A 576,716-nucleotide genomic window follows, 5' to 3' on the forward strand; every position below is an offset into this window, starting at 1 on the left:
GTTGCCCAGTCTCCTAAAATTACGAATCTCCAGAAATCTCAGCAAATATTTTTTCACCCAAACTGGATGATACTTTCAGGTAATGATCAGTACACTAAGGCGACTTGGTTCCCCAAATTTCATTCTTCTATGTTGAAGCGTTCATTTCCAGTAACAGTTTGAATTTTTAGGTTTCACTCTGTTTTCTCCTATATTGATAGATGCATTTGGAACTCTAAATCCAACACGGTTTGTGCTAGCTTCTTGAAACTTGACACAACAAAGTAGTTTCACGTTCTATCTCTACGTTTTGTTTCCTCTTGATGTAGCCCTAAGCAGTGACTTGCGAGAAACACTTTCATGGGAAGGGGTTGCCAAGCTTCCAAAAATTACGAATCTCCAGAAATCTCAGCAAATATTTTTTCACCCAAACTGGATGATACTTTCAGGTAATGATCAGTACACTAAGGCGACTTGGTTCCCCAAATTTCGTTCTTCTATGTTGAAGCGTTCATTTCCAGTAACAGTTTGAATTTTTAGGTTTCACTCTGTTTTCTCCTATATTGATAGATGTATTTGGAACTCTAAATCCAACACGGTTTGTGCTAGCTTCTTGAAACTTGACACAACAAAGTAGTTTCACGTTCTCTCTCTACGTATTGTTTCCTCTTGATGTAGCCCTAAGCAGTGACTGGCGAGAAACACTTTCATGGGAAGGGGTTGCCCAGTCTCCAAAAATTACGAATCTCCAGAAATCTCAGCAAATATTTTTTCACCCAAACTGGATGATACTTTCAGGTAATGATCAGTACACTAAGGCGACTTGGTTCCCCAAATTTCATTCTTCTATGTTGAAGCGTTCATTTCCAGTAACAGTTTGAATTTTTAGGTTTCACTCTGTTTTCTCCTATATTGATAGATGTATTTGGAACTCTAAATCCAACACGGTTTGTGCTAGCTTCTTGAAACTTGACACAACAAAGTAGTTTCACGTTCTATCTCTACATTTTGTTTCCTCTTGATGTAGCCCTAAGCAGTGACTGGCGAGAAACACTTTCATGGGAAGGGGTTGCCAAGCTTCCAAAAATTACGAATCTCCAGAAATCTCAGCAAATATTTTTTCACCCAAACTGGATGATACTTTCAGGTAATGATCAGTACACTAAGGCGACTTGGTTCCCCAAATTTCGTTCTTCTATGTTGAAGCGTTCATTTCCAGTAACAGTTTGAATTTTTAGGTTTCACTCTGTTTTCTCCTATATTGATAGATGTATTTGGAACTCTAAATCCAACACGGATTGTGCTAGCTTCTTGAAACTTGACACAACAAAGTAGTTTCACGTTCTATCTCTACGTTTTGTTTCCTCTTGATGTAGCCCTAAGCAGTGACTGGCGAGAAACACTTACATGGGAAGGGGTTGCCAAGCTTCCAAAAATTACGAATCTCCAGAAATCTCAGCAAATATTTTTTCACCCAAACTGGATGATACTTTCAGGAAATGATCAGTACACTAAGGCGACTTGGTTCCCCAAATTTCGTTCTTATATGTTGAAGCGTTCATTTCCAGTAACAGTTTGAATTTTTAGGTTTCACTCTGTTTTCTCCTATATTGATAGATGTATTTGGAACTCTAAATCCAACACGGTTTGTGCTAGCTTCTTGAAACTTGACACAACAAAGTAGTTTCACGTTCTATCTCTATGTTTTGTTTCCTCTTGATGTAGCCCTAAGCAGTGACTGGCGAGAAACACTTTCATGGGAAGGGGTTGCCAAGCTTCCAAAAATTACGAATCTCCAGAAATCTCAGCAAATATTTTTTCACCCAAACTGGATGATACGTTCAGGTAATGATCAGTACACTAAGGCGACTTGGTTCCCCAAATTTCGTTCTTCTAAGTTGAAGCGTTCATTTCCAGTAACAGTTTGAATTTTTAGGTTTCACTCTGTTTTCTCCGATATTGATACATGTATTTGGAACTCTAAATCCAACACGGTTTGTGCTAGCTTCTTGAAACTTGACACAACAAAGTAGTTTCACGTTCTATCTCTACGTTTTGTTTCCTCTTGATGTAGCCCTAAGCAGTGACTGGCGAGAAACACTTTCATGGGAAGGGGTTGCCAAGCTTCCAAAAATTACGAATCTCCAGAAATCTCAGCAAATATTTTTTCACCCAAACTGGATGATACTTTCAGGTAATGATCAGTACACTAAGGCGACTTGGTTCCCCAAATTTCGTTCTTCTATGTTGAAGCGTTCATTTCCAGTAACAGTTTGAATTTTTAGGTTTCACTCTGTTTTCTCCTATATTGATAGATGTATTTGGAACTCTAAATCCAACACGGTTTGTGCTAGCTTCTTGAAACTTGACACAACAAAGTAGTTTCACGATCTCTCTCTACGTGTTGTTTCCTCTTGATGTAGCCCTAAGCAGTGACTGGCGAGAAACACTTTCATGGGAAGGGGTTGCCCAGTCTCCTAAAATTACGAATCTCCAGAAATCTCAGCAAATATTTTTTCACCCAAACTGGATGATACTTTCAGGTAATGATCAGTACACTAAGGCGACTTGGTTCCCCAAATTTCATTCTTCTATGTTGAAGCGTTCATTTCCAGTAACAGTTTGAATTTTTAGGTTTCACTCTGTTTTCTCCTATATTGATAGATGCATTTGGAACTCTAAATCCAACACGGTTTGTGCTAGCTTCTTGAAACTTGACACAACAAAGTAGTTTCACGTTCTATCTCTACGTTTTGTTTCCTCTTGATGTAGCCCTAAGCAGTGACTTGCGAGAAACACTTTCATGGGAAGGGGTTGCCAAGCTTCCAAAAATTACGAATCTCCAGAAATCTCAGCAAATATTTTTTCACCCAAACTGGATGATACTTTCAGGTAATGATCAGTACACTAAGGCGACTTGGTTCCCCAAATTTCGTTCTTCTATGTTGAAGCGTTCATTTCCAGTAACAGTTTGAATTTTTAGGTTTCACTCTGTTTTCTCCTATATTGATAGATGTATTTGGAACTCTAAATCCAACACGGTTTGTGCTAGCTTCTTGAAACTTGACACAACAAAGTAGTTTCACGTTCTCTCTCTACGTATTGTTTCCTCTTGATGTAGCCCTAAGCAGTGACTGGCGAGAAACACTTTCATGGGAAGGGGTTGCCCAGTCTCCAAAAATTACGAATCTCCAGAAATCTCAGCAAATATTTTTTCACCCAAACTGGATGATACTTTCAGGTAATGATCAGTACACTAAGGCGACTTGGTTCCCCAAATTTCATTCTTCTATGTTGAAGCGTTCATTTCCAGTAACAGTTTGAATTTTTAGGTTTCACTCTGTTTTCTCCTATATTGATAGATGTATTTGGAACTCTAAATCCAACACGGTTTGTGCTAGCTTCTTGAAACTTGACACAACAAAGTAGTTTCACGTTCTATCTCTACATTTTGTTTCCTCTTGATGTAGCCCTAAGCAGTGACTGGCGAGAAACACTTTCATGGGAAGGGGTTGCCAAGCTTCCAAAAATTACGAATCTCCAGAAATCTCAGCAAATATTTTTTCACCCAAACTGGATGATACTTTCAGGTAATGATCAGTACACTAAGGCGACTTGGTTCCCCAAATTTCGTTCTTCTATGTTGAAGCGTTCATTTCCAGTAACAGTTTGAATTTTTAGGTTTCACTCTGTTTTCTCCTATATTGATAGATGTATTTGGAACTCTAAATCCAACACGGATTGTGCTAGCTTCTTGAAACTTGACACAACAAAGTAGTTTCACGTTCTATCTCTACGTTTTGTTTCCTCTTGATGTAGCCCTAAGCAGTGACTGGCGAGAAACACTTACATGGGAAGGGGTTGCCAAGCTTCCAAAAATTACGAATCTCCAGAAATCTCAGCAAATATTTTTTCACCCAAACTGGATGATACTTTCAGGAAATGATCAGTACACTAAGGCGACTTGGTTCCCCAAATTTCGTTCTTATATGTTGAAGCGTTCATTTCCAGTAACAGTTTGAATTTTTAGGTTTCACTCTGTTTTCTCCTATATTGATAGATGTATTTGGAACTCTAAATCCAACACGGTTTGTGCTAGCTTCTTGAAACTTGACACAACAAAGTAGTTTCACGTTCTATCTCTATGTTTTGTTTCCTCTTGATGTAGCCCTAAGCAGTGACTGGCGAGAAACACTTTCATGGGAAGGGGTTGCCAAGCTTCCAAAAATTACGAATCTCCAGAAATCTCAGCAAATATTTTTTCACCCAAACTGGATGATACGTTCAGGTAATGATCAGTACACTAAGGCGACTTGGTTCCCCAAATTTCGTTCTTCTAAGTTGAAGCGTTCATTTCCAGTAACAGTTTGAATTTTTAGGTTTCACTCTGTTTTCTCCGATATTGATACATGTATTTGGAACTCTAAATCCAACACGGTTTGTGCTAGCTTCTTGAAACTTGACACAACAAAGTAGTTTCACGTTCTATCTCTACGTTTTGTTTCCTCTTGATGTAGCCCTAAGCAGTGACTGGCGAGAAACACTTTCATGGGAAGGGGTTGCCAAGCTTCCAAAAATTACGAATCTCCAGAAATCTCAGCAAATATTTTTTCACCCAAACTGGATGATACTTTCAGGTAATGATCAGTACACTAAGGCGACTTGGTTCCCCAAATTTCGTTCTTCTATGTTGAAGCGTTCATTTCCAGTAACAGTTTGAATTTTTAGGTTTCACTCTGTTTTCTCCTATATTGATAGATGTATTTGGAACTCTAAATCCAACACGGTTTGTGCTAGCTTCTTGAAACTTGACACAACAAAGTAGTTTCACGATCTCTCTCTACGTGTTGTTTCCTCTTGATGTAGCCCTAAGCAGTGACTGGCGAGAAACACTTTCATGGGAAGGGGTTGCCCAGTCTCCTAAAATTACGAATCTCCAGAAATCTCAGCAAATATTTTTTCACCCAAACTGGATGATACTTTCAGGTAATGATCAGTACACTAAGGCGACTTGGTTCCCCAAATTTCATTCTTCTATGTTGAAGCGTTCATTTCCAGTAACAGTTTGAATTTTTAGGTTTCACTCTGTTTTCTCCTATATTGATAGATGCATTTGGAACTCTAAATCCAACACGGTTTGTGCTAGCTTCTTGAAACTTGACACAACAAAGTAGTTTCACGTTCTATCTCTACGTTTTGTTTCCTCTTGATGTAGCCCTAAGCAGTGACTTGCGAGAAACACTTTCATGGGAAGGGGTTGCCAAGCTTCCAAAAATTACGAATCTCCAGAAATCTCAGCAAATATTTTTTCACCCAAACTGGATGATACTTTCAGGTAATGATCAGTACACTAAGGCGACTTGGTTCCCCAAATTTCGTTCTTCTATGTTGAAGCGTTCATTTCCAGTAACAGTTTGAATTTTTAGGTTTCACTCTGTTTTCTCCTATATTGATAGATGTATTTGGAACTCTAAATCCAACACGGTTTGTGCTAGCTTCTTGAAACTTGACACAACAAAGTAGTTTCACGTTCTCTCTCTACGTATTGTTTCCTCTTGATGTAGCCCTAAGCAGTGACTGGCGAGAAACACTTTCATGGGAAGGGGTTGCCCAGTCTCCAAAAATTACGAATCTCCAGAAATCTCAGCAAATATTTTTTCACCCAAACTGGATGATACTTTCAGGTAATGATCAGTACACTAAGGCGACTTGGTTCCCCAAATTTCATTCTTCTATGTTGAAGCGTTCATTTCCAGTAACAGTTTGAATTTTTAGGTTTCACTCTGTTTTCTCCTATATTGATAGATGTATTTGGAACTCTAAATCCAACACGGTTTGTGCTAGCTTCTTGAAACTTGACACAACAAAGTAGTTTCACGTTCTATCTCTACATTTTGTTTCCTCTTGATGTAGCCCTAAGCAGTGACTGGCGAGAAACACTTTCATGGGAAGGGGTTGCCAAGCTTCCAAAAATTACGAATCTCCAGAAATCTCAGCAAATATTTTTTCACCCAAACTGGATGATACTTTCAGGTAATGATCAGTACACTAAGGCGACTTGGTTCCCCAAATTTCGTTCTTCTATGTTGAAGCGTTCATTTCCAGTAACAGTTTGAATTTTTAGGTTTCACTCTGTTTTCTCCTATATTGATAGATGTATTTGGAACTCTAAATCCAACACGGATTGTGCTAGCTTCTTGAAACTTGACACAACAAAGTAGTTTCACGTTCTATCTCTACGTTTTGTTTCCTCTTGATGTAGCCCTAAGCAGTGACTGGCGAGAAACACTTACATGGGAAGGGGTTGCCAAGCTTCCAAAAATTACGAATCTCCAGAAATCTCAGCAAATATTTTTTCACCCAAACTGGATGATACTTTCAGGAAATGATCAGTACACTAAGGCGACTTGGTTCCCCAAATTTCGTTCTTATATGTTGAAGCGTTCATTTCCAGTAACAGTTTGAATTTTTAGGTTTCACTCTGTTTTCTCCTATATTGATAGATGTATTTGGAACTCTAAATCCAACACGGTTTGTGCTAGCTTCTTGAAACTTGACACAACAAAGTAGTTTCACGTTCTATCTCTATGTTTTGTTTCCTCTTGATGTAGCCCTAAGCAGTGACTGGCGAGAAACACTTTCATGGGAAGGGGTTGCCAAGCTTCCAAAAATTACGAATCTCCAGAAATCTCAGCAAATATTTTTTCACCCAAACTGGATGATACGTTCAGGTAATGATCAGTACACTAAGGCGACTTGGTTCCCCAAATTTCGTTCTTCTAAGTTGAAGCGTTCATTTCCAGTAACAGTTTGAATTTTTAGGTTTCACTCTGTTTTCTCCGATATTGATACATGTATTTGGAACTCTAAATCCAACACGGTTTGTGCTAGCTTCTTGAAACTTGACACAACAAAGTAGTTTCACGTTCTATCTCTACATTCTGTTTCCTCTTGATGTAGCCCTAAGCAGTGACTGGCGAGAAACACTTTCATGGGAAGGGGTTGCCAATCTTCCAAAAATTACGAATCTCCAGAAATCTCAGCAAATATTTTTTCACCCAAACTGGATGATACTTTCAGGTAATGATCAGTACACTAAGGCGACTTGGTTCCCCAAATTTCGTTCTTCTATGTTGTAGCGTTCATTTCCAGTAACAGTTTGAATTTTTAGGTTTCACTCTGTTTTCTCCTATATTGATAGATGTATTTGGAACTCTAAATCCAACACGGTTTGTGCTAGCTTCTTGAAACTTGACACAACAAAGTAGTTTCACGTTCTATCTCTACGTTTTGTATCCTCTTGATGTAGCCCTAAGCAGTGACTGGCGAGAAACACTTTCATGGGAAGGGGTTGCCAAGCTTCCAAAAATTACGAATCTCCAGAAATCTCAGCAAATATTTTTTCACCCAAACTGGATGATACTTTCAGGTAATGATCAGTACCCTAAGGCGACTTGGTTCCCCAAATTTCATTCTTCTATATTGAAGCGTTCATTTCCAGTAACAGTTTGAATTTTTAGGTTTCACTCTGTTTTCTCCTATGTTGATAGATGTATTTGGAACTCTAAATCCAACACGGTTTGTGCTAGCTTCTTGAAACTTGACACAACAAAGTAGTTTCACGTTCTATCTCTACGTTTTGTTTCCTCTTGATGTAGCCCTAAGCAGTGACTGGCGAGAAACACTTTCATGGGAAGGGGTTGCCAAGCTTCCAAAAATTACGAATCTCCAGAAATCTCAGCAAATATTTTTTCACCCAAACTGGATGATACTTTCAGGTAATGATCAGTACACTAAGGCGACTTGGTTCCCCAAATTTCGTTCTTCTATGTTGAAGCGTTCATTTCCAGTAACAGTTTGAATTTTTAGGTTTCACTCTGTTTTCTCCTATATTGATAGATGTATTTGGAACTCTAAATCCAACACGGTTTGTGCTAGCTTCTTGAAACTTGACACAACAAAGTAGTTTCACGATCTCTCTCTACGTATTGTTTCCTCTTGATGTAGCCCTAAGCAGTGACTGGCGAGAAACACGTTCATGGGAAGGGGTTGCCCAGTCTCCTAAAATTACGAATCTCCAGAAATCTCAGCAAATATTTTTTCACCCAAACTGGATGATACTTTCAGGTAATGATCAGTACACTAAGGCGACTTGGTTCCCCAAATTTCATTCTTCTATGTTGAAGCGTTCATTTCCAGTAACAGTTTGAATTTTTAGGTTTCACTCTGTTTTCTCCTATATTGATAGATGCATTTGGAACTCTAAATCCAACACGGTTTGTGCTAGCTTCTTGAAACTTGACACAACAAAGTAGTTTCACGTTCTATCTCTACGTTTTGTTTCCTCTTGATGTAGCCCTAAGCAGTGACTGGCGAGAAACACTTTCATGGGAAGGGGTTGCCAAGCTTCCAAAAATTACGAATCTCCAGAAATCTCAGCAAATATTTTTTCACCCAAACTGGATGATACTTTCAGGTAATGATCAGTACACGAAGGCGACTTGGTTCCCCAAATTTCGTTCTTCTATGTTGAAGCGTTCATTTCCAGTAACAGTTTGAATTTTTAGGTTTCACTCTGTTTTCTCCTATATTGATAGATGTATTTGGAACTCTAAATCCAACACGGTTTGTGCTAGCTTCTTGAAACTTGACACAACAAAGAAGTTTCACGTTCTATCTCTACATTTTGTTTCCTCTTGATGTAGCCCTAAGCAGTAACTGGCAAGAAACCCTTCCATGGGAAGGCGTTGCCAAGCTTCCAAAAATTACGAATCTCCAGAAATCTCAGCAAATATTTTTTCACCCAAACTGGATGATACTTTCAGGTAATGATCAGCACACTAAGGCGACTTGGTTCCCCAAATTTTGTTCTTCTATGTTGAAGCGTTCATTTCCAGTAACCGTTTGAATTTTTAGGTTTCACTCTGTTTTCTCCTATATTGATAGATGTATTTGGAACTCTAAATCCAACACGGTTTGTGCTAGCTTCTTGAAACTTGACACAACAAAGTAGTTTCACGTTCTATCTCTACGTTTTGTTTCCTCTTGATGTAGCCCTAAGCAGTGACTGGCGAGAAACACTTTCATGGGAAGGGGTTGCCAAGCTTCCAAAAATGACGAATCTCCAGAAATCTCAGCAAATATTTTTTCACCCAAACTGGATGATACTTTCAGGTAATGATCAGTACACTAAGGTGACTTGGTTACCCAAATTTCGTTCTTCTATGTTGAAGCGTTCATTTCCAGTAACAGTTTGAATTTTTAGGTTTCACTCTCTTTTCTCCTATATTGATAGATGTATTTGGAACTCTAAATCCAACACGGTTTGTGCTAGCTTCTTGAAACTTCACACAACAAAGTAGTTTCAAGTTCTATCTCTACATTTTGTTTCATCTTGATGTAGCCCTAAGCAGTGACTGGCAAGAAACACTTTCATGGGAAGGGGTTGCCAAGCTTCCAAAAATTACGAATCTCCATAAATCTCAGCAAATATTTTTTCACCCAAACTGGATGATACTTTCAGGTAATGATCAGTACACTAAGGCGACTTGGTTCCCCAAATTTCGTTCTTCTATGTTGAAGCGTTCATTTCCAGTAACAGTTTGAATTTTTAGGTTTCACTCTGTTTTCTCCTATATTGATAGATGTATTTGGAACTCTAAATCCAACACGGTTTGTGCTAGCTTCTTGAAACTTGACACAACAAAGTAGTTTCACGTTCTATCTCTACGTTTTGTTTCCTCTTGATGTAGCCCTAAGCAGTGACTGGCGAGAAACACTTTCATGGGAAGGGGTTGCCAAGCTTCCAAAAATTACGAATCTCCAGAAATCTCAGCAAATATTTTTTCACCCAAACTGGATGATACTTTCAGGAAATGATCAGTACACTAAGGCGACTTGGTTCCCCAAATTTCGTTCTTCTATGTTGAAGCGTTCATTTCCAGTAACAGTTTGAATTTTTAGGTTTCACTCTGTTTTCTCCTATATTGATAGATGTATTTGGAACTCTAAATCCAACACGGTTTGTGCTAGCTTCTTGAAACTTGACACAACAAAGTAGTTTCACGTTCTATCTCTACATTTTGTTTCCTCTTGATGTAGCCCTAAGCAGTGACTGGCAAGAAACCCTTTCATGGAACGGGGTTGCCAAGCTTCCAAAAATTACGAATCTCCAGAAATCTCAGCAAATATTTTTTCACCCAAACTGGATGATACTTTCAGGTAATGATCAGTACACTAAGGCGACTTGGTTCCCCAAATTTCGTTCTTCTATGTTGAAGCGTTCATTTCCAGTAACAGTTTGAATTTTTAGGTTTCACTCTGTTTTCTCCTATATTGATAGATGTATTTGGAACTCTAAATCCAACACGGTTTGTGCTAGCTTCTTGAAAGTTGACACAACAATGTAGTTTCACGTTCTATCTCTACGTTTTGTTTCCTCTTGATGTAGCCCTAAGCAGTGACTGGCGAGAAACACTTTCATGGGAAGGGGTTGCCCAGCTTCCAAAAATTACGAATCTCCAGAAATCTCAGCAAATATTTTTTCACCCAAACTGGATGATACTTTCAGGAAATGATCAGTACACTAAGGCGACTTGGTTCCCCAAATTTCGTTCTTCTATGTTGAAGCGTTCATTTCCAGTAACAGTTTGAATTTTTACGTTTCACTCTGTTTTCTCCTATATTGATAGATGTATTTGGAACTCTAAATCCAACACGGTTTGTGCTAGCTTCTTGAAACTTGACACAACAAAGTAGTTTCACGTTCTATCTCTATGTTTTGTTTCCTCTTGATGTAGCCCTAAGCAGTGACTGGCGAGAAACACTTTCATGGGAAGGGGTTGCCAAGCTTCCAAAAATTACGAATCTCCAGAAATCTCAGCAAATATTTTTTCACCCAAACTGGATGATACTTTCAGGTAATGATCAGTACACTAAGGCGACTTGGTTCCCCAAATTTCATTCTTCTATGTTGAAGCGTTCATTTCCAGTAACAGTTTGAATTTTTAGGTTTCACTCTGTTTTCTCCTATATTGATAGATGTATTTGGAACTCTAAACACAACACGGTTTGTGCTAGCTTCTTGAAACTTGACACAACAAAGTAGTTTCACGTTCTATCTCTACGTTTTGTTTCCTCTTGATGTAGCCCTAAGCAGTGACTGGCGAGGAACACTTTCATGGGAAGGGGTTGCCAAGCTTCCAAAAATTACGAATCTCCAGAAATCTCAGCAAATATTTTTTCACCCAAACTGGATGATACTTTCAGGTAATGATCAGTACCCTAAGGCGACTTGGTTCCCCAAATTTCATTCTTCTATATTGAAGCGTTCATTTCCAGTAACAGTTTGAATTTTTAGGTTTCACTCTGTTTTCTCCTATGTTGATAGATGTATTTGGAACTCTAAATCCAACACGGTTTGTGCTAGCTTCTTGAAACTTGACACAACAAAGTAGTTTCACGTTCTATCTCTACGTTTTGTTTCCTCTTGATGTAGCCCTAAGCAGTGACTGGCGAGAAACACTTTCATGGGAAGGGGTTGCCAAGCTTCCAAAAATTACGAATCTCCAGAAATCTCAGCAAATATTTTTTCACCCAAACTGGATGATACTTTCAGGTAATGATCAGTACACTAAGGCGACTTGGTTCCCCAAATTTCGTTCTTCTATGTTGAAGCGTTCATTTCCAGTAACAGTTTGAATTTTTAGGTTTCACTCTGTTTTCTCCTATATTGATAGATGTATTTGGAACTCTAAATCCAACACGGTTTGTGCTAGCTTCTTGAAACTTGACACAACAAAGTAGTTTCACGATCTCTCTCTACGTATTGTTTCCTCTTGATGTAGCCCTAAGCAGTGACTGGCGAGAAACACTTTCATGGGAAGGGGTTGCCCAGTCTCCTAAAATTACGAATCTCCAGAAATCTCAGCAAATATTTTTTCACCCAAACTGGATGATACTTTCAGGTAATGATCAGTACACTAAGGCGACTTGGTTCCCCAAATTTCATTCTTCTATGTTGAAGCGTTCATTTCCAGTAACAGTTTGAATTTTTAGGTTTCACTCTGTTTTCTCCTATATTGATAGATGCATTTGGAACTCTAAATCCAACACGGTTTGTGCTAGCTTCTTGAAACTTGACACAACAAAGTAGTTTCACGTTCTATCTCTACGTTTTGTTTCCTCTTGATGTAGCCCTAAGCAGTGACTGGCGAGAAACACTTTCATGGGAAGGGGTTGCCAAGCTTCCAAAAATTACGAATCTCCAGAAATCTCAGCAAATATTTTTTCACCCAAACTGGATGATACTTTCAGGTAATGATCAGTACACGAAGGCGACTTGGTTCCCCAAATTTCGTTCTTCTATGTTGAAGCGTTCATTTCCAGTAACAGTTTGAATTTTTAGGTTTCACTCTGTTTTCTCCTATATTGATAGATGTATTTGGAACTCTAAATCCAACACGGTTTGTGCTAGCTTCTTGAAACTTGACACAACAAAGAAGTTTCACGTTCTATCTCTACATTTTGTTTCCTCTTGATGTAGCCCTAAGCAGTAACTGGCGAGAAACCCTTCCATGGGAAGGCGTTGCCAAGCTTCCAAAAATTACGAATCTCCAGAAATCTCAGCAAATATTTTTTCACCCAAACTGGATGATACTTTCAGGTAATGATCAGCACACTAAGGCGACTTGGTTCCCCAAATTTTGTTCTTCTATGTTGAAGCGTTCATTTCCAGTAACCGTTTGAATTTTTAGGTTTCACTCTGTTTTCTCCTATATTGATAGATGTATTTGGAACTCTAAATCCAACACGGTTTGTGCTAGCTTCTTGAAACTTGACACAACAAAGTAGTTTCACGTTCTATCTCTACGTTTTGTTTCCTCTTGATGTAGCCCTAAGCAGTGACTGGCGAGAAACACTTTCATGGGAAGGGGTTGCCAAGCTTCCAAAAATGACGAATCTCCAGAAATCTCAGCAAATATTTTTTCACCCAAACTGGATGATACTTTCAGGTAATGATCAGTACACTAAGGTGACTTGGTTACCCAAATTTCGTTCTTCTATGTTGAAGCGTTCATTTCCAGTAACAGTTTGAATTTTTAGGTTTCACTCTCTTTTCTCCTATATTGATAGATGTATTTGGAACTCTAAATCCAACACGGTTTGTGCTAGCTTCTTGAAACTTGACACAACAAAGTAGTTTCAAGTTCTATCTCTACGTTTTGTTTCATCTTGATGTAGCCCTAAGCAGTGACTGGCGAGAAACACTTTCATGGGAAGGGGTTGCCAAGCTTCCAAAAATTACGAATCTCCATAAATCTCAGCAAATATTTTTTCACCCAAACTGGATGATACTTTCAGGTAATGATCACTACACTAAGGCGACTTGGTTCCCCAAATTTCGTTCTTCTATGTTGAAGCGTTCATTTCCAGTAACAGTTTGAATTTTTAGGTTTCACTCTGTTTTCTCCTATATTGATAGATGTATTTGGAACTCTAAATCCAACACGGTTTGTGCTAGCTTCTTGAAACTTGACACAACAAAGTAGTTTCACGTTCTATCTCTACGTTTTGTTTCCTCTTGATGTAGCCCTAAGCAGTGACTGGCGAGAAACACTTTCATGGGAAGGGGTTGCCCAGCTTCCAAAAATTACGAATCTCCAGAAATCTCAGCAAATATTTTTTCACCCAAACTGGATGATACTTTCAGGAAATGATCAGTACACTAAGGCGACTTGGTTCCCCAAATTTCGTTCTTCTATGTTGAAGCGTTCATTTCCAGTAACAGTTTGAATTTTTACGTTTCACTCTGTTTTCTCCTATATTGATAGATGTATTTGGAACTCTAAATCCAACACGGTTTGTGCTAGCTTCTTGAAACTTGACACAACAAAGTAGTTTCACGTTCTATCTCTACGTTTTGTTTCCTCTTGATGTAGCCCTAAGCAGTGACTGGCGAGAAACACTTTCATGGGAAGGGGTTGCCAAGCTTCCAAAAATTACGAATCTCCAGAAATATCAGCAAATATTTTTTCACCCAAACTGGATGATACTTTCAGGTAATGATCAGTACACTAAGGCGACTTGGTTCCCCAAATTTCATTCTTCTATGTTGAAGCGTTCATTTCCAGTAACAGTTTGAATTTTTAGGTTTCACTCTGTTTTCTCCTATATTGATAGATGTATTTGGAACTCTAAACACAACACGGTTTGTGCTAGCTTCTTGAAACTTGACACAACAAAGTAGTTTCACGTTCTATCTCTACGTTTTGTTTCCTCTTGATGTAGCCCTAAGCAGTGACTGGCGAGGAACACTTTCATGGGAAGGGGTTGCCAAGCTTCCAAAAATTACGAATCTCCAGAAATCTCAGCAAATATTTTTTCACCCAAACTGGATGATACTTTCAGGTAATGATCAGTACACTAAGGCGACTTGGTTCCCCAAATTTCGTTCTTCTATGTTGAAGCGTTCATTTCCAGTAACAGTTTGAATTTTTAGGTTTCACTCTGTTTTCTCCTATATTGATAGATGTATTTGGAACTCTAAATCCAACACGGTTTGTGCTAGCTTCTTGAAAGTTGACACAACAAAGTAGTTTCACGTTCTATCTCTACGTTTTGTTTCCTCTTGATGTAGCCCTAAGCAGTGACTGGCGAGAAACACTTTCATGGGAAGGGGTTGCCCAGCTTCCAAAAATTACGAATCTCCAGAAATCTCAGCAAATATTTTTTCACCCAAACTGGATGATACTTTCAGGAAATGATCAGTACACTAAGGCGACTTGGTTCCCCAAATTTCGTTCTTCTATGTTGAAGCGTTCATTTCCAGTAACAGTTTGAATTTTTACGTTTCACTCTGTTTTCTCCTATATTGATAGATGTATTTGGAACTCTAAATCCAACACGGTTTGTGCTAGCTTCTTGAAACTTGACACAACAAAGTAGTTTCACGTTCTATCTCTATGTTTTGTTTCCTCTTGATGTAGCCCTAAGCAGTGACTGGCGAGAAACACTTTCATGGGAAGGGGTTGCCAAGCTTCCAAAAATTACGAATCTCCAGAAATCTCAGCAAATATTTTTTCACCCAAACTGGATGATACTTTCAGGTAATGATCAGTACACTAAGGCGACTTGGTTCCCCAAATTTCGATCTTCTATGTTGAAGCGTTCATTTCCAGTAACAGTTTGAATTTTTAGGTTTCACTCTGTTTTCTCCGATATTGATAGATGTATTTGGAACTATAAATCCAAAACGGTTTGTGCTAGCTTCTTGAAACTTGACACAACAAAGTAGTTTCACGTTCTATCTCTACATTTTGTTTCCTCTTGATGTAGCCCTAAGCAGTGACTGGCGAGAAACACTTTCATGGGAAGGGGTTGCCAAGCTTCCAAAAATTACGAATCTCCAGAAATCTCAGCAAATATTTTTTCACCCAAACTGGATGATACTTTCAGGTAATGATCAGTACACTAAGGCGACTTGGTTCTCCAAATTTCGTTCTTCTATGTTGAAGCGTTCATTTCCAGTAACAGTTTGAATTTTTAGGTTTCACTCTGTTTTCTCCTATATTGATAGATGTATTTGGAACTCTAAATCCAACACGGCTTGTGCTAGCTTCTTGAAACTTGACACAACAAAGTAGTTTCACGTTCTATCTCTACGTTTTGTTTCCTCTTGATGTAGCCCTAAGCAGTGACTGGTGAGAAACACTTTCATGGGAAGGGGTTGCCAAGCTTCCAAAAATTACGAATCTCCAGAAATCTTAGCGAATATTTTTTCACCCAAACTGGATGATACTTTCAGGTAATGATCAGTACACTAAGGCGACTTGGTTCCCCAAATTTCGTTCTTCTATGTTGAAGCGTTCATTTCCAGTAACAGTTTGAATTTTTAGGTTTCACTCTGTTTTCTCCGATATTGATAGATGTATTTGGAACTCTAAATCCAACACGGTTTGTGCTAGCTTCTTGAAACTTGACACAACAAAGTAGTTTCACGTTCTATCTCTACGTTTTGTTTCCTCTTGATGTAGCCCTAAGCAGTGACTGGCGAGAAACACTTTCATGGGAAGGGGTTGCCAAGCTTCCAAAAATTACGAATATCCAGAAATCTCAGCAAATATTTTTTCACCCAAACTGGATGATACTTTCAGGTAATGATCAGTACACTAAGGCGACTTGGTTCCCCAAATTTCGTTCTTCTATGTTGAAGCGTTCATTTCCAGTAACAGTTTGAATTTTTAGGTTTCACTCTGTTTTCTCCTATATTGATAGATGTATTTGGAACTCTAAATCCAACACGGTTTGTGCTAGCTTCTTGAAACTTGACACAACAAAGTAGTTTCACGTTCTATCTCTACGTTTTGTTTCCTCTTGATGTAGCCCTAAGCAGTGACTGGCGAGAAACACTTTCATGGGAAGGGGTTGCCCAGTCTCCAAAAATTACGAATCTCCAGAAATCTCAGCAAATATTTTTTCACCCAAACTGGATGATACTTTCAGGTAATGATCAGTACACTAAGGCGACTTGGTTCCCCAAATTTCGTTCTTCTATGTTGAAGCGTTCATTTCCAGTAACAGTTTGAATTTTTAGGTTTCACTCTGTTTTCTCCTATATTGATAGATGTATTTGGAACTCTAAATCGAACACGATTTGTGCTAGCTTCTTGAAACTTGACACAACAAAGTAGTTTCACGTTCTATCTCTACATTTTGTTTCCTCTTGATGTAGCCCTAAGCAGTGACTGGCGAGAAACACTTTCATGGGAAGGGGTTGCCAAGCTTCCAAAAATTACGAATCTCCAGAAATCTCTGCAAATATTTTTTCACCCAAACTGGATGATACTTTCAGGTAATGATCAGTACACGAACACGACTTGGTTCCCCAAATTTCGTTCTTCTATGTTGAAGCGTTCATTTCCAGTAACAGTTTGAATTTTTAGGTTTCACTCTGTTTTCTCCTATATTGATAGATGTATTTGGAACTCTAAATCCAACACGGTTTGTGCTAGCTTCTTGAAACTTGACACAACAAAGTAGTTTCACGTTCTCTCTCTACGTATTGTTTCCTCTTGATGTAGCCCTAAGCAGTGACTGGCGAGAAACACTTTCATGGGAAGGGGTTGCCCAGTCTCCAAAAATTACGAATCTCCAGAAATCTCAGCAAATATTTTTTCACCCAAACTGGATGATACTTTCAGGTAATGATCAGTACACTAAGGCGACTTGGTTCCCCAAATTTCATTCTTCTATGTTGAAGCGTTCATTTCCAGTAACAGTTTGAATTTTTAGGTTTCACTCTGTTTTCTCCTATATTGATAGATGTATTTGGAACTCTATATCCAACACGGTTTGTGCTAGCTTCTTGAAACTTGACACTACAAAGTAGTTTCACATTCTATCTCTACATTTTGTTTCCTCTTGATGTAGCCCTAAGCAGTGACTGGCGAGAAACACTTTCATGGGAAGGGGTTGCCAAGCTTCCAAAAATTACGAATCTCCAGAAATCTTAGCAAATATTTTTTCACCCAAACTGGATGATACTTTCAGGTAATGATCAGTACACTAAGGCGACTTGGTTCCCCAAATTTCGTTCTTCTATGTTGAAGCGTTCATTTCCAGTAACAGTTTGAATTTTTAGGTTTCACTCTGTTTTCTCCTATATTGATAGATGTGTTTGGAACTCTAAATCCAACACGGTTTGTGCTAGCTTCTTGAAACTTGGCACAACAAAGTAGTTTCACGTTCTATCTCTACGTTTTGTTTCCTCTTGATGTAGCCCTAAGCAGTGACTGGCGAGAAACACTTTCATTTGAAGGGGTTGCCAAGCTTCCAAAAATTACGAATCTCCAGAAATCTCAGCAAATATTTTTTCACCCAAACTGGATGATACTTTCAGGTAATGATCACTACACTAAGGCGACTTGGTTCCCCAAATTTCGTTCTTCTATGTTGAAGCGTTCATTTCCAGTAACAGTTTGAATTTTTAGGTTTCACTCTGTTTTCTCCTATATTGATAGATGTATTTGGAACTCTAAATCCAACACGGTTTGTGCTAGCTTCTTGAAACTTGACACAACAAAGTAGTTTCACGTTCTATCTCTACGTTTTGTTTCCTCTTGATGTAGCCCTAAGCAGTTACTGGCGAGAAACACTTTCATGGGAAGGGGTTGCCAAACTTCCAAAAATTACGAATCTCCAGAAATCTCAGCAAATATTTTTTCACCCAAACTGGATGATACTTTCAGGTAATGATCAGTACACTAAGGCGACTTGGTTCCCCAAATTTCGTTCTTCTATGTTGAAGCGTTCATTTCCAGTAACAGTTTGAATTTTTAGGTTTCACTCTGTTTTCTCCTATATTGATAGATGTATTTGGAACTCTAAATCCAACACGGTTTGTGCTAGCTTCTTGAAACTTGACACAAGAAAGTAGTTTCACGTTCTGTCTCTACGTTTTGTTTCCTCTTGATGTAGCCCTAAGCAGTGACTGGCGAGAAACACTTTCATGGGAAGGGGTTGCCCAGTCTCCAAAAATTACGAATCTCCAGAAATCTCAGCAAATATTTTTTCACCCAAACTGGATGATACACTCAGGTAATGATCAGTACACTAAGGCGACGTGGTTCCCCAAATTTCGTTCTTCTATGTTGAAGCGTTCATTTCCAGTAACAGTTTGAATTTTTAGGTTCACTCTGTTTTCTCCTATATTGATAGGTGTATTTGGAACTCTAAATCCAACACGGTTTGTGCTAGCTTCTTGAAACTTGACACAACAAAGTAGTTTCACGTTCTATCTCTACATTTTGTTTCCTCTTGATATAGCCCTAAGCAGTGACTGGCGAGAAACACTTTCATGGGAAGGGGTTGCCAAACTTCCAAAAATTACGAATCTCCAGAAATCTCAGCAAATATTTTTTCACCCACACTGGATGATACTTTCAGGTAATGATCAGTACACTAAGGCGACTTGGTTCCCCAAATTTCGTTCTTCTATGTTGAAGCGTTCATTTCCAGTAACAGTTTGAATTTTTAGGTTTCACTCTGTTTTCTCCTATATTGATAGATGTATTTGGAACTCTAAATCCAACACGGTTTGTGCTAGCTTCTTGAAACTTGACACAACAAAGTAGTTTCACGTTCTATCTCTATGTTTTGTTTCCTCTTGATGTAGCCCTAAGCAGTGACTGGCGAGAAACAGTTACATGGAACGGGGTTGCCAAGCTTCCAAAAATTACGAATCTACAGAAATCTCAGCAAATATTTTTTCACCCAAACAGGATGATACTTTCAGGTAATGATCACTACACTAAGGCGACTTGGTTCCCCAAATTTCGTTCTTCTATGTTGAAGCGTTCATTTCCAGTAACAGTTTGAATTTTTAGGTTTCACTCTGTTTTCTCCTATACTGATAGATGTATTTGGAACTCTAAATCCAACACGGTTTGTGCTAGCTTCTTGAAACTTGACACAACAAAGTAGTTTCACGTTCTATCTCTACGTTTTGTTTCCTCTTGATGTAGCCCTAAGCAGTGACTGGCGAGAAACACTTTCATGGGAAGGGGTTGCACAGTCTCCAAAAATTACGAATCTCCAGAAATCTCAGCAAATATTTTTTCACCCAAACTGGATGATACTTTCAGGTAATGATCAGTACACTAAGGCGACTTGGTTCCCCAAATTTCGTTCTTCTATGTTGAAGCGTTCATTTCCAGTAACAGTTTGAATTTTTAGGTTTCACTCTGTTTTCTCCTATATTGATAGATGTATTTGGAACTCTAAATCCAACACGGTTTGTGCTAGCGTCTTGAAACTTGACACAACAAAGTAGTTTCACGTTCTATCTCTACGTTTTGTTTCCTCTTGATATAGCACTAAGCAGTGACTGGCGAGAAACACTTTCGAGGAACGGGGTTGCCAAGCTTCGAAAAATTACGAATCTCCAGAAATCTCAGCAAATATTTTTTCACCCAAACTGGATGATACTTTCAGGTAATGATCAGTACACTAAGGCGACTTGGTTCCCCAAATTTCGTTCTTCTATGTTGAAGCGTTCATTTCCAGTAACAGTTTGAATTTTTAGGTTTCACTCTGTTTTCTCCTATATTGATAGATGTATTTGGAACTCTAAATCCAACACGGTTTGTGCTAGCTTCTTGAAACTTGACACAACAAAGTAGTTTCACGTTCTATCTCTACGTTTTGTTTCCTCTTGATGTAGCCCTAAGCAGTGACTGGCGAGAAACACTTTCATGGAACGGGGTTGCCAAGCTTCCAAAAATTACGAATCTCCAGAAATCTCAGCAAATATTTTTTCACCCAAACTGGATGATACTTTCAGGTAATGATCAGTACACTAAGGTGACTTGGTTCCCCAAATTTCGTTCTTCTATGTTGAAGCGTTCATTTCCAGTAACAGTTTGAATTTTTAGGTTTCACTCTGTTTTCTCCTATATTGATAGATGTATTTGGAACTCTAAATCCAACACGGTTTGTGCTAGCGTCTTGAAACTTGACACAACAAAGTAGTTTCACGTTCTGTCTCTACATTTTGTTTCCTCTTTATGTAGCCCTAAGCAGTGACTGGCGAGAAACACTTTCATGGGAAGGGGTTGCCAAGCTTCCAAAAATTACGAATCTCCAGAAATCTCAGCAAATATTTTTTCACCCAAACAGGATGATACTTTCAGGTAATGATCAGTACACTAAGGCGACGTGGTTCCCCAAATTTCGTTTTTCTATGTTGAAGCGTTCATTTCCAGTAACAGTTTGAATTTTTAGGTTTCACTCTGTTTTCTCCTATACTGATAGATGTATTTGGAACTCTAAATCCAACACGGTTTGTGCTAGCTTCTTGAAACTTGACACAACAAAGTAGTTTCACGTTCTATCTCTACGTTTTGTTTCCTCTTGATGTAGCCCTAAGCAGTGACTGGCGAGAAACACTTTCATGGAACGGGGTTGCCAAGCTTCCAAAAATTACGAATCTCCAGAAATCTCAGCAAATATTTTTTCACCCAAACTGGATGATACTTTCAGGTAATGATCAGTACACTAAGGCGACTTGGTTCCCCAAATTTCGTTCTTCTATGTTGAAGCGTTCATTTCCAGTAACAGTTTGAATTTTTAGGTTTCACTCTGTTTTCTCCTATATTGATAGATGTATTTGGAACTCTAGATCCAACACGGTTTGTGCTAGCTTCTTGAAACTTGACACAACAAAGTAGTTTCATGTTCTATCTCTACATTTTGTTTCCTCTTGATGTAGACCTAAGCAGTGACTGGCGAGAAACACTTTCATGGGAAGGGGTTGCCAAGCTTCCAAAAATTACGAATCTCCAGAAATCTCGGCAAATATTTTTTCACCCAAGCTGGATGATACTTTCAGGTAATGATTAGTACACTAAGGCGACTTGGTTACCCAAATTTCGTTCTTCTATGTTGAAGCGTTCATTTCCAGTAACAGTTTGAATTTTTAGGTTTCACTCTGTTTTCTCCTATATTGATAGATGTATTTGGAACTCTAAATCCAACACGGTTTGTGCTAGCTTCTTGAAACTTGACACAACAAAGTAGTTTCATGTTCTATCTCTACGTTTTGTTTCCTCTTGATGTAGCCCTAAGCAGTGACTGGCGAGAAACACTTTCATGGAACGGGCTTGCCAAGCTTCCAAAAATTACGAATCTCCAGAAATCTCAGCAAATATTTTTTCACCCAAACTGGATGATACTTTCAGGTAATGATCAGTACACTAAGGCGACTTGGTTCCCCAAATTTCGTTCTTCTATGTTGAAGCGTTCATTTCCAGTAACAGTTTGAATTTTTAGGTTTCACTCTGTTTTCTCCTATATTGATAGATGTATTTGGAACTCTAAATCCAACACGGTTTGTGCTAGCGTCTTGAAACTTGACACAACAAAGTAGTTTCACGTTCTGTCTCTACATTTTGTTTCCTCTTTATGTAGCCCTAAGCAGTGACTGGCGAGAAACACTTTCATGGGAAGGGGTTGCCAAGCTTCCAAAAATTACGAATCTCCAGAAATCTCAGCAAATATTTTTTCACCCAAACAGGATGATACTTTCAGGTAATGATCAGTACACTAAGGCGACGTGGTTCCCCAAATTTCGTTTTTCTATGTTGAAGCGTTCATTTCCAGTAACAGTTTGAATTTTTAGGTTTCACTCTGTTTTCTCCTATACTGATAGATGTATTTGGAACTCTAAATCCAACACGGTTTGTGCTAGCTTCTTGAAACTTGACACAACAAAGTAGTTTCACGTTCTATCTCTACGTTTTGTTTCCTCTTGATGTAGCCCTAAGCAGTGACTGGCGAGAAACACTTTCATGGAACGGGGTTGCCAAGCTTCCAAAAATTACGAATCTCCAGAAATCTCAGCAAATATTTTTTCACCCAAACTGGATGATACTTTCAGGTAATGATCAGTACACTAAGGCGACTTGGTTCCCCAAATTTCGTTCTTCTATGTTGAAGCGTTCATTTCCAGTAACAGTTTGAATTTTTAGGTTTCACTCTGTTTTCTCCTATATTGATAGATGTATTTGGAACTCTAAATCCAACACGGTTTGTGCTAGCTTCTTGAAACTTGACACAACAAAGTAGTTTCATGTTCTATCTCTACATTTTGTTTCCTCTTGATGTAGACCTAAGCAGTGACTGGCGAGAAACACTTTCATGGGAAGGGGTTGCCAAGCTTCCAAAAATTACGAATCTCCAGAAATCTCGGCAAATATTTTTTCACCCAAGCTGGATGATACTTTCAGGTAATGATTAGTACACTAAGGCGACTTGGTTACCCAAATTTCGTTCTTCTATGTTGAAGCGTTCATTTCCAGTAACAGTTTGAATTTTTAGGTTTCACTCTGTTTTCTCCTATATTGATAGATGTATTTGGAACTCTAAATCCAACACGGTTTGTGCTAGCTTCTTGAAACTTGACACAACAAAGTAGTTTCATGTTCTATCTCTACGTTTTGTTTCCTCTTGATGTAGCCCTAAGCAGTGACTGGCGAGAAACACTTTCATGGGAAGGGGTTGCACAGTCTCCAAAAATTACGAATCTCCAGAAATCTCAGCAAATATTTTTTCACCCAAACTGGATGATACTTTCAGGTAATGATCAGTACACTAAGGCGACTTGGTTCCCCAAATTTCGTTCTTCTATGTTGAAGCGTTCATTTCCAGTAACAGTTTGAATTTTTAGGTTTCACTCTGTTTTCTCCTATATTGATAGATGTATTTGGAACTCTAAATCCAACACGGTTTGTGGTAGCTTCTTGAAACTTGACACAACAAAGTAGTTTCACGTTCTATCTCTACGTTTTGTTTCCTCTTGATGTAGCCCTAAGCAGTGACTGGCGAGAAATACTTTCATGGGAAGGGGTTGCCAAGCTTCCAAAAACTACGAATCTCCAGAAATCTCAGCAAATATTTTTTCACCCAAACTGGATGATACTTTCAGGTAATGATCAGTACACTAAGGCGACGTGGTTCCCCAAATTTCGTTCTTCTATGTTGAAGCGTTCATTTCCAGTAACAGTTTGAATTTTTAGGTTTCACTCTGTTTTCTCCTATATTGATAGATGTATTTGGAACTCTAAATCCAACACGGTTTGTGGTAGCGTCTTGAAACTTGACACAACAAAGTAGTTTCACATTCTATCTCTACATTTTGTTTCCTCTTCATATAGCCCTAAGCAGTGACTGGCGAGAAACACTTTCATGGGAAGGGGTTGCCAATCTTCCAAAAATCATGAATCTCCAGAAATCTCAGCAAATATTTTTTCACCCAAACTGGATGATACTTTCAGGTAATGATCAGTACACTAAGGCGACGTGGTTCCCCAAATTTCGTTCTTCTATGTTGAAGCGTTCATTTCCAGTAACAGTTTGAATTTTTAGGTTTCACTCTGTTTTCTCCTATATTGACAGATGTATTTGGAACTCTAAATCCAACACGTTTTGTGCTAGCTTCTTGAAACTTGACACAACAAAGTAGTTTCACGTTCTATCTCTACGTTTTGTTTCCTCTTGATGTAGCCCTAAGCAGTGACTAGCGAGAAACACTTTCATGGAAAGGAGTTGCCAAGCTTCCAAAAATTATGAATCTCCAGAAATCTCAGCAAATATTTTTTTCAGCCAAACTGGATGATACTTTCAGGTAATGATCAGTACACTAAGGCGACGTGGTTCCCCAAATTTCGTTCTTCTATGTTGAAGCGTTCATTTCCAGTAACAGTTTGAATTTTTAGGTTTCACTCTGTTTTCTCCTATATTGATAGATGTATTTGGAACTCTAAATCCAACACGGTTTGTGCTAGCTTCTTGAAACTTGACACAACAAAGTAGTTTCACGTTCTATCTCTACGTTTTGTTTCCTCTTGATGTAGCCCTAAGCAGTGACTGGCGAGAAACCCTTTCATGGAAAGGGGTTTCCAAGCTTCCAAAAATTACGAATCTCCAGAAATCTCAGCAAATATTTTTTCACCCAAACTGGATGATACTTTCAGGTAATGATCAGTACACTAAGGCGACGTGGTTCCCCAAATTTCGTTCTTCTATGTTGAAGCGTTCATTTCCAGTAACAGTTTGAATTTTTAGGTTTCACTCTGTTTTCTCCTATATTGATAGATGTATTTGGAACTCTAAATCCAACACGGTTTGTGCTAGCTTCTTGAAACTTGACACAACAAAGTAGTTTCACGTTCTCTCTCTACGTTTTGTTTCCTCTTGATGTAGCCCTAAGCAGTGACTGGCGAGAAACACTTTCGAGGAACGGGGTTGCCAAGCTTTCAAAAATTACGAATCTACAGAAATCTCAGCAAATATTTTTTCACCCAAACAGGATGATACTTTCAGGTTATGATCACTACACTAAGGCGACGTGGTTCCCCAAATTTCGTTCTTCTATGTTGAAGCGTTCATTTCCAGTAACAGTTTGAATTTTTAGGTTTCACTCTGTTTTCTCCTATACTGATAGATGTATTTGGAACTCTAAATCCAACACGGTTTGTGCTAGCTTCTTGAAACTTGACACAACAAAGTAGTTTCACGTTCTATCTCTACGTTTTGTTTCCTCTTGATGTAGCCCTAAGCAGTGACTGGCGAGAAACACTTTCATGGGAAGGGGTTGCACAGTCTCCAAAAATTACGAATCTCCAGAAATCTCAGCAAATATTTTTTCACCCAAACTGGATGATACTTTCAGGTAATGATCAGTACACTAAGGCGACTTGGTTCCCCAAATTTCGTTCTTCTATGTTGAAGCGTTCATTTCCAGTAACAGTTTGAATTTTTAGGTTTCACTCTGTTTTCTCCTATATTGATAGATGTATTTGGAACTCTAAATCCAACACGGTTTGTGCTAGCTTCTTGAAACTTGACACAACAAAGTAGTTTCACGTTCTATCTCTACGTTTTGTTTCCTCTTCATATAGCCCTAAGCAGTGACTGGCGAGAAACACTTTCATGGGAAGGGGTTGCCAATCTTCCAAAAATCATGAATCTCCAGAAATCTCAGCAAATATTTTTTCACCCAAACTGGATGATACTTTCAGGTAATGATCAGTACACTAAGGCGACTTGGTTCCCCAAATTTCATTCTTCTATGTTGAAGCGTTCATTTCCAGTAACAGTTTGAATTTTTAGGTTTCACTCTGTTTTCTTCTATATTGATAGATGTATTTGGAACTCTAAATCCAACACGGTTTGTGCTAGCTTCTTGAAACTTGACACAACAAAGTAGTTTCACGTTCTATCTCTACGTTTTGTTTCCTCTTGATGTAGCCCTAAGCAGTGACTGGCGAGAAACACTTTCATGGAACGGGGTTGCCAAGCTTCCAAAAATTACGAATCTCCAGAAATCTCAGCAAATATTTTTTCACCCAAACTGGATGATACTTTCAGGTAATGATCAGTACACTAAGGTGACTTGGTTCCCCAAATTTCGTTCTTCTATGTTGAAGCATTCATTTCCAGTAACAGTTTGAATTTTTAGGTTTCACTCTGTTTTCTCCTATATTGATAGATGTATTTGGAACTCTAAATCCAACACGGTTTGTGCTAGCGTCTTGAAACTTGACACAACAAAGTAGTTTCACGTTCTGTCTCTACATTTTGTTTCCTCTTTATGTAGCCCTAAGCAGTGACTGGCGAGAAACACTTTCATGGGAAGGGGTTGCCAAGCTTCCAAAAATTACGAATCTCCAGAAATCTCAGCAAATATTTTTTCACCCAAAGAGGATGATACTTTCAGGTAATGATCAGTACACTAAGGCGACGTGGTTCCCCAAATTTCGTTTTTCTATGTTGAAGCTTTCATTTCCAGTAACAGTTTGAATTTTTAGGTTTCACTCTGTTTTCTCCTATATTGATAGATGTATTTGGAACTCTAAATCCAACACGGTTTGTGGTAGCTTCTTGAAACTTGACACAACAAAGTAGTTTCACGTTCTATCTCTACGTTTTGTTTCCTCTTGATGTAGCCCTAAGCAGTGACTGGCGAGAAACCCTTTCATGGAAAGGGATTTCCAAGCTTCCAAAAATTACGAATCTCCAGAAATCTCAGCAAATATTTTTTCACCCAAACTGGATGATACTTTCAGGTAATGATCAGTACACTAAGGCGACGTGGTTCCCCAAATTTCGTTCTTCTATGTTGAAGCGTTCATTTCCAGTAACAGTTTGAATTTTTAGGTTTCACTCTGTTTTCTCCTATATTGATAGATGTATTTGGAACTCTAAATCCAACACGGTTTGTGCTAGCTTCTTGAAACTTGACACAACAAAGTAGTTTCACGTTCTATCTCTACGTTTTGTTTCCTCTTGATGTAGCCCTAAGCAGTGACTGGCGAGAAACACTTTCATGGGAAGGGGTTGCCCAGTCTCCAAAAATTACGAATCTCCAGAAATCTCAGCAAATATTTTTTCACCCAAACTGGGTGATACATTCAGGTAATGATCAGTACACTAAGGCGACGTGGTTCCCCAAATTTCGTTCTTCTATGTTGAAGCGTTCATTTCCAGTAACAGTTTGAATTTTTAGGTTTCACTCTGTTTTCTCCTATATTGATAGATGTATTTGGAACTCTAAATCCAACACGGTTTGTGCTAGCTTCTTGAAACTTGACACAACAAAGTAGTTTCACGTTCTATCTCTACGTTTTGTTTCCTCTTGATGTAGCCCTAAGCAGTGACTGGCGAGAAACACTTTCATGGAAAGGGGTTGCCAAGCTTCCAAAAATTACGAATCTCCAGAAATCTCAGCAAATATTTTTTCAGCCAAACTGGATGATACTTTCAGGTAATGATCAGTACACTAAGGCGACGTGGTTCCCCAAATTTCGTTCTTCTATGTTGAAGTGTTCATTTCCAGTAACAGTTTGAATTTTTAGGTTTCACTCTGTTTTCTCCTATATTGATAGATGTATTTGGAACTCTAAATCCAACACGGTTTGTGCTAGCTTCTTGAAACTTGACACAACAAAGTAGTTTCACGTTCTATCTCTACGTTTTGTTTCCTCTTGATGTAGCCCTAAGCAGTGACTGGCGAGAAACAGTTACATGGAACGGGGTTGCCAAGCTTCCAAAAATTACGAATCTACAGAAATCTCAGCAAATATTTTTTCACCCAAACAGGATGATACTTTCAGGTAATGATCACTACACTAAGGCGACTTGGTTCCCCAAATTTCGTTCTTCTATGTTGAAGCGTTCATTTCCAGTAACAGTTTGAATTTTTAGGTTTCACTCTGTTTTCTCCTATACTGATAGATGTATTTGGAACTCTAAATCCAACACGGTTTGTGCTAGCTTCTTGAAACTTGACACAACAAAGTAGTTTCACGTTCTATCTCTACGTTTTGTTTCCTCTTGATGTAGCCCTAAGCAGTGACTGGCGAGAAACACTTTCATTGGAAGGGGTTGCACAGTCTCCAAAAATTACGAATCTCCAGAAATCTCAGCAAATATTTTTTCACCCAAACTGGATGATACTTTCAGGTAATGATCAGTACACTAAGGCGACTTGGTTCCCCAAATTTCGTTCTTCTATGTTGAAGCGTTCATTTCCAGTAACAGTTTGAATTTTTACGTTTCACTCTGTTTTCTCCTATATTGATAGATGTATTTGGAACTCTAAATCCAACACGGTTTGTGCTAGTGTCTTGAAACTTGACACAACAAAGTAGTTTCACGTTCTATCTCTACGTTTTGTTTCCTCTTGATGTAGCCCTAAGCAGTGACTAGCGAGAAACACTTTCATGGAAAGGAGTTGCCAAGCTTCCAAAAATTACGAATCTCCAGAAATCTCAGCAAGTATTTTTTCACCCAAACTGGATGATACTTTCAGGTAATGATCAGTACACTAAGGCGACTTGGTTCCCCAAATTTCGTTCTTCTATGTTGAAGCGTTCATTTCCAGTAACAGTTTGAATTTTTAGGTTTCACTCTTTTTTCTACTATATTGATAGATGTATTTGGAACTCTAAATCCAACACGGTTTGTGGTAGCTTCTTGAAACTTGACACAACAAAGTAGTTTCACGTTCTATCTCTACGTTTTGTTTCCTCTTGATGTAGCCCTAAGCAGTGACTAGCGAGAAACACTTTCATGGAAAGGAGTTGCCAAGCTTCCAAAAATTATGAATCTCCAGAAATCTCAGCAAATATTTTTTCAGCCAAACTGGATGATACTTTCAGGTAATGATCAGTACTCTAAGGCGACGTGGTTCCCCAAAGTTCGTTCTTCTATGTTGAAGCGTTCATTTCCAGTAACAGTTTGAATTTTTAGGTTTCACTCTGTTTTCTCCTATATTGATAGATGTATTTGGAACTCTAAATCCAACACGGTTTGTGCTAGCTTCTTGAAACTTGACACAACAAAGTAGTATCACGTTCTATCTCTACGTTTTGTTTCCTCTTGATGTAGCCCTAAGCAGTGACTGGCGAGAAACACTTTCATGGGAAGGGGTTGCACAGTCTCCAAAAATTACGAATCTCCAGAAATCTCAGCAAATATTTTTTCACCCAAACTGGATGATACTTTCAGGTAATGATCAGTACACTAAGGCGACTTGGTTCCCCAAATTTCGTTCTTCTATGTTGAAGCGTTCATTTCCAGTAACAGTTTGAATTTTTAGGTTTCACTCTGTTTTCTCCTATATTGATAGATGTATTTGGAACTCTAAATCCAACACGGTTTGTGCTAGCTTCTTGAAACTTGACACAACAAAGTAGTTTCACGTTCTATCTCTACGTTTTGTTTCCTCTTGATGTAGCCCTAAGCAGTGACTGGCGAGAAACACTTTCATGGGAAGGGCTTGCCAAGCTTCCAAAAATTACGAATCTCCAGAAATCTCAGCAAATATTTTTTCACCCAAACTGGATGATACTTTCAGGAAATGATCAGTACACTAAGGCGACTTGGTTCACCAAATTTCGTTCTTCTATGTTGAAGCGTTCATTTCCAGTAACAGTTTGAATTTTTAGGTTTCACTCTGTTTTCTCCTATATTGATAGATGTATTTGGAACTCTAAATCCAACACGGTTTGTGCTAGCTTCTTGAAACTTGACACAACAAAGTAGTTTCACGTTCTATCTCTACGTTTTGTTTCCTCTTGATGTAGCCCTAAGCAGTGACTGGCGAGAAACCCTTTCGTGGAACGGGGTTGCCAAGCTTCCAAAAATTACGAATCTCCAGAAATCTCAGCAAATATTTTTTCACCCAAACTGGATGATACTTTCAGGTAATGATCAGTACACTAAGGCGACTTGGTTCCCCAAATTTCGTTCTTCTATGTTGAAGCGTTCATTTCCAGTAACAGTTTGAATTTTTAGGTTTCACTCTGTTTTCTCCTATATTGATAGATGTATTTGGAACTCTAAATCCAACACGGTTTGTGCTAGCTTCTTGAAACTTGACACAACAAAGTAGTTTCACGTTCTATCTCTACGTTTTGTTTCCTCTTGATGTAGCCCTAAGCAGTGACTGGCGAGGAACACTTTCATGGGAAGGGGTTGCCAAGCTTCCAAAAATTACGAATCTCCAGAAATCTCAGCAAATATTTTTTCACCCAAACTGGATGATACTTTCAGGTAATGATCAGTACACTAAGGCGACTTGGTTCCCCAAATTTCGTTCTTCTATGTTGAAGCGTTCATTTCCAGTAACAGTTTGAATTTTTAGGTTTCACTCTGTTTTTCTCCTATATTGATAGATGTATTTGGAACTCTAAATCCAACACGGTTTGTGCTAGCTTCTTGAAAGTTGACACAACAAAGTAGTTTCACGTTCTATCTCTACGTTTTGTTTCCTCTTGATGTAGCCCTAAGCAGTGACTGGCGAGAAACACTTTCATGGGAAGGGGTTGCTCAGCTTCCAAAAATTACGAATCTCCAGAAATCTCAGCAAATATTTTTTCACCCAAACTGGATGATACTTTCAGGAAATGATCAGTACACTAAGGCGACTTGGTTCCCCAAATTTCGTTCTTCTATGTTGAAGCGTTCATTTCCAGTAACAGTTTGAATTTTTAGGTTTCACTCTGTTTTCTCCTATATTGATAGATGTATTTGGAACTCTAAATCCAACACGGTTTGTGCTAGCTTCTTGAAAGTTGACACAACAAAGTAGTTTCACGTTCTATCTCTACGTTTTGTTTCCTCTTGATGTAGCCCTAAGCAGTGACTGGCGAGAAACACTTTCATGGGAAGGGGTTGCCCAGCTTCCAAAAATTACGAATCTCCAGAAATCTCAGCAAATATTTTTTCACCCAAACTGGATGATACTTTCAGGAAATGATCAGTACACTAAGGCGACTTGGTTCCCCAAATTTCGTTCTTCTATGTTGAAGCGTTCATTTCCAGTAACAGTTTGAATTTTTACGTTTCACTCTGTTTTCTCCTATATTGATAGATGTATTTGGAACTCTAAATCCAACACGGTTTGTGCTAGCTTCTTGAAACTTGACACAACAAAGTAGTTTCACGTTCTATCTCTATGTTTTGTTTCCTCTTGATGTAGCCCTAAGCAGTGACTGGCGAGAAACACTTTCATGGGAAGGGGTTGCCAAGCTTCCAAAAATTACGAATCTCCAGAAATCTCAGCAAATATTTTTTCACCCAAACTGGATGATACTTTCAGGTAATGATCAGTACACTAAGGCGACTTGGTTCCCCAAATTTCGTTCTTCTATGTTGAAGCGTTCATTTCCAGTAACAGTTTGAATTTTTAGGTTTCACTCTGTTTTCTCCGATATTGATAGATGCATTTGGAACTCTAAATCCAACACGGTTTGTGCTAGCTTCTTGAAACTTGACACAACAAAGTAGTTTCACGTTCTATCTCTACATTTTGTTTCCTCTTGATGTAGCCCTAAGCAGTGACTGGCGAGAAACACTTTCATGGGAAGGGGTTGCCAAGCTTCCAAAAATTACGAATCTCCAGAAATCTCAGCAAATATTTTTTCACCCAAACTGGATGATACTTTCAGGTAATGATCAGTACACTAAGGCGACTTGGTTCCCCAAATTTCGTTCTTCTATGTTGAAGCGTTCATTTCCAGTAACAGGTTGAATTTTTAGGTTTCACTCTGTTTTCTCCGATATTGATAGATGTATTTGGAACTCTAAATCCAAAACGGTTTGTGCTAGCTTCTTGAAACTTGACACAACAAAGTAGTTTCACGTTCTATCTCTACATTTTGTTTCCTCTTGATGTAGCTCTAAGCAGTGACTGGCGAGAAACACTTTCATGGGAAGGGGTTGCCAAGCTTCCAAAAATTACGAATCTCCAGAAATCTCAGCAAATATTTTTTCACCCAAACTGGATGATACTTTCAGGTAATGATCAGTACACTAAGGCGACTTGGTTCCCCAAATTTCGTTCTTCTATGTTGAAGCGTTCATTTCCAGTAACAGTTTGAATTTTTAGGTTTCACTCTGTTTTCTCCTATATTGATAGATGTATTTGGAACTCTAAATCCAACACGGTTTGTGCTAGCTTCTTGAAACTTGACACAACAAAGTAGTTTCACGTTCTATCTCTACGTTTTGTTTCCTCTTGATGTAGCCCTAAGCAGTGACTGGCGAGAAACACTTTCATGGGAAGGGGTTGCCTAGCTTCCAAAAATTACGTATCTCCAGAAATCTCAGCAAATATTTTTTCACCCAAACTGGATGATACCTTCAGGTAATGATCAGTACACTAAGGCGACTTGGTTCCCCAAATTTCGTTCTTCTATGTTGAAGCGTTCATTTCCAGTAACAGTTTGAATTTTTAGGTTTCACTCTGTTTTCTCCTATATTGATATATGTATTTGGAACTCTAAATCCAACACGGTTTGTGCTAGCTTCTTGAAACTTGACACAACAAAGTAGTTTCACGTTCTATCTCTATGTTTTGTTTCCTCTTGATGTAGCCCTAAGCAGTGACTGGCGAGAAACACTTTCATGGGAAGGGGTTGCCAAGCTTCCAAAAATGACGAATATCCAGAAATCTCAGCAAATATTTTTTCACCCAAACTGGATGATACTTTCAGGTAATGATCAGTACACTAAGGCGACTTGGTTCCCCAAATTTCGTTCTTCTATGTTGAAGCGTTCATTTCCAGTAACAGTTTGAATTTTTAGGTTTCACTCTGTTTTCTCCGATATTGATACATGTATTTGGAACTCTAAATCCAACACGGTTTGTGCTAGCTTCTTGAAACTTGACACAACAAAGTAGTTTCACGTTCTATCTCTACGTTTTGTTTCCTCTTGATGTAGCCCTAAGCAGTGACTGGCGAGAAACACTTTCATGGGAAGGGGTTGCCCAGTCTCCAAAAATTACGAATCTCCAGAAATCTCAGCAAATATTTTTTCACCCAAACTGGATGATACTTTCAGGTAATGATCAGGACACTAAGGTGACTTGGTTCCCCAAATTTCGTTCTTCTATGTTGAAGTGTTCATTTCCAGTAACAGTTTGAATTTTTAGGTTTCACTCTGTTTTCTCCTATATTGATAGATGTATTTTGAACTCTAAATCCAACATGGTTTGTGCTAGCTTCTTGAAACTTGACACAACAAAGTAGTTTCATGTTCTATCTCTACGTTTTGTTTCCTCTTGATGTAGCCCTAAGCAGTGACTGGCGAGAAACACTTTCATGGGAAGGGGTTGCCAAGCTTCCAAAATTACGAATCTCCAGAAATCTCAGCAAATATTTTTTCACCCAAACTGGATGATACTTTCAGGTAATGATCAGTACACTAAGGCGACTTGGTTCCCCAAATTTCGTTCTTCTATGTTGAAGCGTTCATTTCCAGTAACAGTTTGAATTTTTAGGTTTCACTCTGTTTTCTCCGATATTGATAGATGCATTTGGAACTCTAAATCCAAAACGGTTTGTGCTAGCTTCTTGAAACTTGACACAACAAAGTAGTTTCACGTTCTATCTCTACATTTTGTTTCCTCTTGATGTAGCCCTAAGCAGTGACTGGCGAGAAACACTTTCATGGGAAGGGGTTGCCAAGCTTCCAAAAATTACGAATCTCCAGAAATCTCAGCAAATATTTTTTCACCCAAACTGGATGATACTTTCAGGTAATGATCAGTACACTAAGGCGACTTGGTTCCCCAAATTTCGTTCTTCTATGTTGAAGCGTTCATTTCCAGTAACAGTTTGAATTTTTAGGTTTCACTCTGTTTTCTCCGATATTGATAGATGTATTTGGAACTCTAAATCCAAAACGGTTTGTGCTAGCTTCTTGAAACTTGACACAACAAAGTAGTTTCACGTTCTATCTCTACATTTTGTTTCCTCTTGATGTAGCTCTAAGCAGTGACTGGCGAGAAACACTTTCATGGGAAGGGGTTGCCAAGCTTCCAAAAATTACGAATCTCCAGAAATCTCAGCAAATATTTTTTCACCCAAACTGGATGATACTTTCAGGTAATGATCAGTACACTAAGGCGACTTGGTTCCCCAAATTTCGTTCTTCTATGTTGAAGCGTTCATTTCCAGTAACAGTTTGAATTTTTAGGTTTCACTCTGTTTTCTCCTATATTGATAGATGTATTTGGAACTCTAAATCCAACACGGTTTGTGCTAGCTTCTTGAAACTTGACACAACAAAGTAGTTTCACGTTCTATCTCTACGTTTTGTTTCCTCTTGATGTAGCCCTAAGCAGTGACTGGCGAGAAACACTTTCATGGGAAGGGGTTGCCCAGTCTCCAAAAATTACGAATCTCCAGAAATCTCAGCAAATATTTTTTCACCCAAACTGGATGATACTTTCAGGTAATGATCAGGACACTAAGGTGACTTGGTTCCCCAAATTTCGTTCTTCTATGTTGAAGTGTTCATTTCCAGTAACAGTTTGAATTTTTAGGTTTCACTCTGTTTTCTCCTATATTGATAGATGTATTTTGAACTCTAAATCCAACATGGTTTGTGCTAGCTTCTTGAAACTTGACACAACAAAGTAGTTTCACGTTCTATCTCTACGTTTTGTTTCCTCTTGATGTAGCCCTAAGCAGTGACTGGCGAGAAACACTTTCATGGGAAGGGGTTGCCAAGCTTCCAAAAATTACGAATCTCCAGAAATCTCAGCAAATATTTTTTCACCCAAACTGGATGATACTTTCAGGTAATGATCAGTACACTAAGGCGACTTGGTTCCCCAAATTTCGTTCTTCTATGTTGAAGCGTTCATTTCCAGTAACAGTTTGAATTTTTAGGTTTCACTCTGTTTTCTCCGATATTGATAGATGTATTTGGAACTCTAAATCCAACACGGTTTGTGCTAGCTTCTTGAAACTTGACACAACAAAGTAGTTTCACGTTCTATCTCTACGTTTTGTTTCCTCTTGATGTAGCCCTAAGCAGTGACTGGCGAGAAACACTTTCATGGGAAGGGGTTGCCAAGCTTCCAAAAATTACGTATCTCCAGAAATCTTAGCGAATATTTTTTCACCCAAACTGGATGATACCTTCAGGTAATGATCAGTACACTAAGGCGACTTGGTTCCCCAAATTTCGTTCTTCTATGTTGAAGCGTTTATTTCCAGTAACAGTTTGAATTTTTAGGTTTCACTCTGTTTTCTCCTATATTGATAGATGTATTTGGAACTCTAAATCCAACACGGTTTGTGCTAGCTTCTTGAAACTTGACACAACAAAGTAGTTTCACGTTCTATCTCTATGTTTTGTTTCCTCTTGATGTAGCCCTAAGCAGTGACTGGCGAGAAACACTTTCATGGGAAGGGGTTGCCAAGCTTCCAAAAATGACGAATATCCAGAAATCTCAGCAAATATTTTTTCACCCAAACTGGATGATACTTTCAGGTAATGATCAGTACACTAAGGCGACTTGGTTCCCCAAATTTCGTTCTTCTATGTTGAAGCGTTCATTTCCAGTAACAGTTTGAATTTTTAGGTTTCACTCTGTTTTCTCCGATATTGATACATGTATTTGGAACTCTAAATCCAACACGGTTTGTGCTAGCTTCTTGAAACTTGACACAACAAAGTAGTTTCACGTTCTATCTCTACGTTTTGTTTCCTCTTGATGTAGCCCTAAGCAGTGACTGGCGAGAAACACTTTCATGGGAAGGGGTTGCCCAGTCTCCAAAAATTACGAATCTCCAGAAATCTCAGCAAATATTTTTTCACCCAAACTGGATGATACTTTCAGGTAATGATCAGGACACTAAGGTGACTTGGTTCCCCAAATTTCGTTCTTCTATGTTGAAGTGTTCATTTCCAGTAACAGTTTGAATTTTTAGGTTTCACTCTGTTTTCTCCTATATTGATAGATGTATTTTGAACTCTAAATCCAACATGGTTTGTGCTAGCTTCTTGAAACTTGACACAACAAAGTAGTTTCACGTTCTATCTCTACGTTTTGTTTCCTCTTTATGTAGCCCTAAGCAGTGACTGGCGAGAAACACTTTCATGGGAAGGGGTTGCCAAGCTTCCAAAAATTACGAATCTCCAGAAATCTCAGCAAATATTTTTTCACCCAAACTGGATGATACTTTCAGGTAATGATCAGTACACTAACGCGACTTGGTTCCCCAAATTTCGTTCTTCTATGTTGAAGCGTTCATTTCCAGTAACAGTTTGAATTTTTAGGTTTCACTCTGTTTTCTCCGATATTGATAGATGTATTTGGAACTCTAAATCCAACACGGTTTGTGCTAGCTTCTTGAAACTTGACACAACAAAGTAGTTTCACGTTCTCTCTCTACGTATTGTTTCCTCTTGATGTAGCCCTAAGCAGTGACTGGCGAGAAACACTTTCATGGGAAGGGGTTTCCCAGTCTCCAAAATTTACGAATCTCCAGAAATCTCAGCAAATATTTTTTCACCCAAACTGGATGATACTTTCAGGTAATGATCAGTACACTAAGGCGACTTGGTTCCCCAAATTTCATTCTTCTATGTTGAAGCGTTCATTTCCAGTAACAGTTTGAATTTTTAGGTTTCACTCTGTTTTCTCCTATATTGATAGATGTATTTGGAACTCTAAATCCAACACGGTTTGTGCTAGCTTCTTGAAACTTGACACAACAAAGTAGTTTCACGTTCTATCTCTGCATTTTTTTTCCTCTTGATGTAGCCCTAAGCTGTGACTGGCGAGAAACACTTTCATGGGAAGGGGTTGCCAAGCTTCCAAAAATTACGAATCTCCAGAAATCTCAGCAAATATTTTTTCACCCAAACTGGATGATACTTTCAGGTAATGATCAGTACACTAAGGCGACTTGGTTCCCCAAATTTCGTTCTTCTATGTTGAAGCGTTCATTTCCAGTAACAGTTTGAATTTTTACGTTTCACTCTGTTTTCTCCTATATTGATAGATGTATTTGGAACTCTAAATCCAACACGGATTGTGCTAGCTTCTTGAAACTTGACACAACAAAGTAGTTTCACGTTCTATCTCTACGTTTTGTTTCCTCTTGATGTAGCCCTAAGCAGTGACTGGCGAGAAACACTTACATGGGAAGGGGTTGCCAAGCTTCCAAAAATTACGAATCTCCAGAAATCTCAGCAAATATTTTTTCACCCAAACTGGATGATACTTTCAGGAAATGATCAGTACACTAAGGCGACTTGGTTCCCCAAATTTCGTTCTTATATGTTGAAGCGTTCATTTCCAGTAACAGTTTGAATTTTTAGGTTTCACTCTGTTTTCTCCTATATTGATAGATGTATTTGGAACTCTAAATCCAACACGGTTTGTGCTAGCTTCTTGAAACTTGACACAACAAAGTAGTTTCACGTTCTATCTCTATGTTTTGTTTCCTCTTGATGTAGCCCTAAGCAGTGACTGGCGAGAAACACTTTCATGGGAAGGGGTTGCCAAGCTTCCAAAAATTACGAATCTCCAGAAATCTCAGCAAATATTTTTTCACCCAAACTGGATGATACCTTCAGGTAATGATCAGTACACTAAGGCGACTTGGTTCCCCAAATTTCGTTCTTCTATGTTGAAGCGTTCATTTCCAGTAACAGTTTGAATTTTTAGGTTTCACTCTGTTTTCTCCGATATTGATACATGTATTTGGAACTCTAAATCCAACACGGTTTGTGCTAGCTTCTTGAAACTTGACACAACAAAGTAGTTTCACGTTCTATCTCTACATTTTGTTTCCTCTTGATGTAGCCCTAAGCAGTGACTGGCGAGAAACACTTTCATGGGAAGGGGTTGCCAAGCTTCCAAAAATGACGAATATCCAGAAATCTCAGCAAATATTTTTTCACCCAAACTGGATGATACTTTCAGGTAATGATCAGTACACTAAGGCGACTTGGTTCCCCAAATTTCGTTTTTCTATGTTGTAGCGTTCATTTCCAGTAACAGTTTGAATTTTTAGGTTTCACTCTGTTTTCTCCTATATTGATAGATGTATTTGGAACTCTAAATCCAACACGGTTTGTGCTAGCTTCTTGAAACTTGACACAACAAAGTAGTTTCACGTTCTATCTCTACGTTTTGTTTCCTCTTGATGTAGCCCTAAGCAGTGACTGGCGAGAAACACTTTCATGGGAAGGGGTTGCCAAGCTTCCAAAAATTACGAATCTCCAGAAATCTCAGCAAATATTTTTTCACCCAAACTGGATGATACTTTCAGGTAATGATCAGTACACTAAGGCGACTTGGTTCCCCAAATTTCGTTCTTCTATGTTGAAGCGTTCATTTCCAGTAACAGTTTGAATTTTTAGGTTTCACTCTGTTTTCTCCTATATTGATAGATGTATTTGGAACTCTAAATCCAACACGGTTTGTGCTAGCTTCTTGAAACTTGACACAACAAAGTAGTTTCACGTTCTATCTCTACGTTTTGTTTCCTCTTGATGTAGCCCTAAGCAGTGACTGGCGAGAAACACTTTCATGGGAAGGGGTTGCCAAGCTTCCAAAAATTACGAATCTCCAGAAATCTCAGCAAATATTTTTTCACCCAAACTGGATGATACTTTCAGGTAATGATCAGTACACTAAGGCGACTAGGTTCCCCAAATTTCGTTCTTCTATGTTGAAGCGTTCATTTCCAGTAACAGTTTGAATTTTTAGGTTTCACTCTGTTTTCTCCTATATTGATAGATGTATTTGGAACTCTAAATCCAACACGGTTTGTGCTAGCTTCTTGAAACTTGACACAACATAGTAGTTTCACGTTCTATCTCTACGTTTTGTTTCCTCTTGATGTAGCCCTAAGCAGTGACTGGCGAGAAACACTTTCATGGGAAGGGGTTGCCCAGTCTCCAAAAATTACGAATCTCCAGAAATCTCAGCAAATATTTTTTCACCCAAACTGGATGATACTTTCAGGTAATGATCAGTACCCTAAGGCGACATGGGTCCCCAAATTTCATTCTTCTATATTGAAGCGTTCATTTCCAGTAACAGTTTGAATTTTTAGGTTTCACTCTGTTTTCTCCTATGTTGATAGATGTATTTGGAACTCTAAATCCAACACGGTTTGTGCTAGCTTCTTGAAACTTGACACAACAAAGTAGTTTCACGTTCTATCTCTACGTTTTGTTTCCTCTTGATGTAGCCCTAAGCAGTGACTGGCGAGAAACACTTTCATGGGAAGGGGTTGCCAAGCTTCCAAAAATTACGAATCTCCAGAAATCTCAGCAAATATTTTTTCACCCAAACTGGATGATACTTTCAGGTAATGATCAGTACACTAAGGCGACTTGGTTCCCCAAATTTCGTTCTTCTATGTTGAAGCGTTCATTTCCAGTAACAGTTTGAATTTTTAGGTTTCACTCTGTTTTCTCCTATATTGATAGATGTATTTGGAACTCTAAATCCAACACGGTTTGTGCTAGCTTCTTGAAACTTGACACAACAAAGTAGTTTCACGTTCTCTCTCTACGTATTGTTTCCTCTTGATGTAGCCCTAAGCAGTGACTGGCGAGAAACACTTTCATGGGAAGGGGTTGCCCAGTCTCCTAAAATTACGAATCTCCAGAAATCTCAGCAAATATTTTTTCACCCAAACTGGATGATACTTTCAGGTAATGATCAGTACACTAAGGCGACTTGGTTCCCCAAATTTCATTCTTCTATGTTGAAGCGTTCATTTCCAGTAACAGTTTGAATTTTTAGGTTTCACTCAGTTTTCTCCTATATTGATAGATGCATTTGGAACTCTAAATCCAACACGGTTTGTGCTAGCTTCTTGAAACTTGACACAACAAAGTAGTTTCACGTTCTATCTCTACGTTTTGTTTCCTCTTGATGTAGCCCTAAGCAGTGACTGGCGAGAAACACTTTCATGGGAAGGGGTTGCCAAGCTTCCAAAAATTACGAATCTCCAGAAATCTCAGCAAATATTTTTTCACCCAAACTGGATGATACTTTCAGGTAATGATCAGTACACTAAGGCGACTTGGTTCCCCAAATTTCGTTCTTCTATGTTGAAGCGTTCATTTCCAGTAACAGTTTGAATTTTTAGGTTTCACTCTGTTTTCTCCTATATTGATAGATGTATTTGGAACTCTAAATCCAACACGGTTTGTGCTAGCTTCTTGAAAGTTGACACAACAAAGTAGTTTCACGTTCTATCTCTACGTTTTGTTTCCTCTTGATGTAGCCCTAAGCAGTGACTGGCGAGAAACACTTTCATGGGAAGGGGTTGCTCAGCTTCCAAAAATTACGAATCTCCAGAAATCTCAGCAAATATTTTTTCACCCAAACTGGATGATACTTTCAGGAAATGATCAGTACACTAAGGCGACTTGGTTCCCCAAATTTCGTTCTTCTATGTTGAAGCGTTCATTTCCAGTAACAGTTTGAATTTTTAGGTTTCACTCTGTTTTCTCCTATATTGATAGATGTATTTGGAACTCTAAATCCAACACGGTTTGTGCTAGCTTCTTGAAAGTTGACACAACAAAGTAGTTTCACGTTCTATCTCTACGTTTTGTTTCCTCTTGATGTAGCCCTAAGCAGTGACTGGCGAGAAACACTTTCATGGGAAGGGGTTGCCAAGCTTCCAAAAATTACGAATCTCCAGAAATCTTAGCGAATATTTTTTCACCCAAACTGGATGATACTTTCAGGTAATAATCAGTACACTAAGGCGACTTGGTTCCCCAAATTTCGTTCTTCTATGTTGAAGCGTTCATTTCCAGTAACAGTTTGAATTTTTAGGTTTCACTCTGTTTTCTCCTATATTGATAGATGTATTTGGAACTCTAAATCCAACACGGTTTGTGCTAGCTTCTTGAAACTTGACACAACAAAGTAGTTTCACGTTCTATCTCTACGTTTTGTTTCCTCTTGATGTAGCCCTAAGCAGTGACTGGCGAGAAACACTTTCATGGGAAGGGGTTGCCAAGCTTCCAAAAATGACGAATATCCAGAAATCTCAGCAAATATTTTTTCACCCAAACTGGATGATACTTTCAGGTAATGATCAGTACACTAAGGCGACTTGGTTCCCCAAATTTCGTTCTTCTATGTTGAAGCATTCATTTCCAGTAACAGTTTGAATTTTTAGGTTTCACTCTGTTTTCTCCGATATTGATACATGTATTTGGAACTCTAAATCCAACACGGTTTGTGCTAGCTTCTTGAAACTTGACACAACAAAGTAGTTTCACGTTCTATCTCTACGTTTTGTTTCCTCTTGATGTAGCCCTAAGCAGTGACTGGCGAGAAACACTTTCATGGGAAGGGGTTGCCCAGTCTCCAAAAATTACGAATCTCCAGAAATCTCAGCAAATATTTTTTCACCCAAACTGGATGATACTTTCAGGTAATGATCAGGACACTAAGGTGACTTGGTTCCCCAAATTTCGTTCTTCTATGTTGAAGTGTTCATTTCCAGTAACAGTTTGAATTTTTAGGTTTCACTCTGTTTTCTCCTATATTGATAGATGTATTTTGAACTCTAAATCCAACATGGTTTGTGCTAGCTTCTTGAAACTTGACACAACAAAGTAGTTTCACGTTCTATCTCTACGTTTTGTTTCCTCTTGATGTAGCCCTAAGCAGTGACTGGCGAGAAACACTTTCATGGGAAGGGGTTGCCAAGCTTCCAAAAATTACGAATCTCCAGAAATCTCAGCAAATATTTTTTCACCCAAACTGGATGATACTTTCAGGTAATGATCAGTACACTAACGCGACTTGGTTCCCCAAATTTCGTTCTTCTATGTTGAAGCGTTCATTTCCAGTAACAGTTTGAATTTTTAGGTTTCACTCTGTTTTCTCCGATATTGATAGATGTATTTGGAACTCTAAATCCAACACGGTTTGTGCTAGCTTCTTGAAACTTGACACAACAAAGTAGTTTCACGTTCTCTCTCTACGTATTGTTTCCTCTTGATGTAGCCCTAAGCAGTGACTGGCGAGAAACACTTTCATGGGAAGGGGTTGCCCAGTCTCCAAAAATTACGAATCTCCAGAAATCTCAGCAAATATTTTTTCACCCAAACTGGATGATACTTTCAGGTAATGATCAGTACACTAAGGCGACTTGGTTCCCCAAATTTCATTCTTCTATGTTGAAGCGTTCATTTCCAGTAACAGTTTGAATTTTTAGGTTTCACTCTGTTTTCTCCTATATTGATAGATGTATTTGGAACTCTAAATCCAACACGGTTTGTGCTAGCTTCTTGAAACTTGACACAACAAAGTAGTTTCACGTTCTATCTCTACATTTTTTTTCCTCTTGATGTAGCCCTAAGCAGTGACTGGCGAGAAACACTTTCATGGGAAGGGGTTGCCAAGCTTCCAAAAATTACGAATCTCCAGAAATCTCAGCAAATATTTTTTCACCCAAACTGGATTATACTTTCAGGTAATGATCAGTACACTAAGGCGACTTGGTTCCCCAAATTTCGTTCTTCTATGTTGAAGCGTTCATTTCCAGTAACAGTTTGAATTTTTAGGTTTCACTCTGTTTTCTCCTATATTGATAGATGTATTTGGAACTCTAAATCCAACACGGATTGTGCTAGCTTCTTGAAACTTGACACAACAAAGTAGTTTCACGTTCTATCTCTACGTTTTGTTTCCTCTTGATGTAGCCCTAAGCAGTGACTGGCGAGAAACACTTACATGGGAAGGGGTTGCCAAGCTTCCAAAAATTACGAATCTCCAGAAATCTCAGCAAATATTTTTTCACCCAAACTGGATGATACTTTCAGGAAATGATCAGTACACTAAGGCGACTTGGTTCCCCAAATTTCGTTCTTATATGTTGAAGCGTTCATTTCCAGTAACAGTTTGAATTTTTAGGTTTCACTCTGTTTTCTCCTATATTGATAGATGTATTTGGAACTCTAAATCCAACACGGTTTGTGCTAGCTTCTTGAAACTTGACACAACAAAGTAGTTTCACGTTCTATCTCTATGTTTTGTTTCCTCTTGATGTAGCCCTAAGCAGTGACTGGCGAGAAACACTTTCATGGGAAGGGGTTGCCAAGCTTCCAAAAATTACGAATCTCCACAAATCTCAGCAAATATTTTTTCACCCAAACTGGATGATACCTTCAGGTAATGATCAGTACACTAAGGCGACTTGGTTCCCCAAATTTCGTTCTTCTATGTTGAAGCGTTCATTTCCAGTAACAGTTTGAATTTTTAGGTTTCACTCTGTTTTCTCCGATATTGATACATGTATTTGGAACTCTAAATCCAACACGGTTTGTGCTAGCTTCTTGAAACTTGACACAACAAAGTTGTTTCACGTTCTATCTCTACATTTTGTTTCCTCTTGATGTAGCCCTAAGCAGTGACTGGCGAGAAACACTTTCATGGGAAGGGGTTGCCAAGCTTCCAAAAATTACGAATCTCCAGAAATCTCAGCAAATATTTTTTCACCCAAACTGGATGATACTTTCAGGTAATGATCAGTACACTAAGGCGACTTGGTTCCCCAAATTTCATTCTTCTATGTTGTAGCGTTCATTTCCAGTAACAGTTTGAATTTTTAGGTTTCACTCTGTTTTCTCCTATATTGATAGATGTATTTGGAACTCTATATCCAACACGGTTTGTGCTAGCTTCTTGAAACTTGACACAACAAAGTAGTTTCACGTTCTATCTCTACGTTTTGTTTCCTCTTGATGTAGCCCTAAGCAGTGACTGGCGAGAAACACTTTCATGGGAAGGGGTTGCCAAGCTTCCAAAAATTACGAATCTCCAGAAATCTCAGCAAATATTTTTTCACCCAAACTGGATGATACTTTCAGGTAATGATCAGTACACTAAGGCGACTTGGTTCCCCAAATTTTGTTCTTCTATGTTGAAGCGTTCATTTCCAGTAACCGTTTGAATTTTTAGGTTTCACTCTGTTTTCTCCTATATTGATAGATGTATTTGGAACTCTAAATCCAACACGGTTTGTGCTAGCTTCTTGAAACTTGACACAACAAAGTAGTTTCACGTTCTATCTCTACGTTTTGTTTCCTCTTGATGTAGCCCTAAGCAGTGACTGGCGAGAAACACTTTAATGGGAAGGGGTTGCCAAGCTTCCAAAAATGACGAATCTCCAGAAATCTCAGCAAATATTTTTTCACCCAAACTGGATGATACTTTCAGGTAATGATCAGTACACTAAGGTGACTTGGTTACCCAAATTTCATTCTTCTATGTTGAAGCGTTCATTTCCAGTAACAGTTTGAATTTTTAGGTTTCACTCTGTTTTCTCCTATATTGATAGATGTATTTGGAACTCTAAATCCAACACGGTTTGTGCTAGCTTCTTGAAACTTGACACAACAAAGTAGTTTCACGTTCTATCTCTACGTTTTGTTTCCTCTTGATGTAGCCCTAAGCAGTGACTGGCGAGAAACACTTCCATGGGAAGGGGTTGCCAAGCTTCCAAAAATTACGAATCTCCAGAAATCTCAGCAAATATTTTTTCACCCAAACTGGATGATACTTTCAGGTAATGATCAGTACACTAAGGCGACTTGGTTCCCCAAATTTCGTTCTTCTATGTTGAAGCGTTCATTTCCAGTAACAGTTTGAATTTTTAGGTTTCACTCTGTTTTCTCCTATATTGATAGATGTATTTGGAACTCTAAATCCAACACGGTTTGTGCTAGCTTCTTGAAACTTGACACAACAAAGTAGTTTCACGTTCTATCTCTACGTTTTGTTTCCTCTTGATGTAGCCCTAAGCAGTGACTGGCGAGAAACACTTTCATGGGAAGGGGTTGCCAAGCTTCCAAAAATTACGAATCTCCAGAAATCTCAGCAAATATTTTTTCACCCAAACTGGATGATACTTTCAGGTAATGATCAGTACACTAAGGCGACTTGGTTCCCCAAATTTCGTTCTTCTATGTTGAAGCGTTCATTTCCAGTAACAGTTTGAATTTTTAGGTTTCACTCTGTTTTCTCCTATATTGATAGATGTATTTGGAACTCTAAATCCAACACGGTTTGTGCTAGCTTCTTGAAACTTGACACAACAAAGTAGTTTCACGTTCTATCTCTACGTTTTGTTTCCTCTTGATGTAGCCCTAAGCAGTGACTGGCGAGAAACACTTTCATGGGAAGGGGTTGCCAAGCTTCCAAAAATTACGAATCTCCAGAAATCTCAGCAAATATTTTTTCACCCAAACTGGATGATACTTTCAGGTAATGATCAGTACACTAAGGCGACTAGGTTCCCCAAATTTCGTTCTTCTATGTTGAAGCGTTCATTTCCAGTAACAGTTTGAATTTTTAGGTTTCACTCTGTTTTCTCCTATATTGATAGATGTATTTGGAACTCTAAATCCAACACGGTTTGTGCTAGCTTCTTGAAACTTGACACAACATAGTAGTTTCACGTTCTATCTCTACGTTTTGTTTCCTCTTGATGTAGCCCTAAGCAGTGACTGGCGAGAAACACTTTCATGGGAAGGGGTTGCCCAGTCTCCAAAAATTACGAATCTCCAGAAATCTCAGCAAATATTTTTTCACCCAAACTGGATGATACTTTCAGGTAATGATCAGTACCCTAAGGCGACTTGGGTCCCCAAATTTCATTCTTCTATATTGAAGCGTTCATTTCCAGTAACAGTTTGAATTTTTAGGTTTCACTCTGTTTTCTCCTATGTTGATAGATGTATTTGGAACTCTAAATCCAACACGGTTTGTGCTAGCTTCTTGAAACTTGACACAACAAAGTAGTTTCACGTTCTATCTCTACGTTTTGTTTCCTCTTGATGTAGCCCTAAGCAGTGACTGGCGAGAAACACTTTCATGGGAAGGGGTTGCCAAGCTTCCAAAAATTACGAATCTCCAGAAATCTCAGCAAATATTTTTTCACCCAAACTGGATGATACTTTCAGGTAATGATCAGTACACTAAGGCGACTTGGTTCCCCAAATTTCGTTCTTCTATGTTGAAGCGTTCATTTCCAGTAACAGTTTGAATTTTTAGGTTTCACTCTGTTTTCTCCTATATTGATAGATGTATTTGGAACTCTAAATCCAACACGGTTTGTGCTAGCTTCTTGAAACTTGACACAACAAAGTAGTTTCACGTTCTATCTCTACGTTTTGTTTCCTCTTGATGTAGCCCTAAGCAGTGACTGGCGAGAAACACTTTCATGGGAAGGGGTTGCCAAGCTTCCAAAAATTACGAATCTCCAGAAATCTCAGCAAATATTTTTTCACCCAAACTGGATGATACTTTCAGGTAATGATCAGTACACTAAGGCGACTAGGTTCCCCAAATTTCGTTCTTCTATGTTGAAGCGTTCATTTCCAGTAACAGTTTGAATTTTTAGGTTTCACTCTGTTTTCTCCTATATTGATAGATGTATTTGGAACTCTAAATCCAACACGGTTTGTGCTAGCTTCTTGAAACTTGACACAACATAGTAGTTTCACGTTCTATCTCTACGTTTTGTTTCCTCTTGATGTAGCCCTAAGCAGTGACTGGCGAGAAACACTTTCATGGGAAGGGGTTGCCCAGTCTCCAAAAATTACGAATCTCCAGAAATCTCAGCAAATATTTTTTCACCCAAACTGGATGATACTTTCAGGTAATGATCAGTACCCTAAGGCGACTTGGGTCCCCAAATTTCATTCTTCTATATTGAAGCGTTCATTTCCAGTAACAGTTTGAATTTTTAGGTTTCACTCTGTTTTCTCCTATGTTGATAGATGTATTTGGAACTCTAAATCCAACACGGTTTGTGCTAGCTTCTTGAAACTTGACACAACAAAGTAGTTTCACGTTCTATCTCTACGTTTTGTTTCCTCTTGATGTAGCCCTAAGCAGTGACTGGCGAGAAACACTTTCATGGGAAGGGGTTGCCAAGCTTCCAAAAATTACGAATCTCCAGAAATCTCAGCAAATATTTTTTCACCCAAACTGGATGATACTTTCAGGTAATGATCAGTACACTAAGGCGACTTGGTTCCCCAAATTTCGTTCTTCTATGTTGAAGCGTTCATTTCCAGTAACAGTTTGAATTTTTAGGTTTCAATCTGTTTTCTCCTATATTGATAGATGTATTTGGAACTCTAAATCCAACACGGTTTGTGCTAGCTTCTTGAAACTTGACACAACAAAGTAGTTTCACGTTCTCTCTCTACGTATTGTTTCCTCTTGATGTAGCCCTAAGCAGTGACTGGCGAGAAACACTTTCATGGGAAGGGGTTGCCCAGTCTCCTAAAATTACGAATCTCCAGAAATCTCAGCAAATATTTTTTCACCCAAACTGGATGATACTTTCAGGTAATGATCAGTACACTAAGGCGACTTGGTTCCCCAAATTTCATTCTTCTATGTTGAAGCGTTCATTTCCAGTAACAGTTTGAATTTTTAGGTTTCACTCAGTTTTCTCCTATATTGATAGATGCATTTGGAACTCTAAATCCAACACGGTTTGTGCTAGCTTCTTGAAACTTGACACAACAAAGTAGTTTCACGTTCTATCTCTACGTTTTGTTTCCTCTTGATGTAGCCCTAAGCAGTGACTGGCGAGAAACACTTTCATGGGAAGGGGTTGCCAAGCTTCCAAAAATTACGAATCTCCAGAAATCTCAGCAAATATTTTTTCACCCAAACTGGATGATACTTTCAGGTAATGATCAGTACACTAAGGCGACTTGGTTCCCCAAATTTCGTTCTTCTATGTTGAAGCGTTCATTTCCAGTAACAGTTTGAATTTTTAGGTTTCACTCTGTTTTCTCCTATATTGATAGATGTATTTGGAACTCTAAATCCAACACGGTTTGTGCTAGCTTCTTGAAAGTTGACACAACAAAGTAGTTTCACGTTCTATCTCTACGTTTTGTTTCCTCTTGATGTAGCCCTAAGCAGTGACTGGCGAGAAACACTTTCATGGGAAGGGGTTGCTCAGCTTCCAAAAATTACGAATCTCCAGAAATCTCAGCAAATATTTTTTCAGCCAAACTGGATGATACTTTCAGGAAATGATCAGTACACTAAGGCGACTTGGTTCCCCAAATTTCGTTCTTCTATGTTGAAGCGTTCATTTCCAGTAACAGTTTGAATTTTTAGGTTTCACTCTGTTTTCTCCTATATTGATAGATGTATTTGGAACTCTAAATCCAACACGGTTTGTGCTAGCTTCTTGAAAGTTGACACAACAAAGTAGTTTCACGTTCTATCTCTACGTTTTGTTTCCTCTTGATGTAGCCCTAAGCAGTGACTGGCGAGAAACACTTTCATGGGAAGGGGTTGCCAAGCTTCCAAAAATTACGAATCTCCAGAAATCTTAGCGAATATTTTTTCACCCAAACTGGATGATACTTTCAGGTAATAATCAGTACACTAAGGCGACTTGGTTCCCCAAATTTTGTTCTTCTATGTTGAAGCGTTCATTTCCAGTAACAGTTTGAATTTTTAGGTTTCACTCTGTTTTCTCCTATATTGATAGATGTATTTGGAACTCTAAATCCAACACGGTTTGTGCTAGCTTCTTGAAACTTGACACAACAAAGTAGTTTCACGTTCTATCTCTACGTTTTGTTTCCTCTTGATGTAGCCCTAAGCAGTGACTGGCGAGAAACACTTTCATGGGAAGGGGTTGCCAAGCTTCCAAAAATGACGAATATCCAGAAATCTCAGCAAATATTTTTTCACCCAAACTGGATGATACTTTCAGGTAATGATCAGTACACTAAGGCGACTTGGTTCCCCAAATTTCGTTCTTCTATGTTGAAGCGTTCATTTCCAGTAACAGTTTGAATTTTTAGGTTTCACTCTGTTTTCTCCGATATTGATACATGTATTTGGAACTCTAAATCCAACACGGTTTGTGCTAGCTTCTTGAAACTTGACACAACAAAGTAGTTTCACGTTCTATCTCTACGTTTTGTTTCCTCTTGATGTAGCCCTAAGCAGTGACTGGCGAGAAACACTTTCATGGGAAGGGGTTGCCCAGTCTCCAAAAATTACGAATCTCCAGAAATCACAGCAAATATTTTTTCACCCAAACTGGATGATACTTTCAGGTAATGATCAGGACACTAAGGTGACTTGGTTCCCCAAATTTCGTTCTTCTATGTTGAAGTGTTCATTTCCAGTAACAGTTTGAATTTTTAGGTTTCACTCTGTTTTCTCCTATATTGATAGATGTATTTTGAACTCTAAATCCAACATGGTTTGTGCTAGCTTCTTGAAACTTGACACAACAAAGTAGTTTCACGTTCTATCTCTACGTTTTGTTTCCTCTTGATGTAGCCCTAAGCAGTGACTGGCGAGAAACACTTTCATGGGAAGGGGTTGCCAAGCTTCCAAAAATTACGAATCTCCAGAAATCTCAGCAAATATTTTTTCACCCAAACTGGATGATACTTTCAGGTAATGATCAGTACACTAACGCGACTTGGTTCCCCAAATTTCGTTCTTCTATGTTGAAGCGTTCATTTCCAGTAACAGTTTGAATTTTTAGGTTTCACTCTGTTTTCTCCGATATTGATAGATGTATTTGGAACTCTAAATCCAACACGGTTTGTGCTAGCTTCTTGAAACTTGACACAACAAAGTAGTTTCACGTTCTCTCTCTACGTATTGTTTCCTCTTGATGTAGCCCTAAGCAGTGACTGGCGAGAAACACTTTCATGGGAAGGGGTTGCCCAGTCTCCAAAAATTACGAATCTCCAGAAATCTCAGCAAATATTTTTTCACCCAAACTGGATGATACTTTCAGGTAATGATCAGTACACTAAGGCGACTTGGTTCCCCAAATTTCATTCTTCTATGTTGAAGCGTTCATTTCCAGTAACAGTTTGAATTTTTAGGTTTCACTCTGTTTTCTCCTATATTGATAGATGTATTTGGAACTCTAAATCCAACACGGTTTGTGCTAGCTTCTTGAAACTTGACACAACAAAGTAGTTTCACGTTCTATCTCTACATTTTTTTTCCTCTTGATGTAGCCCTAAGCAGTGACTGGCGAGAAACACTTTCATGGGAAGGGGTTGCCAAGCTTCCAAAAATTACGAATCTCCAGAAATCTCAGCAAATATTTTTTCACCCAAACTGGATTATACTTTCAGGTAATGATCAGTACACTAAGGCGACTTGGTTCCCCAAATTTCGTTCTTCTATGTTGAAGCGTTCATTTCCAGTAACAGTTTGAATTTTTAGGTTTCACTCTGTTTTCTCCTATATTGATAGATGTATTTGGAACTCTAAATCCAACACGGATTGTGCTAGCTTCTTGAAACTTGACACAACAAAGTAGTTTCACGTTCTATCTCTACGTTTTGTTTCCTCTTGATGTAGCCCTAAGCAGTGACTGGCGAGAAACACTTACATGGGAAGGGGTTGCCAAGCTTCCAAAAATTACGAATCTCCAGAAATCTCAGCAAATATTTTTTCACCCAAACTGGATGATACTTTCAGGAAATGATCAGTACACTAAGGCGACTTGGTTCCCCAAATTTCGTTCTTATATGTTGAAGCGTTCATTTCCAGTAACAGTTTGAATTTTTAGGTTTCACTCTGTTTTCTCCTATATTGATAGATGTATTTGGAACTCTAAATCCAACACGGTTTGTGCTAGCTTCTTGAAACTTGACACAACAAAGTAGTTTCACGTTCTATCTCTATGTTTTGTTTCCTCTTGATGTAGCCCTAAGCAGTGACTGGCGAGAAACACTTTCATGGGAAGGGGTTGCCAAGCTTCCAAAAATTACGAATCTCCACAAATCTCAGCAAATATTTTTTCACCCAAACTGGATGATACCTTCAGGTAATGATCAGTACACTAAGGCGACTTGGTTCCCCAAATTTCGTTCTTCTATGTTGAAGCGTTCATTTCCAGTAACAGTTTGAATTTTTAGGTTTCACTCTGTTTTCTCCGATATTGATACATGTATTTGGAACTCTAAATCCAACACGGTTTGTGCTAGCTTCTTGAAACTTGACACAACAAAGTTGTTTCACGTTCTATCTCTACATTTTGTTTCCTCTTGATGTAGCCCTAAGCAGTGACTGGCGAGAAACACTTTCATGGGAAGGGGTTGCCAAGCTTCCAAAAATTACGAATCTCCAGAAATCTCAGCAAATATTTTTTCACCCAAACTGGATGATACTTTCAGGTAATGATCAGTACACTAAGGCGACTTGGTTCCCCAAATTTCATTCTTCTATGTTGTAGCGTTCATTTCCAGTAACAGTTTGAATTTTTAGGTTTCACTCTGTTTTCTCCTATATTGATAGATGTATTTGGAACTCTAAATCCAACACGGTTTGTGCTAGCTTCTTGAAACTTGACACAACAAAGTAGTTTCACGTTCTATCTCTACGTTTTGTTTCCTCTTGATGTAGCCCTAAGCAGTGACTGGCGAGAAACACTTTCATGGGAAGGGGTTGCCAAGCTTCCAAAAATTACGAATCTCCAGAAATCTCAGCAAATATTTTTTCACCCAAACTGGATGATACTTTCAGGTAATGATCAGTACACTAAGGCGACTTGGTTCCCCAAATTTTGTTCTTCTATGTTGAAGCGTTCATTTCCAGTAACCGTTTGAATTTTTAGGTTTCACTCTGTTTTCTCCTATATTGATAGATGTATTTGGAACTCTAAATCCAACACGGTTTGTGCTAGCTTCTTGAAACTTGACACAACAAAGTAGTTTCACGTTCTATCTCTACGTTTTGTTTCCTCTTGATGTAGCCCTAAGCAGTGACTGGCGAGAAACACTTTAATGGGAAGGGGTTGCCAAGCTTCCAAAAATGACGAATCTCCAGAAATCTCAGCAAATATTTTTTCACCCAAACTGGATGATACTTTCAGGTAATGATCAGTACACTAAGGTGACTTGGTTACCCAAATTTCATTCTTCTATGTTGAAGCGTTCATTTCCAGTAACAGTTTGAATTTTTAGGTTTCACTCTGTTTTCTCCTATATTGATAGATGTATTTGGAACTCTAAATCCAACACGGTTTGTGCTAGCTTCTTGAAACTTGACACAACAAAGTAGTTTCACGTTCTATCTCTACGTTTTGTTTCCTCTTGATGTAGCCCTAAGCAGTGACTGGCGAGAAACACTTCCATGGGAAGGGGTTGCCAAGCTTCCAAAAATTACGAATCTCCAGAAATCTCAGCAAATATTTTTTCACCCAAACTGGATGATACTTTCAGGTAATGATCAGTACACTAAGGCGACTTGGTTCCCCAAATTTCGTTCTTCTATGTTGAAGCGTTCATTTCCAGTAACAGTTTGAATTTTTAGGTTTCACTCTGTTTTCTCCTATATTGATAGATGTATTTGGAACTCTAAATCCAACACGGTTTGTGCTAGCTTCTTGAAACTTGACACAACAAAGTAGTTTCACGTTCTATCTCTACGTTTTGTTTCCTCTTGATGTAGCCCTAAGCAGTGACTGGCGAGAAACACTTTCATGGGAAGGGGTTGCCAAGCTTCCAAAAATTACGAATCTCCAGAAATCTCAGCAAATATTTTTTCACCCAAACTGGATGATACTTTCAGGAAATGATCAGTACACTAAGGCGACTTGGTTCCCCAAATTTCGTTCTTCTATGTTGAAGCGTTCATTTCCAGTAACAGTTTGAATTTTTAGGTTTCACTCTGTTTTCTCCTATATTGATAGATGTATTTGGAACTCTAAATCCAACACGGTTTGTGCTAGCTTCTTGAAACTTGACACAACAAAGTAGTTTCACGTTCTATCTCTACGTTTTGTTTCCTCTTGATGTAGCCCTAAGCAGTGACTGGCGAGAAACCCTTTCATGGAACGGGGTTGCCAAGCTTCCAAAAATTACGAATCTCCAGAAATCTCAGCAAATATTTTTTCACCCAAACTGGATGATACTTTCAGGTAATGATCAGTACACTAAGGCGACTTGGTTCCCCAAATTTCGTTCTTCTATGTTGAAGCGTTCATTTCCAGTAACAGTTTGAATTTTTAGGTTTCACTCTGTTTTCTCCTATATTGATAGATGTATTTGGAACTCTAAATCCAACACGGTTTGTGCTAGCTTCTTGAAACTTGACACAACAAAGTAGTTTCACGTTCTATCTCTACGTTTTGTTTCCTCTTGATGTAGCCCTAAGCAGTGACTGGCGAGGAACACTTTCATGGGAAGGGGTTGCCAAGCTTCCAAAAATTACGAATCTCCAGAAATCTCAGCAAATATTTTTTCACCCAAACTGGATGATACTTTCAGGTAATGATCAGTACACTAAGGCGACTTGGTTCCCCAAATTTCGTTCTTCTATGTTGAAGCGTTCATTTCCAGTAACAGTTCGAATTTTTAGGTTTCACTCTGTTTTCTCCTATATTGATAGATGTATTTGGAACTCTAAATCCAACACGGTTTGTGCTAGCTTCTTGAAAGTTGACACAACAAAGTAGTTTCACGTTCTATCTCTACGTTTTGTTTCCTCTTGATGTAGCCCTAAGCAGTGACTGGCGAGAAACACTTTCATGGGAAGGGGTTGCCCAGCTTCCAAAAATTACGAATCTCCAGAAATCTCAGCAAATATTTTTTCACCCAAACTGGATGATACTTTCAGGAAATGATCAGTACACTAAGGCGACTTGGTTCCCCAAATTTCGTTCTTCTATGTTGAAGCGTTCATTTCCAGTAACAGTTTGAATTTTTAGGTTTCACTCTGTTTTCTCCTATATTGATAGATGTATTTGGAACTCTAAATCCAACACGGTTTGTGCTAGCTTCTTGAAACTTGACACCACAACGTAGTTTCACGTTCTATCTCTATGTTTTGTTTCCTCTTGATGTAGCCCTAAGCAGTGACTGGCGAGAAACACTTTCATGGGAAGGGGTTGCCAAGCTTCCAAAAATGACGAATATCCAGAAATCTCAGCAAATATTTTTTCACCCAAACTGGATGATACTTTCAGGTAATGATCAGTACACTAAGGCGACTTGGTTCCCCAAATTTCGTTCTTCTATGTTGAAGCGTTCATTTCCAGTAACAGTTTGAATTTTTAGGTTTCACTCTGTTTTCTCCGATATTGATAGATGTATTTGGAACTCTAAATCCAACACGGTTTGTGCTAGCTTCTTGAAACTTGACACAACAAAGTAGTTTCACGTTCTATCTCTACATTTTGTTTCCTCTTGATGTAGCCCTAAGCAGTGACTGGCGAGAAACACTTTCATGGGAAGGGGTTGCCAAGCTTCCAAAAATTACGAATCTCCAGAAATCTCAGCAAATATTTTTTCACCCAAACTGGATGATACTTTCAGGTAATGATCAGTACACTAAGGCGACTTGGTTCCCCAAATTTCGTTCTTCTATGTTGAAGCGTTCATTTCCAGTAACAGTTTGAATTTTTAGGTTTCACTCTGTTTTCTCCTATATTGATAGATGTATTTGGAACTCTAAATCCAACACGGTTTGTGCTAGCTTCTTGAAACTTGACACAACAAAGTAGTTTCACGTTCTATCTCTACGTTTTGTTTCCTCTTGATGTAGCCCTAAGCAGTGACTGGCGAGAAACACTTTCATGGGAAGGGGTTGCCAAGCTTCCAAAAATGACGAATCTCCAGAAATCTCAGCAAATATTTTTTCACCCAAACTGGATGATACTTTCAGGTAATGATCAGTACACTAAGGTGACTTGGTTACCCAAATTTCATTCTTCTATGTTGAAGCGTTCATTTCCAGTAACAGTTTGAATTTTTAGGTTTCACTCTGTTTTCTCCTATATTGATAGATGTATTTGGAACTCTAAATCCAACACGGTTTGTGCTAGCTTCTTGAAACTTGACACAACAAAGTAGTTTCACGTTCTATCTCTACGTTTTGTTTCCTCTTGATGTAGCCCTAAGCAGTGACTGGCGAGAAACACTTCCATGGGAAGGGGTTGCCAAGCTTCCAAAAATTACGAATCTCCAGAAATCTCAGCAAATATTTTTTCACCCAAACTGGATGATACTTTCAGGTAATGATCAGTACACTAAGGCGACTTGGTTCCCCAAATTTCGTTCTTCTATGTTGAAGCGTTCATTTCCAGTAACAGTTTGAATTTTTAGGTTTCACTCTGTTTTCTCCTATATTGATAGATGTATTTGGAACTCTAAATCCAACACGGTTTGTGCTAGCTTCTTGAAACTTGACACAACAAAGTAGTTTCACGTTCTATCTCTACGTTTTGTTTCCTCTTGATGTAGCCCTAAGCAGTGACTGGCGAGAAACACTTTCATGGGAAGGGGTTGCCAAGCTTCCAAAAATTACGAATCTCCAGAAATCTCAGCAAATATTTTTTCACCCAAACTGGATGATACTTTCAGGAAATGATCAGTACACTAAGGCGACTTGGTTCCCCAAATTTCGTTCTTCTATGTTGAAGCGTTCATTTCCAGTAACAGTTTGAATTTTTAGGTTTCACTCTGTTTTCTCCTATATTGATAGATGTATTTGGAACTCTAAATCCAACACGGTTTGTGCTAGCTTCTTGAAACTTGACACAACAAAGTAGTTTCACGTTCTATCTCTACGTTTTGTTTCCTCTTGATGTAGCCCTAAGCAGTGACTGGCGAGAAACCCTTTCATGGAACGGGGTTGCCAAGCTTCCAAAAATTACGAATCTCCAGAAATCTCAGCAAATATTTTTTCACCCAAACTGGATGATACTTTCAGGTAATGATCAGTACACTAAGGCGACTTGGTTCCCCAAATTTCGTTCTTCTATGTTGAAGCGTTCATTTCCAGTAACAGTTTGAATTTTTAGGTTTCACTCTGTTTTCTCCTATATTGATAGATGTATTTGGAACTCTAAATCCAACACGGTTTGTGCTAGCTTCTTGAAACTTGACACAACAAAGTAGTTTCACGTTCTATCTCTACGTTTTGTTTCCTCTTGATGTAGCCCTAAGCAGTGACTGGCGAGGAACACTTTCATGGGAAGGGGTTGCCAAGCTTCCAAAAATTACGAATCTCCAGAAATCTCAGCAAATATTTTTTCACCCAAACTGGATGATACTTTCAGGTAATGATCAGTACACTAAGGCGACTTGGTTCCCCAAATTTCGTTCTTCTATGTTGAAGCGTTCATTTCCAGTAACAGTTCGAATTTTTAGGTTTCACTCTGTTTTCTCCTATATTGATAGATGTATTTGGAACTCTAAATCCAACACGGTTTGTGCTAGCTTCTTGAAAGTTGACACAACAAAGTAGTTTCACGTTCTATCTCTACGTTTTGTTTCCTCTTGATGTAGCCCTAAGCAGTGACTGGCGAGAAACACTTTCATGGGAAGGGGTTGCCCAGCTTCCAAAAATTACGAATCTCCAGAAATCTCAGCAAATATTTTTTCACCCAAACTGGATGATACTTTCAGGAAATGATCAGTACACTAAGGCGACTTGGTTCCCCAAATTTCGTTCTTCTATGTTGAAGCGTTCATTTCCAGTAACAGTTTGAATTTTTAGGTTTCACTCTGTTTTCTCCTATATTGATAGATGTATTTGGAACTCTAAATCCAACACGGTTTGTGCTAGCTTCTTGAAACTTGACACCACAACGTAGTTTCACGTTCTATCTCTATGTTTTGTTTCCTCTTGATGTAGCCCTAAGCAGTGACTGGCGAGAAACACTTTCATGGGAAGGGGTTGCCAAGCTTCCAAAAATGACGAATATCCAGAAATCTCAGCAAATATTTTTTCACCCAAACTGGATGATACTTTCAGGTAATGATCAGTACACTAAGGCGACTTGGTTCCCCAAATTTCGTTCTTCTATGTTGAAGCGTTCATTTCCAGTAACAGTTTGAATTTTTAGGTTTCACTCTGTTTTCTCCGATATTGATAGATGTATTTGGAACTCTAAATCCAAAACGGTTTGTGCTAGCTTCTTGAAACTTGACACAACAAAGTAGTTTCACGTTCTATCTCTACATTTTGTTTCCTCTTGATGTAGCCCTAAGCAGTGACTGGCGAGAAACACTTTCATGGGAAGGGGTTGCCAAGCTTCCAAAAATTACGAATCTCCAGAAATCTCAGCAAATATTTTTTCACCCAAACTGGATGATACTTTCAGGTAATGATCAGTACACTAAGGCGACTTGGTTCCCCAAATTTCGTTCTTCTATGTTGAAGCGTTCATTTCCAGTAACAGTTTGAATTTTTAGGTTTCACTCTGTTTTCTCCTATATTGATAGATGTATTTGGAACTCTAAATCCAACACGGTTTGTGCTAGCTTCTTGAAACTTGACACAACAAAGTAGTTTCACGTTCTATCTCTACGTTTTGTTTCCTCTTGATGTAGCCCTAAGCAGTGACTGGCGAGAAACACTTTCATGGGAAGGGGTTGCCAAGCTTCCAAAAATTACGAATCTCCAGAAATCTTAGCGAATATTTTTTCACCCAAACTGGATGATACTTTCAGGTAATGATCAGTACACTAAGGCGACGTGGTTCCCCAAATTTCGTTCTTCTATGTTGAAGCGTTCATTTCCAGTAACAGTTTGAATTTTTAGGTTTCACTCTGTTTTCTCCTATATTGATAGATGTATTTGGAACTCTAAATCCAACACGGTTTGTGCTAGCTTCTTGAAACTTGACACAACAAAGTAGTTTCACGTTCTATCTCTACGTTTTGTTTCCTCTTGATGTAGCCCTAAGCAGTGACTGGCGAGAAACACTTTCATGGGAAGGGGTTGCCAAGCTTCCAAAAATGACGAATATCCAGAAATCTCAGCAAATATTTTTTCACCCAAACTGGATGATACTTTCAGGTAATGATCAGTACACTAACGCGACTTGGTTCCCAAATTTCGTTCTTCTATGTTGAAGCGTTCATTTCCAGTAACAGTTTGAATTTTTAGGTTTCACTCTGTTTTCTCCTATATTGATAGATGTATTTGGAACTCTAAATCCAACACGGTTTGTGCTAGCTTCTTGAAACTTGACACAACAAAGTAGTTTCACGTTCTATCTCTACGTTTTGTTTCCTCTTGATGTAGCCCTAAGCAGTGACTGGCGAGAAACACTTTCATGGGAAGGGGTTGCCCAGTCTCCAAAAATGACGAATCTCCAGAAATCTCAGCAAATATTTTTTCACCCAAACTGGATGATACTTTCAGGTAATGATCAGGACACTAAGGCGACTTGGTTCCCCAAATTTCGTTCTTCTATGTTGAAGTGTTCATTTCCAGTAACAGTTTGAATTTTTAGGTTTCACTCTGTTTTCTCCGATATTGATAGATGTATTTGGAACTCTAAATCCAACACGGTTTGTGCTAGCTTCTTGAAACTTGACACAACAAAGTAGTTTCACGTTCTATCTCTACGTTTTGTTTCCTCTTGATGTAGCCCTAAGCAGTGACTGGCGAGAAACACTTTCATTGGAAGGGGTTGCCAAGCTTCCAAAAATTACGAATCTCCAGAAATCTCAGCAAATATTTTTTCACCCAAACTGGATGATACTTTCAGGTAATGATCAGTACACTAAGGCGACTTGGTTCCCCAAATTTCGTTCTTCTATGTTGAAGCGTTCATTTCCAGTAACAGTTTGAATTTTTAGGTTTCACTCTGTTTTCTCCTATATAGATAGATGTATTTGGAACTCTAAATCCAACACGGTTTGTGCTAGCTTCTTGAAACTTGACACAACAAAGTAGTTTCACGTTCTCTCTCTACGTATTGTTTCCTCTTGATGTAGCCCTAAGCAGTGACTGGCAAGAAACACTTTCATGGGAAGGGGTTGCCCAGTCTCCAAAAATTACGAATCTCCAGAAATCTCAGCAAATATTTTTTCACCCAAACTGGATGATACTTTCAGGTAATGATCAGTACACTAAGGCGACTTGGTTCCCCAAATTTCATTCTTCTATGTTGAAGCGTTCATTTCCAGTAACAGTTTGAATTTTTAGGTTTCACTCTGTTTTCTCCTATATTGATAGATGTATTTGGAACTCTAAATCCAACACGGATTGTGCTAGCTTCTTGAAACTTGACACAACAAAGTAGTTTCACTTTCTATCTCTACGTTTTGTTTCCTCTTGATGTAGCCCTAAGCAGTGACTGGCGAGAAACACTTACATGGGAAGGGGTTGCCAAGCTTCCAAAAATTACGAATCTCCAGAAATCTCAGCAAATATTTTTTCACCCAAACTGGATGATACTTTCAGGAAATGATCAGTACACTAAGGCGACTTGGTTCCCCAAATTTCGTTCTTATATGTTGAAGCGTTCATTTCCAGTAACAGTTTGAATTTTTAGGTTTCACTCTGTTTTCTCCTATATTGATAGATGTATTTGGAACTCTAAATCCAACACGGTTTGTGCTAGCTTCTTGAAACTTGACACAACAAAGTAGTTTCACGTTCTATCTCTATGTTTTGTTTCCTCTTGATGTAGCCCTAAGCAGTGACTGGCGAGAAACACTTTCATGGGAAGGGGTTGCCAAGCTTCCAAAAATTACGAATCTCCAGAAATCTCAGCAAATATTTTTTCACCCAAACTGGATGATACGTTCAGGTAATGATCAGTACACTAAGGCGACTTGGTTCCCCAAATTTCGTTCTTCTATGTTGAAGCGTTCATTTCCAGTAACAGTTTGAATTTTTAGGTTTCACTCTGTATTCTCCGATATTGATACATGTATTTGGAACTCTAAATCCAACACGGTTTGTGCTAGCTTCTTGAAACTTGACACAACAAAGTAGTTTCACGTTCTATCTCTACATTTTGTTTCCTCTTGATGTAGCCCTAAGCAGTGACTGGCGAGAAACACTTTCATGGGAAGGGGTTGCCAAGCTTCCAAAAATTACGAATCTCCAGAAATCTCAGCAAATATTTTTTCACCCAAACTGGATGATACTTTCAGGTAATGATCAGTACACTAAGGCGACTTGGTTCCCCAAATTTCGTTCTTCTATGTTGTAGCGTTCATTTCCAGTAACAGTTTGAATTTTTAGGTTTCACTCTGTTTTCTCCTATATTGATAGATGTATTTGGAACTCTAAATCCAACACGGTTTGTGCTAGCTTCTTGAAACTTGACACAACAAAGTAGTTTCACGTTCTATCTCTACGTTTTGTATCCTCTTGATGTAGCCCTAAGCAGTGACTGGCGAGAAACACTTTCATGGGAAGGGGTTGCCAAGCTTCCAAAAATTACGAATCTCCAGAAATCTCAGCAAATATTTTTTCACCCAAACTGGATGATACTTTCAGGTAATGATCAGTACACTAAGGCGACTTTGTTCCCCAAATTTCGTTCTTCTATGTTGAAGCGTTCATTTCCAGTAACATTTTGAATTTTTAGGTTTCACTCTGTTTTCTCCTATATTGATAGATGTATTTGGAACTCTAAATCCAACACGGTTTGTGCTAGCTTCTTGAAACTTGACACAACAAAGTAGTTTCACGTTCTATCTCTACGTTTTGTTTCCTCTTGATGTAGCCCTAAGCAGTGACTGGCGAGAAACACTTTCATGGGAAGGGGTTGCCAAGCTTCCAAAAATTACGAATCTCCAGAAATCTCAGCAAATATTTTTTCACCCAAACTGGATGATACTTTCAGGTAATGATCAGTACACTAAGGCGACTTGGTTCCCCAAATTTCGTTCTTCTATGTTGAAGCGTTCATTTCCAGTAACAGTTTGAATTTTTAGGTTTCACTCTGTTTTCTCCTATATTGATAGATGTATTTGGAACTCTAAATCCAACACGGTTTGTGCTAGCTTCTTGAAACTTGACACAACAAAGTAGTTTCACGTTCTCTCTCTACGTATTGTTTCCACTTGATGTAGCCCTAAGAAGTGACTGGCGAGAAACACTTTCATGGGAAGGGGTTGCCAAGCTTCCAAAAATTACGAATCTCCAGAAATCTCAGCAAATATTTTATCACCCAAACTGGATGATACGTTCAGGTAATGATCAGTACACTAAGGCGACTTGGTTCCCCAAATTTCGTTCTTCTATGTTGAAGCGTTCATTTCCAGTAACAGTTTGAATTTTTAGGTTTCACTCTGTTTTCTCCGATATTGATACATGTATTTGGAACTCTAAATCCAACACGGTTTGTGCTAGCTTCTTGAAACTTGACACAACAAAGTAGTTTCACGTTCTATCTCTATGTTTTGTTTCCTCTTGATGTAGCCCTAAGCAGTGACTGGCGAGAAACACTTTCATGGGAAGGGGTTGCCAAGCTTCCAAAAATTACGAATCTCCAGAAATCTCAGCAAATATTTTATCACCCAAACTGGATGATACGTTCAGGTAATGATCAGTACACTAAGGCGACTTGGTTCCCCAAATTTCGTTCTTCTATGTTGAAGCGTTCATTTCCAGTAACAGTTTGAATTTTTAGGTTTCACTCTGTTTTCTCCGATATTGATACATGTATTTGGAACTCTAAATCCAACACGGTTTGTGCTAGCTTCTTGAAACTTGACACAACAAAGTAGTTTCACGTTCTATCTCTATGTTTTGTTTCCTCTTGATGTAGCCCTAAGCAGTGACTGGCGAGAAACACTTTCATGGGAAGGGGTTGCCAAGCTTCCAAAAATTACGAATCTCCAGAAATCTCAGCAAATATTTTTTCACCCAAACTAAATGATACGTTCAGGTAATGATCAGTACACTAAGGCGACTTGGTTCCCCAAATTTCGTTCTTCTATGGTGAAGCGTTCATTTCCAGTAACAGTTTGAATTTTTAGGTTTCACTCTGTTTTCTCCGATATTGATACATGTATTTGGAACTCTAAATCCAACACGGTTTGTGCTAGCTTCTTGAAACTTGACACAACAAAGTAGTTTCACGTTCTATCTCTACATTTTGTTTCCTCTTGATGTAGCCCTAAGCAGTGACTGGCAAGAAACACTTTCATGGGAAGGGGTTGCCAAGCTTCCAAAAATTACGAATCTCCAGAAATCTCAGCAAATATTTTTTCACCCAAACTGGATGATACTTTCAGGTAATGATCAGTACACTAAGGCGACTTGGTTCCCCAAATTTCGTTCTTCTATGTTGTAGCGTTCATTTCCAGTAACAGTTTGAATTTTTAGGTTTCACTCTGTTTTCTCCTATATTGATAGATGTATTTGGAACTCTAAATCCAACACGGTTTGTGCTAGCTTCTTGAAACTTGACACAACAAAGTAGTTTCACGTTCTATCTCTACGTTTTGTATCCTCTTGATGTAGCCCTAAGCAGTGACTGGCGAGAAACACTTTCATGGGAAGGGGTTGCCAAGCTTCCAAAAATTACGAATCTCCAGAAATCTCAGCAAATATTTTTTCACCCAAACTGGATGATACTTTCAGGTAATGATCAGTACACTAAGGCGACTTTGTTCCCCAAATTTCGTTCTTCTATGTTGAAGCGTTCATTTCCAGTAACATTTTGAATTTTTAGGTTTCACTCTGTTTTCTCCTATATTGATAGATGTATTTGGAACTCTAAATCCAACACGGTTTGTGCTAGCTTCTTGAAACTTGACACAACAAAGTAGTTTCACGTTCTATATCTACGTTTTGTTTCCTCTTGATGTAGCCCTAAGCAGTGACTGGCGAGAAACACTTTCATGGGAAGGGGTTGCCAAGCTTCCAAAAATTACGAATCTCCAGAAATCTCAGCAAATATTTTTTCACCCAAACTGGATGATACTTTCAGGTAATGATCAGTACACTAAGGCGACTTGGTTCCCCAAATTTCGTTCTTCTATGTTGAAGCGTTCATTTCCAGTAACAGTTTGAATTTTTAGGTTTCACTCTGTTTTCTCCGATATTGATAGATGCATTTGGAACTCTAAATCCAAAACGGTTTGTGCTAGCTTCTTGAAACTTGACACAACAAAGTAGTTTCACGTTCTATCTCTACATTTTGTTTCCTCTTGATGTAGCCCTAAGCAGTGACTGGCGAGAAACACTTTCATGGGAAGGGGTTGCCAAGCTTCCAAAAATTACGAATCTCCAGAAATCTCAGCAAATATTTTTTCACCCAAACTGGATGATACTTTCAGGTAATGATCAGTACACTAAGGCGACTTGGTTCCCCAAATTTCGTTCTTCTATGTTGAAGCGTTCATTTCCAGTAACAGTTTGAATTTTTAGGTTTCACTCTGTTTTCTCCGATATTGATAGATGTATTTGGAACTCTAAATCCAAAACGGTTTGTGCTAGCTTCTTGAAACTTGACACAACAAAGTAGTTTCACGTTCTATCTCTACATTTTGTTTCCTCTTGATGTAGCTCTAAGCAGTGACTGGCGAGAAACACTTTCATGGGAAGGGGTTGCCAAGCTTCCAAAAATTACGAATCTCCAGAAATCTCAGCAAATATTTTTTCACCCAAACTGGATGATACTTTCAGGTAATGATCAGTACACTAAGGCGACTTGGTTCCCCAAATTTCGTTCTTCTATGTTGAAGCGTTCATTTCCAGTAACAGTTTGAATTTTTAGGTTTCACTCTGTTTTCTCCTATATTGATAGATGTATTTGGAACTCTAAATCCAACACGGTTTGTGCTAGCTTCTTGAAACTTGACACAACAAAGTAGTTTCACGTTCTATCTCTATGTTTTGTTTCCTCTTGATGTAGCCCTAAGCAGTGACTGGCGAGAAACACTTTCATGGGAAGGGGTTGCCAAGCTTCCAAAAATTACGAATCTCCAGAAATCTCAGCAAATATTTTATCACCCAAACTGGATGATACGTTCAGGTAATGATCAGTACACTAAGGCGACTTGGTTCCCCAAATTTCGTTCTTCTATGTTGAAGCGTTCATTTCCAGTAACAGTTTGAATTTTTAGGTTTCACTCTGTTTTCTCCGATATTGATACATGTATTTGGAACTCTAAATCCAACACGGTTTGTGCTAGCTTCTTGAAACTTGACACAACAAAGTAGTTTCACGTTCTATCTCTATGTTTTGTTTCCTCTTGATGTAGCCCTAAGCAGTGACTGGCGAGAAACACTTTCATGGGAAGGGGTTGCCAAGCTTCCAAAAATTACGAATCTCCAGAAATCTCAGCAAATATTTTTTCACCCAAACTAAATGATACGTTCAGGTAATGATCAGTACACTAAGGCGACTTGGTTCCCCAAATTTCGTTCTTCTATGGTGAAGCGTTCATTTCCAGTAACAGTTTGAATTTTTAGGTTTCACTCTGTTTTCTCCGATATTGATACATGTATTTGGAACTCTAAATCCAACACGGTTTGTGCTAGCTTCTTGAAACTTGACACAACAAAGTAGTTTCACGTTCTATCTCTACATTTTGTTTCCTCTTGATGTAGCCCTAAGCAGTGACTGGCAAGAAACACTTTCATGGGAAGGGGTTGCCAAGCTTCCAAAAATTACGAATCTCCAGAAATCTCAGCAAATATTTTTTCACCCAAACTGGATGATACTTTCAGGTAATGATCAGTACACTAAGGCGACTTGGTTCCCCAAATTTCGTTCTTCTATGTTGTAGCGTTCATTTCCAGTAACAGTTTGAATTTTTAGGTTTCACTCTGTTTTCTCCTATATTGATAGATGTATTTGGAACTCTAAATCCAACACGGTTTGTGCTAGCTTCTTGAAACTTGACACAACAAAGTAGTTTCACGTTCTATCTCTACGTTTTGTATCCTCTTGATGTAGCCCTAAGCAGTGACTGGCGAGAAACACTTTCATGGGAAGGGGTTGCCAAGCTTCCAAAAATTACGAATCTCCAGAAATCTCAGCAAATATTTTTTCACCCAAACTGGATGATACTTTCAGGTAATGATCAGTACACTAAGGCGACTTTGTTCCCCAAATTTCGTTCTTCTATGTTGAAGCGTTCATTTCCAGTAACATTTTGAATTTTTAGGTTTCACTCTGTTTTCTCCTATATTGATAGATGTATTTGGAACTCTAAATCCAACACGGTTTGTGCTAGCTTCTTGAAACTTGACACAACAAAGTAGTTTCACGTTCTATCTCTACGTTTTGTTTCCTCTTGATGTAGCCCTAAGCAGTGACTGGCGAGAAACACTTTCATGGGAAGGGGTTGCCAAGCTTCCAAAAATTACGAATCTCCAGAAATCTCAGCAAATATTTTTTCACCCAAACTGGATGATACTTTCAGGTAATGATCAGTACACTAAGGCGACTTGGTTCCCCAAATTTCGTTCTTCTATGTTGAAGCGTTCATTTCCAGTAACAGTTTGAATTTTTAGGTTTCACTCTGTTTTCTCCTATATTGATAGATGTATTTGGAACTCTAAATCCAACACGGTTTGTGCTAGCTTCTTGAAACTTGACACAACAAAGTAGTTTCACGTTCTCTCTCTACGTATTGTTTCCACTTGATGTAGCCCTAAGAAGTGACTGGCGAGAAACACTTTCATGGGAAGGGGTTGCCAAGCTTCCAAAAATTACGAATCTCCAGAAATCTCAGCAAATATTTTATCACCCAAACTGGATGATACGTTCAGGTAATGATCAGTACACTAAGGCGACTTGGTTCCCCAAATTTCGTTCTTCTATGTTGAAGCGTTCATTTCCAGTAACAGTTTGAATTTTTAGGTTTCACTCTGTTTTCTCCGATATTGATACATGTATTTGGAACTCTAAATCCAACACGGTTTGTGCTAGCTTCTTGAAACTTGACACAACAAAGTAGTTTCACGTTCTATCTCTATGTTTTGTTTCCTCTTGATGTAGCCCTAAGCAGTGACTGGCGAGAAACACTTTCATGGGAAGGGGTTGCCAAGCTTCCAAAAATTACGAATCTCCAGAAATCTCAGCAAATATTTTATCACCCAAACTGGATGATACGTTCAGGTAATGATCAGTACACTAAGGCGACTTGGTTCCCCAAATTTCGTTCTTCTATGTTGAAGCGTTCATTTCCAGTAACAGTTTGAATTTTTAGGTTTCACTCTGTTTTCTCCGATATTGATACATGTATTTGGAACTCTAAATCCAACACGGTTTGTGCTAGCTTCTTGAAACTTGACACAACAAAGTAGTTTCACGTTCTATCTCTATGTTTTGTTTCCTCTTGATGTAGCCCTAAGCAGTGACTGGCGAGAAACACTTTCATGGGAAGGGGTTGCCAAGCTTCCAAAAATTACGAATCTCCAGAAATCTCAGCAAATATTTTTTCACCCAAACTAAATGATACGTTCAGGTAATGATCAGTACACTAAGGCGACTTGGTTCCCCAAATTTCGTTCTTCTATGGTGAAGCGTTCATTTCCAGTAACAGTTTGAATTTTTAGGTTTCACTCTGTTTTCTCCGATATTGATACATGTATTTGGAACTCTAAATCCAACACGGTTTGTGCTAGCTTCTTGAAACTTGACACAACAAAGTAGTTTCACGTTCTATCTCTACATTTTGTTTCCTCTTGATGTAGCCCTAAGCAGTGACTGGCAAGAAACACTTTCATGGGAAGGGGTTGCCAAGCTTCCAAAAATTACGAATCTCCAGAAATCTCAGCAAATATTTTTTCACCCAAACTGGATGATACTTTCAGGTAATGATCAGTACACTAAGGCGACTTGGTTCCCCAAATTTCGTTCTTCTATGTTGTAGCGTTCATTTCCAGTAACAGTTTGAATTTTTAGGTTTCACTCTGTTTTCTCCTATATTGATAGATGTATTTGGAACTCTAAATCCAACACGGTTTGTGCTAGCTTCTTGAAACTTGACACAACAAAGTAGTTTCACGTTCTATCTCTACGTTTTGTATCCTCTTGATGTAGCCCTAAGCAGTGACTGGCGAGAAACACTTTCATGGGAAGGGGTTGCCAAGCTTCCAAAAATTACGAATCTCCAGAAATCTCAGCAAATATTTTTTCACCCAAACTGGATGATACTTTCAGGTAATGATCAGTACACTAAGGCGACTTTGTTCCCCAAATTTCGTTCTTCTATGTTGAAGCGTTCATTTCCAGTAACATTTTGAATTTTTAGGTTTCACTCTGTTTTCTCCTATATTGATAGATGTATTTGGAACTCTAAATCCAACACGGTTTGTGCTAGCTTCTTGAAACTTGACACAACAAAGTAGTTTCACGTTCTATATCTACGTTTTGTTTCCTCTTGATGTAGCCCTAAGCAGTGACTGGCGAGAAACACTTTCATGGGAAGGGGTTGCCAAGCTTCCAAAAATTACGAATCTCCAGAAATCTCAGCAAATATTTTTTCACCCAAACTGGATGATACTTTCAGGTAATGATCAGTACACTAAGGCGACTTGGTTCCCCAAATTTCGTTCTTCTATGTTGAAGCGTTCATTTCCAGTAACAGTTTGAATTTTTAGGTTTCACTCTGTTTTCTCCGATATTGATAGATGCATTTGGAACTCTAAATCCAAAACGGTTTGTGCTAGCTTCTTGAAACTTGACACAACAAAGTAGTTTCACGTTCTATCTCTACATTTTGTTTCCTCTTGATGTAGCCCTAAGCAGTGACTGGCGAGAAACACTTTCATGGGAAGGGGTTGCCAAGCTTCCAAAAATTACGAATCTCCAGAAATCTCAGCAAATATTTTTTCACCCAAACTGGATGATACTTTCAGGTAATGATCAGTACACTAAGGCGACTTGGTTCCCCAAATTTCGTTCTTCTATGTTGAAGCGTTCATTTCCAGTAACAGTTTGAATTTTTAGGTTTCACTCTGTTTTCTCCGATATTGATAGATGTATTTGGAACTCTAAATCCAAAACGGTTTGTGCTAGCTTCTTGAAACTTGACACAACAAAGTAGTTTCACGTTCTATCTCTACATTTTGTTTCCTCTTGATGTAGCTCTAAGCAGTGACTGGCGAGAAACACTTTCATGGGAAGGGGTTGCCAAGCTTCCAAAAATTACGAATCTCCAGAAATCTCAGCAAATATTTTTTCACCCAAACTGGATGATACTTTCAGGTAATGATCAGTACACTAAGGCGACTTGGTTCCCCAAATTTCGTTCTTCTATGTTGAAGCGTTCATTTCCAGTAACAGTTTGAATTTTTAGGTTTCACTCTGTTTTCTCCTATATTGATAGATGTATTTGGAACTCTAAATCCAACACGGTTTGTGCTAGCTTCTTGAAACTTGACACAACAAAGTAGTTTCACGTTCTATCTCTATGTTTTGTTTCCTCTTGATGTAGCCCTAAGCAGTGACTGGCGAGAAACACTTTCATGGGAAGGGGTTGCCAAGCTTCCAAAAATTACGAATCTCCAGAAATCTCAGCAAATATTTTATCACCCAAACTGGATGATACGTTCAGGTAATGATCAGTACACTAAGGCGACTTGGTTCCCCAAATTTCGTTCTTCTATGTTGAAGCGTTCATTTCCAGTAACAGTTTGAATTTTTAGGTTTCACTCTGTTTTCTCCGATATTGATACATGTATTTGGAACTCTAAATCCAACACGGTTTGTGCTAGCTTCTTGAAACTTGACACAACAAAGTAGTTTCACGTTCTATCTCTATGTTTTGTTTCCTCTTGATGTAGCCCTAAGCAGTGACTGGCGAGAAACACTTTCATGGGAAGGGGTTGCCAAGCTTCCAAAAATTACGAATCTCCAGAAATCTCAGCAAATATTTTTTCACCCAAACTAAATGATACGTTCAGGTAATGATCAGTACACTAAGGCGACTTGGTTCCCCAAATTTCGTTCTTCTATGGTGAAGCGTTCATTTCCAGTAACAGTTTGAATTTTTAGGTTTCACTCTGTTTTCTCCGATATTGATACATGTATTTGGAACTCTAAATCCAACACGGTTTGTGCTAGCTTCTTGAAACTTGACACAACAAAGTAGTTTCACGTTCTATCTCTACATTTTGTTTCCTCTTGATGTAGCCCTAAGCAGTGACTGGCAAGAAACACTTTCATGGGAAGGGGTTGCCAAGCTTCCAAAAATTACGAATCTCCAGAAATCTCAGCAAATATTTTTTCACCCAAACTGGATGATACTTTCAGGTAATGATCAGTACACTAAGGCGACTTGGTTCCCCAAATTTCGTTCTTCTATGTTGTAGCGTTCATTTCCAGTAACAGTTTGAATTTTTAGGTTTCACTCTGTTTTCTCCTATATTGATAGATGTATTTGGAACTCTAAATCCAACACGGTTTGTGCTAGCTTCTTGAAACTTGACACAACAAAGTAGTTTCACGTTCTATCTCTACGTTTTGTATCCTCTTGATGTAGCCCTAAGCAGTGACTGGCGAGAAACACTTTCATGGGAAGGGGTTGCCAAGCTTCCAAAAATTACGAATCTCCAGAAATCTCAGCAAATATTTTTTCACCCAAACTGGATGATACTTTCAGGTAATGATCAGTACACTAAGGCGACTTTGTTCCCCAAATTTCGTTCTTCTATGTTGAAGCGTTCATTTCCAGTAACATTTTGAATTTTTAGGTTTCACTCTGTTTTCTCCTATATTGATAGATGTATTTGGAACTCTAAATCCAACACGGTTTGTGCTAGCTTCTTGAAACTTGACACAACAAAGTAGTTTCACGTTCTATATCTACGTTTTGTTTCCTCTTGATGTAGCCCTAAGCAGTGACTGGCGAGAAACACTTTCATGGGAAGGGGTTGCCAAGCTTCCAAAAATTACGAATCTCCAGAAATCTCAGCAAATATTTTTTCACCCAAACTGGATGATACTTTCAGGTAATGATCAGTACACTAAGGCGACTTGGTTCCCCAAATTTCGTTCTTCTATGTTGAAGCGTTCATTTCCAGTAACAGTTTGAATTTTTAGGTTTCACTCTGTTTTCTCCGATATTGATAGATGCATTTGGAACTCTAAATCCAAAACGGTTTGTGCTAGCTTCTTGAAACTTGACACAACAAAGTAGTTTCACGTTCTATCTCTACATTTTGTTTCCTCTTGATGTAGCCCTAAGCAGTGACTGGCGAGAAACACTTTCATGGGAAGGGGTTGCCAAGCTTCCAAAAATTACGAATCTCCAGAAATCTCAGCAAATATTTTTTCACCCAAACTGGATGATACTTTCAGGTAATGATCAGTACACTAAGGCGACTTGGTTCCCCAAATTTCGTTCTTCTATGTTGAAGCGTTCATTTCCAGTAACAGTTTGAATTTTTAGGTTTCACTCTGTTTTCTCCGATATTGATAGATGTATTTGGAACTCTAAATCCAAAACGGTTTGTGCTAGCTTCTTGAAACTTGACACAACAAAGTAGTTTCACGTTCTATCTCTACATTTTGTTTCCTCTTGATGTAGCTCTAAGCAGTGACTGGCGAGAAACACTTTCATGGGAAGGGGTTGCCAAGCTTCCAAAAATTACGAATCTCCAGAAATCTCAGCAAATATTTTTTCACCCAAACTGGATGATACTTTCAGGTAATGATCAGTACACTAAGGCGACTTGGTTCCCCAAATTTCGTTCTTCTATGTTGAAGCGTTCATTTCCAGTAACAGTTTGAATTTTTAGGTTTCACTCTGTTTTCTCCTATATTGATAGATGTATTTGGAACTCTAAATCCAACACGGTTTGTGCTAGCTTCTTGAAACTTGACACAACAAAGTAGTTTCACGTTCTATCTCTACGTTTTGTTTCCTCTTGATGTAGCCCTAAGCAGTGACTGGCGAGAAACACTTTCATGGGAAGGGGTTGCCCAGTCTCCAAAAATTACGAATCTCCAGAAATCTCAGCAAATATTTTTTCACCCAAACTGGATGATACTTTCAGGTAATGATCAGGACACTAAGGTGACTTGGTTCCCCAAATTTCGTTCTTCTATGTTGAAGTGTTCATTTCCAGTAACAGTTTGAATTTTTAGGTTTCACTCTGTTTTCTCCTATATTGATAGATGTATTTTGAACTCTAAATCCAACATGGTTTGTGCTAGCTTCTTGAAACTTGACACAACAAAGTAGTTTCACGTTCTATCTCTACGTTTTGTTTCCTCTTGATGTAGCCCTAAGCAGTGACTGGCGAGAAACACTTTCATGGGAAGGGGTTGCCAAGCTTCCAAAAATTACGAATCTCCAGAAATCTCAGCAAATATTTTTTCACCCAAACTGGATGATACTTTCAGGTAATGATCAGTACACTAAGGCGACTTGGTTCCCCAAATTTCGTTCTTCTATGTTGAAGCGTTCATTTCCAGTAACAGTTTGAATTTTTAGGTTTCACTCTGTTTTCTCCGATATTGATAGATGTATTTGGAACTCTAAATCCAACACGGTTTGTGCTAGCTTCTTGAAACTTGACACAACAAAGTAGTTTCACGTTCTATCTCTACGTTTTGTTTCCTCTTGATGTAGCCCTAAGCAGTGACTGGCGAGAAACACTTTCATGGGAAGGGGTTGCCAAGCTTCCAAAAATTACGTATCTCCAGAAATCTTAGCGAATATTTTTTCACCCAAACTGGATGATACCTTCAGGTAATGATCAGTACACTAAGGCGACTTGGTTCCCCAAATTTCGTTCTTCTATGTTGAAGCGTTCATTTCCAGTAACAGTTTGAATTTTTAGGTTTCACTCTGTTTTCTCCTATATTGATAGATGTATTTGGAACTCTAAATCCAACACGGTTTGTGCTAGCTTCTTGAAACTTGACACAACAAAGTAGTTTCACGTTCTATCTCTATGTTTTGTTTCCTCTTGATGTAGCCCTAAGCAGTGACTGGCGAGAAACACTTTCATGGGAAGGGGTTGCCAAGCTTCCAAAAATGACGAATATCCAGAAATCTCAGCAAATATTTTTTCACCCAAACTGGATGATACTTTCAGGTAATGATCAGTACACTAAGGCGACTTGGTTCCCCAAATTTCGTTCTTCTATGTTGAAGCGTTCATTTCCAGTAACAGTTTGAATTTTTAGGTTTCACTCTGTTTTCTCCGATATTGATACATGTATTTGGAACTCTAAATCCAACACGGTTTGTGCTAGCTTCTTGAAACTTGACACAACAAAGTAGTTTCACGTTCTATCTCTACGTTTTGTTTCCTCTTGATGTAGCCCTAAGCAGTGACTGGCGAGAAACACTTTCATGGGAAGGGGTTGCCCAGTCTCCAAAAATTACGAATCTCCAGAAATCTCAGCAAATATTTTTTCACCCAAACTGGATGATACTTTCAGGTAATGATCAGGACACTAAGGTGACTTGGTTTCCCAAATTTCGTTCTTCTATGTTGAAGTGTTCATTTCCAGTAACAGTTTGAATTTTTAGGTTTCACTCTGTTTTCTCCTATATTGATAGATGTATTTTGAACTCTAAATCCAACATGGTTTGTGCTAGCTTCTTGAAACTTGACACAACAAAGTAGTTTCACGTTCTATCTCTACGTTTTGTTTCCTCTTGATGTAGCCCTAAGCAGTGACTGGCGAGAAACACTTTCATGGGAAGGGGTTGCCAAGCTTCCAAAAATTACGAATCTCCAGAAATCTCAGCAAATATTTTTTCACCCAAACTGGATGATACTTTCAGGTAATGATCAGTACACTAACGCGACTTGGTTCCCCAAATTTCGTTCTTCTATGTTGAAGCGTTCATTTCCAGTAACAGTTTGAATTTTTAGGTTTCACTCTGTTTTCTCCGATATTGATAGATGTATTTGGAACTCTAAATCCAACACGGTTTGTGCTAGCTTCTTGAAACTTGACACAACAAAGTAGTTTCACGTTCTCTCTCTACGTATTGTTTCCTCTTGATGTAGCCCTAAGCAGTGACTGGCGAGAAACACTTTCATGGGAAGGGGTTGCCCAGTCTCCAAAATTTACGAATCTCCAGAAATCTCAGCAAATATTTTTTCACCCAAACTGGATGATACTTTCAGGTAATGATCAGTACACTAAGGCGACTTGGTTCCCCAAATTTCATTCTTCTATGTTGAAGCGTTCATTTCCAGTAACAGTTTGAATTTTTAGGTTTCACTCTGTTTTCTCCTATATTGATAGATGTATTTGGAACTCTAAATCCAACACGGTTTGTGCTAGCTTCTTGAAACTTGACACAACAAAGTAGTTTCACGTTCTATCTCTACGTTTTGTTTCCTCTTGATGTAGCCCTAAGCAGTGACTGGCGAGAAACACTTTCATGGGAAGGGGTTGCCCAGTCTCCAAAAATTACGAATCTCCAGAAATCTCAGCAAATATTTTTTCACCCAAACTGGATGATACTTTCAGGTAATGATCAGTACACTAAGGCGACTTGGTTCCCCAAATTTCGTTCTTCTATGTTGAAGCGTTCATTTCCAGTAACAGTTTGAATTTTTAGGTTTCACTCTGTTTTCTCCTATATTGATAGATGTATTTGGAACTCTAAATCCAACACGGATTGTGCTAGCTTCTTGAAACTTGACACAACAAAGTAGTTTCACGTTCTATCTCTACGTTTTGTTTCCTCTTGATGTAGCCCTAAGCAGTGACTGGCGAGAAACACTTACATGGGAAGGGGTTGCCAAGCTTCCAAAAATTACGAATCTCCAGAAATCTCAGCAAATATTTTTTCACCCAAACTGGATGATACTTTCAGGAAATGATCAGTACACTAAGGCGACTTGGTTCCCCAAATTTCGTTCTTATATGTTGAAGCGTTCATTTCCAGTAACAGTTTGAATTTTTAGGTTTCACTCTGTTTTCTCCTATATTGATAGATGTATTTGGAACTCTAAATCCAACACGGTTTGTGCTAGCTTCTTGAAACTTGACACAACAAAGTAGTTTCACGTTCTATCTCTATGTTTTGTTTCCTCTTGATGTAGCCCTAAGCAGTGACTGGCGAGAAACACTTTCATGGGAAGGGGTTGCCAAGCTTCCAAAAATTACGAATCTCCAGAAATCTCAGCAAATATTTTTTCACCCAAACTGGATGATACCTTCAGGTAATGATCAGTACACTAAGGCGACTTGGTTCCCCAAATTTCGTTCTTCTATGTTGAAGCGTTCATTTCCAGTAACAGTTTGAATTTTTAGGTTTCACTCTGTTTTCTCCGATATTGATACATGTATTTGGAACTCTAAATCCAACACGGTTTGTGCTAGCTTCTTGAAACTTGACACAACAAAGTAGTTTCACGTTCTATCTCTACATTTTGTTTCCTCTTGATGTAGCCCTAAGCAGTGACTGGCGAGAAACACTTTCATGGGAAGGGGTTGCCAAGCTTCCAAAAATGACGAATATCCAGAAATCTCAGCAAATATTTTTTCACCCAAACTGGATGATACTTTCAGGTAATGATCAGTACACTAAGGCGACTTGGTTCCCCAAATTTCGTTTTTCTATGTTGTAGCGTTCATTTCCAGTAACAGTTTGAATTTTTAGGTTTCACTCTGTTTTCTCCTATATTGATAGATGTATTTGGAACTCTAAATCCAACACGGTTTGTGCTAGCTTCTTGAAACTTGACACAACAAAGTAGTTTCACGTTCTATCTCTACGTTTTGTTTCCTCTTGATGTAGCCCTAAGCAGTGACTGGCGAGAAACACTTTCATGGGAAGGGGTTGCCAAGCTTCCAAAAATTACGAATCTCCAGAAATCTCAGCAAATATTTTTTCACCCAAACTGGATGATACTTTCAGGTAATGATCAGTACACTAAGGCGACTTGGTTCCCCAAATTTCGTTCTTCTATGTTGAAGCGTTCATTTCCAGTAACAGTTTGAATTTTTAGGTTTCACTCTGTTTTCTCCTATATTGATAGATGTATTTGGAACTCTAAATCCAACACGGTTTGTGCTAGCTTCTTGAAACTTGACACAACAAAGTAGTTTCACGTTCTATCTCTACGTTTTGTTTCCTCTTGATGTAGCCCTAAGCAGTGACTGGCGAGAAACACTTTCATGGGAAGGGGTTGCCAAGCTTCCAAAAATTACGAATCTCCAGAAATCTCAGCAAATATTTTTTCACCCAAACTGGATGATACTTTCAGGTAATGATCAGTACACTAAGGCGACTAGGTTCCCCAAATTTCGTTCTTCTATGTTGAAGCGTTCATTTCCAGTAACAGTTTGAATTTTTAGGTTTCACTCTGTTTTCTCCTATATTGATAGATGTATTTGGAACTCTAAATCCAACACGGTTTGTGCTAGCTTCTTGAAACTTGACACAACATAGTAGTTTCACGTTCTATCTCTACGTTTTGTTTCCTCTTGATGTAGCCCTAAGCAGTGACTGGCGAGAAACACTTTCATGGGAAGGGGTTGCCCAGTCTCCAAAAATTACGAATCTCCAGAAATCTCAGCAAATATTTTTTCACCCAAACTGGATGATACTTTCAGGTAATGATCAGTACCCTAAGGCGACTTGGGTCCCCAAATTTCATTCTTCTATATTGAAGCGTTCATTTCCAGTAACAGTTTGAATTTTTAGGTTTCACTCTGTTTTCTCCTATATTGATAGATGTATTTGGAACTCTAAATCCAACACGGTTTGTGCTAGCTTCTTGAAACTTGACACAACAAAGTAGTTTCACGTTCTATCTCTACGTTTTGTTTCCTCTTGATGTAGCCCTAAGCAGTGACTGGCGAGAAACACTTTCATGGGAAGGGGTTGCCAAGCTTCCAAAAATTACGAATCTCCAGAAATCTCAGCAAATATTTTTTCACCCAAACTGGATGATACTTTCAGGTAATGATCAGTACACTAAGGCGACTTGGTTCCCCAAATTTCGTTCTTCTATGTTGAAGCGTTCATTTCCAGTAACAGTTTGAATTTTTAGGTTTCACTCTGTTTTCTCCTATATTGATAGATGTATTTGGAACTCTAAATCCAACACGGTTTGTGCTAGCTTCTTGAAACTTGACACAACAAAGTAGTTTCACGTTCTCTCTCTACGTATTGTTTCCTCTTGATGTAGCCCTAAGCAGTGACTGGCGAGAAACACTTTCATGGGAAGGGGTTGCCCAGTCTCCTAAAATTACGAATCTCCAGAAATCTCAGCAAATATTTTTTCACCCAAACTGGATGATACTTTCAGGTAATGATCAGTACACTAAGGCGACTTGGTTCCCCAAATTTCATTCTTCAATGTTGAAGCGTTCATTTCCAGTAACAGTTTGAATTTTTAGGTTTCACTCAGTTTTCTCCTATATTGATAGATGCATTTGGAACTCTAAATCCAACACGGTTTGTGCTAGCTTCTTGAAACTTGACACAACAAAGTAGTTTCACGTTCTATCTCTACGTTTTGTTTCCTCTTGATGTAGCCCTAAGCAGTGACTGGCGAGAAACACTTTCATGGGAAGGGGTTGCCAAGCTTCCAAAAATTACGAATCTCCAGAAATCTCAGCAAATATTTTTTCACCCAAACTGGATGATACTTTCAGGTAATGATCAGTACACTAAGGCGACTTGGTTCCCCAAATTTCGTTCTTCTATGTTGAAGCGTTCATTTCCAGTAACAGTTTGAATTTTTAGGTTTCACTCTGTTTTCTCCTATATTGATAGATGTATTTGGAACTCTAAATCCAACACGGTTTGTGCTAGCTTCTTGAAAGTTGACACAACAAAGTAGTTTCACGTTCTATCTCTACGTTTTGTTTCCTCTTGATGTAGCCATAAGCAGTGACTGGCGAGAAACACTTTCATGGGAAGGGGTTGCTCAGCTTCCAAAAATTACGAATCTCCAGAAATCTCAGCAAATATTTTTTCACCCAAACTGGATGATACTTTCAGGAAATGATCAGTACACTAAGGCGACTTGGTTCCCCAAATTTCGTTCTTCTATGTTGAAGCGTTCATTTCCAGTAACAGTTTGAATTTTTAGGTTTCACTCTGTTTTCTCCTATATTGATAGATGTATTTGGAACTCTAAATCCAACACGGTTTGTGCTAGCTTCTTGAAAGTTGACACAACAAAGTAGTTTCACGTTCTATCTCTACGTTTTGTTTCCTCTTGATGTAGCCCTAAGCAGTGACTGGCGAGAAACACTTTCATGGGAAGGGGTTGCCAAGCTTCCAAAAATTACGAATCTCCAGAAATCTTAGCGAATATTTTTTCACCCAAACTGGATGATACTTTCAGGTAATAATCAGTACACTAAGGCGACTTGGTTCCCCAAATTTCGTTCTTCTATGTTGAAGCGTTCATTTCCAGTAACAGTTTGAATTTTTAGGTTTCACTCTGTTTTCTCCTATATTGATAGATGTATTTGGAACTCTAAATCCAACACGGTTTGTGCTAGCTTCTTGAAACTTGACACAACAAAGTAGTTTCACGTTCTATCTCTACGTTTTGTTTCCTCTTGATGTAGCCCTAAGCAGTGACTGGCGAGAAACACTTTCATGGGAAGGGGTTGCCAAGCTTCCAAAAATGACGAATATCCAGAAATCTCAGCAAATATTTTTTCACCCAAACTGGATGATACTTTCAGGTAATGATCAGTACACTAAGGCGACTTGGTTCCCCAAATTTCGTTCTTCTATGTTGAAGCGTTCATTTCCAGTAACAGTTTGAATTTTTAGGTTTCACTCTGTTTTCTCCGATATTGATACATGTATTTGGAACTCTAAATCCAACACGGTTTGTGCTAGCTTCTTGAAACTTGACACAACAAAGTAGTTTCACGTTCTATCTCTACGTTTTGTTTCCTCTTGATGTAGCCCTAAGCAGTGACTGGCGAGAAACACTTTCATGGGAAGGGGTTGCCCAGTCTCCAAAAATTACGAATCTCCAGAAATCTCAGCAAATATTTTTTCACCCAAACTGGATGATACTTTCAGGTAATGATCAGGACACTAAGGTGACTTGGTTCCCCAAATTTCGTTCTTCTATGTTGAAGTGTTCATTTCCAGTAACAGTTTGAATTTTTAGGTTTCACTCTGTTTTCTCCTATATTGATAGATGTATTTTGAACTCTAAATCCAACATGGTTTGTGCTAGCTTCTTGAAACTTGACACAACAAAGTAGTTTCACGTTCTATCTCTACGTTTTGTTTCCTCTTGATGTAGCCCTAAGCAGTGACTGGCGAGAAACACTTTCATGGGAAGGGGTTGCCAAGCTTCCAAAAATTACGAATCTCCAGAAATCTCAGCAAATATTTTTTCACCCAAACTGGATGATACTTTCAGGTAATGATCAGTACACTAACGCGACTTGGTTCCCCAAATTTCGTTCTTCTATGTTGAAGCGTTCATTTCCAGTAACAGTTTGAATTTTTAGGTTTCACTCTGTTTTCTCCGATATTGATAGATGTATTTGGAACTCTAAATCCAACACGGTTTGTGCTAGCTTCTTGAAACTTGACACAACAAAGTAGTTTCACGTTCTCTCTCTACGTATTGTTTCCTCTTGATGTAGCCCTAAGCAGTGACTGGCGAGAAACACTTTCATGGGAAGGGGTTGCCCAGTCTCCAAAAATTACGATTCTCCAGAAATCTCAGCAAATATTTTTTCACCCAAACTGGATGATACTTTCAGGTAATGATCAGTACACTAAGGTGACTTGGTTCCCCAAATTTCATTCTTCTATGTTGAAGCGTTCATTTCCAGTAACAGTTTGAATTTTTAGGTTTCACTCTGTTTTCTCCTATATTGATAGATGTATTTGGAACTCTAAATCCAACACGGTTTGTGCTAGCTTCTTGAAACTTGACACAACAAAGTAGTTTCACGTTCTATCTCTACATTTTTTTTCCTCTTGATGTAGCCCTAAGCAGTGACTGGCGAGAAACACTTTCATGGGAAGGGGTTGCCAAGCTTCCAAAAATTACGAATCTCCAGAAATCTCAGCAAATATTTTTTCACCCAAACTGGATGATACTTTCAGGTAATGATCAGTACACTAAGGCGACTTGGTTCCCCAAATTTCGTTCTTCTATGTTGAAGCGTTCATTTCCAGTAACAGTTTGAATTTTTAGGTTTCACTCTGTTTTCTCCTATATTGATAGATGTATTTGGAACTCTAAATCCAACACGGATTGTGCTAGCTTCTTGAAACTTGACACAACAAAGTAGTTTCACGTTCTATCTCTACGTTTTGTTTCCTCTTGATGTAGCCCTAAGCAGTGACTGGCGAGAAACACTTACATGGGAAGGGGTTGCCAAGCTTCCAAAAATTACGAATCTCCAGAAATCTCAGCAAATATTTTTTCACCCAAACTGGATGATACTTTCAGGAAATGATCAGTACACTAAGGCGACTTGGTTCCCCAAATTTCGTTCTTATATGTTGAAGCGTTCATTTCCAGTAACAGTTTGAATTTTTAGGTTTCACTCTGTTTTCTCCTATATTGATAGATGTATTTGGAACTCTAAATCCAACACGGTTTGTGCTAGCTTCTTGAAACTTGACACAACAAAGTAGTTTCACGTTCTATCTCTATGTTTTGTTTCCTCTTGATGTAGCCCTAAGCAGTGACTGGCGAGAAACACTTTCATGGGAAGGGGTTGCCAAGCTTCCAAAAATTACGAATCTCCACAAATCTCAGCAAATATTTTTTCACCCAAACTGGATGATACCTTCAGGTAATGATCAGTACACTAAGGCGACTTGGTTCCCCAAATTTCGTTCTTCTATGTTGAAGCGTTCATTTCCAGTAACAGTTTGAATTTTTAGGTTTCACTCTGTTTTCTCCGATATTGATACATGTATTTGGAACTCTAAATCCAACACGGTTTGTGCTAGCTTCTTGAAACTTGACACAACAAAGTAGTTTCACGTTCTATCTCTACATTTTGTTTCCTCTTGATGTAGCCCTAAGCAGTGACTGGCGAGAAACACTTTCATGGGAAGTGTTTGCCAAGCTTCCAAAAATTACGAATCTCCAGAAATCTCAGCAAATATTTTTTCACCCAAACTGGATGATACTTTCAGGTAATGATCAGTACACTAAGGCGACTTGGTTCCCCAAATTTCATTCTTCTATGTTGTAGCGTTCATTTCCAGTAACAGTTTGAATTTTTAGGTTTCACTCTGTTTTCTCCTATATTGATAGATGTATTTGGAACTCTAAATCCAACACGGTTTGTGCTAGCTTCTTGAAACTTGACACAACAAAGTAGTTTCACGTTCTATCTCTACGTTTTGTTTCCTCTTGATGTAGCCCTAAGCAGTGACTGGCGAGAAACACTTTCATGGGAAGGGGTTGCCAAGCTTCCAAAAATTACGAATCTCCAGAAATCTCAGCAAATATTTTTTCACCCAAACTGGATGATACTTTCAGGTAATGATCAGTACACTAAGGCGACTTGGTTCCCCAAATTTTGTTCTTCTATGTTGAAGCGTTCATTTCCAGTAACCGTTTGAATTTTTAGGTTTCACTCTGTTTTCTCCTATATTGATAGATGTATTTGGAACTCTAAATCCAACACGGTTTGTGCTAGCTTCTTGAAACTTGACACAACAAAGTAGTTTCACGTTCTATCTCTACGTTTTGTTTCCTCTTGATGTAGCCCTAAGCAGTGACTGGCGAGAAACACTTTAATGGGAAGGGGTTGCCAAGCTTCCAAAAATTACGAATCTCCAGAAATCTCAGCAAATATTTTTTCACCCAAACTGGATGATACTTTCAGGTAATGATCAGTACACTAAGGCGACTTGGTTCCCCAAATTTCATTCTTCTATGTTGTAGCGTTCATTTCCAGTAACAGTTTGAATTTTTAGGTTTCACTCTGTTTTCTCCTATATTGATAGATGTATTTGGAACTCTAAATCCAACACGGTTTGTGCTAGCTTCTTGAAACTTGACACAACAAAGTAGTTTCACGTTCTATCTCTACGTTTTGTTTCCTCTTGATGTAGCCCTAAGCAGTGACTGGCGAGAAACACTTTCATGGGAAGGGGTTGCCAAGCTTCCAAAAATGACGAATATCCAGAAATCTCAGCAAATATTTTTTCACCCAAACTGGATGATACTTTCAGGTAATGATCAGTACACTAAGGCGACTTGGTTCCCCAAATTTCGTTCTTCTATGTTGAAGCGTTCATTTCCAGTAACAGTTTGAATTTTTAGGTTTCACTCTGTTTTCTCCGATATTGATACATGTATTTGGAACTCTAAATCCAACACGGTTTGTGCTAGCTTCTTGAAACTTGACACAACAAAGTAGTTTCACGTTCTAACTCTACGTTTTGTTTCCTCTTGATGTAGCCCTAAGCAGTGACTGGCGAGAAACACTTTCATGGGAAGGGGTTGCCCAGTCTCCAAAAATTACGAATCTCCAGAAATCTCAGCAAATATTTTTTCACCCAAACTGGATGATACTTTCAGGTAATGATCAGGACACTAAGGTGACTTGGTTCCCCAAATTTCGTTCTTCTATGTTGAAGTGTTCATTTCCAGTAACAGTTTGAATTTTTAGGTTTCACTCTGTTTTCTCCTATATTGATAGATGTATTTTGAACTCTAAATCCAACATGGTTTGTGCTAGCTTCTTGAAACTTGACACAACAAAGTAGTTTCACGTTCTATCTCTACGTTTTGTTTCCTCTTGATGTAGCCCTAAGCAGTGACTGGCGAGAAACACTTTCATGGGAAGGGGTTGCCAAGCTTCCAAAAATTACGAATCTCCAGAAATCTCAGCAAATATTTTTTCACCCAAACTGGATGATACTTTCAGGTAATGATCAGTACACTAACGCGACTTGGTTCCCCAAATTTCGTTCTTCTATGTTGAAGCGTTCATTTCCAGTAACAGTTTGAATTTTTAGGTTTCACTCTGTTTTCTCCGATATTGATAGATGTATTTGGAACTCTAAATCCAACACGGTTTGTGCTAGCTTCTTGAAACTTGACACAACAAAGTAGTTTCACGTTCTCTCTCTACGTATTGTTTCCTCTTGATGTAGCCCTAAGCAGTGACTGGCGAGAAACACTTTCATGGGAAGGGGTTGCCCAGTCTCCAAAAATTACGATTCTCCAGAAATCTCAGCAAATATTTTTTCACCCAAACTGGATGATACTTTCAGGTAATGATCAGTACACTAAGGTGACTTGGTTCCCCAAATTTCATTCTTCTATGTTGAAGCGTTCATTTCCAGTAACAGTTTGAATTTTTAGGTTTCACTCTGTTTTCTCCTATATTGATAGATGTATTTGGAACTCTAAATCCAACACGGTTTGTGCTAGCTTCTTGAAACTTGACACAACAAAGTAGTTTCACGTTCTATCTCTACATTTTTTTTCCTCTTGATGTAGCCCTAAGCAGTGACTGGCGAGAAACACTTTCATGGGAAGGGGTTGCCAAGCTTCCAAAAATTACGAATCTCCAGAAATCTCAGCAAATATTTTTTCACCCAAACTGGATGATACTTTCAGGTAATGATCAGTACACTAAGGCGACTTGGTTCCCCAAATTTCGTTCTTCTATGTTGAAGCGTTCATTTCCAGTAACAGTTTGAATTTTTAGGTTTCACTCTGTTTTCTCCTATATTGATAGATGTATTTGGAACTCTAAATCCAACACGGATTGTGCTAGCTTCTTGAAACTTGACACAACAAAGTAGTTTCACGTTCTATCTCTACGTTTTGTTTCCTCTTGATGTAGCCCTAAGCAGTGACTGGCGAGAAACACTTACATGGGAAGGGGTTGCCAAGCTTCCAAAAATTACGAATCTCCAGAAATCTCAGCAAATATTTTTTCACCCAAACTGGATGATACTTTCAGGAAATGATCAGTACACTAAGGCGACTTGGTTCCCCAAATTTCGTTCTTATATGTTGAAGCGTTCATTTCCAGTAACAGTTTGAATTTTTAGGTTTCACTCTGTTTTCTCCTATATTGATAGATGTATTTGGAACTCTAAATCCAACACGGTTTGTGCTAGCTTCTTGAAACTTGACACAACAAAGTAGTTTCACGTTCTATCTCTATGTTTTGTTTCCTCTTGATGTAGCCCTAAGCAGTGACTGGCGAGAAACACTTTCATGGGAAGGGGTTGCCAAGCTTCCAAAAATTACGAATCTCCACAAATCTCAGCAAATATTTTTTCACCCAAACTGGATGATACCTTCAGGTAATGATCAGTACACTAAGGCGACTTGGTTCCCCAAATTTCGTTCTTCTATGTTGAAGCGTTCATTTCCAGTAACAGTTTGAATTTTTAGGTTTCACTCTGTTTTCTCCGATATTGATACATGTATTTGGAACTCTAAATCCAACACGGTTTGTGCTAGCTTCTTGAAACTTGACACAACAAAGTAGTTTCACGTTCTATCTCTACATTTTGTTTCCTCTTGATGTAGCCCTAAGCAGTGACTGGCGAGAAACACTTTCATGGGAAGGGGTTGCCAAGCTTCCAAAAATTACGAATCTCCAGAAATCTCAGCAAATATTTTTTCACCCAAACTGGATGATACTTTCAGGTAATGATCAGTACACTAAGGCGACTTGGTTCCCCAAATTTCATTCTTCTATGTTGTAGCGTTCATTTCCAGTAACAGTTTGAATTTTTAGGTTTCACTCTGTTTTCTCCTATATTGATAGATGTATTTGGAACTCTAAATCCAACACGGTTTGTGCTAGCTTCTTGAAACTTGACACAACAAAGTAGTTTCACGTTCTATCTCTACGTTTTGTTTCCTCTTGATGTAGCCCTAAGCAGTGACTGGCGAGAAACACTTTCATGGGAAGGGGTTGCCAAGCTTCCAAAAATTACGAATCTCCAGAAATCTCAGCAAATATTTTTTCACCCAAACTGGATGATACTTTCAGGTAATGATCAGTACACTAAGGCGACTTGGTTCCCCAAATTTTGTTCTTCTATGTTGAAGCGTTCATTTCCAGTAACCGTTTGAATTTTTAGGTTTCACTCTGTTTTCTCCTATATTGATAGATGTATTTGGAACTCTAAATCCAACACGGTTTGTGCTAGCTTCTTGAAACTTGACACAACAAAGTAGTTTCACGTTCTATCTCTACGTTTTGTTTCCTCTTGATGTAGCCCTAAGCAGTGACTGGCGAGAAACACTTTAATGGGAAGGGGTTGCCAAGCTTCCAAAAATGACGAATCTCCAGAAATCTCAGCAAATATTTTTTCACCCAAACTGGATGATACTTTCAGGTAATGATCAGTACACTAAGGTGACTTGGTTACCCAAATTTCATTCTTCTATGTTGAAGCGTTCATTTCCAGTAACAGTTTGAATTTTTAGGTTTCACTCTGTTTTCTCCTATATTGATAGATGTATTTGGAACTCTAAATCCAACACGGTTTGTGCTAGCTTCTTGAAACTTGACACAACAAAGTAGTTTCACGTTCTATCTCTACGTTTTGTTTCCTCTTGATGTAGCCCTAAGCAGTGACTGGCGAGAAACACTTCCATGGGAAGGGGTTGCCAAGCTTCCAAAAATTACGAATCTCCAGAAATCTCAGCAAATATTTTTTCACCCAAACTGGATGATACTTTCAGGTAATGATCAGTACACTAAGGCGACTTGGTTCCCCAAATTTCGTTCTTCTATGTTGAAGCGTTCATTTCCAGTAACAGTTTGAATTTTTAGGTTTCACTCTGTTTTCTCCTATATTGATAGATGTATTTGGAACTCTAAATCCAACACGGTTTGTGCTAGCTTCTTGAAACTTGACACAACAAAGTAGTTTCACGTTCTATCTCTACGTTTTGTTTCCTCTTGATGTAGCCCTAAGCAGTGACTGGCGAGAAACACTTTCATGGGAAGGGGTTGCCCAGCTTCCAAAAATTACGAATCTCCAGAAATCTCAGCAAATATTTTTTCACCCAAACTGGATGATACTTTCAGGAAATGATCAGTACACTAAGGCGACTTGGTTCCCCAAATTTCGTTCTTCTATGTTGAAGCGTTCATTTCCAGTAACAGTTTGAATTTTTAGGTTTCACTCTGTTTTCTCCTATATTGATAGATGTATTTGGAACTCTAAATCCAACACGGTTTGTGCTAGCTTCTTGAAACTTGACACCACAACGTAGTTTCACGTTCTATCTCTATGTTTTGTTTCCTCTTGATGTAGCCCTAAGCAGTGACTGGCGAGAAACACTTTCATGGGAAGGGGTTGCCAAGCTTCCAAAAATGACGAATATCCAGAAATCTCAGCAAATATTTTTTCACCCAAACTGGATGATACTTTCAGGTAATGATCAGTACACTAAGGCGACTTGGTTCCCCAAATTTCGTTCTTCTATGTTGAAGCGTTCATTTCCAGTAACAGTTTGAATTTTTAGGTTTCACTCTGTTTTCTCCGATATTGATAGATGTATTTGGAACTCTAAATCCAAAACGGTTTGTGCTAGCTTCTTGAAACTTGACACAACAAAGTAGTTTCACGTTCTATCTCTACATTTTGTTTCCTCTTGATGTAGCCCTAAGCAGTGACTGGCGAGAAACACTTTCATGGGAAGGGGTTGCCAAGCTTCCAAAAATTACGAATCTCCAGAAATCTCAGCAAATATTTTTTCACCCAAACTGGATGATACTTTCAGGTAATGATCATTACACTAAGGCGACTTGGTTCCCCAAATTTCGTTCTTCTATGTTGAAGCGTTCATTTCCAGTAACAGTTTGAATTTTTAGGTTTCACTCTGTTGTCTCCTATATTGATAGATGTATTTGGAACTCTAAATCCAACACGGTTTGTGCTAGCTTCTTGAAACTTGACACAACAAAGTAGTTTCACGTTCTATCTCTACGTTTTGTTTCCTCTTGATGTAGCCCTAAGCAGTGACTGGCGAGAAACACTTTCATGGGAAGGGGTTGCCAAGCTTCCAAAAATTACGAATCTCCAGAAATCTTAGCGAATATTTTTTCACCCAAACTGGATGATACTTTCAGGTAATGATCAGTACACTAAGGCGACGTGGTTCCCCAAATTTCGTTCTTCTATGTTGAAGCGTTCATTTCCAGTAACAGTTTGAATTTTTAGGTTTCACTCTGTTTTCTCCTATATTGATAGATGTATTTGGAACTCTAAATCCAACACGGTTTGTGCTAGCTTCTTGAAACTTGACACAACAAAGTAGTTTCACGTTCTATCTCTACGTTTTGTTTCCTCTTGATGTAGCCCTAAGCAGTGACTGGCGAGAAACACTTTCATGGGAAGGGGTTGCCAAGCTTCCAAAAATGACGAATATCCAGAAATCTCAGCAAATATTTTTTCACCCAAACTGGATGATACTTTCAGGTAATGATCAGTACACTAACGCGACTTGGTTCCCCAAATTTCGTTCTTCTATGTTGAAGCGTTCATTTCCAGTAACAGTTTGAATTTTTAGGTTTCACTCTGTTTTCTCCTATATTGATAGATGTATTTGGAACTCTAAATCCAACACGGTTTGTGCTAGCTTCTTGAAACTTGACACAACAAAGTAGTTTCACGTTCTATCTCTACGTTTTGTTTCCTCTTGATGTAGCCCTAAGCAGTGACTGGCGAGAAACACTTTCATGGGAAGGGGTTGCCCAGTCTCCAAAAATGACGAATCTCCAGAAATCTCAGCAAATATTTTTTCACCGAAACTGGATGATACTTTCAGGTAATGATCAGGACACTAAGGCGACTTGGTTCCCCAAATTTCGTTCTTCTATGTTGAAGTGTTCATTTCCAGTAACAGTTTGAATTTTTAGGTTTCACTCTGTTTTCTCCGATATTGATAGATGTATTTGGAACTCTAAATCCAACACGGTTTGTGCTAGCTTCTTGAAACTTGACACAACAAAGTAGTTTCACGTTCTATCTCTACGTTTTGTTTCCTCTTGATGTAGCCCTAAGCAGTGACTGGCGAGAAACACTTTCATTGGAAGGGGTTGCCAAGCTTCCAAAAATTACGAATCTCCAGAAATCTCAGCAAATATTTTTTCACCCAAACTGGATGATACTTTCAGGTAATGATCAGTACACTAAGGCGACTTGGTTCCCCAAATTTCGTTCTTCTATGTTGAAGCGTTCATTTCCAGTAACAGTTTGAATTTTTAGGTTTCACTCTGTTTTCTCCTATATAGATAGATGTATTTGGAACTCTAAATCCAACACGGTTTGTGCTAGCTTCTTGAAACTTGACACAACAAAGTAGTTTCACGTTCTCTCTCTACGTATTGTTTCCTCTTGATGTAGCCCTAAGCAGTGACTGGCAAGAAACACTTTCATGGGAAGGGGTTGCCCAGTCTCCAAAAATTACGAATCTCCAGAAATCTCAGCAAATATTTTTTCACCCAAACTGGATGATACTTTCAGGTAATGATCAGTACACTAAGGCGACTTGGTTCCCCAAATTTCATTCTTCTATGTTGAAGCGTTCATTTCCAGTAACAGTTTGAATTTTTAGGTTTCACTCTGTTTTCTCCTATATTGATAGATGTATTTGGAACTCTAAATCCAACACGGATTGTGCTAGCTTCTTGAAACTTGACACAACAAAGTAGTTTCACTTTCTATCTCTACGTTTTGTTTCCTCTTGATGTAGCCCTAAGCAGTGACTGGCGAGAAACACTTACATGGGAAGGGGTTGCCAAGCTTCCAAAAATTACGAATCTCCAGAAATCTCAGCAAATATTTTTTCACCCAAACTGGATGATACTTTCAGGAAATGATCAGTACACTAAGGCGACTTGGTTCCCCAAATTTCGTTCTTATATGTTGAAGCGTTCATTTCCAGTAACAGTTTGAATTTTTAGGTTTCACTCTGTTTTCTCCTATATTGATAGATGTATTTGGAACTCTAAATCCAACACGGTTTGTGCTAGCTTCTTGAAACTTGACACAACAAAGTAGTTTCACGTTCTATCTCTATGTTTTGTTTCCTCTTGATGTAGCCCTAAGCAGTGACTGGCGAGAAACACTTTCATGGGAAGGGGTTGCCAAGCTTCCAAAAATTACGAATCTCCAGAAATCTCAGCAAATATTTTTTCACCCAAACTGGATGATACGTTCAGGTAATGATCAGTACACTAAGGCGACTTGGTTCCCCAAATTTCGTTCTTCTATGTTGAAGCGTTCATTTCCAGTAACAGTTTGAATTTTTAGGTTTCACTCTGTTTTCTCCGATATTGATACATGTATTTGGAACTCTAAATCCAACACGGTTTGTGCTAGCTTCTTGAAACTTGACACAACAAAGTAGTTTCACGTTCTATCTCTACATTTTGTTTCCTCTTGATGTAGCCCTAAGCAGTGACTGGCGAGAAACACTTTCATGGGAAGGGGTTGCCAAGCTTCCAAAAATTACGAATCTCCAGAAATCTCAGCAAATATTTTTTCACCCAAACTGGATGATACGTTCAGGTAATGATCAGTACACTAAGGCGACTTGGTTCCCCAAATTTCGTTCTTCTATGTTGAAGCGTTCATTTCCAGTAACAGTTTGAATTTTTAGGTTTCACTCTGTTTTCTCCTATATAGATAGATGTATTTGGAACTCTAAATCCAACACGGTTTGTGCTAGCTTCTTGAAACTTGACACAACAAAGTAGTTTCACGTTCTCTCTCTACGTATTGTTTCCTCTTGATGTAGCCCTAAGCAGTGACTGGCAAGAAACACTTTCATGGGAAGGGGTTGCCCAGTCTCCAAAAATTACGAATCTCCAGAAATCTCAGCAAATATTTTTTCACCCAAACTGGATGATACTTTCAGGTAATGATCAGTACACTAAGGCGACTTGGTTCCCCAAATTTCATTCTTCTATGTTGAAGCGTTCATTTCCAGTAACAGTTTGAATTTTTAGGTTTCACTCTGTTTTCTCCTATATTGATAGATGTATTTGGAACTCTAAATCCAACACGGATTGTGCTAGCTTCTTGAAACTTGACACAACAAAGTAGTTTCACTTTCTATCTCTACGTTTTGTTTCCTCTTGATGTAGCCCTAAGCAGTGACTGGCGAGAAACACTTACATGGGAAGGGGTTGCCAAGCTTCCAAAAATTACGAATCTCCAGAAATCTCAGCAAATATTTTTTCACCCAAACTGGATGATACTTTCAGGAAATGATCAGTACACTAAGGCGACTTGGTTCCCCAAATTTCGTTCTTATATGTTGAAGCGTTCATTTCCAGTAACAGTTTGAATTTTTAGGTTTCACTCTGTTTTCTCCTATATTGATAGATGTATTTGGAACTCTAAATCCAACACGGTTTGTGCTAGCTTCTTGAAACTTGACACAACAAAGTAGTTTCACGTTCTATCTCTATGTTTTGTTTCCTCTTGATGTAGCCCTAAGCAGTGACTGGCGAGAAACACTTTCATGGGAAGGGGTTGCCAAGCTTCCAAAAATTACGAATCTCCAGAAATCTCAGCAAATATTTTTTCACCCAAACTGGATGATACGTTCAGGTAATGATCAGTACACTAAGGCGACTTGGTTCCCCAAATTTCGTTCTTCTATGTTGAAGCGTTCATTTCCAGTAACAGTTTGAATTTTTAGGTTTCACTCTGTTTTCTCCGATATTGATACATGTATTTGGAACTCTAAATCCAACACGGTTTGTGCTAGCTTCTTGAAACTTGACACAACAAAGTAGTTTCACGTTCTATCTCTACATTTTGTTTCCTCTTGATGTAGCCCTAAGCAGTGACTGGCGAGAAACACTTTCATGGGAAGGGGTTGCCAAGCTTCCAAAAATTACGAATCTCCAGAAATCTCAGCAAATATTTTTTCACCCAAACTGGATGATACTTTCAGGTAATGATCAGTACACTAAGGCGACTTGGTTCCCCAAATTTCGTTCTTCTATGTTGTAGCGTTCATTTCCAGTAACAGTTTGAATTTTTAGGTTTCACTCTGTTTTCTCCTATATTGATAGATGTATTTGGAACTCTAAATCCAACACGGTTTGTGCTAGCTTCTTGAAACTTGACACAACAAAGTAGTTTCACGTTCTATCTCTACGTTTTGTATCCTCTTGATGTAGCCCTAAGCAGTGACTGGCGAGAAACACTTTCATGGGAAGGGGTTGCCAAGCTTCCAAAAATTACGAATCTCCAGAAATCTCAGCAAATATTTTTTCACCCAAACTGGATGATACTTTCAGGTAATGATCAGTACACTAAGGCGACTTGGTTCCCCAAATTTCGTTCTTCTATGTTGAAGCGTTCATTTCCAGTAACAGTTTGAATTTTTAGGTTTCACTCTGTTTTCTCCTATATTGATAGATGTATTTGGAACTCTAAATCCAACACGGTTTGTGCTAGCTTCTTGAAACTTGACACAACAAAGTAGTTTCACGTTCTATCTCTACGTTTTGTTTCCTCTTGATGTAGCCCTAAGCAGTGACTGGCGAGAAACACTTTCATGGGAAGGGGTTGCCAAGCTTCCAAAAATTACGAATCTCCAGAAATCTCAGCAAATATTTTTTCACCCAAACTGGATGATACTTTCAGGTAATGATCAGTACACTAAGGCGACTTGGTTCCCCAAATTTCGTTCTTCTATGTTGAAGCGTTCATTTCCAGTAACAGTTTGAATTTTTAGGTTTCACTCTGTTTTCTCCTATATTGATAGATGTATTTGGAACTCTAAATCCAACACGGTTTGTGCTAGCTTCTTGAAACTTGACACAACAAAGTAGTTTCACGTTCTCTCTCTACGTATTGTTTCCACTTGATGTAGCCCTAAGCAGTGACTGGCGAGAAACACTTTCATGGGAAGGGGTTGCCCAGTCTCCTAAAATTACGAATCTCCAGAAATCTCAGCAAATATTTTTTCACCCAAACTGGATGATACTTTCAGGTAATGATCAGTACACTAAGGCGACTTGGTTCCCCAAATTTCATTCTTCTATGTTGAAGCGTTCATTTCCAGTAACAGTTTGAATTTTTAGGTTTCACTCTGTTTTCTCCTATATTGATAGATGCATTTGGAACTCTAAATCCAACACGGTTTGTGCTAGCTTCTTGAAACTTGACACAACAAAGTAGTTTCACGTTCTATCTCTACGTTTTGTTTCCTCTTGATGTAGCCCTAAGCAGTGACTGGCGAGAAACACTTTCATGGGAAGGGGTTGCCAAGCTTCCAAAAATTACGAATCTCCAGAAATCTCAGCAAATATTTTTTCACCCAAACTGGATGATACTTTCAGGTAATGATCAGTACACTAAGGCGACTTGGTTCCCCAAATTTCGTTCTTCTATGTTGAAGCGTTCATTTCCAGTAACAGTTTGAAATTTTAGGTTTCACTCTGTTTTCTCCTATATTGATAGATGTATTTGGAACTCTAAATCCAACACGGTTTGTGCTAGCTTCTTGAAACTTGACACAACAAAGAAGTTTCACGTTCTATCTCTACATTTTGTTTCCTCTTGATGTAGCCCTAAGCAGTAACTGGCGAGAAACCCTTCCATGGGAAGGGGTTGCCAAGCTTCCAAAAATTACGAATCTCCAGAAATCTCAGCAAATATTTTTTCACCCAAACTGGATGATACTTTCAGGTAATGATCAGCACACTAAGGCGACTTGGTTCCCCAAATTTTGTTCTTCTATGTTGAAGCGTTCATTTCCAGTAACCGTTTGAATTTTTAGGTTTCACTCTGTTTTCTCCTATATTGATAGATGTATTTGGAACTCTAAATCCAACACGGATTGTGCTAGCTTCTTGAAACTTGACACAACAAAGTAGTTTCACGTTCTATCTCTACGTTTTGTTTCCTCTTGATGTAGCCCTAAGCAGTGACTGGCGAGAAACACTTACGTGGGAAGGGGTTGCCAAGCTTCCAAAAATTACGAATCTCCAGAAATCTCAGCAAATATTTTTTCACCCAAACTGGATGATACTTTCAGGAAATGATCAGTACACTAAGGCGACTTGGTTCCCCAAATTTCGTTCTTATATGTTGAAGCGTTCATTTCCAGTAACAGTTTGAATTTTTAGGTTTCACTCTGTTTTCTCCTATATTGATAGATGTATTTGGAACTCTAAATCCAACACGGTTTGTGCTAGCTTCTTGAAACTTGACACAACAAAGTAGTTTCACGTTCTATCTCTATGTTTTGTTTCCTCTTGATGTAGCCCTAAGAAGTGACTGGCGAGAAACACTTTCATGGGAAGGGGTTGCCAAGCTTCCAAAAATTACGAATCTCCAGAAATCTCAGCAAATATTTTTTCACCCAAACTGGATGATACGTTCAGGTAATGATCAGTACACTAAGGCGACTTGGTTCCCCAAATTTCGTTCTTCTATGTTGAAGCGTTCATTTCCAGTAACAGTTTGAATTTTTAGGTTTCACTCTGTTTTCTCCGATATTGATACATGTATTTGGAACTCTAAATCCAACACGGTTTGTGCTAGCTTCTTGAAACTTGACACAACAAAGTAGTTTCACGTTCTATCTCTACATTTTGTTTCCTCTTGATGTAGCCCTAAGCAGTGACTGGCAAGAAACACTTTCATGGGAAGGGGTTGCCAAGCTTCCAAAAATTATGAATCTCCAGAAATCTCAGCAAATATTTTTTCACCCAAACTGGATGATACTTTCAGGTAATGATCAGTACACTAAGGCGACTTGGTTCCCTAAATTTCGTTCTTCTATGTTGAAGCGTTCATTTCCAGTAACAGTTTGAATTTTTAGGTTTCACTCTGTTTTCTCCTATATTGATAGATGTATTTGGAACTCTAAATCCAACACGGTTTGTGCTAGCTTCTTGAAACTTGACACAACAAAGAAGTTTCACGTTCTATCTCTACATTTTGTTTCCTCTTGATGTAGCCCTAAGCAGTAACTGGCGAGAAACCCTTCCATGGGAAGGGGTTGCCAAGCTTCCAAAAATTACGAATCTCCAGAAATCTCAGCAAATATTTTTTCACCCAAACTGGATGATACTTTCAGGTAATGATCAGCACACTAAGGCGACTTGGTTCCCCAAATTTTGTTCTTCTATGTTGAAGCGTTCATTTCCAGTAACCGTTTGAATTTTTAGGTTTCACTCTGTTTTCTCGTATATTGATAGATGTATTTGGAACTCTAAATCCAACACGGTTTGTGCTAGCTTCTTGAAACTTGACACAACAAAGTAGTTTCACGTTCTATCTCTACGTTTTGTTTCCTCTTGATGTAGCCCTAAGCAGTGACTGGCGAGAAACACTTTCATGGGAAGGGGTTGCCAAGCTTCCAAAAATGACGAATCTCCAGAAATCTCAGCAAATATTTTTTCACCCAAACTGGATGATACTTTCAGGTAATGATCAGTACACTAAGGTGACTTGGTTACCCAAATTTCGTTCTTCTATGTTGAAGCGTTCATTTCCAGTAACAGTTTGAATTTTTAGGTTTCACTCTCTTTTCTCCTATATTGATAGATGTATTTGGAACTCTAAATCCAACACGGTTTGTGCTAGCTTCTTGAAACTTGACACAACAAAGTATTTTCAAGTTCTATCTCTACGTTTTGTTTCATCTTGATGTAGCCCTAAGCAGTGACTGGCGAGAAACACTTTCATGGGAAGGGGTTGCCAAGCTTCCAAAAATTACGAATCTCCAGAAATCTCAGCAAATATTTTTTCACCCAAACTGGATGATACTTTCAGGTAATGATCAGTACACTAAGGCGACTTGGTTCCCCAAATTTCGTTCTTCTATGTTGAAGCGTTCATTTCCAGTAACAGTTTGAATTTTTAGGTTTCACTCTGTTTTCTCCTATATTGATAGATGTGTTTGGAACTCTAAATCCAACACGGATTGTGCTAGCTTCTTGAAACTTGACACAACAAAGTAGTTTCACGTTCTATCTCTACGTTTTGTTTCCTCTTGATGTAGCCCTAAGCAGTGACTGGCGAGAAACACTTACATGGGAAGGGGTTGCCAAGCTTCCAAAAATTACGAATCTCCAGAAATCTCAGCAAATATTTTTTCACCCAAACTGGATGATACTTTCAGGAAATGATCAGTACACTAAGGCGACTTGGTTCCCCAAATTTCGTTCTTCTATGTTGAAGCGTTCATTTCCAGTAACAGTTTGAATTTTTAGGTTTCACTCTGTTTTCTCCTATATTGATAGATGTATTTGGAACTCTAAATCCAACACGGTTTGTGCTAGCTTCTTGAAACTTGACACAACAAAGTAGTTTCACGTTCTATCTCTATGTTTTGTTTCCTCTTGATGTAGCCCTAAGCAGTGACTGGCGAGAAACACTTTCATGGGAAGGGGTTGCCAAGCTTCCAAAAATTACGAATCTCCAGAAATCTCAGCAAATATTTTTTCACCCAAACTGGATGATACGTTCAGGTAATGATCAGTACACTAAGGCGACTTGGTTCCCCAAATTTCGTTCTTCTATGTTGAAGCGTTCATTTCCAGTAACAGTTTGAATTTTTAGGTTTCACTCTGTTTTCTCCGATATTGATACATGTATTTGGAACTCTAAATCCAACACGGTTTGTGCTAGCTTCTTGAAACTTGACACAACAAAGTAGTTTCACGTTCTATCTCTACATTTTGTTTCCTCTTGATGTAGCCCTAAGCAGTGACTGGCAAGAAACACTTTCATGGGAAGGGGTTGCCAAGCTTCCAAAAATTACGAATCTCCAGAAATCTCAGCAAATATTTTTTCACCCAAACTGGATGATACTTTCAGGTAATGATCAGTACACTAAGGCGACTTGGTTCCCCAAATTTCGTTCTTCTATGTTGTAGCGTTCATTTCCAGTAACAGTTTGAATTTTTAGGTTTCACTCTGTTTTCTCCTATATTGATAGATGTATTTGGAACTCTAAATCCAACACGGTTTGTGCTAGCTTCTTGAAACTTGACACAACAAAGTAGTTTCACGTTCTATCTCTACGTTTTGTATCCTCTTGATGTAGCCCTAAGCAGTGACTGGCGAGAAACACTTTCATGGGAAGGGGTTGCCAAGCTTCCAAAAATTACGAATCTCCAGAAATCTCAGCAAATATTTTTTCACCCAAACTGGATGATACTTTCAGGTAATGATCAGTACACTAAGGCGACTTTGTTCCCCAAATTTCGTTCTTCTATGTTGAAGCGTTCATTTCCAGTAACATTTTGAATTTTTAGGTTTCACTCTGTTTTCTCCTATATTGATAGATGTATTTGGAACTCTAAATCCAACACGGTTTGTGCTAGCTTCTTGAAACTTGACACAACAAAGTAGTTTCACGTTCTATCTCTACGTTTTGTTTCCTCTTGATGTAGCCCTAAGCAGTGACTGGCGAGAAACACTTTCATGGGAAGGGGTTGCCAAGCTTCCAAAAATTACGAATCTCCAGAAATCTCAGCAAATATTTTTTCACCCAAACTGGATGATACTTTCAGGTAATGATCAGTACACTAAGGCGACTTGGTTCCCCAAATTTCGTTCTTCTATGTTGAAGCGTTCATTTCCAGTAACAGTTTGAATTTTTAGGTTTCACTCTGTTTTCTCCTATATTGATAGATGTATTTGGAACTCTAAATCCAACACGGTTTGTGCTAGCTTCTTGAAACTTGACACAACAAAGTAGTTTCACGTTCTATCTCTACGTTTTGTTTCCTCTTGATGTAGCCCTAAGCAGTGACTGGCGAGAGACACTTTCATGGGAAGGGGTTGCCCAGTCTCCAAAAATTACGAATCTCCAGAAATCTCAGCAAATATTTTTTCACCCAAACTGGATGATACTTTCAGGTAATGATCAGTACCCTAAGGCGACTTGGTTCCCCAAATTTCATTCTTCTATATTGAAGCGTTCATTTCCAGTAACAGTTTGAATTTTTAGGTTTCACTCTGTTTTCTCCTATGTTGATAGATGTATTTGGAACTCTAAATCCAACACGGTTTGGGCTAGCTTCTTGAAACTTGACACAACAAAGTAGTTTCACGTTCTATCTCTACGTTTTGTTTCCTCTTGATGTAGCCCTAAGCAGTGACTGGCGAGAAACACTTTCATGGGAAGGGGTTGCCAAGCTTCCAAAAATTACGAATCTCCAGAAATCTCAGCAAATATTTTTTCACCCAAACTGGATGATACTTTCAGGTAATGATCAGTACACTAAGGCGACTTGGTTCCCCAAATTTCGTTCTTCTATGTTGAAGCGTTCATTTCCAGTAACAGTTTGAATTTTTAGGTTTCACTCTGTTTTCTCCTATATTGATAGATGTATTTGGAACTCTAAATCCAACACGGTTTGTGCTAGCTTCTTGAAACTTGACACAACAAAGTAGTTTCACGTTCTCTGTCTACGTATTGTTTCCACTTGATGTAGCCCTAAGCAGTGACTGGCGAGAAACACTTTCATGGGAAGGGGTTGCCCAGTCTCCTAAAATTACGAATCTCCAGAAATCTCAGCAAATATTTTTTCACCCAAACTGGATGATACTTTCAGGTAATGATCAGTACACTAAGGCGACTTGGTTCCCCAAATTTCATTCTTCTATGTTGAAGCGTTCATTTCCAGTAACAGTTTGAATTTTTAGGTTTCACTCTGTTTTCTCCTATGTTGATAGATGTATTTGGAACTCTAAATCCAACACGGTTTGGGCTAGCTTCTTGAAACTTGACACAACAAAGTAGTTTCACGTTCTATCTCTACGTTTTGTTTCCTCTTGATGTATCCCTAAGCAGTGACTGGCGAGAAACACTTTCATGGGAAGGGGTTGCCAAGCTTCCAAAAATTATGAATCTCCAGAAATCTCAGCAAATATTTTTTCACCCAAACTGGATGATACTTTCAGGTAATGATCAGTACACTAAGGCGACTTGGTTCCCCAAATTTCGTTCTTCTATGTTGAAGCGTTCATTTCCAGTAACAGTTTGAATTTTTAGGTTTCACTCTGTTTTCTCCTATATTGATAGATGTATTTGGAACTCTAAATCCAACACGGTTTGTGCTAGCTTCTTGAAACTTGACACAACAAAGTAGTTTCACGTTCTCTCTCTACGTATTGTTTCCACTTGATGTAGCCCTAAGCAGTGACTGGCGAGAAACACTTTCATGGGAAGGGGTTGCCCAGTCTCCTAAAATTACGAATCTCCAGAAATCTCAGCAAATATTTTTTCACCCAAACTGGATGATACTTTCAGGTAATGATCAGTACACTAAGGCGACTTGGTTCCCCAAATTTCATTCTTCTATGTTGAAGCGTTCATTTCCAGTAACAGTTTGAATTTTTAGGTTTCACTCTGTTTTCTCCTATATTGATAGATGCATTTGGAACTCTAAATCCAACACGGTTTGTGCTAGCTTCTTGAAACTTGACACAACAAAGTAGTTTCACGTTCTATCTCTACGTTTTGTTTCCTCTTGATGTAGCCCTAAGCAGTGACTGGCGAGAAACACTTTCATGGGAAGGGGTTGCCAAGCTTCCAAAAATTACGAATCTCCATAAATCTCAGCAAATATTTTTTCACCCAAACTGGATGATACTTTCAGGTAATGATCAGTACACTAAGGCGACTTGGTTCCCCAAATTTCGTTCTTCTATGTTGAAGCGTTCATTTCCAGTAACAGTTTGAATTTTTAGGTTTCACTCTGTTTTCTCCTATATTGATAGATGTATTTGGAACTCTAAATCCAACACGGTTTGTGCTAGCTTCTTGAAACTTGACACAACAAAGTAGTTTCACGTTCTATCTCTACGTTTTGTTTCCTCTTGATGTAGCCCTAAGCAGTGACTGGCGAGAAACACTTACGTGGGAAGGGGTTGCCAAGCTTCCAAAAATTACGAATCTCCAGAAATCTCAGCAAATATTTTTTCACCCAAACTGGATGATACTTTCAGGAAATGATCAGTACACTAAGGCGACTTGGTTCCCCAAATTTCGTTCTTCTATGTTGAAGCGTTCATTTCCAGTAACAGTTTGAATTTTTAGGTTTCACTCTGTTTTCCCCTATATTGATAGATGTATTTGGAACTCTAAATCCAACACGGTTTGTGCTAGCTTCTTGAAACTTGACACAACAAAGTAGTTTCACGTTCTATCTCTACATTTTGTTTCCTCTTGATGTAGCCCTAAGCAGTGACTGGCAAGAAACCCTTTCATGGAACGGGGTTGCCAAGCTTCCAAAAATTACGAATCTCCAGAAATCTCAGCAAATATTTTTTCACCCAAACTGGATGATACTTTCAGGTAATGATCAGTACACTAAGGCGACTTGGTTCCCCAAATTTCGTTCTTCTATGTTGAAGCGTTCATTTCCAGTAACAGTTTGAATTTTTAGGTTTCACTCTGTTTTCTCCTATATTGATAGATGTATTTGGAACTCTAAATCCAACACGGTTTGTGCTAGCTTCTTGAAACTTGACACAACAAAGTAGTTTCACGTTCTATCTCTACGTTTTGTTTCCTCTTGATGTAGCCCTAAGCAGTGAATGGCGAGAGACACTTTCATGGGAAGGGGTTGCCCAGTCTCCAAAAATTACGAATCTCCAGAAATCTCAGCAAATATTTTTTCACCCAAACTGGATGATACTTTCAGGTAATGATCAGTACCCTAAGGCGACTTGGTTCCCCAAATTTCATTCTTCTATATTGAAGCGTTCATTTCCAGTAACAGTTTGAATTTTTAGGTTTCACTCTGTTTTCTCCTATGTTGATAGATGTATTTGGAACTCTAAATCCAACACGGTTTGGGCTAGCTTCTTGAAACTTGACACAACAAAGTAGTTTCACGTTCTATCTCTACGTTTTGTTTCCTCTTGATGTAGCCCTAAGCAGTGACTGGCGAGAAACACTTTCATGGGAAGGGGTTGCCAAGCTTCCAAAAATTACGAATCTCCAGAAATCTCAGCAAATATTTTTTCACCCAAACTGGATGATACTTTCAGGTAATGATCAGTACACTAAGGCGACTTCGTTCCCCAAATTTCGTTCTTCTATGTTGAAGCGTTCATTTCCAGTAACAGTTTGAATTTTTAGGTTTCACTCTGTTTTCTCCTATATTGATAGATGTATTTGGAACTCTAAATCCAACACGGTTTGTGCTAGCTTCTTGAAACTTGACACAACAAAGTAGTTTCACGTTCTCTCTCTACGTATTGTTTCCACTTGATGTAGCCCTAAGCAGTGACTGGCGAGAAACACTTTCATGGGAAGGGGTTGCCCAGTCTCCTAAAATTACGAATCTCCAGAAATCTCAGCAAATATTTTTTCACCCAAACTGGATGATACTTTCAGGTAATGATCAGTACACTAAGGCGACTTGGTTCCCCAAATTTCATTCTTCTATGTTGAAGCGTTCATTTCCAGTAACAGTTTGAATTTTTAGGTTTCACTCTGTTTTCTCCTATATTGATAGATGCATTTGGAACTCTAAATCCAACACGGTTTGTGCTAGCTTCTTGAAACTTGACACAACAAAGTAGTTTCACGTTCTATCTCTACGTTTTGTTTCCTCTTGATGTAGCCCTAAGCAGTGACTGGCGAGAAACACTTTCATGGGAAGGGGTTGCCAAGCTTCCAAAAATTACGAATCTCCAGAAATCTCAGCAAATATTTTTTCACCCAAACTGGATGATACTTTCAGGTAATGATCAGTACACTAAGGCGACTTGGTTCCCCAAATTTCGTTCTTCTATGTTGAAGCGTTCATTTCCAGTAACAGTTTGAATTTTTAGGTTTCACTCTGTTTTCTCCTATATTGATAGATGTATTTGGAACTCTAAATCCAACACGGTTTGTGCTAGCTTCTTGAAACTTGACTCAACAAAGAAGTTTCACGTTCTATCTCTACATTTTGTTTCCTCTTGATGTAGCCCTAAGCAGTAACTGGCGAGAAACCCTTCCATGGGAAGGGGTTGCCAAGCTTCCAAAAATTACGAATCTCCAGAAATCTCAGCAAATATTTTTTCACCCAAACTGGATGATACTTTCACGTAATGATCAGCACACTAAGGCGACTTGGTTCCCCAAATTTTGTTCTTCTATGTTGAAGCGTTCATTTCCAGTAACCGTTTGAATTTTTAGGTTTCACTCTGTTTTCTCCTATATTGATAGATGTATTTGGAACTCTAAATCCAACACGGTTTGTGCTAGCTTCTTGAAACTTGACACAACAAAGTATTTTCAAGTTCTATCTCTACGTTTTGTTTCATCTTGATGTAGCCCTAAGCAGTGACTGGCGAGAAACACTTTCATGGGAAGGGGTTGCCAAGCTTCCAAAAATTACGAATCTCCATAAATCTCAGCAAATATTTTTTCACCCAAACTGGATGATACTTTCAGGTAATGATCAGTACACTAAGGCGACTTGGTTCCCCAAATTTCGTTCTTCTATGTTGAAGCGTTCATTTCCAGTAACAGTTTGAATTTTTAGGTTTCACTCTGTTTTCTCCTATATTGATAGATGTATTTGGAACTCTAAATCCAACACGGTTTGTGCTAGCTTCTTGAAACTTGACACAACAAAGTAGTTTCACGTTCTATCTCTACGTTTTGTTTCCTCTTGATGTAGCCCTAAGCAGTGACTGGCGAGAAACACTTTCATGGGAAGGGGTTGCCAAGCTTCCAAAAATTACGAATCTCCAGAAATCTCAGCAAATATTTTTTCACCCAAACTGGATGATACTTTCAGGAAATGATCAGTACACTAAGGCGACTTGGTTCCCCAAATTTCGTTCTTCTATGTTGAAGCGTTCATTTCCAGTAACAGTTTGAATTTTTAGGTTTCACTCTGTTTTCTCCTATATTGATAGATGTATTTGGAACTCTAAATCCAACACGGTTTGTGCTAGCTTCTTGAAACTTGACACAACAAAGTAGTTTCACGTTCTATCTCTACATTTTGTTTCCTCTTGATGTAGCCCTAAGCAGTGACTGGCAAGAAACCCTTTCATGGAACGGGGTTGCCAAGCTTCCAAAAATTACGAATCTCCAGAAATCTCAGCAAATATTTTTTCACCCAAACTGGATGATACTTTCAGGTAATGATCAGTACACTAAGGCGACTTGGTTCCCCAAATTTCGTTCTTCTATGTTGAAGCGTTCATTTCCAGTAACAGTTTGAATTTTTAGGTTTCACTCTGTTTTCTCCTATATTGATAGATGTATTTGGAACTCTAAATCCAACACGGTTTGTGCTAGCTTCTTGAAACTTGACACAACAAAGTAGTTTCACGTTCTATCTCTACGTTTTGTTTCCTCTTGATGTAGCCCTAAGCAGTGACTGGCGAGGAACACTTTCATGGGAAGGGGTTGCCAAGCTTCCAAAAATTACGAATCTCCAGAAATCTCAGCAAATATTTTTTCACCCAAACTGGATGATACTTTCAGGTAATGATCAGTACACTAAGGCGACTTGGTTCCCCAAATTTCGTTCTTCTATGTTGAAGCGTTCATTTCCAGTAACAGTTTGAATTTTTAGGTTTCACTCTGTTTTCTCCTATATTGATAGATGTATTTGGAACTCTAAATCCAACACGGTTTGTGCTAGCTTCTTGAAAGTTGACACAACAAAGTAGTTTCACGTTCTATCTCTACGTTTTGTTTCCTCTTGATGTAGCCCTAAGCAGTGACTGGCGAGAAACACTTTCATGGGAAGGGGTTGCCCAGCTTCCAAAAATTACGAATCTCCAGAAATCTCAGCAAATATTTTTTCACCCAAACTGGATGATACTTTCAGGAAATGATCAGTACACTAAGGCGACTTGGTTCCCCAAATTTCGTTCTTCTATGTTGAAGCGTTCATTTCCAGTAACAGATTGAATTTTTACGTTTCACTCTGTTTTCTCCTATATTGATAGATGTATTTGGAACTCTAAATCCAACACGGTTTGTGCTAGCTTCTTGAAACTTGAAACAACAAAGTAGTTTCACGTTCTATCTCTATGTTTTGTTTCCTCTTGATGTAGCCCTAAGCAGTGACTGGCGAGAAACACTTTCATGGGAAGGGGTTGCCAAGCTTCCAAAAATTACGAATCTCCAGAAATCTCAGCAAATATTTTTTCACCCAAACTGGATGATACTTTCAGGTAATGATCAGTACACTAAGGCGACTTGGTTCCCCAAATTTCGTTCTTCTATGTTGAAGCGTTCATTTCCAGTAACAGTTTGAATTTTTAGGTTTCACTCTCTTTTCTCCTATATTGATAGATGTATTTGGAACTCTAAATCCAACACGGTTTGTGCTAGCTTCTTGAAACTTGACTCAACAAAGAAGTTTCACGTTCTATCTCTACATTTTGTTTCCTCTTGATGTAGCCCTAAGCAGTAACTGGCGAGAAACCCTTCCATGGGAAGGGGTTGCCAAGCTTCCAAAAATTACGAATCTCCAGAAATCTCAGCAAATATTTTTTCACCCAAACTGGATGATACTTTCAGGTAATGATCAGCACACTAAGGCGACTTGGTTCCCCAAATTTTGTTCTTCTATGTTGAAGCGTTCATTTCCAGTAACCGTTTGAATTTTTAGGTTTCACTCTGTTTTCTCCTATATTGATAGATGTATTTGGAACTCTAAATCCAACACGGTTTGTGCTAGCTTCTTGAAACTTGACACAACAAAGTAGTTTCACGTTCTATCTCTACGTTTTGTTTCCTCTTGATGTAGCCCTAAGCAGTGACTGGCGAGAAACACTTTCATGGGAAGGGGTTGCCAAGCTTCCAAAAATGACGAATCTCCAGAAATCTCAGCAAATATTTTTTCACCCAAACTGGATGATACTTTCAGGTAATGATCAGTACACTAAGGTGACTTGGTTACCCAAATTTCGTTCTTCTATGTTGAAGCGTTCATTTCCAGTAACAGTTTGAATTTTTAGGTTTCACTCTCTTTTCTCCTATATTGATAGATGTATTTGGAACTCTAAATCCAACACGGTTTGTGCTAGCTTCTTGAAACTTGACACAACAAAGTATTTTCAAGTTCTATCTCTACGTTTTGTTTCATCTTGATGTAGCCCTAAGCAGTGACTGGCGAGAAACACTTTCATGGGAAGGGGTTGCCAAGCTTCCAAAAATTACGAATCTCCATAAATCTCAGCAAATATTTTTTCACCCAAACTGGATGATACTTTCAGGTAATGATCAGTACACTAAGGCGACTTGGTTCCCCAAATTTCGTTCTTCTATGTTGAAGCGTTCATTTCCAGTAACAGTTTGAATTTTTAGGTTTCACTCTGTTTTCTCCTATATTGATAGATGTATTTGGAACTCTAAATCCAACACGGTTTGTGCTAGCTTCTTGAAACTTGACACAACAAAGTAGTTTCACGTTCTATCTCTACGTTTTGTTTCCTCTTGATGTAGCCCTAAGCAGTGACTGGCGAGAAACACTTTCATGGGAAGGGGTTGCCAAGCTTCCAAAAATTACGAATCTCCAGAAATCTCAGCAAATATTTTTTCACCCAAACTGGATGATACTTTCAGGAAATGATCAGTACACTAAGGCGACTTGGTTCCCCAAATTTCGTTCTTCTATGTTGAAGCGTTCATTTCCAGTAACAGTTTGAATTTTTAGGTTTCACTCTGTTTTCTCCTATATTGATAGATGTATTTGGAACTCTAAATCCAACACGGTTTGTGCTAGCTTCTTGAAACTTGACACAACAAAGTAGTTTCACGTTCTATCTCTACATTTTGTTTCCTCTTGATGTAGCCCTAAGCAGTGACTGGCAAGAAACCCTTTCATGGAACGGGGTTGCCAACCTTCCAAAAATTACGAATCTCCAGAAATCTCAGCAAATATTTTTTCACCCAAACTGGATGATACTTTCAGGTAATGATCAGTACACTAAGGCGACTTGGTTCCCCAAATTTCGTTCTTCTATGTTGAAGCGTTCATTTCCAGTAACAGTTTGAATTTTTAGGTTTCACTCTGTTTTCTCCTATATTGATAGATGTATTTGGAACTCTAAATCCAACACGGTTTGTGCTAGCTTCTTGAAACTTGACACAACAAAGTAGTTTCACGTTCTATCTCTACGTTTTGTTTCCTCTTGATGTAGCCCTAAGCAGTGACTGGCGAGGAACACTTTCATGGGAAGGGGTTGCCAAGCTTCCAAAAATTACGAATCTCCAGAAATCTCAGCAAATATTTTTTCACCCAAACTGGATGATACTTTCAGGTAATGATCAGTACACTAAGGCGACTTGGTTCCCCACATTTCGTTCTTCTATGTTGAAGCGTTCATTTCCAGTAACAGTTTGAATTTTTAGGTTTCACTCTGTTTTCTCCTATATTGATAGATGTATTTGGAACTCTAAATCCAACACGGTTTGTGCTAGCTTCTTGAAACTTGACACAACAAAGTAGTTTCACGTTCTATCTCTATGTTTTGTTTCCTCTTGATGTAGCCCTAAGCAGTGACTGGCGAGAAACACTTTCATGGGAAGGGGTTGCCAAGCTTCCAAAAATTACGAATCTCCAGAAATCTCAGCAAATATTTTTTCACCCAAACTGGATGATACTTTCAGGTAATGATCAGTACACTAAGGCGACTTGGTTCCCCAAATTTCGTTCTTCTATGTTGAAGCGTTCATTTCCAGTAACAGTTTGAATTTTTAGGTTTCACTCTGTTTTCTCCGATATTGATAGATGTATTTGGAACTCTAAATCCAACACGGTTTGTGCTAGCTTCTTGAAACTTGACACAACAAAGTAGTTTCACGTTCTATCTCTACGTTTTGTTTCCTCTTGATGTAGCCCTAAGCAGTGACTGGCGAGAAACACTTTCATGGGAAGGGGTTGCCAAGCTTCCAAAAATTACGAATATCCAGAAATCTCAGCAAATATTTTTTCACCCAAACTGGATGATACTTTCAGGTAACGATCAGTACACTAAGGCGACTTGGTTCCCCAAATTTCGTTCTTCTATGTTGAAGCGTTCATTTCCAGTAACAGTTTGAATTTTTAGGTTTCACTCTGTTTTCTCCTATATTGATAGATGTATTTGGAACTCTAAATCCAACACGGTTTGTGCTAGCTTCTTGAAACTTGACACAACAAAGTAGTTTCACGTTCTATCTCTACGTTTTGTTTCCTCTTGATGTAGCCCTAAGCAGTGACTGGCGAGAAACACTTTCATGGGAAGGGGTTGCCCAGTCTCCAAAAATTACGAATCTCCACAAATCTCAGCAAATATTTTTTCACCCAAACTGGATGATACTTTCAGGTAATGATCAGTACACTAAGGCGACTTGGTTCCCCAAATTTCGTTCTTCTATGTTGAAGTGTTCATTTCCAGTAACAGTTTGAATTTTTAGGTTTCACTCTGTTTTCTCCTATATTGATAGATGTATTTGGAACTCTAAATCGAACACGATTTGTGCTAGCTTCTTGAAACTTGACACAACAAAGTAGTTTCACGTTCTATCTCTACATTTTGTTTCCTCTTGATGTAGCCCTAAGCAGTGACTGGCGAGAAACACTTTCATGGGAAGGGGTTGCCAAGCTTCCAAAAATTACGAATCTCCAGAAATCTCAGCAAATATTTTTTCACCCAAACTGGATGATACTTTCAGGTAATGATCAGTACACTAAGGCGACTTGGTTCCCCAAATTTCGTTCTTCTATGTTGAAGCGTTCATTTCCAGTAACAGTTTGAATTTTTAGGTTTCACTCTGTTTTCTCCTATATTGATAGATGTATTTGGAACTCTAAATCCAACACGGTTTGTGCTAGCTTCTTGAAACTTGACACAACAAAGTAGTTTCACGTTCTATCTCTACGTTTTGTTTCCTCTTGATGTAGCCCTAAGCAGTGACTGGCGAGAAACACTTTCATGGGAAGGGGTTGCCAAGCTTCCAAAAATTACGAATCTCCAGAAATCTCAGCAAATATTTTTTCACCCAAACTGGATGATACTTTCAGGTAATGATCAGTACACTAAGGCGACTTGGTTCCCCAAATTTCGTTCTTCTATGTTGAAGCGTTCATTTCCAGTAACAGTTTGAATTTTTAGGTTTCACTCTGTTTTCTCCTATATTGATAGATGTATTTGGAACTCTAAATCCAACACGGTTTGTGCTAGCTTCTTGAAACTTGACACAACAAAGTAGTTTCACGTTCTCTCTCTACGTATTGTTTCCTCTTGATGTAGCCCTAAGCAGTGACTGGCGAGAAACACTTTCATGGGAAGGGGTTGCCCAGTGTCCAAAAATTACGAATCTCCAGAAATCTCAGCAAATATTTTTTCACCCAAACTGGATGATACTTTCAGGTAATGATCAGTACACTAACGCGACTTGGTTCCCCAAATTTCGTTCTTCTATGTTGAAGCGTTCATTTCCAGTAACAGTTTGAATTTTTAGGTTTCACTCTGTTTTCTCCTATATTGATAGATGTATTTGGAACTCTAAATCCAACACGGTTTGTGCTAGCTTCTTGAAACTTGACACTACAAAGTAGTTTCACGTTCTATCTCTACATTTTGTTTCCTCTTGATGTAGCCCTAAGCAGTGACTGGCGAGAAACACTTTCATGGGAAGGGTTTGCCAAGCTTCCAAAAATTACGAATCTCCAGAAATCTCAGCAAATATTTTTTCACCCAAACTAGATGATACTTTCAGGTAATGATCAGTACACTAAGGCGACTTGGTTCCCCAAATTTCGTTCTTCTATGTTGAAGCGTTCATTTCCAGTAACAGTTTGAATTTTTAGGTTTCACTCTGTTTTCTCCTATATTGATAGATGTGTTTGGAACTCTAAATCCAACACGGTTTGTGCTAGCTTCTTGAAACTTGACACAACAAAGTAGTTTCACGTTCTATCTCTACGTTTTGTTTCCTCTTGATGTAGCCCTAAGCAGTGACTGGCGAGAAACACTTTCATGGGAAGGGGTTGCCAAGCTTCCAAAAATTACGAATCTCCAGAAATCTCAGCAAATATTTTTTCACCCAAACTGGATGATACTTTCAGGAAATGATCAGTACACTAAGGCGACTTGGTTCCCCAAATTTCGTTCTTATATGTTGAAGCGTTCATTTCCAGTAACAGTTTGAATTTTTAGGTTTCACTCTGTTTTCTCCTATATTGATAGATGTATTTGGAACTCTAAATCCAACACGGTTTGTGCTAGCTTCTTAAAACTTACACAACAAAGTAGTTTCACGTTCTATCTCTATGTTTTGTTTCCTCTTGATGTAGCCCTAAGCAGTGACTGGCGAGAAACACTTTCATGGGAAGGGGTTGCCAAGCTTCCAAAAATTACGAATCTCCAGAAATCTCAGCAAATATTTTTTCACCCAAACTGGATGATACGTTCAGGTAATGATCAGTACACTAAGGCGACTTGGTTCCCCAAATTTCGTTCTTCTATGTTGAAGCGTTCATTTCCAGTAACAGTTTGAATTTTTAGGTTTCACTCTGTTTTCTCCGATATTGATACATGTATTTGGAACTCTAAATCCAACACGGTTTGTGCTAGCCTCTTGAAACTTGACACAACAAAGTAGTTTCACGTTCTATCTCTACATTTTGTTTCCTCTTGATGTAGCCCTAAGCAGTGACTGGCGAGAAACACTTTCATGGGAAGGGGTTGCCAAGCTTCCAAAAATTACGAATCTCCAGAAATCTCAGCAAATATTTTTTCACCCAAACTGGATGATACTTTCAGGTAATGATCAATACACTACGGCGACTTGGTTCCCCAAATTTCGTTCTTCTATGTTTAAGCGTTCATTTCCAGTAACAGTTTGAATTTTTAGGTTTCACTCTGTTTTCTCCTATATTGATAGATGTATTTGGAACTCTAAATCCAACACGGTTTGTGCTAGCTTCTTGAAACTTGACACAACAATGTAGTTTCACGTTCTATCTCTACGTTTTGTTTCCTCTTGATGTAGCCCTAAGCAGTGACTGGCGAGAAACACTTTCATGGGAAGGGGTTGCCAAGCTTCCAAAAATTACGAATCTCCAGAAATCTCAGCAAATATTTTTTCACCCAAACTGGATGATACTTTCAGGTAATGATCAGTACACTAAGGCGACTTGGTTCCCCACATTTCGTTCTTCTATGTTGAAGCGTTCATTTCCAGTAACCGTTTGAATTTTTAGGTTTCACTCTGTTTTCTCCTATATTGATAGATGTATTTGGAACTCTAAATCCAACACGGTTTGTGCTAGCTTCTTGAAACTTGACACAACACAGTAGTTTCACATTCTATCTCTACGTTTTGTTTCCTCTTGATGTAGCCCTAAGCAGTGACTGGCGAGAAACACTTTCATGGGAAGGGGTTGCCAAGCTTCCAAAAATTACGAATCTCCAGAAATCTCAGCAAATATTTTTTCACCCAAACTGGATGATACTTTCAGGTAATGATCAGTACACTAAGGCGACTTGGTTCCCCAAATTTCGTTCTTCTATGTTGAAGCGTTCATTTCCAGTAACAGTTTGAATTTTTAGGTTTCACTCTGTTTTCTCCTATATTGATAGATGTATTTGGAACTCTAAATCCAACACGGTTTGTGCTAGCTTCTTGAAACTTGACACAACAAAGTAGTTTCATGTTCTCTCTCTACGTATTGTTTCCTCTTGATGTAGCCCTAAGCAGTGACTGGCAAGAAACACTTTCATGGGAAGGGGTTGCCCAGTCTCCTAAAATTACGAATCTCCAGAAATCTCAGCAAATATTTTTTCACCCAAACTGGATGATACTTTCAGGTAATGATCAGTACACTAAGGCGACTTGGTTCCCCAAATTTCATTCTTCTATGTTGAAGCGTTCATTTCCAGTAACAGTTTGAATTTTTAGGTTTCACTCTGTTTTCTCCTATATTGATAGATGCATTTGGAACTCTAAATCCAACACGGTTTGTGCTAGCTTCTTGAAACTTGACACAACAAAGTAGTTTCACGTTCTATCTCTACGTTTTGTTTCCTCTTGATGTAGCCCTAAGCAGTGACTGGCGAGAAACACTTTCATGGGAAGGGGTTGCCAAGCTTCCAAAAATTACGAATCTCCAGAAATCTCAGCAAATATTTTTTTACCCAAACTTAATGATACTTTCAGGTAATGATCAGTACACTAAGGCGACTTGGTTCCCCAAATTTCGTTCTTCTATGTTGAAGCGTTCATTTCCAGTAACAGTTTGAATTTTTAGGTTTCACTCTGTTTTCTCCTATATTGATAGATGTATTTGGAACTCTAAATCCAACACGGTTTGTGCTAGCTTCTTGAAACTTGACACAACAAAGTAGTTTCATGTTCTCTCTCTACGTATTGTTTCCTCTTGATGTAGCCCTAAGCAGTGACTGGCGAGAAACACTTTCATGGGAAGGGGTTGCCCAGTCTCCTAAAATTACGAATCTCCAGAAATCTCAGCAAATATTTTTTCACCCAAACTGGATGATACTTTCAGGTAATGATCAGTACACTAAGGCGACTTGGTTCCCCAAATTTCATTCTTCTATGTTGAAGCGTTCATTTCCAGTAACAGTTTGAATTTTTAGGTTTCACTCTGTTTTCTCCTATATTGATAGATGCATTTGGAACTCTAAATCCAACACGGTTTGTGCTAGCTTCTTGAAACTTGACACAACAAAGTAGTTTCACGTTCTATCTCTACGTTTTGTTTCCTCTTGATGTAGCCCTAAGCAGTGACTGGCGAGAAACACTTTCATGGGAAGGGGTTGCCAAGCTTCCAAAAATTACGAATCTCCAGAAATCTCAGCAAATATTTTTTCACCCAAACTGGATGATACTTTCAGGTAATGATCAGTACACTAAGGCGACTTGGTTCCCCAAATTTCGTTCTTCTATGTTGAAGCGTTCATTTCCAGTAACAGTTTGAATTTTTAGGTTTCACTCTGTTTTCTCCTATATTGATAGATGTATTTGGAACTCTAAATCCAACACGGTTTGTGCTAGCTTCTTGAAACTTGACACAACAAAGAAGGTTCACGTTCTATCTCTACATTTTGTTTCCTCTTGATGTAGCCCTAAGCAGTATCTGGCGAGAAACACTTCCATGGGAAGGGGTTGCCAAGCTTCCAAAAATTACGAATCTCCAGAAATCTCAGCAAATATTTTTTCACCCAAACTGGATGATACTTTCAGGTAATGATCAGCACACTAAGGCGACTTGGTTCCCCAAATTTTGCTCTTCTATGTTGAAGCGTTCATTTCCAGTAACCGTTTGAATTTTTAGGTTTCACTCTGTTTTCTCCTATATTGATAGATGTATTTGGAACTCTAAATCCAACACGGTTTGTGCTAGCTTCTTGAAACTTGACACAACAAAGTAGTTTCACGTTCTATCTCTACGTTTTGTTTCCTCTTGATGTAGCCCTAAGCAGTGACTGGCGAGAAACACTTTCATGGGAAGAGGTTGCCAAGCTTCCAAAAATGACGAATCTCCAGAAATCTCAGCAAATATTTTTTCACCCAAACTGGATGATACTTTCAGGTAATGATCAGTACACTAAGGTGACTTGGTTACCCAAATTTCGTTCTTCTATGTTGAAGCGTTCATTTCCAGTAACAGTTTGAATTTTTAGGTTTCACTCTCTTTTCTCCTATATTGATAGATGTATTTGGAACTCTAAATCCAACACGGTTTGTGCTAGCTTCTTGAAACTTGACACAACAAAGTAGTTTCACGTTCTATCTCTACGTTTTGTTTCCTCTTGATGTAGCCCTAAGCAGTGACTGGCGAGAAACACTTTCATGGGAAGGGGTTGCCAAGCTTCCAAAAATTACGAATCTCCATAAATCTCAGCAAATATTTTTTCACCCAAACTGGATGATACTTTCAGGTAATGATCAGTACACTAAGGCGACTTGGTTCCCCAAATTTCGTTCTTCTATGTTGAAGCGTTCATTTCCAGTAACAGTTTGAATTTTTAGGTTTCACTCTGTTTTCTCCTATATTGATAGATGTATTTGGAACTCTAAATCCAACACGGTTTGTGCTAGCTTCTTGAAACTTGACACAACAAAGTAGTTTCACGTTCTATCTCTACGTTTTGTTTCCTCTTGATGTAGCCCTAAGCAGTGACTGGCGAGAAACACTTTCATGGGAAGGGGTTGCCAAGCTTCCAAAAATTACGAATCTCCAGAAATCTCAGCAAATATTTTTTCACCCAAACTGGATGATACTTTCAGGAAATGATCAGTACACTAAGGCGACTTGGTTCCCCAAATTTCGTTCTTCTATGTTGAAGCGTTCATTTCCAGTAACAGTTTGAATTTTTAGGTTTCACTCTGTTTTCTCCTATATTGATAGATGTATTTGGAACTCTAAATCCAACACGGTTTGTGCTAGCTTCTTGAAACTTGACACAACAAAGTAGTTTCACGTTCTATCTCTACATTTTGTTTCCTCTTGATGTAGCCCTAAGCAGTGACTGGCGAGAAACCCTTTCATGGAACGGGGTTGCCAAGCTTCCAAAAATGACGAATCTCCAGAAATCTCAGCAAATATTTTTTCACCCAAACTGGATGATACTTTCAGGTAATGATCAGTAAACTAAGGCAACTTGGTTCCCCAAATTTCGTTCTTCTATGTTGAAGCGTTCATTTCCAGTAACAGTTTGAATTTTTAGGTTTCACTCTGTTTTCTCCTATATTGATAGATGTATTTGGAACTCTAAATCCAACACGGTTTGTGCTAGCTTCTTGAAAGTTGACAAAACAAAGTAGTTTCACGTTCTATCTCTACGTTTTGTTTCCTCTTGATGTAGCCCTAAGCAGTGACTGGCGAGAAACACTTTCATGGGAAGGGGTTGCCCAGCTTCCAAAAATTACGAATTTCCAGAAATCTCAGCAAATATTTTTTCACCCAAACTGGATGATACTTTCAGGAAATGATCAGTACACTAAGGCGACTTGGTTCCCCAAATTTCGTTCTTCTATGTTGAAGCGTACATTTCCAGTAACAGTTTGAATTTTTACGTTTCACTCTGTTTTCTCCTATATTGATAGATGTATTTGGAACTCTAAATCCAACACGGTTTGTGCTAGCTTCTTGAAACTTGACACAACAAAGTAGTTTCACGTTCTATCTCTACATTTTGTTTCCTCTTGATGTAGCCCAAAGCAGTGACTGGCGAGAAACACTTTCATGGAACGGGGTTGCCAAGCTTCCAAAAATGACGAATCTCCAGAAATCTCAGCAAATATTTTTTCACCCAAACTGGATGATACTTTCAGGTAATGATCAGTACACTAAGGCAACTTGGTTCCCCAAATTTCGTTCTTCTATGTTGAAGCGTTCATTTCCAGTAACAGTTTGAATTTTTAGGTTTCACTCTGTTTTCTCCTATATTGATAGATGTATTTGGAACTCTAAATCCAACACGGTTTGTGCTAGCTTCTTGAAAGTTGACAAAACAAAGCAGTTTCACGTTCTATCTCTACGTTTTGTTTCCTCTTGATGTAGTCCTAAGCAGTGACTGGCGAGAAACACTTTCATGGAAAGGGGTTGCCAAGCTTCCAAAAATTACGAATCTCCAGAAATCTCAGCAAATATTTTTTCACCCAAACTGGATGATACGTTCAGGTAATGATCAGTACACTAAGGCGACTTGGTTCCCCAAATTTTGTTCTTCTATGTTGAAGCGTTCATTTCCAGTAACAGTTTCAATTTTTAGGTTTCACTCTGTTTTCTCCGATATTGATAGATGTATTTGGAACTGTAAATCCAAAACGGTTTGTGCTAGCTTCTTGAAACTTGACACAACAAAGTAGTTTCACGTTCTATCTCTACATTTTGTTTCCTCTTGATGTAGCCCTAAGCAGTGACTGGCGAGAAACACTTTCATGGGAAGGGGTTGCCAAGCTTCCAAAAATTACGAATCTCCAGAAATCTCAGCAAATATTTTTTCACCCAAACTGGATGATACTTTCAGGTAATGATCAGTACACTAAGGCGACTTGGTTCCCCAAATTTCGTTCTTCTATGTTGAAGCGTTCATTTCCAGTAACAGTTTGAATTTTTAGGTTTCACTCTGTTTTCTCCTATATTGATAGATGTATTTGGAACTCTAAATCCAACACGGTTTGTGCTAGCTTCTTGAAACTTGACACAACAAAGTAGTTTCACGTTCTGTCTCTACGTTTTGTTTCCTCTTGATGTAGCCCTAAGCAGTGACTGGCGAGAAACACTTTCATGGGAAGGGGTTGCCAAGCTTCCAAAAATTACGAATCTCCAGAAATCTTAGCGAATATTTTTTCACCCAAACTGGATGATACTTTCAGGTAATGATCAGTACACTAAGGCGACTTGGTTCCCCAAATTTCGTTCTTCTATGTTGAAGCGTTCATTTCCAGTAACAGTTTGAATTTTTAGGTTTCACTCTGTTTTCTCCTATATTGATAGATGTATTTGGAACTCTAAATCCAACACGGTTTGTGCTAGCTTCTTGAAACTTGACACAACAAAGTAGTTTCACGTTCTATCTCTATGTTTTGTTTCCTCTTGATGTAGCCCTAAGCAGTGACTGGCGAGAAACACTTTCATGGGAAGGGGTTGCCCAGTCTCCAAAAATTACGAATCTCCAGAAATCTCAGCAAATATTTTTTCACCCAAACTGGATGATACTTTCAGGTAATGATCAGTACACTAAGGCGACTTGGTTCCCCAAATTTCGTTCTTCTATGTTGAAGCGTTCATTTCCAGTAACAGTTTGAATTTTTAGGTTTCACTCTGTTTTCTCCTATATTGATAGATGTATTTGGAACTCTAAATCCAACACGGTTTGTGCTAGCTTCTTGAAACTTGACACAACAAAGTAGTTTCACGTTCTCTCTCTACGTATTGTTTCCTCTTGATGTAGCCCTAAGCAGTGAATGGCGAGAAACACTTTCATGGGAAGGGGTTGCCCAGTCTCCAAAAATTACGAATCTCCAGAAATCTCAGCAAATATTTATTCACCCAAACTGGATGATACTTTTAGGTAATGATCAGTACACTAAGGCGACTTGGTTCCCCAAATTTCATTCTTCTATGTTGAAGCGTTCATTTCCAGTAACAGTTTGAATTTTTAGGTTTCACTCTGTTTTCTCCTATATTGATAGATGTATTTGGAACTCTAAATCCAACACGGTTTGTGCTAGCTTCTTGAAACTTGACACTACAAAGTAGTTTCACGTTATATCTCTACATTTTGTTTCCTCTTGATGTAGCCCTAAGCAGTGACTGGCGAGAAACACTTTCATGGGAAGGGTTTGCCAAGCTTCCAAAATTACGAATCTCCAGAAATCTCAGCAAATATTTTTTCACCCAAACTGGATGATACTTTCAGGTAATGATCAGTACACTAAGGCGACTTGGTTCCCCAAATTTCGTTCTTCTATGTTGAAGCGTTCATTTCCAGTAACAGTTTGAATTTTTAGGTTTCACTCTGTTTTCTCCTATATTGATAGATGTATTTGGAACTCTAAATCCAACACGGTTTGTGCTAGCTTCTTGAAACTTGACACAACAAAGTAGTTTCACGTTCTATCTCTACGTTTTGTTTCCTCTTGATGTAGCCCTAAGCAGTGACTGGCGAGAAACACTTTCATGGGAAGGGGTTGCCAAGCTTCCAAAAATTACGAATCTCCAGAAATCTCAGCAAATATTTTTTCACCCAAACTGGATGATACTTTCAGGAAATGATCAGTACACTAAGGCGACTTGGTTCATCAAATTTCGTTCTTATATGTTGAAGCGTTCATTTCCAGTAACAGTTTGAATTTTTAGGTTTCACTCTGTTTTCTCCTATATTGATAGATGTATTTGGAACTCTAAATCCAACACGGTTTGTGCTAGCTTCTTGAAACTTGACACAACAAAGTAGTTTCACGTTCTATCTCTACGTTTTGTTTCCTCTTGATGTAGCCCTAAGCAGTGACTGGCGAGAAACACTTTCATGGGAAGGGGTTGCCAAGCTTCCAAAAATTACGAATCTCCAGAAATCTCAGCAAATATTTTTTCACCCAAACTGGATGATACTTTCAGGTAATGATCAGTACACTAAGGCGACTTGGTTCCCCAAATTTCGTTCTTCTATGTTGAAGCGTTCATTTCCAGTAACAGTTTGAATTTTTAGGTTTCACTCTGTTTTCTCCGATATTGATACATGTATTTGGAACTCTAAATCCAACACGGTTTGTGCTAGCTTCTTGAAACTTGACACAACAAAGTAGTTTCACGTTCTATCTCTACATTTTGTTTCCTCTTGATGTAGCCCTAAGCAGTGACTGGCGAGAAACACTTTCATGGGAAGGGGTTGCCAAGCTTCCAAAAATTACGAATCTCCAGAAATCTCAGCAAATATTTTTTCACCCAAACTGGATGATACTTTCAGGTAATGATCAGTACACTAAGGCGACTTGGTTCCCCAAATTTCGTTCTTCTATGTTTAAGCGTTCATTTCCAGTAACAGTTTGAATTTTTAGGTTTCACTCTGTTTTCTCCTATATTGATAGATGTATTTGGAACTCTAAATCCAACACGGTTTGTGCTAGCTTCTTGAAACTTGACACAACAATGTAGTTTCACGTTCTATCTCTACGTTTTGTTTCCTCTTGATGTAGCCCTAAGCAGTGACTGGCGAGAAACACTTTCATGGGAAGGGGTTGCCAAGCTTCCAAAAATTACGAATCTCCAGAAATCTCAGCAAATATTTTTTCACCCAAACTGGATGATACTTTCAGGTAATGATCAGTACACTAAGGCGACTTGGTTCCCCAAATTTCGTTCTTCTATGTTGAAGCGTTCATTTCCAGTTACAGTTTGAATTTTTAGGTTTCACTCTGTTTTCTCCTATGTTGATAGATGTATTTGGAACTCTAAATCCAACACGGTTTGTGCTAGCTTCTTGAAACTTGACACAACAAAGTAGTTTCACGTTCTATCTCTACGTTTTGTTTCCTCTTGATGTAGCCCTAAGCAGTGACTGGCGAGAAACACTTTCATGGGAAGGGGTTGCCAAGCTTCCAAAAATTACGAATCTCCAGAAATCTCAGCAAATATTTTTTCACCCAAACTGGATGATACTTTCAGGTAATGATCAGTACACTAAGGCGACTTGGTTCCCCAAATTTCGTTCTTCTATATTGAAGCGTTCATTTCCAGTAACAGTTTGAATTTTTAGGTTTCACTCTGTTTTCTCCTATATTGATAGATGTATTTGGAACTCTAAATCCAACACGGTTTGTGCTAGCTTCTTGAAACTTGACATAACAAAGTAGTTTCATGTTCTCTCTCTACGTATTGTTTCCTCTTGATGTAGCCCTAAGCAGTGACTGGCGAGAAACACTTTCATGGGAAGGGGTTGCCCAGTCTCCTAAAATTACGAATCTCCAGAAATCTCAGCAAATATTTTTTCACCCAAACTGGATGATACTTTCAGGTAATGATCAGTACACTAAGGCGACTTGGTTCCCCAAATTTCGTTCTTCTATGTTGAAGCGTTCATTTCCAGTAACAGTTTGAATTTTTAGGTTTCACTCTGTTTTCTCCTATATTGATAGATGTATTTGGAACTCTAAATCCAACACGGTTTGTGCTAGCTTCTTGAAACTTGACACAACAAAGTAGTTTCACGTTCTATCTCTATGTTTTGTTTCCTCTTGATGTAGCCCTAAGCAGTGACTGGCGAGAAACACTTTCATGGGAAGGGGTTGCCCAGTCTCCAAAAATTACGAATCTCCAGAAATCTCAGCAAATATTTTTTCACCCAAACTGGATGATACTTTCAGGTAATGATCAGTACACTAAGGCGACTTGGTTCCCCAAATTTCGTTCTTCTATGTTGAAGCGTTCATTTCCAGTAACAGTTTGAATTTTTAGGTTTCACTCTGTTTTCTCCTATATTGATAGATGTATTTGGAACTCTAAATCCAACACGGTTTGTGCTAGCTTCTTGAAACTTGACACAACAAAGTAGTTTCACGTTCTCTCTCTACGTATTGTTTCCTCTTGATGTAGCCCTAAGCAGTGAATGGCGAGAAACACTTTCATGGGAAGGGGTTGCCCAGTCTCCAAAAATTACGAATCTCCAGAAATCTCAGCAAATATTTATTCACCCAAACTGGATGATACTTTTAGGTAATGATCAGTACACTAAGGCGACTTGGTTCCCCAAATTTCATTCTTCTATGTTGAAGCGTTCATTTCCAGTAACAGTTTGAATTTTTAGGTTTCACTCTGTTTTCTCCTATATTGATAGATGTATTTGGAACTCTAAATCCAACACGGTTTGTGCTAGCTTCTTGAAACTTGACACTACAAAGTAGTTTCACGTTATATCTCTACATTTTGTTTCCTCTTGATGTAGCCCTAAGCAGTGACTGGCGAGAAACACTTTCATGGGAAGGGTTTGCCAAGCTTCCAAAATTACGAATCTCCAGAAATCTCAGCAAATATTTTTTCACCCAAACTGGATGATACTTTCAGGTAATGATCAGTACACTAAGGCGACTTGGTTCCCCAAATTTCGTTCTTCTATGTTGAAGCGTTCATTTCCAGTAACAGTTTGAATTTTTAGGTTTCACTCTGTTTTCTCCTATATTGATAGATGTATTTGGAACTCTAAATCCAACACGGTTTGTGCTAGCTTCTTGAAACTTGACACAACAAAGTAGTTTCACGTTCTATCTCTATGTTTTGTTTCCTCTTGATGTAGCCCTAAGCAGTGACTGGCGAGAAACACTTTCATGGGAAGGGGTTGCCCAGTCTCCAAAAATTACGAATCTCCAGAAATCTCAGCAAATATTTTTTCACCCAAACTGGATGATACTTTCAGGTAATGATCAGTACACTAAGGCGACTTGGTTCCCCAAATTTCGTTCTTCTATGTTGAAGCGTTCATTTCCAGTAACAGTTTGAATTTTTAGGTTTCACTCTGTTTTCTCCTATATTGATAGATGTATTTGGAACTCTAAATCCAACACGGTTTGTGCTAGCTTCTTGAAACTTGACACAACAAAGTAGTTTCACGTTCTCTCTCTACGTATTGTTTCCTCTTGATGTAGCCCTAAGCAGTGAATGGCGAGAAACACTTTCATGGGAAGGGGTTGCCCAGTCTCCAAAAATTACGAATCTCCAGAAATCTCAGCAAATATTTATTCACCCAAACTGGATGATACTTTTAGGTAATGATCACTACACTAAGGCGACTTGGTTCCCCAAATTTCATTCTTCTATGTTGAAGCGTTCATTTCCAGTAACAGTTTGAATTTTTAGGTTTCACTCTGTTTTCTCCTATATTGATAGATGTATTTGGAACTCTAAATCCAACACGGTTTGTGCTAGCTTCTTGAAACTTGACACTACAAAGTAGTTTCACGTTATATCTCTACATTTTGTTTCCTCTTGATGTAGCCCTAAGCAGTGACTGGCGAGAAACACTTTCATGGGAAGGGTTTGCCAAGCTTCCAAAATTACGAATCTCCAGAAATCTCAGCAAATATTTTTTCACCCAAACTGGATGATACTTTCAGGTAATGATCAGTACACTAAGGCGACTTGGTTCCCCAAATTTCGTTCTTCTATGTTGAAGCGTTCATTTCCAGTAACAGTTTGAATTTTTAGGTTTCACTCTGTTTTCTCCTATATTGATAGATGTATTTGGAACTCTAAATCCAACACGGTTTGTGCTAGCTTCTTGAAACTTGACACAACAAAGTAGTTTCACGTTCTATCTCTACGTTTTGTTTCCTCTTGATGTAGCCCTAAGCAGTGACTGGCGAGAAACACTTTCATGGGAAGGGGTTGCCAAGCTTCCAAAAATTACGAATCTCCAGAAATCTCAGCAAATATTTTTTCACCCAAACTGGATGATACTTTCAGGAAATGATCAGTACACTAAGGCGACTTGGTTCATCAAATTTCGTTCTTATATGTTGAAGCGTTCATTTCCAGTAACAGTTTGAATTTTTAGGTTTCACTCTGTTTTCTCCTATATTGATAGATGTATTTGGAACTCTAAATCCAACACGGTTTGTGCTAGCTTCTTGAAACTTGACACAACAAAGTAGTTTCACGTTCTATCTCTACGTTTTGTTTCCTCTTGATGTAGCCCTAAGCAGTGACTGGCGAGAAACACTTTCATGGGAAGGGGTTGCCAAGCTTCCAAAAATTACGAATCTCCAGAAATCTCAGCAAATATTTTTTCACCCAAACTGGATGATACTTTCAGGTAATGATCAGTACACTAAGGCGACTTGGTTCCCCAAATTTCGTTCTTCTATGTTGAAGCGTTCATTTCCAGTAACAGTTTGAATTTTTAGGTTTCACTCTGTTTTCTCCGATATTGATACATGTATTTGGAACTCTAAATCCAACACGGTTTGTGCTAGCTTCTTGAAACTTGACACAACAAAGTAGTTTCACGTTCTATCTCTACATTTTGTTTCCTCTTGATGTAGCCCTAAGCAGTGACTGGCGAGAAACACTTTCATGGGAAGGGGTTGCCAAGCTTCCAAAAATTACGAATCTCCAGAAATCTCAGCAAATATTTTTTCACCCAAACTGGATGATACTTTCAGGTAATGATCAGTACACTAAGGCGACTTGGTTCCCCAAATTTCGTTCTTCTATGTTTAAGCGTTCATTTCCAGTAACAGTTTGAATTTTTAGGTTTCACTCTGTTTTCTCCTATATTGATAGATGTATTTGGAACTCTAAATCCAACACGGTTTGTGCTAGCTTCTTGAAACTTGACACAACAATGTAGTTTCACGTTCTATCTCTACGTTTTGTTTCCTCTTGATGTAGCCCTAAGCAGTGACTGGCGAGAAACACTTTCATGGGAAGGGGTTGCCAAGCTTCCAAAAATTACGAATCTCCAGAAATCTCAGCAAATATTTTTTCACCCAAACTGGATGATACTTTCAGGTAATGATCAGTACACTAAGGCGACTTGGTTCCCCAAATTTCGTTCTTCTATGTTGAAGCGTTCATTTCCAGTTACAGTTTGAATTTTTAGGTTTCACTCTGTTTTCTCCTATGTTGATAGATGTATTTGGAACTCTAAATCCAACACGGTTTGTGCTAGCTTCTTGAAACTTGACACAACAAAGTAGTTTCACGTTCTATCTCTACGTTTTGTTTCCTCTTGATGTAGCCCTAAGCAGTGACTGGCGAGAAACACTTTCATGGGAAGGGGTTGCCAAGCTTCCAAAAATTACGAATCTCCAGAAATCTCAGCAAATATTTTTTCACCCAAACTGGATGATACTTTCAGGTAATGATCAGTACACTAAGGCGACTTGGTTCCCCAAATTTCGTTCTTCTATATTGAAGCGTTCATTTCCAGTAACAGTTTGAATTTTTAGGTTTCACTCTGTTTTCTCCTATATTGATAGATGTATTTGGAACTCTAAATCCAACACGGTTTGTGCTAGCTTCTTGAAACTTGACATAACAAAGTAGTTTCATGTTCTCTCTCTACGTATTGTTTCCTCTTGATGTAGCCCTAAGCAGTGACTGGCGAGAAACACTTTCATGGGAAGGGGTTGCCCAGTCTCCTAAAATTACGAATCTCCAGAAATCTCAGCAAATATTTTTTCACCCAAACTGGATGATACTTTCAGGTAATGATCAGTACACTAAGGCGACTTGGTTCCCCAAATTTCGTTCTTCTATGTTGAAGCGTTCATTTCCAGTAACAGTTTGAATTTTTAGGTTTCACTCTGTTTTCTCCTATATTGATAGATGTATTTGGAACTCTAAATCCAACACGGTTTGTGCTAGCTTCTTGAAACTTGACACAACAAAGTAGTTTCACGTTCTATCTCTATGTTTTGTTTCCTCTTGATGTAGCCCTAAGCAGTGACTGGCGAGAAACACTTTCATGGGAAGGGGTTGCCCAGTCTCCAAAAATTACGAATCTCCAGAAATCTCAGCAAATATTTTTTCACCCAAACTGGATGATACTTTCAGGTAATGATCAGTACACTAAGGCGACTTGGTTCCCCAAATTTCGTTCTTCTATGTTGAAGCGTTCATTTCCAGTAACAGTTTGAATTTTTAGGTTTCACTCTGTTTTCTCCTATATTGATAGATGTATTTGGAACTCTAAATCCAACACGGTTTGTGCTAGCTTCTTGAAACTTGACACAACAAAGTAGTTTCACGTTCTCTCTCTACGTATTGTTTCCTCTTGATGTAGCCCTAAGCAGTGAATGGCGAGAAACACTTTCATGGGAAGGGGTTGCCCAGTCTCCAAAAATTACGAATCTCCAGAAATCTCAGCAAATATTTATTCACCCAAACTGGATGATACTTTTAGGTAATGATCAGTACACTAAGGCGACTTGGTTCCCCAAATTTCATTCTTCTATGTTGAAGCGTTCATTTCCAGTAACAGTTTGAATTTTTAGGTTTCACTCTGTTTTCTCCTATATTGATAGATGTATTTGGAACTCTAAATCCAACACGGTTTGTGCTAGCTTCTTGAAACTTGACACTACAAAGTAGTTTCACGTTATATCTCTACATTTTGTTTCCTCTTGATGTAGCCCTAAGCAGTGACTGGCGAGAAACACTTTCATGGGAAGGGTTTGCCAAGCTTCCAAAATTACGAATCTCCAGAAATCTCAGCAAATATTTTTTCACCCAAACTGGATGATACTTTCAGGTAATGATCAGTACACTAAGGCGACTTGGTTCCCCAAATTTCGTTCTTCTATGTTGAAGCGTTCATTTCCAGTAACAGTTTGAATTTTTAGGTTTCACTCTGTTTTCTCCTATATTGATAGATGTATTTGGAACTCTAAATCCAACACGGTTTGTGCTAGCTTCTTGAAACTTGACACAACAAAGTAGTTTCACGTTCTATCTCTACGTTTTGTTTCCTCTTGATGTAGCCCTAAGCAGTGACTGGCGAGAAACACTTTCATGGGAAGGGGTTGCCAAGCTTCCAAAAATTACGAATCTCCAGAAATCTCAGCAAATATTTTTTCACCCAAACTGGATGATACTTTCAGGAAATGATCAGTACACTAAGGCGACTTGGTTCATCAAATTTCGTTCATATATGTTGAAGCGTTCATTTCCAGTAACAGTTTGAATTTTTAGGTTTCACTCTGTTTTCTCCTATATTGATAGATGTATTTGGAACTCTAAATCCAACACGGTTTGTGCTAGCTTCTTGAAACTTGACACAACAAAGTAGTTTCACGTTCTATCTCTACGTTTTGTTTCCTCTTGATGTAGCCCTAAGCAGTGACTGGCGAGAAACACTTTCATGGGAAGGGGTTGCCAAGCTTCCAAAAATTACGAATCTCCAGAAATCTCAGCAAATATTTTTTCACCCAAACTGGATGATACTTTCAGGTAATGATCAGTACACTAAGGCGACTTGGTTCCCCAAATTTCGTTCTTCTATGTTGAAGCGTTCATTTCCAGTAACAGTTTGAATTTTTAGGTTTCACTCTGTTTTCTCCGATATTGATACATGTATTTGGAACTCTAAATCCAACACGGTTTGTGCTAGCTTCTTGAAACTTGACACAACAAAGTAGTTTCACGTTCTATCTCTACATTTTGTTTCCTCTTGATGTAGCCCTAAGCAGTGACTGGCGAGAAACACTTTCATGGGAAGGGGTTGCCAAGCTTCCAAAAATTACGAATCTCCAGAAATCTCAGCAAATATTTTTTCACCCAAACTGGATGATACTTTCAGGTAATGATCAGTACACTAAGGCGACTTGGTTCCCCAAATTTCGTTCTTCTATGTTTAAGCGTTCATTTCCAGTAACAGTTTGAATTTTTAGGTTTCACTCTGTTTTCTCCTATATTGATAGATGTATTTGGAACTCTAAATCCAACACGGTTTGTGCTAGCTTCTTGAAACTTGACACAACAATGTAGTTTCACGTTCTATCTCTACGTTTTGTTTCCTCTTGATGTAGCCCTAAGCAGTGACTGGCGAGAAACACTTTCATGGGAAGGGGTTGCCAAGCTTCCAAAAATTACGAATCTCCAGAAATCTCAGCAAATATTTTTTCACCCAAACTGGATGATACTTTCAGGTAATGATCAGTACACTAAGGCGACTTGGTTCCCCAAATTTCGTTCTTCTATGTTGAAGCGTTCATTTCCAGTTACAGTTTGAATTTTTAGGTTTCACTCTGTTTTCTCCTATGTTGATAGATGTATTTGGAACTCTAAATCCAACACGGTTTGTGCTAGCTTCTTGAAACTTGACACAACAAAGTAGTTTCACGTTCTATCTCTACGTTTTGTTTCCTCTTGATGTAGCCCTAAGCAGTGACTGGCGAGAAACACTTTCATGGGAAGGGGTTGCCAAGCTTCCAAAAATTACGAATCTCCAGAAATCTCAGCAAATATTTTTTCACCCAAACTGGATGATACTTTCAGGTAATGATCAGTACACTAAGGCGACTTGGTTCCCCAAATTTCGTTCTTCTATATTGAAGCGTTCATTTCCAGTAACAGTTTGAATTTTTAGGTTTCACTCTGTTTTCTCCTATATTGATAGATGTATTTGGAACTCTAAATCCAACACGGTTTGTGCTAGCTTCTTGAAACTTGACATAACAAAGTAGTTTCATGTTCTCTCTCTACGTATTGTTTCCTCTTGATGTAGCCCTAAGCAGTGACTGGCGAGAAACACTTTCATGGGAAGGGGTTGCCCAGTCTCCTAAAATTACGAATCTCCAGAAATCTCAGCAAATATTTTTTCACCCAAACTGGATGATACTTTCAGGTAATGATCAGTACACTAAGGCGACTTGGTTCCCCAAATTTCGTTCTTCTATGTTGAAGCGTTCATTTCCAGTAACAGTTTGAATTTTTAGGTTTCACTCTGTTTTCTCCTATATTGATAGATGCATTTGGAACTCTAAATCCAACACGGTTTGTGCTAGCTTCTTGAAACTTGACACAACAAAGTAGTTTCACGTTCTATCTCTACGTTTTGTTTCCTCTTGATGTAGCCCTAAGCAGTGACTGGCGAGAAACACTTTCATGGGAAGGGGTTGCCAAGCTTCCAAAAATTACGAATCTCCAGAAATCTCAGCAAATATTTTTTCACCCAAACTGGATGATACTTTCAGGTAATGATCAGTACACTAAGGCGACTTGGTTCCCCAAATTTCGTTCTTCTATGTTGAAGCGTTCATTTCCAGTAACAGTTTGAATTTTTAGGTTTCACTCTGTTTTCTCCTATATTGATAGATGTATTTGGAACTCTAAATCCAACACGGTTTGTGCTAGCTTCTTGAAACTTGACACAACAAAGTAGTTTCACTTTCTCTCTCTACGTATTGTTTCCTCTTGATGTAGCCCTAAGCAGTGACTGGCGAGAAACACTTTCATGGGAAGGGGTTGCCCAGTCTCCAAAAATTACGAATCTCCAGAAATCTCAGCAAATATTTTTTCACCCAAACTGGATGATACTTTCAGGTAATGATCAGTACACTAAGGCGACTTGGTTCCCCAAATTTCATTCTTCTATGTTGAAGCGTTCATTTCCAGTAACAGTTTGAATTTTTAGGTTTCACTCTGTTTTCTCCTATATTGATAGATGTATTTGGAACTCTAAATCCAACACGGTTTGTGCTAGCTTCTTGAAACTTGACACAACAAAGTAGTTTCACGTTCTATCTCTACATTTTGTTTCCTCTTGATGTAGCCCTAAGCAGTGACTGGCGAGAAACACTTTCATGGGAAGGGGTTGCCAAGCTTCCAAAAATTACGAATCTCCAGAAATCTCAGCAAATATTTTTTCACCCAAACTGGATGATACTTTCAGGTAATGATCAGTACACTAAGGCGACTTGGTTCCCCAAATTTCGTTCTTCTATGTTGAAGCGTTCATTTCCAGTAACAGTTTGAATTTTTAGGTTTCACTCTGTTTTCTCCTATATTGGTAGATGTATTTGGAACTCTAAATCCAACACGGTTTGTGCTAGCTTCTTGAAACTTGACACAACAAAGTAGTTTCACTTTCTCTCTCTACGTATTGTTTCCTCTTGATGTAGCCCTAAGCAGTGACTGGCGAGAAACACTTTCATGGGAAGGGGTTGCCCAGTCTCCAAAAATTACGAATCTCCAGAAATCTCAGCAAATATTTTTTCACCCAAACTGGATGATACTTTCAGGTAATGATCAGTACCCTAAGGCGACTTGGTTCCCCAAATTTCATTCTTCTATATTGAAGCGTTCATTTCCAGTAACAGTTTGAATTTTTAGGTTTCACTCTGTTTTCTCCTATGTTGATAGATGTATTTGGAACTCTAAATCCAACACGGTTTGTGCTAGCTTCTTGAAACTTGACACAACAAAGTAGTTTCACGTTCTATCTCTACGTTTTGTTTCCTCTTGATGTAGCCCTAAGCAGTGACTGGCGAGAAACACTTTCATGGGAAGGGGTTGCCAAGCTTCCAAAAATTATGAATCTCCAGAAATCTCAGCAAATATTTTTTCACCCAAACTGGATGATACTTTCAGGTAATGATCAGTACACTAAGGCGACTTGGTTCCCCAAATTTCGTTCTTCTATGTTGAAGCGTTCATTTCCAGTAACAGTTTGAATTTTTAGATTTCACTCTGTTTTCTCCTATATTGATAGATGTATTTGGAACTCTAAATCCAACACGGTTTGTGCTAGCTTCTTGAAACTTGACACAACAAAGTAGTTTCACGTTCTATCTCTACGTTTTTTTTCCTCTTGATGTAGCCCTAAGCAGTGACTGGCGAGAAACACTTTCATGGGAAGGGGTTGCCCAGTCTCCAAAAATTACGAATCTCCAGAAATCTCAGCAAATATTTTTTCACCCAAACTGGATGATACTTTCAGGTAATGATCAGTACCCTAAGGCGACTTGGCTCCCCAAATTTGATTCTTCTATATTGAAGCGTTCATTTCCAGTAACAGTTTGAATTTTTAGGTTTCACTCTGTTTTCTCCTATGTTGATAGATGTATTTGGAACTCTAAATCCAACACGGTTTGTGCTAGCTTCTTGAAACTTGACACAACAAAGTAGTTTCACGTTCTATCTCTACGTTTTGTTTCCTCTTGATGTAGCCCTAAGCAGTGACTGGCGAGAAACACTTTCATGGGAAGGGGTTGCCAAGCTTCCAAAAATTATGAATCTCCAGAAATCTCAGCAAATATTTTTTCACCCAAACTGGATGATACTTTCAGGTAATGATCAGTACACTAAGGCGACTTGGTTCCCCAAATTTCGTTCTTCTATGTTGAAGCGTTCATTTCCAGTAACAGTTTGAATTTTTAGATTTCACTCTGTTTTCTCCTATATTGATAGATGTATTTGGAACTCTAAATCCAACACGGTTTGTGCTAGCTTCTTGAAACTTGACACAACAAAGTAGTTTCACGTTCTATCTCTACGTTTTTTTTCCTCTTGATGTAGCCCTAAGCAGTGACTGGCGAGAAACACTTTCATGGGAAGGGGTTGCCCAGTCTCCAAAAATTACGAATCTCCAGAAATCTCAGCAAATATTTTTTCACCCAAACTGGATGATACTTTCAGGTAATGATCAGTACCCTAAGGCGACTTGGCTCCCCAAATTTGATTCTTCTATATTGAAGCGTTCATTTCCAGTAACAGTTTGAATTTTTAGGTTTCACTCTGTTTTCTCCTATGTTGATAGATGTATTTGGAACTCTAAATCCAACACGGTTTGTGCTAGCTTCTTGAAACTTGACACAACAAAGTAGTTTCACGTTCTATCTCTACGTTTTGTTTCCTCTTGATGTAGCCCTAAGCAGTGACTGGCGAGAAACACTTTCATGGGAAGGGGTTGCCCAGTCTCCTAAAATTACGAATCTCCAGAAATCTCAGCAAATATTTTTTCACCCAAACTGGATGATACTTTCAGGTAATGATCAGTACACTAAGGTGACTTGGTTCCCCAAATTTCATTCTTCTATGTTGAAGCGTTCATTTCCAGTAACAGTTTGAATTTTTAGGTTTCACTCTGTTTTCTCCTATATTGATAGATGCATTTGGAACTCTAAATCCAACACGGTTTGTGCTAGCTTCTTGAAACTTGACACAACAAAGTAGTTTCACGTTCTATCTCTACGTTTTGTTTCCTCTTGATGTAGCCCTAAGCAGTGACTGGCGAGAAACACTTTCATGGGAAGGGGTTGCCAAGCTTCCAAAAATTACGAATCTCCAGAAATCTCAGCAAATATTTTTTCACCCAAACTGGATGATACTTTCAGGTAATGATCAGTACACTAAGGCGACTTGGTTCCCCAAATTTCGTTCTTCTATGTTGAAGCGTTCATTTCCAGTAACAGTTTGAATTTTTAGGTTTCACTCTGTTTTCTCCGATATTGATACATGTATTTGGAACTCTAAATCCAACACGGTTTGTGCTAGCTTCTTGAAACTTGACACAACAAAGTAGTTTCACGTTCTATCTCTACATTTTGTTTCCTCTTGATGTAGCCCTAAGCAGTGACTGGCGAGAAACACTTTCATGGGAAGGGGTTGCCAAGCTTCCAAAAATTACGAATCTCCAGAAATCTCAGCAAATATTTTTTCACCCAAACTGGATGATACTTTCAGGTAATGATCAGTACACTAAGGCGACTTGGTTCCCCAAATTTCGTTCTTCTATGTTTAAGCGTTCATTTCCAGTAACAGTTTGAATTTTTAGGTTTCACTCTGTTTTCTCCTATATTGATAGATGTATTTGGAACTCTAAATCCAACACGGTTTGTGCTAGCTTCTTGAAACTTGACACAACAATGTAGTTTCACGTTCTATCTCTACGTTTTGTTTCCTCTTGATGTAGCCCTAAGCAGTGACTGGCGAGAAACACTTTCATGGGAAGGGGTTGCCAAGCTTCCAAAAATTACGAATCTCCAGAAATCTCAGCAAATATTTTTTCACCCAAACTGGATGATACTTTCAGGTAATGATCAGTACACTAAGGCGACTTGGTTCCCCAAATTTCGTTCTTCTATGTTGAAGCGTTCATTTCCAGTTACAGTTTGAATTTTTAGGTTTCACTCTGTTTTCTCCTATGTTGATAGATGTATTTGGAACTCTAAATCCAACACGGTTTGTGCTAGCTTCTTGAAACTTGACACAACAAAGTAGTTTCACGTTCTATCTCTACGTTTTGTTTCCTCTTGATGTAGCCCTAAGCAGTGACTGGCGAGAAACACTTTCATGGGAAGGGGTTGCCAAGCTTCCAAAAATTACGAATCTCCAGAAATCTCAGCAAATATTTTTTCACCCAAACTGGATGATACTTTCAGGTAATGATCAGTACACTAAGGCGACTTGGTTCCCCAAATTTCGTTCTTCTATATTGAAGCGTTCATTTCCAGTAACAGTTTGAATTTTTAGGTTTCACTCTGTTTTCTCCTATATTGATAGATGTATTTGGAACTCTAAATCCAACACGGTTTGTGCTAGCTTCTTGAAACTTGACATAACAAAGTAGTTTCATGTTCTCTCTCTACGTATTGTTTCCTCTTGATGTAGCCCTAAGCAGTGACTGGCGAGAAACACTTTCATGGGAAGGGGTTGCCCAGTCTCCTAAAATTACGAATCTCCAGAAATCTCAGCAAATATTTTTTCACCCAAACTGGATGATACTTTCAGGTAATGATCAGTACACTAAGGCGACTTGGTTCCCCAAATTTCGTTCTTCTATGTTGAAGCGTTCATTTCCAGTAACAGTTTGAATTTTTAGGTTTCACTCTGTTTTCTCCTATATTGATAGATGTATTTGGAACTCTAAATCCAACACGGTTTGTGCTAGCTTCTTGAAACTTGACACAACAAAGTAGTTTCACGTTCTATCTCTATGTTTTGTTTCCTCTTGATGTAGCCCTAAGCAGTGACTGGCGAGAAACACTTTCATGGGAAGGGGTTGCCCAGTCTCCAAAAATTACGAATCTCCAGAAATCTCAGCAAATATTTTTTCACCCAAACTGGATGATACTTTCAGGTAATGATCAGTACACTAAGGCGACTTGGTTCCCCAAATTTCGTTCTTCTATGTTGAAGCGTTCATTTCCAGTAACAGTTTGAATTTTTAGGTTTCACTCTGTTTTCTCCTATATTGATAGATGTATTTGGAACTCTAAATCCAACACGGTTTGTGCTAGCTTCTTGAAACTTGACACAACAAAGTAGTTTCACGTTCTCTCTCTACGTATTGTTTCCTCTTGATGTAGCCCTAAGCAGTGAATGGCGAGAAACACTTTCATGGGAAGGGGTTGCCCAGTCTCCAAAAATTACGAATCTCCAGAAATCTCAGCAAATATTTATTCACCCAAACTGGATGATACTTTTAGGTAATGATCAGTACACTAAGGCGACTTGGTTCCCCAAATTTCATTCTTCTATGTTGAAGCGTTCATTTCCAGTAACAGTTTGAATTTTTAGGTTTCACTCTGTTTTCTCCTATATTTATAGATGTATTTGGAACTCTAAATCCAACACGGTTTGTGCTAGCTTCTTGAAACTTGACACTACAAAGTAGTTTCACGTTATATCTCTACATTTTGTTTCCTCTTGATGTAGCCCTAAGCAGTGACTGGCGAGAAACACTTTCATGGGAAGGGTTTGCCAAGCTTCCAAAATTACGAATCTCCAGAAATCTCAGCAAATATTTTTTCACCCAAACTGGATGATACTTTCAGGTAATGATCAGTACACTAAGGCGACTTGGTTCCCCAAATTTCGTTCTTCTATGTTGAAGCGTTCATTTCCAGTAACAGTTTGAATTTTTAGGTTTCACTCTGTTTTCTCCTATATTGATAGATGTATTTGGAACTCTAAATCCAACACGGTTTGTGCTAGCTTCTTGAAACTTGACACAACAAAGTAGTTTCACGTTCTATCTCTACGTTTTGTTTCCTCTTGATGTAGCCCTAAGCAGTGACTGGCGAGAAACACTTTCATGGGAAGGGGTTGCCAAGCTTCCAAAAATTACGAATCTCCAGAAATCTCAGCAAATATTTTTTCACCCAAACTGGATGATACTTTCAGGAAATGATCAGTACACTAAGGCGACTTGGTTCATCAAATTTCGTTCTTATATGTTGAAGCGTTCATTTCCAGTAACAGTTTGAATTTTTAGGTTTCACTCTGTTTTCTCCTATATTGATAGATGTATTTGGAACTCTAAATCCAACACGGTTTGTGCTAGCTTCTTGAAACTTGACACAACAAAGTAGTTTCACGTTCTATCTCTACGTTTTGTTTCCTCTTGATGTAGCCCTAAGCAGTGACTGGCGAGAAACACTTTCATGGGAAGGGGTTGCCAAGCTTCCAAAAATTACGAATCTCCAGAAATCTCAGCAAATATTTTTTCACCCAAACTGGATGATACTTTCAGGTAATGATCAGTACACTAAGGCGACTTGGTTCCCCAAATTTCGTTCTTCTATGTTGAAGCGTTCATTTCCAGTAACAGTTTGAATTTTTAGGTTTCACTCTGTTTTCTCCGATATTGATACATGTATTTGGAACTCTAAATCCAACACGGTTTGTGCTAGCTTCTTGAAACTTGACACAACAAAGTAGTTTCACGTTCTATCTCTACATTTTGTTTCCTCTTGATGTAGCCCTAAGCAGTGACTGGCGAGAAACACTTTCATGGGAAGGGGTTGCCAAGCTTCCAAAAATTACGAATCTCCAGAAATCTCAGCAAATATTTTTTCACCCAAACTGGATGATACTTTCAGGTAATGATCAGTACACTAAGGCGACTTGGTTCCCCAAATTTCGTTCTTCTATGTTTAAGCGTTCATTTCCAGTAACAGTTTGAATTTTTAGGTTTCACTCTGTTTTCTCCTATATTGATAGATGTATTTGGAACTCTAAATCCAACACGGTTTGTGCTAGCTTCTTGAAACTTGACACAACAATGTAGTTTCACGTTCTATCTCTACGTTTTGTTTCCTCTTGATGTAGCCCTAAGCAGTGACTGGCGAGAAACACTTTCATGGGAAGGGGTTGCCAAGCTTCCAAAAATTACGAATCTCCAGAAATCTCAGCAAATATTTTTTCACCCAAACTGGATGATACTTTCAGGTAATGATCAGTACACTAAGGCGACTTGGTTCCCCAAATTTCGTTCTTCTATGTTGAAGCGTTCATTTCCAGTTACAGTTTGAATTTTTAGGTTTCACTCTGTTTTCTCCTATGTTGATAGATGTATTTGGAACTCTAAATCCAACACGGTTTGTGCTAGCTTCTTGAAACTTGACACAACAAAGTAGTTTCACGTTCTATCTCTACGTTTTGTTTCCTCTTGATGTAGCCCTAAGCAGTGACTGGCGAGAAACACTTTCATGGGAAGGGGTTGCCAAGCTTCCAAAAATTACGAATCTCCAGAAATCTCAGCAAATATTTTTTCACCCAAACTGGATGATACTTTCAGGTAATGATCAGTACACTAAGGCGACTTGGTTCCCCAAATTTCGTTCTTCTATATTGAAGCGTTCATTTCCAGTAACAGTTTGAATTTTTAGGTTTCACTCTGTTTTCTCCTATATTGATAGATGTATTTGGAACTCTAAATCCAACACGGTTTGTGCTAGCTTCTTGAAACTTGACATAACAAAGTAGTTTCATGTTCTCTCTCTATGTATTGTTTCCTCTTGATGTAGCCCTAAGCAGTGACTGGCGAGAAACACTTTCATGGGAAGGGGTTGCCCAGTCTCCTAAAATTACGAATCTCCAGAAATCTCAGCAAATATTTTTTCACCCAAACTGGATGATACTTTCAGGTAATGATCAGTACACTAAGGCGACTTGGTTCCCCAAATTTCGTTCTTCTATGTTGAAGCGTTCATTTCCAGTAACAGTTTGAATTTTTAGGTTTCACTCTGTTTTCTCCTATATTGATAGATGCATTTGGAACTCTAAATCCAACACGGTTTGTGCTAGCTTCTTGAAACTTGACACAACAAAGTAGTTTCACGTTCTATCTCTACGTTTTGTTTCCTCTTGATGTAGCCCTAAGCAGTGACTGGCGAGAAACACTTTCATGGGAAGGGGTTGCCAAGCTTCCAAAAATTACGAATCTCCAGAAATCTCAGCAAATATTTTTTCACCCAAACTGGATGATACTTTCAGGTAATGATCAGTACACTAAGGCGACTTGGTTCCCCAAATTTCGTTCTTCTATGTTGAAGCGTTCATTTCCAGTAACAGTTTGAATTTTTAGGTTTCACTCTGTTTTCTCCTATATTGATAGATGTATTTGGAACTCTAAATCCAACACGGTTTGTGCTAGCTTCTTGAAACTTGACACAACAAAGTAGTTTCACTTTCTCTCTCTACGTATTGTTTCCTCTTGATGTAGCCCTAAGCAGTGACTGGCGAGAAACACTTTCATGGGAAGGGGTTGCCCAGTCTCCAAAAATTACGAATCTCCAGAAATCTCAGCAAATATTTTTTCACCCAAACTGGATGATACTTTCAGGTAATGATCAGTACACTAAGGCGACTTGGTTCCCCAAATTTCATTCTTCTATGTTGAAGCGTTCATTTCCAGTAACAGTTTGAATTTTTAGGTTTCACTCTGTTTTCTCCTATATTGATAGATGTATTTGGAACTCTAAATCCAACACGGTTTGTGCTAGCTTCTTGAAACTTGACACAACAAAGTAGTTTCACGTTCTATCTCTACATTTTGTTTCCTCTTGATGTAGCCCTAAGCAGTGACTGGCGAGAAACACTTTCATGGGAAGGGGTTGCCAAGCTTCCAAAAATTACGAATCTCCAGAAATCTCAGCAAATATTTTTTCACCCAAACTGGATGATACTTTCAGGTAATGATCAGTACACTAAGGCGACTTGGTTCCCCAAATTTCGTTCTTCTATGTTGAAGCGTTCATTTCCAGTAACAGTTTGAATTTTTAGGTTTCACTCTGTTTTCTCCTATATTGGTAGATGTATTTGGAACTCTAAATCCAACACGGTTTGTGCTAGCTTCTTGAAACTTGACACAACAAAGTAGTTTCACTTTCTCTCTCTACGTATTGTTTCCTCTTGATGTAGCCCTAAGCAGTGACTGGCGAGAAACACTTTCATGGGAAGGGGTTGCCCAGTCTCCAAAAATTACGAATCTCCAGAAATCTCAGCAAATATTTTTTCACCCAAACTGGATGATACTTTCAGGTAATGATCAGTACCCTAAGGCGACTTGGTTCCCCAAATTTCATTCTTCTATATTGAAGCGTTCATTTCCAGTAACAGTTTGAATTTTTAGGTTTCACTCTGTTTTCTCCTATGTTGATAGATGTATTTGGAACTCTAAATCCAACACGGTTTGTGCTAGCTTCTTGAAACTTGACACAACAAAGTAGTTTCACGTTCTATCTCTACGTTTTGTTTCCTCTTGATGTAGCCCTAAGCAGTGACTGGCGAGAAACACTTTCATGGGAAGGGGTTGCCAAGCTTCCAAAAATTATGAATCTCCAGAAATCTCAGCAAATATTTTTTCACCCAAACTGGATGATACTTTCAGGTAATGATCAGTACACTAAGGCGACTTGGTTCCCCAAATTTCGTTCTTCTATGTTGAAGCGTTCATTTCCAGTAACAGTTTGAATTTTTAGATTTCACTCTGTTTTCTCCTATATTGATAGATGTATTTGGAACTCTAAATCCAACACGGTTTGTGCTAGCTTCTTGAAACTTGACACAACAAAGTAGTTTCACGTTCTATCTCTACGTTTTTTTTCCTCTTGATGTAGCCCTAAGCAGTGACTGGCGAGAAACACTTTCATGGGAAGGGGTTGCCCAGTCTCCAAAAATTACGAATCTCCAGAAATCTCAGCAAATATTTTTTCACCCAAACTGGATGATACTTTCAGGTAATGATCAGTACCCTAAGGCGACTTGGCTCCCCAAATTTGATTCTTCTATATTGAAGCGTTCATTTCCAGTAACAGTTTGAATTTTTAGGTTTCACTCTGTTTTCTCCTATGTTGATAGATGTATTTGGAACTCTAAATCCAACACGGTTTGTGCTAGCTTCTTGAAACTTGACACAACAAAGTAGTTTCACGTTCTATCTCTACGTTTTGTTTCCTCTTGATGTAGCCCTAAGCAGTGACTGGCGAGAAACACTTTCATGGGAAGGGGTTGCCAAGCTTCCAAAAATTATGAATCTCCAGAAATCTCAGCAAATATTTTTTCACCCAAACTGGATGATACTTTCAGGTAATGATCAGTACACTAAGGCGACTTGGTTCCCCAAATTTCGTTCTTCTATGTTGAAGCGTTCATTTCCAGTAACAGTTTGAATTTTTAGATTTCACTCTGTTTTCTCCTATATTGATAGATGTATTTGGAACTCTAAATCCAACACGGTTTGTGCTAGCTTCTTGAAACTTGACACAACAAAGTAGTTTCACGTTCTATCTCTACGTTTTTTTTCCTCTTGATGTAGCCCTAAGCAGTGACTGGCGAGAAACACTTTCATGGGAAGGGGTTGCCCAGTCTCCAAAAATTACGAATCTCCAGAAATCTCAGCAAATATTTTTTCACCCAAACTGGATGATACTTTCAGGTAATGATCAGTACCCTAAGGCGACTTGGCTCCCCAAATTTGATTCTTCTATATTGAAGCGTTCATTTCCAGTAACAGTTTGAATTTTTAGGTTTCACTCTGTTTTCTCCTATGTTGATAGATGTATTTGGAACTCTAAATCCAACACGGTTTGTGCTAGCTTCTTGAAACTTGACACAACAAAGTAGTTTCACGTTCTATCTCTACGTTTTGTTTCCTCTTGATGTAGCCCTAAGCAGTGACTGGCGAGAAACACTTTCATGGGAAGGGGTTGCCCAGTCTCCTAAAATTACGAATCTCCAGAAATCTCAGCAAATATTTTTTCACCCAAACTGGATGATACTTTCAGGTAATGATCAGTACACTAAGGTGACTTGGTTCCCCAAATTTCATTCTTCTATGTTGAAGCGTTCATTTCCAGTAACAGTTTGAATTTTTAGGTTTCACTCTGTTTTCTCCTATATTGATAGATGCATTTGGAACTCTAAATCCAACACGGTTTGTGCTAGCTTCTTGAAACTTGACACAACAAAGTAGTTTCACGTTCTATCTCTACGTTTTGTTTCCTCTTGATGTAGCCCTAAGCAGTGACTGGCGAGAAACACTTTCATGGGAAGGGGTTGCCAAGCTTCCAAAAATTACGAATCTCCAGAAATCTCAGCAAATATTTTTTCACCCAAACTGGATGATACTTTCAGGTAATGATCAGTACACTAAGGCGACTTGGTTCCCCAAATTTCGTTCTTCTATGTTGAAGCGTTCATTTCCAGTAACAGTTTGAATTTTTAGGTTTCACTCTGTTTTCTCCTATATTGATAGATGTATTTGGAACTCTAAATCCAACACGGTTTGTGCTAGCTTCTTGAAACTTGACACAACAAAGAAGTTTCACGTTCTATCTCTACATTTTGTTTCCTCTTGATGTAGCCCTAAGCAGTGACTGGCGAGAAACACTTCCATGGGAAGGGGTTGCCAAGCTTCCAAAAATTACGAATCTCCAGAAATCTCAGCAAATATTTTTTCACCCAAACTGGATGATACTTTCAGGTAATGATCAGCACACTAAGGCGACTTGGTTCCCCAAATTTTGTTCTTCTATGTTGAAGCGTTCATTTCCAGTAACCGTTTGAATTTTTAGGTTTCACTCTGTTTTCTCCTATATTGATAGATGTATTTGGAACTCTAAATCCAACACGGTTTGTGCTAGCTTCTTGAAACTTGACACAACAAAGTAGTTTCACTTTCTATCTCTACGTTTTGTTTCCTCTTGATGTAGCCCTAAGCAGTGACTGGCGAGAAACACTTTCATGGGAAGGGGTTGCCAAGCTTCCAAAAATGACGAATCTCAAGAAATCTCAGCAAATATTTTTTCACCCAAACTGGATGATACTTTCAGGTAATGATCAGTACACTAAGGTGACTTGGTTACCCAAATTTCGTTCTTCTATGTTGAAGCGTTCATTTCCAGTAACAGTTTGAATTTTTAGGTTTCACTCTCTTTTCTCCTATATTGATAGATGTATTTGGAACTCTAAATCCAACACGGTTTGTGCTAGCTTCTTGAAACTTGACACAACAAAGTAGTATCACGTTCTATCTCTACGTTTTGTTTCCTCTTGATGTAGCCCTAAGCAGTGACTGGCGAGAAACACTTTCATGGGAAGGGGTTGCCAAGCTTCCAAAAATTACGAATCTCCAGAAATCTCAGAAAATATTTTTTCACCCAAACTGGATGATACTTTCAGGTAATGATCAGTACACTAAGGCGACTTGGTTCCCCAAATTTCGTTCTTCTATGTTGAAGCGTTCATTTCCAGTAACAGTTTGAATTTTTAGGTTTCACTCTGTTTTCTCCTATATTGATAGATGTATTTGGAACTCTAAATCCAACACGGTTTGTGCTAGCTTCTTGAAACTTGACACAACAAAGTAGTTTCACGTTCTATCTCTACGTTTTGTTTCCTCTTGATGTAGCCCTAAGCAGTGACTGGCGAGAAACACTTTCATGGGAAGGGGTTGCCAAGCTTCCAAAAATTACGAATCTCCAGAAATCTCAGCAAATATTTTTTCACCCAAACTGGATGATACTTTCAGGAAATGATCAGTACACTAAGGCGACTTGGTTCCCCAAATTTCGTTCTTCTATGTTGAAGCGTTCATTTCCAGTAACAGTTTGAATTTTTAGGTTTCACTCTGTTTTCTCCTATATTGATAGATGTATTTGGAACTCTAAATCCAACACGGTTTGTGCTAGCTTCTTGAAACTTGACACAACAAAGTAGTTTCACGTTCTATCTCTACATTTTGTTTCCTCTTGATGTAGCCCTAAGCAGTGACTGGCGAGAAACCCTTTCATGGGAAGGGGTTGCCAAGCTTCCAAAAATTACGAATCTCCAGAAATCTCAGCAAATATTTTTTCACCCAAACTGGATGATACTTTCAGGTAATGATCAGTACACTAAGGCGACTTGGTTCCCCAAATTTCGTTCTTCTATGTTGAAGCGTTCATTTCCAGTAACAGTTTGAATTTTTAGGTTTCACTCTGTTTTCTCCTATATTGATAGATGTATTTGGAACTCTAAATCCAACACGGTTTGTGCTAGCTTCTTGAAACTCGACACAACAAAGTAGTTTCACGTTCTATCTCTACGTTTTGTTTCCTCTTGATGTAGCCCTAAGCAGTGACTGGCGAGAAACACTTTCATGGGAAGGGGTTGCCAAGCTTCCAAAAATTACGAATCTCCAGAAATCTCAGCAAATATTTTTTCACCCAAACTGGATGATACTTTCAGGTAATGATCAGTACACTAAGGTGACTTGGTTCCCCAAATTTCGTTCTTCTATGTTGAAGCGTTCATTTCCAGTAACAGTTTGAATTTTTAGGTTTCACTCTGTTTTCTCCTATATTGATAGATGTATTTGGAACTCTAAATCCAACACGGTTTGTGCTAGCTTCTTGAAACTTGACACAACAAAGTAGTTTCACGTTCTATCTCTACGTTTTGTTTCCTCTTGATGTAGCCCTAAGCAGTGACTGGCGAGAAACACTTTCATGGGAAGGGGTTGCCAAGCTTCCAAAAATTACGAATCTCCAGAAATCTCAGCAAATATTTTTTCACCCAAACTGGATGATACTTTCAAGTAATGATCAGTACACTAAGGCGACTTGGTTCCCCAAATTTCGTTCTTCTATGTTGAAGCGTTCATTTCCAGTAACAGTTTGAATTTTTAGGTTTCACTCTGTTTTCTCCTATATTGATAGATGTATTTGGAACTCTAAATCCAACACGGTTTGTGCTAGCTTCTTGAAACTTGACACAACAAAGTAGTTTCACGTTCTATCTCTATGTTTTGTTTCCTCTTGATGTAGCCCTAAGCAGTGACTGGCGAGAAACACTTTCATGGGAAGGGGTTGCCCAGTCTCCAAAAATTACGAATCTCCAGAAATCTCAGCAAATATTTTTTCACCCAAACTGGATGATAGTTTCAGGTAATGATCAGTACACTAAGGCGACTTGGTTCCCCAAATTTCGTTCTTCTATGTTGAAGCGTTCATTTCCAGTAACAGTTTGAATTTTTAGGTTTCACTCTGTTTTCTCCTATATTGATAGATGTATTTGGAACTCTAAATCCAACACGGTTTGTGCTAGCTTCTTGAAACTTGACACAACAAAGTAGTTTCACGTTCTATCTCTACGTTTTGTTTCCTCTTGATGTAGCCCTAAGCAGTGACTGGCGAGAAACACTTTCATGGGAAGGGGTTGCCAAGCTTCCAAAAATTACGAATATCCAGAAATCTCAGAAAATATTTTTTCACCCAAACTGGATGATACTTTCAGGTAATGATCAGTACACTAAGGCGACTTGGTTCCCCAAATTTCGTTCTTCTATGTTGAAGCGTTCATTTCCAGTAACAGTTTGAATTTTTAGGTTTCACTCTGTTTTCTCCTATATTGATAGATGTGTTTGGAACTCTAAATCCAACACGATTTGTGCTAGCTTCTTGAAACTTGACACAACAAAGTAGTTTCACGTTCTATCTCTACATTTTGTTTCCTCTTGATGTAGCCCTAAGCAGTGACTGGCGAGAAACACTTTCATGGGAAGGGGTTGCCAAGCCTCCAAAAATTACGAATCTCCAGAAATCTCAGCAAATATTTTTTCACCCAAACTGGATGATACTTTCAGGTAATGATCAGTACACTAAGGCGACTTGGTTCCCCAAATTTCGTTCTTCTATGTTGAAGCGTTCATTTCCAGTAACAGTTTGAATTTTTAGGTTTCACTCTGTTTTCTCCTATATTGATAGATGTATTTGGAACTCTAAATCCAACACGGTTTGTGCTAGCTTCTTGAAACTTGACACAACAAAGTAGTTTCACGTTCTATCTCTATGTTTTGTTTCCTCTTGATGTAGCCCTAAGCAGTGACTGGCGAGAAACACTTTCATGGGAAGGGGTTGCCAAGCTTCCAAAAATTACGAATCTCCAGAAATCTCAGCAAATATTTTTTCACCCAAACTGGATGATACTTTCAGGTAATGATCAGTACACTAAGGCGACTTGGTTCCCCAAATTTCGTTCTTCTATGTTGAAGCGTTCATTTCCAGTAACAGTTTGAATTTTTAGGTTTCACTCTGTTTTCTCCGATATTGATAGATGTATTTGGAACTCTAAATCCAACACGGTTTGTGCTAGCTTCTTGAAACTTGACACAACAAAGTAGTTTCACGTTCTATCTCTACGTTTTGTTTCCTCTTGATGTAGCCCTAAGCAGTGACTGGCGAGAAACACTTTCATGGGAAGGGGTTGCCAAGCTTCCAAAAATTACGAATCTCCATAAATCTCAGCAAATATTTTTTCACCCAAACTGGATGATACTTTCAGGTAATGATCAGTACACTAAGGCGACTTGGTTCCCCAAATTTCGTTCTTCTATGTTGAAGCGTTCATTTCCAGTAACAGTTTGAATTTTTAGGTTTCACTCTGTTTTCTCCTATATTGATAGATGTATTTGGAACTCTAAATCCAACACGGTTTGTGCTAGCTTCTTGAAACTTGACACAACAAAGTAGTTTCACGTTCTATCTCTATGTTTTCTTTCCTCTTGATGTAGCCCTAAGCAGTGACTGGCGAGAAACACTTTCATGGGAAGGGGTTGCCCAGTCTCCAAAAATTACGAATCTCCAGAAATCTCAGCAAATATTTTTTCACAAAAACTGGATGATACTTTCAGGTAATGATCAGTACACTAAGGCGACTTGGTTCCCCAAATTTCGTTCTTCTATGTTGAAGCGTTCATTTCCAGTAACAGTTTGAATTTTTAGGTTTCACTCTGTTTTCTCCTATATTGATAGATGTATTTGGAACTCTAAATCCAACACGGTTTGTGCTAGCTTCTTGAAACTTGACACAACAAAGTAGTTTCACGTTCTATCTCTACGTTTTGTTTCCTCTTGATGTAGCCCTAAGCAGTGACTGGCGAGAAACACTTTCATGGGAAGGGGTTGCCAAGCTTCCAAAAATTACGAATCTCCATAAATCTCAGCAAATATTTTTTCACCCAAACTGGATGATACTTTCAGGTAATGATCAGTACACTAAGGCGACTTGGTTCCCCAAATTTCGTTCTTCTATGTTGAAGCGTTCATTTCCAGTAACAGTTTGAATTTTTAGGTTTCACTCTGTTTTCTCCTATATTGATAGATGTATTTGGAACTCTAAATCCAACACGGTTTGTGCTAGCTTCTTGAAACTTGACACAACAAAGTAGTTTCACGTTCTATCTCTACGTTTTGTTTCCTCTTGATGTAGCCCTAAGCAGTGACTGGCGAGAAACACTTTCATGGGAAGGGGTTGCCAAGCTTCCAAAAATTACGAATCTCCAGAAATCTCAGCAAATATTTTTTCACCCAAACTGGATGATACTTTCAGGAAATGATCAGTACACTAAGGCGACTTGGTTCCCCAAATTTCGTTCTTCTATGTTGAAGCGTTCATTTCCAGTAACAGTTTGAATTTTTAGGTTTCACTCTGTTTTCTCCTATATTGATAGATGTATTTGGAACTCTAAATCCAACACGGTTTGTGCTAGCTTCTTGAAACTTGACACAACAAAGTAGTTTCACGTTCTATCTCTACATTTTGTTTCCTCTTGATGTAGCCCTAAGCAGTGACTGGCGAGAAACCCTTTCATGGAACGGGGTTGCCAAGCTTCCAAAAATGACGAATCTCCAGAAATCTCAGCAAATATTTTTTCAACCCAAACTGGATGATACTTTCAGGTAATGATCAGTAAACTAAGGCAACTTGGTTCCCCAAATTTCGTTCTTCTATGTTGAAGCGTTCATTTCCAGTAACAGTTTGAATTTTTAGGTTTCACTCTGTTTTCTCCTATATTGATAGATGTATTTGGAACTCTAAATCCAACACGGTTTGTGCTAGCTTCTTGAAAGTTGACAAAACAAAGTAGTTTCACGTTCTGTCTCTACGTTTTGTTTCCTCTTGATGTAGCCCTAAGCAGTGACTGGCGAGAAGCACTTTCATGGGAAGGGGTTGCCCAGCTTCCAAAAATTACGAATTTCCAGAAATCTCAGCAAATATTTTTTCACCCAAACTGGATGATACTTTCAGGAAATGATCAGTACACTAAGGCGACTTGGTTCCCCAAATTTCGTTCTTCTATGTTGAAGCGTTCATTTCCAGTAACAGTTTGAATTTTTACGTTTCACTCTGTTTTCTCCTATATTGATAGATGTATTTGGAACTCTAAATCCAACACGGTTTGTGCTAGCTTCTTGAAACTTGACACAACAAAGTAGTTTCACGTTCTATCTCTACATTTTGTTTCCTCTTGATGTAGCCCAAAGCAGTAACTGGCGAGAAACCCTTTCATGGAACGGGGTTGCCAAGCTTCCAAAAATGACGAATCTCCAGAAATCTCAGCAAATATTTTTTCACCCAAACTGGATGATACTTTCAGGTAATGATCAGTACACTAAGGCAACTTGGTTCCCCAAATTTCGTTCTTCTATGTTGAAGCGTTCATTTCCAGTAACAGTTTGAATTTTTAGGTTTCACTCTGTTTTCTCCTATATTGATAGATGTATTTGGAACTCTAAATCCAACACGGTTTGTGCTAGCTTCTTGAAAGTTGACAAAACAAAGTAGTTTCACGTTCTATCTCTACGTTTTGTTTCCTCTTGATGTAGCCCTAAGCAGTGACTGGCGAGAAACACTTTCATGGGAAGGGGTTGCCCAGCTTCCAAAAATTACGAATTTCCAGAAATCTCAGCAAATATTTTTTCACCCAAACTGGATGATACTTTCAGGAAATGATCAGTACACTAAGGCGACTTGGTTCCCCAAATTTCGTTCTTCTATGTTGAAGCGTTCATTTCCAGTAACAGTTTGAATTTTTAGGTTTCACTCTGTTTTCTCCTATATTGATAGATGTATTTGGAACTCTAAATCCAACACGGTTTGTGCTAGCTTCTTGAAACTTGACACAACAAAGTAGTTTCACGTTCTATCTCTATGTTTTCTTTCCTCTTGATGTAGCCCTAAGCAGTGACTGGCGAGAAACACTTTCATGGGAAGGGGTTGCCCAGTCTCCAAAAATTACGAATCTCCAGAAATCTCAGCAAATATTTTTTCACCCAAACTGGATGATACTTTCAGGTAATGATCAGTACACTAAGGCGACTTGGTTCCCCAAATTTCGTTCTTCTATGTTGAAGCGTTCATTTCCAGTAACAGTTTGAATTTTTAGGTTTCACTCTGTTTTCTCCTATATTGATAGATGTATTTGGAACTCTAAATCCAACACGGTTTGTGCTAGCTTCTTGAAACTTGACACAACAAAGTAGTTTCACGTTCTATCTCTACGTTTTGTTTCCTCTTGATGTAGCCCTAAGCAGTGACTGGCGAGAAACACTTTCATGGGAAGGGGTTGCCAAGCTTCCAAAAATTACGAATCTCCATAAATCTCAGCAAATATTTTTTCACCCAAACTGGATGATACTTTCAGGTAATGATCAGTACACTAAGGCGACTTGGTTCCCCAAATTTCGTTCTTCTATGTTGAAGCGTTCATTTCCAGTAACAGTTTGAATTTTTAGGTTTCACTCTGTTTTCTCCTATATTGATAGATGTATTTGGAACTCTAAATCCAACACGGTTTGTGCTAGCTTCTTGAAACTTGACACAACAAAGTAGTTTCACGTTCTATCTCTACGTTTTGTTTCCTCTTGATGTAGCCCTAAGCAGTGACTGGCGAGAAACACTTTCATGGGAAGGGGTTGCCAAGCTTCCAAAAATTACGAATCTCCAGAAATCTCAGCAAATATTTTTTCACCCAAACTGGATGATACTTTCAGGAAATGATCAGTACACTAAGGCGACTTGGTTCCCCAAATTTCGTTCTTCTATGTTGAAGCGTTCATTTCCAGTAACAGTTTGAATTTTTAGGTTTCACTCTGTTTTCTCCTATATTGATAGATGTATTTGGAACTCTAAATCCAACACGGTTTGTGCTAGCTTCTTGAAACTTGACACAACAAAGTAGTTTCACGTTCTATCTCTACATTTTGTTTCCTCTTGATGTAGCCCTAAGCAGTGACTGGCGAGAAACCCTTTCATGGAACGGGGTTGCCAAGCTTCCAAAAATGACGAATCTCCAGAAATCTCAGCAAATATTTTTTCACCCAAACTGGATGATACTTTCAGGTAATGATCAGTAAACTAAGGCAACTTGGTTCCCCAAATTTCGTTCTTCTATGTTGAAGCGTTCATTTCCAGTAACAGTTTGAATTTTTAGGTTTCACTCTGTTTTCTCCTATATTGATAGATGTATTTGGAACTCTAAATCCAACACGGTTTGTGCTAGCTTCTTGAAAGTTGACAAAACAAAGTAGTTTCACGTTCTGTCTCTACGTTTTGTTTCCTCTTGATGTAGCCCTAAGCAGTGACTGGCGAGAAGCACTTTCATGGGAAGGGGTTGCCCAGCTTCCAAAAATTACGAATTTCCAGAAATCTCAGCAAATATTTTTTCACCCAAACTGGATGATACTTTCAGGAAATGATCAGTACACTAAGGCGACTTGGTTCCCCAAATTTCGTTCTTCTATGTTGAAGCGTTCATTTCCAGTAACAGTTTGAATTTTTACGTTTCACTCTGTTTTCTCCTATATTGATAGATGTATTTGGAACTCTAAATCCAACACGGTTTGTGCTAGCTTCTTGAAACTTGACACAACAAAGTAGTTTCACGTTCTATCTCTACATTTTGTTTCCTCTTGATGTAGCCCAAAGCAGTAACTGGCGAGAAACCCTTTCATGGAACGGGGTTGCCAAGCTTCCAAAAATGACGAATCTCCAGAAATCTCAGCAAATATTTTTTCACCCAAACTGGATGATACTTTCAGGTAATGATCAGTACACTAAGGCAACTTGGTTCCCCAAATTTCGTTCTTCTATGTTGAAGCGTTCATTTCCAGTAACAGTTTGAATTTTTAGGTTTCACTCTGTTTTCTCCTATATTGATAGATGTATTTGGAACTCTAAATCCAACACGGTTTGTGCTAGCATCTTGAAAGTTGACAAAACAAAGTAGTTTCACGTTCTATCTCTACGTTTTGTTTCCTCTTGATGTAGCCCTAAGCAGTGACTGGCGAGAAACACTTTCATGGGAAGGGGTTGCCCAGCTTCCAAAAATTACGAATTTCCAGAAATCTCAGCAAATATTTTTTCACCCAAACTGGATGATACTTTCAGGAAATGATCAGTACACTAAGGCGACTTGGTTCCCCAAATTTCGTTCTTCTATGTTGAAGCGTTCATTTCCAGTAACAGTTTGAATTTTTACGTTTCACTCTGTTTTCTCCTATATTGATAGATGTATTTGGAACTCTAAATACAACAAGGTTTGTGCTAGCTTCTTGAAACTTGACACAACAAAGTAGTTTCACGTTCTATCTCTATGTTTTGTTTCCTCTTGATGTAGCCCTAAGCAGTGACTGGCGAGAAACACTTTCATGGGAAGGGGTTGCCAAGCTTCCAAAAATTACGAATCTCCAGAAATCTCAGCAAATATTTTTTCACCCAAACTGGATGATACTTTCAGGTAATGATCAGTACACTAAGGCGACTTGGTTCCCCAAATTTTGTTCTTCTATGTTGAAGCGTTCATTTCCAGTAACAGTTTGAATTTTTAGGTTTCACTCTGTTTTCTCCGATATTGATAGATGTATTTGGAACTGTAAATCCAAAACGGTTTGTGCTAGCTTCTTGAAACTTGACACAACAAAGTAGTTTCACGTTCTATCTCTACATTTTGTTTCCTCTTGATGTAGCCCTAAGCAGTGACTGGCGAGAAACACTTTCATGGGAAGGGGTTGCCAAGCTTCCAAAAATTACGAATCTCCAGAAATCTCAGCAAATATTTTTTCACCCAAACTGGATGATACTTTCAGGTAATGATCAGTACACTAAGGCGACTTGGTTCCCCAAATTTCGTTCTTCTATGTTGAAGCGTTCATTTCCAGTAACAGTTTGAATTTTTACGTTTCACTCTGTTTTCTCCTATATTGATAGATGTATTTGGAACTCTAAATCCAACACGGTTTGTGCTAGCTTCTTGAAACTTGACACAACAAAGTAGTTTCACGTTCTCTCTCTACGTTTTGTTTCCTCTTGATGTACCCCTAAGCAGTGACTGGCGAGAAACACTTTCATGGGAAGGGGTTGCCAAGCTTCCAAAAATTACGAATCTCCAGAAATCTCAGCAAATATTTTTTCACCCAAACTGGATGATACTTTCAGGTAATGATCAGTACACTAAGGCGACTTGTTTCCCCAAATTTCGTTCTTCTATGTTGAAGCGTTCATTTCCAGTAACAGTTTGAATTTTTAGGTTTCACTCTGTTTTCTCCTATATTGATAGATGTATTTGGAACTCTAAATCCAACACGGTTTGTGCTAGCTTCTTGAAACTTGACACAACAAAATAGTTTCACGTTCTATCTCTACCTTTTGTTTCCTCTTGTTGTAGCCCTAAGCAGTGACTGGCGAGAAACACTTTCATGGAAAGGGGTTGCCAAGCTTCCAAAAATTACGAATCTCCAGAAATCTCAGCAAATATTTTTTCACCCAAACTGGATGATACATTCAGGTAATGATCAGTACACTAAGGCGACGTGGTTCCCCAAATTTCGTTCTTCTATATTGAAGCGTTCATTTCCAGTAACAGTTTGAATTTTTAGGTTTCACTCTGTTTTCTCCTATATTGATAGATGCATTTGTAACTCTAAATCCAACACAGTTTGTGCTAGCTTCTTGAAACTTGACACAACAAAGTAGTTTCACGTTCTATCTCTACGTTTTGTTTCCTCTTGATGTAGCCCTAAGCAGTGACTGGCGAGAAACAATTTCATGGAAAGGGGTTGCCAAGCATCCAAAAATTACGAATCTCCAGAAATCTCAGCAAATATTTTTTCAGCCAAACTGGATGATACATTCAGGTAATGATCAGTACACTAAGGCGACTTGGTTCCCCAAATTTCGTTCTTCTATATTGCAGCGTTCACTTCCAGTAACAGTTTGAATTTTTAGGTTTCACTCTGTTTTCTCCTATATTGATAGATGTATTTGGAAGTCTAAATCCAACACGGTTTGTGCTAGCTTCTTGAAACTTGACACAACAAAGTAGTTTCACGTTCTATCTCTATGTTTTGTTTCCTCTAGATGTAGCCCTAAGCATTGACTGGCGAGAATCACTTTCATGGGAAGGGGTTGCCAAGCTTCCAAAAATTACGAATCTCCAGAAATTTCAGCAAATATTTTTTCACCCAAACTGGATGATACTTTCAGGTAATGATCAGTACACTAAGGCGACTTGGTTCCCCAAATTTCGTTCTTCTATGTTGAAGCGTTCATTTCCAGTAACAGTTTGAATTTTTAGGTTTCACTCTGTTTTCTCCTATATTGATAGATGTATTTGGAACTTTAAATCCAACACGGTTTGTGCTAGCTTCTTGAAACTTGACACAACAAAGTAGTTTCACGTTCTCTCTCTACGTTTTGTTTCCTCTTGATGTAGCCCTAAGCTGTGACTGGCGAGAAACACTTTCATGGGAAGGGGTTGCCAAGCTTCCAAAAATTGCGAGTCTCCAGAAATCTCAGCAAATATTTTTTCACCCAAACTGGATGATACATTCAGGTAATGATCAGTACACTAAGGCGACGTGGTTCCCCAAATTTCGTTCTTCTATGTTGAAGCGTTCATTTCCAGTAACAGTTTGAATTTTTAGGTTTCACTCTGTTTTCTCCTATATTGATAGATGTATTTGGAACTCTAAATCCAACACAGTTTGTGCTAGCTTCTTGAAACTTGACACAACAAAGTAGTTTCACGTTCTATCTCTACGTTTCGTTTCCTCTTGATGTAGCCCTAAGCAGTGACTGGCGAGAAACACTTTCATGGAAAGGGGTTGCCAAGCTTCCAAAAATTGCGAATATCCAGAAATCTCAGCAAATATTTTTTCACCCAAACTGGATGATACATTCATGTAATGATCAGTACACTAAGGCGACGTGGTTCCCCAAATTTCGTTCTTCTATGTTGAAGCGTTCATTTCCAGTAACAGTTTGAATTTTTAGGTTTCACTCTGTTTTCTCCTATATTGATAGATGTATTTGGAACTCTAAATCCAACACAGTTTGTGCTAGCTTCTTGAAACTTGACACAACAAAGTAGTTTCACGTTCTATCTCTACGTTTCGTTTCCTCTTGATGTAGCCCTAAGCAGTGACTGGCGAGAAACACTTTCATGGAAAGGGGTTGCCAAGCATCCAAAAATTACGAATCTCCAGAAATCTCAGCAAATATTTTTTCAGCCAAACTGGATGATACATTCAGGTAATGATCAGTACACTAAGGCGACTTGGTTCCCCAAATTTCGTTCTTCTATATTGCAGCGTTCACTTCCAGTAACAGTTTGAATTTTTAGGTTTCACTCTGTTTTCTCCTATATTGATAGATGTATTTGGAACTCTAAATCCAACACGGTTTGTGCTAGCTTCTTGAAACTTGACACAACAAAGTAGTTTCACGTTCTATCTCTATGTTTTGTTTCCTCTAGATGTAGCCCTAAGCAGTGACTGGCGAGAATCACTTTCATGGGAAGGGGTTGCCAAGCTTCCAAAAATTACGAATCTCCAGAAATTTCAGCAAATATTTTTTCACCCAAACTGGATGATACTTTCAGGTAATGATCAGTACACTAAGGCGACTTGGTTCCCCAAATTTCGTTCTTCTATGTTGAAGCGTTCATTTCCAGTAACAGTTTGAATTTTTACGTTTCACTCTGTTTTCTCCTATATTGATAGATGTATTTGGAACTCTAAATCCAACACGGTTTGTGCTAGCTTCTTGAAACTTGACACAACAAAGTAGTTTCACGTTCTCTCTCTACGTTTTGTTTCCTCTTGATGTACCCCTAAGCAGTGACTGGCGAGAAACACTTTCATGGGAAGGGGTTGCCAAGCTTCCAAAAATTACGAATCTCCAGAAATCTCAGCAAATATTTTTTCACCCAAACTGGATGATACTTTCAGGTAATGATCAGTACACTAAGGCGACTTGTTTCCCCAAATTTCGTTCTTCTATGTTGAAGCGTTCATTTCCAGTAACAGTTTGAATTTTTAGGTTTCACTCTGTTTTCTCCTATATTGATAGATGTATTTGGAACTCTAAATCCAACACGGTTTGTGCTAGCTTCTTGAAACTTGACACAACAAAATAGTTTCACGTTCTATCTCTACCTTTTGTTTCCTCTTGTTGTAGCCCTAAGCAGTGACTGGCGAGAAACACTTTCATGGAAAGGGGTTGCCAAGCTTCCAAAAATTACGAATCTCCAGAAATCTCAGCAAATATTTTTTCACCCAAACTGGATGATACATTCAGGTAATGATCAGTACACTAAGGCGACGTGGTTCCCCAAATTTCGTTCTTCTATATTGAAGCGTTCATTTCCAGTAACAGTTTGAATTTTTAGGTTTCACTCTGTTTTCTCCTATATTGATAGATATATTTGGAACTCTAAATCCAACACGGTTTGTGCTAGCTTCTTGAAACTTGACACAACAAAGTAGTTTCACGTTCTATCTCTACGTTTTGTTTCCCCTTGATGTAGCCCTAAGCAGTGACTGGGGAGAAACACTTTCATGGAACGGGGTTGCCAAGCTTCCAAAAATTACGAATCTTCAGAAATCTCAGCAAATATTTTTTCACCCAAACTGGATGATACTTTCAGGTAATGATCAGTACACTAAGGCGACTTGGTTCCCCAAATTTCGTTCTTCTATGTTGCAGCGTTCATTTCCAGTAACAGTTTGAATTTTTAGGTTTCACTCTGTTTTCTCCTATATTGATAGATGTATTTGGAACTTTAAATCCAACACGGTTTGTGCTAGCTTCTTGAAACTTGACACAACAAAGTAGTTTCACGTTCTCTATCTACGTTTTGTTTCCTCTTGATGTAGCCCTAAGCAGTGACTGGCGAAAAACACTTTCATGGGAAGGGGTTGCCAAGCTTCCAAAAATTACGAATTTCCAGAAATCTCAGCAAATATTTTTTCACCCAAACTGGATGATACTTTCAGGTAATGATCAGTACACTAAGGCGACTTGGTTCCCCAAATTTCGTTCTTCTATGTTTCAGCGTTCATTTCCAGTAACAGTTTGAATTTTTAGGTTTCACTCTGTTTTCTCCTATATTGATAGATGTATTTGGAACTCTAAATCCAACACGGTTTGTGCTAGCTTCTTGAAACTTGACACAACAAAGTAGTTTCTGGTTCTATCTCTATGTTTTGTTTCCTCTTGATGTAGCCCTAAGCAATGACTGGCGAGAAACACTTTCATGGGAAGGGGTTTCCAAGCTTCCAAAAATTACGAATCTCCAGAAATCTCAGCAAATATTTTTTCACCCAAACTGGATGATACTTTCAGGTAATGATCAGAACACTAAGGCGACGTGGTTCCCCAAATTTCGTTCTTCTATATTGAAGCGTTCATTTCCAGTAACAGTTTGAATTTTTAGGTTTCACTCTGTTTTCTCCTATATTGATAGATGCATTTGTAACTCTAAATCCAACACGGTTTGTGCTAGCTTCTTGAAACTTGACACAACAAAGTAGTTTCACGTTCTATCTCTACGTTTTGTTTCCTCTTGATGTACCCTAAGCAGTGACTGGCGAGAAACACTTTCATGGGAAGGGGTTGCCAAGCTTCCAAAAATTACGAATCTCCAGAAATCTCAGCAAATATTTTTTCACCCAAACTGGATGATACTTTCAGGTAATGATCAGTACACTAAGGTGACTTGGATCCCCAAATTTCGTTCTTCTATGTTGAAGCGTTCATTTCCAGTAACAGTTTGAATTTTTAGGTTTCACTCTGTTTTCTCCTATATTGATAGATGTATTTGGAACTTTAAATCCAACACGGTTTGTGCTAGCTTCTTGAAACTTGACACAACAAAGTAGTTTCACGTTCTCTCTCTACGTTTTGTTTCCTCTTGATGTAGCCCTAAGCTGTGACTGGCGAGAAACACTTTCATGGGAAGGGGTTGCCAAGCTTCCAAAAATTACGAATCTCCAGAAATCTCAGCAAATATTTTTTCACCCAAACTGGATGATACTTTCAGGTAATGATCAGTACACTAAGGCGACTTGGTTCCCCAAATTTCGTTCTTCTATGTTGAAGCGTTCATTTCCAGTAACAGTTTGAATTTTTAGGTTTCACTCTGTTTTCTCCTATATTGATAGATGTATTTGGAACTTTAAATCCAACACGGTTTGTGCTAGCTTCTTGAAACTTGACACAACAAAGTAGTTTCACGTTCTCTCTCTACGTTTTGTTTCCTCTTGATGTAGCCCTAAGCTGTGACTGGCGAGAAACACTTTCATGGGAAGGGGTTGCCAAGCTTCCAAAAATTGCGAGTCTCCAGAAATCTCAGCAAATATTTTTTCACCCAAACTGGATGATACATTCAGGTAATGATCAGTACACTAAGGCATCGTGGTTCCCCAAATTTCGTTCTTCTATGTTGAAGCGTTCATTTCCAGTAACAGTTTGAATTTTTAGGTTTCACTCTGTTTTCTCCTATATTGATAGATGTATTTGGAACTCTAAATCCAACACAGTTTGTGCTAGCTTCTTGAAACTTGACACAACAAAGTAGTTTCACGTTCTATCTCTACGTTTCGTTTCCTCTTGATGTAGCCCTAAGCAGTGACTGGCGAGAAACACTTTCATGGAAAGGGGTTGCCAAGCTTCCAAAAATTGCGAATATCCAGAAATCTCAGCAAATATTTTTTCACCCAAACTGGATGATACATTCATGTAATGATCAGTACACTAAGGCGACGTGGTTCCCCAAATTTCGTTCTTCTATGTTGAAGCGTTCATTTCCAGTAACAGTTTGAATTTTTAGGTTTCACTCTGTTTTCTCCTATATTGATAGATGTATTTGGAACTCTAAATCCAACACAGTTTGTGCTAGCTTCTTGAAACTTGACACAACAAAGTAGTTTCACGTTCTATCTCTACGTTTCGTTTCCTCTTGATGTAGCCCTAAGCAGTGACTGGCGAGAAACACTTTCATGGAAAGGGGTTGCCAAGCATCCAAAAATTACGAATCTCCAGAAATCTCAGCAAATATTTTTTCAGCCAAACTGGATGATACATTCAGGTAATGATCAGTACACTAAGGCGACTTGGTTCCCCAAATTTCGTTCTTCTATATTGCAGCGTTCACTTCCAGTAACAGTTTGAATTTTTAGGTTTCACTCTGTTTTCTCCTATATTGATAGATGTATTTGGAACTCTAAATCCAACACGGTTTGTGCTAGCTTCTTGAAACTTGACACAACAAAGTAGTTTCACGTTCTATCTCTATGTTTTGTTTCCTCTAGATGTAGCCCTAAGCAGTGACTGGCGAGAATCACTTACATGGGAAGGGGTTGCCAAGCTTCCAAAAATTACGAATCTCCAGAAATTTCAGCAAATATTTTTTCACCCAAACTGGATGATACTTTCAGGTAATGATCAGTACACTAAGGCGACTTGGTTCCCCAAATTTCGTTCTTCTATGTTGAAGCGTTCATTTCCAGTAACAGTTTGAATTTTTACGTTTCACTCTGTTTTCTCCTATATTGATAGATGTATTTGGAACTCTAAATCCAACACGGTTTGTGCTAGCTTCTTGAAACTTGACACAACAAAGTAGTTTCACGTTCTCTCTCTACGTTTTGTTTCCTCTTGATGTACCCCTAAGCAGTGACTGGCGAGAAACACTTTCATGGGAAGGGGTTGCCAAGCTTCCAAAAATTACGAATCTCCAGAAATCTCAGCAAATATTTTTTCACCCAAACTGGATGATACTTTCAGGTAATGATCAGTACACTAAGGCGACTTGTTTCCCCAAATTTCGTTCTTCTATGTTGAAGCGTTCATTTCCAGTAACAGTTTGAATTTTTAGGTTTCACTCTGTTTTCTCCTATATTGATAGATGTATTTGGAACTCTAAATCCAACACGGTTTGTGCTAGCTTCTTGAAACTTGACACAACAAAATAGTTTCACGTTCTATCTCTACCTTTTGTTTCCTCTTGTTGTAGCCCTAAGCAGTGACTGGCGAGAAACACTTTCATGGAAAGGGGTTGCCAAGCTTCCAAAAATTACGAATCTCCAGAAATCTCAGCAAATATTTTTTCACCCAAACTGGATGATACATTCAGGTAATGATCAGTACACTAAGGCGACGTGGTTCCCCAAATTTCGTTCTTCTATATTGAAGCGTTCATTTCCAGTAACAGTTTGAATTTTTAGGTTTCACTCTGTTTTCTCCTATATTGATAGATATATTTGGAACTCTAAATCCAACACGGTTTGTGCTAGCTTCTTGAAACTTGACACAACAAAGTAGTTTCACGTTCTATCTCTACGTTTTGTTTCCCCTTGATGTAGCCCTAAGCAGTGACTGGGGAGAAACACTTTCATGGAACGGGGTTGCCAAGCTTCCAAAAATTACGAATCTTCAGAAATCTCAGCAAATATTTTTTCACCCAAACTGGATGATACTTTCAGGTAATGATCAGTACACTAAGGCGACTTGGTTCCCCAAATTTCGTTCTTCTATGTTGCAGCGTTCATTTCCAGTAACAGTTTGAATTTTTAGGTTTCACTCTGTTTTCTCCTATATTGATAGATGTATTTGGAACTTTAAATCCAACACGGTTTGTGCTAGCTTCTTGAAACTTGACACAACAAAGTAGTTTCACGTTCTCTATCTACGTTTTGTTTCCTCTTGATGTAGCCCTAAGCAGTGACTGGCGAAAAACACTTTCATGGGAAGGGGTTGCCAAGCTTCCAAAAATTACGAATTTCCAGAAATCTCAGCAAATATTTTTTCACCCAAACTGGATGATACTTTCAGGTAATGATCAGTACACTAAGGCGACTTGGTTCCCCAAATTTCGTTCTTCTATGTTTCAGCGTTCATTTCCAGTAACAGTTTGAATTTTTAGGTTTCACTCTGTTTTCTCCTATATTGATAGATGTATTTGGAACTCTAAATCCAACACGGTTTGTGCTAGCTTCTTGAAACTTGACACAACAAAGTAGTTTCTGGTTCTATCTCTATGTTTTGTTTCCTCTTGATGTAGCCCTAAGCAATGACTGGCGAGAAACACTTTCATGGGAAGGGGTTTCCAAGCTTCCAAAAATTACGAATCTCCAGAAATCTCAGCAAATATTTTTTCACCCAAACTGGATGATACTTTCAGGTAATGATCAGAACACTAAGGCGACGTGGTTCCCCAAATTTCGTTCTTCTATATTGAAGCGTTCATTTCCAGTAACAGTTTGAATTTTTAGGTTTCACTCTGTTTTCTCCTATATTGATAGATGCATTTGTAACTCTAAATCCAACACGGTTTGTGCTAGCTTCTTGAAACTTGACACAACAAAGTAGTTTCACGTCCTATCTCTACGTTTTGTTTCCTCTTGATGTACCCTAAGCAGTGACTGGCGAGAAACACTTTCATGGGAAGGGGTTGCCAAGCTTCCAAAAATTACGAATCTCCAGAAATCTCAGCAAATATTTTTTCACCCAAACTGGATGATACTTTCAGGTAATGATCAGTACACTAAGGTGACTTGGATCCCCAAATTTCGTTCTTCTATGTTGAAGCGTTCATTTCCAGTAACAGTTTGAATTTTTAGGTTTCACTCTGTTTTCTCCTATATTGATAGATGTATTTGGAACTTTAAATCCAACACGGTTTGTGCTAGCTTCTTGAAACTTGACACAACAAAGTAGTTTCACGTTCTCTCTCTACGTTTTGTTTCCTCTTGATGTAGCCCTAAGCTGTGACTGGCGAGAAACACTTTCATGGGAAGGGGTTGCCAAGCTTCCAAAAATTACGAATCTCCAGAAATCTCAGCAAATATTTTTTCACCCAAACTGGATGATACTTTCAGGTAATGATCAGTACACTAAGGCGACGTGGTTCCCCAAATTTCGTTCTTCTATGTTGAAGCGTTCATTTCCAGTAACAGTTTGAATTTTTAGGTTTCACTCTGTTTTCTCCTATATTGATAGATGTATTTGGAACTCTAAATCCAACACAGTTTGTGCTAGCTTCTTGAAACTTGACACAACAAAGTAGTTTCACGTTCTATCTCTACGTTTCGTTTCCTCTTGATGAAGCCCTAAGCAGTGACTGGCGAGAAACACTTTCATGGAAAGGGGTTGCCAATCTTCCAAAAATTGCGAGTCTCCAGAAATCTCAGCAAATATTTTTTCACCCAAACTGGATGATACATTCAGGTAATGATCAGTACACTAAGGCGACGTGGTTCCCCAAATTTCGTTCTTCTATGTTGAAGCGTTCATTTCCAGTAACAGTTTGAATTTTTAGGTTTCACTCTGTTTTCTCCTATATTGATAGATGTATTTGGAACTCTAAATCCAACACAGTTTGTGCTAGCTTCTTGAAACTTGACACAACAAAGTAGTTTCACGTTCTATCTCTACGTTTCGTTTCCTCTTGATGTAGCCCTAAGCAGTGACTGGCGAGAAACACTTTCATGGAAAGGGGTTGCCAAGCTTCCAAAAATTGCGAATATCCAGAAATCTCAGCAAATATTTTTTCACCCAAACTGGATGATACATTCATGTAATGATCAGTACACTAAGGCGACGTGGTTCCCCAAATTTCGTTCTTCTATGTTGAAGCGTTCATTTCCAGTAACAGTTTGAATTTTTAGGTTTCACTCTGTTTTCTCCTATATTGATAGATGTATTTGGAACTCTAAATCCAACACAGTTTGTGCTAGCTTCTTGAAACTTGACACAACAAAGTAGTTTCACGTTCTATCTCTACGTTTCGTTTCCTCTTGATGTAGCCCTAAGCAGTGACTGGCGAGAAACACTTTCATGGAAAGGGGTTGCCAAGCATCCAAAAATTACGAATCTCCAGAAATCTCAGCAAATATTTTTTCAGCCAAACTGGATGATACATTCAGGTAATGATCAGTACACTAAGGCGACTTGGTTCCCCAAATTTCGTTCTTCTATATTGCAGCGTTCACTTCCAGTAACAGTTTGAATTTTTAGGTTTCACTCTGTTTTCTCCTATATTGATAGATGTATTTGGAACTCTAAATCCAACACGGTTTGTGCTAGCTTCTTGAAACTTGACACAACAAAGTAGTTTCACGTTCTATCTCTATGTTTTGTTTCCTCTAGATGTAGCCCTAAGCAGTGACTGGCGAGAATCACTTTCATGGGAAGGGGTTGCCAAGCTTCCAAAAATTACGAATCTCCAGAAATTTCAGCAAATATTTTTTCACCCAAACTGGATGATACTTTCAGGTAATGATCAGTACACTAAGGCGACTTGGTTCCCCAAATTTCGTTCTTCTATGTTGACGCGTTCATTTCCAGTAACAGTTTGAATTTTTAGGTTTCACTCTGTTTTCTCCTATATTGATAGATGTATTTGGAACTCTAAATCCAACACAGTTTGTGCTAGCTTCTTGAAACTTGACACAACAAAGTAGTTTCACGTTCTATCTCTACGTTTCGTTTCCTCTTGATGAAGCCCTAAGCAGTGACTGGCGAGAAACACATTCATGGAAAGGGGTTGCCAAGCTTCCAAAAATTACGAATCTCCAGAAATCTCAGCAAATATTTTTTCACCCAAACTGGATGATACATTTAGGTAATGATCAGTACACTAAGGCGACGTGGTTCCCCAAATTTCGTTCTTCTATGTTTAAGCGTTCATTTCCAGTAACAGTTTGAATTTTTAGGTTTCACTCTGTTTTCTCCTATATTGATAGATGTATTTGGAACTCTAAATCCAACACAGTTTTTGCTAGCTTCTTGAAACTTGACACAACAAAGAAGTTTCACGTTCTATCTCTACGTTTCGTTTCCTCTTGATGTAGCCCTAAGCAGTGACTGGCGAGAAACACTTTCATGGAAAGGGGTTGCCAAGCTTCCAAAAATTACGAATCTCCAGAAATCTCAGCAAATATTTTTTCAGCCAAACTGGATGATACATTCAGGTAATGATCAGTACACTAAGGCGACTTGGTTCCCCAAATTTCGTTCTTCTATATTGCAGCGTTCACTTCCAGTAACAGTTTGAATTTTTAGGTTTCACTCTGTTTTCTCCTATATTGATAGATGTATTTGGAACTCTAAATCCAACACGGTTTGTGCTAGCTTCTTGAAACTTGACACAACAAAGTAGATTCACGTTCTAGCTCTACGTTTTGTTTCCTCTTGATGTAGCCCTAAGCAGTGACTGGCGAGAAACACTTTCATGTTAAGGGGTTGCCAAGCTTCCAAAAATTACGAATCTCTAGAAATGTCAGCAAATATTTTTTCACCCAAACTGGATGATACTTTCAGGTAATGATCAGTACACTAAGGCGACGTGGTTCCCCAAATTTCGTTCTTCTATATTGAAGCGTTCATTTCCAGTAACAGTTTGAATTTTTAGGTTTCACTCTGTTTTCTCCTATATTGATAGATGTATTTGAAACTCTAAATCCAACACGGTTTGTGCTAGCTTCTTGAAACTTGACACAACAAAGTAGTTTCTGGTTCTATCTCTATGTTTTGTTTCCTCTTGATGTAGCCCTAAGCAGTGACTGGCGAGAAACACTTTCATGGAACGGGGTTGCCAAGCTTCCAAAAATTACGAATCTCCAGAAATCTCAGCAAATATTTTTTCACCCAAACTGGATTATACTTTCAGGTAATGATCAGTACACTAAGGTGACGTGGTTCCCCAAATTTCGTTCTTCTATGTTAAAGCATTCATCTCCAGTAACAGTTTGAATTTTTAGGTTTCACTCTGTTTTCTCCTATATTGATAGATGTATTTGGAACTCTAAATCCCACACAGTTTGTGCTAGCTTCTTGAAACTTGACAAAACAAAGTAGTTTCACGTTCTATCTCTACGTTTTGTTTCCTCTTGATGTAGCCCTAAGCAGTGACTGGCGAGAAACACTTTCATGGGAAGGGGTTGCAAAGCTTCCAAAAATTACGAATCTCCAGAAATCTCAGCAAATATTTTTTCACCGAAACTGTATGATACTTTCAGGTAATGATCAGAACACTAAGGCGACTTGGTTCCCCAACTTTCGTTCTTCTATGTTGAAGCGTTCATTTCCAGTAACAGTTTGAATTTTTAGGTTTCACTCTGTTTTCTCCTATATTGATAGATATATTTGGAACTCTAAATCCAACACGGTTTGTGCTAGCTTCTTGAAACTTGACACAACAAAGTAGTTTCACGTTCTATCTCTACGTTTTGTTTCCCCTTGATGTAGCCCTAAGCAGTGACTGGGGAGAAACACTTTCATGGAACGGGGTTGCCAAGCTTCCAAAAATTACGAATCTTCAGAAATCTCAGCAAATATTTTTTCACCCAAACTGGATGATACTTTCAGGTAATGATCAGTACACTAAGGCGACTTGGTTCCCCAAATTTCGTTCTTCTATGTTGCAGCGTTCATTTCCAGTAACAGTTTGAATTTTTAGGTTTCACTCTGTTTTCTCCTATATTGATAGATGTATTTGGAACTTTAAATCCAACACGGTTTGTGCTAGCTTCTTGAAACTTGACACAACAAAGTAGTTTCACGTTCTCTATCTACGTTTTGTTTCCTCTTGATGTAGCCCTAAGCAGTGACTGGCGAAAAACACTTTCATGGGAAGGGGTTGCCAAGCTTCCAAAAATTACGAATCTCCAGAAATCTCAGCAAATATTTTTTCACCCAAACTGGATGATACTTTCAGGTAATGATCAGTACACTAAGGCGACTTGGTTCCCCAAATTTCGTTCTTCTATGTTGCAGCGTTCATTTCCAGTAACAGTTTGAATTTTTAGGTTTCACTCTGTTTTCTCCTATATTGATAGATGTATTTGGAACTCTAAATCCAACACAGTTTGTGCTAGCTTCTTGAAACTTGACACAACAAAGTAGTTTCACGTTCTATCTCTACGTTTCGTTTCCTTTTGATGTAGCCCTAAGCAGTGACTGGCGAGAAACACTTTCATGGAAAGGGGTTGCCAAGCTTCCAAAAATTGCGAATCTCCAGAAATCTCAGCAAATATTTTTTCACCCAAACTGGATGATACATTCAGGTAATGATCAGTACACTAAGGCGACATGGTTCCCCAAATTTCGTTCTTCTATGTTGAAGCGTTCATTTCCAGTAACAGTTTGAATTTTTAGGTTTCACTCTGTTTTCTCCTATATTGATAGATGTATTTGGAACTCTAAATCCAACACGGTTTGTGCTAGCTTCTTGAAACTTGACACAACAAAGTAGTTTCTGGTTCTATCTCTATGTTTTGTTTCCTCTTGATGTAGCCCTAAGCAATGACTGGCGAGAAACACTTTCATGGGAAGGGGTTTCCAAGCTTCCAAAAATTACGAATCTCCAGAAATCTCAGCAAATATTTTTTCACCCAAACTGGATGATACTTTCAGGTAATGATCAGAACACTAAGGCGACGTGGTTCCCCAAATTTCGTTCTTCTATATTGAAGCGTTCATTTCCAGTAAAAGTTTGAATTTTTAGGTTTCACTCTGTTTTCTCCTATATTGATAGATGCATTTGTAACTCTAAATCCAACACGGTTTGTGCTAGCTTCTTGAAACTTGACACAACAAAGTAGTTTCACGTTCTATCTCTACGTTTTGTTTCCTCTTGATGTACCCTAAGCAGTGACTGGCGAGAAACACTTTCATGGGAAGGGGTTGCCAAGCTTCCAAAAATTACGAATCTCCAGAAATCTCAGCAAATATTTTTTCACCCAAACTGGATGATACTTTCAGGTAATGATCAGTACACTAAGGTGACTTGGATCCCCAAATTTCGTTCTTCTATGTTGAAGCGTTCATTTCCAGTAACAGTTTGAATTTTTAGGTTTCACTCTGTTTTCTCCTATATATATAGATGTATTTGGAACTCTAAATCCAACACGGTTTGTGCTAGCTTCTTGAAACTTGACACAACAAAGTAGTTTCATGATCTATCTCTACATTTTGTTTCCTCTTGATGTAGCCCTAAGCAGTGACTGGTGAGAAACACTTTCATGGGAAGGGGTTGCCAAGCTTCCAAAAATTACGAATCTCCAGAAATCTCAGCAAATATTTTTTCACCCAAACTGGATGATACTTTCAGGTAATGATCAGTACACTAAGGCGACTTGGTTCCCCAAATTTCGTTCTTCTATGTTGAAGCGTTCATTTCCAGTAACAGTTTGAATTTTTAGGTTTCACTCTGTTTTCTCCTATATTGATAGATGTATTTGGAACTCTAAATGCAACACGGTTTGTGCTAGCTTCTTGAAACTTGACACAACAAAGTAGTTTCACGTTCTATCTCTACGTTTTGTTTCCTCTTGATGTAGCCCTAAGCAGTGACTGGCGAGAAACACTTTCATGGGAAGGGGTTGCCAAGTCTCCAAAAATTACGAATCTCCAGAAATCTCAGCAAATATTTTTTCACCCAAACTGGATGATACTTTCAGGTAATGGTCAGCACACTAAGGCGACTTGGTTCCCCAAATTTCATTCTTCTATGTTGAAGCGTTCATTTCCAGTAACAGTTTGAATTTTTAGGTTTCACTCTGTTTTCTCCTATATTGATAGATGTATTTGGAACTCTAAATCCAACACGGTTTGTGCTAGCTTCTTGAAACTTGACACAACTAAGTAGTTTCACGTTCTATCACTACATTTTCTTTCCTCTTCATGTAGCCCTAAGCAGTGACTGGCGAGAAACACTTTCATGGGAAGGGGTTGCCAAGCTTCCAAAAATTACGAATCTCCAGAAAAGTCAGCAAATATTTTTTCACCCAAACTGTATGGTACATTCAGGTAATGATCAGTACACTAAGGCGACTTGGTTCCCCAAATTTCGTTCTTCTATGTTTAAGCGTTCTTTTCCAGTAACAGTTTGAATTTTTAGGTTTCACTCTGTTTTCTCCTATATTGATAGATGTATTTGGAACTCTAAATCCAACACGGTTTGTGCTAGCTTCTTGAAACTTGACACAACAAAGTAGTTTCACGTTCTATCTCTACGTTTTGTTTCCTCTTGATGTAGCCCTAAGCAGTGACTGGCGAGAAACACTTTCATGGAAAGGGATTGCCAAGCTTCCAAAAATTACGAATCTCCAGAAATTTCAGCAAATATTTTTTCACCCAAACTGGATGATACATTCATGTAATGATCAGTACACTAGGCGACTTGGTTCCCCAAATTTCGTTCTTCTATGTTGAAGCGTTCATTTCCAGTAACAGTTTGAATTTTTAGGTTTCACTCTGTTTTCTCCTATATTGATAGATGTGTTTGGAACTCTAAATCCAACACGGTTTGTGCTAGCTTCTTGAAACTTGACACAACAAAGTAGTTTCACGTTCTATCTCTACGTTTTGTTTCCTCTTGATGTAGCACTAAGCAGTGACTGGCGAGAAACACTTTCATGGGAAGGGGTTGCCAAGCTTCCAAAAATTACGAATCTCTAGAAATCTCAGCAAATATTTTTTCACCCAAACTGGATGATACTTTCAGGTAATGATCAGTACACTAAGGCGACATGGTTCCCCAAATTTCGTTCTTCTATGTTGAAGCGTTCATTTCCAGTAACAGTTTGAATTTTTAGGTTTCACTCTGTTTTCTCCTATATTGATAGATGTATTTGGAACTCTAAATCCAACACGGTTTGTGCTAGCTTCTTGAAACTTGACACAACAAAGTAGTTTCTGGTTCTATCTCTATGTTTTGTTTCCTCTTGATGTAGCCCTAAGCACTGACTGGCGAGAAACACTTTCATGGGAAGGGGTTTCCAGCTTCCAAAAATTACGAATCTCCAGAAATCTCAGCAAATATTTTTTCACCCAAACTGGATGATACTTTCAGGAAATGATCAGTACACTAAGGCGACTTGGTTCCCCAAATTTCGTTCTTCTATGTTGAAGCGTTCATTTCCAGTAACAGTTTGAATTTTTAGGTTTCACTCTGTTTTCTCCTATATTGATAGATGTATTTGGAACTCTAAATCCAACACGGTTTGTGCTAGCTTCTTGAAACTTGACACAACAAAGCAGTTTCACGTTCTATCTCTACGTTTTGTTTCCCCTTGATGTAGCCATAAGCAGTGACTGGCGAGAAACACTTTCATGGAACGGGGTTGCCAAGCTTCCAAAAATTACGAATCTTCAGAAATCTCAGCAAATATTTTTTCACCCAAACTGGATGATACTTTCAGGTAATGATCAGTACACTAAGGCGACGTGGTTCCCCAAATTTCGTTCTTCTATGTTGAAGCGTTCATTTCCAGTAACAGTTTGAATTTTTAGGTTTCACTCTGTTTTCTCCTATATTGATAGATGTATTTGGAACTCTAAATCCAACACAGTTTGTGCTAGCTTCTTGAAACTTGACACAACAAAGTAGTTTCACGTTCTATCTCTATGTTTCGTTTCCTCTTGATGAAGCCCTAAGCAGTGACTGGCGAGAAACACTTTCATGGAAAGGGGTTGCCAAGCTTCCAAAAATTGCGAATCTCCAGAAATCTCAGCAAATATTTTTTCACCCAAACTGGATGATACATTCAGGTAATGATCAGTACACTAAGGCGACGTGGTTCCCCAAATTTCGTTCTTGTATGTTGAAGCATTCATTTCCAGTAACAGTTTGAATTTTTAGGTTTCACTCTGTTTTCTCCTATATTGATAGATGTATTTGGAACTCTAAATCCAACACAGTTTGTGCTAGCTTCTTGAAACTTGACACAACAAAGTAGTTTCACGTTCTATCTCTACGTTTCGTTTCCTCTTGATGTAGCCCTAAGCAGTGACTTGCGAGAAACACTTTCATGGAAAGGGGTTGCCAAGCTTCCAAAAATTGCGAATATCCAGAAATCTCAGCAAATATTTTTTCACCCAAACTGGATGATACATTCATGTAATGATCAGTACACTAAGGCGACGTGGTTCCCCAAATTTCGTTCTTCTATGTTGAAGCGTTCATTTCCAGTAACAGTTTGAATTTTTAGGTTTCACTCTGTTTTTTCCTATATTGATACATGTATTTGGAACTCTAAATCCAACACAGTTTGTGCTAGCTTCTTGAAACTTGACACAACAAAGTAGTTTCACGTTCTATCTCTACGTTTCGTTTCCTCTTGATGTAGCCCTAAGCAGTGACTGGCGAGAAACACTTTCATGGAAAGGGGTTGCCAAGCATCCAAAAATTACGAATCTCCAGAAATCTCAGCAAATATTTTTTCAGCCAAACTGGATGATACATTCAGGTAATCATCAGTACACTAAGGCGACTGGGTTCCCCAAATTTCGTTCTTCTATATTGCAGCGTTCACTTCCAGTAACAGTTTGAATTTTTAGGTTTCACTCTGTTTTCTCCTATATTGATAGATGTATTTGGAACTCTAAATCCAACACGGTTTGTGCTAGCTTCTTGAAACTTGACACAACAAAGTAGTTTCACGTTCTATCTCTATGTTTTGTTTCCTCTAGATGTAGCCCTAAGCAGTGACTGGCGAGAAACACTTTCATGGGAAGGGGTTGCACAGTCTCCAAAAATTACGAATCTCCAGAAATCTCAGCAAATATTTTTTCACCCAAACTGGATGATACTTTCAGGTAATGATCAGTACACTAAGGCGACGTGGTTCCCCAAATTTCGTTCTTCTATGTTGAAGCGTTCATTTCCAGTAACAGTTTGAATTTTTAGGTTTCACTCTGTTTTCTCCTATATTGATAGATGTATTTGGAACTCTAAATCCAACACAGTTTGTGCTAGCTTCTTGAAACTTGACACAACAAAGTAGTTTCACGTTCTATCTCTATGTTTTGTTTCCTCTAGATGTAGCCCTAAGCAGTGACTGGCGAGAAACACTTTCATGGGAAGGGGTTGCCAAGCTTCCAAAAATTACGAATCTCCAGAAATTTCAGCAAATATTTTTTCACCCAAACTGGATGATACTTTCAGGTAATGATCAGTACACTAAGGCGACTTGGTTCCCCAAATTTCGTTCTTCTATGTTGAAGCGTTCATTTCCAGTAACAGTTTGAATTTTTAGGTTTCACTCTGTTTTCTCCTATATTGATAGATGTATTTGGAACTCTAAATCCAACACAGTTTGTGCTAGCTTCTTGAAACTTGACACAACAAAGTAGTTTCACGTTCTATCTCTACGTTTCGTTTCCTCTTGATGAAGCCCTAAGCAGTGACTGGCGAGAAACACTTTCATGGAAAGGGGTTGCCAAGCTTCCAAAAATTACGAATCTCCAGAAATCTCAGCAAATATTTTTTCAGCCAAACTGGATGATACATTCATGTAATGATCAGTACACTAAGGCGACGTGGTTCCCCAAATTTCGTTCTTCTATGTTGAAGCGTTCATTTCCAGTAACAGTTTGAATTTTTAGGTTTCACTCTGTTTTCTCCTATATTGATAGATGTATTTGGAACCCTAAATCCAACACAGTTTGTGCTAGCTTCTTGAAACTTGACACAACAAAGTAGTTTCACGTTCTATCTCTACGTTTCGTTTCCTCTTGATGTAGCCCTAAGCAGTGACTGGCGAGAAACACTTTCATGGAACGGGGTTGCCAAGCTTCCAAAAATTACGAATCTCCAGAAATCTCAGCAAATATTTTTTCAGCCAAACTGGATGATACATTCAGGTAATGATCAGTACACTAAGGCGAATTGGTTCCCCAAATTTCGTTCTTCTATATTGCAGCGTTCACTTCCAGTAACAGTTTGAATTTTTAGGTTTCACTCTGTTTTCTCCTATATTGATAAATGTATTTGGAACTCTAAATCCAACACGGTTTGTGCTAGCTTCTTGAAACTTGACACAACAAAGTAGTTTCACGTTGTAGCTCTACGTTTTGTTTCCTCTTGATGTAGCCCTAAGCAGTGACTGGCGAGAAACACTTTCATGTTAAGGGGTTGCCAAGCTTCCAAAAATTACGAATCTCTAGAAATGTCAGCAAATATTTTTTCACCCAAACAGGATGATACTTTCAGGTAATGATCAGTACACTAAGGCGACGTGGTTCCCCAAATTTCGTTCTTCTATATTGAAGCGTTCATTTCCAGTAACAGTTTGAATTTTTAGGTTTCACTCTGTTTTCTCCTATATTGATAGATGTATTTGAAACTCTAAATCCAACACGGTTTGTGCTAGCTTCTTGAAACTTGACACAACAAAGTAGTTTCTGGTTCTATCTCTATGTTTTCTTTCCTCTTGATGTAGCCCTAAGCAATGACTGGCGAGAAACACTTTCATGGGAAGGGGTTTCCAAGCTTCCAAAAATTACGAATCTCCAGAAATCTCAGCAAATATTTTTTCACCCAAACTGGATTATACTTTCAGGTAATGATCAGTACACTAAGGTGACGTGATTCCCCAAATTTCGTTCTTCTATGTTAAAGCATTCATCTCCAGTAACAGTTTGAATTTTTAGGTTTCACTCTGTTTTCTCCTATATTGATAGATGTATTTGGAACTCTAAATCCAACACAGTTTGTGCTAGCTTCTTGAAACTTGACACAACAAAGTAGTTTCACGTTCTATCTCTACGTTTCGTTTCCTCTTGATGTAGCCCTAGGCAGTGACTGGCGAGAAACACTTTCATGGGAAGGGGTTGCAAAGCTTCCAAAAATTACGAATCTCCAGAAATCTCAGCAAATATTTTTTCACCGAAACTGTATGATACTTTCAGGTAATGATCAGAACACTAAGGCGACTTGGTTCCCCAAATTTCGTTCTGCTATGTTTAAGCGTTCTTTTCCAGTAACAGTTTGAATTTTTAGGTTTCACTCTGTTTTCTCCTTTATTGATAGATGTATTTGGAACTCTAAATCCAACACGGTTTGTGCTAGCTTCTTGAAACTTGACACAACAAAGTAGTTTCACGTTCTATCTCTACATTTTGTTTAGTCTTGATGTAGCCCTAAGCAGTGACTGGCGAGAAACACTTTCATGGGAAGGGTTTGCCAAGTCTCCAAAAATTACCAATCTCCAGAAATCTCAGGAAATATATTTTCACCCAAACTGGATGATAATATCAGGTAAGGTCAGTACACGAAGGCGACTTGGTTCCCCAAATTTCATTCTTCTATGTTGAAGCGTTCATTTCCTGTAACAGTTTGAATTTTTAGGTTTCACTCTGTTTTCTCCTATATTGATAGATGTATTTGGAACTCTAAATCCAACACGGTTTTTGCTAGCTTCTTGAAACTTGACACAACAATGTAGTTTCACGTTCTATCTCTACATTTTGTTTCCTCTTGATGTAGCCCTAAGCAGTGACTGGTGAGAAACACTTTCATGGGAAGGGGTTGCCAAGCTTCCAAAAATTACGAATCTCCAGAAATCTCAGCAAATATTTTTTCACCCATACTGGATGATACTTTCAGGTAATGATTAGTACACTAAGGCAACTTGGTTCCCCAAATTTCGTTCTTCTATGGTGAAGCGTTCATTTCCAGTAACAGTTTGAATTTTTAGGTTTCACTCTGTTTTCTCCTATATTGATAGATTATTTGGAACTCTAAATCCAACACGGTTTGTGCTAGCTTCTTGAAACTTGACACAACAAAGTAGTTTCACGTTCTATCTCTACGTTTTGTTTCCTCTTGATGTAGCCCTAAGCAGTGACTGGCGAGAAACACTTTCATGGGAAGGGGTTGCCAAGCTTCCAAAAATTACGAATCTCCAGAAATCTCAGCAAATATTTTTTCACCCAAACTGGATGATACTTTCAGGTAATGATCAGTACACTAAGGCGACTTGGTTCCCCAAATTTCGTTCTTCTATGTTGAAGCGTTCATTTCCAGTAACAGTTTGAATTTTTAGGTTTCACTCTGTTTTCTCCTATATTGATAGATGTATTTGGAACTCTAAATCCAACACGGTTTGTGCTAGCTTCTTGAAACTTGACACAACAAAGTAGTTTCACGTTCTATCTCTACGTTTTGTTTCCTCTTGATGTAGACCTAAGCAGTGACTGGCGAGAAACACTTTCATGGGAAGGGTTTGCCAAGTCTCCAAAAATTACGAATCTCCAGAAATCTCAGCAAATATTTTTTCACCCAAACTGGATGATACTTTCAGGTAATGGTCAGTACACTAAGGCGACTTGGTTCCCCAAATTTTATTCTTCTATGTTGAAGTGTTCATTTCCAGTAACAGTTTGAATTTTTAGGTTTCACTCTGTTTTCTCCTATATTGATAGATGTATTTGGAACTCTAAATCCAACACGGTTTGTGCTAGCTTCTTGAAACTTGACACAACAAAGTAGTTTCACGTTCTATCTCTATGTTTTGTTTCCTCTTGATGTAGCCCTAAGCAGTGACTGGCGAGAAACACTTTCATGGGAAGGGGTTGCCAAGCTTCCAAAAATTACGAATCTCCAGAAATCTCAGCAAATACTTTTTCACCCAAACTGGATGATACTTTCAGGTAATGATCAGTACACTAAGGCAACTTGGTTCCCCAAATTTCGTTCTTCTATGTTGAAGCGATCATTTCCAGTAACAGTTTGAATTTTTAGGTTTCACTCTGTTTTCTCCTATATTGATAGATGTATTTGGAACTCTAAATCCAACACGGTTTGTGCTAGCTTCTTGAAACTTGACACAACAAAGTAGTTTCACGTTCTATCTCTACATTTTGTTTCCTCTTGATGTAGCCCTAAGCAGTGACTGGCGAGAAACACTTTCATGGGAAGGGGTTGCCAAGCTTCCAAAAATTACGAATCTCCAGAAAAGTCAGCAAATATTTTTTCACCCAAACTGTATGATACTTTCAGGTAATGATCAGTACACTAAGGCGACTTGGTTCCCCAAATTTCGTTCTGCTATGTTTAAGCGTTCTTTTCCAGTAACAGTTTGAATTTTTAGGTTTCACTCTGTTTTCTCCTTTATTGATAGATGTATTTGGAACTCTAAATCCAACACGGTTTGTGCTAGCTTCTTGAAACTTGACACAACAAAGTAGTTTCACGTTCTATCTCTACATTTTGTTTAGTCTTGATGTAGCCCTAAGCAGTGACTGGCGAGAAACACTTTCATGGGAAGGGTTTGCCAAGTCTCCAAAAATTACCAATCTCCAGAAATCTCAGGAAATATATTTTCACCCAAACTGGATGATAATTTCAGGTAAGGTCAGTACACGAAGGCGACTTGGTTCCCCAAATTTCATTCTTCTATGTTGAAGCGTTCATTTCCAGTAACAGTTTGAATTTTTATGTTTCCCTCTGTTTTCTCCTATATTAATAGATGTATTTGGAACTCTAAATCCAACACGTTTCTGCTAGCTTCTTGAAACTTGACACAACAAAGTAGTTTCACGTTCTATCTCTACGTTTTGTTTCCTCTTGATGTAGCCCTAAGCAGTGACTGGCGAGAAATACTTTCATGGAAAGGGGTTGCCAAGCTTCCAAAAATTACGAATCTCCAGAAATCTCAGCAAATATTTTTTCACCCACACTGGATGATACTTTCAGGTAATGATCAGTACACTAAGGCGACTTGGTTCCCCAAATTTCTTTCTTCTATGTTGAAGCGTTCATTTCCAGTAACAGTTTGAATTTTTAGGTTTCACTCTGTTTTCTCCTATATTGATAGATGTATTTGGAACTCTAAATCCAACACGGTTTGTGCTAGCTTCTTGAAACTTGACACAACAAAGTAGTTTCACGTTCTATCTCTACGTTTTGTTTCCTCTTGATGTAGCCCTAAGCAGTGACTGGCGAGTAACCCTTTCATGGAACGGGGTTGCCAAGGTTCCAAAAATTACGAATCTCCAGAAATCTCAGCAAATATTTTTTCACCCAAACTGGATGATACTTTCAGGTAATGATCAGTACACTAAGGCGACTTGGTTCCCCAAATTTCGTTCTTCTATGTTGAAGCGTTCATTTCCAGTAACAGTTTGAATTTTTAGGTTTCACTCTGTTTTCTCCTATATTGATAGATGTATTTGGAACTCTAAATCCAACACGGTTTGTGCTAGCTTCTTGAAACTTGACACAACAAAGTAGTTTCAGGTTCTATCTCTACGTTTTTTTTCCTCTTGATGTAGCCCTAAGCAGTGACTGGCGAGAAACACTTTCATGGGAAGGGGTTGCCAAGCTTCCAAAAATTACGAATCTCCAGAAATCTCAGCAAATATTTTTTCACCCATACTGGATGATACTTTCAGGTAATGATTAGTACACTAAGGCAACTTGGTTCCCCAAATTTCGTTCTTCTATAGTGAAGCGTTCATTTCCAGTAACAGTTTGAATTTTTAGGTTTCACTCTGTTTTCTCCTATATTGATAGATGTATTTGGAACTCTAAATCCAACACAGTTTGTGCTAGCTTCTTGAAACTTGACACAACAAAGTAGTTTCACGTTCTATCTCTACGTTTCGTTTCCTCTTGATGAAGCCCTAAGCAGTGACTGGCGAGAAACACTTTCATGGAAAGGGGTTGCCAAGCTTCCAAAAATTACGAATCTCCAGAAATCTCAGCAAATATTTTTTCACCCAAACTGGATGATACATTCATGTAATGATCAGTACACTAAGGCGACGTGGTTCCCCAAATTTCGTTCTTCTATGTTGAAGCGTTCATTTCCAGTAACAGTTTGAATTTTTAGGTTTCACTCTGTTTTCTCCTATATTGATAGATGTATTTGGAACCCTAAATCCAACACAGTTTGTGCTAGCTTCTTGAAACTTGACACAACAAAGTAGTTTCACGTTCTATCTCTACGTTTCGTTTCCTCTTGATGTAGCCCTAAGCAGTGACTGGCGAGAACCACTTTCATGGAAAGGGGTTGCCAAGCTTCCAAAAATTACGAATCTCCAGAAATCTCAGCAAATATTTTTTCAGCCAAACTGGATGATACATTCAGGTAATGATCAGTACACTAAGGCGAATTGGTTCCCCAAATTTCGTTCTTCTATGTTGCAGCGTTCACTTCCAGTAACAGTTTGAATTTTTAGGTTTCACTCTGTTTTCTCCTATATTGATAAATGTATTTGGAACTCTAAATCCAACACGGTTTGTGCTAGCTTCTTGAAACTTGACACAACAAAGTAGTTTCACGTTCTAGCTCTACGTTTTGTTTCCTCTTGATGTAGCCCTAAGCAGTGACTGGCGAGAAACACTTTCATGTTAAGGGGTTGCCAAGCTTCCAAAAATTACGAATCTCTAGAAATGTCAGCAAATATTTTTTTACCCAAACAGGATGATACTTTCAGGTAATGATCAGTACACTAAGGCGACGTGGTTCCCCAAATTTCGTTCTTCTATATTGAAGCGTTCATTTCCAGTAACAGTTTGAATTTTTAGGTTTCACTCTGTTTTCTCCTATATTGATAGATGTATTTGAAACTCTAAATCCAACACGGTTTGTGCTAGCTTCTTGAAACTTGACACAACAAAGTAGTTTCTGGTTCTATCTCTATGTTTTCTTTCCTATTGATGTAGCCCTAAGCAATGACTGGCGAGAAACACTTTCATGGGAAGGGGTTTCCAAGCTTCCAAAAATTACGAATCTCCAGAAATCTCAGCAAATATTTTTTCACCCAAACTGGATTATACTTTCAGGTAATGATCAGTACACTAAGGTGACGTGATTCCCCAAATTTCGTTCTTCTATGTTAAAGCATTCATCTCCAGTAACAGTTTGAATTTTTAGGTTTCACTCTGTTTTCTCCTATATTGATAGATGTATTTGGAACTCTAAATCCAACACAGTTTGTGCTAGCTTCTTGAAACTTGACACAACAAAGTAGTTTCACGTTCTATCTCTACGTTTCGTTTCCTCTTGATGTAGCCCAAAGCAGTGACTGGCGAGAAACACTTTCATGGGAAGGGGTTGCAAAGCTTCCAAAAATTACGAATCTCCAGAAATCTCAGCAAATATTTTTTCACCGAAACTGTATGATACTTTCAGGTAATGATCAGAACACTAAGGCGACTTGGTTCCCCAAATTTCGTTCTTCTATGTTGAAGCGTTCATTTCCAGTAACAGTTTGAATTTTTAGGTTTCACTCTGTTTTCTCATATATTGATAGATGTATTTGGAACTCTAAATCCAACACGGTTTGTGCTAGCTTCTTGAAACTTGACACAACAAAGTAGTTTCACGTTCTATCTCTACGTTTTGTTTCCTCTTGATGTAGCCCTAAGCAGTGACTGGCGAGAAACACTTTCATGGGAAGGGGTTGCCAAGCTTCCAAAAATTACGAATCTCCAGAAATCTCAGCAAATATTTTTTCACCCAAACTGGATGATACTTTCAGGTAATGATTAGTACACTAAGGCGACTTGGTTCCCCAAATTTCGTTCTTCTATGTTGAAGCGTTCATTTCCAGTAAGAGTTTGAATTTTTTGGTTTCACTCTGTTTTCGCCTATATTGATAGATGTATTTGGAACTCTAAATCCAACACAGATTGTGCTAGCTTCTTGAAAGTTGACACAACAAAGTAGTTTCACGTTCTATCTCTACGTTTCGTTTCCTCTTGATGAAGCCCTAAGCAGTGACTGGCGAGAAACACTTTCATGGAAAGGGGTTGCCAAGCTTCCAAAAATTGCGAATCTCCAGAAATCTCAGCAAATATTTTTTCACCCAAACTGGATGATACATTCAGGTAATGATCAGTACACTAAGGCGACTTGGTTCCCCAAATTTCGTTCTTCTATATTGCAGCGTTCACTTCCAGTAACAGTTTGAATTTTTAGGTTTCACTCTATTTTCTCCTATATTGATAGATGTATTTGGAACTCTAAATCCAACACGGTTTGTGCTAGCTTCTTGAAACTTGACACAACAAAGTAGTTTCTGGTTCTATCTCTATGTTTTGTTTCCTCTTGATGTAGCCCTAAGCAATGACTGGCGAGAAACACTTTCATGGGAAGGGGTTTCCCAGCTTCCAAAAATTACGAATCTCCAGAAATCTCAGCAAATATTTTTTCACCCAAACTGGATGATACTTTCAGGTAATGATCAGTACACTAAGGCGACTTGGTTCCCCAAATTTTGTTCTTCTATATTGAAGCGTTCATTTCCAGTAACAGTTTGAATTTTTAGGTTTCACTCTGTTTTCTCCTATATTGATAGATGCATTTGTAACTCTAAATCCAACACGGTTTGTGCTAGCTTCTTGAAACTTGACACAACAAAGTAGTTTCACGTTCTATCTCTACGTTTTGTTTCCTCTTGATGTACCCTAAGCAGTGACTGGCGAGAAACACTTTCATGGGAAGGGGTTGCCAAGCTTCCAAAAATTACGAATCTCCAGAAATCTCAGCAAATATTTTTTCACCCAAACTGGATGATACTTTCAGGTAATGATCAGTACACTAAGGCGACTTGGTTCCCCAAATTTCGTTCTTCCATGTTGAAGCGTTCATTTCCAGTAACAGTTTGAATTTTTAGGTTTCACTCTGTATTCTCCTATATATATAGATGTATTTGGAACTCTAAATCCAACACGGTTTGTGCTAGCTTCTTGAAACTTGACACAACAAAGTAGTTTCACGATCTATCTCTACATTTTGTTTCCTCTTGATGTAGCCCTAAGCAGTGACTGGTGAGAAACACTTTCATGGGAAGGGGTTGCCAAGCTTCCAAAAATTACGAATCTCCAGAAATCTCAGCAAATATTTTTTCACCCAAACTGGATGATACTTTCAGGTAATGATCAGTACACTAAGGCGACTTGGTTCCCCAAATTTCGTTCTTCTATGTTGAAGCGTTCATTTCCAGTAACAGTTTGAATTTTTAGGTTTCACTCTGTTTTCTCCTATATTGATAGATGTATTTGGAACTCTAAATCCAACACGGTTTGTGCTAGCTTCTTGTAACTTGACACAACAAAGTAGTTTCACGTTCTATCTCTACGTTTTGTTTCTTCTTGATGTAGCCCTAAGCAGTGACTGGCGAGAAACACTTTCATGGGAAGGGGTTGCCAAGTCTCCAAAAATTACGAATCTCCAGAAATCTCAGCAAATATTTTTTCACCCAAACTGGATGATACTTTCAGGTAATGGTCAGTACACTAAGGCGACTTGGTTCCCCAAATTTCATTCTTCTATGTTGAAGCGTTCATTTCCAGTAACAGTTTGAATTTTTAGGTTTCACTCTGTTTTCTCCTATATTGATAGATGTATTTGGAACTCTAAATCCAACACGGTTTGTGCTAGCTTCTTGAAACTTGACACAACAAAGTAGTTTCATGTTCTATCACTACATTTTCTTTCCTCTTGATGTAGCCCTAAGCAGTGACTGGCGAGAAACACTTACAGGGAAGGGGTTGCCAAGCTTCCAAAAATTACGAATCTCCAGAAAAGTCAGCAAATATTTTTTCACCCAAACTGTATGATACTTTCAGGTAATGATCAGTACACTAAGGCGACTTGGTTCCCCAAATTTCGTTCTGCTATGTTTAAGCGTTCTTTTCCAGTAACAGTTTGAATTTTTAGGTTTCACTCTGTTTTCTCCTTTATAGATAGATGTATTTGGAACTCTAAATCCAACACGGTTTGTGCTAGCTTCTTGAAACTTGACACAACAAAGTAGTTTCACGTTCTATCTCTACATTTTGTTTAGTCTTGATGTAGCCCTAAGCAGTGACTGGCGAGAAACACTTTCATGGGAAGGGTTTGCCAAGTCTCCAAAAATTACCAATCTCCAGAAATCTCAGGAAATATATTTTCACCCAAACTGGATGATAATTTCAGGTAAGGTCAGTACACGAAGGCGACTTGGTTCCCCAAATTTCATTTTTCTATGTTGAAGAGTTCATTTCCTGTAACAGTTTGAATTTTTAGGTTTCACTCTGTTTTCTCCTATATTGATAGATGTATTTGGAACTCTAAATCCAACACGGTTTTTGCTAGCTTCTTGAAACTTGACACAACAATGTAGTTTCACGTTCTATCTCTACATTTTGTTTCCTCTTGATGTAGCCCTAAGCAGTGACTGGTGAGAAACACTTTCATGGGAAGGGGTTGCCAAGCTTCCAAAAATTACGAATCTCCAGAAATCTCAGCAAATATTTTTTCACCCATACTGGATGATACTTTCAGGTAATGATTAGTACACTAAGGCAACTTGGTTCCCCAAATTTCGTTCTTCTATGGTGAAGCGTTCATTTCCAGTAACAGTTTGAATTTTTAGGTTTCACTCTGTTTTCTCCTATATTGATAGATTATTTGGAACTCTAAATCCAACACGGTTTGTGCTAGCTTCTTGAAAGTTGACACAACAAAATAGTTTCACGTTCTATCTCTACGTTTTGTTTCCTCTTAATGTAGCCCTAAGCAGTGACTGGCAAGAAACCCTTTCATGGGAAGGGGTTGCCAAGCTTCCAAAAATTACGAATCTCCAGAAATCTCAGCAAATATTTTTTCACCCAAACTGGATGATACTTTCAGGTAATGATCAGTACACTAAGGCGACTTGGTTCCCCAAATTTCGTTCTTCTATGTTGAAGCGTTCATTTCCAGTAACAGTTTGAATTTTTAGGTTTCACTCTGTTTTCTCCTATATTGATAGATGTATTTGGAACTCTAAATCCAACACGGTTTGTGCTAGCTTCTTGAAACTTGACACAACAAAGTAGTTTCACGTTCTATGTCTACGTTTTGTTTCCTCTTGATGTAGACCTAAGCAGTGACTGGCGAGAAACACTTTCATGGGAAGGGTTTGCCAAGTCTCCAAAAATTACGAATCTCCAGAAATCTCAGCAAATATTTTTTCACCCAAACTGGATGATACTTTCAGGTAATGGTCAGTACACTAAGGCGACTTGGTTCCCCAAATTTTATTCTTCTATGTTGAAGCGTTCATTTCCAGTAACAGTTTGAATTTTTAGGTTTCACTCTGTTTTCTCCTATATTGATAGATGTATTTGGAACTCTAAATCCAACACGGTTTGTGCTAGCTTCTTGAAACTTGACACAACAAAGTAGTTTCTGGTTCTATCTCTATGTTTTGTTTCCTCTTGATGTAGCCCTAAGCAATGACTGGCGAGAAACACTTTCATGGGAAGGGGTTTCCAAGCTTCCAAAAATTACGAATCTCCAGAAATCTCAGCAAATATTTTTTCACCCAAACTGGATGATACTTTCAGGTAATGATCAGTACACTAAGGCGACTTGGTTCCCCAAATTTTGTTCTTCTATATTGAAGCGTTCATTTCCAGTAACAGTTTGAATTTTTAGGTTTCACTCTGTTTTCTCCTATATTGATAGATGCATTTGTAACTCTAAATCCAACACGGTTTGTGCTAGCTTCTTGAAACTTGACACAACAAAGTAGTTTCACGTTCTATCTCTACGTTTTGTTTCCTCTTGATGTACCCTAAGCAGTGACTGGCGAGAAACACTTTCATGGGAAGGGGTTGCCAAGCTTCCAAAAATTACGAATCTCCAGAAATCTCAGCAAATATTTTTTCACCCAAACTGGATGATACTTTCAGGTAATGATCAGTACACTAAGGCGACTTGGTTCCCCAAATTTCGTTCTTCCATGTTGAAGCGTTCATTTCCAGTAACAGTTTGAATTTTTAGGTTTCACTCTGTTTTCTCCTATATATATAGATGTATTTGGAACTCTAAATCCAACACGGTTTGTGCTAGCTTCTTGAAACTTGACACAACAAAGTAGTTTCACGATCTATCTCTACATTTTGTTTCCTCTTGATGTAGCCCTAAGCAGTGACTGGTGAGAAACACTTTCATGGGAAGGGGTTGCCAAGCTTCCAAAAATTACGAATCTCCAGAAATCTCAGCAAATATTTTTTCACCCAAACTGGATGATACTTTCAGGTAATGATCAGTACACTAAGGCGACTTGGTTCCCCAAATTTCGTTCTTCTATGTTGAAGCGTTCATTTCCAGTAACAGTTTGAATTTTTAGGTTTCACTCTGTTTTCTCCTATATTGATAGATGTATTTGGAACTCTAAATCCAACACGGTTTGTGCTAGCTTCTTGTAACTTGACACAACAAAGTAGTTTCACGTTCTATCTCTACGTTTTGTTTCTTCTTGATGTAGCCCTAAGCAGTGACTGGCGAGAAACACTTTCATGGGAAGGGGTTGCCAAGTCTCCAAAAATTACGAATCTCCAGAAATCTCAGCAAATATTTTTTCACCCAAACTGGATGATACTTTCAGGTAATGGTCAGTACACTAAGGCGACTTGGTTCCCCAAATTTTATTCTTCTATGTTGAAGCGTTCATTTCCAGTAACAGTTTGAATTTTTAGGTTTCACTCTGTTTTCTCCTATATTGATAGATGTATTTGGAACTCTAAATCCAACACGGTTTGTGCTAGCTTCTTGAAACTTGACACAACAAAGTAGTTTCTGGTTCTATCTCTATGTTTTGTTTCCTCTTGATGTAGCCCTAAGCAATGACTGGCGAGAAACACTTTCATGGGAAGGGGTTTCCAAGCTTCCAAAAATTACGAATCTCCAGAAATCTCAGCAAATATTTTTTCACCCAAACTGGATGATACTTTCAGGTAATGATCAGTACACTAAGGCGACTTGGTTCCCCAAATTTTGTTCTTCTATATTGAAGCGTTCATTTCCAGTAACAGTTTGAATTTTTAGGTTTCACTCTGTTTTCTCCTATATTGATAGATGCATTTGTAACTCTAAATCCAACACGGTTTGTGCTAGCTTCTTGAAACTTGACACAACAAAGTAGTTTCACGTTCTATCTCTACGTTTTGTTTCCTCTTGATGTACCCTAAGCAGTGACTGGCGAGAAACACTTTCATGGGAAGGGGTTGCCAAGCTTCCAAAAATTACGAATCTCCAGAAATCTCAGCAAATATTTTTTCACCCAAACTGGATGATACTTTCAGGTAATGATCAGTACACTAAGGCGACTTGGTTCCCCAAATTTCGTTCTTCCATGTTGAAGCGTTCATTTCCAGTAACAGTTTGAATTTTTAGGTTTCACTCTGTTTTCTCCTATATATATAGATGTATTTGGAACTCTAAATCCAACACGGTTTGTGCTAGCTTCTTGAAACTTGACACAACAAAGTAGTTTCACGATCTATCTCTACATTTTGTTTCCTCTTGATGTAGCCCTAAGCAGTGACTGGTGAGAAACACTTTCATGGGAAGGGGTTGCCAAGCTTCCAAAAATTACGAATCTCCAGAAATCTCAGCAAATATTTTTTCACCCAAACTGGATGATACTTTCAGGTAATGATCAGTACACTAAGGCGACTTGGTTCCCCAAATTTCGTTCTTCTATGTTGAAGCGTTCATTTCCAGTAACAGTTTGAATTTTTAGGTTTCACTCTGTTTTCTCCTATATTGATAGATGTATTTGGAACTCTAAATCCAACACGGTTTGTGCTAGCTTCTTGTAACTTGACACAACAAAGTAGTTTCACGTTCTATCTCTACGTTTTGTTTCTTCTTGATGTAGCCCTAAGCAGTGACTGGCGAGAAACACTTTCATGGGAAGGGGTTGCCAAGTCTCCAAAAATTACGAATCTCCAGAAATCTCAGCAAATATTTTTTCACCCAAACTGGATGATACTTTCAGGTAATGGTCAGTACACTAAGGCGACTTGGTTCCCCAAATTTCATTCTTCTATGTTGAAGCGTTCATTTCCAGTAACAGTTTGAATTTTTAGGTTTCACTCTGTTTTCTCCTATATTGATAGATGTATTTGGAACTCTAAATCCAACACGGTTTGTGCTAGCTTCTTGAAACTTGACACAACAAAGTAGTTTCATGTTCTATCACTACATTTTCTTTCCTCTTGATGTAGCCCTAAGCAGTGACTGGCGAGAAACACTTACAGGGAAGGGGTTGCCAAGCTTCCAAAAATTACGAATCTCCAGAAAAGTCAGCAAATATTTTTTCACCCAAACTGTATGATACTTTCAGGTAATGATCAGTACACTAAGGCGACTTGGTTCCCCAAATTTCGTTCTGCTATGTTTAAGCGTTCTTTTCCAGTAACAGTTTGAATTTTTAGGTTTCACTCTGTTTTCTCCTTTATTGATAGATGTATTTGGAACTCTAAATCCAACACGGTTTGTGCTAGCTTCTTGAAACTTGACACAACAAAGTAGTTTCACGTTCTATCTCTACATTTTGTTTAGTCTTGATGTAGCCCTAAGCAGTGACTGGCGAGAAACACTTTCATGGGAAGGGTTTGCCAAGTCTCCAAAAATTACCAATCTCCAGAAATCTCAGGAAATATATTTTCACCCAAACTGGATGATAATTTCAGGTAAGGTCAGTACACGAAGGCGACTTGGTTCCCCAAATTTCATTCTTCTATGTTGAAGAGTTCATTTCCTGTAACAGTTTGAATTTTTAGGTTTCACTCTGTTTTCTCCTATATTGATAGATGTATTTGGAACTCTAAATCCAACACGGTTTGTGCTAGCTTCTTGAAACTTGACACAACAATGTAGTTTCACGTTCTATCTCTACATTTTGTTTCCTCTTGATGTAGCCCTAAGCAGTGACTGGTGAGAAACAGTTTCATGGGAAGGGGTTGCCAAGCTTCCAAAAATTACGAATCTCCAGAAATCTCAGCAAATATTTTTTCACCCATACTGGATGATACTTTCAGGTAATGATTAGTACACTAAGGCAACTTGGTTCCCCAAATTTCGTTCTTCTATGGTGAAGCGTTCATTTCCAGTAACAGTTTGAATTTTTAGGTTTCACTCTGTTTTCTCCTATATTGATAGATTATTTGGAACTCTAAATCCAACACGGTTTGTGCTAGCTTCTTGAAAGTTGACACAACAAAGTAGTTTCACGTTCTATCTCTACGTTTTGTTTCCTCTTAATGTAGCCCTAAGCAGTGACTGGCGAGAAACATTTTCATGGGAAGGGGTTGCCAAGCTTCCAAAAATTACGAATCTCCAGAAATCTCAGCAAATATTTTTTCACCCAAACTGGATGATACTTTCAGGTAATGATCAGTACACTAAGGCGACTTGGTTCCCCAAATTTCGTTCTTCTATGTTGAAGCGTTCATTTCCAGTAACAGTTTGAATTTTTAGGTTTCACTCTGTTTTCTCCTATATTGATAGATGTATTTGGAACTCTAAATCCAACACGGTTTGTGCTAGCTTCTTGAAACTTGACACAACAAAGTAGTTTCACGTTCTATGTCTACGTTTTGTTTCCTCTTGATGTAGACCTAAGCAGTGACTGGCGAGAAACACTTTCATGGGAAGGGTTTGCCAAGTCTCCAAAAATTACGAATCTCCAGAAATCTCAGCAAATATTTTTTCACCCAAACTGGATGATACTTTCAGGTAATGGTCAGTACACTAAGGCGACTTGGTTCCCCAAATTTTATTCTTCTATGTTGAAGCGTTCATTTCCAGTAACAGTTTGAATTTTTAGGTTTCACTCTGTTTTCTCCTATATTGATAGATGTATTTGGAACTCTAAATCCAACACGGTTTGTGCTAGCTTCTTGAAACTTGACACAACAAAGTAGTTTCACGTTCTATCTCTACGTTTTGTTTCCTCTTGATGTAGCCCTAAGCAGTGACTGGCGAGAAACACTTTCATGGGAAGGGGTTGCCAAGCTTCCAAAAATTACGAATCTCCAGAAATCTCAGCAAATACTTTTTCACCCAAACTGGATGATACTTTCAGGTAATGATCAGTACACTAAGGCGACTTGGTTCCCCAAATTTCGTTCTGCTATGTTTAAGCGTTCTTTTCCAGTAACAGTTTGAATTTTTAGGTTTCACTCTGTTTTCTCCTTTATTGATAGATGTATTTGGAACTCTAAATCCAACACGGTTTGTGCTAGCTTCTTGAAACTTGACACAACAAAGTAGTTTCACGTTCTATCTCTACATTTTGTTTAGTCTTGATATAGCCCTAAGCAGTGACTGGCGAGAAACACTTTCATGGGAAGGGTTTGCCAAGTCTCCAAAAATTACCAATCTCCAGAAATCTCAGGAAATATATTTTCACCCAAACTGGATGATAATTTCAGGTAAGGTCAGTGCACGAAGGCGACTTGGTTCCCCAAATTTCATTCTTCTATGTTGAAGCGTTCATTTCCAGTAACAGTTTGAATTTTTATGTTTCACTCTGTTTTCTCCTATATTAATAGATGTATTTGGAACTCTAAATCCAACACGTTTCTGCTAGCTTCTTGAAACTTGACACAACAAAGTAGTTTCACGTTCTATCTCTACGTTTTGTTTCCTCTTGATATAGCCCTAAGCAGTGACTGGCGAGAAACACTTTCATGGGAAGGGGTTGCCAAGCTTCCAAAAATTACGAATCTCCAGAAATCTCAGCAAATATTTTTTCACCCACACTGGATGATACTTTCAGGTAATGATCAGTACACTAAGGCGACTTGGTTCCCCAAATTTCTTTCTTCTATGTTGAAGCGTTCATTTCCAGTAACAGTTTGAATTTTTAGGTTTCACTCTGTTTTCTCCTATATTGATAGATGTATTTGGAACTCTAAATCCAACACGGTTTGTGCTAGCTTCTTGAAACTTGACACAACAAAGTAGTTTCACGTTCTATCTCTACGTTTTGTTTCCTCTTGATGTAGCCCTAAGCAGTGACTGGCGAGTAACCCTTTCATGGAACGGGGTTGCCAAGGTTCCAAAAATTACGAATCTCCAGAAATCTCAGCAAATATTTTTTCACCCAAACTGGATGATACTTTCAGGTAATGATCAGTACACTAAGGCGACTTGGTTCCCCAAATTTCGTTCTTCTATGTTGAAGCGTTCATTTCCAGTAACAGTTTGAATTTTTAGGTTTCACTCTGTTTTCTCCTATATTGATAGATGTATTTGAAACTCTAAATCCAACACGGTTTGTGCTAGCTTCTTGAAACTTGACACAACAAAGTAGTTTCAGGTTCTATCTCTACGTTTTGTTTCCTCTTGATGTAGCTCTAAGCAGTGACTGGCGAGAAACACTTTCATGGGAAGGGGTTGCCAAGCTTCCAAAAATTACGAATCTCCAGAAATCTCAGCAAATATTTTTTCACCCATACTGGATGATACTTTCAGGTAATGATTAGTACACTAAGGCAACTTGGTTCCCCAAATTTCGTTCTTCTATAGTGAAGCGTTCATTTCCAGTAACAGTTTGAATTTTTAGGTTTCACTCTGTTTTCTCCTATATTGATAGATTATTTGGAACTCTAAATCCAACACGGTTTGTGCTAGCTTCTTGAAACTTGACACAACAAAGTAGTTTCACGTTCTATCTCTACGTTTTGTTTCCTCTTGATGTAGCCCTAAGCAGTGACTGGCGAGAAACACTTTCATGGGAAGGGGTTGCCAAGCTTCCAAAAATTACGAATCTCCAGAAATCTCAGCAAATACTTTTTCACCCAAACTGGATGATACTTTTAGGTAAAGATCAGTACACTAAGGCGACTTGGTTCCCCAAATTTTGTTCTTCTATAGTGAAGCGTTCATTTCCAGTAACAGTTTGAATTTTTAGGTTTCACTCTGTTTTCTCCTATATTGATAGATGCATTTGTAACTCTAAATCCAACACGGTTTGTGCTAGCTTCTTGAAACTTGACACAACAAAGTAGTTTCACGTTCTATCTCTACGTTTTGTTTCCTCTTGATGTACCCTAAGCAGTGACTGGCGAGAAACACTTTCATGGGAAGGGGTTGCCAAGCTTCCAAAAATTACGAATCTCCAGAAATCTCAGCAAATATTTTTTCACCCAAACTGGATGATACTTTCAGGTAATGATCAGTACACTAAGGCGACTTGGTTCCCCAAATTTCGTTCTTCCATGTTGAAGCGTTCATTTCCAGTAACAGTTTGAATTTTTAGGTTTCACTCTGTATTCTCCTATATATATAGATGTATTTGGAACTCTAAATCCAACACGGTTTGTGCTAGCTTCTTGAAACTTGACACAACAAAGTAGTTTCACGATCTATCTCTACATTTTGTTTCCTCTTGATGTAGCCCTAAGCAGTGACTGGTGAGAAACACTTTCATGGGAAGGGGTTGCCAAGCTTCCAAAAATTACGAATCTCCAGAAATCGCAGCAAATATTTTTTCACCCAAACTGGATGATACTTTCAGGTAATGATCAGTACACTAAGGCGACTTGGTTCCCCAAATTTCGTTCTTCTATGTTGAAGCGTTCATTTCCAGTAACAGTTTGAATTTTTAGGTTTCACTCTGTTTTCTCCTATATTGATAGATGTATTTGGAACTCTAAATCCAACACGGTTTGTGCTAGCTTCTTGTAACTTGACACAACAAAGTAGTTTCACGTTCTATCTCTACGTTTTGTTTCTTCTTGATGTAGCCCTAAGCAGTGACTGGCGAGAAACACTTTCATGGGAAGGGGTTGCCAAGTCTCCAAAAATTACGAATCTCCAGAAATCTCAGCAAATATTTTTTCACCCAAACTGGATGATACTTTCAGGTAATGGTCAGTACACTAAGGCGACTTGGTTCCCCAAATTTCATTCTTCTATGTTGAAGCGTTCATTTCCAGTAACAGTTTGAATTTTTAGGTTTCACTCTGTTTTCTCCTATATTGATAGATGTATTTGGAACTCTAAATCCAACACGGTTTGTGCTAGCTTCTTGAAACTTGACACAACAAAGTAGTTTCATGTTCTATCACTACATTTTCTTTCCTCTTGATGTAGCCCTAAGCAGTGACTGGCGAGAAACACTTACAGGGAAGGGGTTGCCAAGCTTCCAAAAATTACGAATCTCCAGAAAAGTCAGCAAATATTTTTTCACCCAAACTGTATGATACTTTCAGGTAATGATCAGTACACTAAGGCGACTTGGTTCCCCAAATTTCGTTCTGCTATGTTTAAGCGTTCTTTTCCAGTAACAGTTTGAATTTTTAGGTTTCACTCTGTTTTCTCCTTTATTGATAGATGTATTTGGAACTCTAAATCCAACACGGTTTGTGCTAGCTTCTTGAAACTTGACACAACAAAGTAGTTTCACGTTCTATCTCTACATTTTGTTTAGTCTTGATGTAGCCCTAAGCAGTGACTGGCGAGAAACACTTTCATGGGAAGGGTTTGCCAAGTCTCCAAAAATTACCAATCTCCAGAAATCTCAGGAAATATATTTTCACCCAAACTGGATGATAATTTCAGGTAAGGTCAGTACACGAAGGCGACTTGGTTCCCCAAATTTCATTTTTCTATGTTGAAGAGTTCATTTCCTGTAACAGTTTGAATTTTTAGGTTTCACTCTGTTTTCTCCTATATTGATAGATGTATTTGGAACTCTAAATCCAACACGGTTTTTGCTAGCTTCTTGAAACTTGACACAACAATGTAGTTTCACGTTCTATCTCTACATTTTGTTTCCTCTTGATGTAGCCCTAAGCAGTGACTGGTGAGAAACACTTTCATGGGAAGGGGTTGCCAAGCTTCCAAAAATTACGAATCTCCAGAAATCTCAGCAAATATTTTTTCACCCATACTGGATGATACTTTCAGGTAATGATTAGTACACTAAGGCAACTTGGTTCCCCAAATTTCGTTCTTCTATGGTGAAGCGTTCATTTCCAGTAACAGTTTGAATTTTTAGGTTTCACTCTGTTTTCTCCTATATTGATAGATTATTTGGAACTCTAAATCCAACACGGTTTGTGCTAGCTTCTTGAAAGTTGACACAACAAAGTAGTTTCACGTTCTATCTCTACGTTTTGTTTCCTCTTAATGTAGCCCTAAGCAGTGACTGGCGAGAAACCCTTTCATGGGAAGGGGTTGCCAAGCTTCCAAAAATTACGAATCTCCAGAAATCTCAGCAAATATTTTTTCACCCAAACTGGATGATACTTTCAGGTAATGATCAGTACACTAAGGCGACTTGGTTCCCCAAATTTCGTTCTTCTATGTTGAAGCGTTCATTTCCAGTAACAGTTTGAATTTTTAGGTTTCACTCTGTTTTCTCCTATATTGATAGATGTATTTGGAACTCTAAATCCAACACGGTTTGTGCTAGCTTCTTGAAACTTGACACAACAAAGTAGTTTCACGTTCTATGTCTACGTTTTGTTTCCTCTTGATGTAGACCTAAGCAGTGACTGGCGAGAAACACTTTCATGGGAAGGGTTTGCCAAGTCTCCAAAAATTACGAATCTCCAGAAATCTCAGCAAATATTTTTTCACCCAAACTGGATGATACTTTCAGGTAATGGTCAGTACACTAAGGCGACTTGGTTCCCCAAATTTTATTCTTCTATGTTGAAGCGTTCATTTCCAGTAACAGTTTGAATTTTTAGGTTTCACTCTGTTTTCTCCTATATTGATAGATGTATTTGGAACTCTAAATCCAACACGGTTTGTGCTAGCTTCTTGAAACTTGACACAACAAAGTAGTTTCTGGTTCTATCTCTATGTTTTGTTTCCTCTTGATGTAGCCCTAAGCAATGACTGGCGAGAAACACTTTCATGGGAAGGGGTTTCCAAGCTTCCAAAAATTACGAATCTCCAGAAATCTCAGCAAATATTTTTTCACCCAAACTGGATGATACTTTCAGGTAATGATCAGTACACTAAGGCGACTTGGTTCCCCAAATTTTGTTCTTCTATATTGAAGCGTTCATTTCCAGTAACAGTTTGAATTTTTAGGTTTCACTCTGTTTTCTCCTATATTGATAGATGCATTTGTAACTCTAAATCCAACACGGTTTGTGCTAGCTTCTTGAAACTTGACACAACAAAGTAGTTTCACGTTCTATCTCTACGTTTTGTTTCCTCTTGATGTACCCTAAGCAGTGACTGGCGAGAAACACTTTCATGGGAAGGGGTTGCCAAGCTTCCAAAAATTACGAATCTCCAGAAATCTCAGCAAATATTTTTTCACCCAAACTGGATGATACTTTCAGGTAATGATCAGTACACTAAGGCGACTTGGTTCCCCAAATTTCGTTCTTCCATGTTGAAGCGTTCATTTCCAGTAACAGTTTGAATTTTTAGGTTTCACTCTTTTTTCTCCTATATATATAGATGTATTTGGAACTCTAAATCCAACACGGTTTGTGCTAGCTTCTTGAAACTTGACACAACAAAGTAGTTTCACGATCTATCTCTACATTTTGTTTCCTCTTGATGTAGCCCTAAGCAGTGACTGGTGAGAAACACTTTCATGGGAAGGGGTTGCCAAGCTTCCAAAAATTACGAATCTCCAGAAATCTCAGCAAATATTTTTTCACCCAAACTGGATGATACTTTCAGGTAATGATCAGTACACTAAGGCGACTTGGTTCCCCAAATTTCGTTCTTCTATGTTGAAGCGTTCATTTCCAGTAACAGTTTGAATTTTTAGGTTTCACTCTGTTTTCTCCTATATTGATAGATGTATTTGGAACTCTAAATCCAACACGGTTTGTGCTAGCTTCTTGTAACTTGACACAACAAAGTAGTTTCACGTTCTATCTCTACGTTTTGTTTCTTCTTGATGTAGCCCTAAGCAGTGACTGGCGAGAAACACTTTCATGGGAAGGGGTTGCCAAGTCTCCAAAAATTACGAATCTCCAGAAATCTCAGCAAATATTTTTTCACCCAAACTGGATGATACTTTCAGGTAATGGTCAGTACACTAAGGCGACTTGGTTCCCCAAATTTCATTCTTCTATGTTGAAGCGTTCATTTCCAGTAACAGTTTGAATTTTTAGGTTTCACTCTGTTTTCTCCTATATTGATAGATGTATTTGGAACTCTAAATCCAACACGGTTTGTGCTAGCTTCTTGAAACTTGACACAACAAAGTAGTTTCACGTTCTATGTCTACGTTTTGTTTCCTCTTGATGTAGACCTAAGCAGTGACTGGCGAGAAACACTTTCATGGGAAGGGTTTGCCAAGTCTCCAAAAATTACGAATCTCCAGAAATCTCAGCAAATATTTTTTCACCCAAACTGGATGATACTTTCAGGTAATGGTCAGTACACTAAGGCAACTTGGTTCCCCAAATTTTATTCTTCTATGTTGAAGCGTTCATTTCCAGTAACAGTTTGAATTTTTAGGTTTCACTCTGTTTTCTCCTATATTGATAGATGTATTTGGAACTCTAAATCCAACACGGTTTGTGCTAGCTTCTTGAAACTTGACACAACAAAGTAGTTTCTGGTTCTATCTCTATGTTTTGTTTCCTCTTGATGTAGCCCTAAGCAATGACTGGCGAGAAACACTTTCATGGGAAGAGGTTTCCAAGCTTCCAAAAATTACGAATCTCCAGAAATCTCAGCAAATATTTTTTCACCCAAACTGGATGATACTTTCAGGTAATGATCAGTACACTAAGGCGACTTGGTTCCCCAAATTTTGTTCTTCTATATTGAAGCGTTCATTTCCAGTAACAGTTTGAATTTTTAGGTTTCACTCTGTTTTCTCCTATATTGATAGATGCATTTGTAACTCTAAATCCAACACGGTTTGTGCTAGCTTCTTGAAACTTGACACAACAAAGTAGTTTCACGTTCTATCTCTACGTTTTGTTTCCTCTTGATGTACCCTAAGCAGTGACTGGCGAGAAACACTTTCATGGGAAGGGGTTGCCAAGCTTCCAAAAATTACGAATCTCCAGAAATCTCAGCAAATATTTTTTCACCCAAACTGGATGATACTTTCAGGTAATGGTCAGTACACTAAGGCGACTTGGTTCCCCAAATTTCATTCTTCTATGTTGAAGCGTTCATTTCCAGTAACAGTTTGAATTTTTAGGTTTCACTCTGTTTTCTCCTATATTGATAGATGTATTTGGAACTCTAAATCCAACACGGTTTGTGCTAGCTTCTTGAAACTTGACACAACAAAGTAGTTTCATGTTCTATCACTACATTTTCTTTCCTCTTGATGTAGCCCTAAGCAGTGACTGGCGAGAAACACTTACAGGGAAGGGGTTGCCAAGCTTCCAAAAATTACGAATCTCCAGAAAAGTCAGCAAATATTTTTTCACCCAAACTGTATGATACTTTCAGGTAATGATCAGTACACTAAGGCGACTTGGTTCCCCAAATTTCGTTCTGCTATGTTTAAGCGTTCTTTTCCAGTAACAGTTTGAATTTTTAGGTTTCACTCTGTTTTCTCCTTTATTGATAGATGTATTTGGAACTCTAAATCCAACACGGTTTGTGCTAGCTTCTTGAAACTTGACACAACAAAGTAGTTTCACGTTCTATCTCTACATTTTGTTTAGTCTTGATGTAGCCCTAAGCAGTGACTGGCGAGAAACACTTTCATGGGAAGGGTTTGCCAAGTCTCCAAAAATTACCAATCTCCAGAAATCTCAGGAAATATATTTTCACCCAAACTGGATGATAATTTCAGGTAAGGTCAGTACACGAAGGCGACTTGGTTCCCCAAATTTCATTTTTCTATGTTGAAGAGTTCATTTCCTGTAACAGTTTGAATTTTTAGGTTTCACTCTGTTTTCTCCTATATTGATAGATGTATTTGGAACTCTAAATCCAACACGGTTTTTGCTAGCTTCTTGAAACTTGACACAACAATGTAGTTTCACGTTCTATCTCTACATTTTGTTTCCTCTTGATGTAGCCCTAAGCAGTGACTGGTGAGAAACACTTTCATGGGAAGGGGTTGCCAAGCTTCCAAAAATTACGAATCTCCAGAAATCTCAGCAAATATTTTTTCACCCATACTGGATGATACTTTCAGGTAATGATTAGTACACTAAGGCAACTTGGTTCCCCAAATTTCGTTCTTCTATGGTGAAGCGTTCATTTCCAGTAACAGTTTGAATTTTTAGGTTTCACTCTGTTTTCTCCTATATTGATAGATTATTTGGAACTCTAAATCCAACACGGTTTGTGCTAGCTTCTTGAAAGTTGACACAACAAAGTAGTTTCACGTTCTATGTCTACGTTTTGTTTCCTCTTGATGTAGACCTAAGCAGTGACTGGCGAGAAACACTTTCATGGGAAGGGTTTGCCAAGTCTCCAAAAATTACGAATCTCCAGAAATCTCAGCAAATATTTTTTCACCCAAACTGGATGATACTTTCAGGTAATGGTCAGTACACTAAGGCGACTTGGTTCCCCAAATTTTATTCTTCTATGTTGAAGCGTTCATTTCCAGTAACAGTTTGAATTTTTAGGTTTCACTCTGTTTTCTCCTATATTGATAGATGTATTTGGAACTCTAAATCCAACACGGTTTGTGCTAGCTTCTTGAAACTTGACACAACAAAGTAGTTTCTGGTTCTATCTCTATGTTTTGTTTCCTCTTGATGTAGCCCTAAGCAATGACTGGCGAGAAACACTTTCATGGGAAGGGGTTTCCAAGCTTCCAAAAATTACGAATCTCCAGAAATCTCAGCAAATATTTTTTCACCCAAACTGGATGATACTTTCAGGTAATGATCAGTACACTAAGGCGACTTGGTTCCCCAAATTTTGTTCTTCTATATTGAAGCGTTCATTTCCAGTAACAGTTTGAATTTTTAGGTTTCACTCTGTTTTCTCCTATATTGATAGATGCATTTGTAACTCTAAATCCAACACGGTTTGTGCTAGCTTCTTGAAACTTGACACAACAAAGTAGTTTCACGTTCTATCTCTACGTTTTGTTTCCTCTTGATGTACCCTAAGCAGTGACTGGCGAGAAACACTTTCATGGGAAGGGGTTGCCAAGCTTCCAAAAATTACGAATCTCCAGAAATCTCAGCAAATATTTTTTCACCCAAACTGGATGATACTTTCAGGTAATGATCAGTACACTAAGGCGACTTGGTTCCCCAAATTTCGTTCTTCCATGTTGAAGCGTTCATTTCCAGTAACAGTTTGAATTTTTAGGTTTCACTCTGTTTTCTCCTATATATATAGATGTATTTGGAACTCTAAATCCAACACGGTTTGTGCTAGCTTCTTGAAACTTGACACAACAAAGTAGTTTCACGATCTATCTCTACATTTTGTTTCCTCTTGATGTAGCCCTAAGCAGTGACTGGTGAGAAACACTTTCATGGGAAGGGGTTGCCAAGCTTCCAAAAATTACGAATCTCCAGAAATCTCAGCAAATATTTTTTCACCCAAACTGGATGATACTTTCAGGTAATGATCAGTACACTAAGGCGACTTGGTTCCCCAAATTTCGTTCTTCTATGTTGAAGCGTTCATTTCCAGTAACAGTTTGAATTTTTAGGTTTCACTCTGTTTTCTCCTATATTGATAGATGTATTTGGAACTCTAAATCCAACACGGTTTGTGCTAGCTTCTTGTAACTTGACACAACAAAGTAGTTTCACGTTCTATCTCTACGTTTTGTTTCTTCTTGATGTAGCCCTAAGCAGTGACTGGCGAGAAACACTTTCATGGGAAGGGGTTGCCAAGTCTCCAAAAATTACGAATCTCCAGAAATCTCAGCAAATATTTTTTCACCCAAACTGGATGATACTTTCAGGTAATGGTCAGTACACTAAGGCGACTTGGTTCCCCAAATTTCATTCTTCTATGTTGAAGCGTTCATTTCCAGTAACAGTTTGAATTTTTAGGTTTCACTCTGTTTTCTCCTATATTGATAGATGTATTTGGAACTCTAAATCCAACACGGTTTGTGCTAGCTTCTTGAAACTTGACACAACAAAGTAGTTTCACGTTCTATGTCTACGTTTTGTTTCCTCTTGATGTAGACCTAAGCAGTGACTGGCGAGAAACACTTTCATGGGAAGGGTTTGCCAAGTCTCCAAAAATTACGAATCTCCAGAAATCTCAGCAAATATTTTTTCACCCAAACTGGATGATACTTTCAGGTAATGGTCAGTACACTAAGGCAACTTGGTTCCCCAAATTTTATTCTTCTATGTTGAAGCGTTCATTTCCAGTAACAGTTTGAATTTTTAGGTTTCACTCTGTTTTCTCCTATATTGATAGATGTATTTGGAACTCTAAATCCAACACGGTTTGTGCTAGCTTCTTGAAACTTGACACAACAAAGTAGTTTCTGGTTCTATCTCTATGTTTTGTTTCCTCTTGATGTAGCCCTAAGCAATGACTGGCGAGAAACACTTTCATGGGAAGGGGTTTCCAAGCTTCCAAAAATTACGAATCTCCAGAAATCTCAGCAAATATTTTTTCACCCAAACTGGATGATACTTTCAGGTAATGATCAGTACACTAAGGCGACTTGGTTCCCCAAATTTTGTTCTTCTATATTGAAGCGTTCATTTCCAGTAACAGTTTGAATTTTTAGGTTTCACTCTGTTTTCTCCTATATTGATAGATGCATTTGTAACTCTAAATCCAACACGGTTTGTGCTAGCTTCTTGAAACTTGACACAACAAAGTAGTTTCACGTTCTATCTCTACGTTTTGTTTCCTCTTGATGTACCCTAAGCAGTGACTGGCGAGAAACACTTTCATGGGAAGGGGTTGCCAAGCTTCCAAAAATTACGAATCTCCAGAAATCTCAGCAAATATTTTTTCACCCAAACTGGATGATACTTTCAGGTAATGATCAGTACACTAAGGCGACTTGGTTCCCCAAATTTCGTTCTTCCATGTTGAAGCGTTCATTTCCAGTAACAGTTTGAATTTTTAGGTTTCACTCTGTTTTCTCCTATATATATAGATGTATTTGGAACTCTAAATCCAACACGGTTTGTGCTAGCTTCTTGAAACTTGACACAACAAAGTAGTTTCACGATCTATCTCTACATTTTGTTTCCTCTTGATGTAGCCCTAAGCAGTGACTGGTGAGAAACACTTTCATGGGAAGGGGTTGCCAAGCTTCCAAAAATTACGAATCTCCAGAAATCTCAGCAAATATTTTTTCACCCAAACTGGATGATACTTTCAGGTAATGATCAGTACACTAAGGCGACTTGGTTCCCCAAATTTCGTTCTTCTATGTTGAAGCGTTCATTTCCAGTAACAGTTTGAATTTTTAGGTTTCACTCTGTTTTCTCCTATATTGATAGATGTATTTGGAACTCTAAATCCAACACGGTTTGTGCTAGCTTCTTGTAACTTGACACAACAAAGTAGTTTCACGTTCTATCTCTACGTTTTGTTTCTTCTTGATGTAGCCCTAAGCAGTGACTGGCGAGAAACACTTTCATGGGAAGGGGTTGCCAAGTCTCCAAAAATTACGAATCTCCAGAAATCTCAGCAAATATTTTTTCACCCAAACTGGATGATACTTTCAGGTAATGGTCAGTACACTAAGGCGACTTGGTTCCCCAAATTTCATTCTTCTATGTTGAAGCGTTCATTTCCAGTAACAGTTTGAATTTTTAGGTTTCACTCTGTTTTCTCCTATATTGATAGATGTATTTGGAACTCTAAATCCAACACGGTTTGTGCTAGCTTCTTGAAACTTGACACAACAAAGTAGTTTCATGTTCTATCACTACATTTTCTTTCCTCTTGATGTAGCCCTAAGCAGTGACTGGCGAGAAACACTTACAGGGAAGGGGTTGCCAAGCTTCCAAAAATTACGAATCTCCAGAAAAGTCAGCAAATATTTTTTCACCCAAACTGTATGATACTTTCAGGTAATGATCAGTACACTAAGGCGACTTGGTTCCCCAAATTTCGTTCTGCTATGTTTAAGCGTTCTTTTCCAGTAACAGTTTGAATTTTTAGGTTTCACTCTGTTTTCTCCTTTATTGATAGATGTATTTGGAACTCTAAATCCAACACGGTTTGTGCTAGCTTCTTGAAACTTGACACAACAAAGTAGTTTCACGTTCTATCTCTACATTTTGTTTAGTCTTGATGTAGCCCTAAGCAGTGACTGGCGAGAAACACTTTCATGGGAAGGGTTTGCCAAGTCTCCAAAAATTACCAATCTCCAGAAATCTCAGGAAATATATTTTCACCCAAACTGGATGATAATTTCAGGTAAGGTCAGTACACGAAGGCGACTTGGTTCCCCAAATTTCATTCTTCTATGTTGAAGAGTTCATTTCCTGTAACAGTTTGAATTTTTAGGTTTCACTCTGTTTTCTCCTATATTGATAGATGTATTTGGAACTCTAAATCCAACACGGTTTTTGCTAGCTTCTTGAAACTTGACACAACAATGTAGTTTCACGTTCTATCTCTACATTTTGTTTCCTCTTGATGTAGCCCTAAGCAGTGACTGGTGAGAAACACTTTCATGGGAAGGGGTTGCCAAGCTTCCAAAAATTACGAATCTCCAGAAATCTCAGCAAATATTTTTTCACCCATACTGGATGATACTTTCAGGTAATGATTAGTACACTAAGGCAACTTGGTTCCCCAAATTTCGTTCTTCTATGGTGAAGCGTTCATTTCCAGTAACAGTTTGAATTTTTAGGTTTCACTCTGTTTTCTCCTATATTGATAGATTATTTGGAACTCTAAATCCAACACGGTTTGTGCTAGCTTCTTGAAAGTTGACACAACAAAGTAGTTTCACGTTCTATCTCTACGTTTTGTTTCCTCTTAATGTAGCCCTAAGCAGTGACTGGCGAGAAACATTTTCATGGGAAGGGGTTGCCAAGCTTCCAAAAATTACGAATCTCCAGAAATCTCAGCAAATATTTTTTCACCCAAACTGGATGATACTTTCAGGTAATGATCAGTACACTAAGGCGACTTGGTTCCCCAAATTTCGTTCTTCTATGTTGAAGCGTTCATTTCCAGTAACAGTTTGAATTTTTAGGTTTCACTCTGTTTTCTCCTATATTGATAGATGTATTTGGAACTCTAAATCCAACACGGTTTGTGCTAGCTTCTTGAAACTTGACACAACAAAGTAGTTTCACGTTCTATGTCTACGTTTTGTTTCCTCTTGATGTAGACCTAAGCAGTGACTGGCGAGAAACACTTTCATGGGAAGGGTTTGCCAAGTCTCCAAAAATTACGAATCTCCAGAAATCTCAGCAAATATTTTTTCACCCAAACTGGATGATACTTTCAGGTAATGGTCAGTACACTAAGGCGACTTGGTTCCCCAAATTTTATTCTTCTATGTTGAAGCGTTCATTTCCAGTAACAGTTTGAATTTTTAGGTTTCACTCTGTTTTCTCCTATATTGATAGATGTATTTGGAACTCTAAATCCAACACGGTTTGTGCTAGCTTCTTGAAACTTGACACAACAAAGTAGTTTCACGTTCTATCTCTACGTTTTGTTTCCTCTTGATGTAGCCCTAAGCAGTGACTGGCGAGAAACACTTTCATGGGAAGGGGTTGCCAAGCTTCCAAAAATTACGAATCTCCAGAAATCTCAGCAAATACTTTTTCACCCAAACTGGATGATACTTTCAGGTAATGATCAGTACACTAAGGCGACTTGGTTCCCCAAATTTCGTTCTGCTATGTTTAAGCGTTCTTTTCCAGTAACAGTTTGAATTTTTAGGTTTCACTCTGTTTTCTCCTTTATTGATAGATGTATTTGGAACTCTAAATCCAACACGGTTTGTGCTAGCTTCTTGAAACTTGACACAACAAAGTAGTTTCACGTTCTATCTCTACATTTTGTTTAGTCTTGATGTAGCCCTAAGCAGTGACTGGCGAGAAACACTTTCATGGGAAGGGTTTGCCAAGTCTCCAAAAATTACCAATCTCCAGAAATCTCAGGAAATATATTTTCACCCAAACTGGATGATAATTTCAGGTAAGGTCAGTGCACGAAGGCGACTTGGTTCCCCAAATTTCATTCTTCTATGTTGAAGCGTTCATTTCCAGTAACAGTTTGAATTTTTATGTTTCACTCTGTTTTCTCCTATATTAATAGATGTATTTGGAACTCTAAATCCAACACGTTTCTGCTAGCTTCTTGAAACTTGACACAACAAAGTAGTTTCACGTTCTATCTCTACGTTTTGTTTCCTCTTGATATAGCCCTAAGCAGTGACTGGCGAGAAACACTTTCATGGGAAGGGGTTGCCAAGCTTCCAAAAATTACGAATCTCCAGAAATCTCAGCAAATATTTTTTCACCCACACTGGATGATACTTTCAGGTAATGATCAGTACACTAAGGCGACTTGGTTCCCCAAATTTCTTTCTTCTATGTTGAAGCGTTCATTTCCAGTAACAGTTTGAATTTTTAGGTTTCACTCTGTTTTCTCCTATATTGATAGATGTATTTGGAACTCTAAATCCAACACGGTTTGTGCTAGCTTCTTGAAACTTGACACAACAAAGTAGTTTCACGTTCTATCTCTACGTTTTGTTTCCTCTTGATGTAGCCCTAAGCAGTGACTGGCGAGTAACCCTTTCATGGAACGGGGTTGCCAAGGTTCCAAAAATTACGAATCTCCAGAAATCTCAGCAAATATTTTTTCACCCAAACTGGATGATACTTTCAGGTAATGATCAGTACACTAAGGCGACTTGGTTCCCCAAATTTCGTTCTTCTATGTTGAAGCGTTCATTTCCAGTAACAGTTTGAATTTTTAGGTTTCACTCTGTTTTCTCCTATATTGATAGATGTATTTGAAACTCTAAATCCAACACGGTTTGTGCTAGCTTCTTGAAACTTGACACAACAAAGTAGTTTCAGGTTCTATCTCTACGTTTTGTTTCCTCTTGATGTAGCTCTAAGCAGTGACTGGCGAGAAACACTTTCATGGGAAGGGGTTGCCAAGCTTCCAAAAATTACGAATCTCCAGAAATCTCAGCAAATATTTTTTCACCCATACTGGATGATACTTTCAGGTAATGATTAGTACACTAAGGCAACTTGGTTCCCCAAATTTCGTTCTTCTATAGTGAAGCGTTCATTTCCAGTAACAGTTTGAATTTTTAGGTTTCACTCTGTTTTCTCCTATATTGATAGATTATTTGGAACTCTAAATCCAACACGGTTTGTGCTAGCTTCTTGAAACTTGACACAACAAAGTAGTTTCACGTTCTATCTCTACGTTTTGTTTCCTCTTGATGTAGCCCTAAGCAGTGACTGGCGAGAAACACTTTCATGGGAAGGGGTTGCCAAGCTTCCAAAAATTACGAATCTCCAGAAATCTCAGCAAATACTTTTTCACCCAAACTGGATGATACTTTTAGGTAATGATCAGTACACTAAGGCAACTTGGTTCCCCAAATTTCGTTCTTCTATGTTGAAGCGATCATTTCCAGTAACAGTTTGAATTTTTAGGTTTCACTCTGTTTTCTCCTATATTGATAGATGTATTTGAAACTCTAAATCCAACACGGTTTGTGCTAGCTTCTTGAAACTTGACACAACAAAGTAGTTTCACGTTCTATCTCTACATTTTGTTTCCTCTTGATGTAGCCCTAAGCAGTGACTGGCGAGAAACACTTTCATGGGAAGGGATTGCCAAGCTTCCAAAAATTACGAATCTCCAGAAATCTCAGCAAATATTTTTTTAACCCAAACTGGATGATACTTTCAGGTAATGATCAGTACACTAAGGCGACTTGGTTCCCCAAATTTCGTTCTTCTATGCTGAAGCGTTCATTTCCAGTAACAGTTTGAATTTTTAGGTTTCACTCTGTTTTCTCCTATATTGATAGATGTATTTGGAACTCTAAATCCAACACGGTTTGTGCTAGCTTCTTGAAACTTGACACAACAAAGTAGTTTCACGTTCTATCTCTACGTTTTGTTTCCTCTTGATGTAGCCCGAAGCAGTGACTGGCGAGAAACACTTTCATGGGAAGGGGTTGCCAAGCTTCCAAAAATTACGAATCTCCAGAAATCTCAGCAAATATTTTTTCACCCAAACTGGATGATACTTTCAGGTATTGATCAGTACACTAAGGCGACTTGGTTCCCCAAATTTCGTTCTTCTATGTTGAAGCGTTCATTTCCAGTAACAGTTTGAATTTTTAGGTTTCACTCTGTTTTCTCCTATATTGATAGATGTATTTGGAACTCTAAATCCAACACGGTTTTTGCTAGCTTCTTGAAACTTGACACAACAAAGTAGTTTCACGTTCTATCTCTACGTTTTGTTTCCTCTTAATGTAGCCCTAAGCAGTGACTGGCGAGAAACCCTTTCATGGAACGGGGTTGCCAAGCTTCCAAAAATTACGAATCTCCAGAAATCTCAGCAAATATTTTTTCACCCATACTGGATGATACTTTCAGGTAAAGATCAGTACACTAAGGCGACTTGGTTCCCCAAATTTCGTTCTTCTATGTTGAAGCGTTCATTTCCAGTAACAGTTTGAATTTTTAGGTTTCACTCTGTTTTCTCCTATATTGATAGATGTATTTGGAACTCTAAATCAAACACGGTTTGTGCTAGCTTCTTGAAACTTGACACAACAAAGTAGTTTCACGTTCTATCTTTACGTTTTGTTTCCTCTTGATGTAGCCCTAAGCAGTGTCTGGCGAGAAACCCTTTCATGGAACGGGGTTGCCAAGCTTCCAAAAATTACGAATCTCCAGAAATCTCAGCAAACGTTTTTCCACCCAAACTGGATGATACTTTCAGGTAATGATCAGTACACTAAGGCGACTTGGTTCCCCAAATTTCGTTCTTCTATGTTGAAGCGTTCATTTCCAGTAACAGTTTGAATTTTTAGGTTTCTCTCTGTTTTCTCCTATATTAATGGATGTATTTTGAACTCTAAATCCAACACGGTTTGTGCTAGCTTCATGAACCTTGTCACAACAAAGTAGTTTCACGTTCTATCTCTACGTTTTGTTTCCTCTTGATGTAGCACAAAGCAGTGACTGGCGAGAAACACTTTCATGGGAAGGGGTTGCCAAGCTTCCAAAAATTACGAATCTCCAGAAATCTCAGCATATATTTTTTCACCCAAATTGGATGATACTTTCAGGTAATGATCAGTACACTATGGCGACTTGATTCCCCAAATTTTGTTCTTCTATGTTGAAGCGTTCATTTCCAGTAACAGTTTGAATTTTTAGGTTTCACTCTGTTTTCTCCTATATTGATAGATATATTTGGAACTCTAAATCCAACACGGTTTGTGCTAGCTTCTTGAAACTTGACACAACAAAGTAGTTTCATGTTCTATCTCTAAATTTTGTTTCCTCTTGATGTAGCACTAAGCAGTGACTGGCGAGAAACACTTTCATGGGAAGGGTTTGCCAAGTCTCCAAAAATTACGAATCTCCAGAAATCTCAGCAAATATTTTTTCACCCAAACTGGATGATACTTTCAGGTAATGATCAGTACACTAAGGCAACTTGGTTCCCCAAAATTCATTCTTCTATGTTGAAGCGTTCATTTCCAGTAACAGTTTGAATTTTTAGGTTTCACTCTGTTTTCTCCTATATTGATAGATGTATTTGGAACTCTAAATCCAACACGGTTTGTGCTAGCTTCTTGAAACTTGACACAACAAAGTAGTTTCATGTTCTATCTCTACATTTTGTTTCCTCTTGATATAGACCTAAGCAGTGACTGGCGAGAAACACTTTCATGGGAAGGGGTTGCCAAGCTTCCAAAAATTACAAATCTCCAGAAATCTCGGCAAATATTTTTTCACCCAAGCTGGATGATACTTTCAGGTAATGATTAGTACACTAAGGCGACTTGGTTACCCAAATTTCGTTCTTCTATGTTGAAGCGTTCATTTCCAGTAACAGTTTGAATTTTTAGGTTTCACTCTGTTTTCTCCTATATTCATAGATGTATTTGGAACTCTAAATACAACAGGGTTTGTGCTAGCTTCTTGAAACTTGACACAACAAAGTAGTTTCATGTTCTATCTCTACGTTTTGTTTCCTCTTGATGTAGACCTAAGCAGTGACTGGCGAGAAACACTTTCATGGAACGGGCTTGCCAAGCTTCCAAAAATTACGAATCTTCAGAAATATCAGCAAATATTTTTTAACCCAAACTGGATGATACTTTCAGGTAATGATCAGTACACTAAGGCGACTTGGTTCCCCAAATTTCATTCTTCTATGTTGAAACGTTCATTTCCAGTAACAGTTTGAATTTTTAGGTTTCACCCTGTTTTCTCCTATATAGATAGATGTATTTGGAACTCTAAATCCAACACGGTTTGTGCTAGCTTCTTGAAACTTGACACAACAAAGTAGTTTCACGTTCTATCTCTACATTTTGTTTCCTCTTGATGTAGCCCTAAGCAGTGACTGGCGAGAAACACTTTCATGGGAAGGGGTTGCCCAGTCTCCAAAAATTACGAATCTCCAGAAATCTCAGCAAATATTTTTTCACCCAAACTGGATGATACACTCAGGTAATGATCAGTACACTAAGGCGACGTGGTTCCCCAAATTTCGTTCTTCTATGTTGAAGCGTTCATTTCAAGTAACAGTTTGAATTTTTAGGTTCACTCTGTTTTCTCCTATATTGATAGGTGTATTTGGAACTCTAAATCCAACACGGTTTGTGCTAGCTTCTTGAAACTTGACACAACAAAGTAGTTTCACGTTCTATCTCTACGTTTTGTTTCCTCTTGATGTAGCCCTAAGCAGTGACTGGTGAGAAACACTTTCATGGAACGGGGTTGCCAATCTTCCAAAAATTACGAATCTCCAGAAATCTCAGCAAATATTTTTTCACCCAAACTGGATGATACTTTCAGGTAATGATCAGTACACTAAGGTGACTTGGTTCCCCAAATTTCGTTCTTCTATGTTGAAGCGTTCATTTCCAGTAACAGTTTGAATTTTTAGGTTTCACTCTGTTTTCTCCTATATTGATAGATGTATTTGGAACTCTAAATCCAACACGGTTTGTGCTAGCTTCTTGAAACTTGACACAACAAAGTAGTTTCTGGTTCTATCTCTATGTTTTGTTTCCTCTTGATGTAGCCCTAAGCACTGACTGGCGAGAAACACTTTCATGGGAAGGGGTTTCCAGCTTCCAAAAATTACGAATCTCCAGAAATCTCAGCAAATATTTTTTCACCCATACTGGATGATACTTTCAGGTAAAGATCAGTACACTAAGGCGACTTGGTTCCCCAAATTTCGTTCTTCTATGTTGAAGCGTTCATTTCCAGTAACAGTTTGAATTTTTAGGTTTCACTCTGTTTTCTCCTATATTGATAGATGTATTTGGAACTCTAAATCAAACACGGTTTGTGCTAGCTTCTTGAAACTTGACACAACAAAGTAGTTTCACGTTCTATCTTTACGTTTTGTTTCCTCTTGATGTAGCCCTAAGCAGTGACTGGCGAGAAACCCTTTCATGGAACGGGGTTGCCAAGCTTCCAAAAATTACGAATCTCCAGAAATCTCAGCAAACGTTTTTCCACCCAAACTGGATGATACTTTCAGGTAATGATCAGTACACTAAGGCGACTTGGTTCCCCAAATTTCGTTCTTCTATGTTGAAGCGTTCATTTCCAGTAACAGTTTGAATTTTTAGGTTTCTCTCTGTTTTCTCCTATATTAATGGATGTATTTTGAACTCTAAATCCAACACGGTTTGTGCTAGCTTCATGAACCTTGTCACAACAAAGTAGTTTCACGTTCTATCTCTACGTTTTGTTTCCTCTTGATGTAGCACAAAGCAGTGACTGGCGAGAAACACTTTCATGGGAAGGGGTTGCCAAGCTTCCAAAAATTACGAATCTCCAGAAATCTCAGCATATATTTTTTCACCCAAATTGGATGATACTTTCAGGTAATGATCAGTACACTATGGCGACTTGATTCCCCAAATTTCGTTCTTCTATGTTGAAGCGTTCATTTCCAGTAACAGTTTGAATTTTTAGGTTTCACTCTGTTTTCTCCTATATTGATAGATGTATTTGGAACTCTAAATCCAACACGGTTTGTGCTAGCTTCTTGAAACTTGACACAACAAAGTAGTTTCACGTTCTATCTCTAAATTTTGTTTCCTCTTGATGTAGCCCTAAGCAGTGACTGGCGAGAAACCCATTCATGGAAAGGGGTTTCCAAGCTTCCAAAAATTACGAATCTCCAGAAATCTCAGCAAATATTTTTTCACCCAAACTGGATGATACTTTCAGGTAATGATCAGTACACTAAGGCGACGTGGTTCCCCAAATTTCATTCTTCTATGTTGAAGCGTTCATTTCCAGTAACAGTATGAATTTTTAGGTTTCACTCTGTTTTCTCCTATATTGATAGATGTATTTGGAACTCTAAATCCAACACGGTTTGTGCTAGCTTCTTGAAACTTGACACAACAAAGTAGTTTCACGTTCTATCTCTACGTTTTGTTTCCTCTTGATATAGACCTAAGCAGTGACTGGCGAGAAACACTTTCATGGGAAGGGGTTGCACAGTCTCCAAAAATTACGAATCTCCAGAAATCTCAGCAAATACTTTTTCACCCAAACTGGATGATACTTTCAGGTAAAGATCAGTACACTAAGGCGACTTGGTTCCCCAAATTTCGTTCTTCTATGTTGAAGCGATCATTTCCAGTAACAGTTTGAATTTTTAGGTTTCACTCTGTTTTCTCCTATATTGATAGATGTATTTGGAACTCTAAATCCAACACGGTTTGTGCTAGCTTCTTGAAACTTGACACAACAAAGTAGTTTCACGTTCTATCTCTACGTTTTGTTTCCTCTTGATGTAGCCCTAAGCAGTGACTGGCGAGAAACACTTTCATGGGAAGGGATTGCCAAGCTTCCAAAAATTACGAATCTCCAGAAATCTCAGCAAATATTTTTTTAACCCAAACTGGATGATACTTTCAGGTAATGATCAGTACACTAAGGCGACTTGGTTCCCCAAATTTCGTTCTTCTATGCTGAAGCGTTCATTTCCAGTAACAGTTTGAAGTTTTAGGTTTCACTCTGTTTTCTCCTATATTGATAGATGTATTTGGAACTCTAAATCCAACACGGTTTGTGCTAGCTTCTTGAAACTTGACACAACAAAGTAGTTTCACGTTCTATCTCTACGTTTTGTTTCCTCTTGATGTAGCCCGAAGAAGTGACTGGCGAGAAACACTTTCATAAGAAGGGGTTGCCAAGCTTCCAAAAATTACGAATCTCCAGAAATTTCAGCAAATATTTTTTCACCCAAACTGGATGATACTTTCAGGTATTGATCAGTACACTAAGGCGACTTGTTTCCCCAAATTTCGTTCTTCTATGTTGAAGCGTTCATTTCCAGTAACAGTTTGAATTTTTAGGTTTCACTCTGTTTTCTCCTATATTGATAGATGTATTTGGAACTCTAAATCCAACACGGTTTTTGCTAGCTTCTTGAAACTTGACACAACAAAGTAGTTTCACGTTCTATCTCTACGTTTTGTTTCCTCTTAATGTAGCCCTAAGCAGTGACTGGCGAGAAACCCTTTCATGGAACGGGGTTGCCAAGCTTCCAAAAATTACGAATCTCCAGAAATCTCAGCAAATATTTTTTCACCCATACTGGATGATACTTTCAGGTAAAGATCAGTACACTAAGGCGACTTGGTTCCCCAAATTTCGTTCTTCTATGTTGAAGCGTTCATTTCCAGTAACAGTTTGAATTTTTAGGTTTCACTCTGTTTTCTCCTTTATTGATAGATGTATTTGGAACTCTAAATCCAACACGGTTTGTGCTAGCTTCTTGAAACTTGACACAACAAAGTAGTTTCACGTTCTATCTCTACATTTTGTTTCCTCTTGATGTAGCCCTAAGCAGTGACTGGCGAGAAACACTTTCATGGGAAGGGGTTGCCAAGCTTCCAAAAATTACGAATCTCCAATAATCTCAGCAAATATTTTTTCACCAAAACTGGATGATACTTTCAGGTAATGATTAGTACACTAAGGCGACTTGGTTCCCCAAATTTCGTTCTTCTATGTTGAAGCGTTCATTTCCAGTAACAGTTTGAATTTTTAGGTTTCACTCTGTTTTCTCCTATATTGATAGATGTATTTGGAACTCTAAATCAAACACGGTTTGTGCTAGCTTCTTGAAACTTGACACAACAAAGTAGTTTCACGTTCTATCTTTACGTTTTGTTTCCTCTTGATGTAGCCCTAAGCAGTGACTGGCGAGAAACCCTTTCATGGAACGGGGTTGCCAAGCTTCCAAAAATTACGAATCTCCAGAAATCTCAGCAAACGTTTTTCCACCCAAACTGGATGATACTTTCAGGTAATGATCAGTACACTAAGGCGACTTGGTTCCCCAAATTTCGTTCTTCTATGTTGAAGCGTTCATTTCCAGTAACAGTTTGAATTTTTAGGTTTCTCTCTGTTTTCTCCTATATTAATGGATGTATTTTGAACTCTAAATCCAACACGGTTTGTGCTAGCTTCTTGAACCTTGTCACAACAAAGTAGTTTCACGTTCTATCTCTACGTTTTGTTTCCTCTTGATGTAGCCCAAAGCAGTGACTGGCGAGAAACACTTTCATGGGAAGGGGTTGCCAAGCTTCCAAAAATTACGAATCTCCAGAAATCTCAGCATATATTTTTTCACCCAAATTGGATGATACTTTCAGGTAATGATCAGTACACTATGGCGACTTGATTCCCCAAATTTTGTTCTTCTATGTTGAAGCGTTCATTTCCAGTAACAGTTTGAATTTTTAGGTTTCACTCTGTTTTCTCCTATATTGATAGATATATTTCGAACTCTAAATCCAACACGGTTTGTGCTAGCTTCTTGAAACTTGACACAACAAAGTAGTTTCATGTTCTATCTCTAAATTTTGTTTCCTCTTGATGTAGCACTAAGCAGTGACTGGCGAGAAACACTTTCATGGGAAGGGTTTGCCAAGTCTCCAAAAATTACGAATCTCCAGAAATCTCAGCAAATATTTTTTCACCCAAACTGGATGATACTTTCAGGTAATGATCAGTACACTAAGGCAACTTGGTTCCCCAAAATTCATTCTTCTATGTTGAAGCGTTCATTTCCAGTAACAGTTTGAATTTTTAGGTTTCACTCTGTTTTCTCCTATATTGATAGATGTATTTGGAACTCTAAATCCAACACGGTTTGTGCTAGCTTCTTGAAACTTGACACAACAAAGTAGTTTCATGTTCTATCTCTACATTTTGTTTCCTCTTGATATAGACCTAAGCAGTGACTGGCGAGAAACACTTTCATGGGAAGGGGTTGCCAAGCTTCCAAAAATTACGAATCTCCAGAAATCTCGGCAAATATTTTTTCACCCAAGCTGGATGATACTTTCAGGTAATGATTAGTACACTAAGGCGACTTGGTTACCCAAATTTCGTTCTTCTATGTTGAAGCGTTCATTTCCAGTAACAGTTTGAATTTTTAGGTTTCACTCTGTTTTCTCCTATATTGATAGATGTATTTGGAACTCTAAATACAACAGGGTTTGTGCTAGCTTCTTGAAACTTGACACAACAAAGTAGTTTCATGTTCTATCTCTACGTTTTGTTTCCTCTTGATGTAGACCTAAGCAGTGACTGGCGAGAAACACTTTCATGGAACGGGCTTGCCAAGCTTCCAAAAATTACGAATCTTCAGAAATATCAGCAAATATTTTTTAACCCAAACTGGATGATACTTTCAGGTAATGATCAGTACACTAAGGCGACTTGGTTCCCCAAATTTCATTCTTCTATGTTGAAACGTTCATTTCCAGTAACAGTTTGAATTTTTAGGTTTCACCCTGTTTTCTCCTATATAGATAGATGTATTTGGAACTCTAAATCCAACACGGTTTGTGCTAGCTTCTTGAAACTTGACACAACAAAGTAGTTTCACGTTCTATCTCTACATTTTGTTTCCTCTTGATGTAGCCCTAAGCAGTGACTGGCGAGAAACACTTTCATGGGAAGGGGTTGCCCAGTCTCCAAAAATTACGAATCTCCAGAAATCTCAGCAAATATTTTTTCACCCAAACTGGATGATACACTCAGGTAATGATCAGTACACTAAGGCGACGTGGTTCCCCAAATTTCGTTCTTCTATGTTGAAGCGTTCATTTCCAGTAACAGTTTGAATTTTTAGGTTCACTCTGTTTTCTCCTATATTGATAGGTGTATTTGGAACTCTAAATCCAACACGGTTTGTGCTAGCTTCTTGAAAATTGACACAACAAAGTAGTTTCACGTTCTATCTCTACGTTTTGTTTCCTCTTGATGTAGCCCTAAGCAGTGACTGGCGAGAAACACTTTCATGGAACGGGGTTGCCAAGCTTCCAAAAATTACGAATCTCCAGAAATCTCAGCAAATATTTTTTCACCCAAACTGGATGATACTTTCAGGTAATGATCAGTACACTAAGGTGACTTGGTTCCCCAAATTTCGTTCTTCTATGTTGAAGCGTTCATTTCCAGTAACAGTTTGAATTTTTAGGTTTCACTCTGTTTTCTCCTATATTGATAGATGTATTTGGAACTCTAAATCCAACACGGTTTGTGCTAGCGTCTTGAAACTTGACACAACAAAGTAGTTTCACGTTCTGTCTCTACATTTTGTTTCCTCTTTATGTAGCCCTAAGCAGTGACTGGCGAGAAACACTTTCATGGGAAGGGGTTGCCAAGTTTCCAAAAATTACGAATCTCCAGAAATCTCAGCAAATATTTTTTCACCCAAACAGGATGATACTTTCAGGTAATGATCAGTACACTAAGGCGACGTGGTTCCCCAAATTTCGTTTTTCTATGTTGAAGCGTTCATTTCCAGTAACAGTTTGAATTTTTAGGTTTCACTCTGTTTTCTCCTATACTGATAGATGTATTTGGAACTCTAAATCCAACACGGTTTGTGCTAGCTTCTTGAAACTTGACACAACAAAGTAGTTTCACGTTCTATCTCTACGTTTTGTTTCCTCTTGATGTAGCCCTAAGCAGTGACTGGCGAGAAACACTTTCATGGAACGGGGTTGCCAAGCTTCCAAAAATTACGAATCTCCAGAAATCTCAGCAAATATTTTTTCACCCAAACTGGATGATACTTTCAGGTAATGATCAGTACACTAAGGCGACTTGGTTCCCCAAATTTCGTTCTTCTATGTTGAAGCGTTCATTTCCAGTAACAGTTTGAATTTTTAGGTTTCACTCTGTTTTCTCCTATATTGATAGATGTATTTGGAACTCTAAATCCAACACGGTTTGTGCTAGCTTCTTGAAACTTGACACAACAAAGTAGTTTCATGTTCTATCTCTACATTTTGTTTCCTCTTGATGTAGACCTAAGCAGTGACTGGCGAGAAACACTTTCATGGGAAGGGGTTGCCAAGCTTCCAAAAATTACGAATCTCCAGGAATCTCGGCAAATATTTTTTCACCCAAGCTGGATGATACTTTCAGGTAATGATTAGTACACTAAGGCGACGTGGTTCCCCAAATTTCGTTTTTCTATGTTGAAGCGTTCATTTCCAGTAACAGTTTGAATTTTTAGGTTTCACTCTGTTTTCTCCTATACTGATAGATGTATTTGGAACTCTAAATCCAACACGGTTTTTGCTAGCTTCTTGAAACGTGACACAACAAAGTAGTTTCACGTTCTATCTCTACGTTTTGTTTCCTCTTGATGTAGCCCTAAGCAGTGACTGGCGAGAAACACTTTCATGGAACGGGGTTGCCAAGCTTCCAAAAATTACGAATCTCCAGAAATCTCAGCAAATATTTTTTCACCCAAACTGGATGATACTTTCAGGTAATGATCAGTACACTAAGGTGACTTGCTTCCCCAAATTTCGTTCTTCTATGTTGAAGCGTTCAATTCCAGTAACAGTTTGAATTTTTAGGTTTCACTCTGTTTTCTCCTATATTGATAGATGTATTTCGAACTCTAAATCCAACACGGTTTGTGCTAGCGTCTTGAAACTTGACACAACAAAGTAGTTTCACGTTCTATCTCTACGTTTTGTTTCCTCTTGATGTAGCCCTAAGCAGTGACTGGCGAGAAACACTTTCATGGGAAGGGGTTGCCAAGCTTCCAAAAACTACGAATCTCCAGAAATCTCAGCAAATATTTTTTCACCCAAACTGGATGATACTTTCAGGTAATGATCAGTACACTAAGGCGACTTGGTTCCCCAAATTTCGTTCTTCTATGTTGAAGCGTTCATTTCCAGTAACAGTTTGAATTTTTAGGTTTCACTCTGTTTTCTCCTATATTGATAGATGTATTTGGAACTCTAAATCCAACACGGTTTGTGCTAGCTTCTTGAAACTTGACACAACAAAGTAGTATCACGTTCTATCTCTACATTTTGTTTCCTCTTGATGTAGCCCTAATCAGTGACTGGCGAGAAACAGTTTCATGGAACGGGGTTGCCAAGCTTCCAAAAATTACCAATCTCAAGAAATCTCAGCAAATATTTTTTCACCCAAACTGGATGATACTTTCAGGTAATGATCACTACACTAAGGCGACTTGTTTCCCCAAATTTCGTTCTTCTATGTTGCAGCGTTCATTTCCAGTAACAGTTTGAATTTTTAGGTTTCACTCTGTTTTCTCCTATATTGATAGATGTATTTGGAACTCTAAATCCAACACGGTTTGTGCTAGCTTCTTGAAACTTGACACAACAAAGTAGTATCACGTTCTATCTCTACATTTTGTTTCCTCTTGATGTAGCCCTAAGCAGTGACTGGCGAGAAACAGTTTCATGGAACGGGGTTGCCAAGCTTCCAAAAATTACCAATCTCAAGAAATCTCAGCAAATATTTTTTCACCCAAACTGGATGATACTTTCAGGTAATGATCACTACACTAAGGCGACGTGGTTCCCCAAATTTCGTTCTTTTATGTTGAAGCGTTCATTTCCAGTAACAGTTTGAATTTTTAGGTTTCACTCTGTTTTCTCCTATATTGATAGATGTATTTGGAACTCTAAATCCAACACGGTTTGTGCTAGCTTCTTGAAACTTGACACAACAAAGTAGTTTCATGTTCTCTCTCTATATTTTGTTTCGTCTTGATGTAGCCCTAAGCAGTGACTGGCGAGAAACACGTTCATGTGAAGGGGTTGCCAAGCTTCCAAAAATTACGAATCTCCAGAAATCTCAGCAAATATTTTTTCACCCAAACTGGATGATACTTTCAGGTAATGATCAGTACACTAAGGCGACGTGGTTCCCCAAATTTCGTTATTCTATGTTGAAGCGTTCATTTCCAGTAACAGTTTGAATTTTTAGGTTTCACTCTGTTTTCTCCTTTATTGATAGATGTATTTGGAACTCTAAATCCAACACGGTTTGTGCTAGCTTCTTGAAACTTGACACAACAAAGTAGTTTCACGTTCTATCTCTACATTTTGTTTCCTCTTCATGTAGCCCTAAGCAGTGACTGGCGAGAAACACTTTCATGGGAAGGGGTTGCCAAGCTTCCAAAAATTACGAATCTCCAATAATCTCAGCAAATATTTTTTCACCAAAACTGGATGATACTTTCAGGTAATGATTAGTACACTAAGGCGACTTGGTTACCCAAATTTCGTTCTTCTATGTTGAAGCGTTCATTTCCAGTAACAGTTTGAATTTTTAGGTTTCACTCTGTTTTCTCCTATATTCATAGATGTATTTGGAACTCTAAATCAAACACGGTTTGTGCTAGCTTCTTGAAACTTGACACAACAAAGTAGTTTCACGTTCTATCTTTACGTTTTGTTTCCTCTTGATGTAGCCCTAAGCAGTGACTGGCGAGAAACCCTTTCATGGAACGGGGTTGCCAAGCTTCCAAAAATTACGAATCTCCAGAAATCTCAGCAAACGTTTTTCCACCCAAACTGGATGATACTTTCAGGTAATGATCAGTACACTAAGGCGACTTGGTTCCCCAAATTTCGTTCTTCTATGTTGAAGCGTTCATTTCCAGTAACAGTTTGAATTTTTAGGTTTCTCTCTGTTTTCTCCTATATTAATGGATGTATTTTGAACTCTAAATCCAACACGGTTTGTGCTAGCTTCATGAACCTTGTCACAACAAAGTAGTTTCACGTTCTATCTCTACGTTTTGTTTCCTCTTGATGTAGCACAAAGCAGTGACTGGCGAGAAACACTTTCATGGGAAGGGGTTGCCAAGCTTCCAAAAATTACGAATCTCCAGAAATCTCAGCATATATTTTTTCACCCAAATTGGATGATACTTTCAGGTAATGATCAGTACACTATGGCGACTTGATTCCCCAAATTTTGTTCTTCTATGTTGAAGCGTTCATTTCCAGTAACAGTTTGAATTTTTAGGTTTCACTCTGTTTTCTCCTATATTGATAGATATATTTGGAACTCTAAATCCAACACGGTTTGTGCTAGCTTCTTGAAACTTGACACAACAAAGTAGTTTCATGTTCTATCTCTAAATTTTGTTTCCTCTTGATGTAGCACTAAGCAGTGACTGGCGAGAAACACTTTCATGGGAAGGGTTTGCCAAGTCTCCAAAAATTACGAATCTCCAGAAATCTCAGCAAATATTTTTTCACCCAAACTGGATGATACTTTCAGGTAATGATCAGTACACTAAGGCAACTTGGTTCCCCAAAATTCATTCTTCTATGTTGAAGCGTTCATTTCCAGTAACAGTTTGAATTTTTAGGTTTCACTCTGTTTTCTCCTATATTGATAGATGTATTTGGAACTCTAAATCCAACACGGTTTGTGCTAGCTTCTTGAAACTTGACACAACAAAGTAGTTTCATGTTCTATCTCTACATTTTGTTTCCTCTTGATATAGACCTAAGCAGTGACTGGCGAGAAACACTTTCATGGGAAGGGGTTGCCAAGCTTCCAAAAATTACGAATCTCCAGAAATCTCGGCAAATATTTTTTCACCCAAGCTGGATGATACTTTCAGGTAATGATTAGTACACTAAGGCGACTTGGTTACCCAAATTTCGTTCTTCTATGTTGAAGCGTTCATTTCCAGTAACAGTTTGAATTTTTAGGTTTCACTCTGTTTTCTCCTATATTCATAGATGTATTTGGAACTCTAAATACAACAGGGTTTGTGCTAGCTTCTTGAAACTTGACACAACAAAGTAGTTTCATGTTCTATCTCTACGTTTTGTTTCCTCTTGATGTAGACCTAAGCAGTGACTGGCGAGAAACACTTTCATGGAACGGGCTTGCCAAGCTTCCAAAAATTACGAATCTTCAGAAATATCAGCAAATATTTTTTAACCCAAACTGGATGATACTTTCAGGTAATGATCAGTACACTAAGGCGACTTGGTTCCCCAAATTTCATTCTTCTATGTTGAAACGTTCATTTCCAGTAACAGTTTGAATTTTTAGGTTTCACCCTGTTTTCTCCTATATAGATAGATGTATTTGGAACTCTAAATCCAACACGGTTTGTGCTAGCTTCTTGAAACTTGACACAACAAAGTAGTTTCACGTTCTATCTCTACATTTTGTTTCCTCTTGATGTAGCCCTAAGCAGTGACTGGCGAGAAACACTTTCATGGGAAGGGGTTGCCCAGTCTCCAAAAATTACGAATCTCCAGAAATCTCAGCAAATATTTTTTCACCCAAACTGGATGATACACTCAGGTAATGACCAGTACACTAAGGCGACGTGGTTCCCCAAATTTCGTTCTTCTATGTTGAAGCGTTCATTTCCAGTAACAGTTTGAATTTTTAGGTTCACTCTGTTTTCTCCTATATTGATAGGTGTATTTGGAACTCTAAATCCAACACGGTTTGTGCTAGCTTCTTGAAACTTGACACAACAAAGTAGTTTCACGTTCTATCTCTACGTTTTGTTTCCTCTTGATGTAGCCCTAAGCAGTGACTGGCGAGAAACACTTTCATGGAACGGGGTTGCCAAGCTTCCAAAAATTACGAATCTCCAGAAATCTCAGCAAATATTTTTTCACCCAAACTGGATGATACTTTCAGGTAATGATCAGTACACTAAGGTGACTTGGTTCCCCAAATTTCGTTCTTCTATGTTGAAGCGTTCATTTCCAGTAACAGTTTGAATTTTTAGGTTTCACTCTGTTTTCTCCTATATTGATAGATGTATTTGGAACTCTAAATCCAACACGGTTTGTGCTAGCGTCTTGAAACTTGACACAACAAAGTAGTTTCACGTTCTGTCTCTACATTTTGTTTCCTCTTTATGTAGCCCTAAGCAGTGACTGGCGAGAAACACTTTCATGGGAAGGGGTTGCCAAGTTTCCAAAAATTACGAATCTCCAGAAATCTCAGCAAATATTTTTTCACCCAAACAGGATGATACTTTCAGGTAATGATCAGTACACTAAGGCGACGTGGTTCCCCAAATTTCGTTTTTCTATGTTGAAGCGTTCATTTCCAGTAACAGTTTGAATTTTTAGGTTTCACTCTGTTTTCTCCTATACTGATAGATGTATTTGGAACTCTAAATCCAACACGGTTTGTGCTAGCTTCTTGAAACTTGACACAACAAAGTAGTTTCACGTTCTATCTCTACGTTTTGTTTCCTCTTGATGTAGCCCTAAGCAGTGACTGGCGAGAAACACTTTCATGGAACGGGGTTGCCAAGCTTCCAAAAATTACGAATCTCCAGAAATCTCAGCAAATATTTTTTCACCCAAACTGGATGATACTTTCAGGTAATGATCAGTACACTAAGGCGACTTGGTTCCCCAAATTTCGTTCTTCTATGTTCAAGCGTTCATTTCCAGTAACAGTTTGAATTTTTAGGTTTCACTCTGTTTTCTCCTATATTGATAGATGTATTTGGAACTCTAAATCCAACACGGTTTGTGCTAGCTTCTTGAAACTTGACACAACAAAGTAGTTTCATGTTCTCTCTCTATGTTTTGTTTCGTCTTGATGTCGCCCTAAGCAGTGACTGGCGAGAAACACGTTCATGTGAAGGGGTTTCCAAGCTTCCAAAAATTACGAATCTCCAGAAATCTCAGCAAATATTTTTTCACCCAAACTGGATGATACTTTCAGGTAATGATCAGTACACTAAGGCGACGTGGTTCCCCAAATTTCGTTCTTCTATGTTGAAGCGTTCATTTCCAGTAACAGTTTGAATTTTTAGGTTTCACTCTGTTTTCTCCTATATTGATAGATGTATTTGGAACTCTAAATCCAACACGGTTTTTGCTAGCTTCTTGAAACTTGACACAACAAAGTAGTTTCACGTTCTATCTCTACGTTTTGTTTCCTCTTGATGTAGCCCTAAGCAGTGACTGGCGAGAAACCCATTCATGGAAAGGGGTTTCCAAGCTTCCAAAAATTACGAATCTCCAGAAATCTCAGCAAATATTTTTTCACCCAAACTGGATGATACTTTCAGGTAATGATCAGTACACTAAGGCGACGTGGTTCCCCAAATTTCATTCTTCTATGTTGAAGCGTTCATTTCCAGTAACAGTATGAATTTTTAGGTTTCACTCTGTTTTCTCCTATATTGATAGATGTATTTGGAACTCTAAATCCAACACGGTTTGTGCTAGCTTCTTGAAACTTGACACAACAAAGTAGTTTCACGTTCTATCTCTACGTTTTGTTTCCTCTTGATGTAGCCCTAAGCAGTGACTGGCGAGAAACACTTTCATGGGAAGGGGTTGCACAGTCTCCAAAAATTACGAATATCCAGAAATCTCAGCAAATACTTTTTCACCCAAACTGGATGATACTTTTAGGTAATGATCAGTACACTAAGGCAACTTGGTTCCCCAAATTTCGTTCTTCTATGTTGAAGCGATCATTTCCAGTAACAGTTTGAATTTTTAGGTTTCACTCTGTTTTCTCCTATATTGATAGATGTATTTGGAACTCTAAATCCAACACGGTTTGTGCTAGCTTCTTGAAACTTGACACAACAAAGTAGTTTCACGTTCTATCTCTACATTTTGTTTCCTCTTGATGTAGCCCTAAGCAGTGACTGGCGAGAAACACTTTCATGGGAAGGGATTGCCAAGCTTCCAAAAATTACGAATCTCCAGAAATCTCAGCAAATATTTTTTTAACCCAAACTGGATGATACTTTCAGGTAATGATCAGTACACTAAGGCGACTTGGTTCCCCAAATTTCGTTCTTCTATGCTGAAGCGTTCATTTCCAGTAACAGTTTGAATTTTAGGTTTCACTCTGTTTTCTCCTATATTGATAGATGTATTTGGAACTCTAAATCCAACACGGTTTGTGCTAGCTTCTTGAAACTTGACACAACAAAGTAGTTTCACGTTCTATCTCTACGTTTTGTTTCCTCTTGATGTAGCCCGAAGAAGTGACTGGCGAGAAACACTTTCATGGGAAGGGGTTGCCAAGCTTCCAAAAATTACGAATCTCCAGAAATTTCAGCAAATATTTTTTCACCCAAACTGGATGATACTTTCAGGTATTGATCAGTACACTAAGGCGACTTGGTTCCCCAAATTTCGTTCTTCTATGTTGAAGCGTTCATTTCCAGTAACAGTTTGAATTTTTAGGTTTCACTCTGTTTTCTCCTATATTGATAGATGTATTTGGAACTCTAAATCCAACACGGTTTTTGCTAGCTTCTTGAAACTTGACACAACAAAGTAGTTTCACGTTCTATCTCTACGTTTTGTTTCCTCTTAATGTAGCCCTAAGCAGTGACTGGCGAGAAACCCTTTCATGGAACGGGGTTGCCAAGCTTCCAAAAATTACGAATCTCCAGAAATCTCAGCAAATATTTTTTCACCCATACTGGATGATACTTTCAGGTAAAGATCAGTACACTAAGGCGACTTGGTTCCCCAAATTTCGTTCTTCTATGTTGAAGCGTTCATTTCCAGTAACAGTTTGAATTTTTAGGTTTCACTCTGTTTTCTCCTTTATTGATAGATGTATTTGGAACTCTAAATCCAACACGGTTTGTGCTAGCTTCTTGAAACTTGACACAACAAAGTAGTTTCACGTTCTATCTCTACATTTTGTTTCCTCTTGATGTAGCCCTAAGCAGTGACTGGCGAGAAACACTTTCATGGGAAGGGGTTGCCAAGCTTCCAAAAATTACGAATCTCCAATAATCTCAGCAAATATTTTTTCACCAAAACTGGATGATACTTTCAGGTAATGATTAGTACACTAAGGCGACTTGGTTCCCCAAATTTCGTTCTTCTATGTTGAAGCGTTCATTTCCAGTAACAGTTTGAATTTTTAGGTTTCACTCTGTTTTCTCCTATATTGATAGATGTATTTGGAACTCTAAATCAAACACGGTTTGTGCTAGCTTCTTGAAACTTGACACAACAAAGTAGTTTCACGTTCTATCTTTACGTTTTGTTTCCTCTTGATGTAGCCCTAAGCAGTGACTGGCGAGAAACCCTTTCATGGAACGGGGTTGCCAAGCTTCCAAAAATTACGAATCTCCAGAAATCTCAGCAAACGTTTTTCCACCCAAACTGGATGATACTTTCAGGTAATGATCAGTACACTAAGGCGACTTGGTTCCCCAAATTTCGTTCTTCTATGTTGAAGCGTTCATTTCCAGTAACAGTTTGAATTTTTAGGTTTCTCTCTGTTTTCTCCTATATTAATGGATGTATTTTGAACTCTAAATCCAACACGGTTTGTGCTAGCTTCTTGAACCTTGTCACAACAAAGTAGTTTCACGTTCTATCTCTACGTTTTGTTTCCTCTTGATGTAGCCCAAAGCAGTGACTGGCGAGAAACACTTTCATTGGAAGGGGTTGCCAAGCTTCCAAAAATTACGAATCTCCAGAAATCTCAGCATATATTTTTTCACCCAAATTGGATGATACTTTCAGGTAATGATCAGTACACTATGGCGACTTGATTCCCCAAATTTTGTTTTTCTATGTTGAAGCGTTCATTTCCAGTAACAGTTTGAATTTTTAGGTTTCACTCTGTTTTCTCCTATATTGATAGATATATTTCGAACTCTAAATCCAACACGGTTTGTGCTAGCTTCTTGAAACTTGACACAACAAAGTAGTTTCATGTTCTATCTCTAAATTTTGTTTCCTCTTGATGTAGCACTAAGCAGTGACTGGCGAGAAACACTTTCATGGGAAGGGTTTGCCAAGTCTCCAAAAATTACGAATCTCCAGAAATCTCAGCAAATATTTTTTCACCCAAACTGGATGATACTTTCAGGTAATGATCAGTACACTAAGGCAACTTGGTTCCCCAAATTTCATTCTTCTATGTTGAAGCGTTCATTTCCAGTAACAGTTTGAATTTTTAGGTTTCACTCTGTTTTCTCCTATATTGATAGATGTATTTGGAACTCTAAATCCAACACGGTTTGTGCTAGCTTCTTGAAACTTGACACAACAAAGTAGTTTCATGTTCTATCTCTACATTTTGTTTCCTCATGATATAGACCTAAGCAGTGACTGGCGAGAAACACTTTCATGGGAAGGGGTTGCCAAGCTTCCAAAAATTACGAATCTCCAGAAATCTCGGCAAATATTTTTTCACCCAAGCTGGATGATACTTTCAGGTAATGATTAGTACACTAAGGCGACTTGGTTACCCAAATTTCGTTCTTCTATGTTGAAGCATTCATTTCCAGTAACAGTTTGAATTTTTAGGTTTCACTCTGTTTTCTCCTATATTGATAGATGTATTTGGAACTCTAAATACAACAGGGTTTGTGCTAGCTTCTTGAAACTTGACACAACAAAGTAGTTTCATGTTCTATCTCTACGTTTTGTTTCCTCTTGATGTAGACCTAAGCAGTGACTGGCGAGAAACACTTTCATGGAACGGGCTTGCCAAGCTTCCAAAAATTACGAATCTTCAGAAATATCAGCAAATATTTTTTAACCCAAACTGGATGATACTTTCAGGTAATGATCAGTACACTAAGGCGACTTGGTTCCCCAAATTTCATTCTTCTATGTTGAAACGTTCATTTCCAGTAACAGTTTGAATTTTTAGGTTTCACCCTGTTTTCTCCTATATAGATAGATGTATTTGGAACTCTAAATCCAACACGGTTTGTGCTAGCTTCTTGAAACTTGACACAACAAAGTAGTTTCACGTTCTATCTCTACATTTTGTTTCCTCTTGATGTAGCCCTAAGCAGTGACTGGCGAGAAACACTTTCATGGGAAGGGGTTGCCCAGTCTCCAAAAATTACGAATCTCCAGAAATCTCAGCAAATATTTTTTCACCCAAACTGGATGATACACTCAGGTAATGATCAGTACACTAAGGCGACGTGGTTCCCCAAATTTCGTTCTTCTATGTTGAAGCGTTCATTTCCAGTAACAGTTTGAATTTTTAGGTTCACTCTGTTTTCTCCTATATTGATAGGTGTATTTGGAACTCTAAATCCAACACGGTTTGTGCTAGCTTCTTGAAACTTGACACAACAAAGTAGTTTCACGTTCTATCTCTACGTTTTGTTTCCTCTTGATGTAGCCCTAAGCAGTGACTGGCGAGAAACACTTTCATGGAACAAGGTTGCCAAGCTTCCAAAAATTACGAATCTCCAGAAATCTCAGCAAATATTTTTTCACCCAAACTGGATGATACTTTCAGGTAATGATCAGTACACTAAGGTGACTTGGTTCCCCAAATTTCGTTCTTCTATGTTGAAGCGTTCATTTCCAGTAACAGTTTGAATTTTTAGGTTTCACTCTGTTTTCTCCTATATTGATAGATGTATTTGGAACTCTAAATCCAACACGGTTTGTGCTAGTGTCTTGAAACTTGACACAACAAAGTAGTTTCACGTTCTGTCTCTACATTTTGTTTCCTCTTTATGTAGCCCTAAGCAGTGACTGGCGAGAAACACTTTCATGGGAAGGGGTTGCCAAGTTTCCAAAAATTACGAATCTCCAGAAATCTCAGCAAATATTTTTTCACCCAAACAGGATGATACTTTCAGGTAATGATCAGTACACTAAGGCGACGTGGTTCCCCAAATTTCGTTTTTCTATGTTGAAGCGTTCATTTCCAGTAACAGTTTGAATTTTTAGGTTTCACTCTGTTTTCTCCTATACTGATAGATGTATTTGGAACTCTAAATCCAACACGGTTTGTGCTAGCTTCTTGAAACTTGACACAACAAAGTAGTTTCACGTTCTATCTCTACGTTTTGTTTCCTCTTGATGTAGCCCTAAGCAGTGACTGGCGAGAAACACTTTCATGGAACGGGGTTGCCAAGCTTCCAAAAATTACGAATCTCCAGAAATCTCAGCAAATATTTTTTCACCCAAACTGGATTATACTTTCAGGTAATGATCAGTACACTAAGGCGACTTGGTTCCCCAAATTTCGTTCTTCTATGTTGAAGCGTTCATTTCCAGTAACAGTTTGAATTTTTAGGTTTCACTCTGTTTTCTCCTATATTGATAGATGTATTTGGAACTCTAAATCCAACACGGTTTGTGCTAGCTTCTTGAAACTTGACACAACAAAGTAGTTTCATGTTCTATCTCTACATTTTGTTTCCTCTTGATGTAGACCTAAGCAGTGACTGGCGAGAAACACTTTCATGGGAAGGGGTTGCCAAGCTTCCAAAAATTACGAATCTCCAGAAATCTCGGCAAATATTTTTTCACCCAAGCTGGATGATACTTTCAGGTAATGATTAGTACACTAAGGCGACGTGGTTCCCCAAATTTCGTTTTTCTATGTTGAAGCGTTCATTTCCAGTAACAGTTTGAATTTTTAGGTTTCACTCTGTTTTCTCCTATACTGATAGATGTATTTGGAACTCTAAATCCAACACGGTTTTTGCTAGCTTCTTGAAACGTGACACAACAAAGTAGTTTCACGTTCTATCTCTACGTTTTGTTTCCTCTTGATGTAGCCCTAAGCAGTGACTGGCGAGAAACACTTTCATGGAACGGGGTTGCCAAGCTTCCAAAAATTACGAATCTCCAGAAATCTCAGCAAATATTTTTTCACCCAAACTGGATGATACTTTCAGGTAATGATCAGTACACTAAGGTGACTTGCTTCCCCAAATTTCGTTCTTCTATGTTGAAGCGTTCAATTCCAGTAACAGTTTGAATTTTTAGGTTTCACTCTGTTTTCTCCTATATTGATAGATGTATTTGGAACTCTAAATCCAACACGGTTTGTGCTAGCGTCTTGAAACTTGACACAACAAAGTAGTTTCACGTTCTATCTCTACGTTTTGTTTCCTCTTGATGTAGCCCTAAGCAGTGACTGGCGAGAAACACTTTCATGGGAAGGGGTTGCCAAGCTTCCAAAAACTACGAATCTCCAGAAATCTCAGCAAATATTTTTTCACCCAAACTGGATGATACTTTCAGGTAATGATCAGTACACTAAGGCGACTTGGTTCCCCAAATTTCGTTCTTCTATGTTGAAGCGTTCATTTCCAGTAACAGTTTGAATTTTTAGGTTTCACTCTGTTTTCTCCTATATTGATAGATGTATTTGGAACTCTAAATCCAACACGGTTTGTGCTAGCTTCTTGAAACTTGACACAACAAAGTAGTATCACGTTCTATCTCTACATTTTGTTTCCTCTTGATGTAGCCCTAAGCAGTGACTGGCGAGAAACAGTTTCATGGAACGGGGTTGCCAAGCTTCCAAAAATTACCAATCTCAAGAAATCTCAGCAAATATTTTTTCACCCAAACTGGATGATACTTTCAGGTAATGATCACTACACTAAGGCGACTTGTTTCCCCAAATTTCGTTCTTCTATGTTGCAGCGTTCATTTCCAGTAACAGTTTGAATTTTTAGGTTTCACTCTGTTTTCTCCTATATTGATAGATGTATTTGGAACTCTAAATCCAACACGGTTTGTGCTAGCTTCTTGAAACTTGACACAACAAAGTAGTTTCATGTTCTCTCTCTATGTTTTGTTTCGTCTTGATGTAGCCCTAAGCAGTGACTGGCGAGAAACACGTTCATGTGAAGGGGTTGCCAAGCTTCCAAAAATTACGAATCTCCAGAAATCTCAGCAAATATTTTTTCACCCAAACTGGATGATACTTTCAGGTAATGATCAGTACACTAAGGCGACGTGGTTCCCCAAATTTCGTTCTTCTATGTTGAAGCGTTCATTTCCAGTAACAGTTTGAATTTTTAGGTTTCACTCTGTTTTCTCCTATATTGATAGATGTATTTGGAACTCTAAATCCAACACGGTTTTTGCTAGCTTCTTGAAACTTGACACAACAAAGTAGTTTCACGTTCTATCTCTACGTTTTGTTTCCTCTTGATGTAGCCCTAAGCAGTGACTGGCGAGAAACCCATTCATGGAAAGGTGTTTCCAAGCTTCCAAAAATTACGAATCTCCAGAAATCTCAGCAAATATTTTTTCACCCAAACTTGATGATACTTTCAGGTAATGATCAGTACACTAAGGCGACGTGGTTCCCCAAATTTCATTCTTCTATGTTGAAGCGTTCATTTCCAGTAACAGTATGAATTTTTAGGTTTCACTCTGTTTTCTCCTATATTGATAGATGTATTTGGAACTCTAAATCCAACACGGTTTGTGCTAGCTTCTTGAAACTTGACACAACAAAGTAGTTTCACGTTCTATCTCTACGTTTTGTTTCCTCTTGATGTAGCCCTAAGCAGTGACTGGCGAGAAACACTTTCATGGGAAGGGGTTGCACAGTCTCCAAAAATTACGAATCTCCAGAAATCTCAGCAAATATTTTTTCACCCAAACTGGGTGATACATTCAGGTAATGATCAGTACACTAAGGCGACGTGGTTCCCCAAATTTCGTTCTTCTATGTTGAAGCGTTCATTTCCAGTAACAGTTTGAATTTTTAGGTTTCACTCTGTTTTCTCCTATATTGACAGATGTATTTGGAACTCTAAATCCAACACGGTTTGTGCTAGCTTCTTGAAACTTGACACAACAAAGTAGTTTCTCGTTCTGTCTCTACATTTTGTTTCCTCTTGATGTAGCCCTAAGCAGTGACTAGCGAGAAACACTTTCATGGATAGGAGTTGCCAAGCTTCCAAAAATTATGAATCTCCAGAAATCTCAGCAAATATTTTTTTCAGCCAAACTGGATGATACTTTCAGGTAATGATCAGTACACTAAGGCGACGTGGTTCCCCAAATTTCGTTCTTCTATGTTGAAGCGTTCTTTTCCAGTAACAGTTTGAATTTTTAGGTTTCACTCTGTTTTCTCCTATATTGATAGATGTATTTGGAACTCTAAATCCAACACGGTTTGTGCTAGCTTCTTGAAACTTGACACAACAAAGTAGTTTCACGTTCTATCTCTACGTTTTGTTTCCTCTTGATGTAGCCCTAAGCAGTGACTGGCGAGAAACCCTTTCATGGAAAGGGGTTTCCAAGCTTCCAAAAATTACGAATCTCCAGAAATCTCAGCAAATATTTTTTCACCCAAACTGGATGATACTTTCAGGTAATGATCAGTACACTAAGGCGACGTGGTTCCCCAAATTTCGTTCTTCTATGTTGAAGCGTTCATTTCCAGTAACAGTTTGAATTTTTAGGTTTCACTCTGTTTTCTCCTATATTGATAGATGTATTTGGAACTCTAAATCCAACACGGTTTGTGCTAGCTTCTTGAAACTTGACACAACAAAGTAGTTTCACGTTCTATCTCTACGTTTTGTTTCCTCTTGATGTAGCCCTAAGCAGTGACTGGCGAGAAACACTTTCATGGGAAGGGGTTGCCCAGTCTCCAAAAATTACGAATCTCCAGAAATCTCAGCAAATATTTTTTCACCCAAACTGGGTGATACATTCAGGTAATGATCAGTACACTAAGGCGACGTGGTTCCCCAAATTTCGTTCTTCTATGTTGAAGCGTTCATTTCCAGTAACAGTTTGAATTTTTAGGTTTCACTCTGTTTTCTCCTATATTGATAGATGTATTTGGAACTCTAAATCCAACACGGTTTGTGCTAGCTTCTTGAAACTTGACACAACAAAGTAGTTTCACGTTCTATCTCTACGTTTTGTTTCCTCTTGATGTAGCCCTAAGCAGTGACTGGCGAGAAACCCTTTCATGGAAAGGGGTTTCCAAGCTTCCAAAAATTACGAATCTCCAGAAATCTCAGCAAATATTTTTTCACCCAAACTGGATGATACTTTCAGGTAATGATCAGTACACTAAGGCGACGTGGTTCCCCAAATTTCGTTCTTCTATGTTGAAGCGTTCATTTCCAGTAACAGTTTGAATTTTTAGGTTTCACTCTGTTTTCTCCTATATTGATAGATGTATTTGGAACTCTAAATCCAACACGGTTTGTGCTAGCTTCTTGAAACTTGACACAACAAAGTAGTTTCACGTTCTATCTCTACGTTTTGTTTCCTCTTGATGTAGCCCTAAGCAGTGACTGGCGAGAAACACTTTCATGGGAAGGGGTTGCCCAGTCTCCAAAAATTACGAATCTCCAGAAATCTCAGCAAATATTTTTTCACCCAAACTGGGTGATACATTCAGGTAATGATCAGTACACTAAGGCGACGTGGTTCCCCAAATTTCGTTCTTCTATGTTGAAGCGTTCATTTCCAGTAACAGTTTGAATTTTTAGGTTTCACTCTGTTTTCTCCTATATTGATAGATGTATTTGGAACTCTAAATCCAACACGGTTTGTGCTAGCTTCTTGAAACTTGACACAACAAAGTAGTTTCACGTTCTATCTCTACGTTTTGTTTCCTCTTGATGTAGCCCTAAGCAGTGACTGGCGAGAAACACTTTCATGGAAAGGGGTTGCCAAGCTTCCAAAAATTATGAATCTCCAGAAATCTCAGCAAATATTTTTTCAGCCAAACTGGATGATACTTTCAGGTAATGATCAGTACACTAAGGCGACGTGGTTCCCCAAATTTCGTTCTTCTATGTTGAAGCGTTCATTTCCAGTAACAGTTTGAATTTTTAGGTTTCACTCTGTTTTCTCCTATATTGATAGATGTATTTGGAACTCTAAATCCAACACGGTTTGTGCTAGCTTCTTGAAACTTGACACAACAAAGTAGTTTCACGTTCTCTCTCTACGTTTTGTTTCCTCTTGATGTAGCCCTAAGCAGTGACTGGCGAGAAACACTTTCGAGGAACGGGGTTGCCAAGCTTCCAAAAATTACGAATCTACAGAAATCTCAGCAAATATTTTTTCACCCAAACAGGATGATACTTTCAGGTAATGATCACTACACTAAGGCGACGTGGTTCCCCAAATTTCGTTCTTCTATGTTGAAGCGTTCATTTCCAGTAACAGTTTGAATTTTTAGGTTTCACTCTGTTTTCTCCTATACTGATAGATGTATTTGGAACTCTAAATCCAACACGGTTTGTGCTAGCTTCTTGAAACTTGACACAACAAAGTAGTTTCACGTTCTATCTCTACGTTTTGTTTCCTCTTGATGTAGCCCTAAGCAGTGACTGGCGAGAAACACTTTCAAGGGAAGGGGTTGCACAGTCTCCAAAAATTACGAATCTCCAGAAATCTCAGCAAATATTTTTTTCAGCCAAACTGGATGATACTTTCAGGTAATGATCAGTACACTAAGGCGACGTGGTTCCCCAAATTTCGTTCTTCTATGTTGAAGCGTTCTTTTCCAGTAACAGTTTGAATTTTTAGGTTTCACTCTGTTTTCTCCTATATTGATAGATGTATTTGGAACTCTAAATCCAACACGGTTTGTGCTAGCTTCTTGAAACTTGACACAACAAAGTAGTTTCACGTTCTATCTCTACGTTTTGTTTCCTCTTGATGTAGCCCTAAGCAGTGACTGGCGAGAAACCCTTTCATGGAAAGGGGTTTCCAAGCTTCCAAAAATTACGAATCTCCAGAAATCTCAGCAAATATTTTTTCACCCAAACTGGATGATACTTTCAGGTAATGATCAGTACACTAAGGCGACGTGGTTCCCCAAATTTCGTTCTTCTATGTTGAAGCGTTCATTTCCAGTAACAGTTTGAATTTTTAGGTTTCACTCTGTTTTCTCCTATATTGATAGATGTATTTGGAACTCTAAATCCAACACGGTTTGTGCTAGCTTCTTGAAACTTGACACAACAAAGTAGTTTCACGTTCTATCTCTACGTTTTGTTTCCTCTTGATGTAGCCCTAAGCAGTGACTGGCGAGAAACACTTTCATGGGAAGGGGTTGCCCAGTCTCCAAAAATTACGAATCTCCAGAAATCTCAGCAAATATTTTTTCACCCAAACTGGGTGATACATTCAGGTAATGATCAGTACACTAAGGCGACGTGGTTCCCCAAATTTCGTTCTTCTATGTTGAAGCGTTCATTTCCAGTAACAGTTTGAATTTTTAGGTTTCACTCTGTTTTCTCCTATATTGATAGATGTATTTGGAACTCTAAATCCAACACGGTTTGTGCTAGCTTCTTGAAACTTGACACAACAAAGTAGTTTCACGTTCTATCTCTACGTTTTGTTTCCTCTTGATGTAGCCCTAAGCAGTGACTGGCGAGAAACACTTTCATGGAAAGGGGTTGCCAAGCTTCCAAAAATTATGAATCTCCAGAAATCTCAGCAAATATTTTTTCAGCCAAACTGGATGATACTTTCAGGTAATGATCAGTACACTAAGGCGACGTGGTTCCCCAAATTTCGTTCTTCTATGTTGAAGCGTTCATTTCCAGTAACAGTTTGAATTTTTAGGTTTCACTCTGTTTTCTCCTATATTGATAGATGTATTTGGAACTCTAAATCCAACACGGTTTGTGCTAGCTTCTTGAAACTTGACACAACAAAGTAGTTTCACGTTCTCTCTCTACGTTTTGTTTCCTCTTGATGTAGCCCTAAGCAGTGACTGGCGAGAAACACTTTCGAGGAACGGGGTTGCCAAGCTTCCAAAAATTACGAATCTACAGAAATCTCAGCAAATATTTTTTCACCCAAACAGGATGATACTTTCAGGTAATGATCACTACACTAAGGCGACGTGGTTCCCCAAATTTCGTTCTTCTATGTTGAAGCGTTCATTTCCAGTAACAGTTTGAATTTTTAGGTTTCACTCTGTTTTCTCCTATACTGATAGATGTATTTGGAACTCTAAATCCAACACGGTTTGTGCTAGCTTCTTGAAACTTGACACAACAAAGTAGTTTCACGTTCTATCTCTACGTTTTGTTTCCTCTTGATGTAGCCCTAAGCAGTGACTGGCGAGAAACACTTTCAAGGGAAGGGGTTGCACAGTCTCCAAAAATTACGAATCTCCAGAAATCTCAGCAAATATTTTTTCACCCAAACTGGATGATACTTTCAGGTAATGATCAGTACACTAAGGCGACTTGGTTCCCCAAATTTCGTTCTTCTATGTTGAAGCGTTCATTTCCAGTAACAGTTTGAATTTTTAGGTTTCACTCTGTTTTCTCCTATATTGATAGATGTATTTGGAACTCTAAATCCAACACGGTTTGTGCTAGCTTCTTGAAACTTGACACAACAAAGTAGTTTCACGTTCTATCTCTACGTTTTGTTTCCTCTTGATGTAGCCCTAAGCAGTGACTGGCGAGAAATACTTTCATGGGAAGGGGTTGCCAAGCTTCCAAAAACTACGAATCTCCAGAAATCTCAGCAAATATTTTTTCACCCAAACTGGATGATACTTTCAGGTAATGATCAGTACACTAAGGCGACTTGGTTCCCCAAATTTCGTTCTTCTATGTTGAAGCGTTCATTTCCAGTAACAGTTTGAATTTTTAGGTTTCACTCTGTTTTCTCCTATATTGATAGATGTATTTGGAACTCTAAATCCAACACGGTTTGTGGTAGCGTCTTGAAACTTGACACAACAAAGTAGTTTCACATTCTATCTCTACATTTTGTTTCCTCGTCATATAGCCCTAAGCAGTGACTGGCGAGAAACACTTTCATGGGAAGGGGTTGCCAATCTTCCAAAAATCATGAATCTCCAGAAATCTCAGCAAATATTTTTTCACCCAAACTGGATGATACTTTCAGGTAATGATCAGTACACTAAGGCGACTTGGTTCCCCAAATTTCATTCTTCTATGTTGAAGCGTTCATTTCCAGTAACAGTTTGAATTTTTAGGTTTCACTCTGTTTTCTTCTATATTGATAGATGTATTTGGAACTCTAAATCCAACACGGTTTGTGCTAGCTTCTTGAAACTTGACACAACAAAGTAGTTTCACGTTCTATCTCTACGTTTTGTTTCCTCTTGATGTAGCCCTAAGCAGTGACTGGCGAGAAACACTTTCATGGAACGGGGTTGCCAAGCTTCCAAAAATTACGAATCTCCAGAAATCTCAGCAAATATTTTTTCACCCAAACTGGATGATACTTTCAGGTAATGATCAGTACACTAAGGTGACTTGGTTCCCCAAATTTCGTTCTTCTATGTTGAAGCGTTCATTTCCAGTAACAGTTTGAATTTTTAGGTTTCACTCTGTTTTCTCCTATATTGATAGATGTATTTGGAACTCTAAATCCAACACGGTTTGTGCTAGCGTCTTGAAACTTGACACAACAAAGTAGTTTCACGTTCTGTCTCTACATTTTGTTTCCTCTTTATGTAGCCCTAAGCAGTGACTGGCGAGAAACACTTTCATGGGAAGGGGTTGCCAAGCTTCCAAAAATTACGAATCTCCAGAAATCTCAGCAAATATTTTTTCACCCAAACAGGATGATACTTTCAGGTAATGATCAGTACACTAAGGCGACGTGGTTCCCCAAATTTCGTTTTTCTGTGTTGAAGCGTTCATTTCCAGTAACAGTTTGAATTTTTAGGTTTCACTCTGTTTTCTCCTATACTGATAGATGTATTTGGAACTCTAAATCCAACACGGTTTGTGCTAGCTTCTTGAAACGTGACACAACAAAGTAGTTTCACGTTCTATCTCTACGTTTTGTTTCCTCTTGATGTAGCCCTAAGCAGTGACTGGCGAGAAACACTTTCGAGGAACGGGGTTGCCAAGCTTCCAAAAATTACGAATCTACAGAAATCTCAGCAAATATTTTTTCACCCAAACAGGATGATACTTTCAGGTAATGATCACTACACTAAGGCGACGTGGTTCCCCAAATTTCGTTCTTCTATGTTGAAGCGTTCATTTCCAGTAACAGTTTGAATTTTTAGGTTTCACTCTGTTTTCTCCTATACTGATAGATGTATTTGGAACTCTAAATCCAACACGGTTTGTGCTAGCTTCTTGAAACTTGACACAACAAAGTAGTTTCACGTTCTATCTCTACGTTTTGTTTCCTCTTGATGTAGCCCTAAGCAGTGACTGGCGAGAAACACTTTCAAGGGAAGGGGTTGCACAGTCTCCAAAAATTACGAATCTCCAGAAATCTCAGCAAATATTTTTTCACCCAAACTGGATGATACTTTCAGGTAATGATCAGTACACTAAGGCGACTTGGTTCCCCAAATTTCGTTCTTCTATGTTGAAGCGTTCATTTCCAGTAACAGTTTGAATTTTTAGGTTTCACTCTGTTTTCTCCTATATTGATAGATGTATTTGGAACTCTAAATCCAACACGGTTTGTGCTAGCTTCTTGAAACTTGACACAACAAAGTAGTTTCACGTTCTATCTCTACGTTTTGTTTCCTCTTGATGTAGCCCTAAGCAGTGACTGGCGAGAAATACTTTCATGGGAAGGGGTTGCCAAGCTTCCAAAAACTACGAATCTCCAGAAATCTCAGCAAATATTTTTTCACCCAAACTGGATGATACTTTCAGGTAATGATCAGTACACTAAGGCGACTTGGTTCCCCAAATTTCGTTCTTCTATGTTGAAGCGTTCATTTCCAGTAACAGTTTGAATTTTTAGGTTTCACTCTGTTTTCTCCTATATTGATAGATGTATTTGGAACTCTAAATCCAACACGGTTTGTGGTAGCGTCTTGAAACTTGACACAACAAAGTAGTTTCACATTCTATCTCTACATTTTGTTTCCTCGTCATATAGCCCTAAGCAGTGACTGGCGAGAAACACTTTCATGGGAAGGGGTTGCCAATCTTCCAAAAATCATGAATCTCCAGAAATCTCAGCAAATATTTTTTCACCCAAACTGGATGATACTTTCAGGTAATGATCAGTACACTAAGGCGACTTGGTTCCCCAAATTTCATTCTTCTATGTTGAAGCGTTCATTTCCAGTAACAGTTTGAATTTTTAGGTTTCACTCTGTTTTCTTCTATATTGATAGATGTATTTGGAACTCTAAATCCAACACGGTTTGTGCTAGCTTCTTGAAACTTGACACAACAAAGTAGTTTCACGTTCTATCTCTACGTTTTGTTTCCTCTTGATGTAGCCCTAAGCAGTGACTGGCGAGAAACACTTTCATGGAACGGGGTTGCCAAGCTTCCAAAAATTACGAATCTCCAGAAATCTCAGCAAATATTTTTTCACCCAAACTGGATGATACTTTCAGGTAATGATCAGTACACTAAGGTGACTTGGTTCCCCAAATTTCGTTCTTCTATGTTGAAGCATTCATTTCCAGTAACAGTTTGAATTTTTAGGTTTCACTCTGTTTTCTCCTATATTGATAGATGTATTTGGAACTCTAAATCCAACACGGTTTGTGCTAGCGTCTTGAAACTTGACACAACAAAGTAGTTTCACGTTCTGTCTCTACATTTTGTTTCCTCTTTATGTAGCCCTAAGCAGTGACTGGCGAGAAACACTTTCATGGGAAGGGGTTGCCAAGCTTCCAAAAATTACGAATCTCCAGAAATCTCAGCAAATATTTTTTCACCCAAACAGGATGATACTTTCAGGTAATGATCAGTACACTAAGGCGACGTGGTTCCCCAAATTTCGTTTTTCTGTGTTGAAGCGTTCATTTCCAGTAACAGTTTGAATTTTTAGGTTTCACTCTGTTTTCTCCTATACTGATAGATGTATTTGGAACTCTAAATCCAACACGGTTTGTGCTAGCTTCTTGAAACGTGACACAACAAAGTAGTTTCACGTTCTATCTCTACGTTTTGTTTCCTCTTGATGTAGCCCTAAGCAGTGACTGGCGAGAAACACTTTCATGGAACGGGGTTGCCAAGCTTCCAAAAATTACGAATCTCCAGAAATCTCAGCAAATATTTTTCCACCCAAACTGGATGATACTTTCAGGTAATGATCAGTACACTAAGGTGACTTGCTTCCCCAAATTTCGTTCTTCTATGTTGAAGCGTTCATTTCCAGTAACAGTTTGAATTTTTAGGTTTCACTCTGTTTTCTCCTATATTGATAGATGTATTTGGAACTCTAAATCCAACACGGTTTGTGCTAGCTTCTTGAAACTTGACACAACAAAGTAGTTTCACGTTCTATCTCTATGTTTTGTTTCCTCTTGATGTAGCCCTAAGCAGTGACTGGCGAGAAACCCTTTCATGGAAAGGGGTTTCCAAGCTTCCAAAAATTACGAATCTCCAGAAATCTCAGCAAATATTTTTTCACCCAAACTGGATGATACTTTCAGGTAATGATCAGTACACTAAGGCGACGTGGTTCCCCAAATTTCGTTCTTCTATGTTGAAGCATTCATTTCCAGTAACAGTTTGAATTTTTAGGTTTCACTCTGTTTTCTCCTATATTGATAGATGTATTTGGAACTCTAAATCCAACACGGTTTGTGCTAGCTTCTTGAAACTTGACACAACAAAGAAGTTTCACGTTCTATCTCTACGTTTTGTTTCCTCTTGATGTAGCCCTAAGCAGTGAATGGCGAGAAACACTTTCATGGGAAGGGGTTGCCCAGTCTCCAAAAATTACGAATCTCCAGAAATCTCAGCAAATATTTTTTCACCCAAACTGGGTGATACATTCAGGTAATGATCAGTACACTAAGGCGACGTGGTTCCCCAAATTTCGTTCTTCTATGTTGAAGCGTTCATTTCCAGTAACAGTTTGAATTTTTAGGTTTCACTCTGTTTTCTCCTATATTGATAGATGTATTTGGAACTCTAAATCCAACACGTTTTGTGCTAGCTTCTTGAAACTTGACACAACAAAGTAGTTTCACGTTCTATCTCTACGTTTTGTTTCCTCTTGATGTAGCCCTAAGCAGTGACTGGCGAGAAACACTTTCATGGAAAGGGGTTGCCAAGCTTCCAAAAATTATGAATCTCCAGAAATCTCAGCAAATATTTTTTCAGCCAAACTGGATGATACTTTCAGGTAATGATCAGTACACTAAGGCGACGTGGTTCCCCAAATTTCGTTCTTCTATGTTGAAGCGTTCATTTCCAGTAACAGTTTGAATTTTTAGGTTTCACTCTGTTTTCTCCTATATTGATAGATGTATTTGGAACTCTAAATCCAACACGGTTTGTGCTAGCTTCTTGAAACTTGACACAACAAAGTAGTTTCACGTTCTCTCTCTACGTTTTGTTTCCTCTTGATGTAGCCCGAAGCAGTGACTGGCGAGAAACACTTTCATTGGAAGGGGTTGCCCAGTCTCCAAAAATTACGAATCTCCAGAAATCTCAGCAAATATTTTTTCACCCAAACTGGGTGATACATTCAGGTAATGATCAGTACACTAAGGCGACGTGGTTCCCCAAATTTCGTTCTTCTATGTTGAAGCGTTCATTTCCAGTAACAGTTTGAATTTTTAGGTTTCACTCTGTTTTCTCCTATATTGATAGATGTATTTGGAACTCTAAATCCAACACGGTTTGTGCTAGCTTCTTGAAACTTGACACAACAAAGTAGTTTCACGTTCTATCTCTACGTTTTGTTTCCTCTTGATGTAGCCCTAAGCAGTGACTGGCGAGAAACACTTTCATGGGAAGGGGTTGCCAAGCTTCCAAAAATTACGAATCTCCAGAAATCTCAGCAAATATTTTTTCACCCAAACAGGATGATACTTTCAGGTAATGATCAGTACACTAAGGCGACGTGGTTCCCCAAATTTCGTTTTTCTATGTTGAAGCGTTCATTTCCAGTAACAGTTTGAATTTTTAGGTTTCACTCTGTTTTCTCCTATACTGATAGATGTATTTGGAACTCTAAATCCAACACGGTTTGTGCTAGCTTCTTGAAACTTGACACAACAAAGTAGTTTCACGTTCTCTCTCTACGTTTTGTTTCCTCTTGATGTAGCCCTAAGCAGTGACTGGCGAGAAACAGTTACATGGAACGGGGTTGCCAAGCTTCCAAAAATTACGAATCTACAGAAATCTCAGCAAATATTTTTTCACCCAAACAGGATGATACTTTCAGGTAATGATCACTACACTAAGGCGACTTGGTTCCCCAAATTTCGTTCTTCTATGTTGAAGCGTTCATTTCCAGTAACAGTTTGAATTTTTAGGTTTCACTCTGTTTTCTCCTATATTGATAGATGTATTTGGAACTCTAAATCCAACACGGTTTGTGCTAGCTTCTTGAAACTTGACACAACAAAGTAGTTTCACGTTCTATCTCTACGTTTTGTTTCCTCTTGATGTAGCCCTAAGCAGTGACTGGCGAGAAACACTTTCATGGGAAGGGGTTGCACAGTCTCCAAAAATTACGAATCTCCAGAAATCTCAGCAAATATTTTTTCACCCAAACTGGATGATACTTTCAGGTAATGATCAGTACACTAAGGCGACGTGGTTCTCCAAATTTCGTTCTTCTATGTTGAAGCGTTCATTTCCAGTAACAGTTTGAATTTTTAGGTTTCACTCTGTTTTCTCCTATATTGATAGATGTATTTGGAACTCTAAATCCAACACGGTTTGTGCTAGCTTCTTGAAACTTGACACAACAAAGTAGTTTCACGTTCTATCTCTACGTTTTGTTTCCTCTTGATGTAGCCCTAAGCAGTGACTGGCGAGAAACACTTTCATGGGAAGGGGTTGCACAGTCTCCAAAAATTACGAATCTCCAGAAATCTCAGCAAATATTTTTTCACCCAAACTGGATGATACTTTCAGGTAATGATCAGTACACTAAGGCGACTTGGTTCCCCAAATTTCGTTCTTCTATGTTGAAGCGTTCATTTCCAGTAACAGTTTGAATTTTTAGGTTTCACTCTGTTTTCTCCTATATTGATAGATGTATTTGGAACTCTAAATCCAACACGGTTTGTGCTAGCTTCTTGAAACTTGACACAACAAAGTAGTTTCACATTCTATCTCTACGTTTTGTTTCCTCTTGATGTAGCCCTAAGCAGTGACTGGCGAGAAACACTTTCATGGGAAGGGGTTGCCAAGCTTCCAAAAATTACGAATCTCCAGAAATCTCAGCAAATATTTTTTCACCCAAACTGGATGATACTTTCAGGAAATGATCAGTACACTAAGGCGACTTGGTTCCCCAAATTTCGTTCTTCTATGTTGAAGCGTTCATTTCCAGTAACAGTTTGAATTTTTAGGTTTCACTCTGTTTTCTCCTATATTGATAGATGTATTTGGAACTCTAAATCCAACACGGTTTGTGCTAGCTTCTTGAAACTTGCCACAACAAAGTAGTTTCACGTTCTATGTCTACGTTTTGTTTCCTCTTGATGTAGCCCTAAGCAGTGACTGGCGAGAAACCCTTTCATGGAACGGGGTTGCCAAGCTTCCAAAAATTACGAATCTCCAGAAATCTCAGCAAATATTTTTTCACCCAAACTGGATGATACTTTCAGGTAATGATCAGTACACTAAGGCGACTTGGTTCCCCAAATTTCGTTCTTCTATGTTGAAGCGTTCATTTCCAGTAACAGTTTGAATTTTTAGGTTTCACTCTGTTTTCTCCTATATTGATAGATGTATTTGGAACTCTAAATCCAACACGGTTTGTGCTAGCTTCTTGAAACTTGACACAACAAAGTAGTTTCACGTTCTATCTCTACGTTTTGTTTCCTCTTGATGTAGCCCTAAGCAGTGACTGGCGAGGAACACTTTCATGGGAAGGGGTTGCCAAGCTTCCAAAAATTACGAATCTCCAGAAATCTCAGCAAATATTTTTTCACCCAAACTGGATGATACTTTCAGGTAATGATCAGTACACTAAGGCGACTTGGTTCCCCAAATTTCGTTCTTCTATGTTGAAGCGTTCATTTCCAGTAACAGTTTGAATTTTTAGGTTTCACTCTGTTTTCTCCTATATTGATAGATGTATTTGGAACTCTAAATCCAACACGGTTTGTGCTAGCTTCTTGAAAGTTGACACAACAAAGTAGTTTCACGTTCTATCTCTACGTTTTGTTTCCTCTTGATGTAGCCCTAAGCAGTGACTGGCGAGAAACACTTTCATGGGAAGGGGTTGCCCAGCTTCCAAAAATTACGAATCTCCAGAAATCTCAGCAAATATTTTTTCACCCAAACTGGATGATACTTTCAGGAAATGATCAGTACACTAAGGCGACTTGGTTCCCCAAATTTCGTTCTTCTATGTTGAAGCGTTCATTTCCAGTAACAGATTGAATTTTTACGTTTCACTCTGTTTTCTCCTATATTGATAGATGTATTTGGAACTCTAAATCCAACACGGTTAGTGCTAGCTTCTTGAAACTTGAAACAACAAAGTAGTTTCAAGTTCTATCTCTATGTTTTGTTTCCTCTTGATGTAGCCCTAAGCAGTGACTGGCGAGAAACACTTTCATGGGAAGGGGTTGCCAAGCTTCCAAAAATTACGAATCTCCAGAAATCTCAGCAAATATTTTTTCACCCAAACTGGATGATACTTTCAGGTAATGATCAGTACACTAAGGCGACTTGGTTCCCCAAATTTCGTTCTTCTATGTTGAAGCGTTCATTTCCAGTAACAGTTTGAATTTTTAGGTTTCACTCTCTTTTCTCCTATATTGATAGATGTATTTGGAACTCTAAATCCAACACGGTTTGTGCTAGCTTCTTGAAACTTGACTCAACAAAGAAGTTTCACGTTCTATCTCTACATTTTGTTTCCTCTTGATGTAGCCCTAAGCAGTAACTGGCGAGAAACCCTTCCATGGGAAGGGGTTGCCAAGCTTCCAAAAATTACGAATCTCCAGAAATCTCAGCAAATATTTTTTCACCCAAACTGGATGATACTTTCAGGTAATGATCAGCACACTAAGGCGACTTGGTTCCCCAAATTTTGTTCTTCTATGTTGAAGCGTTCATTTCCAGTAACCGTTTGAATTTTTAGGTTTCACTCTGTTTTCTCCTATATTGATAGATGTATTTGGAACTCTAAATCCAACACGGTTTGTGCTAGCTTCTTGAAACTTGCCACAACAAAGTAGTTTCACGTTCTATCTCTACGTTTTGTTTCCTCTTGATGTAGCCCTAAGCAGTGACTGGCGAGGAACACTTTCATGGGAAGGGGTTGCCAAGCTTCCAAAAATTACGAATCTCCAGAAATCTCAGCAAATATTTTTTCACCCAAACTGGATGATACTTTCAGGTAATGATCAGTACACTAAGGCGACTTGGTTCCCCAAATTTCGTTCTTCTATGTTGAAGCGTTCATTTCCAGTAACAGTTTGAATTTTTAGGTTTCACTCTGTTTTCTCCTATATTGATAGATGTATTTGGAACTCAAAATCCAACACGGTTTGTGCTAGCTTCTTGAAAGTTGACACAACAAAGTAGTTTCACGTTCTATCTCTACGTTTTGTTTCCTCTTGATGTAGCCCTAAGCAGTGACTGGCGAGAAACACTTTCATGGGAAGGGGTTGCTCAGCTTCCAAAAATTACGAATCTCCAGAAATCTCAGCAAATATTTTTTCATCCAAACTGGATGATACTTTCAGGAAATGATCAGTACACTAAGGCGACTTGGTTCCCCAAATTTCGTTCTTCTATGTTGAAGCGTTCATTTCCAGTAACAGTTTGAATTTTTAGGTTTCACTCTGTTTTCTCCTATATTGATAGATGTATTTGGAACTCTAAATCCAACACGGTTTGTGCTAGCTTCTTGAAAGTTGACACAACAAAGTAGTTTCACGTTCTATCTCTACGTTTTGTTTCCTCTTGATGTAGCCCTAAGCAGTGACTGGCGAGAAACACTTTCATGGGAAGGGGTTGCACAGTCTCCAAAAAGTACGAATCTCCAGAAATCTCAGCAAATATTTTTTCACCCAAACTGGATGATACTTTCAGGTAATGATCAGTACACTAAGGCGACGTGGTTCCCCAAATTTCGTTCTTCTATGTTGAAGCGTTCATTTCCAGTAACAGTTTGAATTTTTAGGTTTCACTCTGTTTTCTCCTATATTGATAGATGTATTTGGAACTCTAAATCCAACACGGTTTGTGCTAGCTTCTTGAAACTTGACACAACAAAGTAGTTTCACGTTCTATCTCTACGTTTTGTTTCCTCTTGATGTAGTCCTAAGCAGTGACTGGCGAGAAATACTTTCATGGGAAGGGGTTGCCAAGCTTCCAAAAACTACGAATCTCCAGAAATCTCAGCAAATATTTTTTCACCCAAACTGGATGATACTTTCAGGTAATGATCAGTACACTAAGGCGACTTGGTTCCCAAAATTTCGTTCTTCTATGTTGAAGCGTTCATTTCCAGTAACAGTTTGAATTTTTAGGTTTCACTCTGTTTTCTCCTATATTGATAGATGTATTTGGAACTCTAAATCCAACACGGTTTGTGCTAGCGTCTTGAAACTTGACACAACAAAGTAGTTTCACATTCTATCTCTACATTTTGTTTCCTCTTCATATAGCCCTAAGCAGTGACTGGCGAGAAACACTTTCATGGGAAGGGGTTGCCAATCTTCCAAAAATCATGAATCTCCAGAAATCTCAGCAAATATTTTTTCACCCAAACTGGATGATACTTTCAGGTAATGATCAGTACACTAAGGCGACTTGGTTCCCTAAATTTCATTCTTCTATGTTGAAGCGTTCATTTCCAGTAACAGTTTGAATTTTTAGGTTTCACTCTGTTTTCTCCTATATTGATAGATGTTTTTGGAACTCTAAATCCAACACGGTTTGTGCTAGCGTCTTGAAACTTGACACAACAAAGTAGTTTCACGTTCTGTCTCTACATTTTGTTTCCTCTTTATGTAGCCCTAAGCAGTGACTGGCGAGAAACACTTTCATGGGAAGGGGTTGCCAAGCTTCCAAAAATTACGAATCTCCAGAAATCTCAGCAAAAATTTTTTCACCCAAACAGGATGATACTTTCAGGTAATGATCAGTACACTAAGGCGACGTGGTTCCCCAAATTTCGTTTTTCTATGTTGAAGCGTTCATTTCCAGTAACAGTTTGAATTTTTAGGTTTCACTCTGTTTTCTCCTATACTGATAGATGTATTTGGAACTCTAAATCCAACACGGTGTGTGCTAGCTTCTTGAAACGTGACACAACAAAGTAGTTTCACGTTCTATCTCTACGTTTTGTTTCCTCTTGATGTAGCCCTAAGCAGTGACTGGCGAGAAACACTTTCATGGAACGGGGTTGCCAAGCTTCCAAAAATTACGAATCTCCAGAAATCTCAGCAAATATTTTTCCACCCAAACTGGATGATACTTTCAGGTAATGATCAGTACACTAAGGTGACTTGCTTCCCCAAATTTCGTTCTTCTATGTTGAAGCGTTCATTTCCAGTAACAGTTTGAATTTTTAGGTTTCACTCTGTTTTCTCCTATATTGATAGATGTATTTGGAACTCTAAATCCAACACGGTTTGTGCTAGCTTCTTGAAAGTTGACACAACAAAGTAGTTTCACGTTCTATCTCTACGTTTTGTTTCCTCTTGATGTAGCCCTAAGCAGTGACTGGCGAGAAACACTTTCATGGGAAGGGGTTGCACAGTCTCCAAAAAGTACGAATCTCCAGAAATCTCAGCAAATATTTTTTCACCCAAACTGGATGATACTTTCAGGTAATGATCAGTACACTAAGGCGACTTGGTTCCCCAAATTTCGTTCTTCTATGTTGAAGCGTTCATTTCCAGTAACAGTTTGAATTTTTAGGTTTCACTCTGTTTTCTCCTATATTGATAGATGTATTTGGAACTCTAAATCCAACACGGTTTGTGCTAGCTTCTTGAAACTTGACACAACAAAGTAGTTTCACGTTCTATCTCTACGTTTTGTTTCCTCTTGATGTAGTCCTAAGCAGTGACTGGCGAGAAATACTTTCATGGGAAGGGGTTGCCAAGCTTCCAAAAACTACGAATCTCCAGAAATCTCAGCAAATATTTTTTCACCCAAACTGGATGATACTTTCAGGTAATGATCAGTACACTAAGGCGACTTGGTTCCCCAAATTTCGTTCTTCTATGTTGAAGCGTTCATTTCCAGTAACAGTTTGAATTTTTAGGTTTCACTCTGTTTTCTCCTATATTGATAGATGTATTTGGAACTCTAAATCCAACACGGTTTGTGCTAGCGTCTTGAAACTTGACACAACAAAGTAGTTTCACATTCTATCTCTACATTTTGTTTCCTCTTCATATAGCCCTAAGCAGTGACTGGCGAGAAACACTTTCATGGGAAGGGGTTGCCAATCTTCCAAAAATCATGAATCTCCAGAAATCTCAGCAAATATTTTTTCACCCAAACTGGATGATACTTTCAGGTAATGATCAGTACACTAAGGCGACTTGGTTCCCCAAATTTCATTCTTCTATGTTGAAGCGTTCATTTCCAGTAACAGTTTGAATTTTTAGGTTTCACTCTGTTTTCTTCTATATTGATAGATGTATTTGGAACTCTAAATCCAACACGGTTTGTGCTAGCTTCTTGAAACTTGACACAACAAAGTAGTTTCACGTTCTATCTCTACGTTTTGTTTCCTCTTGATGTAGCCCTAAGCAGTGACTGGCGAGAAACACTTTCATGGAACGGGGTTGCCAAGCTTCCAAAAATTACGAATCTCCAGAAATCTCAGCAAATATTTTTTCACCCAAACTGGATGATACTTTCAGGTAATGATCAGTACACTAAGGTGACTTGGATCCCCAAATTTCGTTCTTCTATGTTGAAGCGTTCATTTCCAGTAACAGTTTGAATTTTTAGGTTTCACTCTGTTTTCTCCTATATTGATAGATGTTTTTGGAACTCTAAATCCAACACGGTTTGTGCTAGCGTCTTGAAACTTGACACAACAAAGTAGTTTCACGTTCTGTCTCTACATTTTGTTTCCTCTTTATGTAGCCCTAAGCAGTGACTGGCGAGAAACACTTTCATGGGAAGGGGTTGCCAAGCTTCCAAAAATTACGAATCTCCAGAAATCTCAGCAAAAATTTTTTCACCCAAACAGGATGATACTTTCAGGTAATGATCAGTACACTAAGGCGACGTGGTTCCCCAAATTTCGTTTTTCTATGTTGAAGCGTTCATTTCCAGTAACAGTTTGAATTTTTAGGTTTCACTCTGTTTTCTCCTATACTGATAGATGTATTTGGAACTCTAAATCCAACACGGTGTGTGCTAGCTTCTTGAAACGTGACACAACAAAGTAGTTTCACGTTCTATCTCTACGTTTTGTTTCCTCTTGATGTAGCCCTAAGCAGTGACTGGCGAGAAACACTTTCATGGAACGGGGTTGCCAAGCTTCCAAAAATTACGAATCTCCAGAAATCTCAGCAAATATTTTTCCACCCAAACTGGATGATACTTTCAGGTAATGATCAGTACACTAAGGTGACTTGCTTCCCCAAATTTCGTTCTTCTATGTTGAAGCGTTCATTTCCAGTAACAGTTTGAATTTTTAGGTTTCACTCTGTTTTCTCCTATATTGATAGATGTATTTGGAACTCTAAATCCAACACGGTTTGTGCTAGCTTCTTGAAACTTGACACAACAAAGTAGTTTCACGTTCTATCTCTACGTTTTGTTTCCTCTTGATGTAGCCCTAAGCAGTGACTGGCGAGAAACCCTTTCATGGAAAGGGGTTTCCAAGCTTCCAAAAATTACGAATCTCCAGAAATCTCAGCAAATATTTTTTCACCCAAACTGGATGATACTTTCAGGTAATGATCAGTACACTAAGGCGACGTGGTTCCCCAAATTTCGTTCTTCTATGTTGAAGCGTTCATTTCCAGTAACAGTTTGAATTTTTAGGTTTCACTCTGTTTTCTCCTATATTGATAGATGTATTTGGAACTCTAAATCCAACACAGTTTGTGCTAGCTTCTTGAAACTTGACACAACAAAGTAGTTTCACGTTCTATCTCTACGTTTTGTTTCCTCTTGATGTAGCCCTAAGCAGTGACTGGCGAGAAACACTTTCATGGGAAGGGGTTGCCCAGTCTCCAAAAATTACGAATCTCCAGAAATCTCAGCAAATATTTTTTCACCCAAACTGGGTGATACATTCAGGTAATGATCAGTACACTAAGGCGACGTGGTTCCCCAAATTTCGTTCTTCTATGTTGAAGCGTTCATTTCCAGTAACAGTTTGAATTTTTAGGTTTCACTCTGTTTTCTCCTATATTGATAGATGTATTTGGAACTCTAAATCCAACACGGTTTGTGCTAGCTTCTTGAAACTTGACACAACAAAGTAGTTTCACGTTCTATCTCTACGTTTTGTTTCCTCTTGATGTAGCCCTAAGCAGTGACTGGCGAGAAACACTTTCATGGAAAGGGGTTGCCAAGCTTCCAAAAATTATGAATCTCCAGAAATCTCAGCAAATATTTTTTCAGCCAAACTGGATGATACTTTCAGGTAATGATCAGTACACTAAGGCGACATGGTTCCCCAAATTTCGTTCTTCTATGTTGAAGCGTTCATTTCCAGTAACAGTTTGAATTTTTAGGTTTCACTCTGTTTTCTCCTATATTGATAGATGTATTTGGAACTCTAAATCCAACACGGTTTGTGCTAGCTTCTTGAAACTTGACACAACAAAGTAGTTTCACGTTCTATCTCTACGTTTTGTTTCCTCTTGATGTAGCCCTAAGCAGTGACTGGCGAGGAACACTTTCATGGGAAGGGGTTGCCAAGCTTCCAAAAATTACGAATCTCCAGAAATCTCAGCAAATATTTTTTCACCCAAACTGGATGATACTTTCAGGTAATGATCAGTACACTAAGGCGACTTGGTTCCCCAAATTTCGTTCTTCTATGTTGAAGCGTTCATTTCCAGTAACAGTTTGAATTTTTAGGTTTCACTCTGTTTTCTCCTATATTGATAGATGTATTTGGAACTCTAAATCCAACACGGTTTGTGCTAGCTTCTTGAAAGTTGACACAACAAAGTAGTTTCACGTTCTATCTCTACGTTTTGTTTCCTCTTGATGTAGCCCTAAGCAGTGACTGGCGAGAAACACTTTCATGGGAAGGGGTTGCCCAGCTTCCAAAAATTACGAATCTCCAGAAATCTCAGCAAATATTTTTTCACCCAAACTGGATGATACTTTCAGGAAATGATCAGTACACTAAGGCGACTTGGTTCCCCAAATTTCGTTCTTCTATGTTGAAGCGTTCATTTCCAGTAACAGATTGAATTTTTACGTTTCACTCTGTTTTCTCCTATATTGATAGATGTATTTGGAACTCTAAATCCAACACGGTTAGTGCTAGCTTCTTGAAACTTGAAACAACAAAGTAGTTTCAAGTTCTATCTCTATGTTTTGTTTCCTCTTGATGTAGCCCTAAGCAGTGACTGGCGAGAAACACTTTCATGGGAAGGGGTTGCCAAGCTTCCAAAAATTACGAATCTCCAGAAATCTCAGCAAATATTTTTTCACCCAAACTGGATGATACTTTCAGGTAATGATCAGTACACTAAGGCGACTTGGTTCCCCAAATTTCGTTCTTCTATGTTGAAGCGTTCATTTCCAGTAACAGTTTGAATTTTTAGGTTTCACTCTCTTTTCTCCTATATTGATAGATGTATTTGGAACTCTAAATCCAACACGGTTTGTGCTAGCTTCTTGAAACTTGACTCAACAAAGAAGTTTCACGTTCTATCTCTACATTTTGTTTCCTCTTGATGTAGCCCTAAGCAGTAACTGGCGAGAAACCCTTCCATGGGAAGGGGTTGCCAAGCTTCCAAAAATTACGAATCTCCAGAAATCTCAGCAAATATTTTTTCACCCAAACTGGATGATACTTTCAGGTAATGATCAGCACACTAAGGCGACTTGGTTCCCCAAATTTTGTTCTTCTATGTTGAAGCGTTCATTTCCAGTAACCGTTTGAATTTTTAGGTTTCACTCTGTTTTCTCCTATATTGATAGATGTATTTGGAACTCTAAATCCAACACGGTTTGTGCTAGCTTCTTGAAACTTGCCACAACAAAGTAGTTTCACGTTCTATCTCTACGTTTTGTTTCCTCTTGATGTAGCCCTAAGCAGTGACTGGCGAGGAACACTTTCATGGGAAGGGGTTGCCAAGCTTCCAAAAATTACGAATCTCCAGAAATCTCAGCAAATATTTTTTCACCCAAACTGGATGATACTTTCAGGTAATGATCAGTACACTAAGGCGACTTGGTTCCCCAAATTTCGTTCTTCTATGTTGAAGCGTTCATTTCCAGTAACAGTTTGAATTTTTAGGTTTCACTCTGTTTTCTCCTATATTGATAGATGTATTTGGAACTCAAAATCCAACACGGTTTGTGCTAGCTTCTTGAAAGTTGACACAACAAAGTAGTTTCACGTTCTATCTCTACGTTTTGTTTCCTCTTGATGTAGCCCTAAGCAGTGACTGGCGAGAAACACTTTCATGGGAAGGGGTTGCTCAGCTTCCAAAAATTACGAATCTCCAGAAATCTCAGCAAATATTTTTTCATCCAAACTGGATGATACTTTCAGGAAATGATCAGTACACTAAGGCGACTTGGTTCCCCAAATTTCGTTCTTCTATGTTGAAGCGTTCATTTCCAGTAACAGTTTGAATTTTTAGGTTTCACTCTGTTTTCTCCTATATTGATAGATGTATTTGGAACTCTAAATCCAACACGGTTTGTGCTAGCTTCTTGAAAGTTGACACAACAAAGTAGTTTCACGTTCTATCTCTACGTTTTGTTTCCTCTTGATGTAGCCCTAAGCAGTGACTGGCGAGAAACACTTTCATGGGAAGGGGTTGCACAGTCTCCAAAAAGTACGAATCTCCAGAAATCTCAGCAAATATTTTTTCACCCAAACTGGATGATACTTTCAGGTAATGATCAGTACACTAAGGCGACGTGGTTCCCCAAATTTCGTTCTTCTATGTTGAAGCGTTCATTTCCAGTAACAGTTTGAATTTTTAGGTTTCACTCTGTTTTCTCCTATATTGATAGATGTATTTGGAACTCTAAATCCAACACGGTTTGTGCTAGCTTCTTGAAACTTGACACAACAAAGTAGTTTCACGTTCTATCTCTACGTTTTGTTTCCTCTTGATGTAGTCCTAAGCAGTGACTGGCGAGAAATACTTTCATGGGAAGGGGTTGCCAAGCTTCCAAAAACTACGAATCTCCAGAAATCTCAGCAAATATTTTTTCACCCAAACTGGATGATACTTTCAGGTAATGATCAGTACACTAAGGCGACTTGGTTCCCCAAATTTCGTTCTTCTATGTTGAAGCGTTCATTTCCAGTAACAGTTTGAATTTTTAGGTTTCACTCTGTTTTCTCCTATATTGATAGATGTATTTGGAACTCTAAATCCAACACGGTTTGTGCTAGCGTCTTGAAACTTGACACAACAAAGTAGTTTCACATTCTATCTCTACATTTTGTTTCCTCTTCATATAGCCCTAAGCAGTGACTGGCGAGAAACACTTTCATGGGAAGGGGTTGCCAATCTTCCAAAAATCATGAATCTCCAGAAATCTCAGCAAATATTTTTTCACCCAAACTGGATGATACTTTCAGGTAATGATCAGTACACTAAGGCGACTTGGTTCCCTAAATTTCATTCTTCTATGTTGAAGCGTTCATTTCCAGTAACAGTTTGAATTTTTAGGTTTCACTCTGTTTTCTCCTATATTGATAGATGTTTTTGGAACTCTAAATCCAACACGGTTTGTGCTAGCGTCTTGAAACTTGACACAACAAAGTAGTTTCACGTTCTGTCTCTACATTTTGTTTCCTCTTTATGTAGCCCTAAGCAGTGACTGGCGAGAAACACTTTCATGGGAAGGGGTTGCCAAGCTTCCAAAAATTACGAATCTCCAGAAATCTCAGCAAAAATTTTTTCACCCAAACAGGATGATACTTTCAGGTAATGATCAGTACACTAAGGCGACGTGGTTCCCCAAATTTCGTTTTTCTATGTTGAAGCGTTCATTTCCAGTAACAGTTTGAATTTTTAGGTTTCACTCTGTTTTCTCCTATACTGATAGATGTATTTGGAACTCTAAATCCAACACGGTGTGTGCTAGCTTCTTGAAACGTGACACAACAAAGTAGTTTCACGTTCTATCTCTACGTTTTGTTTCCTCTTGATGTAGCCCTAAGCAGTGACTGGCGAGAAACACTTTCATGGAACGGGGTTGCCAAGCTTCCAAAAATTACGAATCTCCAGAAATCTCAGCAAATATTTTTCCACCCAAACTGGATGATACTTTCAGGTAATGATCAGTACACTAAGGTGACTTGCTTCCCCAAATTTCGTTCTTCTATGTTGAAGCGTTCATTTCCAGTAACAGTTTGAATTTTTAGGTTTCACTCTGTTTTCTCCTATATTGATAGATGTATTTGGAACTCTAAATCCAACACGGTTTGTGCTAGCTTCTTGAAAGTTGACACAACAAAGTAGTTTCACGTTCTATCTCTACGTTTTGTTTCCTCTTGATGTAGCCCTAAGCAGTGACTGGCGAGAAACACTTTCATGGGAAGGGGTTGCACAGTCTCCAAAAAGTACGAATCTCCAGAAATCTCAGCAAATATTTTTTCACCCAAACTGGATGATACTTTCAGGTAATGATCAGTACACTAAGGCGACTTGGTTCCCCAAATTTCGTTCTTCTATGTTGAAGCGTTCATTTCCAGTAACAGTTTGAATTTTTAGGTTTCACTCTGTTTTCTCCTATATTGATAGATGTATTTGGAACTCTAAATCCAACACGGTTTGTGCTAGCTTCTTGAAACTTGACACAACAAAGTAGTTTCACGTTCTATCTCTACGTTTTGTTTCCTCTTGATGTAGTCCTAAGCAGTGACTGGCGAGAAATACTTTCATGGGAAGGGGTTGCCAAGCTTCCAAAAACTACGAATCTCCAGAAATCTCAGCAAATATTTTTTCACCCAAACTGGATGATACTTTCAGGTAATGATCAGTACACTAAGGCGACTTGGTTCCCCAAATTTCGTTCTTCTATGTTGAAGCGTTCATTTCCAGTAACAGTTTGAATTTTTAGGTTTCACTCTGTTTTCTCCTATATTGATAGATGTATTTGGAACTCTAAATCCAACACGGTTTGTGCTAGCGTCTTGAAACTTGACACAACAAAGTAGTTTCACATTCTATCTCTACATTTTGTTTCCTCTTCATATAGCCCTAAGCAGTGACTGGCGAGAAACACTTTCATGGGAAGGGGTTGCCAATCTTCCAAAAATCATGAATCTCCAGAAATCTCAGCAAATATTTTTTCACCCAAACTGGATGATACTTTCAGGTAATGATCAGTACACTAAGGCGACTTGGTTCCCCAAATTTCATTCTTCTATGTTGAAGCGTTCATTTCCAGTAACAGTTTGAATTTTTAGGTTTCACTCTGTTTTCTTCTATATTGATAGATGTATTTGGAACTCTAAATCCAACACGGTTTGTGCTAGCTTCTTGAAACTTGACACAACAAAGTAGTTTCACGTTCTATCTCTACGTTTTGTTTCCTCTTGATGTAGCCCTAAGCAGTGACTGGCGAGAAACACTTTCATGGAACGGGGTTGCCAAGCTTCCAAAAATTACGAATCTCCAGAAATCTCAGCAAATATTTTTTCACCCAAACTGGATGATACTTTCAGGTAATGATCAGTACACTAAGGTGACTTGGATCCCCAAATTTCGTTCTTCTATGTTGAAGCGTTCATTTCCAGTAACAGTTTGAATTTTTAGGTTTCACTCTGTTTTCTCCTATATTGATAGATGTTTTTGGAACTCTAAATCCAACACGGTTTGTGCTAGCGTCTTGAAACTTGACACAACAAAGTAGTTTCACGTTCTGTCTCTACATTTTGTTTCCTCTTTATGTAGCCCTAAGCAGTGACTGGCGAGAAACACTTTCATGGGAAGGGGTTGCCAAGCTTCCAAAAATTACGAATCTCCAGAAATCTCAGCAAAAATTTTTTCACCCAAACAGGATGATACTTTCAGGTAATGATCAGTACACTAAGGCGACGTGGTTCCCCAAATTTCGTTTTTCTATGTTGAAGCGTTCATTTCCAGTAACAGTTTGAATTTTTAGGTTTCACTCTGTTTTCTCCTATACTGATAGATGTATTTGGAACTCTAAATCCAACACGGTGTGTGCTAGCTTCTTGAAACGTGACACAACAAAGTAGTTTCACGTTCTATCTCTACGTTTTGTTTCCTCTTGATGTAGCCCTAAGCAGTGACTGGCGAGAAACACTTTCATGGAACGGGGTTGCCAAGCTTCCAAAAATTACGAATCTCCAGAAATCTCAGCAAATATTTTTCCACCCAAACTGGATGATACTTTCAGGTAATGATCAGTACACTAAGGTGACTTGCTTCCCCAAATTTCGTTCTTCTATGTTGAAGCGTTCATTTCCAGTAACAGTTTGAATTTTTAGGTTTCACTCTGTTTTCTCCTATATTGATAGATGTATTTGGAACTCTAAATCCAACACGGTTTGTGCTAGCTTCTTGAAACTTGACACAACAAAGTAGTTTCACGTTCTATCTCTACGTTTTGTTTCCTCTTGATGTAGCCCTAAGCAGTGACTGGCGAGAAACCCTTTCATGGAAAGGGGTTTCCAAGCTTCCAAAAATTACGAATCTCCAGAAATCTCAGCAAATATTTTTTCACCCAAACTGGATGATACTTTCAGGTAATGATCAGTACACTAAGGCGACGTGGTTCCCCAAATTTCGTTCTTCTATGTTGAAGCGTTCATTTCCAGTAACAGTTTGAATTTTTAGGTTTCACTCTGTTTTCTCCTATATTGATAGATGTATTTGGAACTCTAAATCCAACACAGTTTGTGCTAGCTTCTTGAAACTTGACACAACAAAGTAGTTTCACGTTCTATCTCTACGTTTTGTTTCCTCTTGATGTAGCCCTAAGCAGTGACTGGCGAGAAACACTTTCATGGGAAGGGGTTGCCCAGTCTCCAAAAATTACGAATCTCCAGAAATCTCAGCAAATATTTTTTCACCCAAACTGGGTGATACATTCAGGTAATGATCAGTACACTAAGGCGACGTGGTTCCCCAAATTTCGTTCTTCTATGTTGAAGCGTTCATTTCCAGTAACAGTTTGAATTTTTAGGTTTCACTCTGTTTTCTCCTATATTGATAGATGTATTTGGAACTCTAAATCCAACACGGTTTGTGCTAGCTTCTTGAAACTTGACACAACAAAGTAGTTTCACGTTCTATCTCTACGTTTTGTTTCCTCTTGATGTAGCCCTAAGCAGTGACTGGCGAGAAACACTTTCATGGAAAGGGGTTGCCAAGCTTCCAAAAATTATGAATCTCCAGAAATCTCAGCAAATATTTTTTCAGCCAAACTGGATGATACTTTCAGGTAATGATCAGTACACTAAGGCGACATGGTTCCCCAAATTTCGTTCTTCTATGTTGAAGCGTTCATTTCCAGTAACAGTTTGAATTTTTAGGTTTCACTCTGTTTTCTCCTATATTGATAGATGTATTTGGAACTCTAAATCCAACACGGTTTGTGCTAGCTTCTTGAAACTTGACACAACAAAGTAGTTTCACGTTCTCTCTCTACGTTTTGTTTCCTCTTGATGTAGCCCTAAGCAGTGACTGGCGAGAAACAGTTACATGGAACGGGGTTGCCAAGCTTCCAAAAATTACGAATCTACAGAAATCTCAGCAAATATTTTTTCACCCAAACAGGATGATACTTTCAGGTAATGATCACTACACTAAGGCGACTTGGTTCCCCAAATTTCGTTCTTCTATGTTGAAGCGTTCATTTCCAGTAACAGTTTGAATTTTTAGGTTTCACTCTGTTTTCTCCTATACTGATAGATGTATTTGGAACTCTAAATCCAACACGGTTTGTGCTAGCTTCTTGAAACTTGACACAACAAAGTAGTTTCACGTTCTCTCTCTACGTTTTGTTTCCTCTTGATGTAGCCCTAAGCAGTGACTGGCGAGAAACAGTTACATGGAACGGGGTTGCCAAGCTTCCAAAAATTACGAATCTACAGAAATCTCAGCAAATATTTTTTCACCCAAACAGGATGATACTTTCAGGTAATGATCACTACACTAAGGCGACTTGGTTCCCCAAATTTCGTTCTTCTATGTTGAAGCGTTCATTTCCAGTAACAGTTTGAATTTTTAGGTTTCACTCTGTTTTCTCCTATAATGATAGATGTATTTGGAACTCTAAATCCAACACGGTTTGTGCTAGCTTCTTGAAACTTGACACAACAAAGTAGTTTCACGTTCTCTCTCTACGTTTTGTTTCCTCTTGATGTAGCCCTAAGCAGTGACTGGCGAGAAACAGTTACATGGAACGGGGTTGCCAAGCTTCCAAAAATTACGAATCTACAGAAATCTCAGCAAATATTTTTTCACCCAAACAGGATGATACTTTCAGGTAATGATCACTACACTAAGGCGACTTGGTTCCCCAAATTTCGTTCTTCTATGTTGAAGCGTTCATTTCCAGTAACAGTTTGAATTTTTAGGTTTCACTCTGTTTTCTCCTATACTGATAGATGTATTTGGAACTCTAAATCCAACACGGTTTGTGCTAGCTTCTTGAAACTTGACACAACAAAGTAGTTTCACGTTCTATCTCTACGTTTTGTTTCCTCTTGATGTAGCCCTAAGCAGTGACTGGCGAGAAACACTTTCATGGGAAGGGGTTGCACAGTCTCCAAAAATTACGAATCTCCAGAAATCTCAGCAAATATTTTTTCACCCAAACTGGATGATACTTTCAGGTAATGATCAGTACACTAAGGCGACTTGGTTCCCCAAATTTCGTTCTTCTATGTTGAAGCGTTCATTTCCAGTAACAGTTTGAATTTTTAGGTTTCACTCTGTTTTCTCCTATATTGATAGATGTATTTGGAACTCTAAATCCAACACGGTTTGTGCTAGCGTCTTGAAACTTGACACAACAAAGTAGTTTCACGTTCTATCTCTACGTTTTGTTTCCTCTTGATGTAGCCCTAAGCAGTGACTGGCGAGAAACTCTTTCGAGGAACGGGGTTGCCAAGCTTCCAAAAATTACGAATCTCCAGAAATCTCAGCAAATATTTTTTCACCCAAACTGGATGATACTTTCAGGTAATGATCAGTACACTAAGGCGACTTGGTTCCCCAAATTTCGTTCTTCTATGTTGAAGCGTTCATTTCCAGTAACAGTTTGAATTTTTAGGTTTCACTCTGTTTTCTCCTATATTGATAGATGTATTTGGAACTCTAAATCCAACACGGTTTGTGGTAGCTTCTTGAAACTTGACACAACAAAGTAGTTTCACGTTCTATCTCTACGTTTTGTTTCCTCTTGATGTAGCCCTAAGCAGTGACTAGCGAGAAACACTTTCATGGAAAGGAGTTGCCAAGCTTCCAAAAATTATGAATCTCCAGAAATCTCAGCAAATATTTTTTCAGCCAAACTGGATGATACTTTCAGGTAATGATCAGTACACTAAGGCGACGTGGTTCTCCAAATTTCGTTCTTCTATGTTGAAGCGTTCATTTCCAGTAACAGTTTGAATTTTTAGGTTTCACTCTGTTTTCTCCTATATTGATAGATGTATTTGGAACTCTAAATCCAACACGGTTTGTGCTAGCTTCTTGAAACTTGACACAACAAAGTAGTTTCACGTTCTATCTCTACGTTTTGTTTCCTCTTGATGTAGCCCTAAGCAGTGACTGGCGAGAAACACTTTCATGGGAAGGGGTTGCACAGTCTCCAAAAATTACGAATCTCCAGAAATCTCAGCAAATATTTTTTCACCCAAACTGGATGATACTTTCAGGTAATGATCAGTACACTAAGGCGACTTGGTTCCCCAAATTTCGTTCTTCTATGTTGAAGCGTTCATTTCCTGTAACAGTTTGAATTTTTAGGTTTCACTCTGTTTTCTCCTATATTGATAGATGTATTTGGAACTCTAAATCCAACACGGTTTGTGCTAGCTTCTTGAAACTTGACACAACAAAGTAGTTTCACGTTCTATGTCTACGTTTTGTTTCCTCTTGATGTAGCCCTAAGCAGTGACTGGCGAGAAACCCTTTCATGGAACGGGGTTGCCAAGCTTCCAAAAATTACGAATCTCCAGAATCTCAGCAAATATTTTTTCACCCAAACTGGATGATACTTTCAGGTAATGATCAGTACACTAAGGCGACTTGGTTCCCCAAATTTCGTTCTTCTATGTTGAAGCGTTCATTTCCAGTAACAGTTTGAATTTTTAGGTTTCACTCTGTTTTCTCCTATATTGATAGATGTATTTGGAACTCTAAATCCAACACGGTTTGTGCTAGCTTCTTGAAACTTGACACAACAAAGTAGTTTCACGTTCTATCTCTACGTTTTGTTTCCTCTTGATGTAGCCCTAAGCAGTGACTGGCGAGGAACACTTTCATGGGAAGGGGTTGCCAAGCTTCCAAAAATTACGAATCTCCAGAAATCTCAGCAAATATTTTTTCACCCAAACTGGATGATACTTTCAGGTAATGATCAGTACACTAAGGCGACTTGGTTCCCCAAATTTCGTTCTTCTATGTTGAAGCGTTCATTTCCAGTAACAGTTTGAATTTTTAGGTTTCACTCTGTTTTCTCCTATATTGATAGATGTATTTGGAACTCAAAATCCAACACGGTTTGTGCTAGCTTCTTGAAAGTTGACACAACAAAGTAGTTTCACGTTCTATCTCTACGTTTTGTTTCCTCTTGATGTAGCCCTAAGCAGTGACTGGCGAGAAACACTTTCATGGGAAGGGGTTGCTCAGCTTCCAAAAATTACGAATCTCCAGAAATCTCAGCAAATATTTTTTCATCCAAACTGGATGATACTTTCAGGAAATGATCAGTACACTAAGGCGACTTGGTTCCCCAAATTTCGTTCTTCTATGTTGAAGCGTTCATTTCCAGTAACAGTTTGAATTTTTAGGTTTCACTCTGTTTTCTCCTATATTGATAGATGTATTTGGAACTCTAAATCCAACACGGTTTGTGCTAGCTTCTTGAAAGTTGACACAACAAAGTAGTTTCACGTTCTATCTCTACGTTTTGTTTCCTCTTGATGTAGCCCTAAGCAGTGACTGGCGAGAAACACTTTCATGGGAAGGGGTTGCACAGTCTCCAAAAAGTACGAATCTCCAGAAATCTCAGCAAATATTTTTTCACCCAAACTGGATGATACTTTCAGGTAATGATCAGTACACTAAGGCGACTTGGTTCCCCAAATTTCGTTCTTCTATGTTGAAGCGTTCATTTCCAGTAACAGTTTGAATTTTTAGGTTTCACTCTGTTTTCTCCTATATTGATAGATGTATTTGGAACTCTAAATCCAACACGGTTTGTGCTAGCTTCTTGAAACTTGACACAACAAAGTAGTTTCACGTTCTATCTCTACGTTTTGTTTCCTCTTGATGTAGTCCTAAGCAGTGACTGGCGAGAAATACTTTCATGGGAAGGGGTTGCCAAGCTTCCAAAAACTACGAATCTCCAGAAATCTCAGCAAATATTTTTTCACCCAAACTGGATGATACTTTCAGGTAATGATCAGTACACTAAGGCGACTTGGTTCCCCAAATTTCGTTCTTCTATGTTGAAGCGTTCATTTCCAGTAACAGTTTGAATTTTTAGGTTTCACTCTGTTTTCTCCTATATTGATAGATGTATTTGGAACTCTAAATCCAACACGGTTTGTGCTAGCGTCTTGAAACTTGACACAACAAAGTAGTTTCACATTCTATCTCTACATTTTGTTTCCTCTTCATATAGCCCTAAGCAGTGACTGGCGAGAAACACTTTCATGGGAAGGGGTTGCCAATCTTCCAAAAATCATGAATCTTCAGAAATCTCAGCAAATATTTTTTCACCCAAACTGGATGATACTTTCAGGTAATGATCAGTACACTAAGGTGACTTGGTTCCCCAAATTTCATTCTTCTATGTTGAAGCGTTCATTTCCAGTAACAGTTTGAATTTTTAGGTTTCACTCTGTTTTCTTCTATATTGATAGATGTATTTGGAACTCTAAATCCAACACGGTTTGTGCTAGCTTCTTGAAACTTGACACAACAAAGTAGTTTCACGTTCTATCTCTACGTTTTGTTTCCTCTTGATGTAGCCCTAAGCAGTGACTGGCGAGAAACACTTTCATGGAACGGGGTTGCCAAGCTTCCAAAAATTACGAATCTCCAGAAACCTCAGCAAATATTTTTTCACCCAAACTGAATGATATTTTCAGGTAATGATCAGTACACTAAGGTGACTTGGTTCCCCAAATTTCGTTCTTCTATGTTGAAGCGTTCATTTCCAGTAACAGTTTGAATTTTTAGGTTTCACTCTGTTTTCTCCTATATTGATAGATGTATTTGGAACTCTAAATCCAACACGGTTTGTGCTAGCGTCTTGAAACTTGACACAACAAAGTAGTTTCACGTTCTGTCTCTACATTTTGTTTCCTCTTTATGTAGCCCTAAGCAGTGACTGGCGAGAAACACTTTCATGGGAAGGGGTTGCCAAGCTTCCAAAAATTACGAATCTCCAGAAATCTCAGCAAAAATTTTTTCACCCAAACAGGATGATACTTTCAGGTAATGATCAGTACACTAAGGCGACGTGGTTCCCCAAATTTCGTTTTTCTATGTTGAAGCGTTCATTTCCAGTAACAGTTTGAATTTTTAGGTTTCACTCTGTTTTCTCCTATACTGATAGATGTATTTGGAACTCTAAATCCAACACGGTTTGTGCTAGCTTCTTGAAACGTGACACAACAAAGTAGTTTCACGTTCTATCTCTACGTTTTGTTTCCTCTTGATGTAGCCCTAAGCAGTGACTGGCGAGAAACACTTTCATGGAACGGGGTTGCCAAGCTTCCAAAAATTACGAATCTCCAGAAATCTCAGCAAATATTTTTCCACCCAAACTGGATGATACTTTCAGGTAATGATCAGTACACTAAGGTGACTTGCTTCCCCAAATTTCGTTCTTCTATGTTGAAGCGTTCATTTCCAGTAACAGTTTGAATTTTTAGGTTTCACTCTGTTTTCTCCTATATTGATAGATGTATTTGGAACTCTAAATCCAACACGGTTTGTGCTAGCTTCTTGAAACTTGACACAACAAAGTAGTTTCACGTTCTATCTCTACGTTTTGTTTCCTCTTGATGTAGCCCTAAGCAGTGACTGGCGAGAAACCCTTTCATGGAAAGGGGTTTCCAAGCTTCCAAAAATTACGAATCTCCAGAAATCTCAGCAAATATTTTTTCACCCAAACTGGATGATACTTTCAGGTAATGATCAGTACACTAAGGCGACGTGGTTCCCCAAATTTCGTTCTTCTATGTTGAAGCGTTCATTTCCAGTAACAGTTTGAATTTTTAGGTTTCACTCTGTTTTCTCCTATATTGATAGATGTATTTGGAACTCTAAATCCAACACGGTTTGTGCTAGCTTCTTGAAACTTGACACAACAAAGTAGTTTCACGTTCTATCTCTACGTTTTGTTTCCTCTTGATGTAGCCCTAAGCAGTGACTGGCGAGAAACACTTTAATGGGAAGGGGTTGCCCAGTCTCCAAAAATTACGAATCTCCAGAAATCTCAGCAAATATTTTTTCACCCAAACTGGGTGATACATTCAGGTAATGATCAGTACACTAAGGCGACGTGGTTCCCCAAATTTCGTTCTTCTATGTTGAAGCGTTCATTTCCAGTAACAGTTTGAATTTTTAGGTTTCACTCTGTTTTCTCCTATATTGATAGATGTATTTGGAACTCTAAATCCAACACGGTTTGTGCTAGCTTCTTGAAACTTGACACAACAAAGTAGTTTCACGTTCTATCTCTACGTTTTGTTTCCTCTTGATGTAGCCCTAAGCAGTGACTGGCGAGAAACACTTTCATGGAAAGGGGTTGCCAAGCTTCCAAAAATTATGAATCTCCAGAAATCTCAGCAAATATTTTTTCAGCCAAACTGGATGATACTTTCAGGTAATGATCAGTACACTAAGGCGACGTGGTTCCCCAAATTTCGTTCTTCTATGTTGAAGCGTTCATTTCCAGTAACAGTTTGAATTTTTAGGTTTCACTCTGTTTTCTCCTATACTGATAGATGTATTTGGAACTCTAAATCCAACACGGTTTGTGCTAGCTTCTTGAAACTTGACACAACAAAGTAGTTTCACGTTCTCTCTCTACGTTTTGTTTCCTCTTGATGTAGCCCTAAGCAGTGACTGGCGAGAAACAGTTACATGGAACGGGGTTGCCAAGCTTCCAAAAATTACGAATCTACAGAAATCTCAGCAAATATTTTTTCACCCAAACAGGATGATACTTTCAGGTAATGATCACTACACTAAGGCGACTTGGTTCCCCAAATTTCGTTCTTCTATGTTGAAGCGTTCATTTCCAGTAACAGTTTGAATTTTTAGGTTTCACTCTGTTTTCTCCTATACTGATAGATGTATTTGGAACTCTAAATCCAACACGGTTTGTGCTAGCTTCTTGAAACTTGACACAACAAAGTAGTTTCACGTTCTCTCTCTACGTTTTGTTTCCTCTTGATGTAGCCCTAAGCAGTGACTGGCGAGAAACAGTTACATGGAACGGGGTTGCCAAGCTTCCAAAAATTACGAATCTACAGAAATCTCAGCAAATATTTTTTCACCCAAACAGGATGATACTTTCAGGTAATGATCACTACACTAAGGCGACTTGGTTCCCCAAATTTCGTTCTTCTATGTTGAAGCGTTCATTTCCAGTAACAGTTTGAATTTTTAGGTTTCACTCTGTTTTCTCCTATACTGATAGATGTATTTGGAACTCTAAATCCAACACGGTTTGTGCTAGCTTCTTGAAACTTGACACAACAAAGTAGTTTCACGTTCTATCTCTACGTTTTGTTTCCTCTTGATGTAGCCCTAAGCAGTGACTGGCGAGAAACACTTTCATGGGAAGGGGTTGCACAGTCTCCAAAAATTACGAATCTCCAGAAATCTCAGCAAATATTTTTTCACCCAAACTGGATGATACTTTCAGGTAATGATCAGTACACTAAGGCGACTTGGTTCCCCAAATTTCGTTCTTCTATGTTGAAGCGTTCATTTCCAGTAACAGTTTGAATTTTTAGGTTTCACTCTGTTTTCTCCTATATTGATAGATGTATTTGGAACTCTAAATCCAACACGGTTTGTGCTAGCGTCTTGAAACTTGACACAACAAAGTAGTTTCACGTTCTATCTCTACGTTTTGTTTCCTCTTGATGTAGCCCTAAGCAGTGACTGGCGAGAAACACTTTCGAGGAACGGGGTTGCCAAGCTTCCAAAAATTACGAATCTCCAGAAATCTCAGCAAATATTTTTTCACCCAAACTGGATGATACTTTCAGGTAATGATCAGTACACTAAGGCGACTTGGTTCCCCAAATTTCGTTCTTCTATGTTGAAGCGTTCATTTCCAGTAACAGTTTGAATTTTTAGGTTTCACTCTGTTTTCTCCTATACTGATAGATGTATTTGGAACTCTAAATCCAACACGGTTTGTGCTAGCTTCTTGAAACTTGACACAACAAAGTAGTTTCACGTTCTCTCTCTACGTTTTGTTTCCTCTTGATGTAGCCCTAAGCAGTGACTGGCGAGAAACAGTTACATGGAACGGGGTTGCCAAGCTTCCAAAAATTACGAATCTACAGAAATCTCAGCAAATATTTTTTCACCCAAACAGGATGATACTTTCAGGTAATGATCACTACACTAAGGCGACTTGGTTCCCCAAATTTCGTTCTTCTATGTTGAAGCGTTCATTTCCAGTAACAGTTTGAATTTTTAGGTTTCACTCTGTTTTCTCCTATACTGATAGATGTATTTGGAACTCTAAATCCAACACGGTTTGTGCTAGCTTCTTGAAACTTGACACAACAAAGTAGTTTCACGTTCTATCTCTACGTTTTGTTTCCTCTTGATGTAGCCCTAAGCAGTGACTGGCGAGAAACACTTTCATGGGAAGGGGTTGCACAGTCTCCAAAAATTACGAATCTCCAGAAATCTCAGCAAATATTTTTTCACCCAAACTGGATGATACTTTCAGGTAATGATCAGTACACTAAGGCGACTTGGTTCCCCAAATTTCGTTCTTCTATGTTGAAGCGTTCATTTCCAGTAACAGTTTGAATTTTTAGGTTTCACTCTGTTTTCTCCTATATTGATAGATGTATTTGGAACTCTAAATCCAACACGGTTTGTGCTAGCGTCTTGAAACTTGACACAACAAAGTAGTTTCACGTTCTATCTCTACGTTTTGTTTCCTCTTGATGTAGCCCTAAGCAGTGACTGGCGAGAAACACTTTCGAGGAACAGGGTTGCCAAGCTTCCAAAAATTACGAATCTCCAGAAATCTCAGCAAATATTTTTTCACCCAAACTGGATGATACTTTCAGGTAATGATCAGTACACTAAGGCGACTTGGTTCCCCAAATTTCGTTCTTCTATGTTGAAGCGTTCATTTCCAGTAACAGTTTGAATTTTTAGGTTTCACTCTGTTTTCTCCTATATTGATAGATGTATTTGGAACTCTAAATCCAACACGGTTTGTGCTAGCTTCTTGAAACTTGACACAACAAAGTAGTTTCACGTTCTATCTCTACGTTTTGTTTCCTCTTGATGTAGCCCTAAGCAGTGACTGGCGAGAAACACTTTCATGGAAAGGAGTTGCCAAGCTTCCAAAAATTATGAATCTCCAGAAATCTCAGCAAATATTTTTTCAGCCAAACTGGATGATACTTTCAGGTAATGATCAGTACACTAAGGCGACGTGGTTCTCCAAACTTCGTTCTTCTATGTTGAAGCGTTCATTTCCAGTAACAGTTTGAATTTTTAGGTTTCACTCTGTTTTCTCCTATATTGATAGATGTATTTGGAACTCTAAATCCAACACGGTTTGTGCTAGCTTCTTGAAACTTGACACAACAAAGTAGTTTCACGTTCTATCTCTACGTTTTGTTTCCTCTTGATGTAGCCCTAAGCAGTGACTGGCGAGAAACACTTTCATGGGAAGGGGTTGCACAGTCTCCAAAAATTACGAATCTCCAGAAATCTCAGCAAATATTTTTTCACCCAAACTGGATGATACTTTCAGGTAATGATCAGTACACTAAGGCGACTTGGTTCCCCAAATTTCGTTCTTCTATGTTGAAGCGTTCATTTCCAGTAACAGTTTGAATTTTTAGGTTTCACTCTGTTTTCTCCTATATTGATAGATGTATTTGGAACTCTAAATCCAACACGGTTTGTGCTAGCTTCTTGAAACTTGACACAACAAAGTAGTTTCACATTCTATCTCTACGTTTTGTTTCCTCTTGATGTAGCCCTAAGCAGTGACTGGCGAGAAACACTTTCATGGGAAGGGGTTGCCAAGCTTCCAAAAATTACGAATCTCCAGAAATCTCAGCAAATATTTTTTCACCCAAACTGGATGATACTTTCAGGAAATGATCAGTACACTAAGGCGACTTGGTTCCCCAAATTTCGTTCTTCTATGTTGAAGCGTTCATTTCCAGTAACAGTTTGAATTTTTAGGTTTCACTCTGTTTTCTCCTATATTGATAGATGTATTTGGAACTCTAAATCCAACACGGTTTGTGCTAGCTTCTTGAAACTTGACACAACAAAGTAGTTTCACGTTCTATGTCTACGTTTTGTTTCCTCTTGATGTAGCCCTAAGCAGTGACTGGCGAGAAACCCTTTCATGGAACGGGGTTGCCAAGCTTCCAAAAATTATGAATCTCCAGAAATCTCAGCAAATATTTTTTCACCCAAACTGGATGATACTTTCAGGTAATGATCAGTACACTAAGGCGACTTGGTTCCCCAAATTTCGTTCTTCTATGTTGAAGCGTTCATTTCCAGTAACAGTTTGAATTTTTAGGTTTCACTCTGTTTTCTCCTATATTGATAGATGTATTTGGAACTCTAAATCCAACACGGTTTGTGCTAGCTTCTTGAAACTTGACACAACAAGGTAGTTTCACGTTCTATCTCTACGTTTTGTTTCCTCTTGATGTAGCCCTAAGCAGTGACTGGCGAGGAACACTTTCATGGGAAGGGGTTGCCAAGCTTCCAAAAATTACGAATCTCCAGAAATCTCAGCAAATATTTTTTCACCCAAACTGGATGATACTTTCAGGTAATGATCAGTACACTAAGGCGACTTGGTTCCCCAAATTTCGTTCTTCTATGTTGAAGCGTTCATTTCCAGTAACAGTTTGAATTTTTAGGTTTCACTCTGTTTTCTCCTATATTGATAGATGTATTTGGAACTCAAAATCCAACACGGTTTGTGCTAGCTTCTTGAAACTTGACACAACAAAGTAGTTTCACGTTCTATCTCTACGTTTTGTTTCCTCTTGATGTAGCCCTAAGCAGTGACTGGCGAGAAACACTTTCATGGAACGGGGTTGCCAAGCTTCCAAAAATTACGAATCTCCAGAAATCTCAGCAAATATTTTTCCACCCAAACTGGATGATACTTTCAGGTAATGATCAGTACACTAAGGTGACTTGCTTCCCCAAATTTCGTTCTTCTATGTTGAAGCGTTCATTTCCAGTAACAGTTTGAATTTTTAGGTTTCACTCTGTTTTCTCCTATATTGATAGATGTATTTGGAACTCTAAATCCAACACGGTTTGTGCTAGCTTCTTGAAACTTGACACAACAAAGTAGTTTCACGTTCTATCTCTACGTTTTGTTTCCTCTTGATGTAGCCCTAAGCAGTGACTGGCGAGAAACCCTTTCATGGAAAGGGGTTTCCAAGCTTCCAAAAATTACGAATCTCCAGAAATCTCAGCAAATATTTTTTCACCCAAACTGGATGATACTTTCAGGTAATGATCAGTACACTAAGGCGACGTGGTTCCCCAAATTTCGTTCTTCTATGTTGAAGCGTTCATTTCCAGTAACAGTTTGAATTTTTAGGTTTCACTCTGTTTTCTCCTATATTGATAGATGTATTTGGAACTCTAAATCCAACACGGTTTGTGCTAGCTTCTTGAAACTTGACACAACAAAGTAGTTTCACGTTCTATCTCTACGTTTTGTTTCCTCTTGATGTAGCCCTAAGCAGTGACTGGCGAGAAACACTTTCATGGGAAGGGGTTGCCCAGGCTCCAAAAATTACGAATCTCCAGAAATCTCAGCAAATATTTTTTCACCCAAACTGGATGATACTTTCAGGTAATGATCAGTACACTAAGGCGACTTGGTTCCCCAAATTTCGTTCTTCTATGTTGAAGCGTTCATTTCCAGTAACAGTTTGAATTTTTAGGTTTCACTCTGTTTTCTCCTATATTGATAGATGTATTTGGAACTCTAAATCCAACACGGTTTGTGCTAGCGTCTTGAAACTTGACACAACAAAGTAGTTTCACGTTCTATCTCTACGTTTTGTTTCCTCTTGATGTAGCCCTAAGCAGTGACTGGCGAGAAACACTTTCGAGGAACGGGGTTGCCAAGCTTCCAAAAATTACGAATCTCCAGAAATCTCAGCAAGTATTTTTTCACCCAAACTGGATGATACTTTCAGGTAATGATCAGTACACTAAGGCGACTTGGTTCCCCAAATTTCGTTCTTCTATGTTGAAGCGTTCATTTCCAGTAACAGTTTGAATTTTTAGGTTTCACTCTGTTTTCTCCTATATTGATAGATGTATTTGGAACTCTAAATCCAACACGGTTTGTGGTAGCTTCTTGAAACTTGACACAACAAAGTAGTTTCACGTTCTATCTCTACGTTTTGTTTCCTCTTGATGTAGCCCTAAGCAGTGACTAGCGAGAAACACTTTCATGGAAAGGAGTTGCCAAGCTTCCAAAAATTATGAGTCTCCAGAAATCTCAGCAAATATTTTTTCAGCCAAACTGGATGATACTTTCAGGTAATGATCAGTACACTAAGGCGACGTGGTTCCCCAAATTTCGTTCTTCTATGTTGAAGCGTTCATTTCCAGTAACAGTTTGAATTTTTAGGTTTCACTCTGTTTTCTCCTATATTGATAGATGTATTTGGAACTCTAAATCCAACACGGTTTGTGCTAGCTTCTTGAAACTTGACACAACAAAGTAGTTTCACGTTCTATCTCTACGTTTTGTTTCCTCTTGATGTAGCCCTAAGCAGTGACTGGCGAGAAACACTTTCATGGGAAGGGGTTGCACAGTCTCCAAAAATTACGAATCTCCAGAAATCTCAGCAAATATTTTTTTAACCAAACTGGGTGATACATTCAGGTAATGATCAGTACACTAAGGCGACGTGGTTCCCCAAATTTCGTTCTTCTATGTTGAAGCGTTCATTTCCAGTAACAGTTTGAATTTTTAGGTTTCACTCTGTTTTCTCCTATATTGATAGATGTATTTGGAACTCTAAATCCAACACGGTTTGTGCTAGCTTCTTGAAACTTGACACAACAAAGTAGTTTCACGTTCTATCTCTACGTTTTGTTTCCTCTTGATGTAGCCCTAAGCAGTGACTGGCGAGGAACACTTTCATGGGAAGGGGTTGCCAAGCTTCCAAAAATTACGAATCTCCAGAAATCTCAGCAAATATTTTTTCACCCAAACTGGATGATACTTTCAGGTAATGATCAGTACACTAAGGCGACTTGGTTCCCCAAATTTCGTTCTTCTATGTTGAAGCGTTCATTTCCAGTAACAGTTTGAATTTTTAGGTTTCACTCTGTTTTCTCCTATATTGATAGATGTATTTGGAACTCAAAATCCAACACGGTTTGTGCTAGCTTCTTGAAACTTGACACAACAAAGTAGTTTCACGTTCTATCTCTACGTTTTGTTTCCTCTTGATGTAGCCCTAAGCAGTGACTGGCGAGAAACACTTTCATGGAACGGGGTTGCCAAGCTTCCAAAAATTACGAATCTCCAGAAATCTCAGCAAATATTTTTCCACCCAAACTGGATGATACTTTCAGGTAATGATCAGTACACTAAGGTGACTTGCTTCCCCAAATTTCGTTCTTCTATGTTGAAGCGTTCATTTCCAGTAACAGTTTGAATTTTTAGGTTTCACTCTGTTTTCTCCTATATTGATAGATGTATTTGGAACTCTAAATCCAACACGGTTTGTGCTAGCTTCTTGAAACTTGACACAACAAAGTAGTTTCACGTTCTATCTCTACGTTTTGTTTCCTCTTGATGTAGCCCTAAGCAGTGACTGGCGAGAAACCCTTTCATGGAAAGGGGTTTCCAAGCTTCCAAAAATTACGAATCTCCAGAAATCTCAGCAAATATTTTTTCACCCAAACTGGATGATACTTTCAGGTAATGATCAGTACACTAAGGCGACGTGGTTCCCCAAATTTCGTTCTTCTATGTTGAAGCGTTCATTTCCAGTAACAGTTTGAATTTTTAGGTTTCACTCTGTTTTCTCCTATATTGATAGATGTATTTGGAACTCTAAATCCAACACGGTTTGTGCTAGCTTCTTGAAACTTGACACAACAAAGTAGTTTCACGTTCTATCTCTACGTTTTGTTTCCTCTTGATGTAGCCCTAAGCAGTGACTGGCGAGAAACACTTTCATGGGAAGGGGTTGCCCAGGCTCCAAAAATTACGAATCTCCAGAAATCTCAGCAAATATTTTTTCACCCAAACTGGATGATACTTTCAGGTAATGATCAGTACACTAAGGCGACTTGGTTCCCCAAATTTCGTTCTTCTATGTTGAAGCGTTCATTTCCAGTAACAGTTTGAATTTTTAGGTTTCACTCTGTTTTCTCCTATATTGATAGATGTATTTGGAACTCTAAATCCAACACGGTTTGTGCTAGCGTCTTGAAACTTGACACAACAAAGTAGTTTCACGTTCTATCTCTACGTTTTGTTTCCTCTTGATGTAGCCCTAAGCAGTGACTGGCGAGAAACACTTTCGAGGAACGGGGTTGCCAAGCTTCCAAAAATTACGAATCTCCAGAAATCTCAGCAAGTATTTTTTCACCCAAACTGGATGATACTTTCAGGTAATGATCAGTACACTAAGGCGACTTGGTTCCCCAAATTTCGTTCTTCTATGTTGAAGCGTTCATTTCCAGTAACAGTTTGAATTTTTAGGTTTCACTCTGTTTTCTCCTATATTGATAGATGTATTTGGAACTCTAAATCCAACACGGTTTGTGGTAGCTTCTTGAAACTTGACACAACAAAGTAGTTTCACGTTCTATCTCTACGTTTTGTTTCCTCTTGATGTAGCCCTAAGCAGTGACTAGCGAGAAACACTTTCATGGAAAGGAGTTGCCAAGCTTCCAAAAATTATGAGTCTCCAGAAATCTCAGCAAATATTTTTTCAGCCAAACTGGATGATACTTTCAGGTAATGATCAGTACACTAAGGCGACGTGGTTCCCCAAATTTCGTTCTTCTATGTTGAAGCGTTCATTTCCAGTAACAGTTTGAATTTTTAGGTTTCACTCTGTTTTCTCCTATATTGATAGATGTATTTGGAACTCTAAATCCAACACGGTTTGTGCTAGCTTCTTGAAACTTGACACAACAAAGTAGTTTCACGTTCTATCTCTACGTTTTGTTTCCTCTTGATGTAGCCCTAAGCAGTGACTGGCGAGAAACACTTTCATGGGAAGGGGTTGCACAGTCTCCAAAAATTACGAATCTCCAGAAATCTCAGCAAATATTTTTTTAACCAAACTGGGTGATACATTCAGGTAATGATCAGTACACTAAGGCGACGTGGTTCCCCAAATTTCGTTCTTCTATGATGAAGCGTTCATTTCCAGTAACAGTTTGAATTTTTAGGTTTCACTCTGTTTTCTCCTATATTGATAGATGTATTTGGAACTCTAAATCCAACACGGTTTGTGCTAGCTTCTTGAAACTTGACACAACAAAGTAGTTTCACGTTCTATCTCTACGTTTTGTTTCCTCTTGATGTAGCCCTAAGCAGTGACTGGCGAGAAACACTTTCATGGAAAGGGGTTGCCAAGCTTCCAAAAATTATGAATCTCCAGAAATCTCAGCAAATATTTTTTCAGCCAAACTGGATGATACTTTCAGGTAATGATCAGTACACTAAGGCGACGTGGTTCCCCAAATTTCGTTCTTCTATGTTGAAGCGTTCATTTCCAGTAACAGTTTGAATTTTTAGGTTTCCCTCTGTTTTCTCCTATATTGATAGATGTATTTGGAACTCTAAATCCAACACGGTTTGTGCTAGCTTCTTGAAACTTGACACAACAAAGTAGTTTCACGTTCTCTCTCTACGTTTTGTTTCCTCTTGATGTAGCCCTAAGCAGTGACTGGCGAGAAACAGTTACATGGAACGGGGTTGCCAAGCTTCCAAAAATTACGAATCTACAGAAATCTCAGCAAATATTTTTTCACCCAAACAGGATGATACTTTCAGGTAATGATCACTACACTAAGGCGACTTGGTTCCCCAAATTTCGTTCTTCTATGTTGAAGCGTTCATTTCCAGTAACAGTTTGAATTTTTAGGTTTCACTCTGTTTTCTCCTATACTGATAGATGTATTTGGAACTCTAAATCCAACACGGTTTGTGCTAGCTTCTTGAAACTTGACACAACAAAGTAGTTTCACGTTCTATCTCTACGTTTTGTTTCCTCTTGATGTAGCCCTAAGCAGTGACTGGCGAGAAACACTTTCATGGGAAGGGGTTGCACAGTCTCCAAAAATTACGAATCTCCAGAAATCTCAGCAAATATTTTTTCACCCAAACTGGATGATACTTTCAGGTAATGATCAGTACACTAAGGCGACTTGGTTCCCCAAATTTCGTTCTTCTATGTTGAAGCGTTCATTTCCAGTAACAGTTTGAATTTTTAGGTTTCACTCTGTTTTCTCCTATATTGATAGATGTATTTGGAACTCTAAATCCAACACGGTTTGTGCTAGCTTCTTGAAACTTGACACAACAAAGTAGTTTCACGTTCTATCTCTACGTTTTGTTTCCTCTTGATGTAGCCCTAAGCAGTGACTGGCGAGAAACACTTTCGAGGAACGGGGTTGCCAAGCTTCCAAAAATTACGAATCTCCAGAAATCTCAGCAAGTATTTTTTCACCCAAACTGGATGATACTTTCAGGTAATGATCAGTACACTAAGGCGACTTGGTTCCCCAAATTTCGTTCTTCTATGTTGAAGCGTTCATTTCCAGTAACAGTTTGAATTTTTAGGTTTCACTCTGTTTTCTCCTATATTGATAGATGTATTTGGAACTCTAAATCCAACACGGTTTGTGGTAGCTTCTTGAAACTTGACACAACAAAGTAGTTTCACGTTCTATCTCTACGTTTTGTTTCCTCTTGATGTAGCCCTAAGCAGTGACTAGCGAGAAACACTTTCATGGAAAGGAGTTGCCAAGCTTCCAAAAATTATGAATCTCCAGAAATCTCAGCAAATATTTTTTCAGCCAAACTGGATGATACTTTCCGGTAATGATCAGTACACTAAGGCGACGTGGTTCCCCAAATTTCGTTCTTCTATGTTGAAGCGTTCATTTCCAGTAACAGTTTGAATTTTTAGGTTTCACTCTGTTTTCTCCTATATTGATAGATGTATTTGGAACTCTAAATCCAACACGGTTTGTGCTAGCTTCTTGAAACTTGACACAACAAAGTAGTTTCACGTTCTATCTCTACGTTTTGTTTCCTCTTGATGTAGCCCTAAGCAGTGACTGGCGAGAAACACTTTCATGGGAAGGGGTTGCACAGTCTCCAAAAATTACGAATCTCCAGAAATCTCAGCAAATATTTTTTCACCCAAACTGGATGATACTTTCAGGAAATGATCAGTACACTAAGGCGACTTGGTTCCCCAAATTTCGTTCTTCTATGTTGAAGCGTTCATTTCCAGTAACAGTTTGAATTTTTAGGTTTCACTCTGTTTTCTCCTATATTGATAGATGTATTTGGAACTCTAAATCCAACACGGTTTGTGCTAGCTTCTTGAAACTTGACACAACAAAGTAGTTTCACGTTCTATGTCTACGTTTTGTTTCCTCTTGATGTAGCCCTAAGCAGTGACTAGCGAGAAACACTTTCATGGAAAGGAGTTGCCAAGCTTCCAAAAATTATGAGTCTCCAGAAATCTCAGCAAATATTTTTTCAGCCAAACTGGATGATACTTTCAGGTAATGATCAGTACACTAAGGCGACGTGGTTCCCCAAATTTCGTTCTTCTATGTTGAAGCGTTCATTTCCAGTAACAGTTTGAATTTTTAGGTTTCACTCTGTTTTCTCCTATATTGATAGATGTATTTGGAACTCTAAATCCAACACGGTTTGTGCTAGCTTCTTGAAACTTGACACAACAAAGTAGTTTCACGTTCTATCTCTACGTTTTGTTTCCTCTTGATGTAGCCCTAAGCAGTGACTGGCGAGAAACACTTTCATGGAAAGGGGTTGCCAAGCTTCCAAAAATTATGAATCTCCAGAAATCTCAGCAAATATTTTTTCAGCCAAACTGGATGATACTTTCAGGTAATGATCAGTACACTAAGGCGACGTGGTTCCCCAAATTTCGTTCTTCTATGTTGAAGCGTTCATTTCCAGTAACAGTTTGAATTTTTAGGTTTCCCTCTGTTTTCTCCTATATTGATAGATGTATTTGGAACTCTAAATCCAACACGGTTTGTGCTAGCTTCTTGAAACTTGACACAACAAAGTAGTTTCACGTTCTCTCTCTACGTTTTGTTTCCTCTTGATGTAGCCCTAAGCAGTGACTGGCGAGAAACAGTTACATGGAACGGGGTTGCCAAGCTTCCAAAAATTACGAAACTACAGAAATCTCAGCAAATATTTTTTCACCCAAACAGGATGATACTTTCAGGTAATGATCACTACACTAAGGCGACTTGGTTCCCCAAATTTCGTTCTTCTATGTTGAAGCGTTCATTTCCAGTAACAGTTTGAATTTTTAGGTTTCACTCTGTTTTCTCCTATACTGATAGATGTATTTGGAACTCTAAATCCAACACGGTTTGTGCTAGCTTCTTGAAACTTGACACAACAAAGTAGTTTCACGTTCTATCTCTACGTTTTGTTTCCTCTTGATGTAGCCCTAAGCAGTGACTGGCGAGAAACACTTTCATGGGAAGGGGTTGCACAGTCTCCAAAAATTACGAATCTCCAGAAATCTCAGCAAATATTTTTTCACCCAAACTGGATGATACTTTCAGGTAATGATCAGTACACTAAGGCGACTTGGTTCCCCAAATTTCGTTCTTCTATGTTGAAGCGTTCATTTCCAGTAACAGTTTGAATTTTTAGGTTTCACTCTGTTTTCTCCTATATTGATAGATGTATTTGGAACTCTAAATCCAACACGGTTTGTGCTAGCGTCTTGAAACTTGACACAACAAAGTAGTTTCACGTTCTATCTCTACGTTTTGTTTCCTCTTGATGTAGCCCTAAGCAGTGACTGGCGAGAAACACTTTCGTGGAACGGGGTTGCCAAGCTTCCAAAAATTACGAATCTCCAGAAATCTCAGCAAGTATTTTTTCACCCAAACTGGATGATACTTTCAGGTAATGATCAGTACACTAAGGCGACTTGGTTCCCCAAATTTCGTTCTTCTATGTTGAAGCGTTCATTTCCAGTAACAGTTTGAATTTTTAGGTTTCACTCTGTTTTCTCCTATATTGATAGATGTATTTGGAACTCTAAATCCAACACGGTTTGTGGTAGCTTCTTGAAACTTGACACAACAAAGTAGTTTCACGTTCTATCTCTACGTTTTGTTTCCTCTTGATGTAGCCCTAAGCAGTGACTAGCGAGAAACACTTTCATGGAAAGGAGTTGCCAAGCTTCCAAAAATTATGAATCTCCAGAAATCTCAGCAAATATTTTTTCAGCCAAACTGGATGATACTTTCCGGTAATGATCAGTACACTAAGGCGACGTGGTTCCCCAAATTTCGTTCTTCTATGTTGAAGCGTTCATTTCCAGTAACAGTTTGAATTTTTAGGTTTCACTCTGTTTTCTCCTATATTGATAGATGTATTTGGAACTCTAAATCCAACACGGTTTGTGCTAGCTTCTTGAAACTTGACACAACAAAGTAGTTTCACGTTCTATCTCTACGTTTTGTTTCCTCTTGATGTAGCCCTAAGCAGTGACTGGCGAGAAACACTTTCATGGGAAGGGGTTGCACAGTCTCCAAAAATTACGAATCTCCAGAAATCTCAGCAAATATTTTTTCACCCAAACTGGATGATACTTTCAGGAAATGATCAGTACACTAAGGCGACTTGGTTCCCCAAATTTCGTTCTTCTATGTTGAAGCGTTCATTTCCAGTAACAGTTTGAATTTTTAGGTTTCACTCTGTTTTCTCCTATATTGATAGATGTATTTGGAACTCTAAATCCAACACGGTTTGTGCTAGCTTCTTGAAACTTGACACAACAAAGTAGTTTCACGTTCTATGTCTACGTTTTGTTTCCTCTTGATGTAGCCCTAAGCAGTGACTGGCGAGAAACCCTTTCATGGAACGGGGTTGCCAAGCTTCCAAAAATTACGAATCTCCAGAAATCTCAGCAAATATTTTTTCACCCAAACTGGATGATACTTTCAGGTAATGATCAGTACACTAAGGCGACTTGGTTCCCCAAATTTCGTTCTTCTATGTTGAAGCGTTCATTTCCAGTAACAGTTTGAATTTTTAGGTTTCACTCTGTTTTCTCCTATATTGATAGATGTATTTGGAACTCTAAATCCAACACGGTTTGTGCTAGCTTCTTGAAACTTGACACAACAAAGTAGTTTCACGTTCTATCTCTACGTTTTGTTTCCTCTTGATGTAGCCCTAAGCAGTGACTGGCGAGGAACACTTTCATGGGAAGGGGTTGCCAAGCTTCCAAAAATTACGAATCTCCAGAAATCTCAGCAAATATTTTTTCACCCAAACTGGATGATACTTTCAGGTAATGATCAGTACACTAAGGTGACTTGGTTCCCCAAATTTCGTTCTTCTATGTTGAAGCGTTCATTTCCAGTAACAGTTTGAATTTTTAGGTTTCACTCTGTTTTCTCCTATATTGATAGATGTATTTGGAACTCTAAATCCAACACGGTTTGTGCTAGCTTCTTGAAAGTTGACACAACAAAGTAGTTTCACGTTCTATCTCTACGTTTTGTTTCCTCTTGATGTAGCCCTAAGCAGTGACTGGCGAGAAACACTTTCATGGGAAGGGGTTGCCCAGTCTCCAAAAATTACGAATCTCCAGAAATCTCAGCAAATATTTTTTCACCCAAACTGGATGATACTTTCAGGAAATGATCAGTACACTAAGGCGACTTGGTTCCCCAAATTTCGTTTTTCTATGTTGAAGCGTTCATTTCCAGTAACAGTTTGAATTTTTAGGTTTCACTCTGTTTTCTCCTATATTGATAGATGTATTTGGAACTCTAAATCCAACACGGTTTGTGCTAGCTTCTTGAAAGTTGACACAACAAAGTAGTTTCACGTTCTATCTCTACGTTTTGTTTCCTCTTGATGTAGCCCTAAGCAGTGACTGGCGAGAAACACTTTCATGGGAAGGGGTTGCCCAGCTTCCAAAAATTACGAATCTCCAGAAATCTCAGCAAATATTTTTTCACCCAAACTGGATGATACTTTCAGGAAATGATCAGTACACTAAGGCGACTTGGTTCCCCAAATTTCGTTCTTCTATGTTGAAGCGTTCATTTCCAGTAACAGTTTGAATTTTTACGTTTCACTCTGTTTTCTCCTATATTGATAGATGTATTTGGAACTCTAAATCCAACACGGTTTGTGCTAGCTTCTTGAAACTTGACACAACAAAGTAGTTTCACGTTCTATCTCTATGTTTTGTTTCCTCTTGATGTAGCCCTAAGCAGTGACTGGCGAGAAACACTTTCATGGGAAGGGGTTGCCAAGCTTCCAAAAATTGCGAATCTCCAGAAATCTCAGCAAATATTTTTTCACCCAAACTGGATGATACATTCAGGTAATGATCAGTACACTAAGGCGACTTGGTTCCCCAAATTTCGTTCTTCTATATTGCAGCGTTCACTTCCAGTAACAGTTTGAATTTTTAGGTTTCACTCTGTTTTCTCCGATATTGATAGATGTATTTGGAACTCTAAATCCAAAACGGTTTGTGCTAGCTTCTTGAAACTTGACACAACAAAGTAGTTTCACGTTTTATCTCTACATTTTGTTTCCTCTTGATGTAGCCCTAAGCAGTGACTGGCGAGAAACACTTTCATGGGAAGGGGTTGCCAAGCTTCCAAAAATTACGAATCTCCAGAAATCTCAGCAAATATTTTTTCACCCAAACTGGATGATACTTTCAGGTAATGATCAGTACACTAAGGCGACTTGGTTCCCCAAATTTCGTTCTTCTATGTTGAAGCGTTCATTTCCAGTAACAGTTTGAATTTTTAGGTTTCACTCTGTTTTCTCCTATATTGATAGATGTATTTGGAACTCTAAATCCAACACGGTTTGTGCTAGCTTCTTGAAACTTGACACAACAAAGTAGTATCACGTTCTATCTCTACGTTTTGTTTCCTCTTGATGTAGCCCTAAGCAGTGACTGGCGAGAAACACTTTCATGGGAAGGGGTTGCCAAGCTTCCAAAAATTACGAATCTCCAGAAATCTTAGCGAATATTTTTTCACCCAAACTGGATGATACTTTCAGGTAATGATCAGTACACTAAGGCGACTTGGTTCCCCAAATTTCGTTCTTCTATGTTGAAGCGTTCATTTCCAGTAACAGTTTGAATTTTTAGGTTTCACTCTGTTTTCTCCTATATTGATAGATGTATTTGGAACTCTAAATCCAACACGGTTTGTGCTAGCTTCTTGAAACTTGACACAACAAAGTAGTTTCACGTTCTATCTCTACGTTTTGTTTCCTCTTGATGTAGCCCTAAGCAGTGACTGGCGAGAAACACTTTCATGGGAAGGGGTTGCCCAGTCTCCAAAAATTACGAATCTCCAGAAATCTCAGCAAATATTTTTTCACCCAAACTGGATGATACTTTCAGGTAATGATCAGGACACTAAGGTGACTTGGTTCCCCAAATTTCGTTCTTCTATGTTGAAGTGTTCATTTCCAGTAACAGTTTGAATTTTTAGGTTTCACTCTGTTTTCTCCTATATTGATAGATGTATTTTGAACTCTAAATCCAACATGGTTTGTGCTAGCTTCTTGAAACTTGACACAACAAAGTAGTTTCACGTTCTATCTCTACGTTTTGTTTCCTCTTGATGTAGCCCTAAGCAGTGACTGGCGAGAAACACTTTCATGGGAAGGGGTTGCCAAGCTTCCAAAAATTACGAATATCCAGAAATCTCAGCAAATATTTTTTCACCCAAACTGGATGATACTTTCAGGTAATGATCAGTACACTAACGCGACTTGGTTCCCCAAATTTCGTTCTTCTATGTTGAAGCGTTCATTTCCAGTAACAGTTTGAATTTTTAGGTTTCACTCTGTTTTCTCCGATATTGATAGATGTATTTGGAACTCTAAATCCAACACGGTTTGTGCTAGCTTCTTGAAACTTGACACAACAAAGTAGTTTCACGTTCTCTCTCTACGTATTGTTTCCTCTTGATGTAGCCCTAAGCAGTGACTGGCGAGATACACTTTCATGGGAAGGGGTTGCCCAGTCTCCAAAAATTACGAATCTCCAGAAATCTCAGCAAATATTTTTTCACCCAAACTGGATGATACTTTCAGGTAATGATCAGTACACTAAGGCGACTTGGTTCCCCAAATTTCATTCTTCTATGTTGAAGCGTTCATTTCCAGTAACAGTTTGAATTTTTAGGTTTCACTCTGTTTTCTCCTATATTGATAGATGTATTTGGAACTCTAAATCCAACACGGTTTGTGCTAGCTTCTTGAAACTTGACACAACAAAGTAGTTTCACGTTCTATCTCTACATTTTTTTTTCCTCTTGATGTAGCCCTAAGCAGTGACTGGCGAGAAACACTTTCATGGGAAGGGGTTGCCAAGCTTCCAAAAATTACGAATCTCCAGAAATCTCAGCAAATATTTTTTCACCCAAACTGGATGATAGTTTCAGGTAATGATCAGTACACTAAGGCGACTTGGTTCCCCAAATTTCGTTCTTCTATGTTGAAGCGTTCATTTCCAGTAACAGTTTGAATTTTTAGGTTTCACTCTGTTTTCTCCTATATTGATAGATGTATTTGGAACTCTAAATCCAACACGGATTGTGCTAGCTTCTTGAAACTTGACACAACAAAGTAGTTTCACGTTCTATCTCTACGTTTTGTTTCCTCTTGATGTAGCCCTAAGCAGTGACTGGCGAGAAACACTTTCATGGGAAGGGGTTGCCCAGTCTCCAAAAATTACGAATCTCCAGAAATCTCAGCAAATATTTTTTCACCCAAACTGGATGATACTTTCAGGAAATGATCAGTACACTAAGGCGACTTGGTTCCCCAAATTTCGTTCTTATATGTTGAAGCGTTCATTTCCAGTAACAGTTTGAATTTTTAGGTTTCACTCTGTTTTCTCCTATATTGATAGATGTATTTCGAACTCTAAATCCAACACGGTTTGTGCTAGCTTCTTGAAACTTGACACAACAAAGTAGTTTCACGTTCTTTCTCTATGTTTTGTTTCCTCTTGATGTAGCCCTAAGCAGTGACTGGCGAGAAACACTTTCATGGGAAGGGGTTGCCAAGCTTCCAAAAATTACGAATCTCCAGAAATCTCAGCAAATATTTTTTCACCCAAACTGGATGATACCTTCAGGTAATGATCAGTACACTAAGGCGACTTGGTTCCCCAAATTTCATTCTTCTATATTGAAGCGTTCATTTCCAGTAACAGTTTGAATTTTTAGGTTTCACTCTGTTTTCTCCTATATTGATAGATGTATTTGGAACTCTGAATCCAACACGGTTTGTGCTAGCTTCTTGAAACTTGACACAACAAAGTAGTTTCACGTTCTATCTCTACGTTTTGTTTCCTCTTGATGTAGCCCTAAGCAGTGACTGGCGAGAAACACTTTCATGGCAAGGGGTTGCCAAGCTTCCAAAAATTACGAATCTCCAGAAATCTCAGCAAATATTTTTTCACCCAAACTGGATGATACTTTCAGGTAATGATCAGTACACTAAGGCGACTTGGTTCCCCAAATTTCGTTCTTCTATGTTGAAGCGTTCATTTCCAGTAACAGTTTGAATTTTTAGGTTTCACTCTGTTTTCTCCTATATTGATAGATGTATTTGGAACTCTAAATCCAACACGGTTTGTGCTAGCTTCTTGAAACTTGACACAACAAAGTAGTTTCACGTTCTCTCTCTACGTATTGTTTCCTCTTGATGTAGCCCTAAGCAGTGACTGGCGAGAAACACTTTCATGGGAAGTGGTTGCCCAGTCTCCTAAAATTACGAATCTCCAGAAATCTCAGCAAATATTTTTTCACCCAAACAGGATGATACTTTCAGGTAATGATCACTACACTAAGGCGACTTGGTTCCCCAAATTTCGTTCTTCTATGTTGAAGCGTTCATTTCCAGTAACAGTTTGAATTTTTAGGTTTCACTCTGTTTTCTCCTATATTGATAGATGTATTTGGAACTCTAAATCCAACACGGTTTGTGCTAGCTTCTTGAAACTTGACACAACAAAGTAGTTTCACGTTCTATCTCTACGTTTTGTTTCCTCTTGATGTAGCCCTAAGCAGTGACTGGCGAGAAACACTTTCATGGGAAGGGGTTGCACAGTCTCCAAAAATTACGAATCTCCAGAAATCTCAGCAAATATTTTTTCACCCAAACTGGATGATACTTTCAGGTAATGATCAGTACACTAAGGCGACTTGGTTCCCCAAATTTCGTTCTTCTATGTTGAAGCGTTCATTTCCAGTAACAGTTTGAATTTTTAGGTTTCACTCTGTTTTCTCCTATATTGATAGATGTATTTGGAACTCTAAATCCAACACGGTTTGTGCTAGCGTCTTGAAACTTGACACAACAAAGTAGTTTCACGTTCTATCTCTACGTTTTGTTTCCTCTTGATGTAGCCCTAAGCAGTGACTGGCGAGAAACACTTTCGAGGAACGGGGTTGCCAAGCTTCCAAAAATTACGAATCTCCAGAAATCTCAGCAAATATTTTTTCACCCAAACTGGATGATACTTTCAGGAAATGATCAGTACACTAAGGCGACTTGGTTCCCCAAATTTCGTTCTTCTATGTTGAAGCGTTCATTTCCAGTAACAGTTTGAATTTTTAGGTTTCACTCTGTTTTCTCCTATATTGATAGATGTATTTGGAACTCTAAATCCAACACGGTTTGTGCTAGCTTCTTGAAACTTGACACAACAAAGTAGTTTCACGTTCTATCTCTACGTTTTGTTTCCTCTTGATGTAGCCCTAAGCAGTGACTGGCGAGAAACACTTTCATGGGAAGGGGTTGCCAAGCTTCCAAAAATTACGAATCTCCAGAAATCTCAGCAAATATTTTTTCACCCAAACTGGATGATACTTTCAGGTAATGATCAGTACACTAAGGCGACTTGGTTCCCCAAATTTCGTTCTTCTATGTTGAAGCGTTCATTTCCAGTAACAGTTTGAATTTTTAGGTTTCACTCTGTTTTCTCCTATATTGATAGATGTATTTGGAACTCTAAATCCAACACGGTTTGTGCTAGCTTCTTGAAAGTTGACACAACAAAGTAGTTTCACGTTCTATCTCTACGTTTTGTTTCCTCTTGATGTAGCCCTAAGCAGTGACTGGCGAGAAACACTTTCATGGGAAGGGGTTGCTCAGCTTCCAAAAATTACGAATCTCCAGAAATCTCAGCAAATATTTTTTCACCCAAACTGGATGATACTTTCAGGAAATGATCAGTACACTAAGGCGACTTGGTTCCCCAAATTTCGTTCTTCTATGTTGAAGCGTTCATTTCCAGTAACAGTTTGAATTTTTAGGTTTCACTCTGTTTTCTCCTATATTGATAGATGTATTTGGAACTCTAAATCCAACACGGTTTGTGCTAGCTTCTTGAAAGTTGACACAACAAAGTAGTTTCACGTTCTATCTCTACGTTTTGTTTCCTCTTGATGTAGCCCTAAGCAGTGACTGGCGAGAAACACTTTCATGGGAAGGGGTTGCCCAGCTTCCAAAAATTACGAATCTCCAGAAATCTCAGCAAATATTTTTTCACCCAAACTGGATGATACTTTCAGGAAATGATCAGTACACTAAGGCGACTTGGTTCCCCAAATTTCGTTCTTCTATGTTGAAGCGTTCATTTCCAGTAACAGTTTGAATTTTTACATTTCACTCTGTTTTCTCCTATATTGATTGATGTATTTGGAACTCTAAATCCAACACGGTTTGTGCTAGCTTCTTGAAACTTGACACAACAAAGTAGTTTCACGTTCTATCTCTACGTTTTGTTTCCTCTTGATGTAGCCCTAAGCAGTGACTGGCGAGAAACACTTTCATGGGAAGGGGTTGCCAAGCTTCCAAAAATTACGAATCTCCAGAAATCTCAGCAAATATTTTTTCACCCAAACTGGATGATACTTTCAGGTAATGATCAGTACACTAAGGCGACTTGGTTCCCCAAATTTCGTTCTTCTATGTTGAAGCGTTCATTTCCAGTAACAGTTTGAATTTTTAGGTTTCACTCTGTTTTCTCCTATATTGATAGATGTATTTGGAACTCTAAATCCAACACGGTTTGTGCTAGCTTCTTGAAACTTGACACAACAAAGTAGTTTCACGTTCTATCTCTACGTTTTGTTTCCTCTTGATGTAGCCCTAAGCATAGACTGGCGAGAAAACCTTTCATGGAACGGGGTTGCCAAGCTTCCAAAAATTACGAATCTCCAGAAATCTCAGCAAATATTTTTTCACCCAAACTGGATGATACTTTCAGGTAATGATCAGTACACTAAGGCGACTTGGTTCCCCAAATTTCGTTCTTCTATGTTGAAGCGTTCATTTCCAGTAACAGTTTGAATTTTTAGGTTTCACTCTGTTTTCTCCTATATTGATAGATGTATTTGGAACTCTAAATCCAACACGGTTTGTGCTAGCTTCTTGAAACTTGACACAACAAAGTAGTTTCACGTTCTATCTCTACGTTTTGTTTAATCTTGATGTAGCCCTAAGCAGTGACTGGCGAGGAACACTTTCATGGGAAGGGGTTGCCAAGCTTCCAAAAATTACGAATCTCCAGAAATCTCAGCAAATATTTTTTCACCCAAACTGGATGATACTTTCAGGTAATGATCAGTACACTAAGGCGACTTGGTTCCCCAAATTTCGTTCTTCTATGTTGAAGCGTTCATTTCCAGTAACAGTTTGAATTTTTAGGTTTCACTCTGTTTTCTCCTATATTGATAGATGTATTTGGAACTCTAAATCCAACACGGTTTGTGCTAGCTTCTTGAAAGTTGACACAACAAAGTAGTTTCACGTTCTATCTCTACGTTTTGTTTCCTCTTGATGTAGCCCTAAGCAGTGACTGGCGAGAAACACTTTCATGGGAAGGGGTTACTCAGCTTCCAAAAATTACGAATCTCCAGAAATCTCAGAAATATTTTTTCACCCAAACTGGATGATACTTTCAGGAAATGATCAGTACACTAAGGCGACTTGGTTCCCCAAATTTCGTTCTTCTATGTTGAAGCGTTCATTTCCAGTAACAGTTTGAATTTTTAGGTTTCACTCTGTTTTCTCCTATATTGATAGATGTATTTGGAACTCTAAATCCAACACGGTTTGTGCTAGCTTCTTGAAAGTTGACACAACAAAGTAGTTTCACGTTCTATCTCTACGTTTTGTTTCCTCTTGATGTAGCCCTAAGCAGTGACTGGCGAGAAACACTTTCATGGGAAGGGGTTGCCCAGCTTCCAAAAATTACGAATCTCCAGAAATCTCAGCAAATATTTTTTCACCCAAACTGGATGATACTTTCAGGAAATGATCAGTACACTAAGGCGACTTGGTTCCCCAAATTTCGTTCTTCTATGTTGAAGCGTTCATTTCCAGTAACAGTTTGAATTTTTACATTTCACTCTGTTTTCTCCTATATTGATAGATGTATTTGGAACTCTAAATCCAACACGGTTTGTGCTAGCTTCTTGAAACTTGACACAACAAAGTAGTTTCACGTTCTATCTCTATGTTTTGTTTCCTCTTGATGTAGCCCTAAGCAGTGACTGGCGAGAAACACTTTCATGGGAAGGGGTTGCCCAGTCTCCAAAAATTACGAATCTCCAGAAATCTCAGCAAATATTTTTTCACCCAAACTGGATGATACTTTCAGGTAATGATCAGTACACTAAGGCGACTTGGTTCCCCAAATTTCGTTCTTCTATGTTGAAGCGTTCATTTCCAGTAACAGTTTGAATTTTTAGGTTTCACTCTGTTTTCTCCGATATTGATAGATGTATTTGGAACTCTAAATCCAAAACGGTTTGTGCTAGCTTCTTGAAACTTGACACAACAAAGTAGTTTCACGTTTTATCTCTACATTTTGTTTCCTCTTGATGTAGCCCTAAGCAGTGACTGGCGAGAAACACTTTCATGGGAAGGGGTTGCCAAGCTTCCAAAAATTACGAATCTCCAGAAATCTCAGCCAATATTTTTTCACCCAAACTGGATGATACTTTCAGGTAATGATCAGTACACTAAGGCGACTTGGTTCCCCAAATTTCGTTCTTCTATGTTGAAGCGTTCATTTCCAGTAACAGTTTGAATTTTTAGGTTTCACTCTGTTTTCTCCTATATTGATAGATGTATTTGGAACTCTAAATCCAACACGGTTTGTGCTAGCTTCTTGAAACTTGACACAACAAAGTAGTTTCACGTTCTATCTCTACGTTTTGTTTCCTCTTGATGTAGCCCTAAGCAGTGACTGGCGAGAAACACTTTCATGGGAAGGGGTTGCCAAGCTTCCAAAAATTACGAATCTCCAGAAATCTTAGCGAATATTTTTTCACCCAAACTGGATGATACTTTCAGGTAATGATCAGTACATTAAGGCGACTTGGTTCCCCAAATTTCGTTCTTCTATGTTGAAGCGTTCATTTCCAGTAACAGTTTGAATTTTTAGGTTTCACTCTGTTTTCTCCTATATTGATAGATGTATTTGGAACTCTAAATCCAACACGGTTTGTGCTAGCTTCTTGAAACTTGACACAACAAAGTAGTTTCACGTTCTATCTCTACGTTTTGTTTCCTCTTGATGTAGCCCTAAGCAGTGACTGGCGAGAAACACTTTCATGGGAAGGGGTTGCCAAGCTTCCAAAAATGACGAATATCCAGAAATCTCAGCAAATATTTTTTCACCCAAACTGGATGATACTTTCAGGTAATGATCAGTACACTAAGGCGACTTGGTTCCCCAAATTTCATTCTTCTATGTTGAAGCGTTCATTTCCAGTAACAGTTTGAATTTTTAGGTTTCACTCTGTTTTCTCCGATATTGATACATGTATTTGGAACTCTAAATCCAACACGGTTTGTGCTAGCTTCTTGAAACTTGACACAACAAAGTAGTTTCACGTTCTATCTCTACGTTTTGTTTCCTCTTGATGTAGCCCTAAGCAGTGACTGGCGAGAAACACTTTCATGGGAAGGGGTTGCCCAGTCTCCAAAAATTACGAATCTCCAGAAATCTCAGCAAATATTTTTTCACCCAAATTGGATGATACTTTCAGGTAATGATCAGGACACTAAGGCGACTTGGTTCCCCAAATTTCGTTCTTCTATGTTGAAGTGTTCATTTCCAGTAACAGTTTGAATTTTTAGGTTTCACTCTGTTTTCTCCTATATTGATAGATGTATTTGGAACTCTAAATCCAACATGGTTTGTGCTAGCTTCTTGAAACTTGACACAACAAAGTAGTTTCACGTTCTATCTCTACGTTTTGTTTCCTCTTGATGTAGCCCTAAGCAGTGACTGGCGAGAAACACTTTCATGGGAAGGGGTTGCCAAGCTTCCAAAAATTACGAATCTCCAGAAATCTCAGCAAATATTTTTTCAGCCAAACTGGATGATACTTTCAGGTAATGATCAGTACACTAAGGCGACGTGGTTCCCCAAATTTCGTTCTTCTATGTTGAAGCGTTCATTTCCAGTAACAGTTTGAATTTTTAGGTTTCACTCTGTTTTCTCCTATATTGATAGATGTATTTGGAACTCTAAATCCAACACGGTTTGTGCTAGCTTCTTGAAACTTGACACAACAAAGTAGTTTCACGTTCTATCTCTACGTTTTGTTTCCTCTTGATGTAGCCCTAAGCAGTGACTGGCGAGAAACACTTTCATGGGAAGGGGTTGCACAGTCTCCAAAAATTACGAATCTCCAGAAATCTCAGCAAATATTTTTTCACCCAAACTGGATGATACATTCAGGTAATGATCAGTACACTAAGGCGACGTGGTTCCCCAAATTTCGTTCTTCTATGTTGAAGCGTTCATTTCCAGTAACAGTTTGAATTTTTAGGTTTCACTCTGTTTTCTCCTATATTGATAGATGTATTTGGAACTCTAAATCCAACACGGTTTGTGCTAGCTTCTTGAAACTTGACACAACAAAGTAGTTTCACGTTCTATCTCTACGTTTTGTTTCCTCTTGATGTAGCCCTAAGCTGTGACTGGCGAGAAACACTTTCATGGGACGGGGTTGCCAAGCTTCCAAAAATGACGAATATCCAGAAATCTCAGCAAATATTTTTTCACCCAAACTGGATGATACTTTCAGGTAATGATCAGTACACTAAGGCGACTTGGTTCCCCAAATTTCGTTCTTCTATGTTGAAGCGTTCATTTCCAGTAACAGTTTGAATTTTTAGGTTTCACTCTGTTTTCTCCTATATTGATAGATGTATTTGGAACTCTAAATCCAACACGGTTTGTGCTAGCTTCTTGAAACTTGACACAACAAAGTAGTTTCACGTTCTATGTCTACGTTTTGTTTCCTCTTGATGTAGCCCTAAGCAGTGACTGGCGAGAAACACTTTCGAGGAACGGGGTTGCCAAGCTTCCAAAAATTACGAATCTCCAGAAATCTCAGCAAGTATTTTTTCACCCAAACTGGATGATACTTTCAGGTAATGATCAGTACACTAAGGCGACTTGGTTCCCCAAATTTCGTTCTTCTATGTTGAAGCGTTCATTTCCAGTAACAGTTTGAATTTTTAGGTTTCACTCTGTTTTCTCCTATATTGATAGATGTATTTGGAACTCTAAATCCAACACGGTTTGTGGTAGCTTCTTGAAACTTGACACAACAAAGTAGTTTCACGTTCTATCTCTACGTTTTGTTTCCTCTTGATGTAGCCCTAAGCAGTGACTAGCGAGAAACACTTTCATGGAAAGGAGTTGCCAAGCTTCCAAAAATTATGAATCTCCAGAAATCTCAGCAAATATTTTTTCAGCCAAACTGGATGATACTTTCCGGTAATGATCAGTACACTAAGGCGACGTGGTTCCCCAAATTTCGTTCTTCTATGTTGAAGCGTTCATTTCCAGTAACAGTTTGAATTTTTAGGTTTCACTCTGTTTTCTCCTATATTGATAGATGTATTTGGAACTCTAAATCCAACACGGTTTGTGCTAGCTTCTTGAAACTTGACACAACAAAGTAGTTTCACGTTCTATCTCTACGTTTTGTTTCCTCTTGATGTAGCCCTAAGCAGTGACTGGCGAGAAACACTTTCATGGGAAGGGGTTGCACAGTCTCCAAAAATTACGAATCTCCAGAAATCTCAGCAAATATTTTTTCACCCAAACTGGATGATACTTTCAGGAAATGATCAGTACACTAAGGCGACTTGGTTCCCCAAATTTCGTTCTTCTATGTTGAAGCGTTCATTTCCAGTAACAGTTTGAATTTTTAGGTTTCACTCTGTTTTCTCCTATATTGATAGATGTATTTGGAACTCTAAATCCAACACGGTTTGTGCTAGCTTCTTGAAACTTGACACAACAAAGTAGTTTCACGTTCTATGTCTACGTTTTGTTTCCTCTTGATGTAGCCCTAAGCAGTGACTAGCGAGAAACACTTTCATGGAAAGGAGTTGCCAAGCTTCCAAAAATTATGAGTCTCCAGAAATCTCAGCAAATATTTTTTCAGCCAAACTGGATGATACTTTCAGGTAATGATCAGTACACTAAGGCGACGTGGTTCCCCAAATTTCGTTCTTCTATGTTGAAGCGTTCATTTCCAGTAACAGTTTGAATTTTTAGGTTTCACTCTGTTTTCTCCTATATTGATAGATGTATTTGGAACTCTAAATCCAACACGGTTTGTGCTAGCTTCTTGAAACTTGACACAACAAAGTAGTTTCACGTTCTATCTCTACGTTTTGTTTCCTCTTGATGTAGCCCTAAGCAGTGACTGGCGAGAAACACTTTCATGGGAAGGGGTTGCACAGTCTCCAAAAATTACGAATCTCCAGAAATCTCAGCAAATATTTTTTCACCCAAACTGGGTGATACATTCAGGTAATGATCAGTACACTAAGGCGACGTGGTTCCCCAAATTTCGTTCTTCTATGTTGAAGCGTTCATTTCCAGTAACAGTTTGAATTTTTAGGTTTCACTCTGTTTTCTCCTATATTGATAGATGTATTTGGAACTCTAAATCCAACACGGTTTGTGCTAGCTTCTTGAAACTTGACACAACAAAGTAGTTTCACGTTCTATCTCTACGTTTTGTTTCCTCTTGATGTAGCCCTAAGCAGTGACTGGCGAGAAACACTTTCATGGAAAGGGGTTGCCAAGCTTCCAAAAATTATGAATCTCCAGAAATCTCAGCAAATATTTTTTCAGCCAAACTGGATGATACTTTCAGGTAATGATCAGTACACTAAGGCGACGTGGTTCCCCAAATTTCGTTCTTCTATGTTGAAGCGTTCATTTCCAGTAACAGTTTGAATTTTTAGGTTTCCCTCTGTTTTCTCCTATATTGATAGATGTATTTGGAACTCTAAATCCAACACGGTTTGTGCTAGCTTCTTGAAACTTGACACAACAAAGTAGTTTCACGTTCTCTCTCTACATTTTGTTTCCTCTTGATGTAGCCCTAAGCAGTGACTGGCGAGAAACAGTTACATGGAACGGGGTTGCCAAGCTTCCAAAAATTACGAATCTACAGAAATCTCAGCAAATATTTTTTCACCCAAACAGGATGATACTTTCAGGTAATGATCACTACACTAAGGCGACTTGGTTCCCCAAATTTCGTTCTTCTATGTTGAAGCGTTCATTTCCAGTAACAGTTTGAATTTTTAGGTTTCACTCTGTTTTCTCCTATACTGATAGATGTATTTGGAACTCTAAATCCAACACGGTTTGTGCTAGCTTCTTGAAACTTGACACAACAAAGTAGTTTCACGTTCTATCTCTACGTTTTGTTTCCTCTTGATGTAGCCCTAAGCAGTGACTGGCGAGAAACACTTTCATGGGAAGGGGTTGCACAGTCTCCAAAAATTACGAATCTCCAGAAATCTCAGCAAATATTTTTTCACCCAAACTGGATGATACTTTCAGGTAATGATCAGTACACTAAGGCGACTTGGTTCCCCAAATTTCGTTCTTCTATGTTGAAGCGTTCATTTCCAGTAACAGTTTGAATTTTTAGGTTTCACTCTGTTTTCTCCTATATTGATAGATGTATTTGGAACTCTAAATCCAACACGGTTTGTGCTAGCGTCTTGAAACTTGACACAACAAAGTAGTTTCACGTTCTATCTCTACGTTTTGTTTCCTCTTGATGTAGCCCTAAGCAGTGACTGGCGAGAAACACTTTCGAGGAACGGGGTTGCCAAGCTTCCAAAAATTACGAATCTCCAGGAATCTCAGCAAGTATTTTTTCACCCAAACTGGATGATACTTTCAGGTAATGATCAGTACACTAAGGCGACTTGGTTCCCCAAATTTCGTTCTTCTATGTTGAAGCGTTCATTTCCAGTAACAGTTTGAATTTTTAGGTTTCACTCTGTTTTCTCCTATATTGATAGATGTATTTGGAACTCTAAATCCAACACGGTTTGTGGTAGCTTCTTGAAACTTGACACAACAAAGTAGTTTCAGGTTCTATCTCTACGTTTTGTTTCCTCTTGATGTAGCCCTAAGCAGTGACTAGCGAGAAACACTTTCATGGAAAGGAGTTGCCAAGCTTCCAAAAATTATGAATCTCCAGAAATCTCAGCAAATATTTTTTCAGCCAAACTGGATGATACTTTCCGGTAATGATCAGTACACTAAGGCGACGTGGTTCCCCAAATTTCGTTCTTCTATGTTGAAGCGTTCATTTCCAGTAACAGTTTGAATTTTTAGGTTTCACTCTGTTTTCTCCTATATTGATAGATGTATTTGGAACTCTAAATCCAACACGGTTTGTGCTAGCTTCTTGAAACTTGACACAACAAAGTAGTTTCACGTTCTATCTCTACGTTTTGTTTCCTCTTGATGTAGCCCTAAGCAGTGACTGGCGAGAAACACTTTCATGGGAAGGGGTTGCACAGTCTCCAAAAATTACGAATCTCCAGAAATCTCAGCAAATATTTTTTCACCCAAACTGGATGATACTTTCAGGAAATGATCAGTACACTAAGGCGACTTGGTTCCCCAAATTTCGTTCTTCTATGTTGAAGCGTTCATTTCCAGTAACAGTTTGAATTTTTAGGTTTCACTCTGTTTTCTCCTATATTGATAGATGTATTTGGAACTCTAAATCCAACACGGTTTGTGCTAGCTTCTTGAAACTTGACACAACAAAGTAGTTTCACGTTCTATGTCTACGTTTTGTTTCCTCTTGATGTAGCCCTAAGCAGTGACTGGCGAGAAACCCTTTCATGGAACGGGGTTGCCAAGCTTCCAAAAATTACGAATCTCCAGAAATCTCAGCAAATATTTTTTCACCCAAACTGGATGATACTTTCAGGTAATGATCAGTACACTAAGGCGACTTGGTTCCCCAAATTTCGTTCTTCTATGTTGAAGCGTTCATTTCCAGTAACATTTTGAATTTTTAGGTTTCACTCTGTTTTCTCCTATATTGATAGATGTATTTGGAACTCTAAATCCAACACGGTTTGTGCTAGCTTCTTGAAACTTGACACAACAAAGTAGTTTCACGTTCTCTCTCTACGTTTTGTTTCCTCTTGATGTAGCCCTAAGCAGTGACTGGCGAGAAACAGTTACATGGAACGGGGTTGCCAAGCTTCCAAAAATTACGAATCTACAGAAATCTCAGCAAATATTTTTTCACCCAAACAGGATGATACTTTCAGGTAATGATCACTACACTAAGGCGACTTGGTTCCCCAAATTTCGTTCTTCTATGTTGAAGCGTTCATTTCCAGTAACAGTTTGAATTTTTAGGTTTCACTCTGTTTTCTCCTATACTGATAGATGTATTTGGAACTCTAAATCCAAAACGGTTTGTGCTAGCTTCTTGAAACTTGACACAACAAAGTAGTTTCACGTTCTATCTCTACGTTTTGTTTCCTCTTGATGTAGCCCTAAGCAGTGACTGTCGAGAAACACTTTCATGGGAAGGGGTTGCCAAGCTTCCAAAAATTACGAATCTCCAGAAATCTCAGCAAATATTTTTTCACCCAAACTGGATGATACTTTCAGGTAATGATCAGTACACTAAGGCGACTTGGTTCCCCAAATTTCGTTCTTCTATGTTGAAGCGTTCATTTCCAGTAACAGTTTGAATTTTAGGTTTCACTCTGTTTTCTCCTATATTGATAGATGTATTTGGAACTCTAAATCCAACACGGTTTGTGCTAGCGTCTTGATACTTGACACAACAAAGTAGTTTCACGTTCTATCTCTACGTTTTGTTTCCTCTTGATGTAGCCCTAAGCAGTGACTGGCGAGAAACACTTTCGAGGAACGGGGTTGCCAAGCTTCCAAAAATTACGAATCTCCAGAAATCTCAGCAAGTATTTTTTCACCCAAACTGGATGATACTTTCAGGTAATGATCAGTACACTAAAGCGACTTGGTTCCCCAAATTTCGTTCTTCTATGTTGAAGCGTTCATTTCCAGTAACAGTTTGAATTTTTAGGTTTCACTCTGTTTTCTCCTATATTGATAGATGTATTTGGAACTCTAAATCCAACATGGTTTGTGGTAGTTTCTTGAAACTTGACACAACAAAGTAGTTTCACGTTCTATCTCTACGTTTTGTTTCCTCTTGATGTAGCCCTAAGCAGTGACTAGCGAGAAACACTTTCATGGAAAGGAGTTGCCAAGCTTCCAAAAATTATGAATCTCCAGAAATCTCAGCAAATATTTTTTCAGCCAAACTGGATGATACTTTCCGGTAATGATCAGTACACTAAGGCGACGTGGTTCCCCAAATTTCGTTCTTCTATGTTGAAGCGTTCATTTCCAGTAACAGTTTGAATTTTTAGGTTTCACTCTGTTTTCTCCTATATTGATAGATGTATTTGGAACTCTAAATCCAACACGGTTTGTGCTAGCTTCTTGAAACTTGACAAAACAAAGTAGTTTCACGTTCTATCTCTACGTTTTGTTTCCTCTTGATGTAGCCCTAAGCAGTGACTGGCGAGAAACACTTTCATGGGAAGGGGTTGCACAGTCTCCAAAAATTACGAATCTCCAGAAATCTCAGCAAATATTTTTTCACCCAAACTGGATGATACTTTCAGGAAATGATCAGTACACTAAGGCGACTTGGTTCCCCAAATTTCGTTCTTCTATGTTGAAGCGTTCATTTCCAGTAACAGTTTGAATTTTTAGGTTTCACTCTGTTTTCTCCTATATTGATAGATGTATTTGGAACTCTAAATCCAACACGGTTTGTGCTAGCTTCTTGAAACTTGACACAACAAAGTAGTTTCACGTTCTATGTCTACGTTTTGTTTCCTCTTGATGTAGCCCTAAGCAGTGACTAGCGAGAAACACTTTCATGGAAAGGAGTTGCCAAGCTTCCAAAAATTATGAGTCTCCAGAAATCTCAGCAAATATTTTTTCAGCCAAACTGGATGATACTTTCAGGTAATGATCAGTACACTAAGGCGACGTGGTTCCCCAAATTTCGTTCTTCTATGTTGAAGCGTTCATTTCCAGTAACAGTTTGAATTTTTAGGTTTCACTCTGTTTTCTCCTATATTGATAGATGTATTTGGAACTCTAAATCCAACACGGTTTGTGCTAGCTTCTTGAAACTTGACACAACAAAGTAGTTTCACGTTCTATCTCTACGTTTTGTTTCCTCTTGATGTAGCCCTAAGCAGTGACTGGCGAGAAACACTTTCATGGGAAGGGGTTGCACAGTCTCCAAAAATTACGAATCTCCAGAAATCTCAGCAAATATTTTTTCACCCAAACTGGGTGATACATTCAGGTAATGATCAGTACACTAAGGCGACGTGGTTCCCCAAATTTCGTTCTTCTATGTTGAAGCGTTCATTTCCAGTAACAGTTTGAATTTTTAGGTTTCACTCTGTTTTCTCCTATATTGATAGATGTATTTGGAACTCTAAATCCAACACGGTTTGTGCTAGCTTCTTGAAAGTTGACACAACAAAGTAGTTTCACGTTCTATCTCTACGTTTTGTTTCCTCTTGATGTAGCCCTAAGCAGTGACTGGCGAGAAACACTTTCATGGGAAGGGGTTGCCCAGCTTCCAAAAATTACGAATCTCCAGAAATCTCAGCAAATATTTTTTCACCCAAACTGGATGATACTTTCAGGAAATGATCAGTACACTAAGGCGACTTGGTTCCCCAAATTTCTTTCTTCTATGTTGAAGCGTTCATTTCCAGTAACAGTTTGAATTTTTACGTTTCACTCTGTTTTCTCCTATATTGATAGATGTATTTGGTACTCTAAATCCAACACGGTTTGTGCTAGCTTCTTGAAACTTGACACAACAAAGTAGTTTCACGTTCTATCTCTATGTTTTGTTTCCTCTTGATGTAGCCCTAAGCAGTGACTGGCGAGAAACACTTTCATGGGAAGGGGTTGCCAAGCTTCCAAAAATTACGAATCTCCAGAAATCTCAGCAAATATTTTTTCACCCAAACTGGATGATACTTTCAGGTAATGATCAGTACACTAAGGCGACTTGGTTCCCCAAATTTCGTTCTTCTATGTTGAAGCGTTCATTTCCAGTAACAGTTTGAATTTTTAGGTTTCACTCTGTTTTCTCCTATATTGATAGATGTATTTGGAACTCTAAATCCAACACGGTTTGTGCTAGCGTCTTGATACTTGACACAACAAAGTAGTTTCACGTTCTATCTCTACGTTTTGTTTCCTCTTGATGTAGCCCTAAGCAGTGACTGGCGAGAAACACTTTCGAGGAACGGGGTTGCCAAGCTTCCAAAAATTACGAATCTCCAGAAATCTCAGCAAGTATTTTTTCACCCAAACTGGATGATACTTTCAGGTAATGATCAGTACACTAAAGCGACTTGGTTCCCCAAATTTCGTTCTTCTATGTTGAAGCGTTCATTTCCAGTAACAGTTTGAATTTTTAGGTTTCACTCTGTTTTCTCCTATATTGATAGATGTATTTGGAACTCTAAATCCAACATGGTTTGTGGTAGCTTCTTGAAACTTGACACAACAAAGTAGTTTCACGTTCTATCTCTACGTTTTGTTTCCTCTTGATGTAGCCCTAAGCAGTGACTAGCGAGAAACACTTTCATGGAAAGGAGTTGCCAAGCTTCCAAAAATTATGAATCTCCAGAAATCTCAGCAAATATTTTTTCAGCCAAACTGGATGATACTTTCCGGTAATGATCAGTACACTAAGGCGACGTGGTTCCCCAAATTTCGTTCTTCTATGTTGAAGCGTTCATTTCCAGTAACAGTTTGAATTTTTAGGTTTCACTCTGTTTTCTCCTATATTGATAGATGTATTTGGAACTCTAAATCCAACACGGTTTGTGCTAGCTTCTTGAAACTTGACACAACAAAGTAGTTTCACGTTCTATCTCTACGTTTTGTTTCCTCTTGATGTAGCCCTAAGCAGTGACTGGCGAGAAACACTTTCATGGGAAGGGGTTGCACAGTCTCCAAAAATTACGAATCTCCAGAAATCTCAGCAAATATTTTTTCACCCAAACTGGATGATACTTTCAGGAAATGATCAGTACACTAAGGCGACTTGGTTCCCCAAATTTCGTTCTTCTATGTTGAAGCGTTCATTTCCAGTAACAGTTTGAATTTTTAGGTTTCACTCTGTTTTCTCCTATATTGATAGATGTATTTGGAACTCTAAATCCAACACGGTTTGTGCTAGCTTCTTGAAACTTGACACAACAAAGTAGTTTCACGTTCTATGTCTACGTTTTGTTTCCTCTTGATGTAGCCCTAAGCAGTGACTAGCGAGAAACACTTTCATGGAAAGGAGTTGCCAAGCTTCCAAAAATTATGAGTCTCCAGAAATCTCAGCAAATATTTTTTCAGCCAAACTGGATGATACTTTCAGGTAATGATCAGTACACTAAGGCGACGTGGTTCCCCAAATTTCGTTCTTCTATGTTGAAGCGTTCATTTCCAGTAACAGTTTGAATTTTTAGGTTTCACTCTGTTTTCTCCTATATTGATAGATGTATTTGGAACTCTAAATCCAACACGGTTTGTGCTAGCTTCTTGAAACTTGACACAACAAAGTAGTTTCACGTTCTATCTCTACGTTTTGTTTCCTCTTGATGTAGCCCTAAGCAGTGACTGGCGAGAAACACTTTCATGGGAAGGGGTTGCACAGTCTCCAAAAATTACGAATCTCCAGAAATCTCAGCAAATATTTTTTCACCCAAACTGGGTGATACATTCAGGTAATGATCAGTACACTAAGGCGACGTGGTTCCCCAAATTTCGTTCTTCTATGTTGAAGCGTTCATTTCCAGTAACAGTTTGAATTTTTAGGTTTCACTCTGTTTTCTCCTATATTGATAGATGTATTTGGAACTCTAAATCCAACACGGTTTGTGCTAGCTTCTTGAAACTTGACACAACAAAGTAGTTTCACGTTCTATCTCTACGTTTTGTTTCCTCTTGATGTAGCCCTAAGCAGTGACTGGCGAGAAACACTTTCATGGAAAGGGGTTGCCAAGCTTCCAAAAATTATGAATCTCCAGAAATCTCAGCAAATATTTTTTCAGCCAAACTGGATGATACTTTCAGGTAATGATCAGTACACTAAGGCGACGTGGTTCCCCAAATTTCGTTCTTCTATGTTGAAGCGTTCATTTCCAGTAACAGTTTGAATTTTTAGGTTTCCCTCTGTTTTCTCCTATATTGATAGATGTATTTGGAACTCTAAATCCAACACGGTTTGTGCTAGCTTCTTGAAACTTGACACAACAAAGTAGTTTCACGTTCTCTCTCTACGTTTTGTTTCCTCTTGATGTAGCCCTAAGCAGTGACTGGCGAGAAACAGTTACATGGAACGGGGTTGCCAAGCTTCCAAAAATTACGAATCTACAGAAATCTCAGCAAATATTTTTTCACCCAAACTGGATGATACTTTCAGGTAATGATCAGTACACTAAGGCGACTTGGTTCCCCAAATTTCGTTCTTCTATGTTGAAGCGTTCATTTCCAGTAACAGTTTGAATTTTTAGGTTTCACTCTGTTTTCTCCTATATTGATAGATGTATTTGGAACTCTAAATCCAACACGGTTTGTGCTAGCGTCTTGAAACTTGACACAACAAAGTAGTTTCACGTTCTATCTCTACGTTTTGTTTCCTCTTGATGTAGCCCTAAGCAGTGACTGGCGAGAAACACTTTCGAGGAACGGGGTTGCCAAGCTTCCAAAAATTACGAATCTCCAGAAATCTCAGCAAGTATTTTTTCACCCAAACTGGATGATACTTTCAGGTAATGATCAGTACACTAAGGCGACTTGGTTCCCCAAATTTCGTTCTTCTATGTTGAAGCGTTCATTTCCAGTAACAGTTTGAATTTTTAGGTTTCACTCTGTTTTCTCCTATATTGATAGATGTATTTGGAACTCTAAATCCAACACGGTTTGTGGTAGCTTCTTGAAACTTGACACAACAAAGTAGTTTCACGTTCTATCTCTACGTTTTGTTTCCTCTTGATGTAGCCCTAAGCAGTGACTAGCGAGAAACACTTTCATGGAAAGGAGTTGCCAAGCTTCCAAAAATTATGAATCTCCAGAAATCTCAGCAAATATTTTTTCAGCCAAACTGGATGATACTTTCCGGTAATGATCAGTACAGTAAGGCGACGTGGTTCCCCAAATTTCGTTCTTCTATGTTGAAGCGTTCATTTCCAGTAACAGTTTGAATTTTTAGGTTTCACTCTGTTTTCTCCTATATTGATAGATGTATTTGGAACTCTAAATCCAACACGGTTTGTGCTAGCTTCTTGAAACTTGACACAACAAAGTAGTTTCACGTTCTATCTCTACGTTTTGTTTCCTCTTGATGTAGCCCTAAGCAGTGACTGGCGAGAAACACTTTCATGGGAAGGGGTTGCACAGTCTCCAAAAATTACGAATCTCCAGAAATCTCAGCAAATATTTTTTCACCCAAACTGGATGATACTTTCAGGAAATGATCAGTACACTAAGGCGACTTGGTTCCCCAAATTTCGTTCTTCTATGTTGAAGCGTTCATTTCCAGTAACAGTTTGAATTTTTAGGTTTCACTCTGTTTTCTCCTATATTGATAGATGTATTTGGAACTCTAAATCCAACACGGTTTGTGCTAGCTTCTTGAAACTTGACACAACAAAGTAGTTTCACGTTCTATGTCTACGTTTTGTTTCCTCTTGATGTAGCCCTAAGCAGTGATTGGCGAGAAACCCTTTCATGGAACGGGGTTGCCAAGCTTCCAAAAATTACGAATCTCCAGAAATCTCAGCAAATATTTTTTCACCCAAACTGGATGATACTTTCAGGTAATGATCAGTACACTAAGGCGACTTGGTTCCCCAAATTTCGTTCTTCTATGTTGAAGCGTTCATTTCCAGTAACAGTTTGAATTTTTAGGTTTCACTCTGTTTTCTCCTATATTGATAGATGTATTTGGAACTCTAAATCCAACACGGTTTGTGCTAGCTTCTTGAAACTTGACACAACAAAGTAGTTTCACGTTCTATCTCTACGTTTTGTTTCCTCTTGATGTAGCCCTAAGCAGTGACTGGCGAGGAACACTTTCATGGGAAGGGGTTGCCAAGCTTCCAAAAATTACGAATCTCCAGAAATCTCAGCAAATATTTTTTCACCCAAACTGGATGATACTTTCAGGTAATGATCAGTACACTAAGGTGACTTGGTTCCCCAAATTTCGTTCTTCTATGTTGAAGCGTTCATTTCCAGTAACAGTTTGAATTTTTAGGTTTCACTCTGTTTTCTCCTATATTGATAGATGTATTTGGAACTCTAAATCCAACACGGTTTGTGCTAGCTTCTTGAAAGTTGACACAACAAAGTAGTTTCACGTTCTATCTCTACGTTTTGTTTCCTCTTGATGTAGCCCTAAGCAGTGACTGGCGAGAAACACTTTCATGGGAAGGGGTTGCCCAGTCTCCAAAAATTACGAATCTCCAGAAATCTCAGCAAATATTTTTTCACCCAAACTGGATGATACTTTCAGGAAATGATCAGTACACTAAGGCGACTTGGTTCCCCAAATTTCGTTTTTCTATGTTGAAGCGTTCATTTCCAGTAACAGTTTGAATTTTTAGGTTTCACTCTGTTTTCTCCTATATTGATAGATGTATTTGGAACTCTAAATCCAACACGGTTTGTGCTAGCTTCTTGAAAGTTGACACAACAAAGTAGTTTCACGTTCTATCTCTACGTTTTGTTTCCTCTTGATGTAGCCCTAAGCAGTGACTGGCGAGAAACACTTTCATGGGAAGGGGTTGCCCAGCTTCCAAAAATTACGAATCTCCAGAAATCTCAGCAAATATTTTTTCACCCAAACTGGATGATACTTTCAGGAAATGATCAGTACACTAAGGCGACTTGGTTCCCCAAATTTCTTTCTTCTATGTTGAAGCGTTCATTTCCAGTAACAGTTTGAATTTTTACGTTTCACTCTGTTTTCTCCTATATTGATAGATGTATTTGGAACTCTAAATCCAACACGGTTTGTGCTAGCTTCTTGAAACTTGACACAACAAAGTAGTTTCACGTTCTATCTCTATGTTTTGTTTCCTCTTGATGTAGCCCTAAGCAGTGACTGGCGAGAAACACTTTCATGGGAAGGGGTTGCCAAGCTTCCAAAAATTACGAATCTCCAGAAATCTCAGCAAATATTTTTTCACCCAAACTGGATGATACTTTCAGGTAATGATCAGTACACTAAGGCGACTTGGTTCCCCAAATTTCGTTCTTCTATGTTGAAGCGTTCATTTCCAGTAACAGTTTGAATTTTTAGGTTTCACTCTGTTTTCTCCTATATTGATAGATGTATTTGGAACTCTAAATCCAACACGGTTTGTGCTAGCGTCTTGATACTTGACACAACAAAGTAGTTTCACGTTCTATCTCTACGTTTTGTTTCCTCTTGATGTAGCCCTAAGCAGTGACTGGCGAGAAACACTTTCGAGGAACGGGGTTGCCAAGCTTCCAAAAATTACGAATCTCCAGAAATCTCAGCAAGTATTTTTTCACCCAAACTGGATGATACTTTCAGGTAATGATCAGTACACTAAAGCGACTTGGTTCCCCAAATTTCGTTCTTCTATGTTGAAGCGTTCATTTCCAGTAACAGTTTGAATTTTTAGGTTTCACTCTGTTTTCTCCTATATTGATAGATGTATTTGGAACTCTAAATCCAACATGGTTTGTGGTAGCTTCTTGAAACTTGACACAACAAAGTAGTTTCACGTTCTATCTCTACGTTTTGTTTCCTCTTGATGTAGCCCTAAGCAGTGACTAGCGAGAAACACTTTCATGGAAAGGAGTTGCCAAGCTTCCAAAAATTATGAATCTCCAGAAATCTCAGCAAATATTTTTTCAGCCAAACTGGATGATACTTTCCGGTAATGATCAGTACACTAAGGCGACGTGGTTCCCCAAATTTCGTTCTTCTATGTTGAAGCGTTCATTTCCAGTAACAGTTTGAATTTTTAGGTTTCACTCTGTTTTCTCCTATATTGATAGATGTATTTGGAACTCTAAATCCAACACGGTTTGTGCTAGCTTCTTGAAACTTGACACAACAAAGTAGTTTCACGTTCTATCTCTACGTTTTGTTTCCTCTTGATGTAGCCCTAAGCAGTGACTGGCGAGAAACACTTTCATGGGAAGGGGTTGCACAGTCTCCAAAAATTACGAATCTCCAGAAATCTCAGCAAATATTTTTTCACCCAAACTGGATGATACTTTCAGGAAATGATCAGTACACTAAGGCGACTTGGTTCCCCAAATTTCGTTCTTCTATGTTGAAGCGTTCATTTCCAGTAACAGTTTGAATTTTTAGGTTTCACTCTGTTTTCTCCTATATTAATAGATGTATTTGGAACTCTAAATCCAACACGGTTTGTGCTAGCTTCTTGAAACTTGACACAACAAAGTAGTTTCACGTTCTATCTCTACGTTTTGTTTCCTCTTGATGTAGCCCTAAGCAGTGACTAGCGAGAAACACTTTCATGGAAAGGAGTTGCCAAGCTTCCAAAAATTATGAGTCTCCAGAAATCTCAGCAAATATTTTTTCAGCCAAACTGGATGATACTTTCAGGTAATGATCAGTACACTAAGGCGACGTGGTTCCCCAAATTTCGTTCTTCTATGTTGAAGCGTTCATTTCCAGTAACAGTTTGAATTTTTAGGTTTCACTCTGTTTTCTCCTATATTGATAGATGTATTTGGAACTCTAAATCCAACACGGTTTGTGCTAGCTTCTTGAAACTTGACACAACAAAGTAGTTTCACGTTCTATCTCTACGTTTTGTTTCCTCTTGATGTAGCCCTAAGCAGTGACTGGCGAGAAACACTTTCATGGGAAGGGGTTGCACAGTCTCCAAAAATTACGAATCTCCAGAAATCTCAGCAAATATTTTTTCACCCAAACTGGGTGATACATTCAGGTAATGATCAGTACACTAAGGCGACGTGGTTCCCCAAATTTCGTTCTTCTATGTTGAAGCGTTCATTTCCAGTAACAGTTTGAATTTTTAGGTTTCACTCTGTTTTCTCCTATATTGATAGATGTATTTGGAACTCTAAATCCAACACGGTTTGTGCTAGCTTCTTGAAACTTGACACAACAAAGTAGTTTCACGTTCTATCTCTACGTTTTGTTTCCTCTTGATGTAGCCCTAAGCAGTGACTGGTGAGAAACACTTTCATGGAAAGGGGTTGCCAAGCTTCCAAAAATTATGAATCTCCAGAAATCTCAGCAAATATTTTTTCAGCCAAACTGGATGATACTTTCAGGTAATGATCAGTACACTAAGGCGACGTGGTTCCCCAAATTTCGTTCTTCTATGTTGAAGCGTTCATTTCCAGTAACAGTTTGAATTTTTAGGTTTCCCTCTGTTTTCTCCTATATTGATAGATGTATTTGGAACTCTAAATCCAACACGGTTTGTGCTAGCTTCTTGAAACTTGACACAACAAAGTAGTTTCACGTTCTCTCTCTACGTTTTGTTTCCTCTTGATGTAGCCCTAAGCAGTGACTGGCGAGAAACAGTTACATGGAACGGGGTTGCCAAGCTTCCAAAAATTACGAATCTACAGAAATCTCAGCAAATATTTTTTCACCCAAACAGGATGATACTTTCAGGTAATGATCACTACACTAAGGCGACTTGGTTCCCCAAATTTCGTTCTTCTATGTTGAAGCGTTCATTTCCAGTAACAGTTTGAATTTTTAGGTTTCACTCTGTTTTCTCCTATACTGATAGATGTATTTGGAACTCTAAATCCAACACGGTTTGTGCTAGCTTCTTGAAACTTGACACAACAAAGTAGTTTCACGTTCTATCTCTACGTTTTGTTTCCTCTTGATGTAGCCCTAAGCAGTGACTGGCGAGAAACACTTTCATGGGAAGGGGTTGCACAGTCTCCAAAAATTACGAATCTCCAGAAATCTCAGCAAATATTTTTTCACCCAAACTGGATGATACTTTCAGGTAATGATCAGTACACTAAGGCGACTTGGTTCCCCAAATTTCGTTCTTCTATGTTGAAGCGTTCATTTCCAGTAACAGTTTGAATTTTTAGGTTTCACTCTGTTTTCTCCTATATTGATAGATGTATTTGGAACTCTAAATCCAACACGGTTTGTGCTAGCGTCTTGAAACTTGACACAACAAAGTAGTTTCACATTCTATCTCTACGTTTTGTTTCCTCTTGATGTAGCCCTAAGCAGTGACTGGCGAGAAACACTTTCGAGGAACGGGGTTGCCAAGCTTCCAAAAATTACGAATCTCCAGAAATCTCAGCAAGTATTTTTTCACCCAAACTGGATGATACTTTCAGGTAATGATCAGTACACTAAGGCGACTTGGTTCCCCAAATTTCGTTCTTCTATGTTGAAGCGTTCATTTCCAGTAACAGTTTGAATTTTTAGGTTTCACTCTGTTTTCTCCTATATTGATAGATGTATTTGGAACTCTAAATCCAACACGGTTTGTGGTAGCTTCTTGAAACTTGACACAACAAAGTAGTTTCACGTTCTATCTCTACGTTTTGTTTCCTCTTGATGTAGCCCTAAGCAGTGACTAGCGAGAAACACTTTCATGGAAAGGAGTTGCCAAGCTTCCAAAAATTATGAATCTCCAGAAATCTCAGCAAATATTTTTTCAGCCAAACTGGATGATACTTTCCGGTAATGATCAGTACAGTAAGGCGACGTGGTTCCCCAAATTTCGTTCTTCTATGTTGAAGCGTTCATTTCCAGTAACAGTTTGAATTTTTAGGTTTCACTCTGTTTTCTCCTATATTGATAGATGTATTTGGAACTCTAAATCCAACACGGTTTGTGCTAGCTTCTTGAAACTTGACACAACAAAGTAGTTTCACGTTCTATCTCTACGTTTTGTTTCCTCTTGATGTAGCCCTAAGCAGTGACTGGCGAGAAACACTTTCATGGGAAGGGGTTGCACAGTCTCCAAAAATTACGAATCTCCAGAAATCTCAGCAAATATTTTTTCACCCAAACTGGATGATACTTTCAGGAAATGATCAGTACACTAAGGCGACTTGGTTCCCCAAATTTCGTTCTTCTATGTTGAAGCGTTCATTTCCAGTAACAGTTTGAATTTTTAGGTTTCACTCTGTTTTCTCCTATATTGATAGATGTATTTGGAACTCTAAATCCAACACGGTTTGTGCTAGCTTCTTGAAACTTGACACAACAAAGTAGTTTCACGTTCTATGTCTACGTTTTGTTTCCTCTTGATGTAGCCCTAAGCAGTGATTGGCGAGAAACCCTTTCATGGAACGGGGTTGCCAAGCTTCCAAAAATTACGAATCTCCAGAAATCTCAGCAAATATTTTTTCACCCAAACTGGATGATACTTTCAGGTAATGATCAGTACACTAAGGCGACTTGGTTCCCCAAATTTCGTTCTTCTATGTTGAAGCGTTCATTTCCAGTAACAGTTTGAATTTTTAGGTTTCACTCTGTTTTCTCCTATATTGATAGATGTATTTGGAACTCTAAATCCAACACGGTTTGTGCTAGCTTCTTGAAACTTGACACAACAAAGTAGTTTCACGTTCTATCTCTACGTTTTGTTTCCTCTTGATGTACCCCTAAGCAGTGACTGGCGAGGAACACTTTCATGGGAAGGGGTTGCCAAGCTTCCAAAAATTACGAATCTCCAGAAATCTCAGCAAATATTTTTTCACCCAAACTGGATGATACTTTCAGGTAATGATCAGTACACTAAGGTGACTTGGTTCCCCAAATTTCGTTCTTCTATGTTGAAGCGTTCATTTCCAGTAACAGTTTGAATTTTTAGGTTTCACTCTGTTTTCTCCTATATTGATAGATGTATTTGGAACTCTAAATCCAACACGGTTTGTGCTAGCTTCTTGAAAGTTGACACAACAAAGTAGTTTCACGTTCTATCTCTACGTTTTGTTTCCTCTTGATGTAGCCCTAAGCAGTGACTGGCGAGAAACACTTTCATGGGAAGGGGTTGCCCAGTCTCCAAAAATTACGAATCTCCAGAAATCTCAGCAAATATTTTTTCACCCAAACTGGATGATACTTTCAGGAAATGATCAGTACACTAAGGCGACTTGGTTCCCCAAATTTCGTTTTTCTATGTTGAAGCGTTCATTTCCAGTAACAGTTTGAATTTTTAGGTTTCACTCTGTTTTCTCCTATATTGATAGATGTATTTGGAACTCTAAATCCAACACGGTTTGTGCTAGCTTCTTGAAAGTTGACACAACAAAGTAGTTTCACGTTCTATCTCTACGTTTTGTTTCCTCTTGATGTAGCCCTAAGCAGTGACTGGCGAGAAACACTTTCATGGGAAGGGGTTGCCCAGCTTCCAAAAATTACGAATCTCCAGAAATCTCAGCAAATATTTTTTCACCCAAACTGGATGATACTTTCAGGAAATGATCAGTACACTAAGGCGACTTGGTTCCCCAAATTTCTTTCTTCTATGTTGAAGCGTTCATTTCCAGTAACAGTTTGAATTTTTACGTTTCACTCTGTTTTCTCCTATATTGATAGATGTATTTGGAACTCTAAATCCAACACGGTTTGTGCTAGCTTCTTGAAACTTGACACAACAAAGTAGTTTCACGTTCTATCTCTATGTTTTGTTTCCTCTTGATGTAGCCCTAAGCAGTGACTGGCGAGAAACACTTTCATGGGAAGGGGTTGCCAAGCTTCCAAAAATTACGAATCTCCAGAAATCTCAGCAAATATTTTTTCACCCAAACTGGATGATACTTTCAGGTAATGATCAGTACACTAAGGCGACTTGGTTCCCCAAATTTCGTTCTTCTATGTTGAAGCGTTCATTTCCAGTAACAGTTTGAATTTTTAGGTTTCACTCTGTTTTCTCCGATATTGATAGATGTATTTGGAACTCTAAATCCAAAACGGTTTGTGCTAGCTTCTTGAAACTTGACACAACAAAGTAGTTTCACGTTTTATCTCTACATTTTGTTTCCTCTTGATGTAGCCCTAAGCAGTGACTGGCGAGAAACACTTTCATGGGAAGGGGTTGCCAAGCTTCCAAAAATTACGAATCTCCAGAAATCTCAGCAAATATTTTTTCACCCAAACTGGATGATACTTTCAGGTAATGATCAGTACACTAAGGCGACTTGGTTCCCCAAATTTCGTTCTTCTATGTTGAAGCGTTCATTTCCAGTAACAGTTTGAATTTTTAGGTTTCACTCTGTTTTCTCCTATATTGATAGATGTATTTGGAACTCTAAATCCAACACGGTTTGTGCTAGCTTCTTGAAACTTGACACAACAAAGTAGTATCACGTTCTATCTCTACGTTTTGTTTCCTCTTGATGTAGCCCTAAGCAGTGACTGGCGAGAAACACTTTCATGGGAAGGGGTTGCCAAGCTTCCAAAAATTACGAATCTCCAGAAATCTTAGCGAATATTTTTTCACCCAAACTGGATGATACTTTCAGGTAATGATCAGTACACTAAGGCGACTTGGTTCCCCAAATTTCGTTCTTCTATGTTGAAGCGTTCATTTCCAGTAACAGTTTGAATTTTTAGGTTTCACTCTGTTTTCTCCTATATTGATAGATGTATTTGGAACTCTAAATCCAACACGGTTTGTGCTAGCTTCTTGAAACTTGACACAACAAAGTAGTTTCACGTTCTATCTCTACGTTTTGTTTCCTCTTGATGTAGCCCTAAGCAGTGACTGGCGAGAAACACTTTCATGGCAAGGGGTTGCCAAGCTTCCAAAAATTACGAATCTCCAGAAATCTCAGCAAATATTTTTTCACCCAAACTGGATGATACTTTCAGGTAATGATCAGTACACTAAGGCGACTTGGTTCCCCAAATTTCGTTCTTCTATGTTGAAGCGTTCATTTCCAGTAACAGTTTGAATTTTTAGGTTTCACTCTGTTTTCTCCTATATTGATAGATGTATTTGGAACTCTAAATCCAACACGGTTTGTGCTAGCTTCTTGAAACTTGACACAACAAAGTAGTTTCACGTTCTCTCTCTACGTATTGTTTCCTCTTGATGTAGCCCTAAGCAGTGACTGGCGAGAAACACTTTCATGGGAAGTGGTTGCCCAGTCTCCTAAAATTACGAATCTCCAGAAATCTCAGCAAATATTTTTTCACCCAAACAGGATGATACTTTCAGGTAATGATCACTACACTAAGGCGACTTGGTTCCCCAAATTTCGTTCTTCTATGTTGAAGCGTTCATTTCCAGTAACAGTTTGAATTTTTAGGTTTCACTCTGTTTTCTCCTATATTGATAGATGTATTTGGAACTCTAAATCCAACACGGTTTGTGCTAGCTTCTTGAAACTTGACACAACAAAGTAGTTTCACGTTCTATCTCTACGTTTTGTTTCCTCTTGATGTAGCCCTAAGCAGTGACTGGCGAGAAACACTTTCATGGGAAGGGATTGCACAGTCTCCAAAAATTACGAATCTCCAGAAATCTCAGCAAATATTTTTTCACCCAAACTGAATGATACTTTCAGGTAATGATCAGTACACTAAGGCGACTTGGTTCCCCAAATTTCGTTCTTCTGTGTTGAAGCGTTCATTTCCAGTAACAGTTTGAATTTTTAGGTTTCACTCTGTTTTCTCCTATATTGATAGATGTATTTGGAACTCTAAATCCAACACGGTTTGTGCTAGCGTCTTGAAACTTGACACAACAAAGTAGTTTCACGTTCTATCTCTACGTTTTGTTTCCTCTTGATGTAGCCCTAAGCAGTGACTGGCGAGAAACACTTTCGAGGAACGGGGTTGCCAAGCTTCCAAAAATTACGAATCTCCAGAAATCTCAGCAAATATTTTTTCACCCAAACTGGATGATACTTTCAGGAAATGATCAGTACACTAAGGCGACTTGGTTCCCCAAATTTCGTTCTTCTATGTTGAAGCGTTCATTTCCAGTAACAGTTTGAATTTTTAGGTTTCACTCTGTTTTCTCCTATATTGATAGATGTATTTGGAACTCTAAATCCAACACGGTTTGTGCTAGCTTCTTGAAACTTGACACAACAAAGTAGTTTCACGTTCTATCTCTACGTTTTGTTTCCTCTTGATGTAGCCCTAAGCAGTGACTGGCGAGGAACACTTTCATGGGAAGGGGTTGCCAAGCTTCCAAAAATTACGAATCTCCAGAAATCTCAGCAAATATTTTTTCACCCAAACTGGATGATACTTTCAGGTAATGATCAGTACACTAAGGCGACTTGGTTCCCCAAATTTCGTTCTTCTATGTTGAAGCGTTCATTTCCAGTAACAGTTTGAATTTTTAGGTTTCACTCTGTTTTCTCCTATATTGATAGATGTATTTGGAACTCTAAATCCAACACGGTTTGTGCTAGCTTCTTGAAAGCTGACACAACAAAGTAGTTTCACGTTCTATCTCTACGTTTTGTTTCCTCTTGATGTAGCCCTAAGCAGTGACTGGCGAGAAACACTTTCATGGGAAGGGGTTGCTCAGCTTCCAAAAATTACGAATCTCCAGAAATCTCAGCAAATATTTTTTCACCCAAACTGGATGATACTTTCAGGAAATGATCAGTACACTAAGGCGACTTGGTTCCCCAAATTTCGTTCTTCTATGTTGAAGCGTTCATTTCCAGTAACAGTTTGAATTTTTAGGTTTCACTCTGTTTTCTCGTATATTGATAGATGTATTTGGAACTCTAAATCCAACACGGTTTGTGCTAGCTTCTTGAAAGTTGACACAACAAAGTAGTTTCACGTTCTATCTCTACGTTTTGTTTCCTCTTGATGTAGCCCTAAGCAGTGACTGGCGAGAAACACTTTCATGGGAAGGGGTTGCCCAGCTTCCAAAAATTACGAATCTCCAGAAATCTCAGCAAATATTTTTTCACCCAAACTGGATGATACTTTCAGGAAATGATCAGTACACTAAGGCGACTTGGTTCCCCAAATTTCGTTCTTCTATGTTGAAGCGTTCATTTCCAGTAACAGTTTGAATTTTTAGGTTTCACTCTGTTTTCTCCTATATTGATAGATGTATTTGGAACTCTAAATCCAACACGGTTTGTGCTAGCTTCTTGAAACTTGACACAACAAAGTAGTTTCACGTTCTATCTCTACGTTTTGTTTCCTCTTGATGTAGCCCTAAGCATAGACTGGCGAGAAAACCTTTCATGGAACGGGGTTGCCAAGCTTCCAAAAATTACGAATCTCCAGAAATCTCAGCAAATATTTTTTCACCCAAACTGGATGATACTTTCAGGTAATGATCAGTACACTAAGGCGACTTGGTTCCCCAAATTTCGTTCTTCTATGTTGAAGCGTTCATTTCCAGTAACAGTTTGAATTTTTAGGTTTCACTCTGTTTTCTCCTATATTGATAGATGTATTTGGAACTCTAAATCCAACACGGTTTGTGCTAGCTTCTTGAAACTTGACACAACAAAGTAGTTTCACGTTCTATCTCTACGTTTTGTTTCCTCTTGATGTAGCCCTAAGCAGTGACTGGCGAGGAACACTTTCATGGGAAGGGGTTGCCAAGCTTCCAAAAATTACGAATCTCCAGAAATCTCAGCAAATATTTTTTCACCCAAACTGGATGATACTTTCAGGTAATGATCAGTACACTAAGGCGACTTGGTTCCCCAAATTTCGTTCTTCTATGTTGAAGCGTTCATTTCCAGTAACAGTTTGAATTTTTAGGTTTCACTCTGTTTTCTCCTATATTGATAGATGTATTTGGAACTCTAAATCCAACACGGTTTGTGCTAGCTTCTTGAAAGTTGACACAACAAAGTAGTTTCACGTTCTATCTCTACGTTTTGTTTCCTCTTGATGTAGCCCTAAGCAGTGACTGGCGAGAAACACTTTCATGGGAAGGGGTTGCTCAGCTTCCAAAAATTACGAATCTCCAGAAATCTCAGAAATATTTTTTTACCCAAACTGGATGATACTTTCAGGAAATGATCAGTACACTAAGGCGACTTGGTTCCCCAAATTTCGTTCTTCTATGTTGAAGCGTTCATTTCCAGTAACAGTTTGAATTTTTAGGTTTCACTCTGTTTTCTCCTATATTGATAGATGTATTTGGAACTCTAAATCCAACACGGTTTGTGCTAGCTTCTTGAAAGTTGACACAACAAAGTAGTTTCACGTTCTATCTCTACGTTTTGTTTCCTCTTGATGTAGCCCTAAGCAGTGACTGGCGAGAAACACTTTCATGGGAAGGGGTTGCCCAGCTTCCAAAAATTACGAATCTCCAGAAATCTCAGCAAATATTTTTTCACCCAAACTGGATGATACTTTCAGGAAATGATCAGTACACTAAGGCGACTTGGTTCCCCAAATTTCGTTCTTCTATGTTGAAGCGTTCATTTCCAGTAACAGTTTGAATTTTTACATTTCACTCTGTTTTCTCCTATATTGATAGATGTATTTGGAACTCTAAATCCAACACGGTTTGTGCTAGCTTCTTGAAACTTGACACAACAAAGTAGTTTCACGTTCTATCTCTATGTTTTGTTTCCTCTTGATGTAGCCCTAAGCAGTGACTGGCGAGAAACACTTTCATGGGAAGGGGTTGCCAAGCTTCCAAAAATTACGAATCTCCAGAAATCTCAGCAAATATTTTTTCACCCAAACTGGATGATACTTTCAGGAAATGATCAGTACACTAAGGCGACTTGGTTCCCCAAATTTCGTTTTTCTATGTTGAAGCGTTCATTTCCAGTAACAGTTTGAATTTTTAGGTTTCACTCTGTTTTCTCCTATATTGATAGATGTATTTGGAACTCTAAATCCAACACGGTTTGTGCTAGCTTCTTGAAAGTTGACACAACAAAGTAGTTTCACGTTCTATCTCTACGTTTTGTTTCCTCTTGATGTAGCCCTAAGCAGTGACTGGCGAGAAACACTTTCATGGGAAGGGGTTGCCCAGCTTCCAAAAATTACGAATCTCCAGAAATCTCAGCAAATATTTTTTCACCCAAACTGGATGATACTTTCAGGAAATGATCAGTACACTAAGGCGACTTGGTTCCCCAAATTTCTTTCTTCTATGTTGAAGCGTTCATTTCCAGTAACAGTTTGAATTTTTACGTTTCACTCTGTTTTCTCCTATATTGATAGATGTATTTGGAACTCTAAATCCAACACGGTTTGTGCTAGCTTCTTGAAACTTGACACAACAAAGTAGTTTCACGTTCTATCTCTATGTTTTGTTTCCTCTTGATGTAGCCCTAAGCAGTGACTGGCGAGAAACACTTTCATGGGAAGGGGTTGCCAAGCTTCCAAAAATTACGAATCTCCAGAAATCTCAGCAAATATTTTTTCACCCAAACTGGATGATACTTTCAGGTAATGATCAGTACACTAAGGCGACTTGGTTCCCCAAATTTCGTTCTTCTATGTTGAAGCGTTCATTTCCAGTAACAGTTTGAATTTTTAGGTTTCACTCTGTTTTCTCCGATATTGATAGATGTATTTGGAACTCTAAATCCAAAACGGTTTGTGCTAGCTTCTTGAAACTTGACACAACAAAGTAGTTTCACGTTTTATCTCTACATTTTGTTTCCTCTTGATGTAGCCCTAAGCAGTGACTGGCGAGAAACACTTTCATGGGAAGGGGTTGCCAAGCTTCCAAAAATTACGAATCTCCAGAAATCTCAGCAAATATTTTTTCACCCAAACTGGATGATACTTTCAGGTAATGATCAGTACACTAAGGCGACTTGGTTCCCCAAATTTCGTTCTTCTATGTTGAAGCGTTCATTTCCAGTAACAGTTTGAATTTTTAGGTTTCACTCTGTTTTCTCCTATATTGATAGATGTATTTGGAACTCTAAATCCAACACGGTTTGTGCTAGCTTCTTGAAACTTGACACAACAAAGTAGTATCACGTTCTATCTCTACGTTTTGTTTCCTCTTGATGTAGCCCTAAGCAGTGACTGGCGAGAAACACTTTCATGGGAAGGGGTTGCCAAGCTTCCAAAAATTACGAATCTCCAGAAATCTTAGCGAATATTTTTTCACCCAAACTGGATGATACTTTCAGGTAATGATCAGTACACTAAGGCGACTTGGTTCCCCAAATTTCGTTCTTCTATGTTGAAGCGTTCATTTCCAGTAACAGTTTGAATTTTTAGGTTTCACTCTGTTTTCTCCTATATTGATAGATGTATTTGGAACTCTAAATCCAACACGGTTTGTGCTAGCTTCTTGAAACTTGACACAACAAAGTAGTTTCACGTTCTATCTCTACGTTTTGTTTCCTCTTGATGTAGCCCTAAGCAGTGACTGGCGAGAAACACTTTCATGGCAAGGGGTTGCCAAGCTTCCAAAAATTACGAATCTCCAGAAATCTCAGCAAATATTTTTTCACCCAAACTGGATGATACTTTCAGGTAATGATCAGTACACTAAGGCGACTTGGTTCCCCAAATTTCGTTCTTCTATGTTGAAGCGTTCATTTCCAGTAACAGTTTGAATTTTTAGGTTTCACTCTGTTTTCTCCTATATTGATAGATGTATTTGGAACTCTAAATCCAACACGGTTTGTGCTAGCTTCTTGAAACTTGACACAACAAAGTAGTTTCACGTTCTCTCTCTACGTATTGTTTCCTCTTGATGTAGCCCTAAGCAGTGACTGGCGAGAAACACTTTCATGGGAAGTGGTTGCCCAGTCTCCTAAAATTACGAATCTCCAGAAATCTCAGCAAATATTTTTTCACCCAAACAGGATGATACTTTCAGGTAATGATCACTACACTAAGGCGACTTGGTTCCCCAAATTTCGTTCTTCTATGTTGAAGCGTTCATTTCCAGTAACAGTTTGAATTTTTAGGTTTCACTCTGTTTTCTCCTATATTGATAGATGTATTTGGAACTCTAAATCCAACACGGTTTGTGCTAGCTTCTTGAAACTTGACACAACAAAGTAGTTTCACGTTCTATCTCTACGTTTTGTTTCCTCTTGATGTAGCCCTAAGCAGTGACTGGCGAGAAACACTTTCATGGGAAGGGATTGCACAGTCTCCAAAAATTACGAATCTCCAGAAATCTCAGCAAATATTTTTTCACCCAAACTGAATGATACTTTCAGGTAATGATCAGTACACTAAGGCGACTTGGTTCCCCAAATTTCGTTCTTCTGTGTTGAAGCGTTCATTTCCAGTAACAGTTTGAATTTTTAGGTTTCACTCTGTTTTCTCCTATATTGATAGATGTATTTGGAACTCTAAATCCAACACGGTTTGTGCTAGCGTCTTGAAACTTGACACAACAAAGTAGTTTCACGTTCTATCTCTACGTTTTGTTTCCTCTTGATGTAGCCCTAAGCAGTGACTGGCGAGAAACACTTTCGAGGAACGGGGTTGCCAAGCTTCCAAAAATTACGAATCTCCAGAAATCTCAGCAAATATTTTTTCACCCAAACTGGATGATACTTTCAGGAAATGATCAGTACACTAAGGCGACTTGGTTCCCCAAATTTCGTTCTTCTATGTTGAAGCGTTCATTTCCAGTAACAGTTTGAATTTTTAGGTTTCACTCTGTTTTCTCCTATATTGATAGATGTATTTGGAACTCTAAATCCAACACGGTTTGTGCTAGCTTCTTGAAACTTGACACAACAAAGTAGTTTCACGTTCTATCTCTACGTTTTGTTTCCTCTTGATGTAGCCCTAAGCAGTGACTGGCGAGGAACACTTTCATGGGAAGGGGTTGCCAAGCTTCCAAAAATTACGAATCTCCAGAAATCTCAGCAAATATTTTTTCACCCAAACTGGATGATACTTTCAGGTAATGATCAGTACACTAAGGCGACTTGGTTCCCCAAATTTCGTTCTTCTATGTTGAAGCGTTCATTTCCAGTAACAGTTTGAATTTTTAGGTTTCACTCTGTTTTCTCCTATATTGATAGATGTATTTGGAACTCTAAATCCAACACGGTTTGTGCTAGCTTCTTGAAAGCTGACACAACAAAGTAGTTTCACGTTCTATCTCTACGTTTTGTTTCCTCTTGATGTAGCCCTAAGCAGTGACTGGCGAGAAACACTTTCATGGGAAGGGGTTGCTCAGCTTCCAAAAATTACGAATCTCCAGAAATCTCAGCAAATATTTTTTCACCCAAACTGGATGATACTTTCAGGAAATGATCAGTACACTAAGGCGACTTGGTTCCCCAAATTTCGTTCTTCTATGTTGAAGCGTTCATTTCCAGTAACAGTTTGAATTTTTAGGTTTCACTCTGTTTTCTCGTATATTGATAGATGTATTTGGAACTCTAAATCCAACACGGTTTGTGCTAGCTTCTTGAAAGTTGACACAACAAAGTAGTTTCACGTTCTATCTCTACGTTTTGTTTCCTCTTGATGTAGCCCTAAGCAGTGACTGGCGAGAAACACTTTCATGGGAAGGGGTTGCCCAGCTTCCAAAAATTACGAATCTCCAGAAATCTCAGCAAATATTTTTTCACCCAAACTGGATGATACTTTCAGGAAATGATCAGTACACTAAGGCGACTTGGTTCCCCAAATTTCGTTCTTCTATGTTGAAGCGTTCATTTCCAGTAACAGTTTGAATTTTTAGGTTTCACTCTGTTTTCTCCTATATTGATAGATGTATTTGGAACTCTAAATCCAACACGGTTTGTGCTAGCTTCTTGAAACTTGACACAACAAAGTAGTTTCACGTTCTATCTCTACGTTTTGTTTCCTCTTGATGTAGCCCTAAGCATAGACTGGCGAGAAAACCTTTCATGGAACGGGGTTGCCAAGCTTCCAAAAATTACGAATCTCCAGAAATCTCAGCAAATATTTTTTCACCCAAACTGGATGATACTTTCAGGTAATGATCAGTACACTAAGGCGACTTGGTTCCCCAAATTTCGTTCTTCTATGTTGAAGCGTTCATTTCCAGTAACAGTTTGAATTTTTAGGTTTCACTCTGTTTTCTCCTATATTGATAGATGTATTTGGAACTCTAAATCCAACACGGTTTGTGCTAGCTTCTTGAAACTTGACACAACAAAGTAGTTTCACGTTCTATCTCTACGTTTTGTTTCCTCTTGATGTAGCCCTAAGCAGTGACTGGCGAGGAACACTTTCATGGGAAGGGGTTGCCAAGCTTCCAAAAATTACGAATCTCCAGAAATCTCAGCAAATATTTTTTCACCCAAACTGGATGATACTTTCAGGTAATGATCAGTACACTAAGGCGACTTGGTTCCCCAAATTTCGTTCTTCTATGTTGAAGCGTTCATTTCCAGTAACAGTTTGAATTTTTAGGTTTCACTCTGTTTTCTCCTATATTGATAGATGTATTTGGAACTCTAAATCCAACACGGTTTGTGCTAGCTTCTTGAAAGTTGACACAACAAAGTAGTTTCACGTTCTATCTCTACGTTTTGTTTCCTCTTGATGTAGCCCTAAGCAGTGACTGGCGAGAAACACTTTCATGGGAAGGGGTTGCTCAGCTTCCAAAAATTACGAATCTCCAGAAATCTCAGAAATATTTTTTTACCCAAACTGGATGATACTTTCAGGAAATGATCAGTACACTAAGGCGACTTGGTTCCCCAAATTTCGTTCTTCTATGTTGAAGCGTTCATTTCCAGTAACAGTTTGAATTTTTAGGTTTCACTCTGTTTTCTCCTATATTGATAGATGTATTTGGAACTCTAAATCCAACACGGTTTGTGCTAGCTTCTTGAAAGTTGACACAACAAAGTAGTTTCACGTTCTATCTCTACGTTTTGTTTCCTCTTGATGTAGCCCTAAGCAGTGACTGGCGAGAAACACTTTCATGGGAAGGGGTTGCCCAGCTTCCAAAAATTACGAATCTCCAGAAATCTCAGCAAATATTTTTTCACCCAAACTGGATGATACTTTCAGGAAATGATCAGTACACTAAGGCGACTTGGTTCCCCAAATTTCGTTCTTCTATGTTGAAGCGTTCATTTCCAGTAACAGTTTGAATTTTTACATTTCACTCTGTTTTCTCCTATATTGATAGATGTATTTGGAACTCTAAATCCAACACGGTTTGTGCTAGCTTCTTGAAACTTGACACAACAAAGTAGTTTCACGTTCTATCTCTATGTTTTGTTTCCTCTTGATGTAGCCCTAAGCAGTGACTGGCGAGAAACACTTTCATGGGAAGGGGTTGCCAAGCTTCCAAAAATTACGAATCTCCAGAAATCTCAGCAAATATTTTTTCACCCAAACTGGATGATACTTTCAGGTAATGATCAGTACACTAAGGCGACTTGGTTCCCCAAATTTCGTTCTATGTTGAAGCGTTCATTTCCAGTAACAGTTTGAATTTTTAGGTTTCACTCTGTTTTCTCCGATATTGATAGATGTATTTGGAACTCTAAATCCAAAACGGTTTGTGCTAGCTTCTTGAAACTTGACACAACAAAGTAGTTTCACGTTCTATCTCTACATTTTGTTTCCTCTTGATGTAGCCCTAAGCAGTGACTGGCGAGAAACACTTTCATGGGAAGGGGTTGCCAAGCTTCCAAAAATTACGAATCTCCAGAAATCTCAGCAAATATTTTTTCACCCAAACTGGATGATACTTTCAGGTAATGATCAGTACACTAAGGCGACTTGGTTCCCCAAATTTCGTTCTTCTATGTTGAAGCGTTCATTTCCAGTAACAGTTTGAATTTTTAGGTTTCACTCTGTTTTCTCCTATATTGATAGATGTATTTGGAACTCTAAATCCAACACGGTTTGTGCTAGCTTCTTGAAACTTGACACAACAAAGTAGTTTCACGTTCTATCTCTACGTTTTGTTTCCTCTTGATGTAGCCCTAAGCAGTGACTGGCGAGAAACACTTTCATGGGAAGGGGTTGCCAAGCTTCCAAAAATTACGAATCTCCAGAAATCTTAGCGAATATTTTTTCACCCAAACTGGATGATACTTTCAGGTAATGATCAGTACACTAAGGCGACTTGGTTCCCCAAATTTCGTTCTTCTATGTTGAAGCGTTCATTTCCAGTAACAGTTTGAATTTTTAGGTTTCACTCTGTTTTCTCCTATATTGATAGATGTATTTGGAACTCTAAATCCAACACGGTTTGTGCTAGCTTCTTGAAACTTGACACAACAAAGTAGTTTCACGTTCTATCTCTACGTTTTGTTTCCTCTTGATGTAGCCCTAAGCAGTGACTGGCGAGAAACACTTTCATGGGAAGGGGTTGCCAAGTCTCCAAAAATGACGAATCTCCAGAAATCTCAGCAAATATTTTTTCACCCAAACTGGATGATACTTTCAGGTAATGATCAGTACACTAAGGCGACTTGGTTCCCCAAATTTCATTCTTCTATGTTGAAGCGTTCATTTCCAGTAACAGTTTGAATTTTTAGGTTTCACTCTGTTTTCTCCGATATTGATACATGTATTTGGAACTCTAAATCCAACACGGTTTGTGCTAGCTTCTTGAAACTTGACACAACAAAGTAGTTTCACGTTCTATCTCTACGTTTTGTTTCCTCTTGATGTAGCCCTAAGCAGTGACTGGCGAGAAACACTTTCATGGGAAGGGGTTGCCCAGTCTCCAAAAATTACGAATCTCCAGAAATCTCAGCAAATATTTTTTCACCCAAATTGGATGATACTTTCAGGTAATGATCAGGACACTAAGGCGACTTGGTTCCCCAAATTTCGTTCTTCTATGTTGAAGTGTTCATTTCCAGTAACAGTTTGAATTTTTAGGTTTCACTCTGTTTTCTCCTATATTGATAGATGTATTTGGAACTCTAAATCCAACATGGTTTGTGCTAGCTTCTTGAAACTTGACACAACAAAGTAGTTTCACGTTCTATCTCTACGTTTTGTTTCCTCTTGATGTAGCCCTAAGCAGTGACTGGCGAGAAACACTTTCATGGGAAGGGGTTGCCAAGCTTCCAAAAATTACGAATCTCCAGAAATCTCAGCAAATATTTTTTCACCCAAACTGGATGATACTTTCAGGTAATGATCAGTACACTAAGGCGACTTGGTTCCCCAAATTTCGTTCTTCTATGTTGAAGCGTTCATTTCCAGTAACAGTTTGAATTTTTAGGTTTCACTCTGTTTTCTCCGATATTGATAGATGTATTTGGAACTCTAAATCCAACACGGTTTGTGCTAGCTTCTTGAAACTTGACACAACAAAGTAGTTTCACGTTCTATCTCTACGTTTTGTTTCCTCTTGATGTAGCCCTAAGCAGTGACTGGCGAGAAACACTTTCATGGGAAGGGGTTGCCAAGCTTCCAAAAATTACGAATCTCCAGAAATCTCAGCAAATATTTTTTCACCCAAACTGGATGATACTTTCAGGTAATGATCAGTACACTAAGGCGACTTGGTTCCCCAAATTTCGTTCTTATATGTTGAAGCGTTCATTTCCAGTAACAGTTTGAATTTTTAGGTTTCACTCTGTTTTCTCCTATATTGATAGATGTATTTGGAACTCTAAATCCAACACGGTTTGTGCTAGCTTCTTGAAACTTGACACAACAAAGTAGTTTCACGTTCTATCTCTACGTTTTGTTTCCTCTTGATGTAGCCCTAAGCTGTGACTGGCGAGAAACACTTTCATGGGAAGGGGTTGCCAAGCTTCCAAAAATGACGAATATCCAGAAATCTCAGCAAATATTTTTTCACCCAAACTGGATGATACTTTCAGGTAATGATCAGTACACTAAGGCGACTTGGTTCCCCAAATTTCGTTCTTCTATGTTGAAGCGTTCATTTCCAGTAACAGTTTGAATTTTTAGGTTTCACTCTGTTTTCTCCGATATTGATACATGTATTTGGAACTCTAAATCCAACACGGTTTGTGCTAGCTTCTTGAAACTTGACACAACAAAGTAGTTTCACGTTCTATCTCTACGTTTTGTTTCCTCTTGATGTAGCCCTAAGCAGTGACTGGCGAGAAACACTTTCATGGGAAGGGGTTGCCCAGTCTCCAAAAATTACGAATCTCCAGAAATCTCAGCAAATATTTTTTCACCCAAACTGGATGATACTTTCAGGTAATGATCAGGACACTAAGGCGACTTGGTTCCCCAAATTTCGTTCTTCTATGTTGAAGTGTTCATTTCCAGTAACAGTTTGAATTTTTAGGTTTCACTCTGTTTTCTCCTATATTGATAGATGTATTTGGAACTCTAAATCCAACATGGTTTGTGCTAGCTTCTTGAAACTTGACACAACAAAGTAGTTTCACGTTCTATCTCTACGTTTTGTTTCCTCTTGATGTAGCCCTAAGCAGTGACTGGCGAGAAACACTTTCATGGGAAGGGGTTGCCAAGCTTCCAAAAATTACGAATCTCCAGAAATCTCAGCAAATATTTTTTCACCCAAACTGGATGATACTTTCAGGTAATGATCAGTACACTAAGGCGACTTGGTTCCCCAAATTTCGTTCTTCTATGTTGAAGCGTTCATTTCCAGTAACAGTTTGAATTTTTAGGTTTCACTCTGTTTTCTCCGATATTGATAGATGTATTTGGAACTCTAAATCCAACACGGTTTGTGCTAGCTTCTTGAAACTTGACACAACAAAGTAGTTTCACGTTCTATCTCTACGTTTTGTTTCCTCTTGATGTAGCCCTAAGCAGTGACTGGCGAGAAACACTTTCATGGGAAGGGGTTGCCAAGCTTCCAAAAATTACGAATCTCCAGAAATCTCAGCAAATATTTTTTCACCCAAACTGGATGATACTTTCAGGTAATGATCAGTACACTAAGGCGACTTGGTTCCCCAAATTTCGTTCTTCTATGTTGAAGCGTTCATTTCCAGTAACAGTTTGAATTTTTAGGTTTCACTCTGTTTTCTCCTATATAGATAGATGTATTTGGAACTCTAAATCCAACACGGTTTGTGCTAGCTTCTTGAAACTTGACACAACAAAGTAGTTTCACGTTCTCTCTCTACGTATTGTTTCCTCTTGATGTAGCCCTAAGCAGTGACTGGCGAGAAACACTTTCATGGGAAGGGGTTGCCCAGTCTCCAAAAATTACGAATCTCCAGAAATCTCAGCAAATATTTTTTCACACAAACTGGATGATACTTTCAGGTAATGATCAGTACACTAAGGCGACTTGGTTCCCCAAATTTCATTCTTCTATGTTGAAGCGTTCATTTCCAGTAACAGTTTGAATTTTTAGGTTTCACTCTGTTTTCTCCTATATTGATAGATGTATTTGGAACTCTAAATCCAACACGGTTTGTGCTAGCTTCTTGAAACTTGACACAACAAAGTAGTTTCACGTTCTATCTCTACATTTTGTTTCCTCTTGATGTAGCCCTAAGCAGTGACTGGCGAGAAACACTTTCATGGGAAGGGGTTGCCAAGCTTCCAAAAATTACGAATCTTCAGAAATCTCAGCAAATATTTTTTCACCCAAACTGGATGATACTTTCAGGTAATGATCAGTACACTAAGGCGACTTGGTTCCCCAAATTTCGTTCTTCTATGTTGAAGCGTTCATTTCCAGTAACAGTTTGAATTTTTAGGTTTCACTCTGTTTTCTCCTATATTGATAGATGTATTTGGAACTCTAAATCCAACACGGATTGTGCTAGCTTCTTGAAACTTGACACAACAAAGTAGTTTCACGTTCTATCTCTACGTTTTGTTTCCTCTTGATGTAGCCCTAAGCAGTGACTGGCGAGAAACACTTACATGGGAAGGGGTTGCCAAGCTTCCAAAAATTACGAATCTCCAGAAATCTCAGCAAATATTTTTTCACCCAAACTGGATGATACTTTCAGGAAATGATCAGTACACTAAGGCGACTTGGTTCCCCAAATTTCGTTCTTATATGTTGAAGCGTTCATTTCCAGTAACAGTTTGAATTTTTAGGTTTCACTCTGTTTTCTCCTATATTGATAGATGTATTTGGAACTCTAAATCCAACACGGTTTGTGCTAGCGTCTTGATACTTGACACAACAAAGTAGTTTCACGTTCTATCTCTACGTTTTGTTTCCTCTTGATGTAGCCCTAAGCAGTGACTGGCGAGAAACACTTTCGAGGAACGGGGTTGCCAAGCTTCCAAAAATTACGAATCTCCAGAAATCTCAGCAAGTATTTTTTCACCCAAACTGGATGATACTTTCAGGTAATGATCAGTACACTAAAGCGACTTGGTTCCCCAAATTTCGTTCTTCTATGTTGAAGCGTTCATTTCCAGTAACAGTTTGAATTTTTAGGTTTCACTCTGTTTTCTCCTATATTGATAGATGTATTTGGAACTCTAAATCCAACATGGTTTGTGGTAGCTTCTTGAAACTTGACACAACAAAGTAGTTTCACGTTCTATCTCTACGTTTTGTTTCCTCTTGATGTAGCCCTAAGCAGTGACTAGCGAGAAACACTTTCATGGAAAGGAGTTGCCAAGCTTCCAAAAATTATGAATCTCCAGAAATCTCAGCAAATATTTTTTCAGCCAAACTGGATGATACTTTCCGGTAATGATCAGTACACTAAGGCGACGTGGTTCCCCAAATTTCGTTCTTCTATGTTGAAGCGTTCATTTCCAGTAACAGTTTGAATTTTTAGGTTTCACTCTGTTTTCTCCTATATTGATAGATGTATTTGGAACTCTAAATCCAACACGGTTTGTGCTAGCTTCTTGAAACTTGACACAACAAAGTAGTTTCACGTTCTATCTCTACGTTTTGTTTCCTCTTGATGTAGCCCTAAGCAGTGACTGGCGAGAAACACTTTCATGGGAAGGGGTTGCACAGTCTCCAAAAATTACGAATCTCCAGAAATCTCAGCAAATATTTTTTCACCCAAACTGGATGATACTTTCAGGAAATGATCAGTACACTAAGGCGACTTGGTTCCCCAAATTTCGTTCTTCTATGTTGAAGCGTTCATTTCCAGTAACAGTTTGAATTTTTAGGTTTCACTCTGTTTTCTCCTATATTGATAGATGTATTTGGAACTCTAAATCCAACACGGTTTGTGCTAGCTTCTTGAAACTTGACACAACAAAGTAGTTTCACGTTCTATGTCTACGTTTTGTTTCCTCTTGATGTAGCCCTAAGCAGTGACTAGCGAGAAACACTTTCATGCAAAGGAGTTGCCAAGCTTCCAAAAATTATGAGTCTCCAGAAATCTCAGCAAATATTTTTTCAGCCAAACTGGATGATACTTTCAGGTAATGATCAGTACACTAAGGCGACGTGGTTCCCCAAATTTCGTTCTTCTATGTTGAAGCGTTCATTTCCAGTAACAGTTTGAATTTTTAGGTTTCACTCTGTTTTCTCCTATATTGATAGATGTATTTGGAACTCTAAATCCAACACGGTTTGTGCTAGCTTCTTGAAACTTGACACAACAAAGTAGTTTCACGTTCTATCTCTACGTTTTGTTTCCTCTTGATGTAGCCCTAAGCAGTGACTGGCGAGAAACACTTTCATGGGAAGGGGTTGCACAGTCTCCAAAAATTACGAATCTCCAGAAATCTCAGCAAATATTTTTTCACCCAAACTGGGTGATACATTCAGGTAATGATCAGTACACTAAGGCGACGTGGTTCCCCAAATTTCGTTCTTCTATGTTGAAGCGTTCATTTCCAGTAACAGTTTGAATTTTTAGGTTTCACTCTGTTTTCTCCGATATTGATACATGTATTTGGAACTCTAAATCCAACACGGTTTGTGCTAGCTTCTTGAAACTTGACACAACAAAGTAGTTTCACGTTCTATCTCTACGTTTTGTTTCCTCTTGATGTAGCCCTAAGCAGTGACTGGCGAGAAACACTTTCATGGAAAGGGGTTGCCAAGCTTCCAAAAATTATGAATCTCCAGAAATCTCAGCAAATATTTTTTCAGCCAAACTGGATGATACTTTCAGGTAATGATCAGTACACTAAGGCGACGTGGTTCCCCAAATTTCGTTCTTCTATGTTGAAGCGTTCATTTCCAGTAACAGTTTGAATTTTTAGGTTTCCCTCTGTTTTCTCCTATATTGATAGATGTATTTGGAACTCTAAATCCAACACGGTTTGTGCTAGCTTCTTGAAACTTGACACAACAAAGTAGTTTCACGTTCTCTCTCTACGTTTTGTTTCCTCTTGATGTAGCCCTAAGCAGTGACTGGCGAGAAACAGTTACATGGAACGGGGTTGCCAAGCTTCCAAAAATTACGAATCTACAGAAATCTCAGCAAATATTTTTTCACCCAAACAGGATGATACTTTCAGGTAATGATCACTACACTAAGGCGACTTGGTTCCCCAAATTTCGTTCTTCTATGTTGAAGCGTTCATTTCCAGTAACAGTTTGAATTTTTAGGTTTCACTCTGTTTTCTCCTATACTGATAGATGTATTTGGAACTCTAAATCCAACACGGTTTGTGCTAGCTTCTTGAAACTTGACACAACAAAGTAGTTTCACGTTCTATCTCTACGTTTTGTTTCCTCTTGATGTAGCCCTAAGCAGTGACTGGCGAGAAACACTTTCATGGGAAGGGGTTGCACAGTCTCCAAAAATTACGAATCTCCAGAAATCTCAGCAAATATTTTTTCACCCAAACTGGATGTTACTTTCAGGTAATGATCAGTACACTAAGGCGACTTGGTTCCCCAAATTTCGTTCTTCTATGTTGAAGCGTTCATTTCCAGTAACAGTTTGAATTTTTAGGTTTCACTCTGTTTTCTCCTATATTGATAGATGTATTTGGAACTCTAAATCCAACACGGTTTGTGCTAGCGTCTTGAAACTTGACACAACAAAGTAGTTTCACGTTCTATCTCTACGTTTTGTTTCCTCTTGATGTAGCCCTAAGCAGTGACTGGCGAGAAACACTTTCGAGGAACGGGGTTGCCAAGCTTCCAAAAATTACGAATCTCCAGAAATCTCAGCAAGTATTTTTTCACCCAAACTGGATGATACTTTCAGGTAATGATCAGTACACTAAGGCGACTTGGTTCCCCAAATTTCGTTCTTCTATGTTGAAGCGTTCATTTCCAGTAACAGTTTGAATTTTTAGGTTTCACTCTGTTTTCTCCTATATTGATAGATGTATTTGGAACTCTAAATCCAACACGGTTTGTGGTAGCTTCTTGAAACTTGACACAACAAAGTAGTTTCACGTTCTATCTCTACGTTTTGTTTCCTCTTGATGTAGCCCTAAGCAGTGACTAGCGAGAAACACTTTCATGGAAAGGAGTTGCCAAGCTTCCAAAAATTATGAATCTCCAGAAATCTCAGCAAATATTTTTTCAGCCAAACTGGATGATACTTTCCGGTAATGATCAGTACAGTAAGGCGACGTGGTTCCCCAAATTTCGTTCTTCTATGTTGAAGCGTTCATTTCCAGTAACAGTTTGAATTTTTAGGTTTCACTCTGTTTTCTCCTATATTGATAGATGTATTTGGAACTCTAAATCCAACACGGTTTGTGCTAGCTTCTTGAAACTTGACACAACAAAGTAGTTTCACGTTCTATCTCTACGTTTTGTTTCCTCTTGATGTAGCCCTAAGCAGTGACTGGCGAGAAACACTTTCATGGGAAGGGGTTGCACTGTCTCCAAAAATTACGAATCTCCAGAAATCTCAGCAAATATTTTTTCACCCAAACTGGATGATACTTTCAGGAAATGATCAGTACACTAAGGCGACTTGGTTCCCCAAATTTCGTTCTTCTATGTTGAAGCGTTCATTTCCAGTAACAGTTTGAATTTTTAGGTTTCACTCTGTTTTCTCCTATATTGATAGATGTATTTGGAACTCTAAATCCAACACGGTTTGTGCTAGCTTCTTGAAACTTGACACAACAAAGTAGTTTCACGTTCTATGTCTACGTTTTGTTTCCTCTTGATGTAGCCCTAAGCAGTGATTGGCGAGAAACCCTTTCATGGAACGGGGTTGCCAAGCTTCCAAAAATTACGAATCTCCAGAAATCTCAGCAAATATTTTTTCACCCAAACTGGATGATACTTTCAGGTAATGATCAGTACACTAAGGCGACTTGGTTCCCCAAATTTCGTTCTTCTATGTTGAAGCGTTCATTTCCAGTAACAGTTTGAATTTTTAGGTTTCACTCTGTTTTCTCCTATATTGATAGATGTATTTGGAACTCTAAATCCAACACGGTTTGTGCTAGCTTCTTGAAACTTGACACAACAAAGTAGTTTCACGTTCTATCTCTACGTTTTGTTTCCTCTTGATGTAGCCCTAAGCAGTGACTGGCGAGGAACACTTTCATGGGAAGGGGTTGCCAAGCTTCCAAAAATTACGAATCTCCAGAAATCTCAGCAAATATTTTTTCACCCAAACTGGATGATACTTTCAGGTAATGATCAGTACACTAAGGTGACTTGGTTCCCCAAATTTCGTTCTTCTATGTTGAAGCGTTCATTTCCAGTAACAGTTTGAATTTTTAGGTTTCACTCTGTTTTCTCCTATATTGATAGATGTATTTGGAACTCTAAATCCAACACGGTTTGTGCTAGCTTCTTGAAAGTTGACACAACAAAGTAGTTTCACGTTCTATCTCTACGTTTTGTTTCCTCTTGATGTAGCCCTAAGCAGTGACTGGCGAGAAACACTTTCATGGGAAGGGGTTGCCCAGTCTCCAAAAATTACGAATCTCCAGAAATCTCAGCAAATATTTTTTCACCCAAACTGGATGATACTTTCAGGAAATGATCAGTACACTAAGGCGACTTGGTTCCCCAAATTTCGTTTTTCTATGTTGAAGCGTTCATTTCCAGTAACAGTTTGAATTTTTAGGTTTCACTCTGTTTTCTCCTATATTGATAGATGTATTTGGAACTCTAAATCCAACACGGTTTGTGCTAGCTTCTTGAAAGTTGACACAACAAAGTAGTTTCACGTTCTATCTCTACGTTTTGTTTCCTCTTGATGTAGCCCTAAGCAGTGACTGGCGAGAAACACTTTCATGGGAAGGGGTTGCCCAGCTTCCAAAAATTACGAATCTCCAGAAATCTCAGCAAATATTTTTTCACCCAAACTGAATGATACTTTCAGGAAATGATCTTACACTAAGGCGACTTGGTTCCCCAAATTTCTTTCTTCTATGTTGAAGCGTTCATTTCCAGTAACAGTTTGAATTTTTAGGTTTCACTCTGTTTTCTCCTATACTGATAGATGTATTTGGAACTCTAAATCCAACACGGTTTGTGCTAGCTTCTTGAAACTTGACACAACAAAGTAGTTTCACGTTCTATCTCTACGTTTTGTTTCCTCTTGATGTAGCCCTAAGCAGTGACTGGCGAGAAACACTTTCATGGGAAGGGGTTGCACAGTCTCCAAAAATTACGAATCTCCAGAAATCTCAGCAAATATTTTTTCACCCAAACTGGATGTTACTTTCAGGTAATGATCAGTACACTAAGGCGACTTGGTTCCCCAAATTTCGTTCTTCTATGTTGAAGCGTTCATTTCCAGTAACAGTTTGAATTTTTAGGTTTCACTCTGTTTTCTCCTATATTGATAGATGTATTTGGAACTCTAAATCCAACACGGTTTGTGCTAGCGTCTTGAAACTTGACACAACAAAGTAGTTTCACGTTCTATCTCTACGTTTTGTTTCCTCTTGATGTAGCCCTAAGCAGTGACTGGCGAGAAACACTTTCGAGGAACGGGGTTGCCAAGCTTCCAAAAATTACGAATCTCCAGAAATCTCAGCAAGTATTTTTTCACCCAAACTGGATGATACTTTCAGGTAATGATCAGTACACTAAGGCGACTTGGTTCCCCAAATTTCGTTCTTCTATGTTGAAGCGTTCATTTCCAGTAACAGTTTGAATTTTTAGGTTTCACTCTGTTTTCTCCTATATTGATAGATGTATTTGGAACTCTAAATCCAACACGGTTTGTGGTAGCTTCTTGAAACTTGACACAACAAAGTAGTTTCACGTTCTATCTCTACGTTTTGTTTCCTCTTGATGTAGCCCTAAGCAGTGACTAGCGAGAAACACTTTCATGGAAAGGAGTTGCCAAGCTTCCAAAAATTATGAATCTCCAGAAATCTCAGCAAATATTTTTTCAGCCAAACTGGATGATACTTTCCGGTAATGATCAGTACAGTAAGGCGACGTGGTTCCCCAAATTTCGTTCTTCTATGTTGAAGCGTTCATTTCCAGTAACAGTTTGAATTTTTAGGTTTCACTCTGTTTTCTCCTATATTGATAGATGTATTTGGAACTCTAAATCCAACACGGTTTGTGCTAGCTTCTTGAAACTTGACACAACAAAGTAGTTTCACGTTCTATCTCTACGTTTTGTTTCCTCTTGATGTAGCCCTAAGCAGTGACTGGCGAGAAACACTTTCATGGGAAGGGGTTGCACAGTCTCCAAAAATTACGAATCTCCAGAAATCTCAGCAAATATTTTTTCACCCAAACTGGATGATACTTTCAGGAAATGATCAGTACACTAAGGCGACTTGGTTCCCCAAATTTCGTTCTTCTATGTTGAAGCGTTCATTTCCAGTAACAGTTTGAATTTTTAGGTTTCACTCTGTTTTCTCCTATATTGATAGATGTATTTGGAACTCTAAATCCAACACGGTTTGTGCTAGCTTCTTGAAACTTGACACAACAAAGTAGTTTCACGTTCTATGTCTACGTTTTGTTTCCTCTTGATGTAGCCCTAAGCAGTGATTGGCGAGAAACCCTTTCATGGAACGGGGTTGCCAAGCTTCCAAAAATTACGAATCTCCAGAAATCTCAGCAAATATTTTTTCACCCAAACTGGATGATACTTTCAGGTAATGATCAGTACACTAAGGCGACTTGGTTCCCCAAATTTCGTTCTTCTATGTTGAAGCGTTCATTTCCAGTAACAGTTTGAATTTTTAGGTTTCACTCTGTTTTCTCCTATATTGATAGATGTATTTGGAACTCTAAATCCAACACGGTTTGTGCTAGCTTCTTGAAACTTGACACAACAAAGTAGTTTCACGTTCTATCTCTACGTTTTGTTTCCTCTTGATGTAGCCCTAAGCAGTGACTGGCGAGGAACACTTTCATGGGAAGGGGTTGCCAAGCTTCCAAAAATTACGAATCTCCAGAAATCTCAGCAAATATTTTTTCACCCAAACTGGATGATACTTTCAGGTAATGATCAGTACACTAAGGTGACTTGGTTCCCCAAATTTCGTTCTTCTATGTTGAAGCGTTCATTTCCAGTAACAGTTTGAATTTTTAGGTTTCACTCTGTTTTCTCCTATATTGATAGATGTATTTGGAACTCTAAATCCAACACGGTTTGTGCTAGCTTCTTGAAAGTTGACACAACAAAGTAGTTTCACGTTCTATCTCTACGTTTTGTTTCCTCTTGATGTAGCCCTAAGCAGTGACTGGCGAGAAACACTTTCATGGGAAGGGGTTGCCCAGTCTCCAAAAATTACGAATCTCCAGAAATCTCAGCAAATATTTTTTCACCCAAACTGGATGATACTTTCAGGAAATGATCAGTACACTAAGGCGACTTGGTTCCCCAAATTTCGTTTTTCTATGTTGAAGCGTTCATTTCCAGTAACAGTTTGAATTTTTAGGTTTCACTCTGTTTTCTCCTATATTGATAGATGTATTTGGAACTCTAAATCCAACACGGTTTGTGCTAGCTTCTTGAAAGTTGACACAACAAAGTAGTTTCACGTTCTATCTCTACGTTTTGTTTCCTCTTGATGTAGCCCTAAGCAGTGACTGGCGAGAAACACTTTCATGGGAAGGGGTTGCCCAGCTTCCAAAAATTACGAATCTCCAGAAATCTCAGCAAATATTTTTTCACCCAAACTGGATGATACTTTCAGGAAATGATCAGTACACTAAGGCGACTTGGTTCCCCAAATTTCTTTCTTCTATGTTGAAGCGTTCATTTCCAGTAACAGTTTGAATTTTTACGTTTCACTCTGTTTTCTCCTATATTGATAGATGTATTTGGAACTCTAAATCCAACACGGTTTGTGCTAGCTTCTTGAAACTTGACACAACAAAGTAGTTTCACGTTCTATCTCTATGTTTTGTTTCCTCTTGATGTAGCCCTAAGCAGTGACTGGCGAGAAACACTTTCATGGGAAGGGGTTGCCAAGCTTCCAAAAATTACGAATCTCCAGAAATCTCAGCAAATATTTTTTCACCCAAACTGGATGATACTTTCAGGTAATGATCAGTACACTAAGGCGACTTGGTTCCCCAAATTTCGTTCTTCTATGTTGAAGCGTTCATTTCCAGTAACAGTTTGAATTTTTAGGTTTCACTCTGTTTTCTCCGATATTGATAGATGTATTTGGAACTCTAAATCCAAAACGGTTTGTGCTAGCTTCTTGAAACTTGACACAACAAAGTAGTTTCACGTTTTATCTCTACATTTTGTTTCCTCTTGATGTAGCCCTAAGCAGTGACTGGCGAGAAACACTTTCATGGGAAGGGGTTGCCAAGCTTCCAAAAATTACGAATCTCCAGAAATCTCAGCAAATATTTTTTCACCCAAACTGGATGATACTTTCAGGTAATGATCAGTACACTAAGGCGACTTGGTTCCCCAAATTTCGTTCTTCTATGTTGAAGCGTTCATTTCCAGTAACAGTTTGAATTTTTAGGTTTCACTCTGTTTTCTCCTATATTGATAGATGTATTTGGAACTCTAAATCCAACACGGTTTGTGCTAGCTTCTTGAAACTTGACACAACAAAGTAGTATCACGTTCTATCTCTACGTTTTGTTTCCTCTTGATGTAGCCCTAAGCAGTGACTGGCGAGAAACACTTTCATGGGAAGGGGTTGCCAAGCTTCCAAAAATTACGAATCTCCAGAAATCTTAGCGAATATTTTTTAACCCAAACTGGATGATACTTTCAGGTAATGATCAGTACACTAAGGCGACTTGGTTCCCCAAATTTCGTTCTTCTATGTTGAAGCGTTCATTTCCAGTAACAGTTTGAATTTTTAGGTTTCACTCTGTTTTCTCCTATATTGATAGATGTATTTGGAACTCTAAATCCAACACGGTTTGTGCTAGCTTCTTGAAACTTGACACAACAAAGTAGTTTCACGTTCTATCTCTACGTTTTGTTTCCTCTTGATGTAGCCCTAAGCAGTGACTGGCGAGAAACACTTTCATGGCAAGGGGTTGCCAAGCTTCCAAAAATTACGAATCTCCAGAAATCTCAGCAAATATTTTTTCACCCAAACTGGATGATACTTTCAGGTAATGATCAGTACACTAAGGCGACTTGGTTCCCCAAATTTCGTTCTTCTATGTTGAAGCGTTCATTTCCAGTAACAGTTTGAATTTTTAGGTTTCACTCTGTTTTCTCCTATATTGATAGATGTATTTGGAACTCTAAATCCAACACGGTTTGTGCTAGCTTCTTGAAACTTGACACAACAAAGTAGTTTCACGTTCTCTCTCTACGTATTGTTTCCTCTTGATGTAGCCCTAAGCAGTGACTGGCGAGAAACACTTTCATGGGAAGTGGTTGCCCAGTCTCCTAAAATTACGAATCTCCAGAAATCTCAGCAAATATTTTTTCACCCAAACAGGATGATACTTTCAGGTAATGATCACTACACTAAGGCGACTTGGTTCCCCAAATTTCGTTCTTCTATGTTGAAGCGTTCATTTCCAGTAACAGTTTGAATTTTTAGGTTTCACTCTGTTTTCTCCTATATTGATAGATGTATTTGGAACTCTAAATCCAACACGGTTTGTGCTAGCTTCTTGAAACTTGACACAACAAAGTAGTTTCACGTTCTATCTCTACGCTTTGTTTCCTCTTGATGTAGCCCTAAGCAGTGACTGGCGAGAAACACTTTCATGGGAAGGGATTGCACAGTCTCCAAAAATTACGAATCTCCAGAAATCTCAGCAAATATTTTTTCACCCAAACTGGATGATACTTTCAGGTAATGATCAGTACACTAAGGCGACTTGGTTCCCCAAATTTCGTTCTTCTGTGTTGAAGCGTTCATTTCCAGTAACAGTTTGAATTTTTAGGTTTCACTCTGTTTTCTCCTATATTGATAGATGTATTTGGAACTCTAAATCCAACACGGTTTGTGCTAGCGTCTTGAAACTTGACACAACAAAGTAGTTTCACGTTCTATCTCTACGTTTTGTTTCCTCTTGATGTAGCCCTAAGCAGTGACTGGCGAGAAACACTTTCGAGGAACGGGGTTGCCAAGCTTCCAAAAATTATGAATCTCCAGAAATCTCAGCAAATATTTTTTCACCCAAACTGGATGATACTTTCAGGAAATGATCAGTACACTAAGGCGACTTGGTTCCCCAAATTTCGTTCTTCTATGTTGAAGCGTTCATTTCCAGTAACAGTTTGAATTTTTAGGTTTCACTCTGTTTTCTCCTATATTGATAGATGTATTTGGAACTCTAAATCCAACACGGTTTGTGCTAGCTTCTTGAAACTTGACACAACAAAGTAGTTTCACGTTCTATCTCTACGTTTTGTTTCCTCTTGATGTAGCCCTAAGCAGTGACTGGCGAGGAACACTTTCATGGGAAGGGGTTGCCAAGCTTCCAAAAATTACGAATCTCCAGAAATCTCAGCAAATATTTTTTCACCCAAACTGGATGATACTTTCAGGTAATGATCAGTACACTAAGGCGACTTGGTTCCCCAAATTTCGTTCTTCTATGTTGAAGCGTTCATTTCCAGTAACAGTTTGAATTTTTAGGTTTCACTCTGTTTTCTCCTATATTGATAGATGTATTTGGAACTCTAAATCCAACACGGTTTGTGCTAGCTTCTTGAAAGCTGACACAACAAAGTAGTTTCACGTTCTATCTCTACGTTTTGTTTCCTCTTGATGTAGCCCTAAGCAGTGACTGGCGAGAAACACTTTCATGGGAAGGGGTTGCTCAGCTTCCAAAAATTACGAATCTCCAGAAATCTCAGCAAATATTTTTTCACCCAAACTGGATGATACTTTCAGGAAATGATCAGTACACTAAGGCGACTTGGTTCCCCAAATTTCGTTCTTCTATGTTGAAGCGTTCATTTCCAGTAACAGTTTGAATTTTTAGGTTTCACTCTGTTTTCTCGTATATTGATAGATGTATTTGGAACTCTAAATCCAACACGGTTTGTGCTAGCTTCTTGAAAGTTGACACAACAAAGTAGTTTCACGTTCTATCTCTACGTTTTGTTTCCTCTTGATGTAGCCCTAAGCAGTGACTGGCGAGAAACACTTTCATGGGAAGGGGTTGCCCAGCTTCCAAAAATTACGAATCTCCAGAAATCTCAGCAAATATTTTTTCACCCAAACTGGATGATACTTTCAGGAAATGATCAGTACACTAAGGCGACTTGGTTCCCCAAATTTCGTTCTTCTATGTTGAAGCGTTCATTTCCAGTAACAGTTTGAATTTTTAGGTTTCACTCTGTTTTCTCCTATATTGATAGATGTATTTGGAACTCTAAATCCAACACGGTTTGTGCTAGCTTCTTGAAACTTGACACAACAAAGTAGTTTCACGTTCTATCTCTACGTTTTGTTTCCTCTTGATGTAGCCCTAAGCAGTGACTGGCGAGAAACACTTTCATGGGAAGGGGTTGCCAAGCTTCCAAAAATTACGAATCTCCAGAAATCTCAGCAAATATTTTTTCACCCAAACTGGATGATACTTTCAGGTAATGATCAGTACACTAAGGCGACTTGGTTCCCCAAATTTCGTTCTTCTATGTTGAAGCGTTCATTTCCAGTAACAGTTTGAATTTTTAGGTTTCACTCTGTTTTCTCCTATATTGATAGATGTATTTGGAACTCTAAATCCAACACGGTTTGTGCTAGCTTCTTGAAACTTGACACAACAAAGTAGTTTCACGTTCTATCTCTACGTTTTGTTTCCTCTTGATGTAGCCCTAAGCATAGACTGGCGAGAAAACCTTTCATGGAACGGGGTTGCCAAGCTTCCAAAAATTACGAATCTCCAGAAATCTCAGCAAATATTTTTTCACCCAAACTGGATGATACTTTCAGGTAATGATCAGTACACTAAGGCGACTTGGTTCCCCAAATTTCGTTCTTCTATGTTGAAGCGTTCATTTCCAGTAACAGTTTGAATTTTTAGGTTTCACTCTGTTTTCTCCTATATTGATAGATGTATTTGGAACTCTAAATCCAACACGGTTTGTGCTAGCTTCTTGAAACTTGACACAACAAAGTAGTTTCACGTTCTATCTCTACGTTTTGTTTCCTCTTGATGTAGCCCTAAGCAGTGACTGGCGAGGAACACTTTCATGGGAAGGGGTTGCCAAGCTTCCAAAAATTACGAATCTCCAGAAATCTCAGCAAATATTTTTTCACCCAAACTGGATGATACTTTCAGGTAATGATCAGTACACTAAGGCGACTTGGTTCCCCAAATTTCGTTCTTCTATGTTGAAGCGTTCATTTCCAGTAACAGTTTGAATTTTTAGGTTTCACTCTGTTTTCTCCTATATTGATAGATGTATTTGGAACTCTAAATCCAACACGGTTTGTGCTAGCTTCTTGAAAGTTGACACAACAAAGTAGTTTCACGTTCTATCTCTACGTTTTGTTTCCTCTTGATGTAGCCCTAAGCAGTGACTGGCGAGAAACACTTTCATGGGAAGGGGTTGCTCAGCTTCCAAAAATTACGAATCTCCAGAAATCTCAGAAATATTTTTTCACCCAAACTGGATGATACTTTCAGGAAATGATCAGTACACTAAGGCGACTTGGTTCCCCAAATTTCGTTCTTCTATGTTGAAGCGTTCATTTCCAGTAACAGTTTGAATTTTTAGGTTTCACTCTGTTTTCTCCTATATTGATAGATGTATTTGGAACTCTAAATCCAACACGGTTTGTGCTAGCTTCTTGAAAGTTGACACAACAAAGTAGTTTCACGTTCTATCTCTACGTTTTGTTTCCTCTTGATGTAGCCCTAAGCAGTGACTGGCGAGAAACACTTTCATGGGAAGGGGTTGCCCAGCTTCCAAAAATTACGAATCTCCAGAAATCTCAGCAAATATTTTTTCACCCAAACTGGATGATACTTTCAGGAAATGATCAGTACACTAAGGCGACTTGGTTCCCCAAATTTCGTTCTTCTATGTTGAAGCATTCATTTCCAGTAACAGTTTGAATTTTTACATTTCACTCTGTTTTCTCCTATATTGATAGATGTATTTGGAACTCTAAATCCAACACGGTTTGTGCTAGCTTCTTGAAACTTGACACAACAAAGTAGTTTCACGTTCTATCTCTATGTTTTGTTTCCTCTTGATGTAGCCCTAAGCAGTGACTGGCGAGAAACACTTTCATGGGAAGGGGTTGCCAAGCTTCCAAAAATTACGAATCTCCAGAAATCTCAGCAAATATTTTTTCACCCAAACTGGATGATACTTTCAGGTAATGATCAGTACACTAAGGCGACTTGGTTCCCCAAATTTCGTTCTTCTATGTTGAAGCGTTCATTTCCAGTAACAGTTTGAATTTTTAGGTTTCACTCTGTTTTCTCCGATATTGATAGATGTATTTGGAACTCTAAATCCAAAACGGTTTGTGCTAGCTTCTTGAAACTTGACACAACAAAGTAGTTTCACGTTCTATCTCTACATTTTGTTTCCTCTTGATGTAGCCCTAAGCAGTGACTGGCGAGAAACACTTTCATGGGAAGGGGTTGCCAAGCTTCCAAAAATTACGAATCTCCAGAAATCTCAGCAAATATTTTTTCACCCAAACTGGATGATACTTTCAGGTAATGATCAGTACACTAAGGCGACTTGGTTCCCCAAATTTCGTTCTTCTATGTTGAAGCGTTCATTTCCAGTAACAGTTTGAATTTTTAGGTTTCACTCTGTTTTCTCCTATATTGATAGATGTATTTGGAACTCTAAATCCAACACGGTTTGTGCTAGCTTCTTGAAACTTGACACAACAAAGTAGTTTCACGTTCTATCTCTACGTTTTGTTTCCTCTTGATGTAGCCCTAAGCAGTGACTGGCGAGAAACACTTTCATGGGAAGGGGTTGCCAAGCTTCCAAAAATTACGAATCTCCAGAAATCTTAGCGAATATTTTTTCACCCAAACTGGATGATACTTTCAGGAAATGATCAGTACACTAAGGCGACTTGGTTCCCCAAATTTCGTTCTTATATGTTGAAGCGTTCATTTCCAGTAACAGTTTGAATTTTTAGGTTTCACTCTGTTTTCTGCTATATTGATAGATGTATTTGGAACTCTAAATCCAACACGGTTTGTGCTAGCTTCTTGAAACTTGACACAACAAAGTAGTTTCACGTTCTATCTCTATGTTTTGTTTCCTCTTGATGTAGCCCTAAGCAGTGACTGGCGAGAAACACTTTCATGGGAAGGGGTTGCCCAGTCTCCAAAAATTACGAATCTCCAGAAATCTCAGCAAATATTTTTTCACCCAAACTGGATGATACTTTCAGGTAATGATCAGTACACTAAGGCGACTTGGTTCCCCAAATTTCGTTCTTCTATGTTGAAGCGTTCATTTCCAGTAACAGTTTGAATTTTTAGGTTTCACTCTGTTTTCTCCTATATTGATAGATGTATTTGGAACTCTAAATCCAACATGGTTTGTGCTAGCTTCTTGAAACTTGACACAACAAAGTAGTTTCACGTTCTATCTCTACGTTTTGTTTCCTCTTGATGTAGCCCTAAGCAGTGACTGGCGAGAAACACTTTCATGGGAAGGGGTTGCCAAGCTTCCAAAAATTACGAATCTCCAGAAATCTCAGCAAATATTTTTTCACCCAAACTGGATGATACTTTCAGGTAATGATCAGTACACTAAGGCGACTTGGTTCCCCAAATTTCGTTCTTCTATGTTGAAGCGTTCATTTCCAGTAACAGTTTGAATTTTAAGTTTCACTCTGTTTTCTCCGATATTGATAGATGTATTTGGAACTCTAAATCCAACACGGTTTGTGCTAGCTTCTTGAAACTTGACACAACAAAGTAGTTTCACGTTCTATCTCTACGTTTTGTTTCCTCTTGATGTAGCCCTAAGCAGTGACTGGCGAGAAACACTTTCATGGGAAGGGGTTGCCAAGCTTCCAAAAATTACGAATCTCCAGAAATCTCAGCAAATATTTTTTCACCCAAACTGGATGATACTTTCAGGTAATGATCAGTACACTAAGGCGACTTGGTTCCCCAAATTTCGTTCTTATATGTTGAAGCGTTCATTTCCAGTAACAGTTTGAATTTTTAGGTTTCACTCTGTTTTCTCCTATATTGATAGATGTATTTGGAACTCTAAATCCAACACGGTTTGTGCTAGCTTCTTGAAACTTGACACAACAAAGTAGTTTCACGTTCTATCTCTACGTTTTGTTTCCTCTTGATGTAGCCCTAAGCTGTGACTGGCGAGAAACACTTTCATGGGAAGGGGTTGCCAAGCTTCCAAAAATGACGAATATCCAGAAATCTCAGCAAATATTTTTTCACCCAAACTGGATGATACTTTCAGGTAATGATCAGTACACTAAGGCGACTTGGTTCCCCAAATTTCGTTCTTCTATGTTGAAGCGTTCATTTCCAGTAACAGTTTGAATTTTTAGGTTTCACTCTGTTTTCTCCTATATTGATAGATGTATTTGGAACTCTAAATCCAACACGGTTTGTGCTAGCTTCTTGAAACTTGACACAACAAAGTAGTTTCACGATCTCTCTCTACGTGTTGTTTCCTCTTGATGTAGCCCTAAGCAGTGACTGGCGAGAAACACTTTCATGGGAAGGGGTTGCCCAGTCTCCTAAAATTACGAATCTCCAGAAATCTCAGCAAATATTTTTTCACCCAAACTGGATGATACTTTCAGGTAATGATCAGTACACTAAGGCGACTTGGTTCCCCAAATTTCAATCTTCTATGTTGAAGCGTTCATTTCCAGTAACAGTTTGAATTTTTAGGTTTCACTCTGTTTTCTCCTATATTGATAGATGCATTTGGAACTCTAAATCCAACACGGTTTGTGCTAGCTTCTTGAAACTTGACACAACAAAGTAGTTTCACGTTCTATCTCTACGTTTTGTTTCCTCTTGATGTAGCCCTAAGCAGTGACTTGCGAGAAACACTTTCATGGGAAGGGGTTGCCAAGCTTCCAAAAATTACGAATCTCCAGAAATCTCAGCAAATATTTTTTCACCCAAACTGGATGATACTTTCAGGTAATGATCAGTACACTAAGGCGACTTGGTTCCCCAAATTTCGTTCTTCTATGTTGAAGCGTTCATTTCCAGTAACAGTTTGAATTTTTAGGTTTCACTCTGTTTTCTCCTATATTGATAGATGTATTTGGAACTCTAAATCCAACACGGTTTGTGCTAGCTTCTTGAAACTTGACACAACAAAGTAGTTTCACGTTCTATCTCTACGTTTTGTTTCCTCTTGATGTAGCCCTAAGCAGTGACTGGCGAGGAACACTTTCATGGGAAGGGGTTGCCAAGCTTCCAAAAATTACGAATCTCCAGAAATCTCAGCAAATATTTTTTCACCCAAACTGGATGATACTTTCAGGTAATGATCAGTACACTAAGGTGACTTGGTTCCCCAAATTTCGTTCTTCTATGTTGAAGCGTTCATTTCCAGTAACAGTTTGAATTTTTAGGTTTCACTCTGTTTTCTCCTATATTGATAGATGTATTTGGAACTCTAAATCCAACACGGTTTGTGCTAGCTTCTTGAAAGTTGACACAACAAAGTAGTTTCACGTTCTATCTCTACGTTTTGTTTCCTCTTGATGTAGCCCTAAGCAGTGACTGGCGAGAAACACTTTCATGGGAAGGGGTTGCCCAGTCTCCAAAAATTACGAATCTCCAGAAATCTCAGCAAATATTTTTTCACCCAAACTGGATGATACTTTCAGGAAATGATCAGTACACTAAGGCGACTTGGTTCCCCAAATTTTGTTTTTCTATGTTGAAGCGTTCATTTCCAGTAACAGTTTGAATTTTTAGGTTTCACTCTGTTTTCTCCTATATTGATAGATGTATTTGGAACTCTAAATCCAACACGGTTTGTGCTAGCTTCTTGAAAGTTGACACAACAAAGTAGTTTCACGTTCTATCTCTACGTTTTGTTTCCTCTTGATGTAGCCCTAAGCAGTGACTGGCGAGAAACACTTTCATGGGAAGGGGTTGCCCAGCTTCCAAAAATTACGAATCTCCAGAAATCTCAGCAAATATTTTTTCACCCAAACTGGATGATACTTTCAGGAAATGATCAGTACACTAAGGCGACTTGGTTCCCCAAATTTCTTTCTTCTATGTTGAAGCGTTCATTTCCAGTAACAGTTTGAATTTTTACGTTTCACTCTGTTTTCTCCTATATTGATAGATGTATTTGGAACTCTAAATCCAACACGGTTTGTGCTAGCTTCTTGAAACTTGACACAACAAAGTAGTTTCACGTTCTATCTCTATGTTTTGTTTCCTCTTGATGTAGCCCTAAGCAGTGACTGGCGAGAAACACTTTCATGGGAAGGGGTTGCCAAGCTTCCAAAAATTACGAATCTCCAGAAATCTCAGCAAATATTTTTTCACCCAAACTGGATGATACTTTCAGGTAATGATCAGTACACTAAGGCGACTTGGTTCCCCAAATTTCGTTCTTCTATGTTGAAGCGTTCATTTCCAGTAACAGTTTGAATTTTTAGGTTTCACTCTGTTTTCTCCGATATTGATAGATGTATTTGGAACTCTAAATCCAAAACGGTTTGTGCTAGCTTCTTGAAACTTGACACAACAAAGTAGTTTCACGTTTTATCTCTACATTTTGTTTCCTCTTGATGTAGCCCTAAGCAGTGACTGGCGAGAAACACTTTCATGGGAAGGGGTTGCCAAGCTTCCAAAAATTACGAATCTCCAGAAATCTCAGCAAATATTTTTTCACCCAAACTGGATGATACTTTCAGGTAATGATCAGTACACTAAGGCGACTTGGTTCCCCAAATTTCGTTCTTCTATGTTGAAGCGTTCATTTCCAGTAACAGTTTGAATTTTTAGGTTTCACTCTGTTTTCTCCTATATTGATAGATGTATTTGGAACTCTAAATCCAACACGGTTTGTGCTAGCTTCTTGAAACTTGACACAACAAAGTAGTATCACGTTCTATCTCTACGTTTTGTTTCCTCTTGATGTAGCCCTAAGCAGTGACTGGCGAGAAACACTTTCATGGGAAGGGGTTGCCAAGCTTCCAAAAATTACGAATCTCCAGAAATCTTAGCGAATATTTTTTCACCCAAACTGGATGATACTTTCAGGTAATGATCAGTACACTAAGGCGACTTGGTTCCCCAAATTTCGTTCTTCTATGTTGAAGCGTTCATTTCCAGTAACAGTTTGAATTTTTAGGTTTCACTCTGTTTTCTCCTATATTGATAGATGTATTTGGAACTCTAAATCCAACACGGTTTGTGCTAGCTTCTTGAAACTTGACACAACAAAGTAGTTTCACGTTCTATCTCTACGTTTTGTTTCCTCTTGATGTAGCCCTAAGCAGTGACTGGCGAGAAACACTTTCATGGCAAGGGGTTGCCAAGCTTCCAAAAATTACGAATCTCCAGAAATCTCAGCAAATATTTTTTCACCCAAACTGGATGATACTTTCAGGTAATGATCAGTACACTAAGGCGACTTGGTTCCCCAAACTTCGTTCTTCTATGTTGAAGCGTTCATTTCCAGTAACAGTTTGAATTTTTAGGTTTCACTCTGTTTTCTCCTATATTGATAGATGTATTTGGAACTCTAAATCCAACACGGTTTGTGCTAGCTTCTTGAAACTTGACACAACAAAGTAGTTTCACGTTCTCTCTCTACGTATTGTTTCCTCTTGATGTAGCCCTAAGCAGTGACTGGCGAGAAACACTTTCATGGGAAGTGGTTGCCCAGTCTCCTAAAATTACGAATCTCCAGAAATCTCAGCAAATATTTTTTCACCCAAACAGGATGATACTTTCAGGTAATGATCACTACACTAAGGCGACTTGGTTCCCCAAATTTCGTTCTTCTATGTTGAAGCGTTCATTTCCAGTAACAGTTTGAATTTTTAGGTTTCACTCTGTTTTCTCCTATATTGATAGATGTATTTGGAACTCTAAATCCAACACGGTTTGTGCTAGCTTCTTGAAACTTGACACAACAAAGTAGTTTCACGTTCTATCTCTACGTTTTGTTTCCTCTTGATGTAGCCCTAAGCAGTGACTGGCGAGAAACACTTTCATGGGAAGGGATTGCACAGTCTCCAAAAATTACGAATCTCCAGAAATCTCAGCAAATATTTTTTCACCCAAACTGGATGATACTTTCAGGTAATGATCAGTACACTAAGGCGACTTGGTTCCCCAAATTTCGTTCTTCTGTGTTGAAGCGTTCATTTCCAGTAACAGTTTGAATTTTTAGGTTTCACTCTGTTTTCTCCTATATTGATAGATGTATTTGGAACTCTAAATCCAACACGGTTTGTGCTAGCGTCTTGAAACTTGACACAACAAAGTAGTTTCACGTTCTATCTCTACGTTTTGTTTCCTCTTGATGTAGCCCTAAGCAGTGACTGGCGAGAAACACTTTCGAGGAACGGGGTTGCCAAGCTTCCAAAAATTACGAATCTCCAGAAATCTCAGCAAATATTTTTTCACCCAAACTGGATGATACTTTCAGGAAATGATCAGTACACTAAGGCGACTTGGTTCCCCAAATTTCGTTCTTCTATGTTGAAGCGTTCATTTCCAGTAACAGTTTGAATTTTTAGGTTTCACTCTGTTTTCTCCTATATTGATAGATGTATTTGGAACTCTAAATCCAACACGGTTTGTGCTAGCTTCTTGAAACTTGACACAACAAAGTAGTTTCACGTTCTATCTCTACGTTTTGTTTCCTCTTGATGTAGCCCTAAGCAGTGACTGGCGAGGAACACTTTCATGGGAAGGGGTTGCCAAGCTTCCAAAAATTACGAATCTCCAGAAATCTCAGCAAATATTTTTTCACCCAAACTGGATGATACTTTCAGGTAATGATCAGTACACTAAGGCGACTTGGTTCCCCAAATTTCGTTCTTCTATGTTGAAGCGTTCATTTCCAGTAACAGTTTGAATTTTTAGGTTTCACTCTGTTTTCTCCTATATTGATAGATGTATTTGGAACTCTAAATCCAACACGGTTTGTGCTAGCTTCTTGAAAGCTGACACAACAAAGTAGTTTCACGTTCTATCTCTACGTTTTGTTTCCTCTTGATGTAGCCCTAAGCAGTGACTGGCGAGAAACACTTTCATGGGAAGGGGTTGCTCAGCTTCCAAAAATTACGAATCTCCAGAAATCTCAGCAAATATTTTTTCACCCAAACTGGATGATACTTTCAGGAAATGATCAGTACACTAAGGCGACTTGGTTCCCCAAATTTCGTTCTTCTATGTTGAAGCGTTCATTTCCAGTAACAGTTTGAATTTTTAGGTTTCACTCTGTTTTCTCGTATATTGATAGATGTATTTGGAACTCTAAATCCAACACGGTTTGTGCTAGCTTCTTGAAAGTTGACACAACAAAGTAGTTTCACGTTCTATCTCTACGTTTTGTTTCCTCTTGATGTAGCCCTAAGCAGTGACTGGCGAGAAACACTTTCATGGGAAGGGGTTGCCCAGCTTCCAAAAATTACGAATCTCCAGAAATCTCAGCAAATATTTTTTCACCCAAACTGGATGATACTTTCAGGAAATGATCAGTACACTAAGGCGACTTGGTTCCCCAAATTTCGTTCTTCTATGTTGAAGCGTTCATTTCCAGTAACAGTTTGAATTTTTAGGTTTCACTCTGTTTTCTCCTATATTGATAGATGTATTTGGAACTCTAAATCCAACACGGTTTGTGCTAGCTTCTTGAAACTTGACACAACAAAGTAGTTTCACGTTCTATCTCTACGTTTTGTTTCCTCTTGATGTAGCCCTAAGCAGTGACTGGCGAGAAACACTTTCATGGGAAGGGGTTGCCAAGCTTCCAAAAATTACGAATCTCCAGAAATCTCAGCAAATATTTTTTCACCCAAACTGGATGATACTTTCAGGTAATGATCAGTACACTAAGGCGACTTGGTTCCCCAAATTTCGTTCTTCTATGTTGAAGCGTTCATTTCCAGTAACAGTTTGAATTTTTAGGTTTCACTCTGTTTTCTCCTATATTGATAGATGTATTTGGAACTCTAAATCCAACACGGTTTGTGCTAGCTTCTTGAAACTTGACACAACAAAGTAGTTTCACGTTCTATCTCTACGTTTTGTTTCCTCTTGATGTAGCCCTAAGCATAGACTGGCGAGAAAACCTTTCATGGAACGGGGTTGCCAAGCTTCCAAAAATTACGAATCTCCAGAAATCTCAGCAAATATTTTTTCACCCAAACTGGATGATACTTTCAGGTAATGATCAGTACACTAAGGCGACTTGGTTCCCCAAATTTCGTTCTTCTATGTTGAAGCGTTCATTTCCAGTAACAGTTTGAATTTTTAGGTTTCACTCTGTTTTCTCCTATATTGATAGATGTATTTGGAACTCTAAATCCAACACGGTTTGTGCTAGCTTCTTGAAACTTGACACAACAAAGTAGTTTCACGTTCTATCTCTACGTTTTGTTTCCTCTTGATGTAGCCCTAAGCAGTGACTGGCGAGGAACACTTTCATGGGAAGGGGTTGCCAAGCTTCCAAAAATTACGAATCTCCAGAAATCTCAGCAAATATTTTTTCACCCAAACTGGATGATACTTTCAGGTAATGATCAGTACACTAAGGCGACTTGGTTCCCCAAATTTCGTTCTTCTATGTTGAAGCGTTCATTTCCAGTAACAGTTTGAATTTTTAGGTTTCACTCTGTTTTCTCCTATATTGATAGATGTATTTGGAACTCTAAATCCAACACGGTTTGTGCTAGCTTCTTGAAAGTTGACACAACAAAGTAGTTTCACGTTCTATCTCTACGTTTTGTTTCCTCTTGATGTAGCCCTAAGCAGTGACTGGCGAGAAACACTTTCATGGGAAGGGGTTGCTCAGCTTCCAAAAATTACGAATCTCCAGAAATCTCAGAAATATTTTTTCACCCAAACTGGATGATACTTTCAGGAAATGATCAGTACACTAAGGCGACTTGGTTCCCCAAATTTCGTTCTTCTATGTTGAAGCGTTCATTTCCAGTAACAGTTTGAATTTTTAGGTTTCACTCTGTTTTCTCCTATATTGATAGATGTATTTGGAACTCTAAATCCAACACGGTTTGTGCTAGCTTCTTGAAAGTTGACACAACAAAGTAGTTTCACGTTCTATCTCTACGTTTTGTTTCCTCTTGATGTAGCCCTAAGCAGTGACTGGCGAGAAACACTTTCATGGGAAGGGGTTGCCCAGCTTCCAAAAATTACGAATCTCCAGAAATCTCAGCAAATATTTTTTCACCCAAACTGGATGATACTTTCAGGAAATGATCAGTACACTAAGGCGACTTGGTTCCCCAAATTTCGTTCTTCTATGTTGAAGCATTCATTTCCAGTAACAGTTTGAATTTTTACATTTCACTCTGTTTTCTCCTATATTGATAGATGTATTTGGAACTCTAAATCCAACACGGTTTGTGCTAGCTTCTTGAAACTTGACACAACAAAGTAGTTTCACGTTCTATCTCTATGTTTTGTTTCCTCTTGATGTAGCCCTAAGCAGTGACTGGCGAGAAACACTTTCATGGGAAGGGGTTGCCAAGCTTCCAAAAATTACGAATCTCCAGAAATCTCAGCAAATATTTTTTCACCCAAACTGGATGATACTTTCAGGTAATGATCAGTACACTAAGGCGACTTGGTTCCCCAAATTTCGTTCTTCTATGTTGAAGCGTTCATTTCCAGTAACAGTTTGAATTTTTAGGTTTCACTCTGTTTTCTCCGATATTGATAGATGTATTTGGAACTCTAAATCCAAAACGGTTTGTGCTAGCTTCTTGAAACTTGACACAACAAAGTAGTTTCACGTTCTATCTCTACATTTTGTTTCCTCTTGATGTAGCCCTAAGCAGTGACTGGCGAGAAACACTTTCATGGGAAGGGGTTGCCAAGCTTCCAAAAATTACGAATCTCCAGAAATCTCAGCAAATATTTTTTCACCCAAACTGGATGATACTTTCAGGTAATGATCAGTACACTAAGGCGACTTGGTTCCCCAAATTTCGTTCTTCTATGTTGAAGCGTTCATTTCCAGTAACAGTTTGAATTTTTAGGTTTCACTCTGTTTTCTCCTATATTGATAGATGTATTTGGAACTCTAAATCCAACACGGTTTGTGCTAGCTTCTTGAAACTTGACACAACAAAGTAGTTTCACGTTCTATCTCTACGTTTTGTTTCCTCTTGATGTAGCCCTAAGCAGTGACTGGCGAGAAACACTTTCATGGGAAGGGGTTGCCAAGCTTCCAAAAATTACGAATCTCCAGAAATCTTAGCGAATATTTTTTCACCCAAACTGGATGATACTTTCAGGAAATGATCAGTACACTAAGGCGACTTGGTTCCCCAAATTTCGTTCTTCTATGTTGAAGCGTTCATTTCCAGTAACAGTTTGAATTTTTAGGTTTCACTCTGTTTTCTCCTATATTGATAGATGTATTTGGAACTCTAAATCCAACACGGTTTGTGCTAGCTTCTTGAAACTTGACACAACAAAGTAGTTTCACGTTCTATCTCTACGTTTTGTTTCCTCTTGATGTAGCCCTAAGCAGTGACTGGCGAGGAACACTTTCATGGGAAGGGGTTGCCAAGCTTCCAAAAATTACGAATCTCCAGAAATCTCAGCAAATATTTTTTCACCCAAACTGGATGATACTTTCAGGTAATGATCAGTACACTAAGGCGACTTGGTTCCCCAAATTTCGTTCTTCTATGTTGAAGCGTTCATTTCCAGTAACAGTTTGAATTTTTAGGTTTCACTCTGTTTTCTCCTATATTGATAGATGTATTTGGAACTCTAAATCCAACACGGTTTGTGCTAGCTTCTTGAAAGCTGACACAACAAAGTAGTTTCACGTTCTATCTCTACGTTTTGTTTCCTCTTGATGTAGCCCTAAGCAGTGACTGGCGAGAAACACTTTCATGGGAAGGGGTTGCTCAGCTTCCAAAAATTACGAATCTCCAGAAATCTCAGCAAATATTTTTTCACCCAAACTGGATGATACTTTCAGGAAATGATCAGTACACTAAGGCGACTTGGTTCCCCAAATTTCGTTCTTCTATGTTGAAGCGTTCATTTCCAGTAACAGTTTGAATTTTTAGGTTTCACTCTGTTTTCTCCTATATTGATAGATGTATTTGGAACTCTAAATCCAACACGGTTTGTGCTAGCTTCTTGAAAGTTGACACAACAAAGTAGTTTCACGTTCTATCTCTACGTTTTGTTTCCTCTTGATGTAGCCCTAAGCAGTGACTGGCGAGAAACACTTTCATGGGAAGGGGTTGCCCAGCTTCCAAAAATTACGAATCTCCAGAAATCTCAGCAAATATTTTTTCACACAAACTGGATGATACTTTCAGGAAATGATCAGTACACTAAGGCGACTTGGTTCCCCAAATTTCGTTCTTCTATGTTGAAGCGTTCATTTCCAGTAACAGTTTGAATTTTTAGGTTTCACTCTGTTTTCTCCTATATTGATAGATGTATTTGGAACTCTAAATCCAACACGGTTTGTGCTAGCTTCTTGAAACTTGACACAACAAAGTAGTTTCACGTTCTATCTCTACGTTTTGTTTCCTCTTGATGTAGCCCTAAGCAGTGACTGGCGAGAAACACTTTCATGGGAAGGGGTTGCCAAGCTTCCAAAAATTACGAATCTCCAGAAATCTCAGCAAATATTTTTTCACCCAAACTGGATGATACTTTCAGGTAATGATCAGTACACTAAGGCGACTTGGTTCCCCAAATTTCGTTCTTCTATGTTGAAGCGTTCATTTCCAGTAACAGTTTGAATTTTTAGGTTTCACTCTGTTTTCTCCTATATTGATAGATGTATTTGGAACTCTAAATCCAACACGGTTTGTGCTAGCTTCTTGAAACTTGACACAACAAAGTAGTTTCACGTTCTATCTCTACGTTTTGTTTCCTCTTGATGTAGCCCTAAGCTGTGACTGGCGAGAAAACCTTTCATGGAACGGGGTTGCCAAGCTTCCAAAAATTACGAATCTCCAGAAATCTCAGCAAATATTTTTTCACCCAAACTGGATGATACTTTCAGGTAATGATCAGTACACTAAGGCGACTTGGTTCCCCAAATTTCGTTCTTCTATGTTGAAGCGTTCATTTCCAGTAACAGTTTGAATTTTTAGGTTTCACTCTGTTTTCTCCTATATTGATAGATGTATTTGGAACTCTAAATCCAACACGGTTTGTGCTAGCTTCTTGAAACTTGACACAACAAAGTAGTTTCACGTTCTATCTCTACGTTTTGTTTCCTCTTGATGTAGCCCTAAGCAGTGACTGGCGAGGAACACTTTCATGGGAAGGGGTTGCCAAGCTTCCAAAAATTACGAATCTCCAGAAATCTCAGCAAATATTTTTTCACCCAAACTGGATGATACTTTCAGGTAATGATCAGTACACTAAGGCGACTTGGTTCCCCAAATTTCGTTCTTCTATGTTGAAGCGTTCATTTCCAGTAACAGTTTGAATTTTTAGGTTTCACTCTGTTTTCTCCTATATTGATAGATGTATTTGGAACTCTAAATCCAACACGGTTTGTGCTAGCTTCTTGAAAGTTGACACAACAAAGTAGTTTCACGTTCTATCTCTACGTTTTGTTTCCTCTTGATGTAGCCCTAAGCAGTGACTGGCGAGAAACACTTTCATGGGAAGGGGTTGCTCAACTTCCAAAAATTACGAATCTCCAGAAATCTCAGAAATATTTTTTCACCCAAACTGGATGATACTTTCAGGAAATGATCAGTACACTAAGGCGACTTGGTTCCCCAAATTTCGTTCTTCTATGTTGAAGCGTTCATTTCCAGTAACAGTTTGAATTTTTAGGTTTCACTCTGTTTTCTCCTATATTGATAGATGTATTTGGAACTCTAAATCCAACACGGTTTGTGCTAGCTTCTTGAAAGTTGACACAACAAAGTAGTTTCACGTTCTATCTCTACGTTTTGTTTCCTCTTGATGTAGCCCTAAGCAGTGACTGGCGAGAAACACTTTCATGGGAAGGGGTTGCCCAGCTTCCAAAAATTACGAATCTCCAGAAATCTCAGCAAATATTTTTTTACCCAAACTGGATGATACTTTCAGGAAATGATCAGTACACTAAGGCGACTTGGTTCCCCAAATTTCGTTCTTCTATGTTGAAGCATTCATTTCCAGTAACAGTTTGAATTTTTAGGTTTCACTCTGTTTTCTCCTATATTGATAGATGTATTTGGAACTCTAAATCCAACACGGTTTGTGCTAGCTTCTTGAAACTTGACACAACAAAGTAGTTTCACGTTCTATCTCTATGTTTTGTTTCCTCTTGATGTAGCCCTAAGCAGTGACTGGCGAGAAACACTTTCATGGGAAGGGGTTGCCAAGCTTCCAAAAATTACGAATCTCCAGAAATCTCAGCAAATATTTTTTCACCCAAACTGGATGATACTTTCAGGTAATGATCAGTACACTAAGGCGACTTGGTTCCCCAAATTTCGTTCTTCTATGTTGAAGCGTTCATTTCCAGTAACAGTTTGAATTTTTAGGTTTCACTCTGTTTTCTCCGATATTGATAGATGTATTTGGAACTCTAAATCCAAAACGGTTTGTGCTAGCTTCTTGAAACTTGACACAACAAAGTAGTTTCACGTTCTATCTCTACATTTTGTTTCCTCTTGATGTAGCCCTAAGCAGTGACTGGCGAGAAACACTTTCATGGGAAGGGGTTGCCAAGCTTCCAAAAATTACGAATCTCCAGAAATCTCAGCAAATATTTTTTCACCCAAACTGGATGATACTTTCAGGTAATGATCAGTACACTAAGGCGACTTGGTTCCCCAAATTTCGTTCTTCTATGTTGAAGCGTTCATTTCCAGTAACAGTTTGAATTTTTAGGTTTCACTCTGTTTTCTCCTATATTGATAGATGTATTTGGAACTCTAAATCCAACACGGTTTGTGCTAGCTTCTTGAAACTTGACACAACAAAGTAGTTTCACGTTCTATCTCTACGTTTTGTTTCCTCTTGATGTAGCCCTAAGCAGTGACTGGCGAGAAACACTTTCATGGGAAGGGGTTGCCAAGCTTCCAAAAATTACGAATCTCCAGAAATCTTAGCGAATATTTTTTCACCCAAACTGGATGATACTTTCAGGTAATGATCAGTACACTAAGGCGACTTGGTTCCCCAAATTTCGTTCTTCTATGTTGAAGCGTTCATTTCCAGTAACAGTTTGAATTTTTAGGTTTCACTCTGTTTTCTCCTATATTGATAGATGTATTTGGAACTCTAAATCCAACACGGTTTGTGCTAGCTTCTTGAAACTTGACACAACAAAGTAGTTTCACGTTCTATCTCTACGTTTTGTTTCCTCTTGATGTAGCCCTAAGCAGTGACTGGCGAGAAACACTTTCATGGGAAGGGGTTGCCAAGTCTCCAAAAATGACGAATCTCCAGAAATCTCAGCAAATATTTTTTCACCCAAACTGGATGATACTTTCAGGTAATGATCAGTACACTAAGGCGACTTGGTTCCCCAAATTTCATTCTTCTATGTTGAAGCGTTCATTTCCAGTAACAGTTTGAATTTTTAGGTTTCACTCTGTTTTCTCCGATATTGATACATGTATTTGGAACTCTAAATCCAACACGGTTTGTGCTAGCTTCTTGAAACTTGACACAACAAAGTAGTTTCACGTTCTATCTCTACGTTTTGTTTCCTCTTGATGTAGCCCTAAGCAGTGACTGGCGAGAAACACTTTCATGGGAAGGGGTTGCCCAGTCTCCAAAAATTACGAATCTCCAGAAATCTCAGCAAATATTTTTTCACCCAAATTGGATGATACTTTCAGGTAATGATCAGGACACTAAGGCGACTTGGTTCCCCAAATTTCGTTCTTCTATGTTGAAGTGTTCATTTCCAGTAACAGTTTGAATTTTTAGGTTTCACTCTGTTTTCTCCTATATTGATAGATGTATTTGGAACTCTAAATCCAACATGGTTTGTGCTAGCTTCTTGAAACTTGACACAACAAAGTAGTTTCACGTTCTATCACTACGTTTTGTTTCCTCTTGATGTAGCCCTAAGCAGTGACTGGCGAGAAACACTTTCATGGGAAGGGGTTGCCAAGCTTCCAAAAATTACGAATCTCCAGAAATCTCAGCAAATATTTTTTCACCCAAACTGGATGATACTTTCAGGTAATGATCAGTACACTAAGGCGACTTGGTTCCCCAAATTTCGTTCTTCTATGTTGAAGCGTTCATTTCCAGTAACAGTTTGAATTTTTAGGTTTCACTCTGTTTTCTCCGATATTGATAGATGTATTTGGAACTCTAAATCCAACACGTTTTGTGCTAGCTTCTTGAAACTTGACACAACAAAGTAGTTTCACGTTCTATCTCTACGTTTTGTTTCCTCTTGATGTAGCCCTAAGCAGTGACTGGCGAGAAACACTTTCATGGGAAGGGGTTGCCAAGCTTCCAAAAATTACGAATCTCCAGAAATCTCAGCAAATATTTTTTCACCCAAACTGGATGATACTTTCAGGTAATGATCAGTACACTAAGGCGACTTGGTTCCCCAAATTTTTTCTTATATGTTGAAGCGTTCATTTCCAGTAACAGTTTGAATTTTTAGGTTTCACTCTGTTTTCTCCTATATTGATAGATGTATTTGGAACTCTAAATCCAACACGGTTTGTGCTAGCTTCTTGAAACTTGACACAACAAAGTAGTTTCACGTTCTATCTCTACGTTTTGTTTCCTCTTGATGTAGCCCTAAGCTGTGACTGGCGAGAAACACTTTCATGGGAAGGGGTTGCCAAGCTTCCAAAAATGACGAATATCCAGAAATCTCAGCAAATATTTTTTCACCCAAACTGGATGATACTTTCAGGTAATGATCAGTACACTAAGGCGACTTGGTTCCCCAAATTTCGTTCTTCTATGTTGAAGCGTTCATTTCCAGTAACAGTTTGAATTTTTAGGTTTCACTCTGTTTTCTCCGATATTGATACATGTATTTGGAACTCTAAATCCAACACGGTTTGTGCTAGCTTCTTGAAACTTGACACAACAAAGTAGTTTCACGTTCTATCTCTACGTTTTGTTTCCTCTTGATGTAGCCCTAAGCAGTGACTGGCGAGAAACACTTTCATGGGAAGGGGTTGCCCAGTCTCCAAAAATTACGAATCTCCAGAAATCTCAGCAAATATTTTTTCACCCAAACTGGATGATACTTTCAGGTAATGATCAGGACACTAAGGCGACTTGGTTCCCCAAATTTCGTTCTTCTATGTTGAAGTGTTCATTTCCAGTAACAGTTTGAATTTTTAGGTTTCACTCTGTTTTCTCCTATATTGATAGATGTATTTGGAACTCTAAATCCAACATGGTTTGTGCTAGCTTCTTGAAACTTGACACAACAAAGTAGTTTCACGTTCTATCTCTACGTTTTGTTTCCTCTTGATGTAGCCCTAAGCAGTGACTGGCGAGAAACACTTTCATGGGAAGGGGTTGCCAAGCTTCCAAAAATTACGAATCTCCAGAAATCTCAGCAAATATTTTTTCACCCAAACTGGATGATACTTTCAGGTAATGATCAGTACACTAAGGCGACTTGGTTCCCCAAATTTCGTTCTTCTATGTTGAAGCGTTCATTTCCAGTAACAGTTTGAATTTTTAGGTTTCACTCTGTTTTCTCCGATATTGATAGATGTATTTGGAACTCTAAATCCAACACGGTTTGTGCTAGCTTCTTGAAACTTGACACAACAAAGTAGTTTCACGTTCTATCTCTACGTTTTGTTTCCTCTTGATGTAGCCCTAAGCAGTGACTGGCGAGAAACACTTTCATGGGAAGGGGTTGCCAAGCTTCCAAAAATTACGAATCTCCAGAAATCTCAGCAAATATTTTTTCACCCAAACTGGATGATACTTTCAGGTAATGATCAGTACACTAAGGCGACTTGGTTCCCCAAATTTCGTTCTTCTATGTTGAAGCGTTCATTTCCAGTAACAGTTTGAATTTTTAGGTTTCACTCTGTTTTCTCCTATATAGATAGATGTATTTGGAACTCTAAATCCAACACGGTTTGTGCTAGCTTCTTGAAACTTGACACAACAAAGTAGTTTCACGTTCTCTCTCTACGTATTGTTTCCTCTTGATGTAGCCCTAAGCAGTGACTGGCGAGAAACACTTTCATGGGAAGGGGTTGCCCAGTCTCCAAAAATTACGAATCTCCAGAAATCTCAGCAAATATTTTTTCACACAAACTGGATGATACTTTCAGGTAATGATCAGTACACTAAGGCGACTTGGTTCCCCAAATTTCATTCTTCTATGTTGAAGCGTTCATTTCCAGTAACAGTTTGAATTTTTAGGTTTCACTCTGTTTTCTCCTATATTGATAGATGTATTTGGAACTCTAAATCCAACACGGTTTGTGCTAGCTTCTTGAAACTTGACACAACAAAGTAGTTTCACGTTCTATCTCTACATTTTGTTTCCTCTTGATGTAGCCCTAAGCAGTGACTGGCGAGAAACACTTTCATGGGAAGGGGTTGCCAAGCTTCCAAAAATTACGAATCTTCAGAAATCTCAGCAAATATTTTTTCACCCAAACTGGATGATACTTTCAGGTAATGATCAGTACACTAAGGCGACTTGCTTCCCCAAATTTCGTTCTTCTATGTTGAAGCGTTCATTTCCAGTAACAGTTTGAATTTTTAGGTTTCACTCTGTTTTCTCCTATATTGATAGATGTATTTGGAACTCTAAATCCAACACGGATTGTGCTAGCTTCTTGAAACTTGACACAACAAAGTAGTTTCACGTTCTATCTCTACGTTTTGTTTCCTCTTGATGTAGCCCTAAGCAGTGACTGGCGAGAAACACTTACATGGGAAGGGGTTGCCAAGCTTCCAAAAATTACGAATCTCCAGAAATCTCAGCAAATATTTTTTCACCCAAACTGGATGATACTTTCAGGAAATGATCAGTACACTAAGGCGACTTGGTTCCCCAAATTTCGTTCTTATATGTTGAAGCGTTCATTTCCAGTAACAGTTTGAATTTTTAGGTTTCACTCTGTTTTCTCCTATATTGATAGATGTATTTGGAACTCTAAATCCAACACGGTTTGTGCTAGCTTCTTGAAACTTGACACAACAAAGTAGTTTCACGTTCTATCTCTACGTTTTGTTTCCTCTTGATGTAGCCCTAAGCTGTGACTGGCGAGAAACACTTTCATGGGAAGGGGTTGCAAAGCTTCCAAAAATGACGAATATCCAGAAATCTCAGCAAATATTTTTTCACCCAAACTGGATGATACTTTCAGGTAATGATCAGTACACTAAGGCGACTTGGTTCCCCAAATTTCGTTCTTCTATGTTGAAGCGTTCATTTCCAGTAACAGTTTGAATTTTTAGGTTTCACTCTGTTTTCTCCGATATTGATACATGTATTTGGAACTCTAAATCCAACACGGTTTGTGCTAGCTTCTTGAAACTTGACACAACAAAGTAGTTTCACGTTCTATCTCTACGTTTTGTTTCCTCTTGATGTAGCCCTAAGCAGTGACTGGCGAGAAACACTTTCATGGGAAGGGGTTGCCCAGTCTCCAAAAATTACGAATCTCCAGAAATCTCAGCAAATATTTTTTCACCCAAACTGGATGATACTTTCAGGTAATGATCAGTACACTAAGGCGACTTGGTTCCCCAAATTTCATTCTTCTATGTTGAAGTGTTCATTTCCAGTAACAGTTTGAATTTTTAGGTTTCACTCTGTTTTCTCCTATATTGATAGATGTATTTGGAACTCTAAATCCAACATGGTTTGTGCTAGCTTCTTGAAACTTGACACAACAAAGTAGTTTCACGTTCTATCTCTACGTTTTGTTTCCTCTTGATGTAGCCCTAAGCAGTGACTGGCGAGAAACACTTTCATGGGAAGGGGTTGCCAAGCTTCCAAAAATTACGAAACTCCAGAAATCTCAGCAAATATTTTTTCACCCAAACTGGATGATACTTTCAGGTAATGATCAGTACACTAAGGCGACTTGGTTCCCCAAATTTCGTTCTTCTATGTTGAAGCGTTCATTTCCAGTAACAGTTTGAATTTTTAGGTTTCACTCTGTTTTCTCCTATATAGATAGATGTATTTGGAACTCTAAATCCAACACGGTTTGTGCTAGCTTCTTGAAACTTGACACAACAAAGTAGTTTCACGTTCTCTCTCTACGTATTGTTTCCTCTTGATGTAGCCCTAAGCAGTGACTGGCGAGAAACACTTTCATGGGAAGGGGTTGCCCAGTCTCCAAAAATTACGAATCTCCAGAAATCTCAGCAAATATTTTTTCACCCAAACTGGATGATACTTTCAGGTAATGATCAGTACACTAAGGCGACTTGGTTCCCCAAATTTCATTCTTCTATGTTGAAGCGTTCATTTCCAGTAACAGTTTGAATTTTTAGGTTTCACTCTGTTTTCTCCGATATTGATACATGTATTTGGAACTCTAAATCCAACACGGTTTGTGCTAGCTTCTTGAAACTTGACACAACAAAGTAGTTTCACGTTCTATCTCTACATTTTGTTTCCTCTTGATGTAGCCCTAAGCAGTGACTGGCGAGAAACACTTTCATGGGAAGGGGTTGCCAAGCTTCCAAAAATTACGAATCTCCAGAAATCTCAGCAAATATTTTTTCACCCAAACTGGATGATACTTTCAGGTAATGATCAGTACACTAAGGCGACTTGGTTCCCCAAATTTCGTTCTTCTATGTTGAAGCGTTCATTTCCAGTAACAGTTTGAATTTTTAGGTTTCACTCTGTTTTCTCCTATATTGATAGATGTATTTGGAACTCTAAATCCAACACGGATTGTGCTAGCTTCTTGAAACTTGACACAACAAAGTAGTTTCACGTTCTATCTCTACGTTTTGTTTCCTCTTGATGTAGCCCTAAGCAGTGACTGGCGAGAAACACTTACATGGGAAGGGGTTGCCAAGCTTCCAAAAATTACGAATCTCCAGAAATCTCAGCAAATATTTTTTCACCCAAACTGGATGATACTTTCAGGAAATGATCAGTACACTAAGGCGACTTGGTTCCCCAAATTTCGTTCTTATATGTTGAAGCGTTCATTTCCAGTAACAGTTTGAATTTTTAGGTTTCACTCTGTTTTCTGCTATATTGATAGATGTATTTGGAACTCTAAATCCAACACGGTTTGTGCTAGCTTCTTGAAACTTGACACAACAAAGTAGTTTCACGTTCTATCTCTATGTTTTGTTTCCTCTTGATGTAGCCCTAAGCAGTGACTGGCGAGAAACACTTTCATGGGAAGGGGTTGCCCAGTCTCCAAAAATTACGAATCTCCAGAAATCTCAGCAAATATTTTTTCACCCAAACTGGATGATACTTTCAGGTAATGATCAGTACACTAAGGCGACTTGGTTCCCCAAATTTCGTTCTTCTATGTTGAAGCGTTCATTTCCAGTAACAGTTTGAATTTTTAGGTTTCACTCTGTTTTCTCCTATATTGATAGATGTATTTGGAACTCTAAATCCAACATGGTTTGTGCTAGCTTCTTGAAACTTGACACAACAAAGTAGTTTCACGTTCTATCTCTACGTTTTGTTTCCTCTTGATGTAGCCCTAAGCAGTGACTGGCGAGAAACACTTTCATGGGAAGGGGTTGCCAAGCTTCCAAAAATTACGAATCTCCAGAAATCTCAGCAAATATTTTTTCACCCAAACTGGATGATACTTTCAGGTAATGATCAGTACACTAAGGCGACTTGGTTCCCCAAATTTCGTTCTTCTATGTTGAAGCGTTCATTTCCAGTAACAGTTTGAATTTTAAGTTTCACTCTGTTTTCTCCGATATTGATAGATGTATTTGGAACTCTAAATCCAACACGGTTTGTGCTAGCTTCTTGAAACTTGACACAACAAAGTAGTTTCACGTTCTATCTCTACGTTTTGTTTCCTCTTGATGTAGCCCTAAGCAGTGACTGGCGAGAAACACTTTCATGGGAAGGGGTTGCCAAGCTTCCAAAAATTACGAATCTCCAGAAATCTCAGCAAATATTTTTTCACCCAAACTGGATGATACTTTCAGGTAATGATCAGTACACTAAGGCGACTTGGTTCCCCAAATTTCGTTCTTATATGTTGAAGCGTTCATTTCCAGTAACAGTTTGAATTTTTAGGTTTCACTCTGTTTTCTCCTATATTGATAGATGTATTTGGAACTCTAAATCCAACACGGTTTGTGCTAGCTTCTTGAAACTTGACACAACAAAGTAGTTTCACGTTCTATCTCTACGTTTTGTTTCCTCTTGATGTAGCCCTAAGCTGTGACTGGCGAGAAACACTTTCATGGGAAGGGGTTGCCAAGCTTCCAAAAATGACGAATATCCAGAAATCTCAGCAAATATTTTTTCACCCAAACTGGATGATACTTTCAGGTAATGATCAGTACACTAAGGCGACTTGGTTCCCCAAATTTCGTTCTTCTATGTTGAAGCGTTCATTTCCAGTAACAGTTTGAATTTTTAGGTTTCACTCTGTTTTCTCCTATATTGATAGATGTATTTGGAACTCTAAATCCAACACGGTTTGTGCTAGCTTCTTGAAACTTGACACAACAAAGTAGTTTCACGATCTCTCTCTACGTGTTGTTTCCTCTTGATGTAGCCCTAAGCAGTGACTGGCGAGAAACACTTTCATGGGAAGGGGTTGCCCAGTCTCCTAAAATTACGAATCTCCAGAAATCTCAGCAAATATTTTTTCACCCAAACTGGATGATACTTTCAGGTAATGATCAGTACACTAAGGCGACTTGGTTCCCCAAATTTCATTCTTCTATGTTGAAGCGTTCATTTCCAGTAACAGTTTGAATTTTTAGGTTTCACTCTGTTTTCTCCTATATTGATAGATGCATTTGGAACTCTAAATCCAACACGGTTTGTGCTAGCTTCTTGAAACTTGACACAACAAAGTAGTTTCACGTTCTATCTCTACGTTTTGTTTCCTCTTGATGTAGCCCTAAGCAGTGACTTGCGAGAAACACTTTCATGGGAAGGGGTTGCCAAGCTTCCAAAAATTACGAATCTCCAGAAATCTCAGCAAATATTTTTTCACCCAAACTGGATGATACTTTCAGGTAATGATCAGTACACTAAGGCGACTTGGTTCCCCAAATTTCGTTCTTCTATGTTGAAGCGTTCATTTCCAGTAACAGTTTGAATTTTTAGGTTTCACTCTGTTTTCTCCTATATTGATAGATGTATTTGGAACTCTAAATCCAACATGGTTTGTGCTAGCTTCTTGAAACTTGACACAACAAAGTAGTTTCACGTTCTATCTCTACGTTTTGTTTCCTCTTGATGTAGCCCTAAGCAGTGACTGGCGAGAAACACTTTCATGGGAAGGGGTTGCCAAGCTTCCAAAAATTACGAATCTCCAGAAATCTCAGCAAATATTTTTTCACCCAAACTGGATGATACTTTCAGGTAATGATCAGTACACTAAGGCGACTTGGTTCCCCAAATTTCGTTCTTCTATGTTGAAGCGTTCATTTCCAGTAACAGTTTGAATTTTTAGGTTTCACTCTGTTTTCTCCGATATTGATAGATGTATTTGGAACTCTAAATCCAACACGGTTTGTGCTAGCTTCTTGAAACTTGACACAACAAAGTAGTTTCACGTTCTATCTCTACGTTTTGTTTCCTCTTGATGTAGCCCTAAGCAGTGACTGGCGAGAAACACTTTCATGGGAAGGGGTTGCCAAGCTTCCAAAAATTACGAATCTCCAGAAATCTCAGCAAATATTTTTTCACCCAAACTGGATGATACTTTCAGGTAATGATCAGTACACTAAGGCGACTTGGTTCCCCAAATTTCGTTCTTATATGTTGAAGCGTTCATTTCCAGTAACAGTTTGAATTTTTAGGTTTCACTCTGTTTTCTCCTATATTGATAGATGTATTTGGAACTCTAAATCCAACACGGTTTGTGCTAGCTTCTTGAAACTTGACACAACAAAGTAGTTTCACGTTCTATCTCTACGTTTTGTTTCCTCTTGATGTAGCCCTAAGCTGTGACTGGCGAGAAACACTTTCATGGGAAGGGGTTGCCAAGCTTCCAAAAATGACGAATACCCAGAAATCTCAGCAAATATTTTTTCACCCAAACTGGATGATACTTTCAGGTAATGATCAGTACACTAAGGCGACTTGGTTCCCCAAATTTCGTTCTTCTATGTTGAAGCGTTCATTTCCAGTAACAGTTTGAATTTTTAGGTTTCACTCTGTTTTCTCCGATATTGATACATGTATTTGGAACTCTAAATCCAACACGGTTTGTGCTAGCTTCTTGAAACTTGACACAACAAAGTAGTTTCACGTTCTATCTCTACGTTTTGTTTCCTCTTGATGTAGCCCTAAGCAGTGACTGGCGAGAAACACTTTCATGGGAAGGGGTTGCCCAGTCTCCAAAAATTACGAATCTCCAGAAATCTCAGCAAATATTTTTTCACCCAAACTGGATGATACTTTCAGGTAATGATCAGGACACTAAGGCGACTTGGTTCCCCAAATTTCGTTCTTCTATGTTGAAGTGTTCATTTCCAGTAACAGTTTGAATTTTTAGGTTTCACTCTGTTTTCTCCTATATTGATAGATGTATTTGGAACTCTAAATCCAACATGGTTTGTGCTAGCTTCTTGAAACTTGACACAACAAAGTAGTTTCACGTTCTATCTCTACGTTTTGTTTCCTCTTGATGTAGCCCTAAGCAGTGACTGGCGAGAAACACTTTCATGGGAAGGGGTTGCCAAGCTTCCAAAAATTACGAATCTCCAGAAATCTCAGCAAATATTTTTTCACCCAAACTGGATGATACTTTCAGGTAATGATCAGTACACTAAGGCGACTTGGTTCCCCAAATTTCGTTCTTCTATGTTGAAGCGTTCATTTCCAGTAACAGTTTGAATTTTTAGGTTTCACTCTGTTTTCTCCGATATTGATAGATGTATTTGGAACTCTAAATCCAACACGGTTTGTGCTAGCTTCTTGAAACTTGACACAACAAAGTAGTTTCACGTTCTATCTCTACGTTTTGTTTCCTCTTGATGTAGCCCTAAGCAGTGACTGGCGAGAAACACTTTCATGGGAAGGGGTTGCCAAGCTTCCAAAAATTACGAATCTCCAGAAATCTCAGCAAATATTTTTTCACCCAAACTGGATGATACTTTCAGGTAATGATCAGTACACTAAGGCGACTTGGTTCCCCAAATTTCGTTCTTCTATGTTGAAGCGTTCATTTCCAGTAACAGTTTGAATTTTTAGGTTTCACTCTGTTTTCTCCTATATAGATAGATGTATTTGGAACTCTAAATCCAACACGGTTTGTGCTAGCTTCTTGAAACTTGACACAACAAAGTAGTTTCACGTTCTCTCTCTACGTATTGTTTCCTCTTGATGTAGCCCTAAGCAGTGACTGGCGAGAAACACTTTCATGGGAAGGGGTTGCCCAGTCTCCAAAAATTACGAATCTCCAGAAATCTCAGCAAATATTTTTTCACACAAACTGGATGATACTTTCAGGTAATGATCAGTACACTAAGGCGACTTGGTTCCCCAAATTTCATTCTTCTATGTTGAAGCGTTCATTTCCAGTAACAGTTTGAATTTTTAGGTTTCACTCTGTTTTCTCCTATATTGATAGATGTATTTGGAACTCTAAATCCAACACGGTTTGTGCTAGCTTCTTGAAACTTGACACAACAAAGTAGTTTCACGTTCTATCTCTACATTTTGTTTCCTCTTGATGTAGCCCTAAGCAGTGACTGGTGAGAAACACTTTCATGGGAAGGGGTTGCCAAGCTTCCAAAAATTACGAATCTTCAGAAATCTCAGCAAATATTTTTTCACCCAAACTGGATGATACTTTCAGGTAATGATCAGTACACTAAGGTGACTTGGTTCCCCAAATTTCGTTCTTCTATGTTGAAGCGTTCATTTCCAGTAACAGTTTGAATTTTTAGGTTTCACTCTGTTTTCTCCTATATTGATAGATGTATTTGGAACTCTAAATCCAACACAGATTGTGCTAGCTTCTTGAAACTTGACACAACAAAGTAGTTTCACGTTCTATCTCTACGTTTTGTTTCCTCTTGATGTAGCCCTAAGCAGTGACTGGCGAGAAACACTTACATGGGAAGGGGTTGCCAAGCTTCCAAAAATTACGAATCTCCAGAAATCTCAGCAAATATTTTTTCACCCAAACTGGATGATACTTTCAGGAAATGATCAGTACACTAAGGCGACTTGGTTCCCCAAATTTCGTTCTTATATGTTGAAGCGTTCATTTCCAGTAACAGTTTGAATTTTTAGGTTTCACTCTGTTTTCTCCTATATTGATAGATGTATTTGGAACTCTAAATCCAACACGGTTTGTGCTAGCTTCTTGAAACTTGACACAACAAAGTAGTTTCACGTTCTATCTCTACGTTTTGTTTCCTCTTGATGTAGCCCTAAGCTGTGACTGGCGAGAAACACTTTCATGGGAAGGGGTTGCAAAGCTTCCAAAAATGACGAATATCCAGAAATCTCAGCAAATATTTTTTCACCCAAACTGGATGATACTTTCAGGTAATGATCAGTACACTAAGGCGACTTGGTTCCCCAAATTTCGTTCTTCTATGTTGAAGCGTTCATTTCCAGTAACAGTTTGAATTTTTAGGTTTCACTCTGTTTTCTCCGATATTGATACATGTATTTGGAACTCTAAATCCAACACGGTTTGTGCTAGCTTCTTGAAACTTGACACAACAAAGTAGTTTCACGTTCTATCTCTACGTTTTGTTTCCTCTTGATGTAGCCCTAAGCAGTGACTGGCGAGAAACACTTTCATGGGAAGGGGTTGCCAAGCTTCCAAAAATTACGAATCTCCAGAAATCTCAGCAAATATTTTTTCACCCAAACTGGATGATACTTTCAGGTAATGATCAGTACACTAAGGCGACTTGGTTCCCCAAATTTCGTTCTTCTATGTTGAAGCGTTCATTTCCAGTAACAGTTTGAATTTTTAGGTTTCACTCTGTTTTCTCCTATATTGATAGATGTATTTGGAACTCTAAATCCAACACGGTTTGTGCTAGCTTCTTGAAACTTGACACAACAAAGTAGTTTCACGTTCTATCTCTACGTTTTGTTTCCTCTTGATGTAGCCCTAAGCAGTGACTGGCGAGAAACACTTTCATGGGAAGGGGTTGCCAAGCTTCCAAAAATTACGAATCTCCAGAAATCTCAGCAAATATTTTTTCACCCAAACTGGATCATACTTTCAGGTAATGATCAGTACACTAAGGCGACTTGGTTCCCCAAATTTCGTTCTTCTATGTTGAAGCGTTCATTTCCAGTAACAGTTTGAATTTTTAGGTTTCACTCTGTTTTCTCCTATATTGATAGATGTATTTGGAACTCTAAATCCAACACGGTTTGTGCTAGCTTCTTGAAACTTGACACAACAAAGTAGTTTCACGTTCTCTCTCTACGTTTTGTTTCCTCTTGATGTAGCCCTAAGCAGTGACTGGCGAGAAACACTTTCATGGGAAGGGGTTGCCCAGTCTCCAAAAATTACGAATCTCCAGAAATCTCAGCAAATATTTTTTCACCCAAACTGGATGATACTTTCAGGTAATGATCAGTACACTAAGGCGACTTGGTTCCCCAAATTTCGTTCTTCTATGTTGAAGCGTTCATTTCCAGTAACAGTTTGAATTTTTAGGTTTCACTCTGTTTTCTCCTATATTGATAGATGTATTTGGAACTCTAAATCCAACACGGATTGTGCTAGCTTCTTGAAACTTGACACAACAAAGTAGTTTCACGTTCTATCTCTACGTTTTGTTTCCTCTTGATGTAGCCCTAAGCAGTGAATGGCGAGAAACACTTACATGGGAAGGGGTTGCCAAGCTTCCAAAAATTACGAATCTCCAGAAATCTCAGCAAATATTTTTTCACCCAAACTGGATGATACTTTCAGGAAATGATCAGTACACTAAGGCGACTTGGTTCCCCAAATTTCGTTCTTATATGTTGAAGCGTTCATTTCCAGTAACAGTTTGAATTTTTAGGTTTCACTCTGTTTTCTCCTATATTGATAGATGTATTTGGAACTCTAAATCCAACACGGTTTGTGCTAGCTTCTTGAAACTTGACACAACAAAGTAGTTTCACGTTCTATCTCTATGTTTTGTTTCCTCTTGATGTAGCCCTAAGCAGTGACTGGCGAGAAACACTTTCATGGGAAGGGGTTGCCAAGCTTCCAAAAATTACGAATCTCCAGAAATCTCAGCAAATATTTTTTCACCCAAACTGGATGATACGTTCAGGTAATGATCAGTACACTAAGGCGACTTGGTTCCCCAAATTTCGTTCTTCTATGTTGAAGCGTTCATTTCCAGTAACAGTTTGAATTTTTAGGTTTCACTCTGTTTTCTCCGATATTGATACATGTATTTGGAACTCTAAATCCAACACGGTTTGTGCTAGCTTCTTGAAACTTGACACAACAAAGTAGTTTCACGTTCTATCTCTACATTTTGTTTCCTCTTGATGTAGCCCTAAGCAGTGACTGGCGAGAAACACTTTCATGGGAAGGGGTTGCCAAGCTTCCAAAAATTACGAATTTCCAGAAATCTCAGAAAATATTTTTTCACCCAAACTGGATGATACTTTCAGGTAATGATCAGTACACTAAGGCGACTTGGTTCCCCAAATTTCGTTCTTCTATGTTGTAGCGTTCATTTCCAGTAACAGTTTGAATTTTTAGGTTTCACTCTGTTTTCTCCTATATTGATAGATGTATTTGGAACTCTAAATCCAACACGGTTTGTGCTAGCTTCTTGAAACTTGACACAACAAAGTAGTTTCACGTTCTATCTCTACGTTTTGTATCCTCTTGATGTAGCCCTAAGCAGTGACTGGCGAGAAACACTTTCATGGGAAGGGGTTGCCAAGCTTCCAAAAATTACGAATCTCCAGAAATCTCAGCAAATATTTTTTCACCCAAACTGGATGATACTTTCAGGTAATGATCAGTACCCTAAGGCGACTTGGTTCCCCAAATTTCATTCTTCTATATTGAAGCGTTCATTTCCAGTAACAGTTTGAATTTTTAGGTTTCACTCTGTTTTCTCCTATGTTGATAGATGTATTTGGAACTCTAAATCCAACACGGTTTGTGCTAGCTTCTTGAAACTTGACACAACAAAGTAGTTTCACGTTCTATCTCTACGTTTTGTTTCCTCTTGATGTAGCCCTAAGCAGTGACTGGCGAGAAACACTTTCATGGGAAGGGGTTGCCAAGCTTCCAAAAATTACGAATCTCCAGAAATCTCAGCAAATATTTTTTCACCCAAACTGGATGATACTTTCAGGTAATGATCAGTACACTAAGGCGACTTGGTTCCCCAAATTTCGTTCTTCTATGTTGAAGCGTTCATTTCCAGTAACAGTTTGAATTTTTAGGTTTCACTCTGTTTTCTCCTATATTGATAGATGTATTTGGAACTCTAAATCCAACACGGTTTGTGCTAGCTTCTTGAAACTTGACACAACAAAGTAGTTTCACGATCTCTCTCTACGTATTGTTTCCTCTTGATGTAGCCCTAAGCAGTGACTGGCGAGAAACACTTTCATGGGAAGGGGTTGCCCAGTCTCCTAAAATTACGAATCTCCAGAAATCTCAGCAAATATTTTTTCACCCAAACTGGATGATACTTTCAGGTAATGATCAGTACACTAAGGCGACTTGGTTCCCCAAATTTCATTCTTCTATGTTGAAGCGTTCATTTCCAGTAACAGTTTGAATTTTTAGGTTTCACTCTGTTTTCTCCTATATTGATAGATGCATTTGGAACTCTAAATCCAACACGGTTTGTGCTAGCTTCTTGAAACTTGACACAACAAAGTAGTTTCACGTTCTATCTCTACGTTTTGTTTCCTCTTGATGTAGCCCTAAGCAGTGACTGGCGAGAAACACTTTCATGGGAAGGGGTTGCCAAGCTTCCAAAAATTACGAATCTCCAGAAATCTCAGCAAATATTTTTTCACCCAAACTGGATGATACTTTCAGGTAATGATCAGTACACGAAGGCGACTTGGTTCCCCAAATTTCGTTCTTCTATGTTGAAGCGTTCATTTCCAGTAACAGTTTGAATTTTTAGGTTTCACTCTGTTTTCTCCTATATTGATAGATGTATTTGGAACTCTAAATCCAACACGGTTTGTGCTAGCTTCTTGAAACTTGACACAACAAAGAAGTTTCACGTTCTATCTCTACATTTTGTTTCCTCTTGATGTAGCCCTAAGCAGTAACTGGCAAGAAACCCTTCCATGGGAAGGCGTTGCCAAGCTTCCAAAAATTACGAATCTCCAGAAATCTCAGCAAATATTTTTTCACCCAAACTGGATGATACTTTCAGGTAATGATCAGCACACTAAGGCGACTTGGTTCCCCAAATTTTGTTCTTCTATGTTGAAGCGTTCATTTCCAGTAACCGTTTGAATTTTTAGGTTTCACTCTGTTTTCTCCTATATTGATAGATGTATTTGGAACTCTAAATCCAACACGGTTTGTGCTAGCTTCTTGAAACTTGACACAACAAAGTAGTTTCACGTTCTATCTCTACGTTTTGTTTCCTCTTGATGTAGCCCTAAGCAGTGACTGGCGAGAAACACTTTCATGGGAAGGGGTTGCCAAGCTTCCAAAAATGACGAATCTCCAGAAATCTCAGCAAATATTTTTTCACCCAAACTGGATGATACTTTCAGGTAATGATCAGTACACTAAGGCGACTTGGTTCCCCAAATTTCATTCTTCTATGTTGAAGCGTTCATTTCCAGTAACAGTTTGAATTTTTAGGTTTCACTCTGTTTTCTCCTATATTGATAGATGTATTTGGAACTCTAAATCCAACACGGTTTGTGCTAGCTTCTTGAAACTTGACACAACAAAGTAGTTTCACGTTCTATCTCTACATTTTGTTTCCTCTTGATGTAGCCCTAAGCAGTGACTGGCGAGAAACACTTTCATGGGAAGGGGTTGCCAAGCTTCCAAAAATTACGAATCTCCAGAAATCTCAGCAAATATTTTTTCACCCAAACTGGATGATACTTTCAGGTAATGATCAGTACACTAAGGCGACTTGGTTCCCCAAATTTCGTTCTTCTATGTTGAAGCGTTCATTTCCAGTAACAGTTTGAATTTTTAGGTTTCACTCTGTTTTCTCCTATATTGATAGATGTATTTGGAACTCTAAATCCAACACGGATTGTGCTAGCTTCTTGAAACTTGACACAACAAAGTAGTTTCACGTTCTATCTCTACGTTTTGTTTCCTCTTGATGTAGCCCTAAGCAGTGAATGGCGAGAAACACTTACATGGGAAGGGGTTGCCAAGCTTCCAAAAATTACGAATCTCCAGAAATCTCAGCAAATATTTTTTCACCCAAACTGGATGATACTTTCAGGAAATGATCAGTACACTAAGGCGACTTGGTTCCCCAAATTTCGTTCTTATATGTTGAAGCGTTCATTTCCAGTAACAGTTTGAATTTTTAGGTTTCACTCTGTTTTCTCCTATATTGATAGATGTATTTGGAACTCTAAATCCAACACGGTTTGTGCTAGCTTCTTGAAACTTGACACAACAAAGTAGTTTCACGTTCTATCTCTATGTTTTGTTTCCTCTTGATGTAGCCCTAAGCAGTGACTGGCGAGAAACACTTTCATGGGAAGGGGTTGCCAAGCTTCCAAAAATTACGAATCTCCAGAAATCTCAGCAAATATTTTTTCACCCAAACTGGATGATACGTTCAGGTAATGATCAGTACACTAAGGCGACTTGGTTCCCCAAATTTCGTTCTTCTATGTTGAAGCGTTCATTTCCAGTAACAGTTTGAATTTTTAGGTTTCACTCTGTTTTCTCCGATATTGATACATGTATTTGGAACTCTAAATCCAACACGGTTTGTGCTAGCTTCTTGAAACTTGACACAACAAAGTAGTTTCACGTTCTATCTCTACATTTTGTTTCCTCTTGATGTAGCCCTAAGCAGTGACTGGCGAGAAACACTTTCATGGGAAGGGGTTGCCAAGCTTCCAAAAATTACGAATTTCCAGAAATCTCAGAAAATATTTTTTCACCCAAACTGGATGATACTTTCAGGTAATGATCAGTACACTAAGGCGACTTGGTTCCCCAAATTTCGTTCTTCTATGTTGTAGCGTTCATTTCCAGTAACAGTTTGAATTTTTAGGTTTCACTCTGTTTTCTCCTATATTGATAGATGTATTTGGAACTCTAAATCCAACACGGTTTGTGCTAGCTTCTTGAAACTTGACACAACAAAGTAGTTTCACGTTCTATCTCTACGTTTTGTATCCTCTTGATGTAGCCCTAAGCAGTGACTGGCGAGAAACACTTTCATGGGAAGGGGTTGCCAAGCTTCCAAAAATTACGAATCTCCAGAAATCTCAGCAAATATTTTTTCACCCAAACTGGATGATACTTTCAGGTAATGATCAGTACCCTAAGGCGACTTGGTTCCCCAAATTTCATTCTTCTATATTGAAGCGTTCATTTCCAGTAACAGTTTGAATTTTTAGGTTTCACTCTGTTTTCTCCTATGTTGATAGATGTATTTGGAACTCTAAATCCAACACGGTTTGTGCTAGCTTCTTGAAACTTGACACAACAAAGTAGTTTCACGTTCTATCTCTACGTTTTGTTTCCTCTTGATGTAGCCCTAAGCAGTGACTGGCGAGAAACACTTTCATGGGAAGGGGTTGCCAAGCTTCCAAAAATTACGAATCTCCAGAAATCTCAGCAAATATTTTTTCACCCAAACTGGATGATACTTTCAGGTAATGATCAGTACACTAAGGCGACTTGGTTCCCCAAATTTCGTTCTTCTATGTTGAAGCGTTCATTTCCAGTAACAGTTTGAATTTTTAGGTTTCACTCTGTTTTCTCCTATATTGATAGATGTATTTGGAACTCTAAATCCAACACGGTTTGTGCTAGCTTCTTGAAACTTGACACAACAAAGTAGTTTCACGATCTCTCTCTACGTATTGTTTCCTCTTGATGTAGCCCTAAGCAGTGACTGGCGAGAAACACTTTCATGGGAAGGGGTTGCCCAGTCTCCTAAAATTACGAATCTCCAGAAATCTCAGCAAATATTTTTTCACCCAAACTGGATGATACTTTCAGGTAATGATCAGTACACTAAGGCGACTTGGTTCCCCAAATTTCATTCTTCTATGTTGAAGCGTTCATTTCCAGTAACAGTTTGAATTTTTAGGTTTCACTCTGTTTTCTCCTATATTGATAGATGCATTTGGAACTCTAAATCCAACACGGTTTGTGCTAGCTTCTTGAAACTTGACACAACAAAGTAGTTTCACGTTCTATCTCTACGTTTTGTTTCCTCTTGATGTAGCCCTAAGCAGTGACTGGCGAGAAACACTTTCATGGGAAGGGGTTGCCAAGCTTCCAAAAATTACGAATCTCCAGAAATCTCAGCAAATATTTTTTCACCCAAACTGGATGATACTTTCAGGTAATGATCAGTACACGAAGGCGACTTGGTTCCCCAAATTTCGTTCTTCTATGTTGAAGCGTTCATTTCCAGTAACAGTTTGAATTTTTAGGTTTCACTCTGTTTTCTCCTATATTGATAGATGTATTTGGAACTCTAAATCCAACACGGTTTGTGCTAGCTTCTTGAAACTTGACACAACAAAGAAGTTTCACGTTCTATCTCTACATTTTGTTTCCTCTTGATGTAGCCCTAAGCAGTAACTGGCAAGAAACCCTTCCATGGGAAGGCGTTGCCAAGCTTCCAAAAATTACGAATCTCCAGAAATCTCAGCAAATATTTTTTCACCCAAACTGGATGATACTTTCAGGTAATGATCAGCACACTAAGGCGACTTGGTTCCCCAAATTTTGTTCTTCTATGTTGAAGCGTTCATTTCCAGTAACCGTTTGAATTTTTAGGTTTCACTCTGTTTTCTCCTATATTGATAGATGTATTTGGAACTCTAAATCCAACACGGTTTGTGCTAGCTTCTTGAAACTTGACACAACAAAGTAGTTTCACGTTCTATCTCTACGTTTTGTTTCCTCTTGATGTAGCCCTAAGCAGTGACTGGCGAGAAACACTTTCATGGGAAGGGGTTGCCAAGCTTCCAAAAATGACGAATCTCCAGAAATCTCAGCAAATATTTTTTCACCCAAACTGGATGATACTTTCAGGTAATGATCAGTACACTAAGGTGACTTGGTTACCCAAATTTCGTTCTTCTATGTTGAAGCGTTCATTTCCAGTAACAGTTTGAATTTTTAGGTTTCACTCTGTTTTCTCCTATATTGATAGATGCATTTGGAACTCTAAATCCAACACGGTTTGTGCTAGCTTCTTGAAACTTGACACAACAAAGTAGTTTCACGTTCTATCTCTACGTTTTGTTTCCTCTTGATGTAGCCCTAAGCAGTGACTGGCGAGAAACACTTTCATGGGAAGGGGTTGCCAAGCTTCCAAAAATGACGAATCTCCAGAAATCTCAGCAAATATTTTTTCACCCAAACTGGATGATACTTTCAGGTAATGATCAGTACACTAAGGTGACTTGGTTACCCAAATTTCGTTCTTCTATGTTGAAGCGTTCATTTCCAGTAACAGTTTGAATTTTTAGGTTTCACTCTCTTTTCTCCTATATTGATAGATGTATTTGGAACTCTAAATCCAACACGGTTTGTGCTAGCTTCTTGAAACTTGACACAACAAAGTAGTTTCAAGTTCTATCTCTACGTTTTGTTTCATCTTGATGTAGCCCTAAGCAGTGACTGGCGAGAAACACTTTCATGGGAAGGGGTTGCCAAGCTTCCAAAAATTACGAATCTCCATAAATCTCAGCAAATATTTTTTCACCCAAACTGGATGATACTTTCAGGTAATGATCAGTACACTAAGGCGACTTGGTTCCCCAAATTTCGTTCTTCTATGTTGAAGCGTTCATTTCCAGTAACAGTTTGAATTTTTAGGTTTCACTCTGTTTTCTCCTATATTGATAGATGTATTTGGAACTCTAAATCCAACACGGTTTGTGCTAGCTTCTTGAAACTTGACACAACAAAGTAGTTTCACGTTCTATCTCTACGTTTTGTTTCCTCTTGATGTAGCCCTAAGCAGTGACTGGCGAGAAACACTTTCATGGGAAGGGGTTGCCAAGCTTCCAAAAATTACGAATCTCCAGAAATCTCAGCAAATATTTTTTCACCCAAACTGGATGATACTTTCAGGAAATGATCAGTACACTAAGTCGACTTGGTTCCCCAAATTTCGTTCTTCTATGTTGAAGCGTTCATTTCCAGTAACAGTTTGAATTTTTAGGTTTCACTCTGTTTTCTCCTATATTGATAGATGTATTTGGAACTCTAAATCCAACACGGTTTGTGCTAGCTTCTTGAAACTTGACACAACAAAGTAGTTTCACGTTCTATCTCTACATTTTGTTTCCTCTTGATGTAGCCCTAAGCAGTGACTGGCAAGAAACCCTTTCATGGAACGGGGTTGCCAAGCTTCCAAAAATTACGAATCTCCAGAAATCTCAGCAAATATTTTTTCACCCAAACTGGATGATACTTTCAGGTAATGATCAGTAAACTAAGGCGACTTGGTTCCCCAAATTTCGTTCTTCTATGTTGAAGCGTTCATTTCCAGTAACAGTTTGAATTTTTAGGTTTCACTCTGTTTTCTCCTATATTGATAGATGTATTTGGAACTCTAAATCCAACACGGTTTGTGCTAGCTTCTTGAAAGTTGACACAACAAAGTAGTTTCACGTTCTATCTCTACGTTTTGTTTCCTCTTGATGTAGCCCTAAGCAGTGACTGGCGAGAAACACTTTCATGGGAAGGGGTTGCCCAGCTTCCAAAAATTACGAATCTCCAGAAATCTCAGCAAATATTTTTTCACCCAAACTGGATGATACTTTCAGGAAATGATCAGTACACTAAGGCGACTTGGTTCCCCAAATTTCATTCTTCTATGTTGAAGCGTTCATTTCCAGTAACAGTTTGAATTTTTAGGTTTCACTCTGTTTTCTCCTATATTGATAGATGTATTTGGAACTCTAAACACAACACGGTTTGTGCTAGCTTCTTGAAACTTGACACAACAAAGTAGTTTCACGTTCTATCTCTACGTTTTGTTTCCTCTTGATGTAGCCCTAAGCAGTGACTGGCGAGGAACACTTTCATGGGAAGGGGTTGCCAAGCTTCCAAAAATTACGAATCTCCAGAAATCTCAGCAAATATTTTTTCACCCAAACTGGATGATACTTTCAGGTAATGATCAGTACCCTAAGGCGACTTGGTTCCCCAAATTTCATTCTTCTATATTGAAGCGTTCATTTCCAGTAACAGTTTGAATTTTTAGGTTTCACTCTGTTTTCTCCTATGTTGATAGATGTATTTGGAACTCTAAATCCAACACGGTTTGTGCTAGCTTCTTGAAACTTGACACAACAAAGTAGTTTCACGTTCTATCTCTACGTTTTGTTTCCTCTTGATGTAGCCCTAAGCAGTGACTGGCGAGAAACACTTTCATGGGAAGGGGTTGCCAAGCTTCCAAAAATTACGAATCTCCAGAAATCTCAGCAAATATTTTTTCACCCAAACTGGATGATACTTTCAGGTAATGATCAGTACACTAAGGCGACTTGGTTCCCCAAATTTCGTTCTTCTATGTTGAAGCGTTCATTTCCAGTAACAGTTTGAATTTTTAGGTTTCACTCTGTTTTCTCCTATATTGATAGATGTATTTGGAACTCTAAATCCAACACGGTTTGTGCTAGCTTCTTGAAACTTGACACAACAAAGTAGTTTCACGATCTCTCTCTACGTATTGTTTCCTCTTGATGTAGCCCTAAGCAGTGACTGGCGAGAATCACTTTCATGGGAAGGGGTTGCCCAGTCTCCTAAAATTACGAATCTCCAGAAATCTCAGCAAATATTTTTTCACCCAAACTGGATGATACTTTCAGGTAATGATCAGTACACTAAGGCGACTTGGTTCCCCAAATTTCATTCTTCTATGTTGAAGCGTTCATTTCCAGTAACAGTTTGAATTTTTAGGTTTCACTCTGTTTTCTCCTATATTGATAGATGTATTTGGAACTCTAAATCCAACACGGTTTGTGCTAGCTTCTTGAAACTTGACACAACAAAGTAGTTTCACGTTCTATCTCTACGTTTTGTTTCCTCTTGATGTAGCCCTAAGCAGTGACTGGCGAGAAACACTTTCATGGGAAGGGGTTGCCAAGCTTCCAAAAATTACGAATCTCCAGAAATCTCAGCAAATATTTTTTCACCCAAACTGGATGATACTTTCAGGTAATGATCAGTACACGAAGGCGACTTGGTTCCCCAAATTTCGTTCTTCTATGTTGAAGCGTTCATTTCCAGTAACAGTTTGAATTTTTAGGTTTCACTCTGTTTTCTCCTATATTGATAGATGTATTTGGAACTCTAAATCCAACACGGTTTGTGCTAGCTTCTTGAAACTTGACACAACAAAGAAGTTTCACGTTCTATCTCTACATTTTGTTTCCTCTTGATGTAGCCCTAAGCAGTAACTGGCGAGAAACCCTTCCATGGGAAGGCGTTGCCAAGCTTCCAAAAATTACGAATCTCCAGAAATCTCAGCAAATATTTTTTCACCCAAACTGGATGATACTTTCAGGTAATGATCAGCACACTAAGGCGACTTGGTTCCCCAAATTTTGTTCTTCTATGTTGAAGCGTTCATTTCCAGTAACCGTTTGAATTTTTAGGTTTCACTCTGTTTTCTCCTATATTGATAGATGTATTTGGAACTCTAAATCCAACACGGTTTGTGCTAGCTTCTTGAAACTTGACACAACAAAGTAGTTTCACGTTCTATCTCTACGTTTTGTTTCCTCTTGATGTAGCCCTAAGCAGTGACTGGCGAGAAACACTTTCATGGAACGGGGTTGCCAAGCTTCCAAAAATTACGAATCTCCAGAAATCTCAGCAAATATTTTTTCACCCAAACTGGATGATACTTTCAGGTAATGATCAGTACACTAAGGCGACTTGGTTCCCCAAATTTCGTTCTTCTATGTTGAAGCGTTCATTTCCAGTAACAGTTTGAATTTTTAGGTTTCACTCTGTTTTCTCCTATATTGATAGATGTATTTGGAACTCTAAATCCAACACGGTTTGTGCTAGCTTCTTGAAAGTTGACACAACAAAGTAGTTTCACGTTCTATCTCTATGTTTTGTTTCCTCTTGATGTAGCCCTAAGCAGTGACTGGCGAGAAACACTTTCATGGGAAGGGGTTGCCCAGCTTCCAAAAATTACGAATCTCCAGAAATCTCAGCAAATATTTTTTCACCCAAACTGGATGATACTTTCAGGAAATGATCAGTACACTAAGGCGACTTGGTTCCCCAAATTTCGTTCTTCTATGTTGAAGCGTTCATTTCCAGTAACAGTTTGAATTTTTACGTTTCACTCTGTTTTCTCCTATATTGATAGATGTATTTGGAACTCTAAATCCAACACGGTTTGTGCTAGCTTCTTGAAACTTGACACAACAAAGTAGTTTCACGTTCTATCTCTATGTTTTGTTTCCTCTTGATGTAGCCCTAAGCAGTGACTGGCGAGAAACACTTTCATGGGAAGGGGTTGCCAAGCTTCCAAAAATTACGAATCTCCAGAAATATCAGCAAATATTTTTTCACCCAAACTGGATGATACTTTCAGGTAATGATCAGTACACTAAGGCGACTTGGTTCCCCAAATTTCATTCTTCTATGTTGAAGCGTTCATTTCCAGTAACAGTTTGAATTTTTAGGTTTCACTCTGTTTTCTCCTATATTGATAGATGTATTTGGAACTCTAAACACAACACGGTTTGTGCTAGCTTCTTGAAACTTGACACAACAAAGTAGTTTCACGTTCTATCTCTACGTTTTGTTTCCTCTTGATGTAGCCCTAAGCAGTGACTGGCGAGAAACACTTTCATGGGAAGGGGTTGCCAAGCTTCCAAAAATTACGAATCTCCAGAAATATCAGCAAATATTTTTTCACCCAAACTGGATGATACTTTCAGGTAATGATCAGTACACTAAGGCGACTTGGTTCCCCAAATTTCATTCTTCTATGTTGAAGCGTTCATTTCCAGTAACAGTTTGAATTTTTAGGTTTCACTCTGTTTTCTCCTATATTGATAGATGTATTTGGAACTCTAAACACAACACGGTTTGTGCTAGCTTCTTGAAACTTGACACAACAAAGTAGTTTCACGTTCTATCTCTACGTTTTGTTTCCTCTTGATGTAGCCCTAAGCAGTGACTGGCGAGGAACACTTTCATGGGAAGGGGTTGCCAAGCTTCCAAAAATTACGAATCTCCAGAAATCTCAGCAAATATTTTTTCACCCAAACTGGATGATACTTTCAGGTAATGATCAGTACACTAAGGCGACTTGGTTCCCCAAATTTCGTTCTTCTATGTTGAAGCGTTCATTTCCAGTAACAGTTTGAATTTTTAGGTTTCACTCTGTTTTCTCCTATATTGATAGATGTATTTGGAACTCTAAATCCAACACGGTTTGTGCTAGCTTCTTGAAAGTTGACACAACAAAGTAGTTTCACGTTCTATCTCTACGTTTTGTTTCCTCTTGATGTAGCCCTAAGCAGTGACTGGCGAGAAACACTTTCATGGGAAGGGGTTGCCCAGCTTCCAAAAATTACGAATCTCCAGAAATCTCAGCAAATATTTTTTCACCCAAACTGGATGATACTTTCAGGAAATGATCAGTACACTAAGGCGACTTGGTTCCCCAAATTTCGTTCTTCTATGTTGAAGCGTTCATTTCCAGTAACAGTTTGAATTTTTACGTTTCACTCTGTTTTCTCCTATATTGATAGATGTATTTGGAACTCTAAATCCAACACGGTTTGTGCTAGCTTCTTGAAACTTGACACAAGAAAGTAGTTTCACGTTCTGTCTCTACGTTTTGTTTCCTCTTGATGTAGCCCTAAGCAGTGACTGGCGAGAAACACTTTCATGTGAAGGGGTTGCCCAGTCTCCAAAAATTACGAATCTCCAGAAATCTCAGCAAATATTTTTTCACCCAAACTGGATGATACACTCAGGTAATGATCAGTACACTAAGGCGACGTGGTTCCCCAAATTTCGTTCTTCTATGTTGAAGCGTTCATTTCCAGTAACAGTTTGAATTTTTAGGTTCACTCTGTTTTCTCCTATATTGATAGGTGTATTTGGAACTCTAAATCCAACACGGTTTGTGCTAGCTTCTTGAAACTTGACACAACAAAGTAGTTTCACGTTCTATCTCTACATTTTGTTTCCTCTTGATATAGCCCTAAGCAGTGACTGGCGAGAAACACTTTCATGGGAAGGGGTTGCCAAACTTCCAAAAATTACGAATCTCCAGAAATCTCAGCAAATATTTTTTCACCCACACTGGATGATACTTTCAGGTAATGATCAGTACACTAAGGCGACTTGGTTCCCCAAATTTCGTTCTTCTATGTTGAAGCGTTCATTTCCAGTAACAGTTTGAATTTTTAGGTTTCACTCTGTTTTCTCCTATATTGATAGATGTATTTGGAACTCTAAATCCAACACGGTTTGTGCTAGCTTCTTGAAACTTGACACAACAAAGTAGTTTCACGTTCTATCTCTATGTTTTGTTTCCTCTTGATGTAGCCCTAAGCAGTGACTGGCGAGAAACAGTTACATGGAACGGGGTTGCCAAGCTTCCAAAAATTACGAATCTACAGAAATCTCAGCAAATATTTTTTCACCCAAACAGGATGATACTTTCAGGTAATGATCACTACACTAAGGCGACTTGGTTCCCCAAATTTCGTTCTTCTATGTTGAAGCGTTCATTTCCAGTAACAGTTTGAATTTTTAGGTTTCACTCTGTTTTCTCCTATACTGATAGATGTATTTGGAACTCTAAATCCAACACGGTTTGTGCTAGCTTCTTGAAACTTGACACAACAAAGTAGTTTCACGTTCTATCTCTACGTTTTGTTTCCTCTTGATGTAGCCCTAAGCAGTGACTGGCGAGAAACACTTTCATGGGAAGGGGTTGCACAGTCTCCAAAAATTACGAATCTCCAGAAATCTCAGCAAATATTTTTTCACCCAAACTGGATGATACTTTCAGGTAATGATCAGTACACTAAGGCGACTTGGTTCCCCAAATTTCGTTCTTCTATGTTGAAGCGTTCATTTCCAGTAACAGTTTGAATTTTTAGGTTTCACTCTGTTTTCTCCTATATTGATAGATGTATTTGGAACTCTAAATCCAACACGGTTTGTGCTAGCGTCTTGAAACTTGACACAACAAAGTAGTTTCACGTTCTATCTCTACGTTTTGTTTCCTCTTGATATAGCACTAAGCAGTGACTGGCGAGAAACACTTTCGAGGAACGGGGTTGCCAAGCTTCCAAAAATTACGAATCTCCAGAAATCTCAGCAAATATTTTTTCACCCAAACTGGATGATACTTTCAGGTAATGATCAGTACACTAAGGCGACTTGGTTCCCCAAATTTCGTTCTTCTATGTTGAAGCGTTCATTTCCAGTAACAGTTTGAATTTTTAGGTTTCACTCTGTTTTCTCCTATATTGATAGATGTATTTGGAACTCTAAATCCAACACGGTTTGTGCTAGCTTCTTGAAACTTGACACAACAAAGTAGTTTCACGTTCTATCTCTACGTTTTGTTTCCTCTTGATGTAGCCCTAAGCAGTGACTGGCGAGAAACACTTTCATGGAACGGGGTTGCCAAGCTTCCAAAAATTACGAATCTCCAGAAATCTCAGCAAATATTTTTTCACCCAAACTGGATGATACTTTCAGGTAATGATCAGTACACTAAGGTGACTTGGTTCCCCAAATTTCGTTCTTCTATGTTGAAGCGTTCATTTCCAGTAACAGTTTGAATTTTTAGGTTTCACTCTGTTTTCTCCTATATTGATAGATGTATTTGGAACTCTAAATCCAACACGGTTTGTGCTAGCGTCTTGAAACTTGACACAACAAAGTAGTTTCACGTTCTGTCTCTACATTTTGTTTCCTCTTTATGTAGCCCTAAGCAGTGACTGGCGAGAAACACTTTCATGGGAAGGGGTTGCCAAGCTTCCAAAAATTACGAATCTCCAGAAATCTCAGCAAATATTTTTTCACCCAAACAGGATGATACTTTCAGGTAATGATCAGTACACTAAGGCGACGTGGTTCCCCAAATTTCGTTTTTCTATGTTGAAGCGTTCATTTCCAGTAACAGTTTGAATTTTTAGGTTTCACTCTGTTTTCTCCTATACTGATAGATGTATTTGGAACTCTAAATCCAACACGGTTTGTGCTAGCTTCTTGAAACTTGACACAACAAAGTAGTTTCACGTTCTATCTCTACGTTTTGTTTCCTCTTGATGTAGCCCTAAGCAGTGACTGGCGAGAAACACTTTCATGGAACGGGGTTGCCAAGCTTCCAAAAATTACGAATCTCCAGAAATCTCAGCAAATATTTTTTCACCCAAACTGGATGATACTTTCAGGTAATGATCAGTACACTAAGGCGACTTGGTTCCCCAAATTTCGTTCTTCTATGTTGAAGCGTTCATTTCCAGTAACAGTTTGAATTTTTAGGTTTCACTCTGTTTTCTCCTATATTGATAGATGTATTTGGAACTCTAAATCCAACACGGTTTGTGCTAGCTTCTTGAAACTTGACACAACAAAGTAGTTTCATGTTCTATCTCTACATTTTGTTTCCTCTTGATGTAGACCTAAGCAGTGACTGGCGAGAAACACTTTCATGGGAAGGGGTTGCCAAGCTTCCAAAAATTACGAATCTCCAGAAATCTCGGCAAATATTTTTTCACCCAAGCTGGATGATACTTTCAGGTAATGATTAGTACACTAAGGCGACTTGGTTACCCAAATTTCGTTCTTCTATGTTGAAGCGTTCATTTCCAGTAACAGTTTGAATTTTTAGGTTTCACTCTGTTTTCTCCTATATTGATAGATGTATTTGGAACTCTAAATCTAACACGGTTTGTGCTAGCTTCTTGAAACTTGACACAACAAAGTAGTTTCATGTTCTATCTCTACGTTTTGTTTCCTCTTGATGTAGCCCTAAGCAGTGACTGGCGAGAAACATTTTCATGGAACGGGCTTGCCAAGCTTCCAAAAATTACGAATCTCCAGAAATCTCAGCAAATATTTTTTCACCCAAACTGGATGATACTTTCAGGTAATGATCAGTACACTAAGGCGACTTGGTTCCCCAAATTTCATTCTTCTATGTTGAAGCGTTCATTTCCAGTAACAGTTTGAAATTTTAGGTTTCACCCTGTTTTCTCCTATATAGATAGATGTATTTGGAACTCTAAATCCAACACGGTTTGTGCTAGCTTCTTGAAACTTGACACAACAAAGTAGTTTCACGTTCTATCTCTACGTTTTGTTTCCTCTTGATGTAGCCCTAAGCAGTGACTGGCGAGAAACCCTTTCATGGAACGGGGTTGCCAAGGTTCCAAAAATTACGAATCTCCAGAAATCTCAGCAAATATTTTTTCACCCAAACTGGATGATACTTTCAGGTAATGATCAGTACACTAAGGTGACTTGGTTCCCCAAATTTCGTTCTTCTATGTTGAAGCGTTCATTTCCAGTAACAGTTTGAATTTTTAGGTTTCACTCTGTTTTCTCCTATACTGATAGATGTATTTGGAACTCTAAATCCAACACGGTTTGTGCTAGCGTCTTGAAACTTGACACAACAAAGTAGTTTCACGTTCTGTCTCTACATTTTGTTTCCTCTTTATGTAGCCCTAAGCAGTGACTGGCGAGAAACACTTTCATGGGAAGGGGTTGCCAAGCTTCCAAAAATTACGAATCTCCAGAAATCTCAGCAAATATTTTTTCACCCAAACAGGATGATACTTTCAGGTAATGATCAGTACACTAAGGCGACGTGGTTCCCCAAATTTCGTTTTTCTATGTTGAAGCGTTCATTTCCAGTAACAGTTTGAATTTTTAGGTTTCACTCTGTTTTCTCCTATACTGATAGATGTATTTGGAACTCTAAATCCAACACGGATTGTGCTAGCTTCTTGAAACTTGAGACAACAAAGTAGTTTCACGTTCTATCTCTACGTTTTGTTTCCTCTTGATGTAGCCCTAAGCAGTGACTGGCGAGAAACACTTTCATGGAACGGGGTTGCCAAGCTTCCAAAAATTACGAATCTCCAGAAATCTCAGCAAATATTTTTTCACCCAAACTGGATGATACTTTCAGGTAATGATCAGTACACTAAGGCGACTTGGTTCCCCAAATTTCGTTCTTCTATGTTGAAGCGTTCATTTCCAGTAACAGTTTGAATTTTTAGGTTTCACTCTGTTTTCTCCTATATTGATAGATGTATTTGGAACTCTAAATCCAACACGGTTTGTGCTAGCTTCTTGAAACTTGACACAACAAAGTAGTTTCATGTTCTATCTCTACATTTTGTTTCCTCTTGATGTAGACCTAAGCAGTGACTGGCGAGAAACACTTTCATGGGAAGGGGTTGCCAAGCTTCCAAAAATTACGAATCTCCAGAAATCTCGGCAAATATTTTTTCACCCAAGCTGGATGATACTTTCAGGTAATGATTAGTACACTAAGGCGACTTGGTTACCCAAATTTCGTTCTTCTATGTTGAAGCGTTCATTTCCAGTAACAGTTTGAATTTTTAGGTTTCACTCTGTTTTCTCCTATATTGATAGATGTATTTGGAACTCTAAATCCAACACGGTTTGTGCTAGCTTCTTGAAACTTGACACAACAAAGTAGTTTCATGTTCTATCTCTACGTTTTGTTTCCTCTTGATGTAGCCCTAAGCAGTGACTGGCGAGAAACACTTTCATGGAACGGGCTTGCCAAGCTTCCAAAAATTACGAATCTCCAGAAATCTCAGCAAATATTTTTTCACCCAAACTGGATGATACTTTCAGGTAATGATCAGTACACTAAGGCGACTTGGTTCCCCAAATTTCATTCTTCTATGTTGAAGCGTTCATTTCCAGTAACAATTTGAAATTTTAGGTTTCACCCTGTTTTCTCCTATATAGATAGATGTATTTGGAACTCTAAATCCAACACGGTTTGTGCTAGCTTCTTGAAACTTGACACAACAAAGTAGTTTCACGTTCTATCTCTACGTTTTGTTTCCTCTTGATGTAGCCCTAAGCAGTGACTGGCGAGAAACCCTTTCATGGAACGGGGTTGCCAAGGTTCCAAAAATTACGAATCTCCAGAAATCTCAGCAAATATTTTTTCACCCAAACTGGATGATACTTTCAGGTAATGATCAGTACACTAAGGTGACTTGGTTCCCCAAATTTCGTTCTTCTATGTTGAAGCGTTCATTTCCAGTAACAGTTTGAATTTTTAGGTTTCACTCTGTTTTCTCCTATATTGATAGATGTATTTGGAACTCTAAATCCAACACGGTTTGTGCTAGCGTCTTCAAACTTGACACAACAAAGTAGTTTCACGTTCTGTCTCTACATTTTGTTTCCTCTTTATGTAGCCCTAAGCAGTGACTGGCGAGAAACACTTTCATGGGAAGGGGTTGATAAGCTTCCAAAAATTACGAATCTCCAGAAATCTCAGCAAATATTTTTTCACCCAAACTGGATGATACTTTCAGGTAATGATCAGTACACTAAGGCGACTTGGTTCCCCAAATTTCATTCTTCTATGTTGAAGCGTTCATTTCCAGTAACAGTTTGAATTTTTAGGTTTCACTCTGTTTTCTCCTATATTGATAGATGTATTTGGAACTCTAAATCCAACACGGTTTGTGCTAGCTTCTTGAAACTTGACACAACAAAGTAGTTTCACGTTCTATCTCTATGTTTTGTTTCCTCTTGATGTAGCCCTAAGCAGTGACTGGCGAGAAACAGTTACATGGAACGGGGTTGCCAAGCTTCCAAAAATTACGAATCTACAGAAATCTCAGCAAATATTTTTTCACCCAAACAGGATGATACTTTCAGGTAATGATCACTACACTAAGGCGACTTGGTTCCCCAAATTTCGTTCTTCTATGTTGAAGCGTTCATTTCCAGTAACAGTTTGAATTTTTAGGTTTCACTCTGTTTTCTCCTATACTGATAGATGTATTTGGAACTCTAAATCCAACACGGTTTGTGCTAGCTTCTTGAAACTTGACACAACAAAGTAGTTTCACGTTCTATCTCTACGTTTTGTTTCCTCTTGATGTAGCCCTAAGCAGTGACTGGCGAGAAACACTTTCATGGGAAGGGGTTGCCAAGCTTCCAAAAATTACGAATCTCCAGAAATCTCAGCAAATATTTTTTCACCCAAACTGGATGATACTTTCAGGTAATGATCAGTACACTAAGGCGACTTGGTTCCCCAAATTTCGTTCTTCTATGTTGAAGCGTTCATTTCCAGTAACAGTTTGAATTTTTAGGTTTCACTCTGTTTTCTCCTATATTGATAGATGTATTTGGAACTCTAAATCCAACACGGTTTGTGCTAGCTTCTTGAAACTTGACACAACAAAGTAGTTTCACGTTCTATCTCTACGTTTTGTTTCCTCTTGATGTAGCCCTAAGCAGTGACTGGCGAGAAACACTTTCATGGGAAGGGGTTGCCAAGCTTCCAAAAATTACGAATCTCCAGAAATCTCAGCAAATATTTTTTCACCCAAACTGGATGATACTTTCAGGTAATGATCAGTACACTAAGGCGACTTGGTTCCCCAAATTTCGTTCTTCTATGTTGAAGCGTTCATTTCCAGTAACAGTTTGAATTTTTAGGTTTCACTCTGTTTTCTCCTATATTGATAGATGTATTTGGAACTCTAAATCCAACACGGTTTGTGCTAGCTTCTTGAAACTTGACACAACAAAGTAGTTTCACGTTCTCTCTCTACGTTTTGTTTCCTCTTGATGTAGCCCTAAGCAGTGACTGGCGAGAAACACTTTCATGGGAAGGGGTTGCCCAGTCTCCAAAATTTACGAATCTCCAGAAATCTCAGCAAATATTTTTTCACCCAAACTGGATGATACTTTCAGGTAATGATCAGTACACTAAGGCGACTTGGTTCCCCAAATTTCATTCTTCTATGTTGAAGCGTTCATTTCCAGTAACAGTTTGAATTTTTAGGTTTCACTCTGTTTTCTCCTATATTGATAGATGTATTTGGAACTCTAAATCCAACACGGTTTGTGCTAGCTTCTTGAAACTTGACACAACAAAGTAGTTTCACGTTCTATCTCTACATTTTGTTTCCTCTTGATGTAGCCCTAAGCAGTGACTGGCGAGAAACACTTTCATGGGAAGGGGTTGCCAAGCTTCCAAAAATTACGAATCTCCAGAAATCTCAGCAAATATTTTTTCACCCAAACTGGATGATACTTTCAGGTAATGATCAGTACACTAAGGCGACTTGGTTCCCCAAATTTCGTTCTTCTATGTTGAAGCGTTCATTTCCAGTAACAGTTTGAATTTTTAGGTTTCACTCTGTTTTCTCCTATATTGATAGATGTATTTGGAACTCTAAATCCAACACGGTTTGTGCTAGCTTCTTGAAACTTGACACAACAAAGTAGTTTCACGTTCTCTCTCTACGTTTTGTTTCCTCTTGATGTAGCCCTAAGCAGTGACTGGCGAGAAACACTTTCATGGGAAGGGGTTGCCCAGTCTCCAAAATTTACGAATCTCCAGAAATCTCAGCAAATATTTTTTCACCCAAACTGGATGATACTTTCAGGTAATGATCAGTACACTAAGGCGACTTGGTTCCCCAAATTTCATTCTTCTATGTTGAAGCGTTCATTTCCAGTAACAGTTTGAATTTTTAGGTTTCACTCTGTTTTCTCCTATATTGATAGATGTATTTGGAACTCTAAATCCAACACGGTTTGTGCTAGCTTCTTGAAACTTGACACAACAAAGTAGTTTCACGTTCTATCTCTACATTTTGTTTCCTCTTGATGTAGCCCTAAGCAGTGACTGGCGAGAAACACTTTCATGGGAAGGGGTTGCCAAGCTTCCAAAAATTACGAATCTCCAGAAATCTCAGCAAATATTTTTTCACCCAAACTGGATGATACTTTCAGGTAATGATCAGTACACTAAGGCGACTTGGTTCCCCAAATTTCGTTCTTCTATGTTGAAGCGTTCATTTCCAGTAACAGTTTGAATTTTTAGGTTTCACTCTGTTTTCTCCTATATTGATAGATGTATTTGGAACTCTAAATCCAACACGGATTGTGCTAGCTTCTTGAAACTTGACACAACAAAGTAGTTTCACGTTCTATCTCTACGTTTTGTTTCCTCTTGATGTAGCCCTAAGCAGTGACTGGCGAGAAACACTTACATGGGAAGGGGTTGCCAAGCTTCCAAAAATTACGAATCTCCAGAAATCTCAGCAAATATTTTTTCACCCAAACTGGATGATACTTTCAGGAAATGATCAGTACACTAAGGCGACTTGGTTCCCCAAATTTCGTTCTTATATGTTGAAGCGTTCATTTCCAGTAACAGTTTGAATTTTTAGGTTTCACTCTGTTTTCTCCTATATTGATAGATGTATTTGGAACTCTAAATCCAACACGGTTTGTGCTAGCTTCTTGAAACTTGACACAACAAAGTAGTTTCACGTTCTATCTCTATGTTTTGTTTCCTCTTGATGTAGCCCTAAGCAGTGACTGGCGAGAAACACTTTCATGGGAAGGGGTTGCCAAGCTTCCAAAAATTACGAATCTCCAGAAATCTCAGCAAATATTTTTTCACCCAAACTGGATGATACGTTCAGGTAATGATCAGTACACTAAGGCGACTTGGTTCCCCAAATTTCGTTCTTCTATGTTGAAGCGTTCATTTCCAGTAACAGTTTGAATTTTTAGGTTTCACTCTGTTTTCTCCGATATTGATACATGTATTTGGAACTCTAAATCCAACACGGTTTGTGCTAGCTTCTTGAAACTTGACACAACAAAGTAGTTTCACGTTCTATCTCTACATTTTGTTTCCTCTTGATGTAGCCCTAAGCAGTGACTGGCGAGAAACACTTTCATGGGAAGGGGTTGCCAAGCTTCCAAAAATTACGAATTTCCAGAAATCTCAGAAAATATTTTTTCACCCAAACTGGATGATACTTTCAGGTAATGATCAGTACACTAAGGCGACTTGGTTCCCCAAATTTCGTTCTTCTATGTTGTAGCGTTCATTTCCAGTAACAGTTTGAATTTTTAGGTTTCACTCTGTTTTCTCCTATATTGATAGATGTATTTGGAACTCTAAATCCAACACGGTTTGTGCTAGCTTCTTGAAACTTGACACAACAAAGTAGTTTCACGTTCTATCTCTACGTTTTGTATCCTCTTGATGTAGCCCTAAGCAGTGACTGGCGAGAAACACTTTCATGGGAAGGGGTTGCCAAGCTTCCAAAAATTACGAATCTCCAGAAATCTCAGCAAATATTTTTTCACCCAAACTGGATGATACTTTCAGGTAATGATCAGTACCCTAAGGCGACTTGGTTCCCCAAATTTCATTCTTCTATATTGAAGCGTTCATTTCCAGTAACAGTTTGAATTTTTAGGTTTCACTCTGTTTTCTCCTATGTTGATAGATGTATTTGGAACTCTAAATCCAACACGGTTTGTGCTAGCTTCTTGAAACTTGACACAACAAAGTAGTTTCACGTTCTATCTCTACGTTTTGTTTCCTCTTGATGTAGCCCTAAGCAGTGACTGGCGAGAAACACTTTCATGGGAAGGGGTTGCCAAGCTTCCAAAAATTACGAATCTCCAGAAATCTCAGCAAATATTTTTTCACCCAAACTGGATGATACTTTCAGGTAATGATCAGTACACTAAGGCGACTTGGTTCCCCAAATTTCGTTCTTCTATGTTGAAGCGTTCATTTCCAGTAAGAGTTTGAATTTTTAGGTTTCACTCTGTTTTCTCCTATATTGATAGATGTATTTGGAACTCTAAATCCAACACGGTTTGTGCTAGCTTCTTGAAACTTGACACAACAAAGTAGTTTCACGATCTCTCTCTACGTATTGTTTCCTCTTGATGTAGCCCTAAGCAGTGACTGGCGAGAAACACTTTCATGGGAAGGGGTTGCCCAGTCTCCTAAAATTACGAATCTCCAGAAATCTCAGCAAATATTTTTTCACCCAAACTGGATGATACTTTCAGGTAATGATCAGTACACTAAGGCGACTTGGTTCCCCAAATTTCATTCTTCTATGTTGAAGCGTTCATTTCCAGTAACAGTTTGAATTTTTAGGTTTCACTCTGTTTTCTCCTATATTGATAGATGCATTTGGAACTCTAAATCCAACACGGTTTGTGCTAGCTTCTTGAAACTTGACACAACAAAGTAGTTTCACGTTCTATCTCTACGTTTTGTTTCCTCTTGATGTAGCCCTAAGCAGTGACTGGCGAGAAACACTTTCATGGGAAGGGGTTGCCAAGCTTCCAAAAATTACGAATCTCCAGAAATCTCAGCAAATATTTTTTCACCCAAACTGGATGATACTTTCAGGTAATGATCAGTACACGAAGGCGACTTGGTTCCCCAAATTTCGTTCTTCTATGTTGAAGCGTTCATTTCCAGTAACAGTTTGAATTTTTAGGTTTCACTCTGTTTTCTCCTATATTGATAGATGTATTTGGAACTCTAAATCCAACACGGTTTGTGCTAGCTTCTTGAAACTTGACACAACAAAGAAGTTTCACGTTCTATCTCTACATTTTGTTTCCTCTTGATGTAGCCCTAAGCAGTAACTGGCAAGAAACCCTTCCATGGGAAGGCGTTGCCAAGCTTCCAAAAATTACGAATCTCCAGAAATCTCAGCAAATATTTTTTCACCCAAACTGGATGATACTTTCAGGTAATGATCAGCACACTAAGGCGACTTGGTTCCCCAAATTTTGTTCTTCTATGTTGAAGCGTTCATTTCCAGTAACCGTTTGAATTTTTAGGTTTCACTCTGTTTTCTCCTATATTGATAGATGTATTTGGAACTCTAAATCCAACACGGTTTGTGCTAGCTTCTTGAAACTTGACACAACAAAGTAGTTTCACGTTCTATCTCTACGTTTTGTTTCCTCTTGATGTAGCCCTAAGCAGTGACTGGCGAGAAACACTTTCATGGGAAGGGGTTGCCAAGCTTCCAAAAATGACGAATCTCCAGAAATCTCAGCAAATATTTTTTCACCCAAACTGGATGATACTTTCAGGTAATGATCAGTACACTAAGGTGACTTGGTTACCCAAATTTCGTTCTTCTATGTTGAAGCGTTCATTTCCAGTAACAGTTTGAATTTTTAGGTTTCACTCTCTTTTCTCCTATATTGATAGATGTATTTGGAACTCTAAATCCAACACGGTTTGTGCTAGCTTCTTGAAACTTGACACAACAAAGTAGTTTCAAGTTCTATCTCTACGTTTTGTTTCATCTTGATGTAGCCCTAAGCAGTGACTGGCGAGAAACACTTTCATGGGAAGGGGTTGCCAAGCTTCCAAAAATTACGAATCTCCATAAATCTCAGCAAATATTTTTTCACCCAAACTGGATGATACTTTCAGGTAATGATCAGTACACTAAGACGACTTGGTTCCCCAAATTTCGTTCTTCTATGTTGAAGCGTTCATTTCCAGTAACAGTTTGAATTTTTAGGTTTCACTCTGTTTTCTCCTATATTGATAGATGTATTTGGAACTCTAAATCCAACACGGTTTGTGCTAGCTTCTTGAAACTTGACACAACAAAGTAGTTTCACGTTCTATCTCTACGTTTTGTTTCCTCTTGATGTAGCCCTAAGCAGTGACTGGCGAGAAACACTTTCATGGGAAGGGGTTGCCAAGCTTCCAAAAATTACGAATCTCCAGAAATCTCAGCAAATATTTTTTCACCCAAACTGGATGATACTTTCAGGAAATGATCAGTACACTAAGGCGACTTGGTTCCCCAAATTTCGTTCTTCTATGTTGAAGCGTTCATTTCCAGTAACAGTTTGAATTTTTAGGTTTCACTCTGTTTTCTCCTATATTGATAGATGTATTTGGAACTCTAAATCCAACACGGTTTGTGCTAGCTTCTTGAAACTTGACACAACAAAGTAGTTTCACGTTCTATCTCTACATTTTGTTTCCTCTTGATGTAGCCCTAAGCAGTGACTGGCAAGAAACCCTTTCATGGAACGGGGTTGCCAAGCTTCCAAAAATTACGAATCTCCAGAAATCTCAGCAAATATTTTTTCACCCAAACTGGATGATACTTTCAGGTAATGATCAGTAAACTAAGGCGACTTGGTTCCCCAAATTTCGTTCTTCTATGTTAAAGCGTTCATTTCCAGTAACAGTTTGAATTTTTAGGTTTCACTCTGTTTTCTCCTATATTGATAGATGTATTTGGAACTCTAAATCCAACACGGTTTTTGCTAGCTTCTTGAAAGTTGACACAACAAAGTAGTTTCACGTTCTATCTCTACGTTTTGTTTCCTCTTGATGTAGCCCTAAGCAGTGACTGGCGAGAAACACTTTCATGGGAAGGGGTTGCCCAGCTTCCAAAAATTACGAATCTCCAGAAATCTCAGCAAATATTTTTTCACCCAAACTGGATGATACTTTCAGGAAATGATCAGTACACTAAGGCGACTTGGTTCCCCAAATTTCGTTCTTCTATGTTGAAGCGTTCATTTCCAGTAACAGTATGAATTTTTACGTTTCACTCTGTTTTCTCCTATATTGATAGATGTATTTGGAACTCTAAATCCAACACGGTTTGTGCTAGCTTCTTGAAACTTGACACAACAAAGTAGTTTCACGTTCTATCTCTATGTTTTGTTTCCTCTTGATGTAGCCCTAAGCAGTGACTGGCGAGAAACACTTTCATGGGAAGGGGTTGCCAAGCTTCCAAAAATTACGAATCTCCAGAAATCTCAGCAAATATTTTTTCACCCAAACTGGATGATACTTTCAGGTAATGATCAGTACACTAAGGCGACTTGGTTCCCCAAATTTCATTCTTCTATGTTGAAGCGTTCATTTCCAGTAACAGTTTGAATTTTTAGGTTTCACTCTGTTTTCTCCTATATTGATAGATGTATTTGGAACTCTAAACACAACACGGTTTGTGCTAGCTTCTTGAAACTTGACACAACAAAGTAGTTTCACGTTCTATCTCTACGTTTTGTTTCCTCTTGATGTAGCCCTAAGCAGTGACTGGCGAGGAACACTTTCATGGGAAGGGGTTGCCAAGCTTCCAAAAATTACGAATCTCCAGAAATCTCAGCAAATATTTTTTCACCCAAACTGGATGATACTTTCAGGTAATGATCAGTACACTAAGGCGACTTGGTTCCCCAAATTTCATTCTTCTATATTGAAGCGTTCATTTCCAGTAACAGTTTGAATTTTTAGGTTTCACTCTGTTTTCTCCTATGTTGATAGATGTATTTGGAACTCTAAATCCAACACGGTTTGTGCTAGCTTCTTGAAACTTGACACAACAAAGTAGTTTCACGTTCTATCTCTACGTTTTGTTTCCTCTTGATGTAGCCCTAAGCAGTGACTGGCGAGAAACACTTTCATGGGAAGGGGTTGCCAAGCTTCCAAAAATTACGAATCTCCAGAAATCTCAGCAAATATTTTTTCACCCAAACTGGATGATACTTTCAGGTAATGATCAGTACACTAAGGCGACTTGGTTCCCCAAATTTCGTTCTTCTATGTTGAAGCGTTCATTTCCAGTAACAGTTTGAATTTTTAGGTTTCACTCTGTTTTCTCCTATATTGATAGATGTATTTGGAACTCTAAATCCAACACGGTTTGTGCTAGCTTCTTGAAACTTGACACAACAAAGTAGTTTCACGATCTCTCTCTACGTATTGTTTCCTCTTGATGTAGCCCTAAGCAGTGACTGGCGAGAAACACTTTCATGGGAAGGGGTTGCCCAGTCTCCTAAAATTACGAATCTCCAGAAATCTCAGCAAATATTTTTTCACCCAAACTGGATGATACTTTCAGGTAATGATCAGTACACTAAGGCGACTTGGTTCCCCAAATTTCATTCTTCTATGTTGAAGCGTTCATTTCCAGTAACAGTTTGAATTTTTAGGTTTCACTCTGTTTTCTCCTATATTGATAGATGCATTTGGAACTCTAAATCCAACACGGTTTGTGCTAGCTTCTTGAAACTTGACACAACAAAGTAGTTTCACGTTCTATCTCTACGTTTTGTTTCCTCTTGATGTAGCCCTAAGCAGTGACTGGCGAGAAACACTTTCATGGGAAGGGGTTGCCAAGCTTCCAAAAATTACGAATCTCCAGAAATCTCAGCAAATATTTTTTCACCCAAACTGGATGATACTTTCAGGTAATGATCAGTACACGAAGGCGACTTGGTTCCCCAAATTTCGTTCTTCTATGTTGAAGCGTTCATTTCCAGTAACAGTTTGAATTTTTAGGTTTCACTCTGTTTTCTCCTATATTGATAGATGTATTTGGAACTCTAAATCCAACACGGTTTGTGCTAGCTTCTTGAAACTTGACACAACAAAGAAGTTTCACGTTCTATCTCTACATTTTGTTTCCTCTTGATGTAGCCCTAAGCAGTAACTGGCGAGAAACCCTTCCATGGGAAGGCGTTGCCAAGCTTCCAAAAATTACGAATCTCCAGAAATCTCAGCAAATATTTTTTCACCCAAACTGGATGATACTTTCAGGTAATGATCAGCACACTAAGGCGACTTGGTTCCCCAAATTTTGTTCTTCTATGTTGAAGCGTTCATTTCCAGTAACCGTTTGAATTTTTAGGTTTCACTCTGTTTTCTCCTATATTGATAGATGTATTTGGAACTCTAAATCCAACACGGTTTGTGCTAGCTTCTTGAAACTTGACACAACAAAGTAGTTTCACGTTCTATCTCTACGTTTTGTTTCCTCTTGATGTAGCCCTAAGCAGTGACTGGCGAGAAACACTTTCATGGAACGGGGTTGCCAAGCTTCCAAAAATTACGAATCTCCAGAAATCTCAGCAAATATTTTTTCACCCAAACTGGATGATACTTTCAGGTAATGATCAGTACACTAAGGCGACTTGGTTCCCCAAATTTCGTTCTTCTATGTTGAAGCGTTCATTTCCAGTAACAGTTTGAATTTTTAGGTTTCACTCTGTTTTCTCCTATATTGATAGATGTATTTGGAACTCTAAATCCAACACGGTTTGTGCTAGCTTCTTGAAAGTTGACACAACAAAGTAGTTTCACGTTCTATCTCTACGTTTTGTTTCCTCTTGATGTAGCCCTAAGCAGTGACTGGCGAGAAACACTTTCATGGGAAGGGGTTGCCCAGCTTCCAAAAATTACGAATCTCCAGAAATCTCAGCAAATATTTTTTCACCCAAACTGGATGATACTTTCAGGAAATGATCAGTACACTAAGGCGACTTGGTTCCCCAAATTTCGTTCTTCTATGTTGAAGCGTTCATTTCCAGTAACAGTTTGAATTTTTAGGTTTCACTCTGTTTTCTCCTATATTGATAGATGTATTTGGAACTCTAAATCCAACACGGTTTGTGCTAGCTTCTTGAAACTTGACACAACAAAGTAGTTTCACGTTCTATCTCTATGTTTTGTTTCCTCTTGATGTAGCCCTAAGCAGTGACTGGCGAGAAACACTTTCATGGGAAGGGGTTGCCAAGCTTCCAAAAATTACGAATCTCCAGAAATATCAGCAAATATTTTTTCACCCAAACTGGATGATACTTTCAGGTAATGATCAGTACACTAAGGCGACTTGGTTCCCCAAATTTCATTCTTCTATGTTGAAGCGTTCATTTCCAGTAACAGTTTGAATTTTTAGGTTTCACTCTGTTTTCTCCTATATTGATAGATGTATTTGGAACTCTAAACACAACACGGTTTGTGCTAGCTTCTTGAAACTTGACACAACAAAGTAGTTTCACGTTCTATCTCTACGTTTTGTTTCCTCTTGATGTAGCCCTAAGCAGTGACTGGCGAGGAACACTTTCATGGGAAGGGGTTGCCAAGCTTCCAAAAATTACGAATCTCCAGAAATCTCAGCAAATATTTTTTCACCCAAACTGGATGATACTTTCAGGTAATGATCAGTACACTAAGGCGACTTGGTTCCCCAAATTTCGTTCTTCTATGTTGAAGCGTTCATTTCCAGTAACAGTTTGAATTTTTAGGTTTCACTCTGTTTTCTCCTATATTGATAGATGTATTTGGAACTCTAAATCCAACACGGTTTGTGCTAGCTTCTTGAAAGTTGACACAACAAAGTAGTTTCACGTTCTATCTCTACATTTTGTTTCCTCTTGATGTAGCCCTAAGCAGTGACTGGCGAGAAACACTTTCATGGGAAGGGGTTGCCCAGCTTCCAAAAATTACGAATCTCCAGAAATCTCAGCAAATATTTTTTCACCCAAACTGGATGATACTTTCAGGAAATGATCAGTACACTAAGGCGACTTGGTTCCCCAAATTTCGTTCTTCTATGTTGAAGCGTTCATTTCCAGTAACAGTTTGAATTTTTACGTTTCACTCTGTTTTCTCCTATATTGATAGATGTATTTGGAACTCTAAATCCAACACGGTTTGTGCTAGCTTCTTGAAACTTGACACAAGAAAGTAGTTTCACGTTCTGTCTCTACGTTTTGTTTCCTCTTGATGTAGCCCTAAGCAGTGACTGGCGAGAAACACTTTCATGTGAAGGGGTTGCCCAGTCTCCAAAAATTACGAATCTCCAGAAATCTCAGCAAATATTTTTTCACCCAAACTGGATGATACACTCAGGTAATGATCAGTACACTAAGGCGACGTGGTTCCCCAAATTTCGTTCTTCTATGTTGAAGCGTTCATTTCCAGTAACAGTTTGAATTTTTAGGTTCACTCTGTTTTCTCCTATATTGATAGGTGTATTTGGAACTCTAAATCCAACACGGTTTGTGCTAGCTTCTTGAAACTTGACACAACAAAGTAGTTTCACGTTCTATCTCTACATTTTGTTTCCTCTTGATATAGCCCTAAGCAGTGACTGGCGAGAAACACTTTCATGGGAAGGGGTTGCCAAACTTCCAAAAATTACGAATCTCCAGAAATCTCAGCAAATATTTTTTCACCCACACTGGATGATACTTTCAGGTAATGATCAGTACACTAAGGCGACTTGGTTCCCCAAATTTCGTTCTTCTATGTTGAAGCGTTCATTTCCAGTAACAGTTTGAATTTTTAGGTTTCACTCTGTTTTCTCCTATATTGATAGATGTATTTGGAACTCTAAATCCAACACGGTTTGTGCTAGCTTCTTGAAACTTGACACAACAAAGTAGTTTCACGTTCTATCTCTATGTTTTGTTTCCTCTTGATGTAGCCCTAAGCAGTGACTGGCGAGAAACAGTTACATGGAACGGGGTTGCCAAGCTTCCAAAAATTACGAATCTACAGAAATCTCAGCAAATATTTTTTCACCCAAACAGGATGATACTTTCAGGTAATGATCACTACACTAAGGCGACTTGGTTCCCCAAATTTCGTTCTTCTATGTTGAAGCGTTCATTTCCAGTAACAGTTTGAATTTTTAGGTTTCACTCTGTTTTCTCCTATACTGATAGATGTATTTGGAACTCTAAATCCAACACGGTTTGTGCTAGCTTCTTGAAACTTGACACAACAAAGTAGTTTCACGTTCTATCTCTACGTTTTGTTTCCTCTTGATGTAGCCCTAAGCAGTGACTGGCGAGAAACACTTTCATGGGAAGGGGTTGCACAGTCTCCAAAAATTACGAATCTCCAGAAATCTCAGCAAATATTTTTTCACCCAAACTGGATGATACTTTCAGGTAATGATCAGTACACTAAGGCGACTTGGTTCCCCAAATTTCGTTCTTCTATGTTGAAGCGTTCATTTCCAGTAACAGTTTGAATTTTTAGGTTTCACTCTGTTTTCTCCTATATTGATAGATGTATTTGGAACTCTAAATCCAACACGGTTTGTGCTAGCGTCTTGAAACTTGACACAACAAAGTAGTTTCACGTTCTATCTCTACGTTTTGTTTCCTCTTGATATAGCACTAAGCAGTGACTGGCGAGAAACACTTTCGAGGAACGGGGTTGCCAAGCTTCCAAAAATTACGAATCTCCAGAAATCTCAGCAAATATTTTTTCATCCAAACTGGATGATACTTTCAGGTAATGATCAGTACACTAAGGCGACTTGGTTCCCCAAATTTCGTTCTTCTATGTTGAAGCGTTCAATTCCAGTAACAGTTTGAATTTTTAGGTTTCACTCTGTTTTCTCCTATATTGATAGATGTATTTGGAACTCTAAATCCAACACGGTTTGTGCTAGCTTCTTGAAACTTGACACAACAAAGTAGTTTCATGTTCTATCTCTACATTTTGTTTCCTCTTGATGTAGACCTAAGCAGTGACTGGCGAGAAACACTTTCATGGGAAGGGGTTGCCAAGCTTCCAAAAATTACGAATCTCCAGAAATCTCGGCAAATATTTTTTCACCCAAGCTGGATGATACTTTCAGGTAATGATTAGTACACTAAGGCGACTTGGTTACCCAAATTTCGTTCTTCTATGTTGAAGCGTTCATTTCCAGTAACAGTTTGAATTTTTAGGTTTCACTCTGTTTTCTCCTATATTGATAGATGTATTTGGAACTCTAAATCTAACACGGTTTGTGCTAGCTTCTTGAAACTTGACACAACAAAGTAGTTTCATGTTCTATCTCTACGTTTTGTTTCCTCTTGATGTAGCCCTAAGCAGTGACTGGCGAGAAACACTTTCATGGAACGGGCTTGCCAAGCTTCCAAAAATTACGAATCTCCAGAAATCTCAGCAAATATTTTTTCACCCAAACTGGATGATACTTTCAGGTAATGATCAGTACACTAAGGCGACTTGGTTCCCCAAATTTCATTCTTCTATGTTGAAGCGTTCATTTCCAGTAACAGTTTGAAATTTTAGGTTTCACCCTGTTTTCTCCTATATAGATAGATGTATTTGGAACTCTAAATCCAACACGGTTTGTGCTAGCTTCTTGAAACTTGACACAACAAAGTAGTTTCACGTTCTATCTCTACGTTTTGTTTCCTCTTGATGTAGCCCTAAGCAGTGACTGGCGAGAAACCCTTTCATGGAACGGGGTTGCCAAGGTTCCAAAAATTACGAATCTCCAGAAATCTCAGCAAATATTTTTTCACCCAAACTGGATGATACTTTCAGGTAATGATCAGTACACTAAGGTGACTTGGTTCCCCAAATTTCGTTCTTCTATGTTGAAGCGTTCATTTCCAGTAACAGTTTGAATTTTTAGGTTTCACTCTGTTTTCTCCTATACTGATAGATGTATTTGGAACTCTAAATCCAACACGGTTTGTGCTAGCGTCTTGAAACTTGACACAACAAAGTAGTTTCACGTTCTGTCTCTACATTTTGTTTCCTCTTTATGTAGCCCTAAGCAGTGACTGGCGAGAAACACTTTCATGGGAAGGGGTTGCCAAGCTTCCAAAAATTACGAATCTCCAGAAATCTCAGCAAATATTTTTTCACCCAAACAGGATGATACTTTCAGGTAATGATCAGTACACTAAGGCGACGTGGTTCCCCAAATTTCGTTTTTCTATGTTGAAGCGTTCATTTCCAGTAACAGTTTGAATTTTTAGGTTTCACTCTGTTTTCTCCTATACTGATAGATGTATTTGGAACTCTAAATCCAACACGGTTTGTGCTAGCTTCTTGAAACTTGACACAACAAAGTAGTTTCACGTTCTATCTCTACGTTTTGTTTCCTCTTGATGTAGCCCTAAGCAGTGACTGGCGAGAAACACTTTCATGGAACGGGGTTGCCAAGCTTCCAAAAATTACGAATCTCCAGAAATCTCAGCAAATATTTTTTCACCCAAACTGGATGATACTTTCAGGTAATGATCAGTACACTAAGGCGACTTGGTTCCCCAAATTTCGTTCTTCTATGTTGAAGCGTTCATTTCCAGTAACAGTTTGAATTTTTAGGTTTCACTCTGTTTTCTCCTATATTGATAGATATATTTGGAACTCTAAATCCAACACGGTTTGTGCTAGCTTCTTGAAACTTGACACAACAAAGTAGTTTCATGTTCTATCTCTACATTTTGTTTCCTCTTGATGTAGACCTAAGCAGTGACTGGCGAGAAACACTTTCATGGGAAGGGGTTGCCAAGCTTCCAAAAATTACGAATCTCCAGAAATCTCGGCAAATATTTTTTCACCCAAGCTGGATGATACTTTCAGGTAATGATTAGTACACTAAGGCGACTTGGTTACCCAAATTTCGTTCTTCTATGTTGAAGCGTTCATTTCCAGTAACAGTTTGAATTTTTAGGTTTCACTCTGTTTTCTCCTATATTGATAGATGTATTTGGAACTCTAAATCCAACACGGTTTGTGCTAGCTTCTTGAAACTTGACACAACAAAGTAGTTTCATGTTCTATCTCTACGTTTTGTTTCCTCTTGATGTAGCCCTAAGCAGTGACTGGCGAGAAACACTTTCATGGAACGGGCTTGCCAAGCTTCCAAAAATTACGAATCTCCAGAAATCTCAGCAAATATTTTTTCACCCAAACTGGATGATACTTTCAGGTAATGATCAGTACACTAAGGCGACTTGGTTCCCCAAATTTCATTCTTCTATGTTGAAGCGTTCATTTCCAGTAACAGTTTGAAATTTTAGGTTTCACCCTGTTTTCTCCTATATAGATAGATGTATTTGGAACTCTAAATCCAACACGGTTTGTGCTAGCTTCTTGAAACTTGACACAACAAAGTAGTTTCACGTTCTATCTCTACGTTTTGTTTCCTCTTGATGTAGCCCTAAGCAGTGACTGGCGAGAAACCCTTTCATGGAACGGGGTTGCCAAGGTTCCAAAAATTACGAATCTCCAGAAATCTCAGCAAATATTTTTTCACCCAAACTGGATGATACTTTCAGGTAATGATCAGTACACTAAGGTGACTTGGTTCCCCAAATTTCGTTCTTCTATGTTGAAGCGTTCATTTCCAGTAACAGTTTGAATTTTTAGGTTTCACTCTGTTTTCTCCTATACTGATAGATGTATTTGGAACTCTAAATCCAACACGGTTTGTGCTAGCGTCTTGAAACTTGACACAACAAAGTAGTTTCACGTTCTGTCTCTACATTTTGTTTCCTCTTTATGTAGCCCTAAGCAGTGACTGGCGAGAAACACTTTCATGGGAAGGGGTTGCCAAGCTTCCAAAAATTACGAATCTCCAGAAATCTCAGCAAATATTTTTTCACCCAAACAGGATGATACTTTCAGGTAATGATCAGTACACTAAGGCGACGTGGTTCCCCAAATTTCGTTTTTCTATGTTGAAGCGTTCATTTCCAGTAACAGTTTGAATTTTTAGGTTTCACTCTGTTTTCTCCTATACTGATAGATGTATTTGGAACTCTAAATCCAACACGGTTTTTGCTAGCTTCTTGAAACTTGACACAACAAAGTAGTTTCACGTTCTATCTCTACGTTTTGTTTCCTCTTGATGTAGCCCTAAGCAGTGACTGGCGAGAAACACTTTCATGGAACGGGGTTGCCAAGCTTCCAAAAATTACGAATCTCCAGAAATCTCAGCAAATATTTTTTCACCCAAACTGGATGATACTTTCAGGTAATGATCAGTACACTAAGGCGACTTGGTTCCCCAAATTTCGTTCTTCTATGTTGAAGCGTTCATTTCCAGTAACAGTTTGAATTTTTAGGTTTCACTCTGTTTTCTCCTATATTGATAGATGTATTTGGAACTCTAAATCCAACACGGTTTGTGCTAGCTTCTTGAAACTTGACACAACAAAGTAGTTTCATGTTCTATCTCTACATTTTGTTTCCTCTTGATGTAGACCTAAGCAGTGACTGGCGAGAAACACTTTCATGGGAAGGGGTTGCCAAGCTTCCAAAAATTACGAATCTCCAGAAATCTCGGCAAATATTTTTTCACCCAAGCTGGATGATACTTTCAGGTAATGATTAGTACACTAAGGCGACTTGGTTACCCAAATTTCGTTCTTCTATGTTGAAGCGTTCATTTCCAGTAACAGTTTGAATTTTTAGGTTTCACTCTGTTTTCTCCTATATTGATAGATGTATTTGGAACTCTAAATCCAACACGGTTTGTGCTAGCTTCTTGAAACTTGACACAACAAAGTAGTTTCATGTTCTATCTCTACGTTTTGTTTCCTCTTGATGTAGCCCTAAGCAGTGACTGGCGAGAAACACTTTCATGGAACGGGCTTGCCAAGCTTCCAAAAATTACGAATCTCCAGAAATCTCAGCAAATATTTTTTCACCCAAACTGGATGATACTTTCAGGTAATGATCAGTACACTAAGGCGACTTGGTTCCCCAAATTTCATTCTTCTATGTTGAAGCGTTCATTTCCAGTAACAGTTTGAAATTTTAGGTTTCACCCTGTTTTCTCCTATATAGATAGATGTATTTGGAACTCTAAATCCAACACGGTTTGTGCTAGCTTCTTGAAACTTGACACAACAAAGTAGTTTCACGTTCTATCTCTACGTTTTGTTTCCTCTTGATGTAGCCCTAAGCAGTGACTGGCGAGAAACCCTTTCATGGAACGGGGTTGCCAAGGTTCCAAAAATTACGAATCTCCAGAAATCTCAGCAAATATTTTTTCACCCAAACTGGATGATACTTTCAGGTAATGATCAGTACACTAAGGTGACTTGGTTCCCCAAATTTCGTTCTTCTATGTTGAAGCGTTCATTTCCAGTAACAGTTTGAATTTTTAGGTTTCACTCTGTTTTCTCCTATACTGATAGATGTATTTGGAACTCTAAATCCAACACGGTTTGTGCTAGCGTCTTGAAACTTGACACAACAAAGTAGTTTCACGTTCTGTCTCTACATTTTGTTTCCTCTTTATGTAGCCCTAAGCAGTGACTGGCGAGAAACACTTTCATGGGAAGGGGTTGCCAAGCTTCCAAAAATTACGAATCTCCAGAAATCTCAGCAAATATTTTTTCACCCAAACAGGATGATACTTTCAGGTAATGATCAGTACACTAAGGCGACGTGGTTCCCCAAATTTCGTTTTTCTATGTTGAAGCGTTCATTTCCAGTAACAGTTTGAATTTTTAGGTTTCACTCTGTTTTCTCCTATACTGATAGATGTATTTGGAACTCTAAATCCAACACGGATTGTGCTAGCTTCTTGAAACTTGACACAACAAAGTAGTTTCACGTTCTATCTCTACGTTTTGTTTCCTCTTGATGTAGCCCTAAGCAGTGACTGGCGAGAAACACTTTCATGGAACGGGGTTGCCAAGCTTCCAAAAATTACGAATCTCCAGAAATCTCAGCAAATATTTTTTCACCCAAACTGGATGATACTTTCAGGTAATGATCAGTACACTAAGGCGACTTGGTTCCCCAAATTTCGTTCTTCTATGTTGAAGCGTTCATTTCCAGTAACAGTTTGAATTTTTAGGTTTCACTCTGTTTTCTCCTATATTGATAGATGTATTTGGAACTCTAAATCCAACACGGTTTGTGCTAGCTTCTTGAAACTTGACACAACAAAGTAGTTTCATGTTCTATCTCTACATTTTGTTTCCTCTTGATGTAGACCTAAGCAGTGACTGGCGAGAAACACTTTCATGGGAAGGGGTTGCCAAGCTTCCAAAAATTACGAATCTCCAGAAATCTCGGCAAATATTTTTTCACCCAAGCTGGATGATACTTTCAGGTAATGATTAGTACACTAAGGCGACTTGGTTACCCAAATTTCGTTCTTCTATGTTGAAGCGTTCATTTCCAGTAACAGTTTGAATTTTTAGGTTTCACTCTGTTTTCTCCTATATTGATAGATGTATTTGGAACTCTAAATCCAACACGGTTTGTGCTAGCTTCTTGAAACTTGACACAACAAAGTAGTTTCATGTTCTATCTCTACGTTTTGTTTCCTCTTGATGTAGCCCTAAGCAGTGACTGGCGAGAAACACTTTCATGGAACGGGCTTGCCAAGCTTCCAAAAATTACGAATCTCCAGAAATCTCAGCAAATATTTTTTCACCCAAACTGGATGATACTTTCAGGTAATGATCAGTACACTAAGGCGACTTGGTTCCCCAAATTTCATTCTTCTATGTTGAAGCGTTCATTTCCAGTAACAATTTGAAATTTTAGGTTTCACCCTGTTTTCTCCTATATAGATAGATGTATTTGGAACTCTAAATCCAACACGGTTTGTGCTAGCTTCTTGAAACTTGACACAACAAAGTAGTTTCACGTTCTATCTCTACGTTTTGTTTCCTCTTGATGTAGCCCTAAGCAGTGACTGGCGAGAAACCCTTTCATGGAACGGGGTTGCCAAGGTTCCAAAAATTACGAATCTCCAGAAATCTCAGCAAATATTTTTTCACCCAAACTGGATGATACTTTCAGGTAATGATCAGTACACTAAGGTGACTTGGTTCCCCAAATTTCGTTCTTCTATGTTGAAGCGTTCATTTCCAGTAACAGTTTGAATTTTTAGGTTTCACTCTGTTTTCTCCTATATTGATAGATGTATTTGGAACTCTAAATCCAACACGGTTTGTGCTAGCGTCTTCAAACTTGACACAACAAAGTAGTTTCACGTTCTGTCTCTACATTTTGTTTCCTCTTTATGTAGCCCTAAGCAGTGACTGGCGAGAAACACTTTCATGGGAAGGGGTTGATAAGCTTCCAAAAATTACGAATCTCCAGAAATCTCAGCAAATATTTTTTCACCCAAACTGGATGATACTTTCAGGTAATGATCAGTACACTAAGGCGACTTGGTTCCCCAAATTTCATTCTTCTATGTTGAAGCGTTCATTTCCAGTAACAGTTTGAATTTTTAGGTTTCACTCTGTTTTCTCCTATATTGATAGATGTATTTGGAACTCTAAATCCAACACGGTTTGTGCTAGCTTCTTGAAACTTGACACAACAAAGTAGTTTCACGTTCTATCTCTATGTTTTGTTTCCTCTTGATGTAGCCCTAAGCAGTGACTGGCGAGAAACAGTTACATGGAACGGGGTTGCCAAGCTTCCAAAAATTACGAATCTACAGAAATCTCAGCAAATATTTTTTCACCCAAACAGGATGATACTTTCAGGTAATGATCACTACACTAAGGCGACTTGGTTCCCCAAATTTCGTTCTTCTATGTTGAAGCGTTCATTTCCAGTAACAGTTTGAATTTTTAGGTTTCACTCTGTTTTCTCCTATACTGATAGATGTATTTGGAACTCTAAATCCAACACGGTTTGTGCTAGCTTCTTGAAACTTGACACAACAAAGTAGTTTCACGTTCTATCTCTACGTTTTGTTTCCTCTTGATGTAGCCCTAAGCAGTGACTGGCGAGAAACACTTTCATGGGAAGGGGTTGCCAAGCTTCCAAAAATTACGAATCTCCAGAAATCTCAGCAAATATTTTTTCACCCAAACTGGATGATACTTTCAGGTAATGATCAGTACACTAAGGCGACTTGGTTCCCCAAATTTCGTTCTTCTATGTTGAAGCGTTCATTTCCAGTAACAGTTTGAATTTTTAGGTTTCACTCTGTTTTCTCCTATATTGATAGATGTATTTGGAACTCTAAATCCAACACGGTTTGTGCTAGCTTCTTGAAACTTGACACAACAAAGTAGTTTCACGTTCTATCTCTACGTTTTGTTTCCTCTTGATGTAGCCCTAAGCAGTGACTGGCGAGAAACACTTTCATGGGAAGGGGTTGCCAAGCTTCCAAAAATTACGAATCTCCAGAAATCTCAGCAAATATTTTTTCACCCAAACTGGATGATACTTTCAGGTAATGATCAGTACACTAAGGCGACTTGGTTCCCCAAATTTCGTTCTTCTATGTTGAAGCGTTCATTTCCAGTAACAGTTTGAATTTTTAGGTTTCACTCTGTTTTCTCCTATATTGATAGATGTATTTGGAACTCTAAATCCAACACGGTTTGTGCTAGCTTCTTGAAACTTGACACAACAAAGTAGTTTCACGTTCTCTCTCTACGTTTTGTTTCCTCTTGATGTAGCCCTAAGCAGTGACTGGCGAGAAACACTTTCATGGGAAGGGGTTGCCCAGTCTCCAAAATTTACGAATCTCCAGAAATCTCAGCAAATATTTTTTCACCCAAACTGGATGATACTTTCAGGTAATGATCAGTACACTAAGGCGACTTGGTTCCCCAAATTTCATTCTTCTATGTTGAAGCGTTCATTTCCAGTAACAGTTTGAATTTTTAGGTTTCACTCTGTTTTCTCCTATATTGATAGATGTATTTGGAACTCTAAATCCAACACGGTTTGTGCTAGCTTCTTGAAACTTGACACAACAAAGTAGTTTCACGTTCTATCTCTACATTTTGTTTCCTCTTGATGTAGCCCTAAGCAGTGACTGGCGAGAAACACTTTCATGGGAAGGGGTTGCCAAGCTTCCAAAAATTACGAATCTCCAGAAATCTCAGCAAATATTTTTTCACCCAAACTGGATGATACTTTCAGGTAATGATCAGTACACTAAGGCGACTTGGTTCCCCAAATTTCGTTCTTCTATGTTGAAGCGTTCATTTCCAGTAACAGTTTGAATTTTTAGGTTTCACTCTGTTTTCTCCTATATTGATAGATGTATTTGGAACTCTAAATCCAACACGGTTTGTGCTAGCTTCTTGAAACTTGACACAACAAAGTAGTTTCACGTTCTCTCTCTACGTTTTGTTTCCTCTTGATGTAGCCCTAAGCAGTGACTGGCGAGAAACACTTTCATGGGAAGGGGTTGCCCAGTCTCCAAAATTTACGAATCTCCAGAAATCTCAGCAAATATTTTTTCACCCAAACTGGATGATACTTTCAGGTAATGATCAGTACACTAAGGCGACTTGGTTCCCCAAATTTCATTCTTCTATGTTGAAGCGTTCATTTCCAGTAACAGTTTGAATTTTTAGGTTTCACTCTGTTTTCTCCTATATTGATAGATGTATTTGGAACTCTAAATCCAACACGGTTTGTGCTAGCTTCTTGAAACTTGACACAACAAAGTAGTTTCACGTTCTATCTCTACATTTTGTTTCCTCTTGATGTAGCCCTAAGCAGTGACTGGCGAGAAACACTTTAATGGGAAGGGGTTGCCAAGCTTCCAAAAATTACGAATCTCCAGAAATCTCAGCAAATATTTTTTCACCCAAACTGGATGATACTTTCAGGTAATGATCAGTACACTAAGGCGACTTGGTTCCCCAAATTTCGTTCTTCTATGTTGAAGCGTTCATTTCCAGTAACAGTTTGAATTTTTAGGTTTCACTCTGTTTTCTCCTATATTGATAGATGTATTTGGAACTCTAAATCCAACACGGATTGTGCTAGCTTCTTGAAACTTGACACAACAAAGTAGTTTCACGTTCTATCTCTACGTTTTGTTTCCTCTTGATGTAGCCCTAAGCAGTGACTGGCGAGAAACACTTACATGGGAAGGGGTTGCCAAGCTTCCAAAAATTACGAATCTCCAGAAATCTCAGCAAATATTTTTTCACCCAAACTGGATGATACTTTCAGGAAATGATCAGTACACTAAGGCGACTTGGTTCCCCAAATTTCGTTCTTATATGTTGAAGCGTTCATTTCCAGTAACAGTTTGAATTTTTAGGTTTCACTCTGTTTTCTCCTATATTGATAGATGTATTTGGAACTCTAAATCCAACACGGTTTGTGCTAGCTTCTTGAAACTTGACACAACAAAGTAGTTTCACGTTCTATCTCTATGTTTTGTTTCCTCTTGATGTAGCCCTAAGCAGTGACTGGCGAGAAACACTTTCATGGGAAGGGGTTGCCAAGCTTCCAAAAATTACGAATCTCCAGAAATCTCAGCAAATATTTTTTCACCCAAACTGGATGATACGTTCAGGTAATGATCAGTACACTAAGGCGACTTGGTTCCCCAAATTTCGTTCTTCTATGTTGAAGCGTTCATTTCCAGTAACAGTTTGAATTTTTAGGTTTCACTCTGTTTTCTCCGATATTGATACATGTATTTGGAACTCTAAATCCAACACGGTTTGTGCTAGCTTCTTGAAACTTGACACAACAAAGTAGTTTCACGTTCTATCTCTACATTTTGTTTCCTCTTGATGTAGCCCTAAGCAGTGACTGGCGAGAAACACTTTCATGGGAAGGGGTTGCCAAGCTTCCAAAAATTACGAATTTCCAGAAATCTCAGAAAATATTTTTTCACCCAAACTGGATGATACTTTCAGGTAATGATCAGTACACTAAGGCGACTTGGTTCCCCAAATTTCGTTCTTCTATGTTGTAGCGTTCATTTCCAGTAACAGTTTGAATTTTTAGGTTTCACTCTGTTTTCTCCTATATTGATAGATGTATTTGGAACTCTAAATCCAACACGGTTTGTGCTAGCTTCTTGAAACTTGACACAACAAAGTAGTTTCACGTTCTATCTCTACGTTTTGTATCCTCTTGATGTAGCCCTAAGCAGTGACTGGCGAGAAACACTTTCATGGGAAGGGGTTGCCAAGCTTCCAAAAATTACGAATCTCCAGAAATCTCAGCAAATATTTTTTCACCCAAACTGGATGATACTTTCAGGTAATGATCAGTACCCTAAGGCGACTTGGTTCCCCAAATTTCATTCTTCTATATTGAAGCGTTCATTTCCAGTAACAGTTTGAATTTTTAGGTTTCACTCTGTTTTCTCCTATGTTGATAGATGTATTTGGAACTCTAAATCCAACACGGTTTGTGCTAGCTTCTTGAAACTTGACACAACAAAGTAGTTTCACGTTCTATCTCTACGTTTTGTTTCCTCTTGATGTAGCCCTAAGCAGTGACTGGCGAGAAACACTTTCATGGGAAGGGGTTGCCAAGCTTCCAAAAATTACGAATCTCCAGAAATCTCAGCAAATATTTTTTCACCCAAACTGGATGATACTTTCAGGTAATGATCAGTACACTAAGGCGACTTGGTTCCCCAAATTTCGTTCTTCTATGTTGAAGCGTTCATTTCCAGTAAGAGTTTGAATTTTTAGGTTTCACTCTGTTTTCTCCTATATTGATAGATGTATTTGGAACTCTAAATCCAACACGGTTTGTGCTAGCTTCTTGAAACTTGACACAACAAAGTAGTTTCACGATCTCTCTCTACGTATTGTTTCCTCTTGATGTAGCCCTAAGCAGTGACTGGCGAGAAACACTTTCATGGGAAGGGGTTGCCCAGTCTCCTAAAATTACGAATCTCCAGAAATCTCAGCAAATATTTTTTCACCCAAACTGGATGATACTTTCAGGTAATGATCAGTACACTAAGGCGACTTGGTTCCCCAAATTTCATTCTTCTATGTTGAAGCGTTCATTTCCAGTAACAGTTTGAATTTTTAGGTTTCACTCTGTTTTCTCCTATATTGATAGATGCATTTGGAACTCTAAATCCAACACGGTTTGTGCTAGCTTCTTGAAACTTGACACAACAAAGTAGTTTCACGTTCTATCTCTACGTTTTGTTTCCTCTTGATGTAGCCCTAAGCAGTGACTGGCGAGAAACACTTTCATGGGAAGGGGTTGCCAAGCTTCCAAAAATTACGAATCTCCAGAAATCTCAGCAAATATTTTTTCACCCAAACTGGATGATACTTTCAGGTAATGATCAGTACACGAAGGCGACTTGGTTCCCCAAATTTCGTTCTTCTATGTTGAAGCGTTCATTTCCAGTAACAGTTTGAATTTTTAGGTTTCACTCTGTTTTCTCCTATATTGATAGATGTATTTGGAACTCTAAATCCAACACGGTTTGTGCTAGCTTCTTGAAACTTGACACAACAAAGAAGTTTCACGTTCTATCTCTACATTTTGTTTCCTCTTGATGTAGCCCTAAGCAGTAACTGGCAAGAAACCCTTCCATGGGAAGGCGTTGCCAAGCTTCCAAAAATTACGAATCTCCAGAAATCTCAGCAAATATTTTTTCACCCAAACTGGATGATACTTTCAGGTAATGATCAGCACACTAAGGCGACTTGGTTCCCCAAATTTTGTTCTTCTATGTTGAAGCGTTCATTTCCAGTAACCGTTTGAATTTTTAGGTTTCACTCTGTTTTCTCCTATATTGATAGATGTATTTGGAACTCTAAATCCAACACGGTTTGTGCTAGCTTCTTGAAACTTGACACAACAAAGTAGTTTCACGTTCTATCTCTACGTTTTGTTTCCTCTTGATGTAGCCCTAAGCAGTGACTGGCGAGAAACACTTTCATGGGAAGGGGTTGCCAAGCTTCCAAAAATGACGAATCTCCAGAAATCTCAGCAAATATTTTTTCACCCAAACTGGATGATACTTTCAGGTAATGATCAGTACACTAAGGTGACTTGGTTACCCAAATTTCGTTCTTCTATGTTGAAGCGTTCATTTCCAGTAACAGTTTGAATTTTTAGGTTTCACTCTCTTTTCTCCTATATTGATAGATGTATTTGGAACTCTAAATCCAACACGGTTTGTGCTAGCTTCTTGAAACTTGACACAACAAAGTAGTTTCAAGTTCTATCTCTACGTTTTGTTTCATCTTGATGTAGCCCTAAGCAGTGACTGGCGAGAAACACTTTCATGGGAAGGGGTTGCCAAGCTTCCAAAAATTACGAATCTCCATAAATCTCAGCAAATATTTTTTCACCCAAACTGGATGATACTTTCAGGTAATGATCAGTACACTAAGACGACTTGGTTCCCCAAATTTCGTTCTTCTATGTTGAAGCGTTCATTTCCAGTAACAGTTTGAATTTTTAGGTTTCACTCTGTTTTCTCCTATATTGATAGATGTATTTGGAACTCTAAATCCAACACGGTTTGTGCTAGCTTCTTGAAACTTGACACAACAAAGTAGTTTCACGTTCTATCTCTACGTTTTGTTTCCTCTTGATGTAGCCCTAAGCAGTGACTGGCGAGAAACACTTTCATGGGAAGGGGTTGCCAAGCTTCCAAAAATTACGAATCTCCAGAAATCTCAGCAAATATTTTTTCACCCAAACTGGATGATACTTTCAGGAAATGATCAGTACACTAAGGCGACTTGGTTCCCCAAATTTCGTTCTTCTATGTTGAAGCGTTCATTTCCAGTAACAGTTTGAATTTTTAGGTTTCACTCTGTTTTCTCCTATATTGATAGATGTATTTGGAACTCTAAATCCAACACGGTTTGTGCTAGCTTCTTGAAACTTGACACAACAAAGTAGTTTCACGTTCTATCTCTACATTTTGTTTCCTCTTGATGTAGCCCTAAGCAGTGACTGGCAAGAAACCCTTTCATGGAACGGGGTTGCCAAGCTTCCAAAAATTACGAATCTCCAGAAATCTCAGCAAATATTTTTTCACCCAAACTGGATGATACTTTCAGGTAATGATCAGTAAACTAAGGCGACTTGGTTCCCCAAATTTCGTTCTTCTATGTTAAAGCGTTCATTTCCAGTAACAGTTTGAATTTTTAGGTTTCACTCTGTTTTCTCCTATATTGATAGATGTATTTGGAACTCTAAATCCAACACGGTTTTTGCTAGCTTCTTGAAAGTTGACACAACAAAGTAGTTTCACGTTCTATCTCTACGTTTTGTTTCCTCTTGATGTAGCCCTAAGCAGTGACTGGCGAGAAACACTTTCATGGGAAGGGGTTGCCCAGCTTCCAAAAATTACGAATCTCCAGAAATCTCAGCAAATATTTTTTCACCCAAACTGGATGATACTTTCAGGAAATGATCAGTACACTAAGGCGACTTGGTTCCCCAAATTTCGTTCTTCTATGTTGAAGCGTTCATTTCCAGTAACAGTATGAATTTTTACGTTTCACTCTGTTTTCTCCTATATTGATAGATGTATTTGGAACTCTAAATCCAACACGGTTTGTGCTAGCTTCTTGAAACTTGACACAACAAAGTAGTTTCACGTTCTATCTCTATGTTTTGTTTCCTCTTGATGTAGCCCTAAGCAGTGACTGGCGAGAAACACTTTCATGGGAAGGGGTTGCCAAGCTTCCAAAAATTACGAATCTCCAGAAATCTCAGCAAATATTTTTTCACCCAAACTGGATGATACTTTCAGGTAATGATCAGTACACTAAGGCGACTTGGTTCCCCAAATTTCATTCTTCTATGTTGAAGCGTTCATTTCCAGTAACAGTTTGAATTTTTAGGTTTCACTCTGTTTTCTCCTATATTGATAGATGTATTTGGAACTCTAAACACAACACGGTTTGTGCTAGCTTCTTGAAACTTGACACAACAAAGTAGTTTCACGTTCTATCTCTACGTTTTGTTTCCTCTTGATGTAGCCCTAAGCAGTGACTGGCGAGGAACACTTTCATGGGAAGGGGTTGCCAAGCTTCCAAAAATTACGAATCTCCAGAAATCTCAGCAAATATTTTTTCACCCAAACTGGATGATACTTTCAGGTAATGATCAGTACACTAAGGCGACTTGGTTCCCCAAATTTCATTCTTCTATATTGAAGCGTTCATTTCCAGTAACAGTTTGAATTTTTAGGTTTCACTCTGTTTTCTCCTATGTTGATAGATGTATTTGGAACTCTAAATCCAACACGGTTTGTGCTAGCTTCTTGAAACTTGACACAACAAAGTAGTTTCACGTTCTATCTCTACGTTTTGTTTCCTCTTGATGTAGCCCTAAGCAGTGACTGGCGAGAAACACTTTCATGGGAAGGGGTTGCCAAGCTTCCAAAAATTACGAATCTCCAGAAATCTCAGCAAATATTTTTTCACCCAAACTGGATGATACTTTCAGGTAATGATCAGTACACTAAGGCGACTTGGTTCCCCAAATTTCGTTCTTCTATGTTGAAGCGTTCATTTCCAGTAACAGTTTGAATTTTTAGGTTTCACTCTGTTTTCTCCTATATTGATAGATGTATTTGGAACTCTAAATCCAACACGGTTTGTGCTAGCTTCTTGAAACTTGACACAACAAAGTAGTTTCACGATCTCTCTCTACGTATTGTTTCCTCTTGATGTAGCCCTAAGCAGTGACTGGCGAGAAACACTTTCATGGGAAGGGGTTGCCCAGTCTCCTAAAATTACGAATCTCCAGAAATCTCAGCAAATATTTTTTCACCCAAACTGGATGATACTTTCAGGTAATGATCAGTACACTAAGGCGACTTGGTTCCCCAAATTTCATTCTTCTATGTTGAAGCGTTCATTTCCAGTAACAGTTTGAATTTTTAGGTTTCACTCTGTTTTCTCCTATATTGATAGATGCATTTGGAACTCTAAATCCAACACGGTTTGTGCTAGCTTCTTGAAACTTGACACAACAAAGTAGTTTCACGTTCTATCTCTACGTTTTGTTTCCTCTTGATGTAGCCCTAAGCAGTGACTGGCGAGAAACACTTTCATGGGAAGGGGTTGCCAAGCTTCCAAAAATTACGAATCTCCAGAAATCTCAGCAAATATTTTTTCACCCAAACTGGATGATACTTTCAGGTAATGATCAGTACACGAAGGCGACTTGGTTCCCCAAATTTCGTTCTTCTATGTTGAAGCGTTCATTTCCAGTAACAGTTTGAATTTTTAGGTTTCACTCTGTTTTCTCCTATATTGATAGATGTATTTGGAACTCTAAATCCAACACGGTTTGTGCTAGCTTCTTGAAACTTGACACAACAAAGAAGTTTCACGTTCTATCTCTACATTTTGTTTCCTCTTGATGTAGCCCTAAGCAGTAACTGGCGAGAAACCCTTCCATGGGAAGGCGTTGCCAAGCTTCCAAAAATTACGAATCTCCAGAAATCTCAGCAAATATTTTTTCACCCAAACTGGATGATACTTTCAGGTAATGATCAGCACACTAAGGCGACTTGGTTCCCCAAATTTTGTTCTTCTATGTTGAAGCGTTCATTTCCAGTAACCGTTTGAATTTTTAGGTTTCACTCTGTTTTCTCCTATATTGATAGATGTATTTGGAACTCTAAATCCAACACGGTTTGTGCTAGCTTCTTGAAACTTGACACAACAAAGTAGTTTCACGTTCTATCTCTACGTTTTGTTTCCTCTTGATGTAGCCCTAAGCAGTGACTGGCGAGAAACACTTTCATGGAACGGGGTTGCCAAGCTTCCAAAAATTACGAATCTCCAGAAATCTCAGCAAATATTTTTTCACCCAAACTGGATGATACTTTCAGGTAATGATCAGTACACTAAGGCGACTTGGTTCCCCAAATTTCGTTCTTCTATGTTGAAGCGTTCATTTCCAGTAACAGTTTGAATTTTTAGGTTTCACTCTGTTTTCTCCTATATTGATAGATGTATTTGGAACTCTAAATCCAACACGGTTTGTGCTAGCTTCTTGAAAGTTGACACAACAAAGTAGTTTCACGTTCTATCTCTACGTTTTGTTTCCTCTTGATGTAGCCCTAAGCAGTGACTGGCGAGAAACACTTTCATGGGAAGGGGTTGCCCAGCTTCCAAAAATTACGAATCTCCAGAAATCTCAGCAAATATTTTTTCACCCAAACTGGATGATACTTTCAGGAAATGATCAGTACACTAAGGCGACTTGGTTCCCCAAATTTCGTTCTTCTATGTTGAAGCGTTCATTTCCAGTAACAGTTTGAATTTTTAGGTTTCACTCTGTTTTCTCCTATATTGATAGATGTATTTGGAACTCTAAATCCAACACGGTTTGTGCTAGCTTCTTGAAACTTGACACAACAAAGTAGTTTCACGTTCTATCTCTATGTTTTGTTTCCTCTTGATGTAGCCCTAAGCAGTGACTGGCGAGAAACACTTTCATGGGAAGGGGTTGCCAAGCTTCCAAAAATTACGAATCTCCAGAAATATCAGCAAATATTTTTTCACCCAAACTGGATGATACTTTCAGGTAATGATCAGTACACTAAGGCGACTTGGTTCCCCAAATTTCATTCTTCTATGTTGAAGCGTTCATTTCCAGTAACAGTTTGAATTTTTAGGTTTCACTCTGTTTTCTCCTATATTGATAGATGTATTTGGAACTCTAAACACAACACGGTTTGTGCTAGCTTCTTGAAACTTGACACAACAAAGTAGTTTCACGTTCTATCTCTACGTTTTGTTTCCTCTTGATGTAGCCCTAAGCAGTGACTGGCGAGGAACACTTTCATGGGAAGGGGTTGCCAAGCTTCCAAAAATTACGAATCTCCAGAAATCTCAGCAAATATTTTTTCACCCAAACTGGATGATACTTTCAGGTAATGATCAGTACACTAAGGCGACTTGGTTCCCCAAATTTCGTTCTTCTATGTTGAAGCGTTCATTTCCAGTAACAGTTTGAATTTTTAGGTTTCACTCTGTTTTCTCCTATATTGATAGATGTATTTGGAACTCTAAATCCAACACGGTTTGTGCTAGCTTCTTGAAAGTTGACACAACAAAGTAGTTTCACGTTCTATCTCTACATTTTGTTTCCTCTTGATGTAGCCCTAAGCAGTGACTGGCGAGAAACACTTTCATGGGAAGGGGTTGCCCAGCTTCCAAAAATTACGAATCTCCAGAAATCTCAGCAAATATTTTTTCACCCAAACTGGATGATACTTTCAGGAAATGATCAGTACACTAAGGCGACTTGGTTCCCCAAATTTCGTTCTTCTATGTTGAAGCGTTCATTTCCAGTAACAGTTTGAATTTTTACGTTTCACTCTGTTTTCTCCTATATTGATAGATGTATTTGGAACTCTAAATCCAACACGGTTTGTGCTAGCTTCTTGAAACTTGACACAAGAAAGTAGTTTCACGTTCTGTCTCTACGTTTTGTTTCCTCTTGATGTAGCCCTAAGCAGTGACTGGCGAGAAACACTTTCATGTGAAGGGGTTGCCCAGTCTCCAAAAATTACGAATCTCCAGAAATCTCAGCAAATATTTTTTCACCCAAACTGGATGATACACTCAGGTAATGATCAGTACACTAAGGCGACGTGGTTCCCCAAATTTCGTTCTTCTATGTTGAAGCGTTCATTTCCAGTAACAGTTTGAATTTTTAGGTTCACTCTGTTTTCTCCTATATTGATAGGTGTATTTGGAACTCTAAATCCAACACGGTTTGTGCTAGCTTCTTGAAACTTGACACAACAAAGTAGTTTCACGTTCTATCTCTACATTTTGTTTCCTCTTGATATAGCCCTAAGCAGTGACTGGCGAGAAACACTTTCATGGGAAGGGGTTGCCAAACTTCCAAAAATTACGAATCTCCAGAAATCTCAGCAAATATTTTTTCACCCACACTGGATGATACTTTCAGGTAATGATCAGTACACTAAGGCGACTTGGTTCCCCAAATTTCGTTCTTCTATGTTGAAGCGTTCATTTCCAGTAACAGTTTGAATTTTTAGGTTTCACTCTGTTTTCTCCTATATTGATAGATGTATTTGGAACTCTAAATCCAACACGGTTTGTGCTAGCTTCTTGAAACTTGACACAACAAAGTAGTTTCACGTTCTATCTCTATGTTTTGTTTCCTCTTGATGTAGCCCTAAGCAGTGACTGGCGAGAAACAGTTACATGGAACGGGGTTGCCAAGCTTCCAAAAATTACGAATCTACAGAAATCTCAGCAAATATTTTTTCACCCAAACAGGATGATACTTTCAGGTAATGATCACTACACTAAGGCGACTTGGTTCCCCAAATTTCGTTCTTCTATGTTGAAGCGTTCATTTCCAGTAACAGTTTGAATTTTTAGGTTTCACTCTGTTTTCTCCTATACTGATAGATGTATTTGGAACTCTAAATCCAACACGGTTTGTGCTAGCTTCTTGAAACTTGACACAACAAAGTAGTTTCACGTTCTATCTCTACGTTTTGTTTCCTCTTGATGTAGCCCTAAGCAGTGACTGGCGAGAAACACTTTCATGGGAAGGGGTTGCACAGTCTCCAAAAATTACGAATCTCCAGAAATCTCAGCAAATATTTTTTCACCCAAACTGGATGATACTTTCAGGTAATGATCAGTACACTAAGGCGACTTGGTTCCCCAAATTTCGTTCTTCTATGTTGAAGCGTTCATTTCCAGTAACAGTTTGAATTTTTAGGTTTCACTCTGTTTTCTCCTATATTGATAGATGTATTTGGAACTCTAAATCCAACACGGTTTGTGCTAGCGTCTTGAAACTTGACACAACAAAGTAGTTTCACGTTCTATCTCTACGTTTTGTTTCCTCTTGATATAGCACTAAGCAGTGACTGGCGAGAAACACTTTCGAGGAACGGGGTTGCCAAGCTTCCAAAAATTACGAATCTCCAGAAATCTCAGCAAATATTTTTTCATCCAAACTGGATGATACTTTCAGGTAATGATCAGTACACTAAGGCGACTTGGTTCCCCAAATTTCGTTCTTCTATGTTGAAGCGTTCAATTCCAGTAACAGTTTGAATTTTTAGGTTTCACTCTGTTTTCTCCTATATTGATAGATGTATTTGGAACTCTAAATCCAACACGGTTTGTGCTAGCTTCTTGAAACTTGACACAACAAAGTAGTTTCATGTTCTATCTCTACATTTTGTTTCCTCTTGATGTAGACCTAAGCAGTGACTGGCGAGAAACACTTTCATGGGAAGGGGTTGCCAAGCTTCCAAAAATTACGAATCTCCAGAAATCTCGGCAAATATTTTTTCACCCAAGCTGGATGATACTTTCAGGTAATGATTAGTACACTAAGGCGACTTGGTTACCCAAATTTCGTTCTTCTATGTTGAAGCGTTCATTTCCAGTAACAGTTTGAATTTTTAGGTTTCACTCTGTTTTCTCCTATATTGATAGATGTATTTGGAACTCTAAATCTAACACGGTTTGTGCTAGCTTCTTGAAACTTGACACAACAAAGTAGTTTCATGTTCTATCTCTACGTTTTGTTTCCTCTTGATGTAGCCCTAAGCAGTGACTGGCGAGAAACACTTTCATGGAACGGGCTTGCCAAGCTTCCAAAAATTACGAATCTCCAGAAATCTCAGCAAATATTTTTTCACCCAAACTGGATGATACTTTCAGGTAATGATCAGTACACTAAGGCGACTTGGTTCCCCAAATTTCATTCTTCTATGTTGAAGCGTTCATTTCCAGTAACAGTTTGAAATTTTAGGTTTCACCCTGTTTTCTCCTATATAGATAGATGTATTTGGAACTCTAAATCCAACACGGTTTGTGCTAGCTTCTTGAAACTTGACACAACAAAGTAGTTTCACGTTCTATCTCTACGTTTTGTTTCCTCTTGATGTAGCCCTAAGCAGTGACTGGCGAGAAACCCTTTCATGGAACGGGGTTGCCAAGGTTCCAAAAATTACGAATCTCCAGAAATCTCAGCAAATATTTTTTCACCCAAACTGGATGATACTTTCAGGTAATGATCAGTACACTAAGGTGACTTGGTTCCCCAAATTTCGTTCTTCTATGTTGAAGCGTTCATTTCCAGTAACAGTTTGAATTTTTAGGTTTCACTCTGTTTTCTCCTATACTGATAGATGTATTTGGAACTCTAAATCCAACACGGTTTGTGCTAGCGTCTTGAAACTTGACACAACAAAGTAGTTTCACGTTCTGTCTCTACATTTTGTTTCCTCTTTATGTAGCCCTAAGCAGTGACTGGCGAGAAACACTTTCATGGGAAGGGGTTGCCAAGCTTCCAAAAATTACGAATCTCCAGAAATCTCAGCAAATATTTTTTCACCCAAACAGGATGATACTTTCAGGTAATGATCAGTACACTAAGGCGACGTGGTTCCCCAAATTTCGTTTTTCTATGTTGAAGCGTTCATTTCCAGTAACAGTTTGAATTTTTAGGTTTCACTCTGTTTTCTCCTATACTGATAGATGTATTTGGAACTCTAAATCCAACACGGTTTGTGCTAGCTTCTTGAAACTTGACACAACAAAGTAGTTTCACGTTCTATCTCTACGTTTTGTTTCCTCTTGATGTAGCCCTAAGCAGTGACTGGCGAGAAACACTTTCATGGAACGGGGTTGCCAAGCTTCCAAAAATTACGAATCTCCAGAAATCTCAGCAAATATTTTTTCACCCAAACTGGATGATACTTTCAGGTAATGATCAGTACACTAAGGCGACTTGGTTCCCCAAATTTCGTTCTTCTATGTTGAAGCGTTCATTTCCAGTAACAGTTTGAATTTTTAGGTTTCACTCTGTTTTCTCCTATATTGATAGATATATTTGGAACTCTAAATCCAACACGGTTTGTGCTAGCTTCTTGAAACTTGACACAACAAAGTAGTTTCATGTTCTATCTCTACATTTTGTTTCCTCTTGATGTAGACCTAAGCAGTGACTGGCGAGAAACACTTTCATGGGAAGGGGTTGCCAAGCTTCCAAAAATTACGAATCTCCAGAAATCTCGGCAAATATTTTTTCACCCAAGCTGGATGATACTTTCAGGTAATGATTAGTACACTAAGGCGACTTGGTTACCCAAATTTCGTTCTTCTATGTTGAAGCGTTCATTTCCAGTAACAGTTTGAATTTTTAGGTTTCACTCTGTTTTCTCCTATATTGATAGATGTATTTGGAACTCTAAATCCAACACGGTTTGTGCTAGCTTCTTGAAACTTGACACAACAAAGTAGTTTCATGTTCTATCTCTACGTTTTGTTTCCTCTTGATGTAGCCCTAAGCAGTGACTGGCGAGAAACACTTTCATGGAACGGGCTTGCCAAGCTTCCAAAAATTACGAATCTCCAGAAATCTCAGCAAATATTTTTTCACCCAAACTGGATGATACTTTCAGGTAATGATCAGTACACTAAGGCGACTTGGTTCCCCAAATTTCATTCTTCTATGTTGAAGCGTTCATTTCCAGTAACAGTTTGAAATTTTAGGTTTCACCCTGTTTTCTCCTATATAGATAGATGTATTTGGAACTCTAAATCCAACACGGTTTGTGCTAGCTTCTTGAAACTTGACACAACAAAGTAGTTTCACGTTCTATCTCTACGTTTTGTTTCCTCTTGATGTAGCCCTAAGCAGTGACTGGCGAGAAACCCTTTCATGGAACGGGGTTGCCAAGGTTCCAAAAATTACGAATCTCCAGAAATCTCAGCAAATATTTTTTCACCCAAACTGGATGATACTTTCAGGTAATGATCAGTACACTAAGGTGACTTGGTTCCCCAAATTTCGTTCTTCTATGTTGAAGCGTTCATTTCCAGTAACAGTTTGAATTTTTAGGTTTCACTCTGTTTTCTCCTATACTGATAGATGTATTTGGAACTCTAAATCCAACACGGTTTGTGCTAGCGTCTTGAAACTTGACACAACAAAGTAGTTTCACGTTCTGTCTCTACATTTTGTTTCCTCTTTATGTAGCCCTAAGCAGTGACTGGCGAGAAACACTTTCATGGGAAGGGGTTGCCAAGCTTCCAAAAATTACGAATCTCCAGAAATCTCAGCAAATATTTTTTCACCCAAACAGGATGATACTTTCAGGTAATGATCAGTACACTAAGGCGACGTGGTTCCCCAAATTTCGTTTTTCTATGTTGAAGCGTTCATTTCCAGTAACAGTTTGAATTTTTAGGTTTCACTCTGTTTTCTCCTATACTGATAGATGTATTTGGAACTCTAAATCCAACACGGTTTTTGCTAGCTTCTTGAAACTTGACACAACAAAGTAGTTTCACGTTCTATCTCTACGTTTTGTTTCCTCTTGATGTAGCCCTAAGCAGTGACTGGCGAGAAACACTTTCATGGAACGGGGTTGCCAAGCTTCCAAAAATTACGAATCTCCAGAAATCTCAGCAAATATTTTTTCACCCAAACTGGATGATACTTTCAGGTAATGATCAGTACACTAAGGCGACTTGGTTCCCCAAATTTCGTTCTTCTATGTTGAAGCGTTCATTTCCAGTAACAGTTTGAATTTTTAGGTTTCACTCTGTTTTCTCCTATATTGATAGATGTATTTGGAACTCTAAATCCAACACGGTTTGTGCTAGCTTCTTGAAACTTGACACAACAAAGTAGTTTCATGTTCTATCTCTACATTTTGTTTCCTCTTGATGTAGACCTAAGCAGTGACTGGCGAGAAACACTTTCATGGGAAGGGGTTGCCAAGCTTCCAAAAATTACGAATCTCCAGAAATCTCGGCAAATATTTTTTCACCCAAGCTGGATGATACTTTCAGGTAATGATTAGTACACTAAGGCGACTTGGTTACCCAAATTTCGTTCTTCTATGTTGAAGCGTTCATTTCCAGTAACAGTTTGAATTTTTAGGTTTCACTCTGTTTTCTCCTATATTGATAGATGTATTTGGAACTCTAAATCCAACACGGTTTGTGCTAGCTTCTTGAAACTTGACACAACAAAGTAGTTTCATGTTCTATCTCTACGTTTTGTTTCCTCTTGATGTAGCCCTAAGCAGTGACTGGCGAGAAACACTTTCATGGAACGGGCTTGCCAAGCTTCCAAAAATTACGAATCTCCAGAAATCTCAGCAAATATTTTTTCACCCAAACTGGATGATACTTTCAGGTAATGATCAGTACACTAAGGCGACTTGGTTCCCCAAATTTCATTCTTCTATGTTGAAGCGTTCATTTCCAGTAACAGTTTGAAATTTTAGGTTTCACCCTGTTTTCTCCTATATAGATAGATGTATTTGGAACTCTAAATCCAACACGGTTTGTGCTAGCTTCTTGAAACTTGACACAACAAAGTAGTTTCACGTTCTATCTCTACGTTTTGTTTCCTCTTGATGTAGCCCTAAGCAGTGACTGGCGAGAAACCCTTTCATGGAACGGGGTTGCCAAGGTTCCAAAAATTACGAATCTCCAGAAATCTCAGCAAATATTTTTTCACCCAAACTGGATGATACTTTCAGGTAATGATCAGTACACTAAGGTGACTTGGTTCCCCAAATTTCGTTCTTCTATGTTGAAGCGTTCATTTCCAGTAACAGTTTGAATTTTTAGGTTTCACTCTGTTTTCTCCTATATTGATAGATGTATTTGGAACTCTAAATCCAACACGGTTTGTGCTAGCGTCTTCAAACTTGACACAACAAAGTAGTTTCACGTTCTGTCTCTACATTTTGTTTCCTCTTTATGTAGCCCTAAGCAGTGACTGGCGAGAAACACTTTCATGGGAAGGGGTTGATAAGCTTCCAAAAATTACGAATCTCCAGAAATCTCAGCAAATATTTTTTCACCCAAACTGGATGATACTTTCAGGTAATGATCAGTACACTAAGGCGACTTGGTTCCCCAAATTTCATTCTTCTATGTTGAAGCGTTCATTTCCAGTAACAGTTTGAATTTTTAGGTTTCACTCTGTTTTCTCCTATATTGATAGATGTATTTGGAACTCTAAATCCAACACGGTTTGTGCTAGCTTCTTGAAACTTGACACAACAAAGTAGTTTCACGTTCTATCTCTATGTTTTGTTTCCTCTTGATGTAGCCCTAAGCAGTGACTGGCGAGAAACAGTTACATGGAACGGGGTTGCCAAGCTTCCAAAAATTACGAATCTACAGAAATCTCAGCAAATATTTTTTCACCCAAACAGGATGATACTTTCAGGTAATGATCACTACACTAAGGCGACTTGGTTCCCCAAATTTCGTTCTTCTATGTTGAAGCGTTCATTTCCAGTAACAGTTTGAATTTTTAGGTTTCACTCTGTTTTCTCCTATACTGATAGATGTATTTGGAACTCTAAATTCCACACGGTTTGTGCTAGCGTCTTGAAACTTGACACAACAAAGTAGTTTCACGTTCTATCTCTACGTTTTGTTTCCTCTTTATGTAGCCCTAAGCAGTGACTGGCGAGAAACACTTTCATGGGAATGGGTTGCCAAGCTTCCAAAAATTACGAATCTCCAGAAATCTCAGCAAATATTTTTTCACCCAAACAGGATGATACTTTCAGGTAATGATCAGTACACTAAGGCGACGTGGTTCCCCAAATTTCGTTTTTCTATGTTGAAGCGTTCATTTCCAGTAACAGTTTGAATTTTTAGGTTTCACTCTGTTTTCTCCTATACTGATAGGTGTATTTGGAACTCTAAATCCAACACGGTTTTTGCTAGCTTCTTGAAACGTGACACAACAAAGTAGTTTCACGTTCTATCTCTACGTTTTGTTTCCTCTTGATGTAGCCCTAAGCAGTGACTGGCGAGAAACACTTTCATGGAACGGGGTTGCCAAGCTTCCAAAAATTACGAATCTCCAGAAATCTCAGCAAATATTTTTTCACCCAAACTGGATGATACTTTCAGGTAATGATCAGTACACTAAGGTGACTTGCTTCCCCAAATTTCGTTCTTCTATGTTGAAGCGTTCATTTCCAGTAACAGTTTGAATTTTTAGGTTTCACTCTGTTTTCTCCTATATTGATAGATGTATTTGGAACTCTAAATCCAACACGGTTTGTGCTAGCGTCTTGAAACTTGACACAACAAAGTAGTTTCACGTTCTATCTCTACGTTTTGTTTCCTCTTGATGTAGCCCTAAGCAGTGACTGGCGAGAAACACTTTCATGGGAAGGGGTTGCCAAGCTTCCAAAAACTACGAATCTCCAGAAATCTCAGCAAATATTTTTTCACCCAAACTGGATGATACTTTCAGGTAATGATCAGTACACTAAGGCGACTTGGTTCCCCAAATTTCGTTCTTCTATGTTGAAGCGTTCATTTCCAGTAAGAGTTTGAATTTTTAGGTTTCACTCTGTTTTCTCCTATATTGATAGATGTATTTGGAACTCTAAATCCAACACGGTTTGTGCTAGCTTCTTGAAACTTGACACAACAAAGTAGTTTCACGTTCTATCTCTACGTTTTGTTTCCTCTTGATGTAGCCCTAAGCAGTGACTGGCGAGAAACACTTTCATGGGAAGGGGTTGCCAAGCTTCCAAAAATTACGAATCTCCAGAAATCTCAGCAAATATTTTTTCACCCAAACTGGATGATACTTTCAGGAAATGATCAGTACACTAAGGCGACTTGGTTCCCCAAATTTCGTTCTTCTATGTTGAAGCGTTCATTTCCAGTAACAGTTTGAATTTTTAGGTTTCACTCTGTTTTCTCCTATATTGATAGATGTATTTGGAACTCTAAATCCAACACGGTTTGTGCTAGCTTCTTGAAACTTGACACAACAAAGTAGTTTCACGTTCTATCTCTACATTTTGTTTCCTCTTGATGTAGCCCTAAGCAGTGACTGGCAAGAAACCCTTTCATGGAACGGGGTTGCCAAGCTTCCAAAAATTACGAATCTCCAGAAATCTCAGCAAATATTTTTTCACCCAAACTGGATGATACTTTCAGGTAATGATCAGTAAACTAAGGCGACTTGGTTCCCCAAATTTCGTTCTTCTATGTTAAAGCGTTCATTTCCAGTAACAGTTTGAATTTTTAGGTTTCACTCTGTTTTCTCCTATATTGATAGATGTATTTGGAACTCTAAATCCAACACGGTTTGTGCTAGCTTCTTGAAAGTTGACACAACAAAGTAGTTTCACGTTCTATCTCTACGTTTTGTTTCCTCTTGATGTAGCCCTAAGCAGTGACTGGCGAGAAACACTTTCATGGGAAGGGGTTGCCCAGCTTCCAAAAATTACGAATCTCCAGAAATCTCAGCAAATATTTTTTCACCCAAACTGGATGATACTTTCAGGAAATGATCAGTACACTAAGGCGACTTGGTTCCCCAAATTTCGTTCTTCTATGTTGAAGCGTTCATTTCCAGTAACAGTATGAATTTTTACGTTTCACTCTGTTTTCTCCTATATTGATAGATGTATTTGGAACTCTAAATCCAACACGGTTTGTGCTAGCTTCTTGAAACTTGACACAACAAAGTAGTTTCACGTTCTATCTCTATGTTTTGTTTCCTCTTGATGTAGCCCTAAGCAGTGACTGGCGAGAAACACTTTCATGGGAAGGGGTTGCCAAGCTTCCAAAAATTACGAATCTCCAGAAATCTCAGCAAATATTTTTTCACCCAAACTGGATGATACTTTCAGGTAATGATCAGTACACTAAGGCGACTTGGTTCCCCAAATTTCATTCTTCTATGTTGAAGCGTTCATTTCCAGTAACAGTTTGAATTTTTAGGTTTCACTCTGTTTTCTCCTATATTGATAGATGTATTTGGAACTCTAAACACAACACGGTTTGTGCTAGCTTCTTGAAACTTGACACAACAAAGTAGTTTCACGTTCTATCTCTACGTTTTGTTTCCTCTTGATGTAGCCCTAAGCAGTGACTGGCGAGGAACACTTTCATGGGAAGGGGTTGCCAAGCTTCCAAAAATTACGAATCTCCAGAAATCTCAGCAAATATTTTTTCACCCAAACTGGATGATACTTTCAGGTAATGATCAGTACACTAAGGCGACTTGGTTCCCCAAATTTCATTCTTCTATATTGAAGCGTTCATTTCCAGTAACAGTTTGAATTTTTAGGTTTCACTCTGTTTTCTCCTATGTTGATAGATGTATTTGGAACTCTAAATCCAACACGGTTTGTGCTAGCTTCTTGAAACTTGACACAACAAAGTAGTTTCACGTTCTATCTCTACGTTTTGTTTCCTCTTGATGTAGCCCTAAGCAGTGACTGGCGAGAAACACTTTCATGGGAAGGGGTTGCCAAGCTTCCAAAAATTACGAATCTCCAGAAATCTCAGCAAATATTTTTTCACCCAAACTGGATGATACTTTCAGGTAATGATCAGTACACTAAGGCGACTTGGTTCCCCAAATTTCGTTCTTCTATGTTGAAGCGTTCATTTCCAGTAACAGTTTGAATTTTTAGGTTTCACTCTGTTTTCTCCTATATTGATAGATGTATTTGGAACTCTAAATCCAACACGGTTTGTGCTAGCTTCTTGAAACTTGACACAACAAAGTAGTTTCACGATCTCTCTCTACGTATTGTTTCCTCTTGATGTAGCCCTAAGCAGTGACTGGCGAGAAACACTTTCATGGGAAGGGGTTGCCCAGTCTCCTAAAATTACGAATCTCCAGAAATCTCAGCAAATATTTTTTCACCCAAACTGGATGATACTTTCAGGTAATGATCAGTACACTAAGGCGACTTGGTTCCCCAAATTTCATTCTTCTATGTTGAAGCGTTCATTTCCAGTAACAGTTTGAATTTTTAGGTTTCACTCTGTTTTCTCCTATATTGATAGATGCATTTGGAACTCTAAATCCAACACGGTTTGTGCTAGCTTCTTGAAACTTGACACAACAAAGTAGTTTCACGTTCTATCTCTACGTTTTGTTTCCTCTTGATGTAGCCCTAAGCAGTGACTGGCGAGAAACACTTTCATGGGAAGGGGTTGCCAAGCTTCCAAAAATTACGAATCTCCAGAAATCTCAGCATATATTTTTTCACCCAAACTGGATGATACTTTCAGGTAATGATCAGTACACGAAGGCGACTTGGTTCCCCAAATTTCGTTCTTCTATGTTGAAGCGTTCATTTCCAGTAACAGTTTGAATTTTTAGGTTTCACTCTGTTTTCTCCTATATTGATAGATGTATTTGGAACTCTAAATCCAACACGGTTTGTGCTAGCTTCTTGAAACTTGACACAACAAAGAAGTTTCACGTTCTATCTCTACATTTTGTTTCCTCTTGATGTAGCCCTAAGCAGTAACTGGCGAGAAACCCTTCCATGGGAAGGCGTTGCCAAGCTTCCAAAAATTACGAATCTCCAGAAATCTCAGCAAATATTTTTTCACCCAAACTGGATGATACTTTCAGGTAATGATCAGCACACTAAGGCGACTTGGTTCCCCAAATTTTGTTCTTCTATGTTGAAGCGTTCATTTCCAGTAACCGTTTGAATTTTTAGGTTTCACTCTGTTTTCTCCTATATTGATAGATGTATTTGGAACTCTAAATCCAACACGGTTTGTGCTAGCTTCTTGAAACTTGACACAACAAAGTAGTTTCACGTTCTATCTCTACGTTTTGTTTCCTCTTGATGTAGCCCTAAGCAGTGACTGGCGAGAAACACTTTCATGGAACGGGGTTGCCAAGCTTCCAAAAATTACGAATCTCCAGAAATCTCAGCAAATATTTTTTCACCCAAACTGGATGATACTTTCAGGTAATGATCAGTACACTAAGGCGACTTGGTTCCCCAAATTTCGTTCTTCTATGTTGAAGCGTTCATTTCCAGTAACAGTTTGAATTTTTAGGTTTCACTCTGTTTTCTCCTATATTGATAGATGTATTTGGAACTCTAAATCCAACACGGTTTGTGCTAGCTTCTTGAAAGTTGACACAACAAAGTAGTTTCACGTTCTATCTCTACGTTTTGTTTCCTCTTGATGTAGCCCTAAGCAGTGACTGGCGAGAAACACTTTCATGGGAAGGGGTTGCCCAGCTTCCAAAAATTACGAATCTCCAGAAATCTCAGCAAATATTTTTTCACCCAAACTGGATGATACTTTCAGGAAATGATCAGTACACTAAGGCGACTTGGTTCCCCAAATTTCGTTCTTCTATGTTGAAGCGTTCATTTCCAGTAACAGTTTGAATTTTTACGTTTCACTCTGTTTTCTCCTATATTGATAGATGTATTTGGAACTCTAAATCCAACACGGTTTGTGCTAGCTTCTTGAAACTTGACACAACAAAGTAGTTTCACGTTCTATCTCTATGTTTTGTTTCCTCTTGATGTAGCCCTAAGCAGTGACTGGCGAGAAACACTTTCATGGGAAGGGGTTGCCAAGCTTCCAAAAATTACGAATCTCCAGAAATATCAGCAAATATTTTTTCACCCAAACTGGATGATACTTTCAGGTAATGATCAGTACACTAAGGCGACTTGGTTCCCCAAATTTCATTCTTCTATGTTGAAGCGTTCATTTCCAGTAACAGTTTGAATTTTTAGGTTTCACTCTGTTTTCTCCTATATTGATAGATGTATTTGGAACTCTAAACACAACACGGTTTGTGCTAGCTTCTTGAAACTTGACACAACAAAGTAGTTTCACGTTCTATCTCTACGTTTTGTTTCCTCTTGATGTAGCCCTAAGCAGTGACTGGCGAGGAACACTTTCATGGGAAGGGGTTGCCAAGCTTCCAAAAATTACGAATCTCCAGAAATCTCAGCAAATATTTTTTCACCCAAACTGGATGATACTTTCAGGTAATGATCAGTACACTAAGGCGACTTGGTTCCCCAAATTTCGTTCTTCTATGTTGAAGCGTTCATTTCCAGTAACAGTTTGAATTTTTAGGTTTCACTCTGTTTTCTCCTATATTGATAGATGTATTTGGAACTCTAAATCCAACACGGTTTGTGCTAGCTTCTTGAAAGTTGACACAACAAAGTAGTTTCACGTTCTATCTCTACGTTTTGTTTCCTCTTGATGTAGCCCTAAGCAGTGACTGGCGAGAAACACTTTCATGGGAAGGGGTTGCCCAGCTTCCAAAAATTACGAATCTCCAGAAATCTCAGCAAATATTTTTTCACCCAAACTGGATGATACTTTCAGGAAATGATCAGTACACTAAGGCGACTTGGTTCCCCAAATTTCGTTCTTCTATGTTGAAGCGTTCATTTCCAGTAACAGTTTGAATTTTTACGTTTCACTCTGTTTTCTCCTATATTGATAGATGTATTTGGAACTCTAAATCCAACACGGTTTGTGCTAGCTTCTTGAAACTTGACACAAGAAAGTAGTTTCACGTTCTGTCTCTACGTTTTGTTTCCTCTTGATGTAGCCCTAAGCAGTGACTGGCGAGAAACACTTTCATGTGAAGGGGTTGCCCAGTCTCCAAAAATTACGAATCTCCAGAAATCTCAGCAAATATTTTTTCACCCAAACTGGATGATACACTCAGGTAATGATCAGTACACTAAGGCGACGTGGTTCCCCAAATTTCGTTCTTCTATGTTGAAGCGTTCATTTCCAGTAACAGTTTGAATTTTTAGGTTCACTCTGTTTTCTCCTATATTGATAGGTGTATTTGGAACTCTAAATCCAACACGGTTTGTGCTAGCTTCTTGAAACTTGACACAACAAAGTAGTTTCACGTTCTATCTCTACATTTTGTTTCCTCTTGATATAGCCCTAAGCAGTGACTGGCGAGAAACACTTTCATGGGAAGGGGTTGCCAAACTTCCAAAAATTACGAATCTCCAGAAATCTCAGCAAATATTTTTTCACCCACACTGGATGATACTTTCAGGTAATGATCAGTACACTAAGGCGACTTGGTTCCCCAAATTTCGTTCTTCTATGTTGAAGCGTTCATTTCCAGTAACAGTTTGAATTTTTAGGTTTCACTCTGTTTTCTCCTATATTGATAGATGTATTTGGAACTCTAAATCCAACACGGTTTGTGCTAGCTTCTTGAAACTTGACACAACAAAGTAGTTTCACGTTCTATCTCTATGTTTTGTTTCCTCTTGATGTAGCCCTAAGCAGTGACTGGCGAGAAACAGTTACATGGAACGGGGTTGCCAAGCTTCCAAAAATTACGAATCTACAGAAATCTCAGCAAATATTTTTTCACCCAAACAGGATGATACTTTCAGGTAATGATCACTACACTAAGGCGACTTGGTTCCCCAAATTTCGTTCTTCTATGTTGAAGCGTTCATTTCCAGTAACAGTTTGAATTTTTAGGTTTCACTCTGTTTTCTCCTATACTGATAGATGTATTTGGAACTCTAAATCCAACACGGTTTGTGCTAGCTTCTTGAAACTTGACACAACAAAGTAGTTTCACGTTCTATCTCTACGTTTTGTTTCCTCTTGATGTAGCCCTAAGCAGTGACTGGCGAGAAACACTTTCATGGGAAGGGGTTGCACAGTCTCCAAAAATTACGAATCTCCAGAAATCTCAGCAAATATTTTTTCACCCAAACTGGATGATACTTTCAGGTAATGATCAGTACACTAAGGCGACTTGGTTCCCCAAATTTCGTTCTTCTATGTTGAAGCGTTCATTTCCAGTAACAGTTTGAATTTTTAGGTTTCACTCTGTTTTCTCCTATATTGATAGATGTATTTGGAACTCTAAATCCAACACGGTTTGTGCTAGCGTCTTGAAACTTGACACAACAAAGTAGTTTCACGTTCTATCTCTACGTTTTGTTTCCTCTTGATATAGCACTAAGCAGTGACTGGCGAGAAACACTTTCGAGGAACGGGGTTGCCAAGCTTCCAAAAATTACGAATCTCCAGAAATCTCAGCAAATATTTTTTCATCCAAACTGGATGATACTTTCAGGTAATGATCAGTACACTAAGGCGACTTGGTTCCCCAAATTTCGTTCTTCTATGTTGAAGCGTTCAATTCCAGTAACAGTTTGAATTTTTAGGTTTCACTCTGTTTTCTCCTATATTGATAGATGTATTTGGAACTCTAAATCCAACACGGTTTGTGCTAGCTTCTTGAAACTTGACACAACAAAGTAGTTTCATGTTCTATCTCTACATTTTGTTTCCTCTTGATGTAGACCTAAGCAGTGACTGGCGAGAAACACTTTCATGGGAAGGGGTTGCCAAGCTTCCAAAAATTACGAATCTCCAGAAATCTCGGCAAATATTTTTTCACCCAAGCTGGATGATACTTTCAGGTAATGATTAGTACACTAAGGCGACTTGGTTACCCAAATTTCGTTCTTCTATGTTGAAGCGTTCATTTCCAGTAACAGTTTGAATTTTTAGGTTTCACTCTGTTTTCTCCTATATTGATAGATGTATTTGGAACTCTAAATCTAACACGGTTTGTGCTAGCTTCTTGAAACTTGACACAACAAAGTAGTTTCATGTTCTATCTCTACGTTTTGTTTCCTCTTGATGTAGCCCTAAGCAGTGACTGGCGAGAAACACTTTCATGGAACGGGCTTGCCAAGCTTCCAAAAATTACGAATCTCCAGAAATCTCAGCAAATATTTTTTCACCCAAACTGGATGATACTTTCAGGTAATGATCAGTACACTAAGGCGACTTGGTTCCCCAAATTTCATTCTTCTATGTTGAAGCGTTCATTTCCAGTAACAGTTTGAAATTTTAGGTTTCACCCTGTTTTCTCCTATATAGATAGATGTATTTGGAACTCTAAATCCAACACGGTTTGTGCTAGCTTCTTGAAACTTGACACAACAAAGTAGTTTCACGTTCTATCTCTACGTTTTGTTTCCTCTTGATGTAGCCCTAAGCAGTGACTGGCGAGAAACCCTTTCATGGAACGGGGTTGCCAAGGTTCCAAAAATTACGAATCTCCAGAAATCTCAGCAAATATTTTTTCACCCAAACTGGATGATACTTTCAGGTAATGATCAGTACACTAAGGTGACTTGGTTCCCCAAATTTCGTTCTTCTATGTTGAAGCGTTCATTTCCAGTAACAGTTTGAATTTTTAGGTTTCACTCTGTTTTCTCCTATACTGATAGATGTATTTGGAACTCTAAATCCAACACGGTTTGTGCTAGCGTCTTGAAACTTGACACAACAAAGTAGTTTCACGTTCTGTCTCTACATTTTGTTTCCTCTTTATGTAGCCCTAAGCAGTGACTGGCGAGAAACACTTTCATGGGAAGGGGTTGCCAAGCTTCCAAAAATTACGAATCTCCAGAAATCTCAGCAAATATTTTTTCACCCAAACAGGATGATACTTTCAGGTAATGATCAGTACACTAAGGCGACGTGGTTCCCCAAATTTCGTTTTTCTATGTTGAAGCGTTCATTTCCAGTAACAGTTTGAATTTTTAGGTTTCACTCTGTTTTCTCCTATACTGATAGATGTATTTGGAACTCTAAATCCAACACGGTTTGTGCTAGCTTCTTGAAACTTGACACAACAAAGTAGTTTCACGTTCTATCTCTACGTTTTGTTTCCTCTTGATGTAGCCCTAAGCAGTGACTGGCGAGAAACACTTTCATGGAACGGGGTTGCCAAGCTTCCAAAAATTACGAATCTCCAGAAATCTCAGCAAATATTTTTTCACCCAAACTGGATGATACTTTCAGGTAATGATCAGTACACTAAGGCGACTTGGTTCCCCAAATTTCGTTCTTCTATGTTGAAGCGTTCATTTCCAGTAACAGTTTGAATTTTTAGGTTTCACTCTGTTTTCTCCTATATTGATAGATATATTTGGAACTCTAAATCCAACACGGTTTGTGCTAGCTTCTTGAAACTTGACACAACAAAGTAGTTTCATGTTCTATCTCTACATTTTGTTTCCTCTTGATGTAGACCTAAGCAGTGACTGGCGAGAAACACTTTCATGGGAAGGGGTTGCCAAGCTTCCAAAAATTACGAATCTCCAGAAATCTCGGCAAATATTTTTTCACCCAAGCTGGATGATACTTTCAGGTAATGATTAGTACACTAAGGCGACTTGGTTACCCAAATTTCGTTCTTCTATGTTGAAGCGTTCATTTCCAGTAACAGTTTGAATTTTTAGGTTTCACTCTGTTTTCTCCTATATTGATAGATGTATTTGGAACTCTAAATCCAACACGGTTTGTGCTAGCTTCTTGAAACTTGACACAACAAAGTAGTTTCATGTTCTATCTCTACGTTTTGTTTCCTCTTGATGTAGCCCTAAGCAGTGACTGGCGAGAAACACTTTCATGGAACGGGCTTGCCAAGCTTCCAAAAATTACGAATCTCCAGAAATCTCAGCAAATATTTTTTCACCCAAACTGGATGATACTTTCAGGTAATGATCAGTACACTAAGGCGACTTGGTTCCCCAAATTTCATTCTTCTATGTTGAAGCGTTCATTTCCAGTAACAGTTTGAAATTTTAGGTTTCACCCTGTTTTCTCCTATATAGATAGATGTATTTGGAACTCTAAATCCAACACGGTTTGTGCTAGCTTCTTGAAACTTGACACAACAAAGTAGTTTCACGTTCTATCTCTACGTTTTGTTTCCTCTTGATGTAGCCCTAAGCAGTGACTGGCGAGAAACCCTTTCATGGAACGGGGTTGCCAAGGTTCCAAAAATTACGAATCTCCAGAAATCTCAGCAAATATTTTTTCACCCAAACTGGATGATACTTTCAGGTAATGATCAGTACACTAAGGTGACTTGGTTCCCCAAATTTCGTTCTTCTATGTTGAAGCGTTCATTTCCAGTAACAGTTTGAATTTTTAGGTTTCACTCTGTTTTCTCCTATACTGATAGATGTATTTGGAACTCTAAATCCAACACGGTTTGTGCTAGCGTCTTGAAACTTGACACAACAAAGTAGTTTCACGTTCTGTCTCTACATTTTGTTTCCTCTTTATGTAGCCCTAAGCAGTGACTGGCGAGAAACACTTTCATGGGAAGGGGTTGCCAAGCTTCCAAAAATTACGAATCTCCAGAAATCTCAGCAAATATTTTTTCACCCAAACAGGATGATACTTTCAGGTAATGATCAGTACACTAAGGCGACGTGGTTCCCCAAATTTCGTTTTTCTATGTTGAAGCGTTCATTTCCAGTAACAGTTTGAATTTTTAGGTTTCACTCTGTTTTCTCCTATACTGATAGATGTATTTGGAACTCTAAATCCAACACGGTTTTTGCTAGCTTCTTGAAACTTGACACAACAAAGTAGTTTCACGTTCTATCTCTACGTTTTGTTTCCTCTTGATGTAGCCCTAAGCAGTGACTGGCGAGAAACACTTTCATGGAACGGGGTTGCCAAGCTTCCAAAAATTACGAATCTCCAGAAATCTCAGCAAATATTTTTTCACCCAAACTGGATGATACTTTCAGGTAATGATCAGTACACTAAGGCGACTTGGTTCCCCAAATTTCGTTCTTCTATGTTGAAGCGTTCATTTCCAGTAACAGTTTGAATTTTTAGGTTTCACTCTGTTTTCTCCTATATTGATAGATGTATTTGGAACTCTAAATCCAACACGGTTTGTGCTAGCTTCTTGAAACTTGACACAACAAAGTAGTTTCATGTTCTATCTCTACATTTTGTTTCCTCTTGATGTAGACCTAAGCAGTGACTGGCGAGAAACACTTTCATGGGAAGGGGTTGCCAAGCTTCCAAAAATTACGAATCTCCAGAAATCTCGGCAAATATTTTTTCACCCAAGCTGGATGATACTTTCAGGTAATGATTAGTACACTAAGGCGACTTGGTTACCCAAATTTCGTTCTTCTATGTTGAAGCGTTCATTTCCAGTAACAGTTTGAATTTTTAGGTTTCACTCTGTTTTCTCCTATATTGATAGATGTATTTGGAACTCTAAATCCAACACGGTTTGTGCTAGCTTCTTGAAACTTGACACAACAAAGTAGTTTCATGTTCTATCTCTACGTTTTGTTTCCTCTTGATGTAGCCCTAAGCAGTGACTGGCGAGAAACACTTTCATGGAACGGGCTTGCCAAGCTTCCAAAAATTACGAATCTCCAGAAATCTCAGCAAATATTTTTTCACCCAAACTGGATGATACTTTCAGGTAATGATCAGTACACTAAGGCGACTTGGTTCCCCAAATTTCATTCTTCTATGTTGAAGCGTTCATTTCCAGTAACAGTTTGAAATTTTAGGTTTCACCCTGTTTTCTCCTATATAGATAGATGTATTTGGAACTCTAAATCCAACACGGTTTGTGCTAGCTTCTTGAAACTTGACACAACAAAGTAGTTTCACGTTCTATCTCTACGTTTTGTTTCCTCTTGATGTAGCCCTAAGCAGTGACTGGCGAGAAACCCTTTCATGGAACGGGGTTGCCAAGGTTCCAAAAATTACGAATCTCCAGAAATCTCAGCAAATATTTTTTCACCCAAACTGGATGATACTTTCAGGTAATGATCAGTACACTAAGGTGACTTGGTTCCCCAAATTTCGTTCTTCTATGTTGAAGCGTTCATTTCCAGTAACAGTTTGAATTTTTAGGTTTCACTCTGTTTTCTCCTATATTGATAGATGTATTTGGAACTCTAAATCCAACACGGTTTGTGCTAGCGTCTTCAAACTTGACACAACAAAGTAGTTTCACGTTCTGTCTCTACATTTTGTTTCCTCTTTATGTAGCCCTAAGCAGTGACTGGCGAGAAACACTTTCATGGGAAGGGGTTGATAAGCTTCCAAAAATTACGAATCTCCAGAAATCTCAGCAAATATTTTTTCACCCAAACTGGATGATACTTTCAGGTAATGATCAGTACACTAAGGCGACTTGGTTCCCCAAATTTCATTCTTCTATGTTGAAGCGTTCATTTCCAGTAACAGTTTGAATTTTTAGGTTTCACTCTGTTTTCTCCTATATTGATAGATGTATTTGGAACTCTAAATCCAACACGGTTTGTGCTAGCTTCTTGAAACTTGACACAACAAAGTAGTTTCACGTTCTATCTCTATGTTTTGTTTCCTCTTGATGTAGCCCTAAGCAGTGACTGGCGAGAAACAGTTACATGGAACGGGGTTGCCAAGCTTCCAAAAATTACGAATCTACAGAAATCTCAGCAAATATTTTTTCACCCAAACAGGATGATACTTTCAGGTAATGATCACTACACTAAGGCGACTTGGTTCCCCAAATTTCGTTCTTCTATGTTGAAGCGTTCATTTCCAGTAACAGTTTGAATTTTTAGGTTTCACTCTGTTTTCTCCTATACTGATAGATGTATTTGGAACTCTAAATTCCACACGGTTTGTGCTAGCGTCTTGAAACTTGACACAACAAAGTAGTTTCACGTTCTATCTCTACGTTTTGTTTCCTCTTTATGTAGCCCTAAGCAGTGACTGGCGAGAAACACTTTCATGGGAATGGGTTGCCAAGCTTCCAAAAATTACGAATCTCCAGAAATCTCAGCAAATATTTTTTCACCCAAACAGGATGATACTTTCAGGTAATGATCAGTACACTAAGGCGACGTGGTTCCCCAAATTTCGTTTTTCTATGTTGAAGCGTTCATTTCCAGTAACAGTTTGAATTTTTAGGTTTCACTCTGTTTTCTCCTATACTGATAGGTGTATTTGGAACTCTAAATCCAACACGGTTTTTGCTAGCTTCTTGAAACGTGACACAACAAAGTAGTTTCACGTTCTATCTCTACGTTTTGTTTCCTCTTGATGTAGCCCTAAGCAGTGACTGGCGAGAAACACTTTCATGGAACGGGGTTGCCAAGCTTCCAAAAATTACGAATCTCCAGAAATCTCAGCAAATATTTTTTCACCCAAACTGGATGATACTTTCAGGTAATGATCAGTACACTAAGGTGACTTGCTTCCCCAAATTTCGTTCTTCTATGTTGAAGCGTTCATTTCCAGTAACAGTTTGAATTTTTAGGTTTCACTCTGTTTTCTCCTATATTGATAGATGTATTTGGAACTCTAAATCCAACACGGTTTGTGCTAGCGTCTTGAAACTTGACACAACAAAGTAGTTTCACGTTCTATCTCTACGTTTTGTTTCCTCTTGATGTAGCCCTAAGCAGTGACTGGCGAGAAACACTTTCATGGGAAGGGGTTGCCAAGCTTCCAAAAACTACGAATCTCCAGAAATCTCAGCAAATATTTTTTCACCCAAACTGGATGATACTTTCAGGTAATGATCAGTACACTAAGGCGACTTGGTTCCCCAAATTTCGTTCTTCTATGTTGAAGCGTTCATTTCCAGTAAGAGTTTGAATTTTTAGGTTTCACTCTGTTTTCTCCTATATTGATAGATGTATTTGGAACTCTAAATCCAACACGGTTTGTGCTAGCGTCTTGAAACTTGACACAACAAAGTAGTTTCACGTTCTATCTCTACGTTTTGTTTCCTCTTGATATAGCACTAAGCAGTGACTGGCGAGAAACACTTTCGAGGAACGGGGTTGCCAAGCTTCCAAAAATTACGAATCTCCAGAAATCTCAGCAAATATTTTTTCACCCAAACTGGATGATACTTTCAGGTAATGATCAGTACACTAAGGCGACTTGGTTCCCCAAATTTCGTTCTTCTATGTTGAAGCGTTCATTTCCAGTAACAGTTTGAATTTTTAGGTTTCACTCTGTTTTCTCCTATATTGATAGATGTATTTGGAACTCTAAATCCAACACGGTTTGTGCTAGCTTCTTGAAACTTGACACAACAAAGTAGTTTCACGTTCTATCTCTACGTTTTGTTTCCTCTTGATGTAGCCCTAAGCAGTGACTGGCGAGAAACACTTTCATGGAACGGGGTTGCCAAGCTTCCAAAAATTACGAATCTCCAGAAATCTCAGCAAATATTTTTTCACCCAAACTGGATGATACTTTCAGGTAATGATCAGTACACTAAGGTGACTTGGTTCCCCAAATTTCGTTCTTCTATGTTGAAGCGTTCATTTCCAGTAACAGTTTGAATTTTTAGGTTTCACTCTGTTTTCTCCTATACTGATAGATGTATTTGGAACTCTAAATCCAACACGGTTTGTGCTAGCGTCTTGAAACTTGACACAACAAAGTAGTTTCACGTTCTGTCTCTACATTTTGTTTCCTCTTTATGTAGCCCTAAGCAGTGACTGGCGAGAAACACTTTCATGGGAAGGGGTTGCCAAGCTTCCAAAAATTACGAATCTCCAGAAATCTCAGCAAATATTTTTTCACCCAAACAGGATGATACTTTCAGGTAATGATCAGTACACTAAGGCGACGTGGTTCCCCAAATTTCGTTTTTCTATGTTGAAGCGTTCATTTCCAGTAACAGTTTGAATTTTTAGGTTTCACTCTGTTTTCTCCTATACTGATAGATGTATTTGGAACTCTAAATCCAACACGGTTTGTGCTAGCTTCTTGAAACTTGACACAACAAAGTAGTTTCACGTTCTATCTCTACGTTTTGTTTCCTCTTGATGTAGCCCTAAGCAGTGACTGGCGAGAAACACTTTCATGGAACGGGGTTGCCAAGCTTCCAAAAATTACGAATCTCCAGAAATCTCAGCAAATATTTTTTCACCCAAACTGGATGATACTTTCAGGTAATGATCAGTACACTAAGGCGACTTGGTTCCCCAAATTTCGTTCTTCTATGTTGAAGCGTTCATTTCCAGTAACAGTTTGAATTTTTAGGTTTCACTCTGTTTTCTCCTATATTGATAGATGTATTTGGAACTCTAAATCCAACACGGTTTGTGCTAGCTTCTTGAAACTTGACACAACAAAGTAGTTTCATGTTCTATCTCTACATTTTGTTTCCTCTTGATGTAGACCTAAGCAGTGACTGGCGAGAAACACTTTCATGGGAAGGGGTTGCCAAGCTTCCAAAAATTACGAATCTCCAGAAATCTCGGCAAATATTTTTTCACCCAAGCTGGATGATACTTTCAGGTAATGATTAGTACACTAAGGCGACTTGGTTACACAAATTTCGTTCTTCTATGTTGAAGCGTTCATTTCCAGTAACAGTTTGAATTTTTAGGTTTCACTCTGTTTTCTCCTATATTGATAGATGTATTTGGAACTCTAAATCCAACACGGTTTGTGCTAGCTTCTTGAAACTTGACACAACAAAGTAGTTTCATGTTCTATCTCTACGTTTTGTTTCCTCTTGATGTAGCCCTAAGCAGTGACTGGCGAGAAACACTTTCATGGAACGGGCTTGCCAAGCTTCCAAAAATTACGAATCTCCAGAAATCTCAGCAAATATTTTTTCACCCAAACTGGATGATACTTTCAGGTAATGATCAGTACACTAAGGCGACTTGGTTCCCCAAATTTCATTCTTCTATGTTGAAGCGTTCATTTCCAGTAACAGTTTGAAATTTTAGGTTTCACCCTGTTTTCTCCTATATAGATAGATGTATTTGGAACTCTAAATCCAACACGGTTTGTGCTAGCTTCTTGAAACTTGACACAACAAAGTAGTTTCACGTTCTATCTCTACGTTTTGTTTCCTCTTGACGTAGCCCTAAGCAGTGACTGGCGAGAAACCCTTTCATGGAACGGGGTTGCCAAGGTTCCAAAAATTACGAATCTCCAGAAATCTCAGCAAATATTTTTTCACCCAAACTGGATGATACTTTCAGGTAATGATCAGTACACTAAGGTGACTTGGTTCCCCAAATTTCGTTCTTCTATGTTGAAGCGTTCATTTCCAGTAACAGTTTGAATTTTTAGGTTTCACTCTGTTTTCTCCTATATTGATAGATGTATTTGGAACTCTAAATCCAACACGGTTTGTGCTAGCGTCTTCAAACTTGACACAACAAAGTAGTTTCACGTTCTGTCTCTACATTTTGTTTCCTCTTTATGTAGCCCTAAGCAGTGACTGGCGAGAAACACTTTCATGGGAAGGGGTTGATAAGCTTCCAAAAATTACGAATCTCCAGAAATCTCAGCAAATATTTTTTCACCCAAACTGGATGATACTTTCAGGTAATGATCAGTACACTAAGGCGACTTGGTTCCCCAAATTTCATTCTTCTATGTTGAAGCGTTCATTTCCAGTAACAGTTTGAATTTTTAGGTTTCACTCTGTTTTCTCCTATATTGATAGATGTATTTGGAACTCTAAATCCAACACGGTTTGTGCTAGCTTCTTGAAACTTGACACAACAAAGTAGTTTCACGTTCTATCTCTATGTTTTGTTTCCTCTTGATGTAGCCCTAAGCAGTGACTGGCGAGAAACAGTTACATGGAACGGGGTTGCCAAGCTTCCAAAAATTACGAATCTACAGAAATCTCAGCAAATATTTTTTCACCCAAACAGGATGATACTTTCAGGTAATGATCACTACACTAAGGCGACTTGGTTCCCCAAATTTCGTTCTTCTATGTTGAAGCGTTCATTTCCAGTAACAGTTTGAATTTTTAGGTTTCACTCTGTTTTCTCCTATACTGATAGATGTATTTGGAACTCTAAATTCCACACGGTTTGTGCTAGCGTCTTGAAACTTGACACAACAAAGTAGTTTCACGTTCTATCTCTACGTTTTGTTTCCTCTTTATGTAGCCCTAAGCAGTGACTGGCGAGAAACACTTTCATGGGAATGGGTTGCCAAGCTTCCAAAAATTACGAATCTCCAGAAATCTCAGCAAATATTTTTTCACCCAAACAGGATGATACTTTCAGGTAATGATCAGTACACTAAGGCGACGTGGTTCCCCAAATTTCGTTTTTCTATGTTGAAGCGTTCATTTCCAGTAACAGTTTGAATTTTTAGGTTTCACTCTGTTTTCTCCTATACTGATAGGTGTATTTGGAACTCTAAATCCAACACGGTTTTTGCTAGCTTCTTGAAACGTGACACAACAAAGTAGTTTCACGTTCTATCTCTACGTTTTGTTTCCTCTTGATGTAGCCCTAAGCAGTGACTGGCGAGAAACACTTTCATGGAACGGGGTTGCCAAGCTTCCAAAAATTACGAATCTCCAGAAATCTCAGCAAATATTTTTTCACCCAAACTGGATGATACTTTCAGGTAATGATCAGTACACTAAGGTGACTTGCTTCCCCAAATTTCGTTCTTCTATGTTGAAGCGTTCATTTCCAGTAACAGTTTGAATTTTTAGGTTTCACTCTGTTTTCTCCTATATTGATAGATGTATTTGGAACTCTAAATCCAACACGGTTTGTGCTAGCGTCTTGAAACTTGACACAACAAAGTAGTTTCACGTTCTATCTCTACGTTTTGTTTCCTCTTGATGTAGCCCTAAGCAGTGACTGGCGAGAAACACTTTCATGGGAAGGGGTTGCCAAGCTTCCAAAAACTACGAATCTCCAGAAATCTCAGCAAATATTTTTTCACCCAAACTGGATGATACTTTCAGGTAATGATCAGTACACTAAGGCGACTTGGTTCCCCAAATTTCGTTCTTCTATGTTGAAGCGTTCATTTCCAGTAAGAGTTTGAATTTTTAGGTTTCACTCTGTTTTCTCCTATATTGATAGATGTATTTGGAACTCTAAATCCAACACGGTTTGTGCTAGCTTCTTGAAACTTGACACAACAAAGTAGTTTCACGTTCTATCTCTACGTTTTGTTTCCTCTTGATGTAGCCCTAAGCAGTGACTGGCGAGAAACACTTTCATGGGAAGGGGTTGCCCAGTCTCCAAAAATTACGAATCTCCAGAAATCTCAGCAAATATTTTTTCACCCAAACTGGGTGATACATTCAGGTAATGATCAGTACACTAAGGCGACGTGGTTCCCCAAATTTCGTTCTTCTATGTTGAAGCGTTCATTTCCAGTAACAGTTTGAATTTTTAGGTTTCACTCTGTTTTCTCCTATATTGATAGATGTATTTGGAACTCTAAATCCAACACGGTTTGTGCTAGCTTCTTGAAACTTGACACAACAAAGTAGTTTCACGTTCTATCTCTACGTTTTGTTTCCTCTTGATGTAGCCCTAAGCAGTGACTGGCGAGAAACCCTTTCATGGAAAGGGGTTTCCAAGCTTCCAAAAATTACGAATCTCCAGAAATCTCAGCAAATATTTTTTCACCCAAACTGGATGATACTTTCAGGTAATGATCAGTACACTAAGGCGACGTGGTTCCCCAAATTTCGTTCTTCTATGTTGAAGCGTTCATTTCCAGTAACAGTTTGAATTTTTAGGTTTCACTCTGTTTTCTCCTATATTGATAGATGTATTTGGAACTCTAAATCCAACACGGTTTGTGCTAGCTTCTTGAAACTTGACACAACAAAGTAGTTTCACGTTCTATCTCTACGTTTTGTTTCCTCTTGATGTAGCCCTAAGCAGTGACTGGCGAGAAACACTTTCATGGGAAGGGGTTGCACAGTCTCCAAAAATTACGAATCTCCAGAAATCTCAGCAAATATTTTTTCACCCAAACTGGATGATACTTTCAGGTAATGATCAGTACACTAAGGCGACTTGGTTCCCCAAATTTCGTTCTTCTATGTTGAAGCGTTCATTTCCAGTAACAGTTTGAATTTTTAGGTTTCACTCTGTTTTCTCCTATATTGATAGATGTATTTGGAACTCTAAATCCAACACGGTTTGTGGTAGCTTCTTGAAACTTGACACAACAAAGTAGTTTCACGTTCTATCTCTACGTTTTGTTTCCTCTTGATGTAGCCCTAAGCAGTGACTGGCGAGAAATACATTCATGGGAAGGGGTTGCCAAGCTTCCAAAAACTACGAATCTCCAGAAATCTCAGCAAATATTTTTTCACCCAAACTGGATGATACTTTCAGGTAATGATCAGTACACTAAGGCGACGTGGTTCCCCAAATTTCGTTCTTCTATGTTGAAGCGTTCATTTCCAGTAACAGTTTGAATTTTTAGGTTTCACTCTGTTTTCTCCTATATTGATAGATGTATTTGGAACTCTAAATCCAACACGGTTTGTGGTAGCGTCTTGAAACTTGACACAACAAAGTAGTTTCACATTCTATCTCTACATTTTTTTTCTCTTCATATAGCCCTAAGCAGTGACTGGCGAGAAACACTTTCATGGGAAGGGGTTGCCAATCTTCCAAAAATCATGAATCTCCAGAAATCTCAGCAAATATTTTTTCACCCAAACTGGATGATACTTTCAGGTAATGATCAGTACACTAAGGCGACGTGGTTCCCCAAATTTCGTTCTTCTATGTTGAAGCGTTCATTTCCAGTAACAGTTTGAATTTTTAGGTTTCACTCTGTTTTCTCCTATATTGACAGATGTATTTGGAACTCTAAATCCAACACGGTTTGTGCTAGCTTCTTGAAACTTGACACAACAAAGTAGTTTCACGTTCTATCTCTACGTTTTGTTTCCTCTTGATGTAGCCCTAAGCAGTGACTAGCGAGAAACACTTTCATGGAAAGGAGTTGCCAAGCTTCCAAAAATTATGAATCTCCAGAAATCTCAGCAAATATTTTTTTCAGCCAAACTGGATGATACTTTCAGGTAATGATCAGTACACTAAGGCGACGTGGTTCCCCAAATTTCGTTCTTCTATGTTGAAGCGTTCATTTCCAGTAACAGTTTGAATTTTTAGGTTTCACTCTGTTTTCTCCTATATTGATAGATGTATTTGGAACTCTAAATCCAACACGGTTTGTGCTAGCTTCTTGAAACTTGACACAACAAAGTAGTTTCACGTTCTATCTCTACGTTTTGTTTCCTCTTGATGTAGCCCTAAGCAGTGACTGGCGAGAAACCCTTTCATGGAAAGGGGTTTCCAAGCTTCCAAAAATTACGAATCTCCAGAAATCTCAGCAAATATTTTTTCACCCAAACTGGATGATACTTTCAGGTAATGATCAGTACACTAAGGCGACGTGGTTCCCCAAATTTCGTTCTTCTATGTTGAAGCGTTCATTTCCAGTAACAGTTTGAATTTTTAGGTTTCACTCTGTTTTCTCCTATATTGATAGATGTATTTGGAACTCTAAATCCAACACGGTTTGTGCTAGCTTCTTGAAACTTGACACAACAAAGTAGTTTCACGTTCTATCTCTATGTTTTGCTTCCTCTTGATGTAGCCCTAAGCAGTGACTGGCGAGAAACACTTTCATGGGAAGGGGTTGCCCAGTCTCCAAAAATTACGAATCTCCAGAAATCTCAGCAAATATTTTTTCACCCAAACTGGGTGATACATTCAGGTAATGATCAGTACACTAAGGCGACGTGGTTCCCCAAATTTCGTTCTTCTATGTTGAAGCGTTCATTTCCAGTAACAGTTTGAATTTTTAGGTTTCACTCTGTTTTCTCCTATATTGATAGATGTATTTGGAACTCTAAATCCAACACGGTTTGTGCTAGCTTCTTGAAACTTGACACAACAAAGTAGTTTCACGTTCTATCTCTACGTTTTGTTTCCTCTTGATGTAGCCCTAAGCAGTGACTGGCGAGAAACACTTTCGAGGAACGGGGTTGCCAAGCTTTCAAAAATTACGAATCTACAGAAATCTCAGCAAATATTTTTTCACCCAAACAGGATGATACTTTCAGGTTATGATCACTACACTAAGGCGACGTGGTTCCCCAAATTTCGTTCTTCTATGTTGAAGCGTTCATTTCCAGTAACAGTTTGAATTTTTAGGTTTCACTCTGTTTTCTCCTATACTGATAGATGTATTTGGAACTCTAAATCCAACACGGTTTGTGCTAGCTTCTTGAAACTTGACACAACAAAGTAGTTTCACGTTCTATCTCTACGTTTTGTTTCCTCTTGATGTAGCCCTAAGCAGTGACTGGCGAGAAACACTTTCATGGGAAGGGGTTGCACAGTCTCCAAAAATTACGAATCTCCAGAAATCTCAGCAAATATTTTTTCACCCAAACTGGATGATACTTTCAGGTAATGATCAGTACACTAAGGCGACTTGGTTCCCCAAATTTCGTTCTTCTATGTTGAAGCGTTCATTTCCAGTAACAGTTTGAATTTTTAGGTTTCACTCTGTTTTCTCCTATATTGATAGATGTATTTGGAACTCTAAATCCAACACGGTTTGTGCTAGCTTCTTGAAACTTGACACAACAAAGTAGTTTCACGTTCTATCTCTACGTTTTGTTTCCTCTTCATATAGCCCTAAGCAGTGACTGGCGAGAAACACTTTCATGGGAAGGGGTTGCCAATCTTCCAAAAATCATGAATCTCCAGAAATCTCAGCAAATATTTTTTCACCCAAACTGGATGATACTTTCAGGTAATGATCAGTACACTAAGGCGACTTGGTTCCCCAAATTTCATTCTTCTATGTTGAAGCGTTATTTCCAGTAACAGTTTGAATTTTTAGGTTTCACTCTGTTTTCTTCTATATTGATAGATGTATTTGGAACTCTAAATCCAACACGGTTTGTGCTAGCTTCTTGAAACTTGACACAACAAAGTAGTTTCACGTTCTATCTCTACGTTTTGTTTCCTCTTGATGTAGCCCTAAGCAGTGACTGGCGAGAAACACTTTCATGGAACGGGGTTGCCAAGCTTCCAAAAATTACGAATCTCCAGAAATCTCAGCAAATATTTTTTCACCCAAACTGGATGATACTTTCAGGTAATGATCAGTACACTAAGGTGACTTGGTTCCCCAAATTTCGTTCTTCTATGTTGAAGCATTCATTTCCAGTAACAGTTTGAATTTTTAGGTTTCACTCTGTTTTCTCCTATATTGATAGATGTATTTGGAACTCTAAATCCAACACGGTTTGTGGTAGCTTCTTGAAACTTGACACAACAAAGTAGTTTCACGTTCTATCTCTACGTTTTGTTTCCTCTTGATGTAGCCCTAAGCAGTGACTGGCGAGAAACCCTTTCATGGAAAGGGATTTCCAAGCTTCCAAAAATTACGAATCTCCAGAAATCTCAGCAAATATTTTTTCACCCAAACTGGATGATACTTTCAGGTAATGATCAGTACACTAAGGCGACGTGGTTCCCCAAATTTCGTTCTTCTATGTTGAAGCGTTCATTTCCAGTAACAGTTTGAATTTTTAGGTTTCACTCTGTTTTCTCCTATATTGATAGATGTATTTGGAACTCTAAATCCAACACGGTTTGTGCTAGCTTCTTGAAACTTGACACAACAAAGTAGTTTCACGTTCTATCTCTACGTTTTGTTTCCTCTTGATGTAGCCCTAAGCAGTGACTGGCGAGAAACACTTTCATGGGAAGGGGTTGCCCAGTCTCCAAAAATTACGAATCTCCAGAAATCTCAGCAAATATTTTTTCACCCAAACTGGGTGATACATTCAGGTAATGATCAGTACACTAAGGCGACGTGGTTCCCCAAATTTCGTTCTTCTATGTTGAAGCGTTCATTTCCAGTAACAGTTTGAATTTTTAGGTTTCACTCTGTTTTCTCCTATATTGATAGATGTATTTGGAACTCTAAATCCAACACGGTTTGTGCTAGCTTCTTGAAACTTGACACAACAAAGTAGTTTCACGTTCTATCTCTACGTTTTGTTTCCTCTTGATGTAGCCCTAAGCAGTGACTGGCGAGAAACACTTTCATGGAAAGGGGTTGCCAAGCTTCCAAAAATTACGAATCTCCAGAAATCTCAGCAAATATTTTTTCAGCCAAACTGGATGATACTTTCAGGTAATGATCAGTACACTAAGGCGACGTGGTTCCCCAAATTTCGTTCTTCTATGTTGAAGCGTTCATTTCCAGTAACAGTTTGAATTTTTAGGTTTCACTCTGTTTTCTCCTATATTGATAGATGTATTTGGAACTCTAAATCCAACACGGTTTGTGCTAGCTTCTTGAAACTTGACACAACAAAGTAGTTTCACGTTCTATCTCTACGTTTTGTTTCCTCTTGATGTAGCCCTAAGCAGTGACTGGCGAGAAACAGTTACATGGAACGGGGTTGCCAAGCTTCCAAAAATTACGAATCTACAGAAATCTCAGCAAATATTTTTTCACCCAAACAGGATGATACTTTCAGGTAATGATCACTACACTAAGGCGACTTGGTTCCCCAAATTTCGTTCTTCTATGTTGAAGCGTTCATTTCCAGTAACAGTTTGAATTTTTAGGTTTCACTCTGTTTTCTCCTATACTGATAGATGTATTTGGAACTCTAAATCCAACACGGTTTGTGCTAGCTTCTTGAAACTTGACACAACAAAGTAGTTTCACGTTCTATCTCTACGTTTTGTTTCCTCTTGATGTAGCCCTAAGCAGTGACTGGCGAGAAACACTTTCATTGGAAGGGGTTGCACAGTCTCCAAAAATTACGAATCTCCAGAAATCTCAGCAAATATTTTTTCACCCAAACTGGATGATACTTTCAGGTAATGATCAGTACACTAAGGCGACTTGGTTCCCCAAATTTCGTTCTTCTATGTTGAAGCGTTCATTTCCAGTAACAGTTTGAATTTTTAGGTTTCACTCTGTTTTCTCCTATATTGATAGATGTATTTGGAACTCTAAATCCAACACGGTTTGTGGTAGCTTCTTGAAACTTGACACAACAAAGTAGTTTCACGTTCTATCTCTACGTTTTGTTTCCTCTTGATGTAGCCCTAAGCAGTGACTGGCGAGAAATACTTTCATGGGAAGGGGTTGCCAAGCTTCCAAAAACTACGAATCTCCAGAAATCTCAGCAAATATTTTTTCACCCAAACTGGATGATACTTTCAGGTAATGATCAGTACACTAAGGCGACGTGGTTCCCCAAATTTCGTTCTTCTATGTTGAAGCGTTCATTTCCAGTAACAGTTTGAATTTTTAGGTTTCACTCTGTTTTCTCCTATATTGATAGATGTATTTGGAACTCTAAATCCAACACGGTTTGTGGTAGCGTCTTGAAACTTGACACAACAAAGTAGTTTCACATTCTATCTCTACATTTTGTTTCCTCTTCATATAGCCCTAAGCAGTGACTGGCGAGAAACACTTTCATGGGAAGGGGTTGCCAATCTTCCAAAAATCATGAATCTCCAGAAATCTCAGCAAATATTTTTTCACCCAAACTGGATGATACTTTCAGGTAATGATCAGTACACTAAGGCGACGTGGTTCCCCAAATTTCGTTCTTCTATGTTGAAGCGTTCATTTCCAGTAACAGTTTGAATTTTTAGGTTTCACTCTGTTTTCTCCTATATTGACAGATGTATTTGGAACTCTAAATCCAACACGGTTTGTGCTAGCTTCTTGAAACTTGACACAACAAAGTAGTTTCACGTTCTATCTCTACGTTTTGTTTCCTCTTGATGTAGCCCTAAGCAGTGACTAGCGAGAAACACTTTCATGGAAAGGAGTTGCCAAGCTTCCAAAAATTATGAATCTCCAGAAATCTCAGCAAATATTTTTTTTCAGCCAAACTGGATGATACTTTCAGGTAATGATCAGTACACTAAGGCGACGTGGTTCCCCAAATTTCGTTCTTCTATGTTGAAGCGTTCATTTCCAGTAACAGTTTGAATTTTTAGGTTTCACTCTGTTTTCTCCTATATTGATAGATGTATTTGGAACTCTAAATCCAACACGGTTTGTGCTAGCTTCTTGAAACTTGACACAACAAAGTAGTTTCACGTTCTATCTCTACGTTTTGTTTCCTCTTGATGTAGCCCTAAGCAGTGACTGGCGAGAAACCCTTTCATGGAAAGGGGTTTCCAAGCTTCCAAAAATTACGAATCTCCAGAAATCTCAGCAAATATTTTTTCACCCAAACTGGATGATACTTTCAGGTAATGATCAGTACACTAAGGCGACGTGGTTCCCCAAATTTCGTTCTTCTATGTTGAAGCGTTCATTTCCAGTAACAGTTTGAATTTTTAGGTTTCACTCTGTTTTCTCCTATATTGATAGATGTATTTGGAACTCTAAATCCAACACGGTTTGTGCTAGCTTCTTTAAACTTGACACAACAAAGTAGTTTCACGTTCTATCTCTACGTTTTGTTTCCTCTTGATGTAGCCCTAAGCAGTGACTGGCGAGAAACACTTTCATGGGAAGGGGTTGCCCAGTCTCCAAAAATTACGAATCTCCAGAAATCTCAGCAAATATTTTTTCACCCAAACTGGGTGATACATTCAGGTAATGATCAGTACACTAAGGCGACGTGGTTCCCCAAATTTCGTTCTTCTATGTTGAAGCGTTCATTTCCAGTAACAGTTTGAATTTTTAGGTTTCACTCTGTTTTCTCCTATATTGATAGATGTATTTGGAACTCTAAATCCAACACGGTTTGTGCTAGCTTCTTGAAACTTGACACAACAAAGTAGTTTCACGTTCTATCTCTACGTTTTGTTTCCTCTTGATGTAGCCCTAAGCAGTGACTGGCGAGAAACACTTTCGAGGAACGGGGTTGCCAAGCTTTCAAAAATTACGAATCTACAGAAATCTCAGCAAATATTTTTTCACCCAAACAGGATGATACTTTCAGGTTATGATCACTACACTAAGGCGACGTGGTTCCCCAAATTTCGTTCTTCTATGTTGAAGCGTTCATTTCCAGTAACAGTTTGAATTTTTAGGTTTCACTCTGTTTTCTCCTATACTGATAGATGTATTTGGAACTCTAAATCCAACACGGTTTGTGCTAGCTTCTTGAAACTTGACACAACAAAGTAGTTTCACGTTCTATCTCTACGTTTTGTTTCCTCTTGATGTAGCCCTAAGCAGTGACTGGCGAGAAACACTTTCATGGGAAGGGGTTGCACAGTCTCCAAAAATTACGAATCTCCAGAAATCTCAGCAAATATTTTTTCACCCAAACTGGATGATACTTTCAGGTAATGATCAGTACACTAAGGCGACTTGGTTCCCCAAATTTCGTTCTTCTATGTTGAAGCGTTCATTTCCAGTAACAGTTTGAATTTTTAGGTTTCACTCTGTTTTCTCCTATATTGATAGATGTATTTGGAACTCTAAATCCAACACGGTTTGTGCTAGCTTCTTGAAACTTGACACAACAAAGTAGTTTCACGTTCTATCTCTACGTTTTGTTTCCTCTTCATATAGCCCTAAGCAGTGACTGGCGAGAAACACTTTCATGGGAAGGGGTTGCCAATCTTCCAAAAATCATGAATCTCCAGAAATCTCAGCAAATATTTTTTCACCCAAACTGGATGATACTTTCAGGTAATGATCAGTACACTAAGGCGACTTGGTTCCCCAAATTTCATTCTTCTATGTTGAAGCGTTATTTCCAGTAACAGTTTGAATTTTTAGGTTTCACTCTGTTTTCTTCTATATTGATAGATGTATTTGGAACTCTAAATCCAACACGGTTTGTGCTAGCTTCTTGAAACTTGACACAACAAAGTAGTTTCACGTTCTATCTCTACGTTTTGTTTCCTCTTGATGTAGCCCTAAGCAGTGACTGGCGAGAAACACTTTCATGGAACGGGGTTGCCAAGCTTCCAAAAATTACGAATCTCCAGAAATCTCAGCAAATATTTTTTCACCCAAACTGGATGATACTTTCAGGTAATGATCAGTACACTAAGGTGACTTGGTTCCCCAAATTTCGTTCTTCTATGTTGAAGCATTCATTTCCAGTAACAGTTTGAATTTTTAGGTTTCACTCTGTTTTCTCCTATATTGATAGATGTATTTGGAACTCTAAATCCAACACGGTTTGTGGTAGCTTCTTGAAACTTGACACAACAAAGTAGTTTCACGTTCTATCTCTACGTTTTGTTTCCTCTTGATGTAGCCCTAAGCAGTGACTGGCGAGAAACCCTTTCATGGAAAGGGATTTCCAAGCTTCCAAAAATTACGAATCTCCAGAAATCTCAGCAAATATTTTTTCACCCAAACTGGATGATACTTTCAGGTAATGATCAGTACACTAAGGCGACGTGGTTCCCCAAATTTCGTTCTTCTATGTTGAAGCGTTCATTTCCAGTAACAGTTTGAATTTTTAGGTTTCACTCTGTTTTCTCCTATATTGATAGATGTATTTGGAACTCTAAATCCAACACGGTTTGTGCTAGCTTCTTGAAACTTGACACAACAAAGTAGTTTCACGTTCTATCTCTACGTTTTGTTTCCTCTTGATGTAGCCCTAAGCAGTGACTGGCGAGAAACACTTTCATGGGAAGGGGTTGCCCAGTCTCCAAAAATTACGAATCTCCAGAAATCTCAGCAAATATTTTTTCACCCAAACTGGGTGATACATTCAGGTAATGATCAGTACACTAAGGCGACGTGGTTCCCCAAATTTCGTTCTTCTATGTTGAAGCGTTCATTTCCAGTAACAGTTTGAATTTTTAGGTTTCACTCTGTTTTCTCCTATATTGATAGATGTATTTGGAACTCTAAATCCAACACGGTTTGTGCTAGCTTCTTGAAACTTGACACAACAAAGTAGTTTCACGTTCTATCTCTACGTTTTGTTTCCTCTTGATGTAGCCCTAAGCAGTGACTGGCGAGAAACACTTTCATGGAAAGGGGTTGCCAAGCTTCCAAAAATTACGAATCTCCAGAAATCTCAGCAAATATTTTTTCAGCCAAACTGGATGATACTTTCAGGTAATGATCAGTACACTAAGGCGACGTGGTTCCCCAAATTTCGTTCTTCTATGTTGAAGCGTTCATTTCCAGTAACAGTTTGAATTTTTAGGTTTCACTCTGTTTTCTCCTATATTGATAGATGTATTTGGAACTCTAAATCCAACACGGTTTGTGCTAGCTTCTTGAAACTTGACACAACAAAGTAGTTTCACGTTCTATCTCTACGTTTTGTTTCCTCTTGATGTAGCCCTAAGCAGTGACTGGCGAGAAACAGTTACATGGAACGGGGTTGCCAAGCTTCCAAAAATTACGAATCTACAGAAATCTCAGCAAATATTTTTTCACCCAAACAGGATGATACTTTCAGGTAATGATCACTACACTAAGGCGACTTGGTTCCCCAAATTTCGTTCTTCTATGTTGAAGCGTTCATTTCCAGTAACAGTTTGAATTTTTAGGTTTCACTCTGTTTTCTCCTATACTGATAGATGTATTTGGAACTCTAAATCCAACACGGTTTGTGCTAGCTTCTTGAAACTTGACACAACAAAGTAGTTTCACGTTCTATCTCTACGTTTTGTTTCCTCTTGATGTAGCCCTAAGCAGTGACTGGCGAGAAACACTTTCATTGGAAGGGGTTGCACAGTCTCCAAAAATTACGAATCTCCAGAAATCTCAGCAAATATTTTTTCACCCAAACTGGATGATACTTTCAGGTAATGATCAGTACACTAAGGCGACTTGGTTCCCCAAATTTCGTTCTTCTATGTTGAAGCGTTCATTTCCAGTAACAGTTTGAATTTTTAGGTTTCACTCTGTTTTCTCCTATATTGATAGATGTATTTGGAACTCTAAATCCAACACGGTTTGTGCTAGTGTCTTGAAACTTGACACAACAAAGTAGTTTCACGTTCTATCTCTACGTTTTGTTTCCTCTTGATGTAGCCCTAAGCAGTGACTAGCGAGAAACACTTTCATGGAAAGGAGTTGCCAAGCTTCCAAAAATTACGAATCTCCAGAAATCTCAGCAAGTATTTTTTCACCCAAACTGGATGATACTTTCAGGTAATGATCAGTACACTAAGGCGACTTGGTTCCCCAAATTTCGTTCTTCTATGTTGAAGCGTTCATTTCCAGTAACAGTTTGAATTTTTAGGTTTCACTCTTTTTTCTACTATATTGATAGATGTATTTGGAACTCTAAATCCAACACGGTTTGTGGTAGCTTCTTGAAACTTGACACAACAAAGTAGTTTCACGTTCTATCTCTACGTTTTGTTTCCTCTTGATGTAGCCCTAAGCAGTGACTAGCGAGAAACACTTTCATGGAAAGGAGTTGCCAAGCTTCCAAAAATTATGAATCTCCAGAAATCTCAGCAAATATTTTTTCAGCCAAACTGGATGATACTTTCAGGTAATGATCAGTACTCTAAGGCGACGTGGTTCCCCAAAGTTCGTTCTTCTATGTTGAAGCGTTCATTTCCAGTAACAGTTTGAATTTTTAGGTTTCACTCTGTTTTCTCCTATATTGATAGATGTATTTGGAACTCTAAATCCAACACGGTTTGTGCTAGCTTCTTGAAACTTGACACAACAAAGTAGTATCACGTTCTATCTCTACGTTTTGTTTCCTCTTGATGTAGCCCTAAGCAGTGACTGGCGAGAAACACTTTCATGGGAAGGGGTTGCACAGTCTCCAAAAATTACGAATCTCCAGAAATCTCAGCAAATATTTTTTCACCCAAACTGGATGATACTTTCAGGTAATGATCAGTACACTAAGGCGACTTGGTTCCCCAAATTTCGTTCTTCTATGTTGAAGCGTTCATTTCCAGTAACAGTTTGAATTTTTAGGTTTCACTCTGTTTTCTCCTATATTGATAGATGTATTTGGAACTCTAAATCCAACACGGTTTGTGCTAGCTTCTTGAAAGTTGACACAACAAAGTAGTTTCACGTTCTATCTCTACGTTTTGTTTCCTCTTGATGTAGCCCTAAGCAGTGACTGGCGAGAAACACTTTCATGGGAAGGGGTTGCCAAGCTTCCAAAAATTACGAATCTCCAGAAATCTCAGCAAATATTTTTTCACCCAAACTGGATGATACTTTCAGGAAATGATCAGTACACTAAGGCGACTTGGTTCACCAAATTTCGTTCTTCTATGTTGAAGCGTTCATTTCCAGTAACAGTTTGAATTTTTAGGTTTCACTCTGTTTTCTCCTATATTGATAGATGTATTTGGAACTCTAAATCCAACACGGTTTGTGCTAGCTTCTTGAAACTTGACACAACAAAGTAGTTTCACGTTCTATCTCTACGTTTTGTTTCCTCTTGATGTAGCCCTAAGCAGTGACTGGCGAGAAACCCTTTCGTGGAACGGGGTTGCCAAGCTTCCAAAAATTACGAATCTCCAGAAATCTCAGCAAATATTTTTTCACCCAAACTGGATGATACTTTCAGGTAATGATCAGTACACTAAGGCGACTTGGTTCCCCAAATTTCGTTCTTCTATGTTGAAGCGTTCATTTCCAGTAACAGTTTGAATTTTTAGGTTTCACTCTGTTTTCTCCTATATTGATAGATGTATTTGGAACTCTAAATCCAACACGGTTTGTGCTAGCTTCTTGAAACTTGACACAACAAAGTAGTTTCACGTTCTATCTCTACGTTTTGTTTCCTCTTGATGTAGCCCTAAGCAGTGACTGGCGAGGAACACTTTCATGGGAAGGGGTTGCCAAGCTTCCAAAAATTACGAATCTCCAGAAATCTCAGCAAATATTTTTTCACCCAAACTGGATGATACTTTCAGGTAATGATCAGTACACTAAGGCGACTTGGTTCCCCAAATTTCGTTCTTCTATGTTGAAGCGTTCATTTCCAGTAACAGTTTGAATTTTTAGGTTTCACTCTGTTTTTCTCCTATATTGATAGATGTATTTGGAACTCTAAATCCAACACGGTTTGTGCTAGCTTCTTGAAAGTTGACACAACAAAGTAGTTTCACGTTCTATCTCTACGTTTTGTTTCCTCTTGATGTAGCCCTAAGCAGTGACTGGCGAGAAACACTTTCATGGGAAGGGGTTGCTCAGCTTCCAAAAATTACGAATCTCCAGAAATCTCAGCAAATATTTTTTCACCCAAACTGGATGATACTTTCAGGAAATGATCAGTACACTAAGGCGACTTGGTTCCCCAAATTTCGTTCTTCTATGTTGAAGCGTTCATTTCCAGTAACAGTTTGAATTTTTAGGTTTCACTCTGTTTTCTCCTATATTGATAGATGTATTTGGAACTCTAAATCCAACACGGTTTGTGCTAGCTTCTTGAAAGTTGACACAACAAAGTAGTTTCACGTTCTATCTCTACGTTTTGTTTCCTCTTGATGTAGCCCTAAGCAGTGACTGGCGAGAAACACTTTCATGGGAAGGGGTTGCCCAGCTTCCAAAAATTACGAATCTCCAGAAATCTCAGCAAATATTTTTTCACCCAAACTGGATGATACTTTCAGGAAATGATCAGTACACTAAGGCGACTTGGTTCCCCAAATTTCGTTCTTCTATGTTGAAGCGTTCATTTCCAGTAACAGTTTGAATTTTTACGTTTCACTCTGTTTTCTCCTATATTGATAGATGTATTTGGAACTCTAAATCCAACACGGTTTGTGCTAGCTTCTTGAAACTTGACACAACAAAGTAGTTTCACGTTCTATCTCTATGTTTTGTTTCCTCTTGATGTAGCCCTAAGCAGTGACTGGCGAGAAACACTTTCATGGGAAGGGGTTGCCAAGCTTCCAAAAATTACGAATCTCCAGAAATCTCAGCAAATATTTTTTCACCCAAACTGGATGATACTTTCAGGTAATGATCAGTACACTAAGGCGACTTGGTTCCCCAAATTTCGTTCTTCTATGTTGAAGCGTTCATTTCCAGTAACAGTTTGAATTTTTAGGTTTCACTCTATTTTCTCCGATATTGATAGATGCATTTGGAACTCTAAATCCAAAACGGTTTGTGCTAGCTTCTTGAAACTTGACACAACAAAGTAGTTTCACGTTCTATCTCTACATTTTGTTTCCTCTTGATGTAGCCCTAAGCAGTGACTGGCGAGAAACACTTTCATGGGAAGGGGTTGCCATGCTTCCAAAAATTACGAATCTCCAGAAATCTCAGCAAATATTTTTTCACCCAAACTGGATGATACTTTCAGGTAATGATCAGTACACTAAGGCGACTTGGTTCCCCAAATTTCGTTCTTCTATGTTGAAGCGTTCATTTCCAGTAACAGTTTGAATTTTTAGGTTTCACTCTGTTTTCTCCGATATTGATAGATGTATTTGGAACTCTAAATCCAAAACGGTTTGTGCTAGCTTCTTGAAACTTGACACAACAAAGTAGTGTCACGTTCTATCTCTACATTTTGTTTCCTCTTGATGTAGCTCTAAGCAGTGACTGGCGAGAAACACTTTCATGGGAAGGGGTTGCCAAGCTTCCAAAAATTACGAATCTCCAGAAATCTCAGCAAATATTTTTTCACCCAAACTGGATGATACTTTCAGGTAATGATCAGTACACTAAGGCGACTTGGTTCCCCAAATTTCGTTCTTCTATGTTGAAGCGTTCATTTCCAGTAACAGTTTGAATTTTTAGGTTTCACTCTGTTTTCTCCTATATTGATAGATGTATTTGGAACTCTAAATCCAACACGGTTTGTGCTAGCTTCTTGAAACTTGACACAACAAAGTAGTTTCACGTTCTATCTCTACGTTTTGTTTCCTCTTGATGTAGCCCTAAGCAGTGACTGGCGAGAAACACTTTCATGGGAAGGGGTTGCCAAGCTTCCAAAAATTACGTATCTCCAGAAATCTTAGCGAATATTTTTTCACCCAAACTGGATGATACCTTCAGGTAATGATCAGTACACTAAGGCGACTTGGTTCCCCAAATTTCGTTCTTCTATGTTGAAGCGTTCATTTCCAGTAACAGTTTGAATTTTTAGGTTTCACTCTGTTTTCTCCTATATTGATATATGTATTTGGAACTCTAAATCCAACACGGTTTGTGCTAGCTTCTTGAAACTTGACACAACAAAGTAGTTTCACGTTCTATCTCTATGTTTTGTTTCCTCTTGATGTAGCCCTAAGCAGTGACTGGCGAGAAACACTTTCATGGGAAGGGGTTGCCAAGCTTCCAAAAATGACGAATATCCAGAAATCTCAGCAAATATTTTTTCACCCAAACTGGATGATACTTTCAGGTAATGATCAGTACACTAAGGCGACTTGGTTCCCCAAATTTCGTTCTTCTATGTTGAAGCGTTCATTTCCAGTAACAGTTTGAATTTTTAGGTTTCACTCTGTTTTCTCCGATATTGATACATGTATTTGGAACTCTAAATCCAACACGGTTTGTGCTAGCTTCTTGAAACTTGACACAACAAAGTAGTTTCACGTTCTATCTCTACGTTTTGTTTCCTCTTGATGTAGCCCTAAGCAGTGACTGGCGAGAAACACTTTCATGGGAAGGGGTTGCCCAGTCTCCAAAAATTACGAATCTCCAGAAATCTCAGCAAATATTTTTTCACCCAAACTGGATGATACTTTCAGGTAATGATCAGGACACTAAGGTGACTTGGTTCCCCAAATTTCGTTCTTCTATGTTGAAGTGTTCATTTCCAGTAACAGTTTGAATTTTTAGGTTTCACTCTGTTTTCTCCTATATTGATAGATGTATTTTGAACTCTAAATCCAACATGGTTTGTGCTAGCTTCTTGAAACTTGACACAACAAAGTAGTTTCACGTTCTATCTCTACGTTTTGTTTCCTCTTGATGTAGCCCTAAGCAGTGACTGGCGAGAAACACTTTCATGGGAAGGGGTTGCCAAGCTTCCAAAAATTACGAATCTCCAGAAATCTCAGCAAATATTTTTTCACCCAAACTGGATGATACTTTCAGGTAATGATCAGTACACTAAGGCGACTTGGTTCCCCAAATTTCGTTCTTCTATGTTGAAGCGTTCATTTCCAGTAACAGTTTGAATTTTTAGGTTTCACTCTGTTTTCTCCGATATTGATAGATGCATTTGGAACTCTAAATCCAAAACGGTTTGTGCTAGCTTCTTGAAACTTGACACAACAAAGTAGTTTCACGTTCTATCTCTACATTTTGTTTCCTCTTGATGTAGCCCTAAGCAGTGACTGGCGAGAAACACTTTCATGGGAAGGGGTTGCCAAGCTTCCAAAAATTACGAATCTCCAGAAATCTCAGCAAATATTTTTTCACCCAAACTGGATGATACTTTCAGGTAATGATCAGTACACTAAGGCGACTTGGTTCCCCAAATTTCGTTCTTCTATGTTGAAGCGTTCATTTCCAGTAACAGTTTGAATTTTTAGGTTTCACTCTGTTTTCTCCGATATTGATAGATGTATTTGGAACTCTAAATCCAAAACGGTTTGTGCTAGCTTCTTGAAACTTGACACAACAAAGTAGTTTCACGTTCTATCTCTACATTTTGTTTCCTCTTGATGTAGCTCTAAGCAGTGACTGGCGAGAAACACTTTCATGGGAAGGGGTTGCCAAGCTTCCAAAAATTACGAATCTCCAGAAATCTCAGCAAATATTTTTTCACCCAAACTGGATGATACTTTCAGGTAATGATCAGTACACTAAGGCGACTTGGTTCCCCAAATTTCGTTCTTCTATGTTGAAGCGTTCATTTCCAGTAACAGTTTGAATTTTTAGGTTTCACTCTGTTTTCTCCTATATTGATAGATGTATTTGGAACTCTAAATCCAACACGGTTTGTGCTAGCTTCTTGAAACTTGACACAACAAAGTAGTTTCACGTTCTATCTCTACGTTTTGTTTCCTCTTGATGTAGCCCTAAGCAGTGACTGGCGAGAAACACTTTCATGGGAAGGGGTTGCCCAGTCTCCAAAAATTACGAATCTCCAGAAATCTCAGCAAATATTTTTTCACCCAAACTGGATGATACTTTCAGGTAATGATCAGGACACTAAGGTGACTTGGTTCCCCAAATTTCGTTCTTCTATGTTGAAGTGTTCATTTCCAGTAACAGTTTGAATTTTTAGGTTTCACTCTGTTTTCTCCTATATTGATAGATGTATTTGGAACTCTAAATCCAACACGGTTTGTGCTAGCTTCTTGAAACTTGACACAACAAAGTAGTTTCACGTTCTATCTCTACGTTTTGTTTCCTCTTGATGTAGCCCTAAGCAGTGACTGGCGAGAAACACTTTCATGGGAAGGGGTTGCCAAGCTTCCAAAAATTACGTATCTCCAGAAATCTTAGCGAATATTTTTTCACCCAAACTGGATGATACCTTCAGGTAATGATCAGTACACTAAGGCGACTTGGTTCCCCAAATTTCGTTCTTCTATGTTGAAGCGTTCATTTCCAGTAACAGTTTGAATTTTTAGGTTTCACTCTGTTTTCTCCTATATTGATAGATGTATTTGGAACTCTAAATCCAACACGGTTTGTGCTAGTGTCTTGAAACTTGACACAACAAAGTAGTTTCACGTTCTATCTCTACGTTTTGTTTCCTCTTGATGTAGCCCTAAGCAGTGACTAGCGAGAAACACTTTCATGGAAAGGAGTTGCCAAGCTTCCAAAAATTACGAATCTCCAGAAATCTCAGCAAGTATTTTTTCACCCAAACTGGATGATACTTTCAGGTAATGATCAGTACACTAAGGCGACTTGGTTCCCCAAATTTCGTTCTTCTATGTTGAAGCGTTCATTTCCAGTAACAGTTTGAATTTTTAGGTTTCACTCTTTTTTCTACTATATTGATAGATGTATTTGGAACTCTAAATCCAACACGGTTTGTGGTAGCTTCTTGAAACTTGACACAACAAAGTAGTTTCACGTTCTATCTCTACGTTTTGTTTCCTCTTGATGTAGCCCTAAGCAGTGACTAGCGAGAAACACTTTCATGGAAAGGAGTTGCCAAGCTTCCAAAAATTATGAATCTCCAGAAATCTCAGCAAATATTTTTTCAGCCAAACTGGATGATACTTTCAGGTAATGATCAGTACTCTAAGGCGACGTGGTTCCCCAAAGTTCGTTCTTCTATGTTGAAGCGTTCATTTCCAGTAACAGTTTGAATTTTTAGGTTTCACTCTGTTTTCTCCTATATTGATAGATGTATTTGGAACTCTAAATCCAACACGGTTTGTGCTAGCTTCTTGAAACTTGACACAACAAAGTAGTATCACGTTCTATCTCTACGTTTTGTTTCCTCTTGATGTAGCCCTAAGCAGTGACTGGCGAGAAACACTTTCATGGGAAGGGGTTGCACAGTCTCCAAAAATTACGAATCTCCAGAAATCTCAGCAAATATTTTTTCACCCAAACTGGATGATACTTTCAGGTAATGATCAGTACACTAAGGCGACTTGGTTCCCCAAATTTCGTTCTTCTATGTTGAAGCGTTCATTTCCAGTAACAGTTTGAATTTTTAGGTTTCACTCTGTTTTCTCCTATATTGATAGATGTATTTGGAACTCTAAATCCAACACGGTTTGTGCTAGCTTCTTGAAACTTGACACAACAAAGTAGTTTCACGTTCTATCTCTACGTTTTGTTTCCTCTTGATGTAGCCCTAAGCAGTGACTGGCGAGAAACACTTTCATGGGAAGGGGTTGCCAAGCTTCCAAAAATTACGAATCTCCAGAAATCTCAGCAAATATTTTTTCACCCAAACTGGATGATACTTTCAGGAAATGATCAGTACACTAAGGCGACTTGGTTCACCAAATTTCGTTCTTCTATGTTGAAGCGTTCATTTCCAGTAACAGTTTGAATTTTTAGGTTTCACTCTGTTTTCTCCTATATTGATAGATGTATTTGGAACTCTAAATCCAACACGGTTTGTGCTAGCTTCTTGAAACTTGACACAACAAAGTAGTTTCACGTTCTATCTCTACGTTTTGTTTCCTCTTGATGTAGCCCTAAGCAGTGACTGGCGAGAAACCCTTTCGTGGAACGGGGTTGCCAAGCTTCCAAAAATTACGAATCTCCAGAAATCTCAGCAAATATTTTTTCACCCAAACTGGATGATACTTTCAGGTAATGATCAGTACACTAAGGCGACTTGGTTCCCCAAATTTCGTTCTTCTATGTTGAAGCGTTCATTTCCAGTAACAGTTTGAATTTTTAGGTTTCACTCTGTTTTCTCCTATATTGATAGATGTATTTGGAACTCTAAATCCAACACGGTTTGTGCTAGCTTCTTGAAACTTGACACAACAAAGTAGTTTCACGTTCTATCTCTACGTTTTGTTTCCTCTTGATGTAGCCCTAAGCAGTGACTGGCGAGGAACACTTTCATGGGAAGGGGTTGCCAAGCTTCCAAAAATTACGAATCTCCAGAAATCTCAGCAAATATTTTTTCACCCAAACTGGATGATACTTTCAGGTAATGATCAGTACACTAAGGCGACTTGGTTCCCCAAATTTCGTTCTTCTATGTTGAAGCGTTCATTTCCAGTAACAGTTTGAATTTTTAGGTTTCACTCTGTTTTTCTCCTATATTGATAGATGTATTTGGAACTCTAAATCCAACACGGTTTGTGCTAGCTTCTTGAAAGTTGACACAACAAAGTAGTTTCACGTTCTATCTCTACGTTTTGTTTCCTCTTGATGTAGCCCTAAGCAGTGACTGGCGAGAAACACTTTCATGGGAAGGGGTTGCCCAGCTTCCAAAAATTACGAATCTCCAGAAATCTCAGCAAATATTTTTTCACCCAAACTGGATGATACTTTCAGGAAATGATCAGTACACTAAGGCGACTTGGTTCCCCAAATTTCGTTCTTCTATGTTGAAGCGTTCATTTCCAGTAACAGTTTGAATTTTTAGGTTTCACTCTGTTTTCTCCTATATTGATAGATGTATTTGGAACTCTAAATCCAACACGGTTTGTGCTAGCTTCTTGAAAGTTGACACAACAAAGTAGTTTCACGTTCTATCTCTACGTTTTGTTTCCTCTTGATGTAGCCCTAAGCAGTGACTGGCGAGAAACACTTTCATGGGAAGGGGTTGCCCAGCTTCCAAAAATTACGAATCTCCAGAAATCTCAGCAAATATTTTTTCACCCAAACTGGATGATACTTTCAGGAAATGATCAGTACACTAAGGCGACTTGGTTCCCCAAATTTCGTTCTTCTATGTTGAAGCGTTCATTTCCAGTAACAGTTTGAATTTTTACGTTTCACTCTGTTTTCTCCTATATTGATAGATGTATTTGGAACTCTAAATCCAACACGGTTTGTGCTAGCTTCTTGAAACTTGACACAACAAAGTAGTTTCACGTTCTATCTCTATGTTTTGTTTCCTCTTGATGTAGCCCTAAGCAGTGACTGGCGAGAAACACTTTCATGGGAAGGGGTTGCCAAGCTTCCAAAAATTACGAATCTCCAGAAATCTCAGCAAATATTTTTTCACCCAAACTGGATGATACTTTCAGGTAATGATCAGTACACTAAGGCGACTTGGTTCCCCAAATTTCGTTCTTCTATGTTGAAGCGTTCATTTCCAGTAACAGTTTGAATTTTTAGGTTTCACTCTATTTTCTCCGATATTGATAGATGCATTTGGAACTCTAAATCCAAAACGGTTTGTGCTAGCTTCTTGAAACTTGACACAACAAAGTAGTTTCACGTTCTATCTCTACATTTTGTTTCCTCTTGATGTAGCCCTAAGCAGTGACTGGCGAGAAACACTTTCATGGGAAGGGGTTGCCAAGCTTCCAAAAATTACGAATCTCCAGAAATCTCAGCAAATATTTTTTCACCCAAACTGGATGATACTTTCAGGTAATGATCAGTACACTAAGGCGACTTGGTTCCCCAAATTTCGTTCTTCTATGTTGAAGCGTTCATTTCCAGTAACAGTTTGAATTTTTAGGTTTCACTCTGTTTTCTCCGATATTGATAGATGTATTTGGAACTCTAAATCCAAAACGGTTTGTGCTAGCTTCTTGAAACTTGACACAACAAAGTAGTTTCACGTTCTATCTCTACATTTTGTTTCCTCTTGATGTAGCTCTAAGCAGTGACTGGCGAGAAACACTTTCATGGGAAGGGGTTGCCAAGCTTCCAAAAATTACGAATCTCCAGAAATCTCAGCAAATATTTTTTCACCCAACTGGATGATACTTTCAGGTAATGATCAGTACACTAAGGCGACTTGGTTCCCCAAATTTCGTTCTTCTATGTTGAAGCGTTCATTTCCAGTAACAGTTTGAATTTTTAGGTTTCACTCTGTTTTCTCCTATATTGATAGATGTATTTGGAACTCTAAATCCAACACGGTTTGTGCTAGCTTCTTGAAACTTGACACAACAAAGTAGTTTCACGTTCTATCTCTACGTTTTGTTTCCTCTTGATGTAGCCCTAAGCAGTGACTGGCGAGAAACACTTTCATGGGAAGGGGTTGCCAAGCTTCCAAAAATTACGTATCTCCAGAAATCTTAGCGAATATTTTTTCACCCAAACTGGATGATACCTTCAGGTAATGATCAGTACACTAAGGCGACTTGGTTCCCCAAATTTCGTTCTTCTATGTTGAAGCGTTCATTTCCAGTAACAGTTTGAATTTTTAGGTTTCACTCTGTTTTCTCCTATATTGATATATGTATTTGGAACTCTAAATCCAACACGGTTTGTGCTAGCTTCTTGAAACTTGACACAACAAAGTAGTTTCACGTTCTATCTCTATGTTTTGTTTCCTCTTGATGTAGCCCTAAGCAGTGACTGGCGAGAAACACTTTCATGGGAAGGGGTTGCCAAGCTTCCAAAAATGACGAATATCCAGAAATCTCAGCAAATATTTTTTCACCCAAACTGGATGATACTTTCAGGTAATGATCAGTACACTAAGGCGACTTGGTTCCCCAAATTTCGTTCTTCTATGTTGAAGCGTTCATTTCCAGTAACAGTTTGAATTTTTAGGTTTCACTCTGTTTTCTCCGATATTGATACATGTATTTGGAACTCTAAATCCAACACGGTTTGTGCTAGCTTCTTGAAACTTGACACAACAAAGTAGTTTCACGTTCTATCTCTACGTTTTGTTTCCTCTTGATGTAGCCCTAAGCAGTGACTGGCGAGAAACACTTTCATGGGAAGGGGTTGCCCAGTCTCCAAAAATTACGAATCTCCAGAAATCTCAGCAAATATTTTTTCACCCAAACTGGATGATACTTTCAGGTAATGATCAGGACACTAAGGTGACTTGGTTCCCCAAATTTCGTTCTTCTATGTTGAAGTGTTCATTTCCAGTAACAGTTTGAATTTTTAGGTTTCACTCTGTTTTCTCCTATATTGATAGATGTATTTTGAACTCTAAATCCAACATGGTTTGTGCTAGCTTCTTGAAACTTGACACAACAAAGTAGTTTCACGTTCTATCTCTACGTTTTGTTTCCTCTTGATGTAGCCCTAAGCAGTGACTGGCGAGAAACACTTTCATGGGAAGGGGTTGCCAAGCTTCCAAAAATTACGAATCTCCAGAAATCTCAGCAAATATTTTTTCACCCAAACTGGATGATACTTTCAGGTAATGATCAGTACACTAAGGCGACTTGGTTCCCCAAATTTCGTTCTTCTATGTTGAAGCGTTCATTTCCAGTAACAGTTTGAATTTTTAGGTTTCACTCTGTTTTCTCCTATATTGATAGATGTATTTGGAACTCTAAATCCAACACGGTTTGTGCTAGCTTCTTGAAACTTGACACAACAAAGTAGTTTCACGTTCTATCTCTACGTTTTGTTTCCTCTTGATGTAGCCCTAAGCAGTGACTGGCGAGAAACACTTTCATGGGAAGGGGTTGCCAAGCTTCCAAAAATTACGTATCTCCAGAAATCTTAGCGAATATTTTTTCACCCAAACTGGATGATACCTTCAGGTAATGATCAGTACACTAAGGCGACTTGGTTCCCCAAATTTCGTTCTTCTATGTTGAAGCGTTCATTTCCAGTAACAGTTTGAATTTTTAGGTTTCACTCTGTTTTCTCCTATATTGATATATGTATTTGGAACTCTAAATCCAACACGGTTTGTGCTAGCTTCTTGAAACTTGACACAACAAAGTAGTTTCACGTTCTATCTCTATGTTTTGTTTCCTCTTGATGTAGCCCTAAGCAGTGACTGGCGAGAAACACTTTCATGGGAAGGGGTTGCCAAGCTTCCAAAAATGACGAATATCCAGAAATCTCAGCAAATATTTTTTCACCCAAACTGGATGATACTTTCAGGTAATGATCAGTACACTAAGGCGACTTGGTTCCCCAAATTTCGTTCTTCTATGTTGAAGCGTTCATTTCCAGTAACAGTTTGAATTTTTAGGTTTCACTCTGTTTTCTCCGATATTGATACATGTATTTGGAACTCTAAATCCAACACGGTTTGTGCTAGCTTCTTGAAACTTGACACAACAAAGTAGTTTCACGTTCTATCTCTACGTTTTGTTTCCTCTTGATGTAGCCCTAAGCAGTGACTGGCGAGAAACACTTTCATGGGAAGGGGTTGCCCAGTCTCCAAAAATTACGAATCTCCAGAAATCTCAGCAAATATTTTTTCACCCAAACTGGATGATACTTTCAGGTAATGATCAGGACACTAAGGTGACTTGGTTCCCCAAATTTCGTTCTTCTATGTTGAAGTGTTCATTTCCAGTAACAGTTTGAATTTTTAGGTTTCACTCTGTTTTCTCCTATATTGATAGATGTATTTTGAACTCTAAATCCAACATGGTTTGTGCTAGCTTCTTGAAACTTGACACAACAAAGTAGTTTCACGTTCTATCTCTACGTTTTGTTTCCTCTTGATGTAGCCCTAAGCAGTGACTGGCGAGAAACACTTTCATGGGAAGGGGTTGCCAAGCTTCCAAAAATTACGAATCTCCAGAAATCTCAGCAAATATTTTTTCACCCAAACTGGATGATACTTTCAGGTAATGATCAGTACACTAAGGCGACTTGGTTCCCCAAATTTCGTTCTTCTATGTTGAAGCGTTCATTTCCAGTAACAGTTTGAATTTTTAGGTTTCACTCTGTTTTCTCCGATATTGATAGATGTATTTGGAACTCTAAATCCAAAACGGTTTGTGCTAGCTTCTTGAAACTTGACACAACAAAGTAGTTTCACGTTCTATCTCTACATTTTGTTTCCTCTTGATGTAGCTCTAAGCAGTGACTGGCGAGAAACACTTTCATGGGAAGGGGTTGCCAAGCTTCCAAAAATTACGAATCTCCAGAAATCTCAGCAAATATTTTTTCACCCAAACTGGATGATACTTTCAGGTAATGATCAGTACACTAAGGCGACTTGGTTCCCCAAATTTCGTTCTTCTATGTTGAAGCGTTCATTTCCAGTAACAGTTTGAATTTTTAGGTTTCACTCTGTTTTCTCCGATATTGATACATGTATTTGGAACTCTAAATCCAACACGGTTTGTGCTAGCTTCTTGAAACTTGACACAACAAAGTAGTTTCACGTTCTATCTCTACGTTTTGTTTCCTCTTGATGTAGCCCTAAGCAGTGACTGGCGAGAAACACTTTCATGGGAAGGGGTTGCCCAGTCTCCAAAAATTACGAATCTCCAGAAATCTCAGCAAATATTTTTTCACCCAAACTGGATGATACTTTCAGGTAATGATCAGTACACTAAGGTGACTTGGTTCCCCAAATTTCGTTCTTCTATGTTGAAGCGTTCATTTCCAGTAACAGTTTGAATTTTTAGGTTTCACTCTGTTTTCTCCTATATTGATAGATGTATTTGGAACTCTAAATCCAACACGGTTTGTGCTAGCTTCTTGAAACTTGACACAACAAAGTAGTTTCACGTTCTGTCTCTACATTTTGTTTCCTCTTTATGTAGCCCTAAGCAGTGACTGGCGAGAAACACTTTCATGGGAAGGGGTTGATAAGCTTCCAAAAATTACGAATCTCCAGAAATCTCAGCAAATATTTTTTCACCCAAACTGGATGATACTTTCAGGTAATGATCAGTACACTAAGGCGACTTGGTTCCCCAAATTTCATTCTTCTATGTTGAAGCGTTCATTTCCAGTAACAGTTTGAATTTTTAGGTTTCACTCTGTTTTCTCCTATATTGATAGATGTATTTGGAACTCTAAATCCAACACGGTTTGTGCTAGCTTCTTGAAACTTGACACAACAAAGTAGTTTCACGTTCTATCTCTACATTTTTTTTCCTCTTGATGTAGCCCTAAGCTGTGACTGGCGAGAAACACTTTCATGGGAAGGGGTTGCCAAGCTTCCAAAAATTACGAATCTCCAGAAATCTCAGCAAATATTTTTTCACCCAAACTGGATGATACTTTCAGGTAATGATCAGTACACTAAGGCGACTTGGTTCCCCAAATTTCGTTCTTCTATGTTGAAGCGTTCATTTCCAGTAACAGTTTGAATTTTTAGGTTTCACTCTGTTTTCTCCTATATTGATAGATGTATTTGGAACTCTAAATCCAACACGGATTGTGCTAGCTTCTTGAAACTTGACACAACAAAGTAGTTTCACGTTCTATCTCTACGTTTTGTTTCCTCTTGATGTAGCCCTAAGCAGTGACTGGCGAGAAACACTTACATGGGAAGGGGTTGCCAAGCTTCCAAAAATTACGAATCTCCAGAAATCTCAGCAAATATTTTTTCACCCAAACTGGATGATACTTTCAGGAAATGATCAGTACACTAAGGCGACTTGGTTCCCCAAATTTCGTTCTTATATGTTGAAGCGTTCATTTCCAGTAACAGTTTGAATTTTTAGGTTTCACTCTGTTTTCTCCTATATTGATAGATGTATTTGGAACTCTAAATCCAACACGGTTTGTGCTAGCTTCTTGAAACTTGACACAACAAAGTAGTTTCACGTTCTATCTCTATGTTTTGTTTCCTCTTGATGTAGCCCTAAGCAGTGACTGGCGAGAAACACTTTCATGGGAAGGGGTTGCCAAGCTTCTAAAAATTACGAATCTCCAGAAATCTCAGCAAATATTTTTTCACCCAAACTGGATGATACCTTCAGGTAATGATCAGTACACTAAGGCGACTTGGTTCCCCAAATTTCGTTCTTCTATGTTGAAGCGTTCATTTCCAGTAACAGTTTGAATTTTTAGGTTTCACTCTGTTTTCTCCGATATTGATACATGTATTTGGAACTCTAAATCCAACACGGTTTGTGCTAGCTTCTTGAAACTTGACACAACAAAGTAGTTTCACGTTCTATCTCTACATTTTGTTTCCTCTTGATGTAGCCCTAAGCAGTGACTGGCGAGAAACACTTTCATGGGAAGGGGTTGCCAAGCTTCCAAAAATGACGAATATCCAGAAATCTCAGCAAATATTTTTTCACCCAAACTGGATGATACTTTCAGGTAATGATCAGTACACTAAGGCGACTTGGTTCCCCAAATTTCGTTTTTCTATGTTGTAGCGTTCATTTCCAGTAACAGTTTGAATTTTTAGGTTTCACTCTGTTTTCTCCTATATTGATAGATGTATTTGGAACTCTAAATCCAACACGGTTTGTGCTAGCTTCTTGAAACTTGACACAACAAAGTAGTTTCACGTTCTATCTCTACGTTTTGTTTCCTCTTGATGTAGCCCTAAGCAGTGACTGGCGAGAAACACTTTCATGGGAAGGGGTTGCCAAGCTTCCAAAAATTACGAATCTCCAGAAATCTCAGCAAATATTTTTTCACCCAAACTGGATGATACTTTCAGGTAATGATCAGTACACTAAGGCGACTTGGTTCCCCAAATTTCGTTCTTCTATGTTGAAGCGTTCATTTCCAGTAACAGTTTGAATTTTTAGGTTTCACTCTGTTTTCTCCTATATTGATAGATGTATTTGGAACTCTAAATCCAACACGGTTTGTGCTAGCTTCTTGAAACTTGACACAACAAAGTAGTTTCACGTTCTATCTCTACGTTTTGTTTCCTCTTGATGTAGCCCTAAGCAGTGACTGGCGAGAAACACTTTCATGGGAAGGGGTTGCCAAGCTTCCAAAAATTACGAATCTCCAGAAATCTCAGCAAATATTTTTTCACCCAAACTGGATGATACTTTCAGGTAATGATCAGTACACTAAGGCGACTAGGTTCCCCAAATTTCGTTCTTCTATGTTGAAGCGTTCATTTCCAGTAACAGTTTGAATTTTTAGGTTTCACTCTGTTTTCTCCTATATTGATAGATGTATTTGGAACTCTAAATCCAACACGGTTTGTGCTAGCTTCTTGAAACTTGACACAACATAGTAGTTTCACGTTCTATCTCTACGTTTTGTTTCCTCTTGATGTAGCCCTAAGCAGTGACTGGCGAGAAACACTTTCATGGGAAGGGGTTGCCCAGTCTCCAAAAATTACGAATCTCCAGAAATCTCAGCAAATATTTTTTCACCCAAACTGGATGATACTTTCAGGTAATGATCAGTACCCTAAGGCGACTTGGGTCCCCAAATTTCATTCTTCTATATTGAAGCGTTCATTTCCAGTAACAGTTTGAATTTTTAGGTTTCACTCTGTTTTCTCCTATGTTGATAGATGTATTTGGAACTCTAAATCCAACACGGTTTGTGCTAGCTTCTTGAAACTTGACACAACAAAGTAGTTTCACGTTCTATCTCTACATTTTGTTTCCTCTTGATGTAGCCCTAAGCAGTGACTGGCGAGAAACACTTTCATGGGAAGGGGTTGCCAAGCTTTCAAAAATTACGAATCTCCAGAAATCTCAGCAAATATTTTTTCACCCAAACTGGATGATACTTTCAGGTAATGATCAGTACACTAAGGCGACTTGGTTCCCCAAATTTCGTTCTTCTATGTTGAAGCGTTCATTTCCAGTAACAGTTTGAATTTTTAGGTTTCACTCTGTTTTCTCCTATATTGAAAGATGTATTTGGAACTCTAAATCCAACACGGTTTGTGCTAGCTTCTTGAAACTTGACACAACAAAGTAGTTTCACGTTCTCTCTCTACGTATTGTTTCCTCTTGATGTAGCCCTAAGCAGTGACTGGCGAGAAACACTTTCATGGGAAGGGGTTGCCCAGTCTCCTAAAATTACGAATCTCCAGAAATCTCAGCAAATATTTTTTCACCCAAACTGGATGATACTTTCAGGTAATGATCAGTACACTAAGGCGACTTGGTTCCCCAAATTTCATTCTTCTATGTTGAAGCGTTCATTTCCAGTAACAGTTTGAATTTTTAGGTTTCACTCAGTTTTCTCCTATATTGATAGATGCATTTGGAACTCTAAATCCAACACGGTTTGTGCTAGCTTCTTGAAACTTGACACAACAAAGTAGTTTCACGTTCTATCTCTACGTTTTGTTTCCTCTTGATGTAGCCCTAAGCAGTGACTGGCGAGAAACACTTTCATGGGAAGGGGTTGCCAAGCTTCCAAAAATTACGAATCTCCAGAAATCTCAGCAAATATTTTTTCACCCAAACTGGATGATACTTTCAGGTAATGATCAGTACACTAAGGCGACTTGGTTCCCCAAATTTCGTTCTTCTATGTTGAAGCGTTCATTTCCAGTAACAGTTTGAATTTTTAGGTTTCACTCTGTTTTCTCCTATATTGATAGATGTATTTGGAACTCTAAATCCAACACGGTTTGTGCTAGCTTCTTGAAAGTTGACACAACAAAGTAGTTTCACGTTCTCTCTCTACGTTTTGTTTCCTCTTGATGTAGCCCTAAGCAGTGACTGGCGAGAAACACTTTCATGGGAAGGGGTTGCTCAGCTTCCAAAAATTACGAATCTCCAGAAATCTCAGCAAATATTTTTTCACCCAAACTGGATGATACTTTCAGGAAATGATCAGTACACTAAGGCGACTTGGTTCCCCAAATTTCGTTCTTCTATGTTGAAGCGTTCATTTCCAGTAACAGTTTGAATTTTTAGGTTTCACTCTGTTTTCTCCTATATTGATAGATGTATTTGGAACTCTAAATCCAACACGGTTTGTGCTAGCTTCTTGAAAGTTGACACAACAAAGTAGTTTCACGTTCTATCTCTACGTTTTGTTTCCTCTTGATGTAGCCCTAAGCAGTGACTGGCGAGAAACACTTTCATGGGAAGGGGTTGCCAAGCTTCCAAAAATTACGAATCTCCAGAAATCTTAGCGAATATTTTTTCACCCAAACTGGATGATACTTTCAGGTAATAATCAGTACACTAAGGCGACTTGGTTCCCCAAATTTCGTTCTTCTATGTTGAAGCGTTCATTTCCAGTAACAGTTTGAATTTTTAGGTTTCACTCTGTTTTCTCCTATATTGATAGATGTATTTGGAACTCTAAATCCAACACGGTTTGTGCTAGCTTCTTGAAACTTGACACAACAAAGTAGTTTCACGTTCTATCTCTACGTTTTGTTTCCTCTTGATGTAGCCCTAAGCAGTGACTGGCGAGAAACACTTTCATGGGAAGGGGTTGCCAAGCTTCCAAAAATGACGAATATCCAGAAATCTCAGCAAATATTTTTTCACCCAAACTGGATGATACTTTCAGGTAATGATCAGTACACTAAGGCGACTTGGTTCCCCAAATTTCGTTCTTCTATGTTGAAGCGTTCATTTCCAGTAACAGTTTGAATTATTAGGTTTCACTCTGTTTTCTCCGATATTGATACATGTATTTGGAACTCTAAATCCAACACGGTTTGTGCTAGCTTCTTGAAACTTGACACAACAAAGTAGTTTCACGTTCTATCTCTACGTTTTGTTTCCTCTTGATGTAGCCCTAAGCAGTGACTGGCGAGAAACACTTTCATGGGAAGGGGTTGCCCAGTCTCCAAAAATTACGAATCTCCAGAAATCTCAGCAAATATTTTTTCACCCAAACTGGATGATACTTTCAGGTAATGATCAGGACACTAAGGTGACTTGGTTCCCCAAATTTCGTTCTTCTATGTTGAAGTGTTCATTTCCAGTAACAGTTTGAATTTTTAGGTTTCACTCTGTTTTCTCCTATATTGATAGATGTATTTTGAACTCTAAATCCAACATGGTTTGTGCTAGCTTCTTGAAACTTGACACAACAAAGTAGTTTCACGTTCTATCTCTACGTTTTGTTTCCTCTTGATGTAGCCCTAAGCAGTGACTGGCGAGAAACACTTTCATGGGAAGGGGTTGCCAAGCTTCCAAAAATTACGAATCTCCAGAAATCTCAGCAAATATTTTTTCACCCAAACTGGATGATACTTTCAGGTAATGATCAGTACACTAACGCGACTTGGTTCCCCAAATTTCGTTCTTCTATGTTGAAGCGTTCATTTCCAGTAACAGTTTGAATTTTTAGGTTTCACTCTGTTTTCTCCGATATTGATAGATGTATTTGGAACTCTAAATCCAACACGGTTTGTGCTAGCTTCTTGAAACTTGACACAACAAAGTAGTTTCACGTTCTCTCTCTACGTATTGTTTCCTCTTGATGTAGCCCTAAGCAGTGACTGGCGAGAAACACTTTCATGGGAAGGGGTTGCCCAGTCTCCAAAAATTACGAATCTCCAGAAATCTCAGCAAATATTTTTTCACCCAAACTGGATGATACTTTCAGGTAATGATCAGTACACTAAGGCGACTTGGTTCCCCAAATTTCATTCTTCTATGTTGAAGCGTTCATTTCCAGTAACAGTTTGAATTTTTAGGTTTCACTCTGTTTTCTCCTATATTGATAGATGTATTTGGAACTCTAAATCCAACACGGTTTGTGCTAGCTTCTTGAAACTTGACACAACAAAGTAGTTTCACGTTCTATCTCTACATTTTTTTTCCTCTTGATGTAGCCCTAAGCAGTGACTGGCGAGAAACACTTTCATGGGAAGGGGTTGCCAAGCTTCCAAATTACGAATCTCCAGAAATCTCAGCAAATATTTTTTCACCCAAACTGGATGATACTTTCAGGTAATGATCAGTACACTAAGGCGACTTGGTTCCCCAAATTTCGTTCTTCTATGTTGAAGCGTTCATTTCCAGTAACAGTTTGAATTTTTAGGTTTCACTCTGTTTTCTCCTATATTGATAGATGTATTTGGAACTCTAAATCCAACACGGATTGTGCTAGCTTCCTGAAACTTGACACAACAAAGTAGTTTCACGTTCTATCTCTACGTTTTGTTTCCTCTTGATGTAGCCCTAAGCAGTGACTGGCGAGAAACACTTACATGGGAAGGGGTTGCCAAGCTTCCAAAAATTACGAATCTCCAGAAATCTCAGCAAATATTTTTTCACCCAAACTGGATGATACTTTCAGGAAATGATCAGTACACTAAGGCGACTTGGTTCCCCAAATTTCGTTCTTATATGTTGAAGCGTTCATTTCCAGTAACAGTTTGAATTTTTAGGTTTCACTCTGTTTTCTCCTATATTGATAGATGTATTTGGAACTCTAAATCCAACACGGTTTGTGCTAGCTTCTTGAAACTTGACACAACAAAGTAGTTTCACGTTCTATCTCTATGTTTTGTTTCCTCTTGATGTAGCCCTAAGCAGTGACTGGCGAGAAACACTTTCATGGGAAGGGGTTGCCAAGCTTCCAAAAATTACGAATCTCCACAAATCTCAGCAAATATTTTTTCACCCAAACTCGATGATACCTTCAGGTAATGATCAGTACACTAAGGCGACTTGGTTCCCCAAATTTCGTTCTTCTATGTTGAAGCGTTCATTTCCAGTAACAGTTTGAATTTTTAGGTTTCACTCTGTTTTCTCCGATATTGATACATGTATTTGGAACTCTAAATCCAACACGGTTTGTGCTAGCTTCTTGAAACTTGACACAACAAAGTAGTTTCACGTTCTATCTCTACATTTTGTTTCCTCTTGATTTAGCCCTAAGCAGTGACTGGCGAGAAACACTTTCATGGGAAGGGGTTGCCAAGCTTCCAAAAATTACGAATCTCCAGAAATCTCAGCAAATATTTTTTCACCCAAACTGGATGATACTTTCAGGTAATGATCAGTACACTAAGGCGACTTGGTTCCCCAAATTTCGTTCTTCTATGTTGTAGCGTTCATTTCCAGTAACAGTTTGAATTTTTAGGTTTCACTCTGTTTTCTCCTATATTGATAGATGTACTTGGAACTCTAAATCCAACACGGTTTGTGCTAGCTTCTTGAAACTTGACACAACAAAGTAGTTTCACGTTCTATCTCTACGTTTTGTTTCCTCTTGATGTAGCCCTAAGCAGTGACTGGCGAGAAACACTTTCATGGGAAGGGGTTGCCAAGCTTCCAAAAATTACGAATCTCCAGAAATCTCACCAAATATTTTTTCACCCAAACTGGATGATACTTTCAGGTAATGATCAGTACACTACGGCGACTTGGTTCCCCAAATTTCGTTCTTCTATGTTGAAGCGTTCATTTCCAGTAACAGTTTGAATTTTTAGGTTTCACTCTGTTTTCTCCTATATTGATAGATGTATTTGGAACTCTAAATCCAACACGGTTTGTGCTAGCTTCTTGAAACTTGACACAACATAGTAGTTTCACGTTCTATCTCTACGTTTTGTTTCCTCTTGATGTAGCCCTAAGCAGTGACTGGCGAGAAACACTTTCATGGGAAGGGGTTGCCCAGTCTCCAAATTTACGAATCTCCAGAAATCTCAGCAAATATTTTTTCACCCAAACTGGATGATACTTTCAGGTAATGATCAGTACCCTAAGGCGACTTGGGTCCCCAAATTTCATTCTTCTATATTGAAGCGTTCATTTCCAGTAACAGTTTGAATTTTTAGGTTTCACTCTGTTTTCTCCTATGTTGATACATGTATTTGGAACTCTAAATCCAACACGGTTTGTGCTAGCTTCTTGAAACTTGACACAACAAAGTAGTTTCACGTTCTATCTCTACGTTTTGTTTCCTCTTGATGTAGCCCTAAGCAGTGACTGGCGAGAAACTCTTTCATGGGAAGGGGTTGCCAAGCTTCCAAAAATTACGAATCTCCAGAAATCTCAGCAAATATTTTTTCACCCAAACTGGATGATACTTTCAGGTAATGATCAGTACACTAAGGCGACTTGGTTCCCCAAATTTCGTTCTTCTATGTTGAAGCGTTCATTTCCAGTAACAGTTTGAATTTTTAGATTTCACTCTGTTTTCTCCTATATTGATAGATGTATTTGGAACTCTAAATCCAACACGGTTTGTGCTAGCTTCTTGAAACTTGACACAACAAAGTAGTTTCACATTCTCTCTCTACGTATTGTTTCCTCTTGATGTAGCCCTAAGCAGTGACTGGCGAGAAACACTTTCATGGGAAGGGGTTGCCCAGTCTCCTAAAATTACGAATCTCCAGAAATCTCAGCAAATATTTTTTCACCCAAACTGGATGATACTTTCAGGTAATGATCAGTACACTAAGGCGACTTGGTTCCCCAAATTTCATTCTTCTATGTTGAAGCGTTCATTTCCAGTAACAGTTTGAATTTTTAGGTTTCACTCTGTTTTCTCCTATATTGATAGATGCATTTGGAACTCTAAATCCAACACGGTTTGTGCTAGCTTCTTGAAACTTGACACAACAAAGTAGTTTCACGTTCTATCTCTACGTTTTGTTTTCTCTTGATGTAGCCCTAAGCAGTGACTGGCGAGAAACACTTTCATGGGAAGGGGTTGCCAAGCTTCCAAAAATTACGAATCTCCAGAAATCTCAGCAAATATTTTTTCACCCAAACTGGATGATACTTTCAGGTAATGATCAGTACACTAAGGCGACTTGGTTCCCCAAATTTCGTTCTTCTATGTTGAAGCGTTCATTTCCAGTAACAGTTTGAATTTTTAGGTTTCACTCTGTTTTCTCCTATATTGATAGATGTATTTGGAACTCTAAATCCAACACGGTTTGTGCTAGCTACTTGAAACTTGACACAACAAAGAAGTTTCACGTTCTATCTCTACATTTTGTTTCCTCTTGATGTAGCCCTAAGCAGTGACTGGCGAGAAACACTTCCATGGGAAGGGGTTGCCAAGCTTCCAAAAATTACGAATCTCCAGAAATCTCAGCAAATATTTTTTCACCCAAACTGGATGATACTTTCAGGTAATGATCAGCACACTAAGGCGACTTGGTTCCCCAAATTTTGTTCTTCTATGTTGAAGCGTTCATTTCCAGTAACCGTTTGAATTTTTAGGTTTCACTCTGTTTTCTCCTATATTGATAGATGTATTTGGAACTCTAAATCCAACACGGTTTGTGCTAGCTTCTTGAAACTTGACACAACAAAGTAGTTTCACGTTCTATCTCTACGTTTTGTTTCCTCTTGATGTAGCCCTAAGCAGTGACTGGCGAGAAACACTTTAATGGGAAGGGGTTGCCAAGCTTCCAAAAATGACGAATCTCCAGAAATCTCAGCAAATATTTTTTCACCCAAACTGGATGATACTTTCAGGTAATGATCAGTACACTAAGGTGACTTGGTTACCCAAATTTCATTCTTCTATGTTGAAGCGTTCATTTCCAGTAACAGTTTGAATTTTTAGGTTTCACTCTGTTTTCTCCTATATTGATAGATGTATTTGGAACTCTAAATCCAACACGGTTTGTGCTAGCTTCTTGAAACTTGACACAACAAAGTAGTTTCACGTTCTATCTCTACGTTTTGTTTCCTCTTGATGTAGCCCTAAGCAGTGACTGGCGAGAAACACTTCCATGGGAAGGGGTTGCCAAGCTTCCAAAAATTACGAATCTCCAGAAATCTCAGCAAATATTTTTTCACCCAAACTGGATGATACTTTCAGGTAATGATCAGTACACTAAGGCGACTTGGTTCCCCAAATTTCGTTCTTCTATGTTGAAGCGTTCATTTCCAGTAACAGTTTGAATTTTTAGGTTTCACTCTGTTTTCTCCTATATTGATAGATGTATTTGGAACTCTAAATCCAACACGGTTTGTGCTAGCTTCTTGAAACTTGACACAACAAAGTAGTTTCACGTTCTATCTCTACGTTTTGTTTCCTCTTGATGTAGCCCTAAGCAGTGACTGGCGAGGAACACTTTCATGGGAAGGGGTTGCCAAGCTTCCAAAAATTACGAATCTCCAGAAATCTCAGCAAATATTTTTTCACCCAAACTGGATGATACTTTCAGGTAATGATCAGTACACTAAGGCGACTTGGTTCCCCAAATTTCGTTCTTCTATGTTGAAGCGTTCATTTCCAGTAACAGTTCGAATTTTTAGGTTTCACTCTGTTTTCTCCTATATTGATAGATGTATTTGGAACTCTAAATCCAACACGGTTTGTGCTAGCTTCTTGAAAGTTGACACAACAAAGTAGTTTCACGTTCTATCTCTACGTTTTGTTTCCTCTTGATGTAGCCCTAAGCAGTGACTGGCGAGAAACACTTTCATGGGAAGGGGTTGCCCAGCTTCCAAAAATTACGAATCTCCAGAAATCTCAGCAAATATTTTTTCACCCAAACTGGATGATACTTTCAGGAAATGATCAGTACACTAAGGCGACTTGGTTCCCCAAATTTCGTTCTTCTATGTTGAAGCGTTCATTTCCAGTAACAGTTTGAATTTTTACGTTTCACTCTGTTTTCTCCTATATTGATAGATGTATTTGGAACTCTAAATCCAACACGGTTTGTGCTAGCTTCTTGAAACTTGACACCACAACGTAGTTTCACGTTCTATCTCTATGTTTTGTTTCCTCTTGATGTAGCCCTAAGCAGTGACTGGCGAGAAACACTTTCATGGGAAGGGGTTGCCAAGCTTCCAAAAATGACGAATATCCAGAAATCTCAGCAAATATTTTTTCACCCAAACTGGATGATACTTTCAGGTAATGATCAGTACACTAAGGCGACTTGGTTCCCCAAATTTCGTTCTTCTATGTTGAAGCGTTCATTTCCAGTAACAGTTTGAATTTTTAGGTTTCACTCTGTTTTCTCCGATATTGATAGATGTATTTGGAACTCTAAATCCAAAACGGTTTGTGCTAGCTTCTTGAAACTTGACACAACAAAGTAGTTTCACGTTCTATCTCTACATTTGGTTTCCTCTTGATGTAGCCCTAAGCAGTGACTGGCGAGAAACACTTTCATGGGAAGGGGTTGCCAAGATTCCAAAAATTACGAATCTCCAGAAATCTCAGCAAATATTTTTTCACCCAAACTGGATGATACTTTCAGGTAATGATCAGTACACTAAGGCGACTTGGTTCCCCAAATTTCGTTCTTCTATGTTGAAGCGTTCATTTCCAGTAACAGTTTGAATTTTTAGGTTTCACTCTGTTTTCTCCTATATTGATAGATGTATTTGGAACTCTAAATCCAACACGGTTTGTGCTAGCTTCTTGAAACTTGACACAACAAAGTAGTTTCACGTTCTATCTCTACGTTTTGTTTCCTCTTGATGTAGCCCTAAGCAGTGACTGGCGAGGAACACTTTCATGGGAAGGGGTTGCCAAGCTTCCAAAAATTACGAATCTCCAGAAATCTCAGCAAATATTTTTTCACCCAAACTGGATGATACTTTCAGGTAATGATCAGTACACTAAGGCGACTTGGTTCCCCAAATTTCGTTCTTCTATGTTGAAGCGTTCATTTCCAGTAACAGTTCGAATTTTTAGGTTTCACTCTGTTTTCTCCTATATTGATAGATGTATTTGGAACTCTAAATCCAACACGGTTTGTGCTAGCTTCTTGAAAGTTGACACAACAAAGTAGTTTCATGTTCTATCTCTACGTTTTGTTTCCTCTTGATGTAGCCCTAAGCAGTGACTGGCGAGAAACACTTTCATGGGAAGGGGTTGCCCAGCTTCCAAAAATTACGAATCTCCAGAAATCTCAGCAAATATTTTTTCACCCAAACTGGATGATACTTTCAGGAAATGATCAGTACACTAAGGCGACTTGGTTCCCCAAATTTCGTTCTTCTATGTTGAAGCGTTCATTTCCAGTAACAGTTTGAATTTTTACGTTTCACTCTGTTTTCTCCTATATTGATAGATGTATTTGGAACTCTAAATCCAACACGGTTTGTGCTAGCTTCTTGAAACTTGACACCACAACGTAGTTTCACGTTCTATCTCTATGTTTTGTTTCCTCTTGATGTAGCCCTAAGCAGTGACTGGCGAGAAACACTTTCATGGGAAGGGGTTGCCAAGCTTCCAAAAATGACGAATATCCAGAAATCTCAGCAAATATTTTTTCACCCAAACTGGATGATACTTTCAGGTAATGATCAGTACACTAAGGCGACTTGGTTCCCCAAATTTCGTTCTTCTATGTTGAAGCGTTCATTTCCAGTAACAGTTTGAATTTTTAGGTTTCACTCTGTTTTCTCCGATATTGATAGATGTATTTGGAACTCTAAATCCAAAACGGTTTGTGCTAGCTTCTTGAAACTTGACACAACAAAGTAGTTTCACGTTCTATCTCTACATTTTGTTTCCTCTTGATGTAGCCCTAAGCAGTGACTGGCGAGAAACACTTTCATGGGAAGGGGTTGCCAAGCTTCCAAAAATTACGAATCTCCAGAAATCTCAGCAAATATTTTTTCACCCAAACTGGATGATACTTTCAGGTAATGATCAGTACACTAAGGCGACTTGGTTCCCCAAATTTCGTTCTTCTATGTTGAAGCGTTCATTTCCAGTAACAGTTTGAATTTTTAGGTTTCACTCTGTTTTCTCCTATATTGATAGATGTATTTGGAACTCTAAATCCAACACGGTTTGTGCTAGCTTCTTGAAACTTGACACAACAAAGTAGTTTCACGTTCTATCTCTACGTTTTGTTTCCTCTTGATGTAGCCCTAAGCAGTGACTGGCGAGAAACACTTTCATGGGAAGGGGTTGCCAAGCTTCCAAAAATTACGAATCTCCAGAAATCTTAGCGAATATTTTTTCACCCAAACTGGATGATACTTTCAGGTAATGATCAGTACACTAAGGCGACGTGGTTCCCCAAATTTCGTTCTTCTATGTTGAAGCGTTCATTTCCAGTAACAGTTTGAATTTTTAGGTTTCACTCTGTTTTCTCCTATATTGATAGATGTATTTGGAACTCTAAATCCAACACGGTTTGTGCTAGCTTCTTGAAACTTGACACAACAAAGTAGTTTCACGTTCTATCTCTACATTTTGTTTCCTCTTGATGTAGCCCTAAGCAGTGACTGGCGAGAAACACTTTCATGGGAAGGGGTTGCCAAGCTTCCAAAAATGACGAATATCCAGAAATCTCAGCAAATATTTTTTCACCCAAACTGGATGATACTTTCAGGTAATGATCAGTACACTAACGCGACTTGGTTCCCCAAATTTCGTTCTTCTATGTTGAAGCGTTCATTTCCAGTAACAGTTTGAATTTTTAGGTTTCACTCTGTTTTCTCCTATATTGATAGATGTATTTGGAACTCTAAATCCAACACGGTTTGTGCTAGCTTCTTGAAACTTGACACAACAAAGTAGTTTCACGTTCTATCTCTACGTTTTGTTTCCTCTTGATGTAGCCCTAAGCAGTGACTGGCGAGAAACACTTTCATGGGAAGGGGTTGCCCAGTCTCCAAAAATGACGAATCTCCAGAAATCTCAGCAAATATTTTTTCACCCAAACTGGATGATACTTTCAGGTAATGATCAGGACACTAAGGCGACTTGGTTCCCCAAATTTCGTTCTTCTATGTTGAAGTGTTCATTTCCAGTAACAGTTTGAATTTTTAGGTTTCACTCTGTTTTCTCCGATATTGATAGATGTATTTGGAACTCTAAATCCAACACGGTTTGTGCTAGCTTCTTGAAACTTGACACAACAAAGTAGTTTCACGTTCTATCTCTACGTTTTGTTTCCTCTTGATGTAGCCCTAAGCAGTGACTGGCGAGAAACACTTTCATTGGAAGGGGTTGCCAAGCTTCCAAAAATTACGAATCTCCAGAAATCTCAGCAAATATTTTTTCACCCAAACTGGATGATACTTTCAGGTAATGATCAGTACACTAAGGCGACTTGGTTCCCCAAATTTCGTTCTTCTATGTTGAAGCGTTCATTTCCAGTAACAGTTTGAATTTTTAGGTTTCACTCTGTTTTCTCCTATATAGATAGATGTATTTGGAACTCTAAATCCAACACGGTTTGTGCTAGCTTCTTGAAACTTCACACAACAAAGTAGTTTCACGTTCTCTCTCTACGTATTGTTTCCTCTTGATGTAGCCCTAAGCAGTGACTGGCAAGAAACACTTTCATGGGAAGGGGTTGCCCAGTCTCCAAAAATTACGAATCTCCAGAAATCTCAGCAAATATTTTTTCACCCAAACTGGATGATACTTTCAGGTAATGATCAGTACACTAAGGCGACTTGGTTCCCCAAATTTCATTCTTCTATGTTGAAGCGTTCATTTCCAGTAACAGTTTGAATTTTTAGGTTTCACTCTGTTTTCTCCTATATTGATAGATGTATTTGGAACTCTAAATCCAACACGGATTGTGCTAGCTTCTTGAAACTTGACACAACAAAGTAGTTTCACGTTCTATCTCTACGTTTTGTTTCCTCTTGATGTAGCCCTAAGCAGTGACTGGCGAGAAACACTTACATGGGAAGGGGTTGCCAAGCTTCCAAAAATTACGAATCTCCAGAAATCTCAGCAAATATTTTTTCACCCAAACTGGATGATACTTTCAGGAAATGATCAGTACACTAAGGCGACTTGGTTCCCCAAATTTCGTTCTTATATGTTGAAGCGTTCATTTCCAGTAACAGTTTGAATTTTTAGGTTTCACTCTGTTTTCTCCTATATTGATAGATGTATTTGGAACTCTAATTCCAACACGGTTTGTGCTAGCTTCTTGAAACTTGACACAACAAAGTAGTTTCACGTTCTATCTCTATGTTTTGTTTCCTCTTGATGTAGCCCTAAGCAGTGACTGGCGAGAAACACTTTCATGGGAAGGGGTTGCCAAGCTTCCAAAAATTACGAATCTCCAGAAATCTCAGCAAATATTTTTTCACCCAAACTGGATGATACGTTCAGGTAATGATCAGTACACTAAGGCGACTTGGTTCCCCAAATTTCGTTCTTCTATGTTGAAGCGTTCATTTCCAGTAACAGTTTGAATTTTTAGGTTTCACTCTGTTTTCTCCGATATTGATACATGTATTTGGAACTCTAAATCCAACACGGTTTGTGCTAGCTTCTTGAAACTTGACACAACAAAGTAGTTTCACGTTCTATCTCTACATTTTGTTTCCTCTTGATGTAGCCCTAAGCAGGGACTGGCGAGAAACACTTTCATGGGAAGGGGTTGCCAAGCTTCCAAAAATTACGAATCTCCAGAAATCTCAGCAAATATTTTTTCACCCAAACTGGATGATACTTTCAGGTAATGATCAGTACACTAAGGTGACTTGGTTCCCCAAATTTCGTTCTTCTATGTTGTAGCGTTCATTTCCAGTAACAGTTTGAATTTTTAGGTTTCACTCTGTTTTCTCCTATATTGATAGATGTATTTGGAACTCTAAATCCAACACGGTTTGTGCTAGCTTCTTGAAACTTGACACAACAAAGTAGTTTCACGTTCTATCTCTACGTTTTGTATCCTCTTGATGTAGCCCTAAGCAGTGACTGGCGAGAAACACTTTCATGGGAAGGGGTTGCCAAGCTTCCAAAAATTACGAATCTCCAGAAATCTCAGCAAATATTTTTTCACCCAAACTGGATGATACTTTCAGGTAATGATCAGTACACTAAGGCGACTTGGTTCCCCAAATTTCGTTCTTCTATGTTGAAGCGTTCATTTCCAGTAACAGTTTGAATTTTTAGGTTTCACTCTGTTTTCTCCTATATTGATAGATGTATTTGGAACTCTAAATCCAACACGGTTTGTGCTAGCTTCTTGAAACTTGACACAACAAAGTAGTTTCACGTTCTCTCTCTACGTATTGTTTCCACTTGATGTAGCCCTAAGCAGTGACTGGCGAGAAACACTTTCATGGGAAGGGGTTGCCCAGTCTCCTAAAATTACGAATCTCCAGAAATCTCAGCAAATATTTTTTCACCCAAACTGGATGATACTTTCAGGTAATGATCAGTACACTAAGGCGACTTGGTTCCCCAAATTTCATTCTTCTATGTTGAAGCGTTCATTTCCAGTAACAGTTTGAATTTTTAGGTTTCACTCTGTTTTCTCCTATATTGATAGATGCATTTGGAACTCTAAATCCAACACGGTTTGTGCTAGCTTCTTGAAACTTGACACAACAAAGTAGTTTCACGTTCTATCTCTACGTTTTGTTTCCTCTTGATGTAGCCCTAAGCAGTGACTGGCGAGAAACACTTTCATGGGAAGGGGTTGCCAAGCTTCCAAAAATTACGAATCTCCAGAAATCTCAGCAAATATTTTTTCACCCAAACTGGATGATACTTTCAGGTAATGATCAGTACACTAAGGCGACTTGGTTCCCCAAATTTCGTTCTTCTATGTTGAAGCGTTCATTTCCAGTAACAGTTTGAATTTTTAGGTTTCACTCTGTTTTCTCCTATATTGATAGATGTATTTGGAACTCTAAATCCAACACGGTTTGTGCTAGCTTCTTGAAACTTGACACAACAAAGAAGTTTCACGTTCTATCTCTACATTTTGTTTCCTCTTGATGTAGCCCTAAGCAGTAACTGGCGAGAAACCCTTCCATGGGAAGGGGTTGCCAAGCTTCCAAAAATTACGAATCTCCAGAAATCTCAGCAAATATTTTTTCACCCAAACTGGATGATACTTTCAGGTAATGATCAGCACACTAAGGCGACTTGGTTCCCCAAATTTTGTTCTTCTATGTTGAAGCGTTCATTTCCAGTAACCGTTTGAATTTTTAGGTTTCACTCTGTTTTCTCCTATATTGATAGATGTATTTGGAACTCTAAATCCAACACGGTTTGTGCTAGCTTCTTGAAACTTGACACAACAAAGTAGTTTCACGTTCTATCTCTACGTTTTGTTTCCTCTTGATGTAGCCCTAAGCAGTGACTGGCGAGAAACACTTTCATGGGAAGGGGTTGCCAAGCTTCCAAAAATGACGAATCTCCAGAAATCTCAGCAAATATTTTTTCACCCAAACTGGATGATACTTTCAGGTAATGATCAGTACACTAAGGTGACTTGGTTACCCAAATTTCGTTCTTCTATGTTGAAGCGTTCATTTCCAGTAACAGTTTGAATTTTTAGGTTTCACTCTCTTTTCTCCTATATTGATAGATGTATTTGGAACTCTAAATCCAACACGGTTTGTGCTAGCTTCTTGAAACTTGACACAACAAAGTAGTTTCACGTTCTATCTCTACGTTTTGTTTCCTCTTGATGTAGCCCTAAGCAGTGACTGGCGAGAAACACTTTCATGGGAAGGGGTTGCCAAGCTTCCAAAAATTACGAATCTCCATAAATCTCAGCAAATATTTTTTCACCCAAACTGGATGATACTTTCAGGTAATGATCAGTACACTAAGGCGACTTGGTTCCCCAAATTTCGTTCTTCTATGTTGAAGCGTTCATTTCCAGTAACAGTTTGAATTTTTAGGTTTCACTCTGTTTTCTCCTATATTGATAGATGTATTTGGAACTCTAAATCCAACACGGTTTGTGCTAGCTTCTTGAAACTTGACACAACAAAGTAGTTTCACGTTCTATCTCTACGTTTTGTTTCCTCTTGATGTAGCCCTAAGCAGTGACTGGCGAGAAACACTTTCATGGGAAGGGGTTGCCAAGCTTCCAAAAATTACGAATCTCCAGAAATCTCAGCAAATATTTTTTCACCCAAACTGGATGATACTTTCAGGAAATGATCAGTACACTAAGGCGACTTGGTTCCCCAAATTTCGTTCTTCTATGTTGAAGCGTTCATTTCCAGTAACAGTTTGAATTTTTAGGTTTCACTCTGATTTCTCCTATATTGATAGATGTATTTGGAACTCTAAATCCAACACGGTTTGTGCTAGCTTTTTGAAACTTGACACAACAAAGTAGTTTCACGTTCTATCTCTACATTTTGTTTCCTCTTGATGTAGCCCTAAGCAGTGACTGGCAAGAAACCCTTTCATGGAACGGGGTTGCCAAGCTTCCAAAAATTACGAATCTCCAGAAATCTCAGCAAATATTTTTTCACCCAAACTGGATGATACTTTCAGGTAATGATCAGTACACTAAGGCGACTTGGTTCCCCAAATTTCGTTCTTCTATGTTGAAGCGTTCATTTCCAGTAACAGTTTGAATTTTTAGGTTTCACTCTGTTTTCTCCTATATTGATAGATGTATTTGGAACTCTAAATCCAACACGGATTGTGCTAGCTTCTTGAAACTTGACACAACAAAGTAGTTTCACGTTCTATCTCTACGTTTTGTTTCCTCTTGATGTAGCCCTAAGCAGTGACTGGCGAGAAACACTTACGTGGGAAGGGGTTGCCAAGCTTCCAAAAATTACGAATCTCCAGAAATCTCAGCAAATATTTTTTCACCCAAACTGGATGATACTTTCAGGAAATGATCAGTACACTAAGGCGACTTGGTTCCCCAAATTTCGTTCTTATATGTTGAAGCGTTCATTTCCAGTAACAGTTTGAATTTTTAGGTTTCACTCTGTTTTCTCCTATATTGATAGATGTATTTGGAACTCTAAATCCAACACGGTTTGTGCTAGCTTCTTGAAACTTGACACAACAAAGTAGTTTCACGTTCTATCTCTATGTTTTGTTTCCTCTTGATGTAGCCCTAAGCAGTGACTGGCGAGAAACACTTTCATGGGAAGGGGTTGCCAAGCTTCCAAAAATTACGAATCTCCAGAAATCTCAGCAAATATTTTTTCACCCAAACTGGATGATACGTTCAGGTAATGATCAGTACACTAAGGCGACTTGGTTCCCCAAATTTCGTTCTTCTATGTTGAAGCGTTCATTTCCAGTAACAGTTTGAATTTTTAGGTTTCACTCTGTTTTCTCCGATATTGATACATGTATTTGGAACTCTAAATCCAACACGGTTTGTGCTAGCTTCTTGAAACTTGACACAACAAAGTAGTTTCACGTTCTATCTCTACATTTTGTTTCCTCTTGATGTAGCCCTAAGCAGTGTCTGGCAAGAAACACTTTCATGGGAAGGGGTTGCCAAGCTTCCAAAAATTATGAATCTCCAGAAATCTCAGCAAATATTTTTTCACCCAAACTGGATGATACTTTCAGGTAATGATCAGTACACTAAGGCGACTTGGTTCCCTAAATTTCGTTCTTCTATGTTGAAGCGTTCATTTCCAGTAACAGTTTGAATTTTTAGGTTTCACTCTGTTTTCTCCTATATTGATAGATGTATTTGGAACTCTAAATCCAACACGGTTTGTGCTAGCTTCTTGAAACTTGACACAACAAAGAAGTTTCACGTTCTATCTCTACATTTTGTTTCCTCTTGATGTAGCCCTAAGCAGTAACTGGCGAGAAACCCTTCCATGGGAAGGGGTTGCCAAGCTTCCAAAAATTACGAATCTCCAGAAATCTCAGCAAATATTTTTTCACCCAAACTGGATGATACTTTCAGGTAATGATCAGCACACTAAGGCGACTTGGTTCCCCAAATTTTGTTCTTCTATGTTGAAGCGTTCATTTCCAGTAACCGTTTGAATTTTTAGGTTTCACTCTGTTTTCTCCTATATTGATAGATGTATTTGGAACTCTAAATCCAACACGGTTTGTGCTAGCTTCTTGAAACTTGACACAACAAAGTAGTTTCACGTTCTATCTCTACGTTTTGTTTCCTCTTGATGTAGCCCTAAGCAGTGACTGGCGAGAAACACTTTCATGGGAAGGGGTTGCCAAGCTTCCAAAAATGACGAATCTCCAGAAATCTCAGCAAATATTTTTTCACCCAAACTGGATGATACTTTCAAGTAATGATCAGTACACTAAGGTGACTTGGTTACCCAAATTTCGTTCTTCTATGTTGAAGCGTTCATTTCCAGTAACAGTTTGAATTTTTAGGTTTCACTCTCTTTTCTCCTATATTGATAGATGTATTTGGAACTCTAAATCCAACACGGTTTGTGCTAGCTTCTTGAAACTTGACACAACAAAGTATTTTCAAGTTCTATCTCTACGTTTTGTTTCATCTTGATGTAGCCCTAAGCAGTGACTGGCGAGAAACACTTTCATGGGAAGGGGTTGCCAAGCTTCCAAAAATTACGAATCTCCAGAAATCTCAGCAAATATTTTTTCACCCAAACTGGATGATACTTTCAGGTAATGATCAGTACACTAAGGCGACTTGGTTCCCCAAATTTCGTTCTTCTATGTTGAAGCGTTCATTTCCAGTAACAGTTTGAATTTTTAGGTTTCACTCTGTTTTCTCCTATATTGATAGATGTATTTGGAACTCTAAATCCAACACGGATTGTGCTAGCTTCTTGAAACTAGACACAACAAAGTAGTTTCACGTTCTATCTCTACGTTTTGTTTCCTCTTGATGTAGCCCTAAGCAGTGACTGGCGAGAAACACTTACATGGGAAGGGGTTGCCAAGCTTCCAAAAATTACGAATCTCCAGAAATCTCAGCAAATATTTTTTCACCCAAACTGGATGATACTTTCAGGAAATGATCAGTACACTAAGGCGACTTGGTTCCCCAAATTTCGTTCTTCTATGTTGAAGCGTTCATTTCCAGTAACAGTTTGAATTTTTAGGTTTCACTCTGTTTTCTCCTATATTGATAGATGTATTTGGAACTCTAAATCCAACACGGTTTGTGCTAGCTTCTTGAAACTTGACACAACAAAGTAGTTTCACGTTCTATCTCTATGTTTTGTTTCCTCTTGATGTAGCCCTAAGCAGTGACTGGCAAGAAACACTTTCATGGGAAGGGGTTGCCAAGCTTCCAAAAATTACGAATCTCCAGAAATCTCAGCAAATATTTTTTCACCCAAACTGGATGATACGTTCAGGTAATGATCAGTACACTAAGGCGACTTGGTTCCCCAAATTTCGTTCTTCTATGATGAAGCGTTCATTTCCAGTAACAGTTTGAATTTTTAGGTTTCACTCTGTTTTCTCCGATATTGATACATGTATTTGGAACTCTAAATCCAACACGGTTTGTGCTAGCTTCTTGAAACTTGACACAACAAAGTAGTTTCACGTTCTATCTCTACATTTTGTTTCCTCTTGATGTAGCCCTAAGCAGTGACTGGCAAGAAACACTTTCATGGGAAGGGGTTGCCAAGCTTCCAAAAATTACGAATCTCCAGAAATCTCAGCAAATATTTTTTCACCCAAACTGGATGATACTTTCAGGTAATGATCAGTACACTAAGGCGACTTGGTTCCCCAAATTTCGTTCTTCTATGTTGAAGCGTTCATTTCCAGTAACAGTTTGAATTTTTAGGTTTCACTCTGTTTTCTCCTATATTGATAGATGTATTTGGAACTCTAAATCCAACACGGTTTGTGCTAGCTTCTTGAAACTTGACACAACAAAGTAGTTTCACGTTCTATCTCTACGTTTTGTTTCCTCTTGATGTAGCCCTAAGCAGTGACTGGCGAGAGACACTTTCATGGGAAGGGGTTGCCCAGTCTCCAAAAATTACGAATCTCCAGAAATCTCAGCAAATATTTTTTCACCCAAACTGGATGATACTTTCAGGTAATGATCAGTACCCTAAGGCGACTTGGTTCCCCAAATTTCATTCTTCTATATTGAAGCGTTCATTTCCAGTAACAGTTTGAATTTTTAGGTTTCACTCTGTTTTCTCCTATGTTGATAGATGTATTTGGAACTCTAAATCCAACACGGTTTGGGCTAGCTTCTTGAAACTTGACACAACAAAGTAGTTTCACGTTCTATCTCTACGTTTTGTTTCCTCTTGATGTAGCCCTAAGCAGTGACTGGCGAGAAACACTTTCATGGGAAGGGGTTGCCAAGCTTCCAAAAATTACGAATCTCCAGAAATCTCAGCAAATATTTTTTCACCCAAACTGGATGATACTTTCAGGTAATGATCAGTACACTAAGGCGACTTGGTTCCCCAAATTTCGTTCTTCTATGTTGAAGCGTTCATTTCCAGTAACAGTTTGAATTTTTAGGTTTCACTCTGTTTTCTCCTATATTGATAGATGTATTTGGAACTCTAAATCCAACACGGTTTGTGCTAGCTTCTTGAAACTTGACACAACAAAGTAGTTTCACGTTCTCTCTCTACGTATTGTTTCCACTTGATGTAGCCCTAAGCAGTGACTGGCGAGAAACACTTTCATGGGAAGGGGTTGCCCAGTCTCCTAAAATTACGAATCTCCAGAAATCTCAGCAAATATTTTTTCACCCAAACTGGATGATACTTTCAGGTAATGATCAGTACACTAAGGCGACTTGGTTCCCCAAATTTCATTCTTCTATGTTGAAGCGTTCATTTCCAGTAACAGTTTGAATTTTTAGGTTTCACTCTGTTTTCTCCTATATTGATAGATGCATTTGGAACTCTAAATCCAACACGGTTTGTGCTAGCTTCTTGAAACTTGACACAACAAAGTAGTTTCACGTTCTATCTCTACGTTTTGTTTCCTCTTGATGTAGCCCTAAGCAGTGACTGGCGAGAAACACTTTCATGGGAAGGGGTTGCCAAGCTTCCAAAAATTACGAATCTCCAGAAATCTCAGCAAATATTTTTTCACCCAAACTGGATGATACTTTCAGGTAATGATCAGTACACTAAGGCGACTTGGTTCCCCAAATTTCGTTCTTCTATGTTGAAGCGTTCATTTCCAGTAACAGTTTGAATTTTTAGGTTTCACTCTGTTTTCTCCTATATTGATAGATGTATTTGGAACTCTAAATCCAACACGGTTTGTGCTAGCTTCTTGAAACTTGACTCAACAAAGAAGTTTCACGTTCTATCTCTACATTTTGTTTCCTCTTGATGTAGCCCTAAGCAGTAACTGGCGAGAAACCCTTCCATGGGAAGGGGTTGCCAAGCTTCCAAAAATTACGAATCTCCAGAAATCTCAGCAAATATTTTTTCACCCAAACTGGATGATACTTTCAGGTAATGATCAGCACACTAAGGCGACTTGGTTCCCCAAATTTTGTTCTTCTATGTTGAAGCGTTCATTTCCAGTAACCGTTTGAATTTTTAGGTTTCACTCTGTTTTCTCCTATATTGATAGATGTATTTGGAACTCTAAATCCAACACGGTTTGTGCTAGCTTCTTGAAACTTGACACAACAAAGTATTTTCAAGTTCTATCTCTACGTTTTGTTTCATCTTGATGTAGCCCTAAGCAGTGACTGGCGAGAAACACTTTCATGGGAAGGGGTTGCCAAGCTTCCAAAAATTACGAATCTCCATAAATCTCAGCAAATATTTTTTCACCCAAACTGGATGATACTTTCAGGTAATGATCAGTACACTAAGGCGACTTGGTTCCCCAAATTTCGTTCTTCTATGTTGAAGCGTTCATTTCCAGTAACAGTTTGAATTTTTAGGTTTCACTCTGTTTTCTCCTATATTGATAGATGTATTTGGAACTCTAAATCCAACACGGTTTGTGCTAGCTTCTTGAAACTTGACACAACAAAGTAGTTTCACGTTCTATCTCTACGTTTTGTTTCCTCTTGATGTAGCCCTAAGCAGTGACTGGCGAGAAACACTTTCATGGGAAGGGGTTGCCAAGCTTCCAAAAATTACGAATCTCCAGAAATCTCAGCAAATATTTTTTCACCCAAACTGGATGATACTTTCAGGAAATGATCAGTACACTAAGGCGACTTGGTTCCCCAAATTTCGTTCTTCTATGTTGAAGCGTTCATTTCCAGTAACAGTTTGAATTTTTAGGTTTCACTCTGTTTTCTCCTATATTGATAGATGTATTTGGAACTCTAAATCCAACACGGTTTGTGCTAGCTTCTTGAAACTTGACACAACAAAGTAGTTTCACGTTCTATCTCTACATTTTGTTTCCTCTTGATGTAGCCCTAAGCAGTGACTGGCAAGAAACCCTTTCATGGAACGGGGTTGCCAAGCTTCCAAAAATTACGAATCTCCAGAAATCTCAGCAAATATTTTTTCACCCAAACTGGATGATACTTTCAGGTAATGATCAGTACACTAAGGCGACTTGGTTCCCCAAATTTCGTTCTTCTATGTTGAAGCGTTCATTTCCAGTAAGAGTTTGAATTTTTAGGTTTCACTCTGTTTTCTCCTATATTGATAGATGTATTTGGAACTCTAAATCCAACACGGTTTGTGCTAGCTTCTTGAAACTTGACACAACAAAGTAGTTTCACGTTCTATCTCTACGTTTTGTTTCCTCTTGATGTAGCCCTAAGCAGTGACTGGCGAGAGACACTTTCATGGGAAGGGGTTGCCCAGTCTCCAAAAATTACGAATCTCCAGAAATCTCAGCAAATATTTTTTCACCCAAACTGGATGATACTTTCAGGTAATGATCAGTACCCTAAGGCGACTTGGTTCCCCAAATTTCATTCTTCTATATTGAAGCGTTCATTTCCAGTAACAGTTTGAATTTTTAGGTTTCACTCTGTTTTCTCCTATGTTGATAGATGTATTTGGAACTCTAAATCCAACACGGTTTGGGCTAGCTTCTTGAAACTTGACACAACAAAGTAGTTTCACGTTCTATCTCTACGTTTTGTTTCCTCTTGATGTAGCCCTAAGCAGTGACTGGCGAGAAACACTTTCATGGGAAGGGGTTGCCAAGCTTCCAAAAATTACGAATCTCCAGAAATCTCAGCAAATATTTTTTCACCCAAACTGGATGATACTTTCAGGTAATGATCAGTACACTAAGGCGACTTGGTTCCCCAAATTTCGTTCTTCTATGTTGAAGCGTTCATTTCCAGTAACAGTTTGAATTTTTAGGTTTCACTCTGTTTTCTCCTATATTGATAGATGTATTTGGAACTCTAAATCCAACACGGTTTGTGCTAGCTTCTTGAAACTTGACACAACAAAGTAGTTTCACGTTCTCTCTCTACGTATTGTTTCCACTTGATGTAGCCCTAAGCAGTGACTGGCGAGAAACACTTTCATGGGAAGGGGTTGCCCAGTCTCCTAAAATTACGAATCTCCAGAAATCTCAGCAAATATTTTTTCACCCAAACTGGATGATACTTTCAGGTAATGATCAGTACACTAAGGCGACTTGGTTCCCCAAATTTCATTCTTCTATGTTGAAGCGTTCATTTCCAGTAACAGTTTGAATTTTTAGGTTTCACTCTGTTTTCTCCTATATTGATAGATGCATTTGGAACTCTAAATCCAACACGGTTTGTGCTAGCTTCTTGAAACTTGACACAACAAAGTAGTTTCACGTTCTATCTCTACGTTTTGTTTCCTCTTGATGTAGCCCTAAGCAGTGACTGGCGAGAAACACTTTCATGGGAAGGGGTTGCCAAGCTTCCAAAAATTACGAATCTCCAGAAATCTCAGCAAATATTTTTTCACCCAAACTGGATGATACTTTCAGGTAATGATCAGTACACTAAGGCGACTTGGTTCCCCAAATTTCGTTCTTCTATGTTGAAGCGTTCATTTCCAGTAACAGTTTGAATTTTTAGGTTTCACTCTGTTTTCTCCTATATTGATAGATGTATTTGGAACTCTAAATCCAACACGGTTTGTGCTAGCTTCTTGAAACTTGACTCAACAAAGAAGTTTCACGTTCTATCTCTACATTTTGTTTCCTCTTGATGTAGCCCTAAGCAGTAACTGGCGAGAAACCCTTCCATGGGAAGGGGTTGCCAAGCTTCCAAAAATTACGAATCTCCAGAAATCTCAGCAAATATTTTTTCACCCAAACTGGATGATACTTTCAGGTAATGATCAGCACACTAAGGCGACTTGGTTCCCCAAATTTTGTTCTTCTATGTTGAAGCGTTCATTTCCAGTAACCGTTTGAATTTTTAGGTTTCACTCTGTTTTCTCCTATATTGATAGATGTATTTGGAACTCTAAATCCAACACGGTTTGTGCTAGCTTCTTGAAACTTGACACAACAAAGTATTTTCAAGTTCTATCTCTACGTTTTGTTTCATCTTGATGTAGCCCTAAGCAGTGACTGGCGAGAAACACTTTCATGGGAAGGGGTTGCCAAGCTTCCAAAAATTACGAATCTCCATAAATCTCAGCAAATATTTTTTCACCCAAACTGGATGATACTTTCAGGTAATGATCAGTACACTAAGGCGACTTGGTTCCCCAAATTTCGTTCTTCTATGTTGAAGCGTTCATTTCCAGTAAGAGTTTGAATTTTTAGGTTTCACTCTGTTTTCTCCTATATTGATAGATGTATTTGGAACTCTAAATCCAACACGGTTTGTGCTAGCTTCTTGAAACTTGACACAACAAAGTAGTTTCACGTTCTATCTCTACGTTTTGTTTCCTCTTGATGTAGCCCTAAGCAGTGACTGGCGAGAGACACTTTCATGGGAAGGGGTTGCCCAGTCTCCAAAAATTACGAATCTCCAGAAATCTCAGCAAATATTTTTTCACCCAAACTGGATGATACTTTCAGGTAATGATCAGTACCCTAAGGCGACTTGGTTCCCCAAATTTCATTCTTCTATATTGAAGCGTTCATTTCCAGTAACAGTTTGAATTTTTAGGTTTCACTCTGTTTTCTCCTATGTTGATAGATGTATTTGGAACTCTAAATCCAACACGGTTTGGGCTAGCTTCTTGAAACTTGACACAACAAAGTAGTTTCACGTTCTATCTCTACGTTTTGTTTCCTCTTGATGTAGCCCTAAGCAGTGACTGGCGAGAAACACTTTCATGGGAAGGGGTTGCCAAGCTTCCAAAAATTACGAATCTCCAGAAATCTCAGCAAATATTTTTTCACCCAAACTGGATGATACTTTCAGGTAATGATCAGTACACTAAGGCGACTTGGTTCCCCAAATTTCGTTCTTCTATGTTGAAGCGTTCATTTCCAGTAACAGTTTGAATTTTTAGGTTTCACTCTGTTTTCTCCTATATTGATAGATGTATTTGGAACTCTAAATCCAACACGGTTTGTGCTAGCTTCTTGAAACTTGACACAACAAAGTAGTTTCACGTTCTCTCTCTACGTATTGTTTCCACTTGATGTAGCCCTAAGCAGTGACTGGCGAGAAACACTTTCATGGGAAGGGGTTGCCCAGTCTCCTAAAATTACGAATCTCCAGAAATCTCAGCAAATATTTTTTCACCCAAACTGGATGATACTTTCAGGTAATGATCAGTACACTAAGGCGACTTGGTTCCCCAAATTTCATTCTTCTATGTTGAAGCGTTCATTTCCAGTAACAGTTTGAATTTTTAGGTTTCACTCTGTTTTCTCCTATATTGATAGATGCATTTGGAACTCTAAATCCAACACGGTTTGTGCTAGCTTCTTGAAACTTGACACAACAAAGTAGTTTCACGTTCTATCTCTACGTTTTGTTTCCTCTTGATGTAGCCCTAAGCAGTGACTGGCGAGAAACACTTTCATGGGAAGGGGTTGCCAAGCTTCCAAAAATTACGAATCTCCAGAAATCTCAGCAAATATTTTTTCACCCAAACTGGATGATACTTTCAGGTAATGATCAGTACACTAAGGCGACTTGGTTCCCCAAATTTCGTTCTTCTATGTTGAAGCGTTCATTTCCAGTAACAGTTTGAATTTTTAGGTTTCACTCTGTTTTCTCCTATATTGATAGATGTATTTGGAACTCTAAATCCAACACGGTTTGTGCTAGCTTCTTGAAACTTGACTCAACAAAGAAGTTTCACGTTCTATCTCTACATTTTGTTTCCTCTTGATGTAGCCCTAAGCAGTAACTGGCGAGAAACCCTTCCATGGGAAGGGGTTGCCAAGCTTCCAAAAATTACGAATCTCCAGAAATCTCAGCAAATATTTTTTCACCCAAACTGGATGATACTTTCAGGTAATGATCAGCACACTAAGGCGACTTGGTTCCCCAAATTTTGTTCTTCTATGTTGAAGCGTTCATTTCCAGTAACCGTTTGAATTTTTAGGTTTCACTCTGTTTTCTCCTATATTGATAGATGTATTTGGAACTCTAAATCCAACACGGTTTGTGCTAGCTTCTTGAAACTTGACACAACAAAGTATTTTCAAGTTCTATCTCTACGTTTTGTTTCATCTTGATGTAGCCCTAAGCAGTGACTGGCGAGAAACACTTTCATGGGAAGGGGTTGCCAAGCTTCCAAAAATTACGAATCTCCATAAATCTCAGCAAATATTTTTTCACCCAAACTGGATGATACTTTCAGGTAATGATCAGTACACTAAGGCGACTTGGTTCCCCAAATTTCGTTCTTCTATGTTGAAGCGTTCATTTCCAGTAACAGTTTGAATTTTTAGGTTTCACTCTGTTTTCTCCTATATTGATAGATGTATTTGGAACTCTAAATCCAACACGGTTTGTGCTAGCTTCTTGAAACTTGACACAACAAAGTAGTTTCACGTTCTATCTCTACGTTTTGTTTCCTCTTGATGTAGCCCTAAGCAGTGACTGGCGAGAAACACTTTCATGGGAAGGGGTTGCCAAGCTTCCAAAAATTACGAATCTCCAGAAATCTCAGCAAATATTTTTTCACCCAAACTGGATGATACTTTCAGGAAATGATCAGTACACTAAGGCGACTTGGTTCCCCAAATTTCGTTCTTCTATGTTGAAGCGTTCATTTCCAGTAACAGTTTGAATTTTTAGGTTTCACTCTGTTTTCTCCTATATTGATAGATGTATTTGGAACTCTAAATCCAACACGGTTTGTGCTAGCTTCTTGAAACTTGACACAACAAAGTAGTTTCACGTTCTATCTCTACATTTTGTTTCCTCTTGATGTAGCCCTAAGCAGTTACTGGCGAGAAACACTTTAATGGAACGGGGTTGCCAAGCTTCCAAAAATTACGAATCTCCAGAAATCTCAGCAAATATTTTTTCACCCAAACTGGATGATACTTTCAGGTAATGATCAGTACACTAAGGCGACTTGGTTCCCCAAATTTCGTTCTTCTATGTTGAAGCGTTCATTTCCAGTAACAGTTTGAATTTTTAGGTTTCACTCTGTTTTCTCCTATATTGATAGATGTATTTGGAACTCTAAATCCAACACGGTTTGTGCTAGCTTCTTGAAACTTGACACAACAAAGTAGTTTCAAGTTCTATCTCTACGTTTTGTTTCCTCTTGATGTAGCCCTAAGCAGTGACTGGCGAGGAACACTTTCATGGGAAGGGGTTGCCAAGCTTCCAAAAATTACGAATCTCCAGAAATCTCAGCAAATATTTTTTCACCCAAACTGGATGATACTTTCAGGTAATGATCAGTACACTAAGGCGACTTGGTTCCCCAAATTTCGTTCTTCTATGTTGAAGCGTTCATTTCCAGTAACAGTTTGAATTTTTAGGTTTCACTCTGTTTTCTCCTATATTGATAGATGTATTTGGAACTCTAAATCCAACACGGTTTGTGCTAGCTTCTTGAAAGTTGACACAACAAAGTAGTTTCACGTTCTATCTCTACGTTTTGTTTCCTCTTGATGTAGCCCTAAGCAGTGACTGGCGAGAAACACTTTCATGGGAAGGGGTTGCCCAGCTTCCAAAAATTACGAATCTCCAGAAATCTCAGCAAATATTTTTTCACCCAAACTGGATGATACTTTCAGGAAATGATCAGTACACTAAGGCGACTTGGTTCCCCAAATTTCGTTCTTCTATGTTGAAGCGTTCATTTCCAGTAACAGATTGAATTTTTACGTTTCACTCTGTTTTCTCCTATATTGATAGATGTATTTGGAACTCTAAATCCAACACGGTTTGTGCTAGCTTCTTGAAACTTGACACAACAAAGTAGTTTCACGTTCTATCTCTATGTTTTGTTTCCTCTTGATGTAGCCCTAAGCAGTGACTGGCGAGAAACACTTTCATGGGAAGGGGTTGCCAAGCTTCCAAAAATTACGAATCTCCAGAAATCTCAGCAAATATTTTTTCACCCAAACTGGATGATACTTTCAGGTAATGATCAGTACACTAAGGCGACTTGGTTCCCCAAATTTCGTTCTTCTATGTTGAAGCGTTCATTTCCAGTAACAGTTTGAATTTTTAGGTTTCACTCTCTTTTCTCCTATATTGATAGATGTATTTGGAACTCTAAATCCAACACGGTTTGTGCTAGCTTCTTGAAACTTGACTCAACAAAGAAGTTTCACGTTCTATCTCTACATTTTGTTTCCTCTTGATGTAGCCCTAAGCAGTAACTGGCGAGAAACCCTTCCATGGGAAGGGGTTGCCAAGCTTCCAAAAATTACGAATCTCCAGAAATCTCAGCAAATATTTTTTCACCCAAACTGGATGATACTTTCAGGTAATGATCAGCACACTAAGGCGACTTGGTTCCCCAAATTTTGTTCTTCTATGTTGAAGCGTTCATTTCCAGTAACCGTTTGAATTTTTAGGTTTCACTCTGTTTTCTCCTATATTGATAGATGTATTTGGAACTCTAAATCCAACACGGTTTGTGCTAGCTTCTTGAAACTTGACACAACAAAGTAGTTTCACGTTCTATCTCTACGTTTTGTTTCCTCTTGATGTAGCCCTAAGCAGTGACTGGCGAGAAACACTTTCATGGGAAGGGGTTGCCAAGCTTCCAAAAATGACGAATCTCCAGAAATCTCAGCAAATATTTTTTCACCCAAACTGGATGATACTTTCAGGTAATGATCAGTACACTAAGGTGACTTGGTTACCCAAATTTCGTTCTTCTATGTTGAAGCGTTCATTTCCAGTAACAGTTTGAATTTTTAGGTTTCACTCTGTTTTCTCCTATATTGATAGATGTATTTGGAACTCTAAATCCAACACGGTTTGTGCTAGCTTCTTGAAACTTGACACAACAAAGAATTTTCAAGTTCTATCTCTACGTTTTGTTTCATCTTGATGTAGCCCTAAGCAGTGACTGGCGAGAAACACTTTCATGGGAAGGGGTTGCCAAGCTTCCAAAAATTACGAATCTCCATAAATCTCAGCAAATATTTTTTCACCCAAACTGGATGATACTTTCAGGTAATGATCAGTACACTAAGGCGACTTGGTTCCCCAAATTTCGTTCTTCTATGTTGAAGCGTTCATTTCCAGTAACAGTTTGAATTTTTAGGTTTCACTCTGTTTTCTCCTATATTGATAGATGTATTTGGAACTCTAAATCCAACACGGTTTGTGCTAGCTTCTTGAAACTTGACACAACAAAGTAGTTTCACGTTCTATCTCTACATTTTGTTTCCTCTTGATGTAGCCCTAAGCAGTGACTGGCAAGAAACCCTTTCATGGAACGGGGTTGCCAAGCTTCCAAAAATTACGAATCTCCAGAAATCTCAGCAAATATTTTTTCACCCAAACTGGATGATACTTTCAGGTAATGATCAGTACACTAAGGCGACTTGGTTCCCCAAATTTCGTTCTTCTATGTTGAAGCGTTCATTTCCAGTAACAGTTTGAATTTTTAGGTTTCACTCTGTTTTCTCCTATATTGATAGATGTATTTGGAACTCTAAATCCAACACGGTTTGTGCTAGCTTCTTGAAACTTGACACAACAAAGTAGTTTCACGTTCTATCTCTACGTTTTGTTTCCTCTTGATGTAGCCCTAAGCAGTGACTGGCGAGAAACACTTTCATGGGAAGGGGTTGCCCAGTCTCCAAAAATTACGAATCTCCACAAATCTCAGCAAATATTTTTTCACCCAAACTGGATGATACTTTCAGGTAATGATCAGTACACTAAGGCGACTTGGTTCCCCAAATTTCGTTCTTCTATGTTGAAGTGTTCATTTCCAGTAACAGTTTGAATTTTTAGGTTTCACTCTGTTTTCTCCTATATTGATAGATGTATTTGGAACTCTAAATCGAACACGATTTGTGCTAGCTTCTTGAAACTTGACACAACAAAGTAGTTTCACGTTCTATCTCTACATTTTGTTTCCTCTTGATGTAGCCCTAAGCAGTGACTGGCGAGAAACACTTTCATGGGAAGGGGTTGCCAAGCTTCCAAAAATTACGAATCTCCAGAAATCTCAGCAAATATTTTTTCACCCAAACTGGATGATACTTTCAGGTAATGATCAGTACACTAAGGCGACTTGGTTCCCCAAATTTCGTTCTTCTATGTTGAAGCGTTCATTTCCAGTAACAGTTTGAATTTTTAGGTTTCACTCTGTTTTCTCCTATATTGATAGATGTATTTGGAACTCTAAATCCAACACGGTTTGTGCTAGCTTCTTGAAACTTGACACAACAAAGTAGTTTCACGTTCTATCTCTACGTTTTGTTTCCTCTTGATGTAGCCCTAAGCAGTGACTGGCGAGAAACACTTTCATGGGAAGGGGTTGCCAAGCTTCCAAAAATTACGAATCTCCAGAAATCTCAGCAAATATTTTTTCACCCAAACTGGATGATACTTTCAGGTAATGATCAGTACACTAACGCGACTTGGTTCCCCAAATTTCGTTCTTCTATGTTGAAGCGTTCATTTCCAGTAACAGTTTGAATTTTTAGGTTTCACTCTGTTTTCTCCTATATTGATAGATGTATTTGGAACTCTAAATCCAACACGGTTTGTGCTAGCTTCTTGAAACTTGACACAACAAAGTAGTTTCACGTTCTCTCTCTACGTATTGTTTCCTCTTGATGTAGCCCTAAGCAGTGACTGGCGAGAAACACTTTCATGGGAAGGGGTTGCCCAGTGTCCAAAAATTACGAATCTCCAGAAATCTCAGCAAATATTTTTTCACCCAAACTGGATGATACTTTCAGGTAATGATCAGTACACTAACGCGACTTGGTTCCCCAAATTTCGTTCTTCTATGTTGAAGCGTTCATTTCCAGTAACAGTTTGAATTTTTAGGTTTCACTCTGTTTTCTCCTATATTGATAGATGTATTTGGAACTCTAAATCCAACACGGTTTGTGCTAGCTTCTTGAAACTTGACACTACAAAGTAGTTTCACATTCTATCTCTACATTTTGTTTCCTCTTGATGTAGCCCTAAGCAGTGACTGGCGAGAAACACTTTCATGGGAAGGGTTTGCCAAGCTTCCAAAAATTACGAATCTCCAGAAATCTCAGCAAATATTTTTTCACCCAAACTGGATGATACTTTCAGGTAATGATCAGTACACTAAGGCGACTTGGTTCCCCAAATTTCGTTCTTCTATGTTGAAGCGTTCATTTCCAGTAACAGTTTGAATTTTTAGGTTTCACTCTGTTTTCTCCTATATTGATAGATGTGTTTGGAACTCTAAATCCAACACGGTTTGTGCTAGCTTCTTGAAACTTGACACAACAAAGTAGTTTCACGTTCTATCTCTACGTTTTGTTTCCTCTTGATGTAGCCCTAAGCAGTGACTGGCGAGAAACACTTTCATGGGAAGGGGTTGCCAAGCTTCCAAAAATTACGAATCTCCAGAAATCTCAGCAAATATTTTTTCACCCAAACTGGATGATACTTTCAGGAAATGATCAGTACACTAAGGCGACTTGGTTCCCCAAATTTCGTTCTTATATGTTGAAGCGTTCATTTCCAGTAACAGTTTGAATTTTTAGGTTTCACTCTGTTTTCTCCTATATTGATAGATGTATTTGGAACTCTAAATCCAACACGGTTTGTGCTAGCTTCTTGAAACTTGACACAACAAAGTAGTTTCACGTTCTATCTCTACGTTTTGTTTCCTCTTGATGTAGCCCTAAGCAGTGACTGGCGAGAAACACTTTCATGGGAAGGGGTTGCCAAGCTTCCAAAAATTACGAATCTCCAGAAATCTCAGCAAATATTTTTTCACCCAAACTGGATGATACTTTCAGGAAATGATCAGTACACTAAGGCGACTTGGTTCCCCAAATTTCGTTCTTATATGTTGAAGCGTTCATTTCCAGTAACAGTTTGAATTTTTAGGTTTCACTCTGTTTTCTCCTATATTGATAGATGTATTTGGAACTCTAAATCCAACACGGTTTGTGCTAGCTTCTTGAAACTTGACACAACAAAGTAGTTTCACGTTCTATCTCTACGTTTTGTTTCCTCTTGATGTAGCCCTAAGCAGTGACTGGCGAGAAACACTTTCATGGGAAGGGGTTGCCCAGTGTCCAAAAATTACGAATCTCCAGAAATCTCAGCAAATATTTTTTCACCCAAACTGGATGATACTTTCAGGTAATGATCAGTACACTAAGGCGACTTGGTTCCCCAAATTTCGTTCTTCTATGTTGAAGCGTTCATTTCCAGTAACAGTTTGAATTTTTAGGTTTCACTCTGTTTTCTCCTATATTGATAGATGTATTTGGAACTCTAAATCCAACACGGTTTGTGCTAGCTTCTTGAAACTTGACACTACAAAGTAGTTTCACGTTCTATCTCTACATTTTGTTTCCTCTTGATGTAGCCCTAAGCAGTGACTGGCGAGAAACACTTTCATGGGAAGGGTTTGCCAAGCTTCCAAAAATTACGAATCTCCAGAAATCTCAGCAAATATTTTTTCACCCAAACTGGATGATACTTTCAGGTAATGATCAGTACACTAAGGCGACTTGGTTCCCCAAATTTCGTTCTTCTATGTTGAAGCGTTCATTTCCAGTAACAGTTTGAATTTTTAGGTTTCACTCTGTTTTCTCCTATATTGATAGATGTGTTTGGAACTCTAAATCCAACACGGTTTGTGCTAGCTTCTTGAAACTTGACACAACAAAGTAGTTTCACGTTCTATCTCTACGTTTTGTTTCCTCTTGATGTAGCCCTAAGCAGTGACTGGCGAGAAACACTTTCATGGGAAGGGGTTGCCAAGCTTCCAAAAATTACGAATCTCCAGAAATCTCAGCAAATATTTTTTCACCCAAACTGGATGATACTTTCAGGAAATGATCAGTACACTAAGGCGACTTGGTTCCCCAAATTTCGTTCTTATATGTTGAAGCGTTCATTTCCAGTAACAGTTTGAATTTTTAGGTTTCACTCTGTTTTCTCCTATATTGATAGATGTATTTGGAACTCTAAATCCAACACGGTTTGTGCTAGCTTCTTGAAACTTGACACAACAAAGTAGTTTCACGTTCTATCTCTATGTTTTGTTTCCTCTTGATGTAGCCCTAAGCAGTGACTGGCGAGAAACACTTTCATGGGAAGGGGTTGCCAAGCTTCCAAAAATTACGAATCTCCAGAAATCTCAGCAAATATTTTTTCACCCAAACTGGATGATACGTTCAGGTAATGATCAGTACACTAAGGCGACTTGGTTCCCCAAATTTCGTTCTTCTATGTTGAAGCGTTCATTTCCAGTAACAGTTTGAATTTTTAGGTTTCACTCTGTTTTCTCCGATATTGATACATGTATTTGGAACTCTAAATCCAACACGGTTTGTGCTAGCCTCTTGAAACTTGACACAACAAAGTAGTTTCACGTTCTATCTCTACATTTTGTTTCCTCTTGATGTAGCCCTAAGCAGTGACTGGCGAGAAACACTTTCATGGGAAGGGGTTGCCAAGCTTCCAAAAATTACGAATCTCCAGAAATCTCAGCAAATATTTTTTCACCCAAACTGGATGATACTTTCAGGTAATGATCAGTACACTAAGGCGACTTGGTTCCCCAAATTTCGTTCTTCTATGTTTAAGCGTTCATTTCCAGTAACAGTTTGAATTTTTAGGTTTCACTCTGTTTTCTCCTATATTGATAGATGTATTTGGAACTCTAAATCCAACACGGTTTGTGCTAGCTTCTTGAAACTTGACACAACAATGTAGTTTCACGTTCTATCTCTACGTTTTGTTTCCTCTTGATGTAGCCCTAAGCAGTGACTGGCGAGAAACACTTTCATGGGAAGGGGTTGCCAAGCTTCCAAAAATTACGAATCTCCAGAAATCTCAGCAAATATTTTTTCACCCAAACTGGATGATACTTTCAGGTAATGATCAGTACACTAAGGCGACTTGGTTCCCCACATTTCGTTCTTCTATGTTGAAGCGTTCATTTCCAGTAACCGTTTGAATTTTTAGGTTTCACTCTGTTTTCTCCTATATTGATAGATGTATTTGGAACTCTAAATCCAACACGGTTTGTGCTAGCTTCTTGAAACTTGACACAACACAGTAGTTTCACATTCTATCTCTACGTTTTGTTTCCTCTTGATGTAGCCCTAAGCAGTGACTGGCGAGAAACACTTTCATGGGAAGGGGTTGCCAAGCTTCCAAAAATTACGAATCTCCAGAAATCTCAGCAAATATTTTTTCACCCAAACTGGATGATACTTTCAGGTAATGATCATTACACTAAGGCGACTTGGTTCCCCAAATTTCGTTCTTCTATGTTGAAGCGTTCATTTCCAGTAACAGTTTGAATTTTTAGGTTTCACTCTGTTTTCTCCTATATTGATAGATGTATTTGGAACTCTAAATCCAACACGGTTTGTGCTAGCTTCTTGAAACTTGACACAACAAAGTAGTTTCATGTTCTCTCTCTACGTATTGTTTCCTCTTGATGTAGCCCTAAGCAGTGACTGGCGAGAAACACTTTCATGGGAAGGGGTTGCCCAGTCTCCTAAAATTACGAATCTCCAGAAATCTCAGCAAATATTTTTTCACCCAAACTGGATGATACTTTCAGGTAATGATCAGTACACTAAGGCGACTTGGTTCCCCAAATTTCATTCTTCTATGTTGAAGCGTTCATTTCCAGTAACAGTTTGAATTTTTAGGTTTCACTCTGTTTTCTCCTATATTGATAGATGCATTTGGAACTCTAAATCCAACACGGTTTGTGCTAGCTTCTTGAAACTTGACACAACAAAGTAGTTTCACGTTCTATCTCTACGTTTTGTTTCCTCTTGATGTAGCCCTAAGCAGTGACTGGCGAGAAACACTTTCATGGGAAGGGGTTGCCAAGCTTCCAAAAATTACGAATCTCCAGAAATCTCAGCAAATATTTTTTCACCCAAACTGGATGATACTTTCAGGTAATGATCAGTACACTAAGGCGACTTGGTTCCCCAAATTTCGTTCTTCTATGTTGAAGCGTTCATTTCCAGTAACAGTTTGAATTTTTAGGTTTCACTCTGTTTTCTCCTATATTGATAGATGTATTTGGAACTCTAAATCCAACACGGTTTGTGCTAGCTTCTTGAAACTTGACACAACAAAGAAGTTTCACGTTCTATCTCTACATTTTGTTTCCTCTTGATGTAGCCCTAAGCAGTAACTGGCGAGAAACACTTCCATTGGAAGGGGTTGCCAAGCTTCCAAAAATTACGAATCTCCAGAAATCTCAGCAAATATTTTTTCACCCAAACTGGATGATACTTTCAGGTAATGATCAGCACACTAAGGCGACTTGGTTCCCCAAATTTTGCTCTTCTATGTTGAAGCGTTCATTTCCAGTAACCGTTTGAATTTTTAGGTTTCACTCTGTTTTCTCCTATATTGATAGATGTATTTGGAACTCTAAATCCAACACGGTTTGTGCTAGCTTCTTGAAACTTGACACAACAAAGTAGTTTCACGTTCTATCTCTACGTTTTGTTTCCTCTTGATGTAGCCCTAAGCAGTGACTGGCGAGAAACCCTTTCATGGGAAGGGGTTGCCAAGCTTCCAAAAATGACGAATCTCCAGAAATCTCAGCAAATATTTTTTCACCCAAACTGGATGATACTTTCAGGTAATGATCAGTACACTAAGGTGACTTGGTTACCCAAATTTCGTTCTTCTATGTTGAAGCGTTCATTTCCAGTAACAGTTTGAATTTTTAGGTTTCACTCTCTTTTCTCCTATATTGATAGATGTATTTGGAACTCTAAATCCAACACGGTTTGTGCTAGCTTCTTGAAACTTGACACAACAAAGTAGTTTCACGTTCTATCTCTACGTTTTGTTTCCTCTTGATGTAGCCCTAAGCAGTGACTGGCGAGAAACACTTTCATGGGAAGGGGTTGCCAAGCTTCCAAAAATTACGAATCTCCATAAATCTCAGCAAATATTTTTTCACCCAAACTGGATGATACTTTCAGGTAATGATCAGTACACTAAGGCGACTTGGTTCCCCAAATTTCGTTCTTCTATGTTGAAGCGTTCATTTCCAGTAACAGTTTGAATTTTTAGGTTTCACTCTGTTTTCTCCTATATTGATAGATGTATTTGGAACTCTAAATCCAACACGGTTTGTGCTAGCTTCTTGAAACTTGACACAACAAAGTAGTTTCACGTTCTATCTCTACGTTTTGTTTCCTCTTGATGTAGCCCTAAGCAGTGACTGGCGAGAAACACTTTCATGGGAAGGGGTTGCCAAGCTTCCAAAAATTACGAATCTCCAGAAATCTCAGCAAATATTTTTTCACCCAAACTGGATGATACTTTCAGGAAATGATCAGTACACTAAGGCGACTTGGTTCCCCAAATTTCGTTCTTCTATGTTGAAGCGTTCATTTCCAGTAACAGTTTGAATTTTTAGGTTTCACTCTGTTTTCTCCTATATTGATAGATGTATTTGGAACTCTAAATCCAACACGGTTTGTGCTAGCTTCTTGAAACTTGACACAACAAAGTAGTTTCACGTTCTATCTCTACATTTTGTTTCCTCTTGATGTAGCCCTAAGCAGTGACTGGCGAGAAACCCTTTCATGGAACGGGGTTGCCAAGCTTCCAAAAATGACGAATCTCCAGAAATCTCAGCAAATATTTTTTCACCCAAACTGGATGATACTTTCAGGTAATGATCAGTAAACTAAGGCAACTTGGTTCCCCAAATTTCGTTCTTCTATGTTGAAGCGTTCATTTCCAGTAACAGTTTGAATTTTTAGGTTTCACTCTGTTTTCTCCTATATTGATAGATGTATTTGGAACTCTAAATCCAACACGGTTTGTGCTAGCTTCTTGAAAGTTGACAAAACAAAGTAGTTTCACGTTCTATCTCTACGTTTTGTTTCCTCTTGATGTAGCCCTAAGCAGTGACTGGCGAGAAACACTTTCATGGGAAGGGGTTGCCCAGCTTCCAAAAATTACGAATTTCCAGAAATCTCAGCAAATATTTTTTCACCCAAACTGGATGATACTTTCAGGAAATGATCAGTACACTAAGGCGACTTGGTTCCCCAAATTTCGTTCTTCTATGTTGAAGCGTTCATTTCCAGTAACAGTTTGAATTTTTACGTTTCACTCTGTTTTCTCCTATATTGATAGATGTATTTGGAACTCTAAATCCAACACGGTTTGTGCTAGCTTCTTGAAACTTGACACAACAAAGTAGTTTCACGTTCTATCTCTACATTTTGTTTCCTCTTGATGTAGCCCAAAGCAGTGACTGGCGAGAAACCCTTTCATGGAACGGGGTTGCCAAGCTTCCAAAAATGACGAATCTCCAGAAATCTCAGCAAATATTTTTTCACCCAAACTGGATGATACTTTCAGGTAATGATCAGTACACTAAGGCAACTTGGTTCCCCAAATTTCGTTCTTCTATGTTGAAGCGTTCATTTCCAGTAACAGTTTGAATTTTTAGGTTTCACTCTGTTTTCTCCTATATTGATAGATGTATTTGGAACTCTAAATCCAACACGGTTTGTGCTAGCTTCTTGAAAGTTGACAAAACAAAGTAGTTTCACGTTCTATCTCTATGTTTTGTTTCCTCTTGATGTAGCCCTAAGCAGTGACTGGCGAGAAACACTTTCATGGGAAGGGGTTGCCCAGCTTCCAAAAATTACGAATTTCCAGAAATCTCAGCAAATATTTTTTCACCCAAACTGGATGATACTTTCAGGAAATGATCAGTACACTAAGGCGACTTGGTTCCCCAAATTTCGTTCTTCTATGTTGAAGCGTTCATTTCCAGTAACAGTTTGAATTTTTACGTTTCACTCTGTTTTCTCCTATATTGATAGATGTATTTGGAACTCTAAATACAACAAGGTTTGTGCTAGCTTCTTGAAACTTGACACAACAAAGTAGTTTCACGTTCTATCTCTATGTTTTGTTTCCTCTTGATGTAGCCCTAAGCAGTGACTGGCGAGAAACACTTTCATGGGAAGGGGTTGCCAAGCTTCCAAAAATTACGAATCTCCAGAAATCTCAGCAAATATTTTTTCACCCAAACTGGATGATACTTTCAGGTAATGATCAGTACACTAAGGCGACTTGGTTCCCCAAATTTTGTTCTTCTATGTTGAAGCGTTCATTTCCAGTAACAGTTTCAATTTTTAGGTTTCACTCTGTTTTCTCCGATATTGATAGATGTATTTGGAACTGTAAATCCAAAACGGTTTGTGCTAGCTTCTTGAAACTTGACACAACAAAGTAGTTTCACGTTCTATCTCTACATTTTGTTTCCTCTTGATGTAGCCCTAAGCAGTGACTGGCGAGAAACACTTTCATGGGAAGGGGTTGCCAAGCTTCCAAAAATTACGAATCTCCAGAAATCTCAGCAAATATTTTTTCACCCAAACTGGATGATACTTTCAGGTAATGATCAGTACACTAAGGCGACTTGGTTCCCCAAATTTCGTTCTTCTATGTTGAAGCGTTCATTTCCAGTAACAGTTTGAATTTTTAGGTTTCACTCTGTTTTCTCCTATATTGATAGATGTATTTGGAACTCTAAATCCAACACGGTTTGTGCTAGCTTCTTGAAACTTGACACAACAAAGTAGTTTCACGTTCTATCTCTACGTTTTGTTTCCTCTTGATGTAGCCCTAAGCAGTGACTGGCGAGAAACACTTTCATGGGAAGGGGTTGCCAAGCTTCCAAAAATTACGAATATCCAGAAATCTCAGCAAATATTTTTTCACCCAAACTGGATGATACTTTCAGGTAATGATCAGTACACTAAGGCGACTTGGTTCCCCAAATTTCGTTCTTCTATGTTGAAGCGTTCATTTCCAGTAACAGTTTGAATTTTTAGGTTTCACTCTGTTTTCTCCTATATTGATAGATGTATTTGGAACTCTAAATCCAACACGGTTTGTGCTAGCTTCTTGAAACTTGACACAACAAAGTAGTTTCACGTTCTATCTCTATGTTTTGTTTCCTCTTGATGTAGCCCTAAGCAGTGACTGGCGAGAAACACTTTCATGGGAAGGGGTTGCCCAGTCTCCAAAAATTACGAATCTCCAGAAATCTCAGCAAATATTTTTTCACCCAAACTGGATGATACTTTCAGGTAATGATCAGTACACTAAGGCGACTTGGTTCCCCAAATTTCGTTCTTCTATGTTGAAGCGTTCATTTCCAGTAACAGTTTGAATTTTTAGGTTTCACTCTGTTTTCTCCTATATTGATAGATGTATTTGGAACTCTAAATCCAACACGATTTGTGCTAGCTTCTTGAAACTTGACACAACAAAGTAGTTTCACGTTCTATCTCTACATTTTGTTTCCTCTTGATGTAGCCCTAAGCAGTGACTGGCGAGAAACACTTTCATGGGAAGGGGTTGCCAAGCTTCCAAAAATTACGAATCTCCAGAAATCTCAGCAAATATTTTTTCACCCAAACTGGATGATACTTTCAGGTAATGATCAGTACACTAACGCGACTTGGTTCCCCAAATTTCGTTCTTCTATGTTGAAGCGTTCATTTCCAGTAACAGTTTGAATTTTTAGGTTTCACTCTGTTTTCTCCTATATTGATAGATGTATTTGGAACTCTAAATCCAACACGGTTTGTGCTAGCTTCTTGAAACTTGACACAACAAAGTAGTTTCACGTTCTCTCTCTACGTATTGTTTCCTCTTGATGTAGCCCTAAGCAGTGAATGGCGAGAAACACTTTCATGGGAAGGGGTTGCCCAGTCTCCAAAAATTACGAATCTCCAGAAATCTCAGCAAATATTTTTTCACCCAAACTGGATGATACTTTTAGGTAATGATCAGTACACTAAGGCGACTTGGTTCCCCAAATTTCATTCTTCTATGTTGAAGCGTTCATTTCCAGTAACAGTTTGAATTTTTAGGTTTCACTCTGTTTTCTCCTATATTGATAGATGTATTTGGAACTCTAAATCCAACACGGTTTGTGCTAGCTTCTTGAAACTTGACACTACAAAGTAGTTTCACGTTCTATCTCTACATTTTGTTTCCTCTTGATGTAGCCCTAAGCAGTGACTGGCGAGAAACACTTTCATGGGAAGGGTTTGCCAAGCTTCCAAAATTACGAATCTCCAGAAATCTCAGCAAATATTTTTTCACCCAAACTGGATGATACTTTCAGGTAATGATCAGTACACTAAGGCGACTTGGTTCCCCAAATTTCGTTCTTCTATGTTGAAGCGTTCATTTCCAGTAACAGTTTGAATTTTTAGGTTTCACTCTGTTTTCTCCTATATTGATAGATGTATTTGGAACTCTAAATCCAACACGGTTTGTGCTAGCTTCTTGAAACTTGACACAACAAAGTAGTTTCACGTTCTATCTCTACGTTTTGTTTCCTCTTGATGTAGCCCTAAGCAGTGACTGGCGAGAAACTCTTTCATGGGAAGGGGTTGCCAAGCTTCCAAAAATTACGAATCTCCAGAAATCTCAGCAAATATTTTTTCACCCAAACTGGATGATACTTTCAGGAAATGATCAGTACACTAAGGCGACTTGGTTCCCCAAATTTCGTTCTTATATGTTGAAGCGTTCATTTCCAGTAACAGTTTGAATTTTTAGGTTTCACTCTGTTTTCTCCTATATTGATAGATGTATTTGGAACTCTAAATCCAACACGGTTTGTGCTAGCTTCTTGAAACTTGACACAACAAAGTAGTTTCACGTTCTATCTCTATGTTTTGTTTCCTCTTGATGTAGCCCTAAGCAGTGACTGGCGAGAAACACTTTCATGGGAAGGGGTTGCCAAGCTTCCAAAAATTACGAATCTCCAGAAATCTCAGCAAATATTTTTTCACCCAAACTGGATGATACTTTCAGGTAATGATCAGTACACTAACGCGACTTGGTTCCCCAAATTTCGTTCTTCTATGTTGAAGCGTTCATTTCCAGTAACAGTTTGAATTTTTAGGTTTCACTCTGTTTTCTCCTATATTGATAGATGTATTTGGAACTCTAAATCCAACACGGTTTGTGCTATCTTCTTGAAACTTGACACAACAAAGTAGTTTCACGTTCTCTCTCTACGTATTGTTTCCTCTTGATGTAGCCCTAAGCAGTGAATGGCGAGAAACACTTTCATGGGAAGGGGTTGCCCAGTCTCCAAAAATTACGAATCTCCACAAATCTCAGCAAATATTTTTTCACCCAAACTGGATGATACTTTCAGGTAATGATCAGTACACTAAGGCGACTTGGTTCCCCAAATTTCGTTCTTCTATGTTGAAGTGTTCATTTCCAGTAACAGTTTGAATTTTTAGGTTTCACTCTGTTTTCTCCTATATTGATAGATGTATTTGGAACTCTAAATCGAACACGATTTGTGCTAGCTTCTTGAAACTTGACACAACAAAGTAGTTTCACGTTCTATCTCTACATTTTGTTTCCTCTTGATGTAGCCCTAAGCAGTGACTGGCGAGAAACACTTTCATGGGAAGGGGTTGCCAAGCTTCCAAAAATTACGAATCTCCAGAAATCTCAGCAAATATTTTTTCACCCAAACTGGATGATACTTTCAGGTAATGATCAGTACACTAAGGCGACTTGGTTCCCCAAATTTCGTTCTTCTATGTTGAAGCGTTCATTTCCAGTAACAGTTTGAATTTTTAGGTTTCACTCTGTTTTCTCCTATATTGATAGATGTATTTGGAACTCTAAATCCAACACGGTTTGTGCTAGCTTCTTGAAACTTGACACAACAAAGTAGTTTCACGTTCTATCTCTACGTTTTGTTTCCTCTTGATGTAGCCCTAAGCAGTGACTGGCGAGAAACACTTTCATGGGAAGGGGTTGCCAAGCTTCCAAAAATTACGAATCTCCAGAAATCTCAGCAAATATTTTTTCACCCAAACTGGATGATACTTTCAGGAAATGATCAGTACACTAAGGCGACTTGGTTCCCCAAATTTCGTTCTTATATGTTGAAGCGTTCATTTCCAGTAACAGTTTGAATTTTTAGGTTTCACTCTGTTTTCTCCTATATTGATAGATGTATTTGGAACTCTAAATCCAACACGGTTTGTGCTAGCTTCTTGAAACTTGACACAACAAAGTAGTTTCACGTTCTATCTCTATGTTTTGTTTCCTCTTGATGTAGCCCTAAGCAGTGACTGGCGAGAAACACTTTCATGGGAAGGGGTTGCCAAGCTTCCAAAAATTACGAATCTCCAGAAATCTCAGCAAATATTTTTTCACCCAAACTGGATGATACGTTCAGGTAATGATCAGTACACTAAGGCGACTTGGTTCCCCAAATTTCGTTCTTCTATGTTGAAGCGTTCATTTCCAGTAACAGTTTGAATTTTTAGGTTTCACTCTGTTTTCTCCGATATTGATACATGTATTTGGAACTCTAAATCCAACACGGTTTGTGCTAGCCTCTTGAAACTTGACACAACAAAGTAGTTTCACGTTCTATCTCTACATTTTGTTTCCTCTTGATGTAGCCCTAAGCAGTGACTGGCGAGAAACACTTTCATGGGAAGGGGTTGCCAAGCTTCCAAAAATTACGAATCTCCAGAAATCTCAGCAAATATTTTTTCACCCAAACTGGATGATACTTTCAGGTAATGATCAGTACACTAAGGCGACTTGGTTCCCCAAATTTCGTTCTTCTATGTTTAAGCGTTCATTTCCAGTAACAGTTTGAATTTTTAGGTTTCACTCTGTTTTCTCCTATATTGATAGATGTATTTGGAACTCTAAATCCAACACGGTTTGTGCTAGCTTCTTGAAACTTGACACAACAATGTAGTTTCACGTTCTATCTCTACGTTTTGTTTCCTCTTGATGTAGCCCTAAGCAGTGACTGGCGAGAAACACTTTCATGGGAAGGGGTTGCCAAGCTTCCAAAAATTACGAATCTCCAGAAATCTCAGCAAATATTTTTTCACCCAAACTGGATGATACTTTCAGGTAATGATCAGTACACTAAGGCGACTTGGTTCCCCACATTTCGTTCTTCTATGTTGAAGCGTTCATTTCCAGTAACCGTTTGAATTTTTAGGTTTCACTCTGTTTTCTCCTATATTGATAGATGTATTTGGAACTCTAAATCCAACACGGTTTGTGCTAGCTTCTTGAAACTTGACACAACACAGTAGTTTCACATTCTATCTCTACGTTTTGTTTCCTCTTGATGTAGCCCTAAGCAGTGACTGGCGAGAAACACTTTCATGGGAAGGGGTTGCCAAGCTTCCAAAAATTACGAATCTCCAGAAATCTCAGCAAATATTTTTTCACCCAAACTGGATGATACTTTCAGGTAATGATCAGTACACTAAGGCGACTTGGTTCCCCAAATTTCGTTCTTCTATGTTGAAGCGTTCATTTCCAGTAACAGTTTGAATTTTTAGGTTTCACTCTGTTTTCTCCTATATTGCTAGATGTATTTGGAACTCTAAATCCAACACGGTTTGTGCTAGCTTCTTGAAACTTGACACAACAAAGTAGTTTCACGTTCTATCTCTACGTTTTGTTTCCTCTTGATATAGCCCTAAGCAGTGACTGGCGAGAAACACTTTCATGGGAAGGGGTTGCCAAGCTTCCAAAAATTACGAATCTCCAGAAATCTCAGCAAATATTTTTTCACCCAAACTGGATGATACTTTCAGGAAATGATCAGTACACTAAGGCGACTTGGTTCCCCAAATTTCGTTCTTATATGTTGAAGCGTTCATTTCCAGTAACAGTTTGAATTTTTAGGTTTCACTCTGTTTTCTCCTATATTGATAGATGTATTTGGAACTCTAAATCCAACACGGTTTGTGCTAGCTTCTTGAAACTTGACACAACAAAGTAGTTTCACGTTCTATCTCTATGTTTTGTTTCCTCTTGATGTAGCCCTAAGCAGTGACTGGCGAGAAACACTTTCATGGGAAGGGGTTGCCAAGCTTCCAAAAATTACGAATCTCCAGAAATCTCAGCAAATATTTTTTCACCCAAACTGGATGATACTTTCAGGTAATGATCAGTACACTAACGCGACTTGGTTCCCCAAATTTCGTTCTTCTATGTTGAAGCGTTCATTTCCAGTAACAGTTTGAATTTTTAGGTTTCACTCTGTTTTCTCCTATATTGATAGATGTATTTGGAACTCTAAATCCAACACGGTTTGTGCTAGCTTCTTGAAACTTGACACAACAAAGTAGTTTCACGTTCTCTCTCTACGTATTGTTTCCTCTTGATGTAGCCCTAAGCAGTGAATGGCGAGAAACACTTTCATGGGAAGGGGTTGCCCAGTCTCCAAAAATTACGAATCTCCAGAAATCTCAGCAAATATTTTTTCACCCAAACTGGATGATACTTTTAGGTAATGATCAGTACACTAAGGCGACTTGGTTCCCCAAATTTCATTCTTCTATGTTGAAGCGTTCATTTCCAGTAACAGTTTGAATTTTTAGGTTTCACTCTGTTTTCTCCTATATTGATAGATGTATTTGGAACTCTAAATCCAACACGGTTTGTGCTAGCTTCTTGAAACTTGACACTACAAAGTAGTTTCACGTTCTATCTCTACATTTTGTTTCCTCTTGATGTAGCCCTAAGCAGTGACTGGCGAGAAACACTTTCATGGGAAGGGTTTGCCAAGCTTCCAAAATTACGAATCTCCAGAAATCTCAGCAAATATTTTTTCACCCAAACTGGATGATACTTTCAGGTAATGATCAGTACACTAAGGCGACTTGGTTCCCCAAATTTCGTTCTTCTATGTTGAAGCGTTCATTTCCAGTAACAGTTTGAATTTTTAGGTTTCACTCTGTTTTCTCCTATATTGATAGATGTATTTGGAACTCTAAATCCAACACGGTTTGTGCTAGCTTCTTGAAACTTGACACAACAAAGTAGTTTCACGTTCTATCTCTACGTTTTGTTTCCTCTTGATGTAGCCCTAAGCAGTGACTGGCGAGAAACACTTTCATGGGAAGGGGTTGCCAAGCTTCCAAAAATTACGAATCTCCAGAAATCTCAGCAAATATTTTTTCACCCAAACTGGATGATACTTTCAGGAAATGATCAGTACACTAAGGCGACTTGGTTCCCCAAATTTCGTTCTTATATGTTGAAGCGTTCATTTCCAGTAACAGTTTGAATTTTTAGGTTTCACTCTGTTTTCTCCTATATTGATAGATGTATTTGGAACTCTAAATCCAACACGGTTTGTGCTAGCTTCTTGAAACTTGACACAACAAAGTAGTTTCACGTTCTATCTCTACGTTTTGTTTCCTCTTGATGTAGCCCTAAGCAGTGACTGGCGAGAAACACTTTCATGGGAAGGGGTTGCCCAGTCTCCAAAAATTACGAATCTCCACAAATCTCAGCAAATATTTTTTCACCCAAACTGGATGATACTTTCAGGTAATGATCAGTACACTAAGGCGACTTGGTTCCCCAAATTTCGTTCTTCTATGTTGAAGTGTTCATTTCCAGTAACAGTTTGAATTTTTAGGTTTCACTCTGTTTTCTCCTATATTGATAGATGTATTTGGAACTCTAAATCGAACACGATTTGTGCTAGCTTCTTGAAACTTGACACAACAAAGTAGTTTCACGTTCTATCTCTACATTTTGTTTCCTCTTGATGTAGCCCTAAGCAGTGACTGGCGAGAAACACTTTCATGGGAAGGGGTTGCCAAGCTTCCAAAAATTACGAATCTCCAGAAATCTCAGCAAATATTTTTTCACCCAAACTGGATGATACTTTCAGGTAATGATCAGTACACTAAGGCGACTTGGTTCCCCAAATTTCGTTCTTCTATGTTGAAGCGTTCATTTCCAGTAACAGTTTGAATTTTTAGGTTTCACTCTGTTTTCTCCTATATTGATAGATGTGTTTGGAACTCTAAATCCAACACGGTTTGTGCTAGCTTCTTGAAACTTGACACAACAAAGTAGTTTCACGTTCTATCTCTACGTTTTGTTTCCTCTTGATGTAGCCCTAAGCAGTGACTGGCGAGAAACACTTTCATGGGAAGGGGTTGCCAAGCTTCCAAAAATTACGAATCTCCAGAAATCTCAGCAAATATTTTTTCACCCAAACTGGATGATACTTTCAGGTAATGATCAGTACACTAAGGCGACTTGGTTCCCCACATTTCGTTCTTCTATGTTGAAGCGTTCATTTCCAGTAACCGTTTGAATTTTTAGGTTTCACTCTGTTTTCTCCTATATTGATAGATGTATTTGGAACTCTAAATCCAACACGGTTTGTGCTAGCTTCTTGAAACTTGACACAACACAGTAGTTTCACATTCTATCTCTACGTTTTGTTTCCTCTTGATGTAGCCCTAAGCAGTGACTGGCGAGAAACACTTTCATGGGAAGGGGTTGCCAAGCTTCCAAAAATTACGAATCTCCAGAAATCTCAGCAAATATTTTTTCACCCAAACTGGATGATACTTTCAGGTAATGATCAGTACACTAAGGCGACTTGGTTCCCCAAATTTCGTTCTTCTATGTTGAAGCGTTCATTTCCAGTAACAGTTTGAATTTTTAGGTTTCACTCTGTTTTCTCCTATATTGCTAGATGTATTTGGAACTCTAAATCCAACACGGTTTGTGCTAGCTTCTTGAAACTTGACACAACAAAGTAGTTTCACGTTCTATCTCTACGTTTTGTTTCCTCTTGATATAGCCCTAAGCAGTGACTGGCGAGAAACACTTTCATGGGAAGGGGTTGCCAAGCTTCCAAAAATTACGAATCTCCAGAAATCTCAGCAAATATTTTTTCACCCAAACTGGATGATACTTTCAGGAAATGATCAGTACACTAAGGCGACTTGGTTCCCCAAATTTCGTTCTTGTATGTTGAAGCGTTCATTTCCAGTAACAGTTTGAATTTTTAGGTTTCACTCTGTTTTCTCCTATATTGATAGATGTATTTGGAACTCTAAATCCAACACGGTTTGTGCTAGCTTCTTGAAACTTGACACAACAAAGTAGTTTCACGTTCTATCTCTATGTTTTGTTTCCTCTTGATGTAGCCCTAAGCAGTGACTGGCGAGAAACACTTTCATGGGAAGGGGTTGCCAAGCTTCCAAAAATTACGAATCTCCAGAAATCTCAGCAAATATTTTTTCACCCAAACTGGATGATACTTTCAGGTAATGATCAGTACACTAACGCGACTTGGTTCCCCAAATTTCGTTCTTGTATGTTGAAGCGTTCATTTCCAGTAACAGTTTGAATTTTTAGGTTTCACTCTGTTTTCTCCTATATTGATAGATGTATTTGGAACTCTAAATCCAACACGGTTTGTGCTAGCTTCTTGAAACTTGACACAACAAAGTAGTTTCACGTTCTCTCTCTACGTATTGTTTCCTCTTGATGTAGCCCTAAGCAGTGAATGGCGAGAAACACTTTCATGGGAAGGGGTTGCCCAGTCTCCAAAAATTACGAATCTCCAGAAATCTCAGCAAATATTTTTTCACCCAAACTGGATGATACTTTTAGGTAATGATCAGTACACTAAGGCGACTTGGTTCCCCAAATTTCATTCTTCTATGTTGAAGCGTTCATTTCCAGTAACAGTTTGAATTTTTAGGTTTCACTCTGTTTTCTCCTATATTGATAGATGTATTTGGAACTCTAAATCCAACACGGTTTGTGCTAGCTTCTTGAAACTTGACACTACAAAGTAGTTTCACGTTCTATCTCTACATTTTGTTTCCTCTTGATGTAGCCCTAAGCAGTGACTGGCGAGAAACACTTTCATGGGAAGGGTTTGCCAAGCTTCCAAAATTACGAATCTCCAGAAATCTCAGCAAATATTTTTTCACCCAAACTGGATGATACTTTCAGGTAATGATCAGTACACTAAGGCGACTTGGTTCCCCAAATTTCGTTCTTCTATGTTGAAGCGTTCATTTCCAGTAACAGTTTGAATTTTTAGGTTTCACTCTGTTTTCTCCTATATTGATAGATGTATTTGGAACTCTAAATCCAACACGGTTTGTGCTAGCTTCTTGAAACTTGACACAACAAAGTAGTTTCACGTTCTATCTCTACGTTTTGTTTCCTCTTGATGTAGCCCTAAGCAGTGACTGGCGAGAAACACTTTCATGGGAAGGGGTTGCCAAGCTTCCAAAAATTACGAATCTCCAGAAATCTCAGCAAATATTTTTTCACCCAAACTGGATGATACTTTCAGGAAATGATCAGTACACTAAGGCGACTTGGTTCCCCAAATTTCGTTCTTATATGTTGAAGCGTTCATTTCCAGTAACAGTTTGAATTTTTAGGTTTCACTCTGTTTTCTCCTATATTGATAGATGTATTTGGAACTCTAAATCCAACACGGTTTGTGCTAGCTTCTTGAAACTTGACACAACAAAGTAGTTTCACGTTCTATCTCTACGTTTTGTTTCCTCTTGATGTAGCCCTAAGCAGTGACTGGCGAGAAACACTTTCATGGGAAGGGGTTGCCCAGTCTCCAAAAATTACGAATCTCCACAAATCTCAGCAAATATTTTTTCACCCAAACTGGATGATACTTTCAGGTAATGATCAGTACACTAAGGCGACTTGGTTCCCCAAATTTCGTTCTTCTATGTTGAAGTGTTCATTTCCAGTAACAGTTTGAATTTTTAGGTTTCACTCTGTTTTCTCCTATATTGATAGATGTATTTGGAACTCTAAATCGAACACGATTTGTGCTAGCTTCTTGAAACTTGACACAACAAAGTAGTTTCACGTTCTATCTCTACATTTTGTTTCCTCTTGATGTAGCCCTAAGCAGTGACTGGCGAGAAACACTTTCATGGGAAGGGGTTGCCAAGCTTCCAAAAATTACGAATCTCCAGAAATCTCAGCAAATATTTTTTCACCCAAACTGGATGATACTTTCAGGTAATGATCAGTACACTAAGGCGACTTGGTTCCCCACATTTCGTTCTTCTATGTTGAAGCGTTCATTTCCAGTAACCGTTTGAATTTTTAGGTTTCACTCTGTTTTCTCCTATATTGCTAGATGTATTTGGAACTCTAAATCCAACACGGTTTGTGCTAGCTTCTTGAAACTTGACACAACACAGTAGTTTCACATTCTATCTCTACGTTTTGTTTCCTCTTGATGTAGCCCTAAGCAGTGACTGGCGAGAAACACTTTCATGGGAAGGGGTTGCCAAGCTTCCAAAAATTACGAATCTCCAGAAATCTCAGCAAATATTTTTTCACCCAAACTGGATGATACTTTCAGGTAATGATCAGTACACTAAGGCGACTTGGTTCCCCAAATTTCGTTCTTCTATGTTGAAGCGTTCATTTCCAGTAACAGTTTGAATTTTTAGGTTTCACTCTGTTTTCTCCTATATTGATAGATGTATTTGGAACTCTAAATCCAACACGGTTTGTGCTAGCTTCTTGAAACTTGACACAACAAAGTAGTTTCACGTTCTATCTCTACGTTTTGTTTCCTCTTGATGTAGCCCTAAGCAGTGACTGGCGAGAAACACTTTCATGGGAAGGGGTTGCCAAGCTTCCAAAAATTACGAATCTCCAGAAATCTCAGCAAATATTTTTTCACCCAAACTGGATGATACTTTCAGGAAATGATCAGTACACTAAGGCGACTTGGTTCCCCAAATTTCGTTCTTATATGTTGAAGCGTTCATTTCCAGTAACAGTTTGAATTTTTAGGTTTCACTCTGTTTTCTCCTATATTGATAGATGTATTTGGAACTCTAAATCCAACACGGTTTGTGCTAGCTTCTTGAAACTTGACACAACAAAGTAGTTTCACGTTCTATCTCTATGTTTTGTTTCCTCTTGATGTAGCCCTAAGCAGTGACTGGCGAGAAACACTTTCATGGGAAGGGGTTGCCAAGCTTCCAAAAATTACGAATCTCCAGAAATCTCAGCAAATATTTTTTCACCCAAACTGGATGATACTTTCAGGTAATGATCAGTACCCTAAGGCGACTTGGTTCCCCAAATTTCATTCTTCTATATTGAAGCGTTCATTTCCAGTAACAGTTTGAATTTTTAGGTTTCACTCTGTTTTCTCCTATGTTGATAGATGTATTTGGAACTCTAAATCCAACACGGTTTGTGCTAGCTTCTTGAAACTTGACACAACAAAGTAGTTTCACGTTCTATCTCTACGTTTTGTTTCCTCTTGATGTAGCCCTAAGCAGTGACTGGCGAGAAACACTTTCATGGGAAGGGGTTGCCAAGCTTCCAAAAATTATGAATCTCCAGAAATCTCAGCAAATATTTTTTCACCCAAACTGGATGATACTTTCAGGTAATGATCAGTACACTAAGGCGACTTGGTTCCCCAAATTTCGTTCTTCTATGTTGAAGCGTTCATTTCCAGTAACAGTTTGAATTTTTAGATTTCACTCTGTTTTCTCCTATATTGATAGATGTATTTGGAACTCTAAATCCAACACGGTTTGTGCTAGCTTCTTGAAACTTGACACAACAAAGTAGTTTCACGTTCTATCTCTACGTTTTTTTTCCTCTTGATGTAGCCCTAAGCAGTGACTGGCGAGAAACACTTTCATGGGAAGGGGTTGCCCAGTCTCCAAAAATTACGAATCTCCAGAAATCTCAGCAAATATTTTTTCACCCAAACTGGATGATACTTTCAGTTAATGATCAGTACCCTAAGGCGACTTGGCTCCCCAAATTTGATTCTTCTATATTGAAGCGTTCATTTCCAGTAACAGTTTGAATTTTTAGGTTTCACTCTGTTTTCTCCTATGTTGATAGATGTATTTGGAACTCTAAATCCAACACGGTTTGTGCTAGCTTCTTGAAACTTGACACAACAAAGTAGTTTCACGTTCTATCTCTACGTTTTGTTTCCTCTTGATGTAGCCCTAAGCAGTGACTGGCGAGAAACACTTTCATGGGAAGGGGTTGCCCAGTCTCCTAAAATTACGAATCTCCAGAAATCTCAGCAAATATTTTTTCACCCAAACTGGATGATACTTTCAGGTAATGATCAGTACACTAAGGTGACTTGGTTCCCCAAATTTCATTCTTCTATGTTGAAGCGTTCATTTCCAGTAACAGTTTGAATTTTTAGGTTTCACTCTGTTTTCTCCTATATTGATAGATGCATTTGGAACTCTAAATCCAACACGGTTTGTGCTAGCTTCTTGAAACTTGACACAACAAAGTAGTTTCACGTTCTATCTCTACGTTTTGTTTCCTCTTGATGTAGCCCTAAGCAGTGACTGGCGAGAAACACTTTCATGGGAAGGGGTTGCCAAGCTTCCAAAAATTACGAATCTCCAGAAATCTCAGCAAATATTTTTTCACCCAAACTGGATGATACTTTCAGGTAATGATCAGTACACTAAGGCGACTTGGTTCCCCAAATTTCGTTCTTCTATGTTGAAGCGTTCATTTCCAGTAACAGTTTGAATTTTTAGGTTTCACTCTGTTTTCTCCTATATTGATAGATGTATTTGGAACTCTAAATCCAACACGGTTTGTGCTAGCTTCTTGAAACTTGACACAACAAAGAAGTTTCACGTTCTATCTCTACATTTTGTTTCCTCTTGATGTAGCCCTAAGCAGTGAGTGGCGAGAAACACTTCCATGGGAAGGTGTTGCCAAGCTTCCAAAAATTACGAATCTCCAGAAATCTCAGCAAATATTTTTTCACCCAAACTGGATGATACTTTCAGGTAATGATCAGCACACTAAGGCGACTTGGTTCCCCAAATTTTGTTCTTCTATGTTGAAGCGTTCATTTCCAGTAACCGTTTGAATTTTTAGGTTTCACTCTGTTTTCTCCTATATTGATAGATGTATTTGGAACTCTAAATCCAACACGGTTTGTGCTAGCTTCTTGAAACTTGACACAACAAAGTAGTTTCACGTTCTATCTCTACGTTTTGTTTCCTCTTGATGTAGCCCTAAGCAGTGACTGGCGAGAAACACTTTCATGGGAAGGGGTTGCCAAGCTTCCAAAAATGACGAATCTCAAGAAATCTCAGCAAATATTTTTTCACCCAAACTGGATGATACTTTCAGGTAATGATCAGTACACTAAGGTGACTTGGTTACCCAAATTTCGTTCTTCTATGTTGAAGCGTTCATTTCCAGTAACAGTTTGAATTTTTAGGTTTCACTCTCTTTTCTCCTATATTGATAGATGTATTTGGAACTCTAAATCCAACACGGTTTGTGCTAGCTTCTTGAAACTTGACACAACAAAGTAGTTTCACGTTCTATCTCTACGTTTTGTTTCCTCTTGATGTAGCCCTAAGCAGTGACTGGCGAGAAACACTTTCATGGGAAGGGGTTGCCAAGCTTCCAAAAATTACGAATCTCCAGAAATCTCAGAAAATATTTTTTCACCCAAACTGGATGATACTTTCAGGTAATGATCAGTACACTAAGGCGACTTGGTTCCCCAAATTTCGTTCTTCTATGTTGAAGCGTTCATTTCCAGTAACAGTTTGAATTTTTAGGTTTCACTCTGTTTTCTCCTATATTGATAGATGTATTTGGAACTCTAAATCCAACACGGTTTGTGCTAGCTTCTTGAAACTTGACACAACAAAGTAGTTTCACGTTCTATCTCTACGTTTTGTTTCCTCTTGATGTAGCCCTAAGCAGTGACTGGCGAGAAACACTTTCATGGGAAGGGGTTGCCAAGCTTCCAAAAATTACGAATCTCCAGAAATCTCAGCAAATATTTTTTCACCCAAACTGGATGATACTTTCAGGAAATGATCAGTACACTAAGGCGACTTGGTTCCCCAAATTTCGTTCTTCTATGTTGAAGCGTTCATTTCCAGTAACAGTTTGAATTTTTAGGTTTCACTCTGTTTTCTCCTATATTGATAGATGTATTTGGAACTCTAAATCCAACACGGTTTGTGCTAGCTTCTTGAAACTTGACACAACAAAGTAGTTTCACGTTCTATCTCTACATTTTGTTTCCTCTTGATGTAGCCCTAAGCAGTGACTGGCGAGAAACCCTTTCATGGGAAGGGGATGCCAAGCTTCCAAAAATTACGAATCTCCAGAAATCTCAGCAAATATTTTTTCACCCAAACTGGATGATACTTTCAGGTAATGATCAGTACACTAAGGCGACTTGGTTCCCCAAATTTCGTTCTTCTATGTTGAAGCGTTCATTTCCAGTAACAGTTTGAATTTTTAGGTTTCACTCTGTTTTCTCCGATATTGATACATGTATTTGGAACTCTAAATCCAACACGGTTTGTGCTAGCCTCTTGAAACTTGACACAACAAAGTAGTTTCACGTTCTATCTCTACATTTTGTTTCCTCTTGATGTAGCCCTAAGCAGTGACTGGCGAGAAACACTTTCATGGGAAGGGGTTGCCAAGCTTCCAAAAATTACGAATCTCCAGAAATCTCAGCAAATATTTTTTCACCCAAACTGGATGATACTTTCAGGTAATGATCAGTACACTAAGGCGACTTGGTTCCCCATATTTCGTTCTTCTATGTTGAAGCGTTCATTTCCAGTAACAGTTTGAATTTTTAGGTTTCACTCTGTTTTCTCCTATATTGATAGATGTATTTGGAACTCTAAATCCAACACGGTTTGTGCTAGCTTCTTGAAACTTGACACAACAATGTAGTTTCACGTTCTATCTCTACGGTTTGTTTCCTCTTGATGTAGCCCTAAGCAGTGACTGGCGAGAAACACTTTCATGGGAAGGGGTTGCCAAGCTTCCAAAAATTACGAATCTCCAGAAATCTCAGCAAATATTTTTTCACCCAAACTGGATGATACTTTCAGGTAATGATCAGTACACTAAGGCGACTTGGTTCCCCACATTTCGTTCTTCTATGTTGAAGCGTTCATTTCCAGTAACCGTTTGAATTTTTAGGTTTCACTCTGTTTTCTCCTATATTGATAGATGTATTTGGAACTCTAAATCCAACACGGTTTGTGCTAGCTTCTTGAAACTTGACACAACACAGTAGTTTCACATTCTATCTCTACGTTTTGTTTCCTCTTGATGTAGCCCTAAGCAGTGACTGGCGAGAAACACTTTCATGGGAAGGGGTTGCCAAGCTTCCAAAAATTACGAATCTCCAGAAATCTCAGCAAATATTTTTTCACCCAAACTGGATGATACTTTCAGGTAATGATCAGTACACTAAGGCGACTTGGTTCCCCAAATTTCGTTCTTCTATGTTGAAGCGTTCATTTCCAGTAACAGTTTGAATTTTTAGGTTTCACTCTGTTTTCTCCTATATTGATAGATGTATTTGGAACTCTAAATCCAACACGGTTTGTGCTAGCTTCTTGAAACTTGACACAACAAAGTAGTTTCACGTTCTATCTCTACGTTTTGTTTCCTCTTGATGTAGCCCTAAGCAGTGACTGGCGAGAAACACTTTCATGGGAAGGGGTTGCCAAGCTTCCAAAAATTACGAATCTCCAGAAATCTCAGCAAATATTTTTTCACCCAAACTGGATGATACTTTCAGGAAATGATCAGTACACTAAGGCGACTTGGTTCCCCAAATTTCGTTCTTATATGTTGAAGCGTTCATTTCCAGTAACAGTTTGAATTTTTAGGTTTCACTCTGTTTTCTCCTATATTGATAGATGTATTTGGAACTCTAAATCCAACACGGTTTGTGCTAGCTTCTTGAAACTTGACACAACAAAGTAGTTTCACGTTCTATCTCTATGTTTTGTTTCCTCTTGATGTAGCCCTAAGCAGTGACTGGCGAGAAACACTTTCATGGGAAGGGGTTGTCAAGCTTCCAAAAATTACGAATCTCCAGAAATCTCAGCAAATATTTTTTCACCCAAACTGGATGATACTTTCAGGTAATGATCAGTACCCTAAGGCGACTTGGTTCCCCAAATTTCATTCTTCTATATTGAAGCGTTCATTTCCAGTAACAGTTTGAATTTTTAGGTTTCACTCTGTTTTCTCCTATGTTGATAGATGTATTTGGAACTCTAAATCCAACACGGTTTGTGCTAGCTTCTTGAAACTTGACACAACAAAGTAGTTTCACGTTCTATCTCTACGTTTTGTTTCCTCTTGATGTAGCCCTAAGCAGTGACTGGCGAGAAACACTTTCATGGGAAGGGGTTGCCAAGCTTCCAAAAATTATGAATCTCCAGAAATCTCAGCAAATATTTTTTCACCCAAACTGGATGATACTTTCAGGTAATGATCAGTACACTAAGGCGACTTGGTTCCCCAAATTTCGTTCTTCTATGTTGAAGCGTTCATTTCCAGTAACAGTTTGAATTTTTAGATTTCACTCTGTTTTCTCCTATATTGATAGATGTATTTGGAACTCTAAATCCAACACGGTTTGTGCTAGCTTCTTGAAACTTGACACAACAAAGTAGTTTCACGTTCTATCTCTACGTTTTTTTTCCTCTTGATGTAGCCCTAAGCAGTGACTGGCGAGAAACACTTTCATGGGAAGGGGTTGCCCAGTCTCCAAAAATTACGAATCTCCAGAAATCTCAGCAAATATTTTTTCACCCAAACTGGATGATACTTTCAGTTAATGATCAGTACCCTAAGGCGACTTGGCTCCCCAAATTTGATTCTTCTATATTGAAGCGTTCATTTCCAGTAACAGTTTGAATTTTTAGGTTTCACTCTGTTTTCTCCTATGTTGATAGATGTATTTGGAACTCTAAATCCAACACGGTTTGTGCTAGCTTCTTGAAACTTGACACAACAAAGTAGTTTCACGTTCTATCTCTACGTTTTGTTTCCTCTTGATGTAGCCCTAAGCAGTGACTGGCGAGAAACACTTTCATGGGAAGGGGTTGCCCAGTCTCCTAAAATTACGAATCTCCAGAAATCTCAGCAAATATTTTTTCACCCAAACTGGATGATACTTTCAGGTAATGATCAGTACACTAAGGTGACTTGGTTCCCCAAATTTCATTCTTCTATGTTGAAGCGTTCATTTCCAGTAACAGTTTGAATTTTTAGGTTTCACTCTGTTTTCTCCTATATTGATAGATGCATTTGGAACTCTAAATCCAACACGGTTTGTGCTAGCTTCTTGAAACTTGACACAACAAAGTAGTTTCACGTTCTATCTCTACGTTTTGTTTCCTCTTGATGTAGCCCTAAGCAGTGACTGGCGAGAAACACTTTCATGGGAAGGGGTTGCCAAGCTTCCAAAAATTACGAATCTCCAGAAATCTCAGCAAATATTTTTTCACCCAAACTGGATGATACTTTCAGGTAATGATCAGTACACTAAGGCGACTTGGTTCCCCAAATTTCGTTCTTCTATGTTGAAGCGTTCATTTCCAGTAACAGTTTGAATTTTTAGGTTTCACTCTGTTTTCTCCTATATTGATAGATGTATTTGGAACTCTAAATCCAACACGGTTTGTGCTAGCTTCTTGAAACTTGACACAACAAAGAAGTTTCACGTTCTATCTCTACATTTTGTTTCCTCTTGATGTAGCCCTAAGCAGTGACTGGCGAGAAACACTTCCATGGGAAGGGGTTGCCAAGCTTCCAAAAATTACGAATCTCCAGAAATCTCAGCAAATATTTTTTCACCCAAACTGGATGATACTTTCAGGTAATGATCAGCACACTAAGGCGACTTGGTTCCCCAAATTTTGTTCTTCTATGTTGAAGCGTTCATTTCCAGTAACCGTTTGAATTTTTAGGTTTCACTCTGTTTTCTCCTATATTGATAGATGTATTTGGAACTCTAAATCCAACACGGTTTGTGCTAGCTTCTTGAAACTTGACACAACAAAGTAGTTTCACGTTCTATCTCTACGTTTTGTTTCCTCTTGATGTAGCCCTAAGCAGTGACTGGCGAGAAACACTTTCATGGGAAGGGGTTGCCAAGCTTCCAAAAATGACGAATCTCAAGAAATCTCAGCAAATATTTTTTCACCCAAACTGGATGATACTTTCAGGTAATGATCAGTACACTAAGGTGACTTGGTTACCCAAATTTCGTTCTTCTATGTTGAAGCGTTCATTTCCAGTAACAGTTTGAATTTTTAGGTTTCACTCTGTTTTCTCCTATATTGATAGATGTATTTGGAACTCTAAATCCAACACGGTTTGTGCTAGCTTCTTGAAACTTGACACAACAAAGTAGTTTCACGTTCTATCTCTACGTTTTGTTTCCTCTTGATGTAGCCCTAAGCAGTGACTGGCGAGAAACACTTTCATGGGAAGGGGTTGCCAAGCTTCCAAAAATTACGAATCTCCAGAAATCTCAGAAAATATTTTTTCACCCAAACTGGATGATACTTTCAGGTAATGATCAGTACACTAAGGCGACTTGGTTCCCCAAATTTCGTTCTTCTATGTTGAAGCGTTCATTTCCAGTAACAGTTTGAATTTTTAGGTTTCACTCTGTTTTCTCCTATATTGATAGATGTATTTGGAACTCTAAATCCAACACGGTTTGTGCTAGCTTCTTGAAACTTGACACAACAAAGTAGTTTCACGTTCTATCTCTACGTTTTGTTTCCTCTTGATGTAGCCCTAAGCAGTGACTGGCGAGAAACACTTTCATGGGAAGGGGTTGCCAAGCTTCCAAAAATTACGAATCTCCAGAAATCTCAGCAAATATTTTTTCACCCAAACTGGATGATACTTTCAGGAAATGATCAGTACACTAAGGCGACTTGGTTCCCCAAATTTCGTTCTTATATGTTGAAGCGTTCATTTCCAGTAACAGTTTGAATTTTTAGGTTTCACTCTGTTTTCTCCTATATTGATAGATGTATTTGGAACTCTAAATCCAACACGGTTTGTGCTAGCTTCTTGAAACTTGACACAACAAAGTAGTTTCACGTTCTATCTCTATGTTTTGTTTCCTCTTGATGTAGCCCTAAGCAGTGACTGGCGAGAAACACTTTCATGGGAAGGGGTTGCCAAGCTTCCAAAAATTACGAATCTCCAGAAATCTCAGCAAATATTTTTTCACCCAAACTGGATGATACTTTCAGGTAATGATCAGTACCCTAAGGCGACTTGGTTCCCCAAATTTCATTCTTCTATATTGAAGCGTTCATTTCCAGTAACAGTTTGAATTTTTAGGTTTCACTCTGTTTTCTCCTATGTTGATAGATGTATTTGGAACTCTAAATCCAACACGGTTTGTGCTAGCTTCTTGAAACTTGACACAACAAAGTAGTTTCACGTTCTATCTCTACGTTTTGTTTCCTCTTGATGTAGCCCTAAGCAGTGACTGGCGAGAAACACTTTCATGGGAAGGGGTTGCCAAGCTTCCAAAAATTATGAATCTCCAGAAATCTCAGCAAATATTTTTTCACCCAAACTGGATGATACTTTCAGGTAATGATCAGTACACTAAGGCGACTTGGTTCCCCAAATTTCGTTCTTCTATGTTGAAGCGTTCATTTCCAGTAACAGTTTGAATTTTTAGATTTCACTCTGTTTTCTCCTATATTGATAGATGTATTTGGAACTCTAAATCCAACACGGTTTGTGCTAGCTTCTTGAAACTTGACACAACAAAGTAGTTTCACGTTCTATCTCTACGTTTTTTTTCCTCTTGATGTAGCCCTAAGCAGTGACTGGCGAGAAACACTTTCATGGGAAGGGGTTGCCCAGTCTCCAAAAATTACGAATCTCCAGAAATCTCAGCAAATATTTTTTCACCCAAACTGGATGATACTTTCAGTTAATGATCAGTACCCTAAGGCGACTTGGCTCCCCAAATTTGATTCTTCTATATTGAAGCGTTCATTTCCAGTAACAGTTTGAATTTTTAGGTTTCACTCTGTTTTCTCCTATGTTGATAGATGTATTTGGAACTCTAAATCCAACACGGTTTGTGCTAGCTTCTTGAAACTTGACACAACAAAGTAGTTTCACGTTCTATCTCTACGTTTTGTTTCCTCTTGATGTAGCCCTAAGCAGTGACTGGCGAGAAACACTTTCATGGGAAGGGGTTGCCCAGTCTCCTAAAATTACGAATCTCCAGAAATCTCAGCAAATATTTTTTCACCCAAACTGGATGATACTTTCAGGTAATGATCAGTACACTAAGTTGACTTGGTTCCCCAAATTTCATTCTTCTATGTTGAAGCGTTCATTTCCAGTAACAGTTTGAATTTTTAGGTTTCACTCTGTTTTCTCCTATATTGATAGATGCATTTGGAACTCTAAATCCAACACGGTTTGTGCTAGCTTCTTGAAACTTGACACAACAAAGTAGTTTCACGTTCTATCTCTACGTTTTGTTTCCTCTTGATGTAGCCCTAAGCAGTGACTGGCGAGAAACACTTTCATGGGAAGGGGTTGCCAAGCTTCCAAAAATTACGAATCTCCAGAAATCTCAGCAAATATTTTTTCACCCAAACTGGATGATACTTTCAGGTAATGATCAGTACACTAAGGCGACTTGGTTCCCCAAATTTCGTTCTTCTATGTTGAAGCGTTCATTTCCAGTAACAGTTTGAATTTTTAGGTTTCACTCTGTTTTCTCCTATATTGATAGATGTATTTGGAACTCTAAATCCAACACGGTTTGTGCTAGCTTCTTGAAACTTGACACAACAAAGAAGTTTCACGTTCTATCTCTACATTTTGTTTCCTCTTGATGTAGCCCTAAGCAGTGACTGGCGAGAAACACTTCCATGGGAAGGGGTTGCCAAGCTTCCAAAAATTACGAATCTCCAGAAATCTCAGCAAATATTTTTTCACCCAAACTGGATGATACTTTCAGGTAATGATCAGCACACTAAGGCGACTTGGTTCCCCAAATTTTGTTCTTCTATGTTGAAGCGTTCATTTCCAGTAACCGTTTGAATTTTTAGGTTTCACTCTGTTTTCTCCTATATTGATAGATGTATTTGGAACTCTAAATCCAACACGGTTTGTGCTAGCTTCTTGAAACTTGACACAACAAAGTAGTTTCACGTTCTATCTCTACGTTTTGTTTCCTCTTGATGTAGCCCTAAGCAGTGACTGGCGAGAAACACTTTCATGGGAAGGGGTTGCCAAGCTTCCAAAAATGACGAATCTCAAGAAATCTCAGCAAATATTTTTTCACCCAAACTGGATGATACTTTCAGGTAATGATCAGTACACTAAGGTGACTTGGTTACCCAAATTTCGTTCTTCTATGTTGAAGCGTTCATTTCCAGTAACAGTTTGAATTTTTAGGTTTCACTCTCTTTTCTCCTATATTGATAGATGTATTTGGAACTCTAAATCCAACACGGTTTGTGCTAGCTTCTTGAAACTTGACACAACAAAGTAGTTTCACGTTCTATCTCTACGTTTTGTTTCCTCTTGATGTAGCCCTAAGCAGTGACTGGCGAGAAACACTTTCATGGGAAGGGGTTGCCAAGCTTCCAAAAATTACGAATCTCCAGAAATCTCAGAAAATATTTTTTCACCCAAACTGGATGATACTTTCAGGTAATGATCAGTACACTAAGGCGACTTGGTTCCCCAAATTTCGTTCTTCTATGTTGAAGCGTTCATTTCCAGTAACAGTTTGAATTTTTAGGTTTCACTCTGTTTTCTCCTATGTTGATAGATGTATTTGGAACTCTAAATCCAACACGGTTTGTGCTAGCTTCTTGAAACTTGACACAACAAAGTAGTTTCACGTTCTATCTCTACGTTTTGTTTCCTCTTGATGTAGCCCTAAGCAGTGACTGGCGAGAAACACTTTCATGGGAAGGGGTTGCCAAGCTTCCAAAAATTATGAATCTCCAGAAATCTCAGCAAATATTTTTTCACCCAAACTGGATGATACTTTCAGGTAATGATCAGTACACTAAGGCGACTTGGTTCCCCAAATTTCGTTCTTCTATGTTGAAGCGTTCATTTCCAGTAACAGTTTGAATTTTTAGATTTCACTCTGTTTTCTCCTATATTGATAGATGTATTTGGAACTCTAAATCCAACACGGTTTGTGCTAGCTTCTTGAAACTTGACACAACAAAGTAGTTTCACGTTCTATCTCTACGTTTTTTTTCCTCTTGATGTAGCCCTAAGCAGTGACTGGCGAGAAACACTTTCATGGGAAGGGGTTGCCCAGTCTCCAAAAATTACGAATCTCCAGAAATCTCAGCAAATATTTTTTCACCCAAACTGGATGATACTTTCAGTTAATGATCAGTACCCTAAGGCGACTTGGCTCCCCAAATTTGATTCTTCTATATTGAAGCGTTCATTTCCAGTAACAGTTTGAATTTTTAGGTTTCACTCTGTTTTCTCCTATGTTGATAGATGTATTTGGAACTCTAAATCCAACACGGTTTGTGCTAGCTTCTTGAAACTTGACACAACAAAGTAGTTTCACGTTCTATCTCTACGTTTTGTTTCCTCTTGATGTAGCCCTAAGCAGTGACTGGCGAGAAACACTTTCATGGGAAGGGGTTGCCCAGTCTCCTAAAATTACGAATCTCCAGAAATCTCAGCAAATATTTTTTCACCCAAACTGGATGATACTTTCAGGTAATGATCAGTACACTAAGGTGACTTGGTTCCCCAAATTTCATTCTTCTATGTTGAAGCGTTCATTTCCAGTAACAGTTTGAATTTTTAGGTTTCACTCTGTTTTCTCCTATATTGATAGATGCATTTGGAACTCTAAATCCAACACGGTTTGTGCTAGCTTCTTGAAACTTGACACAACAAAGTAGTTTCACGTTCTATCTCTACGTTTTGTTTCCTCTTGATGTAGCCCTAAGCAGTGACTGGCGAGAAACACTTTCATGGGAAGGGGTTGCCAAGCTTCCAAAAATTACGAATCTCCAGAAATCTCAGCAAATATTTTTTCACCCAAACTGGATGATACTTTCAGGTAATGATCAGTACACTAAGGCGACTTGGTTCCCCAAATTTCGTTCTTCTATGTTGAAGCGTTCATTTCCAGTAACAGTTTGAATTTTTAGGTTTCACTCTGTTTTCTCCTATATTGATAGATGTATTTGGAACTCTAAATCCAACACGGTTTGTGCTAGCTTCTTGAAACTTGACACAACAAAGAAGTTTCACGTTCTATCTCTACATTTTGTTTCCTCTTGATGTAGCCCTAAGCAGTGACTGGCGAGAAACACTTCCATGGGAAGGGGTTGCCAAGCTTCCAAAAATTACGAATCTCCAGAAATCTCAGCAAATATTTTTTCACCCAAACTGGATGATACTTTCAGGTAATGATCAGCACACTAAGGCGACTTGGTTCCCCAAATTTTGTTCTTCTATGTTGAAGCGTTCATTTCCAGTAACCGTTTGAATTTTTAGGTTTCACTCTGTTTTCTCCTATATTGATAGATGTATTTGGAACTCTAAATCCAACACGGTTTGTGCTAGCTTCTTGAAACTTGACACAACAAAGTAGTTTCACGTTCTATCTCTACGTTTTGTTTCCTCTTGATGTAGCCCTAAGCAGTGACTGGCGAGAAACACTTTCATGGGAAGGGGTTGCCAAGCTTCCAAAAATGACGAATCTCAAGAAATCTCAGCAAATATTTTTTCACCCAAACTGGATGATACTTTCAGGTAATGATCAGTACACTAAGGTGACTTGGTTACCCAAATTTCGTTCTTCTATGTTGAAGCGTTCATTTCCAGTAACAGTTTGAATTTTTAGGTTTCACTCTCTTTTCTCCTATATTGATAGATGTATTTGGAACTCTAAATCCAACACGGTTTGTGCTAGCTTCTTGAAACTTGACACAACAAAGTAGTTTCACGTTCTATCTCTACGTTTTGTTTCCTCTTGATGTAGCCCTAAGCAGTGACTGGCGAGAAACACTTTCATGGGAAGGGGTTGCCAAGCTTCCAAAAATTACGAATCTCCAGAAATCTCAGAAAATATTTTTTCACCCAAACTGGATGATACTTTCAGGTAATGATCAGTACACTAAGGCGACTTGGTTCCCCAAATTTCGTTCTTCTATGTTGAAGCGTTCATTTCCAGTAACAGTTTGAATTTTTAGGTTTCACTCTGTTTTCTCCGATATTGATAGATGTATTTGGAACTCTAAATCCAACACGGTTTGTGCTAGCTTCTTGAAACTTGACACAACAAAGTAGTTTCACGTTCTATCTCTACGTTTTGTTTCCTCTTGATGTAGCCCTAAGCAGTGACTGGCGAGAAACACTTTCATGGGAAGGGGTTGCCAAGCTTCCAAAAATTACGAATCTCCAGAAATCTCAGCAAATATTTTTTCACCCAAACTGGATGATACTTTCAGGAAATGATCAGTACACTAAGGCGACTTGGTTCCCCAAATTTCGTTCTTCTATGTTGAAGCGTTCATTTCCAGTAACAGTTTGAATTTTTAGGTTTCACTCTGTTTTCTCCTATATTGATAGATGTATTTGGAACTCTAAATCCAACACGGTTTGTGCTAGCTTCTTGAAACTTGACACAACAAAGTAGTTTCACGTTCTATCTCTACATTTTGTTTCCTCTTGATGTAGCCCTAAGCAGTGACTGGCGAGAAACCCTTTCATGGGAAGGGGATGCCAAGCTTCCAAAAATTACGAATCTCCAGAAATCTCAGCAAATATTTTTTCACCCAAACTGGATGATACTTTCAGGTAATGATCAGTACACTAAGGCGACTTGGTTCCCCAAATTTCGTTCTTCTATGTTGAAGCGTTCATTTCCAGTAACAGTTTGAATTTTTAGGTTTCACTCTGTTTTCTCCGATATTGATACATGTATTTGGAACTCTAAATCCAACACGGTTTGTGCTAGCCTCTTGAAACTTGACACAACAAAGTAGTTTCACGTTCTATCTCTACATTTTGTTTCCTCTTGATGTAGCCCTAAGCAGTGACTGGCGAGAAACACTTTCATGGGAAGGGGTTGCCAAGCTTCCAAAAATTACGAATCTCCAGAAATCTCAGCAAATATTTTTTCACCCAAACTGGATGATACTTTCAGGTAATGATCAGTACACTAAGGCGACTTGGTTCCCCAAATTTCGTTCTTCTATGTTTAAGCGTTCATTTCCAGTAACAGTTTGAATTTTTAGGTTTCACTCTGTTTTCTCCTATATTGATAGATGTATTTGGAACTCTAAATCCAACACGGTTTGTGCTAGCTTCTTGAAACTTGACACAACAATGTAGTTTCACGTTCTATCTCTACGGTTTGTTTCCTCTTGATGTAGCCCTAAGCAGTGACTGGCGAGAAACACTTTCATGGGAAGGGGTTGCCAAGCTTCCAAAAATTACGAATCTCCAGAAATCTCAGCAAATATTTTTTCACCCAAACTGGATGATACTTTCAGGTAATGATCAGTACACTAAGGCGACTTGGTTCCCCACATTTCGTTCTTCTATGTTGAAGCGTTCATTTCCAGTAACCGTTTGAATTTTTAGGTTTCACTCTGTTTTCTCCTATATTGATAGATGTATTTGGAACTCTAAATCCAACACGGTTTGTGCTAGCTTCTTGAAACTTGACACAACACAGTAGTTTCACATTCTATCTCTACGTTTTGTTTCCTCTTGATGTAGCCCTAAGCAGTGACTGGCGAGAAACACTTTCATGGGAAGGGGTTGCCAAGCTTCCAAAAATTACGAATCTCCAGAAATCTCAGCAAATATTTTTTCACCCAAACTGGATGATACTTTCAGGTAATGATCAGTACACTAAGGCGACTTGGTTCCCCAAATTTCGTTCTTCTATGTTGAAGCGTTCATTTCCAGTAACAGTTTGAATTTTTAGGTTTCACTCTGTTTTCTCCTATATTGATAGATGTATTTGGAACTCTAAATCCAACACGGTTTGTGCTAGCTTCTTGAAACTTGACACAACAAAGTAGTTTCACGTTCTATCTCTACGTTTTGTTTCCTCTTGATGTAGCCCTAAGCAGTGACTGGCGAGAAACACTTTCATGGGAAGGGGTTGCCAAGCTTCCAAAAATTACGAATCTCCAGAAATCTCAGCAAATATTTTTTCACCCAAACTGGATGATACTTTCAGGAAATGATCAGTACACTAAGGCGACTTGGTTCCCCAAATTTCGTTCTTCTATGTTGAAGCGTTCATTTCCAGTAACAGTTTGAATTTTTAGGTTTCACTCTGTTTTCTCCTATATTGATAGATGTATTTGGAACTCTAAATCCAACACGGTTTGTGCTAGCTTCTTGAAACTTGACACAACAAAGTAGTTTCACGTTCTATCTCTATGTTTTGTTTCCTCTTGATGTAGCCCTAAGCAGTGACTGGCGAGAAACACTTTCATGGGAAGGGGTTGCCAAGCTTCCAAAAATTACGAATCTCCAGAAATCTCAGCAAATATTTTTTCACCCAAACTGGATGATACTTTCAGGTAATGATCAGTACCCTAAGGCGACTTGGTTCCCCAAATTTCATTCTTCTATATTGAAGCGTTCATTTCCAGTAACAGTTTGAATTTTTAGGTTTCACTCTGTTTTCTCCTATGTTGATAGATGTATTTGGAACTCTAAATCCAACACGGTTTGTGCTAGCTTCTTGAAACTTGACACAACAAAGTAGTTTCACGTTCTATCTCTACGTTTTGTTTTCTCTTGATGTAGCCCTAAGCAGTGACTGGCGAGAAACACTTTCATGGGAAGGGGTTGCCAAGCTTCCAAAAATTATGAATCTCCAGAAATCTCAGCAAATATTTTTTCACCCAAACTGGATGATACTTTCAGGTAATGATCAGTACACTAAGGCGACTTGGTTCCCCAAATTTCGTTCTTCTATGTTGAAGCGTTCATTTCCAGTAACAGTTTGAATTTTTAGATTTCACTCTGTTTTCTCCTATATTGATAGATGTATTTGGAACTCTAAATCCAACACGGTTTGTGCTAGCTTCTTGAAACTTGACACAACAAAGTAGTTTCACGTTCTATCTCTACGTTTTTTTTCCTCTTGATGTAGCCCTAAGCAGTGACTGGCGAGAAACACTTTCATGGGAAGGGGTTGCCCAGTCTCCAAAAATTACGAATCTCCAGAAATCTCAGCAAATATTTTTTCACCCAAACTGGATGATACTTTCAGTTAATGATCAGTACCCTAAGGCTACTTGGCTCCCCAAATTTGATTCTTCTATATTGAAGCGTTCATTTCCAGTAACAGTTTGAATTTTTAGGTTTCACTCTGTTTTCTCCTATGTTGATAGATGTATTTGGAACTCTAAATCCAACACGGTTTGTGCTAGCTTCTTGAAACTTGACACAACAAAGTAGTTTCACGTTCTATCTCTACGTTTTGTTTCCTCTTGATGTAGCCCTAAGCAGTGACTGGCGAGAAACACTTTCATGGGAAGGGGTTGCCCAGTCTCCTAAAATTACGAATCTCCAGAAATCTCAGCAAATATTTTTTCACCCAAACTGGATGATACTTTCAGGTAATGATCAGTACACTAAGGTGACTTGGTTCCCCAAATTTCATTCTTCTATGTTGAAGCGTTCATTTCCAGTAACAGTTTGAATTTTTAGGTTTCACTCTGTTTTCTCCTATATTGATAGATGCATTTGGAACTCTAAATCCAACACGGTTTGTGCTAGCTTCTTGAAACTTGACACAACAAAGTAGTTTCACGTTCTATCTCTACGTTTTGTTTCCTCTTGATGTAGCCCTAAGCAGTGACTGGCGAGAAACACTTTCATGGGAAGGGGTTGCCAAGCTTCCAAAAATTACGAATCTCCAGAAATCTCAGCAAATATTTTTTCACCCAAACTGGATGATACTTTCAGGTAATGATCAGTACACTAAGGCGACTTGGTTCCCCAAATTTCGTTCTTCTATGTTGAAGCGTTCATTTCCAGTAACAGTTTGAATTTTTAGGTTTCACTCTGTTTTCTCCTATATTGATAGATGTATTTGGAACTCTAAATCCAACACGGTTTGTGCTAGCTTCTTGAAACTTGACACAACAAAGAAGTTTCACGTTCTATCTCTACATTTTGTTTCCTCTTGATGTAGCCCTAAGCAGTGACTGGCGAGAAACACTTCCATGGGAAGGGGTTGCCAAGCTTCCAAAAATTACGAATCTCCAGAAATCTCAGCAAATATTTTTTCACCCAAACTGGATGATACTTTCAGGTAATGATCAGCACACTAAGGCGACTTGGTTCCCCAAATTTTGTTCTTCTATGTTGAAGCGTTCATTTCCAGTAACCGTTTGAATTTTTAGGTTTCACTCTGTTTTCTCCTATATTGATAGATGTATTTGGAACTCTAAATCCAACACGGTTTGTGCTAGCTTCTTGAAACTTGACACAACAAAGTAGTTTCACGTTCTATCTCTACGTTTTGTTTCCTCTTGATGTAGCCCTAAGCAGTGACTGGCGAGAAACACTTTCATGGGAAGGGGTTGCCAAGCTTCCAAAAATGACGAATCTCAAGAAATCTCAGCAAATATTTTTTCACCCAAACTGGATGATACTTTCAGGTAATGATCAGTACACTAAGGTGACTTGGTTACCCAAATTTCGTTCTTCTATGTTGAAGCGTTCATTTCCAGTAACAGTTTGAATTTTTAGGTTTCACTCTCTTTTCTCCTATATTGATAGATGTATTTGGAACTCTAAATCCAACACGGTTTGTGCTAGCTTCTTGAAACTTGACACAACAAAGTAGTTTCACGTTCTATCTCTACGTTTTGTTTCCTCTTGATGTAGCCCTAAGCAGTGACTGGCGAGAAACACTTTCATGGGAAGGGGTTGCCAAGCTTCCAAAAATTACGAATCTCCAGAAATCTCAGAAAATATTTTTTCACCCAAACTGGATGATACTTTCAGGTAATGATCAGTACACTAAGGCGACTTGGTTCCCCAAATTTCGTTCTTCTATGTTGAAGCGTTCATTTCCAGTAACAGTTTGAATTTTTAGGTTTCACTCTGTTTTCTCCTATATTGATAGATGTATTTGGAACTCTAAATCCAACACGGTTTGTGCTAGCTTCTTGAAACTTGACACAACAAAGTAGTTTCACGTTCTATCTCTACGTTTTGTTTCCTCTTGATGTAGCCCTAAGCAGTGACTGGCGAGAAACACTTTCATGGGAAGGGGTTGCCAAGCTTCCAAAAATTACGAATCTCCAGAAATCTCAGCAAATATTTTTTCACCCAAACTGGATGATACTTTCAGGAAATGATCAGTACACTAAGGCGACTTGGTTCCCCAAATTTCGTTCTTCTATGTTGAAGCATTCATTTCCAGTAACAGTTTGAATTTTTAGGTTTCACTCTGTTTTCTCCTATATTGATAGATGTATTTGGAACTCTAAATCCAACACGGTTTTTGCTAGCTTCTTGAAACTTGACACAACAAAGTAGTTTCACGTTCTATCTCTACATTTTGTTTCCTCTTGATGTAGCCCTAAGCAGTGACTGGCGAGAAACCCTTTCATGGGAAGGGGATGCCAAGCTTCCAAAAATTACGAATCTCCAGAAATCTCAGCAAATATTTTTTCACCCAAACTGGATGATACTTTCAGGTAATGATCAGTACACTAAGGCGACTTGGTTCCCCAAATTTCGTTCTTCTATGTTGAAGCGTTCATTTCCAGTAACAGTTTGAATTTTTAGGTTTCACTCTGTTTTCTCCTATATTGATAGATGTATTTGGAACTCTAAATCCAACACGGTTTGTGCTAGCTTCTTGAAACTTGACACAACAAAGTAGTTTCACGTTCTATCTCTACGTTTTGTTTCCTCTTGATGTAGCCCTAAGCAGTGACTGGCGAGAAACACTTTCATGGGAAGGGGTTGCCAAGCTTCCAAAAATTACGAATCTCCAGAAATCTCAGCAAATATTTTTTCACCCAAACTGGATGATACTTTCAGGTAATGATCAGTACACTAAAGTGACTTGGTTCCCCAAATTTCGTTCTTCTATGTTGAAGCGTTCATTTCCAGTAACAGTTTGAATTTTTAGGTTTCACTCTGTTTTCTCCTATATTGATAGATGTATTTGGAACTCTAAATCCAACACGGTTTGTGCTAGCTTCTTGAAACTTGACACAACAAAGTAGTTTCACGTTCTATCTCTACGTTTTGTTTCCTCTTGATGTAGCCCTAAGCAGTGACTGGCGAGAAACACTTTCATGGGAAGGGGTTGCCAAGCTTCCAAAAATTACGAATCTCCAGAAATCTCAGCAAATATTTTTTCACCCAAACTGGATGATACTTTCAAGTAATGATCAGTACACTAAGGCGACTTGGTTCCCCAAATTTCGTTCTTCTATGTTGAAGCGTTCATTTCCAGTAACAGTTTGAATTTTTAGGTTTCACTCTGTTTTCTCCTATATTGATAGATGTATTTGGAACTCTAAATCCAACACGGTTTGTGCTAGCCTCTTGAAACTTGACACAACAAAGTAGTTTCACGTTCTATCTCTATGTTTTGTTTCCTCTTGATGTAGCCCTAAGCAGTGACTGGCGAGAAACACTTTCATGGGAAGGGGTTGCCCAGTCTCCAAAAATTACGAATCTCCAGAAATCTCAGCAAATATTTTTTCACCCAAACTGGATGATAGTTTCAGGTAATGATCAGTACACTAAGGCGACTTGGTTCCCCAAATTTCGTTCTTCTATGTTGAAGCGTTCATTTCCAGTAACAGTTTGAATTTTTAGGTTTCACTCTGTTTTCTCCTATATTGATAGATGTATTTGGAACTCTAAATCCAACACGGTTTGTGCTAGCTTCTTGAAACTTGACACAACAAAGTAGTTTCACGTTCTATCTCTACGTTTTGTTTCCTCTTGATGTAGCCCTAAGCAGTGACTGGCGAGAAACACTTTCATGGGAAGGGGTTGCCAAGCTTCCAAAAATTACGAATATCCAGAAATCTCAGAAAATATTTTTTCACCCAAACTGGATGATACTTTCAGGTAATGATCAGTACACTAAGGCGACTTGGTTCCCCAAATTTCGTTCTTCTATGTTGAAGCGTTCATTTCCAGTAACAGTTTGAATTTTTAGGTTTCACTCTGTTTTCTCCTATATTGATAGATGTGTTTGGAACTCTAAATCCAACACGATTTGTGCTAGCTTCTTGAAACTTGACACAACAAAGTAGTTTCACGTTCTATCTCTACATTTTGTTTCCTCTTGAGGTAGCCCTAAGCAATGACTGGCGAGAAACACTTTCATGGGAAGGGGTTGCCAAGCCTCCAAAAATTACGAATCTCCAGAAATCTCAGCAAATATTTTTTCACCCAAACTGGATGATACTTTCAGGTAATGATCAGTACACTAAGGCGACTTGGTTCCCCAAATTTCGTTCTTCTATGTTGAAGCGTTCATTTCCAGTAACAGTTTGAATTTTTAGGTTTCACTCTGTTTTCTCCTATATTGATAGATGTATTTGGAACTCTAAATCCAACACGGTTTGTGCTAGCTTCTTGAAACTTGACACAACAAAGTAGTTTCACGTTCTATCTCTATGTTTTGTTTCCTCTTGATGTAGCCCTAAGCAGTGACTGGCGAGAAACACTTTCATGGGAAGGGGTTGCCAAGCTTCCAAAAATTACGAATCTCCAGAAATCTCAGCAAATATTTTTTCACCCAAACTGGATGATACTTTCAGGTAATGATCAGTACACTAAGGCGACTTGGTTCCCCAAATTTCGTTCTTCTATGTTGAAGCGTTCATTTCCAGTAACAGTTTGAATTTTTAGGTTTCACTCTGTTTTCTCCGATATTGATAGATGTATTTGGAACTCTAAATCCAAAACGGTTTGTGCTAGCTTCTTGAAACTTGACACAACAAAGTAGTTTCACGTTCTATCTCTACATTTTGTTTCCTCTTGATGTAGCCCTAAGCAGTGACTGGCGAGAAACACTTTCATGGGAAGGGGTTGCCAAGCTTCCAAAAATTACGAATCTCCAGAAATCTCAGCAAATATTTTTTCACCCAAACTGGATGATACTTTCAGGTAATGATCAGTACACTAAGGCGACTTGGTTCCCCAAATTTCGTTCTTCTATGTTGAAGCGTTCATTTCCAGTAACAGTTTGAATTTTTAGGTTTCACTCTGTTTTCTCCTATATTGATAGATGTATTTGGAACTCTAAATCCAACACGGTTTGTGCTAGCTTCTTGAAACTTGACACAACAAAGTAGTTTCACGTTCTATCTCTACGTTTTGTTTCCTCTTGATGTAGCCCTAAGCAGTGACTGGCGAGAAACACTTTCATGGGAAGGGGTTGCCAAGCTTCCAAAAATTACGAATCTCCATAAATCTCAGCAAATATTTTTTCACCCAAACTGGATGATACTTTCAGGTAATGATCAGTACACTAAGGCGACTTGGTTCCCCAAATTTCGTTCTTCTATGTTGAAGCGTTCATTTCCAGTAACAGTTTGAATTTTTAGGTTTCACTCTGTTTTCTCCTATATTGATAGATGTATTTGGAACTCTAAATCCAACACGGTTTGTGCTAGCTTCTTGAAACTTGACACAACAAAGTAGTTTCACGTTCTATCTCTATGTTTTGTTTCCTCTTGATGTAGCCCTAAGCAGTGACTGGCGAGAAACACTTTCATGGGAAGGGGTTGCCCAGTCTCCAAAAATTACGAATCTCCAGAAATCTCAGCAAATATTTTTTCACCCAAACTGGATGATACTTTCAGGTAATGATCAGTACACTAAGGCGACTTGGTTCCCCAAATTTCGTTCTTCTATGTTGAAGCGTTCATTTCCAGTAACAGTTTGAATTTTTAGGTTTCACTCTGTTTTCTCCTATATTGATAGATGTATTTGGAACTCTAAATCCAACACGGTTTGTGCTAGCTTCTTGAAACTTGACACAACAAAGTAGTTTCACGTTCTATCTCTACGTTTTGTTTCCTCTTGATGTAGCCCTAAGCAGTGACTGGCGAGAAACACTTTCATGGGAAGGGGTTGCCAAGCTTCCAAAAATTACGAATCTCCATAAATCTCAGCAAATATTTTTTCACCCAAACTGGATGATACTTTCAGGTAATGATCAGTACACTAAGGCGACTTGGTTCCCCAAATTTCGTTCTTCTATGTTGAAGCGTTCATTTCCAGTAACAGTTTGAATTTTTAGGTTTCACTCTGTTTTCTCCTATATTGATAGATGTATTTGGAACTCTAAATCCAACACGGTTTGTGCTAGCTTCTTGAAACTTGACACAACAAAGTAGTTTCACGTTCTATCTCTACGTTTTGTTTCCTCTTGATGTAGCCCTAAGCAGTGACTGGCGAGAAACACTTTCATGGGAAGGGGTTGCCAAGCTTCCAAAAATTACGAATCTCCAGAAATTTCAGCAAGTATTTTTTCACCCAAACTGGATGATACTTTCAGGAAATGATCAGTACACTAAGGCGACTTGGTTCCCCAAATTTCGTTCTTCTATGTTGAAGCGTTCATTTCCAGTAACAGTTTGAATTTTTAGGTTTCACTCTGTTTTCTCCTATATTGATAGATGTATTTGGAACTCTAAATCCAACACGGTTTGTGCTAGCTTCTTGAAACTTGACACAACAAAGTAGTTTCACGTTCTATCTCTACGTTTTGTTTCCTCTTGATGTAGCCCTAAGCAGTGACTGGCGAGAAACACTTTCATGGGAAGGGGTTGCCCAGCTTCCAAAAATTACGAATTTCCAGAAATCTCAGCAAATATTTTTTCACCCAAACTGGATGATACTTTCAGGAAATGATCAGTACACTAAGGCGACTTGGTTCCCCAAATTTCGTTCTTCTATGTTGAAGCGTTCATTTCCAGTAACAGTTTGAATTTTTACGTTTCACTCTGTTTTCTCCTATATTGATAGATGTATTTGGAACTCTAAATCCAACACGGTTTGTGCTAGCTTCTTGAAACTTGACACAACAAAGTAGTTTCACGTTCTATCTCTACATTTTGTTTCCTCTTGATGTAGCCCAAAGCAGTGACTGGCGAGAAACCCTTTCATGGAACGGGGTTGCCAAGCTTCCAAAAATGACGAATCTCCAGAAATCTCAGCAAATATTTTTTCACCCAAACTGGATGATACTTTCAGGTAATGATCAGTACACTAAGGCAACTTGGTTCCCCAAATTTCGTTCTTCTATGTTGAAGCGTTCATTTCCAGTAACAGTTTGAATTTTTAGGTTTCACTCTGTTTTCTCCTATATTGATAGATGTATTTGGAACTCTAAATCCAACACGGTTTGTGCTAGCTTCTTGAAAGTTGACAAAACAAAGTAGTTTCACGTTCTATCTCTACGTTTTGTTTCCTCTTGATATAGCCCTAAGCAGTGACTGGCGAGAAACACTTTCATGGGAAGGGGTTGCCCAGCTTCCAAAAATTACGAATCTCCAGAAATCTCAGCAAATATTTTTTCACCCAAACTGGATGATACTTTCAGGAAATGATCAGTACACTAAGGCGACTTGGTTCCCCAAATTTCGTTCTTCTATGTTGAAGCGTTCATTTCCAGTAACAGTTTGAATTTTTACGTTTCACTCTGTTTTCTCCTATATTGATAGATGTATTTGGAACTCTAAATACAACAAGGTTTGTGCTAGCTTCTTGAAACTTGACACAACAAAGTAGTTTCACGTTCTATCTCTATGTTTTGTTTCCTCTTGATGTAGCCCTAAGCAGTGACTGGCGAGAAACACTTTCATGGGAAGGGGTTGCCAAGCTTCCAAAAATTATGAATCTCCAGAAATCTCAGCAAATATTTTTTCACCCAAACTGGATGATACTTTCAGGTAATGATCAGTACACTAAGGCGACTTGGTTCCCCAAATTTTGTTCTTCTATGTTGAAGCGTTCATTTCCAGTAACAGTTTGAATTTTTAGGTTTCACTCTGTTTTCTCCGATATTGATAGATGTATTTGGAACTGTAAATCCAAAACGGTTTGTGCTGGCTTCTTGAAACTTGACACAACAAAGTAGTTTCACGTTCTATCTCTACATTTTGTTTCCTCTTGATGTAGCCCTAAGCAGTGACTGGCGAGAAACACTTTCATGGGAAGGGGTTGCCAAGCTTCCAAAAATTACGAATCTCCAGAAATCTCAGCAAATATTTTTTCACCCAAACTGGATGATACTTTCAGGTAATGATCAGTACACTAAGGCGACTTGGTTCCCCAAATTTCGTTCTTCTATGTTGAAGCGTTCATTTCCAGTAACAGTTTGAATTTTTAGGTTTCACTCTGTTTTCTCCTATATTGATAGATGTATTTGGAACTCTAAATCCAACACGGTTTGTGCTAGCTTCTTGAAACTTGACACAACAAAGTAGTTTCACGTTCTATCTCTACGTTTTGTTTCCTCTTGATGTAGCCCTAAGCAGTGACTGGCGAGAAACACTTTCATGGGAAGGGGTTGCCCAGTCTCCAAAAATTACGAATCTCCAGAAATCTCAGCAAATATTTTTTCACCCAAACTGGATGATACTTTCAGGTAATGATCAGTACACTAAGGCGACTTGGTTCCCCAAATTTCGTTCTTCTATGTTGAAGCGTTCATTTCCAGTAACAGTTTGAATTTTTAGGTTTCACTCTGTTTTCTCCTATATTGATAGATGTATTTGGAACTCTAAATCCAACACGATTTGTGCTAGCTTCTTGAAACTTGACACAACAAAGTAGTTTCACGTTCTATCTCTACATTTTGTTTCCTCTTGATGTAGCCCTAAGCAGTGACTGGCGAGAAACACTTTCATGGGAAGGGGTTGCCAAGCTTCCAAAAATTACGAATCTCCAGAAATCTCAGCAAATATTTTTTCACTCAAACTGGATGATACTTTCAGGTAATGATCAGTACACTAAGGCGACTTGGTTCCCCAAATTTCGTTCTTCTATGTTGAAGCGTTCATTTCCAGTAACAGTTTGAATTTTTAGGTTTCACTCTGTTTTCTCCTATATTGATAGATGTATTTGGAACTCTAAATCCAACACGGTTTGTGCTAGCTTCTTGAAACTTGACACAACAAAGTAGTTTCACGTTCTATCTCTACGTTTTGTTTCCTCTTGATGTAGCCCTAAGCAGTGACTGGCGAGAAACACTTTCATGGGAAGGGGTTGCCAAGCTTCCAAAAATTACGAATCTCCAGAAATCTCAGCAAATATTTTTTCACCCAAACTGGATGATACTTTCAGGTAATGATCAGTACACTAACGCGACTTGGTTCCCCAAATTTCGTTCTTCTATGTTGAAGCGTTCATTTCCAGTAACAGTTTGAATTTTTAGGTTTCACTCTGTTTTCTCCTATATTGATAGATGTATTTGGAACTCTAAATCCAACACGGTTTGTGCTAGCTTCTTGAAACTTGACACAACAAAGTAGTTTCACGTTCTCTCTCTACGTATTGTTTCCTCTTGATGTAGCCCTAAGCAGTGAATGGCGAGAAACACTTTCATGGGAAGGGGTTGCCCAGTCTCCAAAAATTACGAATCTCCAGAAATCTCAGCAAATATTTTTTCACCCAAACTGGATGATACTTTTAGGTAATGATCAGTACACTAAGGCGACTTGGTTCCCCAAATTTCATTCTTCTATGTTGAAGCGTTCATTTCCAGTAACAGTTTGAATTTTTAGGTTTCACTCTGTTTTCTCCTATATTGATAGATGTATTTGGAACTCTAAATCCAACACGGTTTGTGCTAGCTTCTTGAAACTTGACACTACAAAGTAGTTTCACGTTCTATCTCTACATTTTGTTTCCTCTTGATGTAGCCCTAAGCAGTGACTGGCGAGAAACACTTTCATGGGAAGGGTTTGCCAAGCTTCCAAAATTACGAATCTCCAGAAATCTCAGCAAATATTTTTTCACCCAAACTGGATGATACTTTCAGGTAATGATCAGTACACTAAGGCGACTTGGTTCCCCAAATTTCGTTCTTCTATGTTGAAGCGTTCATTTCCAGTAACAGTTTGAATTTTTAGGTTTCACTCTGTTTTCTCCTATATTGATAGATGTATTTGGAACTCTAAATCCAACACGGTTTGTGCTAGCTTCTTGAAACTTGACACAACAAAGTAGTTTCACGTTCTATCTCTACGTTTTGTTTCCTCTTGATGTAGCCCTAAGCAGTGACTGGCGAGAAACACTTTCATGGGAAGGGGTTGCCAAGCTTCCAAAAATTACGAATCTCCAGAAATCTCAGCAAATATTTTTTCACCCAAACTGGATGATACTTTCAGGAAATGATCAGTACACTAAGGCGACTTGGTTCCCCAAATTTCGTTCTTATATGTTGAAGCGTTCATTTCCAGTAACAGTTTGAATTTTTAGGTTTCACTCTGTTTTCTCCTATATTGATAGATGTATTTGGAACTCTAAATCCAACACGGTTTGTGCTAGCTTCTTGAAACTTGACACAACAAAGTAGTTTCACGTTCTATCTCTATGTTTTGTTTCCTCTTGATGTAGCCCTAAGCAGTGACTGGCGAGAAACACTTTCATGGGAAGGGGTTGCCAAGCTTCCAAAAATTACGAATCTCCAGAAATCTCAGCAAATATTTTTTCACCCAAACTGGATGATACTTTCAGGTAATGATCAGTACACTAACGCGACTTGGTTCCCCAAATTTCGTTCTTCTATGTTGAAGCGTTCATTTCCAGTAACAGTTTGAATTTTTAGGTTTCACTCTGTTTTCTCCTATATTGATAGATGTATTTGGAACTCTAAATCCAACACGGTTTGTGCTAGCTTCTTGAAACTTGACACAACAAAGTAGTTTCACGTTCTCTCTCTACGTATTGTTTCCTCTTGATGTAGCCCTAAGCAGTGAATGGCGAGAAACACTTTCATGGGAAGGGGTTGCCCAGTCTCCAAAAATTACGAATCTCCAGAAATCTCAGCAAATATTTTTTCACCCAAACTGGATGATACTTTTAGGTAATGATCAGTACACTAAGGCGACTTGGTTCCCCAAATTTCATTCTTCTATGTTGAAGCGTTCATTTCCAGTAACAGTTTGAATTTTTAGGTTTCACTCTGTTTTCTCCTATATTGATAGATGTATTTGGAACTCTAAATCCAACACGGTTTGTGCTAGCTTCTTGAAACTTGACACTACAAAGTAGTTTCACGTTCTATCTCTACATTTTGTTTCCTCTTGATGTAGCCCTAAGCAGTGACTGGCGAGAAACACTTTCATGGGAAGGGTTTGCCAAGCTTCCAAAATTACGAATCTCCAGAAATCTCAGCAAATATTTTTTCACCCAAACTGGATGATACTTTCAGGTAATGATCAGTACACTAAGGCGACTTGGTTCCCCAAATTTCGTTCTTCTATGTTGAAGCGTTCATTTCCAGTAACAGTTTGAATTTTTAGGTTTCACTCTGTTTTCTCCTATATTGATAGATGTATTTGGAACTCTAAATCCAACACGGTTTGTGCTAGCTTCTTGAAACTTGACACAACAAAGTAGTTTCACGTTCTATCTCTACGTTTTGTTTCCTCTTGATGTAGCCCTAAGCAGTGACTGGCGAGAAACACTTTCATGGGAAGGGGTTGCCAAGCTTCCAAAAATTACGAATCTCCAGAAATCTCAGCAAATATTTTTTCACCCAAACTGGATGTTACTTTCAGGAAATGATCAGTACACTAAGGCGACTTGGTTCCCCAAATTTCGTTCTTATATGTTGAAGCGTTCATTTCCAGTAACAGTTTGAATTTTTAGGTTTCACTCTGTTTTCTCCTATATTGATAGATGTATTTGGAACTCTAAATCCAACACGGTTTGTGCTAGCTTCTTGAAACTTGACACAACAAAGTAGTTTCACGTTCTATCTCTATGTTTTGTTTCCTCTTGATGTAGCCCTAAGCAGTGACTGGCGAGAAACACTTTCATGGGAAGGGGTTGCCAAGCTTCCAAAAATTACGAATCTCCAGAAATCTCAGCAAATATTTTTTCACCCAAACTGGATGATACGTTCAGGTAATGATCAGTACACTAAGGCGACTTGGTTCCCCAAATTTCGTTCTTCTATGTTGAAGCGTTCATTTCCAGTAACAGTTTGAATTTTTAGGTTTCACTCTGTTTTCTCCGATATTGATACATGTATTTGGAACTCTAAATCCAACACGGTTTGTGCTAGCTTCTTGAAACTTGACACAACAAAGTAGTTTCACGTTCTATCTCTACATTTTGTTTCCTCTTGATGTAGCCCTAAGCAGTGACTGGCGAGAAACACTTTCATGGGAAGGGGTTGCCAAGCTTCCAAAAATTACGAATCTCCAGAAATCTCAGCAAATATTTTTTCACCCAAACTGGATGATACTTTCAGGTAATGATCAGTACACTAAGGCGACTTGGTTCCCCAAATTTCGTTCTTCTATGTTTAAGCGTTCATTTCCAGTAACAGTTTGAATTTTTAGGTTTCACTCTGTTTTCTCCTATATTGATAGATGTATTTGGAACTCTAAATCCAACACGGTTTGTGCTAGCTTCTTGAAACTTGACACAACAATGTAGTTTCACGTTCTATCTCTACGTTTTGTTTCCTCTTGATGTAGCCCTAAGCAGTGACTGGCGAGAAACACTTTCATGGGAAGGGGTTGCCAAGCTTCCAAAAATTACGAATCTCCAGAAATCTCAGCAAATATTTTTTCACCCAAACTGGATGATACTTTCAGGTAATGATCAGTACACTAAGGCGACTTGGTTCCCCAAATTTCGTTCTTCTATGTTGAAGCGTTCATTTCCAGTTACAGTTTGAATTTTTAGGTTTCACTCTGTTTTCTCCTATGTTGATAGATGTATTTGGAACTCTAAATCCAACACGGTTTGTGCTAGCTTCTTGAAACTTGACACAACATAGTAGTTTCACGTTCTATCTCTACGTTTTGTTTCCTCTTGATGTAGCCCTAAGCAGTGACTGGCGAGAAACACTTTCATGGGAAGGGGTTGCCAAGCTTCCAAAAATTACGAATCTCCAGAAATCTCAGCAAATATTTTTTCACCCAAACTGGATGATACTTTCAGGTAATGATCAGTACACTAAGGCGACTTGGTTCCCCAAATTTCGTTCTTCTATGTTGAAGCGTTCATTTCCAGTAACAGTTTGAATTTTTAGGTTTCACTCTGTTTTCTCCTATATTGATAGATGTATTTGGAACTCTAAATCCAACACGGTTTGGGCTAGCTTCTTGAAACTTGACATAACAAAGTAGTTTCATGTTCTCTCTCTACGTATTGTTTCCTCTTGATGTAGCCCTAAGCAGTGACTGGCGAGAAACACTTTCATGGGAAGGGGTTGCCCAGTCTCCTAAAATTACGAATCTCCAGAAATCTCAGCAAATATTTTTTCACCCAAACTGGATGATACTTTCAGGTAATGATCAGTACACTAAGGCGACTTGGTTCCCCAAATTTCATTCTTCTATGTTGAAGCGTTCATTTCCAGTAACAGTTTGAATTTTTAGGTTTCACTCTGTTTTCTCCTATATTGATAGATGCATTTGGAACTCTAAATCCAACACGGTTTGTGCTAGCTTCTTGAAACTTGACACAACAAAGTAGTTTCACGTTCTATCTCTACGTTTTGTTTCCTCTTGATGTAGCCCTAAGCAGTGACTGGCGAGAAACACTTTCATGGGAAGGGGTTGCCAAGCTTCCAAAAATTACGTATCTCCAGAAATCTCAGCAAATATTTTTTCACCCAAACTGGATGATACTTTCAGGTAATGATCAGTACACTAAGGCGACTTGGTTCCCCAAATTTCGTTCTTCTATGTTGAAGCGTTCATTTCCAGTAACAGTTTGAATTTTTAGGTTTCACTCTGTTTTCTCCTATATTGATAGATGTATTTGGAACTCTAAATCCAACACGGTTTGTGCTAGCTTCTTGAAACTTGACACAACAAAGTAGTTTCACGTTCTATCTCTACGTTTTGTTTCCTCTTGATGTAGCCCTAAGCAGTGACTGGCGAGAAACACTTTCATGGGAAGGGGTTGCCAAGCTTCCAAAAATTACGAATCTCCAGAAATCTCAGCAAATATTTTTTCACCCAAACTGGATGATACTTTCAGGAAATGATCAGTACACTAAGGCGACTTGGTTCCCCAAATTTCGTTCTTATATGTTGAAGCGTTCATTTCCAGTAACAGTTTGAATTTTTAGGTTTCACTCTGTTTTCTCCTATATTGATAGATGTATTTGGAACTCTAAATCCAACACGGTTTGTGTTAGCTTCTTGAAACTTGACACAACAAAGTAGTTTCACGTTCTATCTCTATGTTTTGTTTCCTCTTGATGTAGCCCTAAGCAGTGACTGGCGAGAAACACTTTCATGGGAAGGGGTTGCCAAGCTTCCAAAAATTACGAATCTCCAGAAATCTCAGCAAATATTTTTTCACCCAAACTGGATGATACGTTCAGGTAATGATCAGTACACTAAGGCGACTTGGTTCCCCAAATTTCGTTCTTCTATGTTGAAGCGTTCATTTCCAGTAACAGTTTGAATTTTTAGGTTTCACTCTGTTTTCTCCGATATTGATAGATGTATTTGGAACTCTAAATCCAACACGGTTTGTGCTAGCTTCTTGAAACTTGACACAACAAAGTAGTTTCACGTTCTCTCTCTACGTATTGTTTCCTCTTGATGTAGCCCTAAGCAGTGACTGGCGAGAAACACTTTCATGGGAAGGGGTTGCCAAGCTTCCAAAAATTACGAATCTCCAGAAATCTCAGCAAATATTTTTTCACCCAAACTGGATGATACTTTCAGGTAATGATCAGTACACTAAGGCGACTTGGTTCCCCAAATTTCGTTCTTCTATGTTTAAGCGTTCATTTCCAGTAACAGTTTGAATTTTTAGGTTTCACTCTGTTTTCTCCTATATTGATAGATGTATTTGGAACTCTAAATCCAACACGGTTTGTGCTAGCTTCTTGAAACTTGACACAACAATGTAGTTTCACGTTCTATCTCTACGTTTTGTTTCCTCTTGATGTAGCCCTAAGCAGTGACTGGCGAGAAACACTTTCATGGGAAGGGGTTGCCAAGCTTCCAAAAATTACGAATCTCCAGAAATCTCAGCAAATATTTTTTCACCCAAACTGGATGATACTTTCAGGTAATGATCAGTACACTAAGGCGACTTGGTTCCCCAAATTTCGTTCTTCTATGTTGAAGCGTTCATTTCCAGTTACAGTTTGAATTTTTAGGTTTCACTCTGTTTTCTCCTATGTTGATAGATGTATTTGGAACTCTAAATCCAACACGGTTTGTGCTAGCTTCTTGAAACTTGACACAACAAAGTAGTTTCACGTTCTATCTCTACGTTTTGTTTCCTCTTGATGTAGCCCTAAGCAGTGACTGGCGAGAAACACTTTCATGGGAAGGGGTTGCCAAGCTTCCAAAAATTACGAATCTCCAGAAATCTCAGCAAATATTTTTTCACCCAAACTGGATGATACTTTCAGGTAATGATCAGTACACTAAGGCGACTTGGTTCCCCAAATTTCGTTCTTCTATGTTGAAGCGTTCATTTCCAGTAACAGTTTGAATTTTTAGGTTTCACTCTGTTTTCTCCTATATTGATAGATGTATTTGGAACTCTAAATCCAACACGGTTTGTGCTAGCTTCTTGAAACTTGACATAACAAAGTAGTTTCATGTTCTCTCTCTACGTATTGTTTCCTCTTGATGTAGCCCTAAGCAGTGACTGGCGAGAAACACTTCATGGGAAGGGGTTGCCCAGTCTCCTAAAATTACGAATCTCCAGAAATCTCAGCAAATATTTTTTCACCCAAACTGGATGATACTTTCAGGTAATGATCAGTACACTATGGCGACTTGGTTCCCCAAATTTCATTCTTCTATGTTGAAGCGTTCATTTCCAGTAACAGTTTGAATTTTTAGGTTTCACTCTGTTTTCTCCTATATTGATAGATGCATTTGGAACTCTAAATCCAACACGGTTTGTGCTAGCTTCTTGAAACTTGACACAACAAAGTAGTTTCACGTTCTATCTCTACGTTTTGTTTCCTCTTGATGTAGCCCTAAGCAGTGACTGGCGAGAAACACTTTCATGGGAAGGGGTTGCCAAGCTTCCAAAAATTACGAATCTCCAGAAATCTCAGCAAATATTTTTTCACCCAAACTGGATGATACTTTCAGGTAATGATCAGTACACTAAGGCGACTTGGTTCCCCAAATTTCGTTCTTCTATGTTGAAGCGTTCATTTCCAGTAACAGTTTGAATTTTTAGGTTTCACTCTGTTTTCTCCTATATTGATAGATGTATTTGGAACTCTAAATCCAACACGGTTTGTGCTAGCTTCTTGAAACTTGACACAACAAAGTAGTTTCACTTTCTCTCTCTACGTATTGTTTCCTCTTGATGTAGCCCTAAGCAGTGACTGGCGAGAAACACTTTCATGGGAAGGGGTTGCCCAGTCTCCAAAAATTACGAATCTCCAGAAATCTCAGCAAATATTTTTTCACCCAAACTGGATGATACTTTCAGGTAATGATCAGTACACTAAGGCGACTTGGTTCCCCAAATTTCATTCTTCTATGTTGAAGCGTTCATTTCCAGTAACAGTTTGAATTTTTAGGTTTCACTCTGTTTTCTCCTATATTGATAGATGTATTTGGAACTCTAAATCCAACACGGTTTGTGCTAGCTTCTTGAAACTTGACACAACAAAGTAGTTTCACGTTCTATCTCTACATTTTGTTTCCTCTTGATGTAGCCCTAAGCAGTGACTGGCGAGAAACACTTTCATGGGAAGGGGTTGCCAAGCTTCCAAAAATTACGAATCTCCAGAAATCTCAGCAAATATTTTTTCACCCAAACTGGATGATACTTTCAGGTAATGATCAGTACACTAAGGCGACTTGGTTCCCCAAATTTCGTTCTTCTATGTTGAAGCGTTCATTTCCAGTAACAGTTTGAATTTTTAGGTTTCACTCTGTTTTCTCCTATATTGGTAGATGTATTTGGAACTCTAAATCCAACACGGTTTGTGCTAGCTTCTTGAAACTTGACACAACAAAGTAGTTTCACGTTCTATCTCTACGTTTTGTTTCCTCTTGATGTAGCCCTAAGCAGTGACTGGCGAGAAACACTTTCATGGGAAGGGGTTGCCCAGTCTCCAAAAATTACGAATCTCCAGAAATCCAAGCAAATATTTTTTCACCCAAACTGGATGATACTTTCAGGTAATGATCAGTACCCTAAGGCGACTTGGTTCCCCAAATTTCATTCTTCTATATTGAAGCGTTCATTTCCAGTAACAGTTTGAATTTTTAGGTTTCACTCTGTTTTCTCCTATGTTGATAGATGTATTTGGAACTCTAAATCCAACACGGTTTGTGCTAGCTTCTTGAAACTTGACACAACAAAGTAGTTTCACGTTCTATCTCTACGTTTTGTTTCCTCTTGATGTAGCCCTAAGCAGTGACTGGCGAGAAACACTTTCATGGGAAGGGGTTGCCAAGCTTCCAAAAATTATGAATCTCCAGAAATCTCAGCAAATATTTTTTCACCCAAACTGGATGATACTTTCAGGTAATGATCAGTACACTAAGGCGACTTGGTTCCCCAAATTTCGTTCTTCTATGTTGAAGCGTTCATTTCCAGTAACAGTTTGAATTTTTAGATTTCACTCTGTTTTCTCCTATATTGATAGATGTATTTGGAACTCTAAATCCAACACGGTTTGTGCTAGCTTCTTGAAACTTGACACAACAAAGTAGTTTCACGTTCTATCTCTACGTTTTTTTTCCTCTTGATGTAGCCCTAAGCAGTGACTGGCGAGAAACACTTTCATGGGAAGGGGTTGCCCAGTCTCCAAAAATTACGAATCTCCAGAAATCTCAGCAAATATTTTTTCACCCAAACTGGATGATACTTTCAGGTAATGATCAGTACCCTAAGGCGACTTGGCTCCCCAAATTTGATTCTTCTATATTGAAGCGTTCATTTCCAGTAACAGTTTGAATTTTTAGGTTTCACTCTGTTTTCTCCTATGTTGATAGATGTATTTGGAACTCTAAATCCAACACGGTTTGTGCTAGCTTCTTGAAACTTGACACAACAAAGTAGTTTCACGTTCTATCTCTACGTTTTGTTTCCTCTTGATGTAGCCCTAAGCAGTGACTGGCGAGAAACACTTTCATGGGAAGGGGTTGCCCAGTCTCCTAAAATTACGAATCTCCAGAAATCTCAGCAAATATTTTTTCACCCAAACTGGATGATACTTTCAGGTAATGATCAGTACACTAAGGCGACTTGGTTCCCCAAATTTCATTCTTCTATGTTGAAGCGTTCATTTCCAGTAACAGTTTGAATTTTTAGGTTTCACTCTGTTTTCTCCTATATTGATAGATGCATTTGGAACTCTAAATCCAACACGGTTTGTGCTAGCTTCTTGAAACTTGACACAACAAAGTAGTTTCACGTTCTATCTCTACGTTTTGTTTCCTCTTGATGTAGCCCTAAGCAGTGACTGGCGAGAAACACTTTCATGGGAAGGGGTTGCCAAGCTTCCAAAAATTACGAATCTCCAGAAATCTCAGCAAATATTTTTTCACCCAAACTGGATGATACTTTCAGGTAATGATCAGTACACTAAGGCGACTTGGTTCCCCAAATTTCGTTCTTCTATGTTGAAGCGTTCATTTCCAGTAACAGTTTGAATTTTTAGGTTTCACTCTGTTTTCTCCTATATTGATAGATGTATTTGGAACTCTAAATCCAACACGGTTTGTGCTAGCTTCTTGAAACTTGACACAACAAAGAAGATTCACGTTCTATCTCTACATTTTGTTTCCTCTTGATGTAGCCCTAAGCAGTGACTGGCGAGAAACACTTCCATGGGAAGGGGTTGCCAAGCTTCCAAAAATTACGAATCTCCAGAAATCTCAGCAAATATTTTTTCACCCAAACTGGATGATACTTTCAGGTAATGATCAGCACACTAAGGCGACTTGGTTCCCCAAATTTTGTTCTTCTATGTTGAAGCGTTCATTTCCAGTAACCGTTTGAATTTTTAGGTTTCACTCTGTTTTCTCCTATATTGATAGATGTATTTGGAACTCTAAATCCAACACGGTTTGTGCTAGCTTCTTGAAACTTGACACAACAAAGTAGTTTCACGTTCTATCTCTACGTTTTGTTTCCTCTTGATGTAGCCCTAAGCAGTGACTGGCGAGAAACACTTTCATGGGAAGGGGTTGCCAAGCTTCCAAAAATGACGAATCTCAAGAAATCTCAGCAAATATTTTTTCACCCAAACTGGATGATACTTTCAGGTAATGATCAGTACACTAAGGTGACTTGGTTACCCAAATTTCGTTCTTCTATGTTGAAGCGTTCATTTCCAGTAACAGTTTGAATTTTTAGGTTTCACTCTCTTTTCTCCTATATTGATAGATGTATTTGGAACTCTAAATCCAACACGGTTTGTGCTAGCTTCTTGAAACTTGACACAACAAAGTAGTTTCACGTTCTATCTCTACGTTTTGTTTCCTCTTGATGTAGCCCTAAGCAGTGACTGGCGAGAAACACTTTCATGGGAAGGGGTTGCCAAGCTTCCAAAAATTATGAATCTCCAGAAATCTCAGCAAATATTTTTTCACCCAAACTGGATGATACTTTCAGGTAATGATCAGTACACTAAGGCGACTTGGTTCCCCAAATTTCGTTCTTCTATGTTGAAGCGTTCATTTCCAGTAACAGTTTGAATTTTTAGATTTCACTCTGTTTTCTCCTATATTGATAGATGTATTTGGAACTCTAAATCCAACACGGTTTGTGCTAGCTTCTTGAAACTTGACACAACAAAGTAGTTTCACGTTCTATCTCTACGTTTTTTTTCCTCTTGATGTAGCCCTAAGCAGTGACTGGCGAGAAACACTTTCATGGGAAGGGGTTGCCCAGTCTCCAAAAATTACGAATCTCCAGAAATCTCAGCAAATATTTTTTCACCCAAACTGGATGATACTTTCAGGTAATGATCAGTACCCTAAGGCGACTTGGCTCCCCAAATTTGATTCTTCTATATTGAAGCGTTCATTTCCAGTAACAGTTTGAATTTTTAGGTTTCACTCTGTTTTCTCCTATGTTGATAGATGTATTTGGAACTCTAAATCCAACACGGTTTGTGCTAGCTTCTTGAAACTTGACACAACAAAGTAGTTTCACGTTCTATCTCTACGTTTTGTTTCCTCTTGATGTAGCCCTAAGCAGTGACTGGCGAGAAACACTTTCATGGGAAGGGGTTGCCCAGTCTCCTAAAATTACGAATCTCCAGAAATCTCAGCAAATATTTTTTCACCCAAACTGGATGATACTTTCAGGTAATGATCAGTACACTAAGGCGACTTGGTTCCCCAAATTTCATTCTTCTATGTTGAAGCGTTCATTTCCAGTAACAGTTTGAATTTTTAGGTTTCACTCTGTTTTCTCCTATATTGATAGATGCATTTGGAACTCTAAATCCAACACGGTTTGTGCTAGCTTCTTGAAACTTGACACAACAAAGTAGTTTCACGTTCTATCTCTACGTTTTGTTTCCTCTTGATGTAGCCCTAAGCAGTGACTGGCGAGAAACACTTTCATGGGAAGGGGTTGCCAAGCTTCCAAAAATTACGAATCTCCAGAAATCTCAGCAAATATTTTTTCACCCAAACTGGATGATACTTTCAGGTAATGATCAGTACACTAAGGCGACTTGGTTCCCCAAATTTCGTTCTTCTATGTTGAAGCGTTCATTTCCAGTAACAGTTTGAATTTTTAGGTTTCACTCTGTTTTCTCCTATATTGATAGATGTATTTGGAACTCTAAATCCAACACGGTTTGTGCTAGCTTCTTGAAACTTGACACAACAAAGAAGATTCACGTTCTATCTCTACATTTTGTTTCCTCTTGATGTAGCCCTAAGCAGTGACTGGCGAGAAACACTTCCATGGGAAGGGGTTGCCAAGCTTCCAAAAATTACGAATCTCCAGAAATCTCAGCAAATATTTTTTCACCCAAACTGGATGATACTTTCAGGTAATGATCAGCACACTAAGGCGACTTGGTTCCCCAAATTTCGTTCTTCTATGTTGAAGCGTTCATTTCCAGTAACCGTTTGAATTTTTAGGTTTCACTCTGTTTTCTCCTATATTGATAGATGTATTTGGAACTCTATATCCAACACGGTTTGTGCTAGCTTCTTGAAACTTGACACAACAAAGTAGTTTCACGTTCTATCTCTACGTTTTGTTTCCTCTTGATGTAGCCCTAAGCAGTGACTGGCGAGAAACACTTTCATGGGAAGGGGTTGCCAAGCTTCCAAAAATGACGAATCTCAAGAAATCTCAGCAAATATTTTTTCACCCAAACTGGATGATACTTTGAGGTAATGATCAGTACACTAAGGTGACTTGGTTACCCAAATTTCGTTCTTCTATGTTGAAGCGTTCATTTCCAGTAACAGTTTGAATTTTTAGGTTTCACTCTCTTTTCTCCTATATTGATAGATGTATTTGGAACTCTAAATCCAACACGGTTTGTGCTAGCTTCTTGAAACTTGACACAACAAAGTAGTTTCACGTTCTATCTCTACGTTTTGTTTCCTCTTGATGTAGCCCTAAGCAGTGACTGGCGAGAAACACTTTCATGGGAAGGGGTTGCCAAGCTTCCAAAAATTACGAATCTCCAGAAATCTCAGAAAATATTTTTTCACCCAAACTGGATGATACTTTCAGGTAATGATCAGTACACTAAGGCGACTTGGTTCCCCAAATTTCGTTCTTCTATGTTGAAGCGTTCATTTCCAGTAACAGTTTGAATTTTTAGGTTTCACTCTGTTTTCTCCTATATTGATAGATGTATTTGGAACTCTAAATCCAACACGGTTTGTGCTAGCTTCTTGAAACTTGACACAACAAAGTAGTTTCACGTTCTATCTCTACGTTTTGTTTCCTCTTGATGTAGCCCTAAGCAGTGACTGGCGAGAAACACTTTCATGGGAAGGGGTTGCCAAGCTTCCAAAAATTACGAATCTCCAGAAATCTCAGCAAATATTTTTTCACCCAAACTGGATGATACTTTCAGGAAATGATCAGTACACTAAGGCGACTTGGTTCCCCAAATTTCGTTCTTCTATGTTGAAGCGTTCATTTCCAGTAACAGTTTGAATTTTTAGGTTTCACTCTGTTTTCTCCTATATTGATAGATGTATTTGGAACTCTAAATCCAACAGGGTTTGTGCTAGCTTCTTGAAACTTGACACAACAAAGTAGTTTCACGTTCTATCTCTACATTTTGTTTCCTCTTGATGTAGCCCTAAGCAGTGACTGGCGAGAAACCCTTTCATGGGAAGGGGTTGCCAAGATTCCAAAAATTACGAATCTCCAGAAATCTCAGCAAATATTTTTTCACCCAAACTGGATGATACTTTCAGGTAATGATCAGTACACTAAGGCGACTTGGTTCCCCAAATTTCGTTCTTCTATGTTGAAGCGTTCATTTCCAGTAACAGTTTGAATTTTTAGGTTTCACTCTGTTTTCTCCTATATTGATAGATGTATTTGGAACTCTAAATCCAACACGGTTTGTGCTAGCTTCTTGAAACTTGACACAACAAAGTAGTTTCACGTTCTATCTCTACGTTTTGTTTCCTCTTGATGTAGCCCTAAGCAGTGACTGGCGAGAAACACTTTCATGGGAAGGGGTTGCCAAGCTTCCAAAAATTACGAATCTCCAGAAATCTCAGCAAATATTTTTTCACCCAAACTGGATGATACTTTCAGGAAATGATCAGTACACTAAGGCGACTTGGTTCCCCAAATTTCGTTCTTCTATGTTGAAGCGTTCATTTCCAGTAACAGTTTGAATTTTTAGGTTTCACTCTGTTTTCTCCTATATTGATAGATGTATTTGGAACTCTAAATCCAACAGGGTTTGTGCTAGCTTCTTGAAACTTGACACAACAAAGTAGTTTCACGTTCTATCTCTACATTTTGTTTCCTCTTGATGTAGCCCTAAGCAGTGACTGGCGAGAAACCCTTTCATGGGAAGGGGTTGCCAAGATTCCAAAAATTACGAATCTCCAGAAATCTCAGCAAATATTTTTTCACCCAAACTGGATGATACTTTCAGGTAATGATCAGTACACTAAGGCGACTTGGTTCCCCAAATTTCGTTCTTCTATGTTGAAGCGTTCATTTCCAGTAACAGTTTGAATTTTTAGGTTTCACTCTGTTTTCTCCTATATTGATAGATGTATTTGGAACTCTAAATCCAACACGGTTTGTGCTAGCTTCTTGAAACTTGACACAACAAAGTAGTTTCACGTTCTATCTCTACGTTTTGTTTCCTCTTGATGTAGCCCTAAGCAGTGACTGGCGAGAAACACTTTCATGGGAAGGGGTTGCCAAGCTTCCAAAAATTACGAATCTCCAGAAATCTCAGCAAATATTTTTTCACCCAAACTGGATGATACTTTCAGGTAATGATCAGTACACTAAGGCGACTTGGTTCCCCAAATTTCGTTCTTCTATGTTGAAGCGTTCATTTCCAGTAACAGTTTGAATTTTTAGGTTTCACTCTGTTTTCTCCTATATTGATAGATGTATTTGGAACTCTAAATCCAACACGGTTTGTGCTAGCTTCTTGAAACTTGACACAACAAAGTAGTTTCACGTTCTATCTCTACGTTTTGTTTCCTCTTGATGTAGCCCTAAGCAGTGACTGGCGAGAAACACTTTCATGGGAAGGGGTTGCCAAGCTTCCAAAAATTACGAATCTCCAGAAAACTCAGCAAATATTTTTTCACCCAAACTGGATGATACTTTCAGGTAATGATCAGTACACTAAGGCGACTTGGTTCCCCAAATTTCGTTCTTCTATGTTGAAGCGTTCATTTCCAGTAACAGTTTGAATTTTTAGGTTTCACTCTGTTTTCTCCTATATTGATAGATGTGTTTGGAACTCTAAATCCAACACGATTTGTGCTAGCTTCTTGAAACTTGACACAACAAAGTAGTTTCACGTTCTATCTCTACGTATTGTTTCCTCTTGATGTAGCCCTAAGCAGTGACTGGCGAGAAACACTTTCATGGGAAGGGGTTGCCCAGTCTCCAAAAATTACGAATCTCCAGAAATCTCAGCAAATATTTTTTCACCCAAACTGGATGATACTTTCAGGTAATTATCAGTACACTAACGCGACTTGGTTCCCCAAATTTCGTTCTTCTATGTTGAAGCGTTCATTTCCAGTAACAGTTTGAATTTTTAGGTTTCACTCTGTTTTCTCCTATATTGATAGATGTATTTGGAACTCTAAATCCAACACGGTTTGTGCTAGCTTCTTGAAACTTGACACTACAAAGTAGTTTCACGTTCTATCTCTACATTTTGTTTCCTCTTGATGTAGCCCTAAGCAGTGACTGGCGAGAAACACTTTCATGGGAAGGGGTTGCCAAGCTTCCAAAAATTACGAATCTCCAGAAATCTCAGCAAATATTTTTTCACCCAAACTGGATGATACTTTCAGGTAATGATCAGTACACTAAGGCGACTTGGTTCCCCAAATTTCGTTCTTCTATGTTGAAGCGTTCATTTCCAGTAACAGTTTGAATTTTTAGGTTTCACTCTGTTTTCTCCTATATTGATAGATGTATTTGGAACTCTAAATCCAACACGGTTTGTGCTAGCTTCTTGAAACTTGACACAACAAAGTAGTTTCACGTTCTATCTCTACGTTTTGTTTCCTCTTGATGTAGCCCTAAGCAGTGACTGGCGAGAAACACTTTCATGGGAAGGGGTTGCCAAGCTTCCAAAAATTACGAATCTCCAGAAATCTCAGCAAATATTTTTTCACCCAAACTGGATGATACTTTCAGGTAATGATCAGTACACTAATGCGACTTGGTTCCCCAAATTTCGTTCTTCTATGTTGAAGCGTTCATTTCCAGTAACAGTTTGAATTTTTAGGTTTCACTCTGTTTTCTCCTATATTGATAGATGTATTTGGAACTCTAAATCCAACACGGTTTGTGCTAGCTTCTTGAAACTTGACACAACAAAGTAGTTTCACGTTCTATCTCTACGTTTTGTTTCCTCTTGATGTAGCCCTAAGCAGTGACTGGCGAGAAACACTTTCATGGGAAGGGGTTGCCAAGCTTCCAAAAATTACGAATCTCCAGAAATCTCAGCAAATATTTTTTCACCCAAACTGGATGATACTTTCAGGTAATGATCAGTACACTAAGGCGACTTGGTTCCCCAAATTTCGTTCTTCTATGTTGAAGCGTTCATTTCCAGTAACAGTTTGAATTTTTAGGTTTCACTCTGTTTTCTCCGATATTGATACATGTATTTGGAACTCTAAATCCAACACGGTTTGTGCTAGCTTCTTGAAACTTGACACAACAAAGTAGTTTCACGTTCTATCTCTACATTTTGTTTCCTCTTGATGTAGCCCTAAGCAGTGACTGGCGAGAAACACTTTCATGGGAAGGGGTTGCCAAGCTTCCAAAAATTACGAATCTCCAGAAATCTCAGCAAATATTTTTTCACCCAAACTGGATGATACTTTCAGGTAATGATCAGTACACTAAGGCGACTTGGTTCCCCAAATTTCGTTCTTCTATGTTTAAGCCTTCATTTCCAGTAACAGTTTGAATTTTTAGGTTTCACTCTGTTTTCTCCTATATTGATAGATGTATTTGGAACTCTAAATCCAACACGGTTTGTGCTAGCTTCTTGAAACTTGACACAACAATGTAGTTTCACGTTCTATCTCTACGTTTTGTTTCCTCTTGATGTAGCCCTAAGCAGTGACTGGCGAGAAACACTTTCATGGGAAGGGGTTGCCAAGCTTCCAAAAATTACGAATCTCCAGAAATCTCAGCAAATATTTTTTCACCCAAACTGGATGATACTTTCAGGTAATGATCAGTACACTAAGGCGACTTGGTTCCCCAAATTTCGTTCTTCTATGTTGAAGCGTTCATTTCCAGTAACATTTTGAATTTTTAGGTTTCACTCTGTTTTCTCCTATATTGATAGATGTATTTGGAACTCTAAATCCAACACGGTTTGTGCTAGCTTCTTGAAAATTGACACAACAATGTAGTTTCACGTTCTGTCTCTACGTTTTGTTTCCTCTTGATGTAGCCCTAAGCAGTGACTGGCGAGAAACACTTTCATGGGAAGGGGTTGCCAAGCTTCCAAAAATTACGAATCTCCAGAAATCTCAGCAAATATTTTTTCACCCAAACTGGATGATACTTTCAGGTAATGATCAGTACACTAAGGCGACTTGGTTCCCCAAATTTCGTTCTTCTATGTTGAAGCGTTCATTTCCAGTAACAGTTTGAATTTTTAGGTTTCACTCTGTTTTCTCCTATATTGACAGATGTATTTGGAACTCTAAATCCAACACGGTTTGTGCTAGCTTCTTGAAACTTGACACAACAAAGTAGTTTCACGTTCTATCTCTACGTTTTGTTTCCTCTTGATGTAGCCCTAAGCAGTGACTGGCGAGAAACACTTTCATGGGAAGGGGTTGCCCAGTCTCCAAAAATTACGAATCTCCAGAAATCTCAGCAAATATTTTTTCACCCAAACTCGATGATACTTTCAGGTAATGATCAGTACACTAAGGCGACTTGGTTCCCCAAATTTCATTCTTCTATGTTGAAGTGTTCATTTCCAGTAACAGTTTGAATTTTTAGGTTTCACTCTGTTTTCTCCTATATTGATAGATGTATTTGGAACTCTAAAACCAACACGGTTTGTGCTAGCTTCTTGAAACTTGACACAACAAAGTAGTTTCACGTTCTATCTCTACGTTTTGTTTCCTCTTGATGTAGCCCTAAGCAGTGACTGGCGAGAAATACTTTCATGGGAAGGGGTTGCCCAGTCTCCAAAAATTACGAATCTCCAGAAATCTCAGCAAATATTTTTTCACCCAAACTGGATGATACTTTCAGGTAATGATCAGTACACTAAGGCGACTTGGTTCCCCAAATTTCATTCTTCTATGTTGAAGCGTTCATTTCCAGTAACAGTTTGAATTTTTAGGTTTCACTCTGTTTTCTCCTATATTGATAGATGTATTTGGAACTCTAAATCCAACACGGTTTGTGCTAGCTTCTTGAAACTTGACACAACAAAGTAGTTTCACGTTCTATCTCTACGTTTTGTTTCCTCTTGATGTAGCCCTAAGCAGTGACTGGTGAGAAAAACTTTCATGGGAAGGGGTTGCCAAGCTTCCAAAAATTACGAATCTCCATAAATCTCAGCAAATATTTTTTCACCCAAACTCGATGATACTTTCAGGTAATGATTAGTACACTAAGGCGACTTGGTTCCCCAAATTTCGTTCTTCTATGTTGAAGCGTTCATTTCCAGTAACATTTTGAATTTTTAGGTTTCACTCTGTTTTCTCCTATATTGATAGATGTATTTGGAACTCTAAATCCAACACGGTTTGTGCTAGCTTCTTGAAACTTGACACAACAAAGTAGTTTCACGTTCTATCTCTACGTTTTGTTTCCTCTTGATGTAGCCCTAAGCAGTGACTGGCGAGAAACACTTTCATGGGAAGGGATTGCCAAGCTTCCAAAAATTACGAATCTCCAGAAATCTCAGCAAATATTTTTTCACCCAAACTGGATGATACTTTCAGGTAATGATCAGTACACTAAGGTGACTTGGTTCCCCAAATTTTGTTCTTCTATGTTGAAGCGTTCATTTCCAGTAACAGTTTGAATTTTTAGGTTTCACTCTGTTTTCTCCTATATTGATAGATGTATTTGGAACTCTAAATCCAACACGGTTTGTGCTAGCTTCTTGAAACTTGACACAACAAAGTAGTTTCACGTTCTATCTCTACGTTTTGTTTCCTCTTGATGTAGCCCTAAGCAGTGACTGGCGAGAAACACTTTCATGGGAAGGGGTTGCCAAGCTTCCAAAAATTACGAATCTCCAGAAATCTCAGCAAATATTTTTTCACCCAAACTGGATGATACTTTCAGGTAATGATCAGTACACTAAGGCGACTTGGTTCCCCAAATTTCGTTCTTCTATGTTGAAGCGTTCATTTCCAGTAACAGTTTGAATTTTTAGGTTTCACTCTGTTTTCTCCTATATTGATAGATGTATTTGGAACTCTAAATCCAACACGGTTTGTGCTAGCTTCTTGAAACTTGACACAACAAAGTAGTTTCACGTTCTCTCTCTACGTATTGTTTCCTCTTGATGTAGCCCTAAGCAGTGACTGGCGAGAAACACTTTCATGGGAAGGGGTTGCCCAGTCTCCAAAAATTACGAATCTCCAGAAATCTCAGCAAATATTTTTTCACCCAAACTGGATGATACTTTCAGGTAATGATCAGTACACTAAGGCGACTTGGTTCCCCAAATTTCGTTCTTCTATGTTGAAGTGTTCATTTCCAGTAACAGTTTGAATTTTTAGGTTTCACTCTGTTTTCTCCTATATTGATAGATGTATTTGGAACTCTAAATCCAACACGGTTTGTGCTAGCTTCTTGAAACTTGACACAACAAAGTAGTTTCACGTTCTATCTCTACATTTTGTTTCCTCTTGATGTAGCCCTAAGCAGTGACTGGCGAGAAACACTTTCATGGGAAGGGGTTGCCAAGCTTCCAAAAATTACGAATCTCCAGAAATCTCAGCAAATATTTTTTCACCCAAACTGGATGATACTTTCAGGTAATGATCAGTACACTAAGGCGACTTGGTTCCCCAAATTTCGTTCTTCTATGTTGAAGCGTTCATTTCCAGTAACAGTTTGAATTTTTAGGTTTCACTCTGTTTTCTCCTATATTGATAGATGTATTTGGAACTCTAAATCCAACACGGTTTGTGCTAGCTTCTTGAAACTTGACACAACAAAGTAGTTTCACGTTCTATCTCTACATTTTGTTTCCTCTTGATGTAGCCCTAAGCAGTGACTGGCGAGAAACACTTTCATGGGAAGGGGTTGCCAAGCTTCCAAAAATTACGAATCTCCAGAAATCTCAGCAAATATTTTTTCACCCAAACTGGATGATACTTTCAGGTAATGATCAGTACACTAAGGCGACTTGGTTCCCCAAATTTCGTTCTTCTATGTTGAAGCGTTCATTTCCAGTAACAGTTTGAATTTTTAGGTTTCACTCTGTTTTCTCCTGTATTGATAGATGTATTTGGAACTCTAAATCCAACACGGTTTGTGCTAGCTTCTTGAAACTTGACACAACAAAGTAGTTTCACGTTCTATCTCTACGTTTTGTTTCCTCTTGATGTAGCCCTAAGCAGTGACTGGCGAGAAACACTTTCATGGGAAGGGGTTGCCAAGCTTCCAAAAATTACGAATCTCCAGAAATCTCAGCAAATATTTTTTCACCCAAACTGGATGAAACTTTCAGGTAATGATCAGTACACTAAGGCGACTTGGTTCCCCAAATTTCGTTCTTCTATGTTGAAGCGTTCATTTCCAGTAACAGTTTGAATTTTTAGGTTTCACTCTGTTTTCTCCTATATTGATAGATGTATTTGGAACTCTAAATCCAACACGGTTTGTGCTAGCTTCTTGAAACTTGACACAACAAAGTAGTTTCACGTTCTATCTCTACGTTTTGTTTCCTCTTGATGTAGCCCTAAGCAGTGACTGGCGAGAAACACTTTCATGGGAAGGGGTTGCCAAGCTTCCAAAAATTACGAATCTCCAGAAATCTCAGCAAATATTTTTTCACCCAAACTGGATGATACTTTCAGGTAATTATCAGTACACTAACGCGACTTGGTTCCCCAAATTTCGTTCTTCTATGTTGAAGCGTTCATTTCCAGTAACAGTTTGAATTTTTAGGTTTCACTCTGTTTTCTCCTATATTTATAGATGTATTTGGAACTCTAAATCCAACACGGTTTGTGCTAGCTTCTTGAAACTTGACACAACAAAGTAGTTTCACGTTCTCTCTCTACGTATTGTTTCCTCTTGATGTAGCCCTAAGCAGTGACTGGCGAGAAACACTTTCATGGGAAGGGGTTGCCCAGTCTCCAAAAATTACGAATCTCCAGAAATCTCAGCAAATATTTTTTCACCCAAACTGGATGATACTTTCAGGTAATTATCAGTACACTAACGCGACTTGGTTCCCCAAATTTCATTCTTCTATGTTGAAGCATTCATTTCCAGTAACAGTTTGAATTTTTAGGTTTCACTCTGTTTTCTCCTATATTGATAGATGTATTTGGAACTCTAAATCCAACACGGTTTGTGCTAGCTTCTTGAAACTTGACACTACAAAGTAGTTTCACGTTCTATCTCTACATTTTGTTTCCTCTTGATGTAGCCCTAAGCAGTGACTGGCGAGAAACACTTTCATGGGAAGGGGTTGCCAAGCTTCCAAAAATTACGAATCTCCAGAAATCTCAGCAAATATTTTTTCACCCAAACTGGATGATACTTTCAGGTAATGATCAGTACACTAAGGCCACTTGGTTCCCCAAATTTCGTTCTTCTATGTTGAAGCGTTCATTTCCAGTAACAGTTTGAATTTTTAGGTTTCACTCTGTTTTCTCCTATATTGATAGATGTATTTGGAACTCTAAATCCAACACGGTTTGTGCTAGCTTCTTGAAACTTGACACAACAAAGTAGTTTCACGTTCTATCTCTACGTTTTGTTTCCTCTTGATGTAGCCCTAAGCAGTGACTGGCGAGAAACACTTTCATGGGAAGGGGTTGCCAAGCTTCCAAAAATTACGAATCTCCAGAAATCTCAGCAAATATTTTTTCACCCAAACTGGATGATACTTTCAGGTAATGATCAGTACACTAATGCGACTTGGTTCCCCAAATTTCGTTCTTCTATGTTGAAGCGTTCATTTCCAGTAACAGTTTGAATTTTTAGGTTTCACTCTGTTTTCTCCTATATTGATAGATGTATTTGGAACTCTAAATCCAACACGGTTTGTGCTAGCTTCTTGAAACTTGACACAACAAAGTAGTTTCACGTTCTATCTCTACGTTTTGTTTCCTCTTGATGTAGCCCTAAGCAGTGACTGGCGAGAAACACTTTCATGGAAAGGGGTTGCCAAGCTTCCAAAAATTACGAATCTCCAGAAATCTCAGCAAATATTTTTTCACCCAAACTGGATGATACGTTCAGGTAATGATCAGTACACTAAGGCGACTTGGTTCCCCAAATTTCGTTCTTCTATGTTGAAGCGTTCATTTCCAGTAACAGTTTGAATTTTTAGGTTTCACTCTGTTTTCTCCGATATTGATACATGTATTTGGAACTCTAAATCCAACACGGTTTGTGCTAGCTTCTTGAAACTTGACACAACAAAGTAGTTTCACGTTCTATCTCTACATTTTGTTTCCTCTTGATGTAGCCCTAAGCAGTGACTGGCGAGAAACACTTTCATGGGAAGGGGTTGCCAAGCTTCCAAAAATTACGAATCTCCAGAAATCTCAGCAAATATTTTTTCACCCAAACTGGATGATACTTTCAGGTAATGATCAGTACACTAAGGCGACTTGGTTCCCCAAATTTCGTTCTTCTATGTTTAAGCGTTCATTTCCAGTAACAGTTTGAATTTTTAGGTTTCACTCTGTTTTCTCCTATATTGATAGATGTATTTGGAACTCTAAATCCAACACGGTTTGTGCTAGCTTCTTGAAACTTGACACAACAATGTAGTTTCACGTTCTATCTCTACGTTTTGTTTCCTCTTGATGTAGCCCTAAGCACTGACTGGCGAGAAACACTTTCATGGGAAGGGGTTGCCAAGCTTCCAAAAATTACGAATCTCCAGAAATCTCAGCAAATATTTTTTCACCCAAACTGGATGATACTTTCAGGTAATGATCAGTACACTAAGGCGACTTGGTTCCCCAAATTTCGTTCTTCTATGTTGAAGCGTTCATTTCCAGTAACATTTTGAATTTTTAGGTTTCACTCTGTTTTCTCCTATATTGATAGATGTATTTGGAACTCTAAATCCAACACGGTTTGTGCTAGCTTCTTGAAACTTGACACAACAATGTAGTTTCACGTTCTATCTCTACGTTTTGTTTCCTCTTGATGTAGCCCTAAGCAGTGACTGGCGAGAAACACTTCCATGGGAAGGGGTTGCCAAGCTTCCAAAAATTACGAATCTCCAGAAATCTCAGCAAATATTTTTTCACCCAAACTGGATGATACTTTCAGGTAATGATCAGTACACTAAGGCGACTTGGTTCCCCAAATTTCGTTCTTCTATGTTGAAGCGTTCATTTCCAGTAACAGTTTGAATTTTTAGGTTTCACTCTGTTTTCTCCTATATTGACAGATGTATTTGGAACTCTAAATCCAACACGGTTTGTGCTAGCTTCTTGAAACTTGACACAACAAAGTAGTTTCACGTTCTATCTCTACGTTTTGTTTCCTCTTGATGTAGCCCTAAGCAGTGACTGGCGAGAAACACTTTCATGGGAAGGGGTTGCCCAGTCTCCAAAAATTACGAATCTCCAGAAATCTCAGCAAATATTTTTTCACCCAAACTCGATGATACTTTCAGGTAATGATCAGTACACTAAGGCGACTTGGTTCCCCAAATTTCATTCTTCTATGTTGAAGTGTTCATTTCCAGTAACAGTTTGAATTTTTAGGTTTCACTCTGTTTTCTCCTATATTGATAGATGTATTTGGAACTCTAAAACCAACACGGTTTGTGCTAGCTTCTTGAAACTTGACACAACAAAGTAGTTTCACGTTCTATCTCTACGTTTTGTTTCCTCTTGATGTAGCCCTAAGCAGTGACTGGCGAGAAATACTTTCATGGGAAGGGGTTGCCCAGTCTCCAAAAATTACGAATCTCCAGAAATCTCAGCAAATATTTTTTCACCCAAACTGGATGATACTTTCAGGTAATGATCAGTACACTAAGGCGACTTGGTTCCCCAAATTTCATTCTTCTATGTTGAAGCGTTCATTTCCAGTAACAGTTTGAATTTTTAGGTTTCACTCTGTTTTCTCCTATATTGATAGATGTATTTGGAACTCTAAATCCAACACGGTTTGTGCTAGCTTCTTGAAACTTGACACAACAAAGTAGTTTCACGTTCTATCTCTACGTTTTGTTTCCTCTTGATGTAGCCCTAAGCAGTGACTGGCGAGAAACACTTTCATGGGAAGGGGTTGCCAAGCTTCCAAAAATTACGAATCTCCATAAATCTCAGCAAATATTTTTTCACCCAAACTGGATGATACTTTCAGGTAATGATCAGTACACTAAGGCGACTTGGTTCCCCAAATTTCGTTCTTCTATGTTGAAGCGTTCATTTCCAGTAACATTTTGAATTTTTAGGTTTCACTCTGTTTTCTCCTATATTGATAGATGTATTTGGAACTCTAAATCCAACACGGTTTGTGCTAGCTTCTTGAAACTTGACACAACAAAGTAGTTTCACGTTCTATCTCTACGTTTTGTTTCCTCTTGATGTAGCCCTAAGCAGTGACTGGCGAGAAACACTTTCATGGGAAGGGGTTGCCAAGCTTCCAAAAATTACGAATCTCCAGAAATCTCAGCAAATATTTTTTCACCCAAACTGGATGATACTTTCAGGTAATGATCAGTACACTAAGGCGACTTGGTTCCCCAAATTTCTTTCTTCTATGTTGAAGCGTTCATTTCCAGTAACAGTTTGAATTTTTAGGTTTCACTCTGTTTTCTCCTATATTGATAGATGTATTTGGAACTCTAAATCCAACACGGTTTGTGCTAGCTTCTTGAAAGTTGACACAACAAAGTAGTTTCACGTTCTATCTCTATGTTTTGTTTCCTCTTGATGTAGCCCTAAGCAGTGACTGGCGAGAAACACTTTCATGGGAAGGGGTTGCCCAGTCTCCAAAAATTACGAATCTCCAGAAATCTCAGAAAATATTTTTTCACCCAAACTGGATGATACTTTCAGGTAATGATCAGTACACTAAGGCGACTTGGTTCCCCAAATTTCGTTCTTCTATGTTGAAGCGTTCATTTCCAGTAACAGTTTGAATTTTTAGGTTTCACTCTGTTTTCTCCTATATTGATAGATGTATTTGGAACTCTAAATCCAACACGGTTTGTGCTAGCTTCTTGAAACTTGACACAACAAAGTAGTTTCACTTTCTATCTCTACGTTTTGTTTCCTCTTGATTTAGCCCTAAGCAGTGACTGGCGAGAAACACTTTTATGGGAAGGGTTGCCAAGCTTCCAAAAATGACGAATCTCCAGAAATATTTTTTCACCCAAACTGGATGATACTTTCAGGTAATGATCAGTACACTAACGCGACTTGGTTCCCCAAATTTCGTTCTTCTATGTTGAAGCGTTCATTTCCAGTAACAGTTTGAATTTTTAGGTTTCACTCTGTTTTCTCCTATATTGATAGATGTATTTGGAACTCTAAATCCAACACAGTTTGTGCTAGCTTCTTGAAACTTGACACAACAAAGTAGTTTCACGTTCTATCTCTACGTTTTGTTTCCTCTTGATGTAGCCCTAAGCAGTGACTGGCGAGAAACACTTTCATGGGAAGGGGTTGCCAAGCTTCCAAAAATTACGAATCTCCATAAATCTCAGCAAATATTTTTTCACCCAAACTGGATGATACTTTCAGGTAATGATCAGTACACTAAGGCGACTTGGTTCCCCAAATTTCGTTCTTCTATGTTGAAGCGTTCATTTCCAGTAACAGTTTGAATTTTTAGGTTTCACTCTGTTTTCTCCTATATTGATAGATGTATTTGGAACTCTAAATCCAACACGGTTTGTGCTAGCTTCTTGAAACTTGACACAACAAAGTAGTTTCACGTTCTATCTCTACATTTTGTTTCCTCTTGATGTAGCCCTAAGCAGTGACTGGCGAGAAACACTTTCATGGGAAGGGGTTGCCAAGCTTCCAAAAATTACGAATCTCCAGAAATCTCAGCAAATATTTTTTCACCCAAACTGGATGATACTTTCAGGTAATGATCAGTACACTAAGGCGACTTGGTTCCCCAAATTTCGTTCTTCTATGTTGAAGCGTTCATTTCCAGTAACAGTTTGAATTTTTAGGTTTCACTCTGTTTTCTCCTATATTGACAGATGTATTTGGAACTCTAAATCCAACACGGTTTGTGCTAGCTTCTTGAAACTTGACACAACAAAGTAGTTTCACGTTCTATCTCTACGTTTTGTTTCCTCTTGATGTAGCCCTAAGCAGTGACTGGCGAGAAACACTTTCATGGGAAGGGGTTGCCCAGTCTCCAAAAATTACGAATCTCCAGAAATCTCAGCAAATATTTTTTCACCCAAACTCGATGATACTTTCAGGTAATGATCAGTACACTAAGGCGACTTGGTTCCCCAAATTTCATTCTTCTATGTTGAAGTGTTCATTTCCAGTAACAGTTTGAATTTTTAGGTTTCACTCTGTTTTCTCCTATATTGATAGATGTATTTGGAACTCTAAAACCAACACGGTTTGTGCTAGCTTCTTGAAACTTGACACAACAAAGTAGTTTCACGTTCTATCTCTACGTTTTGTTTCCTCTTGATGTAGCCCTAAGCAGTGACTGGCGAGAAATACTTTCATGGGAAGGGGTTGCCCAGTCTCCAAAAATTACGAATCTCCAGAAATCTCAGCAAATATTTTTTCACCCAAACTGGATGATACTTTCAGGTAATGATCAGTACACTAAGGCGACTTGGTTCCCCAAATTTCATTCTTCTATGTTGAAGCGTTCATTTCCAGTAACAGTTTGAATTTTTAGGTTTCACTCTGTTTTCTCCTATATTGATAGATGTATTTGGAACTCTAAATCCAACACGGTTTGTGCTAGCTTCTTGAAACTTGACACAACAAAGTAGTTTCACGTTCTATCTCTACGTTTTGTTTCCTCTTGATGTAGCCCTAAGCAGTGACTGGCGAGAAACACTTTCATGGGAAGGGGTTGCCAAGCTTCCAAAAATTACGAATCTCCATAAATCTCAGCAAATATTTTTTCACCCAAACTGGATGATACTTTCAGGTAATGATCAGTACACTAAGGCGACTTGGTTCCCCAAATTTCGTTCTTCTATGTTGAAGCGTTCATTTCCAGTAACATTTTGAATTTTTAGGTTTCACTCTGTTTTCTCCTATATTGATAGATGTATTTGGAACTCTAAATCCAACACGGTTTGTGCTAGCTTCTTGAAACTTGACACAACAAAGTAGTTTCACGTTCTATCTCTACGTTTTGTTTCCTCTTGATGTAGCCCTAAGCAGTGACTGGCGAGAAACACTTTCATGGGAAGGGGTTGCCAAGCTTCCAAAAATTACGAATCTCCAGAAATCTCAGCAAATATTTTTTCACCCAAACTGGATGATACTTTCAGGTAATGATCAGTACACTAAGGCGACTTGGTTCCCCAAATTTCTTTCTTCTATGTTGAAGCGTTCATTTCCAGTAACAGTTTGAATTTTTAGGTTTCACTCTGTTTTCTCCTATATTGATAGATGTATTTGGAACTCTAAATCCAACACGGTTTGTGCTAGCTTCTTGAAAGTTGACACAACAAAGTAGTTTCACGTTCTATCTCTATGTTTTGTTTCCTCTTGATGTAGCCCTAAGCAGTGACTGGCGAGAAACACTTTCATGGGAAGGGGTTGCCCAGTCTCCAAAAATTACGAATCTCCAGAAATCTCAGAAAATATTTTTTCACCCAAACTGGATGATACTTTCAGGTAATGATCAGTACACTAAGGCGACTTGGTTCCCCAAATTTCGTTCTTCTATGTTGAAGCGTTCATTTCCAGTAACAGTTTGAATTTTTAGGTTTCACTCTGTTTTCTCCTATATTGATAGATGTATTTGGAACTCTAAATCCAACACGGTTTGTGCTAGCTTCTTGAAACTTGACACAACAAAGTAGTTTCACTTTCTATCTCTACGTTTTGTTTCCTCTTGATTTAGCCCTAAGCAGTGACTGGCGAGAAACACTTTCATGGGAAGGGTTGCCAAGCTTCCAAAAATGACGAATCTCCAGAAATATTTTTTCACCCAAACTGGATGATACTTTCAGGTAATGATCAGTACACTAACGCGACTTGGTTCCCCAAATTTCGTTCTTCTATGTTGAAGCGTTCATTTCCAGTAACAGTTTGAATTTTTAGGTTTCACTCTGTTTTCTCCTATATTGATAGATGTATTTGGAACTCTAAATCCAACACAGTTTGTGCTAGCTTCTTGAAACTTGACACAACAAAGTAGTTTCACGTTCTATCTCTACGTTTTGTTTCCTCTTGATGTAGCCCTAAGCAGTGACTGGCGAGAAACACTTTCATGGGAAGGGGTTGCCAAGCTTCCAAAAATTACGAATCTCCAGAAATCTCAGCAAATATTTTTTCACCCAAACTGGATGATACTTTCAGGTAATGATCAGTACACTAAGGCGACTTGGTTCCCCAAATTTCGTTCTTCTATGTTGAAGCGTTCATTTCCAGTAACAGTTTGAATTTTTAGGTTTCACTCTGTTTTCTCCTATATTGATAGATGTATTTGGAACTCTAAATCCAACACGGTTTGTGCTAGCTTCTTGAAACTTGACACAACAAAGTAGTTTCACGTTCTATCTCTACATTTTGTTTCCTCTTGATGTAGCCCTAAGCAGTGACTGGCGAGAAACACTTTCATGGGAAGGGGTTGCCAAGCTTCCAAAAATTACGAATCTCCAGAAATCTCAGCAAATATTTTTTCACCCAAACTGGATGATACTTTCAGGTAATGATCCGTACACTAAGGCGACTTGGTTCCCCAAATTTCGTTCTTCTATGTTGAAGCGTTCATTTCCAGTAACAGTTTGAATTTTTAGGTTTCACTCTGTTTTCTCCTATATTGATAGATGTATTTGGAACTCTAAATCCAACACGGTTTGTGCTAGCTTCTTGAAACTTGACACAACAAAGTAGTTTCACGTTCTATCTCTACGTTTTGTTTCCTCTTGATGTAGCCCTAAGCAGTGACTGGCGAGAAACACTTTCATGGGAAGGGGTTGCCAAGCTTCCAAAAATTACGAATCTCCAGAAATCTCAGCAAATATTTTTTCACCCAAACTGGATGATACTTTCAGGTAATGATCAGTACACTAAGGCGACTTGGTTCCCCAAATTTCTTTCTTCTATGTTGAAGCGTTCATTTCCAGTAACAGTTTGAATTTTTAGGTTTCACTCTGTTTTCTCCTATATTGATAGATGTATTTGGAACTCTAAATCCAACACGGTTTGTGCTAGCTTCTTGAAAGTTGACACAACAAAGTAGTTTCACGTTCTATCTCTATGTTTTGTTTCCTCTTGATGTAGCCCTAAGCAGTGACTGGCGAGAAACACTTTCATGGGAAGGGGTTGCCCAGTCTCCAAAAATTACGAATCTCCAGAAATCTCAGAAAATATTTTTTCACCCAAACTGGATGATACTTTCAGGTAATGATCAGTACACTAAGGCGACTTGGTTCCCCAAATTTCGTTCTTCTATGTTGAAGCGTTCATTTCCAGTAACAGTTTGAATTTTTAGGTTTCACTCTGTTTTCTCCTATATTGATAGATGTATTTGGAACTCTAAATCCAACACGATTTGTGCTAGCTTCTTGAAACTTGACACAACAAAGTAGTTTCACGTTCTATCTCTACATTTTGTTTCCTCTTGATGTAGCCCTAAGAAGTGACTGGCGAGAAACACTTTCATGGGAAGGGGTTGCCAAGCTTTCAAAAATTACGAATCTCCAGAAATCTCAGCAAATATTTTTTCACCCAAACTGGATGATACTTTCAGGTAATGATCAGTACACTAAGGCGACTTGGTTCCCCAAATTTCGTTCTTCTATGTTGAAGCGTTCATTTCCAGTAACAGTTTGAATTTTTAGGTTTCACTCTGTTTTCTCCTATATTGATAGATGTATTTGGAACTCTAAATCCAACACGGTTTGTGCTAGCTTCTTGAAACTTGACACAACAAAGTAGTTTCACGTTCTATCTCTACGTTTTGTTTCCTCTTGATGTAGCCCTAAGCAGTGACTGGCGAGAAACACTTTCATGGGAAGGGGTTGCGAAGCTTCCAAAAATTACGAATATCCAGAAATCTCAGCAAATATTTTTTCACCCAAACTGGATGATACTTTCAGGTAATGATCAGTACACTAAGGCGACTCGGTTCCCCAAATTTCGTTCTTCTATGTTGAAGCGTTCATTTCCAGTAACAGTTTGAATTTTTAGGTTTCACTCTGTTTTCTCCGATATTGATACATGTATTTGGAACTCTAAATCCAACACGGTTTGTGCTAGCTTCTTGAAACTTGACACAACAAAGTAGTTTCACGTTCTATCTCTACGTTTTGTTTCCTCTTGATGTAGCCCTAAGCAGTGACTGGCGAGAAACACTTTCATGGGAAGGGGTTGCCCAGTCTCCAAAAATTACGAATCTCCAGAAATCTCAGCAAATATTTTTTCACCCAAACTGGATGAAACTTTCAGGTAATGATCAGTACACTAAGGCGACTTGGTTCCCCAAATTTCGTTCTTCTATGTTGAAGCGTTCATTTCCAGTAACAGTTTGAATTTTTAGGTTTCACTCTGTTTTCTCCTATATTGATAGATGTATTTGGAACTCTAAATCCAACACGGTTTGTGCTAGCTTCTTGAAAGTTGACACAACAAAGTAGTTTCACGTTCTATCTCTACGTTTTGTTTCCTCTTGATGTAGCCCTAAGCAGTGACTGGCGAGAAACACTTTCATGGGAAGGGGTTGCCAAGCTTCCAAAAATTACGAATTTCCAGAAATCTCAGCAAATATTTTTTCACCCAAACTGGATGATACTTTCAGGTAATGATCAGTACACTAAGGCAACTTGGTTCCCCAAATTTCGTTCTTCTATGTTGAAGCGTTCATTTCCAGTAACAGTTTGAATTTTTAGGTTTCACTCTGTTTTCTCCTATATTGATAGATGTATTTGGAACTCTAAATCCAACACGATTTGTGCTAGCTTCTTGAAACTTGACACAACAAAGTAGTTTCACGTTCTATCTCTACATTTTGTTTCCTCTTGATGTAGCCCTAAGCAGTGACTGGCGAGAAACACTTTCATGGGAAGGGGTTGCCAAGCTTCCAAAAATTACGAATCTCCAGAAATCTCAGCAAATATTTTTTCACCCAAACTGGATGATACTTTCAGGTAATGATCAGTACACTAAGGCGACTTGGTTCCCCAAATTTCGTTCTTCTATGTTGAAGCGTTCATTTCCAGTAACAGTTTGAATTTTTAGGTTTCACTCTGTTTTCTCCTATATTGATAGATGTATTTGGAACTCTAAATCCAACACGGTTTGTGCTAGCTTCTTGAAACTTGACACAACAAAGTAGTTTCACGTTCTATCTCTACGTTTTGTTTCCTCTTGATGTAGCCCTAAGCAGTGACTGGCGAGAAACACTTTCATGGGAAGGGGTTGCCAAGCTTCCAAAAATTACGAATCTCCAGAAATCTCAGCAAATATTTTTTCACCCAAACTGGATGATACTTTCAGGTAATTATCAGTACACTAACGCGACTTGGTTCCCCAAATTTCGTTCTTCTATGTTGAAGCGTTCATTTCCAGTAACAGTTTGAATTTTTAGGTTTCACTCTGTTTTCTCCTATATTGATAGATGTATTTGGAACTCTAAATCCAACACGGTTTGTGCTAGCTTCTTGAAACTTGACACAACAAAGTAGTTTCACGTTCTCTCTCTACGTATTGTTTCCTCTTGATGTAGCACTAAGCAGTGACTGGCGAGAAACACTTTCATGGGAAGGGGTTGCCCAGTCTCCAAAAATTACGAATCTCCAGAAATCTCAGCAAATATTTTTTCACCCAAACTGGATGATACTTTCAGGTAATTATCAGTACACTAACGCGACTTGGTTCCCCAAATTTCATTCTTCTATGTTGAAGCATTCATTTCCAGTAACAGTTTGAATTTTTAGGTTTCACTCTGTTTTCTCCTATATTGATAGATGTATTTGGAACTCTAAATCCAACACGGTTTGTGCTAGCTTCTTGAAACTTGACACTACAAAGTAGTTTCACGTTCTATCTCTACATTTTGTTTCCTCTTGATGTAGCCCTAAGCAGTGACTGGCGAGAAACACTTTCATGGGAAGGGGTTGCCAAGCTTCCAAAAATTACGAATCTCCAGAAATCTCAGCAAATATTTTTTCACCCAAACTGGATGATACTTTCAGGTAATGATCAGTACACTAAGGCGACTTGGTTCCCCAAATTTCGTTCTTCTATGTTGAAGCGTTCATTTCCAGTAACAGTTTGAATTTTTAGGTTTCACTCTGTTTTCTCCTATATTGATAGATGTATTTGGAACTCTAAATCCAACACGGTTTGTGCTAGCTTCTTGAAACTTGACACAACAAAGTAGTTTCACGTTCTATCTCTACGTTTTGTTTCCTCTTGATGTAGCCCTAAGCAGTGACTGGCGAGAAACACTTTCATGGGAAGGGGTTGCCAAGCTTCCAAAAATTACGAATCTCCAGAAATCTCAGCAAATATTTTTTCACCCAAACTGGATGATACTTTCAGGTAATGATCAGTACACTAATGCGACTTGGTTCCCCAAATTTCGTTCTTCTATGTTGAAGCGTTCATTTCCAGTAACAGTTTGAATTTTTAGGTTTCACTCTGTTTTCTCCTATATTGATAGATGTATTTGGAACTCTAAATCCAACACGGTTTGTGCTAGCTTCTTGAAACTTGACACAACAAAGTAGTTTCACGTTCTATCTCTACGTTTTGTTTCCTCTTGATGTAGCCCTAAGCAGTGACTGGCGAGAAACACTTTCATGGAAAGGGGTTGCCAAGCTTCCAAAAATTACGAATCTCCAGAAATCTCAGCAAATATTTTTTCACCCAAACTGGATGATACGTTCAGGTAATGATCAGTACACTAAGGCGACTTGGTTCCCCAAATTTCGTTCTTCTATGTTGAAGCGTTCATTTCCAGTAACAGTTTGAATTTTTAGGTTTCACTCTGTTTTCTCCGATATTGATACATGTATTTGGAACTCTAAATCCAACACGGTTTGTGCTAGCTTCTTGAAACTTGACACAACAAAGTAGTTTCACGTTCTATCTCTACATTTTGTTTCCTCTTGATGTAGCCCTAAGCAGTGACTGGCGAGAAACACTTTCATGGGAAGGGGTTGCCAAGCTTCCAAAAATTACGAATCTCCAGAAATCTCAGCAAATATTTTTTCACCCAAACTGGATGATACTTTCAGGTAATGATCAGTACACTAAGGCGACTTGGTTCCCCAAATTTCGTTCTTCTATGTTTAAGCGTTCATTTCCAGTAACAGTTTGAATTTTTAGGTTTCACTCTGTTTTCTCCTATATTGATAGATGTATTTGGAACTCTAAATCCAACACGGTTTGTGCTAGCTTCTTGAAAGTTGACACAACAAAGTAGTTTCACGTTCTATCTCTATGTTTTGTTTCCTCTTGATGTAGCCCTAAGCAGTGACTGGCGAGAAACACTTTCATGGGAAGGGGTTGCCCAGTCTCCAAAAATTACGAATCTCCAGAAATCTCAGAAAATATTTTTTCACCCAAACTGGATGATACTTTCAGGTAATGATCAGTACACTAAGGCGACTTGGTTCCCCAAATTTCGTTCTTCTATGTTGAAGCGTTCATTTCCAGTAACAGTTTGAATTTTTAGGTTTCACTCTGTTTTCTCCTATATTGATAGATGTATTTGGAACTCTAAATCCAACACGATTTGTGCTAGCTTCTTGAAACTTGACACAACAAAGTAGTTTCACGTTCTATCTCTACATTTTGTTTCCTCTTGATGTAGCCCTAAGAAGTGACTGGCGAGAAACACTTTCATGGGAAGGGGTTGCCAAGCTTTCAAAAATTACGAATCTCCAGAAATCTCAGCAAATATTTTTTCACCCAAACTGGATGATACTTTCAGGTAATGATCAGTACACTAAGGCGACTTGGTTCCCCAAATTTCGTTCTTCTATGTTGAAGCGTTCATTTCCAGTAACAGTTTGAATTTTTAGGTTTCACTCTGTTTTCTCCTATATTGATAGATGTATTTGGAACTCTAAATCCAACACGGTTTGTGCTAGCTTCTTGAAACTTGACACAACAAAGTAGTTTCACGTTCTATCTCTACGTTTTGTTTCCTCTTGATGTAGCCCTAAGCAGTGACTGGCGAGAAACACTTTCATGGGAAGGGGTTGCGAAGCTTCCAAAAATTACGAATATCCAGAAATCTCAGCAAATATTTTTTCACCCAAACTGGATGATACTTTCAGGTAATGATCAGTACACTAAGGCGACTCGGTTCCCCAAATTTCGTTCTTCTATGTTGAAGCGTTCATTTCCAGTAACAGTTTGAATTTTTAGGTTTCACTCTGTTTTCTCCGATATTGATACATGTATTTGGAACTCTAAATCCAACACGGTTTGTGCTAGCTTCTTGAAACTTGACACAACAAAGTAGTTTCACGTTCTATCTCTACGTTTTGTTTCCTCTTGATGTAGCCCTAAGCAGTGACTGGCGAGAAACACTTTCATGGGAAGGGGTTGCCCAGTCTCCAAAAATTACGAATCTCCAGAAATCTCAGCAAATATTTTTTCACCCAAACTGGATGAAACTTTCAGGTAATGATCAGTACACTAAGGCGACTTGGTTCCCCAAATTTCGTTCTTCTATGTTGAAGCGTTCATTTCCAGTAACAGTTTGAATTTTTAGGTTTCACTCTGTTTTCTCCTATATTGATAGATGTATTTGGAACTCTAAATCCAACACGGTTTGTGCTAGCTTCTTGAAACTTGACACAACAATGTAGTTTCACGTTCTATCTCTACGTTTTGTTTCCTCTTGATGTAGCCCTAAGCACTGACTGGCGAGAAACACTTTCATGGGAAGGGGTTGCCAAGCTTCCAAAAATTACGAATCTCCAGAAATCTCAGCAAATATTTTTTCACCCAAACTGGATGATACTTTCAGGTAATGATCAGTACACTAAGGCGACTTGGTTCCCCAAATTTCGTTCTTCTATGTTGAAGCGTTCATTTCCAGTAACATTTTGAATTTTTAGGTTTCACTCTGTTTTCTCCTATATTGATAGATGTATTTGGAACTCTAAATCCAACACGGTTTGTGCTAGCTTCTTGAAACTTGACACAACAATGTAGTTTCACGTTCTATCTCTACGTTTTGTTTCCTCTTGATGTAGCCCTAAGCAGTGACTGGCGAGAAACACTTTCATGGGAAGGGGTTGCCAAGCTTCCAAAAATTACGAATCTCCAGAAATCTCAGCAAATATTTTTTCACCCAAACTGGATGATACTTTCAGGTAATGATCAGTACACTAAGGCGACTTGGTTCCCCAAATTTCGTTCTTCTATGTTGAAGCGTTCATTTCCAGTAACAGTTTGAATTTTTAGGTTTCACTCTGTTTTCTCCTATATTGACAGATGTATTTGGAACTCTAAATCCAACACGGTTTGTGCTAGCTTCTTGAAACTTGACACAACAAAGTAGTTTCACTTTCTATCTCTACGTTTTGTTTCCTCTTGATTTAGCCCTAAGCAGTGACTGGCGAGAAACACTTTTATGGGAAGGGTTGCCAAGCTTCCAAAAATGACGAATCTCCAGAAATATTTTTTCACCCAAACTGGATGATACTTTCAGGTAATGATCAGTACACTAACGCGACTTGGTTCCCCAAATTTCGTTCTTCTATGTTGAAGCGTTCATTTCCAGTAACAGTTTGAATTTTTAGGTTTCACTCTGTTTTCTCCTATATTGATAGATGTATTTGGAACTCTAAAACCAACACGGTTTGTGCTAGCTTCTTGAAACTTGACACAACAAAGTAGTTTCACGTTCTATCTCTACGTTTTGTTTCCTCTTGATGTAGCCCTAAGCAGTGACTGGCGAGAAATACTTTCATGGGAAGGGGTTGCCCAGTCTCCAAAAATTACGAATCTCCAGAAATCTCAGCAAATATTTTTTCACCCAAACTGGATGATACTTTCAGGTAATGATCAGTACACTAAGGCGACTTGGTTCCCCAAATTTCATTCTTCTATGTTGAAGCGTTCATTTCCAGTAACAGTTTGAATTTTTAGGTTTCACTCTGTTTTCTCCTATATTGATAGATGTATTTGGAACTCTAAATCCAACACGGTTTGTGCTAGCTTCTTGAAACTTGACACAACAAAGTAGTTTCACGTTCTATCTCTACGTTTTGTTTCCTCTTGATGTAGCCCTAAGCAGTGACTGGCGAGAAACACTTTCATGGGAAGGGGTTGCCAAGCTTCCAAAAATTACGAATCTCCATAAATCTCAGCAAATATTTTTTCACCCAAACTGGATGATACTTTCAGGTAATGATCAGTACACTAAGGCGACTTGGTTCCCCAAATTTCGTTCTTCTATGTTGAAGCGTTCATTTCCAGTAACATTTTGAATTTTTAGGTTTCACTCTGTTTTCTCCTATATTGATAGATGTATTTGGAACTCTAAATCCAACACGGTTTGTGCTAGCTTCTTGAAACTTGACACAACAAAGTAGTTTCACGTTCTATCTCTACGTTTTGTTTCCTCTTGATGTAGCCCTAAGCAGTGACTGGCGAGAAACACTTTCATGGGAAGGGGTTGCCAAGCTTCCAAAAATTACGAATCTCCAGAAATCTCAGCAAATATTTTTTCACCCAAACTGGATGATACTTTCAGGTAATGATCAGTACACTAAGGCGACTTGGTTCCCCAAATTTCTTTCTTCTATGTTGAAGCGTTCATTTCCAGTAACAGTTTGAATTTTTAGGTTTCACTCTGTTTTCTCCTATATTGATAGATGTATTTGGAACTCTAAATCCAACACGGTTTGTGCTAGCTTCTTGAAAGTTGACACAACAAAGTAGTTTCACGTTCTATCTCTATGTTTTGTTTCCTCTTGATGTAGCCCTAAGCAGTGACTGGCGAGAAACACTTTCATGGGAAGGGGTTGCCCAGTCTCCAAAAATTACGAATCTCCAGAAATCTCAGAAAATATTTTTTCACCCAAACTGGATGATACTTTCAGGTAATGATCAGTACACTAAGGCGACTTGGTTCCCCAAATTTCGTTCTTCTATGTTGAAGCGTTCATTTCCAGTAACAGTTTGAATTTTTAGGTTTCACTCTGTTTTCTCCTATATTGATAGATGTATTTGGAACTCTAAATCCAACACGGTTTGTGCTAGCTTCTTGAAACTTGACACAACAAAGTAGTTTCACTTTCTATCTCTACGTTTTGTTTCCTCTTGATTTAGCCCTAAGCAGTGACTGGCGAGAAACACTTTCATGGGAAGGGTTGCCAAGCTTCCAAAAATGACGAATCTCCAGAAATATTTTTTCACCCAAACTGGATGATACTTTCAGGTAATGATCAGTACACTAACGCGACTTGGTTCCCCAAATTTCGTTCTTCTATGTTGAAGCGTTCATTTCCAGTAACAGTTTGAATTTTTAGGTTTCACTCTGTTTTCTCCTATATTGATAGATGTATTTGGAACTCTAAATCCAACACAGTTTGTGCTAGCTTCTTGAAACTTGACACAACAAAGTAGTTTCACGTTCTATCTCTACGTTTTGTTTCCTCTTGATGTAGCCCTAAGCAGTGACTGGCGAGAAACACTTTCATGGGAAGGGGTTGCCAAGCTTCCAAAAATTACGAATCTCCAGAAATCTCAGCAAATATTTTTTCACCCAAACTGGATGATACTTTCAGGTAATGATCAGTACACTAAGGCGACTTGGTTCCCCAAATTTCGTTCTTCTATGTTGAAGCGTTCATTTCCAGTAACAGTTTGAATTTTTAGGTTTCACTCTGTTTTCTCCTATATTGATAGATGTATTTGGAACTCTAAATCCAACACGGTTTGTGCTAGCTTCTTGAAACTTGACACAACAAAGTAGTTTCACGTTCTATCTCTACATTTTGTTTCCTCTTGATGTAGCCCTAAGCAGTGACTGGCGAGAAACACTTTCATGGGAAGGGGTTGCCAAGCTTCCAAAAATTACGAATCTCCAGAAATCTCAGCAAATATTTTTTCACCCAAACTGGATGATACTTTCAGGTAATGATCAGTACACTAAGGCGACTTGGTTCCCCAAATTTCGTTCTTCTATGTTGAAGCGTTCATTTCCAGTAACAGTTTGAATTTTTAGGTTTCACTCTGTTTTCTCCTATATTGATAGATGTATTTGGAACTCTAAATCCAACACGGTTTGTGCTAGCTTCTTGAAACTTGACACAACAAAGTAGTTTCACGTTCTATCTCTACGTTTTGTTTCCTCTTGATGTAGCCCTAAGCAGTGACTGGCGAGAAACACTTTCATGGGAAGGGGTTGCCAAGCTTCCAAAAATTACGAATCTCCAGAAATCTCAGCAAATATTTTTTCACCCAAACTGGATGATACTTTCAGGTAATGATCAGTACACTAAGGCGACTTGGTTCCCCAAATTTCGTTCTTCTATGTTGAAGCGTTCATTTCCAGTAACAGTTTGAATTTTTAGGTTTCACTCTGTTTTCTCCTATATTGATAGATGTATTTGGAACTCTAAATCCAACACGGTTTGTGCTAGCTTCTTGAAAGTTGACACAACAAAGTAGTTTCACGTTCTATCTCTATGTTTTGTTTCCTCTTGATGTAGCCCTAAGCAGTGACTGGCGAGAAACACTTTCATGGGAAGGGGTTGCCCAGTCTCCAAAAATTACGAATCTCCAGAAATCTCAGAAAATATTTTTTCACCCAAACTGGATGATACTTTCAGGTAATGATCAGTACACTAAGGCGACTTGGTTCCCCAAATTTCGTTCTTCTATGTTGAAGCGTTCATTTCCAGTAACAGTTTGAATTTTTAGGTTTCACTCTGTTTTCTCCTATATTGATAGATGTATTTGGAACTCTAAATCCAACACGATTTGTGCTAGCTTCTTGAAACTTGACACAACAAAGTAGTTTCACGTTCTATCTCTACATTTTGTTTCCTCTTGATGTAGCCCTAAGAAGTGACTGGCGAGAAACACTTTCATGGGAAGGGGTTGCCAAGCTTTCAAAAATTACGAATCTCCAGAAATCTCAGCAAATATTTTTTCACCCAAACTGGATGATACTTTCAGGTAATGATCAGTACACTAAGGCGACTTGGTTCCCCAAATTTCGTTCTTCTATGTTGAAGCGTTCATTTCCAGTAACAGTTTGAATTTTTAGGTTTCACTCTGTTTTCTCCTATATTGATAGATGTATTTGGAACTCTAAATCCAACACGGTTTGTGCTAGCTTCTTGAAACTTGACACAACAAAGTAGTTTCACGTTCTATCTCTACGTTTTGTTTCCTCTTGATGTAGCCCTAAGCAGTGACTGGCGAGAAACACTTTCATGGGAAGGGGTTGCGAAGCTTCCAAAAATTACGAATATCCAGAAATCTCAGCAAATATTTTTTCACCCAAACTGGATGATACTTTCAGGTAATGATCAGTACACTAAGGCGACTCGGTTCCCCAAATTTCGTTCTTCTATGTTGAAGCGTTCATTTCCAGTAACAGTTTGAATTTTTAGGTTTCACTCTGTTTTCTCCGATATTGATACATGTATTTGGAACTCTAAATCCAACACGGTTTGTGCTAGCTTCTTGAAACTTGACACAACAAAGTAGTTTCACGTTCTATCTCTACGTTTTGTTTCCTCTTGATGTAGCCCTAAGCAGTGACTGGCGAGAAACACTTTCATGGGAAGGGGTTGCCCAGTCTCCAAAAATTACGAATCTCCAGAAATCTCAGCAAATATTTTTTCACCCAAACTGGATGAAACTTTCAGGTAATGATCAGTACACTAAGGCGACTTGGTTCCCCAAATTTCGTTCTTCTATGTTGAAGCGTTCATTTCCAGTAACAGTTTGAATTTTTAGGTTTCACTCTGTTTTCTCCTATATTGATAGATGTATTTGGAACTCTAAATCCAACACGGTTTGTGCTAGCTTCTTGAAAGTTGACACAACAAAGTAGTTTCACGTTCTATCTCTACGTTTTGTTTCCTCTTGATGTAGCCCTAAGCAGTGACTGGCGAGAAACACTTTCATGGGAAGGGGTTGCCAAGCTTCCAAAAATTACGAATTTCCAGAAATCTCAGCAAATATTTTTTCACCCAAACTGGATGATACTTTCAGGTAATGATCAGTACACTAAGGCAACTTGGTTCCCCAAATTTCGTTCTTCTATGTTGAAGCGTTCATTTCCAGTAACAGTTTGAATTTTTAGGTTTCACTCTGTTTTCTCCTATATTGATAGATGTATTTGGAACTCTAAATCCAACACGATTTGTGCTAGCTTCTTGAAACTTGACACAACAAAGTAGTTTCACGTTCTATCTCTACATTTTGTTTCCTCTTGATGTAGCCCTAAGCAGTGACTGGCGAGAAACACTTTCATGGGAAGGGGTTGCCAAGCTTCCAAAAATTACGAATCTCCAGAAATCTCAGCAAATATTTTTTCACCCAAACTGGATGATACTTTCAGGTAATGATCAGTACACTAAGGCGACTTGGTTCCCCAAATTTCGTTCTTCTATGTTGAAGCGTTCATTTCCAGTAACAGTTTGAATTTTTAGGTTTCACTCTGTTTTCTCCTATATTGATAGATGTATTTGGAACTCTAAATCCAACACGGTTTGTGCTAGCTTCTTGAAACTTGACACAACAAAGTAGTTTCACGTTCTATCTCTACGTTTTGTTTCCTCTTGATGTAGCCCTAAGCAGTGACTGGCGAGAAACACTTTCATGGGAAGGGGTTGCCAAGCTTCCAAAAATTACGAATCTCCAGAAATCTCAGCAAATATTTTTTCACCCAAACTGGATGATACTTTCAGGTAATTATCAGTACACTAACGCGACTTGGTTCCCCAAATTTCGTTCTTCTATGTTGAAGCGTTCATTTCCAGTAACAGTTTGAATTTTTAGGTTTCACTCTGTTTTCTCCTATATTGATAGATGTATTTGGAACTCTAAATCCAACACGGTTTGTGCTAGCTTCTTGAAACTTGACACAACAAAGTAGTTTCACGTTCTCTCTCTACGTATTGTTTCCTCTTGATGTAGCACTAAGCAGTGACTGGCGAGAAACACTTTCATGGGAAGGGGTTGCCCAGTCTCCAAAAATTACGAATCTCCAGAAATCTCAGCAAATATTTTTTCACCCAAACTGGATGATACTTTCAGGTAATTATCAGTACACTAACGCGACTTGGTTCCCCAAATTTCATTCTTCTATGTTGAAGCATTCATTTCCAGTAACAGTTTGAATTTTTAGGTTTCACTCTGTTTTCTCCTATATTGATAGATGTATTTGGAACTCTAAATCCAACACGGTTTGTGCTAGCTTCTTGAAACTTGACACTACAAAGTAGTTTCACGTTCTATCTCTACATTTTGTTTCCTCTTGATGTAGCCCTAAGCAGTGACTGGCGAGAAACACTTTCATGGGAAGGGGTTGCCAAGCTTCCAAAAATTACGAATCTCCAGAAATCTCAGCAAATATTTTTTCACCCAAACTGGATGATACTTTCAGGTAATGATCAGTACACTAAGGCGACTTGGTTCCCCAAATTTCGTTCTTCTATGTTGAAGCGTTCATTTCCAGTAACAGTTTGAATTTTTAGGTTTCACTCTGTTTTCTCCTATATTGATAGATGTATTTGGAACTCTAAATCCAACACGGTTTGTGCTAGCTTCTTGAAACTTGACACAACAAAGTAGTTTCACGTTCTATCTCTACGTTTTGTTTCCTCTTGATGTAGCCCTAAGCAGTGACTGGCGAGAAACACTTTCATGGGAAGGGGTTGCCAAGCTTCCAAAAATTACGAATCTCCAGAAATCTCAGCAAATATTTTTTCACCCAAACTGGATGATACTTTCAGGTAATGATCAGTACACTAATGCGACTTGGTTCCCCAAATTTCGTTCTTCTATGTTGAAGCGTTCATTTCCAGTAACAGTTTGAATTTTTAGGTTTCACTCTGTTTTCTCCTATATTGATAGATGTATTTGGAACTCTAAATCCAACACGGTTTGTGCTAGCTTCTTGAAACTTGACACAACAAAGTAGTTTCACGTTCTATCTCTACGTTTTGTTTCCTCTTGATGTAGCCCTAAGCAGTGACTGGCGAGAAACACTTTCATGGAAAGGGGTTGCCAAGCTTCCAAAAATTACGAATCTCCAGAAATCTCAGCAAATATTTTTTCACCCAAACTGGATGATACGTTCAGGTAATGATCAGTACACTAAGGCGACTTGGTTCCCCAAATTTCGTTCTTCTATGTTGAAGCGTTCATTTCCAGTAACAGTTTGAATTTTTAGGTTTCACTCTGTTTTCTCCGATATTGATACATGTATTTGGAACTCTAAATCCAACACGGTTTGTGCTAGCTTCTTGAAACTTGACACAACAAAGTAGTTTCACGTTCTATCTCTACATTTTGTTTCCTCTTGATGTAGCCCTAAGCAGTGACTGGCGAGAAACACTTTCATGGGAAGGGGTTGCCAAGCTTCCAAAAATTACGAATCTCCAGAAATCTCAGCAAATATTTTTTCACCCAAACTGGATGATACTTTCAGGTAATGATCAGTACACTAAGGCGACTTGGTTCCCCAAATTTCGTTCTTCTATGTTTAAGCGTTCATTTCCAGTAACAGTTTGAATTTTTAGGTTTCACTCTGTTTTCTCCTATATTGATAGATGTATTTGGAACTCTAAATCCAACACGGTTTCTGCTAGCTTCTTGAAACTTGACACAACAATGTAGTTTCACGTTCTATCTCTACGTTTTGTTTCCTCTTGATGTAGCCCTAAGCACTGACTGGCGAGAAACACTTTCATGGGAAGGGGTTGCCAAGCTTCCAAAAATTACGAATCTCCAGAAATCTCAGCAAATATTTTTTCACCCAAACTGGATGATACTTTCAGGTAATGATCAGTACACTAAGGCGACTTGGTTCCCCAAATTTCGTTCTTCTATGTTGAAGCGTTCATTTCCAGTAACATTTTGAATTTTTAGGTTTCACTCTGTTTTCTCCTATATTGATAGATGTATTTGGAACTCTAAATCCAACACGGTTTGTGCTAGCTTCTTGAAACTTGACACAACAATGTAGTTTCACGTTCTATCTCTACGTTTTGTTTCCTCTTGATGTAGCCCTAAGCAGTGACTGGCGAGAAACACTTTCATGGGAAGGGGTTGCCAAGCTTCCAAAAATTACGAATCTCCAGAAATCTCAGCAAATATTTTTTCACCCAAACTGGATGATACTTTCAGGTAATGATCAGTACACTAAGGCGACTTGGTTCCCCAAATTTCGTTCTTCTATGTTGAAGCGTTCATTTCCAGTAACAGTTTGAATTTTTAGGTTTCACTCTGTTTTCTCCTATATTGACAGATGTATTTGGAACTCTAAATCCAACACGGTTTGTGCTAGCTTCTTGAAACTTGACACAACAAAGTAGTTTCACGTTCTATCTCTACGTTTTGTTTCCTCTTGATGTAGCCCTAAGCAGTGACTGGCGAGAAACACTTTCATGGGAAGGGGTTGCCCAGTCTCCAAAAATTACGAATCTCCAGAAATCTCAGCAAATATTTTTTCACCCAAACTGGATGATACTTTCAGGTAATGATCAGTACACTAAGGCGACTTGGTTCCCCAAATTTCATTCTTCTATGTTGAAGCGTTCATTTCCAGTAACAGTTTGAATTTTTAGGTTTCACTCTGTTTTCTCCTATATTGATAGATGTATTTGGAACTCTAAATCCAACACGGTTTGTGCTAGCTTCTTGAAACTTGACACAACAAAGTAGTTTCACGTTCTATCTCTACGTTTTGTTTCCTCTTGATGTAGCCCTAAGCAGTGACTGGCGAGAAACACTTTCATGGGAAGGGGTTGCCAAGCTTCCAAAAATTACGAATCTCCAGAAATCTCAGCAAATATTTTTTCACCCAAACTGGATGATACTTTCAGGTAATGATCAGTACACTAAGGCGACTTGGTTCCCCAAATTTCGTTCTTCTATGTTGAAGCGTTCATTTCCAGTAACAGTTTGAATTTTTAGGTTTCACTCTGTTTTCTCCTATATTGATAGATGTATTTGGAACTCTAAATCCAACACGGTTTGTGCTAGCTTCTTGAAACTTGACACAACAAAGTAGTTTCACGTTCTATCTCTACATTTTGTTTCCTCTTGATGTAGCCCTAAGAAGTGACTGGCGAGAAACACTTTCATGGGAAGGGGTTGCCAAGCTTTCAAAAATTACGAATCTCCAGAAATCTCAGCAAATATTTTTTCACCCAAACTGGATGATACTTTCAGGTAATGATCAGTACACTAAGGCGACTTGGTTCCCCAAATTTCGTTCTTCTATGTTGAAGCGTTCATTTCCAGTAACAGTTTGAATTTTTAGGTTTCACTCTGTTTTCTCCTATATTGATAGATGTATTTGGAACTCTAAATCCAACACGGTTTGTGCTAGCTTCTTGAAACTTGACACAACAAAGTAGTTTCACGTTCTATCTCTACGTTTTGTTTCCTCTTGATGTAGCCCTAAGCAGTGACTGGCGAGAAACACTTTCATGGGAAGGGGTTGCGAAGCTTCCAAAAATTACGAATATCCAGAAATCTCAGCAAATATTTTTTCACCCAAACTGGATGATACTTTCAGGTAATGATCAGTACACTAAGGCGACTCGGTTCCCCAAATTTCGTTCTTCTATGTTGAAGCGTTCATTTCCAGTAACAGTTTGAATTTTTAGGTTTCACTCTGTTTTCTCCGATATTGATACATGTATTTGGAACTCTAAATCCAACACGGTTTGTGCTAGCTTCTTGAAACTTGACACAACAAAGTAGTTTCACGTTCTATCTCTACGTTTTGTTTCCTCTTGATGTAGCCCTAAGCAGTGACTGGCGAGAAACACTTTCATGGGAAGGGGTTGCCCAGTCTCCAAAAATTACGAATCTCCAGAAATCTCAGCAAATATTTTTTCACCCAAACTGGATGAAACTTTCAGGTAATGATCAGTACACTAAGGCGACTTGGTTCCCCAAATTTCGTTCTTCTATGTTGAAGCGTTCATTTCCAGTAACAGTTTGAATTTTTAGGTTTCACTCTGTTTTCTCCTATATTGATAGATGTATTTGGAACTCTAAATCCAACACGGTTTGTGCTAGCTTCTTGAAACTTGACACAACAAAGTAGTTTCACGTTCTATCTCTACGTTTTGTTTCCTCTTGATGTAGCCCTAAGCAGTGACTGGCGAGAAACACTTTCATGGGAAGGGGTTGCCAAGCTTCCAAAAATTACGAATTTCCAGAAATCTCAGAAAATATTTTTTCACCCAAACTGGATGATACTTTCAGGTAATGATCAGTACACTAAGGCAATTTGGTTCCCCAAATTTCGTTCTTCTATGTTGAAGCGTTCATTTCCAGTAACAGTTTGAATTTTTAGGTTTCACTCTGTTTTCTCCTATATTGATAGATGTATTTGGAACTCTAAATCCAACACGATTTGTGCTAGCTTCTTGAAACTTGACACAACAAAGTAGTTTCACGTTCTATCTCTACATTTTGTTTCCTCTTGATGTAGCCCTAAGCAGTGACTGGCGAGAAACACTTTCATGGGAAGGGGTTGCCAAGCTTCCAAAAATTACGAATCTCCAGAAATCTCAGCAAATATTTTTTCACCCAAACTGGATGATACTTTCAGGTAATGATCAGTACACTAAGGCGACTTGGTTCCCCAAATTTCGTTCTTCTATGTTGAAGCGTTCATTTCCAGTAACAGTTTGAATTTTTAGGTTTCACTCTGTTTTCTCCTATATTGATAGATGTATTTGGAACTCTAAATCCAACACGGTTTGTGCTAGCTTCTTGAAACTTGACACAACAAAGTAGTTTCACGTTCTATCTCTACGTTTTGTTTCCTCTTGATGTAGCCCTAAGCAGTGACTGGCGAGAAACACTTTCATGGGAAGGGGTTGCCAAGCTTCCAAAAATTACGAATCTCCAGAAATCTCAGCAAATATTTTTTCACCCAAACTGGATGATACTTTCAGGTAATTATCAGTACACTAACGCGACTTGGTTCCCCAAATTTCGTTCTTCTATGTTGAAGCGTTCATTTCCAGTAACAGTTTGAATTTTTAGGTTTCACTCTGTTTTCTCCTATATTGATAGATGTATTTGGAACTCTAAATCCAACACGGTTTGTGCTAGCTTCTTGAAACTTGACACAACAAAGTAGTTTCACGTTCTCTCTCTACGTATTGTTTCCTCTTGATGTAGCCCTAAGCAGTGACTGGCGAGAAACACTTTCATGGGAAGGGGTTGCCCAGTCTCCAAAAATTACGAATCTCCAGAAATCTCAGCAAATATTTTTTCACCCAAACTGGATGATACTTTCAGGTAATTATCAGTACACTAACGCGACTTGGTTCCCCAAATTTCATTCTTCTATGTTGAAGCATTCATTTCCAGTAACAGTTTGAATTTTTAGGTTTCACTCTGTTTTCTCCTATATTGATAGATGTATTTGGAACTCTAAATCCAACACGGTTTGTGCTAGCTTCTTGAAACTTGACACTACAAAGTAGTTTCACGTTCTATCTCTACATTTTGTTTCCTCTTGATGTAGCCCTAAGCAGTGACTGGCGAGAAACACTTTCATGGGAAGGGGTTGCCAAGCTTCCAAAAATTACGAATCTCCTGAAATCTCAGCAAATATTTTTTCACCCAAACTGGATGATACTTTCAGGTAATGATCAGTACACTAAGGCGACTTGGTTCCCCAAATTTCGTTCTTCTATGTTGAAGCGTTCATTTCCAGTAACAGTTTGAATTTTTAGGTTTCACTCTGTTTTCTCCTATATTGATAGATGTATTTGGAACTCTAAATCCAACACGGTTTGTGCTAGCTTCTTGAAACTTGACACAACAAAGTAGTTTCACGTTCTATCTCTACGTTTTGTTTCCTCTTGATGTAGCCCTAAGCAGTGACTGGCGAGAAACACTTTCATGGGAAGGGGTTGCCAAGCTTCCAAAAATTACGAATCTCCAGAAATCTCAGCAAATATTTTTTCACCCAAACTGGATGATACTTTCAGGTAATGATCAGTACACTAATGCGACTTGGTTCCCCAAATTTCGTTCTTCTATGTTGAAGCGTTCATTTCCAGTAACAGTTTGAATTTTTAGGTTTCACTCTGTTTTCTCCTATATTGATAGATGTATTTGGAACTCTAAATCCAACACGGTTTGTGCTAGCTTCTTGAAACTTGACACAACAAAGTAGTTTCACGTTCTATCTCTACGTTTTGTTTCCTCTTGATGTAGCCCTAAGCAGTGACTGGCGAGAAACACTTTCATGGAAAGGGGTTGCCAAGCTTCCAAAAATTACGAATCTCCAGAAATCTCAGCAAATATTTTTTCACCCAAACTGGATGATACGTTCAGGTAATGATCAGTACACTAAGGCGACTTGGTTCCCCAAATTTCGTTCTTCTATGTTGAAGCGTTCATTTCCAGTAACAGTTTGAATTTTTAGGTTTCACTCTGTTTTCTCCTATATTGATAGATGTATTTGGAACTCTAAATCCAACACGGTTTGTGCTAGCTTCTTGAAACTTGACACAACAAAGTAGTTTCACGTTCTATCTCTACGTTTTGTTTCCTCTTGATGTAGCCCTAAGCAGTGACTGGCGAGAAACACTTTCATGGGAAGGGGTTGCCAAGCTTCCAAAAATTACGAATCTCCAGAAATCTCAGCAAATATTTTTTCACCCAAACTGGATGATACTTTCAGGTAATGATCAGTACACTAATGCGACTTGGTTCCCCAAATTTCGTTCTTCTATGTTGAAGCGTTCATTTCCAGTAACAGTTTGAATTTTTAGGTTTCACTCTGTTTTCTCCTATATTGATAGATGTATTTGGAACTCTAAATCCAACACGGTTTGTGCTAGCTTCTTGAAACTTGACACAACAAAGTAGTTTCACGTTCTATCTCTACGTTTTGTTTCCTCTTGATGTAGCCCTAAGCAGTGACTGGCGAGAAACACTTTCATGGAAAGGGGTTGCCAAGCTTCCAAAAATTACGAATCTCCAGAAATCTCAGCAAATATTTTTTCACCCAAACTGGATGATACGTTCAGGTAATGATCAGTACACTAAGGCGACTTGGTTCCCCAAATTTCGTTCTTCTATGTTGAAGCGTTCATTTCCAGTAACAGTTTGAATTTTTAGGTTTCACTCTGTTTTCTCCGATATTGATACATGTATTTGGAACTCTAAATCCAACACGGTTTGTGCTAGCTTCTTGAAACTTGACACAACAAAGTAGTTTCACGTTCTATCTCTACATTTTGTTTCCTCTTGATGTAGCCCTAAGCAGTGACTGGCGAGAAACACTTTCATGGGAAGGGGTTGCCAAGCTTCCAAAAATTACGAATCTCCAGAAATCTCAGCAAATATTTTTTCACCCAAACTGGATGATACTTTCAGGTAATGATCAGTACACTAAGGCGACTTGGTTCCCCAAATTTCGTTCTTCTATGTTTAAGCGTTCATTTCCAGTAACAGTTTGAATTTTTAGGTTTCACTCTGTTTTCTCCTATATTGATAGATGTATTTGGAACTCTAAATCCAACACGGTTTGTGCTAGCTTCTTGAAACTTGACACAACAATGTAGTTTCACGTTCTATCTCTACGTTTTGTTTCCTCTTGATGTAGCCCTAAGCACTGACTGGCGAGAAACACTTTCATGGGAAGGGGTTGCCAAGCTTCCAAAAATTACGAATCTCCAGAAATCTCAGCAAATATTTTTTCACCCAAACTGGATGATACTTTCAGGTAATGATCAGTACTCTAAGGCGACTTGGTTCCCCAAATTTCGTTCTTCTATGTTGAAGCGTTCATTTCCAGTAACATTTTGAATTTTTAGGTTTCACTCTGTTTTCTCCTATATTGATAGATGTATTTGGAACTCTAAATCCAACACGGTTTGTGCTAGCTTCTTGAAACTTGACACAACAATGTAGTTTCACGTTCTATCTCTACGTTTTGTTTCCTCTTGATGTAGCCCTAAGCAGTGACTGGCGAGAAACACTTTCATGGGAAGGGGTTGCCAAGCTTCCAAAAATTACGAATCTCCAGAAATCTCAGCAAATATTTTTTCACCCAAACTGGATGATACTTTCAGGTAATGATCAGTACACTAAGGCGACTTGGTTCCCCAAATTTCGTTCTTCTATGTTGAAGCGTTCATTTCCAGTAACAGTTTGAATTTTTAGGTTTCACTCTGTTTTCTCCTATATTGACAGATGTATTTGGAACTCTAAATCCAACACGGTTTGTGCTAGCTTCTTGAAACTTGACACAACAAAGTAGTTTCACGTTCTATCTCTACGTTTTGTTTCCTCTTGATGTAGCCCTAAGCAGTGACTGGCGAGAAACACTTTCATGGGAAGGGGTTGCCCAGTCTCCAAAAATTACGAATCTCCAGAAATCTCAGCAAATATTTTTTCACCCAAACTCGATGATACTTTCAGGTAATGATCAGTACACTAAGGCGACTTGGTTCCCCAAATTTCATTCTTCTATGTTGAAGTGTTCATTTCCAGTAACAGTTTGAATTTTTAGGTTTCACTCTGTTTTCTCCTATATTGATAGATGTATTTGGAACTCTAAAACCAACACGGTTTGTGCTAGCTTCTTGAAACTTGACACAACAAAGTAGTTTCACGTTCTATCTCTACGTTTTGTTTCCTCTTGATGTAGCCCTAAGCAGTGACTGGCGAGAAATACTTTCATGGGAAGGGGTTGCCCAGTCTCCAAAAATTACGAATCTCCAGAAATCTCAGCAAATATTTTTTCACCCAAACTGGATGATACTTTCAGGTAATGATCAGTACACTAAGGCGACTTGGTTCCCCAAATTTCATTCTTCTATGTTGAAGCGTTCATTTCCAGTAACAGTTTGAATTTTTAGGTTTCACTCTGTTTTCTCCTATATTGATAGATGTATTTGGAACTCTAAATCCAACACGGTTTGTGCTAGCTTCTTGAAACTTGACACAACAAAGTAGTTTCACGTTCTATCTCTACGTTTTGTTTCCTCTTGATGTAGCCCTAAGCAGTGACTGGCGAGAAACACTTTCATGGGAAGGGGTTGCCAAGCTTCCAAAAATTACGAATCTCCATAAATCTCAGCAAATATTTTTTCACCCAAACTGGATGATACTTTCAGGTAATGATCAGTACACTAAGGCGACTTGGTTCCCCAAATTTCGTTCTTCTATGTTGAAGCGTTCATTTCCAGTAACAGTTTGAATTTTTAGGTTTCACTCTGTTTTCTCCTATATTGATAGATGTATTTGGAACTCTAAATCCAACACGGTTTGTGCTAGCTTCTTGAAAGTTGACACAACAAAGTAGTTTCACGTTCTATCTCTACGTTTTGTTTCCTCTTGATGTAGCCCTAAGCAGTGACTGGCGAGAAACACTTTCATGGGAAGGGGTTGCCAAGCTTCCAAAAATTACGAATATCCAGAAATCTCAGCAAATATTTTTTCACCCAAACTGGATGATACTTTCAGGTAATGATCAGTACACTAAGGCGACTTGGTTCCCCAAATTTCGTTCTTCTATGTTGAAGCGTTCATTTCCAGTAACAGTTTGAATTTTTAGGTTTCACTCTGTTATCTCCTATATTGATAGATGTATTTGGAACTCTAAATCCAACACGGTTTGTGCTAGCTTCTTGAAACTTGACACCACAAAGTAGTTTCACGTTCTATCTCTACGTTTTGTTTTCTCTTGATGTAGCCCTAAGCAGTGACTGGCGAGAAACACTTTCATGGGAAGGGGTTGCCAAGCTTCCAAAAATTACGAATCTCCAGAAATCTCAGCAAATATTTTTTCACCCAAACTGGATGATACTTTCAGGTAATGATCAGTACACTAAGGCGACTTGGTTCCCCAAATTTCATTCTTCTATGTTGAAGCGTTCATTTCCAGTAACAGTTTTAATTTTTAGGTTTCACTCTGTTTTCTCCTATATTGATAGATGTATTTGGAACTCTAAATCCAACACGGTTTGTGCTAGCTTCTTGAAACTTGACACAACAAAGAAGTTTCACGTTCTATCTCTACGTTTTGTTTCCTCTTGATGTAGCCCTAAGCAGTGACTGGCGAGAAACACTTTCATGGGAAGGGGTTGCCAAGCTTCCAAAAATTACGAATCTCCAGAAATCTCAGCAAATATTTTTTCACCCAAACTGGATGATACTTTCAGGTAATGATCAGTACACTAAGGCGACTTGGTTCCCCAAATTTCGTTCTTCTATGTTGAAGCGTTCATTTCCAGTAACAGTTTGAATTTTTAGGTTTCACTCTGTTTTCTCCTACATTGATAGATGTATTTGGAACTCTAAATCCAACACGGTTTGTGCTAGCTTCTTGAAACTTGACACAACAAAGTAGTTTCACGTTCTATCTCTACGTTTTGTTTCCTCTTGATGTAGCCCTAAGCAGTGACTGGCGAGAAACACTTTCATGGGAAGGGGTTGCCTAGCTTCCAAAAATTACGAATCTCCAGAAATCTCAGCATATATTTTTTCACCCAAACTGGATGATACTTTCAGGTAATGATCAGTACACTAAGGCGACTTGGTTCCCCAAATTTCGTTCTTCTATGTTGAAGCGTTCATTTCCAGTAACAGTTTGAATTTTTAGGTTTCACTCTGTTTTCTCCTATATTGATAGATGTATTTGGAACTCTAAATCCAACACGGTTTGTGCTAGCTTCTTGAAACTTGACACAACAAAGTAGTTTCACGTTCTATCTCTACGTTTTGTTTCCTCTTGATGTAGCCCTAAGCAGTGACTGGCGAGAAACACTTTCATGGGAAGGGGTTGCCCAGTCTCCAAAAATTACGAATCTCCAGAAATCTCAGCAAATATTTTTTCACCCAAACTGGATGATACTTTCAGGTAATGATCAGTACACTAAGGCGACTTGGTTCCCCAAATTTCGTTCTTCTATGTTGAAGCGTTCATTTCCAGTAACCGTTTGAATTTTTAGGTTTCACTCTGTTTTCTCCTATATTGATAGATGTATTTGGAACTCTAAATCCAACACGGTTTGTGCTAGCTTCTTGAAACTTGACACAACAAAGTAGTTTCACGTTCTATCTCTACGTTTTGTTTCCTCTTGATGTAGCCCTAAGCAGTGACTGGCGAGAAACAGTTACATGGAACGGGGTTGCCAAGCTTCCAAAAATTACGAATCTACAGAAATCTCAGCAAATATTTTTTCACCCAAACAGGATGATACTTTGAGGTAATGATCACTACACTAAGGCGACTTGGTTCCCCAAATTTCGTTCTTCTATGTTGAAGCGTTCATTTCCAGTAACAGTTTGAATTTTTAGGTTTCACTCTGTTTTCTCCTATACTGATAGATGTATTTGGAACTCTAAATCCAACACGGTTTGTGCTAGCTTCTTGAAACTTGACACAACAAAGTAGTTTCACGTTCTATCTCTACGTTTTGTTTCCTCTTGATGTAGCCCTAAGCAGTGACTGGCGACAAACACTTTCATGGGAAGGGGTTGCCAAGCTTCCAAAAACTACGAATCTCCAGAAATCTCAGCAAATATTTTTTCACCCAAACTGGATGATACTTTCAGGTAATGATCAGTACACTAAGGCGACTTGGTTCCCCAAATTTCGTTCTTCTATGTTGAAGCGTTCATTTCCAGTAACAGTTTGAATTTTTAGGTTTCACTCTGTTTTCTCCTATGTTGATAGATGTATTTGGAACTCTAAATCCAACACGGTTTGTGCTAGCTTCTTGAAACTTGACACAACAAAGAAGTTTCACGTTCTATCTCTACATTTTGTTTCCTCTTGATGTAGCCCTAAGCAGTGACTGGCGAGAAACACTTCCATGGGAAGGGGTTGCCAAGCTTCCAAAAATTACGAATCTCCAGAAATCTCAGCAAATATTTTTTCACCCAAACTGGATGATACTTTCAGGTAATGATCAGTACACTAAGGCGACTTTGTTCCCCAAATTTCGTTCTTCTATGTTGAAGTGTTCATTTCCAGTAACAGTTTGAATTTTTAGGTTTCACTCTGTTTTCTCCTATATTGATAGATGTATTTGGAACTCTAAATCCAACACGGTTTGTGCTAGCTTCTTGAAAGTTGACACAACAAAGTAGTTTCACGTTCTATCTCTACGTTTTGTTTCCTCTTGATGTAGCCCTAAGCAGTGACTGGCGAGAAACACTTTCATGGGAAGGGGTTGCCAAGCTTCCAAAAATTACGAATATCCAGAAATCTCAGCAAATATTTTTTCACCCAAACTGGATGATACTTTCAGGTAATGATCAGTACACTAAGGCGACTTGGTTCCCCAAATTTCGTTCTTCTATGTTGAAGCGTTCATTTCCAGTAACAGTTTGAATTTTTAGGTTTCACTCTGTTATCTCCTATATTGATAGATGTATTTGGAACTCTAAATCCAACACGGTTTGTGCTAGCTTCTTGAAACTTGACACCACAAAGTAGTTTCACGTTCTATCTC

This window comes from Spermophilus citellus (genome assembly GCF_964194105.1).
Source record: "Spermophilus citellus genome assembly, chromosome: 2".
NCBI lineage: Eukaryota > Metazoa > Chordata > Mammalia > Rodentia > Sciuridae > Spermophilus > Spermophilus citellus.